This window comes from Astatotilapia calliptera, chromosome 6, assembly GCF_964374335.1.
Source record: "Astatotilapia calliptera chromosome 6, fAstCal68.1, whole genome shotgun sequence".
Lineage (NCBI taxonomy): Eukaryota > Metazoa > Chordata > Actinopteri > Cichliformes > Cichlidae > Astatotilapia > Astatotilapia calliptera.
Window position 1 is genome coordinate 30,375,328 of NC_137427.1, and position 537,173 is coordinate 30,912,500.

At 42.3% G+C, this 537,173-nt stretch overlaps 43 protein-coding genes, 3 long non-coding RNA genes and 3 pseudogenes across 79 annotated transcripts; 31 read left to right on the top strand and 18 right to left on the bottom strand.

The window, feature by feature from the left end:
• Window positions 1–19,110: 19,110 nt before the first annotated feature.
• LOC145429496 (uncharacterized) lies at window positions 19,111–24,810 on the top strand. Its single transcript, XM_080303096.1, has 3 exons — window positions 19,111–19,566; window positions 22,013–22,150; window positions 22,258–24,810. Exon 3 carries the CDS (start codon window positions 22,308–22,310, stop codon window positions 24,807–24,809), a length of 2,502 nt encoding a protein of 833 aa, XP_080159222.1. The 5' UTR covers window positions 19,111–19,566; window positions 22,013–22,150; window positions 22,258–22,307; the 3' UTR covers window position 24,810.
• Window positions 24,811–25,743: 933 nt separating this feature from the next.
• On the top strand, window positions 25,744–76,156 carry myo15ab (myosin XVAb). Its single transcript, XM_080302592.1, has 72 exons — window positions 25,744–28,202; window positions 28,299–28,418; window positions 28,527–28,844; window positions 29,055–29,252; window positions 29,549–29,781; window positions 30,098–30,503; window positions 30,795–30,877; window positions 31,267–31,330; window positions 31,463–31,572; window positions 32,824–32,898; window positions 32,985–33,081; window positions 33,299–33,402; window positions 33,917–33,980; window positions 34,650–34,763; window positions 35,980–36,141; window positions 36,257–36,370; window positions 36,481–36,539; window positions 36,853–36,976; window positions 37,088–37,183; window positions 38,797–38,928; window positions 39,645–39,770; window positions 40,860–40,937; window positions 41,041–41,192; window positions 42,806–42,851; window positions 42,999–43,123; window positions 43,580–43,697; window positions 43,802–43,977; window positions 45,389–45,473; window positions 45,589–45,621; window positions 45,761–45,842; window positions 46,020–46,150; window positions 46,563–46,658; window positions 48,295–48,423; window positions 48,514–48,620; window positions 48,789–48,967; window positions 50,412–50,484; window positions 50,605–50,796; window positions 52,463–52,542; window positions 52,623–52,696; window positions 54,733–54,841; window positions 54,984–55,052; window positions 55,132–55,196; window positions 55,283–55,660; window positions 58,781–58,862; window positions 58,951–59,046; window positions 59,173–59,233; window positions 59,571–59,664; window positions 60,067–60,184; window positions 62,261–62,376; window positions 62,480–62,539; window positions 62,684–62,759; window positions 62,859–62,974; window positions 63,080–63,198; window positions 64,520–64,661; window positions 64,859–64,970; window positions 65,059–65,133; window positions 67,713–67,918; window positions 68,013–68,128; window positions 68,772–68,841; window positions 68,937–69,009; window positions 69,292–69,365; window positions 69,489–69,571; window positions 69,657–69,787; window positions 69,865–69,959; window positions 70,899–70,976; window positions 71,083–71,179; window positions 72,287–72,447; window positions 72,534–72,667; window positions 74,531–74,664; window positions 74,795–74,928; window positions 75,058–75,198; window positions 75,287–76,156. Exons 1-72 carry the CDS (start codon window positions 25,980–25,982, stop codon window positions 75,386–75,388), a joined length of 10,695 nt encoding a protein of 3,564 aa, XP_080158718.1. The 5' UTR covers window positions 25,744–25,979; the 3' UTR covers window positions 75,389–76,156.
• A 218-nt stretch (window positions 76,157–76,374) lies between these two features.
• Window positions 76,375–80,754, top strand: alkbh5 (alkB homolog 5, RNA demethylase). The gene is made up of 4 exons (XM_026171579.2): window positions 76,375–77,739; window positions 77,838–77,918; window positions 78,019–78,141; window positions 79,161–80,754. Exons 1-4 carry the CDS (start codon window positions 77,027–77,029, stop codon window positions 79,315–79,317), a joined length of 1,074 nt encoding a protein of 357 aa, XP_026027364.1. The 5' UTR covers window positions 76,375–77,026; the 3' UTR covers window positions 79,318–80,754.
• A 911-nt stretch (window positions 80,755–81,665) lies between these two features.
• On the top strand, window positions 81,666–88,800 carry mief2 (mitochondrial elongation factor 2). The gene is made up of 8 exons (XM_026171577.2): window positions 81,666–81,831; window positions 84,753–84,912; window positions 85,492–85,657; window positions 85,754–85,845; window positions 86,319–86,495; window positions 86,595–86,758; window positions 86,930–87,082; window positions 87,499–88,800. The coding sequence occupies exons 2-8, from the start codon at window positions 84,775–84,777 to the stop codon at window positions 88,007–88,009; spliced, it is 1,401 nt and encodes a 466-aa protein (XP_026027362.2). The 5' UTR covers window positions 81,666–81,831; window positions 84,753–84,774; the 3' UTR covers window positions 88,010–88,800.
• Window positions 88,801–90,200: 1,400 nt separating this feature from the next.
• smcr8b (Smith-Magenis syndrome chromosome region, candidate 8b) lies at window positions 90,201–100,860 on the top strand. The gene is made up of 6 exons (XM_026171580.2): window positions 90,201–91,008; window positions 93,428–93,840; window positions 94,883–95,616; window positions 96,020–96,481; window positions 96,818–97,319; window positions 98,131–100,860. Exons 1-6 carry the CDS (start codon window positions 90,823–90,825, stop codon window positions 98,567–98,569), a joined length of 2,736 nt encoding a protein of 911 aa, XP_026027365.2. The 5' UTR covers window positions 90,201–90,822; the 3' UTR covers window positions 98,570–100,860.
• Window positions 100,788–110,268, bottom strand: LOC113024465 (uncharacterized). Of its 3 annotated transcripts, XM_026171582.2 has the most exons (19): window positions 110,111–110,268; window positions 109,568–109,697; window positions 109,379–109,487; window positions 109,196–109,289; window positions 108,028–108,178; window positions 107,805–107,922; window positions 106,132–106,257; window positions 105,980–106,042; window positions 105,766–105,888; window positions 105,531–105,686; window positions 105,406–105,459; window positions 104,583–104,812; window positions 103,963–104,042; window positions 103,719–103,808; window positions 103,539–103,616; window positions 103,364–103,468; window positions 102,322–102,395; window positions 101,909–102,012; window positions 100,788–101,069 (listed from the first exon to the last, which is right to left on the bottom strand). In XM_026171582.2, the coding sequence occupies exons 2-18, from the start codon at window positions 109,686–109,688 to the stop codon at window positions 101,952–101,954; spliced, it is 1,833 nt and encodes a 610-aa protein (XP_026027367.1). In that variant the 5' UTR covers window positions 109,689–109,697; window positions 110,111–110,268; the 3' UTR covers window positions 100,788–101,069; window positions 101,909–101,951. The 3 variants fall into 3 exon arrangements, with proteins under 3 accessions (XP_026027367.1, XP_026027368.1, XP_026027369.2); XM_026171583.2 differs by lacking the exon at window positions 102,322–102,395; XM_026171584.2 differs by lacking the exons at window positions 100,788–101,069; window positions 101,909–102,012 and adding an exon at window positions 102,026–102,202.
• Window positions 110,269–112,961: 2,693 nt separating this feature from the next.
• On the bottom strand, window positions 112,962–119,121 carry ptcd1 (pentatricopeptide repeat domain 1). The gene is made up of 8 exons (XM_026171585.2): window positions 118,494–119,121; window positions 118,175–118,315; window positions 116,839–117,057; window positions 116,647–116,748; window positions 115,833–116,480; window positions 114,451–114,567; window positions 114,104–114,286; window positions 112,962–113,415 (listed from the first exon to the last, which is right to left on the bottom strand). Exons 1-8 carry the CDS (start codon window positions 118,956–118,958, stop codon window positions 113,164–113,166), a joined length of 2,127 nt encoding a protein of 708 aa, XP_026027370.2. The 5' UTR covers window positions 118,959–119,121; the 3' UTR covers window positions 112,962–113,163.
• A 3,016-nt stretch (window positions 119,122–122,137) lies between these two features.
• fbxl18 (F-box and leucine-rich repeat protein 18) lies at window positions 122,138–127,504 on the bottom strand. Its single transcript, XM_026171587.2, has 8 exons — window positions 127,415–127,504; window positions 127,095–127,307; window positions 126,194–126,391; window positions 125,711–126,060; window positions 125,172–125,307; window positions 124,012–125,090; window positions 122,810–123,028; window positions 122,138–122,694 (listed from the first exon to the last, which is right to left on the bottom strand). Exons 2-8 carry the CDS (start codon window positions 127,146–127,148, stop codon window positions 122,538–122,540), a joined length of 2,193 nt encoding a protein of 730 aa, XP_026027372.1. The 5' UTR covers window positions 127,149–127,307; window positions 127,415–127,504; the 3' UTR covers window positions 122,138–122,537.
• Window positions 127,505–129,250: 1,746 nt separating this feature from the next.
• Window positions 129,251–132,924, bottom strand: LOC113024469 (actin, cytoplasmic 2). The gene is made up of 7 exons (XM_026171592.2): window positions 132,772–132,924; window positions 131,636–131,761; window positions 131,307–131,546; window positions 130,560–130,806; window positions 130,284–130,475; window positions 130,006–130,187; window positions 129,251–129,918 (listed from the first exon to the last, which is right to left on the bottom strand). The coding sequence occupies exons 2-7, from the start codon at window positions 131,756–131,758 to the stop codon at window positions 129,775–129,777; spliced, it is 1,128 nt and encodes a 375-aa protein (XP_026027377.2). The 5' UTR covers window positions 131,759–131,761; window positions 132,772–132,924; the 3' UTR covers window positions 129,251–129,774.
• A 3,767-nt stretch (window positions 132,925–136,691) lies between these two features.
• On the bottom strand, window positions 136,692–147,397 carry vap (vascular associated protein). Of its 3 annotated transcripts, XM_026171590.2 has the most exons (12): window positions 147,227–147,397; window positions 146,927–147,118; window positions 146,251–146,634; window positions 143,969–145,903; window positions 143,781–143,869; window positions 143,604–143,662; window positions 142,841–143,004; window positions 141,206–141,371; window positions 140,926–141,117; window positions 138,760–138,981; window positions 137,039–137,198; window positions 136,692–136,933 (listed from the first exon to the last, which is right to left on the bottom strand). In XM_026171590.2, exons 2-12 carry the CDS (start codon window positions 146,967–146,969, stop codon window positions 136,859–136,861), a joined length of 3,489 nt encoding a protein of 1,162 aa, XP_026027375.2. In that variant the 5' UTR covers window positions 146,970–147,118; window positions 147,227–147,397; the 3' UTR covers window positions 136,692–136,858. The 3 variants fall into 3 exon arrangements, with proteins under 3 accessions (XP_026027375.2, XP_080159223.1, XP_080159225.1); XM_080303097.1 differs by lacking the exon at window positions 146,251–146,634 and having other exon boundaries at window positions 147,227–147,394; XM_080303099.1 differs by lacking the exons at window positions 146,251–146,634; window positions 147,227–147,397 and having other exon boundaries at window positions 146,927–147,191.
• A 9,952-nt stretch (window positions 147,398–157,349) lies between these two features.
• Window positions 157,350–164,872, bottom strand: LOC113023325 (perforin-1-like). Its single transcript, XM_026169343.2, has 9 exons — window positions 164,603–164,872; window positions 164,434–164,513; window positions 163,313–163,358; window positions 162,695–162,834; window positions 162,452–162,590; window positions 162,290–162,370; window positions 159,117–159,613; window positions 158,902–158,995; window positions 157,350–158,406 (listed from the first exon to the last, which is right to left on the bottom strand). Exons 1-9 carry the CDS (start codon window positions 164,870–164,872, stop codon window positions 158,197–158,199), a joined length of 1,557 nt encoding a protein of 518 aa, XP_026025128.2. The 3' UTR covers window positions 157,350–158,196.
• Window positions 164,873–185,168: 20,296 nt separating this feature from the next.
• On the bottom strand, window positions 185,169–188,877 carry LOC113024470 (actin, cytoplasmic 1-like). Of its 2 annotated transcripts, XM_080303100.1 has the most exons (7): window positions 188,739–188,877; window positions 187,351–187,476; window positions 187,025–187,264; window positions 186,385–186,631; window positions 186,103–186,294; window positions 185,835–186,016; window positions 185,169–185,747 (listed from the first exon to the last, which is right to left on the bottom strand). In XM_080303100.1, exons 2-7 carry the CDS (start codon window positions 187,471–187,473, stop codon window positions 185,604–185,606), a joined length of 1,128 nt encoding a protein of 375 aa, XP_080159226.1. In that variant the 5' UTR covers window positions 187,474–187,476; window positions 188,739–188,877; the 3' UTR covers window positions 185,169–185,603. The 2 variants fall into 2 exon arrangements, with proteins under 2 accessions (XP_080159226.1, XP_026027378.2); XM_026171593.2 differs by lacking the exon at window positions 188,739–188,877 and having other exon boundaries at window positions 187,351–187,507.
• Window positions 188,878–192,942: 4,065 nt separating this feature from the next.
• LOC113023326 (kelch-like protein 10) lies at window positions 192,943–196,924 on the top strand. Its single transcript, XM_080302593.1, has 3 exons — window positions 192,943–193,420; window positions 193,833–194,447; window positions 196,562–196,924. The coding sequence occupies exons 1-3, from the start codon at window positions 193,004–193,006 to the stop codon at window positions 196,922–196,924; spliced, it is 1,395 nt and encodes a 464-aa protein (XP_080158719.1). The 5' UTR covers window positions 192,943–193,003.
• Window positions 196,925–207,760: 10,836 nt separating this feature from the next.
• On the top strand, window positions 207,761–213,831 carry LOC113024473 (leukocyte elastase inhibitor-like). Its single transcript, XM_026171598.2, has 7 exons — window positions 207,761–207,817; window positions 210,267–210,384; window positions 212,278–212,420; window positions 212,801–212,878; window positions 213,024–213,113; window positions 213,185–213,365; window positions 213,493–213,831. Exons 1-7 carry the CDS (start codon window positions 207,776–207,778, stop codon window positions 213,717–213,719), a joined length of 879 nt encoding a protein of 292 aa, XP_026027383.2. The 5' UTR covers window positions 207,761–207,775; the 3' UTR covers window positions 213,720–213,831.
• Window positions 213,832–214,447: 616 nt separating this feature from the next.
• On the bottom strand, window positions 214,448–222,531 carry LOC113024477 (uncharacterized). The gene is made up of 4 exons (XM_080303121.1): window positions 222,393–222,531; window positions 222,146–222,299; window positions 215,180–215,336; window positions 214,448–215,044 (listed from the first exon to the last, which is right to left on the bottom strand). The coding sequence occupies exons 2-4, from the start codon at window positions 222,154–222,156 to the stop codon at window positions 214,514–214,516; spliced, it is 699 nt and encodes a 232-aa protein (XP_080159247.1). The 5' UTR covers window positions 222,157–222,299; window positions 222,393–222,531; the 3' UTR covers window positions 214,448–214,513.
• LOC145429501 (serine/threonine-protein kinase pim-1-like) lies at window positions 216,152–219,742 on the top strand. Its single transcript, XM_080303104.1, has 9 exons — window positions 216,152–216,375; window positions 216,788–217,030; window positions 217,165–217,317; window positions 217,439–217,533; window positions 217,671–217,718; window positions 217,822–218,040; window positions 219,045–219,225; window positions 219,312–219,482; window positions 219,572–219,742. Exons 1-9 carry the CDS (start codon window positions 216,315–216,317, stop codon window positions 219,661–219,663), a joined length of 1,263 nt encoding a protein of 420 aa, XP_080159230.1. The 5' UTR covers window positions 216,152–216,314; the 3' UTR covers window positions 219,664–219,742.
• Window positions 222,532–223,843: 1,312 nt separating the features above from the next.
• Window positions 223,844–227,579, bottom strand: LOC145429512 (kinesin-like protein KIF1B). The gene is made up of 4 exons (XM_080303129.1): window positions 227,220–227,579; window positions 225,623–225,765; window positions 225,263–225,444; window positions 223,844–223,952 (listed from the first exon to the last, which is right to left on the bottom strand). Exons 2-4 carry the CDS (start codon window positions 225,761–225,763, stop codon window positions 223,844–223,846), a joined length of 432 nt encoding a protein of 143 aa, XP_080159255.1. The 5' UTR covers window positions 225,764–225,765; window positions 227,220–227,579.
• Window positions 227,580–227,684: 105 nt separating this feature from the next.
• Window positions 227,685–240,549, top strand: LOC113007462 (leucine-rich repeat-containing protein 31-like). 4 transcript variants are annotated; one of them, XR_013909747.1, is made up of 9 exons: window positions 227,685–227,902; window positions 228,760–228,856; window positions 228,962–229,039; window positions 232,821–232,977; window positions 233,207–233,275; window positions 233,469–233,512; window positions 234,498–234,582; window positions 234,789–234,972; window positions 235,242–236,141. XR_013909747.1 is itself a non-coding variant. In XM_080303108.1 (6 exons), the coding sequence occupies exons 1-5, from the start codon at window positions 234,754–234,756 to the stop codon at window positions 237,884–237,886; spliced, it is 1,101 nt and encodes a 366-aa protein (XP_080159234.1). In that variant the 5' UTR covers window positions 234,671–234,753; the 3' UTR covers window positions 237,887–237,906; window positions 238,045–240,549. The 4 variants fall into 4 exon arrangements, 2 of the variants coding, with proteins under 2 accessions (XP_080159234.1, XP_080159233.1); XM_080303108.1 differs by lacking the exons at window positions 227,685–227,902; window positions 228,760–228,856; window positions 228,962–229,039; ... (3 more) ...; window positions 234,498–234,582; window positions 235,242–236,141 and adding exons at window positions 236,233–236,335; window positions 236,661–236,825; window positions 237,000–237,155; window positions 237,429–237,906; window positions 238,045–240,549 and having other exon boundaries at window positions 234,671–234,972; XR_013909746.1 differs by lacking the exons at window positions 227,685–227,902; window positions 228,760–228,856; window positions 228,962–229,039; ... (3 more) ...; window positions 234,498–234,582; window positions 235,242–236,141 and adding exons at window positions 236,233–236,335; window positions 236,661–236,825; window positions 237,000–237,155; window positions 237,429–238,192; window positions 238,952–240,549 and having other exon boundaries at window positions 234,679–234,972.
• A 2,064-nt stretch (window positions 240,550–242,613) lies between these two features.
• Window positions 242,614–251,904, top strand: LOC145429148 (kinesin-like protein KIF1B; annotated as a pseudogene). The gene is made up of 11 exons (XR_013909366.1): window positions 242,614–244,448; window positions 244,936–245,032; window positions 245,153–245,778; window positions 245,873–246,018; window positions 246,197–246,378; window positions 246,471–246,542; window positions 246,643–246,764; window positions 246,858–247,010; window positions 247,064–247,070; window positions 249,636–249,753; window positions 251,645–251,904. The product of XR_013909366.1 is annotated as a kinesin-like protein KIF1B (transcript).
• On the top strand, window positions 246,867–253,198 carry LOC145429511 (leukocyte elastase inhibitor-like). 2 transcript variants are annotated; one of them, XM_080303127.1, is made up of 7 exons: window positions 246,867–247,010; window positions 249,636–249,753; window positions 251,645–251,787; window positions 252,168–252,245; window positions 252,391–252,480; window positions 252,552–252,732; window positions 252,860–253,198. In XM_080303127.1, the coding sequence occupies exons 4-7, from the start codon at window positions 252,189–252,191 to the stop codon at window positions 253,084–253,086; spliced, it is 555 nt and encodes a 184-aa protein (XP_080159253.1). In that variant the 5' UTR covers window positions 246,867–247,010; window positions 249,636–249,753; window positions 251,645–251,787; window positions 252,168–252,188; the 3' UTR covers window positions 253,087–253,198. The 2 variants fall into 2 exon arrangements, with proteins under 2 accessions (XP_080159253.1, XP_080159254.1); XM_080303128.1 differs by lacking the exon at window positions 246,867–247,010 and having other exon boundaries at window positions 249,378–249,753.
• Window positions 253,199–253,814: 616 nt separating this feature from the next.
• On the bottom strand, window positions 253,815–261,881 carry LOC145429507 (uncharacterized). Its single transcript, XM_080303122.1, has 4 exons — window positions 261,760–261,881; window positions 261,513–261,666; window positions 254,547–254,703; window positions 253,815–254,411 (listed from the first exon to the last, which is right to left on the bottom strand). The coding sequence occupies exons 2-4, from the start codon at window positions 261,521–261,523 to the stop codon at window positions 253,881–253,883; spliced, it is 699 nt and encodes a 232-aa protein (XP_080159248.1). The 5' UTR covers window positions 261,524–261,666; window positions 261,760–261,881; the 3' UTR covers window positions 253,815–253,880.
• LOC145429498 (serine/threonine-protein kinase pim-1-like) lies at window positions 255,517–261,288 on the top strand. The gene is made up of 9 exons (XM_080303101.1): window positions 255,517–255,742; window positions 256,155–256,397; window positions 256,532–256,684; window positions 256,806–256,900; window positions 257,038–257,085; window positions 257,189–257,407; window positions 258,412–258,592; window positions 258,679–258,849; window positions 258,939–261,288. The coding sequence occupies exons 1-9, from the start codon at window positions 255,682–255,684 to the stop codon at window positions 259,028–259,030; spliced, it is 1,263 nt and encodes a 420-aa protein (XP_080159227.1). The 5' UTR covers window positions 255,517–255,681; the 3' UTR covers window positions 259,031–261,288.
• On the bottom strand, window positions 257,142–348,990 carry LOC113024478 (kinesin-like protein KIF1B). Of its 5 annotated transcripts, XM_080303114.1 has the most exons (13): window positions 348,409–348,990; window positions 346,826–346,968; window positions 346,466–346,647; window positions 345,084–345,141; window positions 343,966–344,147; window positions 343,802–343,873; window positions 343,488–343,701; window positions 343,317–343,402; window positions 339,101–340,990; window positions 336,506–336,662; window positions 297,078–297,289; window positions 294,482–294,638; window positions 257,142–257,353 (listed from the first exon to the last, which is right to left on the bottom strand). In XM_080303114.1, exons 2-6 carry the CDS (start codon window positions 346,964–346,966, stop codon window positions 343,858–343,860), a joined length of 579 nt encoding a protein of 192 aa, XP_080159240.1. In that variant the 5' UTR covers window positions 346,967–346,968; window positions 348,409–348,990; the 3' UTR covers window positions 257,142–257,353; window positions 294,482–294,638; window positions 297,078–297,289; window positions 336,506–336,662; window positions 339,101–340,990; window positions 343,317–343,402; window positions 343,488–343,701; window positions 343,802–343,857. The 5 variants fall into 5 exon arrangements, with proteins under 5 accessions (XP_080159240.1, XP_080159239.1, XP_080159241.1 ...); XM_080303113.1 differs by lacking the exons at window positions 336,506–336,662; window positions 339,101–340,990; window positions 343,317–343,402; ... (5 more) ...; window positions 346,826–346,968; window positions 348,409–348,990 and adding exons at window positions 301,472–301,625; window positions 301,719–301,838; window positions 301,939–302,010; ... (3 more) ...; window positions 304,963–305,105; window positions 306,536–306,966; XM_080303115.1 differs by lacking the exons at window positions 336,506–336,662; window positions 339,101–340,990; window positions 343,317–343,402; ... (5 more) ...; window positions 346,826–346,968; window positions 348,409–348,990 and adding exons at window positions 301,472–301,625; window positions 301,719–301,838; window positions 301,939–302,010; ... (3 more) ...; window positions 304,963–305,105; window positions 306,536–306,963.
• On the bottom strand, window positions 262,069–267,173 carry LOC145429509 (kinesin-like protein KIF1B). The gene is made up of 5 exons (XM_080303124.1): window positions 266,583–267,173; window positions 264,990–265,132; window positions 264,630–264,811; window positions 263,262–263,319; window positions 262,069–262,325 (listed from the first exon to the last, which is right to left on the bottom strand). The coding sequence occupies exons 2-5, from the start codon at window positions 265,128–265,130 to the stop codon at window positions 262,140–262,142; spliced, it is 567 nt and encodes a 188-aa protein (XP_080159250.1). The 5' UTR covers window positions 265,131–265,132; window positions 266,583–267,173; the 3' UTR covers window positions 262,069–262,139.
• LOC113010651 (leucine-rich repeat-containing protein 31-like) lies at window positions 267,128–285,359 on the top strand. Of its 4 annotated transcripts, XR_013909745.1 has the most exons (10): window positions 267,128–267,266; window positions 268,124–268,220; window positions 268,326–268,403; window positions 272,173–272,329; window positions 272,559–272,627; window positions 272,821–272,864; window positions 273,850–273,934; window positions 274,141–274,324; window positions 274,594–275,195; window positions 275,585–275,893. XR_013909745.1 is itself a non-coding variant. In XM_080303106.1 (6 exons), exons 1-5 carry the CDS (start codon window positions 274,106–274,108, stop codon window positions 277,236–277,238), a joined length of 1,101 nt encoding a protein of 366 aa, XP_080159232.1. In that variant the 5' UTR covers window positions 274,028–274,105; the 3' UTR covers window positions 277,239–277,258; window positions 277,397–279,901. The 4 variants fall into 4 exon arrangements, 2 of the variants coding, with proteins under 2 accessions (XP_080159232.1, XP_080159231.1); XR_013909744.1 differs by lacking the exons at window positions 267,128–267,266; window positions 268,124–268,220; window positions 268,326–268,403; ... (3 more) ...; window positions 273,850–273,934; window positions 274,594–275,195 and adding exons at window positions 276,013–276,177; window positions 276,352–276,507; window positions 276,781–277,544; window positions 278,304–278,416; window positions 285,225–285,359 and having other exon boundaries at window positions 274,034–274,324; window positions 275,585–275,687; XM_080303106.1 differs by lacking the exons at window positions 267,128–267,266; window positions 268,124–268,220; window positions 268,326–268,403; ... (3 more) ...; window positions 273,850–273,934; window positions 274,594–275,195 and adding exons at window positions 276,013–276,177; window positions 276,352–276,507; window positions 276,781–277,258; window positions 277,397–279,901 and having other exon boundaries at window positions 274,028–274,324; window positions 275,585–275,687.
• Window positions 285,109–292,553, top strand: LOC113036009 (leukocyte elastase inhibitor-like). Its single transcript, XM_080302594.1, has 13 exons — window positions 285,109–285,130; window positions 285,225–285,370; window positions 285,549–285,707; window positions 285,823–285,894; window positions 285,995–286,116; window positions 286,210–286,273; window positions 286,348–286,362; window positions 288,988–289,105; window positions 291,000–291,142; window positions 291,523–291,600; window positions 291,746–291,835; window positions 291,907–292,087; window positions 292,215–292,553. Exons 1-13 carry the CDS (start codon window positions 285,109–285,111, stop codon window positions 292,439–292,441), a joined length of 1,437 nt encoding a protein of 478 aa, XP_080158720.1. The 3' UTR covers window positions 292,442–292,553.
• Window positions 295,453–301,247, top strand: LOC145429499 (serine/threonine-protein kinase pim-1-like). Its single transcript, XM_080303102.1, has 9 exons — window positions 295,453–295,678; window positions 296,091–296,333; window positions 296,468–296,620; window positions 296,742–296,836; window positions 296,974–297,021; window positions 297,125–297,343; window positions 298,371–298,551; window positions 298,638–298,808; window positions 298,898–301,247. Exons 1-9 carry the CDS (start codon window positions 295,618–295,620, stop codon window positions 298,987–298,989), a joined length of 1,263 nt encoding a protein of 420 aa, XP_080159228.1. The 5' UTR covers window positions 295,453–295,617; the 3' UTR covers window positions 298,990–301,247.
• Window positions 307,000–319,315, top strand: LOC145429502 (leucine-rich repeat-containing protein 31-like). Of its 2 annotated transcripts, XR_013909748.1 has the most exons (9): window positions 307,000–307,217; window positions 308,075–308,171; window positions 308,277–308,354; window positions 313,978–314,134; window positions 314,364–314,432; window positions 314,626–314,669; window positions 315,655–315,739; window positions 315,946–316,129; window positions 316,399–317,298. XR_013909748.1 is itself a non-coding variant. In XM_080303109.1 (6 exons), the coding sequence occupies exons 1-5, from the start codon at window positions 315,911–315,913 to the stop codon at window positions 319,017–319,019; spliced, it is 1,101 nt and encodes a 366-aa protein (XP_080159235.1). In that variant the 5' UTR covers window positions 315,896–315,910; the 3' UTR covers window positions 319,020–319,039; window positions 319,178–319,315. The 2 variants fall into 2 exon arrangements, 1 of the variants encoding a protein (XP_080159235.1); XM_080303109.1 differs by lacking the exons at window positions 307,000–307,217; window positions 308,075–308,171; window positions 308,277–308,354; ... (3 more) ...; window positions 315,655–315,739; window positions 316,399–317,298 and adding exons at window positions 317,390–317,492; window positions 317,818–317,982; window positions 318,133–318,288; window positions 318,562–319,039; window positions 319,178–319,315 and having other exon boundaries at window positions 315,896–316,129.
• LOC145429515 (uncharacterized) lies at window positions 314,445–317,861 on the bottom strand. Its single transcript, XR_013909758.1, has 4 exons — window positions 317,657–317,861; window positions 315,896–316,110; window positions 315,464–315,778; window positions 314,445–314,649 (listed from the first exon to the last, which is right to left on the bottom strand). It is a non-coding gene; the product is annotated as an uncharacterized LOC145429515 (long non-coding RNA).
• On the top strand, window positions 320,070–327,604 carry LOC145429505 (kinesin-like protein KIF1B). Of its 3 annotated transcripts, XM_080303119.1 has the most exons (5): window positions 323,475–325,581; window positions 326,069–326,165; window positions 326,286–326,911; window positions 327,006–327,151; window positions 327,330–327,604. In XM_080303119.1, the coding sequence occupies exons 3-5, from the start codon at window positions 326,494–326,496 to the stop codon at window positions 327,513–327,515; spliced, it is 750 nt and encodes a 249-aa protein (XP_080159245.1). In that variant the 5' UTR covers window positions 323,475–325,581; window positions 326,069–326,165; window positions 326,286–326,493; the 3' UTR covers window positions 327,516–327,604. The 3 variants fall into 3 exon arrangements, 2 of the variants coding, with proteins under 2 accessions (XP_080159246.1, XP_080159245.1); XR_013909754.1 differs by lacking the exons at window positions 327,006–327,151; window positions 327,330–327,604 and having other exon boundaries at window positions 323,484–325,581; window positions 326,286–326,517; window positions 326,616–326,751; XM_080303120.1 differs by lacking the exons at window positions 323,475–325,581; window positions 326,069–326,165; window positions 326,286–326,911 and adding an exon at window positions 320,070–320,197 and having other exon boundaries at window positions 327,330–327,588.
• LOC145429510 (leukocyte elastase inhibitor-like) lies at window positions 328,000–335,157 on the top strand. 2 transcript variants are annotated; one of them, XM_080303125.1, is made up of 7 exons: window positions 328,000–328,143; window positions 330,769–330,886; window positions 333,604–333,746; window positions 334,127–334,204; window positions 334,350–334,439; window positions 334,511–334,691; window positions 334,819–335,157. In XM_080303125.1, exons 4-7 carry the CDS (start codon window positions 334,148–334,150, stop codon window positions 335,043–335,045), a joined length of 555 nt encoding a protein of 184 aa, XP_080159251.1. In that variant the 5' UTR covers window positions 328,000–328,143; window positions 330,769–330,886; window positions 333,604–333,746; window positions 334,127–334,147; the 3' UTR covers window positions 335,046–335,157. The 2 variants fall into 2 exon arrangements, with proteins under 2 accessions (XP_080159251.1, XP_080159252.1); XM_080303126.1 differs by lacking the exon at window positions 328,000–328,143 and having other exon boundaries at window positions 330,511–330,886.
• LOC145429500 (serine/threonine-protein kinase pim-1-like) lies at window positions 337,476–343,014 on the top strand. Its single transcript, XM_080303103.1, has 9 exons — window positions 337,476–337,701; window positions 338,114–338,356; window positions 338,491–338,643; window positions 338,765–338,859; window positions 338,997–339,044; window positions 339,148–339,366; window positions 340,370–340,550; window positions 340,637–340,807; window positions 340,897–343,014. The coding sequence occupies exons 1-9, from the start codon at window positions 337,641–337,643 to the stop codon at window positions 340,986–340,988; spliced, it is 1,263 nt and encodes a 420-aa protein (XP_080159229.1). The 5' UTR covers window positions 337,476–337,640; the 3' UTR covers window positions 340,989–343,014.
• Window positions 348,954–366,758, top strand: LOC145429503 (leucine-rich repeat-containing protein 31-like). 5 transcript variants are annotated; one of them, XR_013909752.1, is made up of 9 exons: window positions 348,954–349,092; window positions 349,950–350,046; window positions 350,152–350,229; window positions 355,899–356,055; window positions 356,285–356,353; window positions 356,547–356,590; window positions 357,576–357,660; window positions 357,867–358,050; window positions 358,320–359,287. XR_013909752.1 is itself a non-coding variant. In XM_080303110.1 (6 exons), the coding sequence occupies exons 1-5, from the start codon at window positions 357,832–357,834 to the stop codon at window positions 360,948–360,950; spliced, it is 1,101 nt and encodes a 366-aa protein (XP_080159236.1). In that variant the 5' UTR covers window positions 357,756–357,831; the 3' UTR covers window positions 360,951–360,970; window positions 361,109–363,613. The 5 variants fall into 5 exon arrangements, 1 of the variants encoding a protein (XP_080159236.1); XR_013909751.1 differs by lacking the exons at window positions 348,954–349,092; window positions 349,950–350,046; window positions 350,152–350,229; ... (3 more) ...; window positions 357,576–357,660; window positions 358,320–359,287 and adding exons at window positions 359,311–359,413; window positions 359,739–359,903; window positions 360,064–360,219; ... (1 more) ...; window positions 362,016–362,128; window positions 366,621–366,758 and having other exon boundaries at window positions 357,762–358,050; XM_080303110.1 differs by lacking the exons at window positions 348,954–349,092; window positions 349,950–350,046; window positions 350,152–350,229; ... (3 more) ...; window positions 357,576–357,660; window positions 358,320–359,287 and adding exons at window positions 359,311–359,413; window positions 359,739–359,903; window positions 360,064–360,219; window positions 360,493–360,970; window positions 361,109–363,613 and having other exon boundaries at window positions 357,756–358,050.
• Window positions 366,759–367,372: 614 nt separating this feature from the next.
• Window positions 367,373–369,517, top strand: LOC145429504 (uncharacterized). The gene is made up of 5 exons (XM_080303118.1): window positions 367,373–367,512; window positions 368,000–368,096; window positions 368,217–368,842; window positions 368,937–369,082; window positions 369,261–369,517. The coding sequence occupies exons 3-5, from the start codon at window positions 368,425–368,427 to the stop codon at window positions 369,444–369,446; spliced, it is 750 nt and encodes a 249-aa protein (XP_080159244.1). The 5' UTR covers window positions 367,373–367,512; window positions 368,000–368,096; window positions 368,217–368,424; the 3' UTR covers window positions 369,447–369,517.
• A 542-nt stretch (window positions 369,518–370,059) lies between these two features.
• LOC145429514 (leukocyte elastase inhibitor-like) lies at window positions 370,060–377,071 on the top strand (annotated as a pseudogene). The gene is made up of 7 exons (XR_013909757.1): window positions 370,060–370,074; window positions 372,695–372,812; window positions 375,526–375,668; window positions 376,049–376,126; window positions 376,272–376,353; window positions 376,425–376,605; window positions 376,733–377,071. The product of XR_013909757.1 is annotated as a leukocyte elastase inhibitor-like (transcript).
• Window positions 377,072–379,389: 2,318 nt separating this feature from the next.
• LOC113024471 (serine/threonine-protein kinase pim-1-like) lies at window positions 379,390–385,211 on the top strand. Its single transcript, XM_026171595.2, has 9 exons — window positions 379,390–379,615; window positions 380,028–380,270; window positions 380,405–380,557; window positions 380,679–380,773; window positions 380,911–380,958; window positions 381,062–381,280; window positions 382,284–382,464; window positions 382,551–382,721; window positions 382,811–385,211. Exons 1-9 carry the CDS (start codon window positions 379,555–379,557, stop codon window positions 382,900–382,902), a joined length of 1,263 nt encoding a protein of 420 aa, XP_026027380.1. The 5' UTR covers window positions 379,390–379,554; the 3' UTR covers window positions 382,903–385,211.
• On the bottom strand, window positions 382,689–390,899 carry LOC145429508 (kinesin-like protein KIF1B). Its single transcript, XM_080303123.1, has 9 exons — window positions 390,310–390,899; window positions 388,739–388,881; window positions 388,379–388,560; window positions 386,998–387,055; window positions 385,880–386,079; window positions 385,716–385,787; window positions 385,402–385,615; window positions 385,231–385,316; window positions 382,689–382,904 (listed from the first exon to the last, which is right to left on the bottom strand). Exons 2-6 carry the CDS (start codon window positions 388,877–388,879, stop codon window positions 385,772–385,774), a joined length of 597 nt encoding a protein of 198 aa, XP_080159249.1. The 5' UTR covers window positions 388,880–388,881; window positions 390,310–390,899; the 3' UTR covers window positions 382,689–382,904; window positions 385,231–385,316; window positions 385,402–385,615; window positions 385,716–385,771.
• A 1,811-nt stretch (window positions 390,900–392,710) lies between these two features.
• On the top strand, window positions 392,711–399,738 carry LOC113024474 (leukocyte elastase inhibitor-like; the record flags this gene model as incomplete). Its single annotated transcript, XM_080303134.1, has 7 exons — window positions 392,711–392,725; window positions 395,351–395,468; window positions 398,185–398,327; window positions 398,708–398,785; window positions 398,931–399,020; window positions 399,092–399,272; window positions 399,400–399,738. Coding segments are annotated over 7 exons (852 nt in total), but the record flags the coding sequence as incomplete, so codon positions are not given.
• A 618-nt stretch (window positions 399,739–400,356) lies between these two features.
• On the bottom strand, window positions 400,357–408,756 carry LOC113024475 (uncharacterized). Of its 4 annotated transcripts, none has more exons than XM_080303117.1 (4): window positions 408,635–408,756; window positions 408,388–408,541; window positions 401,089–401,245; window positions 400,357–400,953 (listed from the first exon to the last, which is right to left on the bottom strand). In XM_080303117.1, the coding sequence occupies exons 2-4, from the start codon at window positions 408,396–408,398 to the stop codon at window positions 400,423–400,425; spliced, it is 699 nt and encodes a 232-aa protein (XP_080159243.1). In that variant the 5' UTR covers window positions 408,399–408,541; window positions 408,635–408,756; the 3' UTR covers window positions 400,357–400,422. The 4 variants fall into 4 exon arrangements, 3 of the variants coding, with proteins under 3 accessions (XP_080159243.1, XP_026027387.1, XP_080159242.1); XM_026171602.2 differs by lacking the exons at window positions 408,388–408,541; window positions 408,635–408,756 and adding exons at window positions 401,415–401,511; window positions 404,001–404,140; XR_013909753.1 differs by lacking the exons at window positions 400,357–400,953; window positions 401,089–401,245 and adding exons at window positions 401,415–401,511; window positions 404,001–404,212.
• LOC113024472 (serine/threonine-protein kinase pim-1-like) lies at window positions 402,464–406,350 on the top strand. Its single transcript, XM_026171596.2, has 9 exons — window positions 402,464–402,604; window positions 403,014–403,256; window positions 403,391–403,543; window positions 403,665–403,759; window positions 403,897–403,944; window positions 404,048–404,266; window positions 405,270–405,450; window positions 405,537–405,707; window positions 405,797–406,350. Exons 1-9 carry the CDS (start codon window positions 402,544–402,546, stop codon window positions 405,886–405,888), a joined length of 1,263 nt encoding a protein of 420 aa, XP_026027381.1. The 5' UTR covers window positions 402,464–402,543; the 3' UTR covers window positions 405,889–406,350.
• A 98-nt stretch (window positions 408,757–408,854) lies between the features above and the next one.
• On the bottom strand, window positions 408,855–410,493 carry LOC145429513 (uncharacterized). 4 transcript variants are annotated; one of them, XM_080303133.1, is made up of 4 exons: window positions 410,360–410,493; window positions 410,139–410,196; window positions 409,019–409,200; window positions 408,855–408,926 (listed from the first exon to the last, which is right to left on the bottom strand). In XM_080303133.1, the coding sequence occupies exons 2-4, from the start codon at window positions 410,166–410,168 to the stop codon at window positions 408,911–408,913; spliced, it is 228 nt and encodes a 75-aa protein (XP_080159259.1). In that variant the 5' UTR covers window positions 410,169–410,196; window positions 410,360–410,493; the 3' UTR covers window positions 408,855–408,910. The 4 variants fall into 4 exon arrangements, with proteins under 4 accessions (XP_080159259.1, XP_080159258.1, XP_080159257.1 ...); XM_080303132.1 differs by having other exon boundaries at window positions 409,019–409,218; XM_080303131.1 differs by having other exon boundaries at window positions 410,139–410,251; window positions 410,360–410,472.
• LOC113023438 (somatostatin receptor type 3-like) lies at window positions 410,432–414,143 on the top strand (the record flags this gene model as incomplete). Its single annotated transcript, XM_026169434.2, has 2 exons — window positions 410,432–410,458; window positions 413,394–414,143. Coding segments are annotated over 2 exons (777 nt in total), but the record flags the coding sequence as incomplete, so codon positions are not given.
• A 1,005-nt stretch (window positions 414,144–415,148) lies between these two features.
• Window positions 415,149–417,852, top strand: LOC113023439 (ras-related C3 botulinum toxin substrate 2-like). The gene is made up of 4 exons (XM_080302595.1): window positions 415,149–415,314; window positions 416,782–416,843; window positions 417,242–417,401; window positions 417,708–417,852. Exons 1-4 carry the CDS (start codon window positions 415,149–415,151, stop codon window positions 417,836–417,838), a joined length of 519 nt encoding a protein of 172 aa, XP_080158721.1. The 3' UTR covers window positions 417,839–417,852.
• Window positions 417,853–424,278: 6,426 nt separating this feature from the next.
• Window positions 424,279–427,626, top strand: LOC113024480 (uncharacterized). The gene is made up of 4 exons (XR_013909550.1): window positions 424,279–424,411; window positions 426,690–426,766; window positions 426,862–426,923; window positions 427,201–427,626. It is a non-coding gene; the product is annotated as an uncharacterized LOC113024480 (long non-coding RNA).
• Window positions 427,627–432,805: 5,179 nt separating this feature from the next.
• Window positions 432,806–441,557, bottom strand: LOC113023327 (perforin-1-like). Its single transcript, XM_026169346.2, has 9 exons — window positions 440,228–441,557; window positions 440,062–440,141; window positions 439,679–439,724; window positions 439,200–439,324; window positions 438,098–438,236; window positions 437,920–438,000; window positions 434,325–434,821; window positions 434,133–434,226; window positions 432,806–433,513 (listed from the first exon to the last, which is right to left on the bottom strand). The coding sequence occupies exons 1-9, from the start codon at window positions 440,495–440,497 to the stop codon at window positions 433,301–433,303; spliced, it is 1,545 nt and encodes a 514-aa protein (XP_026025131.2). The 5' UTR covers window positions 440,498–441,557; the 3' UTR covers window positions 432,806–433,300.
• A 35,269-nt stretch (window positions 441,558–476,826) lies between these two features.
• On the top strand, window positions 476,827–504,431 carry LOC113024481 (perforin-1-like). The gene is made up of 10 exons (XM_026171612.2): window positions 476,827–476,894; window positions 478,666–478,940; window positions 479,035–479,114; window positions 479,309–479,354; window positions 484,695–484,831; window positions 484,916–485,054; window positions 488,177–488,257; window positions 488,355–488,851; window positions 503,276–503,369; window positions 503,690–504,431. Exons 2-10 carry the CDS (start codon window positions 478,668–478,670, stop codon window positions 503,903–503,905), a joined length of 1,563 nt encoding a protein of 520 aa, XP_026027397.1. The 5' UTR covers window positions 476,827–476,894; window positions 478,666–478,667; the 3' UTR covers window positions 503,906–504,431.
• On the bottom strand, window positions 489,515–497,644 carry LOC113024482 (histone H1 pseudogene; annotated as a pseudogene). The gene has a single exon (XR_013909759.1). The product of XR_013909759.1 is annotated as a histone H1 pseudogene (transcript).
• A 2,908-nt stretch (window positions 504,432–507,339) lies between the features above and the next one.
• On the top strand, window positions 507,340–509,411 carry LOC145429516 (uncharacterized). The gene is made up of 2 exons (XR_013909760.1): window positions 507,340–508,170; window positions 508,303–509,411. It is a non-coding gene; the product is annotated as an uncharacterized LOC145429516 (long non-coding RNA).
• Window positions 509,412–530,600: 21,189 nt separating this feature from the next.
• On the top strand, window positions 530,601–533,103 carry LOC145429517 (uncharacterized). Its single transcript, XM_080303135.1, has 4 exons — window positions 530,601–530,756; window positions 530,856–531,011; window positions 531,468–531,557; window positions 531,953–533,103. Exons 1-4 carry the CDS (start codon window positions 530,655–530,657, stop codon window positions 532,238–532,240), a joined length of 636 nt encoding a protein of 211 aa, XP_080159261.1. The 5' UTR covers window positions 530,601–530,654; the 3' UTR covers window positions 532,241–533,103.
• Window positions 533,104–537,173: the final 4,070 nt, after the last annotated feature.

Consider the following 537,173-nt stretch of genomic DNA (forward strand, 5'->3'; position numbering starts at 1 on the left):
CTACTAGGACTGGCTGTCATAAGCCTAGTCACCCTTTGAGGCAAGAAGCAGCGCAGCATAAGCAGATCAGAGGGCTTATTATTAAGGAACAGTTCACTACCCTCTTCTTCCTCCTCCACCTCCTCCGCTTATATCCCTAGCAGAACGAAAAAAGGAAAGAAAGGAAGAAAAATCTCCACCTGTTGAGGTCCTCTATCCTCCTCCGTCAGAGCTCGAGCCTCCCAGGCTTGGAATAAAAGAAATACATGATTGCATAACACGGGTATGGGGGGGGAAAGAAGGGAGAAGACCACACAAAAGTAGATAATGGTCTTACTTTTTTCTTTTTCTTTTGAGGAATAATAAATCCCGGTTTCGAATATAATAGGTCTGCTTTCAGACTCTCCTACCCACCACCAGCTCCCACTGCTATTTACCCATTAGAGGCATCCTGGTGGGACAGGCCAGACTCAGACACTGCCTTGGGAGATGTACGTTGTGTGATGCCATTAACAATGACTTTCATTCTTAGTATCTTAAACAAAATAAAAAAGACAAAAAAAATAGCCCCAATGGAGTACGATTGTCTCATTCTATATTTAAACACCAGGCTGTTGCCAAGGAAATAAACTCATGCGTTTGTTATTTTTTCTCTCCTGACCACATAAATAAGCTTTTAAAAGCCGTATTTTCCTTAATCTCATTCAAGGGAATTTATGCCTGAAAGACCTCCCTGTTGTAATTTCGGGGACGCGACCATTCTTCATGCGCACAGGCTTGAGGATGGCTGTGATTTAGACTATGGACTGCACAGTGTCCTGTGTGCAGTCTGGGTATTTAAGCAGCTGATGGGAAACCAATAGAGTTACAACAGCGTGAACACGCACCCCTGCTGATGTAATAGATTTATAACTGCCGGTCTCAGTCATCATGCATCTTTCATTGGCCAGCAGCACGCTAAATAGAAGTTACCCAGGCATGTCGTGCCGCCCAGACAGTGCCGGACACACACACACACACACACACACACACACACACACACACACACACACACACACACACACACACACACACACACACACACACACACACACACACACACACAGCTCAAGTTCAGATCTGGCTCCCAGCATTCAAACAATGAGCCGCCTTTTGCTTCTTCATCTGTGCCCTCTGATTAAATTTCACAGGGGTGTTGCTAATAGCTCATAGCACGAGTGCGATTATAAAATATTTGAAAAACAAGGAAGAACCCATTATCACTGTGCAGTGCGTCAACAGCGTGCTAACTCTTTTGTTATCACTGTGTATAATTATTCAAGACAAAAGCTCATTTCACTAATGTTGTTTGGCTAATAGTCAAAGCCCCGCACTCTAATATTCCTGGAATGAATCAGAGGAAACGGGAAAAGGAGTCCAATTAAAGCAGCTCCAGCTAAGAAACCAGCACGCGGGCACACAAACAAACAAATAAATACATTAAAAAAAAAAAAAAAAAAAAAAAACTAAAATAAAATAAAATAAAATAAATTACAGGGAAAGGAAAGGGATTATACAAGGCCTCTGACAAAAAATGATGTGGGCAATTTTTGTATCCATGGTAACTGACTTTTTCAGTGTCACCACTTTTGCTATGGCAGACACGCCCAACACAGATATATAAAGGTTTGTGCTTTGTCACTACGAAGTCCCCATTCACAAACACCTGTGCCTGGTGCAGGACACCAGGCAGCCGCTCATTCAGACCGACAGACGTCAGCACCACTGATCGCACCTACCCGGCACGCGCAGCCCCTCTGCAGCTGCGCACCGGTGACGCAATATGGAAACTTTTTGAAGCGCGTGCTGCTGATTAGCTGCACAGCTAGCTGGCTGGTCTATTATAACCTGTAACTGACAACTGTAAACTTGAATTTTTTTGTGTGTTTTAAATTTAAAAAAAAACTGCATTGTTTCCATGACAACAAGTAATAATGGCACACTTTGGGTTGTAATTTTTATCTTTTTTTTTTTTTTACTGTTAATGTGTATGTGCTTTCAACAAAAGCATTATGAATTTGCTTTCTTGTCTTCTTTTCTGATTGTCACACATGGTCATCTACCATAGTTCCAGCAGCCACACATGCTTGCCCAGCTTTTTGTAAATTTAATTTAATTTAAATTTACTGGCAACTTCTTCCGAGCACAAACTAGACATTATCTGACACTCATCAACACTTTGATTGTCAGGCAAACAATATAGAAATTCCACAAAAGCATGATTCACGTGTACACTTGAAGACAAATGGATGTAAGCTGGTTGGTAAAGAAAGTAGGTGGGCTGCGTTCAGCTTAATTGGCTGCACGATGAGCTCAAGGGAGAGGCAAGCATACAGGACGAATTTGTCTTTTATACAATGACTGTTCATTTTCTTCTCAGACGAGGCGCTGCCACAGCAAAGACACTTCATTGTAGCTACAGTACATGGCTTTATATAGGCTCAGGAAATGAATCACTCTGTCAATAAATGGCAACAAAATAAACTGAAATGTATTCAAGGCTCTCTATCTGGAACACAGCGATGTGATATCTGGCACTTACTGAGCTATAGATATTCCCTTTCTCTCTGGTCTGCCTTTTTTTTTAACTTTGTCTCCCTCCCTCTCTTGCACTCTCCACCCTCTCTCGCTCTCTCGCCCACAGAGAGTGGGTGACCTGGAATGAGCTCTCCCACAGACGGCTCTGCTTCCAGCCAGAGAGGGGCAGTATGTGGAGCTCGGTTATGCCCGATTCTCAGCATAATCAAGCATTCGGATTTCATAGACACCTTAGAGAACCGCTCATCTCAAAAACTGATGGGTGATTACTCGCTGTCACACTGCTGATGTCAGTGAAAAGTTCATGAGCGCAGCGGCCAAATCAATTAGCCAGGAGTGATGCACTGCTGTGTCTTCTCCACTTGGCTACATCAGCAATTATCCTCAACTTGAAAAGGTCAGTCAATAATTTAACAATTAATTGCAGGTAAGAAATTAGAAAGTGCTGGAGTGCTCCAGCTATACCTGTGTTCATGAAAATAGCCCATCTTCATTTTCGCAACAAAAACTCAACCACTTCAGAAACAGTCGAACCGAATAAGCATTAATCAGGCGAGCAATTTAGACTTTTTAAACTGAAGTAAGTTCAGCCAAAGTAATTGGCACAAGTTAAGCTTGGGGATTTGAATAATTCATATTGTGAATATCATTAGAAAAGAGTAAAATATACTGTAAATGAGAAACATCTGAGCTTCCTTAACAAGAGGTTCAAAATGTATAAATTCCATGCGAAAAATCTCTGCAAGTGAGGGTCTCAGCTTCAATAGTTACTGTAAATAAAAAGGGAAAAAAAATACACTCACAGCGGGAAAATTAAATAATTATTTGATTCACTGCTGAATTTGCAGTTAGCAAGACATGAAAGGTCCATTCAAATGAAACTAATATAAAAATAAGATACTGTTCATTTCTTTGTAAGTGAGCAAACTTACAAATTCAGCAGGGGATCAAGATATGGTCTCCCCTCCCCACTGCTAAAGACACTAGTTTGGGAAATATGCGTATACGTTTTCTTTACTTAGTATCTATACTCGTGAATATGAAGCTACTTACTAAAAGTGCAGTGAAAAATGTGTCGCAGCATGCAGCATTATTATTAAGTCATTTTAAAAAGTTATTTACCTGCATCAACTTAGAAGCACCCTACAGTTTGCATTGAAATAATCCAATAAAAGGGTAATTACTGACCAACATCACTGCTTTAACGTTCCCCATAAATACTGAATTTGCCTGAGTGCTTTTGCCTAAGTTTCCATCAGTGGAGCTTCTGCTGCAATGCTACAATCAGGCAAAGCCATCCGTATACAGAAGGGTGTACACTGACTTAGGGCTTGTCTGTCCAGCCATACCTACACCAGTCAGCCACAATATTAAAACAACCAGCCTAAAAACAGCCTTGAGGTGTGAGGAATAGATTTATTTTAGTTGACAAAGGTCACATTTTCAGTGTGACGTTTGGGTCATAGTTCAAGAATTCACATGCTAATGATCACAGAAGTGAACACAAATTATTAATAAGAAAAAATGACAAAGTGATGACATTTTCCAAAAGGTCAAAGGCCAACATAATATATTAATGTTTTGCAAAAACACTTTTCTTGCCATTACTCAACCCTGTATCTCAGGAACAGAAGGGAATATTGTGATCACTGAACTGGTGAGACTAATCTTTAGTGCTGATCTATTAAATTCCCATGAAGTCTTCACCACATGCAGTACATTATATAAATCTGTTTCCAACATACATGCAACTGAACTGGTTCGCAGTGGTGTAAAAAGTAAAAAAGATATTCTAGTTCCTCAAAAGCCAGGCTAAGTGCTATAGATTTAGTGCTTAGTACCAAAATACCATAGAATGTAAATAAAGGATGGCTGTTAGGCGCATACAGTTTAGTTGCATTGACTTCAGTTGCTAGTTTGCAGTCACAAATACAACATGATGTTCATTTTGTAAATCCTTCTTACACGTCAATGAAAAACATTATCGGATTTCATGTATTTTGACTTCCAACATCTAAAAAAACAGAGTAGCTGGTAAAACGATTGTCATGACAAGAAGATGTATTTTTGCCATGAAGTTAGTCTTTAAATCAAAACACACCTCTTGCTCCCTCACATACTTGCTGTTTAGTTCAGTTCCAGCCAAGATTACTAAAAGAGAGACCTTGTTCAACAGGATCTATACACCCGATTCCAAAAAAGGTCAGTCACTGTGTAAAATGTAAATAGATATAGAATGCAATGATCTCATCAACCTCACAAACCCATATTTTATAACATAGAAAATATATGAAATGTTTAAACTGAGACATGTCACTATTTCATTAAAATATAACTCAGAATTTAATATAAATGTAATGGGTTTTGTCTTGTATTAAACTATGAAGCTGTGGGAGCACTACTGGGAACTTTGCAGAAATTGTGCAGCACATTTAGTTAGCAGCCTTTGGGAATGCTGGTCATTAGGCTGAGAAAACCTTTGGATACAGTATCTGTCTGAAACTATCCCTAAAACTGTTATTTGAATACATAAAGAATAATTTCCAGGTTTCATAAAGCAACCAGCAAGTTGCATCTGACAGTCAGGGGAGTCGTATAGAGGTCACAGCCTTCCTGTTCTGCAGTGTTATGGCACACAAACAGAGGAGCAGGGAATACACCGACTCCTCAACATGGCCCACTCGAGTAACAGCCTTGAACACCTGCAAAAACATGCAGAAATTATGCAATCTAGTATATCTGGGGAAGTACATATTTAGACTGTGCTGGCTAATTTGCACTTAAAGCACCAGGGCACACTCTCTGGTACTCGGTTTGACAGCTTGGAAATCTACAAAGCTACAGGAAATCCCATTTGTATATTGCGTGTGTATCGAGCGTTCAATTCTCCGGGTGCTCGGAGTGTACGTTGGGTACTCAGGGCACTGCAGCCAAGAAGTTGGTGCAATAGAGCATTTCAATGTTGGAGACTGTAGCCAAATCAAACTAATTGGTCCAGTCCACAGAACAATTTAAAATAGCTCATCTTGAGGCTGTAACTTTTTATGACCTTTCTATTATCAGCGTAGCCAGAGGGTGCATTAAATCTCTTACTGGCAATAACAAAAGCCTGACCGTGAGATTGAAGCATTATTAATTTTCAGATTACCACAGATCTCCTGATGAGGACAGACAGTATGTCCTCTAAATACGAGATTTACTAAAATGCTAAAAGGTTTGTCAGAACTTATTAGCTTTTGGGAAAAAATGGAACTGGGCTGTTTTTCACTAAAGTGTTTGAGGGGCTGTTTGTGTTAGCACACGGGACTGCAAAGGACTCAGTGAGACGCTGGATAGAACTGATAATGAACATGTGAACCAGCAAATATTTACAGATGAACTATAGCACTCCAGTGATGTATTTTTAGATCCCCTTTGAACGCTTAAAAGCCACGAGAGTACTTGTTTCGCTTGTTTTCCATTAACTTTGACAAGTAAAAAAGATACATGCGATGATGTCAGTCAGGAGAGCAGCTTATCAGTTTAGTGTTGTTGATTAAGCTTCGACTAGATTGGCATAAGTTTATCTGGGGATAACTCTCCGATTATGGGGATGAATCCAATAACCAGATAATAACATAAAACCCTCAGCCCGGCCATCAGCCAACTGCTGATCCTGAGTTCTTGGTGGTGGTGGGGAATGTTAAGGTTGAATGCCGGCATCAGCAAATCGGGTTAATAGGGAGAAAATGATCGGTTACTGGCTTCTCTAGGGATAAGAAAAGATTGTGGGCTTATTTGTTTGGATGCTGTGAAGAAGAGCGAGTAAAATATTCAATTTTCAAAGTCTTAGAGGGAGCAATTATTGAAATATTAAAAAGGAAAGGATTCCTGAGGCACTGGCAGCGGGATAGACTGAACAATTACCTGAACTGCTGTCAGGAGATTTAACCATTGATCAAGTCACTTTGTGAAAGTTCAGCTTGGGCTGCATTCCCTCGTCGTGGGTTTACTGTTCCAATCGATATTCCTTGATCACAAGTGTGACAAATCACTGAGCAAGTGATTAAGTAATTTTCTGCCATTAATCGCTTGCATTAAATCTTGAACATGATGATTTAAAAGGTTTAAACAACCGAACTAATAAAGGGATACAAAAACGGTTTTATAAAGTTAGTGCTTATAATTTTTTGTTGAATTTTTAAGTTGATCAATCAATCAGTTTGTTCAGACAAGTGCCCACTCAGTGTGCTGGCAAATGACTGTTTTAATCCCCGTTTGTGTCTCAGCTTGGTTATTGTGTAATTTCATGCAGATTGGTTTTTGAGACATTTTTCTCCTGAATGAGAAACTGCGGCTCTGTGAGGATATCGTCCATCTGTTGCATCTCCTGAAGGACCACAGAGGGATTGTGGGGTGGCGACATTATGCAGTCACACTTGCACACACACACTCTTGCACACAGACACCTACCTCTTTGTAAGGTAATGCTGTAGCACTTTCTTGCACATATGGTGTGGTCGATGTGATCAGTGAAGGCCACATTATTATGGCTCCAGTGGGATCATTTGTCCCCCGTCGGTGTCGTCGGTGTTTTCCACCTACTGTGCAATCTTCTACGATGCTTTGTACTTGGGTACCAGATGGCCACTTTTATTTGTGATACCCTGCATCCATGAGAATGTCATAAACATGCTGTTATGGACTGACATACAGTTAGTGTCGCTATTACTTATTAACTGGCTGCTTCATTAACTTAACCTTGCTATTGGCGGGTTGGACCACCTGCCAGAACTGCAATAATTTTTCATGGCATAGATTCAACAAGTTGCTGGAAACACACCTCAGAGATTCATGATCCATGTTGATGACATGGTAGCGTCAAATAGGTGCTGCAGATTTGTCGGTGCCACATCCATGATGTGAAACTCCCGTTCCACCACATCCCAAAGGTCTTCTGCTCAATCGAGATCTCTTGACTGTGGAGACTTTTCACATTAGAGAGCTTTGTGACATGGTGTGGGTGTGTTATCCTGCTGGAAGCAGTCATCAGGCAGGTTGTGGTGTTTAAACAATGCTCAGTTAGTACTAAGAAGAAGAAGAAGAAGAAGAAGAAGGGGCTCAAAGTTAGTAAAGTCTGCACCACCATCCACCGCCACCACTAACTGTTGATGCAAGACCGGATGGAACCATGCTTTCATATCGTTTACACCACCTAACCCTGACGTTGAAATGTCACAGCAGAAATTGAGATTTGTCACAACAGGCAATGTTTTTCCAAGCTTCTGTTGTGCAATTGTTGGGAGTCCATGTGAAATCCTGCTTTTAGGGGACATGAGTAGCATCATGCTGGGGCCAAACCAGAGTTTAGAACTTGGTTAGGTGCAGAGATTTTTCTCTTAATGTACCATATTTTAAGTGCAGCACCTGGGCTCCAACAACCAGTAGAAAAGGATGGCCTACTAAAGACACCAGGTCTTAGAATTGCAAGCAAAAGCAGCAATAGTAAAAACTGTAAAGGAGAAACTGCAGGAGAAACAGTGTGTAAAGAAATATGGAAGAAGAGAGTTATGTGTTTAAAACAATTAAATACAATAACAACAACAAATACATCTTCACATTTAATCAAAAGCACAAGATGAACGGATGCTTACGCTCTGACCATATTGAGATGCTTGTCTGCGTACCTTGACAGCAACAAGTAGTATGTGAGTTACTGTTGGCTTGTTACAAGCTCAAAGCAGTCTGGCGATTCTCTTCTGACCCTTGACCTCAACACTCACTGGATATTTTCTCTCTTTCAGACCATTCTCTGTGAGCTCTGGCAATGGTTGTGTGGAGAAATCTCAGTAGATTATCAGTTACTGGAATACTCAGACCAGCCTGTCTGGCACCTATCAGTAATTCAGGTGTACTTAATGAAATGACAGTAACGTCAGTGTCTGGTCACACCAGCAAATCATTAAATGTAACCGACTCCAGCTTGATGTGCCTTTTGAAATTTCATTGCAGCAGTTCACAGAGCAGTCAGTGGTATAAATCCTTTTTTTTTTTTGTAGAATTACATACTTTTGATTTATTTCCACAAATATTCAATGTCTCATCATATATTTCTTACTAAAAGTGTTAGCAGGTGCCCCTTCCGCACTTTTTAGAAATCCGTCCTCCTCAGAAGTGCCAGGCTTAAAAGCGGGCACTCCCCCAAACTGGAGAAAACTGGGACAGCTGTGATGTTACTCCGAAAAAATGTTTTGTGTGAGAAACCCCAAACTGTATCCATTACAATGAGATTATGTGTATTTTTTTCCCCCACTTTGGCAAGCTGTTTGGATTGTAAGCACATACACTACTGTGTGTAAAAGAAGAATGGATATCATTTGCTAGAATCAGCATCCTGTCAGTGGATTCCTGCTGGTATACTTCCCTGTTAAACATGCAGATATGTACACACAAACACGGCATATGTACCAATTAGGTAATTAGTTTGGTTGGATTCACGTGACACAGCAATGTATGCGGAGACGTCTGCATATGAGTCATAAGTAAACAAGTGAGTATGTCATGCCTTAAATGAGGTGAACTTGCTCCAGCTGTTTCTTGACATTATCGCCGACTTTCTCCAGCTGCTACTGGAGGCTACGCCATGCATTTACTCTTCCCCACAGAGGGGGGTGCGACAGACAGAGACACAGAAAGCGTAAACAGCTTTGGCAAAATCTCGATGCTAATTAGTCACGTGCCAACTTCAGAGGGTTTGTGTGAGTCTATGTGGAATGGAGAATTTGCTCAAGAAATACCTTTGATGGCTCTCCTCTCCCATGCATCCTGATTACAATTGTTGCTGCCTGTGCTTTTTCTGCAACTGGCAAAAACACTGTGGCGTAGGTGGACTGACCATCATGAGTGGCCAACTGGGACCAGCAGCGAGCTGAGAGAGCCCTGTGCCTTCCCCATGCACAGAGAGGGAGGGAGAGAGAGCACAGCGTGGGATGAGGGGGCTGGGGGGTTGTTGAGGGCATCACTTGATCACTTGTCCGTGGCTCTACTTTTAGGCTCTTGTTTAATTTCTGTAAATAGAAAAAGAGCATGCAACTAATGAACATAAAGATCTGGTGAACTATAAACATTTACAGGCATCCTGTAAAAATCAGAGGGGGAAGGGGTCATTTGAAAAGGATGCAATGTAAGGATAACTGCCTGCTAACCAGCCGCTGTTGTTCTACTGGGTGACTGCTTTTTCTAAGGAGTGGGGGTCCCTAAAGGCAATAGCAGGGGTTAATTTACAAATGGTTGGCAGGTGTGTTAACCTGCATATGCTTTTCTTTCATATTATTGGGTTTCAAATGTATCTTAACAAGTCATTTTGCCTTTTCACATTAGGACATGGTTACTAGTAAAATGAACAATGGTTCTCTCAGTGTGAGAAAGCGTGAATGACACCAGGACCCTGAAATCGAGGCAGCCAAACAGAATTCATCCACAAAGTGCAACTCAGCACACAAAAGGTCAGCCTTCTCTTAAATGTTTGACCTTCACTGTACTCCATGCAGGGCTTGACATGGGCTTTTGGGTTGTTTTTTTGTTTTTGCTTTTAGATTTCAACACTTTAAAAGCATTGAAATCCAGCTGACGGGTTACGTCGCCAGTGTTACCCCTCTGCCTCTTAGCAGATGCACTGATGATATAAACTTGAAAATTCTCTGTGATTTTCATAAAAAGTTGACTTTGACCTCGAGTTCAAAGTCACTGAGATTTGAACTTTTGTGAGATTTTTAGTAGCTGCACATATGGTATCAATTTCAAAATCCTGCATCGCCTCATTCTCGAGTTATTGCATTCAAAAACTTGGGTGTCCCACCTGCCCAACGGCGTGATAACAATACCCCATCAGCCTTGTATGCATGATGGGGTAAAAAAAACAAACTATAAAGCTTATTTTTTCAAAGCTTTTTTACCTGTAACCACAATTTGTGAAATTGCAACTAGTTTGGGAGCCAAGCCTGGTCCAAAATAAGCCAAGTGCATTGTGGAAACTTGAAGCTTTTACTAGAGAAACTCTTCAAAATGTGTCTTTCTGTGATGCAGTCAGACACTATGAATCCAGATCCAGTGGTGGAACTTTGGAAATTAAAACTGTCGCTTCCTTAATGTAGTTTCAGTGATCTTTTATTTTATCCTATTAACTTTTTGTATTTATTTCTGCTGCTACTCACCAACCTGCCAGTTTCTCACATAGCCACTGCTTTTTCCAGTTAATGCCAGTGCACACTGCAAGACTTTTGCACTGATTTTCCACTCCTAAGCAAACCTGATTCTACACCTGCACAGCCAAACCTTATTACTCCAGCTGCACGGTATGTGTATATACCAGCCCACTAATATTGCAGATTCAGTCTCATGCTTTCAATATTTACTTACATGTTCCCCCTCTCTCTCTCTGAATTCATCACATCTGCTTACTGAAAGCATTCTCCCCTCTGTTAAATCAATCGGATCTTGCCATGACCTATGAAACTGCTGCCGGGAGCTGTCATTTTAGTGTCAGATCAATCCTCATCCGCCAACATTCAGCTCCAGTTTCAGAACCAGCAGCCAACGCTCGCTGGATTGAGCTCATCAGCAGCCCCGCTCCATATCTTCAGATCATTCTTCACCTCTGCTCCACCACCACGGCCTAGACGCCATTCAAAGTGCAAACAGCTTGTCACAAACTAAGCTTGTATAATAACGACGCTTCTAATCAAATAAATGTAATTCGTTTGGAAGCTTTTCCCTCCCTCGGCTCCATTCTGTTTGTAAAAGCTAGTCACTTCTCTGTTTTCTGCAGAATCCTCCCACTACCGGCTCAGTAGACAGTTTGACTTGTCATGTTGTCTGCACAGGTTCAGTTAATACAATTAAAAATGGCTGCACTGTGCATGCTGGCCTCTTTGGGACACTTGATGGAACCAAACTTAATGAAATTAGTTTCACCTGTGCTTTTTCTCGTTTGCCAAGTTAAAATGTGCAGCGTTGAAAAGGTCTGCTGCAGCCTGCTGTCTTCAGAGACAGAGACCATTACCCCAGCTAGTTTTTCTTTGGACTTTTGCCTGACTGCCTGATCCCTCCTGGCCTTGTTTGCCTCTGATGGCCGGCTACCTGTTACTGACCTAAATGCTGTCTTTTTGACAAGTAAAAGCCTATTTTTGTCCCACTACCTGCTGTGTTTGCTTGCAGGTCTCATTTCAAGTCTGCTATAGATACAACCTAATTTTTGAGGCTCCACATTTAATATGTTTTTATGAGCAGAGCACAGAAACCCTGCTGACATTAGTAGGAGTAGCACAGTTAAGTATATGAATGCACTGTATTGATTTTTAGCCACTGCCTCTTAGGATATTTCCACCTTCACTACTTAACCGAACCTGTCGACAAACCTGGACCTCATTACCCCATTAGACCCACGCTATATGTAGCTTCCTAGTAGTTCAACTTTCTTCTCCAAATTGTCTATTGCAGCCTTTTTCTCTGCATCTACCCACCTGCCAGTGTGCCTGCTTGCATTGGTAACTTTGAACCCAGCTAGTTTTTGGACTTTTGGCTGCCTGCCCGAACGCTTCTGGTCCTGTTTGCCTCTGCTGACTGCCTACCTGTTTCTGACCTACATCTTGCCTTATGCCTAGTAAAGCTTCTTTTCTCATACTTACTCCTACCCGCTGATACTGCCTCTGAGTCTGACACCTGTTACAGTGCTAACCTAAATTTCGAGCATCCTAAATGTAGGGGCAAAGAACACGAAAACCATTCCAACAACGGCAAGAGCAATGGAGCACAGTCATAAAAACCAAACACAGTGAAAGGTTTTGTCTGAAGTATTTGTCCCAGCTAGTGAACCACGAGCTAATGAAGGGCACTGGAGGATGAAACTGTATTCTTCTTTTAATGCTCACCTGAATGTTTGATTTCACATTAAATTTCATTACATGTTATGAGTGTTTAAAATGCCAAGTCCATTTTAAAGGCTCTCTTGAAAAAAATGATTATACTGTCTCTTTGTAGACCATGCAGTACTTTAATGTCTTCTCTGTGGGCTGTGGTGTTATTGCCGATCTGTTGAAGTTAGCCCTTCTGAATATAAATTTATGGAACCTGCCTGGTCCCGAACATCAGTATACAAAGGGGAAGAGAAAAAAATTTGATAAATCACAGCTGCACATCTTCCACATATTAGGCGTAATATGAATAAATGTCTCAGATTGCAGTACAATTAGTCAAAGCAAGCAGCAAGTCTGCCAAGTCTAAGGCCACAGCTGTCCCTTCTGCTAGGTGTCTCTGCTCCATGTCTAAATAAAAAAGAAAATCAACTATGGGTGGACTGCCTACTTTCCTCTACTTAAAAAGATCAGAAATTGTAATTTGGCTTCATATAACAAGCTTACAAGATGCGTCAGCTTTCATATAAATTCCAATTCTGTGCTTCCGAGTGCCAACACAGGTGTTATCTCTGTTCCACAGTACCATCCCAACATGAAAGCCGAATCTCAGAACCGAGTGGCTCCCGATGATCAAATAATCACCTGCTGTGCAGAAAACAACATGATAATTTTATCTCTGTTGCCCCTTTGCTCTCATGTTCTCAATAGTGGAGTAGATCTAAAGCTACACCAAGCGAACTTACAATGTTGTGTTTTCAAAACACCCAGAGGGGAGAGATGCTGAAGCTGAATCATGTTTTAATAGCCCTTTTCAAGAAATACAGCTAAGTGGGTTTGCTGTAATAAATGTTGTGAATGTAGATAAATACCAGAGATTTGTTCTAGTAAATGAAAGCTCATTCCCGGAAGCTGTAGAGGAGACAAATAACGTTACTTTCCATTATCTGTAAGAGATAACCAATCAGTCAGATATCACCCTGTGACGGGAGGTTGCTAGTCATTAAAATCAAAGCCAAGATTTCTCATAATAAAGCCTTAATTCATTAGGTCCACTTTCAGTAAATCCTGCTCTTTCCTCATTTATTACACTAAAACGTTCAAATAAAAACTCTAAAATGTTCAACTGTTTTGTTTTGTTTTCAAAATATTCTGAGCCGCAGAATTTATTTGTAAAATATTAACTTTTGGTGATAACAAACCATACAAAAAACAAAATAATAACAATAATCAGAGTACGACATGCAACAGAGAAAATCCACAGATGATGTGGTTACATGGAATCCGTCATGCACAATCATTTATCATGTCCCCATACAGGTATATTGTCACAAACTGATATTATCTGGGACATGATTGGCTGTTACTTTGAGTTTGTTTTGTTGTACATGTACAAAGACAACAAAGGGCGATAAATATACATATGCTTTAGGGATAATAAATGCATTTCTGAGTTTTCTTGATTGCTACTTGGCGTACATGCTATTCTGTGCTGTATCTATGACCTATTAGTCCATTTATAGTGGACATGCTTTTTACTAAACTAACTGATATATTCCCATGGGTCCACACCAGTCATTTGTTTCTTTTGTGATAATTTCATTCCTTGACTTTCTTTTGTTCATCTTTCACACACATTTGATTTTTTGTAATTTTTGTAAATCTTTCCCCACACACCACAAAACAAAACTACTGCAGTAACTGTGGAGGAATTAAATAGATTTTTATGTTTTCAGAGGCTTCAGACAGACAAGCAGTTTCATGGCCAGGTGAGAGCTGCTCCATTGTTATTTCATGACAAATTAAGTGGATAAAATATCTGGAATTGATTCCAGCTGTTGAAGTTGCATTGGGTAGTTTTTTGTTTGAAGTCTCAATAAATATGAGGTCCAAACAGATGTTGATGACACTAAACTTTGGGAATAGCAACATTTAAAATGTGGTACATTCTTAAAGAAAAAGGAATGCAGTTGCCCACTCACCAACACCAACAAAAAAGATAAATAAAGTGGGTGATCACAGAATTCTTTCCATGGTTAAGAAAAACAACTTCACATCACATTAAGACATTTTTCAGGAAGAAGGTGTTTTCCTGTCGCATCAATCAAGAAACATCCTTGTGGGAGGAAATGTAGGAAGTTTACAGCAAGATGCAAACCGCTGGTTACACTCAAAAACAGGAAAGCCACATAATACTTTACCAGAACACATCTGGTAAAACACCAGAATAATGGCAGGAGTAAAGTATGGATCCAAACCATACCACATCAGTGCTCACTGTATTACTGCCAGTGGAACTGGGTCACTGGTGTTTACTGATGATGAGTAAAAACAGCCAGGAGAGTCAATTCCCACCTTAATTCTTTGCACTATTTTCCCTCTCTCTTTGAGAAACCTAACATTGACCCTGAACACCATGTCTGCTCTGTACAAGTCCAACATGAAGTTTACCACTTTAGCCTGCATCACAGTATACCAACTGCAAACTAATTTCCAACCGAGCATGCTATTATTTTCTTATTATTGAGGAAGTATCTTGATGTTGTCACCAGAGGCAATACCAAGCTGCAGCACACAAAAAGATGAACTCATTCAGCAGCAATATGCAATAACCTGCCAATCAGATTTAATGGCTCATTAATTGAAGGTGCTAGGATGCTGTTCCGGCCTGTTCCAGCCCATTTAAACCCCCCCTGGTGACTGCTGACAGAAGTAGCAGAAAGAATTCTTAAGTGTGCAGGGTTATACTCTGTGCTCAGCCAAACATTGCAAAACTGACTAGAAAGCTCTTCTTTCAACCTAACTCTTCAGTGAGCAAGTCAGCCACCTCATCTCAACCCAATAAAGCATGTCTTTCAATTACTGAAGACAAAAATGAATACAGAGAGACCCACAAACAAGCGACAGCTGAAGGTGGCTGCTGAAGGCTTGGCAGAGCATCTCAAGGAGGAAGCACAGCATTTAGCGATTTCCACTGGGCCTCTAAAAATGTTGATGATATCTTGAATTAAAGCTTCAATCACATCTTGATTGTCTGATTTAAAATGCGCTATATAAAAATGTGCCATTGTTCAAATAGTCATGGACCTAACTATTATAACTTATATATAACTTAATGTCCTTCTTTTTTTAAATTTTGTTTTACAGAAAATCATGTTCTCCCTCATAAAAGATTTTCAAGTTTCTCCACAGCAGGTCTTCTTCATTATGTAAGTCAATAAGTAACTGTCATACGTCCTTTCTTAACCTCTCAGATGTTTTAAGACAATTTGTCATCATTAACTAACCCTCGCGTGCACACACACACACACACACACACACACACACACACACACACACACACACACACACACACACACACACACACAAACTCACACTTCATTGAAGAAGGCGTTTGATTGGATACATTGCCTGCGAGTCTCCAATCTGGCCTGTGGATGCACAAAAACAGCAGTTTTATGTGAGTGGCAGGAACAAATTCACTGCGGTTTGGAGTTCAACAGCAGGAAAGTGCGTCTCTGAACAGGAAGGGATTCAACATGTGACTCAAGGACACTTTAGCAGAAGCAGCAGGGTTTATTTGAAACTGATGGACACACAGCAGGGCCCTCGCTACTCCGACAGCCTCGCTGTCCTCCACGATCCAGCCTATCCAGGTGGAGCCTCTGTTAAGTGGATATGAACGTATGAGCCCTGCTGCTTTCCTCTCTTGCCAGCTCTCTGCTCCTCTCCGTCTCAGTCTATAGATTTGTCTCTCCTGCATGCACACACACACATACACAATCCTTCTGTCCCAGTGGGACTTCTCTACACTCATCCTCTGACCTGCTACAGAGACTGCTTGTCTCAGAACAGCTGTTCCAGCTCGAGACTCTGCCGACTCCTTCAGCAGGAAAACGAATGCTGGCGATCCACTCACTGCTCTTCTGCCTGTCTGCCGTTCACCCAGCAAAGCCTGGTAAGCAAGAATGGTCACGACCACATCCGTTTCAGACTCGAAAGGTAAGTAAGCAAGGGAGGGCTTTTTGTGGGGAGCTTTTGCTTTTCATTAAGAAGCCATGCATTTAGTTTCTTCCTTAAAAAAAAGTTTATCTCTTATATTCTTCTGCACTAATATTTCTCCACTCAAATAACAGTATATCTTTATCTTCTGATACCACTCCTGTAACTTGATGCATGACCTTCGAGTAACTGGGTTTTGCTCTATATGTTGTTCCGGAAAGGCAGCTCCAGCGTGTGGGGTGACACTGTAACTTTCCTTGACTGATTCACTCCGGAGGTGCCCAGGAACATGTCAAGCATGATTGATATTTACTGTTTTCGGGCCCAGAGCAAGCTGTTGTTGGGGAGCAACAATTTCTCGCAGCAACTTCTGGATGTAACAGCTCCAAAACAGCCAAATAATTCAAGCAAAGTTTTAATCCAAAGAGAAAAAAATAGCACAAATGCTCGAAGCTGTTGCCACCCTGTAGCTCTGTAAAAATCACTAAAGAAGCATGCAAAGAGAAAGAGACAGAGAGAGAGAGTCATACCCTCTGCTATCATTTACCAAATACAGTGGTTCCCAGTGTTTTTCTTTTTTCTTTTTTTATTCTAAAATGAGGCAACGTCTGCTTGAAATCAATCCTCACAGGTTACAGATCAAATTAACCTTTTTCAAATTAACCAAAATTTGAAATAGATTCCTTCCCATTTGCTCAAATAATTTTTGGAGTCCTGAAATTATCCACCACTTTAAAAATGCAATTTATTTGAGGAAAGCCTTAAGACATTAAAACTACCCATTTTTCTTTTTCTCCTGGCTGCTCCCTTCAGTGGTCAGCACAGTGGATCATCCGTCTCCATTTCATCCTATCCATTCATTCCCATCACCAGCATCCTCCTCTGTCACATCAACCCTCTGCATGTCCTCCTACATTATATTTATGAATCTTCTCAGTGGTCTTCCTACATGTTCAACATCCTTTGTCCAATATAGCCATTTCCAAGCCCACTCAGCCTGGTATCTCCACTTTTTCTCAGAAACACTCAACTTGGGCTGTCCCTCTGATGTACTCACATTCACCCTTTACACTCACCTCCAAATACTCCACCCTGCCTGCACTCTCCTCTTCACTTCTCTTGTGCACCACCTGTTGCTTTGGATGGTTAACCCCAGGTATTTAAACTACGTTCGCTACCTCTGCTCCTTACGCCTTTCCACACATACTTCTCTGCCACTCCTGACTTCCTTATGCAATACCAAAGTTCCACTTTTGGCACACTATCAAATTGTTCCTCTGAGCAAAACATTTTTCACTCTTTTTATATTTTACTGGTTATTTTACATCCATCATTCAGTTCAGTTCAATTTCATTTACATAGTGCCAAATCAACAAAACGGTTGCTTGAAGCGCCTTTATATTGTAAGGTAAAGACCCTACAAAAATGGAGAGAAAATCGAGAAAACCCAGCAATTACACGACCTGCTATGAGCAAGCGCTTTGGCCACAGTGGGAAGGAAAAACACCCTTTTAACAGGAAGAAAACCAGGCTCAGGGAGAAGCGGGCATCTGCCGTAACAAGTTGGAGGTAATTCAAGACAAAAGACGTGGAAGAGAGCCAGAGATGAATAATAACTAATGATTAAATGCATAGTGAGTGAGAAGGTGAGTGAAGAAGAAACAGGGTGCATCATGGGAGGACCCCAGCAGCCAAGACTTATTTCAGCGCAACTAAGGAAGGGTTCAGGGTCACCTGATTCAGCCCGTCATCTATGTAACACTAAATATGACATACGTCTACGAAGAGTTTAGTGCACATTAGCTGTTCACACTGAGAGCTCTGAATATGGTTTTTAAAAAACGAGCTGAGACAGCCGACTTCGCATTACCTGCGCTACCTGTTGTGTCTGGAAGCAACAACTATGAAAGATATCAACCAAAAACCGAACAAATCCGCTGACTGGCCGAACCCTATAGCATGTAAGTCACTGTTTCCTTAACAGTGCCAAAAATAGCTCCGATGTAGCCAAAGGCTTGTGTGTGTGTGTGTATGTGTGTATTTTTTTTTTCCTTAAACACCAGCGAGGTGTTCTTGCTACGCGTCTCGCCACAGTGGGTTTTATATCAAAGCCAAGACCTGTTTTGATACAGCCGGGCCAGCCGGTCATGTGTGTGTGTGTGGGGGGGGGGGGGGGGGGGAGACGGCAAGGTCGTCTGGGTTATGGAGTGAATCCAGTGGAGATGCAGCAGTTTGTGGCTCTCTGCAGTTTGTTTGTTGTCAGGCGGGTCCATCTGGCGGGCAGCAGAAGGATTGCTCATGTGGAGACGTTAATGGCACATTTTGTGTGTGTGTGTGTGTGTGTGTGTGTGTGTGTGTGTGTGTGTGTGTGTGTGTGTGTGTGTGTGTGTGTGTGTGTGTGTTGTTGTTGTTGTTGTTGTTGTTGTGGTAACTCTCACCTTCATCTGTTATGCTCCATTTCCCCCTTGAGCCATCTCATGACACACTTTCCCACCGTTGCTGAGTCCGGATGAGAGGAAGTGTTTAATGCAACAATAAAAAAAACCCCGCGCACTGTAGCAAAGCTCCGACCAGCAGGCAGGTACACTGCAGAGGAAATGAACTTTTACCCACTTAATGGTGCTCCATCTTTTGAAATAAGCGGGGGAGTTTATTAATTAGGTTCACGTCTTATTCACGTTTTATTAAGAATGAATGTCACGTGCTTTCCTTGTTTATTTTTTACACTGCATACATCAGCGTGCATCGCCGTACATATGACTGCTGTTGCCCATCCGGGGGACCTTATCTCTTCACACCGGAGTGTGTGGAACTCAAGCCCCCGGCCGGCCGCTGAAGAATAGCGGTCGTTAAATATTCATCCTCCGTTCCCGGTGGCACACTTTTCTTCCCTGCAGACCGACCCTTACTGCTTCGAGACCCGCTAGAGCAGCAGCAAAGGCGTAAAGCTGTGTGAGTAATTAAGATTTTTTTTAATTAAAAAGGGGATTGTTTTTATTTTATTTTGATTTTAGTCTTTCGCTCTATTTTGACCCGTAGGAGGATGGTGAAACGTGAATATGGAGCTCCAGTAACGTGAGGATGCCCGTTCCCGAGGTCTGGTGTGTGCCAGGGAAAGGTTGGTTATAGGTGCATAAATCCACACCCATTCCCCCTCCCTCCATGCCTCCCACATACAGTGCACATCTATCTGTTTGCCTGCATGCTTTGGCTTTGGTGGGTCTTATTCTCTCCTGCAGTATAATGTTTTTCCTGGAGCTGGATTGCCCGGTGTTTCTCCCAGCCCGTTATTATAAGACTAAACTAAATCATGTAAGGAAATGCAGAATTGTTAGGTAACTGCTGTGTGTTGTGCAAGCTTTTTGCCACAGGCCTGTAAACTTACCTGATATCCGACCAACTCCTGACTACAAGAAGTGCTGCAGGTGTAATGCTGCTCCACTAGATAGCAGCAGATTACTGTGTGTGTATGTGTGTGTGCATGTGTGCGTGGATGTATGTGTGCAAAGTGACAAAGATGGTCTACAGCTTCCCCTTGGGACCTGAATGCGTTTGATGAGCCTCATCAAGTCCACCTCTGTCATAACTCTGCTTTTTTTGCCCCCTCCCGGGCATTTATCCCAGTTTCTCTATGTTGTCTCTTCTCCGCAAATTCTATCAAAAGATGGAGGACCACCTGCCAGCAGCGATTGCTTTGGGAAAAGGGAGACTGGCTGCAGCTCAGAGCTTTTCACATTTGATAAGGGCTTTTCATTCTCCTTCAAAGGCGGATGTACAGTTTGAAACAAATTGTGGGAAAGCCAGGGGAAGAAAAAAAAACACTCTTTCATCACACTCTCCATCTATTTAATACACACGTGCACCCACTCAAAGGCATCTTTATGAGCAACCCTGTGCACACATGCACTGCTTGTGCCCGTTCCTGGTGTGTAATGATCAGATAGACTTACATCCAGAGACCAAAAGATCAGGATCTGGCAACCCAACACCTATACTCTGTAACAGGACTGATCCAGCAATCCGACCCCTTCCCTCTCGAAGAGGAATAATTTGGTTGATGGCACTAATAATCACAGCCCTGTTACTGATCCTTCACTGGTTCTCTGTGTATGTGTGCGTGTGTGTGTGAGAGTCATTCCTCTGTCATTGATACCTAGAGGGAAGACGTCATATCTCTAGCAAGTGGGTGCTTCTCCTGCCTCTGCTCCTTCTTCTGCTGTTACGTATGTGGAAGTAGGTTGGTGGTGGCTGCGTTGCTCATTTTGAGGCTGTTTAAATATAATATTTATTGAAAAGAAGCCTGTGTGAGCAGGACACACACACACATGCACACAGCTGACAGAGTTCAGGAAACAGAGTTAGAGAATATTTAAGGTTAGAGCATAAATGTGTGTCTGGGTGCTCAGGTCAGGGTTGTTATTACATCTTTGTGGGGATGATGACATTTTACTGCCAATCAGGCTTATCTTATGCATCCCATGTCTGTCTATCTCTCTTTATCCTTCTCTGTCTCTCTCTCTCTCTCTCTCACTATCTCAACCTTTTGTATTATTTATGCCCCGCCCCCTCAGCCGCCCAGAGATCTCAAGTTTCACCTGTAGAGCCAGATGACAAATTAAGACTCCTTCTACGAGCTGCCAAAAGGAACTCTTTAAACCTACACATATACACACATACACGCGCATTGGTTGTCACACACAGGAGGGCTTGGTGAACAGAGTGGCGTGTTGAGTGAGAGAATGTGTTGTAGTGAGCAACAGAGGACAGAGTAGGTCAGAGGAAGAAGCTCGGTGTGACCCAAAGACATTTGCCCAGAGTTTTTTGCTGAAGAAGAAACTTGCAAACAGGACGCGTCAGATTTGAAGACTGCAGACACCAGCCAAGAGCGCAGCACTTCCTCTTTTGTGACGTTATTTTTGTCAGTGAAGTAGAGGTGACTATGACCGGAAAGGTTTGGATGAATGATTGCGGCTTTAACTTCAAGTCTACAGATGAAGCACTGACTGGACCGTAGAGGGAGTAGAGCTGGAGCTGGTGTAACAGCTCCATATGTTGTTTGTGTGTTTTCAGTGCTTGCATTTGCACGAACGCAAACACCGTAGGGATCAAACTGTGTGGAAATGAGTAAAATCAACACAGTAACAATCTCCTTTCAAAGAGTTTGCAGTGAGGTTTACAGTCAACACCTTGCATACTAATGTAGAATTGCAATTTACAGAAGGCTTTTAGAGCTGACCTTAAAGCCTATAGTACAGCTGGACATTGATAGATGATGGCTTTTTTCACTGAGGTTGTGTATCGCTAAGAGATTTCTGTATGGAAACTGGACATTTCTAGATGATGTCTTCATATTGTAATATAGAGATAGGAGCTCTAATCACTTTGTAAAGGATATGATATTACGACAGTATTCGTGCTAAGACAAGAACACTGACTTATCTAACTAAATGCATTTTACTGCTGTTTCTGAATGTGATAGCAATATTAATGTTAGTCTTATTTGTATGTGTGAGATTGCAGACATTCATCTATCTATCTGTCTATCTATCTATCTACCTGCACAGAAGCCTTCATGGGGACCCGATCTGGGCAGTGTCAAACTGCTTTGGCCAGGTGGACCTGTCCTTACACAGATACAGAACCCGCATATAGCTCTGGCACAAAGTCAAACAGGCACATATAAGGCAAGGAGTCTTTTAAAGGTCAGACTTTTTGGAACACAACATGCCTTTTATTGAACTTGAGACATTCTCACAGTGGTGCCTTCCAAACTCTACACATGTCATGTCTTTCTATTTTTCTTTTGAAGGTCAGCTCCATTGCATCTCGTAGAGAGGGCATGGTGTGCCCTTAGCCAAAATGCCTGGCAAGAAAGACCCCAAAAAGGACGCAAAGAAGGGTGGAAAACCTGAACCAGAGAAAAAGAAGGAGGAGGAAAAGAAAGGCAAGGATGACAAAAAGGGAGGGAAGGACGACAAGAAAGCCAGCAAGGATGATAAGAAAGGTGGAAAGGATGATAAAAAGGGTGGTAAGAAGGGAAAAGAGGAACCGCCCAAGGGGAAAGATGATGGAAAGAAAGGAAAAGACAAAGGGAAAGGCAAGAAAGTGGAGTCTGAGGAGGAAGAGGAGGAGCTCCTGAGCGATGAAGAGGATGAAGAGTTCAGTGATGAAGAGGATGAGGAAGACTCAGAGGATGATAGGAGAGGGAAGGGGCGAGGAGGCAGGGGAGCTAAAGGAAAGAAAGTGGGGAAGTCTAGACGGGGTGAAGACTCAGAGGAGGATGATGATGAGGATGAAGATGACGAGGAAGACGAGGATGATGAGGATTATGGGAAATCCAAAAAAAAATCCAAGGACGATCGCCACCATAAAGGAGGGAAATCCGATGCTGACGCAAAGAAGAAAAAGGGCAAAAAGAAAGAGGAAACGCCACAGATTCCAGTGAAAGAAATCCCGAGGAAAGGTCTGAAGAACATGTCCAGGATGTTCATGAAGTTTTCAGGCTTCAAGCGACGCAGGAACAGCAGGAAGAAGCTTAAAAGTACTTCACGTTTATTCCTGGGTTTGGGGAAGAGAAAGACGCGAATTGCTAAGAAGAAACGTCGCAAGTCCATGCTGAAGAACACCTCTCGTTTCATGATGAGATTCAAGGCCAGCAAAAAGAGGAAAAAGGAGAAAGAGGCCAAAGAGAAGGCAAATGGTGGGAAGAAGCCAACCTATATGCTGCTTCGCCTGGGAGGGAACAACTCCAATGAGAAGAAAGGGGGCTTCTTCAAAGGCTTATTTGGGAAAAAGGACGGTGATGGGGCTGTTGACGACTTCAAGAACAGAAGTCTACTGTTGGGGAAGGTTGCAGCGGCAACTAACTGGCTGACGAAACGCTTCCTGTCCACCAAAATGCGGGAAAATTCAGAACAGCATGGCTGGCAAGGGCATAGAGCTCACAGTCGGCAAGCCAGCTCCCGACGTTATCTCCAGGGTTACCAAAACAATGGTTATGAGCATGATGAAGATGTGTACGGATACCAGAAAGTATATGAAGGGTATGATGACGGTTATGGAGATGAGGCAGCATATGGAAATCATGGTCATTATGGTTACTATGACAATGACAATGGGGCAGGGGGAGCAGGATATCAAGACCTTGGTTACTATGAGGATGAAGGATTCAATGATCCAAATGCAGAATATTATCCTGGTGTTCTTTATGATGAGAGCACGGGGGAATATTATAACCCTTATTCCTCTGCTGATTACTATGCTTACGAGCAGCAGCAGGCAATGTATGGTGATGAGGATCTGGACTACTATGCAGTAATGGGTGATGACCATATGTATGGAGGAGAGGTGGATGGGTTCCTTGACCCTCAGACTCAGGGCTATTATGATGAAAATAATCAGGGAGTTTACTATGGTGGCGAACAAGTGGGCTATTATGACATTGGACAGGCAGGTTATTATGAGAACCCTTATGTATCATCTATGGGAATGCAAGGTGGATTTGCGCAGGACTATCAACTTAGCTATACTGATGTTGGCATGCCATACCAAGACTTCAGCTCCCAGCAGGCAATTGGATTCCCTCCAGGAGGCCAACAGGTGTTTGGGTTTGGAGACCAAGTTGTAGGTCAAGGACAGTACCTTTATGGAAACCAGAATGTTGGCCAGATGGATCAGTATGGAGATGATAGCAGTTTAGTTCAAGGGGGGGAGATGACGTTTAGAGTTCCCAGACCTCAAGTGCGCCTTTTTGGGAAAGAACGTCTAGATGTTACCTTGCCTCCTCCACCAACTTTGCCGCCTGATCCAGAATTTGAAGACATGTCAGAAATCCAGTACGAAGACCAGATTCCTCTCGTGCCAGGTCAGCCTGGTGGCATGATGTCATTACAGCAACAGATGGCAATGTCACCACAACAACAAATAATGATGTCTTCGCAGCAAAATCTGTTGCCCCCTCAAGAACCAATAATGATGTCCCCTCAAATGATATCACCTCAGCAGCAAGTCATGTCACCGCAGCAGCAGATGATGTTACAACAAGACCAGAGTATGTCCCCCCAAATGATGTCATCGCCAATTATGTCACCACAGCAACAAATGATGTTAACGCAGCAGCAGCCGATGTTGCCACAACAACAGATGATGTCCCAGCAAATGATGTTGCCACAGCAGCAGACGATGCCCCAGCAAATGATGTTGCCACAGCAGCAGATGTCACAAGAGATGATGTTCCCACAACAGCAAATGATGTCACAGCAAATCATGTCACCACAAGAGCAAATGATGCCACAGCAAATGATGCTGCCACAACAACAGATGATTTCACCACAGGTAATTCAAGCTGTGCAGTGTCATTGAACCTGACAATGTTCTTAAAGCTAGAGAGTCACAGGAGGGTGACTTTGCTGACTTTCAGTGTGATTCATATTGCACTGTAAATATAAAAAAGAAAAAAATAGGAAATTCAAAAGAGTACACATGCACTGCCCTTTCAAGTTACACAGTTCTCTTGTTTTAAATAATCCCACCACACAGAGAAATGTGGCAGTAACATATTCAATAAATAAAGAAAATATTGCTCAACATTGTTCAATTCAGTTTTTCTATATAGTGCCTAATCACGATAACAATTGCCTCAAGGTGGTTTATATTGAAAGGTAAAGATCCTACAATTGTATAGGGAACAATCAGACCACCACGACAGCGGTAAGGAAAAACTCACTTTTAACAGGAAGATACCGACAGAAGCAGGTTCAGGGAGGGACGGCCATTGGTTGGGGGCGAGGGGAGGGAGACAAAATAAAAACACACTGTGCAGAGAGCCAGAGATTAGTAATAACTAAGAGAGTGAATAGCGCTGAGTGAAGAAGAAACATTCATCATCGGAAGCCTCCAGAAGCCTAAGCATTGTACAATTTAACTAAGGGAGGGTTTGGGGTCGTATGATCCAGTCTGATCCAATCTTAAAAGTAGAGCAGGTGTCTGTCTCCCAAGTTCAAACTGGGAGCTGGTTCCATAAAAGAGTGGCTTGAAAGTGTCTGCCTCCCATTCTACTTTTAAATACTCTGGGAGCCACAAGTAAACCAGCAGTATGAGAGAGAAGTTGGGGTAATATGGTAAATTTAATTCTAGATTTAATATGGAGCCAATAAAGTGAAGCCAGTATGGGAAAAATATGCTCTCTACTTTTTGAGATGAGATGGGATGTTTCTATTTTTAGATTCTCAGTACTAAGTACGATTAGTGATAGCAGCATTAATTTCATTTCATTTCATTTGAACTGGAAATAGCGATAGATAATCAATAAGCCAATGTTAGATAGGTGTAGCTGCTTTTTTTTTGCTTATGACCAACAATGTGATAAATAGTTCTTTGAAATAATTAGTGTAACATTTTCTTGATGAAAAATAATATTCCAGGCAAAATCAGCTTGCAAATCTGATAACTGCTTTTCACAGCCTGTAAATTACTGGGCTAAAGTCCATGTTTCCATTTTGAACATAAAGCTTTGTGCTCTTTCAGCAGCAGATGATGACTGACCCAATGATGATGCCACAGCAGCAGGGTTATGGGCCACCATCCATCCCTACTCCAACTGCAATGATCATTAAGCAAGCAAACATGTCCCCTCTTCCGGGACGCCGTATTCAACCCTCTCCGACACCATCCCGCCGTTCTGTCATTATGCCCTCCCCACAAATGCAACGTCATCCTCCTGCTATGGCTTCCCCAGTACCCTCTCCTATGTTTGCACAAAGACGCAGTCCCTCTCCACAGCCATCCATGAGGAGTGGTTTAATTAATGCCCAAAGACCGCCCTCTATTATGTCTAGGCAACTCTCACCTCCTTCCTCGCCTATGGCCTCCCCGCTTGCTCGTCGTAGAATGCAACCTCAGAGATCACCCTCTCCCCTGGCTCGAGGTCCTTCAGCCCCCCACTCTCCCCGTGCCTCAATGATCCGGCATAGTCCCCCACCGTCACCAAGACCATCAATGAGGCGACGATCTCCACCTTCTTCACCTCGTGCTTCCATGAGAAGGCGAAGTCCTCCACCAGCACCCAGTCCTGCCCTCAGCCCATTTGAAGCTAGAAAGATTCATAGGTCACCATCTCCTACCCTCTCTCCTGCTCATGTATCTCCCCCCCTCTCTCCACAGCTCAGCAGAAGACCATCTCCTTCCCCATCTCATCGTAGCTTATCTCCTGCTGGGCCCCGGCCTCACCTATCATCCCCTACTCTTTCTCGCCGCTCAACTCGACTGCTTAGGGATCCAACACCAGTGGCCCGGCCTAGGATGGGTGGAAATGTTCCTTTAGGTACTGTCAGACCCTCCCCTATGGGTCTCCGAGGACGTCCAGTGCCCCCACCAACCCAGAATGTGCGTCCTTTTCGTGCCTCCTCTATAAGAAGCAATAGGTCTTCTGTTCTCACAGTGGACTCCTCGCTTCACTCCTCTCCTTTCCACTCCCCTCACATGGTCCACCGTGCTCCCTTGAGGAGAAGAGAATCTGGAAGATTACCTCCTCGTCCCATTGCTCGAGGACGTCCACTCATGGCCCCGCGGTCAGTAAGAAGTATGCCACCCCCTTCCCCACAGTTGTCCATTAAACACATACCGCACTCCGCGTCCCCGCACCTCTCTCCTCGAGTCTCCCGTCAGCCCTCCCCCCTCCTGCCCCCACGTGCTGTCCACTCGCCTACTTACACACCAGAAATGATGCCCTATGCTGATCCTTACACTCAACAGTCACATCAATTTGTAGCTCCATCTTCTCCCATGCTTTCTGGTGCTTTGCAGAACCAGTCTCTCCGACAAGCCTCCTTCTCATCCCCCCTTGGACCTCAGGTAGCCCAAATGGTAGTGATGGAGGATATGGTTCCTGAAGTAGACCCTTATGTTCCCTTGTCCCCTACTTTGTCTGGTGCAATGCAAAACCAGGCTATTCGTGATGCCTCCTATGTCCCCTCACTCCAGAGACCAGTGTCACCTTATGGTCAGCCTATGGCACCCTCATCTCCTATGCTGTCTGGGGCTCTGCAAAATCAAGCTCTACGAGATGCATCTTATGTTTCCCCTTTACAAAGGCCAGTGTCACCTCTTGAACCTTCTCTGTCCCCTTCTTCTCCATTACTATCTGGAGCTCTGCAAAACCAGGCAGTGAGAGAAGCGTCCTATGTATCTCCTATTTATAGACCTCAATCCCCTTATCCCCCATCTGTACCTCCATCTCCAGTGCTCCCTGAAGCCATGAGACATGGACAGGCACTAAGAGGCGTAGCTTCCTATCAGACACAGTTCAGTTTGCCATATGGACCAACTGTTGTTACACCATATGATTATATCTCTGAGCCTGCCCCTGCACCGCTGCTCCATGATGCACTGCAAAACCGATCTGGTTTGCAGAGTGTCTCAACTATGAGATCCCCTATGATGCAGCGTCGTAACCCTTATGCACCAGCTGGGCCTCAGCTCCACAGTGCTCTTCAGCAGAACCCAAACCTTCGTCAAGCTTCTTATCACACTCCTGTGCAACTCAGACGATCTCCATATGGACCCAAACCACCCTCTTCCCCAGCATTAGGAAGTGCCCTGCAAAACCCACAGTTGATGCAAGCGTCTTACCGTCTGCCAGATGGAACTTTGGTTTCGCCATATGCAGATCCACGTTCCTCCCCATTGCTTGGCCATGCCCTGCAAAATCAGCAAGTTCGTGGAGCTTCGTATGTTTTGCCCGATGGATCGATCAGGGTACGTAAATGGAATATGTCAGTTATGTAGGCTACAACAACAGCTGCCTCATTACATTATACTCTTCTAATTCACACTCTGCCTCTACCCACATAGGACCCTCGTATGCCTCAGAAGCCAATGTCTCCTAACCTCTCGAGAGCTCTTCAGAATCAGAACCTTAAGACTGCTTCATATACTCTTCCGGATGGGACCATTATCGATCCTAGACAGCAAGTAATCCATGTCTTATGTTCCTTTCTTAACTCATTCTTTTCATCATCTGTTTGTTCAAAATAAGGAATCTTTTAATACATTTTTCTCTATTTGTTTTTGCTCATTCAGCAACCCATTTCCCCAAACTTGGCTAAGGCCCTAAGCAACCCAGTTTTGCGTGAGGCCTCCTACTCTCTCCCCGATGGGACCATTGTGATTGACCCCAAGAAACAAAAGTCCCCCAATCTCGCAGCAGCACTTCAGAACCCTTACCTCAAAAGTGCATCCTACACCTTGCCAGATGGCACCATCATCATTGATCCACGCAAACCTGTCTCTCCAAACCTTTCCGGTGCCCTCCAAAACAGCGCCTTGCGGAGTGCCTCATTCAAATTACCAGAAGGGGTTCAAGACCCCAATATACCCATATCACCAAACTTGACCAAGGTTAGTTATTGATATGTTATGTGCTATGAATTTCTCTTTCAACTCACCCTCTCTTCCCCACATAGCAGGACTTGTGTAAAAGTTAACAAGTATAAGTATCATGTCTTCAAAAGTTCTCGTGGCTCCAGTTTGTCTAATAATCACTGTTGACCTGAGGTGCCTCTTTAATTCACTGATGACTAAATCATTTGTCTCTGTTTTAAAACTTAGGCTCTCCAAAACCCAGCTTTGAAAGGAGCTTCATACACGCTCCCAGATGGAACTATTATCGTTGACCCAAGAAAACCAAAGAGCCCCAACCTGGCAGCTGCCTTGCAGAATCCTTATTTAAAGGGTGTGTCCTACACCCTGCCCGATGGAACCATCATCATTGACCCACGGAAGCCAGTTGGCCCTGATCTCTCTAAAGTGCATACCTGTTAAAAATAGTATATCATTTAGCTTTGCTACAGTAATCTATTACTATTTATCACTATTTACTATTACTATTTATACTATTCAATAAAGTATAAAGTAAACATTATTTGTATTGCTTTTATTTATGTTTTTATTGCTGTTTTAGTTGCATTTTTTTTTGCTTCTAAAGTTAAGCATAACATTCTAGCTATTACAGACTATTGAAATGAAGTGTAATATTGGGGACATTTTAGTGACCTAAACTGCACTCTTGAGTAACTTCTCTGCTTTTCCTCTGCCTCCTTCAGGCTCTCACGAATGCAAACCTTCGAAGTGCATCATATCGTCTTCCTGATGGGACCCTGGTAATCCCTGGTCAGCCTCCAAACCTTTCATCTGCTCTGAGGCAAAACCGGGCTCTTCGTTCTACAGGTCTCTATCATCTGTCAGAAAACTCTGTGCTGACAGGCGTGCCCAAACCTACACCTCCCAACCTATACACTGCGCTGCAGAAGGAAGATGTGCGTGGCGCCAGTTACAGGTAGGAAACTATTCTGTTACTGGAAACTATCACAAGTGACCTGATTAGGTTTTTCCAGGTAAATGACCGATTAGGAAATCAATCTGCAAGCTGGGGATTCATTTAAACTAACTAACAGACAAACCCAAATCATCTCCAGTTGACTTTATACAATCTGCATATGTTGATGGTTCTTTCATACTTTGATTCTGACCATTTTGCAGCATTTAGTCTTGTATACTCCACATACTAGAGAGTAAGCCCACTTAATGTTCGTGTTCACATTTTGCCAGTGTTCCACAGTTACATGCTATTCATCAATTTTCTTGTCCATTAGGCTTCCAGATAAATCACTTCTCACACGGCGGTTCCACAATCCAAGCCTGTCTGATGCCATTCAAAACCAGCAGCTTCGTTATGCTTCATACGCGGTGCCAACAGGACTGCAGGGTGAGGACAATCGCTATGCTGTGATTCCTCCGTATGGGCCACGCTCAGGCCACTGGGCCAGAAATGCCCAAGGAGGAGGGGATGGAGGTGAGGACGTTTGGGCAGCTGAGAGGGTTTTACCACATGGCACTGTGCAGAATTTATCTAAGTGGTCGATGTACAAAGAAGATGGGGTGTTAGAAGGATATTCACCCGCACCTCGATTTGTGGATGGAAAGGCTCAGGACCCAGACTGGGCTCCGGAGAGAGAGAGAGCCAGGCCGAAAGTACCAGGTCAAAGCTGGTATGACAAGGTACCTGAATGCAAGATCAACCCATTTTTAGGAGGATTTAAGTTTCTATAATTTTTTACAATTGGTGGAGAATAGATTGGCATAGGAACAAGCGTAATGTACAGATTATTCAAGCAATAACTGAGAAGCTTTAAAGCTAAATGGCCCTAGCAGCATTTCCTCATAGAGTTCACAAACATCTGAATTTCTGCATGTTTTGCATCAGCTATGCATTGAGCCGTGACTGTACACCCCAGGCTTTGTTATTTGTGAGTCCTTGACTAACTATGTACATTTCATGTGTGTGTCCAGATCTATTCTATCCTAAGCATGCCCACAACAAGCCACAGGGTTAAACGCTGGGCGGAGGGAATGGAGGACTTGACACAGCTCCCGTAAGCACAAACCATTATTAGCAGCCTCACTTCTTATTTACTTATATCACACTCTTACAAGCAGTTTATTCCCTGAGCACAGTGTAACACAGTTTATTCTATGGCTTGTTTGTTCCCAGTGTCCCTGTAAGCTCTGAAAAGCTTTGAAACACTATAATTATGTAAATTATATGTTAAGTATGTGAGTGTTATTAAAAACACATCCAGAGCAAAAACCCCACATTAGATATTTGTTTTGTTTTTAACTACAAGTCTTCGGAAATCAGAGAGCTCTTGAGTGTCTTTGAAAACGAATTAATGCTGGATGTCAAAGTGAGAGTGGGAGTGCTGCTTCAGCAGGACAATATGTGCTCAGGACATGAATTTTAATTTTCTGTGTTTAATTTCAGTGAGCTGAATGAGACCACTGTTCTGATGAACCTGAAGAAACGCTACGACCAGGATCTTGTCTATGTATGCTAAATCACTCATTTGCAGATTAAATAACGTAATATCATAAAATGTCACGGACACTGCCAGCTGCCTCAGTTCGTTTACCCTCCCTTTTGTCCTTTTGTCCTTCTGTCATCTCTGTCTTCCACTCAGACCTACATAGGCAGCATCCTTGTGTCTGTGAATCCATACAAGTTGCTCAACATTTACGGGACAGACATGGTGCTCCTTTATGAAGGTCATGGACTGAGTGATAACCCCCCGTAAGATCTGTGTTTGTGTGTGTGTGTGTGTGTGTGTGTGTGTTTGGGCTTTTGCATGTGTTGGACCTGTTAGAGTTTCTGCAAAGAGGTAATGCAAGATAGGCCATTTTTGAGTATTTTACTATTAATAAACTGCACAAGATCGAAATGATTTAATTCTAACTTTGTCTCAGAAGTGTGACAAAGGTCAGGCATTTTCCTATGAATTTAGCAAGAAGTCACCTTTTCTAGACTATTTATTTATTTATTTATTTATTTTTGTAGACTACCCGTTTTTGGATTTATCAGATGTGAAGATGTCTGCCTTGTTTAGAATATAATGAATTAGACGACACTAGCCCTGTAGTTCTAAACTGAAAAAGTCGACAGGAGCTTTTCTTTTTGTTTATAAAGCAAAAAAAGCAGGTAGCTAGCATTATAGTTCAGCTTAAAGGATGCTGTTATTTTTTACATTCGGTCAGGCTGCCACAAGCAAAGTGATACACTGAGCTGACATAGTTCAGAATAAAGAAAATAGTTCCTTCATGAAACTTTTTTGGGGGAATAAACGGGTTGTAATTCATTGCAAGAGACATTGCTAATGACTTTTTCAAATGCAGTTTTTGGCAGTTTAATACACTTTATTCTAGAGAAAGGCAGACGTCTACACAGCTAATTTCTCCTGGTGACCTTAACCCCAAAATCTAGATGCATAAATAAAACTAAAGGCCAGAGAATGGTTCATGGTTCAGAAAAAGTTGGAACCACAATTGTTTGAAAATGGAGTGCTTATTGAAACAATTTTTTGAAAAAACAAAAATATTAATTTGCATCTACATGAGTTTTAAAAAATGTATTGTGTAATTCATTTTGGTTTTTGTGGGTGAAAAAATTCACACTGATGACGCAAAAGTCTCAAAAACTCACAAAACACCACGTATCAAATGTGATACACTAGCCGTTAAAAGGTTAAACCTTTAAGTGAAACCTTTACAGCTGTGTTTGTGTGGGCATACGCTGTCCCACTACATCTGTCTACATGTGTCGTAAGCTGTGCTCTGAGATCCTGTACGGCGGTAAATAAAGGCGTTAAAGGCCAGCACTCTCAGGTGTTAGTAACAGGCTCGCCTTACACTGTTAATGGTCTGTTGCCAAGGGAGAGTTTGGTTATGGATTTCACTGCCACTTCTACACACACCAAGCTGACATGCACACAGCTGGTGTGTGTGTGTGTGATTTTATTCTAATTCGACATCTTTTGTTGTGTTGCAGTCATCTCTTTGCCATTGCTAATCTCTCATATACCACCATGATGGATGCCAAAAAAGATCAGTGTATAGTGATCAGGTATGAACTGCTGATTAAAGTCTGATTAAAGGCATCATAAAACGAGCGCTATAAATCATTCATATTGGTGGTTTTTGTTATTCCAGTGGAGAAAGTGGGTCAGGGAAGACTGAGGCCACTAAATTGATCCTGCGTTACCTGACAGCCATACACCACAAACGCAATGTCACACAGCAGGTATATGTCCAGTGTCCAATTCTTTTGTATGAGTGGACAGACACAGAATGAAGCTCATATTCAGTTTAAACTAACTTTTTTTTCTCCCACATCGTGGTCTTTAAATCTATCTTCTGCCTTCAGATAGAGGTAAAGTATTCTCATCGCTTCCCCCATATTTTGCTCTCTTTACCGTCATACTGAAAGTGCTCATAGTAATTTTCCCTCTGTGCTGACTGGGCAGATCCTTGAGGCCATGCCCCTGTTGGAGTCTTTTGGGAATGCCAAAACAGTGCGCAACGACAACTCTTCACGCTTTGGCAAATACACGCAGATCTACATGAACGAGTGAGTAGTAACAACATTCTTCTTCTTTCAGCTGCTTCCTTTTGGTGTTGGTGTTACGCCAAAAAGGGATTTCCGATGTTTCAGTGTGTTTTTTTATTTGTAATAATTTTGCTTTTATTGTTAGGTAGACTGTAATCTATAGCATTTATGAAGAGGCTATATATAAAATAAAGAAACGGCCTATTTTGTGACTCTACTCTGTGTTATACATTATCTCGCCCGTTTTGGTCACTTGAAATGTCTTTATAGATCTGTAATGTTATCCCTGTATCATAACACACACACAGAAACACACACACATGCACACACACAGAGAATTGGTGACACTGGGTTTACTGGGGAATATGCTAATATGCCCCACTGGCACAGTTAGATAAGGAGTTGATTTTCTGTTAGAACTGTGACAGAGAGCACATTACACATGCATGACTTGTTACTTAACTCAGCCTTACTCTGCGTTTGCATGTGTGTGTGTGTGTGTGTGTGTGTGTACCTGACTGTGTAATTTTACCAGGGGTGTAATCAGCGGTGCCATAACGTCTCAGTACCTGCTGGAGAAGTCACGCATTGTCTTTCAGGTGAAAAACTCTCAAACACACGTATTCACACAACAGCTCAGGTGGAGTCTTTTTACCACTGAGTCATGAGCCCCATTCAGACATGCACTCCTTTCCATTAATCTAATGCCATCTGAACCTAGCGCTACATATCCTAGTAGGCACCCTGTTCACTTTTCCTGTAAAACCTGCAACAGCAACCTTTCTTGGTACTAGGCCACTTACACGTCACCGAACGGCATTTGCGTTGAAGAACAGGCAAGCACAAAGTCGTAGCAGTGTCTTACCTGTGTAATTAAGTTCACTGTTAAGAAAAGTTCAAGTAAAATTTAAACATTGCTCTGTGATGTGCTTTTGCCATCCACAGTCCAGATATACCTCTAAGCCTGGTCTAAGGGAGAATTAAATATTCACATACTGTGGCTCTAATAACAGTGACGTATATCTGAATGGCTTTGAATGACAGACAGCTGTGTCTTACAGACAGATGTAGAGATGTAGCCCGAGACTTTCTTCGTGGTCGCTTTCATCTGGTCACACATCCTTTGAGTATCCCTCAAATATGTGTTTCTCTGTCAACGGCATTATGTGTGTCCGTTTCAGTCATAAGAGATTTAAACTGCTAAGCAGTCCTAGTGTGTGTGCGCATGTGTCAGGGTGACTTTTTTCTGTATGTGTGTCTATTCACAGGCCAAATCAGAGAGGAACTATCACATCTTCTATGAGATGTTGGCAGGCCTTCCTCCTCATGAGAAGCACTCGCTGTACCTGCAGGAAGCTGAGACTTACTACTATCTCAATCAGGTGCTCAGATTCAAACACGCAGACATCCATCAGATATCAAAGAAAATCACAAGGACATTAATCTCCTGTAGAGTTACCATTAGTATAACTGCTACTTCAGTAAGCCTTAAGCCATTAAGTCTTGGGACTAAAATTCAATAAGAACCATACTGCAAAAGCAGCCCAAGAGTTTCTTGAGGCAAAGAAATGGTATAATCTGTAATGACCAAGACAGTCACCCGATCTCAGCCCAATAGAGCATGCTTTTCAGTTACTGAAGCCTAAACTGGATGGAGAGAGACCCACAAACAAACAGCAACTGAAGGCAGCTACAGTAAAGCCCTGGAAGAGCATCTGTGTCACGTTATCTATAATATATATATTTGAATTCCTAAAAAGTTAATGGAATTTTTTTGTGAAACCCATTTAATTAAAGCTGAAAGTCTGCACTTGGATTACATGTTGATTGTTTTATTTAAAATCCACTGTGGTGGCGTGCAGTGTGATCCAAAATCAGCCATTGTTAAACCAGTCCTGAACAATGAAAGAGATCAGACTAATGTCACAGTATTAATACAGCACAGAAATGACCATTTCATTGCTCACAGATTTAAAACCATGAAACCACAGCCTATCCTGGTGAATAGGATTAACATTATACTTGTTGAACGTCCACTTTTCAACATTTATATTGAAACACAGGTGTGCGTAACTGCAGCCTAGCAAAGCTGCAGGCACAGCTGTAGTCTTGTTTCTTCTTTGTCAGCTGTCCTGCCAACACCAGGTTTTTTTTTTCCACACAAAAAGAATTAATTAGGGCCATTTGTTCATAATTATGACATTTTCTGTTTGTTTTTTCACCTCTGGGCTTTATTTCCAAGCTGATTTGCGCTGTTGTATTTCTTTATGAGGTAGTGTTCATCTTGGACTATTTCCCACCCAGTTAGCGGTGTGTTTGTGGTAATTACAACAACATTTTTTGAAGAGTAACTTAGCACCGAGCTGAGAGATAGCGTGTCATTGCTCTCCCTGACTGAAAGTGTGCTGACAAGTGAGCCCTTTTGCACTCGTAACTGCAATCGCCAGTGAGGTCACGGTGCTCTGATACACCCTGAAGTGGATCCTCCCCATCACTGCACCAAGAGACTCAAATCACTGATAAGTTGCTCTTAAATTAGACCTAAAGAGGGTAAAATGTCTTTTTCCTAACGGTGCACGTGTGTGTCCATGCATGCAGGGAGGGAACTGTACCATAGAGGGAAAGGATGACGGGGAGGACTTCAGGCGTTTGCTGAGTGCCATGGACATCCTGTGTTTCACCCCAGAGGAGCAAAATGGCATCTACAGACTTCTTTCCTCTGTCCTTCATCTGGGGAACATCTACTTCCAGCCACACCTGGTCTGTCTTTCAAACACAAACATGTATTTAGTTTCACGACCTAATGGTGAGGATGACGTTGGCAGTAATAATGACAGTGACTCCATATGTATGTGTCTGCGACTGTGTCCCGCAGGCTGAGGGTCAGGAGGTCGCGTCAGTGGTGAGCACGCAGGAGATAAGGGTGGTGGCTGAGCTGCTGCTGGTCTCACCCGAGGGCCTAGAGAAATCTGTCACCTTCAAGCTGACAGTAAGTGGTGCACACTTTTGCAGAAACAGCCCCGTGCACACACCACAGATATGATTATTTCTGTAACAAAATATAGATGTTAGATATCAGAGATGTGTTTGATCCCCCAGGATACGGTGCGGGAGAAGATCTATACTCCGCTGACAGTGGAGAGTGCTGTGGATGCCAGGTGAGTGAGTGACTGAAAGTCTCAATCTGTTAAATTAAACATGATGCACCTTGCTCTGCTTGGGGGAAAAAAACTGAAAATCTTAGGGCTTTTTAATGTCCTCATGTTTTTTTCACCCCCTTCTTTAAAATCATACCAGGAGACTGCTGAGAGGGAGCCAAGAGTCTGTGATATTCTCTTCCAATCTTTGGTAGAGGCATGTGAGGACAAAGGACGTCAGGGCTTGAAGTGGGGGGGGGGTTCAGATGTCCTCTGTTTCCATAGGAACCGGGTTTTCTGTTTCCATAGAAACCTTATTGTGCGTTTTTCATAGAGATGCTGTTGCCAAGATCCTGTATTCGCTGCTGTTTAGTTGGCTGACGGAGCGCATCAACGGACGCGTCTACCCTCGCAACGAAGCCCTCTCCATCTCCGTGCTGGACATTTATGGATTTGAGGTCAAACTGAAGAGCACTCGCAGTAACGTCACATCTGTGTTTGTGTCTGAGCTGACCCGTGTGCTAAGTGACTCACATAAACCCCGGTTGTCTCTTCTGTGTGTCCTCCAGGAGCTACAGGTGAACAGTTTTGAGCAGCTGTGCATCAACTACGCCAATGAAACTTTGCAGTTCTACTTTAACAGGGTCATTTTCCAGGAGGAGCAGGTCAGAGAACCACAAGTTAATGTGTTCATTTCCCATTTAGTTCACATCAGTGACATCACTGACCAGTTTGTTAGGTACACCTGTTCAACTTTTCATTAATGCAAGTATCTAATTGCCCAATCACATGTCAGCAACTCTATGCATTTAGACATGTAGATGTGGTCAAGACCACCTGCTGAAGTTCTAATTGATTTAAGTGATTCTGAACATGGCATAGTTGTTGGTATGAGATGTGTCCAAATGGTTTAGAAACTGCTGATCTGATGGGATTTTCCCAAACAACCATCTCAAGGATTTACAAAGAACAGTCTGAAAAAGAGAAAATATCAAATAACCGGCAGTTTCTCTGTGAAAATGTTGTTTTGATGTCAGAGTTCAGAGCAGAATGGCCAGACTTCTTTAAGCTGATAGGAAAGCAACAACCAATGTATCCAAAAGAATGAATGCACAATGCCTTGAAACCTGAAGCAGATGGGCCACAGCAGCAGAAGTCCACACTGGGTGCTGCTACTGTCAGCTAAACACTGAAACTGAGGCTATAATTGACACGGGCTCACCAAAACTGGACAAAAGATTAGAAAAATGTTGCCTGGTCCACTGAGTTTCAATTTCTGCTGCAACATTCAGATGGTAGAATCCAAATTTGGCATAAACATCATGAAAGAATGGATCCATCCTGCCTTGTATCAATGCTTCAGGGTGCTGTTGGTGTAATGGTGTAATGGTGTGGGGATATTTTCTCGGCACACATTGGGCCTCCTTAGTGCCAAATGAGCATTGTTTAAACACCACAGCCTACCTGAGTATTGCTGCTTACTATGTCCATCCCTTTATGACAACAATGTACCCATCGTCTGATGGTTGCTTCCAGCAGAATAATACACCATGTCACAAAGCTCAAACCCTCCCAGACTGGTTTCTTGAACATAATGGGTTTCACTGTACTGAATGGCTTTCACAGTCACCAGATCTCAATCCAGTACAGCACATTTGGGATGTTGTGGAACAGAAGGTTCACATCATTGATTTGCAGCCAACAAATCTGCAGTATCTGTGTGATGCTATCATGTCACAAAGGACAAAAATCTCTGAAGAATGTTTCTGAGCAGCTTGTTCAATCTATACCATAAAGAATTAAATCAGTTCTGAATGTCAAACATGAGCACAAACTAGCAAGGTGTTCCCAATAAAGTTTTCAGTGACTGTATGTATGCAAGGCTGCCTGCAAACTATCACAATAGTTTACAGGCAGCCACAAAGCAAAAAAAAACCCAACAACAGAAAAAAAACCCGCATAGTTCACCACTGAAGCCAACAAGATAATTTAATGTAGCAACAAAAAAAGTTAAAATGACACCAGAGAAGCTTAAAGAGTTTTGTGTTAATGATACAGAAGCACAACTATGAAACCTATATTCCCGTTTCACAGTTGTAGCCCCATGTCACCCGTCTAAAAAAGGAGGTATTTCCAGAGGCACATTTAAACTCAGGCTATCAAATCTTTCACAAATCATAGCAGAAAGCAAGAAACAATTAGCAGCGAGTTAGTCGAGTTTTACACACACCAGCCTGACGAATCTTGCGCTTGTTTTGTGCTGAATTATGCTGCGTAGGAGGAGTACATGCGGGAGCAGATCAAATGGCAGCAGCAGCCCTTCGGCCACAACGAGGCATGCCTCGACCTTATTGCTGCTAAGCCCCATGGGATACTGCGCATACTGGACGACCAGTGCGGTTTCCCTCAGGTAAGCCCATTCCTGTTAAACTAATAACCGTTTTCTCCAGAGTTATTGGAATTCGCTTAAATTGAATCAAAAACACATACAATATGAAAGTGAATACAATAATGGTAAACACAAGCAGTTTTTAATTAAGACAAAGGTGTTTAATGACTTATAACTCCACGGAGAGAGAAGCCCCAAGTGCGCGAAGAACAAGTGATTGAGACAGACTCAGTATGTGGAAAGCGAGCGCACTTATAATAAGCTTATATTAGATTACAGGAAACTTTGGAAGAGTTGCACTCTTTAAGCGTGCTGTTAAAAAAACACAAGCCAACAACAGCTCTAACTTCATATTTCATATCTCAGTTTTAAAAAAAATTGAGTTAAAAAAGAAAAAAAAAACCTGCACTATTGGATTTCTCATTAACCAGGAGACTGTATTGTAGCCAGCTTCAATCAATACAAAACTATCCCACATGCTCACTTAATTGCCTACCTGCTGCTATCATTATTCCCGGGGCTCCCAGTGTAAGAAGCTGTCTGAGCTCATAGTGAGATAAATGTATTATAAGTCTCTGATGCTCGGAGTGAAATATGAACACGCCGTTACATGAAAAACCCACTGAGGCGATCTGCCAAACACTCACACGCAGACACGCACAGGAAACATGTGTTTGTGCTGTAGAGGTTTAGTTTCCATGGCTCAACAACCATTAACCATCTCCAATCATTGCTAGGCAACAGACCACACCTTCCTTCAGAAGTGCCACTATCACCATGGAAACAATCCGCTCTATGCCAGGCCAAAGATGCCACAGCCAGAGTTTACCCTGAAACACTATGCAGGGAAGGTCACCTACCAGGTACTTCCTGCCTTCCCTGTTTTCTTTCTTTCCTGCTTCTCTGTGTTTTGCTTTTTAACATTTTCAACTTTTCATTTCTCAACATTTCAATCTCTTTTATAGCCTTTTTTTTCCAGTGTTCTTCCTCTGATCATTTCCTTTTTTCCCCTCTTTTTTTGCATTCTCATATAAAGTGCATCTGGAAAGTATTCACAGCTCTTTGCTTGTCCTACATTCTGTCATATTACAGCATTATTTCAAATCACTGATTAAATTCATTTTCCACTTTTTATTCTACAAACAGTACAAAAAAAGTTTGCTTGAAATTCTTGAAAATTTATTAAAATAAAAAGCTAAAATATAACATGCACATAAATAAGAATTCACACCCTTTGCCAGTGATCATCTGTCAGATGTCTGTACAACGTGATTGGAGTCCACATGTGGTAAATTCAGACATACAAGGGCCGCAGGTCGGCCTCAAACTGGGGCTTTTGCATTTCAGCCGTATAGCATATGTGCACCTGCTCAAACACTGAGTTAAACAGGTGCCCATCAGATCCAAAGTCCACATTGTTCTTGGATGTAAGGATTTTAAACAATTTAAAATGAATACACACCAAAATCCACACATCTGACAGACTAAGAGCCACAGGTGCTGTTGAAATGACATTTTTAATTGAAAATTTGAGTGAGTGATTTTTCTTTTAGTTGACTAATTGCTTAACAGCTCTAGAATTGTGTGTCCATCCATCTCTTTTTTTCCATCCATTCTTGTTCAGGTTCACATGGCTTCTATTGTGAATAAATCATTGTGAAGTAGTACACGGGAGTACTGAAAAACTGTGTTATAATATTGAATGAATGTGATATAGTATTGAAGGTTATTAGGTTTTTCATCAAAATGTCTTGCTTTGGACAGTATGATTGTGAAACAGGTAGTCGCTTGCATACTGTGTGGTATGTTTTAAACATATTCTAATGTAATCTGTCAAAACCAGACTCCAGAGATATTTCCGTTCCATAAAAATCTCCCTGTCGTTCATGCATGTGGCTGTAAATTTCTGGTTTGAATCAATTTGCAATAGTTTTGAATGATTTGTGATGCAGGTCTACAAATTCTTGGATAAGAACTTTGATATGGTGCGCCAGGATGTTTTGGACCTCTTCACCCAGAGCAAGAACAGAGTGAGAAGTCGAAATGTTAAAAAAAAAATTGATTCAGATACTAAAGTATGGTGAAGCATGATATTGTAACGTGGATATTATCTGTGTCTTTCTGTGTGTGCAGATGGTTTCGAGCCTCTTCTGGAAGCACTCAGAGTCTTTGTCTCAGCAGCGGTCTAATGTGCGGCGCAGCAGCGCGGCTCGCCGTTATCAGGCCAACACGGTCAGCGCAAAGTTTCAAAGCAGCCTGCAAGAGCTGCTGGAAAAGATGGAAAGGTTTTAGGCTCATTTATCTTTTTAAAACAAGAAGACTGCATCACAGCTTTCTTTGAAATCTCTCCCTCTTTGACACTCACTCGAGTTCCCACAATACACTGAGCCTGTCATCAGTTCAGGTGAACCACAAAGTCAAGCTCAGCTACAACTGCGATGAATCAGCTGAATGTTCAGCTGACAGTCTTCTATGCATCCAGCTGACAAATCGCATAATGGGTGGGCAGTTTAAGTAGCTTTATCCTAAAGTCATACAAGGAAAAACAGTGGACCACAGTGCAGCCGTGTGCAGTAAAATTAAATGCTTGCTTTGAAGATGAGAATCGGGTCAGCTACTGTCTTTAAAGCGGTTTTGGCGGATCAACATGCTGATAAAATAACAATACAACTGAGCCAGTGTGCAGCTGAATAGGGTCAATCTGGCAATTATGTGAAATCTGTTTGTGATAATCTGGTGTTTAACTGTGACTAATTAGATTAAATCACAAATCTGTTGGCATCAAATTCACATTAACGACTTTCATTCAGACTCCAGACACAACCTCTTAGATTTGAAACAAATATTCAGAAATTACTTGCAAACTGACCATATTACCAGCAAACTTGCTTTTATATAGACATGTTACCAGATTACAATCAAACTGAGAGATGAGTCCCCCGTTGCAAAAAGACACCTGCATACCTGTTAACCTTGACTCAGAATATAAATTAAAAAGTTACTTGCCAACTTTTACCAGTCTGTATGTGAGTGGTTGCAGAGAGTCAAGCCAGACTGCAGTTGTTTGGAGACAGGTTGCCAACCACCAGGCAACTGGTGCAGTCACCTTCCAATCAAAAGTGGTCACTCAGAGGTCCGGTTTTTCCTAGTTGCCATGAGGTTGCCATCCTGTTTTTGCTGTAGTGTGACTGAGCCATGACTCTGCTTGCAGTTAAGAATCATCTGCAAGTCCCTTTGTACCAAGCCCCCCCCCATCTCCTCCTTTTATGGTGTGTCTGACTTAATCAGTATCATGTCTGCTGTCAGTTCTGTACAGACAGTCTCGTTGGTCCTCTCCCTGCTGCCTCTAGCTTTGCACGTGTGCACATGGAAGGACAGGGAGGTGAGCAGCGCCACACCACCAAATATGAATCGCAGTCGTGGGAAATATTAATCTCCTTTAGACTAAAGTGGTCCTGACTATCACTGGTGAAAAAAGATAATGATGCTTCATAAATGTATGAAATTGTCTGTGATGAGAGTGTCTGATGTGGGCAATGAGCAAAAGAAGGAGTGGTTTCTTTCACAGCTCTCATCAAACAACGCACACTCTATCATGGCCTTGTTCCTAAAGGCGGATTGAACAATTTGTTTTGCCGTGGTGTACCATTAGACTAAAGTGATTATCTCTGACAGCCTTATTAGCCTCAATCATGTCTCAAATAGATGAAAACTGAGGCCTCAGGAGGTCTGTCAGTCTGAAATTGTTAATAATGTAGCTCCAGCTATAAAAGTACATGCCATGCATTCTCATTTTCAGCTGGAAAGTAGACTTCCCCGCACAGTTTATCAGGTTTCATCAGCTCATGCATTTGTTTATTCACTCATCCATCCATTCATTCTCATCTATCTGTGACAGGTGTAACCCTTATTTTGTGCGATGCATCAAGCCAAACCATCTTAAGGTATATTTGCAAGTTGGATGATGTGTGCAGGCTTGCAGTGCTTTCTTGTTTAGATTTTTATTAATTTCTGTTTTTTTTTAAAAAAAGCATATATATATATATGTGTGTGTGTGTGTGTGTGTGCATGTACATTGTGTACTGTTATAGGAGCCAGGAATGTTTGACATGGAGCTGGTCAAAACTCAGCTGCATTACTCCGGCATCATGGAGACCATCCACATCAGGAAGGAGGGTTATCCAATCAGACTGCACTTTCACAGCTTCCTATCGAGGTTGGCCACCTACTTATCTCCAAGCTGATTGTGTTTGAATCATCATTCTCAGCTTCCTTTCCTCAAATAAATTGTTTCTGCTGCCCTCTCCACTCGCTGCTTTCAGTTTTCAAAAATTGCTCAGATGATTGGTCTTTTTTTTCTGGGTAGAATACGTTTCACACACAGATTTCTTCACGCTGAAGTAGCCATCTGGCTTTTGTCACCTCCTGCAGTAGGAGAGCAGCTGAAATCAATTGATCTCACAGCGCCGTTCACTGCCAAAGTAGTCTGAGAAAAGAAAACAATGTCAGCACAGTCCAGCGTTTACAATAAGATTCACAGATAGAAGTTACCGAAGCTGTGAATGCCCAGATTCCCAATAAGCTCTCAGATTCACCACAAGTAATAAGCAAAGATACACAAGATTTAGGTGTTTTCACAGAATTCAGATTGAACTGTCACATGTCGATGCAGGTATAAAGCCCTGCTCTGCCTGAAGGATACTCCACCTGCAGACGGAGAAAACTGCGTTGCCATGCTCCAAAGACTCGGCCCAGTGAAGACCGACTCGTATCAGCTGGGTGTCAGTAAGGTGAGCGTTCTCAGAAATCTGCACACAAGTACAAATCATGAGGTCAGCTATGTCGTGCTGTAGATTTAAAAACAGATGAGTTTTTATTTGTGTGTGTGTGTTAGATTTTTCTGAAAGAGGAGTTGTATCAGCTGCTGGAGGGCAAGCGTGACCGTGTGCTGAACCTCGCTGCCATGACGCTGCAGAGATACACGCGCACGTGCTTCATCCGAAAGAACTTCATCAAATTCAAGCGCTTTCTGACTGTGTTTGAAGCTCGTAGCAGAGGCTACCTAGCCAGGTAACATGCCCATCGTGTTGCCTTCATCTAATGCTTCAAAGCATCATCACTTCACATTTCAAATGTCCTTATATATATATATATCTATATATATATAGATATATATAGATATAGATATATATTTCCTCCTCAAAAAATACAGAAAACAGAGAAAAACTCCAAATAGTCACAATCTTATTTCTCTATTCTAAAAATCTTAAAGCCGAACACTATCAGTATCATCGGTCTTTTCCTGGAAGTCGACTGAGCCTCGGCTTTCTTCAGCAGCCAACATGTTGCCCTGTTTAGTCTGGAGTTTCAGTCCTGCACTTGGCAATTTAGGCTTTAGGGTTTGGTTTCACAGAGTCAAACAGGTCAAACCTTATCTCAGACAACCTGCTTCTTTGTCCTTGATGTGAGGAGACAAGGCCAGAGGATTCAGGCTGTACTTATCCATCAAAGGTGATAGATGTCTGATTCGCTGCCGGCCCACCAAAGTCCATAGATGTTCCAATTTACATTTTGTTCTACTGTGTAAAAAAATCAATAAAAAAGCACTAAAACTCAAGGTCAGACATTTCAAGACATTAATTATAGTTCAGCAGCGGCCGGTCTCCCTCTGATGAATTTGGGGAAATGATACATTAAATCTTGTTACACTGGTTGCAGCATTAATTCTTGTTAGAGTAAGATGTCAGACTTTTGAACAAAAACATGGCAATTTTATTCATTTCTTTATTTACATACAGTCATGATAAAAAGAAAGGACATAATAAAAATGATATCAACTACTTAGCAGGTTTTAAAATTAGGTAAATGCAACCTGACATCAACAAAAGTGGATTACATATTAAACTTTGTCATTGTTTTCCTTTTTTTTTTTAACAAAAATTAAAGCAAAATGCAGAAGCAGTGTGTGAGAAACTAAGTGCAGCCCATGACTTAATAGTGTCTAAAACCACATTTAGACATTTACATACAGTAATCATTTTCTGTATGACTTTATCAATCTCTCACACCTGAGTGCTCCAGAGCAGAAACGTGCAAAAGCACAACAGATTCGCTGATGATCAATTTGATTAACAGCACCCAGCTGCTACTTACCCTCTCAATTCCTATGGAAGCAGTAAGGGTGATCTTAGTTTTACACACACTGCTGCTGCATTTTGCTTTAGTTTTTGTCAAATAAACACACGACAGTGTAATATGTCACATTTGTTTGCTCATCTGAGATCATATTTTTGTCATTTTAACACCTGCTGATGACGTGATTGTTTTTATAACGTCCTAAAACATAAAACTTCCAAATTTTAAAATCTGATATGTCAGTGATTTTACCATGACTCTATGTACTGAACATTAAATCAGTGTTTTCTCTGCTCTCTGTTTGCTTCTTTTCAAATCCTTCATGGTTAATCCTTTCCCTGAACAGGAAAAACTTTGCTCTGAGGAGGAAGTACCTAATCAGGTTACGCTCCGTCGTGCTGCTCATCGTCAATCGCCAGCGTTACATGAGGGTAGGCGCACACGGTTTGAATAAACTGCTGGACACTTTTACATATTTCTAAAAACAAGCGAACAAATAAAAAATGAACCAGCGTGTCAAGTATGATGCTGTTGTGTTTCTGTCAGACAGTGGTGGAGCCTGCAAGGAAGGCGGAGGAGGTGAGACAGGGAGGACGTAGGGAGAATACGTCAAAGGGAGGAGGGCCGCATTTTGAGTAAAAGAAGAAGATTTCGTGTACGTGTATAAATGTTTGAGTGTGTGTGTGTGTGTGTGTGTGTGTGTTTGCAACGTGTGCAGGATCGCATCAATCGAGAAGTGGTGAATGTGACAACATTGCCCATTCCCGCTGAGCTGGCCGCCCTGCTACAGGCTGCTTCAGGTACACACACACACACACTCATATATAACACTTGCTGATATGAAGACAGTGCTATAAAAAACCTCCATCAGAAGATGTGTTCCATCTTGTTTGCAGGTGGCCTTGAGAATATTTGCTGTCGTATTTCTGTGCTCACACACGGCCTGCTGCTTTTGTTTGTATGCGTGTGTCGTGCAGGTGGTGAGGAGCTGCATTCTGACTGCTTGGCTGTCGTTCAGGCTCCAAAGGTTCAGGTTGACCCCCAGTTGACCCTGCCCCTGGACATCAACAACTACCTCATGACACACTACATCCGGGCTATGTTTAGGGTAATAATGAAGATACACGCACAGTTATGTTCAGATCGTGTTAGAGGACATTACACTGACTTACATTTATCGCATGTAGACTTTCTGTAACCCTAAACATGCTACTGCTGCCACTTGCTGAACCATAAACCTTTTACTGTAACATTAAACCAAGTGGTTGTCATAAAATGTAATTATTTACATCAAGAGGACTTGCTTTTTGTCACCACAGAGGAAGCAGGTCTGCACAACATCACTGTCTAAACAGCTTCATGTCCCTTACAACAGGAAAAGTACAAGCACTCAGGAAATGCATGTAAATTTTTGTGACTGGTTTAAATAAATGGGAAGCGTCACAGGACTCATTTATATGAGGGTTGTAAATGGTAACTGGATATATTATTTCTCAGGCTGAGTGTGTGTGTGTTTATAGGAGCCGTTGTTTGGGATGGTGACTGCCCCGCTGGAGAATTCCCTGATTCGAATGGATGAGGAGCTAAAACACGGAGCCCTCAACGTTTTCCTTCTGGTATAGTTGCATTCAGTTGTTGCTGGGTAACTCTGGTATCTACAGTGTAAATGAAAACCTTGCGGTGCTGAAAGGTCAAATCTAATGTCAGGAAATGAAAAGCAATCAAATGAATGTGTCCTCCAGTTTTTGGCACTTTAAAAATCCCTCAGCTACAGTTAAGTCCACAGGTCTTTGGAAAATGATACTTTTTTTTTTTCTTGTAATGTCGCCTCTGCATGACACTTCGGTGGATTATAAATCAAACATTCAAACAAGCAGGTGACCAGGTGAAGCCGGGTCTCTTGTTATTTCATTAAAGCTTAGGCAGATAAAAGATCTGTGGCTGAAGGTGCATTTGCTGGCTCTTCAGCTCTCAATACGAGGTCCCAAGACATGCAAGGGAAGGGAGCTGTCAGAGAGGTAGCAAAAACTTTAGGAGTGGCCAAATCAACCCGCACCAGAGTGATGGGAAGAGAAAAGTATGGAGAAGGAGAGAGACAGCTCACCATCCAAAGCATATCACATTATCTGTCAAACATGGGGGGACAATGTTACAGCATGGGCATGTATGTATGGCTGCCAGCTGAACTGGGTCACTGGTATTTATTGATGTTGTGACTGCGGATAGAAGCAGCAGGATGAATATTGAAGTGTGCAGGGCTACACTCTCTGCTCAGACTCAGCCAAAAGCTGCAAAACTGATTGGACAGTGCTTCACAGTGAAAAAGGATAGTGACCTAAAGGAACCCAAGAGTTTGTCCAGGCGAAGAAAGTACAAAATATTATTCAGTGACCAAAGTCAGTCACCCGATCTCAACCCAGCTGAGTATGCTTTGCAGTTAGTGAAGGCAAAACTGAATGCAAAGGGACCCACAAACAAGCAAGCATCAAGCAGCTGCTGAAGCTTTCCTTTTTTATGGAGCTTATAGTTGGGGCTGGATCAGGTGACCTTAAATCCGCCCTTAGTTATGCAGCAATAGGTCTAGGCTCCTTCATGGCTTCCCATCAAGTACTGACTGTTTCTTCTTCACTTACCTCTTTTCACTCACAGTGTGTTTTCACACCACTCTGTTATTATTAATTAGTTATTATTAATCTCTAGCTCTCTTCCAAAGTGTCTCTTTTGTCCTGTCTTCCTCCCCTCACCCCAAACCGGTCATGGTATTCTGCTGGAGGTTTCTTTCTGTTAAAAGCGAGTTTTTCCTTCCCGCTGTCACCAAGTGCTTGCTTATAGGGCGTCGTTTGATTGCAGGTGTTTTCTCTCTATTATTGTAGTGTCTTTACCTTACAATGTAAAGCACCTTGAGGTGCTTTACATTCAGTTTTTGGTGTTTTAAAAATAAAACTATATAAATTGAGGGAAATATGCATAAACATAGCTGTAGTTCCTAAATAGTTCATTTAATATTTATATGAAACCACTTAATTAAAGCTCAAAGTCTGCACTTCCATCACATCTTAGTTGCTTGATTTAGTATCTGTCCTGGTCCAAACACTTGTGGTTCTAACTGTATCTGTGTTGATTTAACCATCAGTTTAATTGGACATCAACTGTTCAAAATCAGTAAAACCTTTTTTGACCAAACCTATAAATTTGGGGGCTTGAGTTTTACTTATGCATGTCTTAACTACCAACTACCCGTGCCTTTAATAGATACTTAGGTTCATGGGTGACCCAAACTTGAACGGGGCTCAGGAGAATCTGTTTGGGAACTACATCATCCAAAGAGGACTGGCCAATCCCAGCCTCAGAGATGAGATTCTGGTTCAGGTGGCAAATCAAGTAAGAACCACTTTTTGTGTCTACTAATAAACTATATTACTAATTAAATATTTTCTTAATTTACTTCATTGCTGTCTTTTGTACCACTAGGTGTGGAGGAATCTTAACATCCTAAATTCAGAGCGCGGCTGGCTCCTGCTTTCTTCCTGCCTTTCTGCCTTCCTGCCCTCTCAGAGGCTTGCAAAGTACCTGCTGAAGTAAGACGTGAGCCTGCAACATATAAACCATCCATCACTATTAGCAACAGTTTATTGATCTTTATGCTCTAAATTAATATGTTCTTTTGAAGTATTTTGCTCCTTGGTATATTTTTGCTGTGGTTGTGCTGATACTTGTGTTTGTTCATGCTTGTTGTTGTTTTGCAGGTTTGTGTCTGACTATGGGCCGGAGGGCTATGACTGTGTGTGCCAGCACTGTCTGCTTCAGGCCCTGCAGAGGCTCAGTGTCGGGCCAGAGTATGTCAGGACGTACCCACCCTGCCTACTGGAGTGGACCGCCAATCGCAAGAAAGCTCACACGGTTCTGCACGTGCACTGTTTCGATGGTGAGAAAATGAACAACACACAATGAAAACCTTTATGAAAGAGAATGCAAGCATATATATATATATATATATATATATATATATATATATATATGTGTGTGTATATATATATATATGTATATATGTGTATATATATATATATATATATATATATATATATATATATATATATATATTTTTTTTTTTTTTTTTTTTTTTTTTTTTGCTTTGTTTGTTTATATTTTTAGAGATGTGTCAAAGTGCCCCTGAGCCGGAGCCTGGGTCTACCAGCTATATTTGTAGTCAGCATATTCACTTTCTTTGAATTTAGTTAAGCTCAATCCTATTTTCAAATCATTTGTCGTTTTATAAAACTTGCTAAGAAGCAAAAAGGGAGATGATAAAAAGGATGTTGAAAAAATTGCATTTATAAATTTTTTTAACTACCCTTTGCCTTTTTGACTGAATGCTCTTAATCTGGTGCAGCAACACTGTGCAACATGTACACACATAATAACTATGAGAGCCAATCAAAGGTTACCTTACCTGATATAAAGTTGGAGGATCTCCATTTTCAGGATCACCTCCTTGTGTACCTCTGGTTCACTTTCAGTGAGGATGCTGCTCTTCTATTGCTCTTTGGAAGCGGGTTTGTTTTTTTTACCTATTTGTAAAAGAAGATGGGAAAAGGGCAAAAACCAGGTTAAAATGACTCATGTCTCAGTCTTTACTGAGACTAGATGGTGTCAAGTATCATGTCAGGAGCATGATGTAGGAGAATGGTCCTATTTTTTTCCCACATTCAGCAGGCATTGCACTGTGAATTTATTACCCAGGATCGGTCTGTGAAAACTAAATCTTTCTGTAATGTCCTGAGATGTCCAAGGGAGATTATTCACTGCCATTATTCACACCGACACAATCATCGCTCACCACCCACAGTGTTTGACAAACGATTTTGTCCTTTTCTCCAAAGATAAATTAAAGTTGAAGCCTCGGAGTAATCTAAAATTAGCGGGAGACCATCTAAAATGTGAGATTGGCCACATTTATATCTGTATGGGAGGAGTTGTGGTCTTATTATTGAACCTATTGAACTGGTCATTTGGTACAATTTGACTCCCTGTAGCTCGACTGTCTTTATTTCCCCCTGAGCCCTGTCAATGTGTGCACTCTCCAGCATGACAGCGGTAGCTGTCTCTCTCTCTCTCATTTCCGCCTGTCATTCAGCTAATCTGTCCTCGAGCCTCGTGGCAAGTCCGCTGAGGATTAGACAACACCTGATACTCGCTCTGGTTCACTGGTCTTGTTTGTGCCTGTTTGCTGTACTGGTGTCTGTGGGAATCTTCCCAAACACACCAGTGAGGGCGCTGAGAAGTTTGTTTAAGCAATACAGAAGGGAGAATGAAGACAAACACAGCATGTAGCAGTTCATTTTATTCACTCTGGGACATTTGTTCTTCAGGTGTGTCCTTTCTGTGTCCACTGCACTCATGGACAACAGGAGAAGAGATGGCCAAAGACATCTTACAACACAGGTAGCATCTTTGCACAAAATTCACTGGGTAATGTAGAAATGCTGAAAAGAGAAAAGCTGATGACAAGTGAACAGATTACAGTCTTGTATTGTGTGCCTCTGTGTGTGTATGTGTGTCTAGGGGTGTGGTGGAGGGCCGTCGAGGATGGTCGGTGCTGCTGAAAGAGCCGGCTCAGTGGGTGGAGCTAGAGGGCTCAGACTACGTTCTGGACCTGATGTCAGATCTGGAACTTCCTGCTGACTTCCCCAAACACAGCAGCTACTTCATCATCTCTGCACAGGAACCAGCCAGAGTGCGGGCCAATGCCAGCATGTAAGACACACACACACACACCCACACACACACACACACACACACCCACACACACACACACACACACACACACACACACACACACACACACACCCAGAAATCTCTGAGATTTCATGAACCATTCCAGCCATTATGGGGTTGAGTTTGTCACTGTTTACATTTTAAGATGATGAAGTTAACAAGTGCATTTTCTCTGGTGCTGTACTTACTCATAACCTTGAGATACTTTTGAGATACAACTTCAGGCCTGCTGGAAATATTCAACTTTCCACTGGTAGCACAAATTCCATTTAAAAATGTACCAAGGCTCTTTGGATCCATTGTTGCAGGATTTTAAATAATTTCCCACTGGAATTTTCTTTAAATATTTCACAAAAGGCTAACATTAAGGGACACATCAACAAGGTTAATATAGATTTATTTACTGCAAATTTAGATTTTCTTCATTCTTGCCCTGTTATTGATGTCACAACCCCAGATATTTATCATTTAACAACCACTAAACCCAAATACCTAAGCATACATGATGATTTAAAAACAACTCCACCTTGACCTGATACATCTCTGAAATGTCAGTATGATGAAATAATATACAAAAATTTTCCAGCCTCAGAGGTATTTTAACTTAAGATGCTTAAGGTTAGTATAGTTATAAATTATGCTTTCCTTTGTCTGTACCTGCAAACTGAGTGATTCAGTTAGAAACAACAGTAAATATTGTTTGTAGCTGTTCTCAGCAAAAAAAAAAAAGAAGTAAAAAAACAAACAAACAACAAACTCCTTAAGCTGCAGACTGTATATAAAAGATGGAAGTTGCCAGGATGAGGACATCAGGGATTCATTTGTGAAGCCACGTTTTAAAAGTTAGATTTTAGCATTTTGTCTGTCGCTGTCTTACTTTTATTTAAGCTGGAAGTGGGACACTTGAGTGATTAGAATGCTGCATAATCAGCTAATGTTTGCAAGCTTGGCTAGCAAAGTGCATCTGAAAAACACAGATATTTGCTAATTAATACTGTGTAGCATACAAATAAAATGCTAAATCTCACCCAGACTTCAAAGTGTATTCTTTGTCAGATCGTTGTCAGAGAAGCTTAGCAGGTAGCTATTGGTTATGGCTCTCTGGGTTGGTATCCACCTATCATTAATGCAATTAAATAGATGAATAAGAAGACTGAACATTTGTCACGAACTGAGAAATTTGCTATGGAGACCAGAACAGGTTTTTGTTCCAGGGTGAAACATGTCGATTTCTGCTGTGAATTTGGATATTCTGGCATGTGAGTCTCTGGGGACTGACTTTCACTTTTGAATCCAGCCTCAAACACCAATTCTTTGGCTTCATTTTCCAATCGCAGAGGTTGCCCCCTGCTTAAAAGCAACTGCACACTCCCTGCTCGGCACCAGATAAAAATGCAGTAGCACAAATAGTGACTCATTGGTTAACAAAGCTGAGCTTTTATTAGCTGAAGACAGTTGGTAAAGACCAAAAATGGAGCTTCCCAGAAAAACACAGACATGAAAGTTGCTTGGAACTGTTGGATGTGTACATAACTAATTGTTTGCATGTTAGTAAACCTTTAAACAACTTTAAAGGACATTTTAAAAGTCTGTAAAGGTGTCGCCACCAGTTTTAAACAGCCTTTTCTTTCTTATTGTGCCACAGAAGCCTGTTGGGGGGTGGCTTTAACATGAACGATGATGTCATATCTACAGCCATGTCTAGCTCGGATGCAATCAGCCAAGGTACGTCACTACACCAAACATATGTGTGCACATATTGATTGTGACTGGAGCAGACTTCAAAGTCCTCTCCCCTCTCTCAGACCTGGAGCCTCACAGAGGGATGGATCGTTATCTTGACAGCCTGTTTGACCCTGTGCTGTCTGACGGAGCTGGAGTAAGTTACATAATTCATTCACTCTGAAAAACTTGCGCATGCGAGCAGACTCCTCCATCAACCACTTACTGTCAGTCACTGTAAATCTCTGTAGAGCTCTATTTTTAGAAAGTGGGCATGGAGTGTGCCTTCAAGGAATGAGCTGTATACTGGGTAAAAGTCAGTTAGATGTACAATGCATATAGAGAGCACTTTTGCCACTAGCATACAGACAGTTGTGAATATACCTCTGAGAGCAATTTCCAATAGAAGCACCCAATTTCAGGTCTGTCCTATGGACGTGCAGGTCTGAGATGTTCAGAAAGTCTAGTGTTTGATCCAATAAACCTTTTTGTAATTTTGCAGCCATTTTTTCCACAGTTTTTCCACCAATAATAGTAAAAATATAATACAAAACATAACTGGATGGTGCATAAAATGAGAGTAAGGACAAAAGTCATTAAAGAGAGCAAAGTCTAATTAAAGAAGAACAATAATTGTTTTACATCACCTTCTCAACAGGCGTCATCGAGAGACTGAGAACATTTAAAAGGACACGAGACTCAGTGGGAGTTTGGTAGAGAGTGAATATCATAATGTGAGGCCCTAATAGCAAAAGCCTGAGCGTCTTTGTCACAAACTGTGAGCTCCAAGTTAATTACAGCAAAACTGTGACTGGGAATTAGGGCATGTTTCTAGAAAGGAGGATATTTAGTAAAGTGTGTCTGGTGATTTATGTTTTTTAGCCTGGTTGTGCCAGATAAAAGCTTTTTTCACTTGAAAATTGTTTTCTTACAGCAGTAAAAACACTTATTCTTCATCTAAAATGTGTGATTGCAGAGAATATCTGAAGACTGAGTTAAAGCCTTTTGTCAGGGCAGTGTTGCAGTGAATGCGTGACTTTGTCGGCCGGCCAGTCCTCTGGACGCCGATGTGGTGAATGTTAGTCGTGCTATCGGATGTGGCTGACAGGAATTAGCATGTATCAGATGTGTTCTACAGACCTCTCCCGGCCAGCAACCTATTCCGTTACCCAGTTACCGTAACTGTCACAGCCACCAGATCGCCACGATGATTTCCCACCCAGGGGATCTGCTTACGAGGGACTGACACTCTGGCAAATGAAGGGCTTATTTTTTAATGAGACATGGCCTACAAACGCACACACTCCTGAGGATTTATGGGTCAGTGGCTGATTTCTGATGGAACGGTTGCACACTGAAGAGGGAGATTCCTCTGATCACACAGCAGACAGTCACTCGCTCTAAGATACTGTAAGCACAAATGCTGTTTCAACAAGCAGACACACAGATACATACATATATTGTATATATATTTAAATATATACACACATACAAATATACATAGAGAGTTCTGTGCAAAAGTTTTGAGCTATCCCTCTTTTCTCTACATTTGCTTACAAGCAGCCTGACCTTCTTGTGATTTTTAAAATGGACAGTTCTCCAGGCTTTCTGAAGGCCTTTCAGAGTTTTTCTTTGAAGATTGGCTGCTTTAAAAAAAGAAAAAAAAATCAGTTTCGACCTTGAACCTGACATTTTCAGAGGAATTATTTTTTTGTTAAGCTACTTTTAAATTGTACCTTTAGGCACTTGTTCCATTTTCTTATTTTGTATCTATAAAAAATGACAAATATAAGAGTTTGAATGGGATCAAATGGTATTTGTGCATCAGCTGTTAGCTGAAAATCTTTACCTCAGCACTGTGTGCAGTGTGTCCTTAAAAAATTTGAGGAAGCTGAACTTTGCTGAAACCTCATTAGAAATGGTCTGAGTGGAAGTATGGCTGTGGAAAAAGCCATGGAAGCAGAGAAAATGCCTTTGGTTTGCCAAATTATACAAATTACACAAGAGCTGGACCGAAAATCAGTGACAACAGGTGTGATTGAGCGATTAATCCAAATTCGAAGTATTTCAAGTGTTTCTTAATACATTTAGAGCAAAAATGACTTTGACTCTTTGGTGCTTGACCTCACGGTGATTATATTCATCTTTTATATACAGCCTGTGGTTTTAAAGTCTGCTTGTGTATCCTCACAGGAAGTAGAATCAGCTGGAGGACTATCCAGCCGGATGAAGGGAGCTGGGGGAGTTGGTGGTGGTTGGCATCAACAAGGAGCATCCACGGGCCCACCGCCTCCACCTGGAGGTCAGTCACAGACATGGGCACACATGCTAAATATTTACTCCTTCGCACTCCACAGTCCTGACAGATGATTAGCGTGTGAAATAAAACAAACACACTTAACATCTGACAGAAACTGGATGGCTGTGTGTGTTTGTGTTCACAGCTGTGCGAGTACTTCCTGTGGGAGGTGTGATGTCGCCTCCTGTTGCTGCAGTGGCACCTGTAACACCTGGTTTGTATAACGAATGATGATGATGGGGGGGAATCATCAAACATGATTTTCCATCCTGTTTACTGTGTTTTTCCTCCAGATGCCCAGCAGGCTGTTTTGTCCCAGCAGCAGCAGGCGATTGTGAACCAGCAGGCCGTCATCATGGTGCGCCTCGGTTTTGGATCCGCGTCTGTTTATCTATCCCACTGCTCTCTGCTACCAATGTAATGTGTCATGTTCTTGTTTCTCAGGCCCAACAGATGACTATGCAAGCCATGGCTATGGTCGGCAGCCCGGTGTCGAGTCCGCCCACCTCCCCGATCACGAGCCCTCCCATGAGTCCTCTGTTCCATCACCCTCTGAGCCCTTATGCCCCCACGAGCCCGTATGCTGCCATACCGCCAAGCCCGTATGCAAACATGCCACCGAGCCCCTACGCCAACTTCACCCCAACTCCCTTTGCTGCAGCAGACATCCCGCCTCGCCCCCATCCTCTCTCTGCTCAGGCTCCGTCACAGCCTCAGGCTCGGCCTCCTGCCGGTCCCCAGACTCAGCCTCAGGCCTCCCCTGCCAACCCTAACCCTGAGCCAGCCTCCACAAAAACTGACAAAGCTAACCCAGCAGCACAGGTCAGTAACTCCGAGACATGTGAGGAAACAGTTCGCACTGACACGTTGCGTAATATTCCAGCACTGCGAGTGTATAAAAGAGGCTGCCGTGAACTTAAAGCAACAGGAGACATTATCCAGGAGAAGCAGTTTATTTGAAATACAAAGAAGATATGTGTTGTCAGGATAATAAGCAGCAGCTGGTTCAAAAAAAACAACAAATATAAAAACCAAAACACATAAATGCATCAACCAAAGATCTGCAATAGTAAACGTACTAATTTCTATGCCTAATCAGCCAATCGAAATCAAGCGCATCTGAAAGTGACTCTCAAATGTTCAGACAAATGAGGGTGAAGCAGTTGTGCGACTACAGCTGCTGCGGAGGCGGCTGCAACTTTTCTTTGGTTCTGATATCTTAGTTTTACTCGTGGAGATTACTCTGGGTCTGCAATCCTCCGTAACTCTCAGCTAAAAACTCACTAATTCATTAAAGAGATAAACAGATTCACAAACACAATGCACAGCACCCTGAAAACACAAATCTCTTTATAAGGTGAGAACAATCAGCTGTGACTGAACTTGGATGAGTGACGAAACGTTTCTTCCTTATTCGTTTCTTTATGCACAGACGCAGACGTATTATATGGTATAAAAGACAAAATAAGGTGAAATTCGGTGTCCGCCTTGGTTACTGTTTTGGTTTTGTTTTTTTGGTTGCAAATTACAAATTTAGTTGCCAGTCTCATCTTCCCTTTGATGTGATGCCCAGAATCCCTACCTCCAAACATTTACTCTCACAGTTTGCCCATCTTTATTTCCCTGGCACACGTTGCTGAGTAAAGTGCCGTGTATTAAGTATTCTGAGGAGAAAATTTCAGACAGGTTATGGGCGAAGCAGTTAAATTGGATTGAGGCACATTCCATCAGTGCGAAATTTCAGCTCACTAGTTAAGAGCCATCCATCAGCGGCATTCAAAGACCAAACTGAATAGAATATCTCCCTCTGTCTCCGCTACATTCGCTAAGTTCATGTCAAGTGATGAGATCCTCGGGTCATCCCTTTTTTTTTCCTCCGAGCTCATAAATTTCTGGGATGGCAGCTTTGATTTGTACAGTGAGATATGTAAAGTTGTTTCAGCGTCTATATGACTTTTCCTCTTACATTATTATAAATCCTCATGTTTGTAGTGGTCAAAGGGAAAATAGTTACAGTGGGGCAAAAAAGTATTTAGTCAGCCACCGATTGTGCAAGTTCCCCCACCTAAAATGATGACAGAGGTCAGTAATTTGCACCAGAGGTACACTTCAACTGTGAGAGACAGAATGTGAAAAAAAAATCCATGAATCCACATGGTAGGATTTGTAAAGAATTTATTCGTAAATCAGGGTGGAAAATAAGTATTTGGTCAATAACAAAAATACAACTCAATACTTTGTAACATAACCTTTGTTGGCAATAACAGAGGTCAAACGTTTACTATAGGTCTTCACCAGGTTTGCACACACAGTAGCTGGTATTTTGGCCCATTCCTCCATGCAGATCTTCTCGAGAGCAGTGATGTTTTGGGGCTGTCGCCGAGCAACACGGACTTTCAACTCCCGCCACAGATTTTCTATGGGGTTGAGGTCTGGAGACTGGCTAGGCCACTCCAGGACTTTCAAATGCTTCTTACGGAGCCACTCCTTTGTTGCCCGGGCGGTGTGTTTTGGATCATTGTCATGTTGGAAGACCCAGCCTCGTTTCATCTTCAAAGTTCTCACTGATGGAAGGAGGTTTTGGCTCAAAATCTCACGATACATGGCCCCATTCATTCTGTCCTTAACACGGATCTGTCCCCTTGGCAGAAAAACAGCCCCATAGCATGATGTTTCCACCCCCACAGTAGGTATGGTGTTCTTGGGATGCAACTCAGTATTCTTCTTCCTCCAAACACGACGAGTTGAGTTTATACCAAAAAGTTCTACTTTGGTTTCATCTGACCACATGACATTCTCCCAATCCTCTGCTGTATCATCCATGTGCTCTCTGGCAAACTTCAGACGGGCCTGGACATGCACTGGCTTCAGCAGCGGAACACGTCTGGCACTGCGGGATTTGATTCCCTGCCGTTGTAGTGTGTTACTGATGGTGACCTTTGTTACTTTGGTCCCAGCTCTCTGCAGGTCATTCACCAGGTCCCCCCGTGTGGTTCTGGGATCTTTGCTCACCGTTCTCATGATCATTTTGACCCCACGGGATGAGATCTTGCGTGGAGCCCCAGATCGAGGGAGATTATCAGTGGTCTTGTATGTCTTCCATTTTCTGATGATTGCTCCCACAGTTGATTTTTTCACACCAAGCTGCTTGCCTATTGTAGATTCACTCTTCCCAGTCTGGTGCAGGTCTACAATACTTTTCCTGGTGTCCTTCGAAAGCTCTTTGGTCTTGGCCATGGCGGAGTTTGGAGTCTGACTGTTTGAGGCTGTGGACAGGTGTCTTTTATACAGATGATGAGTTCAAACAGGTGCCATTCATACAGGTAACGAGTGGGGGACAGAAAAGCTTCTTACAGAAGACGTTACAGGTCTGTGAGAGCCAGAGATTTTCCTTGTTTGAGGTGACCAAATACTTATTTTCCACCCTGATTTACCAATAAATTCTTTACAAATCCTACCATGTGGATTCATGGATTTTTTTTTCACATTCTGTCTCTCACAGTTGAAGTGTACCTCTGGTGCAAATTACTGACCTCTGTCATCATTTTAAGTGGGGGAACTTGCACAATCGGTGGCTGACTAAATACTTTTTTGCCCCACTGTATCTGAGAGGGAAAAATGTCACCCTGTGCATTGACTGTATTGTCCTTTGATCCACCAGTTTTATACCTTTCATTTTAGACCTTCCTTCATGTCAGAACTCTGGCATGTCTATCTTTTAATGTTACAAATCAACAACAAAAACGTCCCCCAAAAACATTATGCACAGGTGCAGACTATCCACAGGTTTATCTGCACCAAAAACACTGTCAGCTTCTTTTTTCTTTGCTCCCAAACTGACTTCTCCGGCAAAATTGCAGATGACTACATTGAACATCTGCAGAATCTTGAGTGCAAACTCTCTGTTTTCTCGCTGTGTGTGTGTCTATGTGGCTTTTTCAGGCTCAGTCAGCCAAGGACAGCGTCCCTCTGAGAAAAGCTCCGGGCATCCCCGTGAACAAGGACAAACCAGTCAGGAAATTTGGTAAGAGAGTGAGAGAGAAGTTCGCTTCTCACAGAACTCTCATTTAAGAGAGCAGAGGAAATCTAATCTGTTTTTGCGGATGCCTCAGCCCCGGTTGTGACGTCTCCTCTGCCCCCTGCTGGAGAAGTGGTGAAGTATTCAGCTCAGACTTCAGATCATGTCGTCCCCAGCCATGATATCCAAGGTAACTGCAATTTTTGACAGGTTCACACACACATGTGAATAAGCGAGTCTTTTTCTTGACATTCTTGAAATATTGTATAAAACTTTGAAACCACCCTTTGTTGACATGTTTTATTTCATTAAAAAGAAATCATTAAAAGATACAACTCTCCACCACCACCGACGGACCCACTGCCACCTGGCAAGAGGTGAGGCTACACAAACACGCACGCGCGCAAACACGTGTTCTGTGTTGAGGAATCAGCTCTCAGCTCGGTGATCAGATTTTCCTACAATAAACTTTGCTTGTAAATCCAGCACAGCAGTTGATGCTGTCTGCAGACACAGAAATAACTGCGCACGCTGTAAACAAAGCACCGACAGACACCGGCTCCGATGTTAACGCCTGCATTAAGCACGCAGCACCAGAACGATCGTGTTTACACTCAGTAAACATAAACGCAGATTATACAATTTGATGTATTTGTAGTAGAAAAACCCTGCGCACCGTAATGTGTGATGTTGACACTGTGTGGTTGTACTTAGGAGACCAGAAGGGAAGTTTAAGAAGGCGCAAACACCTCGCGATGAAGCTTTACAGATCCTCAAACCACAGATGGAGAACCCTCCTGCTCCACAGGTGAACACACACACACACACACACACACACGTTAATGCAAGCAGCATATACAGTTGTGGTCAAAAGCTTAAATCCACTCGTCATGGTAATTCAAGGTTTTTAATTTTTTTTAATTTATTTTGTTCTTTTTACAAGGTGGAATGATTGTACAGATGCAGCTTTAATGACTTAAAAAACTACAACTGGTTTAATTTAGTTTGAATTTATTTTTTTATTTTCTATAATCCACACAAGGCAAACCAGTCCCACTGGCAACAAAACTGGTCCAGAGCGTGACGCTTCCACCACCGTACTTAACAGCTTTTGTTCTTAGGTCTGAGCATCACCTGCCCCTGTGTGGATGCAAACTTTTGACCACAGCTGTAAAAGGTCACATAACAAAATGTTTTTGTGTCTCTTCAGCCCAAACGTCCTGCTGCTGCTTCACCCTCTGCGTCTGCAGTGAAAGAGGCAGGGTTTAAACCCACCAAGAGCACAAAGACCAGAGCGCCTGCCCGTCCCCTCCCCATACCTCCTCCAGGTATACACTGATTTGTGTACAGATGAAGCTAAATCACTTTCCCTTGTTAGAAAAATCTCAGCTTTAACCAAACAACAGTAGTCATCTCAGGACCCTATAATCCTCAGGCTCAAAGAGGATCGACCATGACCAACTGGGATGAGAGGAAAGAGGAGAGGGAGCAGTTCTGTTTTGTTTAGATCAAATAGACCTTACAAGAAGAAATTACGTGCTGAAGATATTGTCTGGCTCACAGAAAACCTGCAGAACCTGATTTTAGTTCAAAACTGTGTTTCAAGGCTTATAAATGATGAATAAAAAAGAAAAACCCACATGAGCCCTGTTTTAGCTTCCCTTCACTTGGGAAATTAATTTTAAGATTTTATTATTCACATTTTAAGCGCTTTATTGCTTGGTTATGAGCATTATTACTGCTGCCCAACCAGCCAGATTCTCAGCAAGGACTCGGATGACTAGATCAAGTCTAAAGCTGAGTGTTTTTTATTTTCACCAGGGGACTCTAAGCTGTAAAACTGGTTCAGTCAGTGACAAATTTGCCTTTATAAAGTAACTCATAATGTATTTGGAAAAGTGCTTTATGAATAAAGTGGTTGAAATTCCCAAGCTTTTATTTCTCCTCCAAACCTCTATGCCACGTGTTTAGTTAATGTTTTAAAAAAATAACATATATGCTTATTGTTACATAAAGTTAAGGCCAAGCACCCAGAAAAGAGTCTCTTAACAGTTTTCAGGTACTACTGGGTCATTATGTTGCCTCCTTGCCTCTTTTTATCTACTTCTCTGTCCTGCTGACCTCATCTAGGAAATGCCACTTTAATGGTTTCAGGCTTCTCTGAGAATTTGAAATAGATTTCTAGTAATTTGATATCTGGTTATTATAAAGTTTTGGCCTACTCACTGGATAGTTAATGTCCTTGCATTTGGATTCATTTTGTTCTTTAAGTTGGTTATTTGTGTTCTTAGTTTCCTCAGTGTTTGCCAGTCTGCTCCTCCATCTTTCTTCTTTCTGTCTTAATGCCATGGTTCCACCTGAGTAATTTCTTTTGTTTAATGCAGAGTCTGCATTAATTCTCTTTCCACTTTTACTTAACACTTGGGTTTCTTTCCTGCCCTGCATTAGCGTTTTTCCTGCTTCCTGAATGTTTTCACCTGTGTCTAATTTCCCCTCCTGTTCCTTGTTCTCAGTTAACCCAGTGTGTATAAATAGTCTTGACTCCTCTTAATCCCTCTCAGATCATTGGTCTCCTCCCCCTGTTTTTCTGTGATCTGTATGTTCTTTTAGACTTTTAGTATTCTTCACTTTGCCATTTAACAGCTTGCTTTTGTATCTTGACTGTCAGTTGTAATTTTCCTGACATCCCACACTACCTGCTTGTAAACACTAAGTAATAGCTGAGACAACTGTAATAGCTCTCTAAAGGTCAGGATATTGACAGCTGTGAAATGGGACTGTCACAGCAAGCCAGCAGTGAGACCCCACATGACCCTGACGGCACATAGATTCTGAACTATTAGAAACGTTTGACTTTCTGTTAAAAAAAAAGGTTTACAAAATGTTGGAATGAGTTTTCCTATTTTCTGTAGTGAACTAATAGCAGACATAAAGATTCACTTCAATGCCTTCACATTAGCCTCCCCTATACTGTGGAGTGCTAACTAGCACAGGTTAGGGTGCTAAACAGAAATGGGGAGCATAAACACCCTTGTCTGGTTTCCCCTCCTATTCCTTGTTCCCAGTTAGCCCAATGTGTATAAATAGTCCTGTCAGATCATTTGCTTGCCTCACTCTGTGTTTCTGTGATCCACACATGATCTTTTAGATTTTAAGGTGTCTTAACATTGCAAGCAGTTGTTAAACTGCTTTCTTTTGTGTCATGCTTGCATTTTGTAACGTCAAAATAGATAACTATAATAAATTACTCTGGACGTCAGGGAAAGGAGGGCAGTGAAATGCAAAGTTTCTTTGCGTAGCTTAAAGCACAGGTTTGCCTGAGCACAGTCTCATCTCTATCCTCATGTATAAATAAGAGTGTTGACTGGAGGTAACACAGACATAATCTGACCTGTTTTATGCAGTCTCTCGAGAACTTCCAGTAGAGACACAAACTATCCAGACGCAGCTTCATCAGAGGACCAATGAAGAGCACTACACCTACACCAATGTTCCCTGGAGGCTGTATCTGAGGAAGGAAGTGAGCACATATACAAATATAAATCCTAAAAATTCCACTTATTCTGACCTGTATCTCCTCACTATTAAACCACGTTTCCTACCGCATTTCCTTTCCTTCACAGGTATTTTATCCCAAAGACAGCTTCAACAGTCCCCTGGTGCTGGATCTAATTTTCAAACAGGTAACTTTTCTTTTCTTTTCTTTCTTTTTTAAATTTCCAACCCATTTGAGCTCAATAAGTTTAACTAATAACGCAAAGATCATAGAAAGATTCGTCTTAATAATTTCTAACAATTCCTCTTCTCTGCTCTCCTCTGTCCTCCAGATAGTAAATGACACCTTGTCAGAGGCGTGTGTTCGCGTCACCCGGGATGAAAGGCAGAAAATGAAAGCTCTTTTTGGTAGTCTGTCTGTTCTTCCGGGAGACATTTTTTAAGATCGTATGCTTGAATCTCTTTGACATTCATGAGTTTGTGTGTGTCTTTTTGTGCAAATGGCAGCTAAGCACGGCGTCAGACAGAATATGGATCCAGTGGAGGAGCACGTAAAGAAAACTGTTGTCACAGCAGCCAGGGAAACCTGGGAAATATACTTCTCCCGACTCTTCCCAGCCTCGGTGAGCCTGGCGGTGAATCCTTAGGGCAGTATGATTTCTGAGTCGGTGGGGAATTTTCATTTTTAATAACACTTTTTTATATTTTTTCTGTCTACATTTCTGCAGGGTAGTGTAGGAACGGGGGTGCAGGTATTGTCAGTGTCCCACAGTGGAATCAAACTGCTAAAGACTGTAAAAAGCAGTGCTACAGCTCCAGACTACTTCCGAGTCCTAAGACCGTACACGTATGTGCTTGTTTGTCTCTGTGTAGATTTATGTCACAGACAAATACACCAAACATACACGGAAATACAGCACATAATGCAACAAGCAACATTTGCACAATTCTAACAATCTTGACAGTCAGTATTTGGTGTGAACACCTTTAGTTGTTAACACAGCCTGAACTCTCTTAGGAAACCTTTCTCATCTTGTCTTTAAGAAGTATTCAGGAATAGTTCTCCAGGCTCCTTGAAGGACATTCAGAGCTCTTCTTAGGATGTTGGTTGCCTTCTGTTCTCTGCTGATATGATCCCACACTGCTTAAAAGAGGTCTGTTGAGGTCTGGGCCTTGGGGAAGCCAATCCGTGACTGATAGTTTTTCACTTTTCTGTCCAGTTATGCCTTTACTTTACAGATGGCTATAGGCACTCACTGTTGTACCTCTCATTTGATCTCCTCTATACATACTGATGACCAAAAACTTTCAAATTTGGTGCTAACCCATCTCAAACGAATTAGCACTGTTGCCTCACAGCAAGAGGGCTCTTTGTGGAGTTTGCATGTTCCCTCTGTGTTTGTGTGGGTTCTCCCAGAGTCCCGGTACTCTTGCTTCCTCCTGCAGTCCAAAGATATGCAGTTACTGGGGTTAGGTTAATTAGTAACTCTAAACTGCATAGTTGTGAATGTGAGTGTGAATGGTTGTCTGTCTCTGTGTGTTAGCACTGCGACAGACTGGTGACCTGTCCAGGGTGTATCCTGCCTCTTGCCCTAAGTTAGCTGGGATAGGCTCCAGCAGCCCTGCAACCCTAACAAGGGTAAGCGGAAGAGAATGGATGGACTCCATTAGACCTGTTGCTGCTGCTGCTGCTGATTTTCAGTCCATGCCTCAGCCTTTTCTCCCTGTTTTCCTTCATGGCTTCTTCTTTCCACTGTCACCATTTCCATTGTCAGTGAATAGTTTTTCCTATTTATTAGGACATGACTTTCTGCTATCGATAGTTTCTTACCTGACACTTCTTTTATTCTTTGGCTTCTTTTTTTGTATATGAAACTGAAGAAATCAATTATGTCTTTATATATCAGGCCGCAAAAAAACATTCCTCTGAAAAGGACTGAAAATGAGGGGAAAAACCAGCCAATGTTCAAAGGAAAACTTTGAATGGTCTTCAGAAAGCCTGGAGAACCAGACCACCTAAAAAAATTGAGAAGAAATGACGGTTGCCTCGAGACTTTTAGACAGTCCTGTATCTCCAAGCTCTCACCAATCTGTTGTCTGATAGTGTGTTTTATTTTGTTTTGTTTTTGTTGTTTGTTGTTAAAATATTTACTCCGCTTTTTTTCCAGCTATGCCGACATCCTGTTTGTGACCATCCCATCTGAGAACATGCTGGAGTTCAATCTGACCAATGAGAAGCTCATACTGTTCTCAACCAAGGCACCACAAGTCAAACACCTCATAGACATGTTCATCAATGAGATCAAAAAGGTACAAAGCACACACACACACACACAATTCACCTGAAACATTCAGCTTAAGTAGGTTATACCAACGTCCAGATACACAAAGATAAACAACAATTACACATATAAAACATACGCAGGTATTTGAGCTGTTTAAAAAAAAAGAAAGAAAAACCAAAAATAAGCTCTTTTTTCTGTGTTTTTCCCCTTTTCCCCCTCAAGGACTCAGACTACGTGATTGCAGAGCGTAACTTTGTTACAGATGAACGCTCGATGCTCAGTTTCCATAAAGGTGACATCATCAGGCTCCAGGTTATGGATGGGCTGGAGAAAGGTGAGGCACTGGTGTGGAAGTCACGCTGTATTCTGTGTGAATCTGCGGCAGACTCATGAGCTCATATTTGCCTTTGTTCATTCTCCAGGGTACAGCTATGGCTGCGTGGTGAGGAAGAAGGTTGTGTTTTTGGAGGAGCTCAAAAGAGACACTCAGGACTTTGGTATTTATGAAATCCTGTTATTTTAATAACAAAAAACAATCAGTTTTGCACAGAGTTCCCAGATGTTGGACGAGGCCCAAATATAAACAAAGCGACAATTCAAAATGACGGTTTTAAAGGATTTACTAAGCTATGCTGCGCTGTGTACCCTGGGGATGTGAGGGTATTTTTAAAGCCAGGGAAGAATAGCTGCAGTCGTGTTGACGGCGCCTGCGGCACTCTTTAAATACAATATTGTATCAGAAAATTATTTTCCAGATGGATGACTGCAATGCAGTTCCAAAACTATTGATTTATGTGTTTTCTTGAGGACATAAAAGATGAAATGGGATCACAAATGTCACGTCAAGCAGTCAGTGGATAAGACAAACTACAGCAGAAGTTTGCGCACATATTTCTAATTTAATCTGACGTATTGGTTTTGTTTTTCGGGGTCTTAAATTCAGAACTTATAAATTGCTCATATAGCACTCCATGCTCATGTTTTATTCATGTGAATTCTGCCTGCGCCATTGAGACCGCTCTCATTCAACCACAGTCTTTAAATGGTAGCATAAAAAGCTATATTTTTACATAAATTAACCTTTAATGTTAAGTTGATTTATGGGCTGCATAAAACATTTTTCATCAACTACATGCCTGAAATGTGCGTTTGTTTTTTCTTTTTTAAGATTCATTGCGTGTGTTCTTATGAAACACAAAAAGGGACTTACTGCTGACCTTGTGGCAAAGTGCTGGTCCCTATAAGCCGACGTTTCTTTTACTTCTGCCTGAAACAAGATGATCTCCAAAGTTGAGACACAACGGTTTTCTTATCCAGTTACTTCTGTCACTTCTCTTTGAGTTGGTCCCCGGCCCTGTTTACTGCTTGAGGATGTTAAACTTGACCTTATAGCCACATGAAAAGCTAAAACAGTTTTATTTATTTTTAGAAAGGAAAGCAACATTGTTTTTGAGCACTATATCAAAATTGGAAGATTAACAATTCAGGTTTTTTTCAGTCATATTGCCACAGGAGTATAAAATCATGCACCTAGCTATGCAGTCTGGCCATACAAAAATATGTGAAAGAATGGGTCAGTCTACAGAAGGGATATCCAACTCATTTTATGTAATAGGCCACATACTGCTTACTTTCATCTAAGAGTAAACCTCCCTTTTTGTCACTGTAAAGAAGTTTAACTGCACATTAAATCTGTCAAATATCGTAATATAAGCAAAAAAAGAAGGAAAGTTCAACAGTTCAACTCATTTCTTTCCTGCATGATAAAGAAATTAAGTAAATAAAAGACATCTGTCAGCACGATAATCCCCAGACTGACCTGTAATTACAAAAATTTTTTCATTAATTCACAGGAAATTCTGTTTCTTTTTATCTTACTGTTGGTCTATTGCAAAAATCAGACTGATATTTCTATTGTAGATAGTGGAAAAAATGGGTTTTCTCTCATTTTTTTGTTTATCTTTTACATAATTACTTTGGTGTAGTAAGAATGGCCACAGGGAGGTCTTTATCAGTGGAATGCTGTATTTTAAAGTACACAATTTAAACCCTCCTTCACATTTCCAAAGCCATCAGGTGGGCGAGATTGGAGTCCTTGTTGATTTCTTCCTCCGGGTCTTAAGTTTGACACTCCTGTTCTAAAGGGTTTCCTAAATTTGGGTGTGGAGCTGTCATAGGATGGTAGCTTTGCTACAAGTCAGTTGGTGACATTTCTTCACTCATAGATATTTCCCAATCAACTGCAACATGTACTGTTGCAAAGTGGAAGCATTTAGGAACCACAGAAACTTGGTGTAAACTTACAGAGCAGGTTGATGGGTTGAGCTCCAAACCTCCTCTGGCATTATCATAAATACGAAATCTGTATTTATGGAGCCATGGAAACTGTGGCATAGGTTTCCATGGCTGTCCAGCTGCATGCAAGCTTTACATCACTGAGCAAAATGCCAGCTGTCAGATGAAGTGTCTCAGGACTCTAGAGCAGTCAAAACATATTCTGTGGATTGATTAATTTTATTTCTCTATCTGGTAGTCTGATGGATGAATCTTGGTTTGACAAATGACAACTGCATGCTTCTAACTTTGCTTCTTCTCCTCAGAAAACTGAACCAGTTTTCACATAAGTCTGAAAAAGAAAAAAACAAACGGCGTCTCTGGAAACTATGAGCCAGCTGACAGGTTAAACTATTGAATATTGCAGCATTAATTTCATCACTCGCTTAGCTTCGAGGATTGCTGCAGCACCATGTCATGTTTGGGATCAGGGTTGGAGGTTGCCCCATATCAGATAAGTTAGCCTTATGTCTCTACAATTATAGAGGAGACTGCCTTTTGTGCCAGGTTATCAGTGTGGCAGCAGAGAGGTGGGAGGGGGATCACATCTTGTAAATGAATGCAAAGCCTGCAGATAAAGATCCGACCACTTTAATTGAAAAGCTGACCTGCTGGTAGAGGAAAGGCCGATAGCGATCAGGATTTGCAGTAAAGCAAAAGCTTGTTTAGGCACAGTGAACAATCAGCTGTTTGCCCTGCATCACCTGCACCTTGTTACCCCTCTGCTCTGTCTGCGCATCAGGCTGGAAGTTTGGCGCCGTGTTCGGCCGCTCCGGCGCATTCCCCGCCGAGTGCGTCCATCCCGTCGCTCCTCCTGACTTCCTGTCACTTCCACTGGACCGAAAGTCGGAGCCTCGAGGTGGAGCAGGACAGTTCGCTGTGTCATCAGCTGTCGCTGTCGCCGTAGCATCCACCATGGCCGCGCATGAGATAGATCAAACAATTGAGGTTCACAGACACTCACACACGCATACAGATTGCTTGTTTTTCTGTCAAACTGAATTCAGGTTGTTTTTCACTGTCACTCTTTGCCTTTCAGAAGGTCTCTGTTGATGGCTTTGCTGATGGAGATCTGGATGAAAGCGCCCTGCAGGACACGAAATATGACATGCTGGAGTTTGCCAAGAAGTACTTCAGACAGGCGCCCAGTGGGAAAGGGTGAGGGAAAACACAGAATGAGTTTACCGTGCTCTAACAGCAGAACAGGAAAAAGATGTGTTAGTTATCTTTTGTTCTTAGTAATCAGCAGGGAATAGACAAAGCCACCAGACTTCCTAACAATAACACTGTATTTTCATGTAAAATTATCACTGAGTGAGAACATTAGAAGCAACAGAATGTCTCCTTAATTTTAGTGCACAGTCTTCAAGTGGATGCAGCTGCTGAGCAGCAGGAACAGCGAACCTGTTGCTGTTAGAAATTTCACTAGGCAAAGATAAAAGAGTGAAATGAGGAGGTACGGCCCGAGAAGGAGCATCAGAAAGGGGCATCGAAAGTAATCAAAAATACTTGAGTTACTTTGAAAATCATTTAGGAGCTAGGCGCTCCTGTGTTCACAAGTTCTGCATTGAAATACAATTTACGATGCTAAGTCCTGCTCCAATGATAGAATATTAAAATGATGTAACACTGAGAGGTACTAATCTGCATCATAGGTACACTGAAATCAGTTGTGTCGAAAGTGCTTGCGTACTCTTGTTTAGATACATATTTGAAGGTTGCTAATTTTCAGGCAATTCAAATAAATGCTGTTTTATTGGAACTAAAAGGCAACATGAGGCATGACTGACTGTGTTCACAGAGATTCCCTGAAGAGCAAAAGCAAGAACAGAGACTCCCGGGAGCCCATTGAAATGATCAAGTTTTCCAAGGTGCCTTCTTCTTTGCTCTCAGTTTTGCTGTCGTAACACTACGGCCGCACCGCGTCGTTCGCGTAACTTTTCTTGTACTGTGTTCACCTTTGCAGACGCCTCTGACTGAATCTCTGATAGAGTTCACAGACCCGGCCATGAACAGAGTGGCAGCCGATCTCTTCCTGTGTAAGTTCTCACCTTCTGTCGTCTTCAGTTACATTAATAATTTTCTGATTTTTTTTACAACCCGGGCTTCAAGTGATCTTCTGTTCAGAGGAGATGTTCTCATATCCTGTGCCATCTACTGCATATCTGTTCATCTCGGCAAAGCAAGAGCTGAGGTTCCTGCTTTTTCCCCGTAAAAAGGATTTGAGGGGAATTTTTCATTATGTGATTTGACCATCTGAAGTTCAGGTTTAAATGTTGGTGTGCGTGTGTGTGTGTGTCCTGGTTATGTATTTTATGTAGCCATGATGCGTTTCATGGGCGACTCTCCATTAAGGGGGCTAACAGAACAGGAAGTGGTCAGCACTTTCCTCAAGGTAAACATACAGATCATTTTTCGCCTTGTCTACTCTGCTGTTTTCTCTTTGACAGCTGGCTAATCTTTTTATGCTGTTCTATGTATTTTTGTGTGTATGTGTGTGCGTCCATCCACCGCTCAGCTCATAAGAGAGTTCTCCTTGATGAGGGATGAGGCTTACTGCCAGCTCCTCAAACAGCTTACCACTAACACCAGCTCCAAACCGTAAGTCCGCACACCGACACACACGGTACAAGCCTCTTTCATCACTGAGCCTGTGATTCCGAGCGTGCACTCCTGTGCTCCACAGCGACAGTTGCCAGCGAGGCTGGCGGCTGCTGTACATCCTGACTGCTTTCCACTGCTGCTCTGAAGTCCTCAAGCCCTTCCTCCTCAAATACCTGCAGCAGGCCTCTCGCAGCGCAGGAGTGCAGTATCAGGGTAACGAGCGCGCACAAACACACAGCTTTTACTGTCCCGTGAGTGTAAATGTGTAACGTTGCCTATAAAATTGGCAGGCATAGCTAAAGCGTGCGAGCAGAATCTGAAGAAGACGTTCCAGTTTGGCGGCCGCATTGTTCCACCCAACAGCATGGAGCTGAAGGCTATGATGGTCAGTGTCTCTCTTTAATTTATGTCCCGAAGTTTCCACTCACAGTTTATCACGTTTGCTGATTTGTGCATAAAATGAATAAAAAGCAAAACTATTTGCTGTAAATTGTACTAAAATAATGGTGTCAGGTTTAGGGAGCATTCAAAGCTGAAGCTACCCCAGCGCTTCAGTAGTGCTGTGCTCCTGTCTGCATTGTTTCGTTGCACCTCTGTGGGTGTGTACACTCTTTGTTCACTATATTTTTTTTGTTACAAACTGAATAAGGACAGACACAATTTCCAAACCCAGTCTGCCTTGAATTAGAATGAAGTTTACTCCTATTATGTTATGTTACAGTACTGTTATTGATGTAAGCAGTAAGTTAATGAGGTAGCTGGCTGAACTGAATTGGCTTTTGAAAGATGAAAAGTTATATTCTATTTTATTGTAATAGGCAACAAATTGAATGAAAGATCAAACCAAGCAATGGTCGGATCCCACCAGCAGGCATTGTCTGAATAATCAAAGCTTTTTTTCTCCCCTCCCTCTTTGCCAGGGAACTCAATTGTTGTCCAAAATCTATTACACATCAGAAAGCCACAGTGTTGCAGTGGCTGACACGCTTCTGGGGATTCTAGTGTGAGACTAATTCCCAACAAATGCACAATTTTCTCCTGTTTCAGCAATACTTGGCAAAAAGTGCAGCGTCCAGCTTTTTTAGCAAATAACTAAAGGATGCAACTTGGAAGCCACTTTAAAAGATTTATTGAGGAACCAGCAGGCTTGGGGGGCTGAATGCTACAAACAGGAGAGCCTAATGAGAGAAAAACATGCTGTTAATTTAAAAAAAAAAACAGGTTTCATTGGGTGTAGGATCTTGTGAAGTAGCCCCACTTATACAGTGTGTGTAGTTTAATCTCTAGCAGTGTATTACATGTGTATGTGTTCGTGCCTCCTCAGGCGGGACGGAGTTCAAAACGTCAGCTGTTCCTCTTCCCCGGGGGTATCGAACGTCATGTGAAAATCAAAACTTGCTCTGTAAGTGCTCAGCTGCCACTTTCACCATCACTGGTGTGCATCATGAGAGCGAGTGCATCCATGTGTCTGCACTGACACTGTTGTGTTTGGGTTTTGGTTTTTTTAGGTTGCCCTGGAGGTGATCGAGGAGCTGTGTTATGAGATGGGTCTGCACAAGCTGGAGGCTATGGAAGAATATGCCATATTTTTAGTGACCAATAGAGGTATGCTCATGGGCAGCTTGTCTCAAACACATACAAACACATACATATTAAACTTTGTATTTATGCTCTTTGAGAATCTCTGTTAGTTGCTCTCTGAGGTTTAGCTGTAAGAGAAAGTCAGGGAATGGTAAAACTCATCATCTAATCCTTTGCAGGTCTTAAAATGAGGTAAATACAGCCCGCAGTGAACATAACACACGACGTATTGCATTTTTAATTTACCCAAAATTACACTAAAATGCAGAAGCAGTGTGCGGAAAAATTAATTACAACTGTCATGGTTTCTATCTGACTTAACGGGGTAAGAAGCAGCCAGCTGCTGCTAATCAGATCCACTCGATTAAAGCAGAAGTTTCGGCAGGTTGCTCATCTGCAGCATTTTGGTGTGAGTTAACTCTGGAAGGGCTTAAATTTCCAAACTATTTGACATCCACCATTCAACAGTGAGAAAGATTATTCACAAGTGGAAAACATTCAACGCAGTGCCATAGCCAATCAAGGAAACTCAGTTTCCTGGACTCAAACACAACCTGAAGACCGACAGCTTTGCAATTTCAAAAGGTTTATTAACGAGTATGCTCAGGATTTTAACTCAGGAAGACTGGTCTGCCAGAGAAGGCAGGTAAATTAGCCAAAGTGTAATAGGTTATATTTTTTATTTTTATGTCGTGATCTGTAAAACCTTATCATTTGAGGAAGGGGCACCTTCTTTCACATGACTGTACCTCTAAAAGTAAACATTTTTTTGTGTGTATTTAAAAACACAAGTGATGAAGAACGGCCCTATGGCTCGTTTCCTTCTGCTTTATCAATAATTTAATGTTTAAGCCCCTTGAAATGCTCTCACAGTACATATACTTTATACACAAACACCATTGTTGTCTTTTTTCTTCCCTGAGCATTAAATATCTCCACATGATAACAGCTGGCAGCTGCTCTGACTCCTGCGCTTTTCCGAAGCACAGCAGGTCACGCAGCATGGGGCTGCACAGCACATTTCAGAACACGAGTATCAATAGTTTTAACTCCTTTTTGGGGGCTGAGCAGTGGCCAGTGTGAAAATATGCACGTCCACTGTGTAAAAACTTTGCATATTTGCATGTTCAGGTCAGAATGTGCGTCCTTTGAACAAGCATGAGTACATCCTGGATGTGGCGACAGAGGCCGAGTTAGTCGACACCGGCTACAGCTTCTGGTTCAGGCGAGTCGTCTGGACTCAGCCGCTCAAGTTTGACAATGAGCTCTGTGTGGCCACGCACTATAACCAGGTACAACATTTGCTGCACATACTCGGTAGCTGCTGTTTACCTGTGTGTATGCATGTGTGCATAACCCTGTTTTTGTGATTATTTAGATCCTTCCAGACTACTGTAAGGGTCTGCTGAATGTTCTTCCACATGGAAAAGTGAGCGATCAACAGTTTCACCAGATCTCCAAACTGGCAGCTTTGCAGCACCGAGCCAAAGACAACATCTTCATTCCCAGCATGTGAGGAAACAGCAGCACTGAGAAAGTGGTTATAGTTTAATTCTAATGAGCCCCAAAGAGGACTTTAAATTTAACCTGGAGTTCAATTTTACTTAATTTTACATACTTACTTTGTTCTGAACAATTTACTTTAGTGATAATCATTGTCCTGAAAACACAAACTTATTGTACTTTAACAATCCTGATGTCAAACAAATCCCAATTAAAAGAAAATATTAGCAACTAGCAATTAGCTCCAACTCTGTGCATTTAGGCAGATAAACATGGTTGAAGAAAGTTAATTTAAATGACTGAATGTGGCATGGTTGTTCATGCCCGATGAGCTAAACTGAGTATTTCAGAAACTGCTAATCTGCTGATCTCTAGCGTTTTCAGAGAATGGTCTACAGAAGAGAAAATATTCTGCGAGCAACAGTTCTGGTTCAGATTGGCCAGATTGTTCTGTTCTGAGAAGAGCATCTCTGAATGCATAGCACACTGAACCTTGAAACAGAGAAGCTCCAGGCAGCAGATGACAACACTGGGTGGCACTCTTGTTAGCTAAGAACAGGAAACTACATTTTTTTTGCACAATTTGCCCATTATCGGCAAAATCTGGTCTGGTAAAACCTGATTTCTGTTATAACATTCAGAATTTGGCATACACTTTGTACAAGTATGGATCCATCCTGTCAACAATTTATCCTGCAGGTGTAATGGCTTATTTTCTTCAAGCATCCCAGCCCACCTGAATGTTATTCCTGATCGCGTCTATCCCTTTATGGCCACAGTGTACCCATCTTCTGATGGCTGCTTCCAGCAGGATAACGCACCATGCCTAAAAGCTCAGAACATCGTAAACTGGTTTCATGAACATGACAATGAGTTCACTGTACACCTTTGGGATGTGGTAGATTGAGAAATTCTCATATTGTATTTGCAGCTGACAAATGTGCAGCACCTCTTTGATACTGTCATGTTAATATGAACCAAAATCTTTGTGGAATGGTTCCAGCAGCTTGTTGGATCTTTGCCACAAACAATGAAGGCAGTCCTGAAGGCAAAAGAGATCCAGCCTGGTATTAATAAGATGTACCTAATAAAGTGTTCAGTGACTGTAGATGGAAGTCATTCATGATGTAAAAACAGTGTCAGCATGTTTCTATACATTCTTTATGTTTGTCTAACTTCGGTTTTGTTTTTGCCTTTAAATATTATAACTTGTTAACTAAGTTATTCTTGATATTTGAACGTTGAATGAACACTTTCCCCAGGATTTCTGGATGGGTTAGACTTTAAAATGAAATAATTCTGTTCCCATCAAAAACTTTGGTAATACACCCTACAATGACCAAATTTGTTGTGGTCTTTTATATCTATAATGTAGTATTAATGCTCATTTTAGTGGTGAGAAATTACAGCAATTAAAGTGTGAAATAAAGGAACGAGAATTTAGTGTCAAGCTGAAAAATTAAGAGTAAAGACCTCATAAAATGGCCTGCATAAAAGAAAACAGAGTAAAATCTTGTATAATGTTAATGTTTAAGTGGAGGATTCTGACTCGACTTGCAGCAGTTTAGTAAATGCAGGCACAGACTGTGGTGCAGTCACCAGTTATTGTGTTTAAAAGGCATGACTGCTTTTCTACTTTCTCAACTGTAAAAACTCTTATATGACTTCTTGCTCTAACCGCTGTTATCCTCGATCCTTCCTCCCCCATACACAGACACACACACAGACACACACAGACACACACACACAGCCTAAAGCGGAGAAGAGCAGCTCACTGAGTTGTAAAACTCTTCTGGAGAAATGTGGGAAATCACAGAGTGAAACAGACTGCTGTTTATCTGATACTCTGTTTCTGTTCTCCCTCTCCTGCAGACACGAATTATCGGAGTACATCGCCACACCTCTCTTCAAAAAGCAGCCACCCCAGCAGTGGGTTACCATGGCGACACAGCATATGCAGCAAGTACAGGCACTGAACCCGCACCAGGCCCGAGCACAGTTTCTGGGTAAGATTGCTGTGGACATTAACAAGCGCTGCAGGAACACCTGGTGGTCTACAGTAATGTGTTAAACTAAAACTCAACTGCTTCACCCCAAGATTGAAAATTTACTCAAATTTTTCTTGTGCGCTTTCAGGCCTGGTCAGTGCATTCCCCATGTTCGGCTCTTCGTTCTTCTACATCCACAGCAGCAGCTCCACCACCTTTTACGCTCCCAGTATCGTTGCTGTCAATCAACACGGTCTCCACTTCCTCCACAAAAATACCCATGTAAGGAGCGCGCACACACACACACCTTTGGTCGGCTTATGACTCAGCGCATCGTGACGAGAAGATGAACTCATATGCAGAGCTGTAATTTCAGCAGACAGCTGTAAAAGTTTAGTCTCTGTCATGCAGGAGATGATGGCACTGGTCCCCCTGGCGGATATACAGTCCACCCGCACCCAGAGACCCACTGCTGGGACCAGTTACCCTTATGTAGACCTCACCTTAGGGGATATGAATGCACAACGTGTCATTCAGCTACAGCTGGAGCAGGTATTATGCAAACCACACATCTAAAGAATCTTGATCATCTTTAGCCAGTCAGCTTTCGGGCTCTGATCCACTCTTTCTTCATCCTCAGGGCCTGGAACTGTGTCGAGTCGTCGCCATGCAGGTGGAAAACATGATGTCAGTGCGGGAGAAGAGGCTCACTCTGCCACCCAGCGAAATCACCATGCTGTAACGCACAAACTTTCACGAGTGCACATGCTCTCGCTAATGTACATGAGACCTTCATAAATAGCCTACCTCTTCTCAGCTTAAGGTGTTTGCTATATGTATCTCGCACACACAAATGTGAGGTCACTTTCTATGAGTGCAGAACAAGAATGGATCTCAATACTGGACGAATTTCCTGTTTTTCTATCTGTGTGACTCATTAATAATTGCACTTAACTGTTTTATGTGTACAGAAGCTGTAAATGAAATGTGGGGAGGCTTTGCAGGGCCGGTGTCGTGTCTTCACAAAGTTTTATAACTGATAGGCTACATGTTTTATATTTTTTTATAAGTACAGTTGACTGTACTCTTTATTGTTATATTCAGCCCTTGATAATGCCCATTTTGTTAAAAAAAATCAAAACAAGAAACATTATATATAAATCACAATAAATCAGGGTTTTTAAAAACAATTGTGAACTTCTTCAGTGATTATTATATTACGTGCATAACTATACACTGCTGGGGAAAAAGTGAAATATTTAATCAGCAACCTTTCTCCTAATCAGGTATTTACTGACTTCATTGTTTACACACATAATATTAAAAATATACATTGTTTCAGTGTGCGAGAGTTAAGCCGAATACTGCTTGCTTCCAAACTCTATAGCGGCCGGTAAGTAGTTATTTTTACTGTATAACAACACTTTTTTTTATTCCACTATATTCACTCTTTTATTCTTCTTCGTGATATGTAATGAAATAAAAAGTTTGCATAAAACTTTAAAAACTATTTTTTTAGTCGCACAGTTTTCTTTCTTTGTATATCTGCTATATAAACTGAGAACCAGCGGAATTAATAAAAAAAAAAAAACAGCTATCTGGATGTAAAGTGTGGACTCAGTGGAGGTAAATAAGAGGTAAGTGGGACAGAATTAGCAGCAGAGGACTAAAATGTGTCCTCGGGGTTCCCAAAATGGATTTAGCCCCGCCCCACACTGTCAAATCGTCACCGAGCATGCGCAGACTTCTGGCAGGTTACACGAGTTTATTTTCAGCCTTTTTCTTGGAGACGGTTTGTGCTGGTGTAAACTAAGAGGAGGTCAAGATTCGTGCGCATATAGCAATGCGTTTCCCAGGCTATTGGAGTTAAAACCTGACTCGTCTGCGGAGCTCTGAGGTCTGGAGTTTAACGGCGACATGTGAAATGTTGCTGCGTGGTTTGTCTGTTTTTCCAGGCGGCGACGGACAGACCCAGCCAGGCTAGTGGAGCTAACTAACTTACTAGCTTGCTCGCTAGCTGGTAGCCAGGCCGCTCAGATATTTTTTCGCGTTTCTGCTGGCCGAGCGTGCTGCATTTGCCACGGCTCTGTTTTCCTGAGAGAGTCCGGTAAGGTAATCTCCAGACTGTCAACTGCCACACCACATCGTTACTTCAATGCAGACGCGGAGTGGCCCACCAGCTTAGCTAATGTTAGCTACTTTATGCGCTGCGAGAAAGTAACTGGACCCTTTAAAGCAAGTGATATTCATCTGTTATACGTCTAGTCCGCTCACGCTAACAAGACCCCGAGTAATTGTTGCTGAAATGCAGCGCTGATGCGTGCTATCTGTTAGCTAGCAACCCTCGTCGCAGCACGCCGGTCATCTTGTTTTGGCTGATATGGCAGCCAGTGGATACTCCGACCTGAGGGAGAAGCTCAAATCCATGACTCCGCACAGAGACGACTACGAAAACAAGTGCGTGGACGAAACGAGCAACGGGAAACACCGAAAACGCAAGCACCGGGAATCCGATGACGACGAGTACGAGCACAGCGATGACAGCACGGACCTCCGGGAGCAGGAGGCCCGCCGGGTGAGGAGCAGCATCCAGCAGAAGACCATCTTCACGCCGGAGGAGTGCGCCCTCATCGAGAAGAAGATCGACGAGGTGGTTGCACAGGCAGAGGCCGGACATTACCGCGAGCACACCGTGGATAGAGCGCCCCTTCGGAATAAGTACTTCTTCGGGGAGGGCTACACGTATGGAGCCCAGCTGGAGAAGCGTGGTCCGGGTCAGGAGCGGCTGTACCGCAAAGGAGAAGTGGACGAGATCCCGAGTTGGGTGCACGAGCTGGTGATCAATCGGCTGGTGACAAACGGAGTCGTCCCAGAGGGGTTTGTTAACAGTGCAGTCATCAATGACTATCAGCCAGGTGGCTGCATCGTGTCACACGTGGATCCTTTGCACATCTTTGACCGGCCCATCGTGTCCGTGTCCTTCTTCAGTGACAGCGCTCTCTGCTTCGGCTGCCGCTTCCAGTTCAAACCGATTCGGGTGTCTGAGCCCGTGTTTGTCTTGCCTGTGAGAAGAGGAAGTGTCACCGTGCTTAGGTGAGTATAGCTGTGTTTGCTGTCATGTTTTGTGTTTTTGTGTAGTTCCCACGGGCTGCAGAGAGCAGTCACTAAAAGCCTCTTTTCCCCTCTCTCAGTGGCTATGCAGCAGATGACATTACCCACTGCATCCGACCACAGGACATAAAAGAAAGGCGTGCAGTAATCATCCTCAGAAAGTGAGTCAACACACTGTGATTTTGAAAAATTGACAATCCTAATTTAAACCTCTCTCTCAACTCCAGTCTTTCTTATTCTGCTTCTTCTTCTTTTTGGCAGGACTAGACCTGACGCTCCTCGACTGGGCTCTGACAGCTCGTTAAGAGCTTCTTTGGCACAGAAACCAGGTCGCCTGAAAGCCAAACGTTCTCATCGCAAAGCAGACCCTGATGCTGCTCACAGGTATCCACCCGCACGTGCTAACACACCAGAGGTCTTCATGGTACAAACTAAACTGAGAAAAGTCAGACAGCGCACGAGTATTTCATCTGATGAGAAACTGGTCAAAATGTAATTGGAAAACATAGAGGCTGCAATCAGTGAGTGCTAGGAAGGGGTACCAGAGTTTGGCATTAAATTCATACTGATTCCAGTCTCCTCTAAACTGAAACATTGATAAGTGTCTGGACAAGTGGTGCCACTCTCAGTATTTATGTAACGTTAATTCATTCTAACAAAGCCGGTGTTTAGAAATTCACAGCTGCCCCCTGAAAATGAGGCTGCTAGTCTCAAGCAGATTGTCTGCCCCTCAAGTCACAGTAACTAGGGCTATTAATGAGTCTTTTATGAAATGCACAGTTGGCATCGGTGTGAGTACTTCTTTAAGTGGCTCTAATTAATTCTCAGGCAAACAGCACAACAAACACTTTCTCAATCAATAAATGAGGCAGAAAGCCTTGGCCAAAGATATTGTAAGGCTAAGTTTGTTGACATGACAGTACAAGCAATGCTTGTTTTTGCCAGCATAATTAGATGTGTGGAAAGTGTGATGTGTACAAACAAAAACATTTACCTATTTCTGCCAAAGAGAAAAAAAGATTCCTGTCAGGATGACAGGCTGCAGAGCGGAGTAGGTGATCCCATGTTGGGTCAAGATGATGTGTGTAAACACCAGTGAGTGGTATTCATCAAACAGTCTGTTCAAGTTTAAACATGTAGAAAAGATATAGAGGGTGTCATATCTTGGTTTTTAAGTTGCTGTGACAGAAAAGCGTCTTCCACTGAGGTCAGGGACGATACTAGCCTCTGGTCTCGCTACTCACGTGGAAAACTGGGCAGCACTTAAGCAGAGCTCTAAGCTGTAATATTTTGTCATGGCTCAGAGGTGGTGAATCTGCAAGAATAAACGTGAGGTGTGTTAGTAAGATAACTCTGTGCGATGAAAGGGTTTGTGATGAATGACCCAAATGTGACTCCACCAGGCCGAGGGTTCTGGAGATGGATAAAGAGGAGAACAGACGTCCTTCACTGTCCCGTCATCGTCACAGCATCACCTCAGAGAACTACAGGAGACGCGGCCAAGACTACGACAAAGAGCAGGAGAGTTCAGGGCGCAAAGTCAAAATGAGGCGCCACTGAGGACTCCTTTCACATGTGAATATCTGGTTGTTGTTGTTTTTTTTTAATGTAAGCCCATCAGCCACAACATGAAAACTACTGACAGGTGAACAGGATGATCTCATTACAGAACAGCGTCGTTTGAATCCTCGGGGCCCTGGCGTTCATGTCAAAGTTACTCTGGCCAGCTAAACACTGGAGCACAGCAGGACAAACAGCAATGAGGAAAACATCTTAGCAGGACACACAGGCAGCCAAAGAATCTGCTGCTAGCATCACAGCGCCATCAGAGACACCCCTACCCCTATGGCATGATAGGTCAAATCTGTTTTGGCAACACTGAGTGCGGCCTGCACCGTTTTGAGCAGGTGGTTTTAATGTTATGGCTGATTATTATATTTCAGTATTATATTATTTGTTCATTCAAACTTGCTCCTTTTGTTTCAGTTTGGCACAGGGAGGGCAGTTATCATACTGTTGCTTTTTGATTTGAGTGGATTAGTTTTTGGCAGACAAAGCTTACATCTCTGCTACTTATTACAGCACTTGGAGTTATTCACTACAGTTAGGCTCTGTTGATAAACTGTTCAGTTAAATGAAACTTTTTGTTTGTATGTTCATAGATACCTAAAACTGGCATGTTTTGTTTTTGTTTTTTTTTGTAACCAAGATGTACAGACCTTGAGAGCTGAAAGGAGTATGGACTTGTAAAAAGGAAACCCTGGGCTGTAATCTAACTTGTTATAATGTACAATATGTTTATATAGTGTTTGATTGGAGGACTTTTATGGAGCGTTTGAGTTTTAGCACCTACGTTTCTGACCTGTAACTTCACTCAGTTCACTTTAGCCTCCATTTTGCAGTTTTAAGTTGCAGCAGACGTGAAACCTGGATTTCTGTTTTACGATTCAACTCGGCCGCATGGCTTCTGTTGCTGGTCTGTCAGCTGGAGTGATGCACCATTTCAGGAGCAATGGAAAAACTCAGGTCTTGTTTTACACTCCTGTTTCATTCTGACATTGTTGCTGTCCTGTGCTAGATCTAAAAAATTTTTCTTTTAAATAAGGTGAAATTGGGGTCAGTCAGAACTTTAATTTGAGCAGAATGACCTCCATTAAGTCCTGTTTAGTTTGGGTCTGAGCAGAAACAATTTCCTTGCGGTTTGCTGTGTAAACATAAATTTGTTGCTTGCTTCCAGTCAACCATGTTTGGCAGAGGTACTCATTAGATGACTGCTTAGTATGGAGTTACATATGAGCAAAAATAACCTTGGTTCAGAGGAGAAATTGCTTTCTAAAAACAGGATGTGGGGTGTTCATGGCTCTGTGTAGCTCGGCTAAAGTTGAAATGATTGTGTGGACAGTGAAGGAGCATAAAATGGTTTCATGGGTTTTTAGTTGTCATTTGTTTTGACTGACAAAGGTCCTCGCTAAATGAAATAAAGCTGAATTTGCCTCTCCCGAGTCTATTTATTCTGCCTGCCATACTGACAAATATGTATTTGTTACATTTTTAAGTGCAGAATTTGAGATTAAATGATCTATTGAGAAATCTTATTTTATATCTAATATCAGTAAGAATAGAATAGAATTCAACTTTATTGTCATTGCACAGGTACAGGGCAACGAAATGCAGTTTGCATCCATCCAGAAGTGCTTTAGCCATGATCGAGAAGCTGAAACATATAGCACTACAATTTACTGCAAACTTTCCAGCCACTGCAAACTGCTAAACAAATGCAGTTATGAACTTTTTTTTTAATGGTCTGATTCTGTGGTATCAGAAATACAATTTCTTCTGGAAACTTCAATCTAGAGTACTCCCATTTTATCATTTCAAAGCAGAAAGCTGACGTAAGCAGTTTCCTCACAAGCCTCCACCTCATGAACTAAGTCAGGGTATTCATCTAAAGTTTCCTCTACAAACTGCTGCTGAATTTAACATCTGATCCAAATGAGCTGTTTATGTTTTTACACTATGTTGAACTGATGAAATTTAACTTCAGTGAAGGCTTGCTGAAAAGCCTAAAAACCTTCTTTCTTGTCAGCCACTTTGAGTAGGAGAGAACTTTCATCTTCACTGAAATCTCATCTTATAGCTTTGGAATAGTTAATTATTAAGTGATGATTTAACTTAAAGGGAGAACCACAAAAAGGAAAAAAGCTGCCCACATATATATATATGTATGTGTGTATATATGTATTTGTTACATTATTTTTGGAAATTCAGATAAATGTATAGAAATAACCCGATTAGTTAGAACAACTGTACAGAAGAGAGCCGGACAGTTATTGAAGGTCTGTTGTGCCAGAGCGTCACCAGGGGGCGCTAATGCACCTTTAACGATGATTATCATCCGAAATTTAAAAAAAAGACGAAGAAGCCACCAGCTGTTAGCTACTGTTTATGGCATACTTATGGCAGCAAACGACAGTCGACAGGCTTTTTTTATTTGCCAAAAAAGCATCAAAAGACGTGTTCTGTCAAACTCCAATGGTTCTGAACCTGAATATCACATTTTCTTCGCACTGAGTGGTAAGCATATTTATCAGGAGGGTGGAGAGATAACTTATATAATGGACTGCTAACAAGGCTAACCAGCTGGCTAGCTGCTAACAATGAGAAACGCTTTGTTTTTGTCTGCGTTGTTATTCGGACAGCTGTGTAACTTTACTGTCTGTCAGTATGTTACTCGTTTCCGTCGACGTATTTTTCGACTGTTTTTGTAAGGCTAGAGATGAGAGGGGAGGTCGGCGCTAAAATACTGTCACAACTCGTTAGTAGTGAGACCTTCAAAAGTTTGAGTGATTCCAGATGTTTCACAGAAACACTTAATTGAAGTCTCCTCTCTTAAATTTCCAAGTCTCCCTTTGGAAAAATGCCTCAGCAATGTATTTGGAGGCTGTTAAAGGACCAGTTATGCAAGCAATTAGTTCGTTTGGATATAACCCAGAGCATGACTAAAGCAGTAACCGCAATAATATAATATTATTTGGAGGTAAAAACAGAAACAAGATAACAAAACAGATAAAACTAGGTGAGTGATTAGCAGACTCTAAAAGTTGTTTCTGAAGAGGAGAGTTAAAGAGGAGTAAGAAAAGTTGAAACAACACCATATGCTTCTGTCATGACCTGCTTTCCACACTCTTTCTCAAAAGCACCAAGAGACAGATAAAAGAAACGGACTAAACAGGGGGTTAATCAAACCTTAAGCATGGTTAAGGTTCCTCAAAGTCTGGAGCCACATTCTGCAAACTTGACTAATTTGGTCCAAACACATTGTCAGTGAAATGCTGAGAACGCATTGCACTGTTCTGCATCGTGATATCACATGAAAACAGGCAAAGAACTCTCTTTAGCAAGCAGCAGAATCAGAGCATCTTGGATTCATGTAAAGACAGTTGACTCTGAGAGAAATTAAACATTCAGAAGAATTCTCCAAAATGCCAAATATCTTGAAGGCTTGTTTTAAGGGCAAAAGATCAGCACACCAAGATTTTTTCTTTTCAGTTTACTACTCTTATTATGAAGTCAATTAACATTAGAAACTTTTCCACAGTACTCTTACGGTGAACATACTGGCAGTCCAGTCAGCAGGATAAACTGCAAATCCTTTAATCCTGTGGGAGAAGTCTAACTTTGCCCTTTCTACATTTGCCATGTGATATGTTTAGTATTTGGTCAGTAATCTATCACACAGATGGAAAAGAAGAAAATTGCATTTTATTTGTATAATGTCTTTGTTAGTGTCATATATAATGGCAATGGCAGGTTTATATATATTAAGATAAAAACCTAAGAATCTGTGCAGGTTTGCAGTGCTTTAAAGTGAAAATGGCAAAAATAAAACTTTACAACCTCCCATTCACACACACTCACAGCTATTAAATGTAGAGTTTGTTTTTGTTTTTGAATGTCGGCAAAGACGGAGCGCTGCCTGTCCTCTGTCAGTTGAAGTCTAGTAGGATATCCTGCTGCTGCTGATGGTGGTGCTAATGTGTCTGTAACATATATATATATATATATATATATATATATATATATATATGTATATATGTATAATTAAGCACTATTGTGACAGCAATCAGGATATTGATGTAAGTATTGACCTGATGGTAACAGAACAGTGACCTCTGTTCTGATAGTCAAAGTGACACCTCCATGCTGTATGTGCTGTAACTAGATGACTCAGGGATGCACCGGGTCTATAAATAGAGCGCTCCTTTGGTTTTGGGACCCTGTGCCTCTTGCAGGGAGCGAGGACACAGAGTTGTTTGAAATGGTTTTGAGTAATATCTTATAGCTATTTGTGGATATCAGGCATCTGGAGCTAAACGCGATAAGCTCAACAAACTTTCGGCTTTGTACAAACTAAAAATACATTTCTATCACTGTCATGTTCAGTTATAGAAGCTTACAATCAGCTTAAACAAGCTCCTTAACTGAAGTTTTGCAGTGCACTGGATCATAGACCTCATAGTGGGAGGGATGTTTTACCAACAGACTGATGTGTCACAACAGGAAAATCCCAGGTGTCATCAGTAAGGGCTGGTGTACTGTAATGAGCTTAGGAGCGCAATTAATGGGATTGATTACACCTGTGGAAAAAGACCATGACACAAAAGTCTGCTTTAAATTAGCTTGCCTTTCTAAAACACCTAGCTATGAAAGAAAAAAGAAAGGAATATCGTTGTATCAAGCCCAGTTAGGCGAATGCATGTCAGACATTGATCCTTACTTTTTTTTTAAACAGAACCTTTATTGTGGCTGTTTCAGGTCTAAATATGACCTTAGTTGCACCATATTCAAGGCAACCGTTGCAGACATATTTAGTTCCTGATACTAAAGCAGTGAGCAGAGCCCTGAATGGTGTAGTCAGCTACACCAGTCTGTGAAGCTCTCTTCATGTAACTACATCACTATTAACTCAGTGACAATTCTGAAGCATGTCAAAACTGAGCTGTCAGGATTCCCGCTAACAATAATAGCCATGTTTGTTTATGTAACACTGTTTCTGCCAGCACTTTCTGACATGTTTAGTTATTCTTTAACTGGGAAGGGATGCTGCTTTAAGAAAGATGAGAGCAGGTTTTGTCATTCTAAGAAATACTCTGTGGCTCGTAGAAGTATTGACATAAAGAGTGCTGAAAGATTAAGAACCAAGCCCTTCATTCAAGGTATAAAAGCTTCAGTTTATTTCTTTAATGTGTCCACACATCTTTGAAGAATACTCTGCTCGATGTGTGTGAAGTTATTCATCATATTAAATAGAAATGTTGCTGTGCACACTATTCCACTTTCATGAATTATTCAGACTTCAACACTTTAGAGTGCTGTTGCATACAATTATTTCTAAACGAAGAGAAACCCCCAAAATGTTGTTTTCCATCTGACAGTCAGTCATATCTTGTGTTGCCTTCTGCTCTTCCAAATGCATGCCGTCTCCTTTTCCAAAGGCTGACCACGAAAAAGGAGAAGATGAACTTCCAGAACAGTCGGAGGCGAGGAGAGGAAGGCATCGCTGTAGTGATTGACTTTCTGCTGTCTAATGCCCGGCTGGTTCTGGGAGTTGGAGGTGCGGCTCTGCTGGGGATCGCTACACTGGCAGTGAAACGGGTGAGTGCTTTTTGAGTTTGTTAGTACCACATCACAACATCTTTCCCAAGCCCAGTGAGTATGGAAATATTGTGTATCTAAAGGGATGAATGACAGATTCCTCATCATTTGTTCATCATTTTTGCCTTTTCTCGCCTTTATACATCACTCTTGTAGCTGCCAGTAACAATAATTTTAAATTCTGATCTAATAATATAATATAATGTATGTGATTCTGAAAAAGATCATTATGCACAATGAGTACTTTTACTTAATGTACTTTAACTGTGTTGCAAAAGGGATGAAACAAGTAAAAGTAATAGTGCAAAATCTGAATTTTGCACTATTACACATGGATCTAAAAATCATGCCTTATGGCATCTCTCCCCATTTTCTTTGCTGTTTTTACGTCAGTGTTAAATATTATAATCTCTTATGATTCTTTCACCCTCATCTTACATGCACTTTGGACTGCACAGGTCCTGAGGATGGTTCTGTCTATCAACGTTTATTTGCCTGTGGGTTGTGATGGTGTATGTAATTGTATTTGTGGAGTGTACTCATGGCTGCACGTCTGTGACAATGAGTGTTTTCATTCAGCTGATAGAGCGCGCAGGCCGCGCAGCAGATGACGAAAAGGTGGAGCAGAAGATGGCTGAGAGCTGGGAGGAGTTGAGTTTGGTCTCTGCTTCCCCAACACTCATCAGGAAGGGCATAGAGGGTGTGGTGATGAAGCATGTCACCAAGGCAACCAAACAGCAGAAAGGTATTTGAGCGACTGAAAGTGGGCACACAAATACACAGAACGTATCCTGCGTGACACCTTCTGTTATTATATCATAGCTGTTCTCTTTTCACTCAGCTGATCTCTGCCAGCAGCCTCAGATGCTGGACGTGCAGACTAAACCGGAGTCAAAGTCCAAGAGGCTCCAGCTGTGCGCCCTGACTTTGCAGGTACACTCTGACACTTCACCTCTGAGCCCTTGAAGAGAGAGAATATGAAGTCTCAGCAACTGCTCTGTAGTTCCTCTGCTGCTGTTGGCTCATTTATGTATGCGCGTCCAGCATGTTTTGTTAAGTGCAGTGCTTAGGGGATACATATTTATTATGCACTATTAGGCTGACAGAGCCCCAAGAGCCCTGCCAATTCAAAAAACAGTGTGTGCTGGGCAAGCAGAAGATACAGAAGAAGTCAGATAAGCATGACATTGCTCTGAGGTATTGTGCATAACATCCACATAAGCAGAGAAATTAGTATAAGATAATAATTTCTTCAGTAAATGTTAGCAGTGCTTTTAAATGGTCAAATCAAGAGTTGCAGTATGAACTTTGGGAGTTTCCTTGCATGATGACTATAAATAGCAATAGATGTGTTAGAACAAAGTAGGGAGTATTAAAACTGATTTTAAATTATGTGAACTGTTCAGGAGCGTCTGCAGCAGTACTACCACACAAGGGCGGCGCTCTCTCCCCAGGAGGTGCAGAGGGCTCAGTCTGTGGCTCTGGACATCTGCACTGAGATCCAAGGTTTTCTGCACAGCCGTCACCCAGACATGCCTCTGGGTGATATGACACTCGGCGGTTCTCTGCTGGATGATTTGCAGGTATACACAACAGAAATATATTTCCCGCTGATGGGGAAACGAGCCTCTGATTTTGTCTAGCAACATCTTGGAATTGTTTTGTTATGTGCTGGTCTTTAGGTGGTCAGTGCAGACCATGCGTGCCTGCTGGTGCCTCTACAGCTGGAGTCTTCTCTGTGGCGTCTCATCCCAGGAGAGGAAACGTTGCTCACACATCCTCTGCACTGGATGGTCCGACGGATCAATCTAGAATATTTTCCCAAAGGACGCAGCTACTGGGACAGGTGATCACCACACATTTTTTTTATGTTTGTATTAAATCAAACACATGTGTAGCATATTAATATAGTGTATTGGCCTCCACTTTCCATTTTAGAAGCAAAATTAATAGAATTTGGGGGTTTTTGAGACGCTGTTAAATGGATGAAACAAGGGTCTCTACTTGTGTCTTGCAGGTATTTGGTGGGCGGCTATCTGTCTGCAGAAGCTGTTGTGAACATGTTCAGTAAGGCTGTCATGGAAACTGTGAACTGGCCGTCAATCAGCAGCACTTTGGACTGTGTCGTCAGACCTGTACTAGGAGGACCTGACCTGAGATTGGAGATCCGGTGTGTGCCCATGCTTAACTGCTGATTTGTTGAAAATTGTGTTGTTGTTTTTTAAATAGTAACATGTTGTATTTAATAGTTCACTGCTGACATTACTTAATTAATACAGTTTGATATTGTATGACGAAGCGCACACACCATTCTTGAAATGAGTCTCTGGATCTAGAAAGATGTATTAGTCCAGATTAGTTTGTGATATACGCTCAAAAGGTATAAATATTTATAAATATTTATATTTGATGCAAGATAGACCTAGCTTCACCCTCAGTATAATTTTCATTCAAACCTGAGTTTATGAGTAATCTAACCAACAAACATACTAACAAACTGAGTGATGGGTATAACTAAGAAAATAATAAACTCTACAGAAATGTCTGTTTGCATTGAACTGACACTCCTCTGTTGTCATGCTGCAGGCCTGGAAATGCAGTCGAAGGAGCAGAGAGCGACTATCAGCCCTTGTTTGTCTCTATGTTGCCTCTGTTGAGCGAGGGCGATGTGGTTTTGACCGCCCAGCCAGAGTTTACATCTCCTTGGGTGAACGCCTGGCATCTCTCTCTCTACCCGTGGGAAACTCAACGTCTGGCTCAGCTTGATGCAGCCGACAACGGCTACCGCAAACACACCCTTAAAATACTCAAAGCGGTGTGCAGACAGAACCCTGCCCTGCGACCGCTCAAAGCCACCCCGCTGGCCAATCTCATCCTGCACCTTAGCGACTCCGAGAGCGACTGGTCCGAGACCAGCTTGGATGTAAGATTCCAACAATGTATCACAGAGCTAATTGGCTACCTCGAGCAAGGGGCGCTGCACAGTTACTTTAAACCAGCCGTCAATCTGCTGAGCGGCTTGTCAGAGGACCAGGTGGACCAGATGGGCTTCATGTTCTACTGTGCTGTGTCAGAGCCGGAAATACTGCTTATTTAACGCTGCACACCCACAGCATGTCAGTTCTCTCAAGCTCTGACATGCAGAGATCAAAGGAATAATCTTATCTGTGATGTCTGGTTCAAGGCTCCTTGTCTAGCGCCTCCATATTTGACACAAATGAAAAGGGCACAGTTGCTGTGGCATAATGGCAGGCACCATGGTTTGATGTCTACGCTGGTGGAGGAGACGTTACAAGGAGGCTGCAGATTTGCCAATCAGGCTAAACAAGGCACTCTGAGGAAAAGAGACAGGCAAAGAGTTGAAAAAATATTTGTCAGAATGTCTGAAATGGTGTGTCAGACCTTTAGATTTGTGTGGTATCTTTCCCAATTACACAGCTCAATATATCAACAGCAGAAGAGGAGAATGGCTTGTTCCTTTATCCTCTGATTAACGGTGTGTGCCCCGAATCATCTTCTTAGATCACTGAAATGTTCTCTATGCAGATCAATAATAACATGATGAAAACCACCAGCTGTTGCTGCACTATCCAGTGTATCTGAGTTGGGCTTATTTAACTCATTGTGAACATTTAAATATAATGATGGTTTGAAGTGCTGAGCATTTTTCTTTGTCTTGTTTAGTCATCTGTCTGTTGTGAGTCGTTTCTGGGTATAATAACCCTTTAAATTGTGCTTTGAACCTTCCTAATGATTTTATGCAGTTTTTTTTTTAAATACAGAGTGAATGTGGTGGGAATATTTTAATTGTGTGCTTTGATGGTCGTAAGAGAAATAGTTTTTCTGTGAGTGAACAGCAAAACTGCAAATAAAAATGAAAAGCTTTTATTTAGATTCCTGTAACTTTGTTACATTAAAAAGTGTTTTACGTTTATGAACCTATAAGGTGGCATGTATTGTGAATTTCAAATGAGTCATGGGGGTACCTCAAACCATTGCTTGTTAGGCCTCTTACAATATATTCATTCAGCGAGCTGTGAGCACTGAAGCCCACTCACTTGTGGTTCAAACCCTATGTTTGTGAGGAGCAGCCTCAGAAGAAAGTTGGTTTAAGAGAAAGGTGGATTTAAAGGATAAGGGACTAAAGAGGGATGAACTTGGAGGCGGCACCAGTGCCCAGAAAAAATTAAATAAAGATAATTTTGACCTGTGTGTTATGCAAAGCTGCTCCAGTAAAACAATAAAAATATGGAGCTGGAAATAAACATAACAGGTGTCCTTTGAAATAATTTGACATGCTCTTATGTATTAACCTGTCTTTTATTTCATTCGTTTCTTTGTTAAATCCAGAAACGAATTGAACATCCTTTTCCACATATAAAATAATCAGGTCCCATCATGCCTTAAAGACCTCATAGTACCATATCACCCCAACACAGCACTTTGCTTTCAAACTACAGACTTATTTCAGGTTCATATGGTCTTTTTGATAAAATTGAGAAACAACTCTCCATTAGTTATGCAGCATAAAGCTATGCTGTGTTTTTAACCAACTTCCTTTTAAAAGGCAGGTTTTCTTTTCCACTGTTGCCAAGTACTTGTTCATAAGGGGTCATCTGATTGTTAGGGTTTTCCTGTGGTAGGAACTGTTTCTAAGATTTGGTGCCAAAAGAACCTGAACTTAATAGGATTAAAAAACAAATATATTCTAACAGGGTTTCTGTAGGCTGAACTACTTCAGTCAAATTAAGTGTCGATCCTCTGTTTTTAAGGTAGTATTTCTAATATGAGCAAGCTGACTTCTATTTTAATTTCTACGTATACTTTTCTAAACCTAATGCAATGTCTTAGTTTTATTGTTCAGATTCAGCCGTGTTTTGTGTTGGGTGTAGTGTGATGCAATTAACTAGAGTAATAATAGTGATAAACATTATTTATGTAAGACCTTTAAGTCCTTTGACAAATACACAAAATTAGAAAACAAAATTTGGCTAAAACCAGCCAAATATCAAAGACACACAAAAAACGCAGTAGACAGTACAACAAAAGACACTGCATTATTGTGTAGACATGTTAAGTAAAAAAAGTGTGCTTCCATTCAAATAAACTCAACAGATAAATAAAATGACTGGTTAGTATAATATAATTCAGGCTTTAAAACAATCAGAGCGTTAAATCAACACTGTACCACACACCGATAATGACAAGCTTCATGAACACGTGAGTTTATTTTGCAGCTTGTATTTGTCTGTAAGTGCCCTCTTGAGTTGAAACCAGTGACCGGAAGTGTTCATTATCGAGTCTTGCTGCAGTGCGGACCTCCCGCGGGGCTTCACATTAAAAGCACCCACTTTGACGTCTCAAGGAACAGGAGCGTCTCGGCGTCTCTCCCTGCGGCTGCCCGTCACAAGGTTAAATATTTGCAAAGAGGCACAGGTCAGATATGTGACAGCGAGGCACATGTTTTAGACTCAAAGTTAGCTTGCTAATTGCGAGAAAAAGAGGAACACGTATCCCGGGAGAAGGTCAGCAAACCGTGTGACTTGAGCCCGCAGGGAACTTTCGCTTCTCCGTCGACTTTTCTGTGCTGCGTGTTTGTGGAAACGCCGCTTGTTTGCGCTGAAACGCAGTGGTTAGGAGGACCCACATTGAAGTTTCAATCTGGTTAACTTTCAATAACATTATAGTTTTGTTGCAACAAAAAATTGCGCAACTGTTTTTATTTATTTTTTGCCTCCTTGGTAGCGGTTGTTGTTGGGTCCCGTGTGAACAGCTGACTCACGGACTGTAGGCTGGGCGGCACCGCGACATGGCGGTGTTTGAGCCCGTAGCCTACTCTTCCTCCCCTGCGGAGTAGATCAAAGGTACTCGCTGATACCCTCCTGGGGGCTGACCCTTCACCGAGTCAAGATGATCGGGTCACCGGACCTGCTGGCCTTCACCAGCACGGAAGGCTTTGGGGGAGAGGAAGACGAGCAGGAGGCTCAGGGTCTACCTGAAGAGCTCTCTGTCCCTCGCTTCCCCTCTTCTCATCCCTGGAGCACAGCAGCACAGTTTCACAGAGACTTCATATTGGTGGCTGAGTTCTCAGAGCAGGTGTGTTTGCTTCATTCAAACAAAAACTGCTGGTTTCTTACTGTGATCGCACTTGTTTTAAACGGGATCCCATGTTTTTGGGGGGTTATTTTCTGTCTATATAGTTTTAACAGGGTGGATTCTCATAAACACAAAAAAAGCTTCGAATAATGGGGTCAGTACACCTGCAGGTAATCCCCGTGTGCTTGATATAAAGGTGTATGAGGCATTGGAGAAGGGGTAGCTTTAATATGGTCATCTTATGCACAATCAGTCAATCATGGTATGAGCTGAGGGACTACATCAAGTGTAGGATAATGAAAGATTATTTTGAACTGTTATGTGAAGCTATTTTACAGTTAAATAATACAAATATGGAGCTTGTAAAGTGTCAAATGGGATACGCCAAAGTTGGACCCCCATATTTACTGATTCTCCTTCAGAAACAATAGGTGTTGAAGTATTGCAAACCCATCTGCTAAAGATTATTTTGTAAAAAAAAAAAAAAAGTTTAAGTACATTTATAAATTCCCAGAAGAAAGCTAAAGACAATCCAGGCCTAGGTTTATAACCCTGCTTTATCTGCATTAAGGTGCATAGGTATTATAATAGCACGGAATCACTTGTTACACACATATAATCAGGCTGCATTCTCTACAGTGCAACCATGTTTACTCCAATACAAACAATATATTTCCTGCTGTTTTCTAGATACTTATGCATCACTGTGTTGCAGCAGATAGTGAGTTGACGTTTATTCATTCAGGAAGTCTCTTTAAGATTAAGATCTTTTTGTCAAGACAGAACTACTGAATGATTAACAGGAAATACTCTCCAAGTCAATCACACAAACGAGCCACCTCTCACATAGAGGGACGCCGAATCAAAAAGTTACAAATAATAAATTAGCAAGTGCAACTTCCCACATTGTTGCGTATCTGTAACCGGAAGGTCGCTGGTTCGATCCCCGGGCTCTCTGTCCTGGTCGTTGTGTCCTTGGGCAAGACACTTTACCCTACCGCCTACTGGTGTTGGCCAGAGGTTCTGTCAGTCTGCCCCAGGGCAGCTGTGGCTACAACCATAGCTTACCTCCACCAGTGTGTGAATGCACGAATGGATGAATAGTGGCATTGTAAAGCGCTTTGGGTGCCTTGAAAAGCGCTATATAAATCCAATCCATTATTATTGCTGGGGTTCAGTGATGAAGGATGAATAAAACACATGGCATGACATGAATACACAAAGGCAAGTAAAGACATAATATTAAAACAAAAACAACAAATGAGAAACCAGGTTTAAGCATTTATGGTAATATTAGTCTTAATTTTGTCATCATTCTTTATTTCTGAAAAAGCATAAAAATCATCTGAAAACAGCTTTCTTCTGTTTATAAGGACGCCCCTTGTAAACAAGTACATTTTAGGATGTCTGCTCCCAGCGGTATCATACAGATACACGTTCGGCAGTTTGCACCTCAGGCATGTTAAAAGTTCACGACAGTAAAATTAGAAAAAGACTCAACAAGTATTGCTTGTTTGGAAGCTTTGCCAGGAGAAAGGCTATTCTCTCTAAAGAGAACATGGCAGCAGAGCTTGTTAAGTTTGTTAGCGTTAATCTGAACAAAACGCAAGACTTCTGGGACATTTGAACAGATGAGATCAGGATGGTGATGTTTGACCATAATGCACAGCGCCATCTTTGGAGAAAACCAAACACAGGGCACCTCATACTAACTGTTAAGCACGGTGGTAGAGGGGTGGTGATTTAGGTTTGTTTCACAGCCACAGGACCTGGACTCCTTACAGTCATTGAGATGCCCATGAACTCTTCTGTATATCAAGGAATTCTAGAGTCAAATGTGAGGCTGTGTGTCTAAAAGCTAAAGCTTTGTGCAAACTGGATCGTGCAACAGGCCGATAATCCCAAGCACAGCTGCAAATCTACAACAGAACGAATAAAAAACAGAAAAAAATCAAGCTGTTTCAATGGCTCAGTCAAAGTGTGCACATCAATCGAAATCTGTGATGGGACCTTACCATAGCTATGCAGAAACAAATGCCTGAAATTCTCAATGAACTGAAGTAATGCTGCTAAGAGTGGAACAAAATTCCTGCATAATGGTGTGAGGGACTGATAAAGTCATAGAGGAAATAATTACTTCATGTTATTGCTGCTAAAGACGGTTCTACAAGCTATTAAGTCATGGGGTGTGTTGAGTTTTTCTCATGACTGTGAATGGCTTTTCTGTAGACATTTTCTTCATCTTATTTAAGGCTCTAAGAACAGAGGGTGTGGTATGCTCCATATGTGGTAAAAAGCCCCTGAATCAAGTTTGTGATTTTTGGACTACCTAAATAAATCCACAAATCTAAAATTAAAGCCAGATGATTAGTGACTGATTTGATTACATCTCTACAAACCCCCTGCTCTGTGTCTCCAGGTGGGTCCATCTCCTGTGCTGACAATACCGGAGGACTCCAGAGTCCTCGGGTCATTTGACCTCAACCACTTCTCTGTTCGCATCATGTCTGTGGATTACCAAGCGTCTGGCCCCGGCCACACCCCTCCATCCTCTCCCGGCCCCCGACTCAACTTCAGCGAGGACTCCAAAGTAATCCTGGGAGATTCAGCAGAGAATGCGTTTGCATATGTTCATCACCTGACGCTGTACGACTTGGAGGCTCGGGGGATGGTGCGCCCTTTCTGCATGGCCTACGTGTGCTCGGACCAGGTGAAGCTGATGGACAACTTTTCTGAGCTATCGACACGCTTCGCTGAGGCAGCTGAAAGCCTCAAGACGGGAAACAGACAAGCATTTTCTATTGAGCTGCAGAGAAAACTACAGGAGCTCGAGTAAGAGCAGCACTTTTTACTTTGATTAAATTGGACGGTTCTGTGCAAAACTGTTTGTACTAAAATATCCAAGCCACTTACTTCTAAATATCTTTAATTTGAGCAGATTAAGAGCGTAAATTGGAAGGAATAATGAAGACGGCCTGAAGAGAGTGAAAATGCTTCAATTTCTATCTCAGTGGTGAAAAGGGGAAGCTGTTAAAGAGGAAGCAGTCACAAGCTCAAGCATCACTTCATTTATCAAAAAGGATGCTTCTTATTTTTCAGATCCTCCTGTGTGGCCTCTTGTTTATTTGGCACAGCTGCATTTAGTGATAATTTCACTGTAACTTTGAATTTCTAGCCTCAAGCCTAAGCCTAACCTGAAAGAGGAAGGAGCTGGATACCACCTTCCACTAGTAATGACTTGTAATGTGCAGGGTTGGTTAGCAGGTCTAACATTAGGCCCCGCCTTCCCTGATAACCTTTTGCTAACTTTAACCTTCTTTTTGTTAAAAGAACTGCATCCCCCAGCTAAAAATCAAATGGATTTTTAATGTAGGATCTTTTACTTTTACACAAATCCACTCACTTGCTTATAACACAGCTCTTCAGTCATCAAATCTCAGGGATGCTTTTATGTTTTAAAAAACATGTATAAACCCACATAAGTGTGTATTCAGAAATGTAGACTCAGAAGTATCTTGGGCATGGTTGTCATGGTAATTTTGAACTTTTAATGGTTTCTTTGAACTGTTCTTTTTTTCAGGGTGGACGATTGTACAGCAAAAATATCTAATGACTTTAAAAAACAAAATTCAGCTGCGCAAACTTGAATTTATTTTGGACTTTTGATAATCTCTGATACAAACAGATTCAAGCACCCCACTTGAAAGCCAGTGGGGTGCTTGAAACAGAAGATTATTTTGGCTAAGATTGTGGCTCGTCTTCTCAAGAAATTTAGCTTTTCCCAGAAGTTTGTAGTTCATGGCAGCCTTGAAACTGTGACACCACTGTTAGTTAATTAAGGGCTGCTCACCACATGTTACTGCCTGTGTTTCAGGTACAGACGGCTGACCCTTCGTAAGGACGCAGAACGTCAGACAACGGTAAATGTGTTGACAGAATCTGAAGGAGAAAGTGAAGAGCTCGAAGCTGTGGAGCGTTCAGTCTTAAATCACAGAGAGCTCCTTCGTCAGGTCGCATCTTACCCAAACAGGAAGCTCAAACAGCCCGACTTCTTGCCCTATGACCCAGCCACCTCTCTCACGGATCCATTGCTGTTGCCACCTTTTGAGCCATGCTTCTCGTTCTCCACCCCCTCCTGCAAGTCAGAGCACCACCTGAAGCCACTGGAGGAGCTTTGCAACGAATACTACCTGTCTCTTACGAAGGACCGGCTCAAAGACACAGAGCGACGTCTCCGTGGTGACAGAAGTGTCCTGCGAACTACTTATGCCACACAATCATTGTCCAGGAGACTAACACTCACCAACTTCCTGTTTGAGCTATGGAGCCCGGACGATGCTGATGAAGAGGGCACTGAGGTGGAGCTGCCAAAGGACATGGGGAGTAAGAGGACTGGCGGGGCGTTTCAGCCAGAACCACCAAGCATGGAGTCGTTCTTCTCCTGTGTGGAGGAGATCCCAATCAAACTGGAGGCAGCAGAAGCACATACACTGACCCCTGGTCCTGGTCCTGGCACAGAGATGACGGGGAGTGTAAGCAGCAGTGACAGCATCGAAGTGCTCGGAACTGAGAAGTCGTACATGACGCAGCATGTCGCCGACAGCAGAGGTACGGCAGTGCGGAAACATTTCTCAAATAAATGTTTGGCGGATTGGGTATTTTTGTTAGTCAATTCATATAAGAACAAAAATAACAAATAGTGTCTGGTTGTTGATCAAGAGTGCCAAATATATCAGAACCGGCCCACCCAAAGGTCTAATCGGGTCCACTGGGTGGCTTTCAATAAACTCTGACATGTTTGATTTTGTCTTATATTAATTAAATACCACAGGGACTCAGTTTGAACATTTGATCCTCTGCTCCTGTGTGGATGTCTGGGATTTAAGCAACAAATGATGGTTTAAAGAAATATCAATGAAAAAAAGTCTTTCAGCTTTTCATTACATATCTAGTGAGATTAAATGCTTATTTTAAAATAAAAAAATGAAACAAAAATCTTTCTCTTCCACAGACACACCAGTCGGAATGACAGAGAGTTGCAGCAGGCGTGCAGCAGTAGACACTGGCATCAGACACCCGCGAGCTTATGCAAAGCGTGCCAACAGCGAGGACAGCATTGAAGTGCTCAGCACCACAGAATCCATCCTTACCGAAGACCTCACCGCCATCACAGAGGAGGAAGCAGAGCTGCAGCCTCTTAGCAACGGCTTTGAGAATGAAGAAGAACTACAGATGGTGGATAAGTCTTACAAAGTCCTCCAAGAGGAAGAGACACTGAATACACCTGCTGCAGTAGGCGAGGATGAAAATGATGGGCCTGATGAGGAAGATCAGTGTTGCGTTGAAAGTGAAGAGCCTTTGGAGCAAACAATGGTTACTGATGACATCATGATCAAAGAGCAGCTAGGCGCCATAAAGATGAATCAGTTTCGCAAAGACAACAGTGAAGAGAAGACCTCCAAACTACTGCAAGGTAACACGTTGTGCAACTATTCATTTCTCAAGCTCTCGTTATTACATCCATGCTATAAAACTATGAAAAACATATATTCACTTTGTCGGTATGGTTTTTATCCGTTTTAAATAAAATCTGCAGCAACACAGAAATTAATGAGAAGCTATTTTAAAAATGTGGAAAATATGCATTTGTAATCGTGGCTTAGTGCAAATTTAGTTGGGTTTTTTTTTTCTTCTGACATAATTTAAAATTATAACAGCTGATCATTTAATAAAGCGCTTAACTGCTAGGGAAAGTAGCTGATTACTGTAGTTTTTTTAAAACATATAAAATATTGTTATTACTCCACAGCTGACGAAGCGATGAAGCCCTCACCTGAGGTTCACCAGAAGGTGCGGCTGATGCCCCAGGACAATGCGAACTTTGCACCTGGTTCCTACATGGCCGAGGTGGATCGTTGGTCTTCCCCCCGCCCTCCCCTGAGGCTGCTGAGTGTTGATGAGGAGTCAACACTCAGCAGCATCAGTTTCACTGAATCTTCAGAGCCCCCATCCCCCATTCAAAATATCCACAGCAACATCTGCTGGGATAAGAGGAGGAGGAGAAAGGCTGGACTCAGAGCCCTCAGGTTTATCAAGCACAACTCGTTCTCCCAGCATGCAGTGTTCTGTCTCCTGAGTGGCCGGCCACTGGTTGTCATCGGAGGAGATGAGAACCTAGTCAGGAAGACGGTGGATGCTCTGACCCTCTTCCTGCCTGCTCCTGGTCCTCATAGAAGTGCTGTGAAGATGTGTTTGACCACGCCCCTTCAGCTGACTGACCTGCTCACCTGGAGACTGATGGGAGTGTACAGGTGAGGGCTATCTGCCATCCTGCTGTTTTGTTTGTTTATTTTTATGCATTTATTTTTGAGTTGGCAGTAAATATTTCGGTAACAGGGTGGCTAGTGGCTAATGCTAGGTTACTGGTCAGCACTAACCAGATACCTGCTAACGTATAAATAAAATAATATTTCACTCGCCAAAACCAGAGTACAGACTTGTTAAAATACATTACAAGTCCTGCTTTTTTTGTTTCGTAACTTCATTAAGGTAATTAAAAGTCAGCAACCTCATACCGATGAGATGTCCAGTTCATTGAGCTAAGGTTAGAGCTAGCAGGCAGCTATGGCTTATATCCACTAGCCCTCAAATTGGCCAAACCATTAATAATGCATGACTTTAAACCAAATACAGTTTAACTGGAGATCTTATAGAGAAATTTAAAAAGTATGACCCTCCCTACAGTTGTAATGAGCGAGGAGGGGACATTAGCCAAAAAGTTTTTGTCCCAGACTGTAAACATGTTTGTCTGCTGTCAAGTTGGGTGCTTTAACTGTATATAAACGCTTTTAATCAGGTGGCCATTTAAGGCGAATGACTGCAGTTATTGGTCAGACCTGGAAACATTAAGTTCTGTCACCACCTTTACAAACTGAGCAGCTGAGGTTTATGCTTTTCATTGTTTACTTGCTAAGTTTATGGGTCTAGGTAGCTTCAAGTTGATCCGAAATGACAGTAAACTGACATGTGTAGAAGGCTACAGCTTATTTCTTTTTTTCTTCAGCTTCAGGTCATAAATGAAATTTATTAATGTCACATCCATGTCATGGTTTCTTGCACCAGATCATCCTCAGCTTCTTTTTCCACCATCCTTCCTTCTCTGAGTCGCTACAGTCGTTATGTGGCTCTGCTGGACCTCGACCAGAGGACGCTGCGGTGCCCGTCTTACTCTGGTTCTCTTCTCAGCAGACTGGCCAATCCTCACACTGGTATCACCCGGGGCATCACCTACCTGCAGCATCTGGAGAGCTGCCTTGCTGCGCTGGTCAATCACGTACTGGTGCACACTTTTATACCTCTTTTTAAAAATCTATGCGTTTCTAAAGAGAAGGGTAACACAGAAGAGGATTCCTGGTGTGAACGAGGTGTGAGCGAATGTGATTTGAGAGTGATGAGCTATCTGTCTCATCTCATTAAACAGCGGTATGCGGGACGTGGACCTCCAGTGTTAAGATTTGCTTACAGCTCAGTGCAAATGCACAGAAACACAATGACATCATAGGCGTCCAGACGGAGAAAAAGAAACCCTGAATGTTTAGATGTTTCTCTAATTTTTAGGTTTGATCAACTGCTGCTGTGAACATTTCGGTACAAAAAAAATGTTTTTATGTGCAGTGTTAAATATAGATTTAGGTCACATCGTTGCACTAGTGCCTCACTTGGCACCAAAACCCTTCCACATGCTGGCAGCCTTATCACTTAATGACACATGAACTTGTAATTTAAGAAAACTGAGCCTTATCTGAACACTGTGCAATGTAAGCAAGCCTGTAACCTCTATAGAGTACTGTTTACTATAGAGTACAGCAGGACGTCCACATGACATGTAGGTCCATTACATCATTACTTTGTAAAAACCTGTCACCCTGCCTTTAGCATGTCTGATAGTCACAAATAACTGGCAGCCTATAATTATTCTACGACTATTAATGACAATGCGGCCCATGCAGTAAACCTGCAGGTCTGTTGGATGTCAATGGGTTCTTGCTAAAGGTTAAACAGAAAGATCAGTACCATTTTGTTTGAACAGACAGGTAGTGCATTACATTGAATCACCCATCACCAAAATCTCAAGTGAAGCATTGGTGGAGAAGTGTGCACTGTTTTGTAAAAGCTGTGTGTGGTGTAAAGGTATGTGTACTTTTAAAGCACTTTACAACTGAGTACTCGGGTGCTTTTTACTGCAAGCCTCATTCAAACAAGCGCATTTTTCTATACTGGAGCCTTGTCACACAATTGCACAAACACTGAGGGATGCAGCAGGGGCAAATGTTTAGTATCTTGCCCAAGGATATTTGATGTGCAGGCTGGAGAAGCCAGGGAGTGAACTGATCACTAATGTTTCTTGGCTGAATTGATAATGGATTTATAGTGTTGGCATTATTATGCCAAAATGGTTAGCTTGCATGAACACCAGATAATTACGTTTTTATCCCTCGATTATGAATTTGTAGGATTTTTTTTTTTCCTTTTTCAAATTAAGCAGAAACAGTCCATAGCACTTACAAATTTGTTTTGTTTTTTTTGTTTGTTTTTTTTAAATTGATATGGTTCAGGTACCTCTTTTCCACTGTGGGCGCAGATTCAATTCTGCACCAGGAACCACGGATTTCCTTAGAATTAAAAAAAAAAAAAAAACGTTTTTGTAAAAAAATCCTTACTTTTGTCTATAAAAGTACACATTACACCATCAGTTACTGTGGTAACTAGAACTCCATAAAAGCCCGTTAATCCAACCGGGATTTTTTTTTTTTTTTTTTGTATACAGCACACGATTTGAAACAATAAAGTGCCTTTATAAAATGACAGAGCAACAACATCCTTCTCTCTGACACTTGTACTGTTGTTTATCTTGCTGTGGAGACAAAATCATTTTGTATTCAAGCAGCGATTCAGCAATCTAATGCATAAAACTGTCTTTTTATTTATAACTGTAACATTAACATTTTACGAACATTAAAAAGGTGAATCAATATCAAGTCTCTTGTCATCAGATGGTGAGTAGTAGGGTTGATCTGATATCCTCGTGTTGGTGTTGTTCCCAGACCATCATGAAAATGTTGTTCCAGGATCAACATTGCAAGTGACCAATCAGAATGTTGTGACGTCATACTTTTGCGACTTCGGGAAAAAACAGCGTAAAACAAAAAACTGTACTTAAGCTGCGAGAAACCGCCTCTGTCCGCCGATCAACGGACCCTGACCGTAACCCTTTAATAAACAGTAAGCAGAATTGATATTGTCCTTGCAACATTGGAATTTCATAAATGCACGAATGGCTTGGCGCGCAAAAGAATAACGTCACAACAATGTGATTGGTCACTTGCAATGTTGAACCTGGAACAACATTTTCATGATGGTCTGGGAACAACACCAACACGAGGATATCAGATCATCCGAGTAGTAGTGCCAGTGTGGGCGCAGCTGCACCAGGAACCACGGATTTCCTTAGAATTAAAAAATTATAACGTTTTTGTAAAAAAATCCTTACTTTTGTCTATAAAAGTACACATTACACCATCAGTTACTGTGGTAACTAGAACTCCATAAAAGCCCGTTAATCCAACAGTTTGTTTTTTGTATACAGCACACGATTTGAAACAAAGTGCCGTTATAAAATGACAGAGCAACAACATCCTTCTCTCTGACACTTGTACTGTTGTTTATCTTGCTGTGGAGACAATAAAATCATTTTATATTCAAGCAGCGATTCAGCAATCTAATGCATAAAACTGTCTTTTTATTTATAACTGTAACATTAACATTTATGAACATTAAAAAGGTGAATCAATATCAAGTCTCTTGTCATCAGATGGTGAATAACAGAAGTATGTGCATTGTACCAACATGAGCTGGTGTGAGGACGCAGGTACAGTCGGGCATCTGTAAGACGCTGGCGACTCTCCGCAGTATTTAAACCTTTGTGGAAGGCAACAGTGCTGTAAACAGTGTTTAAGACTTCTGTAGCTCTGCAGGGGGTAAGTATGTGCAATCAGGATGCACTGGAACAAGAAGAAAAGTAATGACAATGAGATTCAGTCAGACACACGTGCAGTGCTGAAATTATCACATGGCTGTTAGAATAAAAAAAAAAAAAAAAAATCCTTTATCAGACAATATTTCATAGTTAAAAAGTCCTTGCTTGTCCCACTTGTGCTGAGGTAATGTATGAGTCGGCATAAATATGTAGCTCTAACGCTTTTAGAGCCTCTCTTCCCTCCGTCGCAGACACTTAACGCACCTGCTGCATCCACAAAGCAACTTGCATTGTGGAGGAACCGCACACACACTCTTCACCCTGCTGCCTTCTGGCAAGAGGTACTGGAGTATTCAGGCCCTCACTGCCAGACTGTGAGACAGTTTCTTCCCAAGCTGTTAGACTCCTGAACACTCAGTAACTGGACTGACACACATGCATACCTTCATACACGTCAATACCAAGCACTTATCTGCAGAATCACACACATTCATACACCAAGTTACTTTTTGCACATTTCTATTGCACTGTTGTGTCTGTATCGTTCTGTCTCTTGTTGCACTGTCTTTGTTTTTGCACACTGCACTTTATGTAGTCCTGTGTTGATTATCTGTTCTATGTCATATGTAGCACCACGGTCTTGGAGGAACGTTGTCTCATCTCATTGAGTACTGCACATGGTTGGAATGACAATAAAGCCACTTGACATCACACTCCATTTTTATATTTACATTTAACGCACACAAACTTTTTTGGGGAACTGGGATTGTATTAAATCAAAGCTTTTCTGTTTCTGGAAGTTAATTTGATTAGCTAAAGGATGCTGAGATTTGTAGTGGTTTATCACAAGACTTGTTCACATACCTGCTGTTTTCCCTCTCCTGTGCAATCGCCTGAAAGAATCTTTTCAGATGTTCTTCACTGGAGGAAAAACTTTCACAAAGCCACCTAAAGGCCCATGAATTCTCCTGCAACACAAGAAAGCTGATTAAACAACAAACAACAGCACAGCCCCCGAGAATTCAAAGTGTGAAATTATAGAATCTTTTCAGTCAATAGTGACCCCAAACAAACAGACAAAGCATACAATTTTAAAGTTGTGGTGTCATATGTTTAACTGCGAGTAACACTCTCACCTAAGAGAAAGCATCCAGCATCCTAAGTGTGAAAATGTCAGAAGAAAGACTTCTGTGAACAGCTGGAAACTACACACTAAACTCCAGCTGCTTTTATTAATTTGGAGAGTTATTTATCCATTACTGGTGTGTTAATCTGACCTGTCACAGGTGGTTTCCATCACAGATGAGACTTGAGTGAAGAGCTGGATCTTAAACATTTCTTTAGAGAGCAGCTACAAAATTGTAGATCAAAGTAAGAGTACTGACAGGGACTAGAAAGAGAGAGCATATTTCTCCTGTTTTGGCTTCCCTTCATTGGCTTCCTGTTAAATCCAGAATTGAATTCAAAATCCTGCTCCTCACATACAAGGTCTTAAATAATCAGGCCCCATCTTAACTTAATGACCTTGTAGTACCATATCACCCTATTAGAGCACTTCACTCTCGCTCTGCAGGCCTACTTGTTGTTCCTAGAGTATTTAAAAGTAGAATGGGAGGGAGAGCCTTCAGTTTTCAGGCCCCTCTTCTGTGGAACCAGCTTCCAGTTTGGATTCGGGAGACAGAATTAACTGAGGGAAAACAGTGTGTGGTTCCAATAGCCGAAGACATGTGGATTTTATGACTCTTCCACAGTGTGTCTTTTGTTTTGTCCCCCCCCCCCCCAAGTCTTAAAAGGTAGGTTTTCCTCCCCACTGTTACCAGTTGGTTGGGTCATCTGTATTACCTTCCAATAAATCATAGCAGGAGGTGACTATTCCTGTGATTTGGTGCTATATAAATAAAAAATGACCTGTAATCAATTTGAGAAGAGTGAGGCTGAGAGTGATTCTCTAAAACAAGCTTTTCCATGTTTCTTTATACTGTACTTGTCTTATTTGTTATGCACGTCTGTTGTTTTGTAATTTGAGGGGGGGGGGGGGGGGGAAGGAAAAAAAGGAAGGCCATCCAGTGCCAAATGAAAAGATGCAGATCCATCCGCTGTGGCGACGCCTTGGGAAATAAGGGAGCCGCGAAAAGTACCTTTAATTATTTCTTTAGCGAGACAAAGATGCAAGAGACACTCAAACTGTCATAGTTACACAAAATTATAGCACCGTTATTGTTGCGTGTGCCAATAGAGCCCTTTACATGATATAGCTTAAGTATGTGAAAGCACAAACAGTGGCGTGGCGTCTATGGAAGGAAAGCAAGAGTTGGCTACCTGAAAGGTGTTGAGCACAGGTAGGATCGGATACAAAACGGAATCGAGGATTCTTTGGCTCAAAGCTTCCGTCACCAACAGGAGCAAGGCCTGATCTGGATACACCTGCGAACACATTGGACTGTTTAGTTCTCGCAAATTCTAAACACTGAAGTGTAAGTGTTAATGCACTGACCTCATGCAAGGATCGTGGGATCTGCATATTGGAGCCCTTCTGATCAAGCAATATCCCTTTCACAACATCCCGCGCTTCCTTCATCATTCAGACATCGAGGAGACAAAATACAGAATGAAACAAAGCAGAGAAACATGGAGAAAGCTGCAAGTCTAACTCTAACAATCAAGAAGTACACACCTGCAGAAACTGCATACTGGGCATGGGTAAAGCAGTGAGTGAACCGCAAGGCTTGTTGACAATCGAGAGCAAACTGGTCCAACACCGAGACTGGATCAGAGGAGTATTAGACATGCAGTCAGACATGGGACATACTAGTCAAGGTTTTAACAAGTATAAAATGTACCTAAACCAAGAAATAAAGATGGCAGATATCTAGAGACAAAAACATTTTTCAGACTTGAATGAGGAGCTTTTAACTTACATCAGCATATACAGCACTGCAGCATCCCTGAGCCCTGAGAGCAAACCTCACCAGCTCATGACGTTTCAGCGGCACAGCATCTACACACAGAGGAATCAGATTTATTATCAATCCTTGTTTTATACTAAATCTTATCCTGAAGCTACGTTTACACTGCAAACCTCATTGCTTCATTTGGATATTTTGCGTTGATTTTTTTTGTTGAACTGTTCATATTAATGATGCAATTGTGTGGCCAAAATCAGATTCCCATGTGACCTGATTCATATGCTCTTGTTACTGTTCTTACAGCAACAAAGACTTCTCACACAGGAGGCGGTCATACAGAAGCAAGCACAGAGGTCACAGTTAGTATAACTTTAAAGGGCTGTAGCTGCAATCACATGACATTATTGTGCATGTGACATCTCTATTGAGGTGTATGTGGATGCACAGTTGAAGCGGGAATGTGGTGGAGTGATGACATGAATGGCTTCAGTAATGCACTTTCAACTGAAAATATCGTGATAATTACAGTAACACTAAGAAAAATCAGACACAAGCACAAACTGACTTGGGTCACTTCTGAACTTGGTACAAACCCCCCCCCCCAAAAAAAAAAAAAAACATCTCTGCTGGACCTTCAATAGACTCCCACGCTGCACCAGCACAGCAGAGCTCTCCCGGTTTACTGACTGGTGTCAGCTTTGGTGCAGTCGCTGTTTCAAAGACTTTGAGATAAAAGAGGAAGAGGTCCGGAGTAAAGTGGGAAGCGGGAGCATTCACCGAGGGGAACAAACTTGTGAGAGCTGATGAAAAGTCTCCAGCCATGCACATGAAGTAGGGGATGAGGTCTTGTATCTGCTGAAACCTGACAGAGAAACAAATCCAATGCAGCAAGTCAGCAACATGTCACTGCTGGTGTCTAAATATTTAAACGTTTGATTTGAGATTTTAGTTTCTCTATAGATGGTAACTGCAGATTGACAGTCATTTCTGAACCTATATTTAACGAATTAATGAACTCCAGATGGGGTTTTAAACTATGAAATATGGAAGAGCTACAGTTTTCCCCTTTTTCAATTAAAAATGTATTATCCATCCTAGACTGGAAGAAGAAGATTGAAAATGTGAAGCAAGTGCAGAAGCGCCTCAAACCTCCCCTCTTCCTAATGGCCGTGGCGTGGGGGTGATCGGCTTATAGTTTTTACTTTGTAAATGTAGAACAAAACACGTTACACCTACGACACTGATATCCTGATCCAGGAAACTGTCTCACTCTCGCCTGCACCTGGATCAAGGATTTTCTTACAAAGTGCCGACAAATAGTCAAGCCTGGTCCTCACCTCACCCCCAAAACACCACTCAGTGCTGGTTATGTTTTTAAATCATGTACTGACATGACAATAACACAAAATGCACTTTGCTGGAAAGAAAAACAGAGGAACCTGTGCATGTACTCACTGTGCAGTGTTGTCTGTCTGGACGACTCGTAGATATCGACACAGCTCTCTGTACCTGCAGACAGAAACAACACAGTTAGACAGCTGTCTACACACAGCAAAGTGAATGAGTTCACGTATACAAACCTGCGCTGATGCTGCAGTAGCTCCGTCCTCAGCAGAATCACAGAAATCTGTTCAGTCAGGACGTCTTTCTTGCCTTTGTCCTTACGCACGCCTGACACGTTCTGTCCCTTCATCACAGACACGAGCAGGACGTCGTTCCAGGGGCGAACACACAGGCTGGAGCACACAAACATCAAGTTATAGCAACAACATATACATGTAACAGGTAACCCTGGAGGTTAAAGGGCGAGCATACCTGTTTCTCATGTTCCTCAGCTCAGCTGGGAAATGCAGTTTCTTGCAAAACTCCTGTAGTTTGTTAATGAAGTCTGGAGTAAAATTAGCCATCACCATCTGTCTCTGTACTAATGCTATTACCCTGGTAAGCACACACAAACACAAGTAGAAGATGAATATCCAGGTGAATGAGCTACAGGTATAACACAAGAAGTCAACGTGCATGCATTTACCTCTGCAGTAACATCGTTTTAGCTGTATCAACATTAGCCATTGGAGAAGCAAAGATGAAACCCCTGTAAATGGAATAAAAAAATATTGAAAAACATTTGAAAATTAAGAAAAAAAGGAATGTGTGTAGAAGCGGAAATGCTGCAGTGAGTACCCTGAGAAATGGAAATGTCTAATAAAGTCCTCAGCAGCCCCCAGACTCATGATGACTGCCGCTCTGCTGTCCTGTTGATCTGCCTGGTTCAGGAACGAGGACACAAACTCAAACACCGGTGAGTAACTGGAACAAACACAACAAAAAACAAAGGAAAGTTAAAGAGACGTCTTAATATACAAGTGTGTGGACTCGTTCCAGCACTGCACTCCTAAAATTAACAGCTGACCTCACTGAAACGTTACGTCAGACTTTTTCAACTCGGTTTTCCTGGGTCTTTTCACGTGTGTTATGAATAAATCTTCTTTTTTACAGTACCGGTACTAGTTTTATTTTGTTGCATTTATCCGCGACACCTTAAAGGCCGGTCCGTGAAAATATTGTTGGGCATGAACCGGTCCGTGGCGGAAAAAAGGTTGGGGACTGCTGGTTTAGAGGAGAAGTCAGTAATGCATCAACAGAACAAGCAATAAATAAAGAAATACTTTTAAAACAAATAATTAAATCAAAAATATAAAATCGCAGATTTACAACCAGGCAGTCCTATGAAAAAAAACTGAAGCTTTTATAACACTATCTCCAAATACGTCACTAAAAGCAAAGAAAAGTGTGCACCCTTTCTCCAAGAATGGCTGATGTTAAGGCATCAGCTGTGTTAAACAATATTGGTCACCAGGACTCAGGGAACCAAAATGACCTCAGATGGTCTAAAGGGACATGTTTTTGAGGTGAGCCTTGGTGATCTGTAGGATGAATAGCTGGTCTTTCCACAGGTTTAAGCTCATTACTGGGAATGTTCAAGGCAAAAATTGTCACAGCAACTTCCATGGACCTGATCCGTAACAAGATATGGCAGACTTGCCCCCCCCCAGACTTGCCCCCTTCCTGAGCTCTGTTTTGCTGCAGGTTTCTCCTGCAGTGTGAGTTTTTCCCTTCACACTGTCACCAAGTACTTGGCTCGAGAGGGGTCGGCTAACTGTAGGATCTTCACCTTACAATCCAAATCACTGTGAGGCACTTGTTGATGTAATTTGACACTATATAACTAAAGTTTATTGAATTGACCACAATTCAAGCCCAAGTGAATATAAAGACCACTGATGGCTACTTTCTTCTTCTTTTTTGTGTGGGTTTCACAAAAAACTGTACCAACCAGATTAGAAAGACCTCCTACACCTGATGGAGCTCATGACATGTGATGCTCTGACCAATGACCAGAAGGAAGTGCTGAACAAGGTTATCCACGACAGTGGTTCACACTTCAATGTTGGCCTTCTGTCAAATGTCTAAATAATTATACAAAGTTATTGTGAACTGGACTGTACATCAAAGCAGAGCATTAAGTGATTTACGAGCCAGCTGCTTGATGTATACCTGCAAGCTCAAGAAGCTTAAAAAGCCTTAAAAAGTCTGACTTGGGGAAAGTGATGAAGTTCCATGTTGAAGGTGGTGGCGGCAGTGCAGCAAAGGCAGAGGGTAGAGACAGCGGACAGCTATGACCGTGCCCATCCCGTAGACAGTGTAAAAACACTGACCTGAATAATCAATGTAAATGCTCCACATATTTATAGACATATTGGGAATCTCTTACAGCTATGGATTTATAATTGGTCCAGATGTGGCTCCTAATCATTGCAATATAGAAATCAAAATCTGAGTGTTATGAAACATACTTGTAGATGAAGCCTTGTTGGTTCTCTTGGCTCAGACCATAGTCCTTTAGTGCCTCGCCTTTCATGTAGGACGAGTAGAGCGCAGAGAGCTCTTGTCTGAACTGCTGCAGCAACGTCGCTGGACATGAAGTGAAAATAAATAAATACATTAGTAAGATATATTTAAAGTACAGTACAAGAGGTTCATCTCGGGTGTCTCCTCGCATGAATTTGTTGTTTGCACCTGCTTGTCGGAGGTGCGAGTCCATTTCTGACAGGGTGAGGTTGAAAGCAGTCAGTCCTCCCAGCAGCTTATGGTTTCTGAGGTTGCTCCAGAAGGCGCTCCTCTTGTGGCTGTTGCAGTGACAAATGCCGCTCACGCACCACATTTCACACTGAAAAACCAGCGAGAAAAGCACATCAATCACTATTTTGTAAGAGACCTCCCCATGACTTCAAGGACCTGCTGGGGACATAGGGATGTAAAACTTCACTGACATAAGCTGGTGCTTGTTCATGAAGAGCTCTAAAAATCAAAACCTGAATTTTTTTAATCGACTCTGAATTTAATCTGGAGTCAGTGCAGCTGGGTCAGCAACAGCGTGCCATGAGAGCTCTTGGAAGACTTAGCACTCTGACCAACCTTCAGACATTCCAGGAAGTTGTGTTTACTTAGACAACAATGAATTACAGCAATCCAGGGGTAAAGAAATAAATGCATAAATAACAATCTCCAGGTCAGAGTGCGACACAATGGGACTTGACAATATGTCTTTAGTGATAAAAACAAGTGTGAACCACAGATCAGACATGAACACTCAAAGTGATGTTCATGTCAAATCCTGATAGAAATTTAGCAAACAAGGCAAGGCGACCAAGAGCTTCTATTTCCTTAGGCAAAAATAAGTCAGGGGCATAAACAAGGACTTCCTCATTAAATTGGAGAAAGCTGTTTGCCATCCAACTCTTCATAGACCTATTCAGGATCTGTAGCTTAAAAAGAGAGATGTACAACTGAAGGTCATCAGCATAGCAGATAGCAGCGATGACAGTCATGTTGTTAAAGGTCCCCAAAATGTGCTGAAGAGGGAGCAGATACAATGGAAACAATAAGAGCCCAGTACAGAACCTTATGGCACACCACAAGTAAGAGAAGTGGAAGAGGACCTGTATTCAAAATTAGCTTAAAATGAGCTGATAACACTACAAAAAAATCTTTAATTCTTTATTTCCCCCCATACTGTTTCTTGATACAGTGTTATTAAAAAACAAAACAAAAAACAAAGTATGCATTTATTTAATTTTTGAGTAGGCAAGAGCAAAAACAAGCAAAAAAAACAGATGAATACAGTTTAGTGAACCCTCCAAACTGCTGGTCAGAAACATTTTGTCCTGTTAACATTAACACCTACCAATGATGCCAGCTTATCGCAGATGTAGCAGAAGCACTGATCACAAATGAGCTGGTTACTGTCTACTGGCATGTTAGTCTCCAACTCTGTAGGCCTGAGCGTGCCAAAGAAAAGCAGTGTGAGCACCTGACACAGTAAGACGGGGGTAAAGAGCACTGATGGTCATTTCAAAGTGTATCTCACGTAAAAGGGTGTATGGGACAGTCGTAGCGAGCATGAGGTAGCACATCAGCGTGGCGGGAGAAGGTCACGACCAGGTCTTCCTCCAGAGTGCTGGGAGAGGACACGCAGTCTGGAACACAGAGGCTGTTAGTGATTAGTCATAAGATCATCCACAAACACATGGAGCAAACAAAATAAAACCGCTGTCACCTTTTTCCTTCACATCCACCACCTCCACGATGAGGCAGGACATGTCTCTGTCATCCTTATGATCATCGTCATCATCACTACTCAGGATGATTATATCTCCACTGTCTGCTGGCGTGCACATCAGAAATGCCTGGTTAAAAAAAGAAGAAGAAAGAAACAGAAAAAGGAAAACCAACCATCAGTTAGTTCACAGATGCAGACCTGCAGTATGAAATGCGTGCATGAATGTAGACTTAACCCTGCAGTCATGCACCAAGGCTGCTAGCCCACAGGCTCAGCTGTGTGCTTTGTTGTGAATTTCTAAACTTTAGAGGTCATACTTTCTCAACAACACTGTGTTATTCTGCAGCATGAACTGTTCCAGCCAGGCCTAACAAAGGGACAGTACGGTTTTCTTACTTTTAAGAGGACAGTTATTTATTTTTACAACTTTAGAAACGCGTAGAAAAAAAAGTCGACCTCGCGCTTTATTAGCTGCAGGCGAACGTGTAACGTAAACCACATAAATGACCGCGTCGGTACCGTAAACCATAGTTTTCTTACCTTGTTCTGTTTTACTGTTTGTGTCTAAACCGAAGTACGCTTTCCTTCGCGCCTGGCGACTGAAATTTCTGCGTCACCGGATGTGATGGCGTCGCTTCCTCTGCTGCTGTTTCTTTCTTCTGTTTTTTGCGGCTGTGTAACAGCTTCGAGTTGCATTACCGCCGCCTCCCGCATAGAAGAGAGAAAACAGTCTAATTAAGGTGAAAATCATCATCTTGTTAATACATTGCTCCTAAAAATGAAGGGAACACTCGGTCACTCTTCAACTTTGTCAGTTAGGAAGTAGAAAGCATGTAAGCCACTTCTTCAGGTTAACATCAGTGTTAAGCCTGGGTTTGAGGTATGAGCTCACCACCTTCTGACCAATCAAATGTTCGTCTTCCCTCCTGTCCGACCTCCATGCTCGGACGGGACCATGTTTAGATCCAGTTTTTCTATGTATTCTTTACTTCCTCTCTGACAGTCAAACATCACTGAAGATAACATGTATTAAATTAAATACTCAATAATAATCTGTCAGATTTTTACCAGAATTGTGATATTGGTAAATCTGTTTACTAACACTTTCCTTCCTGGGATCAAATAGACCTTAATGATATATTCAAAACACATTCATTAAACACTTTTAATACACAGCTACTGCACTCTGTCCTCTCATGGCAGGTTACTTTCAGTATGCATAAATTATGTGATTTATCAGATGCTGCCAGCATCAATACAGGGAGTGCAGAATTATTAGGCAAGTTGTATTTTTGAGGAATAATTTTATTATTGAACAACAACCATGTTCTCAATGAACCCAAAAAACTCATTAATATCAAAGCTGAATGTTTTTGGAAGTAGTTTTTAGTTTGTTTTTACTTTTAGCTATTTTAGGGGGATATCTGTGTGTGCAGGTGACTATTACTGTGCATAATTATTAGGCAACTTAACAAAAAACAAATATATACCCATTTCAATTATTTATTTTTACCAGTGAAACCAATATAACATCTCCACATTCACAAATATACATTTCTGACATTCAAAAACAAAACAAAAACCAATCAGCGACCAATATAGCCACCTTTCTTTGCAAGGACACTCAAAAGCCTGCCATCCATGGATTCTGTCAGTGTTTTGATCTGTTCACCATCAACATTGCGTGCAGCAGCAACCACAGCCTCCCACACACTGTTCAGAGAGGTGTACTGTTTTCCCTCCTTGTAAATCTCACATTTGATGATGGACCACAGGTTCTCAATGGGGTTCAGATCAGGTGAACAAGGTGGCCATGTCATTAGTTTTTCTTCTTTTATACCCTTTCTTGCCAGCCACGCTGTGGAGTACTTGGACGCGTGTGATGGAGCATTGTCCTGCATGAAAATCATGTTTTTCTTGAAGGATGCAGACTTCTTCCTGTACCACTGCTTGAAGAAGGTGTCTTCCAGAAACTGGCAGTAGGACTGGGAGTTGAGCTTGACTCCATCCTCAACCCGAAAAGGCCCCACAAGCTCATCTTTGATGATACCAGCCCAAACCAGTACTCCACCTCCACCTTGCTGGCGTCTGAGTCGGACTGGAGCTCTCTGCCCTTTACCAATCCAGCCACGGGCCCATCCATCTGGCCCATCAAGACTCACTCTCATTTCATCAGTCCATAAAACCTTAGAAAAACCAGTCTTGAGATATTTCTTGGCCCAGTCTTGACGTTTCAGCGTGTGTGTCTTGTTCAGTGGTGGTCGTCTTTCAGCCTTTCTTACCTTGGCCATGTCTCTGAGTATTGCACACCTTGTGCTTTTGGGCACTCCAGTGATGTTGCAGCTCTGAAATATGGCCAAACTGGTGGCAAGTGGCATCTTGGCAGCTGCACGCTTGACTTTTCTCAGTTCATGGGCAGTTATTTCGTGCCTTGGTTTTTCCACACGCTTCTTGCGACCCTGTTGACTATTTTGAATGAAACGCTTGATTGTTCGATGATCACGCTTCAGAAGCTTTGCAATTTTGAGACTGCTGCATCCCTCTGCAAGATATCTCACTATTTTTGACTTTTATGAGCCTGTCAAGTCCTTCTTTTGACCCATTTTGCCAAAGGAAAGGACGTTGCCTAATAATTATGCACACCTGATATAGGGTGTTGATGTCATTAGACCACACCCCTTCTCATTACAGAGATGCACATCACCTAATATGCTTAATTGGTAGTAGGCTTTCGAGCCTATACAGCTTGGAGTAAGACAACATGCATGAAGAGGATGATGTGGACAAAATACTCATTTGCCTAATAATTCTGCACTCCCCGTATACAGCCCACACACTGAGCCAGACACCTCTCCTCTCCTCCTCTGTGCTTCGGTCTCGTCCAGCAGTCAGCACGGGAGGAAGGTTGAAACTGAACGGAAATATAAGCCATTTCTGCAGAATCAGTCTCAAGCAAATCCACAGGAGATCAAACTGAATCCATTAAAACACAAAGTAGTACAGTCCTGTACTGATTAAAGGTTTGAGTGGGCTGAAGCAGCGAGTCTGGGAACAGCTGCTTTAGAAATCAGAAATGCGTTTGCCTCTTATTGCAAGATGATTTATCTTCAGCTCTGGGTCATCAGGTTCACGCTTACTGTTCGTTTGGATAAAAGTTGACTTTGAAAATGAACTGAGCAAACCTGACATTTAACAAAGGCCCTCAACTTGCTTACAAATGCAGGTAATCCTCACACCAAACAACGTTATGAAACTGCTGTTTGTTTATTGAAACGCTGATCAATATTAATACTCAGTTAACCCGAAATCCACAAATTTTATGACCAGTGTGGGTCACTGAAAGCCAATGGGTTGGTTGGGTACCTTTAAAATGACAGTATAACTGAAAAGATGGAGATGAAGAAGTTTTATTTTTCAATAAACAAGCCCAAAAACTTGAAACTGGAACATAAATTACAATGACATCACTGTTTTTCAAGAATAACGCAACCACATGAGCCACTATTTTGATCCAAGTCCATCCAGGGTTATAAAGTTTATTACAGAACAAGCAGCAGGTAAAAGAGTGGTCGTGATGATCTCCTGGAGTTCAGTCATACAGTGGACGTGCTGCTGCTCTTCCTGTCCCTGTTGCGAGTATGACACCTCCTGGCTGCTGCTCTGTGGTTCCTCTGGGCCTCCGTCAGCCCATCTGCAGCCTCTGTTCTCAGCTCTGCAGCATCTGTCTGGGACTGCAGCGCTCCCTGCTCCTCCTCAGCGCTCTGAGCAGGCATGTGCTTGAGCCACTGCTGGTAGTAACCACGGAAACCGTCAATTTGGACCAGATAGTTGTTTCTGGATTTGTACTGGGATAGAGAGAGGGGAGAGGGTGCCAAAAAGTGAGGGGACCAGAGTGAAAGGAGAAATGTGAGTCATACAGTCACCTTCCAAGTTGGATCTTTGTTGTGCCACGAAATGAGAAGAAGTTGTCTGTTTACAGACTGCACTGAAGTCAGTAAACAGAGAGGCATTAAGATTGACAGCATACACACTTCAATTAGAGCAAAATAGTTTACAGTGTTTTTTATTCCCGTGTTTCCAATTTAGATTTTACTTGACTGGTCTGCCTGTGTATTTTAACATTGGCTGGACTTGCAACTTGCCTGCTTTGGACTGCAGCCAGTAATAATTGTTCTGCTCTGCAGCCTCAGTGAGCTTGGCACCAGCTGAAGTCTGTGATAAGAGACTCACTGGAGAGGCAGCTAATTATATCAAATCAAATCAAATCAAATCAAATCACTTTTATTGTCACATCACATGTGCAGGTACATTGGTACAGCACATGTGAGTGAAATTCTTGTGTGCGAGCTTCACAAGCAACAGAGTTGTGCACTCTGTGTTATATGGCACTTATTTGTGAATTAGAAAAAAAAAACTTATAAAGGAATATCCTAGCAATTATTTGAAAAGAGCATATGCCTTCTCTAAATATGTGGGAAACACTCATGTACCAATCATTACAGATGTGCTCAGTATAGATGGGTGCATGCTGACCTGGTTATAGTTGGGAGGATATTGTGCAGCAAACTCCAGCTGTCTGATGATGACCTCATTAGGCCAGACTTTCATGTCACTCATGGTTTTAAGGATTGTTCTTAGGTAGACGTAATCCAGTTTGCGACTCGCTCGGCCAATCAGAGCAGAGAACACGTGGACGTTAGGCCTCAGTCCTGCTTCCTGAGAAAAAACGCATAGAGCAAAGTTAACTAAGATGCACAAGCACCTAAACCCTGCATTCCTTCTACCGACCAGCAGGGGGCGAGTTCTGCACTAACAATGCCAGAGACAGAATTCAGGTCAATAAACAGCCAAATTTAGTGTAATAACATATGCTTTGTCACCTCTATGCCTTTCAGCAACTGAAGGCCGTCTTTCTGCTGGTCACAGGCTAATGCAAGGCACCCAAATGTCTGCAGATCCACATTTACATTGCGCTGTCTCATTACACTCAGCACAGCCTGAAAAGTGAAAGAAGTGTGTGAAAAACAGCACGCACAGTTTAAACATTTCTAACTCCAATTTTGTTAACGTTTACCCAAGTTTAAAATTTGTGTTCCTTCCTCCTCCAGATTTACAGATACCAGATAGACAACAGTTTTTCTGAGGACTATTTCTCCTAAGAAGTTGCTCCAGGATGGGCGTCACAAACAAAAACAACAGACACTTCATACATGGAAACTAGGGCTGCCACGATTTGTCGACTAGTCACGATTACGTCGACTATCAAAATCGTCGACGACTGATTTAATAGTCGACGCGTCGTTTGAAGCTTTGTAAGATCCCAAAAGACGCAGGAATAAGTAGCAGGATTTAAGAGTGTAATAACGGACTGAAACAGAAGATGGCAGCACTGCATGTACAAGGATGCCAGCTGCCGTTAAACCCCGAAGAAGAAGAAGAAGAAGCAGCTGTGTCCCAGAATTCATAGCGCGGCCCAGCTCAGTTTCCAACAATGGCGGCAGCTAGTTAGTTTTAATATTACTCTTATTATTCTTTCTGGGTCACAAAATAAACGTTTAACATATTTTCAGCCGAGAATGTAGCTGTGTAAACCTCAAATATCGGCTCAGTTTATCAGGACACCACATATTTTCAAAAGCGCTCCGACGTTTTCGGAGACGTCTGTTACCCACTAGCTCGATAGCTAGCCGGGGGCTAGGTCACTAGCGCGGTGAGAACACCGGACTCCCGGCAAATTGTTTTCAAACCCACCGCCGTCTTTCGCTACTCAGGTTAAATATATATATGAGTCACTTAGATAAATTAAAAATGTTGTTGTTTGGCTTTTTTTTTTAGTATTTTATTTGTTCCTGAGTAAATCGGTTTGTCTGAGATTAAAGTTATAGTTTTTACACAGCTGAATAAACGTCAAGCAGACAGCTGATTATCAGAAGTGTGAGATGCTGGAGAATATACTCCGTTGTCCTGTTATATTTTAGATAGCAAGGAGTTTATTAAACTTTACCGAAACAATCTGCAAATTTCATTAAAATTGAATAAACTATCATCTTGTCTTTATTTTTAGTTAGCACCTTAAAAGCTTAAAGCTGTAAGCTAATGATAGTTATATAAGAGCAGATGCTGCTGGTGCAATAAGCTGTAGTTTTACGTCCAGTGGATGATGATCTGATTAGTCGACTAATCGCATAAATAATCGGTGACTAGTCGACTATCAAAATAATCGTTTGTGGCAGCCCTAATGGCAACACACACACACACACACCTTTGCCTCGTCCAAGTCCCCGGCTCGCGCTGATCTGTGAATCACAGAGTTGAAGAACGCGACATCAAGCTTCACTTGATGCCGTTTGGCGACCTTCAACAACACCTGCAGAGACTGGTAGCCTGGCTCCATCGTGTCGGCCAGTAGGGTCAGAGTCCTGAGGTTTGGACTGAGTCCGTTAGCTTCCATCCTCTCTAGAAAACCTTTAGCTCCACCGATGAGGGCGAGCCTGTCTGACATTTTATCTACAGTGCCAAGGGAGACCACAGCACCTCTTTTACCCTCAAAAAGTTCTAGTAGGTTAGGAGCAGAGGAGTTGGCGACTAACTCTCCGGGTAATTGGGCATTTACTGTTTGCCTGACCGGTATCAGATGGGCCGAGTCATGTCTGAGTCGCGTCTCACTGCTGTCTTCCTTCTGCTCAGGCTGGATAAATAACCGTCTCTCAAGTAGGTCGATGTCTATCACAGCCTTGCACCTGGACTCCGACACATCCTTGCTCCCTTTCTGACCCTCACAGTCAGTCCCCAGCAGAAGAGCAGTGGCCAAGGCAGGATCGCCAAGTCCACAATCTCTGGCAGTTCTCAGGAGCAGGGTATAGTTGTGCGAGTCAGGACGAATCCCTGACTGCAGCATCTGGCGCCACACCTGAAATGAACATTACGAAGGAGCTCATTTGTGTATCAAGTATCAATATTGTTTAATGACCACCTGATGTATCATTATCAGATTTTTAAGATCAACGAGAGCTGGCATTGGTTGGGCTATTTTAAAGTTTACTCCTAAAAACATCCCACACTTAAGTATTACGTACCTGTAACGCCAGCCTGAATCCTGCCTCTTTGTCCTTCAAGCAGCCCATCAGCAGGTAGTGAAATGTCTCCTGAGTTACAGCATGACCATTCTCCAGCATCTCCTACAAAATGCACACAAACCCAGAATAAGACACAATTTGGTGACAATGGATGAGCTTTCTCCCTTATAAACATGCAGCTGTGTGTCCTACCCTGAGCGTATAAATGCAGGCCTGAAGGTGGTTGGTGACGGCATGCGCCTTCAGAAGAGCGTGGTACGTGATTGTGCTGAGAGGGTAGTTTTTGCGACGGAGCCCTTGCTCTAGCTTCAGCGCTTGCTGCAGGCCAGCTTGTTTTGAAGGCGACTCGGCGCAGGCGTTGAAGAGCGCCGTGTAGGTTGCATCGTTAGCAGTGAGACCACGCTTCTTCATCTAGGAGAGAAAATAAATAAATAAACAAATAATTACAGAGAGGGTTTCTGACTGTGTATAACGATCTGTCAGAATAAAGGACAAGAATGAATAACACACTTAAATATTTAAAAAAAAAAACATCTACAATGAAACTAAACTGATTGTGAAAGCTGGCTCTTCTATGGCATTAGTGGACTAAAGCAGTCCCCAAGCTTTTAACCCCTCTGAATTTGAAATAAGACATATTTATTTTAACACACAAACACATAGGAGTCTCGCATCAGTGTCTGAAGCTTTAAAAATACTAGAATCTGTTCTTTGATTATAGCCAATCTCCACAGTTTTCCTGACACAAATCTGGAGGATGGAGGGATTGGCAGCCTGCAGCATTTAAAGTAATGTTTCTCATTAAATCTTGACTGCCATACAAATAAATTTATAGTAACTTTGATGGCTGTAGTAGCTGGTATGTGGGGCAGTTCAATTGTACAAATCATTTGTATTAATCTTAGTCTCTTCTTGTGGATATTAAAAGCGAGGTCCATATTCATGCATCTTCTCTGTGGTCTTCCTTGTTTCCCGCTGGCAGCTCCATCTTCAACATCCTTTGTTCACTACATCCACCATCTCTCCTCTGCACATGTCCAAACCATTTCAGCCTTGCCTCTCTAACTTTGTCTCCAAATTCCTTCACCTGAGCAGCTGTCCCTGTGATAAACTACATTTAGAATTTTGTCCATCCTGGTCACTACTGATGAAAATCAGAGCATCTTCAACTCTGCCACCTTGAACTACTCCTATCTTTAGTCAGAGCCACCGTCTCCCAACCATACACCATCGAAGCTCTTCTAGATCTTCCCTTTAAATCTTTCACCCTGCCTGTTGCTTCGGATTGTTGACCCCAGGCATTCACCTTCTCTACTCCTTGCACATCTCCCGTCTTGCTTCCACCTGCTCCTTAGCCTCACTACATATCACAATGTCATCTGCAAACATCACAATTCAGCAACTGGAAACTGCAGCACCTGAATCAACACCACTCTAAAACTGTCAAACATGAATATTTTAACTTAGAGTTAGAGTGTACCTTGCACACTGACATCTCATTTCAATTGGTCAAATTAAATATGCTTACATCATTGTAGAGTTTGAAGGCTTTTTTCAGTTGTCCAGCTCGTCCACAGCCTCCTATCAGGACCGTGTAGTTGTACTCCTCCGGCTGCAGCCTCTCTCCCTGCAGCATGTCCCTGCTGAACACATCCAGAGCCTCCTGTAGCTGTGAGAGCACAGAGGAGGGTTATAAACACATCAGCAGGGAAGAGAAAGAACAGAATGCTCCTTTACGTTGGTTGCCAAGTTAAACACAAAGAAGAAGAAGAAGAAGAAGAAGAAGAAGAAGAAGAAGAAGAAGAAAAAGAACAGCAGTTAACATAAAACTGCTCAGCCACACTAACCTTGTTCTCTTTGATGAGCTTTTTGCATTGTAAGAAGTACCAGTACGGTGTATTTCTCCTCACGGGCCTCCTCTGAGGTTTACCGGCGTCTTCTCGCTCTTCTTCGTTCCCGGTTCCGTCTTCCCGGTACTGCAGGTCCCGGAGGCCTGGGCTGCTTTTCCTGAACGTCCTCCTGGAGGCCATGTCGGTAGACAGAGAGCCGAAGTTTTCCCAGTCAAGTGGTTCAGAGGGGGAGTCCAGTGGGTCCGCGTCTCCTCGGGAGAGGGCTGACAGACACACGGGCCTAGGATGCCAGGGAGTGTGTGTGAGAAGCCTGGATAAAGGGTGCTGTGACACATCCCGTCTGCCTGTTAGAGTTAGCGGTTCTGGTGACTTCCTAAAGGTTGAAAATGTGCACAGCCTGGCAGCAGGAAGCGATATTTTCCTCCCGTTTCGCGCACACGAACGGACAACGGACGTCAGCATGTTTGTTAGTGTTAGCGAGCTGGTTAAAAGCTAACGGATCATGTCGGGTTTCTTCCTTTTGTCAGAAAACTACAAAATGTGTTACACTTACAAGGCTAGCTAAAGGTGCACTAACTAGCTGCTGACAAGCTGAGTACAACCACGATGTTTCAATGACACAAACTTGCCCAGACCTTAATAGTAGATATACAAATATAATTATGAGCGTCTTTTTGGGGGATTATTTTTTAGATCGTTGGAGTAAATTAACAAATTTAATTTAATTTAATTAAAAGTATATTTCTATTAACGGTTTACATAAATTGTTGAAAAATACCAGTCTAGTTAATTAAGGATGGCGTACTTCGATCGACTACATCGACAATATGTTAGTACGCCTGTGTGGTGTTTAGGCTTCACATAATCTTTAGATAGATTGATATCGCCCCCTGCTGGCTATGAAAGTACATTTTCCGTCTTTTGAATGGGGTGAAATGAGGTGAAGGCTAAAGCCACATCTTTCTATTTACTAAACATCCAGGAAAATGTTCTAGTTAATATCTAAGTGGCGGGTCAGGTGGGGTCAAGCAAGGCTTAAATGAAACAGGTAATAAACCCTCAAGTGAATAGGCAGGATAGTTTAGTCAGCATTATTACCCTTGCAAGGAAAGCTACAGCAGCATGTCACACTATGGTATTATTTCAGCAGAGGGCTCCAAGTTCAGTTCAATAGGCTAAAGCTTGTTAACGCATATACTTAACCAGCCAATCACATGACAGGAACTCAGTGCATTTAGGGATGTAGACGTGGTCAAGATGACCAGCTGATGGTCAAACCGAGCATTACATGACTTCCAGTGTGGCAGGTGGGATAGTTTGAGTGTTTCAGAAACTGTTGATTAACTTGGCTTTTCCCACACGATCATCTCTTTTTATTACACTGAATGGTCTGAAAAAGAGAAAATATTCTGTGAGCGGCAGAGGAGAATGAAGCTGATACAAAGGCAACAGTGATTCAAATAACCAGTCGTTACAACCAAGGTATGCAGAATCACACCAGGTGCTACTTCTGTGCGCTAAGAACAGGAAACCGAGGCTACAGTTCGCACAGGCTCACCAACACTGCACGAGAGAAGATTACAAAAACATTTTCCGAGCGGAGGAGTCTTGATTTCTGCTGTGACATTCAGATTGTAGGTTCACAATTTGGCATAAACAGATATGTTTAGTTATAACAGTTCGGACTGGTAGTGATGGTGTAAAAGTGTGGGTGAGTATTTTTTGGCAAACTTAGGGCCCCTTAGCATCAACTGAGCATCACTTTAACACAGCCTATCTGAGTATTGTGGCTGACATTGTTTTTCCCTTTGGGACTAGGCTTTACCCATCTTTTTATGGCTGCTTCCAGTAGGATAACACACCATGTAACAAAGCTCAGGTCATGAAAGTGATTTCTTGAAGATTTAGAGTTAAGTTAAAGGTGAGTTGGACTTAAAATGAGTCCACAGTCACCAGATAGCAATCAAGTACAGCACCTTTAGCATGGTGGTAAAACGGGAGAGTCACATCATGGATGTGCAGCTGAATAATCTGCAGCAACTGTATGATGCTGTCATGTCCACATGGACCAAAATCTCTGAGGAATGTTTCCATCACTGTGAACTCTTTATTGTCATTGCACAGTCATAGTTAGTACAATAGCACAACAAAGTTTGAAAAGTGTCCCACGTCGACACTAAGCACAGTAAACTTTAAAGTGGATAAAAAGTGCAAAAAATGTATGAATAATCAATGCTAGCTTTTATTTGAAATTAAGGAACTAAGTATTTTGGGGGTTTTTCTAAGTTCTGCATTTTGCTGTTATTTTGAGACAAAGCACTGAATTGTGATGTGGAAAGAAGTGCACCTGTTTCCTGTTACAATCCCTGTAGATACATATATTTGGATCTTAATTTTTAATCATGCAAATTACCCAAAACCAACAAAAGTCAAGTACTCTTGGTGAAAATAATCTGCCTTTATGGCACCCTGAAGCTGCCTTTGAAGAAAATAAAAATTCTCTCTCTTCTTCAAGTCTTTATCATTAAAAGGCCAGCATGGCACTCGCTGCTGTGGCTGATCAGAAAAATCAGAAATCTACAACCCCAGTGTACGAGAGACAGCTTCGGCAGTGTTCGGAGTGTTTTTGAGACTCTGACTGAAATCACAGACAGCAAGAAGTTTGGAAAGATTTTGCAGCTGCTGGAGTTTACAGATATGCGAATGTGGACAGATCTTCATTTTTTCAATTGAATTCAGTTTTATTTCTATTTTTCCAAATTAGAACAACAGTCCCCTAAAGGTGCTGTATATCATGGTCCCATGGACCCTACAATAATACAGAGAAAACCCCAACAATCATACAACCCTCCATGAGCAAGCATTTTTCAACAGTGAAAAGGAAAAACTCCCTTTTAACAGGAAGAAACCTGAAAATGTAACCGAGGAGAGGTGGCAACCGGTCTTTTTCTTCTCATCTAGCCTACCTACAGTACATTTTAGTGTGTCATAGTTCCTGACCAAGTCACACAGACTGATGGGTATCCATGGCTACTCACTCACTTTCTGTGTGCTTTGTTTGAGTCAGACTGACGGTGAAGGACATGATTCATATTCATGCAGCTCAAACAGCTTGTCAGGGTGATGACATTATGTTCTCTGAGGTCATCACTGCTGTAGGCGAGCCCAATATCACACAGGAAGCTCCATCTTTAAGTGGCTTTAATAAAGGTCTGAGTAGAGCTCCTGCTGATGGCTCTGTAGGTCAAAGACTACAGGCAGTAATTAACTGTAAATGGGGTTCCATGAACATTAAATGATTCATTTTGACTTTCTGCTTCTTTCCAATTCATTTTGAACTTTGTACATGGTGTTAAAAAGTCTGGATCCCAAATATACTTTATAAAAAGGTAATTGAGTATGAATATGATAACTTATCAAATAAATCAAATCTCCACCCAATTTTATGTTCTCAGAGAATATTGAAATGAAAGAGATGTCAATATATTATTTTGTCTCAAACTGAGTACACTGAAACACACACACACAAAAAAAAAAAAAGTTACCTCCAGTGCTATTCCACTATAGTTACTTCAAAAAATAAATAAATAAATAAAAATAACAGCCTGCCATGAATGGAAGAGCAGCACACAAGGGAAGGATTAAAAATTATTTACACAGACTTTATTATGATATTTGGTACAAAGTTTAAAATACAAATGCATCCTAAAATCCATTTTGGCACTTCATTTTAAAGGAACTGTAATGATTTGTGATAGAGAAGCCACAACCGTCACAGAGCCGCAGTACATCTGAAACATCCTGGAACGAACCGTGAGCCTGAGTGAGTCTATTTCCCTTGGAAAGATGATCACCGGTGTAAATGTAAACAATCGTGGAGCACACAAACAGAAATGATGGTGCTGATGACATTCAGTCTCAGCATCATTTGTGGATTTTATTTCGTGCAAGAGGAGGGGAGAAAAAAAAAAAAAAAAAAAAAAAAAAATGATGAGCACCTCAACTGCTGAGCACCAATCACACTAAAGCATCCTGATGAGGTCACAATGGTGATAAATGTGGTGGTTGAGCCACGTGGCTCTGAAACAAAGTGATCCGGTCCAGCAGTGTTAATGGGATATCTCTGATGACTGAGGGTAGGTCTTCGTGTTGTAACGGATAGATGACCACACTGAGTGCCGGGCGCTCTGCTGAGAACCTTAAGAAGGAAAAAAAAAGCCAGAAAATACACAAAACGAGTGAAAAGACCCCACAGGTAAAACTTTCGACAGAATATGCCCCCTAGCTTTAAATACATGAACACAGTCACCAACCTGTCCAGCAGAGCTTTCTGCAGCGTGCGACACATCACTAAGGTGCCACCCATGAACATGTGGCACATGACGACATGGCAGCACCGCTCCATGAAAGTTTCTGTGGCTGATGGGTCAAAAGTGCCACAGCGTGAAATAAGGCAGACGCGCTGCAGTCGGGAGCAGCAGGACAAAGCCTCGAAGAACGACGCATTCGCATTCAGGTAGGGCTGCTCCAACCTAAGAAACAGATGCACGTGGTTAGTTATGCATCCATCCATCTTCATCCGCTTTATCCGGGGCCGGGTCGCAGGGGAAGCAGCCTAAGCAGAGAAGCCCAGACCTCCCTCTCGCGAGCCACCTCCTCTAGCTTATCCGGGGGAACACCAAGGTGTTCCCAGGCCAGCCGAGAAATAATCTCTCCAGCGTGTCCTGGGTCTGCCCCGGGGCCTCCTCCTTGTGGGACATGCCCGGAACACCTCACCCAGGAGGCGCCCAGGAAACAGTCTGAGATTTGTCCCAGTTCAGAGTAAAATAAAGAGCAGGAGTGGGGAACTCCAGGCCTTGAGGGCCGGTGTCCTGCAGATTTTAGATCTCACCCTGGGTCAACACACCTGAATCAAATGATTAGTTCATTACCAGACCTCTGGAGAAATTCAACACATGTTAAGGAGGCAAGTTAGCCATTTGAATCAGCTGTTTTGGATCAAGGACACATCTAAAACCTGCAGGACGCTGGCCCTTGAGGCCTGGAGTTGCCCACCCCTGATATAGACCAATTGGACAACTGGAAAGTGAAAATCCTATTTGTTTAAAAGCCTCTCAAAACCAAAACATAATTCACAAATTACACTTTACAGGTAATTAACATTAAATGCTTTGATTGAAGAGAGTCAAGGGCAGGTCAATTTGGTCAACTTTAAAATGTTGGGCAAATTTTATTTCCTTAATGTTTTTTTTCTCCAAATTAACAGAAAAAACTGAGCCAACTGTCTGCTGGACAGTCATACAGGTTAGTGCTTCTTAGATGAGATCCTCTCATTTGCATATATGAACCTAACAGTCTATAGGGGGCAAAAAAGATAAATACGAATAATATTTAAGTGATGTTAATGTTCTTGCTTCAGGTGTATGAAATCAGACAGTTTTAAAGCACATTTTCATACTATGAGCATACTTCATACTATTATATAAACAAAGCGAACACAAAGTCATCTTCTTACCTGAGCTCCTGTAGCTGCGTGCACTGTTTAAGTGTGTCCAGCAAGGCAGCGGTGTAGTTCATGGTTTTCAGCGAACCCAGATTGGCGAGGGATAATACTCGCAGGTCTCTGCACTGCTTTGCCAGCTGTACCAGTCCCGTTCCCCTAAGAACTCCAGGAAGACCAGCCAGAGTCAGGCGACGCAATTGAGGCAAAGCCTCAAGCACCGCCAAATGTGCGTCTCCAATTCCTCGTGCCCAAGCGCACATGCCACGAGGCTCCACGCTTGCACGAGTGCACGGCTCAAGCCGAGGCAGTGTGGAAGCAAAGCCTGGACCGATAAGCTCAAAGGTCTCTAAAAAAAGGCAGCCAGCTAACAGCAAAGCGAGCCCCGATGTGCTGTCCCCTGACACAGAGGACTCTGAGGCAGGCTTGTAATTCTGGAGGCCCACACGAGGAACCTTCTTCAATCCCTGGAAAAGCGGAGAGAGATGAGTGTTCTGCATTTGCGTGTGATTTGTATTTAAACCGTCTGACAGGGCGCAGGCAGGGAGAGTGAGAGACAGCAGGTGTCTGAATTTGGCCAAGCTGGCACACAGGTGGGTTTCCCCTTCCAGCCCAGGTGAGTTTTCATGATGATAATGTGTGTGCATCAAGTTTAGGTATTTAATGTTGGAACAGCTGTCTGCCAGCTGGCTCATTGTCCCAGCAGCCAGCTGATCTTCCACAATCCTGCACTCCGAGTAAGGAACGTGGTTGATCCCGCTCAGATTCAGACTAACCAGCTGCGTGGCGTCTCTTACACCACTGTTCAACAGCGACTGGAACACCTGTGGCCACAATGCCGGGCATCGGCTGAAGCTAAGGTGTTTGGGGCTGTTTCCTTCCAGAGCTTGCTTGAGCGATGCAGAGTCCAGCCATGACCGAGGGAGCTGCAGGGCAACCAGGTCGCCCCGCTCACCCAAGCTCTGAGCCACTGAGGGAGCAGCAGGCCAGGGAGCCGGGTTTGGGCCGGGGATGGACACAAGGAAAACTCTGAGATGCTTCGGAACGTTAACGCTGAACACTGCCAGGTATAGGAGGAGCAGGGTCTGGTTTACCTAAGAACATGACAACACAAGCGCGTTAATTAAAGCCCATATAGGAACAGGTTTCATGGACATAAGCCCCAACACACTCACCTCTCCTGGAGCCAGCCTGGCAGTGAACTCCTCAAGCTGTTTGTAATGTGGCACGCTGCTCTGACCGACCATTAACTGACAGCAAACGCCGACACCCTCTTTGGTCACATCTGGGATGTCAAACTGCAACATCAGCCTACGGTGCAACGACAAGCAAATGCACACAACACTGTATCATTTAAATATCATACATTTTTGTTTTTTAAGCCAAAGACACAGCTGTCACATAATTTACAAATGACAGCCATTTTATAGGCTATTTATAGATTTTTTAATTAGACATGTTCCCTCGTTATGTCATGAAAATTAAGCAGATCAAAGAAAAATCAAAGTAAACCTATCAGAGAGTGGCTGGATTAAAGGACTGGCAGAAAACCTCAAGGAAACGCAGTATGGTGGTCCAGAGAGCCAAAACCTATAAAAACTGACATTGTCCAAATATTTCTAGACTTTGAAGAGGGCCGCTCCTAAGCATTTGAAAGGGGTTTAGGGAGGGAAGGGATCAAAAAACACAGTTGGGTCAGGGCCAACATCCTTACTTGCGGAGTTGGGCACAGCATGGCACTACACCGTAGCTTGGTGTCAACAGCATCTGCCTAAGCTCTGACAGGCGGCTCAGTGCATCCACTGCCTCTGAGCTGAGCTGAGCAGAGTTGAAACCTGGTGCCACGTCAAAAGCGAGGGATTTGAGGAAAGCGAGGGAGGAGAGGAGACGGGACAGGCGAAGTGAAGTGATGCGACAACCGGTGACATCTAGGTGCGTCACTCCTCTGCAGCGTGCGATGTGCTCCATGGTGGAGCCAGATAGCCAGTAGCAGCCATTCAGGCTCAGAGACTGCACATGATTGGCCAGCTGCTTTAGTATGCGTCGAACCAATGCGTCATCAGCCTGGAGAGAAATAAAGAACAGAGTCTATTTAATGTTTCATTAGAATACAACTTGCTGTTACAGAGGCATTTTCTTTTTTTAAATACATGGAAAGTTGTACACATACATGAACTTGAATTTTGCAGTAAGTTACCCAATAATCCTCAGACAGGCTGACATGTGTGAGCAGGGTCTTGTCATGGCACAGCGTGTTAAGCTTCTGGCAGACATTTGCCACATTCAGCAGCAGGTCACACACTGGAATATGGCGCAGGATGCATAGCAGGATTTCATCAGACAAATCTGACATCCCCACGGACGAAGAAGACAAGGTATCCTCATCGCACACAGCCTGAACCAGACAGCACACAGTGTCAGTGACAGGCGCTTTTAGGCCATTTGGAGAATATTAGAAAATTAGTCAATTAAATTCCTTCTAGAGGAATTTAATTGACAATATAATTTATACCATGACAGTATTATTTTATGTAGCTGTTGTACAGCTCTCCTTTTAATGTGTCCTGTTTTATTGTCATTTTTGTACGTTTTTGTTTTTTTAAACATTAATATCAGGTATGTGTTAAGTATTCAATTTACTCGATCAGAAACAATCATTTCTCCATGGTTTATCTTTATTCATGAAGTATGACCCCCACTATAGCTGAAGCATTATTTAGCAGAAACAAAATAAAAATGAAACATTTTTAATAGAAAATGGCAATAGTGGTCCCTGTGCTCCAGGTTATTTTTTTATTTGATAATACCACTTCGGGACAATACAACCTTTTAATGGTTTTAGTACCAGGGCGTTTGAGCTTAGCAGGTTTTCTCGATAAAACAAAACAAACAAACCCACACGCGCACACACCAAAACGCACTTATTTCCAGCACACTGCCGACGCCGGTAAACCAAACTCGGGATTAAAAAAATAATTGTGTAAAGTGTTTGGAGCATAACCTTACCTGACCGGCGTTAACATTTTGTCGCTAACGTTACTTTGAGCTGACCTGCTCAGCAGCACCGCTAACTAACTGTGAACGCCGTCTTCACCAACCTGTAAAATCTGGTAATCCATGCCGTCTGAAACTCCGCACACATCCCCACTCATGTTTTTAAAAAAGGCTCATCCACCCAGCTGGAGCTTCATGTTCCGTGAATCTGCTGCGTGAAACCACAGGCGGCTGAACGTTTGTGTTACCGTTAGCTGCACGGACGATATATGCTGTCGCACGTGTCGGACATCTTTTTGCGACGGACACACTTCCTGCTGGTTCAATTTACACAATAAAATACAAATTATTTTGTAAAAGTTATTAAATAAAGTTTTGTATTTTTTTTATAGATGCTATTAGATAGATATAAAAAAAAATATACAGGGCGATAACAGAGCTGTCTTCTTTTGCTGGCTGCTCCCTTTAGGGGTCACTACAGTGAATCAGGGCCAGTGTCCTTCAGGTTTTAGATTTGTCCTTGATCCAACACAGCTGATTTAAATGGCTAAATGACCTCCTCAACATGTCATGAAGTTCTCCAGAGGCCTGGTAATGAACTAATCATTTGATTCAGGTGTGTTGACCCAGGGTGAGATCTAAAACCTGCAGGACACCGGCCCTCAAGGCCTGGAGTTGCCCACCACTGCCCTAGAGGTAACATATACCAGACGAGACAGCAGGATCTTGCTGTCCACAGTATCAAAGGCAGCAAACAGGTTTAGAAGAACTAAAATGGCAGGGCTGCCAGAGTCAGCAGTTAAAAGCAGATCATTAAGAACTCTCAAAAAAGCCATCTCTGTAATGTGACCTGACACTGACTGAAACTTTTCCCACATACTCTGTTTGCTTAAAAACATTTTTTTCCAAGGACCTTAGACAGAAATGGTAATTTAGAAATAGGTCTGTAGTTAGAAAAAACAGCAGGGTCCAGGTTCTTCTTTTTAATAAGAGGCTGCACAACAGCATGTTTAAAGGCAGCTGGAATACAACCAGATGTAAGGGAACTGTTTATGAGAGGAATAGCTGGTTCCACTGAATCAAAAGCCTCTCGAGAAGACAGTCTGAGGGAGAATTCAAAAGTCTCATATGCTAAACCAGTCACAAATCACAAGTCACCAGTCCTGTTTTCATACATGCCCCACCCTCACATATTACTTCTCCTGCACTCCTGACTTTGGCATGCAGACTGATAAGAGAGTTATGCAGGATTTATTGAATATTCACAAATCTAAAGTATTGGTAAGACAAATGTATGCCAGCTTTAGTGTTAAACAGAAAGATAGTAAAGTTTCAGTGCAGCAGTCTTTATATTTCCTAATGTATAGAACTATATAACATCTTATATATTTTCTAAAGTCATTAATGTAAAAAAAGCTGATTATTGTTTCCCATAATCAGTTATTCACATGATGGCACTATAAAGAAAATTTTTGTAGTAAAGTTATACTCCTCAAAATCCATCTTCAGTATTTAGCCTGCCATGAAGGCTGATGACTGTAAAATTTGCTGTTTAACTCTTGACAGCAGTCAGACTGAAATGTGTGTTAAATTCTTTTTTTTTTTAAACTGATTAAAGAAAAATCTTGAGAAAAGAATCTACAGAATTCACATAATACAGTGTTTGGATGGAGGCTTTGATGCATCAGTGTTTGTTGCATGTGCAGCACCTTATACTGACATGCAAACAGTAGCCAAATGGGCTCCAGCCATCAATGCCATTCACGCCAAATGCTTATCCCATTTCTTAATTTAGACATCCTTGATTCCTTTCCTCACATGACCCCCCAAGTCCTTCCTACGAGCTGCAAGCTGAAGTGTTAAGACAAAAGCAGGCTTTGGTTCTTGGATTTGTCATTTAAGACACTATTGTTTCAGTCATATTTTTGCCAAGATTAACATGAGACAGGTGTAGCTTATTGTTACAGCACACAACTACATTTATGACACTGAAGTCACAAGTGTTGCCCCTGAAATTAAGGGTGCAGAGTTCATCTTTTATTAAATTTTAATGTGCAAACTGAACCTACTATCCACTATGGTTTAACTTCCAGGTGTCACACTTCTTGACTTTTGCCATTTATACCAGCAAAGCCTCTGTCTCTTCCAGATGCATTTTACTAAGTCTTACATAAGCTGAAACAACTTTCCCAGAGTGCAGTTTGAGGCCAAATGATGAATAGGTTACTTTGATGCATTCAACATAAAGACAAAATCAGACTTGAGTCAGACATGTGCGCTTTATTGGGTTGTTGTGTACACCAGAGGCTTAAAGCCCTATGCACAAACCTTCATACACCTCAATACAAGGTACAAGCCTTGTCTTTTGCATGATGACAAAAACAAACTGGACCAAGTATCATTTAAGGCTGAAAGTACAAAAACAAAACAAGTTTCAGATTACATAATTTACATATTAAGCAATACTACAGTTCTGATGGGCAGCGAGCCCACCAGAGAATAAACCTTCATAGAGGCAAATAAGGTGGTGAACAAAGACAACTGGAATGACCTACACAAACACGACAATGGATATCATGTTTCTCACACATTCACACCGCCTGGGATGCTCCGTACTTCCTGCAGAGTTTCTCCCCATCAGGGGGCATGGTGCCATAGCCAGAGTGATGAGGGAAAATGGAAGAGGTGTAGGCTCAGCATACACCAGTGTGGTGGTGTAGGCATGTATGCTGAGCTAGTTTGGGTTTGTAGCAGTGTGTTTTGGTGGGGGTGGGGACAGTCTGTTTAGAAGCACTTTCTGTGGACGATGCTGGGGCCGGACTCATCGTACTCCTGCTTGCTGATCCACATCTGCTGGAAGGTGGACAGAGAAGCCAGGATGGAGCCTCCAATCCATACAGAGTACTTCCTCTCTGGGGGAGCAATAATCTGCAAGGGCAGAAGTAGAGTTGTCAGCAATGAATACAGTCCATTTATTATAAACTTATAATAAAACAGACAGAACAAGAATTTTACCTTGATCTTCATGGTGGTGGGTGCCAGTGAAGTGATCTCCTTCTGCATGCGGTCAGCAATGCCAGGGTACATGGTGGTACCTCCAGACAGCACAGTGTTGGCGTACAGGTCCTTACGGATGTCAACGTCACACTTCATGATGCTGTTAAAGGTAGTTTCATGGATACCACAAGACTCCATACCTGTGGAGAGTTGGAAAGTTTGGGGTTAAGGTTAGCCTTGCAAAGGACTACTTTTTACAAATCACAGAAGTCTGTCTTAAAGCTGATGCTGCTTACCAAGGAATGAGGGCTGGAAGAGAGCCTCTGGGCAACGGAACCTCTCATTCCCAATAGTGATGACCTGTCCATCAGGCAGCTCATAGCTCTTCTCCAGGGATGAAGAGGAGGCAGCAGTTCCCATCTCCTGCTCAAAGTCCAGGGCAACATAGCACAGCTTCTCCTTGATGTCACGCACAATCTCACGCTCAGCTGTGAGACAAGAAAACATTACAGTTAAGATAAGAAAACCCTGAAAGCCTCACATCATGTCTCAAAAACCATCCTCATGCTCACCTGTGGTAGTGAAGCTGTAGCCCCTCTCAGTCAGGATTTTCATGAGGTAGTCTGTGAGGTCCCTGCCAGCCAGGTCCAACCTGAGGATGGCATGGGGCAGAGCGTAGCCTTCATAGATGGGCACAGTGTGGGTCACACCATCACCTGAGTCCATGACAATACCAGTGGTACGACCAGAGGCGTACAGGGACAGCACTGCCTGGATGGCCACATACATGGCAGGAGTGTTGAAGGTCTCAAACATGATCTGCAAGGAGAGCAGGAGAAAAGAGATGATCAGTGAAACTAAAAGCCAAAGTACTCTGAAATAAGTTTCTGTGTTAGTTCAATTGTACAGAAAGAACAGCACACTGGGTTGAGTATTATGCCAACTACAATAGAAAACTGCTTTGTTACACTGACTCTAAAAGTTAAAGTGCAGCAAACTGCTCTATTATCATCCATTGCTTCATGCAGACACCCGTGTAGTTAAACACAAGTCTCAGTCTAATTTATAAACAGCAGTGCCCATGCTGCAGCTCATTCCTGATGCATCACAGTGCAGAGATAGAAACCTGAAGCATCTGCAGAGCTGAAAAGATCAGTCGAGGGCAGAGGAAACCTGGAGGGTTGAAGGAGGATGAGGAAAGACAGATTGAGCAGGGGAAGAAACACCCGAGTGGCAACATAGTTTCCTGTTGTTGGGCACTGCAGCTCAACAGTTTCCTGACTTAGGGGGAAGTTCGTCAAGGTGTCAGCTCTTGTTACCTGCGTCATCTTTTCCCTGTTGGCCTTGGGGTTCAGGGGGGCCTCTGTGAGCAAGACTGGATGCTCCTCAGGGGCAACTCTCAGCTCATTGTAGAAGGTGTGATGCCAGATCTTCTCCATGTCATCCCAGTTGGTGACAATTCCGTGCTCAATGGGGTACTTGAGGGTCAGGATTCCTCTTTTGCTCTGTGCCTCGTCACCAACATAGCTGTCTTTCTGGCCCATACCAACCATTACACCCTAGGAATGCAAAGAGCAGTGCGATTATGAAAAGGTCAGCAGTTATGAAAAGGTTACAAGGCATGTGAGGTTTATTAAGGAATATGTACCTGATGCCTGGGGCGTCCAACAATGGAGGGGAACACAGCACGTGGAGCATCATCTCCTGCAAAGCCAGCTTTGCACATTCCAGATCCGTTGTCAACAACGAGGGCGGCAATTTCGTCTTCCATTTTCTGTATGAAGTAGTAACAGGAGGAAAGGATTTTTAATCCTAATGTTCAGCAGCAGTGTGCGATACATCTGGCAGACAGCCTGGATGAAGTCTTGCAGTTATTGAGAACGGACGCTGGATGTCGCAGTGGCGCAAGGTTGAGTCCTAATCCAGAGCTGAGAAACAAAGGCAGTTTCTCACTCGGGCTGGCCATGGCCATATAAGGCAAAAGTGAATGCAGCTTAGAGACTGCTGTAGACCGGCCCGGAAGCCGCCCCGCGTGTCGCTAAACCTCAAATGACACCGACAGGCGACCACTCCCTTCACCGAGCTCACCACAACCGTTAACCACACAGAAAACCCTTTAGCAGCTGAACGAACTTCTACAAATCACAGTTAAATCTGATATATCTGAACGTCGTGACTGACGCATTTGCAAGGTTACACGAACAAAAAGCCAACTTCGCACATTTATTTGAAGCAGACGCACCAGGATTTGCACATTAACTGATAGCTGCAGTGACACAGCAAAAACCTTTAATTTCAGAAGCTCTACTTACAAAATTAGTAAAGTCTCTATAAGCCTAATCCATCCAATCTGCATTTGCCTGGTCTGGTGTTTGAATGTTTGAAACCGGAGACACCAGAGCTGCAGACCTGCCACAGTGGATGCTTACATGTAAGCGAGAAGGTCAAGCTTTTTTCCTTTAACACGTAGTCTTGATTTGTCGGACTACAAAGTGATGACAGCATCGAGTGGCAAGGTTATTTCACACCCACTTAAACATAAGCGGCAACATGTCACCACATTTCTAAACCGAACCGTTACATGGTTAAAACTGTGGCGGTCAAAATAATAGGAACACTGTAAAGCCTAGCAAGTGGCTTCAGCTTGAAATGAGAAAACGACTTGGTTCGTAAGCTAAGGAGTGATATATATATAAAAAAGAAAACACTCGCTGTTCAAAATGTTACATTAAAGCGTTAAAATGTGAGGAAGAAACTTCCACCGACATTCCGCAGTTGTCTTACCTGTGTGAGGGAGGGTTTTCGGTGTATGAGAACTGTGACTGAGCGCTACACTCCGGTAGGATGTAGTGTCTGAACTTGACTGCAATGAAGGCCAATAAAGTGGAGGATTTTTATGAGGGCTCGTGCTGCAGCCCCTCTCCATAAAAGGAGAACTTTCCGCACGGCGCCCGCTGATTGGTTCGGCTCCATCCACTGGGTGTGGCGCATGCAGATCATGGTTTGTGCGCTCTGACATAGCAGTGGGGGGACAAGTCCCACTAAACGAACCCATATACCTCCCTAAAAGTTATCAATCCGGGGTCGTTCAGTGTTCAGTAAACCTGCTGATTTTTTAAAACTGTCTGCCATAATGTGATAATAATACATAAGTGGGATACAGACTAGTGGATGACAAATCCCACAACCCCTGCTGCAAAGCACTGAATGGTCCCTGAGCATGTATTAGTTATTACTTTAATAGACTGAATTAATCCAGCCTATAGTTACGTCGTTTTTACATCCTCTACATTGTGACGGTGCCAGGATCATCCTGATTATAGCCTCAGTGATATAATATACCCATGAATGAGTGCTCTTAATTTTATTCACGGGGTCAGGGAATGCTTCAGAAGAGGATTTCACCATTCCATTTCCCATTTGTTTGCAGGATGCTTGTTTGTGGTGACAGGACTGGGGATGGTGTTTAATCTCAGGGTCACTGACAGCACGGTTAACCCTCTACCTGGCTCTTCTGCCCCGGCACACCAGCGTCACACAAACACAAACGCACACAGTGCAGACTGACAGTAATGCATGTATCCAGGCTGAATTGCGGTAATGTTTAGGGCATGACTGTAACGAGACTATATATATATATATATATATATATATATATATATATATATATATATATATATATATATATATATATATATATATATATATATATATATATATAGTCTGTTAACTGTTAAATCTTTTTTCTTTTACTATATTTTATTAATATTTTGCTCTTTACTATTTTTTACTGTACCAGTCTGCTGAGTGACTGTCTTCTGCTCGTCAAATACATTTCATTGCAATGTTGACCCTGTGCTAACTTGCATATGACAAATAAAACTGAAAACTGAGACTGTAAATGTCTTACCTTTTCATCACCTCGCAGGAATTGTGCAATTGAGTTTACGGGGCTAATCTTGTGAATGACGTGTGATAAACAGGCGTGTTATTTTCAGAACATACTTATATTAGGTGTCAAAATAAAAACAATTAGGCCTGGATTGATTACTCAGGAACATGATTCACTTCTGGTATGCATACAGCCTACACACAGGCAGGTATTTCACACACCATTGTTTGCCTCTGGCCTGAAACTATTTCAATTCTTTGTTGATTTTTTTTTTTAAATTTTTATAATGAAAATCCTCCTCCAAGGCTCATTTTATAAGTTGACCAGAGATTAGGTGGCTGGATGGGCTTTAACTCAATAAGGGCACCGGACAAAGCCTCATAAACTTACACTCGGAATTCTCACAGGCCCTGTGTGTTCCTAATAAGGATATATGGGAGCTGGATCACCAAAAGGCACAGGAAGCAAGCTTTTAAAGTGCCTCACTTCTACAGATGGAGGAAGTGACCACACACACACACACACACACACACACACACACACACACACACACACACACACACACAGCTAGGTGTAGGTAGGCAATCAGGTGATCAGAGAACTGGCTTTTCCGCTCAGCATTATCCTGCTTTGAATTGACGCTAAACACACACACACACACACACACACACACACACACACACACACACACACACACACACACACACACACGCACACACACCAAGTATAGACCCAGGGCACCACCATCCCTTTAAGAGTTCCTTTGGATGACGTCCATATAAGGAGATATTGGAGAGAGTCACATGGGGGGAAGAATGCGCTGCTCCGGTCATGTGACCACTCTGAGGAAATGAATGAATCTCCCTTTTTAAGGCCATGTTTGTCTGTTACCGCTCACATTTTCTTCTGTATTCTTTATCCGATTTATGTTTCAATCACAGTTTTAAATGATTAAATGTATCTTACAAAATAATCTTTTAAACTTTGTTCTCTATCCAGACAGTAGTTTCTCAATCTCACGCCTTTGCTTGAGCAATTTCAAAACTAGGCAGCTGCATGACTCATGCACGCATTACAACACACAAATGTAGGCACTCCCTCCCTGCATTGCTCACTCACACAGTCAGAGAAACTCACAGTCCTGGGTAAGGCCAGCTCTGACTAAGACCGTATATGGAAGAAGCTGGCAGGTAGCTTCTGTCCACTTCTCACTCATCCCCTTCTCTCCCCACCCTCTTCCTTTAAACTCCCATTAAGTCTCCAATTCAGCCACTCTCTTTTTCTGTATGTGAGCACCATGTGTGCTCAGTATGCATACTATACCTGTTTCAATCTTCACCATGTTTCCAGTCGTTTAATGGTCACATTTCAGCAGAGTTTCATACACAGCATTGAGGGGGCGGGGCTCGTGTATGTGTGGTATGAGAGAAACCGCATTTAGTAAATAATAGCACATTTATTACTGTGAAATAACAATGCATCTCATGTGTATAATGTAAGGCATTAGCACGAAGTCTTCGGTCAACCTTTAAGCTTACTGAATTTTTAATTCTAAAATATTATGTTCTATCTTAGAGTCACAGGGACACACAACCTTTCTTTTAGGCCCCTAACAGATGAGATACAGGGCTACAAGATTAGGAACAATAATGATATGCAGTATTATGCTTGCGTCACCTCATTTCTTTATATTTTGTTTAGGCAAAAACAGAGTTTGTACAATTCTAAGGAACTCGAAAGTCAATACTTTGTATGACAATCCTTACTCTCCAACATAGTCTGAACTCTTAGGCAAGCTTTCTCATACTTTAAGTAGTCTTCAGGAATAGTTCTGGAGGCTTTCTAAAGGACATTCAAAGCTTTCTTGTTTCTCTGTTATACTGCTTTTTGTTCTGTTCTCTGTAAAGATGATCCCACACTGCTTCAGTAATGTTGAGGTCCAGCCTCTGGGGAGGCCGATTCATAATCTTTCATTGTGTGTTTTTCTACCCAGGTATGCATTTACTGTATTAGGTGTGTTTGGATCACTGTCATGCTGAAAAATAAACTTGTTGCCAATTAGATGCTTTCCAGATGGTATTGCATGGTGGATCTAAATTTGACAGCACTTCTTCTGTGTTCATAATTCCATCAATTCTGACAAGATCTCCAACACCACTGGCTGACAGAGCCTCCAATGTGTTTTACAGATTAATGTAGACACTCACTGTGGTAGCGCTCTCCCTACCTCCTTCATAAAAAGACAATGATGTGAACCAAAAAAAATACATAAATTCCAGTTTGGATTTACCCCTTCATCAGACCTTCTGCCACTGATTTTCAGTACACTTCTTATGAAATTAGGCACACGTCACCCTTTTCTCCCAGTTTCCTTTCCTTAACTATGACTTCTTGACCTTTCCACTGATGGATCAACTGGATCAGGTGAAGATCCTGATGCATCTCTCCTGTCAGGAAGCAGCCAGTGTCCAAATAGGAACTTTGAAGAAAGCCTGGAGAACTATTGTTCAGGACCACTTGGAAAAATTACAAAAAAGTCCTGCTCCTTGGAAGCAGGGGTGGTAACTAAACATATTTCAGCTAGTACTTAAATCAATTAGCCTGTACTAAAATGTGAGAACATCTTTGTGTTTTTATCTTATTATTGTATTCGTAAGTGTAAAGTCTTCAGTTGTTATTGAAAGTAAGTAGAGTATAAATATCCTTTGATGGCTTTAATTCCAAAAGTAAATACAATATATTGATGCCCTGAGTAACAGTAGAACATTTTCCAAGACCTTGTACCACACATGACAGACATGCAGTTAACATCTCAGCATCAGAAACAGATTTAATCTTTCAAAGAAAGGTGTACACATTTATACATTTACTGCCTTACTTTTTTATTATTATTAACAAAACACAAATATTTTAACTTTACAATGCATTAATAAACTGTAAAAACCAGTGTCAGAACAGATTGAATCCTCCATATGCAAGTCAAGCAGTCCAGCTCTTCCCCATGTCTACAAGCTCCATGCCTTCACAGTAGGACCGTGGTCGTGACACCCTGACCTGGTTTCATAGAGAAACATCGCATCATTCAAACTGTGAAACCACGCAGACATTTGTATCTTACCGAAACTCTCATGGAAACCACATGTACAGTCACACACTCACTGTGGGTGTCCTGTGAGAAGCCAGTTGCTGCAGAAGTGGAAATGGAGTCCAGTGAATGGGTTCCACTGGCCAGCTACACACTGAAAGGTCACTGGCCTTACCCGAGTCCAGCACACCATCCCCCATGCTCATCTCACTCCCCCTCCATCCATACTGGGAACTACAGGATGCAAAAGGATTATTTACATTATTTAATCACTTCAAGCTCAAATTAGTAGCTATTTTAAGCAACAGTTAGGGAAGTGAGTAGTGAAATCTTTGAATGAGTGGGTTTTTAGAGAGATTACTTATTAATATTTAAACTAGACTCAAGTGTATTTTGCATTTATGTACAAATTATTATGTTGTGTTAAGTCCTGCAGTTAATTATGGATAGTTCATTTCATTTCCTATCCAGTTCAACTTATTCCAAACTATATGAAGTGAGTTTAGTTTGGATTATTTTGGAGGCCCAGTCCACTGATGCCCTAACATCCTACTTCTTGGAGAAACCTCTGCTGCACATGATACATTCATTAGCGTTAGCTGCTGTGGGCACTGGCAATTAAAAGCACCTCACACACATTTAGAGCTCACGCTAATGCCTCAGAGTTTAATTAGAAACTCCATTTCAACATTAACTCTCCAGGAACTGACTAGAAATTTGGACTCTGTGCTTATGAATCAAAATCTGACATTTTATTGAAACTACCATGTATTAGTGAGACGCAGAGGTGGCGAACAGAAGGTATTTGCGACTTCTGCTGAAGTGCCAAATACTGCATGCTCTCTAATGGCAACTTGAGGCTGGCTCCAAAAGCGAGTCAATGTCCACAGATTCCCATCCATGTTAAAATGGCCAGCTTTACAGCCTTAAAAAACAACAACATGTCCACTACAAAAATAGATTGTCCCCTCTCCAAAACATCTATACGGTGGGTGATTTATTAGTTTCAATTTCTTCTTCTTATTTTAATAATTGATTTATCGGGCTACTAGAGTCTGATATTCCCCACCTGACCTGGATATATGCTGTTGATGCCATTCTGGAGCATTTGGAGAGTGACTGGGACATGAATAACTTGAGCCGATTATATAATATTTTATTACAGTGTATTTCTTACTAGGCAGCTCATTCTCTTGACAACGATTTCTTTAAAGCTATAACACATTTTGGGGTAAGACTGAAAGAAAGGCAGATTTGAAATGTAAAAGGGAAGTCAGAGGTCAAATGTTACATGATATTTGGATGCAAGCTATGATGTGAGATTTACAATCCCCATGTACCAGGACCATTTCCTAAATGCTGCCAATGCAAACACCGGCAGAAGAATTTTAAGCAGTTTTAAGATAAAATACATTTTATGAAAGTTTGACCTTAGGGTCCAAAGTAACATGGGATTTAGAATCCGAATATAGAATTCCTTATATTCCATATGCTGTCAATACAAAAAAAAAAAAAAAAAAAAAAAATGTCAGTAAGAAACAGTTTTAGCTTTACTGGCTTTAAAACATGTAAATATTCCAAGGTGACCACAGTGACCATCACTGATAACTGTGAACCAAGCTTGTTTTTAAGCTTCAAGAGTGGCATTGGTGAGAACAGAGAAGCTTTTCACTGAAAACTCTCCCACATTTTGGAACACACAACTCACTGTCAGACAATGAACACTGTGTGTGTGTGTGTGTGTGTGTGTGTGTGTGTGTGTGTGTGTGTGTGTGTGTGTGTGTGTTGTATATACCTGTGGGGGTAAATTGTGTTGATTCGTGTTCCGTGGCTGGGGCAGGTGGAAGCCAGTGACAGCGTGTCGTCGTGGTAACAGCAGGGGCGGTCAAGCGCTCGCAGATGCAGCAACTCATCGGAGCGTGTGAAGGCAGGATTGTCCAATGAGTCTGCTGATCCCGCCCACGAGCGCAACCAGAAGCGACCTGACAGCTCATCAAAGTGGTTGAATCTGCGATAGCTGCGCAAACAAAATCGTGAGAGGTCACAGGGTACAATGCTTGTTGTTGTTGCTTCTCTTTGCAATCTGGGTTTTCCTCTTTTTTTTTTTTTTTTTAAACAATTGTGTGCCAGCTTTAAACGTTTCACATGAACAAAATTTCAAGAAGGAAAAAAAAAAAAAAAAAAAAAAAAAAATCAACCTAGTCGATGGGAGACAGCCCTTTTACAATGTGGGGTCATAACTTGAACCTTATCTCTGTGGCATTGATAGAAGCTCTTATTTTACCCCTAAAAAGAGTTTCTTCTTAAAAGCTCTTCACAAAGCTGCTCAGTTTCACCAAGGAACAAAGAACTCCTATGACAGCAGAAAGGTCGGAGATGACCCCGCTCATACAGATGATGTTATGTTTCATGAATGAACTGATGTGTCACAGTGACACATGACTGCTCCTTGCCAGTGAATAACTTTCCATTTACCAGAAATAGATCAACAGGTAAGAAGAAACATTAACAGATTTGTTTAAAACATTGCAGATCAAGAACAATATAAAACTATACCGCTTAATCCCCATTTAATGGGCACAGGTGATTTTTCCAAGTTATTTTAATAGCATAAGTTCCACTTATAAACACCTTTAAAACCCAGCCATTGCCCTGAAACCAGTAGTTGTCAGCAGTTTTGTAATGAACTCTAGTTTACAACCAGGGTTTGTGTATACTGGCAGGAGATTACTGCTCTAAGATGTATAAAGTTATAAAAGGTAAATCCTCCCCATTATTTGTATAAAAATCCTCTGGAATAACTTATTTTAGGCTAATTTTAAAATATTTTCCTGTGCTAAATTATATGCTTTGCAAAGTTTCTCTAAACTCGGGCAATCATCAGCTACTTGGGATGTTTAAAAAGATGACTCCAAAGAGGCCCCAATTTCCTGGAAAACACACATTTCCTACTCTAGACATACTGGACTTAAGGCTTAGCTTCAGACTTATTACTTCCTGTCTGATCTTTGTCTTTGTACATGCTCAATATTCAGTCAAACAAACAGTATCTTGATTAAGATCAATATGCTTTTGCCTCTTGCAGTCTCAGTTTGTTATTAAGGTTCAAATGAAAAGTGCTTCGACACAAGAATCCTTGTAGGTAGACTTTCATGAAGCTGAATCCAAGTCTCTGCACGCCATCATATTAGAACCATCCAAAACCACAAGGTCATTTTTTCCAGACTACACTTGGAGGAACACCCGAGGTTTAAAAACAAACATTAATATGAAAAGAAAGTACACAGAATTGAGATTGCATTTATGCTGGATTTACTAATATTACCATGCATACACCTCTAATATTAGTTGTGTAGGAGGCATTTCCATTCAGGAACAACTAATAGGTTTCCTCATCTCCTGGCCCAGCACCCTAATGAAACATGTCACAGTATCAATGACTGTGTCTGTGTGCTCAGCTGTCAGCATATGTGGAGGTTAGACATTCAGATTGAGCCAGCAATCCAGTTCCACCTTCATCCTTAGTATGTGCGTTGTCAGCTAGACTGTGCCACCTAGTGGCAATGAGTGTTTACAGTTACTGAAGAGCATGTGCGTTTATGTCAGTCTCTGGTTTTTCTCTCATGGATCACAACAGAATACTTTCACCTATTGTGACTACTGCGATTTACTGTACGTCACAAATATGCACATTTTTACTATAAATTTTAAGGTTTATGGAAGTACTTATCGTCCAAAAAAAAATGTAACCTTTGCAGTAAAAACCACAATGGATCTAAAAGCAAACAAGATGTGACTGAAGAGCAATCTTTCAGTTTTTATTAATATATAATATATAAATATAATAATAAAAAAAATCCACTGTGGTGGTGCAGAAAGGCAAAATTAGAAAAATTGTATAATTAACAAAATATGCATACGCCTGAACTGTAGGTGCGTCTTAATAAAAGCCTTTTCCTACCTGCTGCGAGTCTGGTCTACTTTGGCCTGAATCAGAATTGCTCGATAGCGTCGCACTGCCACAAACGCCAAAATGATGATCACTGTCACTATGATGAGTAAGATGGCAAGGCACGCACCAATGAGACGTGCGCGGGTCATCCTGACATCGCACCTCTCACCCATGAACCAGAAATCGTCACCTGCAAGGCAGCTAATGCCCAAATACAAGTCATTTACACATGCAAACAAAATATGCCTGGGTGAACAAAAAGATTTGCTTTTCCTTTTAACGTTCTTACCGGCAAACTGGAAGCTGGTGTGGATGGTGTGTGCAGATGCCGTGATGGTGGCAGTAGTCAAAGTGGCAGACTGAGGAACAGCTGTAGTTGGCAGTGCCAGGCTGGGAAACACACTTATATCCTGCAGAGCACTGCAGCAACCAGTCACAGATGTCGCCCTGCAGACCTGAGGGGAAGGCATGTTTAAAAAGAATTAAAGAAAATAATAAAGGTGGTGCCATTTTTTTTAAATTTTCTTATCATAAAGTGATCTCATTGTAATGATATATGCATCCAAAAATCAGACAGGCACTGAAGTTTTTAGTAGTCACGTGAATATCATGCAATTACACATTAAGCTAATGTGTCACAAGGCTGAATTTTCAGTTGTACTTGAGATACTTGAGACTTAACTTAACAATTGTTGATTAGGTTCTCCATTAACCAGCTGATAATGTTTCTTATTTGGTCTAAACAGTAATCCGTATTTCAAAAATTGTTACAAGTATGTGCACTGTATGGACAAAAGGTTACATCGCTTGATCTTTGAGCTCAGGTGTTTTCAGTCCTGTGACCACAGGTGTGGCCCTGGACTGAGTTGTGAAAAAAAATGTGTCTTTCTAAAGAGTTAACTGAATTCAAGTGTTGGACTGTTATTGCAAGGATGGTTTCATTGCAATAATTCAATTTGTCAAATCTCTTCCTTCCAAGATTTCCACCATTTAAAAGGGATCTCCACACCAGGTAGTTGTAACAGTCACCAAAGTAACCGATCACATAAAGTCACAAAGTGGTGAGGTACATAGTGTGTAAAAGTCACCAACACTCCGACTCCAAACTTCCTCTGGCATTAACATCAGCACAAGAAATGCGCATCAAGTGCTTCATGACATGAGTTTCGATGGCTGAGCATCCCCTGAAAATGGAAATGAACCGGCCACATTTTCAGTATCTTAAAGGTTTTACTTTATCACCTGGAGAAATATAAAAAATTTATTAGAAAGTTTCCCCACTTTTAGAATAATTCTCATCTTAAAGCTACATGACATCACTCTTGCTTTTCTGGTGAAGATGTCTGTAGCATGTGCTCTCCTCACATGTTATGCCTCTAACAAGCTTGCAGTACAAAAATGAATCACTGAACCTACTGCGTTTTTTACCAAATGACTATTTAAACTACACTGCAGCACTTCTGCATTTTAGATTTTTTCTGATGCCAAACATTAAAATGGAAACAAATAAAATGACTCCACGCTATAGTAAAGAAGAAAAAGTTTGTTAGACCAAGCCAGGTAGAATAATTAGATTTTTCATAATTAGATTTTGAGCTTAACTGAGTCAGGCTAACTGAGTTACGATGTTTACATCAGTTTTCCTGTATCTGGGTTAATTGAATTAAGACGTTAAAAAAAAAAAAAAAAAAAAAAAAAAGGAACTTTCTCTCAGGTTAATGAAGAAACTCAGGACATCTTGGTGTCAATTTTTGACATTGATGACAAACACAAACACCCAGTCTTCTGCAGAAAGATGACAGGAAATGAACGGAAAGATATTAAGAACAATGTGCATGAAAAGGCAACCAGACTCCTCCCAAACTGCTCAGCCACCAGGGCTTCAGTCAGCTGCCTGCAGACCGGCACCTGAACACGGGCTTACCTCCGACTGTGATGTTGGTGACCCTGGAAGTCCTGAATGTCCTCTTGTTGCGAACAGCCTGGGCTAGTCCAGTACGCTCCAGCAGTGATGTGGGTTCTGTTATGCTGAGCCACTCCAGAGCTCTGCTGGTTTTGAACTCCAGCAGGCTCTGCACTGCACGGCCACTGGAACAAAAACAGAACTGGAGATTTACCTCCTTTTACGCAACTTTCTGTGACCGATCCCAAAGCATAACCCAATTACAATTTCCACTGTGCTTTAGTTAGATCAAAACATTCCAGTTGGGAAATTATCTGAGCCCTGTTGACAAACTGAGGGATGGCTAATAAAATTAATGTCGGGAAAGCAACATAGAGGTTAGAGACCATTACATAATTTAATGGACACTGACTTTAGTTTCCAAAGTCCCATTAGCTGCATGGGTAAAAAAAAAAAAAAAAAAAAAAAGGTTAATACTTAAGAAAGGGGAGAAAAATGCAGAAGGATGATGAAAAATTTATTATGTTTTTTTCACATTTTTTCCCCTAATGATGTTTAACTCTGGTGGATTTTTGTGGTGTTTTAATTGTGTTTACTTATGTCTGAGAGTTTATATCTTCCCCTAGCAGAAATGATGTATTTAACGTCCCATAACCTGGGATAGGAAACACACACACACAACTGAGAAATGGACAGTGCATATTGAGAGACAAGGTGGAGCTAATTGAAATCTAGAAAGAGCCTGGAGGTGCCTTTCATTTTCAGCTTGTCTGCACCACCTCACCTGCTCCAGACTCCCAGCAGCCGGCTGAACCCCGGGGCTTTCTGTAGGTATGGCTTCATCTGAAAGAAACCTTAATTGAGAACTCTGTAAAAACTACTCAGCTGAAGTCAAAAATACTTAATTATTTGATTATTTCTGCTTTTTTGTGCCAGTGTGTGTTACTGTACAATCCCTCACCCAGGTAGTAGTGTCGTTCTCCAAATTGACATTTGAAGCCAACATGGGCTCTTCTACAACTATCTGCAGCAGCAGCTCAACTGACTCCACTGGACAGAACAAGTAAATAAACTAATTTCAGGACTTCTGGATATATAATCAGGATATTTACCTAAACGTAAAACACTTCAGTGGTGTTTGGGAAGTACCTCTGATGGCAGCAGGCTGATCTGGCACGATGTAGAACTTGGGACTGTTTGTGGAGCTTCGAGCAGGTGTGGAGGTTAAAGCAGAAGAGGGCTCCTGGCTGGGATGCATGGTTGTCTGCTGTGGAGGTTGCTGTGGTAGTCCAGATGTGGGAGTGCGTGTGGTCGTGCTGCTGGAAGACCACTGCCAGAACTTATACTTTTCTACTTGTTCTTCTCCAGCTCCATGTCCATAATCTAATGTTACAGTAGAAAGGAGAGGAGTATGTGCAGTAGTAGTAATAATTAGGGGTTGGGATTGGTTACGTGTTGGTGACATATTAGTAGAAGTCTGAGGAGGCGGGTGATTGTGTGTAGGAGGTGACATTTGTGGAGGTGAAGGCGTGGCTTTGCTGACTGTGTGGTCCGTGGTCTGAGACACAGACGAGGTTAAAGCAGGGTGTGAACTATCAGGAAATGTACTGTGTGTGTGGAGTGTGTACAAAGCTGTAGAGGACTCTGTGGATGTGGTGGAAGATGAAACAGCAACAGCAGTAGAATCTGTGGGCGAGTCATCACGTAGGAGTGTGTGAGCAGGATGCAGAGTGTATGTCACTCCAGTGGTTCCTGTGATGGCTGAGTTTTGGGTTACACCTCCCACGGTCAGCGCTGCCCCGGGTGTAGAAGAAGAATCGGTGAACCCTGAAGTCCAACTGTAAGCCTTGGTAATACCAGGTGGGGAAGGGATAGTGTTTCTAGTCGGGTGCGCATCAATGATATTTCCGCGTGCACTTTCTACTGCCGTTTGTGTCTCTTTGTCTGTCTGTGTAAATAAAGATGACGTGTAAGCAGAATGTGTGGGGCTCTCTGTGCTTTGAGGAGAGTCTGTTAGACTCCTTGAGGAAAATGGGAGCGTCATCTCAGTTTGTTCAAACTTATCAGGCAACTCAGATGTAACAGTCTGAGCAGCAGCAACAGATACAAATGAGTTAATTTGACTTATGTTTGGATGAACTGGATCAGCCTCCACAGTGCTAACAACGTTGTTGAGCTCTGTGAAGTGGGTGTTGAATGAATGAGTGCCGCTGTAAACTTCTGAAGATGATGATGATGCAGTGGGTTCAGTGTGGGTTTGTGCACTGAAGTCATCCTGCAGTGTTTTGATGGAGGATTTTAAAGGGTCAGAAGTGACAGCAAAGGTCAGGTCAGAATTATGTCTGTCTGTGCTTCTCTGGCTCCTCCAGGAATGAGGCTGTTCATCTCCAGATGTCCCACTAACACCCACACCATGTGCGGTTATGCCTGTATGACCTGTCCTGGAGGAAGATAGCTCAGCTGGAGCAGAAGTACGGAGAGGAACGCTGGCGCTGGACACTCTTTGATCCATTTGTGTGGCAACATCTTTGCCTGTGTTTTTAGATGTCTGAACGGATGTATCTTGTATAGCTTTGTCAAGCATGAGAGCTGAACTACTGGCTGTTTCCTCTGTCAATGCCATCAGAGTTTGAAGGCTTTTTTCAGTCGGGTTTGAGGGTGTGCTTGTATTGGGGCCTGCACTGAGTCCATGCTGAAAATATGGGTGTGTTGTATTTCTGGCAGCCATGGGCCCATCGGTGAGGTGAGCAGCTCCAGATGTTTCCGCTCCATTGTTTGGTTTTTCCTCAGGAAGAGGGAGAGTTTCCCTATCACTTCTCCCAGCGACAGGGAGTCCCTGCTGGGGTGAGGTGGGGTTCAGCAGTCCTTGATCCAGAGAGGAGGCACTAGACACAGACAGAGGTGCAAAACTCCTCTCCAGACCATCGTAGGTGTGATCTCTGCCCTCCTTCATGCCTCTCGTCACTTCTTGATCAACAGGAGGACTATTTGTAAAGCTGGTTCCTGTTGGAAACCATTGAGTGGGGTCTAGGTCTGGATGTTGGGTTGAGTGGTCCTCCGAGGAATTCCTCTCATCTTCCTGGACTGGAAAACCAGGAACAAACACAATAACAGAGAGAGAGAGACAGGGTGAGAAGAGACAGAGTGGAAATCACAACAACATAACATTGCTCTGTGTAACACCACAGAGGGAGATAAGATCTTTCCGACAGATTCCCAGCTCACGGCACAGTTGGAACAACACATTTTCACAGCATGTTAAGTTATATACTGCTCAACCTGACTCCTACTGTAAATCATGAATATATTTCATGTATTCACTGAGAACATCAGGAGGCAGAAACAGCTCTAAAAATACCAGAAATAAATGTCATTATGATTCTCGTGATAGGACTAAGCAGTGGCTGGTTATTGTAGGAATGTTTTCTCACCATAATAAGCCAGCTGAACTGCATTTAAAGAACGTCCTGCTCCTGTCCAAGTGAGGGCGGCTTTGTTCTTGTCACAACCAGACAGCAGAGCCTCGCCCCCGCTGACCAAGGCTCGATCTTCTTCCTTCCAGACACAGCGCACCGATATACTTGAACCATTTTCCAACCATACTAACTTCAAGAGTACCTGCCTTCCCAAAGGGATATCTATCACCCAAGTGCAAACTGAAACCTGTGAGGTTTTGTTAGACTGCAGAATCATGAGGTCGAGACTGCTGCTGTTAGTAAACAGTCCAGCCAAAGTGAGATTGATGTGACCAGAAGACTTTTGGTCCAAGCTGACATTTCCACCACAGTGATGATATGAAGAGGCCAGCGCTTTATCTGAGAAGAGAAAGAGAAAAACCTTGTTAGACTTTTACAGCTCAAACTGCATTTGTGGGAATAAGCTGAGGGAAGTACAACCAAAAGGATAATTTAAACAGAGAATTTCAGAGCTTACAGAACATCTTATTTCCATTGACTAACCCCAATAATATTGAGGTTGATCCGAGAACAAAACGCTATTCCATACCGACAGTGTGCATATCACTTTGATTTAGCCTAATTTAAAGACAAAAGAATAGCAAATAGCACAATAACATCTAACATGTCAGCGGCGGGCGGGCGTTCTTACCTGTTGTGACGATAAAAAGCAACAGACAGGCGTGGAGCTGCATTTCCAATGGTGAGACATTTCAGTGTAGGACACCCTTTTAATCCAAAACACATGCAGTTTTTTTTACACTGACAACATGTACATGTTGCGAGGAGAACGAGCAAACTGCGCAAATGATTAATGAGCTCCAGTCTTTCCTGTGGACTGTCCCTGAGAGAGAGAGAGAGAGAGCAGAGAGGCGTCAGAAACTTTCCTCCTCCATCATTTCCTTGTAACGGAAACCGCTGCGCTGTCAGGGGCACAGCGCCGTACACTCACCTAAATTAAACACACGTGTGTGTGAGAGGCAGCCTGTCCTGTACTGCAGAATGGACAGAGGCTTGCGGATGGGAAGGTTTTACGCCGCCTCCAGGCTGTTCCACACGACATTTCAGAGATGAGAGGAAGGAATCCAGTGCGTAAAGTCTACACAGGAAAATTACCGCAGGCGGCATGGAGGCATGAGAGGGAGCAGTTCATTAGAGCTTTTATACTTACGCCCCACTAGGAGTGCTCGAAAGACTAAAAATGAATGCTACGAACACGTAAACAGGTTTTAAGTCTATAGGTTCAAAAAAAGTTTAGGAAATGCAGAACAAATGAAAATATACCGGGAAAGCGGATGACATCATTTCTCAAACATGTGGGAGAAAATGAACTTTGGAGGTGTCTTTGTAATCAGAACGTGTAAGATCTGTAAACACATTAGCTTCCTCCCCTATTTTATAACACCATGACACCCCCATGGACTGACTTGTGAAGAAACGGTTGCTTTCTACAAGATGGTGACCCGAAAATCAGAACCACATTGTACAGGAGAAATTTCCACACATTTAAAAACAAACAATCAAAAACAATAACAATCACACAGGACACAGTTTTGTTTTATTCATATAATGCCAACAACAATAACCACGTCAAAGCACTTTAAAGTGTAAGGTAAAGAAATACAGTTTCATAGAGAGAATCCCAGTAAGCACGTGATGTCACTGGAGAGAAATAATAAAAAACAAACAAAAAAGAGAAACATCTCGTTTAAATCAGTCAGACCATCTGAATGAAAGTCTGCAAGGCTGTGATTGCTGCCAATAAAGGATTGTTTGATGAAGCAAATTTCAAATTAATATGAAAATACATTTTCAATCTTGGTACTATCATTATCCTTCTTTCATATTCACACATTTTATAAATGACAGTATATGTTTTCCAGGGAGACCTTAAACAAGCAAATATATATATCCTGGGAGCTTGAGGGTCCTGCGCAGTATCTTTGCTGTTCCTAGGACTGCATTCTTCTGGACAGAGAACTCGGATGTTGTTCCTGGGATCTGCTGGAGCCACTCGCCTAGCTTGGGAGTCACTGCAGCTAGTGTTCCGATTACCACGGGGACCACCGTCACCTTCACCCTGCACATCTTCTCAAGCTTCTTCTCTGAGCCCTTGGTACTTCTCTAACTTCTTGTGTTCCTTATTCCTGATATTACTTTCATTCGGTATCGCTACATCTATCACTACGGCCGTCTTCTTCTGTTTGTCTACCACTATGTCTGGTTAGTTAGCCACCACTATTTTGTCTGTATCTGGAAATCCCAGAGGATCTTAGCTCGGCCATTCTTAACCACCCTAGGAGGAGTCTCCTATTTTGACCTTGGGACTTCAGGTCCATACTCGGCACAGATGTTTGTGTATACTATGCCAGCTACTTAGTTGTTGCGTTCCATGTATGCATGCGTGATAGACCCCAGCCTCGATTAATCTTGTGCTCAGAGCTTGTTCCTGTGCTGCCATGATTAGTGCCTCTGTGCTGTCTTTCAGTCCAGCTTTGTCCAGCCACTGGTAGGACTTCTGGATGTCAGACACTTCCTCTATCTGCCGGTGGTACCATGCCTGTCCTTCCATGATGGTTCCTCCTCTTCCTCCTCTTTCTTGGGTTTCTGCCGGCTGAGGTAATCACTGAGCACGCGGTCGGTTGGGGCCATCTTCCTGATGTATTCGTGGATTTTCGTTGTCTCACCCTGGACTGTGGTACTGAGACTCACCAGTCCCCGGCCTCCCTCCTTCTGCTTAGCATACAGCCTCAGGTTGCCCGACTTGGGGGGAAACCCTCTATGCGTGGTAAGGAACTTCCTTGGCTTAAGTGGCTTCTATCTGCTCCTTTGACCAGCTTATTATCCCAGCACGGTACCTGATCACAGGCAGGGTGTAGATATTCATAGCCTGGATCTTGTTCTTACCGTTCAACTGACTCCTCAGGACTTGCCTAATCCTCTGCAGGTACTTGGTGGTTGCAGCCTTTCTAGCGGCCTCTTCATGGTTCCCATTTGCCTGTGGGATCCCCAGGTACTTGTAACTGTGCTCTATGTCTGAAATGTTGCCTTCTGGTAATTATATCCCCTCAGTTCTGACTACCTTCCTTCACTTGGTTACCCGACTACACTTCTCCAGTCCGAACGACATTCCAGTGTCATTGCTGTATATCCTGGTGGTGTGGATCAGTGAATCGATGTCTCGTTCACTCTTGGCATACAGCTTGATGTCATCCATGTACAGGAGGTGGCTATGGACCGCTCATGTTTCCCACTTTGAGAGCAAAGGAGGCATCTTCAAAAGCCTTCTGCATCTGAGTTAAAGCAGAAACATACTCTAAGCCATTATCCAAATAAAACTCATACATCATCAGCACATGTGACATGCATCTACAGAAAGTGAAATCAAAAATATTTAATTAATTCCATTTTTTAGAAAGCTTGTTAGTGCTTAGTTATAGCTTGGCTGTATGTGCATATTTTCTGCTGCAGATTTAAACACACCAGTTTAGGGAGACATGGGTGCATAGAATCGGGTCGGGTGCACAGGAGAGGTGAAGAGGAGAGTGTCAGGGGAGATGTGCAACAGAACGAGAGAAAACATTTTTATAAGATGGTAAATTGGGACACTGGAAAGTTAATTACAATGACCATTGTGGCCTCTGGCAGCGGACTCTGTGCTTGTGCTGCTAGACCTCAGTGCAGCAGTCGATGCTGTTGACCATAATATTTTATTACAGTTATTAATATTTATTAAATGGAGAGTTATCTTTACACACTGAGTTTAATTATGGAGTTCCACAGGGTTCTGTGCTAGGACCAGTTCTATTTACCTCATACATGCTTCCTTTATCATTAGAAAGGATAGAAAATATGGACCAAATATGGTTGTTTCATGGGTACCAGGGGCCCGTTCTTCGTACCTCGCTAAGTAGGTTAGCCGGATTAGATTGTTGACGATTTCGCGTGATCCTGGATCAGTCGGTTCCCCGAAGCTCATCCGGGACTTGCTGTCATAGCAACAGAGCCGTAAGCGTAAACCTGCTCGGGAGCAGGTTTACTTTATGTAAACAGGATTAGATCGCGGCCACGCAGGTATGTCCGCTTCATTTATACGAAAGCAACAGCGATATTTTTCCACTGTTTCACCATAAATAAATATTATCAATGTAACTAAAGATAATGCAGCACTTGATCCTTTTATTGATGTCACACAGATACATACAGGTCATTTCCTAAAAAAGGGAAATGAACTATTAACATTCTATTACATGTATGTGATTATTACAGATGTAATTCATATTTCAGAGTAGTAATTGTAAATTACTTCGTGTAATCAAGATGAGAGACCACGGCTATAAAAGCGAAGGTGGATTTGGGAAGCCTGTCGCAGCCATGTCCTGTCCGTATACGCGACCAACCCATTGCGGAAGGTGCAAGATTGATAAGGAGAGTTTTCAGAATTCAGCGTATATTGCGGGATAGACAGGATCCTTTAGCTCAGCGCGACAGTGTGCTCATAGAGAGATATCGATATTCCCGTGAGGGTATTATTTACTTAACCAACTTGTTGACGAGGGGGTGCAGGACCACCACCTGTCTTTTGTTCCTCTGCCCTTTTCTTGGTTGCTGTTATGAACAAACTAACAGAGTAATAGAGTATTACAGGCCAGTATTACCTTGCCAAGAGACGCAAAGCAATCTAAGAGATAAATATTACCATTCTGTAGAATACTCCTGTATTCCACTTTTACTTGTTCCCATGTTCTTGTGGGTCCTGTTGTGGCTCTAATGTGAAAGGGGATATAATATAACATATTATAATATAATATAATGCCATATGATATTGGACAATATAGTGTCATATGATAGATCTACCCTACCGCCTACTGGTGTTGGCCAGAGGGGCCGATGGCGCGATATGGCAGCCTGGCTACAACCGTAGCTGCCTCCACCAGTGTGTGAATGTGGGAGTGAATGAATAGTGGTATCGTAAAGCGCTTTGGGTGCCTTGGAAAGCGCTATATAAATCCAATCCATTATTATTATTATTATTATTAAATTACCTACGAGTTTGATTTGTCAGCAACTTTCTGCCAGCCCTCTCTCCTTGCTTTTGCAGCCTTTGCAGTGTTCTCTTGCGTTTTAATTAAACTCTGAAACTCCTGAAATCCCTCACTCATGAGTTCTTGCTCTGCTGCCGGAAAATACCGAGCACGCCCCTTCGACATTTTCGCCGACCAATCAGCGGGTTGCCGATCAATGTTTCTACTATCGATGCGTAGCCCCTTTTACGACACCCAGTGATGTCACATTCCTGCGTCCAGCTGTAGTAATCGTCAACAGCAGGTGTGTTCGGGGAACCGGATTAGCGAGCTCACGGTTAGCGCGATGATTTGATCTTGGATGTGTCATTTGATCTTGGATGTAGTAAGCGACGTACGAAGAACGGGCCCCTGCTCTATCATGCTGTGTTTTTTGAACACTGTGACACAAATGCGAGATCAAATTTTTTTTATGTGAGTACACAATCCCATTGCATAACATCAGCATTTTTTATATACACTATCAGTTAAATGTTTGAACATACCTTCTCATTTAATAGTTTCTTTTTTTCATGACTATTTACATTGTAGATTCTCACCAAAGCTTCAGAACTATGAATGAACACATTGGAATTGAATGTAGTAAACAAAAAAAATATATTTTAGAATCTACAGAATACACACTGTCAGGGCTCTGTGTGCAGGCAGGTGGAGAGGAGGATCCAAGCGCAGGACTCAGACACTGAACTGTAACTCAAACCTCAGCTTTATTGCTGGCATAAAACAAAACATAAACTGAGCAATGGCAATGACCGTGAACCACTGCCACAAAAAACACACAGGTATAATCTGAGGGTACAACGCAACACCAAGCACGGGAAAACACAGGGCTTATATACACAGGGTAGTAACGAGGGAATCGGCAACAGGAGGGCGACACAGCTGGGAGAGATCAGGGCTAATGAGACAGGGGGAACAAAGCTGCACACACTAACATAAGACAAAGACTTTCACAATAAAACAGGAAACATGAATCACAACTCAGAGACACGGACTCAACACAGAGAGACAGACAGAAAATGACACATGGAACTGAACTGTAAGTGAAACCACAATTCCTAAAACATGGATAACAGAAACATGAAACTCTAATAATCATCATCATCATCATCATCATAACAAGAGAATGAGAAAACAATCCAAAACACCAAGATAACTGAAACACAAAGTACCAGAGAAACATAAAGAATAATCCATGATGCAAAATTAAACCAAAACATAATAAACTCAAAATACTGGGTCCAATGGACCCAGAACCGTGACACACACACTTTGCTTTGATCACTGCTTTGGACACTGTTGACATTCTCTTTTTTGGAGAGAGGTAGTCAGTCTGTAGATGAGGTAGGCACCAGAAATGGTTTTCCAACAAGTTCCCACTCCATCAGTCCTTCTTGGTCAAACAGCCCTTACACAGTCTGGAGGTGTATTTGGGTGTTGAAAAATAAATGATGGTTCAACTAAACGTAAACCGAATGGGATGGTATGTCACTGCAGGATGCTGTGGTACCCATGCTGGTTCAGTGTGCTACTGTTCAACTCCCCAACAGTGTCACCAGGAAAGCACACAAAGACAAGGGGTGGAACCAAAGATCTCAGATTTGGACTCAGAAGAACAAAGCACAGTTTTCCAGTGGTTTTAATGTCCATTCCTTGTATTTCTTGGCCCAAACAAATCTCTTCTACTTGTTGCTTTTCCTTAGTAGTAGTTTCTTAGCAACTATTTGACCATAACACCTGATTCGTGCAGTCTCCTCTGAACAGTTGATGTAGAGATGTGTCTGTTACTGGAACCCTGTGTGGCATTTATCTGGGCCCTAATCTGAGGTGTTACTAACTACAATCTCTGAGACTCACATGAATTTATCCTGTGCAGCAGAGGTGACTCTTGGTCATCCTTTCCTTGGGTGGTACTTATGTGACCCAGTTTTGTCATAGCACTTGATGGGTTTTGCGACTGCACTTGGGGACACACTGAAAATTTTACCAATTCTCCAGATTGACTGACCTTTAGTTCTTCAAGAAATGATGGACTGTCACTTTTATTCACTTAGCTGATTGGTTCTTGCCATAATATTAAGTCTAACACTTTTCATAGGGCTGTCAGCTGTATACTGCCAGGCACACCTGTGAAAGTGAAAACCAGTTCAGGTGGCTACATCATAATGCTCATTGACAAAAGACCAAGGGTTTGCAGCGCTGTCAACAAAGCAAAGTGTGGCTACTTTGAGGAATCTAAAATATAAGACATATTTAGAGTTATTTATCTTTTTTCTCTTTGCTACATAATTCCTCATATCTTGCTTAACATATTTGATGTTTTTAGTATAATGTAGAAAGCAGTTAAAAAAAAGAAAAATAATTCAATTCGAGTCTAAAAAGAAAAATGTTTTTACTTACCTGAGAGAGCAGAGTCAGGTGGAAAGCTAAGGAGTCTCGAAAACACTGGTGCCAAACTGAAATCCTTGTGTGCTTTGAATAAAGCACTCAAAAAATAAAATTGGGTGGTTGTTACATTTATAACTTGTAATTTAAACAAAACAACTGTTTATATGGTGAACATCATTATATTGTGTAGGATCTGCATGAAATTCAGCCACTTTAATATGAGATGATATAATCTAGAAAGAGTGGTTAGTAGCCTGGACTTGCAAAATTCACGAGATCACACAAGATTTCAAACCACGGGAAATCACTCGTGTTATAAGAGGCAGAAAAAGAAAAAAAGTATTGCTATTTATATTAGTTTAACATGTCAAGGACAAAAATATAAATAAAAATCTGTATCAAGCCTTGTAATCAGTTATTATGTTAACCAGACTAGACTTTGTTTACTGACTCCAAAAAATATCATTTTAAACTTATTTTAAAAAAATCACGGAAAGGATTTCCATGTTAATAAATGCCTTTCTAGGATTAAATATTTTTGTTGGACTAAAATAATTTGAATGGGTTGGATCAACTCAATTAAATACAGTTGGACTTAACTGCAAAAAATTGGGTTATTCATCATTAAATAATTAACTTGGTGCATAATGCTAAAACAAAGCAATGTAATCATGCTGGAATTCTATAAACTCTACAAAAGAAACCAAATTCCAAGAAATCCAAACACAGAAATGTTTGCACAAATATGTGATTATGCAAAGAGGTCCCTACCAACCAACCTCAGATCTCCACGCATGCAAACATGAATACACATGACTTTGCACACAACCAGAAATGAACTCCACCAAAGGAACCAAAATTACGAAATCCAAACACAAAAATGTTTGCACACACATGTGATTATGCACAGAGGTCCACTCTACTGACCAACCTCAGATCTCCACACATGCACACATGAACGAAAATACATTTGAACACAAACAGAGACAAAACTCAACCAAAGGAACCAAATTCCAAGAAATCGAAACAGACAAATGTTTGCACAAATATGTGATTATGCACAGAGGTCCAACCCGACCAACCAACGTCAGATCTCCACGCATGCAGACGTGAATGTTCTAACATTTCCACACAACCAGAAATGAAGTCCACCAAAGGAACCAAATCCTAAGAAATCCAAACACAGAAATGTTTGCACACACATGCGATTATGTGCAGAGGTCCACCCTACCAACCAACCTCAGATCTCCACGCATGCACACATAAATGAAAATACATTTGCACACAACCAGAAATGAACTCCACTAAAAAAACAAATTCGAAGAAATCCAAAGCCCCAAATCTGTTTCAAGATGTCGCCACGGGAGAGGCTGCCAGTTACAGGAGCTCTGACCAACTTCCATTCTTTTAAATTATTTAATAATAAAAAGTAGACAACAACATACAGAGCAAGAAAAGAGCATATGGAAAAGGATGTAACTATTGCAGTGTTTACATTGTATTAGATGGAGGAGTTGTACAGGGAGATGGCCACAGGCAGGAATGATTTCCTGTGTCGTTCAGTGGTGCTTTTTGGTAATCTCAGTCTCTCACTGAACGTGTTCCTGTGACTGACCAGCATGTCATGGAGTGGGTGGAAGGTATTGTCCAACATTGTCTTTATCTTGGACAGCATTCGCCTCTCCGGCACCACCTTGAGAGAGTCCAGCTCCATACTCACAACACTACTGGCCTTGCGGATCAGTTTATTGAGTCTGTTGGCATCAGCAACCCTCAACCTGCTGCCCCAGCATGCAACAGCATAGAGGATAGCACTGACCACAACAGACTCACAGAAAATCCTGAGCATTGTCTGACAGATGTTGAAGGACCTCAGCCGCCTCAGAAAATACAGATGACTCTGGCCCTTCCTGTAAAGTGCAGTAGTGTTTTTTAACCAGTTCAGTTTATTGTCTATGTATACTCCAAGGTATTTATAGTCCTCCACAAAGTCCACGTTGACCCCGTGGATTGAAACAGGGGTCAAGGGTTTCCTGGGTCCTAAACTCCACAATCAATTCCTTGGTCTTTGCCACGTTGAGCTGTGGATGATTGTGCTCGCACCATGTGACAAAGGAGTCGACCACAGCCCAGTACTCTGACTCGTCACCCCTGCTGATGCATCCAACCACCACAGAGTCATCAGAAAACTTCTAAAGACGGCAGGTCTCTGTGCAGTGGCTAAAGTCTGTGGCGTAGAGGGTGAAGGGCTACATATCTCAGACCATGAAGATTTATACCAGGGTGACATGAGCTACCTATGTGAACTATGCGGGGAAACATCAACTGGAACTAGGTGGAAAAACTCAGGGAGAGGGTCATGACTCAGCAGGGAAGATCAGTGGTACTGGAATACAGAGAGAAGAGTGTCAGTCATGGCGGCGGTTGGTCTGGTAAGAGGAGTAATTAAACTGAGAGTGTCTTGCAGGTTTTGCAGGTGGAGGCTGGCGTGAGGGAAAGGCAGTCAAAGTGGTCTGGGTGAGTGTACAGAAGTCTAATTTAACAAATTTGCACTCAGCTTTGCAGAAAAATGCCCAAAAGATTTATTTTCCCAAATGCCCAAATGGATCATTACATCTTTGCCATACTGGTCCACTTGATTGATCTTTATAATGTGTGTGTGTGTGTGTGTGTGCGCTCTATGTGTGTGTGTGTGTGTGTGTGTGTGTGTGTATTTATGTATGTATTTATTTATAACTTTTAAGTTATTACAATCAGACATGACCGGGGATAGGAACGGGAAAGACATAGACAAGAGAAGTTCAAGAAAAGGAGAGGGAAAGAAAAACAGGGGGAGAGGGACAGTGAGAAAAGACACAAAAAATCTGCTACATCACTTGCCATGCAACACTCTGCAGCATGGCGCTGCAGCAACATGCCAGCTACGCCAGAGTGGACCGCCCCTGGGCCCAGAGCCCCGAGGTCCTAAGCTGGGTGCTTCTGCCGGCTGCTTGGTAGGGCCTGGCGCCCGTGGCTCTGTCAGGCCCTGCCACGCAGCCTCAGGGAGTCAGCCAGTACACATCCGAGCACCCAGCCTCAGACACTGAGTGGAAGATCTACTTGATTTTTTACTGTGAGCCGAATGGTGAATTTTACTGTTAGAAGCAGCTTTGATGGATTTGTGTTTAACTTGGTAAATAAAACAAACAAAAAACATGGAAACCCCGGGGCCCGCTGGGGAACTGGGAGAGTACTATTGCCATTAGCACCAATGTACATCTACCTCTGCATGTCATGACTACTCTATTACTTTGCAAGCTTCTATCGATAGTGTCAGCTTTGACTGGAGGCTTTAGCTGAACTAAAAGCTACTTTGCTGCTATTTTGAATGATACTTCCTTCTCATCAATGTGCCTCACCAGCAGTGTTGTAGAGCTACATATGCTTCTTCAAATTGTAACTTGGAGACAATTATTGTCAGTCACTATAATATATATATATTTTTATAGTAAAAAAATAATGCAGCTGGGATGCAGATACACACACATACACTCACACAACATGGATTCCCTTATAATTAGGTTTATCTGAAAATTAGTTACAGTAAAACAGCAACAGTACACGTATCTTTTATTTATTTATTTTTAGTTTGTGGCAATGATTTTTTTAAACATTTTAAGAGTAATAAAAATCAAAAACATTATCAAATCCTTTTCTTGATTTGCAAATGAATTAAGCTATTTTAAGCTGTATAAAAAAGGTAGTGGGTTCATAGTGTAATATTTTACAGTTTGAGAATGGGAGGAGACACAAATTCCTCAGGGGTGCATCAGCTCTTTGTGAGTAAGGGAGCAGCCACAAGAAGCTACTAGGTGTAAAAACGTATTCTGAGTACTTCTTGTAAGAAATTACCATCAAAACCTGTCGTTACTCACCACGTTATAATTTTGAGGGTATATAACTTCATTCATACACATTTTAAAATCACCAGATGCTGAATTTAAAAATAATTTCCCCAGAAATTCCTACTTTTTAAAATCTGTATATCCAGACAAATGCACTTGTGTTTGACCTGCCCACACTGTGACATGAAGTATAATAGTCTTTTGTTTAACAAATATTATGTGATATTTTCTTGTTGTGTTATCACGTTTCTTTCTTTCTTTTTTTAATTTAACATTACCGTGCTTTTTTCATTTGTTTGAGAAGGTAAAAAAAAGGGTTACATGTATTTGACAAACTGAAATCAAGTATAATCTGAAAAAAATGAAACTACATATGTATATAAAATATAAAAAATAACTGAATGACAAATGAAAAGAAGATCAAATTTAAAAAAATGGATATGTACGATATATATACGAGGAAAATGAAAGAAAAAACCCATCAGTCATGTGACTCTTATGTGATCAACAGATTTATCACAATTGATTATAGGAGAAAGACATGCAGCCCCAAAATGCATTTCTCATTATGGAGATGGTGTATATTGGTGACACCAGGCTCCTGTGAGATGTGAGTCGCAGGTCAGAGTGGTCTTGAACTCATAGCTGCCACTGTCAGCTGAACAGGAAAATATACGTGTCCCCTGAGTTGGACGCCGGGAACATGATCCCAGAAGATCATCATAGAACAGATCCTCATCCCATAATTCAACATACACATCACTGTGTGTGTCCACCTTCATGAGAAAAAAAGCATTAAAAATAGGATTTAATATACTGTTGTCCTACAAATAATATGCTTGAGATTTTGTACCATATACAATAGTGACAATGGTAATTCACATCTAATTCATAGAATGTAAATTCTGGTAGCACTGTTGTGTTTTTGATATATATGTCATATTGTTACATATTTTAAATAAGGAGGAAAATGTGCAGTAGCAAGATTTGCATTCAGTACTTTATGACACATGGTTGACATTGTTAAAGCGTTCATATTAACCGAAATCATTACCTTAAATTGTTTAAATATACCTGATGAAAGAATTAGTTCTGCTTAAACTTAACCAAATGGAAATAAATAACCTCAGTTAAAGAACAGCTAAAGTTAACTGTATATAAAAGATGTAAGTAGCCCAAGTTCTAAAAATTGAAATCAGTACATCAAACCTGCAGTATTAAAATTCCTTTAATATGATCCTTGATCTTATATGTAGTCAGGGTTCACTGACCTGTCCAAGATCAAAATAAGCATTCCATCGGGGATAACTTGATTCGATCATGCGAGTCTGATGATTGATGGAACCAAACCTCAGTTTAACATAGCTGTGAGTAGGAGAAAGACACAAAGATGAATAATATTGCAGATTTCTAAATCTCTAAATCCTAGAGATTCGGAAATCTTTAGAAAACTCTAAATCCTAATCCCTAACCATGCTGGTTTCACCTGTCAGTTGGGCCAAGATGATCTCCTTTCAGATTCCAGGCCTGGATGATTTCCACAGTTAGCTTCCCCCTCCAGGCTTGTCGAGGACAACAGTTGAAATCTAGGTTAGAATTGCCCCGCCAGCAATTTCGTTGGCTGTGTGATTGACTCACATCATTGTCTGTTATGTACTGCTCTATGGCAGCCTTCATCCCTGACTTCTTTGTGCCTTTCGGTATCAGCTGATACATTGGGCGAATGAAGTAGGAAGCAACATCTGCATGATCCTTCAGACTGTTCAGCCAGTTTTTAAAACCCAGGGAGTCATCATAGGCAAGTGAAAACTCTCCCAACCACCCATCACCTCCCACCACATCCGTATAGTGTTGGTGGAGACCAGAGCTATACCTAGTGGCAACATCCCGGTTTTCCAGGAGGTTTTTGCAAGAACCTTGGACAGCAGATGGATTCAGCTTTCCCAAGCCAATGGAGACACCCATCGACAGGCAGGAGTGTAACTAGAAGGCAGGAGAAGACATAAGATGCAGGACTTCCATTAAATAGGAACACATGCCAAAGAGAAGCGCTTGTGATGTTAGGCCTACATGTCATGGAACTTGTGAACTAAGTGTGTCACTCAAGGGTTATTGAAAATGTCCTAAAAATATCCTGGTGTAGAGCCAATTTAAAATGTAATAAGAAAGCTTTGTTTAAACAAAGAAAGGTATTCATGTCTCATTGTTCTGGTTCTCTCTGTATTATTGAAGGTTCTTTACCTTACAATAAACACAGTTCCTTGAGACAACTTTTGCTGTGCTATATAAATCAAACTGAACTGAGCTTCTGTCACTGGACCTTTGTGCAGTATTGGCCAGTTGTGGCTTTCCTCCCAGAGGGTACACAGTGTGGTCAATTTCCCTGTGCCTGGTATGGTAACTTATTTTTCTTTGTCTTTGTCTTTGTCTTTTTGTATTTTCTGTTTGTTAATGCACTTTATTGATATTTGTTAAAATGCAGATGTTACAAATTACTTATACATGCATTCAGTGTTGAAAATTTTGGCAATGCTAACCATCACATGATTTCTTGTAAATTATGTGTACAGATCCAGATCCATACTGTTCATATTATTCCTAAAAAAGTAAAGTGGAAACAATTTGTAGTTGATCGTTAATTCGTTAAGTCTTTAAAATGTCCGCAGGTGTTTCTCTCTCTCTCTCTCTTTTTACCAAGTCCTGATGCCTGTTTCGGCTAGGAGGAGGCAAGAGTGAAATCACCATTCACCTGATTTACGCTATTCATGCCCACTGGCAGTTGAGAAATTTGAAAAACAGATAAAGAAAAATGGAGAAAAGGAGAGATAACAATGAAGAAAATGTCAAATATAAGTAAGTAAGTAAATGTAAGTAATCAGCAATTTTCAAACAGCAGTCGGTTGGATGTGTCTTTGTCACAGGTGGAACTAGTCAGGCAAGTTCTTGTCACAGACAGTGGGGAGCTGACGGTGTGTAGAGAGAACACTGGATCCAAATGCAGACTAAAACGGAGCGTGAAACGTGACTTGGACAAAAAGTGAGCCGTTTCTTGTGGCTGATAAGAACAGTACACAAACAAAACAAAGGCGAGTGGGGCGAAAACTAAACTAGAACCTAAACTGGAGAAATTAAACTTTGATTACTATGACAAAAACATGAATCAGAACAGGTGCATGTAGGAAAATATGAATATAAACATGAATCATGAACTACCTGAAACTTGACATGACATGAAAGAAAGAACACAGAACAACAGGACAAAGACTGAAGGAAACACACAGACTAAATACACACAGGAGGTGATCAGGGGAAGTGGAAACACATGGGGAAACAGCTGACACAAATGAACATAACAACGTCACAGGGGAAGAGTAAAACTAAGCACATTGAACAAAGAAACACGAAACTTTCAAAATAAAACAGGAAACATAGCGAGACGTAGACATGACAACCCAGAGTTTACAATATGAAACACGTGGACAAGAAATACAAAACAACTAGCACAGAAGGCCTGGGTAAAACAGACTAAACTAAAATTCACAGCCAATTAATAATAATCCCAACCTCCACATTATCTTCAAAATATAACAAAAGAGATGAAAACCAACTGAAACTGCTGGGTCACAGAACCAGCTGCTGACAGTTCTCATACAGAAGTGGCTAAAATACACTACATTTCCAAAAGTATTCACTAATCCATCCAAATCATTGAATTCAGGTGTTCCAATAACTTCCGTGATCACAGGTGTATAAAATCAAGCACCTAGGCATGCTACAAACATTTGTGAAATACATGAAAGTTTGGTGGAGGGAGGATTGTGGTGTGGGGTTGTTTTTCAGGAGTTGGGCTCGGCCCCTTAGTCCCAGTGAAAGGAACGCTTGATGCTTCAATACACTAAGGTATTTTGGACATGCTCCCAACTTTGTGGGAACAGTTTGGGAATGACCCCTTCCTGTTTCAACATAACTGAGTACCAGTGCAGACAGCAAGATCCATAAAGAAATGGATGAGTGAGTTTGGTGTGGAGGAACTTGACAGGCTCACACAGAGTCCTGACCTCAACCTGACAGAACCTTTGCAATGAATTAAAGCAGAGTTCTCATCTAATACCAGTGTCTGACCTCACAAATGTGCTTCTTGAAGAATGATCAAAAATTCCCATGAACACACTCCTAAAACTTATGGAAAGCCTTAGCTGGAGAGTTCAAGCTATTATAGCTGATGTCATAATGAACCCTATGGATTAAGTATGGGGTGTTACTCGGGTTGATATGCATGTAAAGGCAGACAAGCAAACACTTTTGGCAAAATAAGTGTTAAAAGGTGCCGTGTTTATGGTTGTTGTTGATGTTGAAAATGGCAGCGACAGAAGCTAGAGGTTTTTCAGCACAGCAGAGAGAGCTCCTGATGGACTGTGAGACAGATAAGGTACAATGGTTTCTTTCACTTTGGTCAGTAGAACAACTGAGAGAATATCTTTTGGAAGGGAATAAGCTCCTTGCATTCATATACAAATGCAATAAGAATGATGTCACTATTCAGTTGTTGCCAAAAAACCAAACAAAAACACAACTATTTAGCATCCCTTATGTTCTTATTCATATGGAGTAGAAATATGCAGTCTGGTGACTGTGTGCAGGCAAATGTTTTTCATGTACCTCATTTGAGGAGAATCCGTTTAGTCTGGACAAACAGGTTCGTACAGCTGTGACTCGTCTAAGACGGCCACCAAGACGAACCTGTAATGTAGCACAAAGTTTTAATAAAAAAGTGTTTTTACTCCTGAAATAATCTAATTAACAGTGTTTCTGTGTTTTAACCTTGCGAATGTAATGTGTGCCGTAGGTATCTATGACCTCGTTGTACTGATCTCTGGTGGAGGAGTTATAGCGACTTGGCAAACTGGCCACATCCCTGCTGAACTCAGAGCTAAGAGTCGGTCTGCTTGATACCCGGTAACTAGATAGAATGAAACTGATTAGTAAATGATTAAAAACTGAAATTATATATTGTTAATCTAAACTTGTGGTATATGTGGTAATGCCAGGATTTTCACAGCTAACCGATAGTGAGTACAGGTGACCGTGTGTGTGCTCAAGGAGTAGTGGTCCTCTTTGGTCTTTTTTGTAGCAAATGCATATGCCATGGAGTGTGTTCCTCCAATCCCCACGCTGGTAGATATGGGATTTATATTTAGTCCAGCCTGATAAATAGAAATGTAATTTCATTACCATTTTTGTTTTTAATAATAGTCAATGTAATGTAAAAGTAATAAAAGTATTAGATATAATAAATACTGTCTTATTATTCATTCACTCAATTACTTTGAATATAATACTTTTTTTCTGGGGATCAAAAATATTAAATTGGAAATATTAAATGAAATAATGAGACAAGGAATTCATATTTGTATCACATTTACACAGCTCAGTGAGCCAAAATTTAATCAAATCAGCCCTTTTGATGAGAACTTGCACACTAAGGTTTTTATGTTATTACAGTCTGTTTGATTCAGTGCACATTTCACTTGTAAAAGAAAAAAAAAGAAACGAATCAGCATGCAATGTTGCTTACAAATTTTGCATTTCTATTAGTTTTAATAACAAGTAATTACAGTAACAGTATTTTGTAGTTTCAAACAGTAATTTTGAAACAAACAGTAAGTGCAAGATGCTTCCTACCTTCCAGTCGTGGATGTCCTGATCAGTGTTAGAGGTAAGTAGTGAACTGTGAACACAATTTGAAGGAGAAGAATTACTTTTTATTTACTTGTTTCATTTCTTTAAATTTTTTTTACAGTCAAGCATGGAGGGGAACCATTATGTTTTGGTGATGTTTTGTTGCTAAATGCTGACTTCACCAAATTTAGGGGCCAATGGATTTTATTTACCATAAAATCTCGGTCGAGAACCCTTTTCTGTCAGCCACAACACTTAAGGCTCGTCATGGATGGGTCTTCCAACATGCAAAAGAAGCATTAAGGTGATGGCCAAGCCAATCTCCAGACCTCAGTCCTATAGAAAATGTGGAGGGAGCTGAATCTTGGAGTTGCCAAATGACGGCCAAGAAATCTAAAGGATTTAGAGAATTTCTGTAGTGTGCCCCAGCAAATAAATATAAATTCAGTGTATGTAGTGAGATGCTGTTTCTATTCTATCAGACTGTTGTTGCCAGTATCCCCTATTTTACTGCCCTCAGCTTTTTACACTGTGATGGGAATGCAGTATGGTGAGTAAGAATAGTATGTGGCTGCACATATTACTGAAGAAGGCTGGCTTATTAATGGGCAGGACTGTGGATTCACTGGGAATTATTGTGGAAAGGTGTATGGAGAAAAAATACTAGTCACCCTCTCCATAATATTTTGAAGGGTCAGAGATGTAAACAGCAGGCTTCTTCTCCTAAGCAGTGTAGGACAGAACACATTAGAAGTTCTTTTGTTCCTACTGCTATGAGATTTCAAAATGCTGATAATCAACACAAGAAATTTGTGACCTGGTCATCACTTTACCTTCCAGTATTGTAACAATTCACCCATCTTTGTTGTTTTATTCTACAGTTGAGGAAATATCATTTGATCCTTTTTTGAATATTAAAGTTTACTCACAAAGAAGTTAATAGTCGTTCATTTTGTTGGTGTTTCCTTTTAATGGAGAGAGACAAAGTGCCAACCAGACATCTAAGAAAAATATGTGTCTGTCATGGCTAACTGGTATTGTGACAGACTAGGTGAAGTAATGAGATGACAATGATCTCTGGGATGAAGTCCTTTCAGCAACAAATATACTACACTATACTGTACCTAACAGTGGTGTGTGCACTGCTGGAGATATCGGTTTTGCATTGGCTGATTGCACGCCAGTCGACAACAGAGGCCGGCAGCTGAAGATAAAAAAACAGAACACCATGATTAAGATGTGCACATAACCTATCTACTATAGTTTGCTGGTAATCACAGTTTATCCATTTACTTTTTGTAGAGTTTTGTTTTGATTGCGGTTGGTGCAGAGAGTACAGGTGCCATCTGGTTTGCGGTAAGTAGCTATATCAATCAGGTAGGCTCCTTTTCGGTGCAGGGTGATGACATCAAATCCCTCCCCAATCAGGTTGTGGCCTGGTACAAATGGAGCAGACTCACACTTGCTGTTGTTCACTGTCATACAGGAAAGAACCGGGGAGTTCCATGACAGAAAGATAAGGAGGCTCAGGTAAAGAGGAGGTGGGGTTGGACTGGAGCGCATGGCTGAAGTCAAAGACAAAACAGACAAAATGACAAAAGTTTTGCAAACAGGTTTTGTCTGGGTATCACAACAGGGGTTATCAATTCTCTTTATTTTAACTGTCACTGTTCTGACTGAGGTATGCAAGACTCAGTCTCAAAAGGAACAAAATGAAGCCATGAAAAATCCATTAAAAATTATTGGTAGCACTTTCTGTTACAGCTTGGAAATAATGTGGTATTGGTGAGGTCCTTCGTCAGTGACCAAGCACTCTGTGCATACTGTGCTAGACCTCAGTCCAGTGTTGAACACTGTTGAGCTTAATATTTTATTACAGAGACTGAACACTTAATTACAAAAAATATTCAATAATATCAAAGTAGTTCTTGTACATCAACAGAGGTTATAGCTAATAGCTAAGAAATATTACACGGAACTTTATGTAGCTGACCAGAAACTGGTGTTACGACCCGTCTAGGGCCAGGCCATAACATGAGCGAGGCACTCGCTTCCCCCCCAAGACCCAAGCAGTCACACGAAACCAATCCGTTAGATATGAGGTGATTTATTTACAATGTGAATAAAGAGAACCAAAACGGGAGTGTCAACACTTCAGGGTGAGCCAAGGCCAAAACAATAAACAAAACAAACCTACACAAATCCCGCACCCCTGACCTTACCAAAACAAAGTCAAAAATAAAGACAGAGTCTGACCTCCTTAACTAACTCAAAACAGGAGAAAACGGGTGATCAAAAGAAATGGCAGCTCACCCCTACCCACTCCACTTCCACAACTTTCAAGCGTATACTGCAGCCAGCGGCTACCACAGGACTACTGCTGGGTGATGAGGAGAAACGCGAGGGCCTCTCCCGCTGTAGCGCTCCAGCCTCCTTTTAATGGGCGGGTCCTCCAGCTGGATCCAATCACGCCGGGGCAGTATATCCACGCACCAATCGGAACAGGGCCCTGGCACAGCTAAATTAACATAGAAAAAACACAACACCTGCACAAACAAACACATGGACATACAAGTTCGTAACACTGGAGACAATAATGTGGAAACAAAATCTTGCCTATGAGGCAAAACCCATTACTAATAGTTTAGCAATATATAGGCAACAATATGACAACCAGATTTTACCAAAATGGTCAAATCTGTGCATTAGAACTTTTGTATAATGACTTATGGTAGTAGCCCACAATAATAAGGCAATATTGGTTTATACTTACATTAGGATACTATTAACATATTATTAACATATTATAATGCCGGCCGGCATTCTTTTTTGTTTGAAGCTAGCAATGTAAATATTATGTTTAATGTTGTGGCTAATTGTCTAAATATGTGTGTGTGGTTATTCTGTGCAATAACCAGCAAACAGGGCTAAAAATTGCACAAACCTTTATTTGTGTAATGAAACAAAAATGATATATTGCAGTATCATAGGTTTTGGCTCTGGGACATCACATGTGACTAATTTTCAATATTATATCTGTCTCCATTCATTTTAATGAATAAAATTTAAACTTTTTATCCTCAAATTTGATAAATGCTCATTGTTGTTCATTTCTTACTGGGGTAAATTGACATGGTAAATTACGCTATGAACCTAACCTGATCTGGAGCAGGTTAGGCTCCAGGTTAAAGACAGTAGGTCATACCTACTGACCACTCAATTCTTCAGAAATAAACATTCTTAAAGATCTACTGAACCACTGCATGGAGAGTAGGAGTAGGACAAAAAAAGATAATCACAACCAAACCATTTTTTTCCAATGGTATGTATGGTATTATATATTTCAATGGTATACTTATAATGGTAAGTTCCACTCACTTAAATTCAACAACTCACAGACACCTAAGTCAGCAGCCTCATACACAAAGAAGCCATCACACATGCAACGAAGTCTGTTTTGCAGACAGTGCAGCAGTCTCACGCTCTTACAAGTAACTCATAGATCAGTTCTTGAAACAAATACCTTTTGACGGTCTGGAGGGCAGAGCCCAAAAGAAGAGGCCTGGTCTGTTTCACAGTAGTGATGGACATGTTCAGTTTTCTGTGTTAAACTGAGTTTAACATATGAATTGCTTCTTTGTGTGAGTGGCTGCTGCTGTGTTCCTCAATAAATCAGAAGTCAGAATTTCTAGAATACCCTCTCAACTCATATTTCCCTCACTGAAAGTCAGAGCAGCACCAGCATTACTAAAATTGTTAACTTTTAATCTGTACTGCCACTGTTGTGCATTTTTGACTCACTAAATAAGACATATGCAGAGGACCATATCCATGAATGCACTTTTAAAGTGCAAAAAAAAAAAGATACCTGAATGGTTCTGCCAAGAATCAAAACAAATGTTGTTTTTCTACAGTTCTACGTCCACAGGTTGTTGATTTTGCAAAACTGAAATTGTTCTGTTCAGTAGGGGTGGGTGGATCAACCCAAATATCGATAGTATCGACTTAATGCTGGTACTGACATTGAATTGTTACTATTGTGATCAGCTCAATGCGTTAGTTTTTTTCTCTTATGTAAGTTCAGTATGTTGCTACTGATCATCAAAAAGGAGACATGTCTGTGCAAACTGCTTCCCTCTCATGCAAGCACACTCTTGTCCGCTCCCTCCTCCCTGCTCAGTTGTGTTTAGTTGTCCTACATATGACTCAGATGCACTAAGCAAAACCATGCAAGCTGCAGTAAGTGAGAAATTGGAACAATATATAGAGCTACTTTACAGCTGTAAATCGAAACACTGCAAACAACGATGCCTGCTAGAAGGATGTTTTCTACTTTGGCAATCCTATGAACTTATATAAAGATATGAAAGACTATGAACAGCACAACTTTGTCTTAGAAAAGCAGCAAAAGAAATGAAGAGAGGATGAAGGAAATCGTTCAGACAGACCCAGATCCCTCGCACAGAGACAGAGCCCACTGTCACAGAGGGAAATTATAACCAGGTAGTTCATATATTGGCAGTGGCAGTGGGGGGTACAGTTGGTTAAGGGGCAGTGCTGGGGGGAGGCTGGTTAACGCAGCTGTGGTTATTTGGCTAATCTTACTTGCCTCCCCTGTCATTTAAAACATTAGAATGTCAGGACCAAGATGATGTGTGTGTGTGTGTGTGTGTGTGTGTGTGTGTGTGTGTGTGTGTGTGTGTGTGTGTGTGTGTGTGTGTGTGTGTGTGGAGAGTGAAGTGAAGTGATGGCTGAAATTTGAAGGAATATTAAAATGGATTTGCTACAAACTGAACACCTCTGTGCTGTGTTGGGTGAACCAGCAACATAAAGCCTGCTACAGTAATGTTTCAGCCATGACTGATGCTGGATCTACAGTAAAAAGGATTAAATTGTTATTCGTTATCATAGCTGTTACTTTAGCAGGCCAATGCCTGCTAAAGTAATATGATTACTTATAGACTATATTCAGATAATATATTCAGCCCAACATTATTTTATTGGAAATGAAATAATATACCTTTAACATGAACTATGAAAAATGTTAATGCGAATATACTCACCTTTTTGTGTTGACTGTCAGGTTATTTTATCATGGAACACATTTGTGTTCCAAACAACATAAACTGACCCAAAGTGCTTTAAAGCCAGACACATTTGTCTTCCAGGTCTCCAATAAAACCCAAGAACAACAAAGTGTTTCAAAATACATGAAAAAGCTGAAAGGTGTGTCTTGTTGTGTTCACGGATTATTGCGGAAAGTAAAAATCACAGATTCAGTGTTCATTAAAATTTGTTCAGAATTTAGCAAATTGATGAACTCTCTCTACACTCTGCCTTTATAAGTTAAACGTATCGGTAGTACTGGCAATACTTGTATTTACTTGGTATTGGATAGATTGTAGTATCGCAGAACAATACGAGAGTTTCGCTTTTAAATCGGTTGGAAGAGCCACGTTTTCCCTGAGTCTTCACTTCGTGCGGCACTCTGCAAGGAGAATGTGTTGTGCAGCTTGTTAAGCCGTACCATACTCAAACCACCAAATGAGGCGCAAACTGCGTGTCGAATTATCACGGGAATGTGCATGTATTCATTTGGTGATTAAGAAAATACATAAAATGCGGATATACTTGATTATAATCTGCTGTTTTTCTTTCTTTCTTTCTTTTATTCTACTGGGATTGCTCAACAGCACTAAGAACACCTGACCAATCAATAAAATATATTTCCATTTGGTCTGCGACAAATTAAAGCGTTTTGCGTTATTAGACTTTGGCGCAGTCCATTTAAACATTTAAGTAGAGTAGGCTTAAATGTTTAAATGCCAGTTTAAAGTTTCAGAGCTCTAATGTGCAGACATCGCCTTAGGGGAAAAAGCAGCACTGAGCACGCACTCAGTGACAACAATAAGAATTAACTGCATTAAAATGTTTATTTTTGTGCCCTAAATCACCAGATTAACAGTTTGACCCAGAATTCATCTTTTGTCCTTTTTACAGCGTGATATTTTACTAAACATTTATTATTTATTTATTATTTTCTTAAATTTTAATCACCATTTAATTGTTGGTGGCACTCACAGAAATTGTTTACTGTGGGCGAAAAATACATATGATCTGTGAAACAGCCATTTTAGATTAGTCAGATACTGCCAACAGCACCATTTCATGTGAACGCGCAGGAGACACTCTGGGTTAATTTGGCGAACTGATAACCAGCTTCGTGTAACTGCTCATCCCAATTTCCAATGTCAGGGAAAGTCAATCCAGGTAATGGAAAACTATCCTGTATGTTGAACTGGCATTATAGTATCGGGTTCAGTGAAACCTTAGAGCATGAAACAAAATTATGTACCGTCTCTGCTCCAGGGACAAAAGAGATTTCAAACAGCTGCAACAAACTACCACAACTACACAGCCCGTCTTTAGATCTGTGCGCAGGTGTGCAGAGATATACGCTGAGAGCATGCACAAGAACCTTGCAAGTCTATTGTGTTGTGGAAGAACGTGGCCCCAAAACAGACTAAAAAAAAACCCCAGTAAAATAGTGAAACAGAGTAAAATAAGCAAAAAACGAACCTTTATTTAGGAGAGCAGATAATCCAAAGAACAGCCGGTAACAAAAGTCTGTCTAAACCGCAAAAAACAAACAAACAAAAAATTCACAAGGTACAACAAGTGCGGACAAACGCCGCAGAGAACTGAGCAGAGACAGAGGCTACAGCCAAAATACACACATGGCAATCAGGAAAAGACCAGGCAACGCCAGGGGACACAGATGAAACCAATAAGGTAAGACAAGACAGTGGAAGGAAAACGAAATATAGCGCACATGAGACAAGATGCTGTCAAAATAAAACGGGGAGTTACAAAACGTAGACTTCACGACACAGAACAGCAGGCCCTATTCCAGCATGCATACATTTGCACCTAAGAGAGTCAGATGAGCTGTTCAGCTTGAGTTAAGCACGTTCGTTATCAAACGACCTCCAGCACCAACATCGCAAAGGAAAATAAAGAACATAGATTTAATTTTAATGCAGCAGATCAGGAACTAGGAACAGCTGTCAGTGCTGACCATGATATTTAACTAAAAAAACAGGAGGGGAGAAATGACTCATTTTAATCTGCTTGGTCCACTGGAAACTGGAATTTTATTTTTGTATTTGGCTTTTAAATGTAATTATTCAGCTTTAACACACACACACACACACACACACACACACACACACACACACACACACACACACACACACACACACACACACACACACACTGTATCATCTATTTTGAATCCGGTGTCTTATTTTGAACACGATCTGTATTCTGTATTTATAAAACGAAACATACTTACAAAATACTAATGAACTACCTAAACACTTCTATTCGTTCTGTCACCGTGACAGAGTAACCCATGTGACTAATTTCTTCCTTCTTAAAAATGCTTTCTTTCTTTCTTTCTTTCTTTCTTTCTTTCTTTCTTTCTTTCTTTCTTTCTTTCTTTCTTTCTTTCTTTCTTTCTTTCTTTCTTTCTTTCTTTCTTTCTTTCTTTCTTTCTACATAAACAGCACGATCAGTGACATATGTGAGACGTGTTCATATTTCTCGGTCCACGTGGTTAAAATGCAGGCTCTGCTCTGTAATGAAAAAAATCTGGCAAACTGAAATGCCAGTGGAATGCTCCACAGTTTAATGTTTTGTCTCCATATAACCTTTTAATATAAAATCTCAGCTGTATAAGTTATCTTTTGCAGGAAATGTTCTGACTGTATTCTGTAAATATAGCTGCACAGGTGTGGCTCTGTTAGGTGTAGTTCTAATAGGTATTAGGCCAAAGCAGTACCTCTGACAATAATTGTATCCCAGTCCCCTAAAGCGCGCTCACGAGGAACCGCAACTTTGTTGTGTTCTGCAAAGGACCGCGCGACTCCAAAGCAGATAGTTTCTTTTCATTCGTCGGTGTGCTGCTCATTACTGATCTATGTTCGTGGCATAAACCTAGAATGTTGGAAAACCCCGCTATTGTATCGTTTTGAAAGTAAAGTGAATACATTTTAATATCAATTTCAAGCAAAATCAGTAAAATATCTTTTATTTATGTAGTTCAAGTTACTAATGCAAATGATTGTCTGCTAGATAAATAATTCCGATCTTCCTTTAATAAAATGGAAATTGGTAAACAAAATTATAACACTATAGAGAAAAATACGTTTTAGTTATATAACTGTAACTGTTTTGCTCACCTTCGTTATCTTCTGGAGGTTTGTGGTTGGACCTATAGTGTACCAAAATCCATCTCCTCTTTGTAACCACTCTCTGTCTTACTTCAGTGTTACACATTTTATCAGGCTGTGACAGCCAAAAAATATGTCCCCCTCTTCTATGATCCTCAGTCCTTCTATAGCCAAGTGTTTTATTTTGCAAAGATTTCAAGGGACTTCTTGGTAACTTTATAAGCTTTAACAACACCATATGTTTAACTGATTGAGCTGAAGTCTTTAACATGCTCTTCTAGTAAAAAGTGACAACAAGTGAGGTTTATCAGAGCATCTGTTTAAAAGAGAAAAACCACACACACATACAGTACACTGCCTACTGCACTTGTTACATCACTCAGACAACTGCATAGTTCATTTCAACAATAATTATAAGGGTAACATTTCTGTTGTTAAAACATCAAATAGTGGCAAATGAGTTACCTGTCTCCATGATCCAAACAAAGACTTCAATCTGGCCCAAACGGCTTCCTTCAAATTCCCATAGTGGCCACCTGAGGGCAGACAATCCCCACAGACAAACAGGTGAAACTGTCCAACTCAACAGTATTTTAAAGCATATTTATATGCTTTCACATACATTTACATGGCACAAAAAAGTTTTTGGCCTGTATGGATAGTTTCTGCCTTTAAAACATCTATACCATGGCTTATTTATCTTTTCTTCTTTACAACTAATCTATCTGAAGACTGGAGACTGTCTGACACAAGAAGCTTGAGCCAATTAGAGCATGCCACGTCTAATTTCTGCTAATAATCCCAATGCTGACGATGCCTTTTGGAACATTTGATACAAACAAAAAACATTACCTGAAAAAAAACAACCCGGTGTGAGGCTGGGACGTGGCCCCAGAGTAGACCCGGGACTGGAGAGGTTACAGATCTGCTTGGGAATGTCTCAGTGATCAGCAGGAGGAGGTGGCTGAGAGGTAGGAGGCATGAATATCTCTTCTTAGGCTGCTGAAGCCCAGCTCCAGATGAGCAGTATAAAAAGAATAGATAAATGGTGTATCTGTATTCTGCATAGCTTAATTAGTATAAATGCTTAAGGGAGACATTAAATTTTTTTAAAGACAGATATAGAATCACCAATCTTCTGGTTAGTAGGTGACCTGCTCTACCACCTGAGCTACAGCCACTCAAAATAGCAATTATACATTTATCTGTAGTGTCACGGCGGGGTGCTCCGATTGTGTTGATTTCACAACTCAGATGCAGATGCGGAGAGTAGAGTTGTGTTTGAACGAAAAGCGAGCTTTATTTAGCTGGTCACCTATATTTCTACATGCTGAGCACCTCTGATGCTTGCACTTGATTACCAAAATGGCAATCGTGAATATTTTGTCCAACACTGAGCTCACGATTATTTACCACAGTTATTCACTGATTTTATTGACAAAGATGTTTTTATTACAGAAATGTAAACAGACACCGAAAAAAGACAAAATGATCGTCATTTACAAATATTTGCATTAATTATTTGCATTAAAATAAAAGAAACCCTCATTAATCACCTAAATACAGTGCATCTCTAAGAAAAAGAAAAGTCTGCTGATAAAAAAAATACTAATACAGAAAACAAAATTGTCATTAGAGCACGGCTTTTACCTTAACATTGTGCTATTAATTCATCTTTATAAATCAATATTTGCAGAAAAATAAGATAAAGTCTTTCCCTCCATTCATTGTAGCAGATGGCTATGAATAAAACTAGCAAAGTACTCAGAGGAAATGCCTCTCTACTTTCAATCAGTGTTCAGTGTTGTGTTTTACACCCCAAAATTTGTCAAATACATCTTCACGAAGCTTAACCCAATCTCTGCATTTCACTATATTATAAAATTGCTCAATCTGTAAGATGTAGATTTTCCAGATTTCACTGGGAAGAACACTTATAGTTAATAAGAGCATTAGTGTGAAAGCATATGTGTAATAATAAAGTAATAGTGAAGCAAAAAACAGAAGTTGTGCAAATTAGGCAGAACAAAAAAGTAATAGAATTTTGCTTGATTTATGAATTTATTAATGTACTGAGTGTTATCATACAAACTTTTCCAATATCAATGGGCTTAATTTTGGAAATAAATTCAGGCGGAAGAATTTCTCCCCATCAGGGTGCATGGTACCATACCCAGAGTGATGAATTAAAAATGGAAGAGGTGTAGGCTCGGCATACATCATTCTGGTGATGTAGACATGCATGCAGAGCCAGTCACTATGGGGTTTGTAGCAGTGTGTGCTTTGGTAGGTTGAGGGCAGTCTATCTAGAAGCACTTTCTGTGGACGATGCTGGCGCCAGACTCATCGTACTCCTGCTTGCTGATCCACATGTCCTGGAAGGTGGACAGAGAAGCCAGGATGGAGCCTCCAATCCATACAGAGTACTTCCTCTCTGGGGGAGCAATAATCTGCAAGGGCATATATATATATATAAAAAACACCCAGCACGCCCCTGCGGGCGGTTTATCCTTCAAGCTCGGGTCCTCTACCAGAGGCCTGGGAGCTTGAGGGTCCTGCGCAGTATCTTAGCTGTTCCCAGGACTGCGCTCTTCTGGACAGAGATCTCCGATGTTATTCCCGGGATCTGCTGGAGCCACTCGCCTAGCTTGGGAGTCACCGCACCTAGTGCTCCGATTACCACGGGGACCACCGTTACCTTCACCCTCCACATCCTCTCGAGCTCTTCTCTGAGCCCTTGGTATTTCTCCAGCTTCTCGTGTTCCTTCTTCCTGATATTGCTGTCATTCGGAACCGCTACATCGATCACTACGGCCGTCTTCTTCTGTTTGTCTACCACCACTATGTCCGGTTGGTTAGCCACCACCATGCAGCACTACGGGCAATACCTACAACCACAATTACTGATATATATATATATATATATATATATATATATATATATATATATATATATATATATATATATATATATATATATATATATATATATTTTTTTTTTTTTTTTTTTTTTCTTATATTTCGGGTCGATGACTTGTATAGACTAAGAGGCATCCTAACCAAAATGACTACCACAGCATTCTGTAGCACTATGCAATACCTTCTGCTATGCACCTAGTTGGTCATGGGTTCATCCTACAGTAAGCATAAGTAAGCTACAGTAAGCTTAAGTCCAAGCTATGCCAGAACTCCCTCAGGAAAAAAGAACAAGATGCTGAGCTTGAAAACATGGTCTCCAGCACAGTCTCCAGACTTAAACCCTCTTGAGCTGGTTTGAGATAAACTGGACCGAAGAGTGAAAGCAAAGCCACCTACAAGTGCCACACATTTATCGGTACTTTTGCAAAAGATATGGGAAGAACTTTCTGAACAGTATTTGATTTCTGTTTCGAAAGAATGCCACATGTTCAGCTGCTATATCTGCTAAAGGTGGCTACTTTGATAAGTCAAAAGTTAAGAATACATTTTGGTCTATATATTGATTCCATGATTTATTTTTTAACTGCAATTGCTTATTTGTAGCTGTCATTTCAGAGTGCAATGAGACATTAAACTACATAATTTTCAATAAAAAACTGGAAAAATTGGCGCGTTCTTTTGACGGGTAGTGCAACTTGAAAAGTAGTTGATATATGAAGATAAATTTTCACAACAATCATATAAATAAATCTAATTTTTGAACCATAAAATCTAAAATCATAAAATTCATCATAGGAGATGGTTGAATAGAAAATGTGGTCTGAGATGAAATGTACCATATGTGTTTAGTCATACAGAAACAACAGCATGAATACTGTAATAAAATGACTCTTTTGCTATACTGACTGTATAAGTCTGAGTGCAGTAATTTGCACTGCTATTAACAGTTACTTCACGCAGACACCAGTGTAGTTCAACATTTGTTTTCTACTTCAGCTTAAGTCTGATGAGTCTAATTTATAAACAGCAGCGCCCATGCTGCAGCTCATCATTTCTGATGCATCACAGTGCAAAGATAGAAACCCAAAGCATCTGCAAAGGCAAAAAAAAAAAAAAAAGTTTAAGGTAGGTTGAAGGAGTAGGAGGAAACTGGTGTCAGCCCTCATTACCTGTGCCATCCTTTCCCTGTTTATCTTGGGGTTCAGGGGGGCCTCTGTGAGGAGGACTGGGTGGTCCTCAGGGGAAACTCTCAGCTCATTGTAAAACATGTGATGCCAGAACATCTCCATGTCATCCCAGTTGGTAACAATACCGTGCTCAATGGGGTACTTGAGAGTCAGGATTCTTCTTTTGTTCTGTGCCTCGTCACCCACAAAGCTGTCTTTGTGGCTCATACCAATCATTACACCCTGGGCAACAAAGAAAAAAACAATTGTTACAAAATTTACAGGGTATTTGAGGTTTATAAAGTACTCTTGAGGAATATGTAATGGAATACCTGATGTCTGGGGCGTCCAGCAATGGAGGGGAACACAGCATGTGGAGCATTATTTCCTGCAAAGCCAACTTTGCACATACCGGACCCATTATCTATGACAACGGCAACAATTTCGTCTTCCATTTTCTGAACGAAAAAAAAAGGTAATAGAGGTTTTTTAGACTTGATGTTAAGCAGTAATCTGGGTTAAATCTAGCAGATAGCCTGGATAAAAAGTCTTGTTGTTAAAGAGAACGAATGCTGGATGTCGCAGTGGCGCAGTGTTCAGTGTTAAGTGACCTTAAATGACAATTTTCTTCATAGGTCCAACGACAGCAAAAATGTTAATTTTACTTGTTCCTTCTACAAAATTAGTTGGACCTGCAGTCATCAGCCAGCACTGCAGGCCTTGCCAAAGCAGATGCTAACTGTAAGGAGTTAGCATCTGCTTTGTAGTCTAACAAATACTGATTTGTTAAACTACAAAACTGAAAACATCGATGACCATAGTTATTACATACCATCAAAAATCCACTCATCAGCTACTTTGTTAGGTATAAGTGTTTAAGTGCTTGTTAACACTAGAACCCCTCGCACAAAGGTAACATGATCCTCTGATTAACAGAGGCCATACCAGATAGGCTTGAACAGAATTTGGATTGAAGGTGATAATTTAAGTAAAAATTAAAAAACTCTAAAGATTTTACTTTCCAGAAATTGTCCTGATCTCCACCAAAATTTGGCAGGTCTACCAAATATGAATGACCTAAACCTTGGTTCAAGATAAGTTACATTTTCAGTTCTACAGTATGTTGTGTTAAAATTATTGTATAGTTTCTTGTCAAAATCTGGAAATACTGATACGACTCATCTGATTTTAATTTATACTATAATCAAAGTTATTTACAGTTAAAGTTACCTATAACTGTAAGTGTAATAGAGGGTAGGGGAGAATAGGTGCTGAGTGTATATATATATATATATATATATATATATATATATATATATATATATATATATATATATATATATATATATATATATATATATATATATACACAGGGTGGGCCATTTATATGGATACACCATAAAAAAATGGGAATAGTTGGCGATATTAAAGTCCTGTTTGTGGCACATTAGTATATGTGAGGGGGCAAAACCCTCAAGATGGGTGGTGACCATGGTGGCCATTTAGAAGACCACCCATCTCCCATGCTACAGTTAGCAAACTGCTTGCTAAGTTTCGTGAAACTGGTTCAGTGTTGGATTTGCCAAAATGTGGATGCAAGAAAACTGTCACTAATGAAGAAACATCAGCTTCATTCAGCAAGAGCCCACAGCGTAGCACTCGCCTCATGTCACTGGAGAGTGGCATTAGTCGAACATCCCTTCGGCAGATATTAGCTACTCACAAATGGCACCCTTACAAACTCCAGCTACTGCAGCATCTCAACGAGGATGACCCAGATCAGCGCACAGAATTTGCAGAATGGGCAAAACAAAAATTGGAACAGGACCCTCAGTTCACGCAGAAGATTTTGTTCAGTGATGAGGCAAACTTTTATGTGAATGGTGAAGTTAACAAACAAAACCACCGCTATTGGTCTGACACTAACCCACATTGGATGGATCCCTCCAAGACTGTTGGAACAACAAAAGTGATGGTTTGGTGTGGTATATGGGGTACAACGATAGTGGGTCCATTCTTCATCAATGGAAACCTCAAGGCCACTGGATATTTGAAATTGCTACATGATGATGTGTTTCCCTCTTTATGCACTGAAGCTGGCACGTTCCCTGAGTTTTTCCAGCAAGATGGTGCACCACCACATTATGGGTGCCAGGTCCGAGCATTCCTAGATGAAGAGTTTCCTGGAAAGTGGATTGGTCGTCGTGGGCCAGTTGAATGGCCCCCTTAAACTTTTATCTTTGGGGTCACCTGAAGGCAATTGTCTATGGTGTGAAGATACGAGATGTGCAGCACCTGAAAACTACGGATACTGGATGCCTGTGCTGGCATTTCTCCTGCGGTGTTGCTATCAGTGTGTGAAGAGTGGGAGAAGAGGATTGCATTGACAATCCAACACAATGGGCAGCACATTGAACACATTTTATAAGTGGTCAGAAACTTGTAAATAACTCATGAAAGAATAAAGTTACATTGAAACCAAGCACACCATTGTTTTTCTTGTGACATTACCAATAAGTTTGATGTGTCACATGGCCCTCTTCCTATTGAAAAAACAAAAGTTGTTTCCAAGATGGCCGACTTCTAAATGGCCACCATGGTCACCACCCATCTTGAGGAGTTTCCCCCGTCACATATAATAATGGATTGCATTTCTATAGCGTTCAAAGCACTTTACACTATTCATTCACTCTCACATTCATACACTGGTGGAGGCAAGCTACAGTTGTAGCCACAGCTGCCCTGAGGCAGACTGACAGAGGCGAGGCTGCCATATTGCGCCATCGGCCCCTCTGGCCAACACCAGTAGGGGGTAGGTGTCTTGCCCAAGACACAACGACCGAGACTGTCCGAGCCGGGGCTCGAACCGGCAACCTTCCGATTACAAGGCGAGCACCCAACTCTTGAGCCACGATCACATATACTAATGTGCCACAAACAGGACTTTAATATCACCAACCATTCCCATTTTATTACGGTGTATCCATATAAATGGCCCACCCTGTATACAATATACTCAAATTTTCAATTGAATCTGCAACTGAAGCAGTTGGTTAGTATGATTTTGACTTTTTGAATTCCAGATGTTCGACTCTTGTCTAATTTAAAATAATGACAAAAGTAAGGAATAAATATTGAGTTTGGCTCAATGACTCCACTGTGCTTGTTCCTTAGTTATGTTATGTCTATATGATGGAAAGCTTTAAGTATCCGTTACTGAATATTTTTTAATTTAACTTTTAAACATGTTAGTTTTATTGTTGTTAAAATGTACAAGTACATAAATGTCATTAACTTAAAAAAAATAAAAATAAATTTGCCTTAATTTTTGTTCTGCTGACATCCTTGGGTTTACAGTGTGTGTATGGAGGTGTTTTCATTATATTCTTTTGCTTCTTTTTCTAAAAGATAAAATATTTCATCACTTGTCTTTGTCAGCTATTAGAAAATCGTTTTTGGTAATCTAGTAGATATTTATTTAACTATTAAAACAATATTTTTTTTACAATTCTTAAGTCAAAGTCATGTCTATTCAGAGTTCAGACAGGCATTACAAATGGTATGATTTAATGGGATTTATTTGCTTAGTCAAAAGTTTCTGTTTTTGTCTTTCTAAAAAAGTCATCACATACCAATGTGTTGATGTCAAAGGAGAATAGCTGGACTGCTTTGATGTGACAGCAAGGCAACATTAACTAAAATAATCACTTTTTAGAACCAAAGAATGCAGAAGAGCATTTCTGAACATGCAAGACTTTGAAGCAGGTGGGCTAGAGCAGCAGAAGAACATGCCAGGTGCCACGCCTATCAGCTAAGAACAAAAAAAGTCTCCAAAACTGCAAAATAAAATTGGAAAAAGATTGTCTCATTGTCTCATCTGATGAGTCTCAATTTCTGGTGTGACATTTCACTGGTAGTGGTGTGTTTGCATGAAAGTACAGATGCAACCTTTCTTGTTTCAGTGGTTCAGGCTGGTAGTGGTGTAATGGTCCTGGGGATATTTTCTTGGTACACTGGGTATCAGCCGAGCATCATCTAAACACCAAAGTCTGCTTGAGAGTTTTTGTTAAACCGTGTCCCTTTATAGCCACTGTATACTCATCTTCTTATGGCTGCTTCCAGCAGGATCCCTCACCATGTCACGAAGCTCAAAACATCTCAAACTGTTACTGGTACTCAAATGACCTTCACAGTTCCAGATCTGAATCCAAGACTGCACCTTTGAGATGTTTTGGAATAGGAGACTTGCATCATGATGACCTGTTGCTTCACAGTAAGAAGGTCCTGGGCCTTTCTTTGTGGAGACTGAAAGTTCTCCTTGTGCAATCGTGGGTTCTCTGCGGGTACTCTGGCCTCCTCCCACAGTCCAATAACAGATGAGGCTTCATCATTAGGTTATTCTTAATTGGCTGTAGATGTGAATGTGATGTGGATGTCTGTCTGTCTCTCTTTGCCAACCCTGTGAGAGACAGCTGACCTCTCTAGGGTGTATCCTGCCTCCGGTAAAGTCTGGAGCTTGAATCATGTAGGAAGAATTAAGGCAGTTCCGAAGGCAAGAGGTGGTCTACGCATAGCTACCAACACATTTCTACGAAAGCTGTCAATGTATAACAAGTATAATTTAAGTGGTTATTTCAACTAAAATGAGGACTTATAGAAAACCTGATCTTTTAACTTAAATGGTGAAAAAAACCCACTTCCTGGTGTTTAAAATACAAAGCTTAAAATGTCAAATGAAAACATTTTATACATGAGAAAAACTTCCATTGGCATTTAGCACTTGTCTTACTTGTGTGAGGGAGCGTATTCAGTGTAGGAGGACTGGCAGTAAGCACTATACACTCCAGTGGGATTTAGTATCTGAATTTGACTGCAAATGAAGGCCAATAAATTGGAGGATTTTATCAGAGGACGTGCTGCAGCCCCTCTCCATAAGAGCAGAACTTTTCACATGAGTTACTCTGATTGGCTCAGACACATCCACTGGGTATGGCATATACAGTCACTGGTTCTGCACTTTGGCAACACGGGGGGAGAAGTTCCAGTAAACTAACCTATGTACTGTCAGTGTTAACTATCTGGGGTCGGGCAGTGTTCAATAAATCCTATTTTTATCATCTGTCCAAATTATCGCAGTGTGCACAACTTTGATAGGCATTATAAGTATTGTGAATGGGGCCAATAAATCCTGATTATGTCCATTATTCATATAACGTACTCATATAACATACCCTTCCATATTTGTGCACTGGAAACCTAACAGAATAATTAATTTATATAATTTAATTAATGGGATAAATGTGATTTCACCAGAGCATTTACGTGTTTGCTCATTTGCAGATACCAGGACACTGGGTCTTGAGGCCACATGCACTGGAGGCACAGACCACATGGCACTCTGTGCCAGAGATGCATGTGGTCCGACTTAGGGGGGCTAATGTTTACAGCATGATTGTGATGAGACTATAAATTTCTTATCTCCCATCACCTCTCTTCACCTAACCTATGGTGCATGTGATTTTCAAGGACTCATTAATCTTGTAGGCCTGAATGAGATATGATTAACAGTTGTGGAATTTCCCATACATACCTATGTTTGGTATCAAAATAAAGCTATTACCCCTGTTATCAATTTATTACACATGAACACATGAACATTGTAGTGGAAAACTTGTATTTCAACACACTTAACCTTTTGTATACTAATGGTATATGATTGTAGCCTTCTTGTAACCTGACTGTGTGTACAGTGACAAACAAATTACTGTAAGCTGCAAGGTCATGAGACGTTTTATGTCTTTGTTATCAAGCAGGTGCCTATAAGACCGTGATAATAAAGTTCCCTAGAGCTGATGAGACAAAGTTTATATGCACACAATAAGTATAAAAAAGCAGTTTTCTTTCTGTATTAATACTGGTGTTACGACTGTCCGTGCTATATTGGTACATTTATAAAAGAAAGTAGGGACATGCAGCGCCAAAAGATTGTTACTAATCAAGTGTCTCAGTGTTTAAGTGTCAAAAGCAAGATAGAAACCAGATTAACCTCCTGTCACAGCAGTCACTGCACAGCAGCTTACAACATCTCAGACTGCAGGATGGATAGATGCCCCTTAAATCAAAAACTGGTTAGTTCTGCAAGATCACTTTATGAAAATACTAAGATGTCATGGTCTTGGGTCTGTGACACAGTTTTTATGTGTTTGGACTTTTGATTCTGTTTATTTAATATTGTGAAGTTAAGATTCTGTTCCAAGTTCTGGTTATTATGATTGAGATCCCTCTGTTTAATATTTGTTTTCTCAGGTCTTCTTAGTTTTGTTATCTAGTCTTTAGGTTTTGTTATCAAGCCTCTATGCCCCATACTCTTGTCTCTGCAGTCTCAGTGTCAAGCTTGAATGTCTTTTTCTGAGTTTCTGAGGCAGAGAACATAGAGGGAGAAATAATGAAAGGTGTTTTCAGTGTGGAGCCACAGTACATTGGTTTAATGATTGATCTGAAAAGGCAGGAACTGAAACTGTTTGACTCGGGTCGGAGGGTGAGAAGGGGAAGGTGTCATAGCCCAAAGTATTTCCATATTAACCATTCACCCAGACAGTAGATGAAAAGAGGGGGGGGGGTTACATGACATCCGTTTTGTCCCTGGAGGATGGGAAATGACCACGTCCAGTGGCATATATCTCTGTCTAACTGAACTCAGAGGCTGGAGGCCTTAGTTTGTTTGTGTGCAGTAGGTCTAGCGAAAAGAACAGTTCTAACTTTGTCTGACTTTGTAGGCTACTCGGATTTAATCCTTTTGCTCCATGTTCCTGCCACAATGGCTTCTCCAACACACATACATAGTCACCAGATGCTGGAAATTATCAAGTAAACATACTTTTTAACTTTACTGGAAAAAATATTTATTTCATTTAATAATTTAAGGCACTACACTAAGGCACTAAAATGGCCCCTAACAATCGGGAATAGCGTTTTGTTCAAAAGCTGTGTTCCCAGTACTTTAGCATCAAGGTAGGGACTGGTGCACAGTGGCTCTGTAACTGGTCACAGTTAGGTTACATCAAGTGCAGAGCAGCAGAGATTAATTGTTAATTTAAACTGATGAGACACTTAGATTCATTCACTAAATTGAACATTTATACTATAATAATATGAAGACCTTTTGGCTCTCGGAGGAGGCGGACGCACTTTTTCTCCTCTCCTCTCCCTTATCTTCCCTGGTTAGTTCTTATGTCCTTGTCTAGTCTTGTGTTTTTTTTGTATTACTTTCCCTGGAACACTCTCTCACAGTCTGTTTCTAAAACCTAAAGAGAATTATGGATTTGATCAACTGGTCTCTGAATGCTATTGACACCCTTTTCTCAACGAGAAGTCTGGGCTAGGGAGAGCCCGAGTGCCCTGGAGGGACTTTCCCTGCCGGATACACGATGGATGGGTGGCAGACATGGAGGATCGTGTGCCTGGCGGGAATGTCAATCGAGGACGCTGAAGATATCTACCTATTCGGAACCATGATAACAGGGTTCTTGCTGATCGGAGCTGGCTTGGCCCAGGCTTAACGGAGAATTAAAAAAAGCGGAACCAGCTGTTCAAACCCCCCCAAGGCTGCCCACTGGGATTGAAACGATTGGACGAGGCGCGACTTCTCAGAACGGGCTCATTGAAAGCAGCATGGTTAAGACCTTGGAGACGCTTACAGCTGCCGTGAATACTCAGAATAACACCTCTGAGCATATATTGGGTTACATCAAGGAGAGGCCTGCTCAAAATAACACCTTTGAGCGAAAGTTGGATTACATCGTGGAACAGCTCACTGCAGTCGTGAGGTCTCAGAATCGGCTCTCTGAGCAAAAGAATGACAAGACCACGGAGCGCAAGTTTGATACCATCATCGGGAAGCTCGCGGTTCTCCAACGAGAGATTGAGAGACCAGTGTTGGAGTGTTAAAGAACAGCTTTGAAATTCTCATGAGTTGTTGCAAAAGAAAAATTACCATCATAATCCGGCTACCCCTTCGGCGCCAGCTGTGGGCTCAAGGCTGGAGCCGAACAAAAACTCCCTGATAACGACTGTGTTGAGTCTGTTCCTTCCCATTCCCTACAAGGCCACCTGGGTTGGCTGGTAGACTGTTTACTTAGCCTGGCGGGGCGAAGGACACTGTCTCAGCTGAACTATGGACACGCACACACATACATATACTGATACTGATAAGCACTCACTGACGCATCACCCTCCCTACCCCGGATCCAACGCCACCTCCAACGCTTACCTCCCCTCTGATGTGGACATCGGGTCAGCTGGAGGCGCAGTCGACGATTGCAGCGGTCCCAGATCAGATGTACACACTGGAACACTTTCCCATGTTGCTTGTCTGTGTTTATTGTGCTATGGTGTGTTGATATCTGTGCATTCCTGTATTATCCTTTTGTGTTACACATTTCGATGTTTTTCCCTCGCTACCTAGCCTGACCTGTCTCCCCAATGTGATGTTTGTGTATTGTTTGTACGGTCGGCAAGGTCTGTCATCTCGGTTGTGGGCAAAAGACCTGCAACGGACAAATAAAGGCTATCTCATCTCATCATAAGCAGTATACTGTCAGTGTAGGGAACGAAAATCAGGGAAAACATTTTGTGAAATATTGTGTTGCATCTCATTGAATTCAGTTGTGTAAATCCATAAAGAGCAGTAAACCTATTCGCAGCAGCAGCTGATCACAGCTCGAACACTAAGGAAATCTGCTGGAGCCCTCAGTGTAAAGTATTGTGAGTTGTGATTCTTTTCCCCACAATGAGCCAATAAAACCGATTTTAGGGTTCCCACTTAAACCCTAAAATCGGTTTTAGGGTTTAAATTGAATACCCCTTTAACCCCGGACTCATCCGATTTTTCTGTTTAGCTGTGGAGGCAAAGTAAAAGGAAAATTTTCATTCCCATGTACTAATATTATTGGTATTTTTATATTAATAGCTATACTAAAGGCTATCTCTTCACCAAAAGAGCTTCTTCTAACAGCTGCTTTTTACTTTCTTATTCTGAGTTCATTTTAGAGCCTGGACTTTATCACTTTTACTTGAGTAAAGAAGTACAAGAAGTTCGTTAGCTATTAGTAGCTTCAGTATTTTTTTTTTTCATCTAGCAGCTATATATAGCTATATATATATATATATATATATATATATATATATATATATATTAAGCTGCCTGTACTTTTGCCTCCCTTGACAGTTGGACACATTTCTCTTGTTTTGCTTCCTTTCTTTATTTCTCTGTTTCAGTTAGAGTTGACTGTGCATTCATCTTTTCGGACAAATGCTCAGTCAACTCAGTTCATCAAGTGCTGCAGCCTCCCTGGCTACCAGTCCAAGTATACCACCGACGGTCGTGCTGTGAGAAAACAGTGCAGTTGGCAATGACCAAGAAGTAAAATATCTGTAGATATAAAAATAAATAATAAACACATTCAATAAGTAAAGCAAGTGAGACCAAAAACAAAAAAAGCTAACAAAAAACTAAAGAAAAATATCACAAAACTGATAATCTTTTCTGTCAATTTTGCTAAACCATTTTAATACAAAAATCTTGGCAGATACATCTTCATGAAGCTGAAATTGCTGCATTTCAATGTTTTAGAAGAAGAAGAAGCCATAATATTTCATGTTGGATTAATTTACTGATATTTATCAACACATTTCCAGTATTTTTTGGAAACATTTCTTATTTTTGAAATACATTCAAGTGAAAAAGAGTTTGTTACAGAAAAACTAAGTACAAATTCACACTGAATGGGATGCTCTATGCTTCCTGCAGAGTTTCTCCCCATGAGAAAGCATGGTGCCATAGCCAAAGTGATGGAAAAATGGAAAAGGTGTCGGCTAGGCATGCACCAGTTTGGTGCTATAGGCATGTATGCAGAGCCAGTCATTTCTTTTTCTTGCAGTGTGTGTTTTGGTGGTGGTGGGGTGGGGGCAGTCTGTCTAGAAGCACTTTCTGTGGACGATGCTGGGGCCGGACTCATCGTACTCCTGCTTGCTGATCCACATCTGCTGGAAGGTGGACAGAGAAGCCAGGATGGAGCCTCCAATCCATACAGAGTACTTCCTCTCTGGGGGAGCAATAATCTGCAATGGCAGAAGTAGAGTTGTCAGCAATGAAAACACGCCACATTTAAACATCACAGACTGAGGATTGAGCAACAAGAATTTTACCTTGATCTTCATGGTGCTGGGTGCCAGTGAAGTGATCTCCTTCTGCATGCGGTCAGCAATGCCAGGATACATGGTGGTACCTCCAGACAGCACAGTGTTGGCGTACAGGTCCTTACGGATGTCCACATCGCACTTCATGATGCTGTTATAGGTAGTTTCATGGATACCACAGGCCTCCATACCTGTGGAGAGTTGGAACGTTAGTGATCACTCAGCTACAACTGCTTAACAATTCACAGAAATCTATCTTAAAGCTGACGCTGCTTACCAAGGAATGTGGGCTGGAAGAGAGCCTCTGGGCAACGGAACCTCTCATTCCCAATAGTGATGACCTGTCCATCAGGCAGCTCATAGCTCTTCTCCAGGGATGAAGAAGAGGCAGCAGTTCCCATCTCCTGCTCAAAGTCCAGGGCAACATAGCACAGCTTCTCCTTGATGTCACGCACAATCTCACGCTCAGCTGTGAGACAAGAAAACGCATTACATTTAGGCTTTTCTGGGGGTTTTCCTGGTGTAAACCATCTTTCCTTGACTGTGTCCATTTTCTCACCTGTGGTGGTAAAGCTGTGGCCTCTCTCAGTCAGGATTTTCATGAGGTAGTCTGTGAGGTCCCTGCCAGCCAGGTCCAACCTGACAATGGCATGGGGCAGAGCGTAGCCTTCATAGATGGGCACAGTGTGGGAGACACCATCACCGGAGTCCATGACAATACCAGTGGTACGACCAGAGGCATACAGGGACAACACTGCCTGGATGGCCACATACATGGCAGGAGTGTTGAAGGTCTCAAACATGATCTGCAAGGAGAGCAGGAGAAAAGAGATGATCAGTGAAACTAAAAGCCAAAGTACTCTGAAATAAGTTTCTATGTGTTAGTTCAATTGTACGGAAAGAACAGCACACTGGGTTGAATTTTAATAGTAAAACTACTTTATAGAAAAGCAATTTATTACAAAACTCCTTTGTTACACTGACTCTACAACTTAAAGTGCCGCAACCTGCTCCATTCTTCTTTTTTTTACATGCAGACACCTGGAGAAAAAACCTGGAGGGTTGAAGGAGGATGAGGAAAGACAGATTGAGCAGGGGAAGAACACCCGAGTGGCAACATAGTTTCCTGTTGTTGGGCACTGCAGCTCAACAGTTTCCTGACTTAGGGGGAAGTTCGTCAAGGTGTCAGCTCTTGTTACCTGAGTCATCTTTTCCCTGTTTGACTTGGGGTTCAGGGGGGCCTCTGTGAGCAAGACTGGATGCTCCTCAGGTGCAACTCTCAGCTCATTGTAGAAGGTGTGATGCCAGATCTTCTCCATGTCATCCCAGTTGTTGACAATTCCGTGCTCAATGGGGTACTTGAGGGTCAGGATTCCTCTTTTGCTTTGTGCCTCGTCACCAACATAGCTGTCTTTCTGGCCCATACCAACCATTACACCCTAGGAATGCAAAGAGCAGTGTGATTATGAAAAGGTCAGCAGTTATAAGGTTACAAGGTATGTGAGGTTTATTAAGGAATATGTACCTGATGCCTGGGGCGTCCAACAATGGAGGGGAACACAGCACGTGGAGCATCATCTCCTGCAAAGCCAGCTTTGCACATTCCAGATCCGTTGTCAACAACGAGGGCGGCAATTTCGTCTTCCATTTTCTGTATGAAGGGAATAAAAAGGGAGGAAAGGATTTTTAGATCAGCTGTTAAGCTGTAGTGTTTTCCATGTGGTATGTTTTATCATCTGACATCGCTGGCACAGGGTTCAGTCGAAACCCAGTGCTCAGTCTGCCCATTGCTATAGAAGGCTGTTAAGAATACTTTTCACACAATCATCTCTAGGATTTACAGTAAGTGATCTGAAAAAGAGAAAATATAATGTGAGCTGCAGTTCTTTGGGTGAAAATGCCTTGTTGATGCCTAATGTTTGAGGCACATAGTCAAAATCCTTCAAGTTGATATGATGGCTACAAAGACAACGACCACACTAGCTGCAACTCCTATTAGTTGGACAATAGAAGATCGGAAAGCCAGTGGCCGCTGTGATGAGTCTCAATTTTGTGCTGTGGCATTTAATGTAGCATAAACAACACAAAGCACTGGCATTTCACAGTGAAGATCTTTCTTCCAAACCAGCCTTTCCGTGGGGACTTTACATATTCTTCCTGTGCCTGTGTGGCTTCCCTTCAAGTTCTTCTTTGGCTTCCTCCAATCCAAAGACAGATGTGGACATGTTCAGTGTTTTTTTCCAAGATATTTTAAATAGGGTCTAGGTGTGAACTGTATAATCCTGTTAAGTCAGTATCCCCCAGAATCTCTCTGAAGAGTACGTTGTTGAATCTATTTCACAAAAAAAAAAAAAAAAAAAAAAAAACTAAGGCAATTCTTAGTGGAAAAGTTGGACTGGCAAGGGGATAGGTAAGTTTTAGAACCGAAGAAGCCTCTTGGATCAAAGGTAGAATGTCTTCTAGAAACTTGAAGAAGTCTGGACGCTTTCTTTCCAACTCCTTAGTCAATACATTTCTACAAACTACAGATGGCATCCTCTTGGAATGACTGAAACCAGCCCATTGAAGTCATTATGCAAATGTACTGTTTATAAGATTGGGGAAACCTGCAGTCAGCTGAGACTGAAGAAATCACTTGGATGAGTGACGAAACGTTTCTCCCACAAAACGCTACGTCCAGATGAACAGAATCAACTTTTGGAGATTTACTTACCTGGATGATTGAGCACACATCAAGACGCCATAACAAGAACATTATACATAACAAGTGGTTTCTAATGATCGGTTCAACTTAAGTAAGAAATTTAAGTAATGGGATTAAAAGATACCACTTGTTTGAAATGTGAAGTTTACAATTTGAGAGTATTTAAAATATAAGTAAAAGACATTCAGTGGGATCTGCTGTTGTCTTACCTGTGTGAGGAAAGGTTTTCAGTGTAGGAGAACTCTGACTCAGGGCTGCACTCCCATAGGATTTAGTACCTGAACTTGACTGCAATAAAGGGCAGTAAATTGCAGGATTTTATCAGGGTCCGTTCTGCAGTCTCTCTCCATAAAAGGAGAACTTTGTGCACAGCTCCCGCTGATTGGTTCAGTTTCATCCACTGGGTGTGGTCCATGCAGAAAATTGTTCTGGGCTCTGACATAACGGGGTGGACAAGTTCCACTAAACTAACCTATGCACAGTCAGTGTTATCAAACTGAGGATAGTTCAATGTTCAATAAGCCTTTTACTTTATCTGTCAGAATTATTGCAATAGTGCTGATACACAAGGCCAGTATGAGTATGAAACCAGCTGAAATATTTCCTTTTATGTATTTGTTATTCGTCCACTAGGAAGCACATTTAATAAATCCATTCAGTCTACAGTAGAATTGCTTTGCCATGAGGTTTCCTGAGAATTGGTCCATGTATCCCAATCACAACATGTGTAAAATACCCATGTATGTTTGTACACTGGAAAATTAACAAAATAATTAATTGAGCTAATTTATTTCATGACACACAGGAATATTGTAGAAGTGGATTTCACTATTGCATTTTACCAGTTATTTGCACATATTTGGTAGTGATTTCAGTATATAGGGTTGGGCATTTACAAGGGATTGGGAGATTATAATCTTAGGGTCATTGACAGCACAGTTAACACCCTATCTGACTCATTTGCTCAGGCATACCAATGTCCCTCACACATCACCAATGTTCCCTCTAATTTTTCACGTGTCTGAGCAAACTCCCTGAGCGGTCCCTTGGACTACTGTGAGCGACATCAGACGTGTGCACTGTGGTCATGCCAGCATCGAATCCATCCAAGTTACATGGTTTATTCAAATAATCAAATTACAGCATCTATGTTAGACTACTTTTAATTAACTGCTTTAGCCCACTTACAATGAAAATGTAAAAAAAATCTAGCCATTGACCTGTGTAGTATGTTAACACTATTGGAAGTAAAAAAAAAAAACTTGAACTCCAATTTTGAAAACACAACTTTCTTTCATCCCCCCCCCCCCCCCCTTTTTTTATTTTTTTTTTATAAAGCTCTGACTTGTATTATGAGTCTGTGGTCTGGGAGAGAGTCCTGTAACTCTCTGTCTGCAAAATATAGTATATAATGACCAATGCTGGGCAATTAATTATATAGTTACTTCTTTAAAAAAGTAACTCAGTTTGGCAAACAGATTTTTTGCCAAACTGAGTGGAGATCACAAGTTTTTTTGCAGCTATTTTTTTTAAATACAGCCAAGGCATTTTTAAATAAACATTTCAAACTATTTACAGAACAATCAGCTGATCTGCATCAAATTTGATGCCACACAAATTATTTGTGCCACTCCAAAAAATACTTTCTGTCCACTATGAGATAAAGGAGAACAACAGCCTGATACCTGCAGGCCTGACAGCAGGAGATGTATCACTCCTGTAACACCTGTAACATTCAGCAGTCGCCTCATTGTTCTGACACACACAACAAAACTATTGACTACACGACACACTAACTACACAAGATTTGCGCTAAACGTCTCAAATCTCTCACATCTCAAAGCACCGCCGTCACTCCTAAAACTTCCCCCCGTTTTTTAACAACTAGATGCCTCGTTGCCATATCATTTTTTGATTGGTCGACATGGTAGTTTTTTGGACGAATAGGAAAGGGAGAGGGGGTGGAGTTTGTTTTTGCTCACAGGTGAGCGCTTTCGAGCCTTTTTTCTTATAAAACGCCGTTTTTACCGTTTATTCCCGCAGTAAATATAAACAACGACAGTATTCAGGAAGAAAACCAAACATTGCATTTTTTTTTATCATAACTCTGGTTTTACGTGGCCTATCAACACAATTTAAAAACTGGTATAAAGTCCACACTTTTTCCGTTAATTGTTCCGTCTGCTCACATCTCCAATGGTTTTACACATTGTCATCAACGTGGCTTCACTCCACATCGGCCACGCCGCTTTGCTAGCTAAAACACCGGTGTCGGCACATAAGGACGCTGTCAAAGCCTGTCGACGACGGTGATTAGCTGCGTATATACGAATGAATCGCATCATTGGCTGGACTATGGGATAAGGTGGCATCGTGACTAACACTGCAAAACAGAATTGTTAAAGTATTAATTTTAATTTCAATTCAGGTTAGGTTTTTTTGTGCGCAACACAGATTTTCTGTGCGCAGAGACCGTGCCAGCAGTGCGCAATTGCGCACGTTCGCAGCTTAGAGGGAACATTGCACATCACACGTGCATAAATAGAGTGACAGCGTGACAGTGATAGATTTGGTCTGGCGGAGATGGGTTAATGTTTACAGTATAACTCAGGAGACTGTAAATTTCTAATCTTCCCTCACTTCATCTCTCCGAACCTATGGTGCATGAGACTTTCAAGGATTAACCTTTTACACCTGAAGAGATACGATAAGCACTTGCGCAGTTTTCAGAACTTACCTATACATGGTTAGGTCACAAATATTTGGACAGAGACAACTTTTTTCTAATTTTGGTTCTGTATATTAGCACAATGAATTTTAAATGAAAAAACTCAGATCCAGTTTAAGTACAGAGCTTTAATTTCATATATGGAACAAAGAGACTGCATAAAAATGTGAGGAACTGAAGCCTTTTTTAGCGCAATCTCTTCATTTCAGGGGCTCAGAAGTAATTGGACAAATTAAATAACTGAAAATAAAATCTTCATTTCTAATACTTGGTTGAAAACCCTTTGCTGGCAATGACAACCTGAAGTCTTGAACTCACGGACATCACCAGATGCTGGGTTTCCTGTTTTTTAATGCTCTGCAAGGCCTTTACTGTAGCGGCTTTCAGTTGTCATTTGTTTGTCGGCTTTTCTGTCTGAAATTTAGTCTTCAACAAGTGAAATGCATGCTCAATTGGATTAAAACAGTGGTTCCCAAAGTAGGGGGCGTGCCCCTTGGTGCAGAGCCTAGCATAACGGACATAATGGACAGGTTTGGACAGAAAATTTTCTTGTAAAACAAAGGGGGCCTAGCAAAAAAAGTTTGGGAACCACTGAATTAAGATCAGTTGACTGACTTGGCAATTCAAAAATATTGCACTTCTTGGCTTTAATAAACTCCTAGGTAGTTTTGGCTGTATGTTTTGGGTCATTAGCCATCTGTAGTATGAAATGCATTTACAAAATCAATTTGACTCTAGGCGGGCAGTATGTCTTGAAACACCTCAGAATACATTTAGCTGCTTCTGTCCCGTGTAACATCATCAATAAACACTAGTGTCCCAGTGCCAGTGGCAGCTTTGCACGTCCAAGGCATCACACTGCCTCTGCCTTTTTTTTACCGATGATATGGAGTGCTTTGGATCATGAGCTGTTCCACGTCTTCTCCATACTTTTTTCTTGCCATCATTCTGGTGAAGGTTGATCTTGGTATCATTTGTCCAAACAATGTTTTTCCAGAAGTGTGCTGACTTTTTTTACATTTTTTTTTTTTTTTAGCAAAGTCCAATCTAGCCTTTATATTTGTAGCATTTCATGTTCCTTTTAAGCCTTAAGAGTATAAAGGAAATGTACACCATTAAGTCCTGCTCTCAAAATCTGATATAGATGTAACACTGTCTGTGAAACTGGATTTAAGTGCTTAAAATTAAAATTTAAAAACATATTTAGCACCATCTTTTGTCAGTACGGAACTGGACGTTATCTGGTTGGTTGGCTGGTTGGTTGTGGCAAATAGACTTACATTAATTTTAGCTAACTAGTGACAGAATCAATAACTCAGAGGAAAGTGCAGTGCAATTTGCTGAGATGTCCAATGAAAATTACATAGTTTGTCTTCAGATAAAAAAAATAACATCTAATCTTTACGTAGATGCCAGTTGTCATCGTGAGACACTAAGTGATCTCCAAGATGTTCTCTGAGACCTTACAAAAACCCTTGGATGCTATAACTTTTTCAATAGTTATAATATCATATAGTGGTATATCTCACAGAGGTCTGGGCACTGCTGTAAATATAAGTCTTGCATCGGCTGAATCCACGCCAGTCCACTAGAGACACAGGCAGCTAAAAATGAAGTTCACATAAAGTATGTGCTACAGTTTAAGTTGCTGCTAACTAACTCTCCATCTCTACCCTCAGGGCTCTTTTCACCCACTGCAGCGACCCAGACAAACAGGTCTTCAACATACCTGGCTTGACTTCTGAGATGATGGCACTCATCATTAACTTTGCTTACACCGGCTCAGTTTCCATAGCAGGGGAAAATGTAGTGGAACTTCTCATGGCAGCTGATCAATTCAAAGCAATGGACATTGTGAAACTCTGCTCTGACTTCCTCGGGGAGCAACTGTGCCCAGAGAACTGCGTTGGCATTTGGCAGTTCACAAAAGTATGCTTATCACCCGAACTACGCGCCAAGGCCTACCACTACATCATCAGTAACTTTGAGCAGGTTGTTCTTGAGGAGGAGTTCCTGCAGCTAACTGTGGAGGAACTTGCTGACATCCTTGATAGAGAGGACCTCAATGTGCAGTTGGAGACCACTGTGTATGAAGCGCTTACAAAGTGGATTAGCCATGTACCTGTACAACGGAAACAACACCTCACCGCTCTGTTGTCCAAGGTCTATAAACTTTCATTACTACATTTAGTTTGGACTTAAATCTTCAGTATTTAAGTCATAGATTGAGTCGATCCATCTGGGTATAAGGATGCTTTAATATCTTGAGATGTTGCTCTTTTCAGGTGTAGCCAAACCACATTTAAGAAATTCTCTTCAAGAGCATTAAAACCGTATCAGATCTCTACATACATACTATAGAATAAATTATATTTATTAAGTATAGTTGCTAGGGCTATGACTAAAAACTGTCCCTGTTGACGAAAAGGCTAATGGTGTCTGACTTTGGTCTCTCTCTTGCTAGCAATAAGAAAATTAAACAACATTAGGAGCATTATCCTAAAGAAGCTTGAGTTTACTAAAACTGATGTAGTTGAAATTCATAGTCACATTCTCTTCTGTCATCTCTCTATAGGTCCGACTGGGATTGATGACGTCAGACTACCTGAAGGACCATGTGCTGTCTAGTGAGCTGGTGGAGGCCAATTCTGAGTGCCTGTCCATGATAAGTAATGCCATCTTAGACATACATGATCTAGGAAGCAGACCCTTCATATCTGCCTTGTATCACCCTCTTGCTCGTCCGCGCCTGCCTCATTCCATCCTGCTGGCCATTGGGGGGTGGAGTGGTGGTGAGCCAACTAACGACATCGAAGCCTACGATTGCCGGGCTAACCGCTGGGTCAATGTAACGAACAACCTCGAGTGTCCTCGTGCTTATTATGGAGCCGCATTCCTCAACGGGTACGTCTACTCCGTTGGTGGCTTCGACGGGGTGGAGCATTTCAACAGCGTCCGTAGGTTTGACCTGACCACTCGCGCCTGGAATGAGGTGGCGCCCATGCACTCCCGCCGCAGCTATGTGAGCGTGACTGTGTTGAACGGGTTCATCTATGCCCTGGGAGGCTACGACGGGCATGTACGACTCAGCAGTGCAGAGCGCTATCAACCTGAAATCAACCTGTGGAGTCTTATTGCACCGATGCACGAACAGAGGAGCGACGCCAGCTGCACAACACTTAACAACCGGGTGGGTGAAGTAAAAGAGTAGCAGAGAAATAGAGTAGGGTCTCAGGCACACAGGCCTAGAGACCTGTCAGCAACCTTTGGTAACAACCAGTTGCTAGGGAAAAATGTGTACTCCTCAGCTGGTTAGGCAGTGATTGTATGAAAGACTACAGATTTCTACAGCAAATAGTTTGAGTATTTGCAGACAAGTCAGAATACTCCATGCAAACCTCAACAGTCTGCTTACGACCAAAGGAAACACAAGGAGGCTTGTGGTGCAACACCTTCCTGGTTACAATTTCACAGTAGTGACAGCCATCAACCTCCAGCAACCACTTGCCAACCAGTCAGGGAATACACATTTTTACAGTGAAGCGAGGTGCAAGATAGGTCACAAACTGGTTTCTATGTTCATGTTTTCAAATTTAAAAGTATAGTTTAAAGTTGAAAAATATACTAATATATATCTATTTTGTTTCTAACTGATCACAAGTGCATCTTTGCATTTATGTACAGTACTTTACTTGAGTTGACTTGTCAACTAAAATATAACAGATATTACAAAAAATTGTAAAACACATCATTCTTTTATTATATTAAGATCCCATATTACAGTTATTTATCTGCATTCCTGAACAGAAAAATTAGCCTTATTGATTGCATGTTATGTTTGATTCATTTCTGGCTTTCTGACTCAAAGAAGTCCCACATACTCAGGTAAAATTTGGTGTCATTGCATATGCGGATCATGTCTTTGCAGTAAGACCACAAAGTAGTGCTGACACTCACGTAACATACAAATCAAATCTGTAATGTGCTTTGATCAGTAAGGTTTAACACAGATTTGGCTGACACAGAATTTGGCTAACTTTGTTTTGTATTTATCAATGATCAGATTCCTATCCTGACCACAGGTTCAGAGAAGGCATTCTTACTCATTCTATGTATTAATTTAACTGATTAGTGATGTTTCTGCTTCTCTCTTTTTTTTTTCATGTGCCTCATTCCCAAAATGTTGTGTCTTTGATGATTTCACATTTCACTCAGTACAACAGAAATACTTATTCAAAACCAACATTGTCATCCTCATCGTTCCATAAAGGACATATGTTAGAGACAATTTCAAACTTATCCTGCAATACCTTTAGAAAAATGAGGGAATAAGCCAAGTGATTAGAACTCATCCTCTGGGGACGGTAGCCATTTTAGCTGTAAATTTATCTTGCTATTTGCCTTAAAACCACTTATTTAGTTGTTTTGCAGCTGCACCCTTTGGTAAAAAGCAAAGATTTTAGTCTCACCTTCTGAGACACACTTCTTTATTTAGCTAGCTACCGTTTAGTATTTATTTTAGTCTCTATTCAAAAAAAGGAAAAGTTATCATCAGCAGAATGCAGTGACCTTACCCTGGTGCTGACCTCAGGGTCTTTGATCAGGCTTTTAGGCCCCAAGGCCTATCAGGGCTACTTTAATCTGTTATAGGAAGAAAGGACTGGAACTCAATGTTCCTTTTTGGACTAAAGGCAAAAGAGCTTTGAAGACATTTATACGGAAAACACAAATACTTTGTCGAGGGCTATTCATCTTTGTTGATAATAGCGTGGTGTAATAGACAACAGTGCTTTAATAGCTGTAGTTGAGGCTTGAGTGAAAAAAGGTCTCATACAGACTTCCACAACAGCTGGCTTCTACTTTATTTTACTTTTTCCTTTTAATTCAGAAGTCATTTTCACACACCACTGCACCCTGATCTTTTCTAGACATTCCCAACAAATGTGGGCCTGTGAGAATGCAAATACTGGGACGTTAATGAGCCTTTTTTAAACAACTTTTATGTGTAAACTCCATATAACAGCATGAGAATATGTCAGGTAGGTGTTCGCTTTATCCAGGTAAAACCCTAAACCAATCAGAGTATTTCCAGTAGTCAGATCACACCTAAGGTAAACAATCTCCTTGTATCTGCTACATATTAAGGGCAACTTGGGACAATATTGCAACTTAATTCTTCTGTCACTTTCTGGAGTATCTGTGCAAAAGCAGCTAAAGACATATAGCAGGTGCATTTTCTTACAGGGGTACGGTGAAGCTGGTTACACTTACATTCAATCATTTGAGCCACGTATTTACTTTTAGGTTGGTGGCTTCGATGGAAACAACCGTCTGCGCACCGCTGAGGCTTACAACCCGCATACCAACACGTGGAACCTCGTGTTCTCTATGCTGACCCCGCGCAGCAACTTTGGCATTGAGGTAATTGATGATCGCCTCTTTGTCGTCGGGGGTTTCAACGGCTTCACCACCACTTCGGACGTCGAGTACTACACCGCTTTAACCAATGAGTGGTATGAGGCGTGCGGCATGGATATTTTCCGCACAGCCTTGAGCTGCTGTGTGGTGTCCGGACTTTCCAACCTGACTGAGTACACCTTTCCTCGTGACTTCCTGCCACTTGAAAATGTTCTAGAATTAGCAATGGAGTCAGCAGAGTCCACGTAACATCTTTAAAGTGCAGTACTGCCATGTGTCAACATCTGAGTCTCCAACATGAAGGACTGAAATAAATCTTTAGAGCATTAAACTGCTGGTGAACTGGACATTTTTTGTATGTATCTCAAAAACTTTCAGTAGGAGAGCCTGCACTGTAGATACTGGGTTTTATTAAGAGAATGCAATTGCAACAATAACAAATTGAAAAGATTTTTTCATTCCCTGTAATGTATGGCTGCTGAGTAGCCATACCAGACATGCACACAGGGTGACCAGATCACAATAAGCCGCATGTCGGACTTATCAACTCTTGCTAGGTAAACACCATAAGAATAAAGGGAAGTTTTCACTCTCCCTTGTTATTTCAGCTGCGGTTCTGTCTGGTAACAGTCTATAGGTTTGAGTAAGGATGTATCCAATATTTTACAGTTGTACTAGCCAATACCCAATAAAGCAATTCTTACTTTTATACCAAACTAGTCAGTCTCAGCTTAGTCAATTTACTCTTTCACAGTAGAGCCTATTTTCTGAATAGTCTTCTGTCTAAACTCAACATATAAAAAAAAGAAAAATCTTAAAATTAACTAAAAGCGAGGCTGTCTCTGCACTGCACAGACCAAACACAAAATGTCGGCATGTTAGCCAATATTATCGTGCACCCTTAATTATAACACTGGGCTAACCTGGCCAAATTACAAACAAAAATCAATCACAACCAACATGGACTGTAGTAGCCGTGGAAGGAGAGAGGAAGTGCTTTCCTATAGTCCATCTGACCATATTGGCTTTACTGGCCAATAAAAGCAGTCCACTCAGCCATGCCAGAGGGGCCGATGGCGCGATATGGCCACCTCGCTTCTGTCAGTCTGCCCCAGGGCAGCTGTGGCTACAACCGTAGCTTGCCTCCACCAGTGTGTGAATGCGAGAGTGAATGAATAGTGGAATTGTAATTAAGCAAACTTCCTGTCACCCACACCATTTCCTGTCACACACACAGCACGCAGCTTCTCAGAGCAGCTCAAGCTGCTTTTCTGTTTCTGCAGGCTAATCAAACTTATTTTGTATTTACAATCTACAAACCCTCTGTAATTCTACTAACTTTTGATCCAAAATGTAGCATCATTCACACAATGATTTCATAATCCTCTCACACCTTTATTTATCATTCAAAACCTTCTACTCACCACATTCACACACTTAAACTGTGACCAGAGTTGAGGAATATAACTCAAAACAAGCTTTCCTAAAAGTATTTTAGACATGCTTGTCATAATCAGAAAGAGCAAGTCAACAAAAACAAAGAAAAAAACGATTGAAACCTCTATTAATTCTCACAGCACACACAAGAAATTGAAAAAATAAAACACACCAGCAACTATTGCTGGAGAGAAGTTGCTACTGAAAGTAATATGTTAATCTTAAGTATATACAATGCACTCACTATATTTATATATCTACATCCAAACTCAGTCAATTACTATACATCCACTACAGCAACTCAAAACTTTATTTATAGCCCTCTAATGAACATAAATGGTGTCTTAAACACACATTCAACAATGTTTGCAGCAGTATTTGTAAAACCAGCTGTGGCTTAAACAGTTCACTGCTTACTAATTTGCATTTTCATACTCACACACACACAGTCTAAAAATAGCTCCAGCATTGCCTCAGACTCCTTTCACACAGAGATCTCTTATTTTATATTACAAAGACGTCTTATATTTACAACCACTGTCAGATCTGTCAGCTTCAGCGCCTAAACAATTTTGACAAATTTAAGTTAACGGTCCAACCGGTAAAGTCCAACTTTTTTGTGATCAATTAACCAGTATCAGACTAACTGTTTCTGGCCTCATCTCTAAAATCCCTAAGTTAATTTAAAAGCGTCAACCAACCCAAACTTTGCCTGAAGCTCTATTTTTTGGCGTTTCACAGCCAAGGCTTACCCAGAAGTTTTAAGTTAAAGTTACACGCCCGAAGTCCAACTTCTGCTGGCCAAAAAAGCGCAGACTACCGTTCCAAACGGTAAGGAGACTAACTCCTAGTTTAATTCCAGGATGCCCTGTACCCCACAGTCAAGCCAAACTGAACTAACCCTGTTCGCCGACAGGTCAATGTCGCGCGTCCACGACAAGGAGGGAGCGTAACCTCCGGGCTCTGCGCTTCCTAGCAGACTCTAACTGCCGTCCTATAAAAATTTATAACACTTTAAAACAACAATCAACACCCAAAACAAGTGTATGACTGAGGCAGATCTACCCTGATGGACAATGGGGACTCCAACCCACAAAATGACCAACAAAGGTCTGACCTAATGACCAACCAGGACTTTAACCCACAAAATGACCAAATTCCCTAAATCCTACGTGAGCCTCGAACTCACTTTCACTGTTTTCTTTTTCCTTGGGACTCCAACCCAATTTCTTAGCAGACTCTAACTGCTTTAACTTCTTCGTAGCAGACTCTAACTGCTTCAACTCATGAGATTTTTCATCAAAATCAAAACAGACATCTACCAGTAATTTCAGTGAGTAGACTTAAATTTTATCATGTCCAATTTGGCACACTTTGGAAATAATTCAACAGGTAGTGTCTTACCTTTGGATAAGCCGGCTTATGCCCACTCACTTCGACCACTGGCACTCATGTCTGCCCGTCCGACCACCTCAGACCACCGAATTTCTCCGTCTACACCTCCAATTCTCTCCCTCCTCAACCACCGGACGAAGCCCCCAAATCTTAAGGTTCACATAATTGAGGAAGGAGCGTACAAACAACCATTGGTCAAACAATTGATTTTAATGAATACACGCGTGGGAAGACCACTCTGTACGCAGACAGGGATTGATCTTCGACTTAATCAAAGCATACACAGATTTTTATAGCATCAGGGTTTGAATTAAAGACGCCCCTTCATACGTCACAGACAGAATATATATACCGGTATACGTCAAATCAAAACCACAATGACTTTTAACACGGTTTAAAAGAACATTGTCTTCTATCTCGTCTGAAACACGAGCCCCACATCCTGCCAGACGCTGTTCCTCTTTCCAGAGACAAACATGACCAACTTCTCACCTATACATGAGTCTCTCTGAGTGTGTGTGTGTGTGTCTATGTCGTCCTCAAATGCTCTCTCAATTCACCCGTTGCACTTCTGACCTTTTACCAGACCAGAGGCTCATCCTTATGTGTAATAACCTAACTGAAACTACATGTACTATGTTGAATAAATGTTTTAATCAAGAACCTCTACTAAGAGCTTAATAAAAGAATATAAAAGTATAACAGACAATTTGAATAACCTAGTAATTCAAATAGCCTCGTCTAGCCTGCTCCTCAGAATAACTTAGACTCTGCTTTCACTTCTGCAAACTCTCTGCAACTTCCTGTCAACTCCTGCAACTTAGTCTTTCTGAAAGACACACACACTGTTTAAACCTCTGAATACAATATCAATGCTGCAGATTATATTATTAATGCAATGGTAATGATGATGATTATTTAACAATAGCAGTAAAATAATTTCCCTGCTCCACAGCGCTTTGGGTGCCTTGAAAAGCGCTATATAAATCCAATCCATTATTATTATCATTATGCTCTTCTTGTAAGATGATGTGAGATCTTTCTCATGGATTTTGTCCAAGAGAACCTCCGTCTGTATGACGGAAAGCAGAGTGGCTACACATTTTGGGTATGTAAGGTGAAGGGTGTAATAGTAGGCCATAAGGTATAAAGCACCCTCGGTAACCAAGTCTTTTGGAAACGTGGTTATTGGCACATCTCCTACCGCTAGGATGCAGTTGGATGGACTCACAATCAGGACTGGGCATGAGAGAGGACGTTTCATCAGATAGGTATTAGGGTCTTCTTGGTCCTTTAACAGATAACACAGACATACTTTTGTAAGGATGATGCACTTTTGTTTCAAACACATAACTAAAGCTAAATTACAACAAAAGTTGAGGTTCTGAGAAAACACATCTGAAATTGCTACTTTTAATTATTCTCGATGGAATTACTGTTCACATCTGTCTAGCCTTCCTGAAAAACAGAAAACCAAGGCTACATTTAGTTAGGTATCATTGAGGTGATAAAAATGTGCTACCACGTAATGCATCCATGTTTGTATTTACTGGTCACAGAGATCTAACATGTGAGAACCCTCATTCCAAAAATGTGTTTTAGGTGCCTTTTGAAGGCTTAGAACATATAATATGTGAATATAAAATACTTTGGCACTCATCAGAAGCATTTTTTTAATACTGTTGTCCCAAAAAGAACAAAAACAAAAAACAACTACTACATTTTACACAACTCACCTCAAGGACATGCACCAGAGCCTCACTCGCATCCCGTGCCCTCTTTGGAGGAGCAGAGGTGGATGGGAACAGTGATGGCAGCACATGTAGCATCTCAAGAGCCTGTTCAGCTATACAGAAAAAAGAATCATCATCTCATTACCAAACTTAAACAAAATCCTCAAGATCAAAAAAAACAAACAACAACAAATATTTGGCCAGTGACAACCATCGTGGATTGAAAAGGTGAACAACAAGACACTAGCACATGAAAGTTAAAGCTGTAATCCATAGTTTAAGCTTGTCACAGTAACCTAAAAAAATGCTAAATGGTGTAGATAATTGTAGTATACTGTGTTTACAGTAGGCTAATATGACTTATGCTTAAATGCTAACTACACCTACATTGGCCTACATTGCATTAATGTCAGTCTGTAAAACTTAATGCTCAAGAGGGGAGGGAGGGGGAACAAAAAGGGATTTATCTTACATTGTATGTTGTGTAGTGAGCCTACACAACAACCTTTTCCTAAACTGGCCTGTTGGTTTGTATTTTTAGCCTTTTGTAGTGTTGAGTCTGTTTTCCCTGCGCGTAACTAGCATCCAGAAATGCATATACTATTATATATTGTACATATATTTATTAGTTTCAGATGTAGCCATTCTTGTATTTTGCTTGTTTACATTATTGTATTTTGCACAACTCTGTTGCTTGTGAAGCTCGCACACAAGAATTTCACTCACATGTGCTGTACCAATGTACCTGCACATGTGATGTGACAATAAAAGTGATTTGATTTGATTTGATTTGATAAAGGTGCGGCTTTCAGCTCCTTCAAGAAGGAGAGGGGGAGTGGGGGATTAGGCCTTTAAAATTTCAAATTCTCCTCCTCCTGTCCTCAGTGACATTACTTTACGGACTACTGCTTTAACATGCTTAAAGATCCAAACTATACTCTGATGACCAATAACACCAAAACATCATTGCTTACCTTTATCCATTCCCATTGGGGGCTTCAGCGTCTTTTTCCATACACCAAAAAACTGCACCTTCTAGTCAAAAAAAAAAGAAAGCTTGCCATCTTCCCTTCAGTTCATTGATGAAGTTGGCATTTTCTTTATCCAAAATGTGATGAAGCTCCTCCATCACCTATAAAATATTCAGCATACCAATACAAACATGTCAATGCATCACTGAGGAGCAAGAAGTCGGTATGATAAACATTGTTTGGCTTGAATCACGTGGATTCAACAATGACTTACATGTCCAATGTCCTTGAAGCAAGGATATGCTTCTAGAAGCTTTTTGTGTCTGTCCTCCTCGCGAATAGTATTTGAATCAATGAATGCTCTTCTGGCTGAGAGACATCCTGGTGGTTTGTGTTTTTTCTTTTAAACAAAGTTTGTAGGGTCTTGTAGTGTTTGGCCAATGTTGCTGGACAGTGGGTGTCTGGACTGTTGATATCTGCAGGCTTGTTTGCTGCAAGACACAAAATTATAATGTCTCTCACTTTAAAAAAAAATCTCATGTCATTAAAATGACAAGTGTCAGAAATCTGCCATAAAAAAATATAGACTATACTTTAATGGAGTTAAATCTTAAAACCCCCCAAAAAACTACAGCTCTGAACTTAACTATTAAATACTTATTCATTTTTCAAAATATTTACCATGTAAATGCCAATTTACATATGGTCATGCAATCATATACAATTATATGTAGGCACACAAGTGCACCACTATAAAGATGTGCCCACACACACACACAGCCATGAGGCAGTTGGATGGACTCACTATTAGGACTTGGCAGGGTAGAGGGTTCTTCTTCAAGTAGGTTTTGTGCTTTCCTTTTTCCTTAAAGACATAGCAAAGAGATATTTTGTGTCAGGGTAATACATTTTAAAAAATTAGTTTGGAACCTAAATTAAAAAAACAGTTAAAAAGAGAAAAAAAAGCCTCTAGTGAGGCACATTGTTTTTAAAAACATTACTTTACATGATATACTGAGTGGTTATAGACAGTGATGTTGCACAGACTTATACTATAAACACACCACAGTACCCAGCTCTTTAAATTTATAATATACTGGCTTTTATTAATACCAATACTTTATTAACATTCATTTCCACAGAAATGTTAACAAACTGATGATAAAACAGGAAAAATGTGATGTAGTTATCATTTTCTGATGCCCATTTTAAAGCCTTTTACTTCTGTCATGTCAGGACTGCCATCTTGACTCAACATGCAGGTATATTTGTTTTATTTTTTTATGATGACCACACAGTGACCGGTTTGTAAATGTAAAGTTGAAACTCACCTTCTAACTCACTTGTTTTACTGGCCGACTCTGGGCTGCTCCTCCCTTCTGTGGACAGATCCAGAATGATTGTTGAGTCACTTGAATCCATTTCTTCTACGTCACTTGGCTGATCAAGACGTCGCCTCTTGGCAGAGCTGCAAAGATTAGTCAGTTAATCAATTAGTTATCAACTATAAACTCAATCAATTCATATCTTTATTGTATAGCCATTTTCATATATACAAAGTGCTTCTTCCTTTCATGCTAAAACAGGTGAGGAAACTAAAGGCAGGTCACCAAATACTTGATTGATCATTTTGGATCACTTCTTTCTTTCCTTAATAAAATGCCCAAACATGATTTTAGCTTTTTTGTTTGTCCTCTATCGTGGAAATTAAAATTGTCAGGTTGTGGACAAAAGAAGACTTTTGGGGAAAAACTTTCACAACTTTCAGACATCGTACTGACTAAACATCTTATCAATTAATGAGGAAAATGAATAACAGAATTATCATTGCTAAAATTAAAATTAATTAGTTGCAGCCTTACCTCTTTGAATGTCTCCCATCTGGAGTGGCTTTTTGGGGGGATCTCACATTTTGCAGTCTTTTGTTTAGCTGTGTGTACACAGTAACCTGTATAGGACATTTAATACATTTTTCAAACCACTACTAAAATGTCCAACATGAAACACTTTGGTATTGAAGTGGATGCATTTCACTTACCCATGTATTCTTGATGCCTTGGTCCTGTAGCATAGGGTAGTACTGCACTATTCTCTTTGCCATTGCTGTAATTTCTGGTTTTGACGGGTATCTATCAATCAATCAAAATCAATCAAAATTTATTTATATAGCACATTTTTAAAGACCGAAGTACACCAAAGTGTTTTCCAGTAAAATCATGATACAGATAAAAATCACAATATAAAATATAAATTACAGATATAAATAAAATATAAAATAATTACATAATCCAAATGCAAAGCCAGATGTAAATTACCCTAAATCGCCTTGAATGCCAGGTTAAACAAATACGTTTTTAAACGTGATTTAAAAGACTGAATGGAATCTGATGCGCGAATATGAAGAGGAAGAGTATTCCATAACCTGGGTGCAGCAACGGCAAAGGCACGGTCTCCTCTGGTCTTCAGCCGAGACCTAGGTTGCACTAAGAGCAGTTGGCCCGATGATCTTAGTGCTCTCTGAGGGCTATACAGACAGAGGAGATCAGCTAGGTAGTCAGGTGCCATATTGTTTAGAATTTTACAAGTAAACAATAAGATTTTAAAATCAATTCGGTATTTAATAGGAAGCCAGTGTAAATTTTCCAGAACAGGGGTGATAGAATCGTACTTTCTAGTGCCGGTCAAGAGACGTGCTGCGGCATTTTGGACCAGCTGCAAACGCTGAAGAAGAGAAGATTGTAGGCCCAAGTAGAGAGAATTACAATAATCCAGTCTTGAAGTGATGAAAGCATGAATGAGTTTCTCCAGATCTTTGTGTGGTATGTAAGGTTTAGCCTTAGAAATTAGGCGTAGTTGGTGAAAGCTGGTTTTTACCACAGTAGAGACCTGTTTATCTAGTTTGAAGGAACTATCCATGAAAACTCCAAGATTCCTAGCAGCATCAGTAAGGTGGTTAGCAACAGGCCCGAATGTGCCAGTCAGTTGTCCCAGAGGCATATTTCTATCAAAAACAATAATTTCTGTCTTCTTTTCATTTAAAGTAAGAAAGTTACGTCATAACCAGTTTTTGACATCGCTCAGACAATCAAACAGAGGATGTAGTGAAGATGAAACATCCCCAGTCTATGGAAGAAATATAGTATCATCAGAATTCAAGTATTTTTAGACATTGAATTTATGACACTGAATTTTTATCCTCCAAATTTCCCTGCAAAAATATTCACCTGCAAAAATTCACCTGCAAAAAATTCACCTGCAAAAATTCACCTGAAAAAAATTCACCTGCAAAAATTCACCTGAAGAAAATTCACCTGCAAAAGTGATGAACTTTAATGACCCAAGCCAGAGCAATCAGCACCAGATCGAGTCGAGTGGCTCTCAGCCAATTAAATTACGCTGTTTGATCACATGACACCGTTAGCCAGCAGTGTGTCTCCTAAAAGAGAGCTGTTTAAAGGTGAGTGATTAAGTTTTTCTCCTAAATAGAGATCATTACAGAACGCCTAGTCCTACTTAAAATCCCATTTATTATTACCGGTATTATTTTTTTTTTATCATCTACTCGAACTAAGGAAAACGTTTGACTAACTCAAAGACAATTTCCACGCCTCCCCTGCCTGACTGCAGAGGCAGTTTTGAATTTAGGAGCGCCAAGATGGCAGCGGCAAACCCTGGCGGCTCTCCGGTGAGTATATATATATTTTTTTATCTTCAAGTTTGTCTTTTGAAACCTTAATTTTATTTAAATCCGTTGCTCACGTATAAAGTACACAGACGGGGTCTTTGCTCAACTCGTCTGAGGCGTGTCTCACTAAGCGCTACATGCTAGCATCCTGCTAACCGAGCTACCCTTTACATGCTGTGCTTTAGAAAATGGGATACTCGTTAAAAAAAATACTCCGCAGATATTGATAGATAGACGAACACTGCAAATATAATGTTGGAAACGAGAACGGCCTTTGGTGAAGGGGTAAAATACACCATGAATAGAGCCATAGAGTGAATGGCTGCCATGGTTGCAGAACAGCCTGATTTAATGACAAGAATGGGGAAGAGTGAGGTGAAGTGAACCAAAGCCACAAAACACGGTCAGACAAGGCGGCAAAAGGGCAGTGATCTGTCCGTCAGTATGAAGTTGGTGTGTGCTTTGGTGAACAAAAACTCCAGACTGGTAGCAGGAAGATGGGAGACTCGTGTTTCACTGGAATAGTGGTGAATTAAAACATCCTTTGTTGGGGACATTTCGGTGTAAATGCATCCATACAGGCAAGACAGAGGCAGACTAGACAGTGAAGAAAACAAGGCAAACATTAGAAATATAAAAACGGAAATATAGGATGAGTCGGGGATGAGTTCCTGCCCCAAGTGGAGGAGTTCAAGTATCTCGGGGTCTTGTTCGCGAGTGATGGGAGAAGGGAGCCGGAGATCGACAGACGGATTGGGGCTGCAGCTGCAGTAATGCGGACGCTGCACCGGTCCGTCGTGGTGAAGAGGGAGCTGAGTGTAAAAGCGAAGCTCTCAATTTACCGGTCGATCTACGTCCCTACCCTCACCTATGGCCTTTACATGACTAATGTCCCCTCTTCTCCCTACCTCACATTAGCCCCCATCTTTCTTCCAGGTGGAAAAGACCCGTCACCTTCTGGGAGAGGCGGCTCCCGTGGGAACAGCTCCCACCACCAAGTCCCTGAGCGAGTCTCTGTCCCCCAGCGTGAGCTCCAGCACTCTGTCCACGTCCACCTCCGCCTCCTCGCAGATCTCCAGCACCACCTTTGAAAGCGTGAGAAGGAGCTGGCCACCAAGGTGAGAAAAACGTGGGCTTAGTGGGCGTTCTTGTTGCTGCCTTCTTCCTTCTCTGCTCGGAGCTGATCGGTCTTGTTCCTGTTGTGTTGTAGTGCCTGCGCCTTCTGACACACACCTTCAATACTGAATACAAGCAGCTGGTGAACAGCATCAGTGACTGCAAGGTGAGAAATAATACAAAGAAATTAAAAAATAGCCTTTCTGTGTCACATCAGGGAGTTCCTATATTGACGTCTACCTCATCCTGCTGTTGTTTCACTTCAGCTTTCTCTCATCTCACCGATCGGACGTGATCCATCCGTGACGAGCTTCAGCAGTGCCACCCTCACCCCTTCCTCTACCTGCCCCTCTCTGTCGGACTCGCGCTGTGGCTCCATGGGCCAGAAGTAAACATATTTTTAGGAACATTGACCTCGATCTGCAAACGGTTATTGACAGGTTATCTATTTGATTCTGACTTGGTGTGATTTGTGTTAAAGGACCCCTGAGAACAGCTCACGTGCCTCCAGTCCCTCCTGCTCAGACTGTGAAAACTTCCCGATGGTTCCCACTCTGGAGACCTCCTACCTTGCGCGGGCTGCAAAGAACGAGTTCCTGAACTTGGTGCCTGATATTGAAGAAATGCGACCAGGGTGAGTAATGCCATATTAACCCAAATACTGTCACTATGACATGTGTCTCACAGACCAAATGTAAGTCGACACTCATGTTCTCTAGTTCAAGCAGAAATGATGTGGATCGATTCAAATTCCTGAGCCTGGATGATTTCAGCTGGAAACAAACCAACTCTGCTTCTTCCTCAGGTAATTCAATTCAATTTTATTTATATAGTGCCAAATCACAACAAAAGTCGCCTCAAGGCGCTTCATAGATAATAATAATGGATTGGATTTATATAGCGCTTTTCAAGGCACCCAAAGCACTTTACATTTACAAGCCATTATTCATTCACTCTCACATTCACACACACTGGTGGAGGCAAGCTACGGTTGTAGCCACAGCTGCCCTGGGGCAGACTGACAGAAGCGAGGCTGGCATATCGCGCCATCGGCCCCTCTGGCTAACACCAGTAGGCCGTAGGGTAAAGTGTCTTGCCCAAGGACACAACGACCAGGACAGAGAGCCCGGGGATCGAACCGGCGACCTTCCGGTTACAGATACAGAGAAAAACCCAACAATCATATGACCCCCTATGAGCAAGCACTTGGGCGACAGTGGGAAGTAAAAACTCCCCTTTAACAGGAAGAAACCTCCAGCAGAACCAGGCTCAGGGAGGGGCGGGACCATCTGCTGCGACCAGTTGGGGTGAGAGAAGGAAAACAGGATAAAGACATGCTGTGGAAGAGAGACAGAGGTTAATAACAGATATGATTCAATGCAGAGAGGTCTATTAATGCATAGTGAGTGAGAAAGGTGACTGGAAAGGAAAAACTCAATGCATCATGGGAATCCCCGGCAACTATGCAAGTTGTAAACAGTTGTAGGATTAAAGATTATTGAATGTACAGAATGATTATTTACACAGAGCTATACAGTAGTGCAGTTAAGATAAGTGAGGGTGTAGATAGTTTCTACAGAGGCTATATAAAGTGCTAGTGGTTGTGAGTGGTGGTTCACTCCATGTTATTATTGTGTGTTTGAGGGTACAGTTGTCCATTGTGGGTGTGTGTATGTTCAGTCCATGAGTTTAACGTGGGTCAGATGTCAGGAGGCAGAGTTCAGGAGTCTGACAGCTGTGGGGAAGAAGCTGTTCCGGTACCTGGTGGTCTTAGTCCGGAGGCTCCTGTGGCGCCTCCCAGAGGGCAGGAGGGTGAAGAGTCCATGTGATGGGTGACTGGGGTCTTTGATGATTTTCCCAGCCCTTTTCAGACACCGCTTCCTGTAGATGTCCTTTATGGCAGGAAGTGGTGCTCCGGCGATGCGCTGGGCAGTTTTCACGACCCTCTGCAACGCCTTCCGGTCCGAGGCAGAGCAGTTCCCGTACCAGACTGTTATACAGTTGGTCAGGATGCTCTCGATGGTGCAGCGATAGAAGTTCACCAGGATGTCTGAGGACAGGTGGTTCTTCCTCAGAGTCCTCAAGAAGAAGAGGCGCTGGTGAGCCTTCTTGACCAGCTTGGAGCAGTTGGTCGTCCAGGTGAGATCCTCGGAGATGTGGACTCCCAGGAACTTGAAGCTGCTCACACGCTCCACAGCCGTCCCCTTAATGTGGATGGGTGGATGTGGGTCAGCATTCCTCCTGTAGTCCACGATGAGCTCCTTGGTCTTCTCGGTGTTAAGCAGCAGGTTGTTTGTGTCGCACCACTCAGCCAGACGATCCACCTCCTCCCTGTAGGCGGCCTCATCGTTGTCACTGATGAGGCCAATCACCGTGGTGTCATCTGCAAACTTAATGATGGTGTTGGAACCATCAGCAGGTCTGCAGTCGTGGGTGAAGAGGGAGTAGAGGAAAGGGCTCATCACACAGCCTTGTGGTACACCGGTGTTCATTGTGATGGTAGATGAGCAGTGGTTATCCAGCCGGACATGTTGGGGGCGGTTGGTCAGGAAGTCCAGTAACCATTTGCAGATGAGGGAACTGATGCCCAGGTCTGTCAGTTTCCTGATGAGTTGTGAGGGGTGGATTGTATTGAATGCTGAACTGAAGTCTATAAACAGCATTCTGGCGTAGGTGTTGTTGTTGTCCAGGTGTGAGAGGACAGAGTGCAGTGCGATGGAGACTGCATCCTCTGTGCTCCTGTTCTGGCGGTATGCAAATTGGTGGGGGTCCAGGGTGGGGGGGAGACAGGATTTGAAGTGTGCTAGGACCAGCTGCTCTAAGCACTTAGCTATTTACAGTTCATAACAAGAGACAAGGCACCATTTCTCTCCTTTGTGTTCCAGTCATCACAGCAGATTAAACTTTTAAAATATTTGCAAATAGTATAAAGAAATATATAAAGAAGTAAAACAGTAATTTATTAATACTTAGAAATACTAAAACTTACATTTGTCAGCAAAAACTGCTGCCATCTGAACCGAAACGTTACAAACCAGCTTACCCACAATCTGTGTATTTTTCTATGCTGGCTACTTAAATTGGCATCCAACAAGCTATTTGCTTTAATCTTTTATTAGACAAAGGCTGACTGGTTAGTTCAAGCTTCAACTGCATCCAAAGGACTGAAAATGTTTTAACACAGTGACTGAACTTGATTGAAGTCTCCGTAGTTTGTTGAATCTGTTTCGAGTGACTTATTTTCACAATTCCAGGAATTTTTAAAAGGCACCAAAAAGCATTACAACGCTGAGCTCGAGTCTGTGGACTTCAAAGGAAATGCAGAGGAGGCCAGGGTCCACATCAACAGCTGGGTGGAGAAGCAGACACAAGGTAAGCATAATGTAACTTTAAATGATCTCCACTGTAAATCCTTGGGGATCAGTTGTGTTGTGTTCAGTTGAGACATTATTACCGGATTGTCCACCGTCCACATTATTTTCTGTTTCCAGTTCTTCCAGTCTAATTTCTATTCAGTATTAAGCAGCACTATCTCTGGGTTTTACTGTTTGGTTTCATGCTATTAATAAAACCATCACAGCAGTATGTTGCTGTAAATAGCAGGCCAATTCTTCTATTCTTATTATATTATGTGATGGGTACTTCTACTTTGATCACTTGTGTCTTTAACATATTTTTATTTTTCAGGCCCATTTAGGATTGGCTGCTATTGATTCTATATCTTTATATTATCTTAAGTGCAGCAGGAAATTCATTCATTGTTTTTATAAAAGCGCGATACAAATACAGGCCATTTATAAATCTACCATCTATAATAATAGGATACAAGGACTTTCCATGAGGGTTATAGGACTGTGGTGCCACCTGCTGGAAATGAGACAATCTTAATCCCATTATTTTTGTAGGAGCCATTTTTGGGTTGATACCTCATGTTGCCGCTAGAGGTAACCTTTTTAAGTTTCTTTTTCTTTCTTTTTTTTTTTTTTTACTTTATTTAACAAACAATGAGTATACAACATACGAACAGATGAAGTATACAAAACAACAGAACATGAACACAAAAAGCCAAGGGTAAAAGAAAAGGGTAACAATTATAAGAATACACATACATGTATTGTTTTGAGAGCCTTTGTGTTGGTGGAGTCTGATATTGATTGTATGTACATTTCCACATCCTTAAAATAATGACAGAAATATGGTGTTTTGTTAGTAAACTTACATTTATGGATAAAAAATGTAGCTAAAAGTATGAACAAATTCATCATAAAAAACATTTATCATACTTCTTGGGGAACTTAAACAAACAGAATAAAACATTTTCCCATCGTAAAGAAAACTCCCTTAAAATATGGACAATAACAAACCTGCTAAATTCCTTCCAGAATCTCTGTGTAAAAGAACAGTACCAAAAAAGATGCGTCACAGTTTCTGGATGATCCCCACAGAAAGTACAATTAGTATTTATGTCCCTTTTAAATTTTACCATGTAGTGACTGGCTGGATAACATTTATGTAGAATTTTAAATGAGACTTCTTTCACCTTATTTACAATCAAATATTTATGGGGGACCATCCAGACTGTCTTCCACTTGATATCTGGAACATATCGGTTCCAATAAGATGTTATATATGGGAGAGAGACGATATCTTCTTGGAATAAACTACGTATTCTCTTATTGCTGTTACCAAGTTCCTGTGAAAAGCAGATTTTTCCTATTGGTGACTCAGCTGGATCAGGGAGAGTGACTGAGGCAGATATTGAGCTGTCAGTGTTTTTATATAACATTAAAGTCCCTGAGGGTGTGGCACCAAGCACCACTGAGGATTCCACCTTTTTAAGTTCCTGTATGGTAGGTTTATGTAAGGTATTTAAGGTGGACGCACGTAATCAGCGTCAGGTGTGTTGTTAATCATAAGAAGGCAAAACGTTTGTGACCGCTGCGCTTTTATCTTAAAATGTTTGGAACAAAGACCAAAAAGGACAAGATAAGTACTGCTGGAGTTATTGGACTGTTTAATTAATTCATGCATACCAGAAGCATCGCGTCACCCCCGCTAACAACCACCTCAGTGGCTTCAAGCCTACGCTTGAATTTTTGTTTTTTGTTCCCTGTTATACTGATCATAAAGCTTTTTCCCCCTTTTTTTTAAAATAAAAACCATCTTGCTGTTGCCCTGTTTTCTGATTTTATAGCTGAAGATGTTGTACAGTAACTAGTGCATCTTTGGTAATAGTTAATAGTTTTCATAAATTCTTTTTACCAGATAAAATCAAGGACTTGCTAAGCCAGGATGCAGTGGGTAGCCTGACGAAGCTGGTTCTCGTGAATGCCATTTACTTCAAGGGCAGCTGGAACACGCAGTTTAAGGAGGAGAAGACTGCTGATGTGCAGTTTCGACTGAACAAGGTAACAGTGCAGAAAGGCAGCATAGGATGGTGCAGTTATACTTTGATCTGTCATACTACAAACGAGCTGTGGATTTTGCTGAATGAGAACATAAAGCCTGGAGCTCTGAGGGGATAAAATCGTGCTTTTAGGACGATCACTTTCCAACTTTATGCAGTTATGCAATGCAGTTTATTATTCATGTAATATCCAGTAAGTTCTCAAATAAATCTCAAACAACAGCACATCACAAACTTCGGCTAACAAGAACAAATTGTGTTGTGACGTGTGCTCTACATCCAAATCCACTCAATGGCTGGAATAAAACCATGACAGAACTTTTTGAGATCATTTTGAGACTAAACACAAAAAACATTTCTCTTGTCTCCCCTATTTTTCAGAACGACACTAAGCCGGTGAAGATGATGCAGCAGAAAAGTAAATTTCCTTTTGCGACCATTCCTGAGGCCAACTGCAAGGTAACATCCATCACTTTCAGCTTATTACAGGATTTCACCAGCATGATCTAAAACTTGTCTTTTACAAATATCAGCCTAAATTTCTAGATTAGGAAGTCAGATCATCTTTGATGGAGTAATAAATAAAAACAATGTTTCTGGACAGATTCTTGAGATGCCGTATAAAGGAAATGACCTCAGCATGCTCATATTCCTGCCTAATGACATAGAAGATGATACCACAGGCTTGGAAAAGGTAAGATGCACTTACCAGTACTTTAATGTCCAGTTTCAATCAGACAAGCTAGTGACACTGTATCCACACAGCTGGAGAAGGAGCTGACCTATCAGAACTTTGTGGACTGGACTCGCCCAGACATGATGAGCCCCAACGAGGTTGATGTCAAGCTCCCTCGATTTAAGATGGAGGAGAAGTATGACTTGGAGAAAATCCTGACCAACATGGGAATGGAGAACGCTTTTGACATCTACAAGAGAGACTTCTCTGGTGAGAAATATTGCACCAATGAGACACACTGAATCAATTATACAGTTATATTGAGAGCACAAAAACTGCAAAACATCATCTGGTAAAGAAAAAAACACAACTGATTTCTGGGCTCTTCATCTACTAGGAATGTCTCCAGCAAATGACCTGATAGTGTCCAAAGTTGTCCACAAGGCTTTGGTGGATGTAAATGAAGAAGGAGCTGAGGCTGCTGCTGCCACTGGGGTTGACATGGAAGTCCGCTCTATAACGATTCCCGCTGAGTTTGTTGCCGACCATCCCTTCATCTTCTTCATCCGACATAAACCCACCAAGAGCATTCTCTTTGTGGGCCGGTACTGCTCACCCGAGTAAACACGAGCTGACATTGACATGAATTAAACATAAAACATTATATACAGTATAAGATTTTGTAAGGTAAACCTAGTTCATACAAATGAAGTAAAGAAAAGTTATTAAAACAAAACGTGCCTTGCTGTTTATTCTTTCAGTGTCCCACAGTAGCACATTTCCTGCTAGGAAAATGTCAGAAGTCACATCATTTCTGTAAATTGGGAAGTAACTGTAATACATCAAGTCACCTCTGTCTCTTGTTACCAGGACTTTTTAAAATGAATGGTGCAACATGGAAACATGGCCCTACACAAGAGTTTAGCTTTGAGCTCAATATGCGATGATCCTTTCAGCCATGACATCTCTGACATGGGAAACCAGGGAATTTGATTAGAAAATGGTGAAGGATTTTCTTTTCAGTTAGAAACTGGATTTGTGTAACATGTTGGTGAAAAGCCCCCAAAGAAAGCAGCATATGATCAGTCGCTATATTGCATTTAATACAAACGTCCTTCGTGTATCCTTTGAATACAGAACAGATCATTTCTGATATCTATGAGTAAACCCAACCAGCACGTGTCCCAAAAGACCCCACAGTGTTTTTATCTGGCTTTTCCCTGACAGTTAGTGGACACTGACAGATGTGTGCTGAATATGAAAGGACACAAAAGAACTAAAGGTTTGCAGGGTTAAAAACAAGAACTACATGAAGGTTGTTTCATCCTGCTGTAACTTATGACAGAAGCATCTTTTGTTTATTTTTTTATTTATTTACACAAAGACAGATGTTGAAATAACAGGAGTAACAGTTTAATTCAATTGAAATCAGTCCAATCGTCTATAATGAAATTATTGTTTTTCATTAGTTGGCAAAAGATGGGGGTTGTTGACGGCAATTCAGTGAATGCAACAGGGGAGGACGCCAGTTTGGATGGAGGGGAATCAGCAGGACAGATGAGATTTTGTTTAGGAGTCGAGTAGTTGTGTGAATGAGGAGAGGAGAGCACATTAGACTGCTGAGAGACGGGGAGGTAGTCAAGCACTGACCACATGTCTTCTTGGATTTCAGCAAAACAGATGGGCTCATCTCGGTCTTGAAATAATTCAACTCGGGGTTGAACTGATGCAGTTTGAGAGGCATCTACAGGAGAGGCAGGGGTGGGTGAGGGCTGCTGAGACTGCGCAGTGATGGGGAGGGGGTCGAGCTCTTCCAGCACTGACAGCAGTTCTTCCTCACTGTCTGCGACAAAGGCTTCCTCTGTCTGGAACTGAAGGGCTGCAACAGGGGAGTCCAATGAGTCCTGCTTGAAATATCTGGCTTTCTGGTCGTTTGAAAGCGACTTCCACTGTGGACAGAAGATCATAAGAACACACTGTGAGCACTGCTACTACACATAACTACAGGACAGCTGGGACACATGCAAAAACATGAGCAGACAACATTAACAGATGCATAAATGTATGCAGAGTTACACACTTACTCTCTGTCCCACCACTGCATTTACGGCTGCACTTCCAGGGATGTTGAGTTCAGCAATGACCTTTGGCCTCTGCTCTTTGAGATAGAGCATGAAGGCATTTGGCGGCTTCTTGACGTATGGCCCATCTTCATCCTGCTGGGCTGGGCACTTTCTTTTTCTTCAGGAATAAAACACAGAGTAAGAGCACATGTTAGCACTGTGTACAACTGTGAGGGAAGCAGTTCAAAAACAAAAGCACACAAAACACACAACAGGTGATGAGACAAGCTGCAATACGATCATCTATCCACTAGGTGGAAGAATTGATCAGTAGAAAGAGGAGATGTGCTCAAAACGACATTCATACATAGATTTATTCTTCTTAGTTAGTCTTAAGAATTAGGATTCACTGACAGTGAAGAAGTTTCAGACGTGCACTCGCGTTTCCCCTTTTGCCTTTTCCTGCTCCAGCCAAGTCCTCCGCCTGCTCGACATCTCTCCTATTACCTTTTATTACGCTTGCACTCATGCCTTTGCCTTTCACCACTTCAAAACTGCGCCTTCTTCAATATTACCTTCATATGCTCTCTTTGCTTTTCGCCTTCCTCACTACACTAAGTACCATTTTTTAACGCTGTGTACTCACTCTTGCTAAGTACATGTGAACAGATCTTGAAGAAAAAAAACAAAACAAAACATACTTTTCTTTTCTCTTCTGATACTATTGAATGATCCTAACAGAAAAAAACAGAGTTAACACTGACTTAATAAAAAAGTGTTATATTTTATCTCAGATAAACTAGTCAGTGTTTATTAGTGTTTGCTCAACTAGAAGTCTTCATAGTAGCATCCACACATCAAGTCTTTAAACAAATAATGAAAGGATAATGAAAGAAAGTTTAATGTGAAATTACTGAATTATATGAAATGCCAGAGTGTTTTTCTTTAAACTACTTGGGACACTGCCTTTTAGTGATGTCACTAAAAGGCAAGGTTCTAATGTTGTGTTGCCATAGACTCCGGAGTTTACTTTTAAAGCTCACTTACAGAACTGACTTATACAGCTTAGTTAGAAAAGTCAAGCATCCAGACATTTGAAGGACTATTCACTCATTAAGGTGACATTTTCTATTTTAAAAGTTCTCAAAAAATTAAGATGAAAAAGGAAACAAGAAAAGTTACGACTGAGGCAGATAAGAAAGATCCAGGAGATCAAAGTAAGTAAAAAAAAAAAAATCCCCCAAATAACAGAATGTACATTTCTAACAATGTTGAGGCTCTGTGTATAAAATGATTCATTTTTAGAGGATTTAAATCCTGGTTTTGATTGAAACTAACCTGAGTGCAACATGTCTAATCAAAGAAAGGTTACTGGGGCACTTTGTCTTTTGGTAAAATAATGTGACAAGTTTATTCTTGGACTGAGCAGTGAAAACAGAGCAACAAGTGTCATCAGTATCTAGACTTAGTAGACCTAATATGGACTCGTGTTGGTGTGTTTTTTTTATCAAAAGGATAAACTTGTTATTATATTGTAAGCAATACTAATTTAAAATTCAATGACATCAAAATCCTTCTAGTCCTGATGTCGAGCGCTCTTTTTCACTAATGTGTTGTTGTTGTTTATAGATTGTAAGAGCAGGATGGCTAAAAGAAAGCCCAGTCCTGAAAAAACGACCCCCATAAAAAGAAGGAGGGTCACTGAGCAGGCTGGTCCTTCCACCAGCTCAGATGCTCATGTGGTCGGGGGAGTTAAGCGAAAGGTCCAACAAGATGAAGCGGGGACAACCAATACAGCAAAGAAGCGTAAACTTCTTGAGCATGTGAGCGGTGACAAGGGGCAGGCATCTTCCTGGTTGGACACTGGTAAAGGTAGGCTAATTAGTTGAGTGAGGGGTAGATTAAGTGTACATCTGGTTGCTAGTTTGAAGATATTAGTGTTTGGGAGATATTTGTGTCTATTATCTAATAAGCTGACGTGCTTTTGGTGTTTTCCACATCTGCAGACTGCAGCATAGAGATTTCAGAGAGCTGCAGTAAAAACAAAAAGGCTGGCAAAAGGAAAGCTGCGGGAGACACCAGGGACCCACCTAAGAAAAAGAACGTGGACCAGGACAAAACCAAAACCGTTGCCAAAAAGTCAGTGGCTGAACAGAAACGTAAGTAGCAAGCAGCTTAGCTTTTATATTCAGGTGAAGAGCAAAATGAACATTTAGGGTACAGCAGAGAGTAATTTGTGTGACAGCTGTAGTAAAACCCAATTTGTGTTTGTCTGTTTAGGTGACTTCCAAGCGAGATACGTGGAGGAGCACCGGCTTGGAGAAGGAGGATGTGGAGCAGTGTTTTCTGGCTACCGCATAAAGGATCATTTACCAGTAAGTGTTCAGATGGTGGTAGTAAGACAGGCAGTAATGCAGATAAGGGATAATATCGTAAGCTGAGATGTATGCTGTTTTACACCTTTAATGATGTCATACTGAGGAAATGCTCATCAATGCCCTGTGTCTTTTAGGTGGCCATCAAACACATCCCAAAGGGGAAAGTGTACTGCAAAGTGAAGGTAAATGTGCAAGACTTGAATTGTTTTTACATTAGTGGATTGCATGCAGCGTTCACCTGTGGAACGTCTGTGCCTCATCATCCACTTTGTTGAAATATTTCAGGATGATAACGGGAAGAATGTGTCAGTGGAAGTTGCCATCATGCTGAAGCTTGCAGCTGAAGCAGATGGATCAGTGGAAACATCAGCCCCAGTGTCTCTGTTGGAGTGGTTTGACTTTGGCAGAGAGCTGATCCTGGTGATGGAGAGACCTGTCCCCGCTGTGGACCTGGATAAATACATAGAAGAAAATGGAGGATTTTTGCCAGAGGACAAGGCCAAGGCAAGTTGACTTGCCTTAGAAGAGTCTTAGACTGTACATCATTCAATCAAAGCACAGAGTATTAGAGAAACATTAACCCATTGATTGATTATTGTCTTTTTCATCGTTTCCAGGTAGGGCTGGGCTATATCATACCATTCACGGTAATACCGGTGTAATTTTGGGCAACGATAGGAAAATGAAATATCGCGCTAGAATAGGTAAAACGCGCATGCGCAGTGCCTATGTTTACATACGCAGATGGCGGTGACGCAGAAAGAGAAGAGCAAAAGTGGATCGTTGAATGAAACGGATGAACCAGAACTGGTTTGTAAAAATGCTGCAACTTTAGTGGTGTGGAACTGGTTTAGCTTTCGTCCGTCAGATACACAACAAAGCACGATTTTTGGTAGCGCATGCTAGCGGGCCGCCGTTATTACCGTGTTGTTTGGAAAATACGGCACACTTAAAATCAATCCTTTGATTTTTCTGAAACTCGACAGTGCCCCTTATAATCCCGTGTGCCTTATGTATGAATTCTGGTTGTGTTTACTGACCTCAAAACGATTTTATGTACACGGCGACTTTGCTAAGCTACAAAGCCGCACCGCTCGATGGATTGTCGGAGCATTACGGCTATCGTAGGCAGGCGCCTCGCGGAGTGATACGTACTGCACCTCAACGTGATATTACCGTATTGTGTGTGAATAACCTCTTTTTAAGCTTTGTGGATATTTTACATGGTTATGCTGAGGATATGTCGGCCAATTTCCACTGGAAATGCCTTTTGGTTAAACTGTCAGCAAGGAATTTGCATTTGCACTGTTACATTTTTATATAACTTTAATGCACATAAAAAAAACAGCTGCTTGTTTAAGTGAAAATACATTTATGGGGTTTTTTGCACTAATAAAGTTGTGGAGTTGTAAAGTATTTTGTCTAGTGTCAGTTATATCGTTATCGCAACTTTTCAAATGTATATCGTGATAAATATTTTTGGTCATATCGCCCTGCTCTATTTCCAGGTCATTCTGAAGCAGCTGGTTGATGCTGCGAAGCACCTGGAGGATAAACACATCTTTCACCGGGACATCAAGAGTGAGAACATTCTAATTGAGACCGGCTCAGATGTACCGCGTGTTCGTATCATCGACTTTGGACTGAGCTGCTTTGTTAAGGAGCAGTCGCAGTACCGCGTCTTCTATGGTAACATATTCTGCTCTTGCTCTTCACAGATGTCACAATTTTCGCCTTTTGTTTTAGAAGAAATTGCAATTGTGTCTGTTTATTAGGTACAGAAATTTACTCCCCTCCCGAGTGGTACGGGCGCAGTTGCTACAGGTGTGGACCCACCACGGTATGGCAAATGGGAGTGGTTCTGTACGAAGCGCTTCATGCCGGGGACTTTAACACCACGAGCTTCCTCAAAAAGCGCCTGAAATTCAAAAGACATCTGTCCAAAAGTAAGAAAACGTCACACTTCAAGACTGACTGATGGCTTGGACCACTGGAACTATCATCTTCATGTTTTTTCTCTTTCCTTTCTTTCCAGACTGCCGGGATTTCTTGGACGCCTGTTTAACCAAAGTCCCGGAGACGCGGCCGACGCTGGAGGAGCTACAGCATCACACTTGGCTGAGATAAGCCTATCACACACACACACACAAACACACACAATTCAGACGTTATCATTTATGTGTGATGTATGAATTACCTTTCTTTTTTTCAGGAAATAATTTTTTTTAATTGGCCCACTTTAAATTTCAGTGTTTTGGAATTCCTGTAACCCCCCCCAGCCATCCCAGGAAAGGGGATCTCTCTTTGAATGGGCTTTCCCGAGGTTTCTTCCCGTCAGTCTGGCCCCCCCAGGGGAGTTTTTCCTCGTCTTCATAGAGAGCTTGGGCTGGCTCAGGAGCTCCATCAAAACTGTCTTTATTTAATTACTCTAATGTAATCATATACTTTAAAGTAATCAAATAAAAGACAGTAAAAATCTGAAGACTTGAAGTAAACTTCCATTAAAATAAAACTTGTTTAATTCATCTTTGCTGAGGATACTGTGTTATTACTATTTCAAGGATTATGTCAGAACACCGGATACTGGTACCCATCCCTACCCATCACTAGGGAACAGAACAAACCAGACATCAATTACAACAAAAATGACACTGACCCAGCCAGCATGACTTGTCTGCCTTAAGAAATGTTTAGCAATATTACAAATTGGGTGATATGCCTTAAAGTAGCTTCTCATGTGTTCAGCATTGTCAAAGGCTACATTTTAATTAAAACCACAATCTAGTAATGTTCTGTCTTTAACCTTCCTAATTTGTTTTTTGTCCTAACCTAACACTAAATTGCCAGTGAAAACAAAAGTTACATAAATAAAGAAGAGTAAAGAAAATTACGGTCTTTTTTATTGTAACAGTTTACCAGTGTACAGTTTGGTTTGTGACATATCTATCTAATAGACTCCAATTTGTGCATGTAAATGGAGAGTCCTCTTCACACACTGAGGTTAATTATGGAGTTCCACAGGGTTCAGTGCTAGGACCAATTCTGTTTACATTATACATGTTTCCCCTAGGCAGCATCATTAGAAGACATAGCATAAATTTTCACTGCTATGCAGATGACACCCAGCTCTATCTGTCCATGAAGCCAGATAACACACACCAATGAGTTACACTGCAGGAATGTCTTAAAGACTTAAAGACCTGGATGGCCGCTAACTTTCTGCTTCTTAATTCAGATCAAACTGAGGTTATTGTACTCGGCCCTGAAAAGTTTAGAAATATGGTATCTAACCAGATTCTTACTCTGGATGGCATTACCTTGGCCTCCAGTAACGCTGTGAGGAACCTTGGAGTCATTTTTGACCAGGACATGTCCTTCAACGCACATATTAAACAAATATGTAAGACTGCGTTCTTCCATTTGCGCAACATCTCTAAAATTAGAAATATCCTGTCTCAGAGTTCATGCATTTATTGTGTGAATGTGTGTGTGAATGGGTGGATGACTGGATATGTAAAGCGCTTTGGGGTCCTTAGGGACTAGTAAAGCGCTATATAAATACAGGGCATTTACCATTTATTACTTCCAGGCTGGACGACTGTAATTCATTATTATCAGGATGTCCAAAAAACTCACTGAAAAGCCTTCAGCTAATCCAAAATGCTGCAGCAAGAGTCCTGACAGGGACTAGAAAGAGAGAGCAGATTTCTCCTGTTAAATCCAGAATTGAATTCAAAATCCTGCTCCTCACATACAAGGTCTTAAATAATCAGGCCCCATCTTATCTTAATGACCTTGTAGTACCATATCACCCTATTAGAGCACTTCGCTCTCGCTCTGCAGGCCTACTTGTTGTTCCTAGAGTATTTAAAAGTAGAATGGGAGGGAGAGCCTTCAGTTTTCAGGCCCCTCTTCTGTGGAACCAGCTTCCAGTTTGGATTCAGGAGACAGACACTATCTCTACTTTTAAGATTAGGCTTAAAACTTTCCTTTTTGCTAAAGCATATAGTTAGGGCTGGACCAGGTGACCCTGAATCCTCCCTTAGTTATGCTGCAATAGACGTAGGCTGCCGGGGATTCCCATGATGCATTGAGTTTTTCCTTTCCAGTCTCCTTTCTCACTCAGTATGAGTTAATAGACCTCTCTGCATTGAATCATATCTGTTATTAACCTCTGTCTCTCTTCCACAGCATGTCTTTTATCCTGTCTTCATTCTCTCACCCCAACTGGTCGCAGAAGATGGCCCCGCCCCTCCCTGAGCCTGGTTCTGCTGGAGGTTTCTTCCTGTTAAAAGGGAGTTTTTCCTTCCCACTGTCGCCAAAGTGCTTGCTCATAGGGGGTCATATGATTGTTGGGTTTTTCTCTGTATCTATGAAGCGCCTTGAGGCGACTTTTGTTGTGATTTGGCGCTATATAAATAACATTGAATTGAATTACCTGAGGAAGAAGCAGAGTTGGTTTGTTTCCAGCTGAAATCATCCAGACTCAGGAATTTGAATCGATCCACATCATTTCTGCTTGAACTAGAGAACATGAGTGTCGACTTACATTTGGTCTGTGAGACACATGTCATAGTGACAGTATTTGGGTTAATATGGCATTACTCACCCTGGTCGCATTTCTTCAATATCAGGCACCAAGTTCAGGAACTCGTTCTTTTGCAGCCCGCGCAAGGTAGGAGGTCTCCAGAGTGGGAACCATCGGGAAGTTTTCACAGTCTGAGCAGGAGGGACTGGAGGCACGTGAGCTGTTCTCAGGGGTCCTTTAACACAAATCACACCAAGTTAGAATCAAATGGATAACCTGTCAATAACCGTTTGCAGATCGAGGTCAATGTTCCTAAAAATATGTTTACTTCTGGCCCATGGAGCCACAGCGGGAGTCCGAGAGAGGGGCAGGTAGAGGAAGGGGTGAGGGTGGCACTGCTGAAGCTCGTCACGGATGGATCACGTCCGATCGGTGAGATGAGAGAAAGCTGAAGTGAAACAACAGCAGGATGAGGTAGACGTCAATATAGGAACTCCCTGATGTGACACAGAAAGGCTATTTTTTAATTTCTTTGTATTATTTCTCACCTTGCAGTCACTGATGCTGTTCACCAGCTGGTTGTATTCAGTATTGAAGGTGTGTGTCAGAAGGCGCAGGCACTACAACACAACAGGAACAAGACCGATCAGCTCCGAGCAGAGAAGGAAGAAGGCAGCAACAAGAACGCCCACTAAGCCCACGTTTTTCTCACCTTGGTGGCCAGCTCCTTCTCACGCTTTCAAAGGTGGTGCTGGAGATCTGCGAGGAGGCGGAGGTGGACGTGGACAGAGTGCTGGAGCTCACGCTGGGGGACAGAGACTCACTCAGGGACTTGGTGGTGGGAGCTGTTCCCACGGGAGCCGCCTCTCCCAGAAGGTGACGGGTCTTTTCCACCTGGAAGAAAGATGGGGGCTAATGTGAGGTAGGGAGAAGAGGGGACGTTAGTCATGTAAAGGCCATAGGTGAGGGTAGGGACGTAGATCGACCGGTAAATTGAGGGCTTCGCTTTTACACTCAGCTCCCTCTTCACCACGACGGACCGGTGCAGCGTCCGCATTACTGCAGCTGCAGCCCCAATCCGTCTGTCGATCTCCAGCTCCCTTCTCCCATCACTCGCGAACAAGACCCCGAGATACTTGAACTCCTCCACTTGGGGCAGGAACTCATCCCCGACTCATCCTATATTTCCGTTTTTATATTTCTAATGTTTGCCTTGTTTTCTTCACTGTCTAGTCTGCCTCTGTCTTGCCTGTATGGATGCATTTACACCGAAATGTCCCCAACAAAGGATGTTTTAATTCACCACTATTCCAGTGAAACACGAGTCTCCCATCTTCCTGCTACCAGTCTGGAGTTTTTGTTCACCAAAGCACACACCAACTTCATACTGACGGACAGATCACTGCCCTTTTGCCGCCTTGTCTGACCGTGTTTTGTGGCTGTGGTTCACTTCACCTCACTCTTCCCCATTCTTGTCATTAAATCAGGCTGTTCTGCAACCATGGCAGCCATTCACTCTATGGCTCTATTCATGGTGTATTTTACCCCTTCACCAAAGGCCGTTCTCGTTTCCAACATTATATTTGCAGTGTTCGTCTATCTATCAATATCTGCGGAGTATTTTTTTTAACGAGTATCCTATTTTCTAAAGCACAGCATGTAAAGGGTAGCTCGGTTAGCAGGATGCTAGCATGTAGCGCTTAGTGAGACACGCCTCAGACGAGTTGAGCAAAGACCCCGTCTGTGTACTTTATACGTGAGCAACGGATTTAAATAAAATTAAGGTTTCAAAAGACAAACTTGAAGATAAAAAAATATATATATACTCACCGGAGAGCCGCCAGGGTTTGCCGCTGCCATCTTGGCGCTCCTAAATTCAAAACTGCCTCTGCAGTCAGGCAGGGGAGGCGTGGAAATTGTCTTTGAGTTAGTCAAACGTTTTCCTTAGTTCGAGTAGATGATAAAAAAAAAAATAATAATAATAAATGGGATTTTAAGTAGGACTAGGCGTTCTGTAATGATCTCTATTTAGGAGAAAAACTTAATCACTCACCTTTAAACAGCTCTCTTTTAGGAGACACACACTCATGTGATCAAACAGCGTAATTTAATTGGCTGAGAGCCACTCGACTCGATCTGGTGCTGATTGCTCTGGCTTGGGTCATTAAAGTTCATCACTTTTGCAGGTGAATTTTTGCAGGTGAATTTTTTTCAGGTGAATTTTTGCAGGTGAATTTTTTGCAGGTGAATTTTTTGCAGGTGAATTTTTGCAGGTGAATTTTTGCAGGTGAATATTTTTGCAGGGAAATTTGGAGGATAAAAATTCAGTGTCATAAATTCAATGTCTAAAAATACTTGAATTCTGATGATACTATATTTCTTCCATAGCAGAGCGCCCAGAGTCGGCGATTAGAAGAAGGTCATTGAAGACTCTTAGTAGGGCAGTTTCGGTGCTGTGACGCGGTCTAAATCCAGACTGGAATTTATCACTTATACCGTTTCTCTCTAAGTGGGTCTGTAGTTGCTGAAGCACTATTTTCTCTAAAACTTTTGACATGAAGGGGAGTTTAGAAATCGGCCTGTAATTTGCTAGAGTGTTACGATCAAGGCTACTTTTCTTGATAACAGGTTGCACGACTGCATGTTTAAAGACAGTCGGAACATAGCCAGATGACAGTGATGAGTTCATTAAAAATAAGATACAGGACCCGATTGTATTCAATGCATTCTTAATGATACGAGAAGGAATAATGTCATGCAGAGAATTTGAGCTTCTCAGGTTATTAATTATTTCCTTTAAAGTCGAGAATGACACAGGTTCAAACTGTTGAAAAACCGTTGAACATTCAGAAACTGGGGCTTGATTTACTACTGGAGAATGTGGGGCCCTTAACACCGAGATTTTATCTATAAAATAATTTAGAAATTTTTCGCAGAGGGCCGGGGAGGCACCCATCGAAACGTCAGAGCAGGGATTAACCACTGAGTTAAAGATTTTGAACAGAACTCGAGGATTGTGACTATTAGTCGCAATAATGTTTGACAAAAAAGAAGTTTTTGCCATTTTGGCAGCCTTCTGAAAGGTGTGTGTCAGAAGGCGCAGGCACTACAACACAACAGGAACAAGACCGATCAGCTCCGAGCAGAGAAGGAAGAAGGCAGCAACAAGAACGCCCACTAAGCCCACGTTTTTCTCACCTTGGTGGCCAGCTCCTTCTCACGCTTTCAAAGGTGGTGCTGGAGATCTGCGAGGAGACGGAGGTGGACGTGGACAGAGTGCCGGAGCTCACGCTGGGGGACAGAGACTCACTCAGGGACTTGGTGGTGGGAGCTGTTCCCACGGGAGCCGCCTCTCCCAGAAGGTGACGGGTCTTTTCCACCTGGACGAAAGATGGGGGCGAATGTGAGGTGGGGAGAAGAGGGGAGGTTAGTCATGTAAAGTCTGTACTCTAAGAAAAAACTTTTTAGAATAGCACTTTGTTCTTTGAGTTGAAAAGTCATTTTTCCCTCTACGATATTAAACAGATTTATTTCTTTATGAATCTTTTAACGCCCCACCTCCTGCAGCTGCTCCATCTTCTCCAGCTCCCACTGGTGCTCTAGGATGAGGCTATCTCCTCTGGGCCTCCAGCCGGCCAGGTTCTCCTCTCCACGCACATAAGCCACTGATGTGTCCAGGACCTTCCTCCTCCTCCGCATCCCTGCTCAGGACATGAGCCCTCATTAGGATGAAGCTCTCCACAGAATCTCCGGTCAAACCTCACAAAATTTCAAGAACCACCAAACAGCTAAAACAGTAAATGAGAGAAGGAACACGGATTCTGCACAAAGACGTAAACACAAAGACCCGCGAATCAGAATCGGTGAGACGTCGCCTTTCTCACCCGACGGCACGACACTCGGGGCTGAAAGCAGACAGCTCGCTGATTCTGATGTTTCGGCGGCTCCGCGCTTTGTGTTTACGCCCTTTTTGTGCTGATTCTAAAGCTGTTAGTTTGATGTCTCTCCAAAACAATATTGACTGAACCAGCAGCAAAAGAAGATCCAAACTACGCTTCACAAAAACATCATCATGAATTCACTCTGACTTTTGCTGTTTTGCTTCCACCACACTTCATGCACAGCTCTCTCTCTCTCTCTCTCTCACACACACACACACACACACACACACACACACACACACACACACACACACACACACACACACACACAAGCTCAACGTTAACAAGTGGGAATTTTTCTGGATTTAAGAGAAGATGAATAAAAGTGAGCAGTATTTACTACATGCTTTGGGTGACTAAATGGAGGATGGATAGGTGACATGAAAACACTACTGACCCTTTATACTGAGCCAATAGCTCACACACTTCTACTAAATCTGTCTAAAGAGCCAGTAATCACAGAGGATAGATACTGGAAGCAAACTGAAATGTTAGGAGGAACTAAATCACACATTACAACACCAGTGGCAGCACCCTGCTGTCTCACACATCGGGATCACGGTCCTGTTGAAACGGGCTAATCGCTAAAGCCCACAGTTGCATTCCTCTATACTCAATATGATGGAAAAAACTATTTTAACAAACAATTAAAAAATGAACAAGTAAAAGATCTACTATAGCCAAAAGAAGACCATTTACAGACTATAGCCCTGTGAACAAGTATTTGCCGCCTTTCTCATTTCCTATCTTATTCCATATTTGTCACACTTACACCTTTCACATCAATACATTTATAACATTAGACAACAATGTCTAATATTCAACGGCAGTTTTCAAGGGCAAAACGCTATCCAAACATACTTGGTCCTATATGAAAAAGTAATCACACAGAAAACCTGATACCTTGTGTGTCACCTCTGACACCAACAACTGCAGCAAGCGTTTGGTGCTAGAGGTCACATTTGGACTCTGGACCTCTGTGGAGTGTGCACATGATCTCATTACTGTCTAAAAATCCAAGGAGTGCTGAATCATTGAAAAATACACAGTAACAGGTGTGTAGCATCGCTAACTAGGTAGCAACAAGCCTCTAACACAGTGTATGTATGCTAGCGGCTAATCTAGCAAACAAATGAACAGAGTGCTTTTAGCTGTTGCACAAGGATAAAATGATAAACTGTGTGTCTTTTTTATAATGACCTGCTTCAATTTACCTTAATCCAAGGAGTGCTCAGTGTGGGTAAATCTGCCATGAGCAGATAAAGTGGATGAGTGGGACTAGGTAGGTGTGCCGAAAACAGGCAACAAAGCTGACGCTGAAGAGTGTGCTGAGAACATAGTGGCGCCGCCAGCAGGTTTCCGGCTAGCAGGAAGACTTTGGCGCAGTAACACCTCCAACATTGGCAGTCCCATTTTGTGAAAGCCAGTAAAAAAAATAGCTAGGTTTCCATGTGTCATTTGTGTGGAACAATACTGCACAACAAGCTAAATAGATTTTAAAAAACGAAAAAAAAATTGTTGAACAACAGAAGATAAATGTCCTTTTTTTCTATTTTCAACTGGCCGGCTGTGTGGTGCGCAGCGTTAAGAGGCCAGCATTCAGACCCCAGAGTTTAACGGCCAAGTTCGAGTCTCTGACGGTCTGTCTGCTATAGCGGGGTAGGCCGAGCGAAAGACGAAGCTCCGGGCTCCTCCTTTTTCCAGCTTTTTTTTTTTCATTCACATTTATTTAGATATCAAGCTGCAAGTAAAAGCTCAGGGAAACACTTTTAAGGCGCCCTTTAAGGTACCCTATATATGTCCTTTCACATCTTATCACTTCATACAGTGCTATGGGCCAGTCTACACCTGCTACTTTCTGCACAAGCTTTTATCACACAAGACCTGCTGTTTACAGGTAAGAAACACAGTGTCAGTAATGTTAAAGTGGCTGTGTGGAGTAGCACAACCACTGCTAATATAACACTTTTCACATGCATTTCTACATATTACAGTGTCTTTTACCGTCTTTATGGTGCTAGCTTAAAGTCATGCTGTAAATGTTAGCTTGTAGTCAAACATATTCAGACCATGTTAGGACAGAAATATTGGCTTCTATCATGACTAGTTAACAGAGATGTTAACTGCCCACGCGTTACTGTAATCCGATTACTTTTTTCAAGTAACGTTACACACTGTTTACAGCAACACTGTTTACAGCGACAATACTGCACAACAAGCTAAATAGATTTAAAAAAACGAAAAAAATTTTTTGATTTAATGATTGTGTTTAGGATTATTGTGTGAATGTGAGAGTGAATGAATAGTGGCATTGTAAAGCACTTTGGGTGCCTTGAAAAGCGCTATATAAATCCAAACCATTATTATTATTATTTCAGAAACATGTTTAGAGGATCTTTGTAAGCCTGTATTTACTTTAAAAGAAGGGAAGCACTTCTTCATCCTACAGAAAAGGTGACACATTACAGATGAGTTCATAAAAAGTGTCTCTGTCACTCTTTCAAGGCTCTGTCACTTTTTCTTTTTTTACTGGAATAGCATGGTAAAGTAGGCCTAGGCTGCCATCTTGTGGCAGTGTGTTGTTACTACAACATATGACATTGTGTTTCTATTGGAAATATAATTCAGCACCACTGAGCCGCTCTCTGTTACAAACTGAACCTGTTTTTTTAGACGTATAAATCACTAAGTACAGTGAAGCTTTTGGTTTTGTAAAAGTGTTTCTTATTCTAAATGCATGTTGATTTTTATCAGGGTGAAGAGCAGTTAGCAGTGCATTCATGGACATCTTTAAACTATTAATTGAAGAATCTTTGGTGATGATGGCATGAACTAGAAACGTGAGCTCCAGGTGAGACTGCACAGAACAACAAGTGTCCTTAAACTGCATCAACTGATGACTTCTCACAATTTTATTCTACTGTGTGTTTTTATCATTGAACGTTTCTGTCTTCAGGTTTCTCTCAGACCAAGATTGAATGTGATGACAAGGGTGATGGATGGTGTGACATGTGCTGCTGGCCCACAGAACCAGGTGAGTATGCTGTCCATGTGCTCTGCAACAATGAGGACATCCAACACTCTCAGTTAAGATTAGTTTTCGTGATTGTTGCCTCAAGGCCTGAGATCATGGTGGTGGGCTTGTGATGGACACACATGGCTGAAACCTCTCCTGTAGAGGCTAAGCCCAGGCTTGAAGCCACTGGGCTGTTCGTTGGCGGGGGTGACGCGATGTCACTGGTATGCATGAAGTTATTAAACTTGATACAGTCCAATAACTCCAGCCTTACTCATCTTGTCCTTCAGATTCTTTATTTTCAGGATTTAACAGCAGCGCAGCGGTCACAAACTGTTTGCTTCCTCCCGATCAACAACACAGCTGCCGCTAATTACGTGTGTCTACCTTAAATATCTTCACAAACTCAAAATGTGACCTCTAGCACCAAACGCTTGCTGCAGTTGTTGGTGTCAGAGGTGACACACAAGGTATCAGGTTTTCGGTGCGATTACATTTTAATATGATATGAATGATAATGATAATGATAGAAATATTACTAACATGAGAGATGTGGTTAATGAGTTTAATAAATTCTTTGTAAGTGTTGGGCCAGACTTGGCTGAAACAATTCCTGATATAACAGATTCTGCAGAGAAAGAAACGAAACTCATTGACTGCAATCCTCATTCAATGTTTTTAACGGTGGTAGAAGAAAAGGAAATCATTGATATTGTTGGGAAATCACAAACAAAAAATTCTACAGACTCTGATGACATTGATATGGAAATCGTTAAGAAAGTGATAGATGGCATCTCCAAACCCTTAACACACATTTGCAATTTGTCTCTACAAACTGGTGCATTCCCAACACAAATGAAAACAGCTAAAGTAATACCACTGTTTAAAAATGGAGATAGACACCAATTTACAAATTATAGTGTTACGTTTCGGTGTTGTCAGTGTGTTGTTTTTGGCGTGACTGTTATGTGTTTCCTGTTTTACTTTGAAAGTCTGTGTTATCTTAGTCTTTTCAGTTTACGTTTCCCTGTCTCGTCAGTTCTGAGTTGCCCCAGCTGTGTTTCCCTCTTGTTGTCCATTTTCCTGATTGCTCCCTCTAGGTATTTAAACCCTGTGTTTCAGTGTGTCATGGTCGCGATCTCCCCCGTGTTGTAAATAGTTTGTTGTAAATAGATTTGTCGATACTTTCGTTTCGGGATTTTGGTGGTGAGCTTTAGTGGGGGGTTTTTGTGTGTGTGTGTGTGTGTGTGTGTGTGTGTGTGTGTGTGTGTGTGTGTGTGTGTGTGTGTTTTTTTTTTCCTTTATTTTTACTTTTTTCGTGTTGCACTCCGGTTGCCTAGGCCGGGGTGTAACAATAGGCCTGTTTCTCTACTTTCACAATTTTCAAAAATACTGGAAAAAGTTTTCATTAATAGACTTGACAAATTTATAGATAAACACAAAATAATAATGGACAGTCAGTATGGTTTCAGACCAAATAGATCAACATCTATGGCATTAATGGAACTAATTGAAAATATCACCAACAATATAGATCAAAGACTTTTGACACAATTAATCATGAAATATTACTTGATAAACTGGAGTACTATGGCATTAGAGGAGTGGTGCTAGAGTGGGTCAGGAGTTATTTGAGAGACAGGCAACAATTTGTGAAGATTGGTGAATATCAGAGTGCCTGGACATTGTTTGCGGAGTTCCACAGGGGTCAGTATTGGGACCAAAGCTGTTTATCCTCTACATCAATGATATATGTAAAACATCTGATATATTACAGTTTATTTTATTTGCAGATGATACAAATATTTTTTGTGCTGGAGAGAATTCACAGCAGCTTTTGGAAATTGTCACACAAGAAATGATTAAACTGAAAACATGGTTTGACAGAAACAAGTTATCACTAAATTTGAAAAAAACTACATTTATGTTATTTGGAAATTGTAAAAAAGAAGCCGGAGCAAAATTGTTAATAAACAATGTTGAAATAGAGCAAGTTTCTGATACAAAATTTCTGGGTGTGATAATAGATAAGAAAATCTGCTGGAAACCTCACATAAAGCATATACAAGCTAAACTGTCAAGAAGCATCTCTGTACTGAGTAAAGTTAAACATTTTTTGCCTTCCAAATCACTCCGGGTACTTTATTGTTCACTTATATTGCCATATTTGGAATACTGTGTGGAAATCTGGGGAAATACATACAAAGCTTCACTTCAACCACTATGTAAAATTCAGAAAAAAGCAATCAGGATGATTACTAAAGCAGGATTTAGAGACCAACAAACATCATGTGCTTGAAATTAAAAATTCTGAAGTTTATGGATCTTATAAAATATAAAACTGCAAAAATTATGTACAAAGCCAGATACAATGTGTTACCAGGAAATGTACAGAGGATGTTTTTTGACAGAGAAGGGGACTATGAATTGAGGGGGAAATTAAATCTGAAGACTCTTAAAGCACAGACAAAGGTTAAAACCTTTTGTGTTACTATTTATGGGGTAAAACTGTGGAATAGTTTTACTGTGGACCTACAGCAATGCTCAAGAATTAGTCAGTTCATAAAGATGTTTCGAAAACTGCTTTTGGAAGAATATGAAACTGATAAAGTTGATCACCCATTGTATGTATAAATATACTAAATTCTATCTAAATTCTATCTATCACTGTAGCTATGTTTATACATGTTCTCCTTGTTTATTGTGTGGGGTAAGTGATGATGGGAATTAGGTGAATTATGTGGGATTCAACAAAATGTTGAGCAGGGGGTAGGGATTAATAAGTATGTTATACTTCTTCCTACTCCATTTCAGACCAAATAATTGTCATTTCATGTCATTTAGACTTTGTTTTATTTTATTTTATTTTTTTGTTTTATCTGAGCACATACGTGTGTGTGTGTATTTACATATATATTCGTATTTGTAAATGAAAGTATGTGTAGTTGTGTATATATTGTTTTTTTTTTCTCTATATGTCTGAAATAAAGAAAGATACAATACAATACAATATAGGACCAAGTATGTTTGGATAGCGTTTTGCCCTTGCAAACTGCCGTTGAATATTAGACATTGTTGTCTAATGTTATAAATGTATTGATGTGAAAGGTGTAAGTGTGACAAATATGGAATAAGATACGAAATCAGAAAGGAGGCAAATACTTGTTCACAGTTTCAACAGGACCGTGATCCCGATGTGTGAGACAGCAGGGTGCTGCCACTGGTGTTGTAATGTGTGATTTAGTTCCTCCTAACATTTCAGTTTGCTTCCAGTATCTATCCTCTGTGATTACTGGCTCTTTAGACAGATTTAAATGAACACATTCAGTAGCTGTTGTGAGATGAACTGGCATTTATAGTACATCTGTTCCAACACAGTGAAGTCACATGCAATTTAGATAGTCATCATGAGACGTTTTACCAAAAGCTTTTGTAATTCTTTTCAGTCTGTCAGTGTGGCATCTGTGTCTACACTTGGATTTGAAGTTTATAGAGGTTAAAGAGCACATTGTACACGGGCCTTGAAGAAAAGGTATGTAGTCTTAAGCCCGATGTTTTGGTGGAGTCAGGGGTCTGTAGCATTTTGCACTTCCAGCAGACTGACGTTTGGTCACCATCATCATCATCATCATCATCACTGAATCACAACATCTTCTCCTTCACCCTCACACTCTAACTCCACTCTGTTCCCTTTCATACATCATATATACTTAGTCTGCTACAAACCAGAAGGCGTAAAGCAGGATAAAGTTAAAAGTTTGACCCATTGTGTAAACTAACTTGAATGATCAACAACCAGGAGGAGGCAACGATTATGGAGGGACGGGAGGTGAGGACCACGCAGGTGGAGGAAGTGAGGAATGTGATGGAGAAGATTGAGCTCAACAAGGGACAGGATGACCCACTGAGCACTTCAGAGGGGCAAGTGGAGCACGCAGGCAACAAGACCAGCAAAGGTGATTTGTATGTTTGTATGTATTGTATGCTTTATATTTGGAGTCCAGGCTGAATTTTAGAGGAGTACCCGATGGCTGAAACGACAGTAATTTATGTTCCCTGACCAAGGATCAAGGAACATGTATTTTACACCAGCTGATACATGTACAGTCAAATCTATTGAATGTTGATATTATTACATTTAATGTAACCATTTAAAATGATTTTGTTTTTGTTTTTCTCCCAAAGTCACGTACGTCAACACAGGATCCACCAGGGGGAGAGTTTTTGGTGAAAGCCACAAAAAGACAAAGATGGGTATGTCATTGTTTGTGGAAGTATTTAGAATAGTCTGATACACTGTAGTAGAGTGTGTATGGAAGATTTGATTCAAGGAACATTATCATATGAAGATGAAAACCAAAGTTGTGCGATCTCTGAAAGTGTTTTGTTTATTTGCTTTTTGTTTGTTTGTTGTTTATGAAACTGGTGACTTGGCTGTGATCTTCAGTCCCAGAGGCATCAAGATCCAGACCTAAGAAGAAAAGACCACTAGTAAGTATGCTTTTGCTAATGCTTTTAATCACCACAGCTCATTCCATTCAGTACAAATACCTGTAGATATGTGATGATTCCAAGTTTACATTACACTAATGGCAGGAAACTGCATACATGTGTCACCTTATACACATACCACATACTATAGAATTCAGTCCCCTTTGCTTTTTGCAGTCTTATTGCAATATATAAGTACTTTTAACAGATGATGCAAGTACAGTTAAATGCATTCACTCCAGTAAAAATGCTTCTAACACAATGCTGTTGCAAGCAGCAGGTTTTCTTTTTCTGTTGTCGATGTAGATTAGATAGAACTTTATTAATCCCTCGGGTGGTTCCTCTGGGAAATTCAGTTTCCAGTATCAGGACACTGACAGAAGTTGCATATTACAGAGTTAGAATATCAGGACGGGACCAGGTTGGTGGGGGTCAAACAGCAGATCCAGTCGTGCAGTGATAATTCATATTTAATGCAGCAGATTTTGTTAGAAATGTGTAAACGATTGTATTCTAATCACATTGGCTAATTTTATATGCATATATAGAAAAAAGGTATTTTTATTATGTCAACAGTCCTCCAACAGCATCCAGGAAGTACTATCCTATTCCCATGCCTCTGTCCAAACCAGGCGAGTGTTTCCATGTCACTTCAATGTGTTCTTTGCCATCAATAATTTTATGTTGATTTTTTTTTACATAAGCTGCCTCGTGTGACCTTCCACTTTTTTCCCCTTGTCATTTCTCACCTCCTTTGGATATGTATGTATCTCTTATTTATATAATCCTCTTACCCAACTCTGTCCTCCTTCCTCTTCTTTTCTCCTTCAATCGCTCTCACCGTTCATCAATATCGCACATCCAGACTATACCCGTAAGATGGAGTTGATCCGCTAGCTTGTGAGCGGCTATATCTTTTTTTAAAGCGTAATGTTGCTCTAGCTGTGCTCACTGTGATCCTGAGCTCCTGTTATGTTTGCTGCAGGGGATCCAGCGGAGGATCACAGTGACCCTCATCCACGAGAAGGGCAGCGAGCTCCATTGGAAAGATGTTTATGAGCTGGTTGTAGGTGAGCAGCCTGCCTTTAGGGTCTAGTCGTGCTATACCTCTGTGTAGAAAAGAAAAACCCCAAAGCACAGAAACAATGTTTTATAGTGTTTGTGTGACAGGTCAAAATAAGTAAGCATATAAAACATGAAGTGTTTGTGAGGTTCATCTGCAGCACCTTTGTCTTTGTGAAATGTTTGCTGATTCAAAATTTTCCCTCCTAAACAGGAAGGAGTTTGTGGAGGCCTATGTGAATCATGCCTTCAACACATCAGTGGAGAGTCTGTTCCAGGAGTTCAAGCGAGGCTTCTTCCTGGTGTGTGAGCAGGATTTGGTGAGGCTGTTTCGACCAGAGGAGCTGCAGGGAGTGCTGGTCGGCCAGGACGTGCATGACTGGGAAAAGTTCAAACAGGTACAGTCAGCCAAACAGACACAGGCTGTAGTTTCACAGCTGTCCTGTAGCACAATAACTGTGTACTGCATACTGTCAAAAGCATTCAGTCGGCTGCTTTAACACAAATATGAACTTGAGTCACATCTCAGTCTTAATCCAGACTTTTGTATGATAGTATAATATAATAGTCAGCCCACCGTTCGCAGCTATAACTGCTTCCACTCTTCTGGAAAAGCTTTCCACAAGGTTTAGGTGTGTTTATGGGAATTTTTTGACTATTCTTCCAGAGGTGCATTTATGGTGTCAGACACTGATGTTGGAGGAGAAGGCCTGGCTCACAGTTGCTGCTCTAATTCATCCCAAAGATGTTCTATCAGGTTGAGGTCAGGACTCTGTGCAGGCTAGTCCAGTTCTTCTACACCAAACTCACTCATCCATGTCTTTATGGGCCTTGTATTGTGCACTGGTGCCCAGCCATGTTGGAACAGAAAGTGGCCATCCCCAAACTGGAAGCATGAAATTGTCTTGATATGCTGAAGCATTAAGAGTTCCTTTCATCTGCACTAAGGGGGCGACCCAACTCCCGATAAACAGCCCCACACCATAACCGCCCCTCCACCACACTTTACACTTGGCACAGTGCAGTCAGACAAGTACTTCTGGCAACCACCAAACCCTGACACATCCATCGGATTGCCAGTCAGAGAAGTGTGATTCGTCACTCCAGTAAACACATCTCCACTGCTTTAGAGTCCAGTGTTGAGATGCTTAAATCACTCCATCTGACGCTTTGCATTGTGTTTGTCAGTGTAAGGCTGGGATGCAGCTGCTCAGCCATGGAAACCAATGAAGTTTGGACATCTGTAACAACAGCAGACTGCAGATATTGGTGACTTAAGTGCACTATGAGCCTTAGCATCAGCTGACTCGCTGTCATTTCCAATTACTTCCACTTTGTTATAATATCACTAACAGCTGACTATGGAATATTTAATAGCGAGGAAATTTCATGACTGGACTTGTTGCACTGGTGCATCCTATCACATTACCATGCTGGAATTCATTCAGTTCCTGAGAGCGACTCGTCCTTTCACACATGTTTGTAGAAGTAGTCTGCATGCCTAGGTGCTTGATCTAATACACCTGTGTCCATGGAAGTGATTGGAACACATTAATTGAATGATTTGGATGTGTTAGGGAATACTTTTGGCAACATAGTGTATATGTGCCTGACCTTACAAACTCTATGATTATAACAGTCATTTTCACTGTTTTCAGAACACAAGTTATGGTTGGAGATATCATGACCGCCACCCCACCATACAGATGTTTTGGGAGGTATTTGATGAACTAACTGAAGAGCAGAGGAAAGATGTCCTTCGTAAGTACTTGCTGAAGCCTCCATTATGATATGTTACTGAAATCACACTGTATCATATAAAACATTAGATTTTTCTGCGCTTTACCAAGATACATTAGAGAGCAGCATTGTTCTGATTAATATACTGTAAAGCTGCTTCTAGCTGGTGGACTGAGCCGCCTCACCTTTCACCTGGCTCACGTCACACACCTGGAGAGACTCGACCTCCACCTGTGTTGCCTCACGCGAGATGATCTAGAGGCTCTGAGTCAGTTGCTACCAATCTCACACGCCGGACACTAATCGCATGCTCGCTGCAGCAGTCATGTGACTCGTTGTTTTTCAGTCCAGGTGCTGCCCTCTCTCACTGCACTGACCGAGCTTGATGTGTCATCCAATAAGGAAGTGGGAGGTGTGGTCCACCTGCTGGTCTCCGCCCTCCCTGCGACACAAATGAGGCGGCTGCCATTCAACAGCTGCTACATGAGCAACGAGTCCTTCACTGCTCTGGGTAACACACACACACACACACACACACACACACACACACACACACACACACACACACACACACACACACACACACACTTGTTTATTTATAGAAGTTTTCCTTCAAGTCATTCTCCCCGAATACCTCTTCCACCCTCTAGCCTGAAATGGTGAAAACTTTGTGTTTATGCATCAGCCCTGGCGGTGTCCTATCTGCGCACGGTGGATATTTCCTGGTGTAAAGTGGTTGGCGGTCACTTGGCGCTCCTGCTGGATGCTCTGCAGCCATCAGTCGTCAGCGAGCTCCGTCTTTGCAGCTGCGAGCTCACCACTGATGACATGCTACATCTGGGTAACTAACACACAATGACATTATACTTTTTCTTTTTTGGTCTGTAGTGGATCATTAGGCTGCATAAATGTATATTAAGACAAGTAAAGCCTGAAGGAAATTGATATTTCTTTCATTTATTTCATGCTGCCAGCATCTGTAGCTGTCGTATAAAACAAAACAATGAAACTATTCGGTGTTATTTTTGTCTCCATCAGAAACATTGTGAACAAAACAGTAAAGTGAACAGGCATAAAGTGATCAGTTATCAATGGGTCCTCTTCCTCTGTGCAGCTGCCGTGTGCAGACGGGGCTGTCTCTCCTCACTCCGTGCACTGGATCTGTCCTACAACAGCTTGGTGGGAGACAACGGTTGGTGCAGTCTGTTTGCAGCAGGAGGTCTGGGCTCTCTGGAAGACGTAGATGTCAGTTTGCGACCTTCAACCTCTGCTCCGTGCTCAGCCTGGCTGCCCGCTCTGCTCCGAGCTCTGCCTCAAATGCCGGCGCTGGCTCGACTGGCCATGCAGAGGTGGACAGCTGACTGTCAGGAGAGAGAGCAGCTGAGGTACTGTCTGAAAAAGAGGAGCGTCCTGCTGGAAAGGGATCCAGATTTACAAGACACATTATCAACATGTAAAGGGAACAGTCAGGAGAGCCTAGAAGAGAGTCAGCCTGAGGAGATTGGAGCGGACCGCACTGGAATTTACTGTCAAAGAGCGACCCACTTTGTTGCTTTATTATTATTTTTTTAAGTCTCTGTTACCACAAGAAGGTCAGTGTTGACGTCAGCTGCATCACGTCTGATGTAAACTGTGTCACACGTGATGGTTTCAGGGAATACTGGGAACTTACAGAGTTAAGCACAGCTGGTGTGGGTTATCATATTTGTCGTCTCTCACCTTGGCTGCAGGGTCTGGGTCTTTCCAATGCAGCAGTCCTAACACTTGAGACACACATGCCGAGAAGTGGGGATACCTGGAAATGGACAAAGGCTTTCAGCAGAGTTTTAAAGCAGCTATTCAGGAAAAGAGCTGTGAATTATCTGCATACCTTGTTAGGTAATCAGCTATTTTGGGGTTCTTTAACAAATCAACCAAAAGGTCGACTGAGTATTTTCTCGTCAGAGTACCATCACCGTTCACGATGATGTTGAGCACAAGCTGGAGCGTTTGATGGATGTTCTTTGCATCAAAGAGCTACGAGGAAATCCCAGAGAGTAGAGACAGGATATTATGTGAATCAGCATGAATGTTGTTTGTTGTTCAACAGATAAAAACGAGAAGAGAAAATAGAAACAAAGTAAAAAAGGAACAATTGTTTCTGCCGTTAAGAAAAAAAAATTGAGTCATGGCAGAGACCTGCAGAAGTCTTGAGTCTCATTTGATGACATTTTGTCAGATTGCCTTGTAATAAAAAAAAAACAAAACTGTTTTTTGAGCAAAAGTTCTCCAGGTTTTTTTGGAGTTCTTTCAAAGTTTTCTTATTTTTGGACGTTAGCTGCTTTTTCACTCTTTTTCAGTCCAGTCTGTGCATCTGAACATTTACAGAAAGATTTCTTTGTTTCGTCTTTAGACACTTTGTTAAACGCAGATCCCAGCAGAGTTCGCCTACCTTCTCTCCAACCTTCTCAGGTTTTGTGGATATTATACATGGTTATGCTGAGGATATGTCGGCTACTTTCCACTGGAAATGCCTTTTGGTTAAACTGTCAGCGAGGAATTTGCACTGTTACATTTTTATATAACTTTAATGCAAAAAAAACAGCTGCTTGTTTAAGTGAAAATACACTGATGGGGTTTTTTTCTATTCATGAACAGGAGTGTGATCAGTTTAATAAAAGAAAAAATAACCATAACCAAGATATGAGGGGAAATCTTGGACAAATACAAGCAGACTGGAGCAGCCAGCGTTCAAAACACCGACGTTCAAGGTAACAGAAGGTTCCCGAGCCACATCCACCCAGCTGGTTTCTGTGTTTCTTGTGTATTTGTGTACACTGTGACTTCATGGCTGTCTTGGGCTCCAGCTCTTGTTTTGGTGTCTCATTAATTTGATTTAATGTCCTGCTTAGTGATAACATCACTCTTGGCCTCCCTGCACTGGCTTCCAATTGAATTTAGGATTCATTTTCAAGTTCTTTTATTGGTTTTTAAATCTTTAAATGGTCTGGCACCTGCTGAAGCCCTATGTCCCCACTTGTTCGCTCCGGTCAGCTGAGCAGCTGTTGCTCTCAGTCCCCAAATCACGGCTGAAACTGAGAGGAGACTGAGCGTTCTCTATCGTGGCTCCTAAGCTTTGGAATAATCTTCCTCTTCACATTAGGCAATCGACATCAGTGCTGGTTTTTAAATCCAGATTGAAAAAGCATTTTTATTCACTGGCTTTTGACTCAGTGGTTGACTGACTTGTATTTACTTGTATTTTATTGTTTTTCGCTATGTTTATTATTTTATCGTATTTATTATTCTTATGGTATCTATTATGTTTCTATTGTTCAGCAGTTTGGTCAGCCTTGTGTGTTTTTAAAGTGCTATATAAATAAACAATGATGATGATGATGAACATAGTAACGTGTGTTGGGTTGCTCTGTCTTCAGACTCACTGTCAGACTGATTAGACAGTGAGTCTGAAGGTGAGAGTCCTCACTGCCCACGCCTGTCTTTGGGTCTGACCAACACCGTTTCCTGTGTGTCATTCCCCCCTCGCCTTCCCCCCATCCGTCCTGTCTGCACTGACCTCTCCAATAAAGACAAAAGGCCTCATTTTCTGAAACTCTTCCTATCCCATCACCTTGCGAAGAATCACTTCACCATGTTGATTAATAAGGACGGTGGGAATGGTTTGAAGTCTCGTCACAGAAAATGTGCCAAAGGCAAAGAATCTGAGCTTGAAATAAAATGAAATGAAAGATCAGCCCCACACAGGGGTTAAATTCAGATGGAAACTCTTATCACACAAAGAGAACAAGCGAATAAATATATCTGAGTGTGGCCCCTCGACTGTCACAGTGTAGCTGACATTTGATCTTATCATGTGTTAAAGCTATTTTAATTACTGAAGAGAACCAGTGTCAAACTCAGCCCAAGTATGGTTGTACGTTAATCCTTAAAGCAACAACGTTTTTAAAGTTGCAGCGTCATTTTTACACCACACCTAAAATCCCACTAATCGTCCGGGCTCTTCACCCTATGACCACACGCTGGGGTATCTAACACCACATGACCCAAATGGAAACTATGTCAGCTGAAAGAAACCCATCGAAATGTGCAACACTTAAAACTTTGCCTGATTGGAGCATGGCTTCAAATACAGCCCTGAAAACAGACAGGCGGTCGTTGGCATTTCGCCCTCGTTCCTGAGAGACTACATCGATGTATCAGTCAACAAATGAACTACTGTGGCGTCACAGCTGGGGCCTTCTCTGTGTCGTTTATAACACAGAGAAGGACCCAGCTGTGACGCTGAAGTGGTATCTTTAAATTAGCTGTAGGTGTGAATGCTTGTCTGTCTCTCTGTTAGCTTTGCAACAGACTGGTGATATTCAGAGTGCACCATATGTCTGGTATTATTTCCCTTCCAAATTAGTGCTTCCTCTTAGTTGCTGGTCTAAATTTGTTTCCTTTCATGTTCAGGCCGTGTTAGTGTTGTCTCTGTGTGTAGCAGGTTTTGTCTCCATGTTTGTTTCACTGTCTGCCTGTCTGTCTCTGTATTCTGTACTTCTGATAGACGTCTAATTTTGCCAGTCCCTCTTTTTGTGCGCCTTGTACCTTGTCACTCTCTGTGACCGCGTCTCACTTTGCCAGTTCCCATGTATTTAGTCAGTTAATGGTGGTCTGAGTAACCCTCACCACTTTGTTCTCCAGTGTCTTTGTTCCTGTTCATCCTACATATTTTCCCCCATTTGTTATTTATTTCTGCTGTTTGCTATTTATATTTTATTCCTGCACAGTTTGCTTGAAGCACTCATATTTTGTCTATTCTATTCATGTGGATCTTATCTTTCTATTTCCTTGCTTCCTTTTCTGTTTACTTTGCTTCTTGCCCGTGTTTCGTCCTTTTGCGGTGTCTGTGTTTTTTTAATCCTATGGTCTCTTTTAAGTTTGTTTGTCTCTTTACTTCTTCAAACTGAATTCAAAGTGGAGCAAATGCTATATAACATTCTCATAGTCTCATTCACACTAACGTTGGTTCTGTATCTTGTAACCAAAGGAAGCTTCAGCATGCAGACTGGAGCCAGCGATCAAAACACGTGCTTCCTATTTTATTTTGTTGGTTATGTTGAGTTTTGCTGTAACTGTCTCGTTACTCCTGATTTGTCCCTGCCGTCTCCTCTTCCCTAATAACCGTCCTGTGTGTTTATTGTTTAATCTTCTCCTTTCGTCACCCAGCTTCACTGGTCATGTTTCCTAGTGTTATCCCCCAGTATAGGTTTCTGAGTTTCTCAGTTCCCTGTCAGATATTTCATATCATTCTCTCCGTCCAAAATAAACAGGCTGCCTTTAGTTTATCCTTGCCAGCCTGTGAGTCTGCATTTGGGTCTTCTTTTTTCATAACAAATGATCATACTCCCCGCAGATTGTGATAGTGACACCTCCAGGCCATGCTGCAACTCTCTGGAGCTTTCCGCTCTTCAGGAACTCTCTCTGCAGGAGGGGGAGATACAGGAGAGGTGGAGGAAGATCTCAGCCTGGGCGTCTATTGTCTTATGTAGTCTGGAAGATGAGTGGATGGTGGGGTGGGTGCAGTTTTCTCTGTGGTGGGGTTGGGTGGACTGTCCCGGGCTCTGTGGGGCCGGGAGGCGCTGCTGCACTGGGCCCCGGTCTGGATGGGCCTGGGCCCCCTTTCCCTGGCGGGGCGCGGAGTATGGGGGTGTCACCAGGGTGCAGAGGAGGCTACCCCCCCTCTGTCCCCTTCTGGCTGCCTCTGCCTCAATTTTATCCCACAACTTAGACATTCACATTACTCACACTCTCATTACACATACATATAGGATCTTGGGGGTGGGCACAATACATGGATACATGGATACACGATACATGTACACCCCACCCCTGGTGTCGTTGCCCACCTCTCAATTTTAAATACACGTAGACATTGAGGGCTATCAGGAGGGACTATGCGCTTACCTGCTGCTCTCTGGCAGGTAGCTCCATACCCTCCTGGGTTTTAAATGCACCTTAGAACACACATGCATCAACACTACAATGAGCGGGTGGAGGGAGGTTTGGAGTCTTCTCTCACCCCCATTCTCTGCGGCCTGCTGGAGCAGGGGGGCTAGGAGGAGGAGTTGGCCGTCCGACTGCGGTCTGGAGTGTGGGGCCTCCCTGCTGCTGCGGAGTTGGGGTGGTCTGCCTCTCCCCACCGCAGGGAAAAGGGTAACACTACCTGGGTCTGGGTGCAGTTCCCCCCTCCAGGGGCAACGGTACCTAGACCCAGTTCGTAGAGTACGCTTGGGGAGTGTGATCGTGTGTACAGCGTCTCTTTATGTCTGTCTCCACGTTGGTTGAGTGTGGAGTAAGTGCATATGAGAGCATGAGGGTGGGAATGGATGTTTGTATCTGTGTGTGCCTGTATGTCTGTGTCTATATGTCAGGTTGGGTATCAGACGCCACCTCTCTGGGGACATCTCAGGCCCTCCAAGGTTTGGAGGCCTATCTCCCCCTACCACCACTTCCCCTGCCAGTGGCGGACTCCCTCAGGTGTCGGTGCGTTGGTGGTTCTTTGTGTCCGGGGATGGGCGTCCAGGTACACACCGGCTCACTCCTTGGCGGCCGCTTATCGGGGCCTGGAGCCTGGGGCTCGCTCGGGCCACTTCGGAGGTGGGGGTGCCCCCGGCCTCTCGGCCTGGGGCTCGGTCACTCAGGCACGGCTGGCTGCCGGCGGAGCTCACGGGCGCGTCACTGCAACTCCCCCTGGCTTCTGCTCCGCGGCTGCTGAGTGAGCCCTCATCTGGGACTCTCCTCAGCTCTTTCTGGGACAGTGGCGCGGCTGCCCCTCTGTTGGTCTTCCTTGGTCTCTTGTGTTCTGGGGGCCTCTGGATGTCTGGAGTTTTGATCTCCTCCATACCTGCTTCATGCCCTGGAGGATGGGGCTGTGGCCCCCCCACACCCTCTAGCAGATCATTACATGAAGGAACCTTTTTAAAAAACAAGCGCGTCCATGCTCACAGGTGCTCACACACACAAACTACACCCTTTTTGGCTCCTACCTCAAAGCACACTGTGTTCTGTTGATCTTATGTGCTGCACAATAATGTTTAATATTTAGTATTTACTGTCATATTCCCATATATCATTGTGATGTTGTTTATTCTATTACTCTTGTTCTCTTCTGCTTGTTTTCTTTTTTCTTTCTCAACAGGTGATCCAGGTGATTAATAGATGCATTTTTTTTCTTTTTTTTTTCTATGGCTTTGTGTCCAGATATCAGCGCTCACCTGGCTGGTACCAAGAAGGTTCAGCAAGTGCTCCCCAGACCTGGAGTCCTGGACAGATTCTTCCCAGACCAGCCTCAAGCTGTGCAGCAGATCCGAGCGACATTGGCTGACCTCTACACTCTAGACATGGTGAGAAAAAGGGCACGGTTTTTTCATTGTTTGGAAAATTTGGCATTAGATAATCCTCACCTGGGTGTTGCTGTTCAGTGTAAGCAATATCATTTGCATTTTATTCCTCTGATTTATTTCTCTGTGGCGTTTATGAACTCGTATTTCTTAGGCTGGCTTTTAAGGAAGGAGAAAAGGTATGTATCAGTTGGCTGGGAAGAAAGATGGAGGTGGAAAGGATGTGCAAGCTATGGGACAAAGTTGCCGAGACTAGGTTAAAAAGAGGTGAGGATCAGTGAGCAGGAGTGTGGCTTTGTGCTGAAAAGAGCACAACAGATTGTCTGGAGAGAAGGTGAAGGAAAGTCAGCTGAAGCAAGACAGTTTGTGGAGTTTGTGTTGGACTGTATGTTATGCTGGGAGCCTGGGGATTAGTGCACTTTGATTCCAAGTTAATACTAGCTAGTGTTTCTCACTGGTTTTTGGGCGGTGGAGTAAAAGGGATTGGTTGGTGGCTGTTTCTAATGTTAGCCTTTTCTTTGATTTCTTACAGGCAGGGTAAAGACATGGTGATGAATGAGTGTGTGGGCCGTCTGCTGAGGACCAGGAGCTCAGGACAGTCAGACGGGGGCGTCGCAGCAGGAGTCACCGTGCTCGACAATCCTCTGCTGTTCTGAGATGTCACACTCCTGCCTGCACATACAAACCACACTGAAGTCAGAGTTCCACCTGCACCTCCACCTGTTCTTGCAACAGCATGAAAACTGACAGAGGTGAGACAGCAGAAAAGTTCTTGTCTATTTTTTTTTTTTTTTACTAAGTTAAGGAATTAAGTTAAGAAGAGTGATTAAATAAATAGTTTCTTGCATTTTTGATTTAGTGATTGTGTTTAGGATTATTTCAGAAACATGTTTAGAGGATCTTTGTAAGCCTGTATTTACTTTAAAAGAAGGGAAGCACTTCTTCATCCTACAGAAAAGGTGACACATTACAGATGAGTTCATAAAAAGTGTCTCTGTCACTCTTTAAAGGCATGGAACAGCATGGTAAAGTAGGCCTAGGTTGCCATCTTGTGGCAGTGTGTTGTTACTACAACATATGAAATTGTGTTTCTATTGGAAATATAATTCAGCACCACTGAGCCGCTCTCTCAGTTACAAACTGAACCTGTTTTTTTAGACATATAAATCACTAAGTACAGTGAAGCTTTTGGTTTTGTAAAAGTGTTTCTTATTCTAAATGCATGTTGATTTTTATCAGGGTGAAGAGCAGTTAGCAGTGCATTCATGGACATCTCTAAACTATTATTTGAAGAATCTTTGGTGATGATGGCATGAACTAGAAGCGTGAGCTCCAGGTGAGACTGCACAGAAGAGCAAGTGTCCTTAAACTGCATCAACTGATGACTTCTCACAATTTTATTCCACTGTGTGTTTTTATCATTGAATGTTTCTGTCTTTGTGTACATGTAATGAAGACACTAAAGCTGAGCCAGAACTTCATGCTGAAGAGAAGGATTCTTTTAAAATGCATGGGGGAGCAAGCGAGTCAGATACCAAGGGCACGAAGATGAAGCAGGTCTGATCGGAAACCGTTTATTTCCAGGCCAGGGAGCACAAATAAAAACACCCTTAAAAGGTTCCCTCCTGCTCAACCGCGTCACTCCCTACGGAGAGAAGATCTACATGACCTTATCTGCGTATCTGGAGGTCAGCCGCTGCTCCGCCGTGTTGTACCTGTTTGTACGTGTTTTTAAGTCTCTTGATGTCATCGTGTCTAACACACACCCTTTATCTCCTCTCTGCAGCTGGACCATTGCATCCAGCCTGCCATTATCACCAAAGACATCTGCACGGTCTTTTACTCCCGAGACGCCAAGATTTCCCCACCCCGTTCTCTCAAGAACCTCTTTGGGACTGGATACTCCAAAACTGCTGACTGGTAAATCTGGGCTGCTGCACTGTGGCCATCTCTGTTTCACAATCAAAGATATCTGCCCTGTTACAAAGTTTCCTTGTTCAAAACTTCTGCTTCATTATAACAACCGAGTGACTGGGATCTACGAGCTGAGCTTGTGTAAGATGTCTGACACTGGAAGCCCAGGTGAGCGGCCATGAAACATGTTTAAAGAACGGCAGCTGTTTTATCATAATTCTGTGGAGAGCTTCATCCTAATGAGGGCTCATGTCCTGAGCAGGGATGCAGAGGAGGAGGAGGAAGGTCCTGGACACATCAGTGGCTTATGTGCGTGGAGAGGAGAACCTGGCCGGCTGGAGGCCCAGAGGAGATAGCCTCATCCTAGAGCACCAGTGGGAGCTGGAGAAGATGGAGCAGCTGCAGGAGGTGGGGCGTTAAAAGATTCATAAAGAAATAAATCTGTTTAATATCGTAGAGGGAAAAATGACTTTTCAACTCAAAGAACAAAGTGCTATTCTAAAAAGTTTTTTCTTAGAGTACAGACGTTACATGACTAACCTCCCCTCTTCTCCCCACCTCACATTCGCCCCCATCTTTCGTCCAGGTGGAAAAGACCCGTCACCTTCTGGGAGAGGCGGCTCCCGTGGGAACAGCTCCCACCACCAAGTCCCTGAGTGAGTCTCTGTCCCCCAGCGTGAGCTCCAGCACTCTGTCCACATCCACCTCCGTCTCCTCGCAGATCTCCAGCACCACCTTTGAAAGCGTGAGAAGGAGCTGGCCACCAAGGTGAGAAAAACGTGGGCTTAGTGGGCGTTCTTGTTGCTGCCTTCTTCCTTCTCTGCTCGGAGCTGATCGGTCTTGTTCCTGTTGTGTTGTAGTGCCTGCGCCTTCTGACACACACCTTCAATACTGAATACAAGCAGCTGGTGAACAGCATCAGTGACTGCAAGGTGAGAAATAATACAAAGAAATTAAAAAATAGCCTTTCTGTGTCACATCAGGGAGTTCCTATATTGACGTCTACCTCATCCTGCTGTTGTTTCACTTCAGCTTTCTCTCATCTCACCGATCGGACGTGATCCATCCGTGACGAGCTTCAGCAGTGCCACCCTCACCCCTTCCTCTACCTGCCCCTCTCTGTCGGACTCGCGCTGTGGCTCCATGGGCCAGAAGTAAACATATTTTTAGGAACATTGACCTCGATCTGCAAACGGTTATTGACAGGTTATCTATTTGATTCTGACTTGGTGTGATTTGTGTTAAAGGACCCCTGAGAACAGCTCACGTGCCTCCAGTCCCTCCTGCTCAGACTGTGAAAACTTCCCGATGGTTCCCACTCTGGAGACCTCCTACCTTGCGCGGGCTGCAAAGAACGAGTTCCTGAACTTGGTGCCTGATATTGAAGAAATGCGACCAGGGTGAGTAATGCCATATTAACCCAAATACTGTCACTATGACATGTGTCTCACAGACCAAATGTAAGTCGACACTCATGTTCTCTAGTTCAAGCAGAAATGATGTGGATCGATTCAAATTCCTGAGCCTGGATGATTTCAGCTGGAAACAAACCAACTCTGCTTCTTCCTCAGATAATTCAATTCAATTCAATTTTATTTATATAGCGCCAAATCACAACAAAAGTCGCCTCAAGGCGCTTCATAGATAATAATAATGGATTGGATTTATATAGCGCTTTTCAAGGCACCCAAAGCACTTTACATTTACAAGCCATTATTCATTCACTCTCACATTCACACACACTGGTGGAGGCAAGCTACGGTTGTAGCCACAGCTGCCCTGGGGCAGACTGACAGAAGCGAGGCTGGCATATCGCGCCATCGGCCCCTCTGGCTAACACCAGTAGGCCGTAGGGTAAAGTGTCTTGCCCAAGGACACAACGACCAGGACAGAGAGCCCGGGGATCGAACCGGCGACCTTCCGGTTACAGATACAGAGAAAAACCCAACAATCATATGACCCCCTATGAGCAAGCACTTGGGCGACAGTGGGAAGTAAAAACTCCCCTTTAACAGGAAGAAACCTCCAGCAGAACCAGGCTCAGGGAGGGGCAGGACCATCTGCTGCGACCAGTTGGGGTGAGAGAAGGAAAACAGGATAAAGACATGCTGTGGAAGAGAGACAGAGGTTAATAACAGATATGATTCAATGCAGAGAGGTCTATTAATGCATAGTGAGTGAGAAAGGTGACTGGAAAGGAAAAACTCAATGCATCATGGGAATCCCCGGCAACTATGCAAGTTGTAAACAGTTGTAGGATTAAAGATTATTGAATGTACAGAATGATTATTTACACAGAGCTATACAGTAGTGCAGTTAAGATAAGTGAGGGTGTAGATAGTTTCTACAGAGGCTATATAAAGTGCTAGTGGTTGTGAGTGGTGGTTCACTCCATGTTATTATTGTGTGTTTGAGGGTACAGTTGTCCATTGTGGGTGTGTGTATGTTCAGTGCATGAGTTTAACGTGGGTCAGATGTCAGGAGGCAGAGTTCAGGAGTCTGACAGCTGTGGGGAAGTAGCTGTTCCGGTACCTGGTGGTCTTAGTCCGGAGGCTCCTGTAGCACCTCCCAGAGGGCAGGAGGGTGAAGAGTCCATGTGATGGGTGACTGGGGTCTTTGATGATTTTCCCAGCCCTTTTCAGACACCGCTTCCTGTAGATGTCCTTTATGGCAGGAAGTGGTGCTCCGGCGATGCGCTGGGCAGTTTTCACGACCCTCTGCAACGCCTTCCGGTCCGAGGCAGAGCAGTTCCCGTACCAGACTGTTATACAGTTGGTCAGGATGCTCTCGATGGTGCAGCGATAGAAGTTCACCAGGATGTCTGAGGACAGGTGGTTCTTCCTCAGAGTCCTCAAGAAGAAGAGGCGCTGGTGAGCCTTCTTGACCAGCTTGGAGCAGTTGGTCGTCCAGGTGAGATCCTCGGAGATGTGGACTCCCAGGAACTTGAAGCTGCTCACACGCTCCACAGCCGTCCCCTTAATGTGGATGGGTGGATGTGGGTCAGCATTCCTCCTGTAGTCCACGATGAGCTCCTTGGTCTTCTCGGTGTTAAGCAGCAGGTTGTTTGTGTCGCACCACTCAGCCAGACGATCCACCTCCTCCCTGTAGGCGGCCTCATCGTTGTCACTGATGAGGCCAATCACCGTGGTGTCATCTGCAAACTTAATGATGGTGTTGGAACCATCAGCAGGTCTGCAGTCGTGGGTGAAGAGGGAGTAGAGGAAAGGGCTCATCACACAGCCTTGTGGTACACCGGTGTTCATTGTGATGGTAGATGAGCAGTGGTTATCCAGCCGGACATGTTGGGGGCGGTTGGTCAGGAAGTCCAGTAACCATTTGCAGATGAGGGAACTGATGCCCAGGTCTGTCAGTTTCCTGATGAGTTGTGAGGGGTGGATTGTATTGAATGCTGAACTGAAGTCTATAAACAGCATTCTGGCGTAGGTGTTGTTGTTGTCCAGGTGTGAGAGGACAGAGTGCAGTGCGATGGAGACTGCATCCTCTGTGCTCCTCTTCTGGCGGTATGCAAATTGGTGGGGGTCCAGGGTGGGGGGGAGACAGGATTTGAAGTGTGCTAGGACCAGCTGCTCTAAGCACTTAGCTATTTACAGTTCATAACAAGAGACAAGGCACCATTTCTCTCCTTTGTGTTCCAGTCATCACAGCAGATTAAACTTTTAAAATATTTGCAAATAGTATAAAGAAATATATAAAGAAGTAAAACAGTAATTTATTAATACTTAGAAATACTAAAACTTACATTTGTCAGCAAAAACTGCTGCCATCTGAACCGAAACGTTACAAACCAGCTTACCCACAATCTGTGTATTTTTCTATGCTGGCTACTTAAATTGGCATCCAACAAGCTATTTGCTTTAATCTTTTATTAGACAAAGGCTGACTGGTTAGTTCAAGCTTCAACTGCATCCAAAGGACTGAAAATGTTTTAACACAGTGACTGAACTTGATTGAAGTCTCCGTAGTTTGTTGAATCTGTTTCGAGTGACTTATTTTCACAATTCCAGGAATTTTTAAAAGGCACCAAAAAGCATTACAACGCTGAGCTCGAGTCTGTGGACTTCAAAGGAAATGCAGAGGAGGCCAGGGTCCACATCAACAGCTGGGTGGAGAAGCAGACACAAGGTAAGCATAATGTAACTTTAAATGATCTCCACTGTAAATCCTTGGGGATCAGTTGTGTTGTGTTCAGTTGAGACATTATTACCGGATTGTCCACCGTCCACATTATTTTCTGTTTCCAGTTCTTCCAGTCTAATTTCTATTCAGTATTAAGCAGCACTATCTCTGGGTTTTACTGTTTGGTTTCATGCTATTAATAAAACCATCACAGCAGTATGTTGCTGTAAATAGCAGGCCAATTCTTCTATTCTTATTATATTATGTGATGGGTACTTCTACTTTGATCACTTGTGTCTTTAACATATTTTTATTTTTCAGGCCCATTTAGGATTGGCTGCTATTGATTCTATATCTTTATATTATCTTAAGTGCAGCAGGAAATTCATTCATTGTTTTTATAAAAGCGCGATACAAATACAGGCCATTTATAAATCTACCATCTATAATAATAGGATACAAGGACTTTCCATGAGGGTTATAGGACTGTGGTGCCACCTGCTGGAAATGAGACAATCTTAATCCCATTATTTTTGTAGGAGCCATTTTTGGGTTGATACCTCATGTTGCCGCTAGAGGTAACCTTTTTAAGTTTCTTTTTCTTTCTTTTTTTTTTTTTACTTTATTTAACAAACAATGAGTATACAACATACGAACAGATGAAGTATACAAAACAACAGAACATGAACACAAAAAGCCAAGGGTAAAAGAAAAGGGTAACAATTATAAGAATACACATACATGTATTGTTTTGAGAGCCTTTGTGTTGGTGGAGTCTGATATTGATTGTATGTACATTTCCACATCCTTAAAATAATGACAGAAATATGGTGTTTTGTTAGTAAACTTACATTTATGGATAAAAAATGTAGCTAAAAGTATGAACAAATTCATCATAAAAAACATTTATCATACTTCTTGGGGAACTTAAACAAACAGAATAAAACATTTTCCCATCGTAAAGAAAACTCCCTTAAAATATGGACAATAACAAACCTGCTAAATTCCTTCCAGAATCTCTGTGTAAAAGAACAGTACCAAAAAAGATGCGTCACAGTTTCTGGATGATCCCCACAGAAAGTACAATTAGTATTTATGTCCCTTTTAAATTTTACCATGTAGTGACTGGCTGGATAACATTTATGTAGAATTTTAAATGAGACTTCTTTCACCTTATTTACAATCAAATATTTATGGGGGACCATCCAGACTGTCTTCCACTTGATATCTGGAACATATCGGTTCCAATAAGATGTTATATATGGGAGAGAGACGATATCTTCTTGGAATAAACTACGTATTCTCTTATTGCTGTTACCAAGTTCCTGTGAAAAGCAGATTTTTCCTATTGGTGACTCAGCTGGATCAGGGAGAGTGACTGAGGCAGATATTGAGCTGTCAGTGTTTTTATATAACATTAAAGTCCCTGAGGGTGTGGCACCAAGCACCACTGAGGATTCCACCTTTTTAAGTTCCTGTATGGTAGGTTTATGTAAGGTATTTAAGGTGGACGCACGTAATCAGCGTCAGGTGTGTTGTTAATCATAAGAAGGCAAAACGTTTGTGACCGCTGCGCTTTTATCTTAAAATGTTTGGAACAAAGACCAAAAAGGACAAGATAAGTACTGCTGGAGTTATTGGACTGTTTAATTAATTCATGCATACCAGAAGCATCGCGTCACCCCCGCTAACAACCACCTCAGTGGCTTCAAGCCTACGCTTGAATTTTTGTTTTTTGTTCCCTGTTATACTGATCATAAAGCTTTTTCCCCCTTTTTTTTAAAATAAAAACCATCTTGCTGTTGCCCTGTTTTCTGATTTTATAGCTGAAGATGTTGTACAGTAACTAGTGCATCTTTGGTAATAGTTAATAGTTTTCATAAATTCTTTTTACCAGATAAAATCAAGGACTTGCTAAGCCAGGATGCAGTGGGTAGCCTGACGAAGCTGGTTCTCGTGAATGCCATTTACTTCAAGGGCAGCTGGAACACGCAGTTTAAGGAGGAGAAGACTGCTGATGCGCAGTTTCGACTGAACAAGGTAACAGTGCAGAAAGGCAGCATAGGATGGTGCAGTTATACTTTGATCTGTCATACTACAAACGAGCTGTGGATTTTGCTGAATGAGAACATAAAGCCTGGAGCTCTGAGGGGATAAAATCGTGCTTTTAGGACGATCACTTTCCAACTTTATGCAGTTATGCAATGCAGTTTATTATTCATGTAATATCCAGTAAGTTCTCAAATAAATCTCAAACAACAGCACATCACAAACTTCGGCTAACAAGAACAAATTGTGTTGTGACGTGTGCTCTACATCCAAATCCACTCAATGGCTGGAATAAAACCATGACAGAACTTTTTGAGATCATTTTGAGACTAAACACAAAAAACATTTCTCTTGTCTCCCCTATTTTTCAGAACGACACTAAGCCGGTGAAGATGATGCAGCAGAAAAGTAAATTTCCTTTTGCGACCATTCCTGAGGCCAACTGCAAGGTAACATCCATCACTTTCAGCTTATTACAGGATTTCACCAGCATGATCTAAAACTTGTCTTTTACAAATATCAGCCTAAATTTCTAGATTAGGAAGTCAGATCATCTTTGATGGAGTAATAAATAAAAACAATGTTTCTGGACAGATTCTTGAGATGCCGTATAAAGGAAATGACCTCAGCATGCTCATATTCCTGCCTAATGACATAGAAGATGATACCACAGGCTTGGAAAAGGTAAGATGCACTTACCAGTACTTTAATGTCCAGTTTCAATCAGACAAGCTAGTGACACTGTATCCACACAGCTGGAGAAGGAGCTGACCTATCAGAACTTTGTGGACTGGACTCGCCCAGACATGATGAGCCCCAACGAGGTTGATGTCAAGCTCCCTCGATTTAAGATGGAGGAGAAGTATGACTTGGAGAAAATCCTGACCAACATGGGAATGGAGAACGCTTTTGACATCTACAAGAGAGACTTCTCTGGTGAGAAATATTGCACCAATGAGACACACTGAATCAATTATACAGTTATATTGAGAGCACAAAAACTGCAAAACATCATCTGGTAAAGAAAAAAACACAACTGATTTCTGGGCTCTTCATCTACTAGGAATGTCTCCAGCAAATGACCTGATAGTGTCCAAAGTTGTCCACAAGGCTTTGGTGGATGTAAATGAAGAAGGAGCTGAGGCTGCTGCTGCCACTGGGGTTGACATGGAAGTCCGCTCTATAACGATTCCCGCTGAGTTTGTTGCCGACCATCCCTTCATCTTCTTCATCCGACATAAACCCACCAAGAGCATTCTCTTTGTGGGCCGGTACTGCTCACCCGAGTAAACACGAGCTGACATTGACATGAATTAAACATAAAACATTATATACAGTATAAGATTTTGTAAGGTAAACCTAGTTCATACAAATGAAGTAAAGAAAAGTTATTAAAACAAAACGTGCCTTGCTGTTTATTCTTTCAGTGTCCCACAGTAGCACATTTCCTGCTAGGAAAATGTCAGAAGTCACATCATTTCTGTAAATTGGGAAGTAACTGTAATACATCAAGTCACCTCTGTCTCTTGTTACCAGGACTTTTTAAAATGAATGGTGCAACATGGAAACATGGCCCTACACAAGAGTTTAGCTTTGAGCTCAATATGCGATGATCCTTTCAGCCATGACATCTCTGACATGGGAAACCAGGGAATTTGATTAGAAAATGGTGAAGGATTTTCTTTTCAGTTAGAAACTGGATTTGTGTAACATGTTGGTGAAAAGCCCCCAAAGAAAGCAGCATATGATCAGTCGCTATATTGCATTTAATACAAACGTCCTTCGTGTATCCTTTGAATACAGAACAGATCATTTCTGATATCTATGAGTAAACCCAACCAGCACGTGTCCCAAAAGACCCCACAGTGTTTTTATCTGGCTTTTCCCTGACAGTTAGTGGACACTGACAGATGTGTGCTGAATATGAAAGGACACAAAAGAACTAAAGGTTTGCAGGGTTAAAAACAAGAACTACATGAAGGTTGTTTCATCCTGCTGTAACTTATGACAGAAGCATCTTTTGTTTATTTTTTTATTTATTTACACAAAGACAGATGTTGAAATAACAGGAGTAACAGTTTAATTCAATTGAAATCAGTCCAATCGTCTATAATGAAATTATTGTTTTTCATTAGTTGGCAAAAGATGGGGGTTGTTGACGGCAATTCAGTGAATGCAACAGGGGAGGACGCCAGTTTGGATGGAGGGGAATCAGCAGGACAGATGAGATTTTGTTTAGGAGTCGAGTAGTTGTGTGAATGAGGAGAGGAGAGCACATTAGACTGCTGAGAGACGGGGAGGTAGTCAAGCACTGACCACATGTCTTCTTGGATTTCAGCAAAACAGATGGGCTCATCTCGGTCTTGAAATAATTCAACTCGGGGTTGAACTGATGCAGTTTGAGAGGCATCTACAGGAGAGGCAGGGGTGGGTGAGGGCTGCTGAGACTGCGCAGTGATGGGGAGGGGGTCGAGCTCTTCCAGCACTGACAGCAGTTCTTCCTCACTGTCTGCGACAAAGGCTTCCTCTGTCTGGAACTGAAGGGCTGCAACAGGGGAGTCCAATGAGTCCTGCTTGAAATATCTGGCTTTCTGGTCGTTTGAAAGCGACTTCCACTGTGGACAGAAGATCATAAGAACACACTGTGAGCACTGCTACTACACATAACTACAGGACAGCTGGGACACATGCAAAAACATGAGCAGACAACATTAACAGATGCATAAATGTATGCAGAGTTACACACTTACTCTCTGTCCCACCACTGCATTTACGGCTGCACTTCCAGGGATGTTGAGTTCAGCAATGACCTTTGGCCTCTGCTCTTTGAGATAGAGCATGAAGGCATTTGGCGGCTTCTTGACGTATGGCCCATCTTCATCCTGCTGGGCTGGGCACTTTCTTTTTCTTCAGGAATAAAACACAGAGTAAGAGCACATGTTAGCACTGTGTACAACTGTGAGGGAAGCAGTTCAAAAACAAAAGCACACAAAACACACAACAGGTGATGAGACAAGCTGCAATACGATCATCTATCCACTAGGTGGAAGAATTGATCAGTAGAAAGAGGAGATGTGCTCAAAACGACATTCATACATAGATTTATTCTTCTTAGTTAGTCTTAAGAATTAGGATTCACTGACAGTGAAGAAGTTTCAGACGTGCACTCGCGTTTCCCCTTTTGCCTTTTCCTGCTCCAGCCAAGTCCTCCGCCTGCTCGACATCTCTCCTATTACCTTTTATTACGCTTGCACTCATGCCTTTGCCTTTCACCACTTCAAAACTGCGCCTTCTTCAATATTACCTTCATATGCTCTCTTTGCTTTTCGCCTTCCTCACTACACTAAGTACCATTTTTTAACGCTGTGTACTCACTCTTGCTAAGTACATGTGAACAGATCTTGAAGAAAAAAAACAAAACAAAACATACTTTTCTTTTCTCTTCTGATACTATTGAATGATCCTAACAGAAAAAAACAGAGTTAACACTGACTTAATAAAAAAGTGTTATATTTTATCTCAGATAAACTAGTCAGTGTTTATTAGTGTTTGCTCAACTAGAAGTCTTCATAGTAGCATCCACACATCAAGTCTTTAAACAAATAATGAAAGGATAATGAAAGAAAGTTTAATGTGAAATTACTGAATTATATGAAATGCCAGAGTGTTTTTCTTTAAACTACTTGGGACACTGCCTTTTAGTGATGTCACTAAAAGGCAAGGTTCTAATGTTGTGTTGCCATAGACTCCGGAGTTTACTTTTAAAGCTCACTTACAGAACTGACTTATACAGCTTAGTTAGAAAAGTCAAGCATCCAGACATTTGAAGGACTATTCACTCATTAAGGTGACATTTTCTATTTTAAAAGTTCTCAAAAAATTAAGATGAAAAAGGAAACAAGAAAAGTTACGACTGAGGCAGATAAGAAAGATCCAGGAGATCAAAGTAAGTAAAAAAAAAAAAATCCCCCAAATAACAGAATGTACATTTCTAACAATGTTGAGGCTCTGTGTATAAAATGATTCATTTTTAGAGGATTTAAATCCTGGTTTTGATTGAAACTAACCTGAGTGCAACATGTCTAATCAAAGAAAGGTTACTGGGGCACTTTGTCTTTTGGTAAAATAATGTGACAAGTTTATTCTTGGACTGAGCAGTGAAAACAGAGCAACAAGTGTCATCAGTATCTAGACTTAGTAGACCTAATATGGACTCGTGTTGGTGTGTTTTTTTTATCAAAAGGATAAACTTGTTATTATATTGTAAGCAATACTAATTTAAAATTCAATGACATCAAAATCCTTCTAGTCCTGATGTCGAGCGCTCTTTTTCACTAATGTGTTGTTGTTGTTTATAGATTGTAAGAGCAGGATGGCTAAAAGAAAGGCCAGTCCTGAAAAAACGACCCCCATAAAAAGAAGGAGGGTCACTGAGCAGGCTGGTCCTTCCACCAGCTCAGATGCTCATGTGGTCGGGGGAGTTAAGCGAAAGGTCCAACAAGATGAAGCGGGGACAACCAATACAGCAAAGAAGCGTAAACTTCTTGAGCATGTGAGCGGTGACAAGGGGCAGGCATCTTCCTGGTTGGACACTGGTAAAGGTAGGCTAATTAGTTGAGTGAGGGGTAGATTAAGTGTACATCTGGTTGCTAGTTTGAAGATATTAGTGTTTGGGAGATATTTGTGTCTATTATCTAATAAGCTGACGTGCTTTTGGTGTTTTCCACATCTGCAGACTGCAGCATAGAGATTTCAGAGAGCTGCAGTAAAAACAAAAAGGCTGGCAAAAGGAAAGCTGCGGGAGACACCAGGGACCCACCTAAGAAAAAGAACGTGGACCAGGACAAAACCAAAACCGTTGCCAAAAAGTCAGTGGCTGAACAGAAACGTAAGTAGCAAGCAGCTTAGCTTTTATATTCAGGTGAAGAGCAAAATGAACATTTAGGGTACAGCAGAGAGTAATTTGTGTGACAGCTGTAGTAAAACCCAATTTGTGTTTGTCTGTTTAGGTGACTTCCAAGCGAGATACGTGGAGGAGCACCGGCTTGGAGAAGGAGGATGTGGAGCAGTGTTTTCTGGCTACCGCATAAAGGATCATTTACCAGTAAGTGTTCAGATGGTGGTAGTAAGACAGGCAGTAATGCAGATAAGGGATAATATCGTAAGCTGAGATGTATGCTGTTTTACACCTTTAATGATGTCATACTGAGGAAATGCTCATCAATGCCCTGTGTCTTTTAGGTGGCCATCAAACACATCCCAAAGGGGAAAGTGTACTGCAAAGTGAAGGTAAATGTGCAAGACTTGAATTGTTTTTACATTAGTGGATTGCATGCAGCGTTCACCTGTGGAACGTCTGTGCCTCATCATCCACTTTGTTGAAATATTTCAGGATGATAACGGGAAGAATGTGTCAGTGGAAGTTGCCATCATGCTGAAGCTTGCAGCTGAAGCAGATGGATCAGTGGAAACATCAGCCCCAGTGTCTCTGTTGGAGTGGTTTGACTTTGGCAGAGAGCTGATCCTGGTGATGGAGAGACCTGTCCCCGCTGTGGACCTGGATAAATACATAGAAGAAAATGGAGGATTTTTGCCAGAGGACAAGGCCAAGGCAAGTTGACTTGCCTTAGAAGAGTCTTAGACTGTACATCATTCAATCAAAGCACAGAGTATTAGAGAAACATTAACCCATTGATTGATTATTGTCTTTTTCATCGTTTCCAGGTAGGGCTGGGCTATATCATACCATTCACGGTAATACCGGTGTAATTTTGGGCAACGATAGGAAAATGAAATATCGCGCTAGAATAGGTAAAACGCGCATGCGCAGTGCCTATGTTTACATACGCAGATGGCGGTGACGCAGAAAGAGAAGAGCAAAAGTGGATCGTTGAATGAAACGGATGAACCAGAACTGGTTTGTAAAAATGCTGCAACTTTAGTGGTGTGGAACTGGTTTAGCTTTCGTCCGTCAGATACACAACAAAGCACGATTTTTGGTAGCGCATGCTAGCGGGCCGCCGTTATTACCGTGTTGTTTGGAAAATACGGCACACTTAAAATCAATCCTTTGATTTTTCTGAAACTCGACAGTGCCCCTTATAATCCCGTGTGCCTTATGTATGAATTCTGGTTGTGTTTACTGACCTCAAAACGATTTTATGTACACGGCGACTTTGCTAAGCTACAAAGCCGCACCGCTCGATGGATTGTCGGAGCATTACGGCTATCGTAGGCAGGCGCCTCGCGGAGTGATACGTACTGCACCTCAACGTGATATTACCGTATTGTGTGTGAATAACCTCTTTTTAAGCTTTGTGGATATTTTACATGGTTATGCTGAGGATATGTCGGCCAATTTCCACTGGAAATGCCTTTTGGTTAAACTGTCAGCAAGGAATTTGCATTTGCACTGTTACATTTTTATATAACTTTAATGCACATAAAAAAAACAGCTGCTTGTTTAAGTGAAAATACATTTATGGGGTTTTTTGCACTAATAAAGTTGTGGAGTTGTAAAGTATTTTGTCTAGTGTCAGTTATATCGTTATCGCAACTTTTCAAATGTATATCGTGATAAATATTTTTGGTCATATCGCCCTGCTCTATTTCCAGGTCATTCTGAAGCAGCTGGTTGATGCTGCGAAGCACCTGGAGGATAAACACATCTTTCACCGGGACATCAAGAGTGAGAACATTCTAATTGAGACCGGCTCAGATGTACCGCGTGTTCGTATCATCGACTTTGGACTGAGCTGCTTTGTTAAGGAGCAGTCGCAGTACCGCGTCTTCTATGGTAACATATTCTGCTCTTGCTCTTCACAGATGTCACAATTTTCGCCTTTTGTTTTAGAAGAAATTGCAATTGTGTCTGTTTATTAGGTACAGAAATTTACTCCCCTCCCGAGTGGTACGGGCGCAGTTGCTACAGGTGTGGACCCACCACGGTATGGCAAATGGGAGTGGTTCTGTACGAAGCGCTTCATGCCGGGGACTTTAACACCACGAGCTTCCTCAAAAAGCGCCTGAAATTCAAAAGACATCTGTCCAAAAGTAAGAAAACGTCACACTTCAAGACTGACTGATGGCTTGGACCACTGGAACTATCATCTTCATGTTTTTTCTCTTTCCTTTCTTTCCAGACTGCCGGGATTTCTTGGACGCCTGTTTAACCAAAGTCCCGGAGACGCGGCCGACGCTGGAGGAGCTACAGCATCACACTTGGCTGAGATAAGCCTATCACACACACACACACAAACACACACAATTCAGACGTTATCATTTATGTGTGATGTATGAATTACCTTTCTTTTTTTCAGGAAATAATTTTTTTTAATTGGCCCACTTTAAATTTCAGTGTTTTGGAATTCCTGTAACCCCCCCCAGCCATCCCAGGAAAGGGGATCTCTCTTTGAATGGGCTTTCCCGAGGTTTCTTCCCGTCAGTCTGGCCCCCCCAGGGGAGTTTTTCCTCGTCTTCATAGAGAGCTTGGGCTGGCTCAGGAGCTCCATCAAAACTGTCTTTATTTAATTACTCTAATGTAATCATATACTTTAAAGTAATCAAATAAAAGACAGTAAAAATCTGAAGACTTGAAGTAAACTTCCATTAAAATAAAACTTGTTTAATTCATCTTTGCTGAGGATACTGTGTTATTACTATTTCAAGGATTATGTCAGAACACCGGATACTGGTACCCATCCCTACCCATCACTAGGGAACAGAACAAACCAGACATCAATTACAACAAAAATGACACTGACCCAGCCAGCATGACTTGTCTGCCTTAAGAAATGTTTAGCAATATTACAAATTGGGTGATATGCCTTAAAGTAGCTTCTCATGTGTTCAGCATTGTCAAAGGCTACATTTTAATTAAAACCACAATCTAGTAATGTTCTGTCTTTAACCTTCCTAATTTGTTTTTTGTCCTAACCTAACACTAAATTGCCAGTGAAAACAAAAGTTACATAAATAAAGAAGAGTAAAGAAAATTACGGTCTTTTTTATTGTAACAGTTTACCAGTGTACAGTTTGGTTTGTGACATATCTATCTAATAGACTCCAATTTGTGCATGTAAATGGAGAGTCCTCTTCACACACTGAGGTTAATTATGGAGTTCCACAGGGTTCAGTGCTAGGACCAATTCTGTTTACATTATACATGTTTCCCCTAGGCAGCATCATTAGAAGACATAGCATAAATTTTCACTGCTATGCAGATGACACCCAGCTCTATCTGTCCATGAAGCCAGATAACACACACCAATGAGTTACACTGCAGGAATGTCTTAAAGACTTAAAGACCTGGATGGCCGCTAACTTTCTGCTTCTTAATTCAGATCAAACTGAGGTTATTGTACTCGGCCCTGAAAAGTTTAGAAATATGGTATCTAACCAGATTCTTACTCTGGATGGCATTACCTTGGCCTCCAGTAACGCTGTGAGGAACCTTGGAGTCATTTTTGACCAGGACATGTCCTTCAACGCACATATTAAACAAATATGTAAGACTGCGTTCTTCCATTTGCGCAACATCTCTAAAATTAGAAATATCCTGTCTCAGAGTTCATGCATTTATTGTGTGAATGTGTGTGTGAATGGGTGGATGACTGGATATGTAAAGCGCTTTGGGGTCCTTAGGGACTAGTAAAGCGCTATATAAATACAGGGCATTTACCATTTATTACTTCCAGGCTGGACGACTGTAATTCATTATTATCAGGATGTCCAAAAAACTCACTGAAAAGCCTTCAGCTAATCCAAAATGCTGCAGCAAGAGTCCTGACAGGGACTAGAAAGAGAGAGCAGATTTCTCCTGTTAAATCCAGAATTGAATTCAAAATCCTGCTCCTCACATACAAGGTCTTAAATAATCAGGCCCCATCTTATCTTAATGACCTTGTAGTACCATATCACCCTATTAGAGCACTTCGCTCTCGCTCTGCAGGCCTACTTGTTGTTCCTAGAGTATTTAAAAGTAGAATGGGAGGGAGAGCCTTCAGTTTTCAGGCCCCTCTTCTGTGGAACCAGCTTCCAGTTTGGATTCAGGAGACAGACACTATCTCTACTTTTAAGATTAGGCTTAAAACTTTCCTTTTTGCTAAAGCATATAGTTAGGGCTGGACCAGGTGACCCTGAATCCTCCCTTAGTTATGCTGCAATAGACGTAGGCTGCCGGGGATTCCCATGATGCATTGAGTTTTTCCTTTCCAGTCTCCTTTCTCACTCAGTATGAGTTAATAGACCTCTCTGCATTGAATCATATCTGTTATTAACCTCTGTCTCTCTTCCACAGCATGTCTTTTATCCTGTCTTCATTCTCTCACCCCAACTGGTCGCAGAAGATGGCCCCGCCCCTCCCTGAGCCTGGTTCTGCTGGAGGTTTCTTCCTGTTAAAAGGGAGTTTTTCCTTCCCACTGTCGCCAAAGTGCTTGCTCATAGGGGGTCATATGATTGTTGGGTTTTTCTCTGTATCTATGAAGCGCCTTGAGGCGACTTTTGTTGTGATTTGGCGCTATATAAATAACATTGAATTGAATTACCTGAGGAAGAAGCAGAGTTGGTTTGTTTCCAGCTGAAATCATCCAGACTCAGGAATTTGAATCGATCCACATCATTTCTGCTTGAACTAGAGAACATGAGTGTCGACTTACATTTGGTCTGTGAGACACATGTCATAGTGACAGTATTTGGGTTAATATGGCATTACTCACCCTGGTCGCATTTCTTCAATATCAGGCACCAAGTTCAGGAACTCGTTCTTTTGCAGCCCGCGCAAGGTAGGAGGTCTCCAGAGTGGGAACCATCGGGAAGTTTTCACAGTCTGAGCAGGAGGGACTGGAGGCACGTGAGCTGTTCTCAGGGGTCCTTTAACACAAATCACACCAAGTTAGAATCAAATGGATAACCTGTCAATAACCGTTTGCAGATCGAGGTCAATGTTCCTAAAAATATGTTTACTTCTGGCCCATGGAGCCACAGCGGGAGTCCGAGAGAGGGGCAGGTAGAGGAAGGGGTGAGGGTGGCACTGCTGAAGCTCGTCACGGATGGATCACGTCCGATCGGTGAGATGAGAGAAAGCTGAAGTGAAACAACAGCAGGATGAGGTAGACGTCAATATAGGAACTCCCTGATGTGACACAGAAAGGCTATTTTTTAATTTCTTTGTATTATTTCTCACCTTGCAGTCACTGATGCTGTTCACCAGCTGCTTGTATTCAGTATTGAAGGTGTGTGTCAGAAGGCGCAGGCACTACAACACAACAGGAACAAGACCGATCAGCTCCGAGCAGAGAAGGAAGAAGGCAGCAACAAGAACGCCCACTAAGCCCACGTTTTTCTCACCTTGGTGGCCAGCTCCTTCTCACGCTTTCAAAGGTGGTGCTGGAGATCTGCGAGGAGACGGAGGTGGACGTGGACAGAGTGCTGGAGCTCACGCTGGGGGACAGAGACTCACTCAGGGACTTGGTGGTGGGAGCTGTTCCCACGGGAGCCGCCTCTCCCAGAAGGTGACGGGTCTTTTCCACCTGGAAGAAAGATGGGGGCTAATGTGAGGTAGGGAGAAGAGGGGACGTTAGTCATGTAAAGGCCATAGGTGAGGGTAGGGACGTAGATCGACCGGTAAATTGAGGGCTTCGCTTTTACACTCAGCTCCCTCTTCACCACGACGGACCGGTGCAGCGTCCGCATTACTGCAGCTGCAGCCCCAATCCGTCTGTCAATCTCCGGCTCCCTTCTCCCATCACTCGCGAACAAGACCCCGAGATACTTGAACTCCTCCACTTGGGGCAGGAACTCATCCCCGACTCATCCTATATTTCCGTTTTTATATTTCTAATGTTTGCCTTGTTTTCTTCACTGTCTAGTCTGCCTCTGTCTTGCCTGTATGGATGCATTTACACCGAAATGTCCCCAACAAAGGATGTTTTAATTCACCACTATTCCAGTGAAACACGAGTCTCCCATCTTCCTGCTACCAGTCTGGAGTTTTTGTTCACCAAAGCACACACCAACTTCATACTGACGGACAGATCACTGCCCTTTTGCCGCCTTGTCTGACCGTGTTTTGTGGCTGTGGTTCACTTCACCTCACTCTTCCCCATTCTTGTCATTAAATCAGGCTGTTCTGCAACCATGGCAGCCATTCACTCTATGGCTCTATTCATGGTGTATTTTACCCCTTCACCAAAGGCCGTTCTCGTTTCCAACATTATATTTGCAGTGTTCGTCTATCTATCAATATCTGCGGAGTATTTTTTTTAACGAGTATCCTATTTTCTAAAGCACAGCATGTAAAGGGTAGCTCGGTTAGCAGGATGCTAGCATGTAGCGCTTAGTGAGACACGCCTCAGACGAGTTGAGCAAAGACCCCGTCTGTGTACTTTATACGTGAGCAACGGATTTAAATAAAATTAAGGTTTCAAAAGACAAACTTGAAGATAAAAAAATATATATATACTCACCGGAGAGCCGCCAGGGTTTGCCGCTGCCATCTTGGCGCTCCTAAATTCAAAACTGCCTCTGCAGTCAGGCAGGGGAGGCGTGGAAATTGTCTTTGAGTTAGTCAAACGTTTTCCTTAGTTCGAGTAGATGATAAAAAAAAAAATAATAATAATAAATGGGATTTTAAGTAGGACTAGGCGTTCTGTAATGATCTCTATTTAGGAGAAAAACTTAATCACTCACCTTTAAACAGCTCTCTTTTAGGAGACACACACTCATGTGATCAAACAGCGTAATTTAATTGGCTGAGAGCCACTCGACTCGATCTGGTGCTGATTGCTCTGGCTTGGGTCATTAAAGTTCATCACTTTTGCAGGTGAATTTTTGCAGGTGAATTTTTTTCAGGTGAATTTTTGCAGGTGAATTTTTTGCAGGTGAATTTTTTGCAGGTGAATTTTTGCAGGTGAATTTTTGCAGGTGAATATTTTTGCAGGGAAATTTGGAGGATAAAAATTCAGTGTCATAAATTCAATGTCTAAAAATACTTGAATTCTGATGATACTATATTTCTTCCATAGCAGAGCGCCCAGAGTCGGCGATTAGAAGAAGGTCATTGAAGACTCTTAGTAGGGCAGTTTCGGTGCTGTGACGCGGTCTAAATCCAGACTGGAATTTATCACTTATACCGTTTCTCTCTAAGTGGGTCTGTAGTTGCTGAAGCACTATTTTCTCTAAAACTTTTGACATGAAGGGGAGTTTAGAAATCGGCCTGTAATTTGCTAGAGTGTTACGATCAAGGCTACTTTTCTTGATAACAGGTTGCACGACTGCATGTTTAAAGACAGTCGGAACATAGCCAGATGACAGTGATGAGTTCATTAAAAATAAGATACAGGACCCGATTGTATTCAATGCATTCTTAATGATACGAGAAGGAATAATGTCATGCAGAGAATTTGAGCTTCTCAGGTTATTAATTATTTCCTTTAAAGTCGAGAATGACACAGGTTCAAACTGTTGAAAAACCGTTGAACATTCAGAAACTGGGGCTTGATTTACTACTGGAGAATGTGGGGCCCTTAACACCGAGATTTTATCTATAAAATAATTTAGAAATTTTTCGCAGAGGGCCGGGGAGGCACCCATCGAAACGTCAGAGCAGGGATTAACCACTGAGTTAAAGATTTTGAACAGAACTCGAGGATTGTGACTATTAGTCGCAATAATGTTTGACAAAAAAGAAGTTTTTGCCATTTTGGCAGCCTTCTGAAAGGTGTGTGTCAGAAGGCGCAGGCACTACAACACAACAGGAACAAGACCGATCAGCTCCGAGCAGAGAAGGAAGAAGGCAGCAACAAGAACGCCCACTAAGCCCACGTTTTTCTCACCTTGGTGGCCAGCTCCTTCTCACGCTTTCAAAGGTGGTGCTGGAGATCTGCGAGGAGACGGAGGTGGACGTGGACAGAGTGCCGGAGCTCACGCTGGGGGACAGAGACTCACTCAGGGACTTGGTGGTGGGAGCTGTTCCCACGGGAGCCGCCTCTCCCAGAAGGTGACGGGTCTTTTCCACCTGGACGAAAGATGGGGGCGAATGTGAGGTGGGGAGAAGAGGGGAGGTTAGTCATGTAAAGTCTGTACTCTAAGAAAAAACTTTTTAGAATAGCACTTTGTTCTTTGAGTTGAAAAGTCATTTTTCCCTCTACGATATTAAACAGATTTATTTCTTTATGAATCTTTTAACGCCCCACCTCCTGCAGCTGCTCCATCTTCTCCAGCTCCCACTGGTGCTCTAGGATGAGGCTATCTCCTCTGGGCCTCCAGCCGGCCAGGTTCTCCTCTCCACGCACATAAGCCACTGATGTGTCCAGGACCTTCCTCCTCCTCCGCATCCCTGCTCAGGACATGAGCCCTCATTAGGATGAAGCTCTCCACAGAATCTCCGGTCAAACCTCACAAAATTTCAAGAACCACCAAACAGCTAAAACAGTAAATGAGAGAAGGAACACGGATTCTGCACAAAGACGTAAACACAAAGACCCGCGAATCAGAATCGGTGAGACGTCGCCTTTCTCACCCGACGGCACGACACTCGGGGCTGAAAGCAGACAGCTCGCTGATTCTGATGTTTCGGCGGCTCCGCGCTTTGTGTTTACGCCCTTTTTGTGCTGATTCTAAAGCTGTTAGTTTGATGTCTCTCCAAAACAATATTGACTGAACCAGCAGCAAAAGAAGATCCAAACTACGCTTCACAAAAACATCATCATGAATTCACTCTGACTTTTGCTGTTTTGCTTCCACCACACTTCATGCACAGCTCTCTCTCTCTCTCTCTCTCACACACACACACACACACACACACACACACACACACACACACACACACACACACACACACACAAGCTCAACGTTAACAAGTGGGAATTTTTCTGGATTTAAGAGAAGATGAATAAAAGTGAGCAGTATTTACTACATGCTTTGGGTGACTAAATGGAGGATGGATAGGTGACATGAAAACACTACTGACCCTTTATACTGAGCCAATAGCTCACACACTTCTACTAAATCTGTCTAAAGAGCCAGTAATCACAGAGGATAGATACTGGAAGCAAACTGAAATGTTAGGAGGAACTAAATCACACATTACAACACCAGTGGCAGCACCCTGCTGTCTCACACATCGGGATCACGGTCCTGTTGAAACGGGCTAATCGCTAAAGCCCACAGTTGCATTCCTCTATACTCAATATGATGGAAAAAACTATTTTAACAAACAATTAAAAAATGAACAAGTAAAAGATCTACTATAGCCAAAAGAAGACCATTTACAGACTATAGCCCTGTGAACAAGTATTTGCCGCCTTTCTCATTTCCTATCTTATTCCATATTTGTCACACTTACACCTTTCACATCAATACATTTATAACATTAGACAACAATGTCTAATATTCAACGGCAGTTTTCAAGGGCAAAACGCTATCCAAACATACTTGGTCCTATATGAAAAAGTAATCACACAGAAAACCTGATACCTTGTGTGTCACCTCTGACACCAACAACTGCAGCAAGCGTTTGGTGCTAGAGGTCACATTTGGACTCTGGACCTCTGTGGAGTGTGCACATGATCTCATTACTGTCTAAAAATCCAAGGAGTGCTGAATCATTGAAAAATACACAGTAACAGGTGTGTAGCATCGCTAACTAGGTAGCAACAAGCCTCTAACACAGTGTATGTATGCTAGCGGCTAATCTAGCAAACAAATGAACAGAGTGCTTTTAGCTGTTGCACAAGGATAAAATGATAAACTGTGTGTCTTTTTTATAATGACCTGCTTCAATTTACCTTAATCCAAGGAGTGCTCAGTGTGGGTAAATCTGCCATGAGCAGATAAAGTGGATGAGTGGGACTAGGTAGGTGTGCCGAAAACAGGCAACAAAGCTGACGCTGAAGAGTGTGCTGAGAACATAGTGGCGCCGCCAGCAGGTTTCCGGCTAGCAGGAAGACTTTGGCGCAGTAACACCTCCAACATTGGCAGTCCCATTTTGTGAAAGCCAGTAAAAAAAATAGCTAGGTTTCCATGTGTCATTTGTGTGGAACAATACTGCACAACAAGCTAAATAGATTTTAAAAAACGAAAAAAAAATTGTTGAACAACAGAAGATAAATGTCCTTTTTTTCTATTTTCAACTGGCCGGCTGTGTGGTGCGCAGCGTTAAGAGGCCAGCATTCAGACCCCAGAGTTTAACGGCCAAGTTCGAGTCTCTGACGGTCTGTCTGCTATAGCGGGGTAGGCCGAGCGAAAGACGAAGCTCCGGGCTCCTCCTTTTTCCAGCTTTTTTTTTTTTCATTCACATTTATTTAGATATCAAGCTGCAAGTAAAAGCTCAGGGAAACACTTTTAAGGCGCCCTTTAAGGTACCCTATATATGTCCTTTCACATCTTATCACTTCATACAGTGCTATGGGCCAGTCTACACCTGCTACTTTCTGCACAAGCTTTTATCACACAAGACCTGCTGTTTACAGGTAAGAAACACAGTGTCAGTAATGTTAAAGTGGCTGTGTGGAGTAGCACAACCACTGCTAATATAACACTTTTCACATGCATTTCTACATATTACAGTGTCTTTTACCGTCTTTATGGTGCTAGCTTAAAGTCATGCTGTAAATGTTAGCTTGTAGTCAAACATATTCAGACCATGTTAGGACAGAAATATTGGCTTCTATCATGACTAGTTAACAGAGATGTTAACTGCCCACGCGTTACTGTAATCCGATTACTTTTTTCAAGTAACGTTACACACTGTTTACAGCAACACTGTTTACAGCGACAATACTGCACAACAAGCTAAATAGATTTAAAAAAACGAAAAAAATTTTTTGATTTAATGATTGTGTTTAGGATTATTGTGTGAATGTGAGAGTGAATGAATAGTGGCATTGTAAAGCACTTTGGGTGCCTTGAAAAGCGCTATATAAATCCAAACCATTATTATTATTATTTCAGAAACATGTTTAGAGGATCTTTGTAAGCCTGTATTTACTTTAAAAGAAGGGAAGCACTTCTTCATCCTACAGAAAAGGTGACACATTACAGATGAGTTCATAAAAAGTGTCTCTGTCACTCTTTCAAGGCTCTGTCACTTTTTCTTTTTTTACTGGAATAGCATGGTAAAGTAGGCCTAGGCTGCCATCTTGTGGCAGTGTGTTGTTACTACAACATATGACATTGTGTTTCTATTAGAAATATAATTCAGCACCACTGAGCCGCTCTCTGTTACAAACTGAACCTGTTTTTTTAGACGTATAAATCACTAAGTACAGTGAAGCTTTTGGTTTTGTAAAAGTGTTTCTTATTCTAAATGCATGTTGATTTTTATCAGGGTGAAGAGCAGTTAGCAGTGCATTCATGGACATCTTTAAACTATTAATTGAAGAATCTTTGGTGATGATGGCATGAACTAGAAACGTGAGCTCCAGGTGAGACTGCACAGAACAACAAGTGTCCTTAAACTGCATCAACTGATGACTTCTCACAATTTTATTCTACTGTGTGTTTTTATCATTGAACGTTTCTGTCTTCAGGTTTCTCTCAGACCAAGATTGAATGTGATGACAAGGGTGATGGATGGTGTGACATGTGCTGCTGGCCCACAGAACCAGGTGAGTATGCTGTCCATGTGCTCTGCAACAATGAGGACATCCAACACTCTCAGTTAAGATTAGTTTTCGTGATTGTTGCCTCAAGGCCTGAGATCATGGTGGTGGGCTTGTGATGGACACACATGGCTGAAACCTCTCCTGTAGAGGCTAAGCCCAGGCTTGAAGCCACTGGGCTGTTCGTTGGCGGGGGTGACGCGATGTCACTGGTATGCATGAAGTTATTAAACTTGATACAGTCCAATAACTCCAGCCTTACTCATCTTGTCCTTCAGATTCTTTATTTTCAGGATTTAACAGCAGCGCAGCGGTCACAAACTGTTTGCTTCCTCCCGATCAACAACACAGCTGCCGCTAATTACGTGTGTCTACCTTAAATATCTTCACAAACTCAAAATGTGACCTCTAGCACCAAACGCTTGCTGCAGTTGTTGGTGTCAGAGGTGACACACAAGGTATCAGGTTTTCGGTGCGATTACATTTTAATATGATATGAATGATAATGATAATGATAGAAATATTACTAACATGAGAGATGTGGTTAATGAGTTTAATAAATTCTTTGTAAGTGTTGGGCCAGACTTGGCTGAAACAATTCCTGATATAACAGATTCTGCAGAGAAAGAAACGAAACTCATTGACTGCAATCCTCATTCAATGTTTTTAACGGTGGTAGAAGAAAAGGAAATCATTGATATTGTTGGGAAATCACAAACAAAAAATTCTACAGACTCTGATGACATTGATATGGAAATCGTTAAGAAAGTGATAGATGGCATCTCCAAACCCTTAACACACATTTGCAATTTGTCTCTACAAACTGGTGCATTCCCAACACAAATGAAAACAGCTAAAGTAATACCACTGTTTAAAAATGGAGATAGACACCAATTTACAAATTATAGTGTTACGTTTCGGTGTTGTCAGTGTGTTGTTTTTGGCGTGACTGTTATGTGTTTCCTGTTTTACTTTGAAAGTCTGTGTTATCTTAGTCTTTTCAGTTTACGTTTCCCTGTCTCGTCAGTTCTGAGTTGCCCCAGCTGTGTTTCCCTCTTGTTGTCCATTTTCCTGATTGCTCCCTCTAGGTATTTAAACCCTGTGTTTCAGTGTGTCATGGTCGCGATCTCCCCCGTGTTGTAAATAGTTTGTTGTAAATAGATTTGTCGATACTTTCGTTTCGGGATTTTGGTGGTGAGCTTTAGTGGGGGGTTTTTGTGTGTGTGTGTGTGTGTGTGTGTGTGTGTGTGTGTGTGTGTGTGTGTTTTTTTTTTCCTTTATTTTTACTTTTTTCGTGTTGCACTCCGGTTGCCTAGGCCGGGGTGTAACAATAGGCCTGTTTCTCTACTTTCACAATTTTCAAAAATACTGGAAAAAGTTTTCATTAATAGACTTGACAAATTTATAGATAAACACAAAATAATAATGGACAGTCAGTATGGTTTCAGACCAAATAGATCAACATCTATGGCATTAATGGAACTAATTGAAAATATCACCAACAATATAGATCAAAGACTTTTGACACAATTAATCATGAAATATTACTTGATAAACTGGAGTACTATGGCATTAGAGGAGTGGTGCTAGAGTGGGTCAGGAGTTATTTGAGAGACAGGCAACAATTTGTGAAGATTGGTGAATATCAGAGTGCCTGGACATTGTTTGCGGAGTTCCACAGGGGTCAGTATTGGGACCAAAGCTGTTTATCCTCTACATCAATGATATATGTAAAACATCTGATATATTACAGTTTATTTTATTTGCAGATGATACAAATATTTTTTGTGCTGGAGAGAATTCACAGCAGCTTTTGGAAATTGTCACACAAGAAATGATTAAACTGAAAACATGGTTTGACAGAAACAAGTTATCACTAAATTTGAAAAAAACTACATTTATGTTATTTGGAAATTGTAAAAAAGAAGCCGGAGCAAAATTGTTAATAAACAATGTTGAAATAGAGCAAGTTTCTGATACAAAATTTCTGGGTGTGATAATAGATAAGAAAATCTGCTGGAAACCTCACATAAAGCATATACAAGCTAAACTGTCAAGAAGCATCTCTGTACTGAGTAAAGTTAAACATTTTTTGCCTTCCAAATCACTCCGGGTACTTTATTGTTCACTTATATTGCCATATTTGGAATACTGTGTGGAAATCTGGGGAAATACATACAAAGCTTCACTTCAACCACTATGTAAAATTCAGAAAAAAGCAATCAGGATGATTACTAAAGCAGGATTTAGAGACCAACAAACATCATGTGCTTGAAATTAAAAATTCTGAAGTTTATGGATCTTATAAAATATAAAACTGCAAAAATTATGTACAAAGCCAGATACAATGTGTTACCAGGAAATGTACAGAGGATGTTTTTTGACAGAGAAGGGGACTATGAATTGAGGGGGAAATTAAATCTGAAGACTCTTAAAGCACAGACAAAGGTTAAAACCTTTTGTGTTACTATTTATGGGGTAAAACTGTGGAATAGTTTTACTGTGGACCTACAGCAATGCTCAAGAATTAGTCAGTTCATAAAGATGTTTCGAAAACTGCTTTTGGAAGAATATGAAACTGATAAAGTTGATCACCCATTGTATGTATAAATATACTAAATTCTATCTAAATTCTATCTATCACTGTAGCTATGTTTATACATGTTCTCCTTGTTTATTGTGTGGGGTAAGTGATGATGGGAATTAGGTGAATTATGTGGGATTCAACAAAATGTTGAGCAGGGGGTAGGGATTAATAAGTATGTTATACTTCTTCCTACTCCATTTCAGACCAAATAATTGTCATTTCATGTCATTTAGACTTTGTTTTATTTTATTTTATTTTTTTGTTTTATCTGAGCACATACGTGTGTGTGTGTATTTACATATATATTCGTATTTGTAAATGAAAGTATGTGTAGTTGTGTATATATTGTTTTTTTTTTCTCTATATGTCTGAAATAAAGAAAGATACAATACAATACAATATAGGACCAAGTATGTTTGGATAGCGTTTTGCCCTTGCAAACTGCCGTTGAATATTAGACATTGTTGTCTAATGTTATAAATGTATTGATGTGAAAGGTGTAAGTGTGACAAATATGGAATAAGATACGAAATCAGAAAGGAGGCAAATACTTGTTCACAGTTTCAACAGGACCGTGATCCCGATGTGTGAGACAGCAGGGTGCTGCCACTGGTGTTGTAATGTGTGATTTAGTTCCTCCTAACATTTCAGTTTGCTTCCAGTATCTATCCTCTGTGATTACTGGCTCTTTAGACAGATTTAAATGAACACATTCAGTAGCTGTTGTGAGATGAACTGGCATTTATAGTACATCTGTTCCAACACAGTGAAGTCACATGCAATTTAGATAGTCATCATGAGACGTTTTACCAAAAGCTTTTGTAATTCTTTTCAGTCTGTCAGTGTGGCATCTGTGTCTACACTTGGATTTGAAGTTTATAGAGGTTAAAGAGCACATTGTACACGGGCCTTGAAGAAAAGGTATGTAGTCTTAAGCCCGATGTTTTGGTGGAGTCAGGGGTCTGTAGCATTTTGCACTTCCAGCAGACTGACGTTTGGTCACCATCATCATCATCATCATCATCACTGAATCACAACATCTTCTCCTTCACCCTCACACTCTAACTCCACTCTGTTCCCTTTCATACATCATATATACTTAGTCTGCTACAAACCAGAAGGCGTAAAGCAGGATAAAGTTAAAAGTTTGACCCATTGTGTAAACTAACTTGAATGATCAACAACCAGGAGGAGGCAACGATTATGGAGGGACGGGAGGTGAGGACCACGCAGGTGGAGGAAGTGAGGAATGTGATGGAGAAGATTGAGCTCAACAAGGGACAGGATGACCCACTGAGCACTTCAGAGGGGCAAGTGGAGCACGCAGGCAACAAGACCAGCAAAGGTGATTTGTATGTTTGTATGTATTGTATGCTTTATATTTGGAGTCCAGGCTGAATTTTAGAGGAGTACCCGATGGCTGAAACGACAGTAATTTATGTTCCCTGACCAAGGATCAAGGAACATGTATTTTACACCAGCTGATACATGTACAGTCAAATCTATTGAATGTTGATATTATTACATTTAATGTAACCATTTAAAATGATTTTGTTTTTGTTTTTCTCCCAAAGTCACGTACGTCAACACAGGATCCACCAGGGGGAGAGTTTTTGGTGAAAGCCACAAAAAGACAAAGATGGGTATGTCATTGTTTGTGGAAGTATTTAGAATAGTCTGATACACTGTAGTAGAGTGTGTATGGAAGATTTGATTCAAGGAACATTATCATATGAAGATGAAAACCAAAGTTGTGCGATCTCTGAAAGTGTTTTGTTTATTTGCTTTTTGTTTGTTTGTTGTTTATGAAACTGGTGACTTGGCTGTGATCTTCAGTCCCAGAGGCATCAAGATCCAGACCTAAGAAGAAAAGACCACTAGTAAGTATGCTTTTGCTAATGCTTTTAATCACCACAGCTCATTCCATTCAGTACAAATACCTGTAGATATGTGATGATTCCAAGTTTACATTACACTAATGGCAGGAAACTGCATACATGTGTCACCTTATACACATACCACATACTATAGAATTCAGTCCCCTTTGCTTTTTGCAGTCTTATTGCAATATATAAGTACTTTTAACAGATGATGCAAGTACAGTTAAATGCATTCACTCCAGTAAAAATGCTTCTAACACAATGCTGTTGCAAGCAGCAGGTTTTCTTTTTCTGTTGTCGATGTAGATTAGATAGAACTTTATTAATCCCTCGGGTGGTTCCTCTGGGAAATTCAGTTTCCAGTATCAGGACACTGACAGAAGTTGCATATTACAGAGTTAGAATATCAGGACGGGACCAGGTTGGTGGGGGTCAAACAGCAGATCCAGTCGTGCAGTGATAATTCATATTTAATGCAGCAGATTTTGTTAGAAATGTGTAAACGATTGTATTCTAATCACATTGGCTAATTTTATATGCATATATAGAAAAAAGGTATTTTTATTATGTCAACAGTCCTCCAACAGCATCCAGGAAGTACTATCCTATTCCCATGCCTCTGTCCAAACCAGGCGAGTGTTTCCATGTCACTTCAATGTGTTCTTTGCCATCAATAATTTTATGTTGATTTTTTTTTACATAAGCTGCCTCGTGTGACCTTCCACTTTTTTCCCCTTGTCATTTCTCACCTCCTTTGGATATGTATGTATCTCTTATTTATATAATCCTCTTACCCAACTCTGTCCTCCTTCCTCTTCTTTTCTCCTTCAATCGCTCTCACCGTTCATCAATATCGCACATCCAGACTATACCCGTAAGATGGAGTTGATCCGCTAGCTTGTGAGCGGCTATATCTTTTTTTAAAGCGTAATGTTGCTCTAGCTGTGCTCACTGTGATCCTGAGCTCCTGTTATGTTTGCTGCAGGGGATCCAGCGGAGGATCACAGTGACCCTCATCCACGAGAAGGGCAGCGAGCTCCATTGGAAAGATGTTTATGAGCTGGTTGTAGGTGAGCAGCCTGCCTTTAGGGTCTAGTCGTGCTATACCTCTGTGTAGAAAAGAAAAACCCCAAAGCACAGAAACAATGTTTTATAGTGTTTGTGTGACAGGTCAAAATAAGTAAGCATATAAAACATGAAGTGTTTGTGAGGTTCATCTGCAGCACCTTTGTCTTTGTGAAATGTTTGCTGATTCAAAATTTTCCCTCCTAAACAGGAAGGAGTTTGTGGAGGCCTATGTGAATCATGCCTTCAACACATCAGTGGAGAGTCTGTTCCAGGAGTTCAAGCGAGGCTTCTTCCTGGTGTGTGAGCAGGATTTGGTGAGGCTGTTTCGACCAGAGGAGCTGCAGGGAGTGCTGGTCGGCCAGGACGTGCATGACTGGGAAAAGTTCAAACAGGTACAGTCAGCCAAACAGACACAGGCTGTAGTTTCACAGCTGTCCTGTAGCACAATAACTGTGTACTGCATACTGTCAAAAGCATTCAGTCGGCTGCTTTAACACAAATATGAACTTGAGTCACATCTCAGTCTTAATCCAGACTTTTGTATGATAGTATAATATAATAGTCAGCCCACCGTTCGCAGCTATAACTGCTTCCACTCTTCTGGAAAAGCTTTCCACAAGGTTTAGGTGTGTTTATGGGAATTTTTTGACTATTCTTCCAGAGGTGCATTTATGGTGTCAGACACTGATGTTGGAGGAGAAGGCCTGGCTCACAGTTGCTGCTCTAATTCATCCCAAAGATGTTCTATCAGGTTGAGGTCAGGACTCTGTGCAGGCTAGTCCAGTTCTTCTACACCAAACTCACTCATCCATGTCTTTATGGGCCTTGTATTGTGCACTGGTGCCCAGCCATGTTGGAACAGAAAGTGGCCATCCCCAAACTGGAAGCATGAAATTGTCTTGATATGCTGAAGCATTAAGAGTTCCTTTCATCTGCACTAAGGGGGCGACCCAACTCCCGATAAACAGCCCCACACCATAACCGCCCCTCCACCACACTTTACACTTGGCACAGTGCAGTCAGACAAGTACTTCTGGCAACCACCAAACCCTGACACATCCATCGGATTGCCAGTCAGAGAAGTGTGATTCGTCACTCCAGTAAACACATCTCCACTGCTTTAGAGTCCAGTGTTGAGATGCTTAAATCACTCCATCTGACGCTTTGCATTGTGTTTGTCAGTGTAAGGCTGGGATGCAGCTGCTCAGCCATGGAAACCAATGAAGTTTGGACATCTGTAACAACAGCAGACTGCAGATATTGGTGACTTAAGTGCACTATGAGCCTTAGCATCAGCTGACTCGCTGTCATTTCCAATTACTTCCACTTTGTTATAATATCACTAACAGCTGACTATGGAATATTTAATAGCGAGGAAATTTCATGACTGGACTTGTTGCACTGGTGCATCCTATCACATTACCATGCTGGAATTCATTCAGTTCCTGAGAGCGACTCGTCCTTTCACACATGTTTGTAGAAGTAGTCTGCATGCCTAGGTGCTTGATCTAATACACCTGTGTCCATGGAAGTGATTGGAACACATTAATTGAATGATTTGGATGTGTTAGGGAATACTTTTGGCAACATAGTGTATATGTGCCTGACCTTACAAACTCTATGATTATAACAGTCATTTTCACTGTTTTCAGAACACAAGTTATGGTTGGAGATATCATGACCGCCACCCCACCATACAGATGTTTTGGGAGGTATTTGATGAACTAACTGAAGAGCAGAGGAAAGATTTCCTTCGTAAGTACTTGCTGAAGCCTCCATTATGATATGTTACTGAAATCACACTGTATCATATAAAACATTAGATTTTTCTGCGCTTTACCAAGATACATTAGAGAGCAGCATTGTTCTGATTAATATACTGTAAAGCTGCTTCTAGCTGGTGGACTGAGCCGCCTCACCTTTCACCTGGCTCACGTCACACACCTGGAGAGACTCGACCTCCACCTGTGTTGCCTCACGCGAGATGATCTAGAGGCTCTGAGTCAGTTGCTACCAATCTCACACGCCGGACACTAATCGCATGCTCGCTGCAGCAGTCATGTGACTCGTTGTTTTTCAGTCCAGGTGCTGCCCTCTCTCACTGCACTGACCGAGCTTGATGTGTCATCCAATAAGGAAGTGGGAGGTGTGGTCCACCTGCTGGTCTCCGCCCTCCCTGCGACACAAATGAGGCGGCTGCCATTCAACAGCTGCTACATGAGCAACGAGTCCTTCACTGCTCTGGGTAACACACACACACACACACACACACACACACACACACACACACACACACACACACACACACACACACACACACACTTGTTTATTTATAGAAGTTTTCCTTCAAGTCATTCTCCCCGAATACCTCTTCCACCCTCTAGCCTGAAATGGTGAAAACTTTGTGTTTATGCATCAGCCCTGGCGGTGTCCTATCTGCGCACGGTGGATATTTCCTGGTGTAAAGTGGTTGGCGGTCACTTGGCGCTCCTGCTGGATGCTCTGCAGCCATCAGTCGTCAGCGAGCTCCGTCTTTGCAGCTGCGAGCTCACCACTGATGACATGCTACATCTGGGTAACTAACACACAATGACATTATACTTTTTCTTTTTTGGTCTGTAGTGGATCATTAGGCTGCATAAATGTATATTAAGACAAGTAAAGCCTGAAGGAAATTGATATTTCTTTCATTTATTTCATGCTGCCAGCATCTGTAGCTGTCGTATAAAACAAAACAATGAAACTATTCGGTGTTATTTTTGTCTCCATCAGAAACATTGTGAACAAAACAGTAAAGTGAACAGGCATAAAGTGATCAGTTATCAATGGGTCCTCTTCCTCTGTGCAGCTGCCGTGTGCAGACGGGGCTGTCTCTCCTCACTCCGTGCACTGGATCTGTCCTACAACAGCTTGGTGGGAGACAACGGTTGGTGCAGTCTGTTTGCAGCAGGAGGTCTGGGCTCTCTGGAAGACGTAGATGTCAGTTTGCGACCTTCAACCTCTGCTCCGTGCTCAGCCTGGCTGCCCGCTCTGCTCCGAGCTCTGCCTCAAATGCCGGCGCTGGCTCGACTGGCCATGCAGAGGTGGACAGCTGACTGTCAGGAGAGAGAGCAGCTGAGGTACTGTCTGAAAAAGAGGAGCGTCCTGCTGGAAAGGGATCCAGATTTACAAGACACATTATCAACATGTAAAGGGAACAGTCAGGAGAGCCTAGAAGAGAGTCAGCCTGAGGAGATTGGAGCGGACCGCACTGGAATTTACTGTCAAAGAGCGACCCACTTTGTTGCTTTATTATTATTTTTTTAAGTCTCTGTTACCACAAGAAGGTCAGTGTTGACGTCAGCTGCATCACGTCTGATGTAAACTGTGTCACACGTGATGGTTTCAGGGAATACTGGGAACTTACAGAGTTAAGCACAGCTGGTGTGGGTTATCATATTTGTCGTCTCTCACCTTGGCTGCAGGGTCTGGGTCTTTCCAATGCAGCAGTCCTAACACTTGAGACACACATGCCGAGAAGTGGGGATACCTGGAAATGGACAAAGGCTTTCAGCAGAGTTTTAAAGCAGCTATTCAGGAAAAGAGCTGTGAATTATCTGCATACCTTGTTAGGTAATCAGCTATTTTGGGGTTCTTTAACAAATCAACCAAAAGGTCGACTGAGTATTTTCTCGTCAGAGTACCATCACCGTTCACGATGATGTTGAGCACAAGCTGGAGCGTTTGATGGATGTTCTTTGCATCAAAGAGCTACGAGGAAATCCCAGAGAGTAGAGACAGGATATTATGTGAATCAGCATGAATGTTGTTTGTTGTTCAACAGATAAAAACGAGAAGAGAAAATAGAAACAAAGTAAAAAAGGAACAATTGTTTCTGCCGTTAAGAAAAAAAAATTGAGTCATGGCAGAGACCTGCAGAAGTCTTGAGTCTCATTTGATGACATTTTGTCAGATTGCCTTGTAATAAAAAAAAAACAAAACTGTTTTTTGAGCAAAAGTTCTCCAGGTTTTTTTGGAGTTCTTTCAAAGTTTTCTTATTTTTGGACGTTAGCTGCTTTTTCACTCTTTTTCAGTCCAGTCTGTGCATCTGAACATTTACAGAAAGATTTCTTTGTTTCGTCTTTAGACACTTTGTTAAACGCAGATCCCAGCAGAGTTCGCCTACCTTCTCTCCAACCTTCTCAGGTTTTGTGGATATTATACATGGTTATGCTGAGGATATGTCGGCTACTTTCCACTGGAAATGCCTTTTGGTTAAACTGTCAGCGAGGAATTTGCACTGTTACATTTTTATATAACTTTAATGCAAAAAAAACAGCTGCTTGTTTAAGTGAAAATACACTGATGGGGTTTTTTTCTATTCATGAACAGGAGTGTGATCAGTTTAATAAAAGAAAAAATAACCATAACCAAGATATGAGGGGAAATCTTGGACAAATACAAGCAGACTGGAGCAGCCAGCGTTCAAAACACCGACGTTCAAGGTAACAGAAGGTTCCCGAGCCACATCCACCCAGCTGGTTTCTGTGTTTCTTGTGTATTTGTGTACACTGTGACTTCATGGCTGTCTTGGGCTCCAGCTCTTGTTTTGGTGTCTCATTAATTTGATTTAATGTCCTGCTTAGTGATAACATCACTCTTGGCCTCCCTGCACTGGCTTCCAATTGAATTTAGGATTCATTTTCAAGTTCTTTTATTGGTTTTTAAATCTTTAAATGGTCTGGCACCTGCTGAAGCCCTATGTCCCCACTTGTTCGCTCCGGTCAGCTGAGCAGCTGTTGCTCTCAGTCCCCAAATCACGGCTGAAACTGAGAGGAGACTGAGCGTTCTCTATCGTGGCTCCTAAGCTTTGGAATAATCTTCCTCTTCACATTAGGCAATCGACATCAGTGCTGGTTTTTAAATCCAGATTGAAAAAGCATTTTTATTCACTGGCTTTTGACTCAGTGGTTGACTGACTTGTATTTACTTGTATTTTATTGTTTTTCGCTATGTTTATTATTTTATCGTATTTATTATTCTTATGGTATCTATTATGTTTCTATTGTTCAGCAGTTTGGTCAGCCTTGTGTGTTTTTAAAGTGCTATATAAATAAACAATGATGATGATGATGAACATAGTAACGTGTGTTGGGTTGCTCTGTCTTCAGACTCACTGTCAGACTGATTAGACAGTGAGTCTGAAGGTGAGAGTCCTCACTGCCCACGCCTGTCTTTGGGTCTGACCAACACCGTTTCCTGTGTGTCATTCCCCCCTCGCCTTCCCCCCATCCGTCCTGTCTGCACTGACCTCTCCAATAAAGACAAAAGGCCTCATTTTCTGAAACTCTTCCTATCCCATCACCTTGCGAAGAATCACTTCACCATGTTGATTAATAAGGACGGTGGGAATGGTTTGAAGTCTCGTCACAGAAAATGTGCCAAAGGCAAAGAATCTGAGCTTGAAATAAAATGAAATGAAAGATCAGCCCCACACAGGGGTTAAATTCAGATGGAAACTCTTATCACACAAAGAGAACAAGCGAATAAATATATCTGAGTGTGGCCCCTCGACTGTCACAGTGTAGCTGACATTTGATCTTATCATGTGTTAAAGCTATTTTAATTACTGAAGAGAACCAGTGTCAAACTCAGCCCAAGTATGGTTGTACGTTAATCCTTAAAGCAACAACGTTTTTAAAGTTGCAGCGTCATTTTTACACCACACCTAAAATCCCACTAATCGTCCGGGCTCTTCACCCTATGACCACACGCTGGGGTATCTAACACCACATGACCCAAATGGAAACTATGTCAGCTGAAAGAAACCCATCGAAATGTGCAACACTTAAAACTTTGCCTGATTGGAGCATGGCTTCAAATACAGCCCTGAAAACAGACAGGCGGTCGTTGGCATTTCGCCCTCGTTCCTGAGAGACTACATCGATGTATCAGTCAACAAATGAACTACTGTGGCGTCACAGCTGGGGCCTTCTCTGTGTCGTTTATAACACAGAGAAGGACCCAGCTGTGACGCTGAAGTGGTATCTTTAAATTAGCTGTAGGTGTGAATGCTTGTCTGTCTCTCTGTTAGCTTTGCAACAGACTGGTGATATTCAGAGTGCACCATATGTCTGGTATTATTTCCCTTCCAAATTAGTGCTTCCTCTTAGTTGCTGGTCTAAATTTGTTTCCTTTCATGTTCAGGCCGTGTTAGTGTTGTCTCTGTGTGTAGCAGGTTTTGTCTCCATGTTTGTTTCACTGTCTGCCTGTCTGTCTCTGTATTCTGTACTTCTGATAGACGTCTAATTTTGCCAGTCCCTCTTTTTGTGCGCCTTGTACCTTGTCACTCTCTGTGACCGCGTCTCACTTTGCCAGTTCCCATGTATTTAGTCAGTTAATGGTGGTCTGAGTAACCCTCACCACTTTGTTCTCCAGTGTCTTTGTTCCTGTTCATCCTACATATTTTCCCCCATTTGTTATTTATTTCTGCTGTTTGCTATTTATATTTTATTCCTGCACAGTTTGCTTGAAGCACTCATATTTTGTCTATTCTATTCATGTGGATCTTATCTTTCTATTTCCTTGCTTCCTTTTCTGTTTACTTTGCTTCTTGCCCGTGTTTCGTCCTTTTGCGGTGTCTGTGTTTTTTTAATCCTATGGTCTCTTTTAAGTTTGTTTGTCTCTTTACTTCTTCAAACTGAATTCAAAGTGGAGCAAATGCTATATAACATTCTCATAGTCTCATTCACACTAACGTTGGTTCTGTATCTTGTAACCAAAGGAAGCTTCAGCATGCAGACTGGAGCCAGCGATCAAAACACGTGCTTCCTATTTTATTTTGTTGGTTATGTTGAGTTTTGCTGTAACTGTCTCGTTACTCCTGATTTGTCCCTGCCGTCTCCTCTTCCCTAATAACCGTCCTGTGTGTTTATTGTTTAATCTTCTCCTTTCGTCACCCAGCTTCACTGGTCATGTTTCCTAGTGTTATCCCCCAGTATAGGTTTCTGAGTTTCTCAGTTCCCTGTCAGATATTTCATATCATTCTCTCCGTCCAAAATAAACAGGCTGCCTTTAGTTTATCCTTGCCAGCCTGTGAGTCTGCATTTGGGTCTTCTTTTTTCATAACAAATGATCATACTCCCCGCAGATTGTGATAGTGACACCTCCAGGCCATGCTGCAACTCTCTGGAGCTTTCCGCTCTTCAGGAACTCTCTCTGCAGGAGGGGGAGATACAGGAGAGGTGGAGGAAGATCTCAGCCTGGGCGTCTATTGTCTTATGTAGTCTGGAAGATGAGTGGATGGTGGGGTGGGTGCAGTTTTCTCTGTGGTGGGGTTGGGTGGACTGTCCCGGGCTCTGTGGGGCCGGGAGGCGCTGCTGCACTGGGCCCCGGTCTGGATGGGCCTGGGCCCCCTTTCCCTGGCGGGGCGCGGAGTATGGGGGTGTCACCAGGGTGCAGAGGAGGCTACCCCCCCTCTGTCCCCTTCTGGCTGCCTCTGCCTCAATTTTATCCCACAACTTAGACATTCACATTACTCACACTCTCATTACACATACATATAGGATCTTGGGGGTGGGCACAATACATGGATACATGGATACACGATACATGTACACCCCACCCCTGGTGTCGTTGCCCACCTCTCAATTTTAAATACACGTAGACATTGAGGGCTATCAGGAGGGACTATGCGCTTACCTGCTGCTCTCTGGCAGGTAGCTCCATACCCTCCTGGGTTTTAAATGCACCTTAGAACACACATGCATCAACACTACAATGAGCGGGTGGAGGGAGGTTTGGAGTCTTCTCTCACCCCCATTCTCTGCGGCCTGCTGGAGCAGGGGGGCTAGGAGGAGGAGTTGGCCGTCCGACTGCGGTCTGGAGTGTGGGGCCTCCCTGCTGCTGCGGAGTTGGGGTGGTCTGCCTCTCCCCACCGCAGGGAAAAGGGTAACACTACCTGGGTCTGGGTGCAGTTCCCCCCTCCAGGGGCAACGGTACCTAGACCCAGTTCGTAGAGTACGCTTGGGGAGTGTGATCGTGTGTACAGCGTCTCTTTATGTCTGTCTCCACGTTGGTTGAGTGTGGAGTAAGTGCATATGAGAGCATGAGGGTGGGAATGGATGTTTGTATCTGTGTGTGCCTGTATGTCTGTGTCTATATGTCAGGTTGGGTATCAGACGCCACCTCTCTGGGGACATCTCAGGCCCTCCAAGGTTTGGAGGCCTATCTCCCCCTACCACCACTTCCCCTGCCAGTGGCGGACTCCCTCAGGTGTCGGTGCGTTGGTGGTTCTTTGTGTCCGGGGATGGGCGTCCAGGTACACACCGGCTCACTCCTTGGCGGCCGCTTATCGGGGCCTGGAGCCTGGGGCTCGCTCGGGCCACTTCGGAGGTGGGGGTGCCCCCGGCCTCTCGGCCTGGGGCTCGGTCACTCAGGCACGGCTGGCTGCCGGCGGAGCTCACGGGCGCGTCACTGCAACTCCCCCTGGCTTCTGCTCCGCGGCTGCTGAGTGAGCCCTCATCTGGGACTCTCCTCAGCTCTTTCTGGGACAGTGGCGCGGCTGCCCCTCTGTTGGTCTTCCTTGGTCTCTTGTGTTCTGGGGGCCTCTGGATGTCTGGAGTTTTGATCTCCTCCATACCTGCTTCATGCCCTGGAGGATGGGGCTGTGGCCCCCCCACACCCTCTAGCAGATCATTACATGAAGGAACCTTTTTAAAAAACAAGCGCGTCCATGCTCACAGGTGCTCACACACACAAACTACACCCTTTTTGGCTCCTACCTCAAAGCACACTGTGTTCTGTTGATCTTATGTGCTGCACAATAATGTTTAATATTTAGTATTTACTGTCATATTCCCATATATCATTGTGATGTTGTTTATTCTATTACTCTTGTTCTCTTCTGCTTGTTTTCTTTTTTCTTTCTCAACAGGTGATCCAGGTGATTAATAGATGCATTTTTTTTCTTTTTTTTTTCTATGGCTTTGTGTCCAGATATCAGCGCTCACCTGGCTGGTACCAAGAAGGTTCAGCAAGTGCTCCCCAGACCTGGAGTCCTGGACAGATTCTTCCCAGACCAGCCTCAAGCTGTGCAGCAGATCCGAGCGACATTGGCTGACCTCTACACTCTAGACATGGTGAGAAAAAGGGCACGGTTTTTTCATTGTTTGGAAAATTTGGCATTAGATAATCCTCACCTGGGTGTTGCTGTTCAGTGTAAGCAATATCATTTGCATTTTATTCCTCTGATTTATTTCTCTGTGGCGTTTATGAACTCGTATTTCTTAGGCTGGCTTTTAAGGAAGGAGAAAAGGTATGTATCAGTTGGCTGGGAAGAAAGATGGAGGTGGAAAGGATGTGCAAGCTATGGGACAAAGTTGCCGAGACTAGGTTAAAAAGAGGTGAGGATCAGTGAGCAGGAGTGTGGCTTTGTGCTGAAAAGAGCACAACAGATTGTCTGGAGAGAAGGTGAAGGAAAGTCAGCTGAAGCAAGACAGTTTGTGGAGTTTGTGTTGGACTGTATGTTATGCTGGGAGCCTGGGGATTAGTGCACTTTGATTCCAAGTTAATACTAGCTAGTGTTTCTCACTGGTTTTTGGGCGGTGGAGTAAAAGGGATTGGTTGGTGGCTGTTTCTAATGTTAGCCTTTTCTTTGATTTCTTACAGGCAGGGTAAAGACATGGTGATGAATGAGTGTGTGGGCCGTCTGCTGAGGACCAGGAGCTCAGGACAGTCAGACGGGGGCGTCGCAGCAGGAGTCACCGTGCTCGACAATCCTCTGCTGTTCTGAGATGTCACACTCCTGCCTGCACATACAAACCACACTGAAGTCAGAGTTCCACCTGCACCTCCACCTGTTCTTGCAACAGCATGAAAACTGACAGAGGTGAGACAGCAGAAAAGTTCTTGTCTATTTTTTTTTTTTTTTACTAAGTTAAGGAATTAAGTTAAGAAGAGTGATTAAATAAATAGTTTCTTGCATTTTTGATTTAGTGATTGTGTTTAGGATTATTTCAGAAACATGTTTAGAGGATCTTTGTAAGCCTGTATTTACTTTAAAAGAAGGGAAGCACTTCTTCATCCTACAGAAAAGGTGACACATTACAGATGAGTTCATAAAAAGTGTCTCTGTCACTCTTTAAAGGCATGGAACAGCATGGTAAAGTAGGCCTAGGTTGCCATCTTGTGGCAGTGTGTTGTTACTACAACATATGAAATTGTGTTTCTATTGGAAATATAATTCAGCACCACTGAGCCGCTCTCTCAGTTACAAACTGAACCTGTTTTTTTAGACATATAAATCACTAAGTACAGTGAAGCTTTTGGTTTTGTAAAAGTGTTTCTTATTCTAAATGCATGTTGATTTTTATCAGGGTGAAGAGCAGTTAGCAGTGCATTCATGGACATCTCTAAACTATTATTTGAAGAATCTTTGGTGATGATGGCATGAACTAGAAGCGTGAGCTCCAGGTGAGACTGCACAGAAGAGCAAGTGTCCTTAAACTGCATCAACTGATGACTTCTCACAATTTTATTCCACTGTGTGTTTTTATCATTGAATGTTTCTGTCTTTGTGTACATGTAATGAAGACACTAAAGCTGAGCCAGAACTTCATGCTGAAGAGAAGGATTCTTTTAAAATGCATGGGGGAGCAAGCGAGTCAGATACCAAGGGCACGAAGATGAAGCAGGTCTGATCGGAAACCGTTTATTTCCAGGCCAGGGAGCACAAATAAAAACACCCTTAAAAGGTTCCCTCCTGCTCAACCGCGTCACTCCCTACGGAGAGAAGATCTACATGACCTTATCTGCGTATCTGGAGGTCAGCCGCTGCTCCGCCGTGTTGTACCTGTTTGTACGTGTTTTTAAGTCTCTTGATGTCATCGTGTCTAACACACACCCTTTATCTCCTCTCTGCAGCTGGACCATTGCATCCAGCCTGCCATTATCACCAAAGACATCTGCACGGTCTTTTACTCCCGAGACGCCAAGATTTCCCCACCCCGTTCTCTCAAGAACCTCTTTGGGACTGGATACTCCAAAACTGCTGACTGGTAAATCTGGGCTGCTGCACTGTGGCCATCTCTGTTTCACAATCAAAGATATCTGCCCTGTTACAAAGTTTCCTTGTTCAAAACTTCTGCTTCATTATAACAACCGAGTGACTGGGATCTACGAGCTGAGCTTGTGTAAGATGTCTGACACTGGAAGCCCAGGTGAGCGGCCATGAAACATGTTTAAAGAACGGCAGCTGTTTTATCATAATTCTGTGGAGAGCTTCATCCTAATGAGGGCTCATGTCCTGAGCAGGGATGCAGAGGAGGAGGAGGAAGGTCCTGGACACATCAGTGGCTTATGTGCGTGGAGAGGAGAACCTGGCCGGCTGGAGGCCCAGAGGAGATAGCCTCATCCTAGAGCACCAGTGGGAGCTGGAGAAGATGGAGCAGCTGCAGGAGGTGGGGCGTTAAAAGATTCATAAAGAAATAAATCTGTTTAATATCGTAGAGGGAAAAATGACTTTTCAACTCAAAGAACAAAGTGCTATTCTAAAAAGTTTTTTCTTAGAGTACAGACGTTACATGACTAACCTCCCCTCTTCTCCCCACCTCACATTCGCCCCCATCTTTCGTCCAGGTGGAAAAGACCCGTCACCTTCTGGGAGAGGCGGCTCCCGTGGGAACAGCTCCCACCACCAAGTCCCTGAGTGAGTCTCTGTCCCCCAGCGTGAGCTCCAGCACTCTGTCCACGTCCACCTCCGTCTCCTCGCAGATCTCCAGCACCACCTTTGAAAGCGTGAGAAGGAGCTGGCCACCAAGGTGAGAAAAACGTGGGCTTAGTGGGCGTTCTTGTTGCTGCCTTCTTCCTTCTCTGCTCGGAGCTGATCGGTCTTGTTCCTGTTGTGTTGTAGTGCCTGCGCCTTCTGACACACACCTTCAATACTGAATACAAGCAGCTGGTGAACAGCATCAGTGACTGCAAGGTGAGAAATAATACAAAGAAATTAAAAAATAGCCTTTCTGTGTCACATCAGGGAGTTCCTATATTGACGTCTACCTCATCCTGCTGTTGTTTCACTTCAGCTTTCTCTCATCTCACCGATCGGACGTGATCCATCCGTGACGAGCTTCAGCAGTGCCACCCTCACCCCTTCCTCTACCTGCCCCTCTCTGTCGGACTCGCGCTGTGGCTCCATGGGCCAGAAGTAAACATATTTTTAGGAACATTGACCTCGATCTGCAAACGGTTATTGACAGGTTATCTATTTGATTCTGACTTGGTGTGATTTGTGTTAAAGGACCCCTGAGAACAGCTCACGTGCCTCCAGTCCCTCCTGCTCAGACTGTGAAAACTTCCCGATGGTTCCCACTCTGGAGACCTCCTACCTTGCGCGGGCTGCAAAGAACGAGTTCCTGAACTTGGTGCCTGATATTGAAGAAATGCGACCAGGGTGAGTAATGCCATATTAACCCAAATACTGTCACTATGACATGTGTCTCACAGACCAAATGTAAGTCGACACTCATGTTCTCTAGTTCAAGCAGAAATGATGTGGATCGATTCAAATTCCTGAGCCTGGATGATTTCAGCTGGAAACAAACCAACTCTGCTTCTTCCTCAGATAATTCAATTCAATTCAATTTTATTTATATAGCGCCAAATCACAACAAAAGTCGCCTCAAGGCGCTTCATAGATAATAATAATGGATTGGATTTATATAGCGCTTTTCAAGGCACCCAAAGCACTTTACATTTACAAGCCATTATTCATTCACTCTCACATTCACACACACTGGTGGAGGCAAGCTACGGTTGTAGCCACAGCTGCCCTGGGGCAGACTGACAGAAGCGAGGCTGGCATATCGCGCCATCGGCCCCTCTGGCTAACACCAGTAGGCCGTAGGGTAAAGTGTCTTGCCCAAGGACACAACGACCAGGACAGAGAGCCCGGGGATCGAACCGGCGACCTTCCGGTTACAGATACAGAGAAAAACCCAACAATCATATGACCCCCTATGAGCAAGCACTTGGGCGACAGTGGGAAGTAAAAACTCCCCTTTAACAGGAAGAAACCTCCAGCAGAACCAGGCTCAGGGAGGGGCAGGACCATCTGCTGCGACCAGTTGGGGTGAGAGAAGGAAAACAGGATAAAGACATGCTGTGGAAGAGAGACAGAGGTTAATAACAGATATGATTCAATGCAGAGAGGTCTATTAATGCATAGTGAGTGAGAAAGGTGACTGGAAAGGAAAAACTCAATGCATCATGGGAATCCCCGGCAACTATGCAAGTTGTAAACAGTTGTAGGATTAAAGATTATTGAATGTACAGAATGATTATTTACACAGAGCTATACAGTAGTGCAGTTAAGATAAGTGAGGGTGTAGATAGTTTCTACAGAGGCTATATAAAGTGCTAGTGGTTGTGAGTGGTGGTTCACTCCATGTTATTATTGTGTGTTTGAGGGTACAGTTGTCCATTGTGGGTGTGTGTATGTTCAGTGCATGAGTTTAACGTGGGTCAGATGTCAGGAGGCAGAGTTCAGGAGTCTGACAGCTGTGGGGAAGTAGCTGTTCCGGTACCTGGTGGTCTTAGTCCGGAGGCTCCTGTAGCACCTCCCAGAGGGCAGGAGGGTGAAGAGTCCATGTGATGGGTGACTGGGGTCTTTGATGATTTTCCCAGCCCTTTTCAGACACCGCTTCCTGTAGATGTCCTTTATGGCAGGAAGTGGTGCTCCGGCGATGCGCTGGGCAGTTTTCACGACCCTCTGCAACGCCTTCCGGTCCGAGGCAGAGCAGTTCCCGTACCAGACTGTTATACAGTTGGTCAGGATGCTCTCGATGGTGCAGCGATAGAAGTTCACCAGGATGTCTGAGGACAGGTGGTTCTTCCTCAGAGTCCTCAAGAAGAAGAGGCGCTGGTGAGCCTTCTTGACCAGCTTGGAGCAGTTGGTCGTCCAGGTGAGATCCTCGGAGATGTGGACTCCCAGGAACTTGAAGCTGCTCACACGCTCCACAGCCGTCCCCTTAATGTGGATGGGTGGATGTGGGTCAGCATTCCTCCTGTAGTCCACGATGAGCTCCTTGGTCTTCTCGGTGTTAAGCAGCAGGTTGTTTGTGTCGCACCACTCAGCCAGACGATCCACCTCCTCCCTGTAGGCGGCCTCATCGTTGTCACTGATGAGGCCAATCACCGTGGTGTCATCTGCAAACTTAATGATGGTGTTGGAACCATCAGCAGGTCTGCAGTCGTGGGTGAAGAGGGAGTAGAGGAAAGGGCTCATCACACAGCCTTGTGGTACACCGGTGTTCATTGTGATGGTAGATGAGCAGTGGTTATCCAGCCGGACATGTTGGGGGCGGTTGGTCAGGAAGTCCAGTAACCATTTGCAGATGAGGGAACTGATGCCCAGGTCTGTCAGTTTCCTGATGAGTTGTGAGGGGTGGATTGTATTGAATGCTGAACTGAAGTCTATAAACAGCATTCTGGCGTAGGTGTTGTTGTTGTCCAGGTGTGAGAGGACAGAGTGCAGTGCGATGGAGACTGCATCCTCTGTGCTCCTCTTCTGGCGGTATGCAAATTGGTGGGGGTCCAGGGTGGGGGGGAGACAGGATTTGAAGTGTGCTAGGACCAGCTGCTCTAAGCACTTAGCTATTTACAGTTCATAACAAGAGACAAGGCACCATTTCTCTCCTTTGTGTTCCAGTCATCACAGCAGATTAAACTTTTAAAATATTTGCAAATAGTATAAAGAAATATATAAAGAAGTAAAACAGTAATTTATTAATACTTAGAAATACTAAAACTTACATTTGTCAGCAAAAACTGCTGCCATCTGAACCGAAACGTTACAAACCAGCTTACCCACAATCTGTGTATTTTTCTATGCTGGCTACTTAAATTGGCATCCAACAAGCTATTTGCTTTAATCTTTTATTAGACAAAGGCTGACTGGTTAGTTCAAGCTTCAACTGCATCCAAAGGACTGAAAATGTTTTAACACAGTGACTGAACTTGATTGAAGTCTCCGTAGTTTGTTGAATCTGTTTCGAGTGACTTATTTTCACAATTCCAGGAATTTTTAAAAGGCACCAAAAAGCATTACAACGCTGAGCTCGAGTCTGTGGACTTCAAAGGAAATGCAGAGGAGGCCAGGGTCCACATCAACAGCTGGGTGGAGAAGCAGACACAAGGTAAGCATAATGTAACTTTAAATGATCTCCACTGTAAATCCTTGGGGATCAGTTGTGTTGTGTTCAGTTGAGACATTATTACCGGATTGTCCACCGTCCACATTATTTTCTGTTTCCAGTTCTTCCAGTCTAATTTCTATTCAGTATTAAGCAGCACTATCTCTGGGTTTTACTGTTTGGTTTCATGCTATTAATAAAACCATCACAGCAGTATGTTGCTGTAAATAGCAGGCCAATTCTTCTATTCTTATTATATTATGTGATGGGTACTTCTACTTTGATCACTTGTGTCTTTAACATATTTTTATTTTTCAGGCCCATTTAGGATTGGCTGCTATTGATTCTATATCTTTATATTATCTTAAGTGCAGCAGGAAATTCATTCATTGTTTTTATAAAAGCGCGATACAAATACAGGCCATTTATAAATCTACCATCTATAATAATAGGATACAAGGACTTTCCATGAGGGTTATAGGACTGTGGTGCCACCTGCTGGAAATGAGACAATCTTAATCCCATTATTTTTGTAGGAGCCATTTTTGGGTTGATACCTCATGTTGCCGCTAGAGGTAACCTTTTTAAGTTTCTTTTTCTTTCTTTTTTTTTTTTTACTTTATTTAACAAACAATGAGTATACAACATACGAACAGATGAAGTATACAAAACAACAGAACATGAACACAAAAAGCCAAGGGTAAAAGAAAAGGGTAACAATTATAAGAATACACATACATGTATTGTTTTGAGAGCCTTTGTGTTGGTGGAGTCTGATATTGATTGTATGTACATTTCCACATCCTTAAAATAATGACAGAAATATGGTGTTTTGTTAGTAAACTTACATTTATGGATAAAAAATGTAGCTAAAAGTATGAACAAATTCATCATAAAAAACATTTATCATACTTCTTGGGGAACTTAAACAAACAGAATAAAACATTTTCCCATCGTAAAGAAAACTCCCTTAAAATATGGACAATAACAAACCTGCTAAATTCCTTCCAGAATCTCTGTGTAAAAGAACAGTACCAAAAAAGATGCGTCACAGTTTCTGGATGATCCCCACAGAAAGTACAATTAGTATTTATGTCCCTTTTAAATTTTACCATGTAGTGACTGGCTGGATAACATTTATGTAGAATTTTAAATGAGACTTCTTTCACCTTATTTACAATCAAATATTTATGGGGGACCATCCAGACTGTCTTCCACTTGATATCTGGAACATATCGGTTCCAATAAGATGTTATATATGGGAGAGAGACGATATCTTCTTGGAATAAACTACGTATTCTCTTATTGCTGTTACCAAGTTCCTGTGAAAAGCAGATTTTTCCTATTGGTGACTCAGCTGGATCAGGGAGAGTGACTGAGGCAGATATTGAGCTGTCAGTGTTTTTATATAACATTAAAGTCCCTGAGGGTGTGGCACCAAGCACCACTGAGGATTCCACCTTTTTAAGTTCCTGTATGGTAGGTTTATGTAAGGTATTTAAGGTGGACGCACGTAATCAGCGTCAGGTGTGTTGTTAATCATAAGAAGGCAAAACGTTTGTGACCGCTGCGCTTTTATCTTAAAATGTTTGGAACAAAGACCAAAAAGGACAAGATAAGTACTGCTGGAGTTATTGGACTGTTTAATTAATTCATGCATACCAGAAGCATCGCGTCACCCCCGCTAACAACCACCTCAGTGGCTTCAAGCCTACGCTTGAATTTTTGTTTTTTGTTCCCTGTTATACTGATCATAAAGCTTTTTCCCCCTTTTTTTTTTTAAAATAAAAACCATCTTGCTGTTGCCCTGTTTTCTGATTTTATAGCTGAAGATGTTGTACAGTAACTAGTGCATCTTTGGTAATAGTTAATAGTTTTCATAAATTCTTTTTACCAGATAAAATCAAGGACTTGCTAAGCCAGGATGCAGTGGGTAGCCTGACGAAGCTGGTTCTCGTGAATGCCATTTACTTCAAGGGCAGCTGGAACACGCAGTTTAAGGAGGAGAAGACTGCTGATGCGCAGTTTCGACTGAACAAGGTAACAGTGCAGAAAGGCAGCATAGGATGGTGCAGTTATACTTTGATCTGTCATACTACAAACGAGCTGTGGATTTTGCTGAATGAGAACATAAAGCCTGGAGCTCTGAGGGGATAAAATCGTGCTTTTAGGACGATCACTTTCCAACTTTATGCAGTTATGCAATGCAGTTTATTATTCATGTAATATCCAGTAAGTTCTCAAATAAATCTCAAACAACAGCACATCACAAACTTCGGCTAACAAGAACAAATTGTGTTGTGACGTGTGCTCTACATCCAAATCCACTCAATGGCTGGAATAAAACCATGACAGAACTTTTTGAGATCATTTTGAGACTAAACACAAAAAACATTTCTCTTGTCTCCCCTATTTTTCAGAACGACACTAAGCCGGTGAAGATGATGCAGCAGAAAAGTAAATTTCCTTTTGCGACCATTCCTGAGGCCAACTGCAAGGTAACATCCATCACTTTCAGCTTATTACAGGATTTCACCAGCATGATCTAAAACTTGTCTTTTACAAATATCAGCCTAAATTTCTAGATTAGGAAGTCAGATCATCTTTGATGGAGTAATAAATAAAAACAATGTTTCTGGACAGATTCTTGAGATGCCGTATAAAGGAAATGACCTCAGCATGCTCATATTCCTGCCTAATGACATAGAAGATGATACCACAGGCATGGAAAAGGTAAGATGCACTTACCAGTACTTTAATGTCCAGTTTCAATCAGACAAGCTAGTGACACTGTATCCACACAGCTGGAGAAGGAGCTGACCTATCAGAACTTTGTGGACTGGACTCGCCCAGACATGATGAGCCCCAACGAGGTTGATGTCAAGCTCCCTCGATTTAAGATGGAGGAGAAGTATGACTTGGAGAAAATCCTGACCAACATGGGAATGGAGAACGCTTTTGACATCTACAAGAGAGACTTCTCTGGTGAGAAATATTGCACCAATGAGACACACTGAATCAATTATACAGTTATATTGAGAGCACAAAAACTGCAAAACATCATCTGGTAAAGAAAAAAACACAACTGATTTCTGGGCTCTTCATCTACTAGGAATGTCTCCAGCAAATGACCTGATAGTGTCCAAAGTTGTCCACAAGGCTTTGGTGGATGTAAATGAAGAAGGAGCTGAGGCTGCTGCTGCCACTGGGGTTGACATGGAAGTCCGCTCTATAACGATTCCCGCTGAGTTTGTTGCCGACCATCCCTTCATCTTCTTCATCCGACATAAACCCACCAAGAGCATTCTCTTTGTGGGCCGGTACTGCTCACCCGAGTAAACACGAGCTGACATTGACATGAATTAAACATAAAACATTATATACAGTATAAGATTTTGTAAGGTAAACCTAGTTCATACAAATGAAGTAAAGAAAAGTTATTAAAACAAAACGTGCCTTGCTGTTTATTCTTTCAGTGTCCCACAGTAGCACATTTCCTGCTAGGAAAATGTCAGAAGTCACATCATTTCTGTAAATTGGGAAGTAACTGTAATACATCAAGTCACCTCTGTCTCTTGTTACCAGGACTTTTTAAAATGAATGGTGCAACATGGAAACATGGCCCTACACAAGAGTTTAGCTTTGAGCTCAATATGCGATGATCCTTTCAGCCATGACATCTCTGACATGGGAAACCAGGGAATTTGATTAGAAAATGGTGAAGGATTTTCTTTTCAGTTAGAAACTGGATTTGTGTAACATGGTGGTGAAAAGCCCCCAAAGAAACCAGCATATGATCAGTCGCTATATTGCATTTAATACAAACGTCCTTCGTGTATCCTTTGAATACAGAACAGATCATTTCTGATATCTATGAGTAAACCCAACCAGCACGTGTCCCAAAAGACCCCACAGTGTTTTTATCTGGCTTTTCCCTGACAGTTAGTGGACACTGACAGATGTGTGCTGAATATGAAAGGACACAAAAGAACTAAAGGTTTGCAGGGTTAAAAACAAGAACTACATGAAGGTTGTTTCATCCTGCTGTAACTTATGACAGAAGCATCTTTTGTTTATTTTTTTATTTATTTACACAAAGACAGATGTTGAAATAACAGGAGTAACAGTTTAATTCAATTGAAATCAGTCCAATCGTCTATAATGAAATTATTGTTTTTCATTAGTTGGCAAAAGATGGGGGTTGTTGACGGCAATTCAGTGAATGCAACAGGGGAGGACGCCAGTTTGGATGGAGGGGAATCAGCAGGACAGATGAGATTTTGTTTAGGAGTCGAGTAGTTGTGTGAATGAGGAGAGGAGAGCACATTAGACTGCTGAGAGACGGGGAGGTAGTCAAGCACTGACCACATGTCTTCTTGGATTTCAGCAAAACAGATGGGCTCATCTCGGTCTTGAAATAATTCAACTCGGGGTTGAACTGATGCAGTTTGAGAGGCATCTACAGGAGAGGCAGGGGTGGGTGAGGGCTGCTGAGACTGCGCAGTGATGGGGAGGGGGTCGAGCTCTTCCAGCACTGACAGCAGTTCTTCCTCACTGTCTGCGACAAAGGCTTCCTCTGTCTGGAACTGAAGGGCTGCAACAGGGGAGTCCAATGAGGTGTCCTCAGGGAAATTCATGTGAGAGGCAGGGGAGACCTGATTTTCTTGACAGAGAGGTGTGTAGGGTGATGCCTGTGTGTTTGGTAGTTGCAAACACACTGGCTGCTGGCGAGGCACGCTGCTGTCATCTGGCTTTGTCTGTGGCTGCTCATGTGGCTCTGTCAGAAATGAATGAGAAGAAGAAGATGGCTGTGACTCAGCTGGCCTCATACGCAAGTTGTTGGCTTGTTGAACAACTTCTTCATGTACAGATGCAGATTCTGCAACGCAAACAAAAATACATTAAGTCTTCTTTTTTTCAACACATTTTTGTTTCGTTTTCATCACATTTCTTATGTAAGATGCTGTGATACCAAGAAATCTTCTTTCACCTTTTCTAAGTCTGATTCTCTTCCTCTTCTTGCCCTGAAAACAAACACAGAGTTTTCATTAGCTGAAACTCTGTGCAGTGACTGTTTCATCATTCAGTGCAGTGATGCACACATGTGTGAACTGCATGTTGGCACTTTGGACATACATCGTTTTCTTTGGTCGACCAGGCTGGATGCTCTTTGGCATGATTCTGTCTTTCTGTTTCAGCCTGCTTGAAATATCTGGCTTTCTGGTCGTTTGAAAGCGACTTCCACTGTGGACAGAAGATCATAAGAACACACTGTGAGCACTGCTACTACACATAACTACAGGACAGCTGGGACACATGCAAAAACATGAGCAGACAACATTAACAGATGCATAAATGTATGCAGAGTTACACACTTACTCTCTGTCCCACCACTGCATTTACGGCTGCACTTCCAGGGATGTTGAGTTCAGCAATGACCTTTGGCCTCTGCTCTTTGAGATAGAGCATGAAGGCATTTGGCGGCTTCTTGACGTATGGCCCATCTTCATCCTGCTGGGCTGGGCACTTTCTTTTTCTTCAGGAATAAAACACAGAGTAAGAGCACATGTTAGCACTGTGTACAACTGTGAGGGAAGCAGTTCAAAAACAAAAGCACACAAAACACACAACAGGTGATGAGACAAGCTGCAATACGATCATCTATCCACTAGGTGGAAGAATTGATCAGTAGAAAGAGGAGATGTGCTCAAAACGACATTCATACATAGATTTATTCTTCTTAGTTAGTCTTAAGAATTAGGATTCACTGACAGTGAAGAAGTTTCAGACGTGCACTCGCGTTTCCCCTTTTGCCTTTTCCTGCTCCAGCCAAGTCCTCCGCCTGCTCTACATCTCTCCTATTACCTTTTATTACGCTTGCACTCATGCCTTTGCCTTTCACCACTTCAAAACTGCGCCTTCTTCAATATTACCTTCATATGCTCTCTTTGCTTTTCGCCTTCCTCACTACACTAAGTACCATTTTTTAACGCTGTGTACTCACTCTTGCTAAGTACATGTGAACAGATCTTGAAGAAAAAAAACAAAACAAAACATACTTTTCTTTTCTCTTCTGATACTATTGAATGATCCTAACAGAAAAAAACAGAGTTAACACTGACTTAATAAAAAAAGTGTTATATTTTATCTCAGATAAACTAGTCAGTGTTTATTAGTGTTTGCTCAACTAGAAGTCTTCATAGTAGCATCCACACATCAAGTCTTTAAACAAATAATGAAAGGATAATGAAAGAAAGTTTAATGTGAAATTACTGAATTATATGAAATGCCAGAGTGTTTTTCTTTAAACTACTTGGGACACTGCCTTTTAGTGATGTCACTAAAAGGCAAGGTTCTAATGTTGTGTTGCCATAGACTCCGGAGTTTACTTTTAAAGCTCACTTACAGAACTGACTTATACAGCTTAGTTAGAAAAGTCAAGCATCCAGACATTTGAAGGACTATTCACTCATTAAGGTGACATTTTCTATTTTAAAAGTTCTCAAAAAATTAAGATGAAAAAGGAAACAAGAAAAGTTACGACTGAGGCAGATAAGAAAGATCCAGGAGATCAAAGTAAGTAAAAAAAAAAAAATCCCCCAAATAACAGAATGTACATTTCTAACAATGTTGAGGCTCTGTGTATAAAATGATTCATTTTTAGAGGATTTAAATCCTGGTTTTGATTGAAACTAACCTGAGTGCAACATGTCTAATCAAAGAAAGGTTACTGGGGCACTTTGTCTTTTGGTAAAATAATGTGACAAGTTTATTCTTGGACTGAGCAGTGAAAACAGAGCAACAAGTGTCATCAGTATCTAGACTTAGTAGACCTAATATGGACTCGTGTTGGTGTGTTTTTTTTATCAAAAGGATAAACTTGTTGTTATATTGTAAGCAATACTAATTTAAAATTCAATGACATCAAAATCCTTCTAGTCCTGATGTCGAGCGCTCTTTTTCACTAATGTGTTGTTGTTGTTTATAGATTGTAAGAGCAGGATGGCTAAAAGAAAGGCCAGTCCTGAAAAAACGACCCCCATAAAAAGAAGGAGGGTCACTGAGCAGGCTGGTCCTTCCACCAGCTCAGATGCTCATGTGGTCGGGGGAGTTAAGCGAAAGGTCCAACAAGATGAAGCGGGGACAACCAATACAGCAAAGAAGCGTAAACTTCTTGAGCATGTGAGCGGTGACAAGGGGCAGGCATCTTCCTGGTTGGACACTGGTAAAGGTAGGCTAATTAGTTGAGTGAGGGGTAGATTAAGTGTACATCTGGTTGCTAGTTTGAAGATATTAGTGTTTGGGAGATATTTGTGTCTATTATCTAATAAGCTGACGTGCTTTTGGTGTTTTCCACATCTGCAGACTGCAGCATAGAGATTTCAGAGAGCTGCAGTAAAAACAAAAAGGCTGGCAAAAGGAAAGCTGCGGGAGACACCAGGGACCCACCTAAGAAAAAGAACGTGGACCAGGACAAAACCAAAACCGTTGCCAAAAAGTCAGTGGCTGAACAGAAACGTAAGTAGCAAGCAGCTTAGCTTTTATATTCAGGTGAAGAGCAAAATGAACATTTAGGGTACAGCAGAGAGTAATTTGTGTGACAGCTGTAGTAAAACCCAATTTGTGTTTGTCTGTTTAGGTGACTTCCAAGCGAGATACGTGGAGGAGCACCGGCTTGGAGAAGGAGGATGTGGAGCAGTGTTTTCTGGCTACCGCATAAAGGATCATTTACCAGTAAGTGTTCAGATGGTGGTAGTAAGACAGGCAGTAATGCAGATAAGGGATAATATCGTAAGCTGAGATGTATGCTGTTTTACACCTTTAATGATGTCATACTGAGGAAATGCTCATCAATGCCCTGTGTCTTTTAGGTGGCCATCAAACACATCCCAAAGGGGAAAGTGTACTGCAAAGTGAAGGTAAATGTGCAAGACTTGAATTGTTTTTACATTAGTGGATTGCATGCAGCGTTCACCTGTGGAACGTCTGTGCCTCATCATCCACTTTGTTGAAATATTTCAGGATGATAACGGGAAGAATGTGTCAGTGGAAGTTGCCATCATGCTGAAGCTTGCAGCTGAAGCAGATGGATCAGTGGAAACATCAGCCCCAGTGTCTCTGTTGGAGTGGTTTGACTTTGGCAGAGAGCTGATCCTGGTGATGGAGAGACCTGTCCCCGCTGTGGACCTGGATAAATACATAGAAGAAAATGGAGGATTTTTGCCAGAGGACAAGGCCAAGGCAAGTTGACTTGCCTTAGAAGAGTCTTAGACTGTACATCATTCAATCAAAGCACAGAGTATTAGAGAAACATTAACCCATTGATTGATTATTGTCTTTTTCATCGTTTCCAGGTAGGGCTGGGCTATATCATACCATTCACGGTAATACCGGTGTAATTTTGGGCAACGATAGGAAAATGAAATATCGCGCTAGAATAGGTAAAACGCGCATGCGCAGTGCCTATGTTTACATACGCAGATGGCGGTGACGCAGAAAGAGAAGAGCAAAAGTGGATCGTTGAATGAAACGGATGAACCAGAACTGGTTTGTAAAAATGCTGCAACTTTAGTGGTGTGGAACTGGTTTAGCTTTCGTCCGTCAGATACACAACAAAGCACGATTTTTGGTAGCGCATGCTAGCGGGCCGCCGTTATTACCGTGTTGTTTGGAAAATACGGCACACTTAAAATCAATCCTTTGATTTTTCTGAAACTCGACAGTGCCCCTTATAATCCCGTGTGCCTTATGTATGAATTCTGGTTGTGTTTACTGACCTCAAAACGATTTTATGTACACGGCGACTTTGCTAAGCTACAAAGCCGCACCGCTCGATGGATTGTCGGAGCATTACGGCTATCGTAGGCAGGCGCCTCGCGGAGTGATACGTACTGCACCTCAACGTGATATTACCGTATTGTGTGTGAATAACCTCTTTTTAAGCTTTGTGGATATTTTACATGGTTATGCTGAGGATATGTCGGCCAATTTCCACTGGAAATGCCTTTTGGTTAAACTGTCAGCAAGGAATTTGCATTTGCACTGTTACATTTTTATATAACTTTAATGCACATAAAAAAACAGCTGCTTGTTTAAGTGAAAATACATTTATGGGGTTTTTTGCACTAATAAAGTTGTGGAGTTGTAAAGTATTTTGTCTAGTGTCAGTTATATCGTCAGTTATATCGTCAGTTATATCGTTATCGCAACTTTTCAAATGTATATCGTGATAAATATTTTTGGTCATATCGCCCTGCTCTATTTCCAGGTCATTCTGAAGCAGCTGGTTGATGCTGCGAAGCACCTGGAGGATAAACACATCTTTCACCGGGACATCAAGAGTGAGAACATTCTAATTGAGACCGGCTCAGATGTACCGCGTGTTCGTATCATCGACTTTGGACTGAGCTGCTTTGTTAAGGAGCAGTCGCAGTACCGCGTCTTCTATGGTAACATATTCTGCTCTTGCTCTTCACAGATGTCACAATTTTCGCCTTTTGTTTTAGAAGAAATTGCAATTGTGTCTGTTTATTAGGTACAGAAATTTACTCCCCTCCCGAGTGGTACGGGCGCAGTTGCTACAGGTGTGGACCCACCACGGTATGGCAAATGGGAGTGGTTCTGTACGAAGCGCTTCATGCCGGGGACTTTAACACCACGAGCTTCCTCAAAAAGCGCCTGAAATTCAAAAGACATCTGTCCAAAAGTAAGAAAACGTCACACTTCAAGACTGACTGATGGCTTGGACCACTGGAACTATCATCTTCATGTTTTTTCTCTTTCCTTTCTTTCCAGACTGCCGGGATTTCTTGGACGCCTGTTTAACCAAAGTCCCGGAGACGCGGCCGACGCTGGAGGAGCTACAGCATCACACTTGGCTGAGATAAGCCTATCACACACACACACACAAACACACACAATTCAGACGTTATCATTTATGTGTGATGTATGAATTACCTTTCTTTTTTTCAGGAAATAATTTTTTTTAATTGGCCCACTTTAAATTTCAGTGTTTTGGAATTCCTGTAACCCCCCCCAGCCATCCCAGGAAAGGGGATCTCTCTTTGAATGGGCTTTCCCGAGGTTTCTTCCCGTCAGTCTGGCCCCCCCAGGGGAGTTTTTCCTCGTCTTCATAGAGAGCTTGGGCTGGCTCAGGAGCTCCATCAAAACTGTCTTTATTTAATTACTCTAATGTAATCATATACTTTAAAGTAATCAAATAAAAGACAGTAAAAATCTGAAGACTTGAAGTAAACTTCCATTAAAATAAAACTTGTTTAATTCATCTTTGCTGAGGATACTGTGTTATTACTATTTCAAGGATTATGTCAGAACACCGGATACTGGTACCCATCCCTACCCATCACTAGGGAACAGAACAAACCAGACATCAATTACAACAAAAATGACACTGACCCAGCCAGCATAACTTGTCTGCCTTAAGAAATGTTTAGCAATATTACAAATTGGGTGATATGCCTTAAAGTAGCTTCTCATGTGTTCAGCATTGTCAAAGGCTACATTTTAATTAAAACCACAATCTAGTAATGTTCTGTCTTTAACCTTCCTAATTTGTTTTTTGTCCTAACCTAACACTAAATTGCCAGTGAAAACAAAAGTTACATAAATAAAGAAGAGTAAAGAAAATTACGGTCTTTTTTATTGTAACAGTTTACCAGTGTACAGTTGGGTTTGTGACATATCTATCTAATAGACTCCAATTTGTGCATGTAAATGGAGAGTCCTCTTCACACACTGAGGTTAATTATGGAGTTCCACAGGGTTCAGTGCTAGGACCAATTCTGTTTACATTATACATGTTTCCCCTAGGCAGCATCATTAGAAGACATAGCATAAATTTTCACTGCTATGCAGATGACACCCAGCTCTATCTGTCCATGAAGCCAGATAACACACACCAATGAGTTACACTGCAGGAATGTCTTAAAGACTTAAAGACCTGGATGGCCGCTAACTTTCTGCTTCTTAATTCAGATCAAACTGAGGTTATTGTACTCGGCCCTGAAAAGTTTAGAAATATGGTATCTAACCAGATTCTTACTCTGGATGGCATTACCTTGGCCTCCAGTAACGCTGTGAGGAACCTTGGAGTCATTTTTGACCAGGACATGTCCTTCAACGCACATATTAAACAAATATGTAAGACTGCGTTCTTCCATTTGCGCAACATCTCTAAAATTAGAAATATCCTGTCTCAGAGTTCATGCATTTATTGTGTGAATGTGTGTGTGAATGGGTGGATGACTGGATATGTAAAGCGCTTTGGGGTCCTTAGGGACTAGTAAAGCGCTATATAAATACAGGGCATTTACCATTTATTACTTCCAGGCTGGACGACTGTAATTCATTATTATCAGGATGTCCAAAAAACTCACTGAAAAGCCTTCAGCTAATCCAAAATGCTGCAGCAAGAGTCCTGACAGGGACTAGAAAGAGAGAGCAGATTTCTCCTGTTAAATCCAGAATTGAATTCAAAATCCTGCTCCTCACATACAAGGTCTTAAATAATCAGGCCCCATCTTATCTTAATGACCTTGTAGTACCATATCACCCTATTAGAGCACTTCGCTCTCGCTCTGCAGGCCTACTTGTTGTTCCTAGAGTATTTAAAAGTAGAATGGGAGGGAGAGCCTTCAGTTTTCAGGCCCCTCTTCTGTGGAACCAGCTTCCAGTTTGGATTCAGGAGACAGACACTATCTCTACTTTTAAGATTAGGCTTAAAACTTTCCTTTTTGCTAAAGCATATAGTTAGGGCTGGACCAGGTGACCCTGAATCCTCCCTTAGTTATGCTGCAATAGACGTAGGCTGCCGGGGATTCCCATGATGCATTGAGTTTTTCCTTTCCAGTCTCCTTTCTCACTCAGTATGAGTTAATAGACCTCTCTGCATTGAATCATATCTGTTATTAACCTCTGTCTCTCTTCCACAGCATGTCTTTTATCCTGTCTTCATTCTCTCACCCCAACTGGTCGCAGAAGATGGCCCCGCCCCTCCCTGAGCCTGGTTCTGCTGGAGGTTTCTTCCTGTTAAAAGGGAGTTTTTCCTTCCCACTGTCGCCAAAGTGCTTGCTCATAGGGGGTCATATGATTGTTGGGTTTTTCTCTGTATCTATGAAGCGCCTTGAGGCGACTTTTGTTGTGATTTGGCGCTATATAAATAACATTGAATTGAATTACCTGAGGAAGAAGCAGAGTTGGTTTGTTTCCAGCTGAAATCATCCAGACTCAGGAATTTGAATCGATCCACATCATTTCTGCTTGAACTAGAGAACATGAGTGTCGACTTACATTTGGTCTGTGAGACACATGTCATAGTGACAGTATTTGGGTTAATATGGCATTACTCACCCTGGTCGCATTTCTTCAATATCAGGCACCAAGTTCAGGAACTCGTTCTTTTGCAGCCCGCGCAAGGTAGGAGGTCTCCAGAGTGGGAACCATCGGGAAGTTTTCACAGTCTGAGCAGGAGGGACTGGAGGCACGTGAGCTGTTCTCAGGGGTCCTTTAACACAAATCACACCAAGTTAGAATCAAATGGATAACCTGTCAATAACCGTTTGCAGATCGAGGTCAATGTTCCTAAAAATATGTTTACTTCTGGCCCATGGAGCCACAGCGGGAGTCCGAGAGAGGGGCAGGTAGAGGAAGGGGTGAGGGTGGCACTGCTGAAGCTCGTCACGGATGGATCACGTCCGATCGGTGAGATGAGAGAAAGCTGAAGTGAAACAACAGCAGGATGAGGTAGACGTCAATATAGGAACTCCCTGATGTGACACAGAAAGGCTATTTTTTAATTTCTTTGTATTATTTCTCACCTTGCAGTCACTGATGCTGTTCACCAGCTGGTTGTATTCAGTATTGAAGGTGTGTGTCAGAAGGCGCAGGCACTACAACACAACAGGAACAAGACCGATCAGCTCCGAGCAGAGAAGGAAGAAGGCAGCAACAAGAACGCCCACTAAGCCCACGTTTTTCTCACCTTGGTGGCCAGCTCCTTCTCACGCTTTCAAAGGTGGTGCTGGAGATCTGCGAGGAGGCGGAGGTGGACGTGGACAGAGTGCTGGAGCTCACGCTGGGGGACAGAGACTCACTCAGGGACTTGGTGGTGGGAGCTGTTCCCACGGGAGCCGCCTCTCCCAGAAGGTGACGGGTCTTTTCCACCTGGAAGAAAGATGGGGGCTAATGTGAGGTAGGGAGAAGAGGGGACGTTAGTCATGTAAAGGCCATAGGTGAGGGTAGGGACGTAGATCGACCGGTAAATTGAGGGCTTCGCTTTTACACTCAGCTCCCTCTTCACCACGACGGACCGGTGCAGCGTCCGCATTACTGCAGCTGCAGCCCCAATCCGTCTGTCGATCTCCAGCTCCCTTCTCCCATCACTCGCGAACAAGACCCCGAGATACTTGAACTCCTCCACTTGGGGCAGGAACTCATCCCCGACTCATCCTATATTTCCGTTTTTATATTTCTAATGTTTGCCTTGTTTTCTTCACTGTCTAGTCTGCCTCTGTCTTGCCTGTATGGATGCATTTACACCGAAATGTCCCCAACAAAGGATGTTTTAATTCACCACTATTCCAGTGAAACACGAGTCTCCCATCTTCCTGCTACCAGTCTGGAGTTTTTGTTCACCAAAGCACACACCAACTTCATACTGACGGACAGATCACTGCCCTTTTGCCGCCTTGTCTGACCGTGTTTTGTGGCTGTGGTTCACTTCACCTCACTCTTCCCCATTCTTGTCATTAAATCAGGCTGTTCTGCAACCATGGCAGCCATTCACTCTATGGCTCTATTCATGGTGTATTTTACCCCTTCACCAAAGGCCGTTCTCGTTTCCAACATTATATTTGCAGTGTTCGTCTATCTATCAATATCTGCGGAGTATTTTTTTTAACGAGTATCCTATTTTCTAAAGCACAGCATGTAAAGGGTAGCTCGGTTAGCAGGATGCTAGCATGTAGCGCTTAGTGAGACACGCCTCAGACGAGTTGAGCAAAGACCCCGTCTGTGTACTTTATACGTGAGCAACGGATTTAAATAAAATTAAGGTTTCAAAAGACAAACTTGAAGATAAAAAAATAAATATATACTCACCGGAGAGCCGCCAGGGTTTGCCGCTGCCATCTTGGCGCTCCTAAATTCAAAACTGCCTCTGCAGTCAGGCAGGGGAGGCGTGGAAATTGTCTTTGAGTTAGTCAAACGTTTTCCTTAGTTCGAGTAGATGATAAAAAAAATAATAATAATAATAAATGGGATTTTAAGTAGGACTAGGCGTTCTGTAATGATCTCTATTTAGGAGAAAAACTTAATCACTCACCTTTAAACAGCTCTCTTTTAGGAGACACACACTCATGTGATCAAACAGCGTAATTTAATTGGCTGAGAGCCACTCGACTCGATCTGGTGCTGATTGCTCTGGCTTGGGTCATTAAAGTTCATCACTTTTGCAGTTGAATTTTTGCAGGTGAATTTTTGCAGGTGAATTTTTTTCAGGTGAATTTTTGCAGGTGAATTTTTTGCAGGTGAATTTTTTGCAGGTGAATTTTTGCAGGTGAATTTTTGCAGGTGAATATTTTTGCAGGGAAATTTGGAGGATAAAAATTCAGTGTCATAAATTCAATGTCTAAAAATACTTGAATTCTGATGATACTATATTTCTTCCATAGCAGAGCGCCCAGAGTCGGCGATTAGAAGAAGGTCATTGAAGACTCTTAGTAGGGCAGTTTCGGTGCTGTGACGCGGTCTAAATCCAGACTGGAATTTATCACTTATACCGTTTCTCTCTAAGTGGGTCTGTAGTTGCTGAAGCACTATTTTCTCTAAAACTTTTGACATGAAGGGGAGTTTAGAAATCGGCCTGTAATTTGCTAGAGTGTTACGATCAAGGCTACTTTTCTTGATAACAGGTTGCACGACTGCATGTTTAAAGACAGTCGGAACATAGCCAGATGACAGTGATGAGTTCATTAAAAATAAGATACAGGACCCGATTGTATTCAATGCATTCTTAATGATACGAGAAGGAATAATGTCATGCAGAGAATTTGAGCTTCTCAGGTTATTAATTATTTCCTTTAAAGTCGAGAATGACACAGGTTCAAACTGTTGAAAAACCGTTGAACATTCAGAAACTGGGGCTTGATTTACTACTGGAGAATGTGGGGCCCTTAACACCGAGATTTTATCTATAAAATAATTTAGAAATTTTTCGCAGAGGGCCGGGGAGGCACCCATCGAAACGTCAGAGCAGGGATTAACCACTGAGTTAAAGATTTTGAACAGAACTCGAGGATTGTGACTATTAGTCGCAATAATGTTTGACAAAAAAGAAGTTTTTGCCATTTTGGCAGCCTTCTGAAAGGTGTGTGTCAGAAGGCGCAGGCACTACAACACAACAGGAACAAGACCGATCAGCTCCGAGCAGAGAAGGAAGAAGGCAGCAACAAGAACGCCCACTAAGCCCACGTTTTTCTCACCTTGGTGGCCAGCTCCTTCTCACGCTTTCAAAGGTGGTGCTGGAGATCTGCGAGGAGACGGAGGTGGACGTGGACAGAGTGCCGGAGCTCACGCTGGGGGACAGAGACTCACTCAGGGACTTGGTGGTGGGAGCTGTTCCCACGGGAGCCGCCTCTCCCAGAAGGTGACGGGTCTTTTCCACCTGGACGAAAGATGGGGGCGAATGTGAGGTGGGGAGAAGAGGGGAGGTTAGTCATGTAAAGTCTGTACTCTAAGAAAAAACTTTTTAGAATAGCACTTTGTTCTTTGAGTTGAAAAGTCATTTTTCCCTCTACGATATTAAACAGATTTATTTCTTTATGAATCTTTTAAGGCCCCACCTCCTGCAGCTGCTCCATCTTCTCCAGCTCCCACTGGTGCTCTAGGATGAGGCTATCTCCTCTGGGCCTCCAGCCGGCCAGGTTCTCCTCTCCACGCACATAAGCCACTGATGTGTCCAGGACCTTCCTCCTCCTCCGCATCCCTGCTCAGGACATGAGCCCTCATTAGGATGAAGCTCTCCACAGAATCTCCGGTCAAACCTCACAAAATTTCAAGAACCACCAAACAGCTAAAACAGTAAATGAGAGAAGGAACACGGATTCTGCACAAAGACGTAAACACAAAGACCCGCGAATCAGAATCGGTGAGACGTCGCCTTTCTCACCCGACGGCACGACACTCGGGGCTGAAAGCAGACAGCTCGCTGATTCTGATGTTTCGGCGGCTCCGCGCTTTGTGTTTACGCCCTTTTTGCGCTGATTCTAAAGCTGTTAGTTTGATGTCTCTCCAAAACAATATTGACTGAACCAGCAGCAAAAGAAGATCCAAACTACGCTTCACAAAAACATCATCATGAATTCACTCTGACTTTTGCTGTTTTGCTTCCACCACACTTCATGCACAGCTCTCTCTCTCTCTCTCTCTCACACACACACACACACACACACACACACACACACACACACACAAGCTCAACGTTAACAAGTGGGAATTTTTCTGGATTTAAGAGAAGATGAATAAAAGTGAGCAGTATTTACTACATGCTTTGGGTGACTAAATGGAGGATGGATAGGTGACATGAAAACACTACTGACCCTTTATACTGAGCCAATAGCTCACACACTTCTACTAAATCTGTCTAAAGAGCCAGTAATCACAGAGGATAGATACTGGAAGCAAACTGAAATGTTAGGAGGAACTAAATCACACATTACAACACCAGTGGCAGCACCCTGCTGTCTCACACATCGGGATCACGGTCCTGTTGAAACGGGCTAATCGCTAAAGCCCACAGTTGCATTCCTCTATACTCAATATGATGGAAAAAACTATTTTAACAAACAATTAAAAAATGAACAAGTAAAAGATCTACTATAGCCAAAAGAAGACCATTTACAGACTATAGCCCTGTGAACAAGTATTTGCCGCCTTTCTCATTTCCTATCTTATTCCATATTTGTCACACTTACACCTTTCACATCAATACATTTATAACATTAGACAACAATGTCTAATATTCAACGGCAGTTTTCAAGGGCAAAACGCTATCCAAACATACTTGGTCCTATATGAAAAAGTAATCACACAGAAAACCTGATACCTTGTGTGTCACCTCTGACACCAACAACTGCAGCAAGCGTTTGGTGCTAGAGGTCACATTTGGACTCTGGACCTCTGTGGAGTGTGCACATGATCTCATTACTGTCTAAAAATCCAAGGAGTGCTGAATCATTGAAAAATACACAGTAACAGGTGTGTAGCATCGCTAACTAGGTAGCAACAAGCCTCTAACACAGTGTATGTATGCTAGCGGCTAATCTAGCAAACAAATGAACAGAGTGCTTTTAGCTGTTGCACAAGGATAAGATGATAAACTGTGTGTCTTTTTTATAATGACCTGCTTCAATTTACCTTAATCCAAGGAGTGCTCAGTGTGGGTAAATCTGCCATGAGCAGATAAAGTGGATGAGTGGGACTAGGTAGGTGTGCCGAAAACAGGCAACAAAGCTGACGCTGAAGAGTGTGCTGAGAACATAGTGGCGCCGCCAGCAGGTTTCCGGCTAGCAGGAAGACTTTGGCGCAGTAACACCTCCAACATTGGCAGTCCCATTTTGTGAAAGCCAGTAAAAAAAAATAGCTAGGTTTCCATGTGTCATTTGTGTGGAACAATACTGCACAACAAGCTAAATAGATTTTAAAAAACGAAAAAAATTGTTGAACAACAGAAGATAAATGTCCTTTTTTTCTATTTTCAACTGGCCGGCTGTGTGGTGCGCAGCGTTAAGAGGCCAGCATTCAGACCCCAGAGTTTAACGGCCAAGTTCGAGTCTCTGACGGTCTGTCTGCTATAGCGGGGTAGGCCGAGCGAAAGACGAAGCTCCGGGCTCCTCCTTTTTCCAGCTTTTTTTTTTTCATTCACATTTATTTAGATATCAAGCTGCAAGTAAAAGCTCAGGGAAACACTTTTAAGGCGCCCTTTAAGGTACCCTATATATGTCCTTTCACATCTTATCACTTCATACAGTGCTATGGGCCAGTCTACACCTGCTACTTTCTGCACAAGCTTTTATCACACAAGACCTGCTGTTTACAGGTAAGAAACACAGTGTCAGTAATGTTAAAGTGGCTGTGTGGAGTAGCACAACCACTGCTAATATAACACTTTTCACATGCATTTCTACATATTACAGTGTCTTTTACCGTCTTTATGGTGCTAGCTTAAAGTCATGCTGTAAATGTTAGCTTGTAGTCAAACATATTCAGACCATGTTAGGACAGAAATATTGGCTTCTATCATGACTAGTTAACAGAGATGTTAACTGCCCACGCGTTACTGTAATCCGATTACTTTTTTCAAGTAACGTTACACACTGTTTACAGCAACACTGTTTACAGCGACAATACTGCACAACAAGCTAAATAGATTTAAAAAAACGAAAAAATTTTTTTGATTTAATGATTGTGTTTAGGATTATTGTGTGAATGTGAGAGTGAATGAATAGTGGCATTGTAAAGCACTTTGGGTGCCTTGAAAAGCGCTATATAAATCCAAACCATTATTATTATTATTTCAGAAACATGTTTAGAGGATCTTTGTAAGCCTGTATTTACTTTAAAAGAAGGGAAGCACTTCTTCATCCTACAGAAAAGGTGACACATTACAGATGAGTTCATAAAAAGTGTCTCTGTCACTCTTTCAAGGCTCTGTCACTTTTTCTTTTTTTACTGGAATAGCATGGTAAAGTAGGCCTAGGCTGCCATCTTGTGGCAGTGTGTTGTTACTACAACATATGACATTGTGTTTCTATTGGAAATATAATTCAGCACCACTGAGCCGCTCTCTGTTACAAACTGAACCTGTTTTTTTAGACGTATAAATCACTAAGTACAGTGAAGCTTTTGGTTTTGTAAAAGTGTTTCTTATTCTAAATGCATGTTGATTTTTATCAGGGTGAAGAGCAGTTAGCAGTGCATTCATGGACATCTTTAAACTATTAATTGAAGAATCTTTGGTGATGATGGCATGAACTAGAAACGTGAGCTCCAGGTGAGACTGCACAGAACAACAAGTGTCCTTAAACTGCATCAACTGATGACTTCTCACAATTTTATTCTACTGTGTGTTTTTATCATTGAACGTTTCTGTCTTCAGGTTTCTCTCAGACCAAGATTGAATGTGATGACAAGGGTGATGGATGGTGTGACATGTGCTGCTGGCCCACAGAACCAGGTGAGTATGCTGTCCATGTGCTCTGCAACAATGAGGACATCCAACACTCTCAGTTAAGATTAGTTTTCGTGATTGTTGCCTCAAGGCCTGAGATCATGGTGGTGGGCTTGTGATGGACACACATGGCTGAAACCTCTCCTGTAGAGGCTAAGCCCAGGCTTGAAGCCACTGGGCTGTTCGTTGGCGGGGGTGACGCGATGTCACTGGTATGCATGAAGTTATTAAACTTGATACAGTCCAATAACTCCAGCCTTACTCATCTTGTCCTTCAGATTCTTTATTTTCAGGATTTAACAGCAGCGCAGCGGTCACAAACTGTTTGCTTCCTCCCGTTCAACAACACAGCTGCCGCTAATTACGTGTGTCTACCTTAAATATCTTCACAAACTCAAAATGTGACCTCTAGCACCAAACGCTTGCTGCAGTTGTTGGTGTCAGAGGTGACACACAAGGTATCAGGTTTTCGGTGCGATTACATTTTAATATGATATGAATGATAATGATAATGATAGAAATATTACTAACATGAGAGATGTGGTTAATGAGTTTAATAAATTCTTTGTAAGTGTTGGGCCAGACTTGGCTGAAACAATTCCTGATATAACAGATTCTGCAGAGAAAGAAACGAAACTCATTGACTGCAATCCTCATTCAATGTTTTTAACGGTGGTAGAAGAAAAGGAAATCATTGATATTGTTGGGAAATCACAAACAAAAAATTCTACAGACTCTGATGACATTGATATGGAAATCGTTAAGAAAGTGATAGATGGCATCTCCAAACCCTTAACACACATTTGCAATTTGTCTCTACAAACTGGTGCATTCCCAACACAAATGAAAACAGCTAAAGTAATACCACTGTTTAAAAATGGAGATAGACACCAATTTACAAATTATAGTGTTACGTTTCGGTGTTGTCAGTGTGTTGTTTTTGGCGTGACTGTTATGTGTTTCCTGTTTTACTTTGAAAGTCTGTGTTATCTTAGTCTTTTCAGTTTACGTTTCCCTGTCTCGTCAGTTCTGAGTTGCCCCAGCTGTGTTTCCCTCTTGTTGTCCATTTTCCTGATTGCTCCCTCTAGGTATTTAAACCCTGTGTTTCAGTGTGTCATGGTCGCGATCTCCCCCGTGTTGTAAATAGTTTGTCGTAAATAGATTTGTCGATACTTTCGTTTCGGGATTTTGGTGGTGAGCTTTAGTGGGGGGTTTTTGTGTGTGTGTGTGTTTTTTTTTTTTCCTTTATTTTTACTTTTTTCGTGTTGCACTCCGGTTGCCTAGGCCGGGGTGTAACATATGGGGGCTCGTCCGGGATTGCCTTCGCTGGGGGGTCCGGGGACCGCCCCAGCCTTTGTCGTCGCTGGAGGGTCCGTGGGACCGCTCCAGCCTTCATCCGCCTTCGCTGGAGGGTCCGAGGGACCGCTCCAGCCTTCGTCGTCTGTTGGAGGGTCCGAGGGACCGCTCCAGCCTTCATCCGCCTTCGCTGGAGGGTCCGAGGGACCGCTCCAGCCTTCGTCGTCTGCTGGAGGGTCAGTGGGACCGCTCCAGCCTTCATCAGCTTCGTCTGCCTTCGCTGAGGGGAGGGTCCGTGGGACCGCCCCAGCCTTTGTCGTCGCTGGAGGGTCCGTGGGACCGCTCCAGCCTTCATCCGCCTTCACTGGAGGGTCCGTGGGACCGCTCCAGCCTTCGTCGTCTGCTGGAGGGTCAGTGGGACCGCTCCAGCCTTCATCGGCTTCGTCTGTCTGGATCAAACTTTTCACTTGGTGTTAAATGTTTGATTTTTGGGTGGGGGGAACTGTTACGTTTCGGTGTTGTCAGTGTGTTCTTTTTGGCGTGACTGTTATGTGTTTCCTGTTTTACTTTGAAAGTCTGTGTTATCTTAGTCTTTTCAGTTTACGTTTCCCTGTCTCGTCAGTTCTGAGTTGCCCCAGCTGTGTTTCCCTCTTGTTGTCCATTTTCCTGATTGCTCCCTCTAGGTATTTAAACCCTGTGTTTCAGTGTGTCATGGTCGCGATCTCCCCCGTGTTGTAAATAGTTTGTTGTAAATAGATTTGTCGATACTTTCGTTTCGGGATTTTGGTGGTGAGCTTTAGTGGGGGGTTTTTGTGTGTGTGTGTGTGTGTTTTTTTTTTTTCCTTTATTTTTACTTTTTTCGTGTTGCACTCCGGTTGCCTAGGCCGGGGTGTAACATATGGGGGCTCGTCCGGGATTGCCTTCGCTGGGGGGTCCGGGGACCGCCCCAGCCTTTGTCGTCGCTGGAGGGTCCGTGGGACCGCTCCAGCCTTCATCCGCCTTCGCTGGAGGGTCCGTGGGACTGCTCCAGCCTTCATCCGCCTTCGCTGGAGGGTCCGAGGGACCGCTCCAGCCTTCGTCGTCTGTTGGAGGGTCCGAGGGACCGCTCCAGCCTTCATCCGCCTTCGCTGGAGGGTCCGAGGGACCGCTCCAGCCTTCGTCGTCTGCTGGAGGGTCAGTGGGACCGCTCCAGCCTTCATCAGCTTCGTCTGCCTTCGCTGAGGGGAGGGTCCGTGGGACCGCCCCAGCCTTTGTCGTCGCTGGAGGGTCCGTGGGACCGCTCCAGCCTTCATCCGCCTTCACTGGAGGGTCCGTGGGACCGCTCCAGCCTTCGTCGTCTGCTGGAGGGTCAGTGGGACCGCTCCAGCCTTCATCGGCTTCGTCTGTCTGGATCAAACTTTTCACTTGGTGTTAAATGTTTGATTTTTGGGTGGGGGGAACTATTACGTTTCGGTGTTGTCAGTGTGTTCTTTTTGGCGTGACTGTTATGTGTTTCCTGTTTTACTTTGAAAGTCTGTGTTATCTTAGTCTTTTCAGTTTACGTTTCCCTGTCTCGTCAGTTCTGAGTTGCCCCAGCTGTGTTTCCCTCTTGTGGTCCATTTTCCTGATTGCTCCCTCTAGGTATTTAAACCCTGTGTTTCAGTGTGTCATGGTCGCGATCTCCCCCGTGTTGTAAATAGTTTGGTGTTTTGTTATAAATAAATAGTTTGTTGAAAATAGATTTGTCGATACTTTCGTTTCGGGATTTTGGTGGTGAGCTTTAGTGGGGGTTTTTTGTGTGTGGTGTGTGGGTGTTGTTTTTTTTTTTTTTTTTTCTTTTTTTTTTTTTTTCTTTATTTTTACTTTTTTCGTGTTGCACTCCGGTTGCCTAGGCCGGGGTGTAACAATAGGCCTGTTTCTCTACTTTCACAATTTTCAAAAATACTGGAAAAAGTTTTCATTTTTAATAGACTTGACAAATTTATAGATAAACACAAAATAATAATGGACAGTCAGTATGGTTTCAGACCAAATAGATCAACATCTATGGCATTAATGGAACTAATTGAAAATATCACCAACAATATAGATCAAAGACTTTTGACACAATTAATCATGAAATATTACTTGATAAACTGGAGTACTATGGCATTAGAGGAGTGGTGCTAGAGTGGGTCAGGAGTTATTTGAGAGACAGGCAACAATTTGTGAAGATTGGTGAATATCAGAGTGCCTGGACATTGTTTGCGGAGTTCCACAGGGGTCAGTATTGGGACCAAAGCTGTTTATCCTCTACATCAATGATATATGTAAAACATCTGATATATTACAGTTTATTTTATTTGCAGATGATACAAATATTTTTTGTGCTGGAGAGAATTCACAGCAGCTTTTGGAAATTGTCACACAAGAAATGATTAAACTGAAAACATGGTTTGACAGAAACAAGTTATCACTAAATTTGAAAAAAACTACATTTATGTTATTTGGAAATTGTAAAAAAGATGCCGGAGCAAAATTGTTAATAAACAATGTTGAAATAGAGCAAGTTTCTGATACAAAATTTCTGGGTGTGATAATAGATAAGAAAATCTGCTGGAAACCTCACATAAAGCATATACAAGCTAAACTGTCAAGAAGCATCTCTGTACTGAGTAAAGTTAAACATTTTTTGCCTTCCAAATCACTCCGGGTACTTTATTGTTCACTTATATTGCCATATTTGGAATACTGTGTGGAAATCTGGGGAAATACATACAAAGCTTCACTTCAACCACTATGTAAAATTCAGAAAAAAGCAATCAGGATGATTACTAAAGCAGGATTTAGAGACCAACAAACATCATGTGCTTGAAATTAAAAATTCTGAAGTTTATGGATCTTATAAAATATAAAACTGCAAAAATTATGTACAAAGCCAGATACAATGTGTTACCAGGAAATGTACAGAGGATGTTTTTTGACAGAGAAGGGGACTATGAATTGAGGGGGAAATTAAATCTGAAGACTCTTAAAGCACAGACAAAGGTTAAAACCTTTTGTGTTACTATTTATGGGGTAAAACTGTGGAATAGTTTTACTGTGGACCTACAGCAATGCTCAAGAATTAGTCAGTTCATAAAGATGTTTCGAAAACTGCTTTTGGAAGAATATGAAACTGATAAAGTTGATCACCCATTGTATGTATAAATATACTAAATTCTATCTAAATTCTATCTATCACTGTAGCTATGTTTATACATGTTCTCCTTGTTTATTGTGTGGGGTAAGTGATGATGGGAATTAGGTGAATTATGTGGGATTCAACAAAATGTTGAGCAGGGGGTAGGGATTAATAAGTATGTTATACTTCTTCCTACTCCATTTCAGACCAAATAATTGTCATTTCATGTCATTTAGACTTTGTTTTATTTTATTTTATTTTTTTGTTTTATCTGAGCACATACGTGTGTGTGTGTATTTACATATATATTCGTATTTGTAAATGAAAGTATGTGTAGTTGTGTATATATTGTTTTTTTTTTCTCTATATGTCTGAAATAAAGAAAGATACAATACAATACAATATAGGACCAAGTATGTTTGGATAGCGTTTTGCCCTTGCAAACTGCCGTTGAATATTAGACATTGTTGTCTAATGTTATAAATGTATTGATGTGAAAGGTGTAAGTGTGACAAATATGGAATAAGATACGAAATCAGAAAGGAGGCAAATACTTGTTCACAGTTTCAACAGGACCGTGATCCCGATGTGTGAGACAGCAGGGTGCTGCCACTGGTGTTGTAATGTGTGATTTAGTTCCTCCTAACATTTCAGTTTGCTTCCAGTATCTATCCTCTGTGATTACTGGCTCTTTAGACAGATTTAAATGAACACATTCAGTAGCTGTTGTGAGATGAACTGGCATTTATAGTACATCTGTTCCAACACAGTGAAGTCACATGCAATTTAGATAGTCATCATGAGACGTTTTACCAAAAGCTTTTGTAATTCTTTTCAGTCTGTCAGTGTGGCATCTGTGTCTACACTTGGATTTGAAGTTTATAGAGGTTAAAGAGCACATTGTACACGGGCCTTGAAGAAAAGGTATGTAGTCTTAAGCCCGATGTTTTGGTGGAGTCAGGGGTCTGTAGCATTTTGCACTTCCAGCAGACTGACGTTTGGTCACCATCATCATCATCATCATCATCACTGAATCACAACATCTTCTCCTTCACCCTCACACTCTAACTCCACTCTGTTCCCTTTCATACATCATATATACTTAGTCTGCTACAAACCAGAAGGCGTAAAGCAGGATAAAGTTAAAAGTTTGACCCATTGTGTAAACTAACTTGAATGATCAACAACCAGGAGGAGGCAACGATTATGGAGGGACGGGAGGTGAGGACCACGCAGGTGGAGGAAGTGAGGAATGTGATGGAGAAGATTGAGCTCAACAAGGGACAGGATGACCCACTGAGCACTTCAGAGGGGCAAGTGGAGCACGCAGGCAACAAGACCAGCAAAGGTGATTTGTATGTTTGTATGTATTGTATGCTTTATATTTGGAGTCCAGGCTGAATTTTAGAGGAGTACCCGATGGCTGAAACGACAGTAATTTATGTTCCCTGACCAAGGATCAAGGAACATGTATTTTACACCAGCTGATACATGTACAGTCAAATCTATTGAATGTTGATATTATTACATTTAATGTAACCATTTAAAATGATTTTGTTTTTGTTTTTCTCCCAAAGTCACGTACGTCAACACAGGATCCACCAGGGGGAGAGTTTTTGGTGAAAGCCACAAAAAGACAAAGATGGGTATGTCATTGTTTGTGGAAGTATTTAGAATAGTCTGATACACTGTAGTAGAGTGTGTATGGAAGATTTGATTCAAGGAACATTATCATATGAAGATGAAAACCAAAGTTGTGCGATCTCTGAAAGTGTTTTGTTTATTTGCTTTTTGTTTGTTTGTTGTTTATGAAACTGGTGACTTGGCTGTGATCTTCAGTCCCAGAGGCATCAAGATCCAGACCTAAGAAGAAAAGACCACTAGTAAGTATGCTTTTGCTAATGCTTTTAATCACCACAGCTCATTCCATTCAGTACAAATACCTGTAGATATGTGATGATTCCAAGTTTACATTACACTAATGGCAGGAAACTGCATACATGTGTCACCTTATACACATACCACATACTATAGAATTCAGTCCCCTTTGCTTTTTGCAGTCTTATTGCAATATATAAGTACTTTTAACAGATGATGCAAGTACAGTTAAATGCATTCACTCCAGTAAAAATGCTTCTAACACAATGCTGTTGCAAGCAGCAGGTTTTCTTTTTCTGTTGTCGATGTAGATTAGATAGAACTTTATTAATCCCTCGGGTGGTTCCTCTGGGAAATTCAGTTTCCAGTATCAGGACACTGACAGAAGTTGCATATTACAGAGTTAGAATATCAGGACGGGACCAGGTTGGTGGGGGTCAAACAGCAGATCCAGTCGTGCAGTGATAATTCATATTTAATGCAGCAGATTTTGTTAGAAATGTGTAAACGATTGTATTCTAATCACATTGGCTAATTTTATAGGCATATATAGAAAAAAGGTATTTTTATTATGTCAACAGTCCTCCAACAGCATCCAGGAAGTACTATCCTATTCCCATGCCTCTGTCCAAACCAGGCGAGTGTTTCCATGTCACTTCAATGTGTTCTTTGCCATCAATAATTTTATGTTGATTTTTTTTTACATAAGCTGCCTCGTGTGACCTTCCACTTTTTTCCCCTTGTCATTTCTCACCTCCTTTGGATATGTATGTATCTCTTATTTATATAATCCTCTTACCCAACTCTGTCCTCCTTCCTCTTCTTTTCTCCTTCAATCTCTCTCACCGTTCATCAATATCGCACATCCAGACTATACCCGTAAGATGGAGTTGATCCGCTAGCTTGTGAGCGGCTATATCTTTTTTTAAAGCGTAATGTTGCTCTAGCTGTGCTCACTGTGATCCTGAGCTCCTGTTATGTTTGCTGCAGGGGATCCAGCGGAGGATCACAGTGACCCTCATCCACGAGAAGGGCAGCGAGCTCCATTGGAAAGATGTTTATGAGCTGGTTGTAGGTGAGCAGCCTGCCTTTAGGGTCTAGTCGTGCTATACCTCTGTGTAGAAAAGAAAAACCCCAAAGCACAGAAACAATGTTTTATAGTGTTTGTGTGACAGGTCAAAATAAGTAAGCATATAAAACATGAAGTGTTTGTGAGGTTCATCTGCAGCACCTTTGTCTTTGTGAAATGTTTGCTGATTCAAAATTTTCCCTCCTAAACAGGAAGGAGTTTGTGGAGGCCTATGTGAATCATGCCTTCAACACATCAGTGGAGAGTCTGTTCCAGGAGTTCAAGCGAGGCTTCTTCCTGGTGTGTGAGCAGGATTTGGTGAGGCTGTTTCGACCAGAGGAGCTGCAGGGAGTGCTGGTCGGCCAGGACGTGCATGACTGGGAAAAGTTCAAACAGGTACAGTCAGCCAAACAGACACAGGCTGTAGTTTCACAGCTGTCCTGTAGCACAATAACTGTGTACTGCATACTGTCAAAAGCATTCAGTCGGCTGCTTTAACACAAATATGAACTTGAGTCACATCTCAGTCTTAATCCAGACTTTTGTATGATAGTATAATATAATAGTCAGCCCACCGTTCGCAGCTATAACTGCTTCCACTCTTCTGGAAAAGCTTTCCACAAGGTTTAGGTGTGTTTATGGGAATTTTTTGACTATTCTTCCAGAGGTGCATTTATGGTGTCAGACACTGATGTTGGAGGAGAAGGCCTGGCTCACAGTTGCTGCTCTAATTCATCCCAAAGATGTTCTATCAGGTTGAGGTCAGGACTCTGTGCAGGCTAGTCCAGTTCTTCTACACCAAACTCACTCATCCATGTCTTTATGGGCCTTGTATTGTGCACTGGTGCCCAGCCATGTTGGAACAGAAAGTGGCCATCCCCAAACTGGAAGCATGAAATTGTCTTGATATGCTGAAGCATTAAGAGTTCCTTTCATCTGCACTAAGGGGGCGACCCAACTCCCGATAAACAGCCCCACACCATAACCGCCCCTCCACCACACTTTACACTTGGCACAGTGCAGTCAGACAAGTACTTCTGGCAACCACCAAACCCTGACACATCCATCGGATTGCCAGTCAGAGAAGTGTGATTCGTCACTCCAGTAAACACATCTCCACTGCTTTAGAGTCCAGTGTTGAGATGCTTAAATCACTCCATCTGACGCTTTGCATTGTGTTTGTCAGTGTAAGGCTGGGATGCAGCTGCTCAGCCATGGAAACCAATGAAGTTTGGACATCTGTAACAACAGCAGACTGCAGATATTGGTGACTTAAGTGCACTATGAGCCTTAGCATCAGCTGACTCGCTGTCATTTCCAATTACTTCCACTTTGTTATAATATCACTAACAGCTGACTATGGAATATTTAATAGCGAGGAAATTTCATGACTGGACTTGTTGCACTGGTGCATCCTATCACATTACCATGCTGGAATTCATTCAGTTCCTGAGAGCGACTCGTCCTTTCACACATGTTTGTAGAAGTAGTCTGCATGCCTAGGTGCTTGATCTAATACACCTGTGTCCATGGAAGTGATTGGAACACATTAATTGAATGATTTGGATGTGTTAGGGAATACTTTTGGCAACATAGTGTATATGTGCCTGACCTTACAAACTCTATGATTATAACAGTCATTTTCACTGTTTTCAGAACACAAGTTATGGTTGGAGATATCATGACCGCCACCCCACCATACAGATGTTTTGGGAGGTATTTGATGAACTAACTGAAGAGCAGAGGAAAGATGTCCTTCGTAAGTACTTGCTGAAGCCTCCATTATGATATGTTACTGAAATCACACTGTATCATATAAAACATTAGATTTTTCTGCGCTTTACCAAGATACATTAGAGAGCAGCATTGTTCTGATTAATATACTGTAAAGCTGCTTCTAGCTGGTGGACTGAGCCGCCTCACCTTTCACCTGGCTCACGTCACACACCTGGAGAGACTCGACCTCCACCTGTGTTGCCTCACGCGAGATGATCTAGAGGCTCTGAGTCAGTTGCTACCAATCTCACACGCCGGACACTAATCGCATGCTCGCTGCAGCAGTCATGTGACTCGTTGTTTTTCAGTCCAGGTGCTGCCCTCTCTCACTGCACTGACCGAGCTTGATGTGTCATCCAATAAGGAAGTGGGAGGTGTGGTCCACCTGCTGGTCTCCGCCCTCCCTGCGACACAAATGAGGCGGCTGCCATTCAACAGCTGCTACATGAGCAACGAGTCCTTCACTGCTCTGGGTAACACACACACACACACACACACACACACACACACACACACACACACACACTTGTTTATTTATAGAAGTTTTCCTTCAAGTCATTCTCCCCGAATACCTCTTCCACCCTCTAGCCTGAAATGGTGAAAACTTTGTGTTTATGCATCAGCCCTGGCGGTGTCCTATCTGCGCACGGTGGATATTTCCTGGTGTAAAGTGGTTGGCGGTCACTTGGCGCTCCTGCTGGATGCTCTGCAGCCATCAGTCGTCAGCGAGCTCCGTCTTTGCAGCTGCGAGCTCACCACTGATGACATGCTACATCTGGGTAACTAACACACAATGACATTATACTTTTTCTTTTTTGGTCTGTAGTGGATCATTAGGCTGCATAAATGTATATTAAGACAAGTAAAGCCTGAAGGAAATTGATATTTCTTTCATTTATTTCATGCTGCCAGCATCTGTAGCTGTCGTATAAAACAAAACAATGAAACTATTCGGTGTTATTTTTGTCTCCATCAGAAACATTGTGAACAAAACAGTAAAGTGAACAGGCATAAAGTGATCAGTTATCAATGGGTCCTCTTCCTCTGTGCAGCTGCCGTGTGCAGACGGGGCTGTCTCTCCTCACTCCGTGCACTGGATCTGTCCTACAACAGCTTGGTGGGAGACAACGGTTGGTGCAGTCTGTTTGCAGCAGGAGGTCTGGGCTCTCTGGAAGACGTAGATGTCAGTTTGCGACCTTCAACCTCTGCTCCGTGCTCAGCCTGGCTGCCCGCTCTGCTCCGAGCTCTGCCTCAAATGCCGGCGCTGGCTCGACTGGCCATGCAGAGGTGGACAGCTGGCTGTCAGGAGAGAGAGCAGCTGAGGTACTGTCTGAAAAAGAGGAGCGTCCTGCTGGAAAGGGATCCAGATTTACAAGACACATTATCAACATGTAAAGGGAACAGTCAGGAGAGCCTAGAAGAGAGTCAGCCTGAGGAGATTGGAGCGGACCGCACTGGAATTTACTGTCAAAGAGCGACCCACTTTGTTGCTTTATTATTATTTTTTTAAGTCTCTGTTACCACAAGAAGGTCAGTGTTGACGTCAGCTGCATCACGTCTGATGTAAACTGTGTCACACGTGATGGTTTCAGGGAATACTGGGAACTTACAGAGTTAAGCACAGCTGGTGTGGGTTATCATATTTGTCGTCTCTCACCTTGGCTGCAGGGTCTGGGTCTTTCCAATGCAGCAGTCCTAACACTTGAGACACACATGCCGAGAAGTGGGGATACCTGGAAATGGACAAAGGCTTTCAGCAGAGTTTTAAAGCAGCTATTCAGGAAAAGAGCTGTGAATTATCTGCATACCTTGTTAGGTAATCAGCTATTTTGGGGTTCTTTAACAAATCAACCAAAAGGTCGACTGAGTATTTTCTCGTCAGAGTACCATCACCGTTCACGATGATGTTGAGCACAAGCTGGAGCGTTTGATGGATGTTCTTTGCATCAAAGAGCTACGAGGAAATCCCAGAGAGTAGAGACAGGATATTATGTGAATCAGCATGAATGTTGTTTGTTGTTCAACAGATAAAAACGAGAAGAGAAAATAGAAACAAAGTAAAAAAGGAACAATTGTTTCTGCCGTTAAGAAAAAAAAATTGAGTCATGGCAGAGACCTGCAGAAGTCTTGAGTCTCATTTGATGACATTTTGTCAGATTGCCTTGTAATAAAAAAAAAACAAAACTGTTTTTTGAGCAAAAGTTCTCCAGGTTTTTTTGGAGTTCTTTCAAAGTTTTCTTATTTTTGGACGTTAGCTGCTTTTTCACTCTTTTTCAGTCCAGTCTGTGCATCTGAACATTTACAGAAAGATTTCTTTGTTTCGTCTTTAGACACTTTGTTAAACGCAGATCCCAGCAGAGTTCGCCTACCTTCTCTCCAACCTTCTCAGGTTTTGTGGATATTATACATGGTTATGCTGAGGATATGTCGGCTACTTTCCACTGGAAATGCCTTTTGGTTAAACTGTCAGCGAGGAATTTGCACTGTTACATTTTTATATAACTTTAATGCAAAAAAAACAGCTGCTTGTTTAAGTGAAAATACACTGATGGGGTTTTTTTCTATTCATGAACAGGAGTGTGATCAGTTTAATAAAAGAAAAAATAACCATAACCAAGATATGAGGGGAAATCTTGGACAAATACAAGCAGACTGGAGCAGCCAGCGTTCAAAACACCGACGTTCAAGGTAACAGAAGGTTCCCGAGCCACATCCACCCAGCTGGTTTCTGTGTTTCTTGTGTATTTGTGTACACTGTGACTTCATGGCTGTCTTGGGCTCCAGCTCTTGTTTTGGTGTCTCATTAATTTGATTTAATGTCCTGCTTAGTGATAACATCACTCTTGGCCTCCCTGCACTGGCTTCCAATTGAATTTAGGATTCATTTTCAAGTTCTTTTATTGGTTTTTAAATCTTTAAATGGTCTGGCACCTGCTGAAGCCCTATGTCCCCACTCGTTCGCTCCGGTCAGCTGAGCAGCTGTTGCTCTCAGTCCCCAAATCACGGCTGAAACTGAGAGGAGACCGAGCGATCTCTATCGTGGCTCCTAAGCTTTGGAATAATCTTCCTCTTCACATTAGGCAATCGACATCAGTGCTGGTTTTTAAATCCAGATTGAAAATGCATTTTTATTCACTGGCTTTTGACTCAGTGGTTGACTGACTTGTATTTACTTGTATTTTATTGTTTTTCGCTATGTTTATTATTTTATCGTATTTATTATTCTTATGGTATCTATTATGTTTCTATTGTTCAGCAGTTTGGTCAGCCTTGTGTGTTTTTAAAGTGCTATATAAATAAACAATGATGATGATGATGAACATAGTAACGTGTGTTGGGTTGCTCTGTCTTCAGACTCACTGTCAGACTGATTAGACAGTGAGTCTGAAGGTGAGAGTCCTCACTGCCCACGCCTGTCTTTGGGTCTGACCAACACCGTTTCCTGTGTGTCATTCCCCCCTCGCCTTCCCCCCATCCGTCCTGTCTGCACTGACCTCTCCAATAAAGACAAAAGGCCTCATTTTCTGAAACTCTTCCTATCCCATCACCTTGCGAAGAATCACTTCACCATGTTGATTAATAAGGACGGTGGGAATGGTTTGAAGTCTCGTCACAGAAAATGTGCCAAAGGCAAAGAATCTGAGCTTGAAATAAAATGAAATGAAAGATCAGCCCCACACAGGGGTTAAATTCAGATGGAAACTCTTATCACACAAAGAGAACAAGCGAATAAATATATCTGAGTGTGGCCCCTCGACTGTCACAGTGTAGCTGACATTTGATCTTATCATGTGTTAAAGCTATTTTAATTACTGAAGAGAACCAGTGTCAAACTCAGCCCAAGTATGGTTGTACGTTAATCCTTAAAGCAACAACGTTTTTAAAGTTGCAGCGTCATTTTTACACCACACCTAAAATCCCACTAATCGTCCGGGCTCTTCACCCTATGACCACACGCTGGGGTATCTAACACCACATGACCCAAATGGAAACTATGTCAGCTGAAAGAAACCCATCGAAATGTGCAACACTTAAAACTTTGCCTGATTGGAGCATGGCTTCAAATACAGCCCTGAAAACAGACAGGCGGTCGTTGGCATTTCGCCCTCGTTCCTGAGAGACTACATCGATGTATCAGTCAACAAATGAACTACTGTGGCGTCACAGCTGGGGCCTTCTCTGTGTCGTTTATAACACAGAGAAGGACCCAGCTGTGACGCTGAAGTGGTATCTTTAAATTAGCTGTAGGTGTGAATGCTTGTCTGTCTCTCTGTTAGCTTTGCAACAGACTGGTGATATTCAGAGTGCACCATATGTCTGGTATTATTTCCCTTCCAAATTAGTGCTTCCTCTTAGTTGCTGGTCTAAATTTGTTTCCTTTCATGTTCAGGCCGTGTTAGTGTTGTCTCTGTGTGTAGCAGGTTTTGTCTCCATGTTTGTTTCACTGTCTGCCTGTCTGTCTCTGTATTCTGTACTTCTGATAGACGTCTAATTTTGCCAGTCCCTCTTTTTGTGCGCCTTGTACCTTGTCACTCTCTGTGACCGCGTCTCACTTTGCCAGTTCCCATGTATTTAGTCAGTTAATGGTGGTCTGAGTAACCCTCACCACTTTGTTCTCCAGTGTCTTTGTTCCTGTTCATCCTACATATTTTCCCCCATTTGTTATTTATTTCTGCTGTTTGCTATTTATATTTTATTCCTGCACAGTTTGCTTGAAGCACTCATATTTTGTCTATTCTATTCATGTGGATCTTATCTTTCTATTTCCTTGCTTCCTTTTCTGTTTACTTTGCTTCTTGCCCGTGTTTCGTCCTTTTGCGGTGTCTGTGTTTTTTTAATCCTATGGTCTCTTTTAAGTTTGTTTGTCTCTTTACTTCTTCAAACTGAATTCAAAGTGGAGCAAATGCTATATAACATTCTCATAGTCTCATTCACACTAACGTTGGTTCTGTATCTTGTAACCAAAGGAAGCTTCAGCATGCAGACTGGAGCCAGCGATCAAAACACGTGCTTCCTATTTTATTTTGTTGGTTATGTTGAGTTTTGCTGTAACTGTCTCGTTACTCCTGATTTGTCCCTGCCGTCTCCTCTTCCCTAATAACCGTCCTGTGTGTTTATTGTTTAATCTTCTCCTTTCGTCACCCAGCTTCACTGGTCATGTTTCCTAGTGTTATCCCCCAGTATAGGTTTCTGAGTTTCTCAGTTCCCTGTCAGATATTTCATATCATTCTCTCCGTCCAAAATAAACAGGCTGCCTTTAGTTTATCCTTGCCAGCCTGTGAGTCTGCATTTGGGTCTTCTTTTTTCATAACAAATGATCATACTCCCCGCAGATTGTGATAGTGACACCTCCAGGCCATGCTGCAACTCTCTGGAGCTTTCCGCTCTTCAGGAACTCTCTCTGCAGGAGGGGGAGATACAGGAGAGGTGGAGGAAGATCTCAGCCTGGGCGTCTATTGTCTTATGTAGTCTGGAAGATGAGTGGATGGTGGGGTGGGTGCAGTTTTCTCTGTGGTGGGGTTGGGTGGACTGTCCCGGGCTCTGTGGGGCCGGGAGGCGCTGCTGCACTGGGCCCCGGTCTGGATGGGCCTGGGCCCCCTTTCCCTGGCGGGGCGCGGAGTATGGGGGTGTCACCAGGGTGCAGAGGAGGCTACCCCCCCTCTGTCCCCTTCTGGCTGCCTCTGCCTCAATTTTATCCCACAACTTAGACATTCACATTACTCACACTCTCATTACACATACATATAGGATCTTGGGGGTGGGCACAATACATGGATACATGGATACACGATACATGTACACCCCACCCCTGGTGTCGTTGCCCACCTCTCAATTTTAAATACACGTAGACATTGAGGGCTATCAGGAGGGACTATGCGCTTACCTGCTGCTCTCTGGCAGGTAGCTCCATACCCTCCTGGGTTTTAAATGCACCTTAGAACACACATGCATCAACACTACAATGAGCGGGTGGAGGGAGGTTTGGAGTCTTCTCTCACCCCCATTCTCTGCGGCCTGCTGGAGCAGGGGGGCTAGGAGGAGGAGTTGGCCGTCCGACTGCGGTCTGGAGTGTGGGGCCTCCCTGCTGCTGCGGAGTTGGGGTGGTCTGCCTCTCCCCACCGCAGGGAAAAGGGTAACACTACCTGGGTCTGGGTGCAGTTCCCCCCTCCAGGGGCAACGGTACCTAGACCCAGTTCGTAGAGTACGCTTGGGGAGTGTGATCGTGTGTACAGCGTCTCTTTATGTCTGTCTCCACGTTGGTTGAGTGTGGAGTAAGTACATATGAGAGCATGAGGGTGGGAATGGATGTTTGTATCTGTGTGTGCCTGTATGTCTGTGTCTATATGTCAGGTTGGGTATCAGACGCCACCTCTCTGGGGACATCTCAGGCCCTCCAAGGTTTGGAGGCCTATCTCCCCCTACCACCACTTCCCCTGCCAGTGGCGGACTCCCTCAGACGTCGGTGCGTTGGTGGTTCTTTGTGTCCGGGGATGGGCGTCCAGGTACACACCGGCTCACTCCTTGGCGGCCGCTTATCGGGGCCTGGAGCCTGGGGCTCGCTCGGGCCACTTCGGAGGTGGGGGTGCCCCCGGCCTCTCGGCCTGGGGCTCGGTCACTCAGGCACGGCTGGCTGCCGGCGGAGCTCACGGGCGCGTCACTGCAACTCCCCCTGGCTTCTGCTCCGCGGCTGCTGAGTGAGCCCTCATCTGGGACTCTCCTCAGCTCTTTCTGGGACAGTGGCGCGGCTGCCCCTCTGTTGGTCTTCCTTGGTCTCTTGTGTTCTGGGGGCCTCTGGATGTCTGGAGTTTTGATCTCCTCCATACCTGCTTCATGCCCTGGAGGATGGGGCTGTGGCCCCCCCACACCCTCTAGCAGATCATTACATGAAGGAACCTTTTTAAAAAACAAGCGCGTCCATGCTCACAGGTGCTCACACACACAAACTACACCCTTTTTGGCTCCTACCTCAAAGCACACTGTGTTCTGTTGATCTTATGTGCTGCACAATAATGTTTAATATTTAGTATTTACTGTCATATTCCCATATATCATTGTGATGTTGTTTATTCTATTACTCTTGTTCTCTTCTGCTTGTTTTCTTTTTTCTTTCTCAACAGGTGATCCAGGTGATTAATAGATGCATTTTTTTTCTTTTTTTTTTCTATGGCTTTGTGTCCAGATATCAGCGCTCACCTGGCTGGTACCAAGAAGGTTCAGCAAGTGCTCCCCAGACCTGGAGTCCTGGACAGATTCTTCCCAGACCAGCCTCAAGCTGTGCAGCAGATCCGAGCGACATTGGCTGACCTCTACACTCTAGACATGGTGAGAAAAAGGGCACGGTTTTTTCATTGTTTGGAAAATTTGGCATTAGATAATCCTCACCTGGGTGTTGCTGTTCAGTGTAAGCAATATCATTTGCATTTTATTCCTCTGATTTATTTCTCTGTGGCGTTTATGAACTCGTATTTCTTAGGCTGGCTTTTAAGGAAGGAGAAAAGGTATGTATCAGTTGGCTGGGAAGAAAGATGGAGGTGGAAAGGATGTGCAAGCTATGGGACAAAGTTGCCGAGACTAGGTTAAAAAGAGGTGAGGATCAGTGAGCAGGAGTGTGGCTTTGTGCTGAAAAGAGCACAACAGATTGTCTGGAGAGAAGGTGAAGGAAAGTCAGCTGAAGCAAGACAGTTTGTGGAGTTTGTGTTGGACTGTATGTTATGCTGGGAGCCTGGGGATTAGTGCACTTTGATTCCAAGTTAATACTAGCTAGTGTTTCTCACTGGTTTTTGGGCGGTGGAGTAAAAGGGATTGGTTGGTGGCTGTTTCTAATGTTAGCCTTTTCTTTGATTTCTTACAGGCAGGGTAAAGACATGGTGATGAATGAGTGTGTGGGCCGTCTGCTGAGGACCAGGAGCTCAGGACAGTCAGACGGGGGCGTCGCAGCAGGAGTCACCGTGCTCGACAATCCTCTGCTGTTCTGAGATGTCACACTCCTGCCTGCACATACAAACCACACTGAAGTCAGAGTTCCACCTGCACCTCCACCTGTTCTTGCAACAGCATGAAAACTGACAGAGGTGAGACAGCAGAAAAGTTCTTGTCTATTTTTTTTTTTTTTTACTAAGTTAAGGAATTAAGTTAAGAAGAGTGATTAAATAAATAGTTTCTTGCATTTTTGATTTAGTGATTGTGTTTAGGATTATTTCAGAAACATGTTTAGAGGATCTTTGTAAGCCTGTATTTACTTTAAAAGAAGGGAAGCACTTCTTCATCCTACAGAAAAGGTGACACATTACAGATGAGTTCATAAAAAGTGTCTCTGTCACTCTTTAAAGGCATGGAACAGCATGGTAAAGTAGGCCTAGGTTGCCATCTTGTGGCAGTGTGTTGTTACTACAACATATGAAATTGTGTTTCTATTGGAAATATAATTCAGCACCACTGAGCCGCTCTCTCAGTTACAAACTGAACCTGTTTTTTTAGACATATAAATCACTAAGTACAGTGAAGCTTTTGGTTTTGTAAAAGTGTTTCTTATTCTAAATGCATGTTGATTTTTATCAGGGTGAAGAGCAGTTAGCAGTGCATTCATGGACATCTCTAAACTATTATTTGAAGAATCTTTGGTGATGATGGCATGAACTAGAAGCGTGAGCTCCAGGTGAGACTGCACAGAAGAGCAAGTGTCCTTAAACTGCATCAACTGATGACTTCTCACAATTTTATTCCACTGTGTGTTTTTATCATTGAATGTTTCTGTCTTTGTGTACATGTAATGAAGACACTAAAGCTGAGCCAGAACTTCATGCTGAAGAGAAGGATTCTTTTAAAATGCATGGGGGAGCAAGCGAGTCAGATACCAAGGGCACGAAGATGAAGCAGGTCTGATCGGAAACCGTTTATTTCCAGGCCAGGGAGCACAAATAAAAACACCCTTAAAAGGTTCCCTCCTGCTCAACCGCGTCACTCCCTACGGAGAGAAGATCTACATGACCTTATCTGCGTATCTGGAGGTCAGCCGCTGCTCCGCCGTGTTGTACCTGTTTGTACGTGTTTTTAAGTCTCTTGATGTCATCGTGTCTAACACACACCCTTTATCTCCTCTCTGCAGCTGGACCATTGCATCCAGCCTGCCATTATCACCAAAGACATCTGCACGGTCTTTTACTCCCGAGACGCCAAGATTTCCCCACCCCGTTCTCTCAAGAACCTCTTTGGGACTGGATACTCCAAAACTGCTGACTGGTAAATCTGGGCTGCTGCACTGTGGCCATCTCTGTTTCACAATCAAAGATATCTGCCCTGTTACAAAGTTTCCTTGTTCAAAACTTCTGCTTCATTATAACAACCGAGTGACTGGGATCTACGAGCTGAGCTTGTGTAAGATGTCTGACACTGGAAGCCCAGGTGAGCGGCCATGAAACATGTTTAAAGAACGGCAGCTGTTTTATCATAATTCTGTGGAGAGCTTCATCCTAATGAGGGCTCATGTCCTGAGCAGGGATGCAGAGGAGGAGGAGGAAGGTCCTGGACACATCAGTGGCTTATGTGCGTGGAGAGGAGAACCTGGCCGGCTGGAGGCCCAGAGGAGATAGCCTCATCCTAGAGCACCAGTGGGAGCTGGAGAAGATGGAGCAGCTGCAGGAGGTGGGGCGTTAAAAGATTCATAAAGAAATAAATCTGTTTAATATCGTAGAGGGAAAAATGACTTTTCAACTCAAAGAACAAAGTGCTATTCTAAAAAGTTTTTTCTTAGAGTACAGACGTTACATGACTAACCTCCCCTCTTCTCCCTACCTCACATTAGCCCCCATCTTTCGTCCAGGTGGAAAAGACCCGTCACCTTCTGGGAGAGGCGGCTCCCGTGGGAACAGCTCCCACCACCAAGTCCCTGAGTGAGTCTCTGTCCCCCAGCGTGAGCTCCAGCACTCTGTCCACATCCACCTCCGTCTCCTCGCAGATCTCCAGCACCACCTTTGAAAGCGTGAGAAGGAGCTGGCCACCAAGGTGAGAAAAACGTGGGCTTAGTGGGCGTTCTTGTTGCTGCCTTCTTCCTTCTCTGCTCGGAGCTGATCGGTCTTGTTCCTGTTGTGTTGTAGTGCCTGCGCCTTCTGACACACACCTTCAATACTGAATACAAGCAGCTGGTGAACAGCATCAGTGACTGCAAGGTGAGAAATAATACAAAGAAATTAAAAAATAGCCTTTCTGTGTCACATCAGGGAGTTCCTATATTGACGTCTACCTCATCCTGCTGTTGTTTCACTTCAGCTTTCTCTCATCTCACCGATCGGACGTGATCCATCCGTGACGAGCTTCAGCAGTGCCACCCTCACCCCTTCCTCTACCTGCCCCTCTCTGTCGGACTCGCGCTGTGGCTCCATGGGCCAGAAGTAAACATATTTTTAGGAACATTGACCTCGATCTGCAAACGGTTATTGACAGGTTATCTATTTGATTCTGACTTGGTGTGATTTGTGTTAAAGGACCCCTGAGAACAGCTCACGTGCCTCCAGTCCCTCCTGCTCAGACTGTGAAAACTTCCCGATGGTTCCCACTCTGGAGACCTCCTACCTTGCGCGGGCTGCAAAGAACGAGTTCCTGAACTTGGTGCCTGATATTGAAGAAATGCGACCAGGGTGAGTAATGCCATATTAACCCAAATACTGTCACTATGACATGTGTCTCACAGACCAAATGTAAGTCGACACTCATGTTCTCTAGTTCAAGCAGAAATGATGTGGATCGATTCAAATTCCTGAGCCTGGATGATTTCAGCTGGAAACAAACCAACTCTGCTTCTTCCTCAGATAATTCAATTCAATTCAATTTTATTTATATAGCGCCAAATCACAACAAAAGTCGCCTCAAGGCGCTTCATAGATAATAATAATGGATTGGATTTATATAGCGCTTTTCAAGGCACCCAAAGCACTTTACATTTACAAGCCATTATTCATTCACTCTCACATTCACACACACTGGTGGAGGCAAGCTACGGTTGTAGCCACAGCTGCCCTGGGGCAGACTGACAGAAGCGAGGCTGGCATATCGCGCCATCGGCCCCTCTGGCTAACACCAGTAGGCCGTAGGGTAAAGTGTCTTGCCCAAGGACACAACGACCAGGACAGAGAGCCCGGGGATCGAACCGGCGACCTTCCGGTTACAGATACAGAGAAAAACCCAACAATCATATGACCCCCTATGAGCAAGCACTTGGGCGACAGTGGGAAGTAAAAACTCCCCTTTAACAGGAAGAAACCTCCAGCAGAACCAGGCTCAGGGAGGGGCAGGACCATCTTCTGCGACCGGTTGGGGTGAGAGAAGGAAAACAGGATAAAGACATGCTGTGGAAGAGAGACAGAGGTTAATAACAGATATGATTCAATGCAGAGAGGTCTATTAATGCATAGTGAGTGAGAAAGGTGACTGGAAAGGAAAAACTCAATGCATCATGGGAATCCCCGGCAACTATGCAAGTTGTAAACAGTTGTAGGATTAAAGATTATTGAATGTACAGAATGATTATTTACACAGAGCTATACAGTAGTGCAGTTAAGATAAGTGAGGGTGTAGATAGTTTCTACAGAGGCTATATAAAGTGCTGGTGGTTGTGAGTGGTGGTTCACTCCATGTTATTATTGTGTGTTTGAGGGTACAGTTGTCCATTGTGGGTGTGTGTATGTTCAGTGCATGAGTTTAACGTGGGTCAGATGTCAGGAGGCAGAGTTCAGGAGTCTGACAGCTGTGGGGAAGTAGCTGTTCCGGTACCTGGTGGTCTTAGTCCGGAGGCTCCTGTAGCACCTCCCAGAGGGCAGGAGGGTGAAGAGTCCATGTGATGGGTGACTGGGGTCTTTGATGATTTTCCCAGCCCTTTTCAGACACCGCTTCCTGTAGATGTCCTTTATGGCAGGAAGTGGTGCTCCGGCGATGCGCTGGGCAGTTTTCACGACCCTCTGCAACGCCTTCCGGTCCGAGGCAGAGCAGTTCCCGTACCAGACTGTTATACAGTTGGTCAGGATGCTCTCGATGGTGCAGCGATAGAAGTTCACCAGGATGTCTGAGGACAGGTGGTTCTTCCTCAGAGTCCTCAAGAAGAAGAGGCGCTGGTGAGCCTTCTTGACCAGCTTGGAGCAGTTGGTCGTCCAGGTGAGATCCTCGGAGATGTGGACTCCCAGGAACTTGAAGCTGCTCACACGCTCCACAGCCGTCCCCTTAATGTGGATGGGTGGATGTGGGTCAGCATTCCTCCTGTAGTCCACGATGAGCTCCTTGGTCTTCTCGGTGTTAAGCAGCAGGTTGTTTGTGTCGCACCACTCAGCCAGACGATCCACCTCCTCCCTGTAGGCGGCCTCATCGTTGTCACTGATGAGGCCAATCACCGTGGTGTCATCTGCAAACTTAATGATGGTGTTGGAACCATCAGCAGGTCTGCAGTCGTGGGTGAAGAGGGAGTAGAGGAAAGGGCTCATCACACAGCCTTGTGGTACACCGGTGTTCATTGTGATGGTAGATGAGCAGTGGTTATCCAGCCGGACATGTTGGGGGCGGTTGGTCAGGAAGTCCAGTAACCATTTGCAGATGAGGGAACTGATGCCCAGGTCTGTCAGTTTCCTGATGAGTTGTGAGGGGTGGATTGTATTGAATGCTGAACTGAAGTCTATAAACAGCATTCTGGCGTAGGTGTTGTTGTTGTCCAGGTGTGAGAGGACAGAGTGCAGTGCGATGGAGACTGCATCCTCTGTGCTCCTCTTCTGGCGGTATGCAAATTGGTGGGGGTCCAGGGTGGGGGGGAGACAGGATTTGAAGTGTGCTAGGACCAGCTGCTCTAAGCACTTAGCTATTTACAGTTCATAACAAGAGACAAGGCACCATTTCTCTCCTTTGTGTTCCAGTCATCACAGCAGATTAAACTTTTAAAATATTTGCAAATAGTATAAAGAAATATATAAAGAAGTAAAACAGTAATTTATTAATACTTAGAAATACTAAAACTTACATTTGTCAGCAAAAACTGCTGCCATCTGAACCGAAACGTTACAAACCAGCTTACCCACAATCTGTGTATTTTTCTATGCTGGCTACTTAAATTGGCATCCAACAAGCTATTTGCTTTAATCTTTTATTAGACAAAGGCTGACTGGTTAGTTCAAGCTTCAACTGCATCCAAAGGACTGAAAATGTTTTAACACAGTGACTGAACTTGATTGAAGTCTCCGTAGTTTGTTGAATCTGTTTCGAGTGACTTATTTTCACAATTCCAGGAATTTTTAAAAGGCACCAAAAAGCATTACAACGCTGAGCTCGAGTCTGTGGACTTCAAAGGAAATGCAGAGGAGGCCAGGGTCCACATCAACAGCTGGGTGGAGAAGCAGACACAAGGTAAGCATAATGTAACTTTAAATGATCTCCACTGTAAATCCTTGGGGATCAGTTGTGTTGTGTTCAGTTGAGACATTATTACCGGATTGTCCACCGTCCACATTATTTTCTGTTTCCAGTTCTTCCAGTCTAATTTCTATTCAGTATTAAGCAGCACTATCTCTGGGTTTTACTGTTTGGTTTCATGCTATTAATAAAACCATCACAGCAGTATGTTGCTGTAAATAGCAGGCCAATTCTTCTATTCTTATTATATTATGTGATGGGTACTTCTACTTTGATCACTTGTGTCTTTAACATATTTTTATTTTTCAGGCCCATTTAGGATTGGCTGCTATTGATTCTATATCTTTATATTATCTTAAGTGCAGCAGGAAATTCATTCATTGTTTTTATAAAAGCGCGATACAAATACAGGCCATTTATAAATCTACCATCTATAATAATAGGATACAAGGACTTTCCATGAGGGTTATAGGACTGTGGTGCCACCTGCTGGAAATGAGACAATCTTAATCCCATTATTTTTGTAGGAGCCATTTTTGGGTTGATACCTCATGTTGCCGCTAGAGGTAACCTTTTTAAGTTTCTTTTTCTTTCTTTTTTTTTTTTTTACTTTATTTAACAAACAATGAGTATACAACATACGAACAGATGAAGTATACAAAACAACAGAACATGAACACAAAAAGCCAAGAGTAAAAGAAAAGGGTAACAATTATAAGAATACACATACATGTATTGTTTTGAGAGCCTTTGTGTTGGTGGAGTCTGATATTGATTGTATGTACATTTCCACATCCTTAAAATAATGACAGAAATATGGTGTTTTGTTAGTAAACTTACATTTATGGATAAAAAATGTAGCTAAAAGTATGAACAAATTCATCATAAAAAACATTTATCATACTTCTTGGGGAACTTAAACAAACAGAATAAAACATTTTCCCATCGTAAAGAAAACTCCCTTAAAATATGGACAATAACAAACCTGCTAAATTCCTTCCAGAATCTCTGTGTAAAAGAACAGTACCAAAAAAGATGCGTCACAGTTTCTGGATGATCCCCACAGAAAGTACAATTAGTATTTATGTCCCTTTTAAATTTTACCATGTAGTGACTGGCTGGATAACATTTATGTAGAATTTTAAATGAGACTTCTTTCACCTTATTTACAATCAAATATTTATGGGGGACCATCCAGACTGTCTTCCACTTGATATCTGGAACATATCGGTTCCAATAAGATGTTATATATGGGAGAGAGACGATATCTTCTTGGAATAAACTACGTATTCTCTTATTGCTGTTACCAAGTTCCTGTGAAAAGCAGATTTTTCCTATTGGTGACTCAGCTGGATCAGGGAGAGTGACTGAGGTAGATATTGAGCTGTCAGTGTTTTTATATAACATTAAAGTCCCTGAGGGTGTGGCACCAAGCACCACTGAGGATTCCACCTTTTTAAGTTCCTGTATGGTAGGTTTATGTAAGGTATTTAAGGTGGACGCACGTAATCAGCGTCAGGTGTGTTGTTAATCATAAGAAGGCAAAACGTTTGTGACCGCTGCGCTTTTATCTTAAAATGTTTGGAACAAAGACCAAAAAGGACAAGATAAGTACTGCTGGAGTTATTGGACTGTTTAATTAATTCATGCATACCAGAAGCATCGCGTCACCCCCGCTAACAACCTCCTGAGTGGCTTCTTTCTTCTTTTTTTTTTGCCTGTCCCATTTGGTTCTTTAGCCGTCAGAATATTTGTCTGAAGACCAACAAGGATACCCAATGGATTTATTTTGCCAAATGGATCATCGCGGCATTGCCGTATTGGTCCATTTGATCGACCTTTGTTTTTATTATTTATTTTATTTTATTTTCAGTTGTTACAGACGGGACAGACATGAGTGAGGGACAGGAAAGGGAGAAAGAAAGAGGAAGGGGGAAAATAAATAAATAAATAAAATCTCCTGGATCACCTGTTGAGAGAGAAAGAATAGAAAACAAGCAAAAAAAACCAAAGCAACTTTCTAAACACAACACCATCGCATTAATCTAGCTAAGTGTAAACAGCAGTAAATACTAAATATTCAATGTTGTTGTGCAGCACGCAGGACAGACAGCACACAATGTGCTTTGAAGTAGCAGCCAAGAAAGGTGTAATTTAAGTCTACGAGCAGTGAACACCCGTGTGCACACCTGTGTGGATCAGCGCGCTTGTATTCAAATGGTTTCCACATGTAATGGTCTGCAAGAGGATGTAGCGAGCCATAGCCCCGTCCCCCAGGCCATGAAGCAGGCATGGAGGAGATCCAGGCCCCAGACATCCAGAGGCCCCAGAGTGTGAGAGCCCAAGGAGGACCACCGGAGGGGCATCCGTGCCACCCTCATGGGAAGGGCTGAGGATCCCCAGACGAGGCGTCACCCAGTAGCCACCGAGCAGAAGCTAGAGGGAGCTGCACCGGCGTGCCCGCCGGCTCTGCCGGCAGCCAGCTGTGCCTCAGTGGCTTCAAGCGTAGGCTTGAATTTTGTTCAAGCCTACACTTGAATTTTTGTTTTTTGTTCCCTGTTATACTGATCATAAAGCTTTTTCCCCCTTTTTTTTAAAATAAAAACCATCTTGCTGTTGCCCTGTTTTCTGATTTTATAGCTGAAGATGTTGTACAGTAACTAGTGCATCTTTGGTAATAGTTAATAGTTTTCATAAATCCTTTTTACCAGATAAAATCAAGGACTTGCTAAGCCAGGATGCAGTGGGTAGCCTGACGAAGCTGGTTCTCGTGAATGCCATTTACTTCAAGGGCAGCTGGAACACGCAGTTTAAGGAGGAGAAGACTGCTGATGCGCAGTTTCGACTGAACAAGGTAACAGTGCAGAAAGGCAGCATAGGATGGTGCAGTTATACTTTGATCTGTCATACTACAAACGAGCTGTGGATTTTGCTGAATGAGAACATGAAGCCTGGAGCTCTGAGGGGATAAAATCGTGCTTTTAGGACGATCACTTTCCAACTTTATGCAGTTATGCAATGCAGTTTATTATTCATGTAATATCCAATAAGTTCTCAAATAAATCTCAAACAACAGCACATCACAAACTTCGACTAACAAGAACAAGTTGTGTTGTGGCGTGTGCTCTACATCCAAATCCACTCAATGGCTGGAATAAAACCATGACAGAACTTTTTGAGATCATTTTGAGACTAAACACAAAAAACATTTCTCTTGTCTCCCCTATTTTTCAGAACGACACTAAGCCGGTGAAGATGATGCAGCAGAAAAGTAAATTTCCTTTTGCGACCATTCCTGAGGCCAACTGCAAGGTAACATCCATCACTTTCAGCTTATTACAGGATTTCACCAGCATGATCTAAAACTTGTCTTTTACAAATATCAGCCTAAATTTCTAGATTAGGAAGTCAGATCATCTTTGATGGAGTAATAAATAAAAACAATGTTTCTGGACAGATTCTTGAGATGCCGTATAAAGGAAATGACCTCAGCATGCTCATATTCCTGCCTAATGACATAGAAGATGATACCACAGGCTTGGAAAAGGTAAGATGCACTTACCAGTACTTTAATGTCCAGTTTCAATCAGACAAGCTAGTGACACTGTATCCACACAGCTGGAGAAGGAGCTGACCTATCAGAACTTTGTGGACTGGACTCGCCCAGACATGATGAGCCCCAACGAGGTTGATGTCAAGCTCCCTCGATTTAAGATGGAGGAGAAGTATGACTTGGAGAAAATCCTGACCAACATGGGAATGGAGAACGCTTTTGACATCTACAAGAGAGACTTCTCTGGTGAGAAATATTGCACCAATGAGACACACTGAATCAATTATACAGTTATATTGAGAGCACAAAAACTGCAAAACATCATCTGGTAAAGAAAAAAACACAACTGATTTCTGGGCTCTTCATCTACTAGGAATGTCTCCAGCAAATGACCTGATAGTGTCCAAAGTTGTCCACAAGGCTTTGGTGGATGTAAATGAAGAAGGAGCTGAGGCTGCTGCTGCCACTGGGGTTGACATGGAAGTCCGCTCTATAACGATTCCCGCTGAGTTTGTTGCCGACCATCCCTTCATCTTCTTCATCCGACATAAACCCACCAAGAGCATTCTCTTTGTGGGCCGGTACTGCTCACCCGAGTAAACACGAGCTGACATTGACATGAATTAAACATAAAACATTATATACAGTATAAGATTTTGTAAGGTAAACCTAGTTCATACAAATGAAGTAAAGAAAAGTTATTAAAACAAAACGTGCCTTGCTGTTTATTCTTTCAGTGTCCCACAGTAGCACATTTCCTGCTAGGAAAATGTCAGAAGTCACATCATTTCTGTAAATTGGGAAGTAACTGTAATACATCAAGTCACCTCTGTCTCTTGTTACCAGGACTTTTTAAAATGAATGGTGCAACATGGAAACATGGCCCTACACAAGAGTTTAGCTTTGAGCTCAATATGCGATGATCCTTTCAGCCATGACATCTCTGACATGGGAAACCAGGGAATTTGATTAGAAAATGGTGAAGGATTTTCTTTTCAGTTAGAAACTGGATTTGTGTAACATGGTGGTGAAAAGCCCCCAAAGAAACCAGCATATGATCAGTCGCTATATTGCATTTAATACAAACGTCCTTCGTGTATCCTTTGAATACAGAACAGATCATTTCTGATATCTATGAGTAAACCCAACCAGCACGTGTCCCAAAAGACCCCACAGTGTTTTTATCTGGCTTTTCCCTGACAGTTAGTGGACACTGACAGATGTGTGCTGAATATGAAAGGACACAAAAGAACTAAAGGTTTGCAGGGTTAAAAACAAGAACTACATGAAGGTTGTTTCATCCTGCTGTAACTTATGACAGAAGCATCTTTTGTTTATTTTTTTATTTATTTACACAAAGACAGATGTTGAAATAACAGGAGTAACAGTTTAATTCAATTGAAATCAGTCCAATCGTCTATAATGAAATTATTGTTTTTCATTAGTTGGCAAAAGATGGGGGTTGTTGACGGCAATTCAGTGAATGCAACAGGGGAGGACGCCAGTTTGGATGGAGGGGAATCAGCAGGACAGATGAGATTTTGTTTAGGAGTCGAGTAGTTGTGTGAATGAGGAGAGGAGAGCACATTAGACTGCTGAGAGACGGGGAGGTAGTCAAGCACTGACCACATGTCTTCTTGGATTTCAGCAAAACAGATGGGCTCATCTCGGTCTTGAAATAATTCAACTCGGGGTTGAACTGATGCAGTTTGAGAGGCATCTACAGGAGAGGCAGGGGTGGGTGAGGGCTGCTGAGACTGCGCAGTGATGGGGAGGGGGTCGAGCTCTTCCAGCACTGACAGCAGTTCTTCCTCACTGTCTGCGACAAAGGCTTCCTCTGTCTGGAACTGAAGGGCTGCAACAGGGGAGTCCAATGAGTCCTGCTTGAAATATCTGGCTTTCTGGTCGTTTGAAAGCGACTTCCACTGTGGACAGAAGATCATAAGAACACACTGTGAGCACTGCTACTACACATAACTACAGGACAGCTGGGACACATGCAAAAACATGAGCAGACAACATTAACAGATGCATAAATGTATGCAGAGTTACACACTTACTCTCTGTCCCACCACTGCATTTACGGCTGCACTTCCAGGGATGTTGAGTTCAGCAATGACCTTTGGCCTCTGCTCTTTGAGATAGAGCATGAAGGCATTTGGCGGCTTCTTGACGTATGGCCCATCTTCATCCTGCTGGGCTGGGCACTTTCTTTTTCTTCAGGAATAAAACACAGAGTAAGAGCACATGTTAGCACTGTGTACAACTGTGAGGGAAGCAGTTCAAAAACAAAAGCACACAAAACACACAACAGGTGATGAGACAAGCTGCAATACGATCATCTATCCACTAGGTGGAAGAATTGATCAGTAGAAAGAGGAGATGTGCTCAAAACGACATTCATACATAGATTTATTCTTCTTAGTTAGTCTTAAGAATTAGGATTCACTGACAGTGAAGAAGTTTCAGACGTGCACTCGCGTTTCCCCTTTTGCCTTTTCCTGCTCCAGCCAAGTCCTCCGCCTGCTCGACATCTCTCCTATTACCTTTTATTACGCTTGCACTCATGCCTTTGCCTTTCACCACTTCAAAACTGCGCCTTCTTCAATATTACCTTCATATGCTCTCTTTGCTTTTCGCCTTCCTCACTACACTAAGTACCATTTTTTAACGCTGTGTACTCACTCTTGCTAAGTACATGTGAACAGATCTTGAAGAAAAAAAACAAAACAAAACATACTTTTCTTTTCTCTTCTGATACTATTGAATGATCCTAACAGAAAAAAACAGAGTTAACACTGACTTAATAAAAAAGTGTTATATTTTATCTCAGATAAACTAGTCAGTGTTTATTAGTGTTTGCTCAACTAGAAGTCTTCATAGTAGCATCCACACATCAAGTCTTTAAACAAATAATGAAAGGATAATGAAAGAAAGTTTAATGTGAAATTACTGAATTATATGAAATGCCAGAGTGTTTTTCTTTAAACTACTTGGGACACTGCCTTTTAGTGATGTCACTAAAAGGCAAGGTTCTAATGTTGTGTTGCCATAGACTCCGGAGTTTACTTTTAAAGCTCACTTACAGAACTGACTTATACAGCTTAGTTAGAAAAGTCAAGCATCCAGACATTTGAAGGACTATTCACTCATTAAGGTGACATTTTCTATTTTAAAAGTTCTCAAAAAATTAAGATGAAAAAGGAAACAAGAAAAGTTACGACTGAGGCAGATAAGAAAGATCCAGGAGATCAAAGTAAGTAAAAAAAAAAAAATCCCCCAAATAACAGAATGTACATTTCTAACAATGTTGAGGCTCTGTGTATAAAATGATTCATTTTTAGAGGATTTAAATCCTGGTTTTGATTGAAACTAACCTGAGTGCAACATGTCTAATCAAAGAAAGGTTACTGGGGCACTTTGTCTTTTGGTAAAATAATGTGACAAGTTTATTCTTGGACTGAGCAGTGAAAACAGAGCAACAAGTGTCATCAGTATCTAGACTTAGTAGACCTAATATGGACTCGTGTTGGTGTGTTTTTTTTATCAAAAGGATAAACTTGTTGTTATATTGTAAGCAATACTAATTTAAAATTCAATGACATCAAAATCCTTCTAGTCCTGATGTCGAGCGCTCTTTTTCACTAATGTGTTGTTGTTGTTTATAGATTGTAAGAGCAGGATGGCTAAAAGAAAGGCCAGTCCTGAAAAAACGACCCCCATAAAAAGAAGGAGGGTCACTGAGCAGGCTGGTCCTTCCACCAGCTCAGATGCTCATGTGGTCGGGGGAGTTAAGCGAAAGGTCCAACAAGATGAAGCGGGGACAACCAATACAGCAAAGAAGCGTAAACTTCTTGAGCATGTGAGCGGTGACAAGGGGCAGGCATCTTCCTGGTTGGACACTGGTAAAGGTAGGCTAATTAGTTGAGTGAGGGGTAGATTAAGTGTACATCTGGTTGCTAGTTTGAAGATATTAGTGTTTGGGAGATATTTGTGTCTATTATCTAATAAGCTGACGTGCTTTTGGTGTTTTCCACATCTGCAGACTGCAGCATAGAGATTTCAGAGAGCTGCAGTAAAAACAAAAAGGCTGGCAAAAGGAAAGCTGCGGGAGACACCAGGGACCCACCTAAGAAAAAGAACGTGGACCAGGACAAAACCAAAACCGTTGCCAAAAAGTCAGTGGCTGAACAGAAACGTAAGTAGCAAGCAGCTTAGCTTTTATATTCAGGTGAAGAGCAAAATGAACATTTAGGGTACAGCAGAGAGTAATTTGTGTGACAGCTGTAGTAAAACCCAATTTGTGTTTGTCTGTTTAGGTGACTTCCAAGCGAGATACGTGGAGGAGCACCGGCTTGGAGAAGGAGGATGTGGAGCAGTGTTTTCTGGCTACCGCATAAAGGATCATTTACCAGTAAGTGTTCAGATGGTGGTAGTAAGACAGGCAGTAATGCAGATAAGGGATAATATCGTAAGCTGAGATGTATGCTGTTTTACACCTTTAATGATGTCATACTGAGGAAATGCTCATCAATGCCCTGTGTCTTTTAGGTGGCCATCAAACACATCCCAAAGGGGAAAGTGTACTGCAAAGTGAAGGTAAATGTGCAAGACTTGAATTGTTTTTACATTAGTGGATTGCATGCAGCGTTCACCTGTGGAACGTCTGTGCCTCATCATCCACTTTGTTGAAATATTTCAGGATGATAACGGGAAGAATGTGTCAGTGGAAGTTGCCATCATGCTGAAGCTTGCAGCTGAAGCAGATGGATCAGTGGAAACATCAGCCCCAGTGTCTCTGTTGGAGTGGTTTGACTTTGGCAGAGAGCTGATCCTGGTGATGGAGAGACCTGTCCCCGCTGTGGACCTGGATAAATACATAGAAGAAAATGGAGGATTTTTGCCAGAGGACAAGGCCAAGGCAAGTTGACTTGCCTTAGAAGAGTCTTAGACTGTACATCATTCAATCAAAGCACAGAGTATTAGAGAAACATTAACCCATTGATTGATTATTGTCTTTTTCATCGTTTCCAGGTAGGGCTGGGCTATATCATACCATTCACGGTAATACCGGTGTAATTTTGGGCAACGATAGGAAAATGAAATATCGCGCTAGAATAGGTAAAACGCGCATGCGCAGTGCCTATGTTTACATACGCAGATGGCGGTGACGCAGAAAGAGAAGAGCAAAAGTGGATCGTTGAATGAAACGGATGAACCAGAACTGGTTTGTAAAAATGCTGCAACTTTAGTGGTGTGGAACTGGTTTAGCTTTCGTCCGTCAGATACACAACAAAGCACGATTTTTGGTAGCGCATGCTAGCGGGCCGCCGTTATTACCGTGTTGTTTGGAAAATACGGCACACTTAAAATCAATCCTTTGATTTTTCTGAAACTCGACAGTGCCCCTTATAATCCCGTGTGCCTTATGTATGAATTCTGGTTGTGTTTACTGACCTCAAAACGATTTTATGTACACGGCGACTTTGCTAAGCTACAAAGCCGCACCGCTCGATGGATTGTCGGAGCATTACGGCTATCGTAGGCAGGCGCCTCGCGGAGTGATACGTACTGCACCTCAACGTGATATTACCGTATTGTGTGTGAATAACCTCTTTTTAAGCTTTGTGGATATTTTACATGGTTATGCTGAGGATATGTCGGCCAATTTCCACTGGAAATGCCTTTTGGTTAAACTGTCAGCAAGGAATTTGCATTTGCACTGTTACATTTTTATATAACTTTAATGCACATAAAAAAACAGCTGCTTGTTTAAGTGAAAATACATTTATGGGGTTTTTTGCACTAATAAAGTTGTGGAGTTGTAAAGTATTTTGTCTAGTGTCAGTTATATCGTTATCGCAACTTTTCAAATGTATATCGTGATAAATATTTTTGGTCATATCGCCCTGCTCTGATTCCAGGTCATTCTGAAGCAGCTGGTTGATGCTGCGAAGCACCTGGAGGATAAACACATCTTTCACCGGGACATCAAGAGTGAGAACATTCTAATTGAGACCGGCTCAGATGTACCGCGTGTTCGTATCATCGACTTTGGACTGAGCTGCTTTGTTAAGGAGCAGTCGCAGTACCGCGTCTTCTATGGTAACATATTCTGCTCTTGCTCTTCACAGATGTCACAATTTTCGCCTTTTGTTTTAGAAGAAATTGCAATTGTGTCTGTTTATTAGGTACAGAAATTTACTCCCCTCCCGAGTGGTACGGGCGCAGTTGCTACAGGTGTGGACCCACCACGGTATGGCAAATGGGAGTGGTTCTGTACGAAGCGCTTCATGCCGGGGACTTTAACACCACGAGCTTCCTCAAAAAGCGCCTGAAATTCAAAAGACATCTGTCCAAAAGTAAGAAAACGTCACACTTCAAGACTGACTGATGGCTTGGACCACTGGAACTATCATCTTCATGTTTTTTCTCTTTCCTTTCTTTCCAGACTGCCGGGATTTCTTGGACGCCTGTTTAACCAAAGTCCCGGAGACGCGGCCGACGCTGGAGGAGCTACAGCATCACACTTGGCTGAGATAAGCCTATCACACACACACACACAAACACACACAATTCAGACGTTATCATTTATGTGTGATGTATGAATTACCTTTCTTTTTTTCAGGAAATAATTTTTTTTAATTGGCCCACTTTAAATTTCAGTGTTTTGGAATTCCTGTAACCCCCCCCAGCCATCCCAGGAAAGGGGATCTCTCTTTGAATGGGCTTTCCCGAGGTTTCTTCCCGTCAGTCTGGCCCCCCCAGGGGAGTTTTTCCTCGTCTTCATAGAGAGCTTGGGCTGGCTCAGGAGCTCCATCAAAACTGTCTTTATTTAATTACTCTAATGTAATCATATACTTTAAAGTAATCAAATAAAAGACAGTAAAAATCTGAAGACTTGAAGTAAACTTCCATTAAAATAAAACTTGTTTAATTCATCTTTGCTGAGGATACTGTGTTATTACTATTTCAAGGATTATGTCAGAACACCGGATACTGGTACCCATCCCTACCCATCACTAGGGAACAGAACAAACCAGACATCAATTACAACAAAAATGACACTGACCCAGCCAGCATAACTTGTCTGCCTTAAGAAATGTTTAGCAATATTACAAATTGGGTGATATGCCTTAAAGTAGCTTCTCATGTGTTCAGCATTGTCAAAGGCTACATTTTAATTAAAACCACAATCTAGTAATGTTCTGTCTTTAACCTTCCTAATTTGTTTTTTGTCCTAACCTAACACTAAATTGCCAGTGAAAACAAAAGTTACATAAATAAAGAAGAGTAAAGAAAATTACGGTCTTTTTTATTGTAACAGTTTACCAGTGTACAGTTGGGTTTGTGACATATCTATCTAATAGACTCCAATTTGTGCATGTAAATGGAGAGTCCTCTTCACACACTGAGGTTAATTATGGAGTTCCACAGGGTTCAGTGCTAGGACCAATTCTGTTTACATTATACATGTTTCCCCTAGGCAGCATCATTAGAAGACATAGCATAAATTTTCACTGCTATGCAGATGACACCCAGCTCTATCTGTCCATGAAGCCAGATAACACACACCAATGAGTTACACTGCAGGAATGTCTTAAAGACTTAAAGACCTGGATGGCCGCTAACTTTCTGCTTCTTAATTCAGATCAAACTGAGGTTATTGTACTCGGCCCTGAAAAGTTTAGAAATATGGTATCTAACCAGATTCTTACTCTGGATGGCATTACCTTGGCCTCCAGTAACGCTGTGAGGAACCTTGGAGTCATTTTTGACCAGGACATGTCCTTCAACGCACATATTAAACAAATATGTAAGACTGCGTTCTTCCATTTGCGCAACATCTCTAAAATTAGAAATATCCTGTCTCAGAGTGACGCTGAAAAACTAGTTCATGCATTTATTGTGTGAATGTGTGTGTGAATGGGTGGATGACTGGATATGTAAAGCGCTTTGGGGTCCTTAGGGACTAGTAAAGCGCTATATAAATACAGGGCATTTACCATTTATTACTTCCAGGCTGGACGACTGTAATTCATTATTATCAGGATGTCCAAAAAACTCACTGAAAAGCCTTCAGCTAATCCAAAATGCTGCAGCAAGAGTCCTGACAGGGACTAGAAAGAGAGAGCAGATTTCTCCTGTTAAATCCAGAATTGAATTCAAAATCCTGCTCCTCACATACAAGGTCTTAAATAATCAGGCCCCATCTTATCTTAATGACCTTGTAGTACCATATCACCCTATTAGAGCACTTCGCTCTCGCTCTGCAGGCCTACTTGTTGTTCCTAGAGTATTTAAAAGTAGAATGGGAGGGAGAGCCTTCAGTTTTCAGGCCCCTCTTCTGTGGAACCAGCTTCCAGTTTGGATTCAGGAGACAGACACTATCTCTACTTTTAAGATTAGGCTTAAAACTTTCCTTTTTGCTAAAGCATATAGTTAGGGCTGGACCAGGTGACCCTGAATCCTCCCTTAGTTATGCTGCAATAGACGTAGGCTGCCGGGGATTCCCATGATGCATTGAGTTTTTCCTTTCCAGTCTCCTTTCTCACTCAGTATGAGTTAATAGACCTCTCTGCATTAAATCATATCTGTTATTAACCTCTGTCTCTCTTCCACAGCATGTCTTTTATCCTGTCTTCATTCTCTCACCCCAACCGGTCGCAGAAGATGGCCCCGCCCCTCCCTGAGCCTGGTTCTGCTGGAGGTTTCTTCCTGTTAAAAGGGAGTTTTTCCTTCCCACTGTCGCCAAAGTGCTTGCTCATAGGGGGTCATATGATTGTTGGGTTTTTCTCTGTATCTATGAAGCGCCTTGAGGCGACTTTTGTTGTGATTTGGCGCTATATAAATAACATTGAATTGAATTACCTGAGGAAGAAGCAGAGTTGGTTTGTTTCCAGCTGAAATCATCCAGGCTCAGGAATTTGAATCGATCCACATCATTTCTGCTTGAACTAGAGAACATGAGTGTCGACTTACATTTGGTCTGTGAGACACATGTCATAGTGACAGTATTTGGGTTAATATGGCATTACTCACCCTGGTCGCATTTCTTCAATATCAGGCACCAAGTTCAGGAACTCGTTCTTTTGCAGCCCGCGCAAGGTAGGAGGTCTCCTAAAAATATGTTTACTTCTGGCCCATGGAGCCACAGCGGGAGTCCGAGAGAGGGGCAGGTAGAGGAAGGGGTGAGGGTGGCACTGCTGAAGCTCGTCACGGATGGATCACGTCCGATCGGTGAGATGAGAGAAAGCTGAAGTGAAACAACAGCAGGATGAGGTAGACGTCAATATAGGAACTCCCTGATGTGACACAGAAAGGCTATTTTTTAATTTCTTTGTATTATTTCTCACCTTGCAGTCACTGATGCTGTTCACCAGCTGCTTGTATTCAGTATTGAAGGTGTGTGTCAGAAGGCGCAGGCACTACAACACAACAGGAACAAGACCGATCAGCTCCGAGCAGAGAAGGAAGAAGGCAGCAACAAGAACGCCCACTAAGCCCACGTTTTTCTCACCTTGGTGGCCAGCTCCTTCTCACGCTTTCAAAGGTGGTGCTGGAGATCTGCGAGGAGGCGGAGGTGGACGTGGACAGAGTGCTGGAGCTCACGCTGGGGGACAGAGACTCACTCAGGGACTTGGTGGTGGGAGCTGTTCCCACGGGAGCCGCCTCTCCCAGAAGGTGACGGGTCTTTTCCACCTGGAAGAAAGATGGGGGCTAATGTGAGGTAGGGAGAAGAGGGGACGTTAGTCATGTAAAGGCCATAGGTGAGGGTAGGGACGTAGATCGACCGGTAAATTGAGGGCTTCGCTTTTACACTCAGCTCCCTCTTCACCACGACGGACCGGTGCAGCGTCCGCATTACTGCAGCTGCAGCCCCAATCCGTCTGTCGATCTCCGGCTCCCTTCTCCCATCACTCGCGAACAAGACCCCGAGATACTTGAACTCCTCCACTTGGGGCAGGAACTCATCCCCGACTCATCCTATATTTCCGTTTTTATATTTCTAATGTTTGCCTTGTTTTCTTCACTGTCTAGTCTGCCTCTGTCTTGCCTGTATGGATGCATTTACACCGAAATGTCCCCAACAAAGGATGTTTTAATTCACCACTATTCCAGTGAAACACGAGTCTCCCATCTTCCTGCTACCAGTCTGGAGTTTTTGTTCACCAAAGCACACACCAACTTCATACTGACGGACAGATCACTGCCCTTTTGCCGCCTTGTCTGACCGTGTTTTGTGGCTGTGGTTCACTTCACCTCACTCTTCCCCATTCTTGTCATTAAATCAGGCTGTTCTGCAACCATGGCAGCCATTCACTCTATGGCTCTATTCATGGTGTATTTTACCCCTTCACCAAAGGCCGTTCTCGTTTCCAACATTATATTTGCAGTGTTCGTCTATCTATCAATATCTGCGGAGTATTTTTTTTAACGAGTATCCTATTTTCTAAAGCACAGCATGTAAAGGGTAGCTCGGTTAGCAGGATGCTAGCATGTAGCGCTTAGTGAGACACGCCTCAGACGAGTTGAGCAAAGACCCCGTCTGTGTACTTTATACGTGAGCAACGGATTTAAATAAAATTAAGGTTTCAAAAGACAAACTTGAAGATAAAAAAATATATATATACTCACCGGAGAGCCGCCAGGGTTTGCCGCTGCCATCTTGGCGCTCCTAAATTCAAAACTGCCTCTGCAGTCAGGCAGGGGAGGCGTGGAAATTGTCTTTGAGTTAGTCAAACGTTTTCCTTAGTTCGAGTAGATGATAAAAAAAAAAATAATAATAATAAATGGGATTTTAAGTAGGACTAGGCGTTCTGTAATGATCTCTATTTAGGAGAAAAACTTAATCACTCACCTTTAAACAGCTCTCTTTTAGGAGACACACACTCATGTGATCAAACAGCGTAATTTAATTGGCTGAGAGCCACTCGACTCGATCTGGTGCTGATTGCTCTGGCTTGGGTCATTAAAGTTCATCACTTTTGCAGTTGAATTTTTGCAGGTGAATTTTTGCAGGTGAATTTTTTTCAGGTGAATTTTTGCAGGTGAATTTTTTGCAGGTGAATTTTTTGCAGGTGAATTTTTGCAGGTGAATTTTTGCAGGTGAATATTTTTGCAGGGAAATTTGGAGGATAAAAATTCAGTGTCATAAATTCAATGTCTAAAAATACTTGAATTCTGATGATACTATATTTCTTCCATAGCAGAGCGCCCAGAGTCGGCGATTAGAAGAAGGTCATTGAAGACTCTTAGTAGGGCAGTTTCGGTGCTGTGACGCGGTCTAAATCCAGACTGGAATTTATCACTTATACCGTTTCTCTCTAAGTGGGTCTGTAGTTGCTGAAGCACTATTTTCTCTAAAACTTTTGACATGAAGGGGAGTTTAGAAATCGGCCTGTAATTTGCTAGAGTGTTACGATCAAGGCTACTTTTCTTGATAACAGGTTGCACGACTGCATGTTTAAAGACAGTCGGAACATAGCCAGATGACAGTGATGAGTTCATTAAAAATAAGATACAGGACCCGATTGTATTCAATGCATTCTTAATGATACGAGAAGGAATAATGTCATGCAGAGAATTTGAGCTTCTCAGGTTATTAATTATTTCCTTTAAAGTCGAGAATGACACAGGTTCAAACTGTTGAAAAACCGTTGAACATTCAGAAACTGGGGCTTGATTTACTACTGGAGAATGTGGGGCCCTTAACACCGAGATTTTATCTATAAAATAATTTAGAAATTTTTCGCAGAGGGCCGGGGAGGCACCCATCGAAACGTCAGAGCAGGGATTAACCACTGAGTTAAAGATTTTGAACAGAACTCGAGGATTGTGACTATTAGTCGCAATAATGTTTGACAAAAAAGAAGTTTTTGCCATTTTGGCAGCCTTCTGAAAGGTGTGTGTCAGAAGGCGCAGGCACTACAACACAACAGGAACAAGACCGATCAGCTCCGAGCAGAGAAGGAAGAAGGCAGCAACAAGAACGCCCACTAAGCCCACGTTTTTCTCACCTTGGTGGCCAGCTCCTTCTCACGCTTTCAAAGGTGGTGCTGGAGATCTGCGAGGAGACGGAGGTGGACGTGGACAGAGTGCCGGAGCTCACGCTGGGGGACAGAGACTCACTCAGGGACTTGGTGGTGGGAGCTGTTCCCACGGGAGCCGCCTCTCCCAGAAGGTGACGGGTCTTTTCCACCTGGACGAAAGATGGGGGCGAATGTGAGGTGGGGAGAAGAGGGGAGGTTAGTCATGTAAAGTCTGTACTCTAAGAAAAAACTTTTTAGAATAGCACTTTGTTCTTTGAGTTGAAAAGTCATTTTTCCCTCTACGATATTAAACAGATTTATTTCTTTATGAATCTTTTAAGGCCCCACCTCCTGCAGCTGCTCCATCTTCTCCAGCTCCCACTGGTGCTCTAGGATGAGGCTATCTCCTCTGGGCCTCCAGCCGGCCAGGTTCTCCTCTCCACGCACATAAGCCACTGATGTGTCCAGGACCTTCCTCCTCCTCCGCATCCCTGCTCAGGACATGAGCCCTCATTAGGATGAAGCTCTCCACAGAATCTCCGGTCAAACCTCACAAAATTTCAAGAACCACCAAACAGCTAAAACAGTAAATGAGAGAAGGAACACGGATTCTGCACAAAGACGTAAACACAAAGACCCGCGAATCAGAATCGGTGAGACGTCGCCTTTCTCACCCGACGGCACGACACTCGGGGCTGAAAGCAGACAGCTCGCTGATTCTGATGTTTCGGCGGCTCCGCGCTTTGTGTTTACGCCCTTTTTGCGCTGATTCTAAAGCTGTTAGTTTGATGTCTCTCCAAAACAATATTGACTGAACCAGCAGCAAAAGAAGATCCAAACTACGCTTCACAAAAACATCATCATGAATTCACTCTGACTTTTGCTGTTTTGCTTCCACCACACTTCATGCACAGCTCTCTCTCTCTCTCTCTCTCACACACACACACACACACACACACACACACACACACACACACACACACACACAAGCTCAACGTTAACAAGTGGGAATTTTTCTGGATTTAAGAGAAGATGAATAAAAGTGAGCAGTATTTACTACATGCTTTGGGTGACTAAATGGAGGATGGATAGGTGACATGAAAACACTACTGACCCTTTATACTGAGCCAATAGCTCACACACTTCTACTAAATCTGTCTAAAGAGCCAGTAATCACAGAGGATAGATACTGGAAGCAAACTGAAATGTTAGGAGGAACTAAATCACACATTACAACACCAGTGGCAGCACCCTGCTGTCTCACACATCGGGATCACGGTCCTGTTGAAACGGGCTAATCGCTAAAGCCCACAGTTGCATTCCTCTATACTCAATATGATGGAAAAAACTATTTTAACAAACAATTAAAAAATGAACAAGTAAAAGATCTACTATAGCCAAAAGAAGACCATTTACAGACTATAGCCCTGTGAACAAGTATTTGCCGCCTTTCTCATTTCCTATCTTATTCCATATTTGTCACACTTACACCTTTCACATCAATACATTTATAACATTAGACAACAATGTCTAATATTCAACGGCAGTTTTCAAGGGCAAAACGCTATCCAAACATACTTGGTCCTATATGAAAAAGTAATCACACAGAAAACCTGATACCTTGTGTGTCACCTCTGACACCAACAACTGCAGCAAGCGTTTGGTGCTAGAGGTCACATTTGGACTCTGGACCTCTGTGGAGTGTGCACATGATCTCATTACTGTCTAAAAATCCAAGGAGTGCTGAATCATTGAAAAATACACAGTAACAGGTGTGTAGCATCGCTAACTAGGTAGCAACAAGCCTCTAACACAGTGTATGTATGCTAGCGGCTAATCTAGCAAACAAATGAACAGAGTGCTTTTAGCTGTTGCACAAGGATAAGATGATAAACTGTGTGTCTTTTTTATAATGACCTGCTTCAATTTACCTTAATCCAAGGAGTGCTCAGTGTGGGTAAATCTGCCATGAGCAGATAAAGTGGATGAGTGGGACTAGGTAGGTGTGCCGAAAACAGGCAACAAAGCTGACGCTGAAGAGTGTGCTGAGAACATAGTGGCGCCGCCAGCAGGTTTCCGGCTAGCAGGAAGACTTTGGCGCAGTAACACCTCCAACATTGGCAGTCCCATTTTGTGAAAGCCAGTAAAAAAAAAATAGCTAGGTTTCCATGTGTCATTTGTGTGGAACAATACTGCACAACAAGCTAAATAGATTTTAAAAAACGAAAAAAATTGTTGAACAACAGAAGATAAATGTCCTTTTTTTCTATTTTCAACTGGCCGGCTGTGTGGTGCGCAGCGTTAAGAGGCCAGCATTCAGACCCCAGAGTTTAACGGCCAAGTTCGAGTCTCTGACGGTCTGTCTGCTATAGCGGGGTAGGCCGAGCGAAAGACGAAGCTCCGGGCTCCTCCTTTTTCCAGCTTTTTTTTTTTTCATTCACATTTATTTAGATATCAAGCTGCAAGTAAAAGCTCAGGGAAACACTTTTAAGGCGCCCTTTAAGGTACCCTATATATGTCCTTTCACATCTTATCACTTCATACAGTGCTATGGGCCAGTCTACACCTGCTACTTTCTGCACAAGCTTTTATCACACAAGACCTGCTGTTTACAGGTAAGAAACACAGTGTCAGTAATGTTAAAGTGGCTGTGTGGAGTAGCACAACCACTGCTAATATAACACTTTTCACATGCATTTCTACATATTACAGTGTCTTTTACCGTCTTTATGGTGCTAGCTTAAAGTCATGCTGTAAATGTTAGCTTGTAGTCAAACATATTCAGACCATGTTAGGACAGAAATATTGGCTTCTATCATGACTAGTTAACAGAGATGTTAACTGCCCACGCGTTACTGTAATCCGATTACTTTTTTCAAGTAACGTTACACACTGTTTACAGCAACACTGTTTACAGCGACAATACTGCACAACAAGCTAAATAGATTTAAAAAAACGAAAAAAATTTTTTGATTTAATGATTGTGTTTAGGATTATTGTGTGAATGTGAGAGTGAATGAATAGTGGCATTGTAAAGCACTTTGGGTGCCTTGAAAAGCGCTATATAAATCCAAACCATTATTATTATTATTTCAGAAACATGTTTAGAGGATCTTTGTAAGCCTGTATTTACTTTAAAAGAAGGGAAGCACTTCTTCATCCTACAGAAAAGGTGACACATTACAGATGAGTTCATAAAAAGTGTCTCTGTCACTCTTTCAAGGCTCTGTCACTTTTTCTTTTTTTACTGGAATAGCATGGTAAAGTAGGCCTAGGCTGCCATCTTGTGGCAGTGTGTTGTTACTACAACATATGACATTGTGTTTCTATTGGAAATATAATTCAGCACCACTGAGCCGCTCTCTGTTACAAACTGAACCTGTTTTTTTAGACGTATAAATCACTAAGTACAGTGAAGCTTTTGGTTTTGTAAAAGTGTTTCTTATTCTAAATGCATGTTGATTTTTATCAGGGTGAAGAGCAGTTAGCAGTGCATTCATGGACATCTTTAAACTATTAATTGAAGAATCTTTGGTGATGATGGCATGAACTAGAAACGTGAGCTCCAGGTGAGACTGCACAGAACAACAAGTGTCCTTAAACTGCATCAACTGATGACTTCTCACAATTTTATTCTACTGTGTGTTTTTATCATTGAACGTTTCTGTCTTCAGGTTTCTCTCAGACCAAGATTGAATGTGATGACAAGGGTGATGGATGGTGTGACATGTGCTGCTGGCCCACAGAACCAGGTGAGTATGCTGTCCATGTGCTCTGCAACAATGAGGACATCCAACACTCTCAGTTAAGATTAGTTTTCGTGATTGTTGCCTCAAGGCCTGAGATCATGGTGGTGGGCTTGTGATGGACACACATGGCTGAAACCTCTCCTGTAGAGGCTAAGCCCAGGCTTGAAGCCACTGGGCTGTTCGTTGGCGGGGGTGACGCGATGTCACTGGTATGCATGAAGTTATTAAACTTGATACAGTCCAATAACTCCAGCCTTACTCATCTTGTCCTTCAGATTCTTTATTTTCAGGATTTAACAGCAGCGCAGCGGTCACAAACTGTTTGCTTCCTCCCGATCAACAACACAGCTGCCGCTAATTACGTGTGTCTACCTTAAATATCTTCACAAACTCAAAATGTGACCTCTAGCACCAAACGCTTGCTGCAGTTGTTGGTGTCAGAGGTGACACACAAGGTATCAGGTTTTCGGTGCGATTACATTTTAATATGATATGAATGATAATGATAATGATAGAAATATTACTAACATGAGAGATGTGGTTAATGAGTTTAATAAATTCTTTGTAAGTGTTGGGCCAGACTTGGCTGAAACAATTCCTGATATAACAGATTCTGCAGAGAAAGAAACGAAACTCATTGACTGCAATCCTCATTCAATGTTTTTAACGGTGGTAGAAGAAAAGGAAATCATTGATATTGTTGGGAAATCACAAACAAAAAATTCTACAGACTCTGATGACATTGATATGGAAATCGTTAAGAAAGTGATAGATGGCATCTCCAAACCCTTAACACACATTTGCAATTTGTCTCTACAAACTGGTGCATTCCCAACACAAATGAAAACAGCTAAAGTAATACCACTGTTTAAAAATGGAGATAGACACCAATTTACAAATTATAGTGTTACGTTTCGGTGTTGTCAGTGTGTTGTTTTTGGCGTGACTGTTATGTGTTTCCTGTTTTACTTTGAAAGTCTGTGTTATCTTAGTCTTTTCAGTTTACGTTTCCCTGTCTCGTCAGTTCTGAGTTGCCCCAGCTGTGTTTCCCTCTTGTTGTCCATTTTCCTGATTGCTCCCTCTAGGTATTTAAACCCTGTGTTTCAGTGTGTCATGGTCGCGATCTCCCCCGTGTTGTAAATAGTTTGTTGTAAATAGATTTGTCGATACTTTCGTTTCGGGATTTTGGTGGTGAGCTTTAGTGGGGGGTTTTTGTGTGTGTGTGTGTTTTTTTTTTTTCCTTTATTTTTACTTTTTTCGTGTTGCACTCCGGTTGCCTAGGCCGGGGTGTAACATATGGGGGCTCGTCCGGGATTGCCTTCGCTGGGGGGTCCGGGGACCGCCCCAGCCTTTGTCGTCGCTGGAGGGTCCGTGGGACCGCTCCAGCCTTCATCCGCCTTCGCTGGAGGGTCCGTGGGACTGCTCCAGCCTTCATCCGCCTTCGCTGGAGGGTCCGAGGGACCGCTCCAGCCTTCGTCGTCTGTTGGAGGGTCCGAGGGACCGCTCCAGCCTTCATCCGCCTTCGCTGGAGGGTCCGAGGGACCGCTCCAGCCTTCGTCGTCTGCTGGAGGGTCAGTGGGACCGCTCCAGCCTTCATCAGCTTCGTCTGCCTTCGCTGAGGGGAGGGTCCGTGGGACCGCCCCAGCCTTTGTCGTCGCTGGAGGGTCCGTGGGACCGCTCCAGCCTTCATCCGCCTTCACTGGAGGGTCCGTGGGACCGCTCCAGCCTTCGTCGTCTGCTGGAGGGTCAGTGGGACCGCTCCAGCCTTCATCGGCTTCGTCTGTCTGGATCAAACTTTTCACTTGGTGTTAAATGTTTGATTTTTCGGTGGGGGGAACTGTTACGTTTCGGTGTTGTCAGTGTGTTCTTTTTGGCGTGACTGTTATGTGTTTCCTGTTTTACTTTGAAAGTCTGTGTTATCTTAGTCTTTTCAGTTTACGTTTCCCTGTCTCGTCAGTTCTGAGTTGCCCCAGCTGTGTTTCCCTCTTGTTGTCCATTTTCCTGATTGCTCCCTCTAGGTATTTAAACCCTGTGTTTCAGTGTGTCATGGTCGCGATCTCCCCCGTGTTGTAAATAGTTTGTTGTAAATAGATTTGTCGATACTTTCGTTTCGGGATTTTGGTGGTGAGCTTTAGTGGGGGGTTTTTGTGTGTGTGTGTGTGTTTTTTTTTTTTTCCTTTATTTTTACTTTTTTCGTGTTGCACTCCGGTTGCCTAGGCCGGGGTGTAACATATGGGGGCTCGTCCGGGATTGCCTTCGCTGGGGGGTCCGGGGACCGCCCCAGCCTTTGTCGTCGCTGGAGGGTCCGTGGGACCGCTCCAGCCTTCATCCGCCTTCGCTGGAGGGTCCGTGGGACTGCTCCAGCCTTCATCCGCCTTCGCTGGAGGGTCCGAGGGACCGCTCCAGCCTTCGTCGTCTGTTGGAGGGTCCGAGGGACCGCTCCAGCCTTCATCCGCCTTCGCTGGAGGGTCCGAGGGACCGCTCCAGCCTTCGTCGTCTGCTGGAGGGTCAGTGGGACCGCTCCAGCCTTCATCAGCTTCGTCTGCCTTCGCTGAGGGGAGGGTCCGTGGGACCGCCCCAGCCTTTGTCGTCGCTGGAGGGTCCGTGGGACCGCTCCAGCCTTCATCCGCCTTCACTGGAGGGTCCGTGGGACCGCTCCAGCCTTCGTCGTCTGCTGGAGGGTCAGTGGGACCGCTCCAGCCTTCATCGGCTTCGTCTGTCTGGATCAAACTTTTCACTTGGTGTTAAATGTTTGATTTTTGGGTGGGGGGAACTATTACGTTTCGGTGTTGTCAGTGTGTTCTTTTTGGCGTGACTGTTATGTGTTTCCTGTTTTACTTTGAAAGTCTGTGTTATCTTAGTCTTTTCAGTTTACGTTTCCCTGTCTCGTCAGTTCTGAGTTGCCCCAGCTGTGTTTCCCTCTTGTGGTCCATTTTCCTGATTGCTCCCTCTAGGTATTTAAACCCTGTGTTTCAGTGTGTCATGGTCGCGATCTCCCCCGTGTTGTAAATAGTTTGGTGTTTTGTTATAAATAAATAGTTTGTTGAAAATAGATTTGTCGATACTTTCGTTTCGGGATTTTGGTGGTGAGCTTTAGTGGGGGTTTTTTGTGTGTGGTGTGTGGGTTTTTTTTTTTTTTTTTTGTTTGTGTTTTTTTTTTTTTTTTTTTTTTCTTTATTTTTACTTTTTTCGTGTTGCACTCCGGTTGCCTAGGCCGGGGTGTAACAATAGGCCTGTTTCTCTACTTTCACAATTTTCAAAAATACTGGAAAAAGTTTTCATTAATAGACTTGACAAATTTATAGATAAACACAAAATAATAATGGACAGTCAGTATGGTTTCAGACCAAATAGATCAACATCTATGGCATTAATGGAACTAATTGAAAATATCACCAACAATATAGATCAAAGACTTTTGACACAATTAATCATGAAATATTACTTGATAAACTGGAGTACTATGGCATTAGAGGAGTGGTGCTAGAGTGGGTCAGGAGTTATTTGAGAGACAGGCAACAATTTGTGAAGATTGGTGAATATCAGAGTGCCTGGACATTGTTTGCGGAGTTCCACAGGGGTCAGTATTGGGACCAAAGCTGTTTATCCTCTACATCAATGATATATGTAAAACATCTGATATATTACAGTTTATTTTATTTGCAGATGATACAAATATTTTTTGTGCTGGAGAGAATTCACAGCAGCTTTTGGAAATTGTCACACAAGAAATGATTAAACTGAAAACATGGTTTGACAGAAACAAGTTATCACTAAATTTGAAAAAAACTACATTTATGTTATTTGGAAATTGTAAAAAAGATGCCGGAGCAAAATTGTTAATAAACAATGTTGAAATAGAGCAAGTTTCTGATACAAAATTTCTGGGTGTGATAATAGATAAGAAAATCTGCTGGAAACCTCACATAAAGCATATACAAGCTAAACTGTCAAGAAGCATCTCTGTACTGAGTAAAGTTAAACATTTTTTGCCTTCCAAATCACTCCGGGTACTTTATTGTTCACTTATATTGCCATATTTGGAATACTGTGTGGAAATCTGGGGAAATACATACAAAGCTTCACTTGAACCACTATGTAAAATTCAGAAAAAAGCAATCAGGATGATTACTAAAGCAGGATTTAGAGACCAACAAACATCATGTGCTTGAAATTAAAAATTCTGAAGTTTATGGATCTTATAAAATATAAAACTGCAAAAATTATGTACAAAGCCAGATACAATGTGTTACCAGGAAATGTACAGAGGATGTTTTTTGACAGAGAAGGGGACTATGAATTGAGGGGGAAATTAAATCTGAAGACTCTTAAAGCACAGACAAAGGTTAAAACCTTTTGTGTTACTATTTATGGGGTAAAACTGTGGAATAGTTTTACTGTGGACCTACAGCAATGCTCAAGAATTAGTCAGTTCATAAAGATGTTTCGAAAACTGCTTTTGGAAGAATATGAAACTGATAAAGTTGATCACCCATTGTATGTATAAATATACTAAATTCTATCTAAATTCTATCTATCACTGTAGCTATGTTTATACATGTTCTCCTTGTTTATTGTGTGGGGTAAGTGATGATGGGAATTAGGTGAATTATGTGGGATTCAACAAAATGTTGAGCAGGGGGTAGGGATTAATAAGTATGTTATACTTCTTCCTACTCCATTTCAGACCAAATAATTGTCATTTCATGTCATTTAGACTTTGTTTTATTTTATTTTATTTTTTTGTTTTATCTGAGCACATACGTGTGTGTGTGTATTTACATATATATTCGTATTTGTAAATGAAAGTATGTGTAGTTGTGTATATATTGTTTTTTTTTTCTCTATATGTCTGAAATAAAGAAAGATACAATACAATACAATATAGGACCAAGTATGTTTGGATAGCGTTTTGCCCTTGCAAACTGCCGTTGAATATTAGACATTGTTGTCTAATGTTATAAATGTATTGATGTGAAAGGTGTAAGTGTGACAAATATGGAATAAGATACGAAATCAGAAAGGAGGCAAATACTTGTTCACAGTTTCAACAGGACCGTGATCCCGATGTGTGAGACAGCAGGGTGCTGCCACTGGTGTTGTAATGTGTGATTTAGTTCCTCCTAACATTTCAGTTTGCTTCCAGTATCTATCCTCTGTGATTACTGGCTCTTTAGACAGATTTAAATGAACACATTCAGTAGCTGTTGTGAGATGAACTGGCATTTATAGTACATCTGTTCCAACACAGTGAAGTCACATGCAATTTAGATAGTCATCATGAGACGTTTTACCAAAAGCTTTTGTAATTCTTTTCAGTCTGTCAGTGTGGCATCTGTGTCTACACTTGGATTTGAAGTTTATAGAGGTTAAAGAGCACATTGTACACGGGCCTTGAAGAAAAGGTATGTAGTCTTAAGCCCGATGTTTTGGTGGAGTCAGGGGTCTGTAGCATTTTGCACTTCCAGCAGACTGACGTTTGGTCACCATCATCATCATCATCATCATCACTGAATCACAACATCTTCTCCTTCACCCTCACACTCTAACTCCACTCTGTTCCCTTTCATACATCATATATACTTAGTCTGCTACAAACCAGAAGGCGTAAAGCAGGATAAAGTTAAAAGTTTGACCCATTGTGTAAACTAACTTGAATGATCAACAACCAGGAGGAGGCAACGATTATGGAGGGACGGGAGGTGAGGACCACGCAGGTGGAGGAAGTGAGGAATGTGATGGAGAAGATTGAGCTCAACAAGGGACAGGATGACCCACTGAGCACTTCAGAGGGGCAAGTGGAGCACGCAGGCAACAAGACCAGCAAAGGTGATTTGTATGTTTGTATGTATTGTATGCTTTATATTTGGAGTCCAGGCTGAATTTTAGAGGAGTACCCGATGGCTGAAACGACAGTAATTTATGTTCCCTGACCAAGGATCAAGGAACATGTATTTTATACCAGCTGATACATGTACAGTCAAATCTATTGAATGTTGATATTATTACATTTAATGTAACCATTTAAAATGATTTTGTTTTTGTTTTTCTCCCAAAGTCACGTACGTCAACACAGGATCCACCAGGGGGAGAGTTTTTGGTGAAAGCCACAAAAAGACAAAGATGGGTATGTCATTGTTTGTGGAAGTATTTAGAATAGTCTGATACACTGTAGTAGAGTGTGTATGGAAGATTTGATTCAAGGAACATTATCATATGAAGATGAAAACCAAAGTTGTGCGATCTCTGAAAGTGTTTTGTTTATTTGCTTTTTGTTTGTTTGTTGTTTATGAAACTGGTGACTTGGCTGTGATCTTCAGTCCCAGAGGCATCAAGATCCAGACCTAAGAAGAAAAGACCACTAGTAAGTATGCTTTTGCTAATGCTTTTAATCACCACAGCTCATTCCATTCAGTACAAATACCTGTAGATATGTGATGATTCCAAGTTTACATTACACTAATGGCAGGAAACTGCATACATGTGTCACCTTATACACATACCACATACTATAGAATTCAGTCCCCTTTGCTTTTTGCAGTCTTATTGCAATATATAAGTACTTTTAACAGATGATGCAAGTACAGTTAAATGCATTCACTCCAGTAAAAATGCTTCTAACACAATGCTGTTGCAAGCAGCAGGTTTTCTTTTTCTGTTGTCGATGTAGATTAGATAGAACTTTATTAATCCCTCGGGTGGTTCCTCTGGGAAATTCAGTTTCCAGTATCAGGACACTGACAGAAGTTGCATATTACAGAGTTAGAATATCAGGACGGGACCAGGTTGGTGGGGGTCAAACAGCAGATCCAGTCGTGCAGTGATAATTCATATTTAATGCAGCAGATTTTGTTAGAAATGTGTAAACGATTGTATTCTAATCACATTGGCTAATTTTATAGGCATATATAGAAAAAAGGTATTTTTATTATGTCAACAGTCCTCCAACAGCATCCAGGAAGTACTATCCTATTCCCATGCCTCTGTCCAAACCAGGCGAGTGTTTCCATGTCACTTCAATGTGTTCTTTGCCATCAATAATTTTATGTTGATTTTTTTTTACATAAGCTGCCTCGTGTGACCTTCCACTTTTTTCCCCTTGTCATTTCTCACCTCCTTTGGATATGTATGTATCTCTTATTTATATAATCCTCTTACCCAACTCTGTCCTCCTTCCTCTTCTTTTCTCCTTCAATCTCTCTCACCGTTCATCAATATCGCACATCCAGACTATACCCGTAAGATGGAGTTGATCCGCTAGCTTGTGAGCGGCTATATCTTTTTTTAAAGCGTAATGTTGCTCTAGCTGTGCTCACTGTGATCCTGAGCTCCTGTTATGTTTGCTGCAGGGGATCCAGCGGAGGATCACAGTGACCCTCATCCACGAGAAGGGCAGCGAGCTCCATTGGAAAGATGTTTATGAGCTGGTTGTAGGTGAGCAGCCTGCCTTTAGGGTCTAGTCGTGCTATACCTCTGTGTAGAAAAGAAAAACCCCAAAGCACAGAAACAATGTTTTATAGTGTTTGTGTGACAGGTCAAAATAAGTAAGCATATAAAACATGAAGTGTTTGTGAGGTTCATCTGCAGCACCTTTGTCTTTGTGAAATGTTTGCTGATTCAAAATTTTCCCTCCTAAACAGGAAGGAGTTTGTGGAGGCCTATGTGAATCATGCCTTCAACACATCAGTGGAGAGTCTGTTCCAGGAGTTCAAGCGAGGCTTCTTCCTGGTGTGTGAGCAGGATTTGGTGAGGCTGTTTCGACCAGAGGAGCTGCAGGGAGTGCTGGTCGGCCAGGACGTGCATGACTGGGAAAAGTTCAAACAGGTACAGTCAGCCAAACAGACACAGGCTGTAGTTTCACAGCTGTCCTGTAGCACAATAACTGTGTACTGCATACTGTCAAAAGCATTCAGTCGGCTGCTTTAACACAAATATGAACTTGAGTCACATCTCAGTCTTAATCCAGACTTTTGTATGATAGTATAATATAATAGTCAGCCCACCGTTCGCAGCTATAACTGCTTCCACTCTTCTGGAAAAGCTTTCCACAAGGTTTAGGTGTGTTTATGGGAATTTTTTGACTATTCTTCCAGAGGTGCATTTATGGTGTCAGACACTGATGTTGGAGGAGAAGGCCTGGCTCACAGTTGCTGCTCTAATTCATCCCAAAGATGTTCTATCAGGTTGAGGTCAGGACTCTGTGCAGGCTAGTCCAGTTCTTCTACACCAAACTCACTCATCCATGTCTTTATGGGCCTTGTATTGTGCACTGGTGCCCAGCCATGTTGGAACAGAAAGTGGCCATCCCCAAACTGGAAGCATGAAATTGTCTTGATATGCTGAAGCATTAAGAGTTCCTTTCATCTGCACTAAGGGGGCGACCCAACTCCCGATAAACAGCCCCACACCATAACCGCCCCTCCACCACACTTTACACTTGGCACAGTGCAGTCAGACAAGTACTTCTGGCAACCACCAAACCCTGACACATCCATCGGATTGCCAGTCAGAGAAGTGTGATTCGTCACTCCAGTAAACACATCTCCACTGCTTTAGAGTCCAGTGTTGAGATGCTTAAATCACTCCATCTGACGCTTTGCATTGTGTTTGTCAGTGTAAGGCTGGGATGCAGCTGCTCAGCCATGGAAACCAATGAAGTTTGGACATCTGTAACAACAGCAGACTGCAGATATTGGTGACTTAAGTGCACTATGAGCCTTAGCATCAGCTGACTCGCTGTCATTTCCAATTACTTCCACTTTGTTATAATATCACTAACAGCTGACTATGGAATATTTAATAGCGAGGAAATTTCATGACTGGACTTGTTGCACTGGTGCATCCTATCACATTACCATGCTGGAATTCATTCAGTTCCTGAGAGCGACTCGTCCTTTCACACATGTTTGTAGAAGTAGTCTGCATGCCTAGGTGCTTGATCTAATACACCTGTGTCCATGGAAGTGATTGGAACACATTAATTGAATGATTTGGATGTGTTAGGGAATACTTTTGGCAACATAGTGTATATGTGCCTGACCTTACAAACTCTATGATTATAACAGTCATTTTCACTGTTTTCAGAACACAAGTTATGGTTGGAGATATCATGACCGCCACCCCACCATACAGATGTTTTGGGAGGTATTTGATGAACTAACTGAAGAGCAGAGGAAAGATGTCCTTCGTAAGTACTTGCTGAAGCCTCCATTATGATATGTTACTGAAATCACACTGTATCATATAAAACATTAGATTTTTCTGCGCTTTACCAAGATACATTAGAGAGCAGCATTGTTCTGATTAATATACTGTAAAGCTGCTTCTAGCTGGTGGACTGAGCCGCCTCACCTTTCACCTGGCTCACGTCACACACCTGGAGAGACTCGACCTCCACCTGTGTTGCCTCACGCGAGATGATCTAGAGGCTCTGAGTCAGTTGCTACCAATCTCACACGCCGGACACTAATCGCATGCTCGCTGCAGCAGTCATGTGACTCGTTGTTTTTCAGTCCAGGTGCTGCCCTCTCTCACTGCACTGACCGAGCTTGATGTGTCATCCAATAAGGAAGTGGGAGGTGTGGTCCACCTGCTGGTCTCCGCCCTCCCTGCGACACAAATGAGGCGGCTGCCATTCAACAGCTGCTACATGAGCAACGAGTCCTTCACTGCTCTGGGTAACACACACACACACACACACACACACACACACACACACACACACACACACACACACACACTTGTTTATTTATAGAAGTTTTCCTTCAAGTCATTCTCCCCGAATACCTCTTCCACCCTCTAGCCTGAAATGGTGAAAACTTTGTGTTTATGCATCAGCCCTGGCGGTGTCCTATCTGCGCACGGTGGATATTTCCTGGTGTAAAGTGGTTGGCGGTCACTTGGCGCTCCTGCTGGATGCTCTGCAGCCATCAGTCGTCAGCGAGCTCCGTCTTTGCAGCTGCGAGCTCACCACTGATGACATGCTACATCTGGGTAACTAACACACAATGACATTATACTTTTTCTTTTTTGGTCTGTAGTGGATCATTAGGCTGCATAAATGTATATTAAGACAAGTAAAGCCTGAAGGAAATTGATATTTCTTTCATTTATTTCATGCTGCCAGCATCTGTAGCTGTCGTATAAAACAAAACAATGAAACTATTCGGTGTTATTTTTGTCTCCATCAGAAACATTGTGAACAAAACAGTAAAGTGAACAGGCATAAAGTGATCAGTTATCAATGGGTCCTCTTCCTCTGTGCAGCTGCCGTGTGCAGACGGGGCTGTCTCTCCTCACTCCGTGCACTGGATCTGTCCTACAACAGCTTGGTGGGAGACAACGGTTGGTGCAGTCTGTTTGCAGCAGGAGGTCTGGGCTCTCTGGAAGACGTAGATGTCAGTTTGCGACCTTCAACCTCTGCTCCGTGCTCAGCCTGGCTGCCCGCTCTGCTCCGAGCTCTGCCTCAAATGCCGGCGCTGGCTCGACTGGCCATGCAGAGGTGGACAGCTGGCTGTCAGGAGAGAGAGCAGCTGAGGTACTGTCTGAAAAAGAGGAGCGTCCTGCTGGAAAGGGATCCAGATTTACAAGACACATTATCAACATGTAAAGGGAACAGTCAGGAGAGCCTAGAAGAGAGTCAGCCTGAGGAGATTGGAGCGGACCGCACTGGAATTTACTGTCAAAGAGCGACCCACTTTGTTGCTTTATTATTATTTTTTTAAGTCTCTGTTACCACAAGAAGGTCAGTGTTGACGTCAGCTGCATCACGTCTGATGTAAACTGTGTCACACGTGATGGTTTCAGGGAATACTGGGAACTTACAGAGTTAAGCACAGCTGGTGTGGGTTATCATATTTGTCGTCTCTCACCTTGGCTGCAGGGTCTGGGTCTTTCCAATGCAGCAGTCCTAACACTTGAGACACACATGCCGAGAAGTGGGGATACCTGGAAATGGACAAAGGCTTTCAGCAGAGTTTTAAAGCAGCTATTCAGGAAAAGAGCTGTGAATTATCTGCATACCTTGTTAGGTAATCAGCTATTTTGGGGTTCTTTAACAAATCAACCAAAAGGTCGACTGAGTATTTTCTCGTCAGAGTACCATCACCGTTCACGATGATGTTGAGCACAAGCTGGAGCGTTTGATGGATGTTCTTTGCATCAAAGAGCTACGAGGAAATCCCAGAGAGTAGAGACAGGATATTATGTGAATCAGCATGAATGTTGTTTGTTGTTCAACAGATAAAAACGAGAAGAGAAAATAGAAACAAAGTAAAAAAGGAACAATTGTTTCTGCCGTTAAGAAAAAAAAATTGAGTCATGGCAGAGACCTGCAGAAGTCTTGAGTCTCATTTGATGACATTTTGTCAGATTGCCTTGTAATAAAAAAAAAACAAAACTGTTTTTTGAGCAAAAGTTCTCCAGGTTTTTTTGGAGTTCTTTCAAAGTTTTCTTATTTTTGGACGTTAGCTGCTTTTTCACTCTTTTTCAGTCCAGTCTGTGCATCTGAACATTTACAGAAAGATTTCTTTGTTTCGTCTTTAGACACTTTGTTAGACGCAGATCCCAGCAGAGTTCGCCTACCTTCTCTCCAACCTTCTCAGGTTTTGTGGATATTATACATGGTTATGCTGAGGATATGTCGGCTACTTTCCACTGGAAATGCCTTTTGGTTAAACTGTCAGCGAGGAATTTGCACTGTTACATTTTTATATAACTTTAATGCAAAAAAAACAGCTGCTTGTTTAAGTGAAAATACACTGATGGGGTTTTTTTCTATTCATGAACAGGAGTGTGATCAGTTTAATAAAAGAAAAAATAACCATAACCAAGATATGAGGGGAAATCTTGGACAAATACAAGCAGACTGGAGCAGCCAGCGTTCAAAACACCGACGTTCAAGGTAACAGAAGGTTCCCGAGCCACATCCACCCAGCTGGTTTCTGTGTTTCTTGTGTATTTGTGTACACTGTGACTTCATGGCTGTCTTGGGCTCCAGCTCTTGTTTTGGTGTCTCATTAATTTGATTTAATGTCCTGCTTAGTGATAACATCACTCTTGGCCTCCCTGCACTGGCTTCCAATTGAATTTAGGATTCATTTTCAAGTTCTTTTATTGGTTTTTAAATCTTTAAATGGTCTGGCACCTGCTGAAGCCCTATGTCCCCACTCGTTCGCTCCGGTCAGCTGAGCAGCTGTTGCTCTCAGTCCCCAAATCACGGCTGAAACTGAGAGGAGACCGAGCGATCTCTATCGTGGCTCCTAAGCTTTGGAATAATCTTCCTCTTCACATTAGGCAATCGACATCAGTGCTGGTTTTTAAATCCAGATTGAAAATGCATTTTTATTCACTGGCTTTTGACTCAGTGGTTGACTGACTTGTATTTACTTGTATTTTATTGTTTTTCGCTATGTTTATTATTTTATCGTATTTATTATTCTTATGGTATCTATTATGTTTCTATTGTTCAGCAGTTTGGTCAGCCTTGTGTGTTTTTAAAGTGCTATATAAATAAACAATGATGATGATGATGAACATAGTAACGTGTGTTGGGTTGCTCTGTCTTCAGACTCACTGTCAGACTGATTAGACAGTGAGTCTGAAGGTGAGAGTCCTCACTGCCCACGCCTGTCTTTGGGTCTGACCAACACCGTTTCCTGTGTGTCATTCCCCCCTCGCCTTCCCCCCATCCGTCCTGTCTGCACTGACCTCTCCAATAAAGACAAAAGGCCTCATTTTCTGAAACTCTTCCTATCCCATCACCTTGCGAAGAATCACTTCACCATGTTGATTAATAAGGACGGTGGGAATGGTTTGAAGTCTCGTCACAGAAAATGTGCCAAAGGCAAAGAATCTGAGCTTGAAATAAAATGAAATGAAAGATCAGCCCCACACAGGGGTTAAATTCAGATGGAAACTCTTATCACACAAAGAGAACAAGCGAATAAATATATCTGAGTGTGGCCCCTCGACTGTCACAGTGTAGCTGACATTTGATCTTATCATGTGTTAAAGCTATTTTAATTACTGAAGAGAACCAGTGTCAAACTCAGCCCAAGTATGGTTGTACGTTAATCCTTAAAGCAACAACGTTTTTAAAGTTGCAGCGTCATTTTTACACCACACCTAAAATCCCACTAATCGTCCGGGCTCTTCACCCTATGACCACACGCTGGGGTATCTAACACCACATGACCCAAATGGAAACTATGTCAGCTGAAAGAAACCCATCGAAATGTGCAACACTTAAAACTTTGCCTGATTGGAGCATGGCTTCAAATACAGCCCTGAAAACAGACAGGCGGTCGTTGGCATTTCGCCCTCGTTCCTGAGAGACTACATCGATGTATCAGTCAACAAATGAACTACTGTGGCGTCACAGCTGGGGCCTTCTCTGTGTCGTTTATAACACAGAGAAGGACCCAGCTGTGACGCTGAAGTGGTATCTTTAAATTAGCTGTAGGTGTGAATGCTTGTCTGTCTCTCTGTTAGCTTTGCAACAGACTGGTGATATTCAGAGTGCACCATATGTCTGGTATTATTTCCCTTCCAAATTAGTGCTTCCTCTTAGTTGCTGGTCTAAATTTGTTTCCTTTCATGTTCAGGCCGTGTTAGTGTTGTCTCTGTGTGTAGCAGGTTTTGTCTCCATGTTTGTTTCACTGTCTGCCTGTCTGTCTCTGTATTCTGTACTTCTGATAGACGTCTAATTTTGCCAGTCCCTCTTTTTGTGCGCCTTGTACCTTGTCACTCTCTGTGACCGCGTCTCACTTTGCCAGTTCCCATGTATTTAGTCAGTTAATGGTGGTCTGAGTAACCCTCACCACTTTGTTCTCCAGTGTCTTTGTTCCTGTTCATCCTACATATTTTCCCCCATTTGTTATTTATTTCTGCTGTTTGCTATTTATATTTTATTCCTGCACAGTTTGCTTGAAGCACTCATATTTTGTCTATTCTATTCATGTGGATCTTATCTTTCTATTTCCTTGCTTCCTTTTCTGTTTACTTTGCTTCTTGCCCGTGTTTCGTCCTTTTGCGGTGTCTGTGTTTTTTTAATCCTATGGTCTCTTTTAAGTTTGTTTGTCTCTTTACTTCTTCAAACTGAATTCAAAGTGGAGCAAATGCTATATAACATTCTCATAGTCTCATTCACACTAACGTTGGTTCTGTATCTTGTAACCAAAGGAAGCTTCAGCATGCAGACTGGAGCCAGCGATCAAAACACGTGCTTCCTATTTTATTTTGTTGGTTATGTTGAGTTTTGCTGTAACTGTCTCGTTACTCCTGATTTGTCCCTGCCGTCTCCTCTTCCCTAATAACCGTCCTGTGTGTTTATTGTTTAATCTTCTCCTTTCGTCACCCAGCTTCACTGGTCATGTTTCCTAGTGTTATCCCCCAGTATAGGTTTCTGAGTTTCTCAGTTCCCTGTCAGATATTTCATATCATTCTCTCCGTCCAAAATAAACAGGCTGCCTTTAGTTTATCCTTGCCAGCCTGTGAGTCTGCATTTGGGTCTTCTTTTTTCATAACAAATGATCATACTCCCCGCAGATTGTGATAGTGACACCTCCAGGCCATGCTGCAACTCTCTGGAGCTTTCCGCTCTTCAGGAACTCTCTCTGCAGGAGGGGGAGATACAGGAGAGGTGGAGGAAGATCTCAGCCTGGGCGTCTATTGTCTTATGTAGTCTGGAAGATGAGTGGATGGTGGGGTGGGTGCAGTTTTCTCTGTGGTGGGGTTGGGTGGACTGTCCCGGGCTCTGTGGGGCCGGGAGGCGCTGCTGCACTGGGCCCCGGTCTGGATGGGCCTGGGCCCCCTTTCCCTGGCGGGGCGCGGAGTATGGGGGTGTCACCAGGGTGCAGAGGAGGCTACCCCCCCTCTGTCCCCTTCTGGCTGCCTCTGCCTCAATTTTATCCCACAACTTAGACATTCACATTACTCACACTCTCATTACACATACATATAGGATCTTGGGGGTGGGCACAATACATGGATACATGGATACACGATACATGTACACCCCACCCCTGGTGTCGTTGCCCACCTCTCAATTTTAAATACACGTAGACATTGAGGGCTATCAGGAGGGACTATGCGCTTACCTGCTGCTCTCTGGCAGGTAGCTCCATACCCTCCTGGGTTTTAAATGCACCTTAGAACACACATGCATCAACACTACAATGAGCGGGTGGAGGGAGGTTTGGAGTCTTCTCTCACCCCCATTCTCTGCGGCCTGCTGGAGCAGGGGGGCTAGGAGGAGGAGTTGGCCGTCCGACTGCGGTCTGGAGTGTGGGGCCTCCCTGCTGCTGCGGAGTTGGGGTGGTCTGCCTCTCCCCACCGCAGGGAAAAGGGTAACACTACCTGGGTCTGGGTGCAGTTCCCCCCTCCAGGGGCAACGGTACCTAGACCCAGTTCGTAGAGTACGCTTGGGGAGTGTGATCGTGTGTACAGCGTCTCTTTATGTCTGTCTCCACGTTGGTTGAGTGTGGAGTAAGTACATATGAGAGCATGAGGGTGGGAATGGATGTTTGTATCTGTGTGTGCCTGTATGTCTGTGTCTATATGTCAGGTTGGGTATCAGACGCCACCTCTCTGGGGACATCTCAGGCCCTCCAAGGTTTGGAGGCCTATCTCCCCCTACCACCACTTCCCCTGCCAGTGGCGGACTCCCTCAGACGTCGGTGCGTTGGTGGTTCTTTGTGTCCGGGGATGGGCGTCCAGGTACACACCGGCTCACTCCTTGGCGGCCGCTTATCGGGGCCTGGAGCCTGGGGCTCGCTCGGGCCACTTCGGAGGTGGGGGTGCCCCCGGCCTCTCGGCCTGGGGCTCGGTCACTCAGGCACGGCTGGCTGCCGGCGGAGCTCACGGGCGCGTCACTGCAACTCCCCCTGGCTTCTGCTCCGCGGCTGCTGAGTGAGCCCTCATCTGGGACTCTCCTCAGCTCTTTCTGGGACAGTGGCGCGGCTGCCCCTCTGTTGGTCTTCCTTGGTCTCTTGTGTTCTGGGGGCCTCTGGATGTCTGGAGTTTTGATCTCCTCCATACCTGCTTCATGCCCTGGAGGACGGGGCTGTGGCCCCCCCACACCCTCTAGCAGATCATTACATGAAGGAACCTTTTTAAAAAACAAGCGCGTCCATGCTCACAGGTGCTCACACACACAAACTACACCCTTTTTGGCTCCTACCTCAAAGCACACTGTGTTCTGTTGATCTTATGTGCTGCACAATAATGTTTAATATTTAGTATTTACTGTCATATTCCCATATATCATTGTGATGTTGTTTATTCTATTACTCTTGTTCTCTTCTGCTTGTTTTCTTTTTTCTTTTTCAACAGGTGATCCAGGTGATTAATAGATGCATTTTTTTTCTTTTTTTTTTCTATGGCTTTGTGTCCAGATATCAGCGCTCACCTGGCTGGTACCAAGAAGGTTCAGCAAGTGCTCCCCAGACCTGGAGTCCTGGACAGATTCTTCCCAGACCAGCCTCAAGCTGTGCAGCAGATCCGAGCGACATTGGCTGACCTCTACACTCTAGACATGGTGAGAAAAAGGGCACGGTTTTTTCATTGTTTGGAAAATTTGGCATTAGATAATCCTCACCTGGGTGTTGCTGTTCAGTGTAAGCAATATCATTTGCATTTTATTCCTCTGATTTATTTCTCTGTGGCGTTTATGAACTCGTATTTCTTAGGCTGGCTTTTAAGGAAGGAGAAAAGGTATGTATCAGTTGGCTGGGAAGAAAGATGGAGGTGGAAAGGATGTGCAAGCTATGGGACAAAGTTGCCGAGACTAGGTTAAAAAGAGGTGAGGATCAGTGAGCAGGAGTGTGGCTTTGTGCTGAAAAGAGCACAACAGATTGTCTGGAGAGAAGGTGAAGGAAAGTCAGCTGAAGCAAGACAGTTTGTGGAGTTTGTGTTGGACTGTATGTTATGCTGGGAGCCTGGGGATTAGTGCACTTTGATTCCAAGTTAATACTAGCTAGTGTTTCTCACTGGTTTTTGGGCGGTGGAGTAAAAGGGATTGGTTGGTGGCTGTTTCTAATGTTAGCCTTTTCTTTGCTTTCTTACAGGCAGGGTAAAGACATGGTGATGAATGAGTGTGTGGGCCGTCTGCTGAGGACCAGGAGCTCAGGACAGTCAGACGGGGGCGTCGCAGCAGGAGTCACCGTGCTCGACAATCCTCTGCTGTTCTGAGATGTCACACTCCTGCCTGCACATACAAACCACACTGAAGTCAGAGTTCCACCTGCACCTCCACCTGTTCTTGCAACAGCATGAAAACTGACAGAGGTGAGACAGCAGAAAAGTTCTTGTCTATTTTTTTTTTTTTTTACTAAGTTAAGGAATTAAGTTAAGAAGAGTGATTAAATAAATAGTTTCTTGCATTTTTGATTTAGTGATTGTGTTTAGGATTATTTCAGAAACATGTTTAGAGGATCTTTGTAAGCCTGTATTTACTTTAAAAGAAGGGAAGCACTTCTTCATCCTACAGAAAAGGTGACACATTACAGATGAGTTCATAAAAAGTGTCTCTGTCACTCTTTAAAGGCATGGAACAGCATGGTAAAGTAGGCCTAGGTTGCCATCTTGTGGCAGTGTGTTGTTACTACAACATATGAAATTGTGTTTCTATTGGAAATATAATTCAGCACCACTGAGCCGCTCTCTCAGTTACAAACTGAACCTGTTTTTTTAGACATATAAATCACTAAGTACAGTGAAGCTTTTGGTTTTGTAAAAGTGTTTCTTATTCTAAATGCATGTTGATTTTTATCAGGGTGAAGAGCAGTTAGCAGTGCATTCATGGACATCTCTAAACTATTATTTGAAGAATCTTTGGTGATGATGGCATGAACTAGAAGCGTGAGCTCCAGGTGAGACTGCACAGAAGAGCAAGTGTCCTTAAACTGCATCAACTGATGACTTCTCACAATTTTATTCCACTGTGTGTTTTTATCATTGAATGTTTCTGTCTTTGTGTACATGTAATGAAGACACTAAAGCTGAGCCAGAACTTCATGCTGAAGAGAAGGATTCTTTTAAAATGCATGGGGGAGCAAGCGAGTCAGATACCAAGGGCACGAAGATGAAGCAGGTCTGATCGGAAACCGTTTATTTCCAGGCCAGGGAGCACAAATAAAAACACCCTTAAAAGGTTCCCTCCTGCTCAACCGCGTCACTCCCTACGGAGAGAAGATCTACATGACCTTATCTGCGTATCTGGAGGTCAGCCGCTGCTCCGCCGTGTTGTACCTGTTTGTACGTGTTTTTAAGTCTCTTGATGTCATCGTGTCTAACACACACCCTTTATCTCCTCTCTGCAGCTGGACCATTGCATCCAGCCTGCCATTATCACCAAAGACATCTGCACGGTCTTTTACTCCCGAGACGCCAAGATTTCCCCACCCCGTTCTCTCAAGAACCTCTTTGGGACTGGATACTCCAAAACTGCTGACTGGTAAATCTGGGCTGCTGCACTGTGGCCATCTCTGTTTCACAATCAAAGATATCTGCCCTGTTACAAAGTTTCCTTGTTCAAAACTTCTGCTTCATTATAACAACCGAGTGACTGGGATCTACGAGCTGAGCTTGTGTAAGATGTCTGACACTGGAAGCCCAGGTGAGCGGCCATGAAACATGTTTAAAGAACGGCAGCTGTTTTATCATAATTCTGTGGAGAGCTTCATCCTAATGAGGGCTCATGTCCTGAGCAGGGATGCAGAGGAGGAGGAGGAAGGTCCTGGACACATCAGTGGCTTATGTGCGTGGAGAGGAGAACCTGGCCGGCTGGAGGCCCAGAGGAGATAGCCTCATCCTAGAGCACCAGTGGGAGCTGGAGAAGATGGAGCAGCTGCAGGAGGTGGGGCGTTAAAAGATTCATAAAGAAATAAATCTGTTTAATATCGTAGAGGGAAAAATGACTTTTCAACTCAAAGAACAAAGTGCTATTCTAAAAAGTTTTTTCTTAGAGTACAGACGTTACATGACTAACCTCCCCTCTTCTCCCCACCTCACATTCGCCCCCATCTTTCGTCCAGGTGGAAAAGACCCGTCACCTTCTGGGAGAGGCGGCTCCCGTGGGAACAGCTCCCACCACCAAGTCCCTGAGTGAGTCTCTGTCCCCCAGCGTGAGCTCCAGCACTCTGTCCACGTCCACCTCCGTCTCCTCGCAGATCTCCAGCACCACCTTTGAAAGCGTGAGAAGGAGCTGGCCACCAAGGTGAGAAAAACGTGGGCTTAGTGGGCGTTCTTGTTGCTGCCTTCTTCCTTCTCTGCTCGGAGCTGATCGGTCTTGTTCCTGTTGTGTTGTAGTGCCTGCGCCTTCTGACACACATCTTCAATACTGAATACAAGCAGCTGGTGAACAGCATCAGTGACTGCAAGGTGAGAAATAATACAAAGAAATTAAAAAATAGCCTTTCTGTGTCACATCAGGGAGTTCCTATATTGACGTCTACCTCATCCTGCTGTTGTTTCACTTCAGCTTTCTCTCATCTCACCGATCGGACGTGATCCATCCGTGACGAGCTTCAGCAGTGCCACCCTCACCCCTTCCTCTACCTGCCCCTCTCTGTCGGACTCGCGCTGTGGCTCCATGGGCCAGAAGTAAACATATTTTTAGGAACATTGACCTCGATCTGCAAACGGTTATTGACAGGTTATCTATTTGATTCTGACTTGGTGTGATTTGTGTTAAAGGACCCCTGAGAACAGCTCACGTGCCTCCAGTCCCTCCTGCTCAGACTGTGAAAACTTCCCGATGGTTCCCACTCTGGAGACCTCCTACCTTGCGCGGGCTGCAAAGAACGAGTTCCTGAACTTGGTGCCTGATATTGAAGAAATGCGACCAGGGTGAGTAATGCCATATTAACCCAAATACTGTCACTATGACATGTGTCTCACAGACCAAATGTAAGTCGACACTCATGTTCTCTAGTTCAAGCAGAAATGATGTGGATCGATTCAAATTCCTGAGCCTGGATGATTTCAGCTGGAAACAAACCAACTCTGCTTCTTCCTCAGATAATTCAATTCAATTCAATTTTATTTATATAGCGCCAAATCACAACAAAAGTCGCCTCAAGGCGCTTCATAGATAATAATAATGGATTGGATTTATATAGCGCTTTTCAAGGCACCCAAAGCACTTTACATTTACAAGCCATTATTCATTCACTCTCACATTCACACACACTGGTGGAGGCAAGCTACGGTTGTAGCCACAGCTGCCCTGGGGCAGACTGACAGAAGCGAGGCTGGCATATCGCGCCATCGGCCCCTCTGGCTAACACCAGTAGGCCGTAGGGTAAAGTGTCTTGCCCAAGGACACAACGACCAGGACAGAGAGCCCGGGGATCGAACCGGCGACCTTCCGGTTACAGATACAGAGAAAAACCCAACAATCATATGACCCCCTATGAGCAAGCACTTGGGCGACAGTGGGAAGTAAAAACTCCCCTTTAACAGGAAGAAACCTCCAGCAGAACCAGGCTCAGGGAGGGGCAGGACCATCTGCTGCGACCAGTTGGGGTGAGAGAAGGAAAACAGGATAAAGACATGCTGTGGAAGAGAGACAGAGGTTAATAACAGATATGATTCAATGCAGAGAGGTCTATTAATGCATAGTGAGTGAGAAAGGTGACTGGAAAGGAAAAACTCAATGCATCATGGGAATCCCCGGCAACTATGCAAGTTGTAAACAGTTGTAGGATTAAAGATTATTGAATGTACAGAATGATTATTTACACAGAGCTATACAGTAGTGCAGTTAAGATAAGTGAGATATAATTCCTACAGAGGCTATATAAAGTGCTAGTGGTTGTGAGTGGTGGTTCACTCCATGTTATTATTGTGTGTTTGAGGGTACAGTTGTCCATTGTGGGTGTGTGTATGTTCAGTCCATGAGTTTAACGTGGGTCAGATGTCAGGAGGCAGAGTTCAGGAGTCTGACAGCTGTGGGGAAGTAGCTGTTCCGGTACCTGGTGGTCTTAGTCCGGAGGCTCCTGTGGCGCCTCCCAGAGGGCAGGAGGGTGAAGAGTCCATGTGATGGGTGACTGGGGTCTTTGATGATTTTCCCAGCCCTTTTCAGACACCGCTTCCTGTAGATGTCCTTTATGGCAGGAAGTGGTGCTCCGGCGATGCGCTGGGCAGTTTTCACGACCCTCTGCAACGCCTTCCGGTCCGAGGCAGAGCAGTTCCCGTACCAGACTGTTATACAGTTGGTCAGGATGCTCTCGATGGTGCAGCGATAGAAGTTCACCAGGATGTCTGAGGACAGGTGGTTCTTCCTCAGAGTCCTCAAGAAGAAGAGGCGCTGGTGAGCCTTCTTGACCAGCTTGGAGCAGTTGGTCGTCCAGGTGAGATCCTCGGAGATGTGGACTCCCAGGAACTTGAAGCTGCTCACACGCTCCACAGCCGTCCCCTTAATGTGGATGGGTGGATGTGGGTCAGCATTCCTCCTGTAGTCCACGATGAGCTCCTTGGTCTTCTCGGTGTTAAGCAGCAGGTTGTTTGTGTCGCACCACTCAGCCAGACGATCCACCTCCTCCCTGTAGGCGGCCTCATCGTTGTCACTGATGAGGCCAATCACCGTGGTGTCATCTGCAAACTTAATGATGGTGTTGGAACCATCAGCAGGTCTGCAGTCGTGGGTGAAGAGGGAGTAGAGGAAAGGGCTCATCACACAGCCTTGTGGTACACCGGTGTTCATTGTGATGGTAGATGAGCAGTGGTTATCCAGCCGGACATGTTGGGGGCGGTTGGTCAGGAAGTCCAGTAACCATTTGCAGATGAGGGAACTGATGCCCAGGTCTGTCAGTTTCCTGATGAGTTGTGAGGGGTGGATTGTATTGAATGCTGAACTGAAGTCTATAAACAGCATTCTGGCGTAGGTGTTGTTGTTGTCCAGGTGTGAGAGGACAGAGTGCAGTGCGATGGAGACTGCATCCTCTGTGCTCCTGTTCTGGCGGTATGCAAATTGGTGGGGGTCCAGGGTGGGGGGGAGACAGGATTTGAAGTGTGCTAGGACCAGCTGCTCTAAGCACTTAGCTATTTACAGTTCATAACAAGAGACAAGGCACCATTTCTCTCCTTTGTGTTCCAGTCATCACAGCAGATTAAACTTTTAAAATATTTGCAAATAGTATAAAGAAATATATAAAGAAGTAAAACAGTAATTTATTAATACTTAGAAATACTAAAACTTACATTTGTCAGCAAAAACTGCTGCCATCTGAACCGAAACGTTACAAACCAGCTTACCCACAATCTGTGTATTTTTCTATGCTGGCTACTTAAATTGGCATCCAACAAGCTATTTGCTTTAATCTTTTATTAGACAAAGGCTGACTGGTTAGTTCAAGCTTCAACTGCATCCAAAGGACTGAAAATGTTTTAACACAGTGACTGAACTTGATTGAAGTCTCCGTAGTTTGTTGAATCTGTTTCGAGTGACTTATTTTCACAATTCCAGGAATTTTTAAAAGGCACCAAAAAGCATTACAACGCTGAGCTCGAGTCTGTGGACTTCAAAGGAAATGCAGAGGAGGCCAGGGTCCACATCAACAGCTGGGTGGAGAAGCAGACACAAGGTAAGCATAATGTAACTTTAAATGATCTCCACTGTAAATCCTTGGGGATCAGTTGTGTTGTGTTCAGTTGAGACATTATTACCGGATTGTCCACCGTCCACATTATTTTCTGTTTCCAGTTCTTCCAGTCTAATTTCTATTCAGTATTAAGCAGCACTATCTCTGGGTTTTACTGTTTGGTTTCATGCTATTAATAAAACCATCACAGCAGTATGTTGCTGTAAATAGCAGGCCAATTCTTCTATTCTTATTATATTATGTGATGGGTACTTCTACTTTGATCACTTGTGTCTTTAACATATTTTTATTTTTCAGGCCCATTTAGGATTGGCTGCTATTGATTCTATATCTTTATATTATCTTAAGTGCAGCAGGAAATTCATTCATTGTTTTTATAAAAGCGCGATACAAATACAGGCCATTTATAAATCTACCATCTATAATAATAGGATACAAGGACTTTCCATGAGGGTTATAGGACTGTGGTGCCACCTGCTGGAAATGAGACAATCTTAATCCCATTATTTTTGTAGGAGCCATTTTTGGGTTGATACCTCATGTTGCCGCTAGAGGTAACCTTTTTAAGTTTCTTTTTCTTTCTTTTTTTTTTTTTTACTTTATTTAACAAACAATGAGTATACAACATACGAACAGATGAAGTATACAAAACAACAGAACATGAACACAAAAAGCCAAGGGTAAAAGAAAAGGGTAACAATTATAAGAATACACATACATGTATTGTTTTGAGAGCCTTTGTGTTGGTGGAGTCTGATATTGATTGTATGTACATTTCCACATCCTTAAAATAATGACAGAAATATGGTGTTTTGTTAGTAAACATTTATGGATAAAAAATGTAGCTAAAAGTATGAACAAATTCATCATAAAAAACATTTATCATACTTCTTGGGGAACTTAAACAAACAGAATAAAACATTTTCCCATCGTAAAGAAAACTCCCTTAAAATATGGACAATAACAAACCTGCTAAATTCCTTCCAGAATCTCTGTGTAAAAGAACAGTACCAAAAAAGATGCGTCACAGTTTCTGGATGATCCCCACAGAAAGTACAATTAGTATTTATGTCCCTTTTAAATTTTACCATGTAGTGACTGGCTGGATAACATTTATGTAGAATTTTAAATGAGACTTCTTTCACCTTATTTACAATCAAATATTTATGGGGGACCATCCAGACTGTCTTCCACTTGATATCTGGAACATATCGGTTCCAATAAGATGTTATATATGGGAGAGAGACGATATCTTCTTGGAATAAACTACGTATTCTCTTATTGCTGTTACCAAGTTCCTGTGAAAAGCAGATTTTTCCTATTGGTGACTCAGCTGGATCAGGGAGAGTGACTGAGGTAGATATTGAGCTGTCAGTGTTTTTATATAACATTAAAGTCCCTGAGGGTGTGGCACCAAGCACCACTGAGGATTCCACCTTTTTAAGTTCCTGTATGGTAGGTTTATGTAAGGTATTTAAGGTGGACGCACGTAATCAGCGTCAGGTGTGTTGTTAATCATAAGAAGGCAAAACGTTTGTGACCGCTGCGCTTTTATCTTAAAATGTTTGGAACAAAGACCAAAAAGGACAAGATAAGTACTGCTGGAGTTATTGGACTGTTTAATTAATTCATGCATACCAGAAGCATCGCGTCACCCCCGCTAACAACCTCCTGAGTGGCTTCTTTCTTCTTTTTTTTTTGCCTGTCCCATTTGGTTCTTTAGCCGTCAGAATATTTGTCTGAAGACCAACAAGGATACCCAATGGATTTATTTTGCCAAATGGATCATCGCGGCATTGCCGTATTGGTCCATTTGATCGACCTTTGTTTTTATTATTTATTTTATTTTATTTTCAGTTGTTACAGACGGGACAGACATGAGTGAGGGACAGGAAAGGGAGAAAGAAAGAGGAAGGGGGAAAATAAATAAATAAATAAAATCTCCTGGATCACCTGTTGAGAGAGAAAGAATAGAAAACAAGCAAAAAAAACCAAAGCAACTTTCTAAACACAACACCATCGCATTAATCTAGCTAAGTGTAAACAGCAGTAAATACTAAATATTCAATGTTGTTGTGCAGCACGCAGGACAGACAGCACACAATGTGCTTTGAAGTAGCAGCCAAGAAAGGTGTAATTTAAGTCTACGAGCAGTGAACACCCGTGTGCACACCTGTGTGGATCAGCGCGCTTGTATTCAAATGGTTTCCACATGTAATGGTCTGCAAGAGGATGTAGCGAGCCATAGCCCCGTCCCCCAGGCCATGAAGCAGGCATGGAGGAGATCCAGGCCCCAGACATCCAGAGGCCCCAGAGTGTGAGAGCCCAAGGAGGACCACCGGAGGGGCATCCGTGCCACCCTCATGGGAAGGGCTGAGGATCCCCAGACGAGGCGTCACCCAGTAGCCACCGAGCAGAAGCTAGAGGGAGCTGCACCGGCGTGCCCGCCGGCTCTGCCGGCAGCCAGCTGTGCCTCAGTGGCTTCAAGCGTAGGCTTGAATTTTGTTCAAGCCTACACTTGAATTTTTGTTTTTTGTTCCCTGTTATACTGATCATAAAGCTTTTTCCCCCTTTTTTTTAAAATAAAAACCATCTTGCTGTTGCCCTGTTTTCTGATTTTATAGCTGAAGATGTTGTACAGTAACTAGTGCATCTTTGGTAATAGTTAATAGTTTTCATAAATCCTTTTTACCAGATAAAATCAAGGACTTGCTAAGCCAGGATGCAGTGGGTAGCCTGACGAAGCTGGTTCTCGTGAATGCCATTTACTTCAAGGGCAGCTGGAACACGCAGTTTAAGGAGGAGAAGACTGCTGATGCGCAGTTTCGACTGAACAAGGTAACAGTGCAGAAAGGCAGCATAGGATGGTGCAGTTATACTTTGATCTGTCATACTACAAACGAGCTGTGGATTTTGCTGAATGAGAACATGAAGCCTGGAGCTCTGAGGGGATAAAATCGTGCTTTTAGGACGATCACTTTCCAACTTTATGCAGTTATGCAATGCAGTTTATTATTCATGTAATATCCAATAAGTTCTCAAATAAATCTCAAACAACAGCACATCACAAACTTCGACTAACAAGAACAAGTTGTGTTGTGGCGTGTGCTCTACATCCAAATCCACTCAATGGCTGGAATAAAACCATGACAGAACTTTTTGAGATCATTTTGAGACTAAACACAAAAAACATTTCTCTTGTCTCCCCTATTTTTCAGAACGACACTAAGCCGGTGAAGATGATGCAGCAGAAAAGTAAATTTCCTTTTGCGACCATTCCTGAGGCCAACTGCAAGGTAACATCCATCACTTTCAGCTTATTACAGGATTTCACCAGCATGATCTAAAACTTGTCTTTTACAAATATCAGCCTAAATTTCTAGATTAGGAAGTCAGATCATCTTTGATGGAGTAATAAATAAAAACAATGTTTCTGGACAGATTCTTGAGATGCCGTATAAAGGAAATGACCTCAGCATGCTCATATTCCTGCATAGAAGATGATACCACAGGCTTGGAAAAGGTAAGATGCACTTACCAGTACTTTAATGTCCAGTTTCAATCAGACAAGCTAGTGACACTGTATCCACACAGCTGGAGAAGGAGCTGACCTATCAGAACTTTGTGGACTGGACTCGCCCAGACATGATGAGCCCCAACGAGGTTGATGTCAAGCTCCCTCGATTTAAGATGGAGGAGAAGTATGACTTGGAGAAAATCCTGACCAACATGGGAATGGAGAACGCTTTTGACATCTACAAGAGAGACTTCTCTGGTGAGAAATATTGCACCAATGAGACACACTGAATCAATTATACAGTTATATTGAGAGCACAAAAACTGCAAAACATCATCTGGTAAAGAAAAAAACACAACTGATTTCTGGGCTCTTCATCTACTAGGAATGTCTCCAGCAAATGACCTGATAGTGTCCAAAGTTGTCCACAAGGCTTTGGTGGATGTAAATGAAGAAGGAGCTGAGGCTGCTGCTGCCACTGGGGTTGACATGGAAGTCCGCTCTATAACGATTCCCGCTGAGTTTGTTGCCGACCATCCCTTCATCTTCTTCATCCGACATAAACCCACCAAGAGCATTCTCTTTGTGGGCCGGTACTGCTCACCGGAGTAAACACGAGCTGACATTGACATGAATTAAACATAAAACATTATATACAGTATAAGATTTTGTAAGGTAAACCTAGTTCATACAAATGAAGTAAAGAAAAGTTATTAAAACAAAACGTGCCTTGCTGTTTATTCTTTCAGTGTCCCACAGTAGCACATTTCCTGCTAGGAAAATGTCAGAAGTCACATCATTTCTGTAAATTGGGAAGTAACTGTAATACATCAAGTCACCTGTCTCTTGTTACCAGGACTTTTTAAAATGAATGGTGCAACATGGAAAGAGGCCCTACACAAGAGTTTAGCTTTGAGCTCAATATGCGATGATCCTTTCAGCCATGACATCTCTGACATGGGAAACCAGGGAATTTGATTAGAAAATGGTGAAGGATTTTCTTTTCAGTTAGAAACTGGATTTGTGTAACATGGTGGTGAAAAGCCCCCAAAGAAAGCAGCATATGATCAGTCGCTATATTGCATTTAATACAAACGTCCTTCGTGTATCCTTTGAATACAGAACAGATCATTTCTGATATCTATGAGTAAACCCAACCAGCACGTGTCCCAAAAGACCCCACAGTGTTTTTATCTGGCTTTTCCCTGACAGTTAGTGGACACTGACAGATGTGTGCTGAATATGAAAGGACACAAAAGAACTAAAGAAGGTTTGCAGGGTTAAAAACAAGAACTACATGAAGGTTGTTTCATCCTGCTGTAACTTATGACAGAAGCATCTTTTGTTTATTTTTTTATTTATTTACACAAAGACAGATGTTGAAATAACAGGAGTAACAGTTTAATTCAATTGAAATCAGTCCAATCGTCTATAATGAAATTATTGTTTTTCATTAGTTGGCAAAAGATGGGGGTTGTTGACGGCAATTCAGTGAATGCAACAGGGGAGGACGCCAGTTTGGATGGAGGGGAATCAGCAGGACAGATGAGATTTTGTTTAGGAGTCGAGTAGTTGTGTGAATGAGGAGAGGAGAGCACATTAGACTGCTGAGAGACGGGGAGGTAGTCAAGCACTGACCACATGTCTTCTTGGATTTCAGCAAAACAGATGGGCTCATCTCGGTCTTGAAATAATTCAACTCGGGGTTGAACTGATGCAGTTTGAGAGGCATCTACAGGAGAGGCAGGGGTGGGTGAGGGCTGCTGAGACTGCGCAGTGATGGGGAGGGGGTCGAGCTCTTCCAGCACTGACAGCAGTTCTTCCTCACTGTCTGCGACAAAGGCTTCCTCTGTCTGGAACTGAAGGGCTGCAACAGGGGAGTCCAATGAGTCCTGCTTGAAATATCTGGCTTTCTGGTCGTTTGAAAGCGACTTCCACTGTGGACAGAAGATCATAAGAACACACTGTGAGCACTGCTACTACACATAACTACAGGACAGCTGGGACACATGCAAAAACATGAGCAGACAACATTAACAGATGCATAAATGTATGCAGAGTTACACACTTACTCTCTGTCCCACCACTGCATTTACGGCTGCACTTCCAGGGATGTTGAGTTCAGCAATGACCTTTGGCCTCTGCTCTTTGAGATAGAGCATGAAGGCATTTGGCGGCTTCTTGACGTATGGCCCATCTTCATCCTGCTGGGCTGGGCACTTTCTTTTTCTTCAGGAATAAAACACAGAGTAAGAGCACATGTTAGCACTGTGTACAACTGTGAGGGAAGCAGTTCAAAAACAAAAGCACACAAAACACACAACAGGTGATGAGACAAGCTGCAATACGATCATCTATCCACTAGGTGGAAGAATTGATCAGTAGAAAGAGGAGATGTGCTCAAAACGACATTCATACATAGATTTATTCTTCTTAGTTAGTCTTAAGAATTAGGATTCACTGACAGTGAAGAAGTTTCAGACGTGCACTCGCGTTTCCCCTTTTGCCTTTTCCTGCTCCAGCCAAGTCCTCCGCCTGCTCGACATCTCTCCTATTACCTTTTATTACGCTTGCACTCATGCCTTTGCCTTTCACCACTTCAAAACTGCGCCTTCTTCAATATTACCTTCATATGCTCTCTTTGCTTTTCGCCTTCCTCACTACACTAAGTACCATTTTTTAACGCTGTGTACTCACTCTTGCTAAGTACATGTGAACAGATCTTGAAGAAAAAAAACAAAACAAAACATACTTTTCTTTTCTCTTCTGATACTATTGAATGATCCTAACAGAAAAAAACAGAGTTAACACTGACTTAATAAAAAAGTGTTATATTTTATCTCAGATAAACTAGTCAGTGTTTATTAGTGTTTGCTCAACTAGAAGTCTTCATAGTAGCATCCACACATCAAGTCTTTAAACAAATAATGAAAGGATAATGAAAGAAAGTTTAATGTGAAATTACTGAATTATATGAAATGCCAGAGTGTTTTTCTTTAAACTACTTGGGACACTGCCTTTTAGTGATGTCACTAAAAGGCAAGGTTCTAATGTTGTGTTGCCATAGACTCCGGAGTTTACTTTTAAAGCTCACTTACAGAACTGACTTATACAGCTTAGTTAGAAAAGTCAAGCATCCAGACATTTGAAGGACTATTCACTCATTAAGGTGACATTTTCTATTTTAAAAGTTCTCAAAAAATTAAGATGAAAAAGGAAACAAGAAAAGTTACGACTGAGGCAGATAAGAAAGATCCAGGAGATCAAAGTAAGTAAAAAAAAAAAAATCCCCCAAATAACAGAATGTACATTTCTAACAATGTTGAGGCTCTGTGTATAAAATGATTCATTTTTAGAGGATTTAAATCCTGGTTTTGATTGAAACTAACCTGAGTGCAACATGTCTAATCAAAGAAAGGTTACTGGGGCACTTTGTCTTTTGGTAAAATAATGTGACAAGTTTATTCTTGGACTGAGCAGTGAAAACAGAGCAACAAGTGTCATCAGTATCTAGACTTAGTAGACCTAATATGGACTCGTGTTGGTGTGTTTTTTTTATCAAAAGGATAAACTTGTTATTATATTGTAAGCAATACTAATTTAAAATTCAATGACATCAAAATCCTTCTAGTCCTGATGTCGAGCGCTCTTTTTCACTAATGTGTTGTTGTTGTTTATAGATTGTAAGAGCAGGATGGCTAAAAGAAAGGCCAGTCCTGAAAAAACGACCCCCATAAAAAGAAGGAGGGTCACTGAGCAGGCTGGTCCTTCCACCAGCTCAGATGCTCATGTGGTCGGGGGAGTTAAGCGAAAGGTCCAACAAGATGAAGCGGGGACAACCAATACAGCAAAGAAGCGTAAACTTCTTGAGCATGTGAGCGGTGACAAGGGGCAGGCATCTTCCTGGTTGGACACTGGTAAAGGTAGGCTAATTAGTTGAGTGAGGGGTAGATTAAGTGTACATCTGGTTGCTAGTTTGAAGATATTAGTGTTTGGGAGATATTTGTGTCTATTATCTAATAAGCTGACGTGCTTTTGGTGTTTTCCACATCTGCAGACTGCAGCATAGAGATTTCAGAGAGCTGCAGTAAAAACAAAAAGGCTGGCAAAAGGAAAGCTGCGGGAGACACCAGGGACCCACCTAAGAAAAAGAACGTGGACCAGGACAAAACCAAAACCGTTGCCAAAAAGTCAGTGGCTGAACAGAAACGTAAGTAGCAAGCAGCTTAGCTTTTATATTCAGGTGAAGAGCAAAATGAACATTTAGGGTACAGCAGAGAGTAATTTGTGTGACAGCTGTAGTAAAACCCAATTTGTGTTTGTCTGTTTAGGTGACTTCCAAGCGAGATACGTGGAGGAGCACCGGCTTGGAGAAGGAGGATGTGGAGCAGTGTTTTCTGGCTACCGCATAAAGGATCATTTACCAGTAAGTGTTCAGATGGTGGTAGTAAGACAGGCAGTAATGCAGATAAGGGATAATATCGTAAGCTGAGATGTATGCTGTTTTACACCTTTAATGATGTCATACTGAGGAAATGCTCATCAATGCCCTGTGTCTTTTAGGTGGCCATCAAACACATCCCAAAGGGGAAAGTGTACTGCAAAGTGAAGGTAAATGTGCAAGACTTGAATTGTTTTTACATTAGTGGATTGCATGCAGCGTTCACCTGTGGAACGTCTGTGCCTCATCATCCACTTTGTTGAAATATTTCAGGATGATAACGGGAAGAATGTGTCAGTGGAAGTTGCCATCATGCTGAAGCTTGCAGCTGAAGCAGATGGATCAGTGGAAACATCAGCCCCAGTGTCTCTGTTGGAGTGGTTTGACTTTGGCAGAGAGCTGATCCTGGTGATGGAGAGACCTGTCCCCGCTGTGGACCTGGATAAATACATAGAAGAAAATGGAGGATTTTTGCCAGAGGACAAGGCCAAGGCAAGTTGACTTGCCTTAGAAGAGTCTTAGACTGTACATCATTCAATCAAAGCACAGAGTATTAGAGAAACATTAACCCATTGATTGATTATTGTCTTTTTCATCGTTTCCAGGTAGGGCTGGGCTATATCATACCATTCACGGTAATACCGGTGTAATTTTGGGCAACGATAGGAAAATGAAATATCGCGCTAGAATAGGTAAAACGCGCATGCGCAGTGCCTATGTTTACATACGCAGATGGCGGTGACGCAGAAAGAGAAGAGCAAAAGTGGATCGTTGAATGAAACGGATGAACCAGAACTGGTTTGTAAAAATGCTGCAACTTTAGTGGTGTGGAACTGGTTTAGCTTTCGTCCGTCAGATACACAACAAAGCACGATTTTTGGTAGCGCATGCTAGCGGGCCGCCGTTATTACCGTGTTGTTTGGAAAATACGGCACACTTAAAATCAATCCTTTGATTTTTCTGAAACTCGACAGTGCCCCTTATAATCCCGTGTGCCTTATGTATGAATTCTGGTTGTGTTTACTGACCTCAAAACGATTTTATGTACACGGCGACTTTGCTAAGCTACAAAGCCGCACCGCTCGATGGATTGTCGGAGCATTACGGCTATCGTAGGCAGGCGCCTCGCGGAGTGATACGTACTGCACCTCAACGTGATATTACCGTATTGTGTGTGAATAACCTCTTTTTAAGCTTTGTGGATATTTTACATGGTTATGCTGAGGATATGTCGGCCAATTTCCACTGGAAATGCCTTTTGGTTAAACTGTCAGCAAGGAATTTGCATTTGCACTGTTACATTTTTATATAACTTTAATGCACATAAAAAAACAGCTGCTTGTTTAAGTGAAAATACATTTATGGGGTTTTTTGCACTAATAAAGTTGTGGAGTTGTAAAGTATTTTGTCTAGTGTCAGTTATATCGTTATCGCAACTTTTCAAATGTATATCGTGATAAATATTTTTGGTCATATCGCCCTGCTCTATTTCCAGGTCATTCTGAAGCAGCTGGTTGATGCTGCGAAGCACCTGGAGGATAAACACATCTTTCACCGGGACATCAAGAGTGAGAACATTCTAATTGAGACCGGCTCAGATGTACCGCGTGTTCGTATCATCGACTTTGGACTGAGCTGCTTTGTTAAGGAGCAGTCGCAGTACCGCGTCTTCTATGGTAACATATTCTGCTCTTGCTCTTCACAGATGTCACAATTTTCGCCTTTTGTTTTAGAAGAAATTGCAATTGTGTCTGTTTATTAGGTACAGAAATTTACTCCCCTCCCGAGTGGTACGGGCGCAGTTGCTACAGGTGTGGACCCACCACGGTATGGCAAATGGGAGTGGTTCTGTACGAAGCGCTTCATGCCGGGGACTTTAACACCACGAGCTTCCTCAAAAAGCGCCTGAAATTCAAAAGACATCTGTCCAAAAGTAAGAAAACGTCACACTTCAAGACTGACTGATGGCTTGGACCACTGGAACTATCATCTTCATGTTTTTTCTCTTTCCTTTCTTTCCAGACTGCCGGGATTTCTTGGACGCCTGTTTAACCAAAGTCCCGGAGACGCGGCCGACGCTGGAGGAGCTACAGCATCACACTTGGCTGAGATAAGCCTATCTCACACACACACACAAACACACACAATTCAGACGTTATCATTTATGTGTGATGTATGAATTACCTTTCTTTTTTTCAGGAAATAATTTTTTTTAATTGGCCCACTTTAAATTTCAGTGTTTTGGAATTCCTGTAACCCCCCCCAGCCATCCCAGGAAAGGGGATCTCTCTTTGAATGGGCTTTCCCGAGGTTTCTTCCCGTCAGTCTGGCCCCCCCAGGGGAGTTTTTCCTCGTCTTCATAGAGAGCTTGGGCTGGCTCAGGAGCTCCATCAAAACTGTCTTTATTTAATTACTCTAATGTAATCATATACTTTAAAGTAATCAAATAAAAGACAGTAAAAATCTGAAGACTTGAAGTAAACTTCCATTAAAATAAAACTTGTTTAATTCATCTTTGCTGAGGATACTGTGTTATTACTATTTCAAGGATTATGTCAGAACACCGGATACTGGTACCCATCCCTACCCATCACTAGGGAACAGAACAAACCAGACATCAATTACAACAAAAATGACACTGACCCAGCCAGCATAACTTGTCTGCCTTAAGAAATGTTTAGCAATATTACAAATTGGGTGATATGCCTTAAAGTAGCTTCTCATGTGTTCAGCATTGTCAAAGGCTACATTTTAATTAAAACCACAATCTAGTAATGTTCTGTCTTTAACCTTCCTAATTTGTTTTTTGTCCTAACCTAACACTAAATTGCCAGTGAAAACAAAAGTTACATAAATAAAGAAGAGTAAAGAAAATTACGGTCTTTTTTATTGTAACAGTTTACCAGTGTACAGTTGGGTTTGTGACATATCTATCTAATAGACTCCAATTTGTGCATGTAAATGGAGAGTCCTCTTCACACACTGAGGTTAATTATGGAGTTCCACAGGGTTCAGTGCTAGGACCAATTCTGTTTACATTATACATGTTTCCCCTAGGCAGCATCATTAGAAGACATAGCATAAATTTTCACTGCTATGCAGATGACACCCAGCTCTATCTGTCCATGAAGCCAGATAACACACACCAATGAGTTACACTGCAGGAATGTCTTAAAGACTTAAAGACCTGGATGGCCGCTAACTTTCTGCTTCTTAATTCAGATAAAACTGAGGTTATTGTACTCGGCCCTGAAAAGTTTAGAAATATGGTATCTAACCAGATTCTTACTCTGGATGGCATTACCTTGGCCTCCAGTAACGCTGTGAGGAACCTTGGAGTCATTTTTGACCAGGACATGTCCTTCAACGCACATATTAAACAAATATGTAAGACTGCGTTCTTCCATTTGCGCAACATCTCTAAAATTAGAAATATCCTGTCTCAGAGTGACGCTGAAAAACTAGTTCATGCATTTATTGTGTGAATGTGTGTGTGAATGGGTGGATGACTGGATATGTAAAGCGCTTTGGGGTCCTTAGGGACTAGTAAAGCGCTATATAAATACAGGGCATTTACCATTTATTACTTCCAGGCTGGACGACTGTAATTCATTATTATCAGGATGTCCAAAAAACTCACTGAAAAGCCTTCAGCTAATCCAAAATGCTGCAGCAAGAGTCCTGACAGGGACTAGAAAGAGAGAGCAGATTTCTCCTGTTAAATCCAGAATTGAATTCAAAATCCTGCTCCTCACATACAAGGTCTTAAATAATCAGGCCCCATCTTATCTTAATGACCTTGTAGTACCATATCACCCTATTAGAGCACTTCGCTCTCGCTCTGCAGGCCTACTTGTTGTTCCTAGAGTATTTAAAAGTAGAATGGGAGGGAGAGCCTTCAGTTTTCAGGCCCCTCTTCTGTGGAACCAGCTTCCAGTTTGGATTCAGGAGACAGACACTATCTCTACTTTTAAGATTAGGCTTAAAACTTTCCTTTTTGCTAAAGCATATAGTTAGGGCTGGACCAGGTGACCCTGAATCCTCCCTTAGTTATGCTGCAATAGACGTAGGCTGCCGGGGATTCCCATGATGCATTGAGTTTTTCCTTTCCAGTCTCCTTTCTCACTCAGTATGAGTTAATAGACCTCTCTGCATTGAATCATATCTGTTATTAACCTCTGTCTCTCTTCCACAGCATGTCTTTTATCCTGTCTTCATTCTCTCACCCCAACCGGTCGCAGAAGATGGCCCCGCCCCTCCCTGAGCCTGGTTCTGCTGGAGGTTTCTTCCTGTTAAAAGGGAGTTTTTCCTTCCCACTGTCGCCAAAGTGCTTGCTCATAGGGGGTCATATGATTGTTGGGTTTTTCTCTGTATCTATGAAGCGCCTTGAGGCGACTTTTGTTGTGATTTGGCGCTATATAAATAACATTGAATTGAATTACCTGAGGAAGAAGCAGAGTTGGTTTGTTTCCAGCTGAAATCATCCAGGCTCAGGAATTTGAATCGATCCACATCATTTCTGCTTGAACTAGAGAACATGAGTGTCGACTTACATTTGGTCTGTGAGACACATGTCATAGTGACAGTATTTGGGTTAATATGGCATTACTCACCCTGGTCGCATTTCTTCAATATCAGGCACCAAGTTCAGGAACTCGTTCTTTTGCAGCCCGCGCAAGGTAGGAGGTCTCCTAAAAATATGTTTACTTCTGGCCCATGGAGCCACAGCGGGAGTCCGAGAGAGGGGCAGGTAGAGGAAGGGGTGAGGGTGGCACTGCTGAAGCTCGTCACGGATGGATCACGTCCGATCGGTGAGATGAGAGAAAGCTGAAGTGAAACAACAGCAGGATGAGGTAGACGTCAATATAGGAACTCCCTGATGTGACACAGAAAGGCTATTTTTTAATTTCTTTGTATTATTTCTCACCTTGCAGTCACTGATGCTGTTCACCAGCTGGTTGTATTCAGTATTGAAGGTGTGTGTCAGAAGGCGCAGGCACTACAACACAACAGGAACAAGACCGATCAGCTCCGAGCAGAGAAGGAAGAAGGCAGCAACAAGAACGCCCACTAAGCCCACGTTTTTCTCACCTTGGTGGCCAGCTCCTTCTCACGCTTTCAAAGGTGGTGCTGGAGATCTGCGAGGAGGCGGAGGTGGACGTGGACAGAGTGCTGGAGCTCACGCTGGGGGACAGAGACTCACTCAGGGACTTGGTGGTGGGAGCTGTTCCCACGGGAGCCGCCTCTCCCAGAAGGTGACGGGTCTTTTCCACCTGGAAGAAAGATGGGGGCTAATGTGAGGTAGGGAGAAGAGGGGACGTTAGTCATGTAAAGGCCATAGGTGAGGGTAGGGACGTAGATCGACCGGTAAATTGAGGGCTTCGCTTTTACACTCAGCTCCCTCTTCACCACGACGGACCGGTGCAGCGTCCGCATTACTGCAGCTGCAGCCCCAATCCGTCTGTCGATCTCCGGCTCCCTTCTCCCATCACTCGCGAACAAGACCCCGAGATACTTGAACTCCTCCACTTGGGGCAGGAACTCATCCCCGACTCATCCTATATTTCCGTTTTTATATTTCTAATGTTTGCCTTGTTTTCTTCACTGTCTAGTCTGCCTCTGTCTTGCCTGTATGGATGCATTTACACCGAAATGTCCCCAACAAAGGATGTTTTAATTCACCACTATTCCAGTGAAACACGAGTCTCCCATCTTCCTGCTACCAGTCTGGAGTTTTTGTTCACCAAAGCACACACCAACTTCATACTGACGGACAGATCACTGCCCTTTTGCCGCCTTGTCTGACCGTGTTTTGTGGCTGTGGTTCACTTCACCTCACTCTTCCCCATTCTTGTCATTAAATCAGGCTGTTCTGCAACCATGGCAGCCATTCACTCTATGGCTCTATTCATGGTGTATTTTACCCCTTCACCAAAGGCCGTTCTCGTTTCCAACATTATATTTGCAGTGTTCGTCTATCTATCAATATCTGCGGAGTATTTTTTTTAACGAGTATCCTATTTTCTAAAGCACAGCATGTAAAGGGTAGCTCGGTTAGCAGGATGCTAGCATGTAGCGCTTAGTGAGACACGCCTCAGACGAGTTGAGCAAAGACCCCGTCTGTGTACTTTATACGTGAGCAACGGATTTAAATAAAATTAAGGTTTCAAAAGACAAACTTGAAGATAAAAAAATATATATATACTCACCGGAGAGCCGCCAGGGTTTGCCGCTGCCATCTTGGCGCTCCTAAATTCAAAACTGCCTCTGCAGTCAGGCAGGGGAGGCGTGGAAATTGTCTTTGAGTTAGTCAAACGTTTTCCTTAGTTCGAGTAGATGATAAAAAAAAAAAAATAATAATAAATGGGATTTTAAGTAGGACTAGGCGTTCTGTAATGATCTCTATTTAGGAGAAAAACTTAATCACTCACCTTTAAACAGCTCTCTTTTAGGAGACACACACTCATGTGATCAAACAGCGTAATTTAATTGGCTGAGAGCCACTCGACTCGATCTGGTGCTGATTGCTCTGGCTTGGGTCATTAAAGTTCATCACTTTTGCAGTTGAATTTTTGCAGGTGAATTTTTGCAGGTGAATTTTTTTCAGGTGAATTTTTGCAGGTGAATTTTTTGCAGGTGAATTTTTTGCAGGTGAATTTTTGCAGGTGAATTTTTGCAGGTGAATATTTTTGCAGGGAAATTTGGAGGATAAAAATTCAGTGTCATAAATTCAATGTCTAAAAATACTTGAATTCTGATGATACTATATTTCTTCCATAGCAGAGCGCCCAGAGTCGGCGATTAGAAGAAGGTCATTGAAGACTCTTAGTAGGGCAGTTTCGGTGCTGTGACGCGGTCTAAATCCAGACTGGAATTTATCACTTATACCGTTTCTCTCTAAGTGGGTCTGTAGTTGCTGAAGCACTATTTTCTCTAAAACTTTTGACATGAAGGGGAGTTTAGAAATCGGCCTGTAATTTGCTAGAGTGTTACGATCAAGGCTACTTTTCTTGATAACAGGTTGCACGACTGCATGTTTAAAGACAGTCGGAACATAGCCAGATGACAGTGATGAGTTCATTAAAAATAAGATACAGGACCCGATTGTATTCAATGCATTCTTAATGATACGAGAAGGAATAATGTCATGCAGAGAATTTGAGCTTCTCAGGTTATTAATTATTTCCTTTAAAGTCGAGAATGACACAGGTTCAAACTGTTGAAAAACCGTTGAACATTCAGAAACTGGGGCTTGATTTACTACTGGAGAATGTGGGGCCCTTAACACCGAGATTTTATCTATAAAATAATTTAGAAATTTTTCGCAGAGGGCCGGGGAGGCACCCATCGAAACGTCAGAGCAGGGATTAACCACTGAGTTAAAGATTTTGAACAGAACTCGAGGATTGTGACTATTAGTCGCAATAATGTTTGACAAAAAAGAAGTTTTTGCCATTTTGGCAGCCTTCTGAAAGGTGTGTGTCAGAAGGCGCAGGCACTACAACACAACAGGAACAAGACCGATCAGCTCCGAGCAGAGAAGGAAGAAGGCAGCAACAAGAACGCCCACTAAGCCCACGTTTTTCTCACCTTGGTGGCCAGCTCCTTCTCACGCTTTCAAAGGTGGTGCTGGAGATCTGCGAGGAGACGGAGGTGGACGTGGACAGAGTGCCGGAGCTCACGCTGGGGGACAGAGACTCACTCAGGGACTTGGTGGTGGGAGCTGTTCCCACGGGAGCCGCCTCTCCCAGAAGGTGACGGGTCTTTTCCACCTGGACGAAAGATGGGGGCGAATGTGAGGTGGGGAGAAGAGGGGAGGTTAGTCATGTAAAGTCTGTACTCTAAGAAAAAACTTTTTAGAATAGCACTTTGTTCTTTGAGTTGAAAAGTCATTTTTCCCTCTACGATATTAAACAGATTTATTTCTTTATGAATCTTTTAACGCCCCACCTCCTGCAGCTGCTCCATCTTCTCCAGCTCCCACTGGTGCTCTAGGATGAGGCTATCTCCTCTGGGCCTCCAGCCGGCCAGGTTCTCCTCTCCACGCACATAAGCCACTGATGTGTCCAGGACCTTCCTCCTCCTCCGCATCCCTGCTCAGGACATGAGCCCTCATTAGGATGAAGCTCTCCACAGAATCTCCGGTCAAACCTCACAAAATTTCAAGAACCACCAAACAGCTAAAACAGTAAATGAGAGAAGGAACACGGATTCTGCACAAAGACGTAAACACAAAGACCCGCGAATCAGAATCGGTGAGACGTCGCCTTTCTCACCCGACGGCACGACACTCGGGGCTGAAAGCAGACAGCTCGCTGATTCTGATGTTTCGGCGGCTCCGCGCTTTGTGTTTACGCCCTTTTTGCGCTGATTCTAAAGCTGTTAGTTTGATGTCTCTCCAAAACAATATTGACTGAACCAGCAGCAAAAGAAGATCCAAACTACGCTTCACAAAAACATCATCATGAATTCACTCTGACTTTTGCTGTTTTGCTTCCACCACACTTCATGCACAGCTCTCTCTCTCTCTCTCTCTCACACACACACACACACACACACACACACACACACACACACAAGCTCAACGTTAACAAGTGGGAATTTTTCTGGATTTAAGAGAAGATGAATAAAAGTGAGCAGTATTTACTACATGCTTTGGGTGACTAAATGGAGGATGGATAGGTGACATGAAAACACTACTGACCCTTTATACTGAGCCAATAGCTCACACACTTCTACTAAATCTGTCTAAAGAGCCAGTAATCACAGAGGATAGATACTGGAAGCAAACTGAAATGTTAGGAGGAACTAAATCACACATTACAACACCAGTGGCAGCACCCTGCTGTCTCACACATCGGGATCACGGTCCTGTTGAAACGGGCTAATCGCTAAAGCCCACAGTTGCATTCCTCTATACTCAATATGATGGAAAAAACTATTTTAACAAACAATTAAAAAATGAACAAGTAAAAGATCTACTATAGCCAAAAGAAGACCATTTACAGACTATAGCCCTGTGAACAAGTATTTGCCGCCTTTCTCATTTCCTATCTTATTCCATATTTGTCACACTTACACCTTTCACATCAATACATTTATAACATTAGACAACAATGTCTAATATTCAACGGCAGTTTTCAAGGGCAAAACGCTATCCAAACATACTTGGTCCTATATGAAAAAGTAATCACACAGAAAACCTGATACCTTGTGTGTCACCTCTGACACCAACAACTGCAGCAAGCGTTTGGTGCTAGAGGTCACATTTGGACTCTGGACCTCTGTGGAGTGTGCACATGATCTCATTACTGTCTAAAAATCCAAGGAGTGCTGAATCATTGAAAAATACACAGTAACAGGTGTGTAGCATCGCTAACTAGGTAGCAACAAGCCTCTAACACAGTGTATGTATGCTAGCGGCTAATCTAGCAAACAAATGAACAGAGTGCTTTTAGCTGTTGCACAAGGATAAGATGATAAACTGTGTGTCTTTTTTATAATGACCTGCTTCAATTTACCTTAATCCAAGGAGTGCTCAGTGTGGGTAAATCTGCCATGAGCAGATAAAGTGGATGAGTGGGACTAGGTAGGTGTGCCGAAAACAGGCAACAAAGCTGACGCTGAAGAGTGTGCTGAGAACATAGTGGCGCCGCCAGCAGGTTTCCGGCTAGCAGGAAGACTTTGGCGCAGTAACACCTCCAACATTGGCAGTCCCATTTTGTGAAAGCCAGTAAAAAAAAATAGCTAGGTTTCCATGTGTCATTTGTGTGGAACAATACTGCACAACAAGCTAAATAGATTTTAAAAAACGAAAAAAATTGTTGAACAACAGAAGATAAATGTCCTTTTTTTCTATTTTCAACTGGCCGGCTGTGTGGTGCGCAGCGTTAAGAGGCCAGCATTCAGACCCCAGAGTTTAACGGCCAAGTTCGAGTCTCTGACGGTCTGTCTGCTATAGCGGGGTAGGCCGAGCGAAAGACGAAGCTCCGGGCTCCTCCTTTTTCCAGCTTTTTTTTTTTTCATTCACATTTATTTAGATATCAAGCTGCAAGTAAAAGCTCAGGGAAACACTTTTAAGGCGCCCTTTAAGGTACCCTATATATGTCCTTTCACATCTTATCACTTCATACAGTGCTATGGGCCAGTCTACACCTGCTACTTTCTGCACAAGCTTTTATCACACAAGACCTGCTGTTTACAGGTAAGAAACACAGTGTCAGTAATGTTAAAGTGGCTGTGTGGAGTAGCACAACCACTGCTAATATAACACTTTTCACATGCATTTCTACATATTACAGTGTCTTTTACCGTCTTTATGGTGCTAGCTTAAAGTCATGCTGTAAATGTTAGCTTGTAGTCAAACATATTCAGACCATGTTAGGACAGAAATATTGGCTTCTATCATGACTAGTTAACAGAGATGTTAACTGCCCACGCGTTACTGTAATCCGATTACTTTTTTCAAGTAACGTTACACACTGTTTACAGCAACACTGTTTACAGCGACAATACTGCACAACAAGCTAAATAGATTTAAAAAAACGAAAAAATTTTTTTGATTTAATGATTGTGTTTAGGATTATTGTGTGAATGTGAGAGTGAATGAATAGTGGCATTGTAAAGCACTTTGGGTGCCTTGAAAAGCGCTATATAAATCCAAACCATTATTATTATTATTTCAGAAACATGTTTAGAGGATCTTTGTAAGCCTGTATTTACTTTAAAAGAAGGGAAGCACTTCTTCATCCTACAGAAAAGGTGACACATTACAGATGAGTTCATAAAAAGTGTCTCTGTCACTCTTTCAAGGCTCTGTCCCTTTTTCTTTTTTTACTGGAATAGCATGGTAAAGTAGGCCTAGGCTGCCATCTTGTGGCAGTGTGTTGTTACTACAACATATGACATTGTGTTTCTATTGGAAATATAATTCAGCACCACTGAGCCGCTCTCTGTTACAAACTGAACCTGTTTTTTTAGACGTATAAATCACTAAGTACAGTGAAGCTTTTGGTTTTGTAAAAGTGTTTCTTATTCTAAATGCATGTTGATTTTTATCAGGGTGAAGAGCAGTTAGCAGTGCATTCATGGACATCTTTAAACTATTAATTGAAGAATCTTTGGTGATGATGGCATGAACTAGAAACGTGAGCTCCAGGTGAGACTGCACAGAACAACAAGTGTCCTTAAACTGCATCAACTGATGACTTCTCACAATTTTATTCTACTGTGTGTTTTTATCATTGAACGTTTCTGTCTTCAGGTTTCTCTCAGACCAAGATTGAATGTGATGACAAGGGTGATGGATGGTGTGACATGTGCTGCTGGCCCACAGAACCAGGTGAGTATGCTGTCCATGTGCTCTGCAACAATGAGGACATCCAACACTCTCAGTTAAGATTAGTTTTCGTGATTGTTGCCTCAAGGCCTGAGATCATGGTGGTGGGCTTGTGATGGACACACATGGCTGAAACCTCTCCTGTAGAGGCTAAGCCCAGGCTTGAAGCCACTGGGCTGTTCGTTGGCGGGGGTGACGCGATGTCACTGGTATGCATGAAGTTATTAAACTTGATACAGTCCAATAACTCCAGCCTTACTCATCTTGTCCTTCAGATTCTTTATTTTCAGGATTTAACAGCAGCGCAGCGGTCACAAACTGTTTGCTTCCTCCCGATCAACAACACAGCTGCCGCTAATTACGTGTGTCTACCATTGACCTCGATCTGCAAACGGTTATTGACAGGTTATCTATTTGATTCTGACTTGGTGTGATTTGTGTTAAAGGACCCCTGAGAACAGCTCACGTGCCTCCAGTCCCTCCTGCTCAGACTGTGAAAACTTCCCGATGGTTCCCACTCTGGAGACCTCCTACCTTGCGCGGGCTGCAAAGAACGAGTTCCTGAACTTGGTGCCTGATATTGAAGAAATGCGACCAGGGTGAGTAATGCCATATTAACCCAAATACTGTCACTATGACATGTGTCTCACAGACCAAATGTAAGTCGACACTCATGTTCTCTAGTTCAAGCAGAAATGATGTGGATCGATTCAAATTCCTGAGCCTGGATGATTTCAGCTGGAAACAAACCAACTCTGCTTCTTCCTCAGATAATTCAATTCAATTCAATTTTATTTATATAGCGCCAAATCACAACAAAAGTCGCCTCAAGGCGCTTCATAGATAATAATAATGGATTGGATTTATATAGCGCTTTTCAAGGCACCCAAAGCACTTTACATTTACAAGCCATTATTCATTCACTCTCACATTCACACACACTGGTGGAGGCAAGCTACGGTTGTAGCCACAGCTGCCCTGGGGCAGACTGACAGAAGCGAGGCTGGCATATCGCGCCATCGGCCCCTCTGGCTAACACCAGTAGGCCGTAGGGTAAAGTGTCTTGCCCAAGGACACAACGACCAGGACAGAGAGCCCGGGGATCGAACCGGCGACCTTCCGTTTACAGATACAGAGAAAAACCCAACAATCATATGACCCCCTATGAGCAAGCACTTGGGCGACAGTGGGAAGTAAAAACTCCCCTTTAACAGGAAGAAACCTCCAGCAGAACCAGGCTCAGGGAGGGGCGGGACCATCTGCTGCGACCAGTTGGGGTGAGAGAAGGAAAACAGGATAAAGACATGCTGTGGAAGAGAGACAGAGGTTAATAACAGATATGATTCAATGCAGAGAGGTCTATTAATGCATAGTGAGTGAGAAAGGTGACTGGAAAGGAAAAACTCAATGCATCATGGGAATCCCCGGCAACTATGCAAGTTGTAAACAGTTGTAGGATTAAAGATTATTGAATGTACAGAATGATTATTTACACAGAGCTATACAGTAGTGCAGTTAAGATAAGTGAGGGTGTAGATAGTTTCTACAGAGGCTATATAAAGTGCTAGTGGTTGTGAGTGGTGGTTCACTCCATGTTATTATTGTGTGTTTGAGGGTACAGTTGTCCATTGTGGGTGTGTGTATGTTCAGTGCATGAGTTTAACGTGGGTCAGATGTCAGGAGGCAGAGTTCAGGAGTCTGACAGCTGTGGGGAAGTAGCTGTTCCGGTACCTGGTGGTCTTAGTCTGGAGGCTCCTGTGGCGCCTCCCAGAGGGCAGGAGGGTGAAGAGTCCATGTGATGGGTGACTGGGGTCTTTGATGATTTTCCCAGCCCTTTTCAGACACCGCTTCCTGTAGATGTCCTTTATGGCAGGAAGTGGTGCTCCGGCGATGCGCTGGGCAGTTTTCACGACCCTCTGCAACGCCTTCCGGTCCGAGGCAGAGCAGTTCCCGTACCAGACTGTTATACAGTTGGTCAGGATGCTCTCAATGGTGCAGCGATAGAAGTTCACCAGGATGTCTGAGGACAGGTGGTTCTTCCTCAGAGTCCTCAAGAAGAAGAGGCGCTGGTGAGCCTTCTTGACCAGCTTGGAGCAGTTGGTCGTCCAGGTGAGATCCTCGGAGATGTGGACTCCCAGGAACTTGAAGCTGCTCACACGCTCCACAGCCGTCCCCTTAATGTGGATGGGTGGATGTGGGTCAGCATTCCTCCTGTAGTCCACGATGAGCTCCTTGGTCTTCTCGGTGTTAAGCAGCAGGTTGTTTGTGTCGCACCACTCAGCCAGACGATCCACCTCCTCCCTGTAGGCGGCCTCATCGTTGTCACTGATGAGGCCAATCACCGTGGTGTCATCTGCAAACTTAATGATGGTGTTGGAACCATCAGCAGGTCTGCAGTCGTGGGTGAAGAGGGAGTAGAGGAAAGGGCTCATCACACAGCCTTGTGGTACACCGGTGTTCATTGTGATGGTAGATGAGCAGTGGTTATCCAGCCGGACATGTTGGGGGCGGTTGGTCAGGAAGTCCAGTAACCATTTGCAGATGAGGGAACTGATGCCCAGGTCTGTCAGTTTCCTGATGAGTTGTGAGGGGTGGATTGTATTGAATGCTGAACTGAAGTCTATAAACAGCATTCTGGCGTAGGTGTTGTTGTTGTCCAGGTGTGAGAGGACAGAGTGCAGTGCGATGGAGACTGCATCCTCTGTGCTCCTGTTCTGGCGGTATGCAAATTGGTGGGGGTCCAGGGTGGGGGGGAGACAGGATTTGAAGTGTGCTAGGACCAGCTGCTCTAAGCACTTAGCTATTTACAGTTCATAACAAGAGACAAGGCACCATTTCTCTCCTTTGTGTTCCAGTCATCACAGCAGATTAAACTTTTAAAATATTTGCAAATAGTATAAAGAAATATATAAAGAAGTAAAACAGTAATTTATTAATACTTAGAAATACTAAAACTTACATTTGTCAGCAAAAACTGCTGCCATCTGAACCGAAACGTTACAAACCAGCTTACCCACAATCTGTGTATTTTTCTATGCTGGCTACTTAAATTGGCATCCAACAAGCTATTTGCTTTAATCTTTTATTAGACAAAGGCTGACTGGTTAGTTCAAGCTTCAACTGCATCCAAAGGACTGAAAATGTTTTAACACAGTGACTGAACTTGATTGAAGTCTCCGTAGTTTGTTGAATCTGTTTCGAGTGACTTATTTTCACAATTCCAGGAATTTTTAAAAGGCACCAAAAAGCATTACAACGCTGAGCTCGAGTCTGTGGACTTCAAAGGAAATGCAGAGGAGGCCAGGGTCCACATCAACAGCTGGGTGGAGAAGCAGACACAAGGTAAGCATAATGTAACTTTAAATGATCTCCACTGTAAATCCTTGGGGATCAGTTGTGTTGTGTTCAGTTGAGACATTATTACCGGATTGTCCACCGTCCACATTATTTTCTGTTTCCAGTTCTTCCAGTCTAATTTCTATTCAGTATTAAGCAGCACTATCTCTGGGTTTTACTGTTTGGTTTCATGCTATTAATAAAACCATCACAGCAGTATGTTGCTGTAAATAGCAGGCCAATTCTTCTATTCTTATTATATTATGTGATGGGTACTTCTACTTTGATCACTTGTGTCTTTAACATATTGTTATTTTTCAGGCCCATTTAGGATTGGCTGCTATTGATTCTATATCTTTATATTATCTTAAGTGCAGCAGGAAATTCATTCATTGTTTTTATAAAAGCGCGATACAAATACAGGCCATTTATAAATCTACCATCTATAATAATAGGATACAAGGACTTTCCATGAGGGTTATAGGACTGTGGTGCCACCTGCTGGAAATGAGACAATCTTAATCCCATTATTTTTGTAGGAGCCATTTTTGGGTTGATACCTCATGTTGCCGCTAGAGGTAACCTTTTTAAGTTTCTTTTTCTTTCTTTTTTTTTTTTTTACTTTATTTAACAAACAATGAGTATACAACATACGAACAGATGAAGTATACAAAACAACAGAACATGAACACAAAAAGCCAAGAGTAAAAGAAAAGGGTAACAATTATAAGAATACACATACATGTATTGTTTTGAGAGCCTTTGTGTTGGTGGAGTCTGATATTGATTGTATGTACATTTCCACATCCTTAAAATAATGACAGAAATATGGTGTTTTGTTAGTAAACTTACATTTATGGATAAAAAATGTAGCTAAAAGTATGAACAAATTCATCATAAAAAACATTTATCATACTTCTTGGGGAACTTAAACAAACAGAATAAAACATTTTCCCATCGTAAAGAAAACTCCCTTAAAATATGGACAATAACAAACCTGCTAAATTCCTTCCAGAATCTCTGTGTAAAAGAACAGTACCAAAAAAGATGCGTCACAGTTTCTGGATGATCCCCACAGAAAGTACAATTAGTATTTATGTCCCTTTTAAATTTTACCATGTAGTGACTGGCTGGATAACATTTATGTAGAATTTTAAATGAGACTTCTTTCACCTTATTTACAATCAAATATTTATGGGGGACCATCCAGACTGTCTTCCACTTGATATCTGGAACATATCGGTTCCAATAAGATGTTATATATGGGAGAGAGACGATATCTTCTTGGAATAAACTACGTATTCTCTTATTGCTGTTACCAAGTTCCTGTGAAAAGCAGATTTTTCCTATTGGTGACTCAGCTGGATCAGGGAGAGTGACTGAGGTAGATATTGAGCTGTCAGTGTTTTTATATAACATTAAAGTCCCTGAGGGTGTGGCACCAAGCACCACTGAGGATTCCACCTTTTTAAGTTCCTGTATGGTAGGTTTATGTAAGGTATTTAAGGTGGACGCACGTAATCAGCGTCAGGTGTGTTGTTAATCATAAGAAGGCAAAACGTTTGTGACCGCTGCGCTTTTATCTTAAAATGTTTGGAACAAAGACCAAAAAGGACAAGATAAGTACTGCTGGAGTTATTGGACTGTTTAATTAATTCATGCATACCAGAAGCATCGCGTCACCCCCGCTAACAACCTCCTGAGTGGCTTCTTTCTTCTTTTTTTTTTGCCTGTCCCATTTGGTTCTTTAGCCGTCAGAATATTTGTCTGAAGACCAACAAGGATACCCAATGGATTTATTTTGCCAAATGGATCATCGCGGCATTGCCGTATTGGTCCATTTGATCGACCTTTGTTTTTATTATTTATTTTATTTTATTTTCAGTTGTTACAGACGGGACAGACATGAGTGAGGGACAGGAAAGGGAGAAAGAAAGAGGAAGGGGGAAAATAAATAAATAAATAAAATCTCCTGGATCACCTGTTGAGAGAGAAAGAATAGAAAACAAGCAAAAAAAACCAAAGCAACTTTCTAAACACAACACCATCGCATTAATCTAGCTAAGTGTAAACAGCAGTAAATACTAAATATTCAATGTTGTTGTGCAGCACGCAGGACAGACAGCACACAATGTGCTTTGAAGTAGCAGCCAAGAAAGGTGTAATTTAAGTCTACGAGCAGTGAACACCCGTGTGCACACCTGTGTGGATCAGCGCGCTTGTATTCAAATGGTTTCCACATGTAATGGTCTGCAAGAGGATGTAGCGAGCCATAGCCCCGTCCCCCAGGCCATGAAGCAGGCATGGAGGAGATCCAGGCCCCAGACATCCAGAGGCCCCAGAGTGTGAGAGCCCAAGGAGGACCACCGGAGGGGCATCCGTGCCACCCTCATGGGAAGGGCTGAGGATCCCCAGACGAGGCGTCACCCAGTAGCCACCGAGCAGAAGCTAGAGGGAGCTGCACCGGCGTGCCCGCCGGCTCTGCCGGCAGCCAGCTGTGCCTCAGTGGCTTCAAGCGTAGGCTTGAATTTTGTTCAAGCCTACACTTGAATTTTTGTTTTTTGTTCCCTGTTATACTGATCATAAAGCTTTTTCCCCCTTTTTTTAAAATAAAAACCATCTTGCTGTTGCCCTGTTTTCTGATTTTATAGCTGAAGATGTTGTACAGTAACTAGTGCATCTTTGGTAATAGTTAATAGTTTTCATAAATCCTTTTTACCAGATAAAATCAAGGACTTGCTAAGCCAGGATGCAGTGGGTAGCCTGACGAAGCTGGTTCTCGTGAATGCCATTTACTTCAAGGGCAGCTGGAACACGCAGTTTAAGGAGGAGAAGACTGCTGATGCGCAGTTTCGACTGAACAAGGTAACAGTGCAGAAAGGCAGCATAGGATGGTGCAGTTATACTTTGATCTGTCATACTACAAACGAGCTGTGGATTTTGCTGAATGAGAACATGAAGCCTGGAGCTCTGAGGGGATAAAATCGTGCTTTTAGGACGATCACTTTCCAACTTTATGCAGTTATGCAATGCAGTTTATTATTCATGTAATATCCAATAAGTTCTCAAATAAATCTCAAACAACAGCACATCACAAACTTCGACTAACAAGAACAAGTTGTGTTGTGGCGTGTGCTCTACATCCAAATCCACTCAATGGCTGGAATAAAACCATGACAGAACTTTTTGAGATCATTTTGAGACTAAACACAAAAAACATTTCTCTTGTCTCCCCTATTTTTCAGAACGACACTAAGCCGGTGAAGATGATGCAGCAGAAAAGTAAATTTCCTTTTGCGACCATTCCTGAGGCCAACTGCAAGGTAACATCCATCACTTTCAGCTTATTACAGGATTTCACCAGCATGATCTAAAACTTGTCTTTTACAAATATCAGCCTAAATTTCTAGATTAGGAAGTCAGATCATCTTTGATGGAGTAATAAATAAAAACAATGTTTCTGGACAGATTCTTGAGATGCCGTATAAAGGAAATGACCTCAGCATGCTCATATTCCTGCCTAATGACATAGAAGATGATACCACAGGCTTGGAAAAGGTAAGATGCACTTACCAGTACTTTAATGTCCAGTTTCAATCAGACAAGCTAGTGACACTGTATCCACACAGCTGGAGAAGGAGCTGACCTATCAGAACTTTGTGGACTGGACTCGCCCAGACATGATGAGCCCCAACGAGGTTGATGTCAAGCTCCCTCGATTTAAGATGGAGGAGAAGTATGACTTGGAGAAAATCCTGACCAACATGGGAATGGAGAACGCTTTTGACATCTACAAGAGAGACTTCTCTGGTGAGAAATATTGCACCAATGAGACACACTGAATCAATTATACAGTTATATTGAGAGCACAAAAACTGCAAAACATCATCTGGTAAAGAAAAAAACACAACTGATTTCTGGGCTCTTCATCTACTAGGAATGTCTCCAGCAAATGACCTGATAGTGTCCAAAGTTGTCCACAAGGCTTTGGTGGATGTAAATGAAGAAGGAGCTGAGGCTGCTGCTGCCACTGGGGTTGACATGGAAGTCCGCTCTATAACGATTCCCGCTGAGTTTGTTGCCGACCATCACTTCATCTTCTTCATCCGACATAAACCCACCAAGAGCATTCTCTTTGTGGGCCGGTACTGCTCACCCGAGTAAACACGAGCTGACATTGACATGAATTAAACATAAAACATTATATACAGTATAAGATTTTGTAAGGTAAACCTAGTTCATACAAATGAAGTAAAGAAAAGTTATTAAAACAAAACGTGCCTTGCTGTTTATTCTTTCAGTGTCCCACAGTAGCACATTTCCTGCTAGGAAAATGTCAGAAGTCACATCATTTCTGTAAATTGGGAAGTAACTGTAATACATCAAGTCACCTCTGTCTCTTGTTACCAGGACTTTTTAAAATGAATGGTGCAACATGGAAAGAGGCCCTACACAAGAGTTTAGCTTTGAGCTCAATATGCGATGATCCTTTCAGCCATGACATCTCTGACATGGGAAACCAGGGAATTTGATTAGAAAATGGTGAAGGATTTTCTTTTCAGTTAGAAACTGGATTTGTGTAACATGGTGGTGAAAAGCCCCCAAAGAAAGCAGCATATGATCAGTCGCTATATTGCATTTAATACAAACGTCCTTCGTGTATCCTTTGAATACAGAACAGATCATTTCTGATATCTATGAGTAAACCCAACCAGCACGTGTCCCAAAAGACCCCACAGTGTTTTTATCTGGCTTTTCCCTGACAGTTAGTGGACACTGACAGATGTGTGCTGAATATGAAAGGACACAAAAGAACTAAAGAAGGTTTGCAGGGTTAAAAACAAGAACTACATGAAGGTTGTTTCATCCTGCTGTAACTTATGACAGAAGCATCTTTTGTTTATTTTTTTATTTATTTACACAAAGACAGATGTTGAAATAACAGGAGTAACAGTTTAATTCAATTGAAATCAGTCCAATCGTCTATAATGAAATTATTGTTTTTCATTAGTTGGCAAAAGATGGGGGTTGTTGACGGCAATTCAGTGAATGCAACAGGGGAGGACGCCAGTTTGGATGGAGGGGAATCAGCAGGACAGATGAGATTTTGTTTAGGAGTCGAGTAGTTGTGTGAATGAGGAGAGGAGAGCACATTAGACTGCTGAGAGACGGGGAGGTAGTCAAGCACTGACCACATGTCTTCTTGGATTTCAGCAAAACAGATGGGCTCATCTCGGTCTTGAAATAATTCAACTCGGGGTTGAACTGATGCAGTTTGAGAGGCATCTACAGGAGAGGCAGGGGTGGGTGAGGGCTGCTGAGACTGCGCAGTGATGGGGAGGGGGTCGAGCTCTTCCAGCACTGACAGCAGTTCTTCCTCACTGTCTGCGACAAAGGCTTCCTCTGTCTGGAACTGAAGGGCTGCAACAGGGGAGTCCAATGAGTCCTGCTTGAAATATCTGGCTTTCTGGTCGTTTGAAAGCGACTTCCACTGTGGACAGAAGATCATAAGAACACACTGTGAGCACTGCTACTACACATAACTACAGGACAGCTGGGACACATGCAAAAACATGAGCAGACAACATTAACAGATGCATAAATGTATGCAGAGTTACACACTTACTCTCTGTCCCACCACTGCATTTACGGCTGCACTTCCAGGGATGTTGAGTTCAGCAATGACCTTTGGCCTCTGCTCTTTGAGATAGAGCATGAAGGCATTTGGCGGCTTCTTGACGTATGGCCCATCTTCATCCTGCTGGGCTGGGCACTTTCTTTTTCTTCAGGAATAAAACACAGAGTAAGAGCACATGTTAGCACTGTGTACAACTGTGAGGGAAGCAGTTCAAAAACACGAGACAAGCTGTAAAACTGAATGAAATCAGGCACCATTAATGGATCATTACAATAATTCCTGCAGACATCTGCAAACAAATGACAGATACTTGCAGATCAGTGAACCAAAGCAGCAGAGCAAACTTAGTTTGGAGTGGAGGTGTTAGGTGGAGGAGCAGGAGTGACATAATCATACATCTGTACACCGTTCCTACACAGATGAAGGGAGACAGATATGAGATAACAGGAAGAAGTTATGAATATAGAGATGTTCAGCAGCTGTGTTCACTCCAGTGTTTGTGTGTTTTACGTACAGTACTCCAACAGGACGCAGGTTCTGGAGCACACAAAACACACAACAGGTGATGAGACAAGCTGCAATACTATCATCTATCCACTAGGTGGAAGAATTGATCAGTAGAAAGAGGAGATGTGCTCAAAACGACATTCATACATAGATTTATTCTTCTTAGTTAGTCTTAAGAATTAGGATTCACTGACAGTGAAGAAGTTTCAGACGTGCACTCGCGTTTCCCCTTTTGCCTTTTCCTGCTCCAGCCAAGTCCTCCGCCTGCTCTACATCTCTCCTATTACCTTTTATTACGCTTGCACTCATGCCTTTGCCTTTCACCACTTCAAAACTGCGCCTTCTTCAATATTACCTTCATATGCTCTCTTTGCTTTTCGCCTTCCTCACTACACTAAGTACCATTTTTTAACGCTGTGTACTCACTCTTGCTAAGTACATGTGAACAGATCTTGAAGAAAAAAAACAAAACAAAACATACTTTTCTTTTCTCTTCTGATACTATTGAATGATCCTAACAGAAAAAAACAGAGTTAACACTGACTTAATAAAAAAGTGTTATATTTTATCTCAGATAAACTAGTCAGTGTTTATTAGTGTTTGCTCAACTAGAAGTCTTCATAGTAGCATCCACACATCAAGTCTTTAAACAAATAATGAAAGGATAATGAAAGAAAGTTTAATGTGAAATTACTGAATTATATGAAATGCCAGAGTGTTTTTCTTTAAACTACTTGGGACACTGCCTTTTAGTGATGTCACTAAAAGGCAAGGTTCTAATGTTGTGTTGCCATAGACTCCGGAGTTTACTTTTAAAGCTCACTTACAGAACTGACTTATACAGCTTAGTTAGAAAAGTCAAGCATCCAGACATTTGAAGGACTATTCACTCATTAAGGTGACATTTTCTATTTTAAAAGTTCTCAAAAAATTAAGATGAAAAAGGAAACAAGAAAAGTTACGACTGAGGCAGATAAGAAAGATCCAGGAGATCAAAGTAAGTAAAAAAAAAAAAATCCCCCAAATAACAGAATGTACATTTCTAACAATGTTGAGGCTCTGTGTATAAAATGATTCATTTTTAGAGGATTTAAATCCTGGTTTTGATTGAAACTAACCTGAGTGCAACATGTCTAATCAAAGAAAGGTTACTGGGGCACTTTGTCTTTTGGTAAAATAATGTGACAAGTTTATTCTTGGACTGAGCAGTGAAAACAGAGCAACAAGTGTCATCAGTATCTAGACTTAGTAGACCTAATATGGACTCGTGTTGGTGTGTTTTTTTTATCAAAAGGATAAACTTGTTATATTGTAAGCAATACTAATTTAAAATTCAATGACATCAAAATCCTTCTAGTCCTGATGTCGAGCGCTCTTTTTCACTAATGTGTTGTTGTTGTTTATAGATTGTAAGAGCAGGATGGCTAAAAGAAAGGCCAGTCCTGAAAAAACGACCCCCATAAAAAGAAGGAGGGTCACTGAGCAGGCTGGTCCTTCCACCAGCTCAGATGCTCATGTGGTCGGGGGAGTTAAGCGAAAGGTCCAACAAGATGAAGCGGGGACAACCAATACAGCAAAGAAGCGTAAACTTCTTGAGCATGTGAGCGGTGACAAGGGGCAGGCATCTTCCTGGTTGGACACTGGTAAAGGTAGGCTAATTAGTTGAGTGAGGGGTAGATTAAGTGTACATCTGGTTGCTAGTTTGAAGATATTAGTGTTTGGGAGATATTTGTGTCTATTATCTAATAAGCTGACGTGCTTTTGGTGTTTTCCACATCTGCAGACTGCAGCATAGAGATTTCAGAGAGCTGCAGTAAAAACAAAAAGGCTGGCAAAAGGAAAGCTGCGGGAGACACCAGGGACCCACCTAAGAAAAAGAACGTGGACCAGGACAAAACCAAAACCGTTGCCAAAAAGTCAGTGGCTGAACAGAAACGTAAGTAGCAAGCAGCTTAGCTTTTATATTCAGGTGAAGAGCAAAATGAACATTTAGGGTACAGCAGAGAGTAATTTGTGTGACAGCTGTAGTAAAACCCAATTTGTGTTTGTCTGTTTAGGTGACTTCCAAGCGAGATACGTGGAGGAGCACCGGCTTGGAGAAGGAGGCTGTGGAGCAGTGTTTGCTGGCTACCGCATAAAGGATCATTTACCAGTAAGTGTTCAGATGGTGGTAGTAAGACAGGCAGTAATGCAGATAAGGGATAATATCGTAAGCTGAGATGTATGCTGTTTTACACCTTTAATGATGTCATACTGAGGAAATGCTCATCAATGCCCTGTGTCTTTTAGGTGGCCATCAAACACATCCCAAAGGGGAAAGTGTACTGCAAAGTGAAGGTAAATGTGCAAGACTTGAATTGTTTTTACATTAGTGGATTGCATGCAGCGTTCACCTGTGGAACGTCTGTGCCTCATCATCCACTTTGTTGAAATATTTCAGGATGATAACGGGAAGAATGTGTCAGTGGAAGTTGCCATCATGCTGAAGCTTGCAGCTGAAGCAGATGGATCAGTGGAAACATCAGCCCCAGTGTCTCTGTTGGAGTGGTTTGACTTTGGCAGAGAGCTGATCCTGGTGATGGAGAGACCTGTCCCCGCTGTGGACCTGGATAAATACATAGAAGAAAATGGAGGATTTTTGCCAGAGGACAAGGCCAAGGCAAGTTGACTTGCCTTAGAAGAGTCTTAGACTGTACATCATTCAATCAAAGCACAGAGTATTAGAGAAACATTAACCCATTGATTGATTATTGTCTTTTTCATCGTTTCCAGGTAGGGCTGGGCTATATCATACCATTCACGGTAATACCGGTGTAATTTTGGGCAACGATAGGAAAATGAAATATCGCGCTAGAATAGGTAAAACGCGCATGCGCAGTGCCTATGTTTACATACGCAGATGGCGGTGACGCAGAAAGAGAAGAGCAAAAGTGGATCGTTGAATGAAACGGATGAACCAGAACTGGTTTGTAAAAATGCTGCAACTTTAGTGGTGTGGAACTGGTTTAGCTTTCGTCCGTCAGATACACAACAAAGCACGATTTTTGGTAGCGCATGCTAGCGGGCCGCCGTTATTACCGTGTTGTTTGGAAAATACGGCACACTTAAAATCAATCCTTTGATTTTTCTGAAACTCGACAGTGCCCCTTATAATCCCGTGTGCCTTATGTATGAATTCTGGTTGTGTTTACTGACCTCAAAACGATTTTATGTACACGGCGACTTTGCTAAGCTACAAAGCCGCACCGCTCGATGGATTGTCGGAGCATTACGGCTATCGTAGGCAGGCGCCTCGCGGAGTGATACGTACTGCACCTCAACGTGATATTACCGTATTGTGTGTGAATAACCTCTTTTTAAGCTTTGTGGATATTTTACATGGTTATGCTGAGGATATGTCGGCCAATTTCCACTGGAAATGCCTTTTGGTTAAACTGTCAGCAAGGAATTTGCATTTGCACTGTTACATTTTTATATAACTTTAATGCACATAAAAAAACAGCTGCTTGTTTAAGTGAAAATACATTTATGGGGTTTTTTGCACTAATAAAGTTGTGGAGTTGTAAAGTATTTTGTCTAGTGTCAGTTATATCGTTATCGCAACTTTTCAAATGTATATCGTGATAAATATTTTTGGTCATATCGCCCTGCTCTATTTCCAGGTCATTCTGAAGCAGCTGGTTGATGCTGCGAAGCACCTGGAGGATAAACACATCTTTCACCGGGACATCAAGAGTGAGAACATTCTAATTGAGACCGGCTCAGATGTACCGCGTGTTCGTATCATCGACTTTGGACTGAGCTGCTTTGTTAAGGAGCAGTCGCAGTACCGCGTCTTCTATGGTAACATATTCTGCTCTTGCTCTTCACAGATGTCACAATTTTCGCCTTTTGTTTTAGAAGAAATTGCAATTGTGTCTGTTTATTAGGTACAGAAATTTACTCCCCTCCTGAGTGGTACGGGCGCAGTTGCTACAGATGTGGACCCACCACGGTATGGCAAATGGGAGTGGTTCTGTACGAAGCGCTTCATGCCGGGGACTTTAACACCACGAGCTTCCTCAAAAAGCGCCTGAAATTCAAAAGACATCTGTCCAAAAGTAAGAAAACGTCACACTTCAAGACTGACTGATGGCTTGGACCACTGGAACTATCATCTTCATGTTTTTTCTCTTTCCTTTCTTTCCAGACTGCCGGGATTTCTTGGACGCCTGTTTAACCAAAGTCCCGGAGACGCGGCCGACGCTGGAGGAGCTACAGCATCACACTTGGCTGAGATAAGCCTATCACACACACACACACAAACACACACAATTCAGACGTTATCATTTATGTGTGATGTATGAATTACCTTTCTTTTTTTCAGGAAATAATTTTTTTTAATTGGCCCACTTTAAATTTCAGTGTTTTGGAATTCCTGTAACCCCCCCCAGCCATCCCAGGAAAGGGGATCTCTCTTTGAATGGGCTTTCCCGAGGTTTCTTCCCGTCAGTCTGGCCCCCCCAGGGGAGTTTTTCCTCGTCTTCATAGAGAGCTTGGGCTGGCTCAGGAGCTCCATCAAAACTGTCTTTATTTAATTACTCTAATGTAATCATATACTTTAAAGTAATCAAATAAAAGACAGTAAAAATCTGAAGACTTGAAGTAAACTTCCATTAAAATAAAACTTGTTTAATTCATCTTTGCTGAGGATACTGTGTTATTACTATTTCAAGGATTATGTCAGAACACCGGATACTGGTACCCATCCCTACCCATCACTAGGGAACAGAACAAACCAGACATCAATTACAACAAAAATGACACTGACCCAGCCAGCATGACTTGTCTGCCTTAAGAAATGTTTAGCAATATTACAAATTGGGTGATATGCCTTAAAGTAGCTTCTCATGTGTTCAGCATTGTCAAAGGCTACATTTTAATTAAAACCACAATCTAGTAATGTTCTGTCTTTAACCTTCCTAATTTGTTTTTTGTCCTAACCTAACACTAAATTGCCAGTGAAAACAAAAGTTACATAAATAAAGAAGAGTAAAGAAAATTACGGTCTTTTTTATTGTAACAGTTTACCAGTGTACAGTTGGGTTTGTGACATATCTATCTAATAGACTCCAATTTGTGCATGTAAATGGAGAGTCCTCTTCACACACTGAGGTTAATTATGGAGTTCCACAGGGTTCAGTGCTAGGACCAATTCTGTTTACATTATACATGTTTCCCCTAGGCAGCATCATTAGAAGACATAGCATAAATTTTCACTGCTATGCAGATGACACCCAGCTCTATCTGTCCATGAAGCCAGATAACACACACCAATGAGTTACACTGCAGGAATGTCTTAAAGACTTAAAGACCTGGATGGCCGCTAACTTTCTGCTTCTTAATTCAGATAAAACTGAGGTTATTGTACTCGGCCCTGAAAAGTTTAGAAATATGGTATCTAACCAGATTCTTACTCTGGATGGCATTACCTTGGCCTCCAGTAACGCTGTGAGGAACCTTGGAGTCATTTTTGACCAGGACATGTCCTTCAACGCACATATTAAACAAATATGTAAGACTGCGTTCTTCCATTTGCGCAACATCTCTAAAATTAGAAATATCCTGTCTCAGAGTGACGCTGAAAAACTAGTTCATGCATTTATTGTGTGAATGTGTGTGTGAATGGGTGGATGACTGGATATGTAAAGCGCTTTGGGGTCCTTAGGGACTAGTAAAGCGCTATATAAATACAGGGCATTTACCATTTATTACTTCCAGGCTGGACGACTGTAATTCATTATTATCAGGATGTCCAAAAAACTCACTGAAAAGCCTTCAGCTAATCCAAAATGCTGCAGCAAGAGTCCTGACAGGGACTAGAAAGAGAGAGCAGATTTCTCCTGTTAAATCCAGAATTGAATTCAAAATCCTGCTCCTCACATACAAGGTCTTAAATAATCAGGCCCCATCTTATCTTAATGACCTTGTAGTACCATATCACCCTATTAGAGCACTTCGCTCTCGCTCTGCAGGCCTACTTGTTGTTCCTAGAGTATTTAAAAGTAGAATGGGAGGGAGAGCCTTCAGTTTTCAGGCCCCTCTTCTGTGGAACCAGCTTCCAGTTTGGATTCAGGAGACAGACACTATCTCTACTTTTAAGATTAGGCTTAAAACTTTCCTTTTTGCTAAAGCATATAGTTAGGGCTGGACCAGGTGACCCTGAATCCTCCCTTAGTTATGCTGCAATAGACGTAGGCTGCCGGGGATTCCCATGATGCATTGAGTTTTTCCTTTCCAGTCTCCTTTCTCACTCAGTATGAGTTAATAGACCTCTCTGCATTGAATCATATCTGTTATTAACCTCTGTCTCTCTTCCACAGCATGTCTTTTATCCTGTCTTCATTCTCTCACCCCAACCGGTCGCAGAAGATGGCCCCGCCCCTCCCTGAGCCTGGTTCTGCTGGAGGTTTCTTCCTGTTAAAAGGGAGTTTTTCCTTCCCACTGTCGCCAAAGTGCTTGCTCATAGGGGGTCATATGATTGTTGGGTTTTTCTCTGTATCTATGAAGCGCCTTGAGGCGACTTTTGTTGTGATTTGGCGCTATATAAATAACATTGAATTGAATTACCTGAGGAAGAAGCAGAGTTGGTTTGTTTCCAGCTGAAATCATCCAGGCTCAGGAATTTGAATCGATCCACATCATTTCTGCTTGAACTAGAGAACATGAGTGTCGACTTACATTTGGTCTGTGAGACACATGTCATAGTGACAGTATTTGGGTTAATATGGCATTACTCACCCTGGTCGCATTTCTTCAATATCAGGCACCAAGTTCAGGAACTCGTTCTTTTGCAGCCCGCGCAAGGTAGGAGGTCTCCAGAGTGGGAACCATCGGGAAGTTTTCACAGTCTGAGCAGGAGGGACTGGAGGCACGTGAGCTGTTCTCAGGGGTCCTTTAACACAAATCACACCAAGTTAGAATCAAATGGATAACCTGTCAATAACCGTTTGCAGATCGAGGTCAATGTTCCTAAAAATATGTTTACTTCTGGCCCATGGAGCCACAGCGGGAGTCCGAGAGAGGGGCAGGTAGAGGAAGGGGTGAGGGTGGCACTGCTGAAGCTCGTCACGGATGGATCACGTCCGATCGGTGAGATGAGAGAAAGCTGAAGTGAAACAACAGCAGGATGAGGTAGACGTCAATATAGGAACTCCCTGATGTGACACAGAAAGGCTATTTTTTAATTTCTTTGTATTATTTCTCACCTTGCAGTCACTGATGCTGTTCACCAGCTGCTTGTATTCAGTATTGAAGGTGTGTGTCAGAAGGCGCAGGCACTACAACACAACAGGAACAAGACCGATCAGCTCCGAGCAGAGAAGGAAGAAGGCAGCAACAAGAACGCCCACTAAGCCCACGTTTTTCTCACCTTGGTGGCCAGCTCCTTCTCACGCTTTCAAAGGTGGTGCTGGAGATCTGCGAGGAGGCGGAGGTGGACGTGGACAGAGTGCTGGAGCTCACGCTGGGGGACAGAGACTCACTCAGGGACTTGGTGGTGGGAGCTGTTCCCACGGGAGCCGCCTCTCCCAGAAGGTGACGGGTCTTTTCCACCTGGAAGAAAGATGGGGGCTAATGTGAGGTAGGGAGAAGAGGGGACGTTAGTCATGTAAAGGCCATAGGTGAGGGTAGGGACGTAGATCGACCGGTAAATTGAGAGCTTCGCTTTTACACTCAGCTCCCTCTCCACCACGACGGACCGGTGCAGCGTCCGCATTACTGCAGCTGCAGCCCCAATCCGTCTGTCGATCTCCGGCTCCCTTCTCCCATCACTCGCGAACAAGACCCCGAGATACTTGAACTCCTCCACTTGGGGCAGGAACTCATCCCCGACTCATCCTATATTTCCGTTTTTATATTTCTAATGTTTGCCTTGTTTTCTTCACTGTCTAGTCTGCCTCTGTCTTGCCTGTATGGATGCATTTACACCGAAATGTCCCCAACAAAGGATGTTTTAATTCACCACTATTCCAGTGAAACACGAGTCTCCCATCTTCCTGCTACCAGTCTGGAGTTTTTGTTCACCAAAGCACACACCAACTTCATACTGACGGACAGATCACTGCCCTTTTGCCGCCTTGTCTGACCGTGTTTTGTGGCTGTGGTTCACTTCACCTCACTCTTCCCCATTCTTGTCATTAAATCAGGCTGTTCTGCAACCATGGCAGCCATTCACTCTATGGCTTTATTCATGGTGTATTTTACCCCTTCACCAAAGGCCGTTCTCGTTTCCAACATTATATTTGCAGTGTTCGTCTATCTATCAATATCTGCGGAGTATTTTTTTTAACGAGTATCCTATTTTCTAAAGCACAGCATGTAAAGGGTAGCTCGGTTAGCAGGATGCTAGCATGTAGCGCTTAGTGAGACACGCCTCAGACGAGTTGAGCAAAGACCCCGTCTGTGTACTTTATACGTGAGCAACGGATTTAAATAAAATTAAGGTTTCAAAAGACAAACTTGAAGATAAAAAAAAATATATATATACTCACCGGAGAGCCGCCAGGGTTTGCCGCTGCCATCTTGGCGCTCCTAAATTCAAAACTGCCTCTGCAGTCAGGCAGGGGAGGCGTGGAAATTGTCTTTGAGTTAGTCAAACGTTTTCCTTAGTTCGAGTAGATGATAAAAAAAAATAATAATAATAAATGGGATTTTAAGTAGGACTAGGCGTTCTGTAATGATCTCTATTTAGGAGAAAAACTTAATCACTCACCTTTAAACAGCTCTCTTTTAGGAGACACACTGCTGGCTAACGGTGTCATGTGATCAAACAGCGTAATTTAATTGGCTGAGAGCCACTCGACTCGATCTGGTGCTGATTGCTCTGGCTTGGGTCATTAAAGTTCATCACTTTTGCGGTTGAATTTTTGCAGGTGAATTTTTTTCAGGTGAATTTTTGCAGGTGAATTTTTTGCAGGTGAATTTTTGCAGGTGAATATTTTTGCAGGGAAATTTGGAGGATAAAAATTCAGTGTCATAAATTCAATGTCTAAAAATACTTGAATTCTGATGATATTATATTTCTTCCATAGCAGAGCGCCCAGAGTCGGCGATTAGAAGAAGGTCATTGAAGACTCTTAGTAGGGCAGTTTCGGTGCTGTGACGCGGTCTAAATCCAGACTGGAATTTATCACTTATACCGTTTCTCTCTAAGTGGGTCTGTAGTTGCTGAAGCACTATTTTCTCTAAAACTTTTGACATGAAGGGGAGTTTAGAAATCGGCCTGTAATTTGCTAGAGTGTTACGATCAAGGCTACTTTTCTTGATAACAGGTTGCACGACTGCATGTTTAAAGACAGTCGGAACATAGCCAGATGACAGTGATGAGTTCATTAAAAATAAGATACAGGACCCGATTGTATTCAATGCATTCTTAATGATACGAGAAGGAATAATGTCATGCAGAGAATTTGAGCTTCTCAGGTTATTAATTATTTCCTTTAAAGTCGAGAATGACACAGGTTCAAACTGTTGAAAAACCGTTGAACATTCAGAAACTGGGGCTTGATTTACTACTGGAGAATGTGGGGCCCTTAACACCGAGATTTTATCTATAAAATAATTTAGAAATTTTTCGCAGAGGGCCGGGGAGGCACCCATCGAAACGTCAGAGCAGGGATTAACCACTGAGTTAAAGATTTTGAACAGAACTCGAGGATTGTGACTATTAGTCGCAATAATGTTTGACAAAAAAGAAGTTTTTGCCATTTTGGCAGCCTTCTGAAATTTAGACCGGCTCATATGCAGGATGTCAAGGGACACCTGAAGTTGATCTTTTTTCCATCTCCTCTCAGCTCGACGACATTCACGTCTAAGAGCGAGGGTGGATTCATTTAGCCAAAGTTGGCGAGAGGTTTTACGGCGTTTGGTCTTTACTGGAGCCACAGTGTCCAAAATAGAAGAACATGTAGAAATAAAAGAGTTGACTACGCCATCAACCGAGAGAGGTGCATTACTGATGTCATCATAACAGAAAGAGTTAGCAAAGGCCGCAGAGAAAAGGGCAACAGCCTCAGAATTAATCAGACGCGATAGGCTCAGTGGACCCTCAGAGTTCAGTTCCATATTGCATAACTGAACAATATGAATACAAGCATGCTGATCCACACAGGTATGCACACAGGTGTACACACGGGTATTCACAGACGCGGACTACAGCTTTCTTGGCTGCTGCCTCAAAGCACATTGTGCGCTGTCTATCTTGCGTGCTGCACAATATCGTTTATTATTTAGTATCTACTGATATCTACTGCTAGCTAGTTTATTGTGATGGTGCTGTTTTTTTTTATTATGTTGCTCTTTGTTGTTTGCTTTCTCTTGTGTTTTTTTTCTCCATACAGGTGACCCAGGTGTTTTTTTTTTGTTGTTTTTTTTCTTTCTCCCCCCCCTTCTCACCGTCTCTTCTCCCCTTTGGTTTTCTTTCTCTCCCTCTCTTTCTTTCATTCTTTCTCCCTGTCCTATCCCCCAGTCATGTCTGTCCCGTTTGTAGCAACTGAAAATAAAATAAATTCATAATTATAATAAAGGTCAATCAAATGGACCAATATGGCAAGGCCATGATGATCCACTTGGTAAAATAAATCCGCTTGGCATTTATTTAATTTATATAGTATTGTTGTCTAGATGTCTAGATGCAAAAAAATGTCACTTGTGAGTTTTACAGAGAACACATAAACACTAAACATGCAGCAAAAGTCTCCTGCCCACTTGAAACCAAGAACAATACAGCACTTGAGTGCCGGCTGTCTCCAGGCAACCTCAAGGTAACAAGACTTCCCAAGTTGCTGTCTATCCAATAATAATTTAAAGTCCATACTAGCAAAGAACAATCTAAGACGTGATGGGAAATCTGTTACCTTTACACAGTCAGCCTAGATGTTTCCTCTAAAACTCTAAAACACAATTATAATGCAGTTTAGTTGGAGTTTCATGGACCTGGATTAACGTTACATTAATGATAATCCAGGTGCTAATCTAAGCTAAATAACACCTAGCACCTTTCTTACTCCTAAGGGTTTTACATAAATTCTATACTTTGACAAAAACTATTATTATGTACTATATTTATATTTTAAAGTTAAGCAACAAGTTTGCTGCAGTGTGTATAATTGCATGCAAACTGTGTGCTGTGTGTATTCCACCATGTAAAGCGGGGTTCCCCAATCCCAGTCCACGGGGGCCAGTGTCCCTGCAGGTTTTAGATCTCACCCTGGGTCAACACACCTGAATCACATGATTAGTTGATTACCAGGCCTCTGGAGAACTTTAAGACATGTTAAGAAGGTAATTTATTCATTTAAATCAGCTGTGATGGATCAAGGACACATCTAAAACCTGCAGGGACACCGGCCCTCGTGGACTGGGATTGGGGACCCCTGATGTAAAGGATGCTACAAAGGATGAAGCATTTTCTCCAACAACAGATCTGCTCAAACAGAAACTGAAAACAGAACTCAGGAAAGGTCCCAGAACAAACTTTATAGCTTTACAGACACATTTCAGTGGACAAACAACCAACACGGCTGATTTGTTGGAAGAGTTGGTTAACTGGACATCTCCAAAATGTTAGAATACACCTTTAATGCATTAATTGCTTTATATTTCATGTCCACATGAAGTGTGCTAAATTAATTAACTTTGCTTTCTGTAGGGCTGCTGATCTTCTACTGATGTGAGCTTACCAACAACTGTTGCCTGATAGTCGTTAACGCCTCAATGGAGCTCATCCAGTTTGTTTGCTGCCTCAGGAAGTCCCTACAGCTACCTGGAGCAACACCTCTGCCCCCTCCTACTCTCATTTCCTGCTCCTTTCTGCTCCCTCCAAACCGCTTCACAGCTTCAACCAAGATGACACTTCGTTTCTCCTTAACAGCTCCTGTCAAAATTGCACCAAAAGTAAACCAGGATCCCTCCCTGGCTTGGCTGGAATCTTCATCCCACTCATTTATTGCATCGTTTGTGTCATTGGCTTGGTGGGAAACACTCTGGTCATCCATGTTGTTGTCAACTACACAAAACACGAGTCAGTCACAAACATCTACATCCCCAATCTAGCCATTGCAGATGAGTTTTTCATGCTGGGCCTACCCTTCTTGGCGGTACAGAACACTTTGCTCTCGTGGCCTTTCGGCTCTCTGATGTGCCGAGTGGTTATGACAGTGGATGCCATCAACCAGTTTACCAGCATCTTTTGTCTAACTGTGATGTCAGTGGACCGATACCTGGCTGTGGTGAATCCCATCCGCTCTTCTTGGTGGCGGCGCCCCCACGTGGCTAAGGCTATCAGTGGCACCGTTTGGGCGGGGTCCTTTGTGGTGGTGCTGCCGGTAGTGGTGTTTGCGGATGTGCTGAAGGATGATGGGAACTGCAGCATCGTATGGCCTGAACCAACAGAAGTGTGGAAGACATCGTTTATTGTCTACACGTGCACTGTTGGATTCTTCTGCCCCCTGCTGGTCATCTGCTTGTGCTACCTGCTGATCGTCATCAAGGTATGACTTTTAGAGTAACACTGAAATAATTTGAGCTTTTAAGATAAAGGAGGAAGTTGGAGACATTTTTGAGAAAGTGTAGTCTATTCAATGCTCTTTTCTAAAAATATTACATAGTCTAACTCAGATGGGCAATAGTGAAGTAGGAGCCTTTTATTGTTGATTAAAACACCGCAGCATTAGTGTCATGGCCAACTTAAATCAAACTAGAATCCACAAGTAAACCAATTTCAGCTGCAAACTGTTTTAAGAGTATTGTGGCTTCAGTCAACTAATGTTGATCTACTTGATTGACATTTTATGATTGAGATTTAACTGTTCATCCACTGTCTAAAAAAAGCCATTTCCTTTAAGGCCACTCTTACACCCTCAGGAAAGGGCTAGGGGATGAGGGGATTAACAATGATAAGCTCAGGGGAGAGATAACGAGTCAACTATACTGTTATATCACTCCAACAAAGGATGTCAACAGACTAGAATCTGCTGAAAAGACAAGAAATGGTTAATCAAAGAAAAACTTCACTCTCACATAGGGCACTGGCTGCTCACTACTAGCTCAAACACAGCGCTAAACTCATCGTCAATACGTCAAAGCACATCACTACACAAGCCTCTGCAGGCTGGGAAACAAACACCTAAGGTCACCACAGTACTGACACTGGCGTACACCGAGAAGCTCTCCACAAGCTTGTATCCAGCTATACACTGGCTCCTCAGGAGAAATGGGCGGCAGCTGAACCTGTGGGAGCCTGCTAGGGTTATAACAGCCATCCTCACTTTAAGCCAGCTTTCTTCTGTTCATTATAAACAGGTTGAAAAGCAGTGGTGAACCAGCAACAGGGTCATGTGCAGTGCATGAGGCTGCATAGCTGCAGACCAGTCAGGGTGCCCATGCTGACCTCTGTACATTCATGAAAGCACCAAAAATGGGCACATGAGCATCAGAACTGAACCACGGAGCAACAGAAATACATGGCCTCTATAGCTGTGCCCTCTTTCAGCAACGCAAACATGTTTCAGGACTGGTTTAAAGAGTACAACAACATGTTTAAGGTTGAGAAGCTCCGAGGCCCCACCTCGCAACTTCCAGAACTTAAAGGATCTGTTGCTAGAATCTTGTTGCAGATACAGCATACCTTCAGGGCTCCAGTGGAGTCCATGCTTCAGGGCTGTTTTGGTATCAAAAGGGGGACCTGTGGCCTGTGGTCATAATGGTATCCCTGATCGGTATCTGCATCAGTGTGTGTATACACTGTTACTGTAACTTGTTTTTATGTAAACAAGGTTATAACTTTTCATCTTCCACTTTCACAGTTGCTAATCTTTTTGCAGTCATGATTAACATTTCTCATGTTGACTCATTGTGAATCATGTTGCTGCATCTGTGGTAAACATAATTGAACTTTGGGAACATAATGGCTCCTTCCACACTAAAACTCTGTCTCGGTTATTTTTGTTTAAAAAAAAAAAGAACCTCACTCCTCTCCACAGTGACGTCCTCCTAAACTTACATTACTCAGAAAATCTGCCAACATATGCATAGATGTAAATGGACTACACTCTGTTAATATCACTAATGGCACAGGAGGATGAGTGTATTTAAGTAGTATTTGCACAGACCTAATGGAAAAGCAGAGTGTGCCATGGTTAGCAGGTGTTTCTACATTTTGGGAGAAAAACAGCAATCAGACTGCGTGAATGTTGTTCTTCCAGCAATCTGAACTCTTAACTCTATAAATATGTTTAAACAACAAACAGAATCACGTATATCCTCCCTAACCACCAGCAGGATCTCAGATAGTGTTGACTGTTTGTCATAGTTGTTCTATGTTTGACAGTTTACGTTATTTCAGTGACTTTTCTATTTCAGGAAATCCATCCATCTTTTTAACTACTGGGTCGTTAAGTAGGCTGAAGCCCATCCCAGCTGTCATTAGGCAAAGGGCGGGGTAGACCTCGGACAGGCCATAAAACAGGATTAATCTGGTACACTAGTCTCTTTTTTTCTTTAAAAAAAAAACATCTGTGTCTGCAAACATTTGTGTTATCAGTTTCATTTGAGCCTGAATACATTTTGGAGAAAATTTTTCAAGTTTTTAAAATTGAGAAATTAAACTGTTATTCTACTATGAGACCACACGGGGGCAGCCCTGCCTTATTATGTATTATTCTCTCTTACTAGACATGGTTAGGATGGCTTTTGTGTCAAACTAACCAAAGTAATGTTGTTGGTTAATGTTTTTGTGAACAGTGGTATTTCAAGTATGGTCCTGTTTTTTTCTCCATTACAGGAGTTTCACTGGTTAAACAATCAGTGAATTGAAAGATTGTTGAATGAATGAATAACCAATGAAATGAAAGGTTGCCTATGACTTGTTGGCTGATCGCTGACCTTCTCTACTCTCTCCACAGATTCGACAAATATTCAGCTAATGTGATGGTGGACAGCAAGCCGGTCAACCTGGGCCTCTGGGATACAGCTGGACAGGAAGATTATGACAGGCTCCGCTCCGTACAGACTCACACATGCACACACAATAACTAATGGACATAAAGTTACACAGACAGAACTTATATAACATGTCAGCTAATTAAAACTGCAGCAGCTATTCTAATTCTTTGTCTCCTTGTCTCTCCATCCAAGATGTTTTCCTAATCTGCTTCTCCCTGGTTAGCCCGGCATCCTATGAGAACGTCAGAGCTAAGGTGAGTTTTGGCTGTTTTTTATGAGGCCTGTCTCTCAGCTGCCAAGGAACAAAATGTAAAAAAGAACAAACGGAACAAAAGCAGTAATTTATTATAGAGAAAAAAAATAGGTACTTGGATTACAAAATGGAGAAAAAGCCTAAACAGGTCTAATAATTGATGTGAATGAATGATTGATGCTGTGGGTGAAAGTTGGATGATGTATTTCTCTCATCTTTAATAGCTACAGCATATCATTTGTTTTTCATGCCTTCATCCACCTTTCTGTAACACCTAGCATCAGAGCTTCATCTCCCTCCACCTTTGATTCTGTTTTTTGCCTCTAACACGTTCCTTGATTTTGCGTGTTCCCCTTTCTTGCCTCTTATTTAGTTTTCCTTTACTCTGTATTCTGCCAGTGGTACCCTGAGGTCCGTCACCACTGCCCCGCCACGCCCATCATCCTGGTTGGCACTAAGCTGGATCTGAGGGATGAAAAGGATACCATTGAGAAACTGAAGGACAAGAAGCTGGCGCCTATCACCTATCCACAGGGCCTAGCTCTGGCTAAGGAGATAGGTCAGTCACTCTTACTTTATTTGCTTGAAAAGCACTTTAAGATTTGAAGCTCTCCTCACCAGTGAAGATATGAAACTAGCAGATGAAGATGCTAGAGAACTTTGTAGCCTGACTGCCTCTGCAAATTTTTGTTATTCCCCTCATTTCCTGGCATCACAGTAAAAGTATAGTACCTGTAGTTGACTATAGTGTTCTTTGAAAGTTGAACTTATTCTTCTCCACTACCAGCAAACCTTTCTTCTCTTACTTTGTCTTTGTAGTTCTTTCTCTTCTTTTATTAACGTATATGTGTCTTCGCATGTATAGATGCAGTCAAATACCTGGAGTGCTCAGCCTTGACCCAGCGTGGTCTGAAGACTGTGTTTGATGAGGCCATTCGTGCCGTCCTCTGCCCTCAGCCCGCCAAGGTCAAGAAGAAGCCCTGCTCGCTGCTGTAAACGGTACGACTGAATAAAACATAGAGGAAGAGGAGGAAGAGAGATTCGACGTTTGAGAGAAGAGAGAAACAAAGTGAACTCGCTCATTAAATGAACACATAAAGTAGAGTAGAGGTTTGAGGGCTTATTTTCTTTTCTTTGAACATAAGTCTGAAGCTATTCAATCAAGCCTTTTATTTGTCACATGCAATGTTTACATCTGCAGTGAAATTGGACACCCCCCCCCCCCCCCCAAACATACATACGTATCAGCTCCAGTCTTGAGACCACAGCTGACACCGATATGGTAGCTGCATGAAATGATGGTGGTTTTCCTTTAGTGCGAACAACTGCATGTCAATTTCACAGTTGGTCTAACAGTCCGTCACTGGTCTCTCGATCTCCCGTTGGAGAGCTTCTCTGAGATGTTATCAATCTTGTACTCAGAGAGCAGAGACTGCCGTGAGCTTCTCCAAGATCCTATCCGTGCTGCGTTCAATGAGCCCATTTTGAGAAGTCACGACCCGTCCCATCATTTCCATCATAGCGGGCAGCCTTGTGGGGTTTTGAAAAGTCGATTCCGCTTTCCTTGGTAAGCCAGGGCCAAGCCAACTCCGAACAGCAAGAACCCTGTTATCATGGTTCCGAAAAGGTAGACGTCTACAGGGAGTGCAGAATTATTAGGCAAGTTGTATTTTTGAGGAATAATTTTATTATTGAACAACAACCATGTTCTCAATGAACCCAAAAAACTCATTAATATCAAAGCTGAATGTTTTTGGAAGTAGTTTTTAGTTTGTTTTTAGTTTTAGCTATTTTAGGGGGATATCTGTGTGTGCAGGTGACTATTACTGTGCATAATTATTAGGCAACTTAACAAAAAACAAATATATACCCATTTCAATTATTTATTTTTACCAGTGAAACCAATATAACATCTCCACATTCACAAATATACATTTCTGACATTCAAAAACAAAGCAAAAACAAATCAGTGACCAATATAGCCACCTTTCTTTGCAAGGACACTCAAAAGCCTGCCATCCATGGATTCTGTCAGTGTTTTGATCTGTTCACCATCAACATTGCGTGCAGCAGCAACCACAGCCTCCCACACACTGTTCAGAGAGGTGTACTGTTTTCCCTCCTTGTAAATCTCACATTTGATGATGGACCACAGGTTCTCAATGGGGTTCAGGTGAACAAGGTGGCCATGTCATTAGTTTTTCTTCTTTTATACCCTTTCTTGCCAGCCACGCTGTGGAGTACTTGGACGCGTGTGATGGAGCATTGTCCTGCATGAAAATCATGTTTTTCTTGAAGGATGCAGACTTCTTCCTGTACCACTGCTTGAAGAAGGTGTCTTCCAGAAACTGGCAGTAGGACTGGGAGTTGAGCTTGACTCCATCCTCAACCCGAAAAGGCCCCACAAGCTCATCTTCGATGATACCAGCCCAAACCAGTACTCCACCTCCACCTTGCTGGCGTCTGAGTTGGACTGGAGCTCTCTGCCCTTTACCAATCCAGCCACGGGCCCATCCATCTGGCCCATCAAGACTCACTCTCATTTCATCAGTCCATAAAACCTTAGAAAAACCAGTCTTGAGATATTTCTTGGCCCAGTCTTGACGTTTCAGCTTGTGTGTCTTGTTCAGTGGTGGTCGTCTTTCAGCCTTTCTTACCTTGGCCATGTCTCTGAGTATTGCACACCTTGTGCTTTTGGGCACTCCAGTGATGTTGCAGCTCTGAAATATGGCCAAACTGGTGGCAAGTGGCATCTTGGCAGCTGCACGCTTGACTTTTCTCAGTTCATGGACAGTTATTTTGCGCCTCGGTTTTTCCACACGCTTCTTGCGACCCTGTTGACTATTTTGAATGAAACGCTTGATTGTTCAATGATCACGCTTCAGAAGCTTTGCAATTTTGAGACTGCTGCATCCCTCTGCAAGATATCTCACTATTTTTGACTTTTCTGAGCCTGTCAAGTCCTTCTTTTGACCCATTTTGCCAAAGGAAAGGACGTTGCCTAATAATTATGCACACCTGATATAGGGTGTTGATGTCATTAGACCACACCCCTTCTCATTACAGAGATGCACATCACCTAATATGCTTAATTGGTAGTAGGCTTTCGAGCCTATACAGCTTGGAGTAAGACAACATGCATGAAGAGGATGAAGTGGACAAAATACTCATTTGCCTAATAATTCTGCACTCCCTGTACTTTTGATTGTCAGAGTGTTATTTGGGCAGCTGCCTGCCTAATATAACATAACATCACCACAATATTTTACATTAAATGAGGAAATGTATCTTTGTTTCCTCAGCTAAGACTGCTTGGCTGCTGTAGCTTGTGTTTATGTTGAGAGTGACATCTGATTTAAAAGCAAGAAGCAAAAGCCACTGAGCACCATCAGTCAGCACAGAGGCAATGCTACAAATTTAAGGAACGAAGGTCAATTCTTTGTGTGTGTACATGCACAGAGCACATGTGCACACGGTTGTGCAGATTAACTCACAGATGTATATGACAACTCACGTTTGTGGCATTGACATTGTTTTCCAATCTTAACCCTTGTGTGCCCTGGACCAAAAAAAAGCGCGGACCCAGGTCTTGTCACGAAACAGGGCACCGGTTCGTGGTGGGGGCAGATGGGGGTCAGGCGGACCCCCGGCTATAGCGGGTCTCGTCACAGCGTCGGACAAAGGCACCTAATTGGTTGTAACCCTCCATCGATCGCGTAAGTTACGATGGCAAACCTTGGGGTCTGGAGGGACCCCAAAGCGCCACGGCAACAACTCTCAACTTCACATCATCATCATCAATTTCTCCTTCTCGAGAGTTTTCGCGTACACCGGCCTCAGTGAGGACCTCGGACTCTCCGTTCCTCCTCGATCTCCTTCCTCCTTCTCCCCCGTTCTCCTGCTCCCCGCAGGCAAGCGCTTAGCCGGATGGGCCCCGGGTTACGCGTAAACCGGCCCAAGTGGGGACCGCGGGCGCTCCATGCTCCGTGGGTACTCTGTGACCCCTTAGTGATCATGATGGGGTATTTCGCCACCCCGAACCACATTCGTAAGTTACGATGGCAAATACTGGGGTCTCAAGAGCCCTGAACCACCGGAGCAAACATCTCTCAACTTCACATCATCATCATCATCATCATCGTCTCCTTCCTCCTTCTCTTTGGTCCTTCTATCCTGCGCTTGCAAACGCTCAGCTTTACAGAGGGTAGTCTTCACGTAAACCGGCCTTCTCCTCAGTTCTCCTGGGCCTCGCTGTTGGACGCTTGGCTTTACAGAGGGCAGAGTTCGCGTAAACCGCCCTCCTTGAGGGCCTCAGACTCTCCCTGCCGCCTACCTACCTCCTTCTGCTCCATTCTCCTGCTCGGGTGGGCCCCGAGTTACGCGTAAACCGGCCTAAGTGAGGACCGGGGGTGCTCTCTACTCCGTGGGTACACTGTGACTCCTTAGTAATGGCGATGGGGTAATTCGCAACACCAATGCTCATTCGTAAGTTACGATGGCAAACGCTGGGGTCTGGAGGGACCCCGAACCGCCGGAGCAAACAACTCTCAACTTCACATCATTATCATCATCATCATCATCAATTTCTCCTTCTCGGCAGTGTTCGCGTAAACCGGCCTAAGTGAGGACTTCGGACACTTCCTGCTTCCCCGTCCTGCGACCTCCTTCTGCTCCGTTCTCCTGCTCCTCGCAGGGGAGGGCTTAGCCAGATGGGCCCCGGGTTACGCGTAAACCGGCCTAAGTGAGGACCTCGGACTCTCACAGCCTCCTAGTTCAAAGAACAGTAGTTCAAAGCAGTTACTATTTAAATGGTGTCTAGACAGAAATATTAACTCCTGTTATGACTAAGTTGCTAAGTTACTAGTTAATGAAGTTACCAGTAACATGGTTAATCGCATCCACAGATTCACAGTAAAGATCCCGATTAGCTTCAATGGATCTATAATAAATTTCTGCTAGTTCTAGCGCTTCATTTAAACCGTATGATACTCATACTTACCCAGAGTCAGTGTAAAATAAAATTCTACCTGTGTGAACAAAGTCTGGCTCCTTTAATCCTGCATGACAAACTTCAGGATGCAGGTTTATTGACCCTCTTTCCTGCTGGCACACCTGTGACACCTGAGAGTCAGCTAGAAACTTACAGGAATGTTTACATCATGCAAAGACTGATAGACTCTGTAATACTGTAAATGATCAGTAACTTAGGTTAATACTAAACATTTGTGCCTCTCTGTCTGTGCTGAACCATTTAGAATCAGGTTTTGAGTCAGGCTGCATTGAGTGTGGGACTTAAAAGCATTAGGCTTGAAGATGGTATGAAAATCTCTACTTACCTTCTACGCTATATTTTTGTTACTGATTTATTAATACATTTTACATTGTTTCTTTTGTTTATCAGTAGAGAGAACACAGATTTCAGAGGCGCAAAGAGAAGCACTGTTGCTTCATACTTAATACTTTAAAGCTGCATTAGGGGAAGACAAGAAGCAGAAGTACTTCCAGGCACAGCCGCAGTGAGGGAGCAGACACCTTACACTGAGTTCAGAGAAGTCAGAATTTCAAGAAGCGTCTGAAACAGCTCAGGTTTGGAAAGAAGCCTTTTATGTTGGGTGTTATAAAAAATATACACATATTTATAAATACATTTTATAATAACAACTATAATATTATTATAAATAGTAGTTATTCTCTTATTATTATAAATAAATATCAAACATTTCAGTTGATTTTCTATCACATATATTGTGTTAGCCCTGTGATAAACTGGCAGCCTGTCCTGCTTTTGCCCTGTGGCAGCTGGGATAGGCTTCAACCTCCCACTGTCACGATCCTGGGTCTTTTGACCCAGCGTTTTAAGTTTTAGTTTATTTTTGATATTTGTGGTTTATTTTTAAGTTCATTAGGTTATCTAAGCTCATTTGTTTATTTAGATTCCCCTTGTGTCTTCTACCCCTGTGTTTTAGTCTCCCTTTGCCCTTTATGTGTTTCATGCTGCGTGTCTTATGTTATCAAGTTTATATTGTCTTGTCTGCGTCTCATGTTTCCTGTTTTATTTTGAAGGTCTGTGTCCTATGTCAGTGTAGTCAGCTTTGCTTCCTTTGTCTCGTTATGTCAGAGTAGTGTCAGCTGTTTCCCCATGTGTTTCCACTTCCCCCTAATCACCCTTGTGTGTATTTATTCTGTGTGTTCATTCTTTGTCAGGTTGTCTGTTGTTCCATGTCTCCAGGAGTTTCCATGTTTATGTTTTTTGCAACGTTCAAGGTTTTGTTCTTTGCCTTTTGTGTTTAGCATTCAGTTTTCGCAGTTTAGTTCTAGTTAGGTTCTTTCTTGTGTGCATCTGCCTTTTGTTTTTGTACTCTTTTATCAGCCACACTAAACGGCTCGCTTTTAACCTGACCATGTTTTACCCAGCAGACATTTATTTCAGTGACTCTTTGGAATGTAACGGACTTTGGATTATTTCCTGTGCAGGAGGAGGAGAAGGAGGCTATTCAGATGACCCGGATAGCCACGGCTAACCCAAGGTTTCTGGATTTTTTTGCCTGATGATTTAAAGAACTTTGTTACTGCCTCAACCTCAGTAGTAATATAAAGGCACTTTTTTAACTAGTTTAGGAGCATTTCACTTTTCTTTTGTGCTCTGAAAGACACAGAGGCTAGTAGTTTTTAAAACAGAGTACCACAAACAACATGTATCCCTTTAGAAATAAACTTTTCTTGTGATACTTCTAAAAACCACATATTCTTAACTAGCCACAATAGCACTGTATCGACCCCCCAATGTTCCTTTAATGCAACCTATAATTGTCTAGTAGCCACACAAACGCACTGCAACAGTAAGACTTGATGAGACAGAGGGGGTTACAGGTAGGGCCCCAACAGTCAGCAAAACAAGTCATAAAACAATAAAAGCTGCATACTTATCAAGAGCATCCCAGCACACACATCCCAACTGTAGTTCCATAGTTTTTCACCTTTTTTCTTTACAAACTGCTCTTTTCATCTCTCCATGTCAGAGGTCAACTGAAACCAAGTCCACCTATATAAAAACACCCCATCAGACACACAGTATTTTCCTCAGCACTTCACAACTTTCGCAAGGTATATCGTTTTAATTTTTTTTTTTCCGGACCCCGGACACAGCGCTGTGAGGTAGTTAGCACACAATTTGGCCATGTAGAAAGCATCGTTTGTTTGGAACGCGTCATCACTGTTCATAAGAGTTTAATTTAATCAAACCTCATTTTAGGATCTACGTGGCTCCTCATCACTCGCCGATTCATCATTTTATTTAAATATCTGAATGTTCGGAATGGTGATCCAAGCGGGACACAGGCTGCTAGTTTTAACGCACCAGAATGCCGCAAATATAAATAAAAGCCTGACTGTCCCGAGAGCCTAGCCGCAGCGACACCTTTCTTTCAAATGGATACCTGCAGGTGCGTTGGAGCCGACTTTGCTACCCGCACAGAGCGTTTCTGACAGTCGGGCGCTGCTTATGCAATAAAGAAAAACAACAATACAGCATGTTTCTCTGCTCCAAGACATCCGCGGTCCTTTCACATGGTAAGCATGTCTGTTATACCCAGCGCATAAATGCCTGTATGTCAGCGCTGATTATTCAAACCCTGTTTAAAATGTGACATGTTTGTTGTCCAAAAACATTTCCTCTAAATTTGCAAAGTTACTGATTTAAAATCTGCTCTAAGAAATATTTCCTGTGATCTAAAATTTGGCACATTTATATTTGTGTCTGGTAACAACAGCAGCAAATGTGCTGTACAGCTGATTCTTTTGAGGGTGTAGCGCCTTCAAAGGTTGACGTAGGCACCATGTAGAGTTATAAAACGGGGTTTATTCTGGTCTCGATGACCCGGGAGAACTGCTCAAAGAAGAAAACGATTTTTTTAAAAACATCACATCAAAATGGATTCTTCTACTTTGTGTAAATCAATCACAACGTAATCAATCACAGAAAATAAAACATTTAAAGAACACAAACAAAGTAAGCTGACCTCCAGGAGGGGCTAAATAGTCCTTTGTGGCCTTATTATCTTTTTCTATCACCCTCCTGGGTGATAAGTTAGCAGCGATGCAGGTGGATGCTTCTCTGGTGTCCTGGATTGTTGATTACCTGACAGGAAGACCACAATATGTACGTCTCCCACAGTGTGTGTCTGACAAGGTGATCAGCAACACAGGGGCACCACAGGGGACTGTCCTCTCCCCCTTCCTCTTCACCCTCTACACCACAGACTTCAGCCACTGCACAGAGACCTGCCATCTTCAGAAGTTTTCTGATGACTCTGCGGTGGTTGGATGCATCAGCAGGGATGATGAGACAGAGTACCGGGCTGTGGTCGACTCCTTTGTCACGTGGTGTGAGCAGAATCATCTGCAGCTCAACGTGGCAAAGACCAAGGAACTGATCGTGGACTTCAGGAAGACCAGGAAACACTTGACCCCTGTTTCAATCCAGGGGGTCAGTGTTGACATTGTGGAGGACTATAAATACCTTGGAGTACACATTGACAATAAACTGGACTGGGCTAAAAACACCACAGCACTTTACAGGAAGGGCCAGAGTCGTCTCTATTTTTTGAGGCGACTGAGGTCCTTCAACATATGCCGGAAAATGCTGAGGATTTTCTATGAGTCTGTTGTGGCCAGTGCGATCCTCTATGCTGTTGCATGCTGGGGGAGCAGGCTGAGGGTCGCAGGTGCCAACAGACTTAATAAACTGATCCGTAAGGCCAGCAATGTTGTGGGGATGGAGCTGGACTCCCTCAAGGTGGTGTCGGAAAGGCGGATGCTGTCCAAGATAAAGACAATGTTGGATAACACCTCCCACCCACTCCATGACATGCTGGTCAGTCACAGGAGCTCGTTCAGTGAGAGACTGAGATTACCGAAAAGCACCACTGAACGACACAGGAAATCTTTCCTGCCTGTGGCCATCTCCCTGTACAACGCATCCACTTAACACACTGTTTGCTGCTACAACTACACATGTTTTTTTTTCAGCTATTTATTTATGAGTGACTTATGTATGTATGTATGTATATATATGTATATATTGTACTATTCTTAGTTAGTGTATTGTCTGTCTTGTCTTAATGTTGGTTTATAATGGAGCACTGTAACAAAAAATAATTTCCCCCAGGGATCAATAAAGTATTCTGATTCTGATTCTGATTTCTTGCACTTATTTAATTTTGAACATTACTTTTTCCATGTGTGGAGCTAACGATGTGTGCTAGCAAAAAAGGGGTTGGGTGGAGACCCAAAAATGCAACCAACTCTACATTCCACTGTTCATCACCAGATGGTGCAAAAGCGCAAGATCCAGACATAAAGCATCAAATCCAAAAGTCCTTTACAGAGGGTTTTTATCATTATTATTATTTATTATTTAACTAACTTTTTAAATGTTTCACACATTAAACATTAATGCATGAATGGATGTGTATTTTAAAATGAAATACTTACAGAAGACATTGTTAATTATTAACAGCTTAATTATTGTGCTTTGTATATGCTACATGTATATATAGTACATGCAGTATGACAGGAACACAGAGGTTTAGTGCCAGACTTCACATAAAAAGTATCAACTATGTTAGGATCCATGATTATCATGTGTGGTGTTAGTTTACATTAGTGGCTCCTCTCATGAAGGTGTGTGGATCTCTCACCTCTCTCCAAATTGTGGTTGTGTGTTTGATGCTGAAACAGATGAAGACTGCTGATTGGCTGAAGTAGGGTACAATATATATTTTTGGTTTTTGGTTTGGGCAGTGCTCACCGCTACATTAAATAAACTGCTGCTCGTGTGTGTTTGTAGGTTCTCAGTCATCCAGCTCATGGTTGTCTAAGGAGCCTGGAAACACTTCAGCCACCTGGAAATACCCAGCCTGCAGAGTACATCATATGATTTATTGATTTATTTTGTGTTCATGTCACATGGATGGATGTGAAATTAATTTATGATTGTTTTGTTTTTTGTCTGTTTCTAGAGGAGACGTCGTTCAGGTTGCAGGACTTGGTGGTTATAGAGTAAATGCCACCGGCCACACACGTAAGACCATATTTTGTTTGATTATTTCACAGTTAATGCTAGAATCTGATTTCGGTTTCTGTGACTGTTTTATACTTACATTTATGTTTTTGTTTAATACTGAATGAAGAACAAGTTTTTTTTTTCTTTTTGTAAATTTTGGAGTAGATATACTGTGCGCCAAGTTCCTTGTTTAAAAATCATTTGGAAACATAAAAAAAGACGAAACATCATTCTACTCAAAATTTTAGCTTTTGAAAGATTATGAATAACTTTTGTTCTTTTCCTTTTTCTCTAGTCCCTGATGAACCACCTAATCTTCAGTGTGCAGACGTGTGTTGCTGACTGTGAGCCTACCAGATACTCTCAGTGTACTGCATATGTGCCATATAACAACAGGCTGTGTCTGGAAGAACATCAAGTAGATGCACGTGGGGTTGGTTGACTGCTAATATTACTGTATATCATCTGTGTTTGTTTTAGATATTTTGGGGAGCACAAACTACATTTCTCTTCTCTCAGGGTGATTCTGGTGGTGGAGTGATTTACAACAACATGATTTATGGTGTAATCAGTTCTGGTTTTGAACGTGTCTGTACTGGACCAGCTGTTACTGTGAATGTTTGTTCTAACATGAACTGGATAAATCAGAAAATTGCTCAAAATAATGGAAAATAACTGAATGAAAATAACATCCAGAATAAACAATCATCTCTACATGAAACTTGTGTGCTGTGTGTTGTTTCTACTCTAGAATATCTTCATGTTAACTGCAAATTGTGAACCTTTTTCTTTGGTCTAAAATATTGTGTCAGATTTGCAGCTTGTGTGTGTTTGAATGTGGTGTCAGGTGTGTAGCAGCTCATCCTGTTGTTCAGAAACTCTCAGACTCACACTGTGAAGATGCAGAAAGGCTTTCTGATCAGACATGCCACCAATCAGCTGCAGGGCCTGAACATGATAGACTTCATAAATCTGAGTTGATTGTTGGGGGTGGAAATGTTTACGTGGAGGCTGTTGGCTCATTGGTGTCAGATCAAATTTTTTTCAATCACTGCACTGAGGGCATTAAAATAAATACAGTAACCATCAAAATAAGTTTTGTTGATAAAATACATTTCTTGAAACCGTCCATTGTTTTGTCCGAACTCTAAACACTGAATTCAATGCAGTGCTTTCAAATTACTTTTGAAGTAGTACAGAGAAATTACTCTTCTCCTCGTCTTTTAAATTGCATCAATATTTTCCAACTGAGCAGTAAAAGGACACGGAACTCAAACATGAAGCATCAACGTGATGTTTAGATGTCGATTAATATTACAATAAGAGACTAAAGTAACTCGCTTTGAACACTTCAGTTTTCTCTCTTGATGCTTCTGTTTGTTTCCTCCTCCACTTGTATTTTTCTGCACTTCAGTGAATGTGCATAGCGCCCTCTGTTGTATGTTTGGGAGAACTGCACTGCATTGTCATCAAATGAAACTGTGCAGAGGTGGAAAATGAGCAAAGGAAGCACATCAACTGAAGAAGCTTCTTGGATCAGAAGTTAAACATCATCCAGAACCTTAAAGAAGTAAAGTCGCTTTCTTTCCAGGCTCCTTAGACAACCATGACCTGGATGACTGAGAACCTACAAACACACGAGCAGCAGTTTATTTAATGTGGACCTGAGCAGTGCCCAAACCAACAACCAAACAATTTTTATTGAACCCTACTTCAGCCAATCAGCAGTCTTTATCTGTTTCAGCATCAAACACAAACCACACCTTGAAGAGAGGTGACAAATCCACAAACACCTTCAAATGTAAACACACATCACACATGATGAACATGGATCCTAACATAGTTGATACTTTTTTTTGTAAAGCCTGATACTAAATGTATGCAGGCCACCTGAACTGCTTTGTCTCGAGTGCCGCCCACTGGGTTGGTCACTAGAACTGTGTGTTGCCATCACTGGAGCTGGTCTTTTAGATTATTTAGACTGGGACTGTTTTTTGTTGATTAGGCGGCAGGGTGTCCTGACGGCTGCCTCTGTTGTTTTTTTTCCCAGGAGGAGGAGAGTGGAGCACAGGTGGACAGCAGCCATGGGAGCAGAGAGCACAGAGTTTTGGGTGAAGACATGACACAGGAGTCGAGGGAGCTCAAGGGATTATTGTGTTGTCTTATTTACTCCACTGTAAATAAAGAACACTGTTCATCGCACGAGTCCTGCATTTGGGTCCTCCTTCCCCACTTCACAAACACTGAAACTAATTATACAGGTAATAATAAAGGAACCAAAAGTTCACATCTATAGCTTTAAATTTGGATAAATCTGTCAACACAACCATCAATAATAGAATAAAATACAAACAAACACTGAAACTAATGAAAAATTACACATGATATATGAACTGTGGAAACTAACTGAACAATAAAACTCAGAATAAACAAATTCAAACATTAAATGAAAGGTATAAACTGATTTGCATCTTACTGATTTGCAGGCTCACTTTGCTCCAGGACTTGACGACTGGCCCAACCGTACAGTCTTTGGCTCTTAATACTGAATGTTGAAAACTGATACTCATGGACACCTTATTTCAGCCTCTTTACTTTGGATAAGAGACCCAAAGCATTACATCAACATGATGTTGTCTAGTGGACCAGCACGTCCATTACATGTTTTGCCGTTATTGCTGTTTGTTACGAGTTCAAATATTGAGGGTGAGCACAAAACAATAATGGTCCAGAAGAGCTTCGGTCAGACAATGATTTTAATGAACACGCGCGTGGAGAGATGAACACTGCCCACAGACAGCATCGATCTCCGCCCAATGATACACAAGCAGTTGTTTTATACCATCAGGGTTTACGTTTATGACGCCCCCTCATGCGTCAAGCAGATACAACACATGCATAAGTTTCAAAACCACAAATGTTCTGTTGACGACTTTGGACACATTTAAAAGGACATCTTCTCCATCTCGAGGCCAGGTGCTTCCTATTAATCTTCTAACTCTCGCTTATCTCCTGGAACAAACTGTCCCTTAGGCAGACACAATTTTGCAGTCACAAGCTTTTGCAAACTATTATTTGAACTCTTACCTAAATATGAGTCTAACTACTGTTTGTGTGTGTGTGTGTCTCGACCTCCAACGCACTCAGCCTCACCCCGCCCGTTGATGCTTCTAACCTTTTACCAGACTGAAGCTCTCTGTGATAGGTGTAATAATCTTAACTAAGAACATGTGTAATCTATTGAATAAATGCTTTGATGAAATGATAATTAATGTAATGGTAATGATGATGGTTATGAATAGTAGCAGTAAAATATTTCCCTGATCTCCACACTGAGTTATTCATCTTAGAGCAGTTTGTGTGTGTTTAACAACTCCACAACATTAATAGATGATTCCTTTGCTCTAAACTGAAGATTAGTTTATTTTGGGTTTTGCACATTTTGTTTCTGAATAATTGTTTGATTTGTAAATTCATATTTCTGTGTTATGTAGAGAAATGACACTATACATATTTGAAATCACAGACTTTGACCATCTGCATCCACTGAGGAAACACAGCACTACAAACACAAAAGTAGATTTGGTGGAAATTTCAAACAGGACTGCCTCATAGTGTGTATGGTTGCCGCCCGGCACACAATGCACCTGACCCCTATGGCGCCTCCTGTGGGTGGTGAGCCTGCGGGAGGATGGGCCCATGTCTCCTATTCGGGCTGTCCCCGGCCGGGCCCCATGGACTAAGGCCCGGCCACCACCTTTGTTTCCTGATTATTTTTATAGCCTCTACAGAGACACATTTCTCACAATCTTCTGTTCCTGTGTATTACAGTGCATGGTGTGTGCATGTTATTGCAGGTGATTGTTTCTTATTTTGAATTGTGTATTAAAGCAAGCATGGGGTTGATCTTCCTCAATAAAGTTGAGGGTGAAAACATGTATGTATGATGTTTGTAGGGCTCTACTGTAGTTGCCTGGTAATTTCGCTTCTTTTTGTTCTTTTAAATATTGTCCTTACAATGTTCAGTCATGGGATACTCTTTTAAACATGGAGCTAGAAATGGTTACAGGACTACATCAACAGTTTGCAGTGATAATAATATGATTTGCATGTTTCACTCAACATGTTTCCTACCTTCCAGTCGATGCTGTTCTGGTTGGTGTATGCTTCAACCAGTGAGCTGTAGAGAAATTATTTTGTTTAATTCCCCAAAATATTCCAATAGGAATTAAATGCATTTTCAATTTCTTGATGCATGCTCAATCATCCAGGTAAGTAAATCCCCAAAGTTCGATTCTGTTCATCTGGGCCTAGCGTTGTCAGAGGGAGAAACGTTTCGTCACTCATCCAACTTCTTCAGTCTCAGCTGACTGCAGGTTTCCCCAATTTTATAAACAGTACATTTGTATAATGACTGAAACTAGCACCACTAAAGGAACAATTGGCTGGGAGGTCAGTTCCTTGAATATGCAAATTTTCATGACCATTGATCAATGACCACTGATCAAAACTCATTGTACCGTAAACCTACACATATGGATGAGTATTTAAGGTTTGACTCTCATCATCCACTGGAGCATAAACTGGGTGTCATCAGGACGCTACAACAGAGAGCGAACGCCATTCCCACAGACACAGTGGCCAGGGAAGCAGAAGAATATCACATCAAGAAGGCCCGGAGTAAATGTGGTTATCCCAGCTGGACATTTGTCAAAGCTGGGAAGGCGCCTATAGAAAGCTCCAGCCGTTCCAGGAGAGAAGGACAACCATGGATTGTTGATCAACCACTGACAATTTGCATATTAATGATCAAGGAACTCCCCTATTTTTCAGACCATAATGTGCATCGGATTATAAGGCGCATTAAGTGAGTGAAACAAAAGAGTCAGATAAGTCAAAGTTTACTCAACTCATTCTTCCTGCTTCCTCCACTTCCGTACCGTTGATTCATTACTGTTGAATTGTCTGGCAGCTGCTCTATTCCCATGTTTTTGCAGTATATTAATGACTAACCTCGTATTGTGGATGGATTGTCTCAGTTGTTCTTCTGACGGAAGTTTGGTGCGTTTACAGCATCCTGCCATGCGATTGCATTTGTCTCTAACCATTGGGAACCCTGGCGTTAACTTTTATAAAGTGGAAATAAGTTAGCGTTCATGCTCCAGCTTATGTTATGCTAACATAGCTGTGTCACTAGTGATCACGTAGCACATCATTATATACCAGCTCGTCCAACTTCAGTAGCCCTACAAAAGTCACTGCTGTTTCGTTTTCTGTCTTCGTTTATGTTGGAAGTGATAGCAGAGCTGTACGTTTTAATTTTTTCAGAAATCTCTCAGTCAGAACATGGCATATCATGTGTAGGTGGAAACTAGCGAGCTAACTTCCTGTTAACTTCTAACTCCGTTAAATTTAATAAATTCTGTTTTCATGGATGCCTGGATGTTAAACTTAATAGTTACACCTGGTAAAGCAGCAACGCTGATCATTTTATTAAAGATGAAAGAATTTGGACAGTTTTTAACTCTCAGTGATGTAGCAGTGTTTGTTTGACTTTGGGACCTGAAGCTGATGGACTTTGACCCTGATTACTCCGCAAGGCTACTGACTATATTAGCCGTAATGCTTCGACAATCCATCGAACGGTGCCGCTTCGAAGCTTACCAAAGTTATTCTAAAACTTTTTTTGACAGATTTTTGAGAGCCGTGTAACACATAAAATTGGTAAGCACAACCACAATTCATATGTAAGGCACACCGGATGTAAGGAACAAGGAACAAGGAAAATTAAAGAATTTTACGTGTGCATTATAGTGCGGTAAATACTGTCTGTAAGTCATAAATAGTTACAATTGTTGACTTTCTGGCCCTGTCACATCCCAGTAAGACATGATGATCTGAAAAAATGAATTGCATTATTTATTTTGTATTTTTATTACATTTATTGCATATAATACACACAGTTAAACATTTGAACACACTAATCCATTTAATTAATGAATTAATTAGAGGTCTTATGTGAATTACAGTCCTTTAGAGGTTTCACATACATTTTTACATTACTGAAACTAGACTCACAAATTAGTAGGAATACAAACCAGCTGATGTAATGGGTTTGGATTTATAAGTCTATATTTATCATTTTAATCTGTTGAAACCAAAAGAAAAAAGATTTTTTAATTTTTTTAAATTAAGCAATATTAGGATATAGTAAACCAAATTCATATGAATAAAAAAAGGGTGACTAAACTCTAACAAATATAAAAGAACAAGTGGAATATTGTTATGTCTTAGTAGTAGAAAAATAAATGCATAAACTGACAAGTATCACATTAATCTTTACAGTTCATTAGAGCAACAGAACTATTATGAAGATAACATACAAAATATATTTCTTATTTTGCAGATGGTTTGTAACGATTACACCGATCTCCAGCCAGATGAGGGTCACATGCCAGAGTGTACCGGACCTCAAAACCACCTCTTTTAGCTGGACAGGTAAATGTGTGTGTCCCCTGCTGAAGATACTTGAAACATGATCCCAGACGGTCATCATGCCATACATCCTTGTCCCAAACTTCAACCTTCAAACCCAAGTGTGTGTCCACCTTCATGAGAAAATTAATCAAGCAAGATTTAATATAGTTTTATCCTACCAATGTTAATTTTAGCACTAGTGAAAAATAAACACAAACGAGAACAATAAAATAGGACAAATCCATAAACCATTTGTACATGCTTAATAAGAGCAGCATTTAAAACTGGGCCATAGGAGTCATTAACTGTGTGAAAGACACAGCGGTGGATTCGAGGGAGATTGATTATTGGAATCAATTTAAAGAATGGCTCTTTGAATATGAATATGCATATATGTTTATGTATATGTTTGCTAAACCACTACCTAGCTAACATTACTTCTTCCAAGTCAACTAACATACATGGTATTTGTCATTACAACGGTTCTAAAGCTCAACTTAAAAACAGAAGTTTAGCAGTTTAGTACTAGAGTCTGATTATTTGGATTTATGATGAGGTAATGCTTTTGCATTTTTTTTAGGTATTAGCTAAACTATGGCTTTGTGTGATATATTGTGTCAAAAAAACAAACAAGAACAAGAAAAAACCCCGTAGTAAACTGTTGATAGGCTTCAGGTTTGAAAAGTAAATCAACTCTGCTGACTGTGGGGCCAAACGATTTATCATGATCTATAATGAGGGTTTACTGACCTTGCCTAAATCATAATTCGCGTTCCACCAGGGATTGTTTGACCGAATCCAACGAGTCTTCCGATAGAAGGAACCAAACCACATTTTAGCATAGCTGTGATCAGAAGAAAAGAAAGAAGAGCAGCAGAAGAATTATTAAGTCTGCTTGATATACCACACCAGCCAGATCTTAATAGACAAGAGTCTATTCACCCCTCAGTTTTTCCAACTGGATCTCCTTTCAAATTCCAGGCTCGCACAATGGTAACCCTTAGCGTCCCCCTCCAGGCTTGCAGAGGACAGCAGTTGGAAGCCAGATTAGGAATGTGCCACCCACAGTTTGGCTCATTGGGTGACTTTCTCACAGCGTTATCTTCCAAGTACTCCTCTATGGCAGCTTTCATCCCTGCCTTTTGTGTGCCATTTGTCATCAGGCTATAGATTGGCCGAAGGGAGTAGGAAACAACATCTGGGTGATCTTTCAGGGTGCTCAGCCAAGTTAGAAAGCCGAGGGAGTCATTCTGGGTGAGTGCAAACTCTCCCAACCAACCATTGCCTCCTACCACCTCTGTGTAGTGTTGGTGGAGTCCAGTGCTGTACATAAACGAGAGACCCTGGTTTTGTAGGACCTTGTTGCAAGACTGTCTGTTACTGGATAATTTCAATTTTCCCAAGCCGACAGAGAAACCCAGTGATAAACAGGAGTGGACCTGCAGGACAGGAAGGGAAACAAAATGTCAGTGTCTATCAAGGGCATTTTCTCTGCATTTCTAGCTGTACTATAAATATATACAGTGGTGTGAAAAATTGTTTGTCCCTTCCTGATTTCCTTTTTTTTGTTTTTTGCATGTTTGTCACACTTAAATATTTCAGATCATGACAGAAATTTAAATATTAGATAGAGATAACAAAATAAACACAAAATACACTTTCTAAATGAAGGTTTTTATTATTAAGGGGAAAGAACTTGCATGAACCTGTATGAGAAAGTGATTTTCCCCTAAACCTAATGACTGGTTGGGCCATCCCTAGCAGCAAAAACTGCAATCAAGGGTTTGCGATAACTGCCAATGATTCTTTTACAGCGCTGTGGATTAATTTTGGCCCACTCAGAATTGTTGTATTTCAGCCACAAACTCAGCCATTCAGGGTTTTTGAAATTTTTTTAAATTCATCCCACATCATTTCAATCAGATTCAGGTCAGGACTTTGACTGGGCCACTCCAGTCTTCAGTTTGTTTTTGTTTTAAGCCATTCAGAGGTGGACTTGCTGGAGTATTTTGGATCATTGTCCTGCTGCAGAAGTCCGCTTCAGATTGAAGTCACAAACAGATGACCGGACTGTCTCCTTCAGCATGTTTTGGTAGACGGCAGAATTCATGGTTCCAAATACCACAGCAAGTCTTCCAGGGCCTAAGGCAGCAACATAGTCCCATACTATCACAAAACCACCACAATGTTTTACTGCTGGTGTGATGTTCTTTTCATGAAATGCTGTGTTAGTTTTATATCAGATGTAACAGGACTCAAGCCTTCCAAAAAGTTCAGCTTTTGCCTCATTAGTCACAGAGTATTGGGGATCATGAAGATGTTTTTTGGCAAATGTGAGACGAGCTTTTATGTTCTGTTTGTTCAGATGTGGTTTTCTCCTTGAACTTTCCCATGGATGCCATTTTTGCCCAGTCTCTTTCTTATTGTTGAATCATGAACACTGACCTTAACTGAGACATACGAAGCCTACAGTTAATGTTGTTCTGGGGTCTTTTGTGACCTCCTGGATGAATTGTCAATGTGGTCTTGGAGTATTTTTGGTCGGCCGGTCACTCCTGGGAAGCCTCACCACTGTTCCAGGTTTTCAGTTGATGTATGATTGCGCTTATTGTGGTTCACTGAAGTCCCAAAGCCTTAGAAATAGCTTTGTAACTCTTTCTTGACTGATAGATGGCAGTGACTTTTGTGTTTCTCAAGTACTTATTTAGATTGTGGCATGATGTCTGGCTTGTTGAGATGCTTTTTACCTTGCTTCACTTTGTCAGACAGGTTCTATTTACGTGATTTCTTGATTCAACAGGTCTGCCAGTAATCATGCCTGAGTGTGTTTAGTTAACCTGAACTCAGCTTTTCAAATAGTGTGGTTTATCACAGTAACGCATGATTTAACAAGAGGAGACAATCACAATTTTCACACAGGACTAGATAGGTTTGGATAACTTTGCTCCCTTAATCAATAAGATCATCATTTAAAAACTGCATTTTGTATTTACACACACACACACACACACACACACACACACACACACACACACACACACACACACACACACACACACACAAAAACACAAACACAGTTTGTGAAGATTTTGCGGGGCTGTCTGATCACGTCAGTTTCATAAACATGTCAAAGCTGTTGTATTAAAACCAACTTAAATCATGCATATGCTCTTCTCTTAACAAAGCACACAAGCAGTCTTGTGGAGAGAGAAGATGATGACATTATAAATGAAGATGATAGAGTGTATGAAGGACTGTCAAACCAATTTTGAAAGATGAGAGAAAATAGGTGTTTACATCCAGACTCAGATTTAAAAAAAAATCCAGTTCATCAAGATGTGTGCCACATGTATGTCAATTTTAACTCTAAAGACTGTTCTACTTACTTCTCTGTTTTCTATTGTCTTGTGTAAAGTCAACCATTTGAGCATTAATCTAAATTTTGGCAGCATTATGTAATGTTATGTCTCAAAAATTGGGTTAATTAGCCCTGCGTTAGGCTGACAACCTATGACCCTATGATAGCTGTGACTCTTATAAGGATAAGTGGAAGAGAACGGAAGGATGGATGGACAGAAAATTATGGTGACGAAATATGTAGGCTACAAATTATGTCACTAAGATATTAATCATAGCTTTATTGATCGAATACTTAATTACAGGATCAGTAAGAGTCTGGACTAAAGAAAAACTGAAGTTTCTAATAACTAAGATAATATTGGACTATAGAAGTTTATGTAAAACAAAGCAAAAACAACAACAAAAAATCATTGGCATTATTGTTCAGTATGGCACAACTTTAACAGGGTTAACTTTGGCCTTTCATGACAGAGGTACTGCCCTGTATGTATAGAAATATGTAGTCTGGTAACTGCAGGCACATGAGCCAACATACTATACAGAGCACGTGTCTCGCTATGCAAAACCCACACACACGGTTTTAGATGCAAAATTCAACTTTAAGTCTAATTTACTAAGCCCAAAATTAACCCAGGCAGTCTAGAGGCACTACAGCGGGCCAACGAACTCAGCTCGGAGTCTAACCGGCGAAAGAACTTAGCCCCACTGTCAGGCAGACTGTCAACTGTAACAGTTGACAATCTCAGCTCAGAATCGAGCCAGCAAAAGAACTTGGGCCCACTCCCATACAGGCTGTCACCTGTGGTGAATTTAACTACTCAATTTCAATCGAGATGCAACCTCTCGCACTTTCACATACACACGCACAGCCTAGAGGCGCTGCCCCCTTCGCACAGAATCTAGCCGGCGGAGAAAATTGGGCGGCCCCCTTTCATGTAAGCCTTTCAACTGTGGCAGGGATCCCACACCCTGTCTGGTTCTTTAGGATGTCCTCAGTTCCCAGGTTACCACCCCAGTCCTCCCTTCCCATGGGTCTCGCCCTCGCATCCGCGAGCGAGTGGGGCAGCCAAGCCCAGAACAATTAGTCTTACTCTTACATTTTCAGTCGCTATTTTTGAGATAAAATTATTTGAAGTGCCTCAGTAATGCTATGCTTTTAATAAGTGTTATAAAGTACCTCATTTGAGGACAGTCCATTCAGTGAGGACAGACAGGTTCGTGCAGCTGTGACTCGCCTCATTCGACCACCAAGGTGAATCTGCAATGTGGTGCAAAGTCGGTGTTATAAATCATTTTTTTGAAGAAATATAATAATAATAAGGAATAATAAGAAAATTCACAGCATGTGCTTTAACCTGGCGGATGTAGTGTGTGCCGTAGGTGTGTATAAGCTCACTGTACTGAGCTCTGGTGGAGCTGTTGTAGAAATGTGGTAGCTTGGTTAAATCCTTACTGAACTCAGAGCTGAGAGACGGACTGTTTGATACTCGGTAACTGGACACAAAGAGACAGATTAGTAAATGATCTCAACAGAAGCTTTTCAAACAAAGATTGATTGATTGATTGATTGAATCTTTATTTTGAACATGTTGAAAAAGTATAAAAAAATAGAATTAAAAGAGACAAATGAACAAAGCAAACAAAAGGAAAACGAGCAACCACAACTCCAAATAACGTCCATGTTCAAAAAGGAGCAGGAAGAAGCATAAGCTTATTTAATCCCACCCCTTTTCCACTATCTAGTATCAATAGACTACAGAAATACCTCCTTGCAATTACATTATATGTTATGTGTAATTTTTTTTTTTTAAATATATACACATATATGTTTCTATCTATCCATACATACGTATATACACACATACACACATATACACATTTTCAATAACCCCATTAACACCTCAAGGATACACAGCCTACAATTATATATATATATATATATATATATATATATATATATATATATATATATTTATATATATTTATATACATACCCATACCAACAAACCCGTGCATGCGCACACACATGAAAATATTCGACAAGAACACCCTATCAAATCTCTACCTTTTCCCTGTACCCTGTAAAAACCATATCCTTAAACCGCTTTTTAAACTGCGCCATGCTTGGACATTGCTTCATATCTTTACTTAGTCTGTTCCACAGCTTCACTCCACACACAGAGATGCAAAAACTTTTTAATGTTGTACGGATACGAGGATGTTTTAAATTTAATTCCCCCCTCAAATTGTATCCCCGTTCCCTTTTAGAAAACATTTTTAGAATATTGTCAGGAAGCAGGTTATTTATTGCTTTATATATAATTTGTGCTGTGAGAAAATGAACCAGATCTGTGAATTTTAGAATTTTTGATTTTAAGAATAGTGGATTTGTATGATCTCTGTAACCAGCAACATAACCCAAATTTATATGACTATTCTGAGTTGTTCACAGCCTACCTGTAATGGTTGCAGGTGACCCTGTGTGTGCTGAAGATGTGGCGGTCCTCTGCGGCCCTTTTTGATGCAAAGTTATACACAGCAGATTGCTTTCCTCCCACAAATATCCCTAAATCTAGGCCAGTCTGTTATGAAAGATAAGAAAAAGAATAAATAAATTAGTGTGTTCAACTGATTGATTTTTTTTTTTGCCAGCCAATAATGAGACATTATTTGATCTATCTGTCCCAAATTACAGATCTCGATTTATGTTCAAACATGGCCTCAGTTTCAAAGTGCAAAACACATGTTGGTGGTGGGACCATTTTTCAAAAATCTGAAAAAGTATTTAAAATATGAGGTTAAAACTTCCTAATAAGACTTAAGACCATATACTTTAAAAAAAAAAAATCTATCTATATTGACATGTTTATCATTATATTTGATAATACCAAAATATGTTAATTTTATGTAAATAACTGTTGTGAAATGTGCCCTACCTTCCAGTCAGCACTGTCCTGGGAGGTGTAGGTGTCAACCAGAGAGCTGTGAATACAATTCACAGTAAAGAATCACAGATAAATTTCAGTTTGATTTCAAAAATGATTTCCATTATTTTAAACAGTTAGTATTTACAGATGAGGACCTGTTTTTGTAATTAGATTAGCTCTGAATAATATGATGAAGAGAATAAAGATAATTTATACATCAGAAAAGGTGTCTAGCAGTAAAAATCCTTGAATTTCATCACTGCCAGAGACTGAACTAATCAGATATAGATTTTTAGATAGCGACTCAACTGTCACACAACATTTAACCTTCTCTCAGTAAGACACTAACTGTGAAGCAATCATAATAATATAACATAATAATAAGGCTATACCTAACAGAGGTGTGGATGCTGCTGTAAATATCGGCACTGCATCGGCTGAATGCACGCCAGTCCACTGCAGAGACTGGCAGCTGAAAATGAAGACAGATCATGAACATGTACACATAAAGTGTGTGCTACTGTTCAAATGGCTCTTTGTTGTTGCATCTTTATTTACTTTCTGCAGCATGTTGCCTTGAAGCGGGTTGGAGCAGAGAGTACATGTTTCACTTGGTGTGAGGTAGGTATTCACATCAATCACGTAGGCTCCCTTTCGTCGCAGAGTGACCACATCAAATCCCTCCCCCACCAGGTTGTGACCTGGTATAAAAGGAGCAGCCTTACACTGGCTGTAGTTTCCAGTCTGACAGGAAAGAACAGCGGAGTTGCAGGACAGAAAGAGAAGGAGGCTCAGGTAGAGAGGAGGTGGGGTTAAATAAGACAGCATAGCTGCAGTGAAAAAGACTGATATTTTGGAGAGAGAGAGAGAGAGAGAGAGAGAGAGAGCGAGAGAGAGCGAGAGAGAGAGAGAGAGAGAGAGAGAGAGAGAGAGAGAGAGAGAGAGAGATAAGTGATCGTCATTAAAGTTCTCAGTAAAGTAAAGAACACCAAATTTTTGCAAACATGCAGCCTCACCTGACTGCAGGGTTCCCCAACCTTATAAACAGTACAGGACACAACAGTGTGCGTATTAGTGATTTGCATAATATTATAAGCTTGAGTAAACCTGCAGTCAGCTGAGGCTCGATGGGTGAGGAAATGTTTTTCCCACTTAAAATTCTGTGACTGGATGAACAGAACCAACTCTCTGTGATTCCTTACCTGTATTTAAAAACATTCATTAAGATAGTGTGCTTTAAAAAAAAAAAAAAATCTGGATACCTCTTTCGCAGTTTTTCCATGGCAGAGATTTCTGAAATTTGTTTTAATCATCACTGATCAAAAATGTAATTTTCCTTTTTATTAAAATGCTGTGCTTGTAATATGGTTTCAATATCATATACTGTAGTATCTTGTGTGAGAAGCTGTAATCAATAAAGTATTGTTAGTTGACTCAAGTCAACATTTTTCATATTGACTTGACTCACATGTAAAATGATCTTGACTTAAAAGAAGATAAGAAAAAAAATCACTAAATTGAAATGCAAGCACACATACATAAACAAATAAAAGGAGAGGCTTTCTTTAAACACTGTATCTCTGTCTGTCTTATTAAAATAAAGTTAACAATAACTTTGTGTACCATTAAAAAATGTTTCTACCTTTTCCAAATACTGTTGAAGTTGCTGTTCCTCTGTCAGTGATGCAATTCAGACAAAAGCAGGACAATGAGCCAACAAGACTTGTTCAAAAACAGACAGAGAAGCACAGCTTTTAAAGAATAAGATGGGTACACGTGCTACAAATCAACAAAGATAAGGATCGTTAAACAAACCAACAATGGCTTTTTGGACCCTGGATTAAGGAAGTGTCCTTGGAATAACTTCCTTGTCAATGCTGAGAAGCTGTTTGAGATTATGTGCCCTCTTAACAATAGATGTAACTGTATATGTGTAAGAGAAAGCGGGCTGTCAGCCCCCAAACCACAAAATTCCAACAACAGAGATGCCACACATGCACATTTGGTTCAAATATCAAAAATGATTTGGACCATGTATATTTTTATCTTCATTGCCAAATCTATTTATTAAAATGTTTTTTTAAATAACTAACACAATTAACAATATAATTAAATAATAAACAGACTGGCGACCTGTGCCCCAACTGTACCCATATGGCACCTTGGATACGCTCCATCCCTCAGCCCTGCGACCGTGATAAAGATAAGCAGAAGAGAATGGATGAATGGATGCCAAATTTAATAATAAATGTTTAGGTAACAGAGGCGTTATCAGTGTTGTACTGCTGGCTCTGTAGTCACTAGATATAAAGTCTGTCTTCATTCTGGGTAAATGTGTCACGTTTGTTATCGCTGCTCTGATTGTTTTCCCTGTTTCACTCCTTTCTTCAGTTGTTTTTCTTACACCCACAGGTGCCCTTGGACTTTAATTGCTCCTAGTGTCACTCACGTGTTTGGCATTACCTGAAGCAGCTTTGTGTGTAAACATACCTGAAATCTTTTACTAGTTGTTTTCAGCAGTGAAATGAATACATTACCTATAAATCAACTTCCTTTTGCACATTTGTATTTTTCATTTGTAAACTTGTTATGTTATTCACTATAAAACATGTTCCATCACTACCTAGGCTTACAATTTCAATTAATATCCAGACCTTTAAGTAGTCGGGCTATTCATTTTCAAACTGTAAAAACATTGCACACAGACAAAGTCTCACAAAGAGACTCTCAAAAGAGACTTAGTGTTGTGTTTGAAGTAGTATACCTTGCCTGTAGAGGTAAACACAAAGATCATTAAGCATGCATGTTATTAAAGTATCTTCCCCCCTTTCAGCTGCTCAATGGATTCATACCATGGATAATCCTCTATTTTAAGGTACAGTATGGCCAAGATTTTTTTTAACAGTTTTTACAGAATTAAATTTCATCTCTGTAATATTCTGAATATTTATAATTGAGCTATTTGTATATAGTAGAGCTATTTCCCAATTTTGTGAACTTTGTAATATATTGTATTATTTAATTTAATTCAGTCTGTTACTGTTCTTATTGTCTTGGAGCAACTGTAACCACATAATTTCCTCAGAGTTTAATAAAGCATTCTGAATCTGCTGAATCTGCTGATGAGACAGCTTTGAGCTGATAGGAAGGTGACAATAACTCGCATAACCACTCATTAAAACCAGGATGCTGTCAGGGTTCCTGGGCCGTTGACCCGGTATTTTCAGTTTGTGTTCATTGTTCATTCTCTGCATGTTCTACTTCCTGTTTTATTGTGTTAGCCTTACTCTGTGCATTATGTTCTAGTTCTCTTCCCATTTATCATTAGTTCATTATGTTCAGCTGTTCACTCACCTGTCTCTAATCACTCATCATTCCGCCCGTGTATTTATGTTCCCCAGTTCCACCAGTCCAGTGCCGTGTCATTGATGTTGATGTTGCCATTATTGTCGTTCCCGTCTGTATTCAGTTATTCAGCCAGCCAGCCATTCAGTCAGTCAGTTAGTCTTGCCGTTCCTGCTTTGTTCATTCACCCGCTCCAATAAATCCTCGTCATTCTGCACCGTGAGTCCAGCGTTTGGGTCATCTCTTCCTCGCCTCCACACACCACAACCCCTGACAGGTACACAGAAGAGCATCTCTGAGCAAACAACATGCTGAACTTGCGGATGAGCACACCAGTCATGCACTACTGCAAGCTAACCCGCTATGCCAAATGAGTACTACTGAATACCTGAGTATCGTTGCCGCCCATGTCTATCTGTTTTTGATCCCAGTGTACCCATCTTATGAAGGCTGCCTCCACAATAATGTGTTGTCTCACAAAATTCAATTCATCTCAAGCTGGTTTCTTGCACATGATAATGATTTAGCTTTACTCAAATGGTCTCCACAGTCACCAGATCTCAATCCACTAGAGCCTGATGGGATGTGGTGGAACAGGAGATTCACATCATTGATGTGCTGCAACTTTGTGATGCTGTCATGTCAGTATGAACCAAAAACCTCTGAGGAACATTTCCAGCACCCTGTTTAACCAATAAGAGCCAAGACCCATTTTTACTGTCAGGAAAACTGGGAGAGTCAATTTTGAAACTTCAACAGAACCTTTCCTCAATGTGTACAGGGGCATGGGTTCTTATGGGCAAATCTATGCCATGAATGATTAAGGTAGTTCTGGGATCCAGGCTATTATTAGCAAAGTGTACCTAATAAAGTGAGTATAAACAATGGAAATGAGTGTCTTCGTTAAATCCAATCCAGCTGTGTGTGCTAAAAGTACATTTTAGCATGATAATCTAATCTGATACCTGCTAAATATTAACTTATTACTAATGCCTTTACTATGCTAACTCACTTTACCTTTCTTTACTTTGCATGATTTATTCCAGACATGTCTCACAAATCTATTCTGGGCTTCAGACCAGATTTTATAACAATATCACCACTAATTGGTTGGGTTATTGGAGCAGCTCATGGTCTCCTTTTCTTCATTTTGGATTAATTTAGACTTGTTATGTTTTTACTTGAACTGTGATTGTCAGTAAGTGACTTTAATTGAGAGCTGCTACAAAGCTTGCTACCATAGAGAGTATAAAAGCTTGACTATTGTGATGTCACATCCACAAATGTGCCTTTGTGACATTAATTAGTGCCCTCACTGACACACAAATCAAAACGACTACACAACAGAACAACTACACAAGACAACACAACACACTAAGTATACACTCCACACTAAACGTCACAAATCTCCCACATCTAAAAACTCTCTCTCTCTCTCTCTCACTCGCTTGCTCTGTCTGTCTGCCATTACCGTCACTCCCAAAACTTTTCCCTCTTCCTAAACAATCAAATCCCACGTGTTGACTTTTTTTAAAAAATTGGTCGACATGGTACATTTTCCACCAACAGGAAAGCGGTGGCTTTTTCCCTTTCTTTACTGTTTTCACGCTGTCCTTAGAAAATGCTTAAAACACACACACACAAAAACGTGACGACAGTGTTTAGAAAGAAGTATGACTTATATCTATTATCATAACTCTGGATTTACTGGCCTGTAATTAAAATTTAAAAACATTGAAGTCTGAACTTTCAATGTGGGCTGAAATAGAGACTCAGTGTGGTTGCAGCTTGTTGCTATGTCAGCTTACATCAGTCATGTGATTTGGAGGTGGAGCGTGTCCGTGGACCACGGAGGGTTAACATCCAACCACCTGTGTAAAATCCGAAATTCCCATGGTGTTGTTCAAAATGTGCTTTGGCACAATCATAAGCATCGCTTGTTACTGAAAACAAGAAAAAAGCCGGTCCTGCTATGGGCTGAACCATTTGTTACTGGTGCAGGGGGGAACACTATGCAATATATTCAGTTTTAGCATTTATATTCACTGTTGACTGTAACTACGCTCAAACTGTTAATGCTACCTTATTTTAATAAACAACACTGTCATATGCAAAACTGGGGTGGCACTTGGGGTGGCAAGGGAGCATTTTAGGGTGGCACTTGCCACCCCATGCCACCCTTCTAGATCCGCCCCTGGATCTAAGGGGAAAGGAGTCCAGGTCGGCATCAGCTTTCAAGCTCTGCAAAGCAGCCTGTACAGGAGCACAAGGGGATGCACAAACTGTGCGTGAACAGGGAAATGATTTGTTCTCCGTGTTATACGGAAGAGGCGCTGAGGTGGACACCGCGTCAGCCTCCCTTCCTTTCTCTCTTTCATTAACATGCACTTCTCTAGGCAATTCTTTCAAAGCTGCTTTCGTTTCCCTCCTTTCTGCTTCTATCATCCACATTTTCAAACATTCTTTCTCCTTGCTTACCCTACACAAATCTACCGTCTTAACTTTCCCTTTCTTTAACAGCTTTTCTTCCTCTTCCCGCAACTGTTCCTCTACTTTCTTTAACTGGTTAAAACTCAGCGTGTCACGGTTCTGGGTCCGTTGGACCCAGTATTTTGAGTTCATTATGTTTTGGTACTTTTGCATCATGGATTTTCCTTTATGTTTCTCTGGTACTTGGTGTTTCAGTTATCTTGGTGTTTTTCTATATTATGATTTATGATCTGATACTGTTGTGATTATGATTATCATTTAGTAGCCTTTGGTCAGTGTCAAGTCTGTCTCTGTCTAGTCTGTGTCTTAGTAAAGTGTGTTTTGTTTCCTGTTTTACTTTGAGGGTTCTTGTTCCTGTCTGATGTTAGTGTGTGCAGCTTTGTTCCCCCTGTCTCGTTAGCCCTGATCTCTCCCAGCTGTGTCTCCCTCCTGTTGCCGATTCCCCCGTTACTACCCTGTGTATATAAGCCCTGTGTTTTCCCATGCTCGGTGTCGCGTCGTACCATCAGATTATGCCTGTGTGTCCTTGGTCTCAGTGTTCCATCATCACTTCATGTTTGTTTTCCTGCCAGCAATAAAGCTGAGGTTTTTGAGTTTCAATTCTGTGTTCGAGTCCTGCATTTGGATCCTCATCTCTGCCTGCCCGCACACAGAGCCCTGACACAGCGATTCTTTTTCAGGAAACCCGTTTTCTTTTTGCCACAACATATTTCATACACCCAAACCCACATTTCTAAACCATGCTGTCAAGTATTAAGTTTTGTCCCTGGCCGCCCGGTGGAATGTCTGCCGCCTTACTGGATCTAGATCCCATATTTACATTCAGAGCGTCCCCTCCAATGGGCTTCTTCCCTTCCCAGCAGAAAAGTAATAAAAAACCATCACTTCACGCACTGTGGTATGCAGAAATAATTATCAACAGTGGACTCAAACCACTGTCCCCTGTGATGGACCAGAACCAAACACAGGCCTGGGGACTTGAACCCCAGGATTTTCCCTTCGGAGACTCGAACTCTGGAGTCAGCAGCTGCTTCCCCCTCGGCCAGGCACAAAACTCTCGTGACTTGTATATAGGGTAGATACAGCTCACTGTTCTGCAGGAGTTTCCCCTCGATTTGTCAAGATGATCTTGGTGGTCTCTGAAACACGGCCCTGCAACTCCGCCTTTTTCTTTGCTTTAACCAGCCGGCAGGACCGAAGCGTTTAGCTATCTCGGGGTGATCAGCCGTCCCAGAGCCGTCCTTCAGTGAGAACACTGGACCATCCTGTTCGTGATGTCACTGAACTGTTGTGGAAGTTCACTAACAAAGCCTCCAGACACGATGAGCCATTAAAAAAAACAACACCTTTATTTCCCATGCATGAGGAGAGACTTCAGTCAGGGGGCACTGAGAGTCGTCTCAGTCAATGAACAGTTCAAGTACTCTTTTAAAACCGTTGCAGTACAAAAGCTTTCACAGTTCTCTTTCACACCTTGAGTCTAACATTTATTTTGTTTCTCACAATAAATCAGTTTATAAAGTAAAACATACAGAGAAAAGAATGCAGTGTTTACTGTAATAACCACACGGGTTAATAGCTTTTTGGGGGGCACAGTCTGATTTGTTTTTTGCTTACAGCCCTGACACTTTGTGTGTGTTTGGTTGACTTTTAAGATTTCTGGCAGTTTTTGTCAGGAGGTTTGTTCCACACACTATCTAGCAAAGTTAGAAACTATAACAGTTCATTTCATCTTTGAATCATCCTCTGCTGAGCAGCCTCTGAACCATGAAAAAACTTTCCCTGAACTTTATCTTGTAGCACTGAAATTTTGTTTTACTCTGACTGTACAGATTGGTGTTTGTCAATTCAATGCTGGGCTGTGCTAAAATAGTTATCCTCGGTCAGAAGGAGAGGCTGACATCCAGGGAGAAGATTGTAAGAGGTGTGGTTTATTTACATTCAGATTGATGGTACAAGGAGGTATGGCATAGTGTAGAAGGATGTGATGGGGTGGTGTGGTTTCTGTGATCAAGAACAGGAAACACTTAGATCGTGAATAAAGATTTAAGGCTATATCGCTAGCATGGAATTCCTTCACTACAAACCTGCTAAGGAATTGCATCAATCTACAGTTTTTCTGAATTGATAAAACACTAAATCCCATTGTAAAAACTAAACTGTAAACTACCAAAACTCGTTCATCAAATCAATCCCACAGTTGTTAAAATTTTAAACACTATTCATCTGGTTAGGACACAAAACTCTAAACACATTCTCAAACACAAAACACATTTAGCAGTGTGGTGCACTTGTACCCAGAATGGTGCACACAGGCTACAGAAGTTTAACACAACTAACACACTGTTTTCATCATTTACACACTACCACTCAAAATTGAAAACACGTGTCCAATCAGTGAACTCAATTAGTAAACAGTATATAAGCCTGGTAAAATGCAAATTCAACTGTCATAGATCATGTTCTGGTGCATGGTATGACTATAAGGGAGGCAGGGCAACGTATGCAACCAAACCTAAGCAGGTTCTCCGTGGCTACTATAATCTGGACCTTCAGAGAAGAAAACAGGTAAAAAGTATACTTGTCTCAGTAAGGGGACAATGAAAAATAATTTCTCCATGGTACTGCTTGAAAACATTTACTGAAAACATAGGTGTGTGTGTGTGTACTTATAACTAAATAATGCAATTCGACTGCGTGAATTTCAAGCTTAACCGGCCTCTGTGCTGCTGTAGCTAAAAGAGCAACCAGCCATATGATGTTGATTAACCTTCTGTCCACAAGGTGTCACTGTTAGGCTTCCCAACATGGATGGTAATGGACAGATTCAAGGTTTTCGATGGTTACAGCCTCGTGCAATAAGAAGGATGCTCTGGATTGAATATGAATTCTGACTGTATGGAAATTTATCAGAAAATGACCACTTGAAATAGTGACAACAGTAAGTAAGGAAACTTACTGTTGTTGATGTGTTTATGGTCTCAAATACTAGTTTCAAGTGTCCATCAGTAGAATATAATGCTTTTTTTTTAATGTTGTCTCTAATGTTAGGTGTCATAGTATTTTCTACTCAAACTATGTGTGTGTGTGTGTGTGTGTGTGTGTGTGTGTGTGTGTGTGTGTGTGTGTGTGTGTGTGTGTGTGTGTGTGTGTGTGTGTGCGTGTGTGTTTTATGTACATGTACTGATGGTTCTGCAGTAAATATTGAATATAAATTCAAATTAAACAGGCTTGACCTCTTTCACAAGCTGTTTTCTCCCTTGAAAATAACAAATTATAACTGTTCCCTTTACATATTTAAGCATGCATTACAACATGTAATCTTCTTTACTACTTTTAACTAGCATAGGCCTAAAATTTAAAATGAGGTCCAAAGATAGTATTTTTTTCTAACTGATCAGGCCATTGAAAACCATTACATACAGAGGCTTAGAGGCTGAAATGGTTTGTTGTATCAGACTGTATATAAAAGATATAAAAGATAGAATTAAAGCACACATTTCAGATCTGAAACACGAAACCACTGAAAGTGTCTTAAATCTGCATTTTGCTTCCTACAAGGGCGTCCTCTGGATGTAGGTGGAGGATTTACATTATTCCTACACATTTCCTTGCGGTTAGAACTCAGCAGCCCCAAGCACAAAGAAGCTATCGCATGCATTGCTGCTGTTTCATGTTCTCACAGGTAGCTCTCTGCACTCGGAGAGAAATCCTGCTTGCAGAATCAACTCACTTTTGACTGTCTGGAGCAGTCATTGGTCTGGAGGCAGAGCCCAATAAAGGACGGAGTCCTAATGTGATTGGTCAGTTTGATGGCAACTTCAGGTTAATGCGTACTGAGAGTTACACTGTGGCAGTGACAGCTGCTTTAAACCATATTTGTTCACAATTTGAAAAATAAAGTTTGTCGAATTAATTATAAACAGTTATTGTTTGCTGTACAGCAATGGAAGTACTAACAGTTTAGGTTGCTGCTATCATGCAGTGTAAATCTAAAAGAGTCTTATAACTATATTGCCCACCATGCTTGTAGCTGCAGTGTGCTGAGTGTGCTAAGTTTTTATGCTTTGTGGTTCCTCTGTGCAGCTAACTAGTGGATTAACTTTTGTTATGTCTGTTGTTGATCCATCACTCAGCTCTCCAGCCCCGAACCTGCAGACCACAGGGAAAAAACACACATCTACAGTGGGGCAAAAAAGTATTTAGTCAGCCACCGATTGTGCAAGTTCCCCCACCTAAAATGATGACAGAGGTCAGTAATTTGCACCAGAGGTACACTTCAACTGTGAGAGACAGAATGTGAAAAAAAAATCCATGAATTCACATGGTAAGATTTGTAAAGAATTTATTCGTAAATTAGGGTGGAAAATAAGTATTTGGTCACCTCAAACAAGGAAAATCTCTGGCTCTCACAGACCTGTAACGTCTTCTGTAAGAAGCTTTTCTGTCCCCCACTCGTTACCTGTATGAATGGCACCTGTTTGAACTCATCATCTGTATAAAAGACACCTGTCCACAGCCTCAAACAGTCAGACTCCAAACTCTGCCATGGCCAAGACCAAAGAGCTTTCGAAGGACACCAGGAAAAGTATTGTAGACCTGCACCAGACTGGGAAGAGTGAATCTACAATAGGCAAGCAGCTTGGTGTGAAAAAATCAACTGTGGGAGCAATCATCAGAAAATGGAAGACATACAAGACCACTGATAATCTCCCTCGATCTGGGGCTCCACGCAAGATCTCATCCCGTGGGGTCAAAATGATCATGAGAACGGTGAGCAAAGATCCCAGAACCACACGGGGGGACCTGGTGAATGACCTGCAGAGAGCTGGGACCAAAGTAACAAAGGTCACCATCAGTAACACACTACAACGGCAGGGAATCAAATCCCGCAGTGCCAGACGTGTTCCGCTGCTGAAGCCAGTGCATGTCCAGGCCCGTCTGAAGTTTGCCAGAGAGCACATGGATGATACAGCAGAGGATTGGGAGAATGTCATGTGGTCAGATGAAACCAAAGTAGAACTTTTTGGTATAAACTCAACTCGTCGTGTTTGGAGGAAGAAGAATACTGAGTTGCATCCCAAGAACACCATACCTACTGTGAAGCATGGGGGTGGAAACATCATGCTATGGGGCTGTTTTTCTGCCAAGGGGACAGGACGACTGATCCGTGTTAAGGACAGAATGAATGGGCCATGTATGGTGAGATTTTGAGCCAAAACCTCCTTCCATCAGTGAGAACTTTGAAGATGAAACGAGGCTGGGTCTTCCAACATGACAATGATCCAAAACACACCGCCCGGGCAACAAAGGAGTGGCTCCGTAAGAAGCATTTGAAAGTCCTGGAGTGGCCTAGCCAGTCTCCAGACCTCAACCCTATAGAAAATCTGTGGCGGGAGTTGAAAGTCCGTGTTGCTCGGCGACAGCCCCAAAACATCACTGCTCTCGAGAAGATCTGCATGGAGGAATGGGCCAAAATACCAGCTACTGTGTGTGCAAACCTGGTAAAGACCTATAGTAGACGTTTGACCTCTGTTATTGCCAACAAAGGTTATGTTACAAAGTACTGAGTTGTATTTTTGTTATTGACCAAATACTTATTTTCCACCCTGATTTACAAATAAATTCTTTACAAATCCTACCATGTGGATTCATGGATTATTTTTTCACATTCTGTCTCTCACAGTTGAAGTGTACCTCTTGGTGCAAATTACTGACCTCTGTCATCATTTTAGGTGGGGGAACTTGCACAATTGGTGGCTGACTAAATACTTTTTTGCCCCACTGTATCTGCTGTCTGTTGTCAATGTTTTCTTGAAATTTTTTTACTTTTTTGTTTGATAAGTTTATTATTCATTTATTTACAAATCTTAATAGTGCTCATAAAGTAGGGTGACCATATTTTGATTTCCAAAAAAGAGGACACTTGGTCCAGTCATGAAGAACTTTAATAATACTGTTTACTTAAAGAAAACTTTACCATATTTAAACAATGCCTTCTCTGTGCGCTTCATGAATTCATTCATTCATTCATGAATGGTGAAATAAAAAATGTCATATAGACTTTTACAAGTCAACAAGTGCAAAAAAAGAGGACGGTTGGTCACCCTATCATAAACAGACTAGTTGATTTATATTGTATATTAATCTACAGAGGATTAGAGTTCATAATAAAATGTTTTCATTTGGAAATAATGAAATATTTCCATTTGTATAGTTATTTTTTATGAAGAAATTTTAAAAAGTCAGTATGAAAGAGTTGATCTATGCTACACATCAATCTTGAGGATGTGTTGACTTTTTGAAAATGCAGTTTACCAGTTTACCTACAGCTTTTATTTCTTCTCTGCACTGGTGGGTGTGCTGATTTATGACTGGCTTGACTTTAAATTAAAATAACTACAGAGCATTTTCAGTTGACCATTTCAAACTCAAAAACTTTTAGAACAGAAATTGTAAAATTTTTTACACAATTACAACAACTGCAAAACTCCATAAGCGGTGAATTGGAGGCCTAAATACAGGTTCAAAGCTGGAAACAAAACATAGTGGTGTCAATAGGTGTATTGACCACCCTAAAAAAATTCTGTTTAAAATAGTGCATAAAAATGGCTGTAATTCATCAACACTTATTAAAATATACAGCCTGTCAAATTACAGCTGCACCTCAGCTACTCTACGAGCTAAAATTATGAAAACTGAGTCATTGTCCAAACTTTTCTCAGCTGTATGAGTAGTAAAGTAGTAGTAACATACCCTGCACAGTATGTACCACCGGCAGATAGAGGAAGTGGCTGACATCCAGAAATCCTACCAGTGGCTGGACAAAGCTGGACTGAAAGACAGCACAGACGCACTAATCATGGCAGCACAGGAACAAGCTCTGAGCACAAGATCACATTCATAACCTCGCACCTCCTTACCTTTCTGACCTGTTAAGCACTACCTTTTCTGCCCACCCACTTTGATCTTCTTCTTCTATCCAGCTTTCTGGGAATTTATTATTATCATTATTATTATTATCCATAGAAGCTGGGGTCCTTCCCACTAGGCAAGACCCGAGGTGCAGGCTGTGTAAAGATGCCCCTGAGACAATCTAGCTCATAACAGTCGGGTGCAAGATGCTAGCAGGCAGGGCATACATGGAACGCTATAACCAAGTGGCCGACATAGTATTCAGAAACATCTGTGCCGAGTATGGCCTGGAAGTCCCGAGGTACAAACAGGAGACACCCCCAAGGGTTGTCGAGAATGACCGAGCTAAGATCCTGTGCGACTTCCAGATACAGATGGACAAAATGGTGGTGGCTAACCAACCGGACATAGCAGTGGTAGACAAGAAGAGGACGATAACCGTAGTGATAGACGTAGCGATGCCGAATGACAGCAACATCAGGAAGAAGGAACACAAGAAGCTGGAGAAGTACCAAAGGCTCAGAGAAGATCCTGAGAAGATGTGGAGGGTGAAGGTAACAGTGGTCCCAGTGGTAATGCGAGCACTCGGTGCAGTGACTCCCAAGATAGCCAAGTGGCTCCAGCAGATCCCAGGAACAATATCCGAGATTTCTGTCCAGAAGAGCAAGACCGCACTCCTAGGAACAGCTAAGATACTGCGCAGGACCCTCAAGCGCCCAGGCCTCTGCTGGAGGACCCAAGCTTGAAGGATAGACCGCCTGCAGTTCCTGGTCAAAATTGACCGGTCTGTTTTAATAGCTCTTAAATTAGCATAACAAACATTTTTCACAACCAAATTCAGTTCAGTGGGTCGTTCAGTGGTCTTTCAGTGGGCCATTCAGTGTGTCGTTCAGTAGGTGGTAAAGTGGGTCTTTCATTTGGTCATTCAAATTACCAAATAAAAGATGTCATTTTGGCGACATTTGGGCAATCATGGCTCAAGAGTTGGGTGCTCGTCTTGTAATCGGAAGGTTGCCGGTTCGAGCCTCGGCTCGGACAGTCTCAGTTGTTGTGTCCTTGGGCAAGACACTTCACCTACCGCCTACTGATGTTGGCCAGAGGGGCCGATGGCGCGATATGGCAGCCTCGCCTCTGTCAGTCTGCCCCAGGGCAGCTGTGGCTACAACTGTAGCTGCCTCCACCAGTGTATGAATGTGAGAGTGAATGAATAGTGGTATTGTAAAGTGCTTTGAGGGGTCCCGAAAAGCGCTATATAAATGCAATCCATTATTATTATTATTATTATTATTCAGGGGGTCAGAGGCCAAAGGGTGGTATGGGGGGGTGGATTCCCATTCATTTCCTATGGTGGTCACTTTTGACCGAGAACACCACAGGGTACACACAACACAAGGTTGACTAAAACACTCAAAATTGAATGAAAACAAGTGCTCATCACTTTTGTATGTTCAAGTGCATAGTGTGGAGGATGTCCTAAGGCCTTGGGGCAATCGGATGTAAAACACAATATTTATGAGTGTTTTAAGTTGTAAATCGGACAGATTTGCCCTGGGCAGGGATCACACCAGCAACCCTCAGATTAGTAGATTACCTGTTCTACCTCCTGAACTACAGCCATCCCATCTGCAATTGTCTTGTACAAATGCAATAACTTCTGGAAGGAATAACTCAGTGCATTATTAATCTGAAAATTCAGGGATTCAAACAAGAACTTGTTATGTATGTATGTAGTGTACTGTAAACTGTACTGTGCGTAAAACATTTTCACTTTCTTTTTTTCATGCAGACACACCTGTCTCAATGGTTAGATAAGGTTTAACTTGCCAGTCAAGAATCTTAGTAACTCCTTTGTTATTTAATTCAAAAGAGAATTAACAATAGAATACAAGGGCGTAGATTTGGTTTTGACATTGGTGGGGACGGATGATTCAACCAACGAACCCTGCCCTGCTTCTTATTTTTTTTTTTCCCTTTTGTCTTTGCTGCTTGATTAAAAAAAGGAGAAATATACTTGCCTACATATGCTATTAAATTACTATTAAACAAATGACTGACTAAGTATTTTAGACCAGCGGTCCCCAACCCCCGGGCCTCGGACCAGTACCGGTCCCTGAGTTGTTTGATACCGGGCTGCGAGACTTGAGGCTCAGGTGTGTTATGAATAAATCTTCTTTTTTTCGGTACCGGTACTAGTTTTATTTTGTTGTATTTATCCGCGACACATTAAAGGCCCGTCTGTGAAAATATTGTCGGGCATAAACCGGTCCGTGGCGCAAAAAAGGTTGGAGACCGCTGTTTTAGACTTTAGTTTACTTCAGCCATATTCCATATAAAAAGTGAGACATGTCAATTCAGATTCTTTGTCAAATTACATCAGAAGCCCAACAGTTGTCATGATAATAAATACTAGTTAATCAATAGTACCAAATCATGAGTCAGTCACCTGTGACCTTGCCTCTTCACCTCTGTCCGAGCTACAACATGGCAGAGCTTACTTGGCTTTAAGTGACTTGCAGGTTTCTTTGAAAAATACTTTCTTATATCCCGGTTCTTCCTTTGTGCTGCCATCCTCCAGCGCAGGCTTGCCGCTGCTAAAACTAAACAGAACTCCCTGAAAGGCTCAGCCAATCACATTGGCCATATTTGTCACATGAGGTAGGACTCCAGTAGAGAACTTATTTATCTCTTTCTGCACCGCTGGGTGAATGAGACGTTGAAAGATAGTTTTTTTTTTCTCTCTATCGGGTTTGTTTTTCTTTACTCGAAGAGACCAAATTATTGGTGGGGACAATTCAATAATCGCTGGATATTGGTGGGGACATGTCCCTTCTGTCCATGCTAAATCTACGCCTTTGATAGAATACATAGAAATCATTTCTTTAACCAGGCTACTACAACCCTAAAACTAATTTAGCTTTGCTAAAGTAACATTAAGACAACTAATGTCTGTAAGCATGGAACAGAAGCTCATTAACCACAGGTCCTAACAGACTGACTGGATGGGTCACTTTATAACAGGTACATTCATTTGTAGAATTCCTCATTCAACAGTCATTTTGAGGAGACCAGCTCCTACAAATATTACACACATTATAACAACATGAGTGTGCTCAGTCATACGTTACATCTTTGCTTAAATGGGACCTAGGCTCTTTTCACTGTTAACCTGACAATCCGTTAAATTCTGTTAATTCTATGTACTGTCTTACTCAACTCGTAAACACAACTTTTTGTCAAAGGAGGCTTGCAGCCTGCAGTGCACATATAGGATATTCCTCTTAGCCTACAGTAATATCACCAACCTGAGATAAACACTCTAACGCAAAAGTTAGCACAGGCTTTTACAGTGTTTCTCTAAAAAATATGATTGGAACAGCAAAATATTTGCCATTCTTGCAATGGACAACATTTCACGCATCATATACAAAAACTAAGAGCACACTGAAGAAGTATTTGTCAAATAGATATAGTTGATTTTGAAATGTCATGTAAACAAAAAACAATTCTATTTTTTCACTGAAAGTATCACAGGGCGGTCATCATGTGAGCCCTTTTCATGGAATGACATTTATGTCATAACAAACATCCTCTGTGATACAAATGTACCCTAGGATTCCACAGCTTTTAAGATGGTTTTCAGTATCTCCATTTTGGATTTTCACAGGATGTCAAAGCATTTTAGTTGCCAGCCACTGAGCAGTCCCACATTATATTTATTATATATTTCTGAAAAGTGAAAGTCATGAGGCCACCCAAACTAGCTGAAAGCTAATAAATGTCAAACAAAGATCTAACTAAGATTTTATATTATATAAAAGGTTTCAAAAAATGGCTATAGATACATGTGTGTTTATGTTTTAGGTCAGATGTAGAAGCCTTTTGAAGACGCCCTTCTTTGCTCTCAAAGTGGGAGAGATGAGTGGTCCTGTCTTTACTGACTCTGGAGTCCACATCATCTTGACAGGAAGACTTCACATGTTGTAATTTTCTATTTCATCATCAAGCGCACACAAAGAAAGTCCTTTATTCCATTTACATTATTGGTGTCCACCACCCTAATAAACAAAGCTTCAAGCCTGCATTGCATTATTATTTTATAAATTGACACTTAAATTGAAAAAGTATTCCATATTATTCTTTAAGACCATAAGCTCTTATTAACCGTTGAAGCAATCGTGCCAATGAAACAGTTTCATATGACTGAGGTTTAATTTAAAAAAAAAAATCTTGTTGGTATGTGCATCTCTTCAAAAGGACTACTATCTTTAAGTTTTCCTATAAGATTTTCTGTTTATATTATTTGTGTGCCAAAGCATAATGTTATTGTATTGGAGAACAGATTAAATGATTCTTCTTAAGATAGCAGCTGTCAAGGGTAGTGTCGTGGATGAGAGGAGGAGGACCCAAACGCTGGACTCACAGGCAGGTAGGTGAAGGTGGATGTTTATTGCCGAAGGAGTGAGCAAACAGTACAGAAGGAGGAAATGGCTGGCTGACTGAATGAATGAATGAACTAAGGACTGACTGACTGACTGGACATACAGACGACATCAGACATACATCATTAACATCAATGACACGACAGAGAACTGGTGAAACCGAGGAACTTAAATACACAGGTGGATGATGACAATGATTGGAAACAGGTGAGTACAGGGCTGAACATAATCTGACTAATGACACGGGAGACAAGCTGACACGGGAAAAAACAGGAAGTGAGAACATTAATGTGGTGAACCAAACTGAACATGAACAAACTGAAATCACTGGGTCAACGACCCAGGAACCCTGACAGTACCCCCCCCTCCAAAGGCCGGCACCCGACGGCCAAAAGAGAAAGAAAAAAAAACCAGAACAGGGCGGGCGGAGGGGGCCCAGGACGGAGGGACGGAGTCCACACCAAGACAGTTCAGGTGGGCGCCCCCGTGGCCGAGACGAGACAGTTCAGGTGGGCGTCCACGCGGCCCGTGGCCGAGACGAGACAGTTCAGGGGGCCGACCGTGCGGAAGGCGACGGCGGCGACGTGGACATAGTTCGGGGGGCCGGCCGCGCGGAAGGCGACGGCGGCCACTCAGGCGAAGGCGGTCCGGGGGCCGGCCGCGCGGAAGGCGACGGCGGCCACTCAGGCGAAGAGGGTCCGGGGGCCGCCCACGACGGCGATGGCGCCCGGCCAGTGGCTCAGCCAGCGGTCTAGAAAACGGCCGTTTAGCTGCTGGACCAGGCGAGGCTGAAGGCTCTGAGGCTGAAGGCTCTGAGGCTGAAGGCTCTGAGGCTGCAGCAGACGAAGGCTCTGAGGCTGCAGCAGACGAAGGCTCTGAGGCTGCAGCAGACGAAGGCTCTGAGGCTGCAGCAGACGAAGGCTCTGAGGCTGCAGCAGACGAAGGCTCTGAGGCTGCAGCAGACGAAGGCTCTGAGGCTGCAGCAGACGAAGGCTCTGAGGCTGCAGCAGACGAAGGCTCTGAGGCGGCAGCAGACGAAGGCTCTGAGGCGGCAGCAGACGAAGGCTCTGAGGCGGCCGCAGACGAAGGCTCTGAGGCGGCCGCAGACGAAGGCTCTGAGGCGGCCGCAGACGAAGGCTCTGAGGCTGCCGCAGACGAAGGCTCTGAGGCGGCCGCAGACGAAGGCTCTGAGGCGGCCGCAGACGAAGGCTCTGAGGCTGCCGCAGACGAAGGCTCTGAGGCTGCCGCAGACGAAGGCTCTGAGGCTGAGGCCGGGCCGGGCGTGGGTGCAGCTGAGGCCGGGCCGGGCGTGGGTGCAGCTGAGGCCGGGCCGGGCGTGGGTGCAGCTGAGGCCGGGCCGGGCGTGGGTGCAGCTGAGGCAGAGGCCGGGCCGGGCGATGCAGGCGCGGAGGCCCCTGGCCGGAGACAGGCAGGGCCAGTAGGCGCGGAGGCCCCTGGCTGAGGAGCGGCCGGGCCAGTGGGTGCGGAAACCCCTGGCTGAGGAGCGGCCGGGCCAGCGGGTGTGGAAACCCCTGGCTGAGGAGCAGGAAGGCTCACAGCTGGCTCTGGGTGCTGTGGCTGCAGGTCCGGGAACTGGACGGGATGGTGGACAGGTGACTGGGAAACAGGAGGCGACTGGACTACAGGGCACTGGGCGGCAGACTGGACTACAGAAGAGTGGAGGACAGGTGGAGACTGGACTACAGGTGACTGGAGGACAGGTGGAGACTGGACTACAGGTGACTGGAGGACAGGTGGAGACTGAGCTACAGGTGACTGGAGGACAGGTGGAGACTGAGCTACAGGTGACTGGAGGACAGGTGGAGACTGAGCTACAGGTGACTGGAGGACAGGTGGAGACTGAGCTACGGGTGACTGGAGGACAGGTGGAGACTGAGCTACAGGTGACTGGAGGACAGGTGGAGACTGAGCTACAGGTGGCTGGACTGACTGGAGGGCAGCAGGAGACTGGACAGCAGGTGAGGGAACCGATTGGACTAAGGAGACTGACGGATAAACAGAGGCCGGTGAGGCTAATGGCTGAGCTAAAGAGTGAGCTAGTGACGGAGATAACATTACGGCTTGGGCTCGTAAGGCTGGTGCCTGGGCAGGGGACAGTTCAGCTAGTCTAACCAGTGATACTGCGAGGGCGTGAAAAGCTGGATCAGGAGGTGGATGAAAGGGTGAAGTAGTAGGTGGACCAGTTAGCTCTTCCAAGCCTCCAGGGAGGTCAAGCTGGGTTCTGGCTGCCCTCAGCTTGGGCGCTGGGACAGGCACAGAAGGTGGCTGGACACCAGTCACCCCCACCCGAGAAACAGGAGCGGGTGTGGAGGTAGACTGGGTCGCAGCTGCCCTCCTCCTGGGAGCTGGCACTGGAGTGGGTGTAGGCTGACTGATAGGAGTGGAAATAACGACTGGGTGAGCGACACTGACAGGTCTATCGGGTTGTATTCTGGTCCTTCTGCCACCACTATTTACAGTTTTTGACTGAACAGTCTTTGGGGAGCCAGAGCAGAAAAAATCTTCCCAGTCCACATCATCCTCAAGGAGGGAAACTCCCCATGAATCAGAAAAGAGTCTGTTGTGTGTTTTAAGTGGATAATCAGATGAGGGGTGTGGAAAACAGTCACTGGAACTCACCACCGGGAGTTGCTGAACAGAGTCCGTTTTATGGCGGCGTGTGCGCCGCTTTCCCCGGGAAGAGGAAGCGGGCCGGGTAAACGGCTGAGCCTCTGGCGCGGTAGCCTCCGCTGAGCAGAGATGGGAGGTGTAGCCGCCGTGCCGTGGCGAGGTGGAAAGGCTGGAGAGTGAAAAGGCTGGCGGGCGAGCGAGGAGCGAAGCGGCGGGAGAGCGAGCGGCCGAAGCTTGGGCTGTGACGCCCACTCTCCGCGGCGAATGCTCCGATGCAGCTGAGGCAGCAGGTGGGGGAATGTGGCGTCTCCGAGGCCCGCCCAGAGCCAGGCGAGTCCCCTCGAAGACGTGCTCTCCCTCCGCGAAGAGCCGCTGTTTTCCCCGAAGCCCCTCCGTCCAGCGAAGGAGCGCTGCCTCCTGCCGCTCGAAAAGTTCAGGGTCCGCTGGGTCCACAATGCGGGGTCGTGTCATTCTGTCAAGGGTAGTGTCGTGGATGAGAGGAGGAGGACCCAAACGCTGGACTCACAGGCAGGTAGGTGAAGGTGGATGTTTATTGCCGAAGGAGTGAGCAAACAGTACAGAAGGAGGAAATGGCTGGCTGACTGAATGAATGAATGAACTAAGGACTGACTGACTGACTGACTGGACATACAGACGACATCAGACATACATCATTAACATCAATGACACGACAGAGAACTGGTGAAACCGAGGAACTTAAATACACAGGTGGATGATGACAATGATTGGAAACAGGTGAGTACAGGGCTGAACATAATCTGACTAATGACACGGGAGACAAGCTGACACGGGAAAAAACAGGAAGTGAGAACATTAATGTGGTGAACCAAACTGAACATGAACAAACTGAAATCACTGGGTCAACGACCCAGGAACCCTGACAGCAGCGCTCAACAGATAGAGAAAGCTCAGTGGTGCCAAATTTTTTAAAACATGTTTTATTTCATAATTGTAACAACTTAATTGTTTTTTTTCCATAATTTAGTAAGTTTTAAAAGATGAGTCAGAGTTATCACACCTTCACAGTCTTACAGCTTGAAGGTTAATCATTAGAAGCTCTTAAGCAATTACAAGCAGTAACTGTCTTATCTATTTAAACCCCTGACTTCTGCAATCACTTCTATGGTTAAAAACATAGCTTCACAAATTAAGTCAAGAACCCTGTCAAGGAAATGGGACTATCATTGTTAAGGTCTACAATCAAAATAATTATTCATAAATTTGACTGGAAAGTGCAAACCACTGGTTCCACTGAAGAACAAGAAGGCCAAATTAGAATTTGCCAGAAACATCTGAAAGAGTCTGCGCTGTTCTGGAAATCTTTTTTGGACAGATTAAACTAAAATTAGAATGATGGGAAGAGGCAATTATGGAAAAAGTGACAAACAGCTCATGATCTGAAGCATACCACATCAACTGTTAGATGTGGTGGAGGCAATGATATAGCATGAGCATGTATGGCTGCCAGTAAACCTGTGTCTGGTTGCTTGTTGATGGTGTGGCGGCAGGGTGTACAGGGCTATACTCTCTGCTCAGATTCAGCCAAATGCTGCAAAACTGATTGGACTGGGCTTCACAGTGCAAATGGATAATGCCATAAAGCAAACTGCAAAAGCAACCCAAGAGTATCTCAAGGGAAAGATGTGGCCAACAGAAGAGAGGAGCGTCATAACAGTTAAACAAACCTGAAGAATATATCATAGCTAGCATGAAGATTACAAACAGAATACTGAACTGTACAACTGCAAGCCCACGGTGTAGTGACTTGTTGAACAGGTTAAAGATTTAATGACATTCTAATTGACCTGCAGGCTTATGCACAAAAGAGAGAAAAAGAAAGTTAAACTGTGTGACTCAATTTGTCTTATATAATTACTCTTTGAGACAAAACAATGTACGCTTTGTCAGGATGACAGTTTCCAGTGTATCTTTTTAGTTTTAGCAGGAACAGTTTTGTTAGTTGAACAGTTTCAATTGGGAAGAAGACTAATCTAGGTGTGCTGGATAACCTCACTTCTCACACTGTGTTAAAACTCACCCTGCAGTGTGCTTAATTTAACTATCACTGCTTTACTAATTTTAATCATAGTAGCTGATGTGTCATCTACTGCCCCTTTTAAGCTGGAACAAAGCTTTCATCCAAGTAAAATTACCTGCAAATATCCACTTCTTGCTTTTTCAACTACAGTTTAAACACATATCCAAGCAATATATTTGGTGGTATTACTGTTGTTAATAGCTACAATGTCAAATAAAGATCTGCACACCAAGCTTTATGCTTTTAATTCTTTTGCCAATAAATTGTGAAAGTCGGATGTGAGACATTTACAAAATGAAAGAAATATATATATTACTGTGAAAAACTCACATTTGGGACCATTGCTGTTTTGACATATGTCAGGTTTAAGTGTTTTAGCATAATTGTCAATGCATTTAAAATAAATTTAAACTTTAATAAGTCAGACATGCTGACAAGCACTGCCTGATTTGTGCAAAAATAAAACCACACTGTCATAGTCCCAGATTTGTTGTGATTATTTTGAGTTTTGATTGTTTTTTCTTGTCTTCCCTGTGTCTCCCTGCCGTTGCCTTTCTTTGTCATCAGTGTGTTTGTTGAGTCCTCTTCCTGGTTTTTATTTGTAGTTGCTTTCCCTGGCCATTTCTGCCTGTTTCTCAACTTCTCATTTTATTTTCCCTACTTTGTTATCGCCTTTGTGCCACTGTCACTTGTATGTGTGTCAGTTATTGTCAATTTAACAAATCCAATAATAATAATAAACTGACATAACATTGGCATGTATGGCTACCAGTGAACCTGGGACAGGTGGAATTTCAAAAGCAACCCAAAAGTTTCTCAAGGGAAAGTCGTGGCCAACAGAGCAGCATCATAACAGTTAAACAAACATGAAGAAAATATCATAGCCAGCATGAAGATTACTAACAGAATACTCAACAGTGCAACTGCAAGCCCACAGTGTATTAACCTGTATATTGAGTGGGACAGTTTCACTGATTCTACAACAACGTGAAGCATCTTGTTGGACAGGTTGAAGATTTAATGAGTTGAACAGACCTACAGGCACACAAGAGTGAAAAAGAAAGTGAAACTGTGTGACCCAAATTCCTTATATAATTACTCTGTGTGACAAAACAGCTTACACCTTTTCAGCATGACAGTTTCAGTGTATCTTCATAGAAGCAGTTTTAGTAGGAACATTTTTGTTAGTTCAGTTTTATTAGTTCAATAATAAAAAATAAAAACAAAATTAGGGGAAAAATACATTCAATAGAAATTTAACAAAGTTTCAGGTACCTACTTACATTAGCGTTCTTATAAAGTTCTTTTGAAGTGATACAGGTCACATCTGCATGTAAAGGATAAAGGTCTCTCTTTCGAGGATGCCAATGTTCACATTTTGGACAGAGAAGACATATGTTTTGAAAGAGGAGTGAAAGAAGCCATTTATGTCCACACTGAACAACCATCCTTGAAATGAGGGGGTAGCGTACGACACCAACTGTCCACCACCTAGGATCCAGTTTTGAGATCCCTTCCCAGATGCCTCAACGCCCACTCAGACCATGTGTCAGCTCATCTCAATAAGTCACATGACAGAGTGAGGCAAGGTCTTGTAGGCTTCAGCTGAAGCTGTTGCGGTACTGGGTCTGTGACCCAGTGTTTTGCTTGTTGATTAATTTATATTCTTTGATTTAATGTTATTCATGGTTTTGGCTCTCCTTATTGTTATCCATGTGTTATATTCTTAGTGCCTAGTCTTTAGGTTTCTGTTACTATGTTTAGTCACGCTTGTCTCCATATTCCCTCTTTCTCTTGGTCTCTTGGTTCCTGTTTTACTTTGAAAGTCTCGTGTCCCATGCACAGTGTTTTCAGTTTTGCTTCCTCCCTGTGTCGTTTTGTCTTATTAGTCCCAGCTGTGGTTCCCTCCTTTTTCCCCATCCCCTCGTTGCTCCCTTTTGTATTTAAGCCCTGTGTTTTCCTCTGTCCGTTGTCGCTTTGTATTATCCCATGTTGCTGTGTGTTCAGGTGTTAGTGTTACTGTTATCAAATCAAATCAAATCAAATCACTTTTATTGTCACATCACATGTGCAGGTACATTGGTACAGCACATGTGAGTGAAATTCTTGTGTGCGAGCTTCACAAGCAACAGAGTTGTGCAAAATACAATAATGTAAACAAGCAAAATACAAGAATATATGTACAATATATAATAGTATATGCATTTCTGGATGTGTATACTAAATATTTTTCTACGTGTGTGTGTGTGTGTGTGTGTGTGTGTGTGTGTGTGTGTGTGTGTGTGTGTGTGTGTGTGTGTGTGTGTGTGTACACATATTTTACAAATTAAATAGAGTAAACAATAAGTAGAATATTTAAAATAAATAAAATAAAATATACAGAGTGAGACATGTGCAAAACAGTGGCATTACTGTACAGTATGGAGTGCATAATGTTGAAGTTCCAGTAGTGAAGCTGAGGTGTCTATGAAGTGTTCAGCAGTCTGATGGCCTGGTGGAAGAAGCTGTCTCTCAGTCTGCTGGTACGGGACCGGATGCTGCAGAACCTCCTTCCTGATGGAAGTAGTCTGAACAGTTTATGGCTGGGGTGACTGGAGTCCTTGATGATCCTCCCCGCTTTCCTCAGGCACCGCTTCCTGTAGATGTCTTGGAGGGAGGGAAGCTCACCTCCAATTATCCGTTCAGAGCACCGCACTACTCGCTGGAGAGCTTTGCAGTTGTAGGCGGTGCTGTTGCCATACCAGGTGGTGATGCATCCAGTGAGGATGCTCTCAATGGCACAGTGATAGAAGGTCCTGAGGATGCGGGGGCTCATGCCGAATCTTTTCAGTCTCCTGAGAAAGAAGAGGCGCTGCTGCGCCTTCTTCACTGTTTTGTTTGTGTGTACTGACCACGTAAGATCCTCAGCCAGATGTACTCCAAGGAACCGGAAGCTGCTCACTCTCTCCACAGCAGCGCCGTTGATGGTGATGGGGGTGTGTACTTCTCTGCACCTCCGGAAGTCCACTATCAACTCCTTTGTCTTTGCGACGTTGAGGGTGAGATGGTTGTCTTGACACCAGTGGGTCAGGGCGCTGACCTCCTCCCTGTAAGCTGTCTCATCACCATTGGTGATAAGACCCACCACTGTAGTGTCGTCCGCAAACTTCACAATGATGTTGGAGTTGTTAGTGGCTGTGCAGTCGTAGGTGTAGAGTGAGTATAGGAGAGGGCTCAGTACACACCCCTGTGGAGCACCAGTGTTCAGTGTGATGGGGGATGAGGTGATGCTGCCCAGTCTGACCACCTGGCGTCTGTCAGACAGGAAGCTAAGGATCCAGCTGCAGCGGGAGTTGCTCAGTCCTAGATCCTGCAGTTTCCTATCCAGCTTCGAGGGAACGATGGTATTGAATGCTGAGCTGTAATCTACAAACAGCATTCTCACATACGTGTCTCTCTTCTCCAGGTGTGACAGGGCAGTATGTAGTGTCAGGGCTATGGCATCATCAGTGGACCTGTTGTGGCGGTATGCGAACTGTAGAGGGTCCAGTCCTGACCAGCTTCTCGAAGCATTTGCTTACGATGGGGGTCAGGGCTACAGGTCGCCAGTCGTTCAATGAGGAGATGGTGGAGGATTTGGGTACAGGGACGATGGTGGCCATTTTGAAGCAGGCTGGGACTACAGACAGAGAGAGGGAAAGGTTGAAGATGTGCGTGAACACTCCAGCCAGCTGAGCCGCGCATGACTTGAGGACGCGGCCGGGAATCCCGTCCGGACCAGTAGCTTTGCGTGCGTTCACCTTCCTGAAGCACCTCCGCACTAGGGCTGGGTATCGTCACTGATTTCTAGAATCGATTCAATTCCGATTCACAAGGTCCCGATTCGATTTAATTCGATTTAATTTGATTTAATTCGATTCGATTCGATTTAAATCTGGGAAATTTTGACAGTCAGAAATATTATAATTCAGATCAGTACATTTACATATTTTTGTATCAATAAAAAGGAAGCTGACACTCGCAAGACTTTATCAAAGGTGTGAGCGTCACAGCAGATGCTTTTGTGTCAAAGTAGCTGAAGATAAAACACAGAAAAACATGAAGGTGATTTTCCTGGCCTGGGATTTTATAAAAATATTCTGCAGTACATCAAAAACGAAAGAAAACCATTAATCAACATATGAACATTACCTCTGAAGTTACAGCGGTTTTATTAGAGACACGGTTAAGCGTTTTGCATTTTGAATAATTTTAAAAAGTTTAAATTTATTCAGTATTGAACGGCAGAAATGAGGTTTTCTTTTCGGAAGAATGTAAAAGGGAAAAAAACAGCGGCTGACAGCGCTGTAAACAACAGTAGACTTGTGTAACAAGCAAGCGAATAATGAAGAAAGGGAAACTGTTCTTGAAGTACAGAGAGAGAGAGAGAGAGAGAGAGAGAGAGGGAGAGAGAGAGAGCTGTGCATCGTGGTGGAAGCAAAACAGTAAAAGTCTGAGTGAATTCATGACGATGTTTATGTGAAGCGTTTGGATCTTCTTCTGCTGCTGGTTCGGTCAATATTGTTTGGAGAGAGATCAAACTAACAGCTTTAGAATCGGCTCATAAAGGGCGTGAACACAAAGCGCGGACCCGCCGAAACATCAGAATCAGCGAGCTGTCGGCTTTCAGCCCCTACCGTGAGAAAGGCGACATCTCACTGATTCTGATCCGCGGGTCGCGCTGTGTGTTTAAGTCTATGTGCAGAATCCGTGTACCTGCTCTCATTTACTGTCTTAACTGTTTGGTGGTTCTTGAAATTTTGTGAGATGTCACCAGAGATTCTGGCATTTCGGGCAAAATAAATTTATATTAAAAAAATCGATTCAGGATTTTAATGAATCGATTTTACGTTATCCAAGCCAGAATCGATTTTAATCGATGAATCGATTATAAAAACCCACCCCTACTCCGCACATCCTCCTCAGACACAGTGTGCGCACTGACGTCATCCGCGGTGCGCACACTGTCCGGTCTCATGGTGTTCGCTGTGTCGAATCTAGTGTAGAATACGTTTAGATCCTCACACAGAGAGGCCGTGGTCTGCGGTGTGCTGGTTTTCCCTCTAAAGTCTGTGATCGTGTTTAGTCCCTGCCACATACTCCGAGGGTTGTCAAACTGTTGTTCCACCCTGTCCCTGTACTCACGTTTGGCTGCTTTGATCGTCTTCTGGAGTTGGTAATGTGCGTGTTTGTAGTCCGATGTGTTCGCGGAGGCAAAGGCGGTGCTCCGTGCCGCCAGTGCCGCGCGAACATCTCCGTTAATCCAGGGTTTTTGATTTGGGAAGGATTTAACTGTTCTGGATGGGACGACATCTTCCACGCATTTCCTGATAAATCCGCAGACTGAGTCTGTGTATTCATCAATGTCCCTAGCAGCCACGTGAAACATTTCCCAGTCCGCGTGATCAAAACAGTCCCGCAGCGCAGACTCCGATTGGTCCGTCCAACAGTGCACCGCCCTCCGGGTTGGAGCTTCCTGTTTCAGCTTCTGCCTGTAGGCGGGCAGGAGCAGGATGGAGCGGTGATCTGATTGGCCGAATGGGGCGCGGGGGAGGGCTTTGTACGCATCCCGGAAAGAGGTGTAGCAGTGGTCGAGTAGCCGATCTCCACGAGTGTTAAAGTGGATGTGTTGGTGGAGTTTGGGTGAGACTTTCTTCAGGTTTCCCTTATTAAAGTCTATGATAAACGCCGCCTCTGGGTGTGCGGTTTCCTCGCTGCTGATCGCGCTGTACAGTTCCCTGAGTGCTCGGTCAGTGTCGGCTTGTGGGGGAATGTAAACAGCCGTAATAATCACTGCTGTAAATTCCCTCAGTAGCCAGAATGGCCAGCACTTAATCATCAGGTACTCCAGGTCTGGTGAGCAGAAGGATTTGACCGGGTGCACGTTCGCATAATCACACCAGCTGTTGTTGAGCATGAAACACACACCACCGCCTCTGCTTTTCCCAGTAAGATCCTGTGACCTGTCCGCGCGATGCACGGAGAACCCCAGTAGTTGTATTGCGGAGTCCGGTACCTTGTCCGATAGCCAGGTTTCTGTGAGGCAGATCACGCAGCAGTCCCGCATCTCTCGCTGGAATGAGATCCGTGCCCAAAGCTCGCACAGCTTGTTCTCCAGAGACTGCACATTAGCCAGTAATAAACTGGGTAACGGTGGTCTGTTAGTGCGCCGTCTCAGTCGAACCAGAACGCCAGATCTTCTCCCTCTGCGTCTGCGTCGGCGTTTGCGGCCTCCAGGGCCAGAGAACAAAGGCGTCTCAGGTGAGATGAATGGGGGGTCTGCAAACGGAGCGTCCGTGTTGCAAAACTTGAACTCCGGAAAGTTATAAGAAAGACCGTCTTTTATGTCCAGTAAGGTTTGTCGGTCGTACACAAGGAGACATGTGCTACTCGCAAAAAAATGAAGGAAAAGTAAAATTAAACACAGAAAAAAGCTGTTGCTTGGGGGAGCTCGCGACAAGGCTGCCATACTCGGCGCCATCTTGAATCTCTGAGCTATCTCTGAGCTTCTCGTTTCCCTCTCACTATTCCTACCTCCTAGTGTCTTGTTTTGGTCCCAGTCTCTAGTTTTCAGTATGTAGTGTTTAGTGGTTGGTTCTTGCATGTACAGCAATAAAGCTGCCTCCTTGAGTTTACTTTTCCATTTACGAGTCATGCAATTTAGGTCCTTCATTCTGCCTGCTGTATCACTGACCTTGACAGAAACCTCTGCTGATAATAACCCACACCCATTTTCACACCTTGGCTCGTGTGATTAGGCACCCAATCAACAGTGGGTCAACGACCCTCTTAAGGGACCGCTCCCAATAGGGCTTAAAATCTGTGACTCTTCTCCCACTTGGTCATAAGATACAAAAAGTTTCTCGGATGCACTGCAAAAAAAAAAAGGATTTTCAAGAAAAAAAAACAACAACAACAAAACAAAACAACCACACACAAACAAACAAAACCCTTGTTTCTTGTCTGAAAAGAAAACACAGGCAGAGGCATGGCAAATCAATTTCATAAAAAAAAGTTTATTAAAATAACTACAAATAATATAGAGCTGAAGAAAAGAAAATTAGGGGGCAGGACTTGCAGTACATAACCTTTAATTAAAACACTTTAGTAACAAACATTGCTTAAAAGAATGAGATTCACTGCCACTATGTTGCTCTAGTTAAAAAGAAAAAAGGGAAAAAAAGCACTTCAATAAAATAGTTAAGCAATATGGCTACGGAAGGAATGAGTGCCAAATGCCAGGAGTCACTGAGTAGGCCACAGCTGCTCCTTAGAACCAGCTTCTGATTAGACAGCTAAGAGAAGAGTAAATGTTCATGCTGCGTTCACAGACACCATGCATGAACAGAACATCTCCTACAAAATCTAATCCACTATACAAGTTGTGACATCATGACCAGAGCCTGAAACGATGCAGGGGCATTAGTGAGTCCAAATGGCATGACCAGGTACTCAAAATATCTGAGGTGAGTGTTAAAGTCCATTTTCCATTCCCCTTCCTTATCCTGACTAGATGTTATGAGTTCTGTAAATCAAGTTTGAGTTACTACAAGGACCCACGGTGTTCACCAAAGGCTGAAGACAACAGCAGCAGGGGCTACTTGTTTTTAACAGTGATCTTGTTTAGCCCTTGAAAGTCAATACAGAGATTGAGAGGCTTGTCTTTCTTCTCTATATGGAAGCCAACACTGAGTGGGAAGTGGACGGACAAATTATCCCAGCAGCCAGGGAGTCTGTAATGCAACATTTCATAATCTCCCTCTCTGGCTCTTTTTCATCTGCTGGCTCGCTTCCTCCTGGACTCCGTTCCCTTGAAGTGGCTCAAACGCTCGATGAGAATCCCCCACTAGGCTGCTGTTAGCCGTAGTTTGGTTTGCCATATTCATGCATGTGGTCATCCATTCTAATGCACATGGACATTAGAGAACTAGGTAAATTCTTGACAGTTAACTCACGACTTAAGACGTGAGTTAGGCTATGAAGTAAAAGCCCCCCAAAGGGCTTTCTCCTCCTTCCCTGTCTCCCAATCGAATCCAAAAACCAATGGAGAAGTCAGATATGCGCCTCTTACCTTGCTTGAGAGTAAACATCTTGTGTGCTGCTGCGTCGGGTTACAAGCTTTATCAAGAACAGTGGAATTTTGTTAGAAAATCATCATTTGACTAGTCAGGGTGAGCTTTTAATACCGCTTGTGCTCATTTTATTGGCATCCAGTCAGTAGCTCCACCATGAAGGAAATCTTTTCACTGTTGGATGAATAGTGCTTGCTGTGCTGGTGAAAAACAAGTGGAAATTGGGTAAGAAATCCTCCACTCGTATCTAACTCAGCGGTCCCCAACCTTTTTTGCGCCACGGACCGGTTTATGCCCGACATTATTTTTACGGTGTCGCGGATAAATACAACAAAATAAAACTAGTACCGGTACCAAAAAAAAAGAAGATTTATTCACGTGAAAAGACCCAGGAAAACCGAGTTAACAATAAAAACGATAACAAAATAACGCCGAAAACCGATAAAAACCCTGAAAACCATACATTTCACACCTGAGCCTCAACTCTTGCGGCCCGGTACCAAATGACTCACGGACCGGTACCAGTCCGAGGCCCGGGGGTTGGGGACCGCTGATCTAACTCACCTGCAAACTTCTCTGGGGTAGGTGGCAATGGAGGAAGACGGCTGGCAGCAACGACGGCACTAAGAGACGGAGGAGCTGGATAGTGTAGTGGTAAGACTATACACCTTTGGAACCGGATTCGCAAGTTTGATTCCCACTCGGTGTCCAGTAAGGGTCCTGCCCATATAGAAAAGAAATAGTAAAAACTTATATGTGATTACTCATGAAAGTGGCCACTTTCATGAGTAAATCATATAAGGCTTATATGATTTACTCATGAAAGTGGCCACTTTCTCATTACTTTCATACATTCTTTTAGTAAGTATCCAAAACATACAAGTTTCATCATATAATTTTTCAAGGGATCTTATATCTGTTTTCACTCTTATATGCTTTTCATACAAGTTTCACACAAGACAGATACAAACTTTATAAGATTGATAATTATCTTTTCCATATGGGTGGCTAGATGCTAAAAAAAACAAAAAACAACAACACAACAAGCCCAATGCGGTTACATCTACTGCCTGTCCGCAGCTCAGACACAGGCACTCACACTTTCACCACATGTTGTACTCTGTGTATGTGACAAATAAAGGTTGTTGTTGTTAAGGGTGTGCAGGCCTGTAACATACCTTTCATTTCCATGAAGCAGCAAGCTCTGTTCCTTGGAAATGTGCTGGAGCATTCCTTTGTGGCGCTCTAGTTGGTCCCCCTGCAGCGACAGAAGGCACTGAACAGGGCTAGGGCTGGGTCTGTATCTGGCTGGATTGTTTGGTCAGGTTTACAGGAAAACAGGACCTGAACACAGGACGTCCTGAGGTCCAAAGAGGTTTCTTCTGTGGCGATTTCCCAACTTGTGTAAACTGTTGTGTGTGTTGTAACTGTGTTTTCAATAAAAGGCAACGAGCGGAGGCCTAAGTCGGGGTCATTTTGTGATAGGATTCGAAGTGGGGCCTCCCTTGTGCAAGTACAAACAATCGATCACTGATTGTCTTGCTTTCTTCATGAGGAATAAGTTTCTAAACTAGCAGGGCCTGTGGAAGCGCAGACCCAACACTTGGTAAGCTGCTAGCATATGAGTTCAGTCATGTGGCCTCATCCAAAAGCACACAATGTTCTGGTTATCTGCATTATTTTGTTCATTGTCTTGTAATTCAAACAATAAAGGGATAACTAGACAACTAGAAAGATTCTTGACTGACATGTAAACTCGTTTTCTTTCTGAATGGTCTAGTAGCAGTACAGTGCGTATTGTTGTGTAAGGATGTCATTCATCACCTTTTACAGTAACTTCCTGTTTTCTTCAAACTCCCAACATCTTGAATGCCTGAGATTTCAGATAAATGAAGCACTGTTCTTGCCTGTCCAGATTCCATTTGCATTTATCATGTGACTTTCAGTCCTAATGATACTGTTTTGGTATATTCAGAGAGAGGGTTTTAACCACAGCACAAAGTTTATTAATTTAAGAGGATTGCTTCGTAGCTATCTGTTCTCTGGAGTTATTATCAGTTTTCTACAGAACTTATGTTGTGATTTGCATAAATATATAGTTGCATTGTAGCTTTCAACAAAAAGTAATGGATTAATGTATACTTTATTGATCCCCGTGGGGGAATTTCCCCTCTCCATTCACTCAGTGAAGCAGTGGGCAGCCGATTGAGATACTATAAATTCTTTTTCCACTCTCAGTTTCCCAAAGAACAAATGTTGAGCCCCTAGCTAGTGTATTGAAGGCTAAAGCTTAATCTAATCTAGATCTAAAGCATAGTAAGTTCAAAGGCTTGCCTCTCTATCACTGCTTATGACAAAATCTTAGTATAAACTTTGCCATTGCTTTATTTTATCATAATTTTCAGAGGGCAATGTATTTGGACTCCACACCAAAAAATGTATTTTGTAATTGTCTTTTCATGCCTTCATCTACAGTTAGGGTCATAATTTGTTGGACAAAAAAACAGTTTCTCTTGTTTTGCCTGCAGTGCAGACTTTCAGCTTTAATTCAAAGGATTTTTAAAAAAGTATTACATTAAAAGTTCAGTAATTACGGCCATTTGTATACGTACTCCTCAATTTTCAGACTCAACATTATGTGGATAAGTGGACAGTAAAACAGGTTCATGGACAGGTGGGGCTTGTTCCCTTGTTACTCAATGATAAATGACAGTTTTATACCTTTTTACTGTAATTTTAAATATGAGGCCCAAAGAGACATCAGTGTGTGACCATGTTTGACATTGGCTCTACCATGGACATATATGGCTGCCAGTGTAATGAGATTTTACTGCTGATATAAGTACCAGGATGGCTCTGAAGCATGCAGAGCCATACTGTCAGCTGAGATTCAGCCAAATACAGCAAAACTGAAGCAAGGTTCATCTTTAAGGCTAAACTTCCAGTGGTTCATCAGACAACCAATAATATGCCTGACAATAAGATGACTGTAAAATGGCAGAAAAGATTGACAACTTCTCTTCTGTCACACATCACTGTGAACCTGCTCTTGATGATGGACACCTTGAAATGTAAATAATAGGTTGATGTGCGCTCGAGAAAAAAATGCGTCAATGCAAGTTTGTTCCCTGCCTAAAACAACTTTCGTTTTCTGTTTTGCTGTTGGTTTCTGCTTTTGAATGTATTGTAAATCTTTTCATGCTAAATAAGAAGAAAACATGGAGTATACACCTGCCCACACACACATACTGTTTTTATTATTATTCAGCAGATGCATTTATTAAAACAAAGAGACTGATATATATTCAGTATTACATTATTCTTATTATTATTTGTGTATGTATTATTTTAATGGTTTAAGCTGAAATAATTTAAAGTATTAAAGTAGTATTTAGGCTAAAGTTGATCATCCATCCATCCATTTTCTTCTGCTTATCTGGAGCAGGGACAGCAGCCTAAGCAGAGAAGCCCAGACCTCTCAGTCCCTGGTCACCTCCTCCAGCTTGTCCAGGGGAACACCCAGGCATTCCGAGACCAACCGAGAGATATGATCTCTCCAGTCCTGGGTCTTCCCCGGGGCCTCCTCCCGGTGGGACATGCCCAGAAGACCTCACCCAGGAGGCGCCCAGGAGGCATCTTTGTCAGATGCCCGAACCACCTCAACTGGCTTCTTTAGATGTGGAGGAGCAGCGGCTCTACTCTGAGCCCGTCCTGGATGGCCAAACTCCTCACCCTATCTCTAAGGGAAAGTCAATCTCCCACTCACCTCACTCATGAGCAAGACCCTGAGATACCAAGGTATCTGAGGTTTGACTAACAGACAGACTCTCCTTTCCAGCATGCTGGCATAGACTTTCCCGGGGAGGCTGAAGAGTGTAATTCCCCCATAGTTATAACATCCCCCTCCTCAAATATGGGAACCATCACCCTGGTCTGCCAATCCAAAGGTACCGTTTCTGATCTCCTCACAACATTGCAGAGGCGTGTCAACCAATACAGCATTACAACATCCAGAGCACTCAGTCTTCCCAAAAGAATGTAACTCCCCTGGCAGTTCAGAGTTTTATATGAGAATGTGCAATATCTAACCGATTAAAACTGGTGGGGAGAAGCTGCTTGTTTTGTAGGCACTGAGCTAAGAGGTGGCTGTGACTGACATCAGGTGCAAGTTTTCGTGTCTACAGCTGCCCATGCACATTTCTTTATACTGGTATAGCTGCAGGTTTCTAAGTAATTATTCAATCAGTAAGAAACTAAAGTTTCTATTAATTCCAAATTAAAATCAAACCCAACACTCTCCAAACTCCGACCATATCAGAGTTTTTGCTTTAGCCTTTGCCCAAGCTGCGTTCCACTTGACCTGTTGGTAATTATTGGCTGCCTCCGAAGTCCCACAGGCTAACCAAGCCCGATAGGACTCTTTCTTCAGCTTGAAGGTTCCCTTAAAATCTGGTGTCCAACATCTGGTTCGGGTATTACCACCATGGCAGGCACCAACCACCTTGCAGCCACAGCTCAATCCAGCAGCTTTAGCAATGGAGGTGCTGAACATGGTCTATTCAGACTTAATATCCCCCAGTCTCCCTTGGAATGCTGCCAAAGCTTTACCGGAGGTGGGAGTATGCTGCAATAGGCATAGGCTACTGGGGGACTCCCATGATGCATTGAGTTTTTCCTTTCCAGTCACCTATCTCACTCACTATGTGCTAATACACCTCTCTGCATTGAATCGTACCTGATATTAATCTCTGTCTCTCTTCCACAGCATGTCTTTATCCTGTTTTCCTTCTCTCACCCTAACCAGTCGCCACCTCTCCTTGAGCCTGGTTCTGCCGGAGGTCTCTTCCCGTTAAAGGCGAGTTTTTCCTTCCCACTGTCGCCACGATCTTGATCGTGGCTCAAGAGTTGGCAGTTCGTCTTGCAATTGGAAGGTTGCTGGTTCAAGCCCCGGCTCCAACAGTCGTTGTGTCCTTGGGCAAGACACTTCACCCGTTGCCTACTGGTCGCGCCAGTGTCCGGCAGCCTCGTCTCTGTCAGTGCGCTCCAGGGCAGCTGTGGCTACAATGTAGCTTGCCATCACCAGTGTGTGGATGACTGAATGTAGTGTAAAGTGCTTTGGGGTCCTTAGGGACTAAGTAAAGCGCTATACAAATACAGGCCATTTACCATTTACCATGCCAAAGTGCTTGCTCATAGGGGGTCATATGATTGTTGGGTTTTTCCTCTGTATCTATTATTGTAGGATCTACTGTACAATATAAAGCACCTTGAGGCGACTATTGTTGTGATTTGGTGCTATATAAATAAAATTGAATTGAATTGAATTGAATTAGAGATCTAGCCCATACCTCTCAACCTCACACACCAAGTCAGGCTCCTTCCCCACCAGATAGGTGACATTCCAATTCGCTAGTCTTGGTAGCCGGGGATTGGTATGCCAGGGTCTCCACCCCTGGCCACCGCCCAAAACACATTGCACCCGGCCCCTACAGTTTCCCCTGTGTATGGTGGGCCTAGAGGAGTATGGGCCCATGCCCCCTTTTCAGGCTGTGCCCGGCCAGACCCAATGGACTAAGGCCTGGCCACCAGATGCTTGCCCTCAGGCACCCTTTGTGGGCTCCAGGGTGGGGCCCCAGTAACCCTGGATTACCCTGGCAGGGGTAGCTGTTCCCTAGTTCTTGCACACACAGGGGTTTTTGAATCTCTCTGTCTGGTCCTACATCCAGGGCCAATTTACCATGGGAGACCATATTAGGGGATAAAAAGCCCCAAAATACATAGCCCCTGGGATCCCTGGGACACTCAAACCCCTTCACCATGATAAGGTGAATGCAATAAAATTAATTACCTCTCAATTTTGTAGCTATGATAATGTGGAAAAAAAAGAGAGAGCGAGAGAGATGCCAGAAGGTCAACAAGCGTAATGGTGGTCTAAGGAGCTTGGAAAGAAAAGCGTCTATACTTCTTTAAGTTGCTTGAAGACGTTTCACCTCTCATCCAAGAAGTTTCTTCAGTTCTAGGGTCAAATGGAGGAGAGTCCCAGATTTAAGCCCTGTGGGAGTATTCCCCCAACGAGGGACAATGGACCCCCTAATGATCCTCTACCTAATCACATGTTAACTTTGACAACACTAACATCTAATTTAAAAACAGTAACAAAGTATTTGTATGTCTACTTCAGGTTTAGTGAAATTCCGGTCTGAAAAGTTCTTCACCCATTTTTCCTGTCTGTCCTCAGGTGTGTGTTCTTCTCTGAGGAGTGAATGTTTTTGATAGCAAAGTGGCTGTGCCATGGGCTCCCCGGTGTCACCTATTGTAGCCAACCTTTACATGGAGGAAGTGGAAAGAAAGGCTCTTGGCTCTTTTAAAGGGAAAGTACCTAACGACTGGTACAGATATGTAGACAACGCCTGGGTCAAAATCAAAACAGAAGAAGTCAAATCCTTCACTGCTCATATTAACACTGTGGATAAAAACATCAAGTTCACCAGGGAAGACACAAAGGACAACTGGTTGCCTTTCCTGGACTGTTTTGTGGGGACACTCACACAGGGCTTAAATCTGGGACCATTTGACCCTAGAACGGAAGAAGCTTCTCAGATGAGAGGTGAAACATATTCAAGAAACTTAAAGAAGTCCAGACACTTTTCTTTCCAAGCTCCTTAGACTACGATGACCTGGATGACTGAGAACCTTCACAGACAAGAGTAATAGTGTTTAACCTGTTTGATTGTTTCATTTCCTGTAAGTCATTTGAATGCCAAGAATTTAGCTGATGTATTGCCTCGGGTGAATGTGAAATGTCATTTTCTTTTTCTTATATGAGAGAGTCTTTCCAGCTCCGTGACAATACAGTTCTTTCTTTTTTACTGTCACCATGTCTTGTGCACCTTCTGATTTTCACATAAAGATCACAAAAATATTTTTTAACAAAAATATAGTATTGGGAATCAAAACTCATATCATGTTATCATGTATTTATAATGTGTGATCAAAATGCTAATTTTTTTGTTTTTAAGTAATAAAGCATTATTTTTCAGAGCTCCAAAATCACAAATATGTTTGTGTTCATAGCATGCTGTTTCTCAGCATCCATGCTTTATGTGTTAAAAAACAAAACAAAAACTGTCGCGTGTAGGTCACATGACCTGGGACAAAGAATAAAAGTGCTGTTGCCTGAACAGTCACAGGACATCCTCAGATGATACCCTCACCATCTCCATCTCTTGACACATTCACTGCTGAGGTTTAAACAGGTAATCTGATGTTTTTTATTTAAAAAATATTTAACACATATTTTAAATCAAATCAAAGAATGAATCTTATATTATTTACAGTAAACTTATGAATGATCCTGCTGATTTTTTGCCACCTCAGGCTGAACAAATTAATTTAATAAATTTATCTAAATTACTGATTGTGTGTGAAGTAACATAACTAGCAGAAACACATTAAATGTTGGTACTACGCAACCAATGCCAAACATCATTTTGATTTGTTAGCACAGGTAAATAAATATAAATATAAATATAAATAAATATCACAAATGTAGCTTTTTGAGCTGTTGATCTAATGAAACAAGCCTTTCAATGGAATGATGGACCCTTTCAACATGGAATGCAGTATTCTGAGTATATATAAGATAAGATAAGATAAGATAAGATAAAACTTTATTAATCCCTCGGGTGGGTTCCTCTGGGAAATTCGGTTTCCAATTGCACAGCACCGACAGAAGTTACAGAACGTAAGCAGAATATTATATACATACACATATATCAATACAGAGACATATATAAATAAAATATATAAAAGGGATAAATAGAATAAATAGAAATAAGAATACAAGGGAATTGCACATTTCAAGTATTGAAGTCTATTGCACCGTTGACTATTAACAAAACGTATTGCACAGTGAAGTGAAGAGGCACTTGTTCCCCCCTCCTTTGTCCTCCTGTTTCCCCTCCCTCTCCCCTCCAGAGAGGAGTTAAACAGTCTGATGGCGTGTGGGACAAAGGAGTTTTTAAGTCTGTTGGTTCTTGTCTTTGGGAAAAGCAACCTGTCACTGAACAGACTCCTCTGGTTGTTTATGGCCGTGTGCAGAGGATGCCCAGCATTGTTCATAATGTCCAGCAGTTTTTTTAGTGTCCTTTTCTCTGCCACTGTCACCAGAGTGTTCAGCTTCATGCCGACCACAGAGCTAGCCTTCCTGATCAGTTTCTCCAGCCTGGATGAGTCCTTCTTTGCTGTGCTGCTCCCCCAGCACACCACAGCATAGAAAAGTACTCCAGCAACCACTGACTGGTAAAACATCCTCAGGAGCTTCCTGCAGATGTTAAAAGACCTCAGCCTCCTGAGGAAGTACAGTCAGCTTTGGGCTTTTTTATACAGGTGCTCTGTGTTGCATGACCAGTGCAGTTTGTTGTCCACCCACAGCCCGAGGTACTTGTACTTGTTGACCACCTCCACCTCCTCCCCCTCTATCTGAACCGGCAGTGGACCTTCTCTGGACCTCCCGAAGTCCACAACCAGTTCCTTAGTCTTTGAGGTGTTGAGTTGCAGGTGGTTTGTGTGACTCCATGTGACGAAGTTCCTCACCAGACTTCTGTACTCCTCTTCCTGATTATCCCAGATACACCCTATGATGGCTGTGTCGTCTGCAAACTTCTGAATATGGCATAATTCAGAGATGTAGCAGAAGTCAGAGGTGTACAGGGTGAAGAGAAGAGGGGACAGCACAGTTCCCGGTGGTGCTCCTGTGCTGCTGACCACAGTGTCAGACATGATGTCCTTCAGCCTGACGTACTGTGGTCTGTCAGTTGTTAGTGATTGTTAAAAAACAAACAAACAAAAAACCAGCGGCATATTAATAAAGTTCTATCTTATCTTATCTTAGCCGGGTCATATCTACTTAAGAGAGATGAATGATTAAAAAAAACCCAAATAAAACAAAAATAGTATTTCTTGCATTTTCTTTTTGATACATTACATTACAGCTTAAAATAAAGCAACTGTTCTCCCTTCTCCCAGCCATGCTCTCCTTTTCAACTCCCACCACTCTCTACCTGAGCCTCCTCCTCCTCTTTCTGTTGTGCCTCTCCCCTGCTCTTTCTTGTCAGACTGGGACTCAGAGCCAGTGTATGTCTGCTCCCTTTGTGCCTGGTTATGACCTGGCAGGGGAGGGCTTTGATGTTGTTACACTTAAGCGAAAAGGAGCTTATGTGATTGATGTGAAGACCTACCTCACTCCAAGCAAAACCTGTACACTCTGCACCAACCCTCATAAAGGCGGCCAACTGCAGAAAGTAACTAAATATTATAGTAATTAATAAAAAACATGTCAAAAATTACTTTGGCATACCATTAACATGCTAAACCTGTTATTAATTATATTTCCAGCTACCAGTCTCTACTTTGGACTGGCGTACATTCAACCGCTGCAGTTTTCGTCTCGAGGACAGTGAACACACCTCCATCAGGTATTCTAGGACTTAGAAACATAATCACTCATTGTGCCCTGACAGGTTTCATACATTACTTTACATATTCATAGATGTCATCCCACCCACATGGCATACATTAATTAATTTTATCAAACAATCATTTAATAATTGCAAATCATTTTTTCCTACTGGAATATTTTGGGGAATTAAGCAAAATAATTTCTCTACAGTTCACTGGTCAGCACATACACCGACCAGAGCAGCATCGACTGGAAGGTAGGAAACATTCATGTTGAGTGAAACATGGATATAATGTTACTATTACTGCAAACTGTTGATCTAGTCCTGTAATCATTCCTAGCTCCATGTTTTAAAAAGTCCTATGACTGAGCATTGTAAGGACATTATTTAAAGAAAAAAAGAGAAGAGAAATACAGTAACAAGGCATATAAACATCATACAGTGTGGAACCCCTCTGTTTATTGAGGAAAATCATCCCACTTTTGCTTTAATATGTAGCTCTAGGTAAGAAAGAATTGCCTGCAATAACATACACACACACCACGCACAGTAATACACAGTAACAGAAGGTTGTGAGAACAGTGTCTATGTATAACCTATAAAAGTAACGAGAAGGTGTTCTAACTTGTAGAAGGATCTTAAAAAAGAAACATTTCGTTCTCCCAAAAATCCCGTTTCCTTGTGAGGTGTTTCTCAAGAGTCCTTAGAGTGAGACTAGTACTTCTCCTAGTTTTTTTTTTTATTATAACAATCAATAATTTAAATGCTATGACTATAATTCCCTCGAAGCAAGGCAGACGCAAGTGGTTTTCCGTCACTGGTTTATTTGAAGACTTCTCTCCAAAGTCACCGTGAAAACTACACACCATTAACAAAATAAAAACTCAATGTAAGACACAGCACCTAAAATAACACTGTACAACAAAACGAGATATATCAATAAATACCTCGTTGGCTGCATGCTGCAAAAAGGGAATTAGTCACCATTCTTCTGAAGTTTCCTTATAAGTGTGTATTTAAAGCCCATTCCACTTAGTGTGACTTTCACTAAAGAACGGCCTCATTCTTGCTCCGCGCTTACAGGTGGTTTTCTCCTTTTTTCTCCCAAAAAGGAAACAGCGCGACTTGTAAGCAAGCTTGACTTTCAAAATAAAAGCACAATAAGTTTAACTACATAAAATAGCATAGCATAAATAATGTAAAGCTTAAACAATTTACAACGATGACATGGACCTTGAGAAGATAAAGAAATAATTCAAATGATATAAACAATGTCATCATGCCAACAACAACATGACCATGCATTGTTTGGACATGGACAATAAGCTGGTCTAAGCTGGCACTACTTCCAAGAACTTTGCAACTTGTTCTCCAATGTGAGCCTTTCTCTTCTTATTGTAAATATTCCTCTTGACTGTATATATTTCTCTTGTTTGTTATTTATTCCTGCTGTCTTATTACAGTGTTTCTCAAATGCTAAAACACATGTCACACAGCAAATTCAAAAGTGTTAAATGTGTTGGTGTTAATAGTCTTCTTGCAAAAGTAGAGTTAATTTTACTCTAAGCAGAGTCACATTCTTTTAATGTAACTCTGAGGTGTAAAATGATAGTAGTTAAAATCGAGTGTTAAAAATGAGTGTTTCTCTGTCAAATCTGGAGGTGTTACAATGGAAACATTAACTCTTGACCTCTTAACTCTGAACTCCTAGAGGGGCTATGACACCAATAGAGTAAATTCACAGACTCCGCCCCCAGCACGGCTCCAATCGAAGCTGAAGTGAAGCCGTTTCAGAACATTTTGCACTACATATTTGAGTTGTTTGCCATGCTTGGTAAGTCATTCTTTCAAAGATTGTTTCAATTATTATTATGAGCTTTTACTTCTGTGGCTCTTTGGAGTTGAGACAAAGCTGTGTGAAAGGCATTAGCCATGTTGCTCGCTGATAGCATAATATTCTGTTTTAGCTAGCTGAAAGGTATTGTTTGCAGGCAAATACCACAGCCTTGAAAAAAAGCTTGCATGTGAATTTTCAGTCAAACTTTTGGTCAAATACACCTAAAACAATGTGTAGAATGTGAAATGTTGGTATAATGGTGCTACTTGAAGCCTGAAAACGATCGCCCATAAAAAACAAAAAAACAAAAAAAACCCCAAACACGAGCAAACAGCAGTAGCAGGCGTCCTGACTGGGTTCTACGTTAGCATAGATCCCTCCAGAGTTTTGTGCACACAGTTTAAGTAATAATTAAAAAGGTTGAGGTTTTACATTTAGTTCAGTATTACCTGTTGCCTGCGTCCTTGTCTTTTGGGAAAATACTTTACACAAGTAATGGCTCAAAAAGGATTCCTTTTCTTTTTTTCTACTGTGCTGCAATTGTTTACTGGATTATTTGTGCCATTAATTAGTGTCAACTAATTTTTATTCAATCTCCGCACAGGATATGCTTGTGAAGATGGAATATGGGGGAGAGCAGAAGTGCGTTGAAGTTCCACAAAGGGATGAATGAAGGACATACATATTGTATTGAAGAAATAAATGATGAGAATGCTGTTATTTGCATTTACCATGTCAGACCTTTTGATAAACAAAATTCTAATGAAAGTGAGAACATGTATACTGTTACATCTTTCAGAAAATGTTTTGAAATTGTGGTGCACAATTCAGAATAAATGTTTTTCAAAAACCATTGCATCTTTTTAGTAAATGTTTATTTCCAAAAGAAATTTCTAGAAGTTCAGAACAGTAAAATTCCCGCTTTTTAGAATGAATTAGAAGATAACTCTTACGTAGTTAAACTAAAATACTCTTTGAGAGTTAATATATAAACTCTTAACACCAAGTGTTAAATTATCAACTCGCAAATCGGGAAAAACGCCCTGGAATGGCGAATCCATCCCTGGAAGGCCTCCACTGGGATGTCAGCACAGGCCAGCTCCATTGCCCGTACGAGGTTCTCTCTTGTGTATGGCTGTCTGTCATACACCTTCCATCTCCATGATGAGAAGAACTCCTCTATAGGGTTCAGGAAAGGGGAGTAGGGTGGCAGACAGACGTTTAAAAAGTGGTCACTGTTGGTGGTGAACCACTCTCTGATTTGGTGTGTTTTGTGGAAGCGGACGTTGTCCCAAATGATCACATACATGTGATGTGCTAGCCTAGGATGGTGTTGTTGACGGTCCAGGAGGATGTCTTTTAGCTCATCTAGGAAGGTGAGGAGACGTTGTTTGTTGTAAGACCAAAGGACAGCATGCCAGTGGACAAGCCCCTCCGTACCCATAGCTGCACAAAGAGTAATATTACCCCCCCCCCCCGTTGGCCAGGAACCTCAATGATGGCTCTTTGGCCAATGTTACGGCCTCTTCGCCTTCGTTTCTGGAGGTTGAAGCCAGCCTCATCCAGGAAGAGGTACTCATGGGGTCTGGCCATTTTGTGAACATGGAAAAGCATACAGGTGTTTAGAACGGTCAATCAGGTAGCACAGTATTGTCCAGAAGTAATGTAGGCCACTAAGCAACACAGTATGTCCACTAACTGTACTGTGGACATGGATGTATACGTACTTGCACATACTCGTAACGTTGTTCTATGTGTCGCGCAGAGTTGCGCTCAAAGGGAACCCTGTAGACCTGTTTCATCCTCATCTGTTGGCGCCGGAGAACTCGGTCTATTGTGGACAGCATCAATGTTCTCAAAGTTTACATTATCTGCAATGACTTTGTCTCTGATCTCTCGGAGTCTAATGCAGTTGTTCTCACGGACCATATCTGCAATGAGGGTTTCTTGTGCCGCTGTGAATATGGCAACCCTCCCACCTCTATGTGGCATTCTTTCAGCTCTAAAGAAAGAAACATGTGTTGTCAATTGACTGATTTATATGTAAAACTACTGTACATGTAAAGTAACAGACCACTTTCACAGGCCTGTAAAACTGTAGTGTGACAAAGAAAGCAATAGCGTACTATACCTGTTGTGTTGTCTAAATGCCTTGATAATGGTGGCCACAGTGAACCTACTCAGGTTTGGATGTACTCTTCGTCCCGCTTCAGCCATTGTCATGCCATGGACAATGACATGATCAATTACTGTTGCTCGCATATCATCTGTTATGATGGTGCGAGGTTGTCTTCTTCTCCCACCTGGACCTTCTCCTCTCTCTTGTTGGCCTCCTTCTCTTCCTCCTCTACTCCGAACTCCTCTTCTTCTTAGGCCTTCACCTCTTCCTCCTCTGATCTCAACCCCTCTTCCTCTTTGGCCTGCAGCTCTTCTCCTTCCGCACGCTCGAATGCCTTCATCCATTGTGATTGTTCGGCATCTTCACCAAACTATGCTTTTATAGGTGGGGTGACATCATTAGCAACAGGTGTCTTCAATTTTGAGTCGTTGTGTGTAGTGACTGACGCCAGGTGTGTTCCCTGTGTTCAAAGATTGGTGACTGTGGCAAGCATTTTGCATCACATGGGCTTTCATTTGTGAATATGAGCAGAGTTGTTTTGCAACATGTGTTTTAGCAAGGACAAATGTGTTTAGATTTATGAGTACAGAGGGTTGTGTTTTGTGAATTGTGTCTTCATGTGACATGTGTTTATGGTACTGGAATATGGTGGCTACATTTAGTAAATGTGTTTAGACTACTGGTCATTTGGGTTACAGGATTGGCTTTTGTGTTTTAACATTTGAGAAAAACTGTATTTATATTTTATTTGTGCACAGTTGGTGTGGAGCACACACAATTTCATTGTACATTCTACAATGACAATAAAGGACTACACACCCATTGCTCAACAACTTGTTAATTACAAGTCAGTCACTGAGTGTCTGGTTTACAATCAGCACACTTCAAAATGAGACTTCATAAACCAACATATGACATCACAATAGCTACATGCATCTTTTATACTCTCTATGGTAACAAGCTTTTTAGCTGCTTTCAATTAAAGGTACTTTTAAGGCCTATTGCAAATAAAAGTTGAACAACAGGTGAGTTGTCATCTTAATTCAATGTGGTCCTATAATTCACTCACTAACAATCACACTTCAATCAAAATATAAATACGGAATTATTTCTGACATGTCTCACAAATCACATAATATTAGCTGCGCCAAATGACTGTTCTGGGGTTCAGACCATATTTTATAACAATATATCCAAAAACTGTCAAGATATTTCAGTCCTCAATAAATCTACTCACAGCAAAGTCTGTGGGTAATTTTCACACAAACTAGTGAGTTTTAAAAAATTAAATGCGGTTGATCGTTATTGTATATCAGTGAAATATTGAATTAATGATATCACCATTAATATGTTGGGGGGTTAGGGTTAGGGTTAGTTAATATTGCAAATTAGAAAAAGTATAGTATAGTATGCTAGTTCCAATTAAAAACAGTTGTTTACAAAGGCAACAGAAATCAGTTAATATTTAGCAAGTATAATATATTTACCATGACCACACCTTACATTATCATGCTAAAATGTGCTTTAGCATTCAATATAAAAGTACAGCTGACAGCCATTTTAATGTTTTGGCTGCTAGTTTCAAGGAAATATCTATTATGCTGGGAAATCACGTAGCTCATGCCTTCATTTCTCTTAGGTTGGACTGGATATTGAGAAGCTTGGCAACCTGGAGTTTGGAGGAACAAGATCTACAGCATACAACTTTGCTGTAACCAAGAAGAGAGAGGACCGCTACACCTTCAGCACACATATAATCACCTGTAAACATTATAGGTAGAGTTTAAAGACTACTACAACATCTAATTTTTTAAATTTAAGTTTGATGTCTATTAATCTGTATTTTTTGTGTGTGTTTAGTTACCGTGTGTCCAACAGCCCTCCTCTCAGTGCTGAGTTCAGTAAAGATGTGGCCAGACTCCCAGCTACCTACAGCAATGCAACCAAAGCCCAGTACAGACACTTCATAGACACATACGGCACACATTATATTCGCCAGGTGATAAAATTAATATACACATCCCTTTAATTTTTTTTATACCATTCAGAAGTCATTAAACCCATCCATCCATCCATCCATCCATCCATCCATCCATCCATCTTCATCCGCTTTATCCGGGGCAGCAGCCTAAGCAAAGAGGCCCAGACCTCCCTCTCCCCAGCCACCTCCTCCAGCTTATCCGGGGGAATACCAAGGCGTTCCCAGGCCAGCCGAGAGATATAATCTCTCCAGCGTATCCTGGGTCTGCCCCGGGGCCTCCTCCCGGTGGGACATGCCTGGAACACCTCACCCAGGAGGCGCCCAGGGGGCATCCTTGTCAGATGCCCGAACCACCTCAGCTGGCTCCTTTCGATGTGGAGCAGCAGCTGCTCTACTCTGAGCCCCTCCCGGATGGCCGAACTTCTCACCCTATCTCTAAGGGAGAGGCCAGCCACCCTTCGGAGGAAGCTCATTTCTGCCGCTTGTATCCGCGATCTCGTTCTTTCGGTCACTACCCACAGCTCGTGGCCATAGGTGAGGGTAGGGACGTAGATCGACCGGTAAATTGAGAGCTTCGCTTTTACACTCAGCTCCCTCTTCACCACGATGGACCGGTGCAGCGTCTGCATTACTGCAGCTGCAGCCCCAATCCGTCTGTTGATCTCCGGCTCCCTTCTCCCATCACTCGCGAACAAGACCCCGAGATACTTGAACTCCTCCACTTGGGGCAGGAACTCATCCCCGACCCGGAGTGGGCACTCCACCCTTTTCCGGCTGAGAACCATGGCCTCAGATTTGGAGGTGCTGATCCTCATTCTCGCTGCTTCACACTCGGCTGCGAACCGTTACAGTGCGAGCTGGAGGCCCTCAACCGATGAAGCCAACAGAACCACATCATCTGCAAAAATCAGAGATGAGATTCTGAGGCCACCAAAGCGAAAGCCCTCCGCCACTTGGCTGCGCCTAGAAATCCTGTCCATAAAAATTATGAACAGAACCGGAGACAAAGGGCAGCCCTGGCGGAGCCCATCACCCACCGGGAACGAGTCCGACTTATTGCCGGCAATGCGAACCAAGCTCTTGCAACGGTTGTATAGGGATCGAATGGCCCGTAGCAATGGGCCAGACACCCCATACTCCCGCAACACCTCCCACAGGACACCCCGAGGGACACGGTCGAATGCCTTCTCCAAGTCCACAAAACACATGTAGACTGGTTGGGCAAATTCCCATGCACCCTCAAGTATCCTCGAGAGGATAAAGAGCTGGTCCAGGACGAAAACCGCATTGTTCCTCCTGTATCCGAGGTTCGACTAGCGGACGTGATCCCCCTGTAGTTGGAACACACCCTCCGGTCCCCTTTCTTAAAGATGGGGATCACCACCCCGGTCTGCCAGTCCACAGGTACTGCCCCTGATCTCCACGCAACATTGCAGAGCCGTGTCAACCAGGACAGCCCTACAACGTCCAGAGCCTTCAGGAACTCGGGGCGGACCTCATCAACACCAGGGGCTCTGCCACCAAGGAGTTGTTTAACTGCCTCAGTGACCTCGCCCCCGGAAATTGGCGGGTCATTCCCCTCATCCCCAGACTCTGCTTCCTCCTCGGAAGACGTGTCAGTGGGATTAAGGAGGTCCTCGAAGTATCCCTTCCACCGCCTGACAATCTTCTCAGTCAACGTCAGCAGCGCTCCGCCAGCACTATACACAGTGCAGGTAGAGCACCGCTTTCCCCTCCTGAGATGCCTGACGGTTTGCCAGAATCTCTTCGAGGCAGTCCGAAAGTCTTTTTCCATGGCCTCTCTGAACTCCTCCCACACCCGAGTTTTTGCTTCAGCCACTGCCCGAGCCGCATTCCGCTTGGCCTGTCGATACCTGTCGGCTGCCTCGGGAGTCCCACAGGCTAACCAAGCCCGATAGGACTCCTTCTTCAGCCTGGTGGCTCCCTTCACCTCTGGTGTCCACCATTTGGTTCGGGGATTACCACCACGGCAGGCACCAACCACCTTGTGGCCGCAGCTCAATGCAGCAGCTTCGGCAATGGAGACGCTGAACATGGTCCATTCGGACTCAATGTCCCCAGTCTCCCTCGGAATGCTGTTGAAGCTCTGCGGGAGGTGTGCGTTGAAGATCTCGCGGACTGGGTCCTCTGCTAGACGTTCCCAGCACACCCTCACTACGCGTTTCGGTGCACCAGGTCTGTCCAGCGTCCTCCTGCGCCACCTGATCCAACTCACCACCAGGTGGTGATCAGTTGACAGCTCAGCCCCTCTCTTTACCCGAGTGTCCAGAACATATGGTCGCAGGTCTGCTGATACGATTACAAAATCGATCATCGACCTACGGCCTAGAGCGTCCTGGTGCCACGTGCACTTATGGACAGTCTTATGTTCGAACAGGGTGTTCGTTATGGCCAAACTGTGATTAGCACAGAAGTCCAATAACAAAGCACCGCTCGGGTTCAGATCAGGGAGGCCGTTCCTCCCCGTTCGAGGTCTCGCTGTCGTTACCCGCGTGAGCATTGAAGTCTCCCAGCAGGATAACAGAGTCTCCAGGCGGAGCACCCTCCAGCACCCCCCCAGGGACTCTAAGAAGGCTGGGTACTCTGAACTGCCACTCGGTGCATAAGCGCATATGACAGTCAGGACCCATTCCCCGACCCTAAGGCGCAGGGAACAAACCCTCTCGTCCACCGGGAAAAACCCCAACGTACCGGCAGCAAGCCGAGGGGATATTAGAATACCCACCCCAGCCCGCCGCCTCTCACCAGGGGCAACTCCAGACTGAGACAGAGTCCAGCCCCTCTCCAGGAGACCGGTTCCAGAGCCCAAGCCATGTGTAGAGGTGAGCCCGACTATATCTAGCCGGTACCTCTCAACCTCACGCACTAACTCAGGCTCCTTCCCCACCAGAGAGGTGACATTCCATGTCCCTATTGCCAGTCTTGGCAGCCGGGGGTCAGTCCGCCAGGGCCTCCGCTCCTGGCCGCCACCCGGCACACAATGCACCCGACCCCTATGGCGCCTCCTGCGGGTGGTGGGCCTGCGGGAGGATGGGCCCATGTCTCCTCTTCGGGCTGTGCCCGGCCGGGCCCCATGGACTAAACCCTTTTTTAAAAATGTTTAATAAATGTTTTTTCAGGTTGATCTTGGAGGGCAGTTCAGGCGAGTCACGTCTACACGTACCTGCTTGTCCAGTCTGAATCATCTTACTTCATCCCAGGTATGTGTAGCACATATATCTGGTTAAAGCAGTGAACATATGTACATACACTTTGTACCAACAAAAGCAATATCCAGTGTTACCTCCTTTCACACAGGTACACGACTGCTTGTCATTGGGTGTCAAGGTAGGCCTGGGGAATGTTAATCTGGGTCCTTCTTTTAACTTATGCGCCTCAGTCCTAAACAACCAAGGTGTCTCTGTTATGTACGCCTCTGGTCTTCACGGTCATTATTCAGAAGTGGTAGGAGGCAGAGGCTGGACTGGGGAGTTTTCACTCACCAGAAATGACTCACTGGGCTACCAGAATTGGCTAAAAACCCTCATAGATCAACCTGATGTGGTTTGCTACTCTCTAAGACCACTGTATGAACTGGTGCAAACGTCAGCACGGAATAAAGGACTAAAGGCTGCAATAGAGCAGTACTTAAAAGACAACAGCATCAGTCGATCAAACACACAGTCGTACTGTAGCAGCAGTGGTCCCAACCTGGATTCCAACTGTTGTCCTAAAGAGATTCAGAAAGGAACACTAAGGATAACAATGATCCAAGCCTCTGGTCTGAAAGGAGATTTTTGGGACAAGACTGACGGGTGAGTAGTGAACAAGATAAGCTTCAAAGGAAAGCCACTGTAAACATAACAGATGAATCATAGACATTAACACAAGGAGGGATATTATACCCCTTATGTCAAACAGAGTGATTTGTGGCCCCAATAAATGATTTGTGACCCTAGGAAGTAATAAAGGAAGTAATAAAACATATGGTACCCATAAAATTATTATATTCATGAAAATTATGATATTCATAAATTTGTGATATTCATCAAAATATGCTAGTTCATAGCTCATTAATTTTTCCCCAAAAATAAATGATTTGATTATTAAAAAAAAGTTTTTTATATCAAATAGCATCCTTTATTTTTAAGCATAAAAAGTTTTTACTTTTTATGCTCTTTGAGCGAGGGTTTATGTGGGTTAAAACGGCATGTAAAACCTTATTCACACTTGCCACCTGCTCCCCCTCCTCGCTTTCTTCCTGCTGGTAGTCGCGCTCATCATGTGATCTCTCACTCTGTCCCTCTTCACGCACAGCGAGGAGCCTTAGTGTTATTTGCTTGCTTTCATCTACTTTTTGTCTCTCTAGTATGAGATACTTTTGTAAAAGCATGTGATAGGTTTGTAGCTTGAACCCATCCGCTGGAACGTTGAAGACAATATAATTACACTGCTAAGCAAGACACAAGTAGGCAAACTTCTTCATGGTACTCGTGCACGGGAGAGAACCGGACAGGCACCGTTCCTTCGCTTGACCCCAGTAGCTCTCGTCCGTTCTCCCATACACTGTCCTTTTATTGAGGTTACATGAATATGCATAGGTTCATTAACATACGACGTCTACATACAAACAAAGAGTACCATGCCTGTGTGTGTGTGTGTGTGTGTGTGTGTGTGTGTGTGTGTGTGTGTGTGTGTGTGTGTGTGTGGACTGCTGATCAAAGGGTCAAACATCCTTGGTCAGGAAGAGGGTAGACTAGACCCCCCCCCGGTGAGGAAGTCCAGCAGTTCATCTAAACAGAAAAGCACTTAGACTAGAACAGACGTAGCTACGTTAATCCTACCATAAAACAATTAAGACAAGATGCGACCTCTTCCCGTGCTCCCAGGATGTAGGTGTGCATTCTAGTGTGGAATGCACACCAAGCCTCTGTAGCCTGTTAAAGATCACACAACTTATCACTACACAATTGATTATACACCTCTAAGCATCTATGGTTAAATATTTCTAAGCATAAATGACAATCAACAATACAAACTCTAACATTCCCCCGTTTTTGACCTTTATGCTAGAAAGTTCCCAGTTATGAATACCTCATGTCTGACAGTTTCAATGCAAACATTTTTTTACTCAGCATATGTCAAATCACCCTAAATTACTGTAAAAGTACACAGTGTAACAAATGTATTAGCAGTTATCCCATTCCTCATTGATCTCATCTCATGGCAAACTGCATCCTATGAGCAAACAAAGAAATTGTTAATTTAATAGTGAAAATAAGAAGATAACATTTTCAAAAACATCTCAACTTGGTGATGCTTCCTCCGGGTGTGCAAATCACATGTCTCTCTGCAGAGTGGTTTGAGTTTTGCAGGGCGTCATGAATGTCTCTTCTAGTTGTTTCCATCACTGTCCATAGGACCAGAGTCCAAATGTATGTAGAATAGACATTCAAACATACCAGTTGGTTTTGTTGTTCGTCAACATGGGTCTCAGCTATTTCCAAGCTGCAGACTTCTCAGCACTCTAGTTTTATGGCCTCTTACCAGCCCCCATCACCTGACTTCAGACCTTCGTCTTGTGAGGGGGATATTTATGACTCCTTAATTGTCCACGCTCTGCAGAAAAAGCTCTCTGTGGAAAGGGTGCTGGGTTCCGTCATCTTACTGCTGTTATGATCCCAGCAGCCTTCAGAGTGTCATCGTATGCACAGTACAGTGGCACAGCGTTAGGTGATGTTCATAGGAAACTGCTGTTATCACCACCATAGCTTCTGGTTCCTGTGCTTTCACAGAATCATGATGTCATCCTCGAACTCCTTCTGCGCTGTCGATGGAGCTTGGCACGCTCCCCATCCCCTGAGTGTTTATGTTCCAACGCTGCTGAAGGTTTAAGGCAGAGCACGTCGTACACCTTAGTCGTCTTCCTCAGCGTCAATATTGAATCTTTCATTGTATTTAAAATCTTGCTGTGGGAAGTCTCCTCTTGATTTCCTGGAAGCTTAGTAGCACAGCTCTCTGTGTGATGTCTGCTGTGCTGAAGATGATCTCTGATCCTCCTGAAGCCTCTCTCCCATCTTGTGGACGATCCTCTCCTCTATTTTGCAGGCAGTTTCATGGTCCTTGCTGTGGCTCCAAGGTCTGATTTCATGATGGGCCCCAACCAGCTTGATCTTTGACCTCAACCACTGCCTGGTCCTGTCAGCTATGCGCTTCTCACTGGGCCTCTGAAGATTTCTCAGGAGATTACTGCTGCACCTGTATTTCCTTGCTAGGAAGACAAACTATTTGGAGAGTATGTCAACAATCATCAAACCACATTCTTTAGTTCAGTGAACTTCACTTATAGGCCATCAAAGCCTCATCTGAACATGGGTGCACCACTTGCATAGGTTTAATATTTGTAAATAAAACGGCTAATCACACAAATCACTGCAACAATAATAAAAAACATTGTTTAATGTTAATCCTTGGACCCCTCCTCTTGACGCATGGACACACCCATGCGTCAACTCACCAAACCTGGATTCCAGTCTTAAAGAAAAAGATTAGCTAGATGATATCCCAGGCAACATCAGGGCATCTCCTCCCCTGGAGCAGCACCACCCTGGACCCATAATCCTGCAATGAAAATGTTAGTGTGCTTTGCATATTAAGTTTGCTTAACACCTGGCTCTCCCAGGAGCCTGCATACACACCATCATGGCCTGGAAAACAAAATCTGGAAGTAAAATCAAACTTCATACCTGTAAACAATTGTATCATAAGGACAAGAAGCATTCAACATCAGCAAGACAAGTGTCATGTGCAGGTTTTCTCAAATCAGTAAACTACAATTATTTTCATAAGTCGCCTCAGACATGGATCATCCCATGTACTCAGGCAACATTAATGTAATCGGTGACTGCTCTTAAGCAAAGTCACTCCACTTATATATTACTATGGGCTCAAAAGTGGCCAGCTAATGAGCCCATATCAAACTATCCCAGAAACACTGTATCTCTTATTTGTTTTACTCATGTCACTTGTCCGTTTCAGCTGAATCTTCCACAGCATTCTCAAAGAAACTAACATTAGCAATACACATTGACCATCCTGGTGGGCAGGCGTCGGCCATCCACATTCCAGAGGTGCCATAAAACACCATAAAGTTAGCCATCCCTAGCTGTGGAAAGAAGTAACACCAGTTCTCAACACAGGAAATTTCACACATGTTATTCACATTATCAAAGTAACCTTCACATTTTCCCATCAACACAATGCAACAGCATCACCACTCATAACCTGTAGTAGGAAAAAACATCAACCAGTTGTCCTGGTATAAATCGCATCATCAATTCACATGAAGAACTGGCATGCTGTAAGAAAAGAAAATGCAAATATTAGCGCTTGCACAGGCGTATGCATACTTTGTCACAGTTATCTCTGTGAGCAACTCAAGCTAGTGAATGACACACACATAGTAAATTCACAGACACAGAAAATGGCATTTAAAATGTTAAATCATCATGCAACCTCGAGTGTTGCTGTCATCTTTCTGCTCCTGTAGAAGGAAACACATGGGTTCATCTGCACCTTTGTCAGGTGGGGGTTAGCTTCACACAATCATGTTCAGTCAGTCAGTCAGTTATTTTAAAATTCTTACTCATTCACTCAGTGGTTCCTTCTTTTGCTAATTGTGGAAATTATCATCGCATTCGTTTCCACGCTCAGCAAAACGACGATATTTCAAAAAGAAAAATAATTTAGACTGGATTTCCTCGTTGAATCCTTTTTGGGGGGGACTCTCATTTCCTAATTGTCCCAAATAAGTGGCTTTCTCCTGAACCCATTTTAAATGTGGAGAAACTCACTTGCAACAATTTTCTTGACGACGTGTAACGCTTTTAATTCCTGACGTGCAGATCTGTTTAAAGACAAGAAATAGACAAACAAAATCAGTGCCTGTTCAAAAGATAAAAAATGAAAAATAACAGAGATTATCAAACCAAACTCTCAGTGCACTGTGAAAGTATCAAAATAAAAAGGCCTTGTTAAGTCATGACACAAACTCCTCATCTCAGGAGGGTAAATCATACCATTAGCATGGTTCATCATACCATCATACTAATCGGCAGGCTCAACTTCACAACAAAAGAAAAATCATCAGCTAGATTCACTCCAAACCAACCATCAGCTGCACAACACACAACATAACCCTAATGTCTTATTAGCTATGAGTTTAATCACCCGGTCTGTGCTCTTCACTCATTTAAGCCACAGATCTATTTTATTCAATTTTCATTTTCCATTCATCATAAAACATGTGACATGCTGACATGCACTTCACAAAAGAAGTTTGTTCTGACGTATTCAGAGTTGTGTATCTAAATACAGGATTCACTCGCACATCAAAGCAGGAAACTCAGTGTTTTAGAGTCTCCACTCAACACACAACAACTCCAACACATCTCATTCACTCGTGCTAGAATTCAGTCACCTTTCATTAATCTAAAACCGATCAACTAATTTGCATATCAGCTATTAACCCACTAAGTTGACAGGACGACAGAAAAGCATGTTCAAAATAGTATCACAAAAGACAATTTCCCTCATACAGTAAATTACATGTGCTGCCTCAATCAAGCAGGAAGCTTCTCCCAATTTACCATTTTAACAACTAAATTTATTGTCTGATCACTGGTTGGTCAAACCAGGATCTTTTTTCCCACAAAAGTTAAACTGTTGTCCTGCAACCTGGAGAGTCAATTTTTTGCATTGGATACATTCAGTATTTAATAACAAGTGTCTGCTAAATTGACACTAATTTAACACTGATGAAAGATAACAAGCTAATTTTCATTGCATGTGTGTTTGTGTTATTAGGCAGGTTTAATGCAGGTCTGTGGAGCTGCATCTCCAGCAGAGCATGTTCTCTGCCTTTCCTACACACTTCTCTGCTATTTGATCATTTCTTAACTAATGTGCTATGAGTCTTCATGAGTCATTTTGTGTTTGGAATTGTTAGTAGGGTTAATGCATGTTCTGCTTGTGTGTGTGTGATTTTGTATATGTTTCTATTTTCGCAATGTTTCAGACTCCGTCTCAATTTTCCAACTTAAGCAGTCAGTTTTCTTTTCCCCAGGTTTGCTAACCCAAATTTTGATTTCCCACATTAAATAATTCCTATGTGTTCTCACCTAGTCTTCTCACTCTGTTATCCTCTCACTCTTTTGTCCTCTCCCACTTCAACAGTCCCGGCAGTTCTCCTTCAGCTTTGTCCTGTCTAGTAGCTGAAGTGCTGCTGCTGCCTTCTTGGGCGACTTCTTAGCAGCTGCTGCCGGTTTCTTGGCTTTGGCTGCGGCGGGCTTCTTGGCTTTGCTCTCAGTAGCCTTGTTCATCTTGAAGGATCTGGAGGCCCCGGTGCCCTTGGTCTGCACCAGAGTGCCCTTCGCCACCAGACTCTTGATGGCGGTCTTGACACGGGCCTTGTTCTTGTCCACATCGTAGCCTCCGGCAGCCAGAGCCTTCTTGAGAGCGGCCACAGACAGGCCGTTGCGCTCCTTGGAAGCGGCCACGGCTTTCACAATCAGCTCGCCCACGCTGAAGCCGACCTTCTTGGGCTTGGAAGTCATCGTCTTCTTCTTCTTGGCCTGAACCTCGGCGCAGGGCGCAGGGCGTGTTTATGATGGAGCCTTTCCCACCACAGCGCTGGCACGTTGAACGCATCATGAAGGGTCCATTTCTTTCATGTCGCTAGCCGCATGTGGCTTGCCCGAGTCACTCAGTCCTTTTTGAGCATTTCAACATGCTGCCGCCGCAGACCCTGGCCTCAGATCCAGCAAGTTTAGCGCGCTGATCTCCAAAAAAGTCCCGAAGGCCAGAAAGACGTCAAATAAGTGTCTCGTGCTGAGAACTCAAACAAAAACTCCTCTTCACGCTGCCATCTTGCTCGCCCCTCCGTGAAATTCAACCAATCAGACAGGAAGATGGGTTTGCTTTCTTCTTCTGCTGCTGTTTATCCACATTGCTGCTGCTTGTTGGGACTTTTTTGCTCAGGACTTGATGCTGTCTCTTTATCATGTTATTGCTTTGGAGCTGCATTCCTTGTCTTCAGGGAGGGGTGAGAGCTTGCTTGCTTGTGAGGTTGAGAGACACATACACATTGCGCTTTAAATAAGTCAGCCAGAAACTTGGCCTGCATGTTTCCAATGATGTTAAACTATAACTTTCTTCCGACTGCTGCATGTGGAAAATTGATTCAGGTCTGCTTTTCACCTGAAAGTGACAAACTAAAACATGTTCATTATCATCATCACTGTTTAATCAACACACATCTCTCTCTCTCTCTCTGTCTGTGTTTGTGTGAACAATCCTTTCTTAAAAGCAGAAAATGACATTGTAGTTGTTTTTCGGCTGATCAACACAAAACCTTTTTCCTATGATTATTTCTCTTCGTCTACAATGTAATTTGTCTCTTTTTCACTCTTTTTTTTTTCTTCACAATAGCTGGTGGTCTGCAAAATCACTGCTCTCACTCACAATCAGAGGCAATTACTTTTGCACAGTGCACAAAAACACTGTGATGTCAGACACATTCACACTCACTTTTTCATCTGCATAAATAAATCATATGGCTGGAGATAAGTGCCATGGTGATCCATAGGCATGATCACCAGTTTATTTAATTATTTTTAATCCAACAAAACAAATAAACAAAAACATGATGCTGATGCTACACACACACGAGTCAAGGTGCAGAAAAACTGCTCATGGAAACGCTGCACACTCTCTGTTTCCCTCTCTTTGAGTAGTTCTCAGACAGCTCTTGATCTGATAATGTGTAGCTTGCTCATCAGCTCAAAAAACAAAAACAAAACTGCAACGCGACATCACACAGTAGTTGCATGCTCTGCCCACAGTGGCAAAGTCTTACACTTACATATTCAACACAGCTTCTCCATCATGTATTTTTAGATGTTTCATACAGGGTTGAGCATATTAGTTGTTTTCACAGATGTGCTCTATATCTCAACAATGGCTCATAATAAGACGACAGTCTTTCACACAGGTCAAGTGCCTCTATGCACTTCATTAGTTTAAATATTTACCTATATCACTTCACCTCACATGTCATTGTACTGAATTTAAGCAACCACAAGCTTAATGTAGATTACTTTTAACAACTATCCACCTCAATTACGTCTATGGTCTGGCACACAGGCTGTTGTCGATCAGGGCAAGCTAAAGAATAAACATTTTGTGTCAGCTGCCAGGAGCAAAGTCCAGCACAAACGTCTGTCTCCCTCCAACTCACTCTTGGTTGCTTAGAAACCCATGATAACAACAACAGTCGGTGTCACAGACCACATGTTCTGCTCCGCACACACAACAACAACAACAACAACGACGACAATGACAACAACACAAAATAGGCCTACTGTCCAGCACAATCTGGACCCCGCGGAACTTCTCAACACCCCACTGAGCGGTGGAGAACTCACTACAGTACCCCACACAGCGGTCTGTATTTCGCCCCACTAAGACGGCGAACCAAAAAAAGTTCGAACTGCGCAACTCTGCGACTTAATACTTCTGTACAAAAAACCCCACTGAGCGGCCTTGTACATCGCCCCACTTAGACGGCGAATTTTAGCCCCACTGAGCGGCCACGGACAACGCCCCACTGAGCGGCGAAGACGTAATTTTAGCCCCACTAAGCGGCCACGGACAACGCCCCACTGAGCGGCGAAGACGTACAGTTATAGAGTTGGACTCTAAACTTACTCGGTGTTGCTTAGCGTGTAATATCAGCCTCGAATCCCGCCAATCGCCATTCATCGAGGAGAAAAGACATACAGCGAATCCACAGGAACTTCCTGGCTGACGTCAGTCTTTCAGTGTGCCTCTCCTCCCCTCGGTGAATGCGATTCCAGGGCTCCGGCATCGAAGGACCAATTAATGATAGGTTTGTAGCTTGAACCCATCCGCTGGAACGTTGAAGACAATATAATTACACTGCTAAGCAAGACACAAGTAGGCAAACTTCTTCATGGTACTCGTGCACGGGAGAGAACCGGACAGGCACGTTCCTTCGCTTGACCCCAGTAGCTCTCGTCCGTTCTCCCATACACTGTCCTTTTATTGAGGTTACATGAATATGCATAGGTTCATTAACATACGACGTCTACATACAAACAAAGAGTACCATGCCTGTGTGTGTGTGTGTGTGTGTGTGTGTGTGTGTGTGTGTGTGTGTGTGTGTGTGGACTGCTGATCAAAGGGTCAAACATCCTTGGTCAGGAAGAGGGTAGACTAGACCCCCCCCCCCCGGTGAGGAAGTCCAGCAGTTCATCTAAACAGAAAAGCACTTAGACTAGAACAGACGTAGCTACGTTAATCCTACCATAAAACAATTAAGACAAGATGCGACCTCTTCCCGTGCTCCCAGGATGTAGGTGTGCATTCTAGTGTGGAATGCACACCAAGCCTCTGTAGCCTGTTAAAGATCACACAACTTATCACTACACAATTGATTATACACCTCTAAGCATCTATGGTTAAATATTTCTAAGCATAAATGACAATCAACAATACAAACTCTAACAGCATGTTATACTTTTTTTATTTTCTCATCGGGGTTTAGACCCTGAGTCTCCAATACACGTCTCATTTGACTGTCCAGTTCATCCTCGGCTTTGTATCTGATGCTTGGTCGAGAAGCATTTGCATGCGTTTCATGTAAGCATTTGATCTGCTCAGGCGAGATCAGATACATTTTCTGCATTTTTATTTGCGAATGGCGCCTATAGCTAAATCAGCTACGATGGGTAAGACTGTTGTGAGTAGTGGTAAGAGGAAGCCGCCTTTTTGAGTCATTACCTTCTTTTTCTTCCTGACACGTCACGTCTGTTGGCCATTTGTCTGATTTTCTCTTATGTCATTTCAACTTCTTATGTTGGCATTGTGTGATTGGAATATTTCCACACAGCTGTTCTGATGGTAGTATCCCGGATCTCAGTCTGAGTTGCTCTGGAGAGGTGGGGGTTAAACCTATCAATAAATATCCGTGTGGTTCTCTCGTGGCTTCTTCAAAACTCTCCAAGATGAAATGCAGACGTCCTGGACATATTTGTCTAGCTAGTGTATTAACTTGTAATTTATCGTGAGGTTTTTAAATAACACTGTTCAGACTGATCGTCCTGCTGTGTTTACCTTGTAGAAACACATTTTGGCTCAACATCATCACACTCATATTTTTATGGTGTCTGTACTGTGTGAAAATCCGGACCACTTTTGGATGATTTGCTGCTTGAAAAATAACATCATCCAGTACAATGAGATGACTCTGGTGTGAGGGAAACAAGCTCTCATCGTCAAAAGAATCAGGGAGACCTTCAATGAATTTAATGCTTTTATTTTTCTCTTGAAGCTCAGAATACAGAGGCTGAAAGGATGTATAAACCCACACAACATTGTCAACAAACTTGTTCGAAACGTACACAATTTTCCAATACAGATTTCACGAAAAAGGTCTTTCCCCTCTTGGTTGTTCATTTCAGCACAAGTGCGACAGAGAAGCTTGCCTGACTTTGTTTTATAGGGTAAAACGGGAAAATAGAGTCCTCTGGGTGGGTATACAACCGCTTTGATAAACCCAAAGTAGTTTTTAGGGTGCTGAAAATTTCGAAAAATTACTTGAGGATGGCCTAAGGGGTAACGACAGGTGCTATTTACAAACGGATACAACGAGGTGACATCCACATAACTAATTTTCTCACCAGGCGCTACACTGCAACGCAACTGTGCTGGGCTTGTACGGCCTCCGAAGAGGGCATGGCGAGGATTCAAAGGCTCTGGTGGATCATAACGTCTGAGGAAGTTGATTACACTCTCATCAGTACGTTTTAACTTGGTCCACTCATGCTGCCAGATTATAACAGGACACACATTATGTTCAGCTCTCAATCTAGCGAGCCTGTCTTGAGCGGCAAGGTTACTGTCTGAAAAAGAGGCCCCTAACAGAGGGTTAACATCGGCCTGATTTGAAAAACACGTAACACACCCATGGAAGTAGCAACCCAAAAATTCCCACAGGTATGTTTTACCGTTAATCTGACCATACCCATCCACATAATAACTAGTGAGCTGTTTTTCCCCTTGATTGAGTGCATGTCTGATAAAAACACCTTGTGTGTAAGAGAGATATTCGAGCCATTGAATTGAGGATGAGGAAAATGATTTGACCTGATTATGGTAATATAGAGGGCACGGTATTGCTAAAGAATTCATTGGCATGAAGTCTGTTAAATAGGTTTTAGGCACGCGCTAGCAAGGGTGTTGCGGCTGAAAGGATCTACTCCTGTCTCTTCAATAAATCCGTTTCTGAACAATGTGCAACCCCGAGCTAGAATTTCAACATCGTTTTCACAGTATAAAAGGGCCTCTTTCATGAAATTGAAGGTGCCGGAGCTGACTGAATCATACCATTTGTAAAATTCTTTCCTGCCCTGTGTTGTCATACGCTCGAGACTATAGGCGGAGGGGGAGGATAAGTGATGTTTGTTTCGAACTGAAACAATGGGGGGAAAGCCTTTAATGCTGTCTGAAAACCCCATTCCTTTTGGGATACCTGACAACGGCATCGGAAGGAAACAGCACGAGTCCATATAGCGCTGGTTTAAGTCTGTGTCTGTAAAGCTGATCAATTTCGAGCCTTGACTGATTAACTTTGGTTTTAAGCTTTGCTTAACCATAGCCCTGAGAATAATGTAAGCATCAAAACTCTTGGCATTATGAGCGATAAAGATAGATAGATAAAGATTTCTGCCAAGGCTGCTAAAGCCTGATTAAGCGCTATAAACGGATCGGATGAGGAAATGTTTTGTGTCAGACTCAGTTGAGAATGAGCCACGTCTGACTCTGTTTGGATCTCACCATGCTCAACACTCAAACATTGAGAGCTATTTTGCGAGACACTTTCACTAGGCGCTAATCGGGCTAGAGCTAAATTAAGCATTTCTAAAGGGTCATTATTATTATTATTGATCACATCAGGTTGCTCACCGCTTTGTGGAGGTGTATTCTGTGAATGAACAGTATTTTGATTTAACCTAGCTAACGCTAGAAGCAAGAAATGGGTCTGTAATATCATGTTCCTGGTTATCCATTTTTATTGAGTGACAAGAATATCTAAAAGCACAGTTGTTGAAAAAGTAAAGAAAAAAAACAGCTTTTTATATGATGAGCGAATTAATTCAGCAATGAGACATACTGCTCGAAGAGCGATAGAAGAGCTGGTGTCGTCTGCGCTTTGTCCTTGTGCTCCTTATCCTTCTGGTCCTGCTGCTTGTTCTGTTGCTCCTGAGATGTTTAAGTAGACCTAACAATTTGAGGATAACCCCCCCCCCAAAAAAAAACAAACAAACAAACAGTGAGTTATGTTAAATACAAAAGGATAGTTTTTATAAAATTAGAAAAAAAGTGAGAACATAGAGAGACTGACCGTGTTTAGCTCGCAAAAGCAGGCGCCGTGAATTTCGTCTGCCTGATGGGGGAGAAGAAGCGTTGGTGGGGATGGTGCTCCGGGAGCCAGGAGCATGAGGACCGACCGCGGAGAGCAAATCTTGGTGGACAGACGAATATTTTTCCAGGAGTTTTTCAGGAGTTTTTACCCTGTTATCGAATATAAGTTTTGGGAATAGAGGGTTCCCCCTAACAAGTTATTCTAGGGGGGGTTTTTTGCGCGTGTTTTGGATAAAAATACGGAGGGTTTTTTCTGGAGGTTTCCTGCTTGTTTGCCTAAGGGTTGGGTGGGAGCCGCGGTGAGCTTATGCTTGGGGGGGATAGCGAGAGTTTTATCGAGTTATTCTAGGGGGGGGGGGGGGTTTGCTGTTGTTGTGCGTTTTTGGAGAAAGACGGAGGGTTTTTCAGGAGGTTTTTGCTGGGAGCCGCGGTGCGCTTATGCTTGGGGTGGTTTTTTGGGGGGATCTCCAGCATTTGTGAATCAGACTTGGATTCTCATTTTCCTTGTTCGGATTAAACAAATGCAAATAAATTGAAATAAAGTTTTCCAACGAGGGATGCAGCGGGTCCAGATGGCATCAGCTCGAGGGTCGTCAGGTCCTGCGCGGACCAACTGTGTGGGGTGATGGAGCACCTCTTCAACCTGAGCCTGAGGTTGGGAAGAGTCCCACAGCTCTGGAAAACCTCCTGTGTTGTACCAGTGCCAATGACTTCACGCCCCAAGGACCTCAATAGCTACAGGCCGGTGGCTCTGACATCCCACCTGATGAAGACCCTGGAGCGGTTGGTCCTGGCTCAGCTTCGGCGCCTAACAAGCTCATCACTGGACCCACTTCAGTTTGCCTACCAGCCTGGCATTGGAGCGGATGATGCCGTCATTCACCTCCTACATCGTTCCCTCGCTCACCTGGAGACCGCTGGAAGCACTGTGAGAATCATGTTCTTTGATTTCTCCAGTGCCTTCAACACTATTCTTCCCTCGGTTCTGAAGGACAAGCTGGAGAACTCTGGAGTGGACCATCACCTCACTACCTGGATTTTGGACTACCTCACCGACCGACCACAGTATGTGAGGACTCAGGGCTGTGTGTCGGACAGGGTCGTCTGCAGTACGGGGGCCCCACAAGGAACGGTTCTGGCTCCGTTCCTCTTCACCATCTACACTGCAGACTTCTCCCACAATTCCACCCAGTGCTTCCTGCAGAAGTTCTCTGATGACTCTGCAATAGTCGGCCTCATCACTGATGGGGACGACAAGGAGTACAGAGGACTGACTCAAGACTTTGTGGACTGGTGCCAGCTGAACTACCTCCAGATCAACGCCAGTAAAACCAAGGAGCTGGTGGTAGACTTCCGCAGGCACAAGCATTCTCCACTGCAACCACTGAACATCCAGGGTATGGACATTGAGGCTGTGGACAGCTACAGGTACCTTGGTGTTCATCTGAACTACAGACTGGACTGGACTCATAACTCAGACACCCTCTACAGGAAAGGGCAGAGCAGGTTGTACCTGCTGCGGAGACTCAGGTCGTTTGGGGTGGAGGGCCCACTCCTGAAGACCTTCTATGACTCTGTGGTGGCTTCTGCTATCTTTTATGGTGTGGTCTGCTGGGGCGGCAGCATCTCTGCTGGGGACAGGAAGAGACTGAACAGGGTGATCCGAAGGGCCAGCTCTGTTCTAGGATGCCCTCTGGACCCAGTGGAGGTGGTGAGTGACAGGAGAATGGCGGCTAAGCTGTCATCCCTGTTGGACAACGTCTCCCACCCCATGCAGCAGACTGTGACAGCACTGAGCAGCTCCTTCAGTGGGAGACAGCGGCACCCACGGTGTGGGACGGAGAGATTTCGCAGGTCTTTCCTCCCCACTGCTGTCAGACTCCACAACAAAGACTTTAACTGAACAAACACACACATCCACACATGTGCAATAACACTAAGTGCAATAATCTTTTCTGGCATCGTTGTATTTTTACTCAGTTGTATATAGCATTCGTATTCTATTTTTATCTTATTGTATATTTTTATTCTATTTTATTCTACTGTATATAGTACATTATTTTATTCTATTCTGTACAGCTGTGTACTGTATTTATTCTTATTGTATTCTAATTTTTGCGTCATAACTTTTGCACTGTCCACTTCCTGCTGTGACAAAACAAATTTCCCACGTGTGGGACTAATAAAGGTTATCTTATCTTATCTTATCTTATGCAGCCTGTATCTCCCGCCATACTGAACGTTACAAAAGCACAAGTGTAACTAAGCACTTTTACTCTGGTTTAACACACACACACAGACGAGCACGGGCCCAGACACAGGCACGCGCACAAGCGCGCACAGACACACACGCACGGGGGGCGCGCGCGTGCGCACACACGCACTGACCCACCACCAGATGGCAGTTTTTAAGCATAAAGAGTAAAAAAAAAAATTTAATGGCTTAAAAATGAAGAATGCTATTTGATATTAAAAAAAAATCAAATCATTTATTTTTGGGGAAAAATTAATGAGCTATGAACTAGCATATTTTGATGAATATCACAAATTTATGAATATCATAAATTTTATGAATATAATAATTTTATGGCTACCATATGTTTTATTACTTCCTTTATTACTTCCTAGGGTCACAAATCATTTATTGGGGCCACAAATCACTCTGTTTGACATAAGGGGTATAATATCCCTCCTAACACAGTAATGTTCTTTTTCCACATTTTGCCATTTCACAGATATGTTAAGATCCAGTTTCAATCGCAAAAATTCCAGACCAGTGTGATCGAATCTAACTCCCCCTCCTGGACCACCAATTACATTCTGGAAAATGTCAGTACAAAGCACTTCTATCTCACTTTTATCCACTACAACAAGTAAAACCAAGGACAGCTCTTTTTTTTCAAGATTTTGCATAATTATCTTCTCAGATAAAGAAAAGAATCACACTGTTATATCTTTATATTAAAGACTTGATTTTAATAACATGACAAATAATAATGAAGCACTGGTGAAATGCTATTTTTCCCTTCTGGAGTTTTTTTTTCTTTTAAATTATTATTGTAATAAAATGAAACATTACTTTAAATGGGCACAACATACATAATTTTATTTCACTTTGGTTTAACTTTGTCTGACTTTTTTTAAAAAAGGTGGCAACAAGCTCGCCTCTGATGATTGAAGTCTGGGACGAGGATGTGTTCTTTGATGACCAACTGGGATCGTGTGTGAAGTACCTGACTCAAGGTACAAACACAATCAGATGCTCACTTCAAAAAGGCGGCACTGTTGAGGTCCAGTATACTCTGACATGTGACAGACACCTGACTGGATCCACCTGTAACCAATACCAACCATCTTCACAATGAAAACGCATTCTGGCTGGCACACACTATGGAAATGCTGGTAGCTTATCTTTAATCAAGTATCATGTCAGGTTGGGTGATAACATTCTTTATGTGCAATATATAAAGAATAATAATTGGGCACAAAATTAACACATACCATGCACTTAGAGTTACAGCTAATTTGATGTGTCATATAGTCTGAGGCAGACAGTCATCTTGTTTAATCCTCATTTGATTTTGGTGGTGGGTCCACATTCATATCACTTTGTGTATTCATTAAAGACACTTGTGATTATTTTCTGAATTATGTGTAAAAATGGTCAGGCCTCTTCATAAGTATGATTACAAATGCATTCTTGTGTGTCATTCTTGCAAAAGCCTTCATAACATGCAAATATTTTATGTATATTTTTCAGTTCTTTGATTTGTAACAAGTATATAAAACATTAAGTTTAGCAATGCTTGCATGGGTCATATTTAGGGACTTAATGTATCATTTATAATAATGCTGATTATAAAGAAATAAATGTGAGTTCTGATTAATTGATATTTGGCTCATTAAACCTTTGGTGGTGTTTGAATGGCCATAAATAACTTTTTTCTTTCTTTTTTTTGTAGACACCAAGACTAGAATAAATAAAAAGGCACCCCCAGGTGCCTTTGGCGGTGCAAAACGTTTCGTCGACATTGTGTTTGTTACAAACATACAGTACAGCACTTCAGAGTCATACTGCTAGCGATCAAAGATTTATGTAAATTTGACAAGCTGGAAGCATTTTGTACTGTACAGGAGACACGGCACGAGATTGATTGACATTGGTCTACAGCCAATCAGGACGCAGTGCACTGTGTCCTGAAATAAAATCCACAAAACAGCGAGGCCGCGAAAGGTGAACCGCGTTATAGCAAGGGACAACTGTAGTTTCAAATCGTATAAATAGCCAAAGCTCTGTTGAAAAGGGTTACTTTTTAGGGTTTAAACCATGATTGTAAAAATGAATATGCTGTACTGAAAAACACTGAATCTGGGAAGTGAGAGAAAAAAACTTATCCAAAAGGTTTACTGAGGTCATCAAGTGAGCAGAAGAATCCCTTTCTCACTGACTTTACAGTTTTTCTGAATTGCTAAAACACTAAATCCCATTGTGAAAACTAAACTGTCAACTATGAAAACTCATTCATCAAATCAATCTCACAGTTGCCAAAATCTTAAACATTATTCATCTGGTTAGGACACCATTTGTAACTCTGAATCTCCCATTTACCAAAACTCTAAACACATTCTCAGACACAAAACACATTTAGCAGTGTGGTGCACTTGTACCCAGAACGGTGCACACAGGCTACAGAAGTTAAACACAACTAACACACTGTTTTCATCATTTACACACTACCACTCAAAATTGAAAACCCATGTTGCAACCTCTCCTTCTGCTATTTGCTAGATTGAATACAGCTTCATCCACGAAGCTGTATTCATGAGGCCTAACCATTGAATCAAGCTCAAAGATTCTCTTTATACAACAAACTAATTTTAGTTCTGTAAATGAAATAGTATGATGTATTATGTGCTATCTATACAAGTATACTTACAGTTTTTTCTGAATGCTTAAACCCTAACTGTGATTCCTGTAGCACAATCTCTAAAACTATTCAGACTTATAGCAAAACCACTCACTGAGTTTGCAAAACTAAAAGCACAAAAACTGCTTTGCACTCAGTTTGCAATTTTGTAACACACACTTTGCAAAACTGTAGGCACAATCCACTGCACAACACTCAATTACCAAATTTCCAACACACTCCTAGCAAAAGTATACACATGTATGGCTATCATTAACACTAATTTGCCAACTGTCTGGCACACTTTCACATGTGAAAACTTTTTTAGATAATTAGTTCACTTTGCAATCAGCCTAAGCACTATAATACAGGTAAGCTGTGTGTGCGGAGTACAATGGAGGGAGCAGAAAGAGTGAGAGGTAGAGGAGGCCGAGGAAGAGGACGTGGAGGTGAAGAAGTAGGATGAAGAGGACGACAAGGACAAGGAGGAGCAAGAGGAAGACAAGGAGGGGGGAGAGGAAGATGAGGAGGGGGGAGAGGAAGGGTAGGAAGAGTAAGAAATAGAATTGCTGATGACATCAGAGCTACAATAGTGGACCATGTAATCAACCGTGGAATGACCCTGAGGGTAGCTGGCCAACGGGTCCAGCCTAACTCGAGCCGCTACACTGTAGCAAGCAGAGGTGTGGACTCGAGTCACATGACTTGGACTCGAGTCAGACTCGAGTCATTAATTTTATGACTTTAGACTTGACTTGAAAAAATGTTGTAAGACTTGTGACTTGACTTGGACTTTTACACCAATGACTTGGGACTTGAATTGGACTTGAACCGGTTTACTTGAAAAGACTTGATATTTTACCCCAAATATAAAATTTAACATGCATATTATATAGAGATTGAAAATGTGACGTCATTCACGGGTAGAACCGCAAAGGATTCTGGGAACTCGTGGCAAGCGGTACTAGCGCACGCAGGCTTTCAATTAAAATCAGTCACACAGTGATAAAAAGAAACACAAAAATGTCAAGAAGCTGTTGTATTATTAACTGCAATAGCCGGTCGCATGACAGCCACGGGAAGCCGACGGGTAAAGAGATCGGTTGTTATCGGATTACGTCGTTGAAGAGAAATTGTTCTAGCCATGTTTCCGAAGTGACAAAGACGCGACGGGTGGCCTGGATTGCAGCCATTCAAAGATCAAATATAACGTCCCAGAACACTCCAGCTCACAGGTTAGTCTGCTCCAAGCATTTACACAAAGGTCAGTCTGCTGTTGTAGTTAACATAATTGGTGATATAGGTTACAAGCAAGTCTGGCGCTGAACAGAAATTGTCGCGCTATGCTCCTTTGTTTATTGTGCATAAATAGTGAATTGTCCTGACACAATATTGCGTTTCGCTTCTGTTATTATGGTACATTGACAAAAACATATACTTTTATTCACAGGATAAAACAGTTTTTTTGTATCACTAATTGTCCAGTACGATTACAGCATACAGTATTATTGTCACTGCTACATTTCTGTGATGCTACCAGAAATTATTTCCACTACTAATTACAGTTTTTTACAGTCGCTAACAAGCGTTTGTCCAAACAGTTGTCACATTTGCAAAACTCTAAACACAATTAGCACAGGATCGGTCTGTTGTGGCCATACCATTCACACATTTCATGTCGTGTTCACCCAATATGCAGTCAGTGAACACATTTCCACAATGCTTACATTTTCTTAACAGACAAGTTATACCTCCCAACAAAACTATGGACTGTTCTTGTAGTATCTACGAATGTTAACACACAACATCCCACAATAGCAAAAACAATATTCCAAACCGTAGATACAGTGTAAAAACCTCTGCCCCTGCAATGATATCAGTACAAAAACAATATCAATATCAAAAATATATCTCAGCTGTAAACAAACAAACAATTGAATAATTGACACACAGCTGATTTATGTTGGGTAAATTGGGCCAACCACACCTTCTTCCATTCTGGCTTAGACTCAGTGGGGTTCATAAGGCAAGACCTTGAGGAGTGATGTTTTTGGAAACAAAAAAAAGACAAACACTGTAATGTCTGGTCGAGGAGGAGTAAGAGCAAGGGGCCCAGAGAGAAGAGCAGGCCCAAGGAGAGGGCAAGGTATAGGTGTAAGAATGCGTGGTGGTGGCATTCCAAGGGCTGCAAGAACAGTAGTCAGTGATGAAATTCGTGCCACTATCATTGACCATGTAATCAACCATGGTCTTTCACTAAGAGAGGCTGGTGAAAGAGTGCAGCCCAATTTGAGGCGGTCAACGGTTGCCTCCATTATACGCACCTTTCAACAAACCAACAGGTAAGTATTGCATTTTACATGGATTGTTCCTATTCTCACTTGACATGTCAATATGGTCATACAGTAATGCATATGTTGAATTGTCTGTCTTTCTAAAGAATGCAACGTCTTCCACCCTCTGGGGGAAGAGGAAAGCTCCTCAGTAATGATCAGGAGCTTGCCATTGTGGAAATGGTTACTGCAAATAATGCAATAAAACTGCGTGAAATACAAACCAGAATTGTGGCGGACCATGAGATATTCGACAATATCGATAGAATCAGCCTCACAACCATTTCGCGGACATTGTCCAAACATAGAGTGCGGATGAAGTAGCTCTACACTGTTCCCTTTGAGAGGAACAGTGAGAGGGTCAAGGAGCTACGACGACAATATGTCCAGGTACAGTGTATATTCAATCCAATGTCCAGTTCTATAAGCTTTGCACTTTGCAAGTAGGTAACCTACACAATACTAGGTTACAGTACAGTATGGTATACAGTACTAACATGACTTACATAAACTTTGTTTCAGAGAGTTATGGAATTGGAGGCCAACCAGGCCCCTCATGAATTCATATACATCGATGAGGCAGGATTCAATCTGGCCAAAAGGCGTCGACGTGGACGAAATGTAATTGGAAAAAGGGCCACAGTTGATGTGCCAGGACAGAGAGGGGCAAACATTACCATGTGTGCAGCAATTGCAAATGCAGGATTACTCCTTCACAAATGTCAGGTTGGACCCTATAATACAGAGCGCTTGCTTGCCTTTCTCAATGATCTCCACCAGCGCCTGGTTCCAGAGCAGGGTCAGGAGGGTGAAAACATGAGGACCTTTGTAATTACCTGGGACAATGTGGCTTTCCATCACTCGCAAGCAATAACAACATGGTTTGAAGTCCACCCAAGACTGGTGAGTCTCTTCCTTCCACCCTATTCACCTTTCCTCAACCCCATAGAGGAGTTCTTTTCTGCATGGCGGTGGAAGGTTTATGACCATCAGCCACATGACCAGATGTCCCTCCTTGAAGCCATGGATGCTGGCTCCAGGGACATCACAGTTGACAATTGCCAAGGGTGGATCCGACATACCAGGCGGTTTTATCCCAGGTGCATCGACTTGGCTGACATCAGATGTGATGTTGATGAAAACATGTGGCCTAACCCTGAAGATCGCAGAGATTAGATGCAACTTTTTTGCCTTTTTTTTAGCCCCCCTCCCCCCCTTTTTATCTTGGCTTTTTGCTGTTGTTTTTTTGTTCAGAATGCTCTTGTGTGTTTCATGGATATTTTGTTCACTGTAAGCAATACTGTAAAACTTTCTCTGTCCTATCATACCGTTTTTCTACTGTACCTCCTGTGGTAAACAGTAAAGAAACAAAAACTTGTTTGCTTTTTACTGGAATGCTTTTGAATGTGAACATTACTGTACATGTGGACATACAGTTACCAACCAAGACATTTCTGGTGTCAATATGGTGGATTGCATGTTTCGCATGCAAATACCTGTGAAACTGAAACATAAAAGTCTATGCAGTTTTTGTAATGTCAATAATAGCCAGTATTTTGAAACCTGGTGTACTTTGATTGACTGCATGTACCTTGTGAAGTGAAAACAAGTGTTATTCTTTGACAGACTAATTTCATTTTGAGTCAGATTTATAGTGTTTTTGTACAGTTAGTGTGTGCAGAGAAAGATGTGTTCTAATTTTGAAATGAGGAGTTAGTATATATTTAACAAAGTGTATTTTTGGGAAGGATATTATCCATTTGGCCAATTGTGTTTTGTAGGTGTGGGTCTGTGTTAAGAGTTTAGAAAAAGTATCTGAAGTATGGGTAGGCGCTTGTTAGCGACTGTAAAAAACTGTAATTACCGTTGAGCTCAAAGGTCCTATTAATAAACGGTTAAGGAATGTGTATTTATGACAACAATTTGTGAGACTGGTAAACTTATGATACGTACGATGGTCTTTCGTTCTACACGGTGCATTTCAAGGTCCTGCACCCATCCGTCGGTAAACTGTACCTGGGCTTGTTGCAGTGACCTGAAGTTACTAAACTTCATGAGTGTATGCACTCACTCCAAGAACCGTATGATTATAAATATGCATATAAATATGCTACGATGAGATAGCTGACTTTATCTAACTAGCAAATGTTTTCAAGGCTACGTTGGTGATGCAGTTTTTTTTAAATGATATTTAAAAAAAATATATCATTTATTTATGTATGATATTTTTGTCATGCGATTTCAAAGCCGGTCCTACAACCGCATCCAAGAATAACATGCAGCTTATCTCAGAACTGTCGGTGAAAATTATTCTTGGAGCTAGGTTTAATTGAGCTGCATTTTAAAGAGGTGCAATTTCACAATTTGTGTATATTTTCTAAGTTCACTATTTTGTCATGTGTTGAGAAAAACACAGATTAAAAAATTACATGGTCTAATATTTACATTTAGCATAACTGCAACATGCTTTTTTTCGTTTTTTTTTAAAGACTCGAAAGGACTTGAAATTCAAAGTTTCAGACTTGTGACTTGACTCGGACTTTTACACCAGTGACTTGAGACTCGACTCTGACTTGCCTGACATTACTTGAGACTTGACTTGAGACTTGAGGATAAAGACTTGAGACTTACTTGAGACTTGCAAAACAATGACTTGGTCCCACCTCTGGTAGCAAGTACCATAAGGACATTTTGAAATGAGAGTCGGTTAGTACAGTCACTTCGCACTAAGATTTGTAGCACTGCCATATGCCAATGAGAAACACACCAATACCATTGATGTAAAAATACTGAAATTGTTACTTTACAGAATTGCTAGATGACCAGATGCTGGGGGCAGAGGAAGCATGTTCACTGCAGACCAAGTAACCCATATAGTCATTATGGCGATTGCAAATAATCCTATACTTGGAAATAAACACTTGTGTTTGTTTTGATGTGTTTGAATAAACACCAGTACTTGAAGTTTGGATCCCTCTATGCTTATGGATCTATGACAGAAGTATGAGCTCAAACTGACATAGCCTACCTTGTGCACAGAGAAAGCAAAAGCCAGATGTGTTTTGTATTCATACCATCAGTGTGCAGTTGGTGCATTGTGTGCTTAGTAGATGATGGCTTGTGTGTACTGTTTGATACGGAAACACCATTTTTACGAAGGTGTGAAGAGTTAATCTAGCTGTGTTTGCTTTTGCAAGAGAACTACAATGTTTTGATTATTGGGTGACAGGTTTTCTTATTTGTGTGAAGAGTTTTGCAAAATTAGCCAATAGTTACAAAAAATGTGCTTAAGCAATCAGAAAAAACTGTAAGTCCTCTGTCTCCCTTTGTTCATTGTCAAGTCATTTCCCATCTCACTGTGTCTCAAAGGTTAGTGTTATCAGGATTTTGGGTTTCATGTTATATTTTCTTCCAGTCTAGGTTTTGTTAGTTCTCGTTCTGTTTTTGTTGTTGTTTATTTTCATGTGTATTGTTGGCCAAAATGAAGACTTGCCTTGTGTTAGATTCAATTCTGCCTCCAGTGCATCTGCTTTTGGGTCCACGCCACAACTCATCGGCTACCCAGCCGTAACATTCCCTTTACATATTTAAGTATGCATGATGAATGAAGCATATGAATGTATGCATGAAGTGAGGTCCAAATTATTTTTTCTAACTAATCAGGCCATTGAAAACCATTACACAGAGACCCTCCAAAAAGGTCTGTTTTTAGAGGGTGAATTGGTCTGTTTGCATAGATTTCAGGTCTGAAACATTAGTCTACTTAAAATGTCTTAAATCTGCATTTTTTTCTTATGACGGTGGCCTCTGGATGTAGGTGGAGGGTTTAGTTCCTACACATTTCCTGTAGCTTTTCTCTCACAAGCAGAAGATGAATTGTGTTAAATACACTTAAGAAATCAAAGAGGGCGATCCTCAGTGTGTAGGCATTGCATTGTTCTTACACTGAAAAAGTCACGACCATCTCAGTTCAGCAGCTATCTACTGTTACATCACATGTGATGATAGCTGAGAGATTTCCAGTTACTTTTTTATTCATATCACTGAAATATAAACTTAGTACTTTCAGATAGGATAGAAAGAGTTTGACAAGTGACTGATTATCAGCTGATCACACAATGGTTCACGCATGACAATAAGTTGGTACAATACAGTATTCCCTAAATGGAAATGTTAAAACCCAACTTATTAAAGTTTTGTATTTACTAATTAGATTTTTTATTTATTTCATTCTGACTTTCTGCTTTTAATTCGGTTTAGTTTCAGGTAGTTTCCAAGGTGGATTTTCTTGTTTCAGTTTAGTTTTTTTTGTTTGATATATGTTTTATTATTGGATGACCTGGAAGAGTTTGTGTGACAGGTAAGATTTTGAAAAATCAGTACAGACATTACATCTTGAAAGCAGTTGACTTGCAGTCTTGTATCCAAAGTCTCAATGAACGGATTTATGACAGCCTCATTAGGCAAGTTGTGATAAAATCTTTATCAAACTAACATATACTAAAACTAAGAATATTTCCTGCGTTTATTTTATTTTTTTCAGCTTTCTGAGTTCACAAAATTGTTTCAGTTTGTTACGGCCGAGAGGGCCCGGCTGTGGGTGTGGACTCAAATGAAGACACAGAGGGAGGCAAACGGGCGTGAACACAGTGCTTTATTTACAAGTGTCTAGTGAAATTACACAACAGGAGACTATGAATGCTATGAATTATGAAATGCTATGAACTGTGAACTGTGAGGCCAAACTGTGAACATGAAACTGAGTGCTATGGCTAGGTGCTGGATTTCACGGATGGAAAAAAGGGGCAGCGGCTTGGATGGAGGTACGCAGTCACTATAATGAGAAGAGACAAGTAGTCAGTGGCAGTCCAGTGAATCACAGCTGCAGGATTAGGCTATGGAGGTTAGGGCTTACGCGTTGCAGGTTTAAAGTGTCATGCGAGGAAGGGGTGTCCAGGGGGTTCCGGGTGAGGAGTGTCCAGAGAGGATCCAGAATATGCGTGGAGTGAGGGACTTGGCAGGGAGGCAGGCAGGTGTAGTCCGATGGTGGAGAGGAAGAAACCAGATGACAGAACCAGCGTCCAGGCGGAGATGAGAGTAGTTCGGGAAACGTGACTGCCAGGTGGGTCATGGGTTAGCAGAAGATCTGGCAGAGGTCTGTTGTGAATGCTGGTCTTATATGCAGGTGACTTGATTGGAACCAGGTGTGGAAGCTGATTGGAGTCTCTGCCTGAAGGTAGAACCCAGCGGAGTGGAAAAACCCCGTGCTCACCCGGACCATGACAGTACCCCCACCTCAACGATCGCCCCCCGGCGACCGAGCAGACCCGGACACGCGAAGAGACCTGAAAAAATCAGAAACAAGCGCCGGGTCCAAGATCAGAGACCGAGACACCCACGAACGCTCCTCAGGCCCGTACCCCACCCAGTCCTCCAGAAACTGCCGGCCCCTGCCCCACCGACGCACGTCCAGGATACGCCGCACCGAGAAGGCAGGATGACCATCGACGAGCCGGGCGGGAGGAGGGGGGTCGGAAGGAGGGCACAGAGGACTAGACAACACTGGCTTGACCTGCGAAACATGGAACACCGGATGGATCCGCAACGATGCAGGCAATGTGAGCCGGACTGCCGCAGGGCCAATCAGCTTGTCAATCACGAAAGGCCCAATATAGCGCGGAGACAGCTTGCGGGAGGTTCCCTGGAGTGGGATATCCTTAGCCGCCAGCCACACTTTTTGCCCCGGAGAGTAAGTAGGAGCCGCCGTGCGCCGCTGGTTGGCGTAGTGGCATTGGCGAGACAGAGCGCGCAACAGCGCCTCACGAGTCCGCGTCCAGGCCCGGCGGCAATGCTGCAGATGATGCTGGACAGAAGGCACCGCAAGCTCAGCTTCTTGCTCGGGGAACAGAGGTGGCTGGTAACCTAAGGACGCCTCAAAAGGTGAAAGACCTGTGGCCGAGGCGGTGAGTGTGTTATGCGCATATTCAACCCACGGCAAGAATGTGGACCAAGAGGCTGGATTATGGGCAGTGACGCAGCGAAGAGTGGTCTCGAGTTCTTGGTTCAGGCGCTCAGTTTGGCCATTGGTCTGTGGATGGTAGCCTGAGCTCAAACAGGGCTTGGCCCCCAGGGCCGTACAAAAGGCTCCCCAGGCCTGAGAAGCAAACTGGGGACCCCTGTCAGACACTATTTCCATAGGGATCCCATGGAGTCTGAAAACATGTTCAACCAACAGTTTAGCTGTTTCTGAAGCAGTGGGCAATTTATCTAGAGCTATGAAATGTGCTGCCTTGGAAAATCTGTCAACTATGGTAAGTATGGTAGTCTTTCCTGCAGAGTTTGGAAGCCCTGTTACAAAATCCAACGCAATATGTGACCATGGCCGGTGTGGGGTGGTTAGTGGGTGAAGCAGTCCGTAAGGACGGTGATTCCTGGACTTATTACGAGCACAAACCGTGCAAGCAGCTACGTATTCACTTACATCCCTATCCAACGTCTCCCACCAAAAGTGTCTCTTCAGTAGCATAGCTGTCCTACCTCGGCCCGGGTGACCTGCGAACTTGGCCGTGTGAACCCATTCCAAAACCTTGGTGCGGGCTGCTGTGGGTACATAGCGCTTGTTAGCTGGACCGGTGCCCGGATCAGGTTCTGCTTGCAGAGCCCGCTGAATGACAGAGTCTACTTCCCATGTGACAGCCCCTACACGACAGCTGGCAGGGAGTATGGAGGGCACCCCTGACCGCTCTGAGGCAGCTTCGAACTGGCGGGAGAGAGCATCTGGCTTAACATTCCGGGTACCTGGGCGATATGAGATAGAAAAGTTGAAACGGGCAAAAAACAGTGACCAACGGGCTTGGCGTGTATTTAGTCTCTTTGCATTCCGTAGGTATGTTAAATTTTTATGGTCTGTCCAGACTATGAATGGGTGCTCAGCCCCCTCCAGCAGGTGCCGCCACTCCTCCAATGCTAGTTTCACAGCAAGCAGCTCACGGTCCCCAATATCGTAGTTTCTCTCTGCTGGAGACAAGCGACGCGAGAAGAAAGAGCAGGGTTGTAACTTTGCTGATGGACCAGTATGTTGAGACAACACTGCCCCCACTCCAACATCTGATGCGTCCACCTCAACGATGAAGGGCTTGCTGGTGTCGGGCTGAATTAGCACGGGAGCTGTTGTAAACAGTTGTTTCAGCTTGTTGAAAGCTCTGTCGGCTTCGGTAGGCCACGTGAATGGGTGCTTTGTAGACGTGAGGCGTGTTAGAGGTGCAACTACCTGACTGTAGTTCCTGACGAATCGCCTGTAGAAGTTGGCAAAGCCCAGGAATCTCTGGAGAAGCTTACGGGATGTGGGCACCGGCCACTCTGTGACTGCCTTGACCTTTGCTGGATCAGTCTTCAGTTGCCCCCCTGCCAGGATATAACCAAGAAAAGAGACTGACGATGCATGAAACTCACACTTTTCTGCCTTTATGTACAGTTTGTTCTCCAATAAGCGCTGGATGACAGCACGGACATGAGCGTGATGTTCCTGGAGCGATCTGGAAAATACGAGTATGTCATCCAGATATACAAACACAAATCTGTTCAGAAAGTCCCTGAGAACATCATTCACCAAAGCTTGAAATACGGCTGGGGCGTTCGTTAGTCCAAAGGGCATGACCAGGTACTCAAAGTGGCCCAGTGGCGTGTTAAAGGCCGTCTTCCACTCATCTCCCTGCCTAATGCGAACCAAATGATAAGCATTACGAAGATCCAGCTTAGTGAAGATAGTGGCGCCTTGCAGGGACTCTGACACAGAACTGATGAGTGGCAATGGGTATTTATTCTTTATAGTTATGTCGTTGAGACCACGGAAATCAATACATGGTCGTAGCGACCCGTCCTTCTTACCCACAAAGAAGAATCCGGCAGCAACAGGTGAAGACGACGGTCGAATTATTCCAGCAGCAAGTGACTCTCTGATGTACTCCTCCATAGCAACACGTTCTGGTTTAGATATGTTGTATAATCGACTGGAGGGCAAAGGAGCACCGGGGAGAAGGTCTATGGCACAGTCATATTGTCTGTGAGGCGGCAAAGCTTGCGCCCTACTCTTACTAAAAATCTCTTTGAAATCGTGATATTCCATGGGCACACCAGTGAGATCGGGGGTTGTTTCTTCCAACGCATAGGGCTCCTCGGGGCCCGGGGGACACGCCGACCTCAAACAATTAGCATGGCAGAATACACTCCAGCTTACTATCTTCCGTCCAGACCAATCCAAGTGTGGATTGTGTAGCTTTAACCAAGGGTAGCCGAATGTGAGGGGAGTGTCAGGCGATGAGAGGGCGAAGAAAGTGAGCTCCTCCCTATGATTTCCTGAAGTGATTACAGTCACTGGCTCAGTGTGGTGAGTTATTTGTGCAAAGACCTGGTTATTAAGTGCTTTCGCAGAAATGGGCGGATCTAAAGGCACAAGGTGCAATCCCAACCGTGTGGCGTGGTCAAAACTGATTAGGTTTTGCTCTGAACCGGAGTCGACCAGGGCCTGAAAGGTGTGCGTGGCACGGTTGATAACTAAACTGACTGTGAGAAGCAAACGGGGTTTATCATCACTATGAGAACCGCCCACCCGTATCCCCGAATCTACTGGCGGGCTGGCCCTTTTCCCCTCTTGGGACATGCTGCGATTAAATGTTCTGTCGACCCGCAATAAAAACACGCGCGTGCACGAAAGCGACGCTCTCTCTCCTCCGGCGGCAGCTGAGCGCGGCCGATCTGCATCGGTTCCGGCGCCGCGTCCACGACGGAGGGAGAGGCGGCCGACACAGGCGACTGCATTATGGGTGGGGCCGGCGTAAACGAACACGGAAGAGGGCGGAGGAGGGGACGTTGGGGTTTGTAGTTCCTTTCATTCTCCCTCTCTCTCAGCCTGATGTCAATACGGAGAGAAAGGGAGACTAACTCCTCAAACGTAGCGGGCTCATCCCGTGAAGCAAGCTGATCTTTCATGTTATCATTCAGGGACTGTAGAAAGATTCCCTGCAACGCGTGATCTGGCCACCCCGTCTCCGCGGCGGCCGTTCGAAAATCTATGAGGTAATCAGCAACACTACGGCGACCCTGGCGCAGCTTTAACAACTTACGGGCCGAACTGCCCTCAGAGACAGGATGAGTGAATGTCTTTTTAAACTCACCCAGGAAGTCATCATAAGAGCAAGTTCGCAGGGGATGGCTTGACAGGTATGCTTCTGCCCATTTCAGAGCACGGTCCCGTAATTTCCCTATGAAATAGGAAATCCGAGCGGCGTTGTCAATGAAGGTGCGCGGTGAGCGGCCAAATACCAGATCGCACTGAAGTAGGAACCCCGTGCAGCTCCCCGGATCCCCAGAAAAAGGTTCGGGCTCCGGGGATGATGCGTCGCGAAAAATCGGCCCACTTTGGAGCGCGTAAGCCGAGGCAGGGGACGAAGTGGATGGCTGTGTGTCTTGTGCGGGGGGCGAGGGTTCGGGGGCAGGACGCGGCACGGAAGCGAGGTTAGCTTGTAGAGTCTCTAGGGCAGCAAAGATCTTAGCCTGTCCCTCACCAAGGTCTTTCTGTGAAGCCAGGAGATATTGAATGGATTGCTCGTGGTGACCTAGGATTGCACCTTGTTTCTGAATGGCTGTCCGCTCTGCGTCTGCTGAGTCCATATTGTGGCCAGATCTTACTGTTACGGCCGAGAGGGCCCGGCTGTGGGTGTGGACTCAAATGCAGACACAGAGGGAGGCAAACGGGCGTGAACACAGTGCTTTATTTACAAGTGTCTAGTGAAATTACACAACAGGAGACTATGAATGCTATGAATTATGAAATGCTATGAACTGTGAACTGTGAGGCCAAACTGTGAACATGAAACTGAGTGCTATGGCTAGGTGCTGGATTTCACGGATGGAAAAAAGGGGCAGCGGCTTGGATGGAGGTACGCAGTCACTATAATGAGAAGAGACAAGTAGTCAGTGGCAGTCCAGTGAATCACAGCTGCAGGATTAGGCTATGGAGGTTAGGGCTTACGCGTTGCAGGTTTAAAGTGTCATGTGAGGAAGGGGTGTCCAGGGGATTCCGGGTGAGGAGTGTCCAGAGAGGATCCAGAATATGCGTGGAGTGAGGGACTTGGCAGGGAGGCAGGCAGGTGTAGTCCGATGGTGGAGAGGAAGAAACCAGATGACAGAACCAGCGTCCAGGCGGAGATGAGAGTAGTTCGGGAAATGTGACTGCCAGGTGGGTCATGGGTTAGCAGAAGATCTGGCAGAGGTCTGTTGTGAATGCTGGTCTTATATGCAGGTGACTTGATTGGAACCAGGTGTGGAAGCTGATTGGAGTCTCTGCCTGAAGGTAGAACCCAGCGGAGTGGAAAAACCCCGTGCTCACCTGGACCATGACACAGTTAGTTACATTTTTCAAAAGTCTAGTTCTTATTTTAGTTCATTAATATGTTTTTTTTTCCACATTTCAAGTTTATTTCTTATTATTTTTATTATAATCATTATTATAATAAATGGTGGCGATTTTGAAAAGACAAAATCATGACGATCGTTTTCGTCAGATCATGTGTCCTATTCTTAAATGAAAGACCAATTAACAAGTGCAAATGAAAGAGCAAGTGTGGCACAGACACATACACAGTTTTTTTTTTAAACAAGATGTTCAGTGTTCATCGGCCTGTTATTAAATTTTTTTAAACATTTTAATATCTAAGAAGAAATAAGAGCAACTTTGAGACAGCAAAAATTATTACAAAATTTAAAATAAAATTCAATGAATGTGGATATCCTGAGTGATGTGTAACCAACTTTAAGGTATAAGGGTAAATTACAGCACAATAATTACTTGGGCTCGTAATAAGACCCTGGCCAGAATCAGAAGACACCAAATTCATATGGAGCCAAAGTATTGAGCAGCAATAATGACCTGGACACAATGTTAACTTTTGAGTAGCCACTCTTGTATTGTTACGAGGTATAACAGATATTTGTCCAATTTGTACAGATAAAGTATAAAATAAAATAAATAGTGTGCACACTCAAACAAAATAAAAGTACTCGTTGAGGCCCTTTAAGAATTTAGAGTTAAGCTGGCGATAGCCAACTTCAAAGGTCCTTGTGAGTGTAACTGGAATGTATGAGTGTGTGGGTGTGTATCTTCTTTGGGGTAGATCGTCCTCAAAGTGGTTGGCTCACCATCTATCACAATCGGAATATCGTCCTGGTCCTTGGACTTTTCTGTCCTCTCCAAAAAAACCTGACCTATAATCCAGGTCATAAAATGTACATTCTAATCAGCCTGTTTCAGATGCACTGTTTAAGGTTAAAATGTAATATCAAAATATTGCATCAACCTCATATTCATTGCATCAACATCTTAAATCTTATCAAATCTCACAGTTCTCTTGTACAACATTCAATTTTCAAGTATATCAAATATGAGAACTAAACATCTAAGTTGCTCAAATATTTCTCTATTCATGTAAACATCAATTAAACAGTACTTATGGTAAGTAACCATTGACATTCAAAATACAATACACCATAACAATTTCAGAACTATGTGCAAATAAGCAACAAAATATACATGTGAGTTCAGTTCAGAGGCATTAAAGCAGTGGGCTTAATTTCTCCACACTATAGGCCTATTCGTCAGAGAGAAATGCACTAAAAATTACCCTCTAGGTTACTTTAAACTCACAGTGAACTGACAAAAATTAGCTTTAGAGCGGCTGAGAAACATGTTGCTCACCGTTGCTCTGTTTCACAAAAGCCCAACACACACTGGTGTCGGAATTGCAGCAGCTCTCCGGATGAAAGGTGAGTGGTTAGCCTGTGAGACACCGAGCTAGCATTAGCGTGATCACAACAGTAAGTCTCTACAAGTTTTTTTCCTTTGGAATGACACTTGTCTTACCGACGTTGCTTCTCTCCTTCATCCACAGTGTTGGGTGTAACACATTACTAAGTAACTAAGGCTTTTTAGCCTCGGCAATCTTGTGCTTACACCCAGAAGGAACAGACTGTTAAGTGAACGCTTTGAGAGACTTACATTAATGAGATACAACAACTTTTTCAAAAACAACACAGCTAAGTAGTACAAAAAATGTTTTGGAAAACATGAGTGCATGCAGGAAATATGGTGCTCATTGGTTTGAGGAAGTTTCAGAGGAATTCTATTTGTTAACCAAAGTTCAGAGTTAACTTCACTTTGTTGAATCACATGACATGATTACATACATTATGTATGAATATGTTACTCATTGCTTTGAAAATGTAAAAATTTTAATGTTTACTGTGTGAAATATGTCATGTATAACATTTCTTAAGTTAAGCTTTTTTGTTATTCAGATATGTTGCAGAAAAATATATTTGTTATTCTGGAATTGTGTTTCTTAGCTAAAGAAAGTTACATTCCTTACTAAAAAATTTAATTATTAAAGAATGTTTTTTATAGAATGTAATAAAGATGATTCAGGAAGCAAAAAGGCTAAACTATTTCATGTTGACTCGTATTTTTTTTTTTAATTATTTATTATTTAAAGAGTTTAATTTCTATTGTTTGTCCACTCAAGGTTTATGGGGATTTTAATAAGTATTTAGTTAAATTACTTATTGAGTAATTGAGTTACTTTTCAGACACAGTAATTAGATAAGTATTTTAAATACAATATTGATTAAGTAATTAGTAATAGTAATTAATTACTTTTTTAAAGTAACTTACCCAACACTGTTCATCCAGCCACTCGACTCCAGACTTCCAGCAGGTAAGTATGCTGGCTTCCCTTCCTCTCAATTCTGGGTTTTTCCTCTCTTTTGTCCGGGTTTGAGTAGCAGATGCCTCCACTCCTCTTGCTGAGATGAGAAAAAACCCGGGAGCTCCATGCACCTCACCTCACTTCCTGGCTGACAGGGTCAATGCGGCCTGGGTAGGCTCTGATTGGTTGCTGAGCTAGGTGCCCTCACGTGGGGTGAACTGAGAGGTGCATTCAATGGTCATAGGAAATATGATGCTTTGTTGATGTGGACAGTTAAAATAAAGAGAATAAATACACTCTCTTCTCTATCATTGGTGTAAATATGATTTTTTTCATCTGGACTACAGATGCAAGAGTTAATTCGAAGGCAGCTGGTGGACTTTAACACCTGTGACAGACTTTAAATTTTGTCGCTGCTGCAGTTCACAAACAGAATTTCACTTTGCATTTGGATGCATTTTTTATAACGGCTTGCCAGTTCATGAGAATGTAAGTACTAATTATATTTATAAGTTATTTATTTATTAGCACACATAATCTCATTCTGAGTGGTTCTGGGGCAAGTGGAAGGATATTAACAAAATAAAGGTATTTTGCCTTCCAGTAGAACTGCTAACGAGTTGAACCTGGAATTTGAGTGCGTTTCAGGTTTGTTGGTGGGTTGTTGGACTCAAAGCACCAGTGGATCACACCACGGGCAAATCCTTCGCTCCACACTCAGCCGAGTCTTCTACATTTGATCTGTCGGCCAGCACTGCAAACTTACCTCTCAGCCAATCATATGCCAACTTGGCCTGACCTGGCTCCATGTCTTTGGGCCAAGTGTTTTTGTTCTGGCACGCAATGTTAGGCTCACAACAGATAAAATTTTGTTATCTGTAGCTTTAGCTGAGAACAGTCTGAACTGATTACAACAGCATGACTCTTAGTGAAAGACTCAGGGTTTCAAATGGACCTGCCAGGAGTCCAGACTTATCACCCAAAGCAATGCAAAAAATGACTGAGGAGATGCCAAACTATCTGGCAGCAGAAACCCTTTCAGAAAATATGACAAAACCAACTAAACAAACAAAAAAATTTTGAATTTCAAAACCAAAAACAAAGAGTGTTATTGAAAGATGAGGTGATGCAACACAGTGGTGAATGTGCTGCTGTCCCTCCACTTCTCTAGAGTTCAGTAGTGGTGTGCTTTACACCACAGCTTCTGAGGCTTTGCATAGTGCTTGGTGATGTAAGACTTAGATGCAGTTGCTCAGCCATAGAAACCCATTCCATAAAGCTCTCTATGCACTGTTCTTGAGGTTATTTGAAGGCTACATGAAGTTTGGAGATCTGTAGACTCTGCAGAAAGTCAGCGACCTCTGTGCACTATAGGGAGTGCAGAATTATTAGGCAAGTTGTATTTTTGAGGAATAATTTTATTATTGAACAACAACCATGTTCTCAATGAACCCAAAAAACTCATTAATATCAAAGCTGAATGTTTTTGGAAGTAGTTTTTAGTTTGTTTTTAGTTTTAGCTATTTTAGGGGGATATCTGTGTGTGCAGGTGACTATTACTGTGCATAATTATTAGGCAACTTAACAAAAAACAAATATATACCCATTTCAATTATTTATTTTTACCAGTGAAACCAATATAACATCTCCACATTCACAAATATACATTTCTGACATTCAAAAACAAAACAAAAACAAATCAGCGACCAATATAGCCACCTTTCTTTGCAAGGACACTCAAAAGCCTGCCATCCATGGATTCTGTCAGTGTTTTGATCTGTTCACCATCAACATTGCGTGCAGCAGCAACCACAGCCTCCCAGACACTGTTCAGAGAGGTGTACTGTTTTCCCTCCTTGTAAATCTCACATTTGATGATGGACCACAGGTTCTCAATGGGGTTCAGATCAGGTGAACAAGGTGGCCATGTCATTAGTTTTTCTTCTTTTATACCCTTTCTTGCCAGCCACGCTGTGGAGTACTTGGACGCGTGTGATGGAGCATTGTCCTGCATGAAAATCATGTTTTTCTTGAAGGATGCAGACTTCTTCCTGTACCACTGCTTGAAGAAGGTGTCTTCCAGAAACTGGCAGTAGGACTGGGAGTTGAGCTTGACTCCATCCTCAACCCGAAAAGGCCCCACAAGCTCATCTTTGATGATACCAGCCCAAACCAGTACTCCACCTCCACCTTGCTGGCGTCTGAGTCGGACTGGAGCTCTCTGGCCTTTACCAATCCAGCCACGGGCCCATCCATCTGGCCCATCAAGACTCACTCTCATTTCATCAGTCCATAAAACCTTAGAAAAACCAGTCTTGAGATATTTCTTGGCCCAGTCTTGACGTTTCAGCTTGTGTGTCTTGTTCAGTGGTGGTCGTCTTTCAGCCTTTCTTACCTTGGCCATGTCTCTGAGTATTGCACACCTTGTGCTTTTGGGCACTCCAGTGATGTTGCAGCTCTGAAATATGGCCAAACTGGTGGCAAGTGGCATCTTGGCAGCTGCACGCTTGACTTTTCTCAGTTCATGGGCAGTTATTTTGCGCCTTGGTTTTTCCACACGCTTCTTGCGACCCTGTTGACTATTTTGAATGAAACGCTTGATTGTTCGATGATCACGCTTCAGAAGCTTTGCAATTTTGAGACTGCTGCATCCCTCTGCAAGATATCTCACTATTTTTGACTTTTCTGAGCCTGTCAAGTCCTTCTTTTGACCCATTTTGCCAAAGGAAAGGACGTTGCCTAATAATTATGCACACCTGATATAGGGTGTTGATGTCATTAGACCACACCCCTTCTCATTACAGAGATGCACATCACCTAATATGCTTAATTGGTAGTAGGCTTTCGAGCCTATACAGCTTGGAGTAAGACAACATGCATGAAGAGGATGATGTGGACAAAATACTCATTTGCCTAATAATTCTGCACTCCCTGTATGTGTTTCAACATCCACTGACCCTGCTCTTTGATGTCATGCTGTTCTACTCCTACCACTTAGTGGCTGAGTTGCTGTCGTCCACCACAATCGATACCACTTTGTTACACTACTACTAACAGTTGGCTTTGGAATATTTAGTAGTGAGGAAATTTCCTGACTGGACTTGCACAGGTGGCATCCTATTATGGTACCACAATGGAATTCACTGAGCTCCTGAGAGAAAACCATTCTTTCACAAATGTTTGTACAAGCAGCATCCCTAGGTGCTTGATTTTATACACCTGTGGCCATAAAAGTTATTAGAACACCTGAATTCAGTGATTTGGATGACTGAATGACTTTTGGCAATATAGTTAGTTTCTGTTAAAATAATTGTCTAATTAGTCTCTTTGTGTCTAGTTTGCGTTTAGCAAACAGACCACTTCTTAGCCCGGAGTTCAAGAGGGATGTGGACAATCTGCCAAGTCACTACAATTCCTCCACCAGCTATCAGTATGATAAACTGATACATACCTATGGCACGCACTACATCCACAAGGTTAAAACACACAAACACACACATACACACGCACGCGCACACACACACACACACACACACACACACACACACACACACACACACACACACACACACACACACACACACACACACACACACATTTTTAAAATAACAATATTGTGTTAATTGCAGGTTTTCCTTGGGGGCCGACTAAGGAGAATCGCAGCCACACTAACCTGTTTGTCCACACTGAACAGGCTCAACTCAGATGAGGTACTGTATATTGTTTTCAGTGCACACTAAAAACAATACAAGTGTAATAATAATATATTTTAGTTCTACATATAAATGTTATTTGTCTTCAGTAACCTTATTTAAAAAAATTCTTAGTCTAAATAAAGTATAAGTAGATCAATTAGACTTGCAGTTAGATCATCTTTCAAAACAAAATATACTGCATTCTGTCATATAACATGCTGAGTATGATGAAGGAAAAAACATCTTCTTGCACTATTTAACAAGACAAACTGGATCAGATCAAAACATCGATGTCTTCAGCTTTCTGACTGAAGAATTGTAAAAGGAATGTGTCTGTAGTTAAATATCTACTATATTACCAAAAATCTTCTACTAGCAGTAAATGGTGTAGCTCCACATGGAAACAAGGTGATGGTGGACTTTTTCAAACCATTATTTTAGAAAAAGAAGCAATAAAACACTATTAAAACACCAAACTGCACTCTAAAAAACGATTCATGGGGTTAGTAAGTAAAGCTTAAAATCAATAGCTTTTTCTGCATAAAAAATTAAGTTTGTTGCATGTACACATTGTAATCAGTTGATAACTTAATTTAATGAGTTGGTCGAAATGAAAATAAAGAAAACAGTCTTAGCTCAGTAATATATCGATTTTGAACAGACATTTCTGTGTTAACTTAACATGAAAGTGTATTCAGTTAATACAACTTAAAAATCTCGTAAGCGTCCTTTAAAAGCTGAGTACAAGGCTGACTTGCCCGGACATGCTGCTCTCAGACCACTGATCGAGAGAAACGGAGGCAAAGAGAGAAAGCGTAGAAGCGCCATTTTGTACGGAACGTTATCAAACGTTAAAGCTTTGTGGTGAGTACAATTTTTTGCCTTGTTTTATTCACAGCAGCTAATAACTCTAACTTTAACTCTATCAACACGCACTGCAAGAAATCCTTTTTACACAACACTAAACTCTTCCTCGGCGAGTGGTGGTGATAAGCTAGTAACGTTACACTTCTGGCTAACTTGTGAAGTAATTCGACCGTAACATTAGTCTTTGTTAAGTTTTGTTTTACGGTGGCAGCCAAATGGTGTTAATTGACACTGAGCTTCTGTAGCAGTAGTTTTAACTCTGCAAAGACAGGGTAATACACGTTTTTCTTCTTTCTACTTTGAAATCGTTGCAGCGTTGATGAAGGTTTGACCAGCAAAAGGCTGGACCGTTTTACATTCATGACTAAACAAATGTAGGTTACTGAGTATACATTCGGTTTAACATCGATGCATTTTGATGTTTAAGTCCTAGAGTTATTTTTATGTGAGATTGAAGTTTGTTAATTGAGCCCTAGCTGAAGAACAGCCTGTGTCAAAGTTCAGTCAAAAAACGCGGGCGAGGAAGCGAACGCCATGTTGTAGAAACGCCACAGGAAAGATCTTAAGTAACATTCATAAACTAGTTGTTTTAATGACATTACATTGAGTGTGCATTAGCACATAAAATATAATTTTGCTCTTTTGGGTGCTAACTGCAGATACATAAGCGCAGTTGTATCACTTAAGAAAAAATATCTTTGATTTGGAAACATAAAGCAACTTTTAGGAGAAACTCAACACTAAAAATAATATACATAGTTTTAACTTTTAATGTCATAAGGATTTCCTGTGAGATAATGATTAGACTAAAGACTATAGTTAAAAAAGCGTGAATATTGATTGCGTGTAGTTCGCCAATTTCTTTGCAGTAGTTTACAAGCATTTTTCTTGTTTTTCATCTTGAATATTCAAAAACAATGAATTAAAATTTACTGTAATGCTGATGTAGCACAAGTTGTTTGTACTACAGCCTTCTGAATCACCCAAGTTAAAGTAATTTAAACTGTTTGTTTTTAAAATGAAGTGGATCTGTAAAATTTGCAAATTTGAAACACCAAGAAAGACAGATCTCTTAAAGCATTATAGATTAAGACATGGTCATGGTGGAGAATTTCACCCTTGTCTTTATTGGGAGTGTTATTGCTCATTTAAAACATGGGGCAGCCTGCGAACCCATCTGTCAAGAACTCACTCGACCCGTGAGTCAGTGACACTGTCCACTGTACTGTCATTTAAATGTCCATGTTGTTCTTTAAACACTATCTCCACAGAAAGAGAATACTTTGAGCATATTGGTCGTCATTTAAAGAAACAGGAAACTGTGTCTTGTGTTTTTGAAAATTGTCCTTTCAAAACAAACATTCATGGAACATTTGCCTCTCATAGGAGCCGGAAACACACTCCTCATACACTTGATGACTTCAAGCCTGAGCTTTTGCAGAGGTGTGTCAATCCTCTAAATGCAGGGGATGATCCTGTGGATGAAGACGATACTGAAGGTGCAGTGAGTGAAGACCCTGAAGGTAATGAAATAAGAGAATTGCCGAATTTAATAGAAAAACATGTAGCCCACGTGCTGCTTAAGTTGGAAAGCATATTCAATGTACCACAACGGTGTATTGATGAGTTAGTTGAAGAGCTACACTTTATCTCCTCATCAGCTTCAGGTCCTATTTTAAAAGAGATTTTACAGTCATGCTTAAAAAAGCATAATTGTGAAGTTGATGATTTGATCATCTCTGAGATGGTAACAGACCTATGTGAGTGCAACCCAATTACATTAGCCCTAGGGCATAATGGTCCTCTTTCCACCTCCTACAAAAGAAGAGAATATTTCAAGGAGCATTTTTCCGTGGTGGAACCCATAGAATATATGCTCAGTGCCAGGGAGAAGAGAAGTTTTCAATATGTGCCTATTTTGAAGTCTTTGCATGAGGTTTTGAAGAAAAAAGAGATCCAGGATTTGCTCACATCTAGTAATGAAGCAGACAGCAGTTCCGAAAGTCAATACAAATCATTTCAGGATGGCACACATTTTAAAAACAATACATTGCTGTCAGAAAACAATCCAGCTATTTCTCTTATTCTGTATGTGGATGATTTTGAAGTGTGTAATCCACTTGGCACTTCAAGAAAAAAGCACAAAATTACTGCTGTGTATTGGGTTTTAGCAAATGTGCCACCATTGCTCAGATCATCACTAACATCGATATACCTTGCCATTCTCTGCAAGGCTGATGATATCAAAAAGTTTGGCTATAGTGCTGTGTTTGAGCCAATGCTAAAAGATCTTGCCAGCCTTGAAGAAGAAGGACTTTACATTCCTTCATTAGACATTCGAGTCAAAGGTACTGTGTATTGTGTTGTTGCAGATAACCTTGGCGCCCACTCTATCGGAGGATTTGTGGAGAGCTTCTCAAGTACACACGTCTGCAGGTTCTGTCTTGGAGAAAGATCCCAATTCCAAGTAAGTGAAGTTAGAACTGGAGCATTTAAGCCTAGGACAATACAAGAGCACAAGGCTCATGTTCAGACAGCACAGGGACATAATCATTGTTATGGAGTAAAGAGACAGTGCCCACTGACTGAAAGACTAAAACATTTTGATGTTTTATCTGGCTACCCACCTGATTTGCTCCACGACCTCTTTGAAGGTATTGTACCTTTCGAGTTAGCACTGTGCTTAAATGCCTTAATCAAAAAAAAATATTTCGCACTTGATGAACTAAATAAATTGATCAAAGAGTTCCCATACAGATGGGCAGATAAATCTGATTCACCACAAGCAGTTCCACTGGCTTTTGCTACAAGAAAGACTGTCGCTGGAAATGCCCATGAGAATTGGGCTTTGCTTCGCCTCCTTCCCCTGATAGTTGGAGAAAGAATACCAGAGAGTGAACCAACGTGGCTGGTCATCCTGAACCTGAAGGACATAGTTGAACTTGTCCTTTCTCCTGTGCATACAGACCTAACTATTTGTTTCCTTGAAAGCAAGATTTCTGAGCATCGACACAGATTCCTGGAGACTTTCCCTCAGGAAAGACTTATTCCAAAGCATCATTTTCTAGAGCACTACCCACAGCTAATAAAGGCTTTTGGTCCCCTTGTATCTCTTTGGACTATGCGCTTTGAAGCTAAACACAGCTTTTTCAAGCGTGTGGTCAGGCATACCCACAGCTTCCGAAACATTCTGTTGTCTCTTGCAGTGAAGCATCAGTTCATGGTTGCACACCATCTACATGGTGGTGCAGTTGTTCCACCATCTCTGCAGGCAACAAAACTGTCAATAGTGGATTTGACTGTGCTGAGGGAAGACATAAAAAAAGCACTGCAAGTAAAATTCCCCAGCGAGTCGTTTGTCCAGATGGCAACTACAGTGTGTTGCAGTGGCACCAGTTACTCCACTGGAATGATCTTGGCACATGGCTCAACAGGTTGCCTTCCAGATTTTGTGGAGTTGATTCAGATAGCTGTTGTCAACGGAAAGGTTTGCTTTATTGTGAAATGTTTAAATGCATGGTATATTGAACATCTTAGAAGCTATGAACTCGAAAACACAAGAAGTGTTAAGGTGATTGAGCTGAGTGAGTTGTCTGACATCTTCCCAATGGCAGCATACACTGTTGCAGGGAAGCGTATTGTTACCCAGAAGCGTTACATTTCTGTCCATGTGTAGTGGTCATTAACAGTTTCTCATTTGTTTGACTTTACACACCAGGCAGTTCTGGGATAAAATGCATAACCAAAAATACTCTTTATAGGTGAGGTCATGATTTCATGAAGAAAACAAAAAGGCTGTTTACATTAACGTATGTATCTCAAACTTAAGTTAATCATTTTCACCTGGCCTTGCACCATCTGATGTGTGAAAGATTTGATTTGCTGGCTAATATGTTTACCTTGTATAAGTGTTTTGTTTTTTACAGTTCAAGTGAGAATGTTATATCTACCATCAGACATTGGACAATAATAATAATAATAATAATAAAAAAGCCTGGAACGCCTTTTAATCTCAGATCATGCCATTTCTTAGAGCAAAAAGAGATGAATCTCTTGACTCCCACTAGTATGCAGAAACAAAAAAGTAAATCTGAGTAGTAGTTGTAAATATGACTGGCATATAACTGAAAATGTTATGGTTGTAGCTTTTATGTGACATGTGACATTACTTTCAGCTACTGTAATTTTGTGATCTTTGTAGTTTTGCATTTATTACATTATGCTTCAATGGAAAAATGGAAAATATTAAGAAGATGAAAAAAGACTCCTGTTATTTTCCATAGAAATAAATGTTTCAAACATTTAGTCAAACTAAAAGCAGGTATATAAATGGGCACTCAGTTTCGCAGTAGTCAATTTTGACAAAAAGCATATATAAAATGTCACAGTGTAATGTGAAAGCTAATGATTAGAGACGTAATCACTACCTTAGTTCCTTTCTGCATGCAAGCTAATATCTCAAAGGTGATGAAAAGTCCTTAGCTTATCAAAGGTAATATTTACCTCTGATACTTAATGTCTTAAGGTTGACACTGGATGTATTCTATAAATCAAACTGAAGCGTGTGGTTTCTCTTACAGACGCTCCAATGTCTCATCAAACCAAACTTAGGATCGTTCTTCAGGACCATGACATTCGCAAACTTGACTTACCTCATGGCCTCCCTGGGACTGTGGGTGAACTTGAGTCCATTGTAAGAGAGACATTTGGGCTTCAAGGGAATTTTACTTTGCATTACAAGGATGCTGATTTTGGAGAGGAATATTTCAGTCTTACCTCAACAAGTGACATCAAGGACAAGGACACAATAAAAGTGGTTAACATTGTTGAACCTCCCACATTTACTCTGAACTTAACTGAAGTGAACACTTCCTTTGAAAGTGAATCAGAAACCTCCATCTATAGCTCAGCAACCTCAGTCAGTACTTCAGTGACCGCCGTCGGTCCTCCCCAAAGCAGTTGCTCATCCGGATCCCAGGATACACTGATTCTATCATCACCTGAACATGGGATTCAGCGATCACAGCGGTGGCCGGCTGAATTTCCTGTACCTCGCTTTGCCTATGACACAGAGCTTTTGCTTGCCTCAGGAAATGAAGCTTTCAAGAAGGATGGAATTCCACTCAACTTTACCTCAATCCTTCCAGACATCCTTGAGAGACTGGCTGAAAGCGTCTTTCAGTATGTTGCCTACCCAACAAGCGCACAGTTTGTGGATGTTGCTGAGGCGCTGATTCAGAAGCATCCTTGCCTTAAAGAACCAGGGTCATATAATGGATGCTATGGATGGCAACAGAGACTAAAATATAAAATGGGCAACTATAGAACCAAGTTGAGAGGGCTCGGATGCCCTGAACTTGATGTGAACTCTCTCAGAAAGAAGCGACTACATGAGAAAGCACCTGCAAAGAATGTCAAAAAGCCAAAAAAGTCAGAAGTGAACTATTTACCTCCTCACCCACAAGGAGAAACGGAAGAAAGTTTGGAATATGGAAGAGTGGAGCTCCTCAGTGAAGTGAGGAAGAGGGACAACTGTCAGATCATCAGTGACAAAATGGCGAAGACATTCTCCATTCGCAGGCAGGAAGTTGTCAATCAAGCACCAAAAATCAATGACCTGAAAGAAAGATGGCCTGCTCTTTTTGATGCAGTTCAGGTAAATATTTTTCCATAAGATAATTTGCAGTATGTATTCTTTTAAAGTAAATTGTATACATTAACATGTTGTGCCTATTTGTGCCTTTTTTTTATACAGATAAACCAAGAATTCAGAAGGATCACCACTGTTAACCTGGAGACAACATTCATGGCAAAGCTGGACCAGTACTCTCAGAAAATAATGTCCTTGCTGTCCTCAAGAGGAGGGGCTGCAAAAATGCGCATTCGGCGCATCCAGAACATGCTGCTAGAGGTATGAATGAATGAAATGTAGTTTATTTCAAATAGGATAATCCACTTTTTTTTTCCAATAGGTGATATTGAGTCTTAAAAGGTAGCTGTTTACAACTCAACTATGTCAAATTATTGTTTAGAGCTTGAGGCACAAATATCAATTAAAACTATAAATACTTAATAATAAAACAAATTATAGGTGATGTGGATCATGATTGGCAGAGTAATTTGCAAGATTTTCCAGTTTTTCTATTTGTTACCTGGATTTTTCAAGTTCATGAATTGATCATTTCAGAGAAATGGCTCTTTGAAATGATCAATTCATTACTTTGATTATCACTGGAAATCTATAATTGGTACAGTTCAGGCCATATAAAGTCAATCCTTTTTTTTTTTTTTTTTTTTTTTTTGGATGTAATTATCAAAAACCCATCCTCCTCGAAGAGCAGTTCGACATTCTTTTTCTTATTCACAGGACGATTCTGTGGAGAGAAGGCGAGAGGTCGCTATCCGTGGCTTAGTGGTGTATCTCAGGGAAAAGGAGGAGGATCTCTTCAAAGAGCAGGTAAATCAGACATGACTATACTTTGTATTAGAGATACGATCTAATCTATTATTAATTGATTTCTAAATTAATCGGCAACTATTTTGATAATTGATTGATCGGTTTGAGTAATTATTTTAGAAAAAGAAGTCCAAATTCTCTGGTTTCAGCTTCATAAATGTGAATGGTTTGGGGTTTCTTTACTCCTCTATGACAGCAAACTGAATATGTTTGACATTTGAGGTCATCATATTGGGCTCTGAGAAACATTGACATTTTTCACCATTTTCTGACATTTTCTGGACCAAACAACTAATCAGATAATCGAGAAAATTGTTAGTTGCAGCCCTATTTTGTGTTACTCTCATGTATAAGTATGATTACTTAAAACATTTATATTGATTCTGACCTACCAGGATGGTGGCGGGGATATTACCAATGAAGTGATGAAGATTGTAACCAGAGGTGCCACAACGTCTGATCCAGCCAGCGCACGGATCATACTTGAAGGAACAGAAGTCCTAGCAGACCTGGATGTACCCAGAGCCTGTGCCTTGCTAATGGGGCTGATATATGCACTCAACCTCAGCTACCCAAAAGAACTGAAAAACACTTTTGAAGTGTTTCAAAAGATATTCCTCGAGCTGGATGATCTGAAAGCCAGTCCTAAGGTAATGTCACTAAAAAGTAAACTGTTGTACTAAAAAATGTGAAGAGTGAGGCTATCCTCAAATTAAACGGGAAATGTTCCACTGTTGTTTGCAATGTGTTGTGTTACATACTGTACAGTAGGCAGTAGGTGTAAAGTTGAGCGTTGAGCATTAAGTACACCTAGTTCAAAATAATGCACATTAAAAGGATAGCTCGGGTCTTTTGAAGTGAGGCTGTATGAGGTACATATGTATAGTGAGTGTATTACACACAGTAGATGGCAGTCAGTAAGCTCCACCTACGGAGAAGCAGACGGGACCACCGGCACGCAAGATGAGCCTCCATCCTAATAAAACTGATGTCAGTTTTAAATGTACATTATATCAAGAATATGTTTACTGCTTTATTTTGCTATCAGACAGCCTTTTCTGTGGGGAAAGAGAAGTTCTACTGCTTGTTGTTTCAATCGCTCTGGCCCACCAGCGTCCATGGACAAAAACAGCAATTTTACCTGACAGCACACAGGAGTTGCTGGTCTCCTGCTGCTTTGATCAGTAAGTGTAATTGTGTTATTTGGTGACTTTGGTGTTAGTTCGGGTTAGTTCAGATTTACCAAAGTCACACAAACAAACTGAGCCTATCGTGCGTGTCGGTGGCAGGAATGTGCTGACTGCTGTCTACTGTGTGTAATATACTCACAATGTACTTCATACTTAAAAAAAACCTAAACTATCACTTTAACACAAACAAACTTGAATCAGAGCATGACTGTCAAAATGTTCAGTCTTTTTGAGACAGATTTACAGGGGTGTTTTATGTCATTTATTTTATGGAGGCAACAATTTTGTCTGCTATTGAAATGTCAATGAGTCTGGAATGGTGGACTGGTGTTCTAATAAACAGTTTGATCATAAAACTGGAATTTCAATGTGTAATTTATTGTATAATTGTAAGTTATAAGTTATTGTAAGTTATTAGTACTCAAAAAAATTAAGGTAACAATTTGCATGGATATTTCTGAGTAGAATAAAAGTAAAAAAATAAGTTTTAATAACTAAATGGAGTAATTTTTAAACAATTAAAATTAAGTTGGTTCAACTTAATTAAGCTTGTAGAGGACAAAGCAAATCATGTTGTTTGTACGTAAGGAACAGAGTTTGCCTAACTAGAGAACTCTTGTGGCATTTACGCTATAGTGGCTAAGCTGAAGTAACTTAAAAAGATCCATGCAAATTGTTACCTTAATTTTTTTAAGTTAAGCCAGCAGATCTTTTTTTAGAGTGTGCCATTTAGTGTGTAGCTATTGAATATACACTGTTTCCCCTTTCTCTCTTCCAGGTTCACTCCTGTATATCACATGGATTTTCTCTCAGCTTGGGGAAGGAGATATCATCCAGTCTCCGACAATCTTGCATGAAGGTCCTACAAAACCAGGATTCCACCACTATGTACCGCGCTGGTCTCCATCAACACCACACTGAAGTGATAGGAGGCAATGATTGGTCAGGGGATTTTGCCCTCAATGTTGATGACTCTGTGGGCTTCAGAAATTGGCTGAACAGCTTGAAGGATTTCCCAGATACAGTTTCGTACTCCCTTCTGGCACTGTATGAGCTGATGCCAACTGAGGCAAAAAAGGAGGGGGTAAAGACAGCCATAGAGAAGTACTGATCTGATAACATCATAGGTTCCTCATACAAAGAGAAATTTTGTCAGCACCCCGATAACCTGGCTTCCAACTGCTGTCCTATACAAGCCAGGAGGGGGCTACTGAATGTGACCAAAATTCAAGCCTGGGATCTGTCAGGAGATACTTGGGGTCCGTCTGACAGGTGAGTAAGCTGAGGTCAGGACCTGCAAGTTGACAGTATGTTTTTAAATTCTCAGAATACCAGGACATCTTGAGTTGTTTCCTGAGTCCAAAAGTGATATAAGTCTTTTTTTTTTTTTTTTTTTTTTAAATGACATCAGAAACAGCAGTATGCGACATTACGTGATGGCAGAGCTTCAGTTCATCCTTTGTCATTTTTTTTTTTTTTTTTTTTCTTTAATAAATAGGACAGGGGGAATGAATGAGAGAGAGAGGGGGAGAGAAAGAAAGAAAACCAAAGGGGAGAAGAGACGGTGAGAAGGGGGGGGAAGAGAGACAAAAAAAAAAAAAAAAAACTCCTGGGTCACCTGTATGGAGAAAAACAAACAAACAAACAAACAAACAAACAAAAACAAACAGAGGAGACAGCAAACAACAAAGAGCAACATAATAATAGAGAAAACAAAGCACCATCACAATAAACTAGCTAGTCATAGATATCAGTATTTACTAAGTAATAAACGATATTGTGCAGCACGCAAGATAGACAGCGCACAGTGTGCTTTGAGGCAGCAGCCAAGAAAGCTTTAGTCCGCGTCTGTGAATACCCATGTGTGCATACCTGTGTGGATCAGCATGCTTGCATTCCAAAGGTTTCTCCATGTAATGATCTGCTAGGGAGTGTGGGGGGGCCACAGCCCCGTCCTCCAGGGTGTGAAGCGGGTATGGAGGAGATCAAAACTCCAGACATCCAGAGGCCCCCAGAACACAAGAGACCATGGAAGACCAACAGAGGGGCAGCCGCGCCACTGTCCCAGTAAGAGCTGAGGAGAGTCCCAGATGAGGGCTCGCCCAGCAGCCGCGGAGCAGAAGTCAGGGGGAGTTGCAGTGACGCGCCCGTGAGCTCCGCCGGCCCCCAGCTGCGCCTGAGTGACCGAGCCCTAGGCCGAGAGGCCGGGGGCACCCCACCTCCAAAGGGGCCCGAGCGAGCCCCAGGCCCCAGGCCCCGACAAGCGGCCGCCAAGGAGTGAGCCGGTGTGTACCCGGACGCCCACCCCCAGACACAAAGAACCACCAACACACCGACACCTGAGGGAGTCCGCCACCGGCAGGGGAAGTGGTGGTGGGTGGAGATAGGCCTCCAAACCTTGGAGGGCCTGAGGTGTCCCCAGAGAGGTGGCGTCTGATACCCAACCTGACATATAGACACAGACATACAGGCACACACAGACACAAACATCCATTCCCACCCTCATGCTCTCATATGCACTCACTCCACACTCAACCAACGTAGAGACAGACATAAAGAGACGCTGTACACACAATCACACTCCCCAAGCGTACTCTACAAACCGGGTCTAGGTACCCTTGCCCCTGGAGGGGGGAATTGCACCCAGACCCAGGTGGTGTTACCCTTTTCCCTGCGGTGGGGAGAGGCAGACCACCCCGACTCCGCAGCAGCAGGGAGGCCCCACACCCCAGACCGCAGTCGGACGGCCAACTCCTCCTACTAGCCCTCCCGCTCCAGCAGGCCGCAGAGAATGGGGGTGGGAGAAGACTCCAAACCTCCCTCCACCCGCTCATTGTAGTGTTGATGCATATGTGTTCTAAGGTGCAATTAAAACCCAGGAGGGCATGGAGCTACCTGCCAAGGAGCAGCAGGTAAGCGCATAGTCCCTCCTGCTAACCCTCAATGACTAAGTGTATTTAAAATTGAGAGGTGGGCAACGACGTCAGGGGTGAGGTATACACCCTGATGGTGATTTGGACTCCGTGTATCGTGCCCACCCCCAAGATCCTATATGTATGTGTAATGAGAGTGTGAGTAATGTGAATGTCTAAGTTGTGGGATAAAATTGAGGCAGAGGCAGCCAGAAGGGGACAGGGGGGGGGGGGGGGGGTAGCCTCCTCTGCACCCTGGTGACATACCCCCACTCCAAGGCCCTGCATGTGTGGGTGGTTGTGGAGGAGCGGGAAGAGGGAGGCAGCTGGAGATGGGGAGGGAAGGAAGGGAGGGGCAGGTAACCCCTCCCTGGGGCCAGCTCCCCCGCTGACCCCAGTAGGCACTCCCACCCTCCGCGACCCGCCAGGGAAGGGGGGCCCAGGCCCATCAGACCGGGGCCCAGTGCAGTAGCGCCCCCCGGCTCCACAGAGCCCTGGACAGTCCACCCAACCCCACCACAGAGAAAACTGCACCCACCCCACCAACCACACATCTTCCAGACTACATAAGACGGTAAACGCCCAGGCTGAGATCTTCCTCCACCTCTCCTGTATCTCCCCCTCCTGCAGAGAGTTCCTGAGAGAAGAAAGCTCCTGCAAGATGTGACCATCCCCCCCACCAGTTGAAGAGCCCCCCAGGCGGCTCAATGCACCGGCGGCACCCTGCTCCAGGGCCGGGCCCCCATGCACCCACCCGCCCACAACCCCGGCAACACACCAACCAGGACCCGAGCCCCCGAGGCCCGGCCCGGGCCCCAGCCCAGAGACGGAGCCCCCCAGAACCTCACGCCCATCCCGGACCCACCCAGGGGCAGCCAGGTTGCCAGGTCAGTAACCCGCGTCCGTCAGCACAGACCCTCCCCTAGCCCCGCTGCACGCAGCCAGTGATATAAGTCTTAAATCAATTGACACCAAAATGCAGATAGTTTGGTGAGAGTTAATCGAGCCCCAGCTTGTTTCGATGTGGTTCTACAACATGTACAGATCACAGCCTCATTGAAACCAGGTTAATCAATTTCACTGTTTTTTTCCCCTCATATTTTTAAATCAGATATTATGTCTGTACATGTGACATTATGTTTTTTAATATTTGGAAACCTGCTGCAAAACAAACTGAGGTAGACTAACTGTGTTATTCACAGACTGCATGGAAACATTCTGCAGATTTATCCAGGATAAACAGGTTAGTTTGCTGTAGTGTGATGGAATTAAGGTAAAGAACGGTGTGACTGCTGCACATTGGCTGGTCAGAGTTAAATTACATAAATTATATCATAAATGAATTTGAACTTAAGCTGATGATACTACGTTTCATTCACTGAGTTACAACTTTAGAGTGTCTAATATAAAGACAGTATAAAAAGTCTACTGTTAGTGCAGAGGATGGAAATCAGCCCGGACAAATCCTGAAACATATGCTGACATCTGGTTGAATTCAGTTGTGTAGATCCACA

Excerpts from the sequence above, each read along its gene's own strand:
- LOC145429496 (XM_080303096.1), top strand. The coding sequence starts at position 22,308 with ATGCCTGGCAAGAAAGACCCCAAAAAGGACGCAAAGAAGGGTGGAAAA.
- myo15ab (XM_080302592.1), top strand. The coding sequence starts at position 25,980 with ATGATGACTGACCCAATGATGATGCCACAGCAGCAGGGTTATGGGCCA. Across the intron at positions 45,843-46,019 it reads CCTGCTACAGGCTGCTTCAG|GTGGTGAGGAGCTGCATTCT; the intron begins GTACACACACAC and ends TGTGTCGTGCAG. Across the intron at positions 46,151-46,562 it reads ACATCCGGGCTATGTTTAGG|GAGCCGTTGTTTGGGATGGT; the intron begins GTAATAATGAAG and ends GTGTGTTTATAG.
- alkbh5 (XM_026171579.2), top strand. The coding sequence starts at position 77,027 with ATGGCAGCCAGTGGATACTCCGACCTGAGGGAGAAGCTCAAATCCATG. Across the intron at positions 77,919-78,018 it reads GCAGTAATCATCCTCAGAAA|GACTAGACCTGACGCTCCTC; the intron begins GTGAGTCAACAC and ends TCTTTTTGGCAG. Across the intron at positions 78,142-79,160 it reads GACCCTGATGCTGCTCACAG|GCCGAGGGTTCTGGAGATGG; the intron begins GTATCCACCCGC and ends TGACTCCACCAG.
- mief2 (XM_026171577.2), top strand. The coding sequence starts at position 84,775 with ATGAACTTCCAGAACAGTCGGAGGCGAGGAGAGGAAGGCATCGCTGTA. Across the intron at positions 85,658-85,753 it reads GGCAACCAAACAGCAGAAAG|CTGATCTCTGCCAGCAGCCT; the intron begins GTATTTGAGCGA and ends CTTTTCACTCAG. Across the intron at positions 87,083-87,498 it reads GACCTGAGATTGGAGATCCG|GCCTGGAAATGCAGTCGAAG; the intron begins GTGTGTGCCCAT and ends GTCATGCTGCAG.
- smcr8b (XM_026171580.2), top strand. The coding sequence starts at position 90,823 with ATGATCGGGTCACCGGACCTGCTGGCCTTCACCAGCACGGAAGGCTTT. Across the intron at positions 93,841-94,882 it reads AGAAAACTACAGGAGCTCGA|GTACAGACGGCTGACCCTTC; the intron begins GTAAGAGCAGCA and ends CCTGTGTTTCAG. Across the intron at positions 96,482-96,817 it reads GACCTCCAAACTACTGCAAG|CTGACGAAGCGATGAAGCCC; the intron begins GTAACACGTTGT and ends ATTACTCCACAG.
- LOC113024465 (XM_026171582.2), bottom strand. The coding sequence starts at position 109,688 with ATGTGCACGCCAGCAGACAGTGGAGATATAATCATCCTGAGTAGTGAT. Across the intron at positions 106,043-106,131 it reads AGACATTTCCATTTCTCAGG|GGGTTTCATCTTTGCTTCTC; the intron begins GTACTCACTGCA and ends TTCCATTTACAG. Across the intron at positions 102,396-103,363 it reads CTGTGCTCAACACCTTTCAG|CTGCTCTCTAAAGAAATGTT; the intron begins GTAGCCAACTCT and ends ACAATTTTGTAG.
- ptcd1 (XM_026171585.2), bottom strand. The coding sequence starts at position 118,958 with ATGCTGACGTCCGTTGTCCGTTCGTGTGCGCGAAACGGGAGGAAAATA. Across the intron at positions 116,481-116,646 it reads GATTCAGGCTGGCGTTACAG|GTGTGGCGCCAGATGCTGCA; the intron begins GTACGTAATACT and ends TGTTCATTTCAG. Across the intron at positions 114,568-115,832 it reads GGGACTTGGACGAGGCAAAG|GCTGTGCTGAGTGTAATGAG; the intron begins GTGTGTGTGTGT and ends TTCACTTTTCAG.
- fbxl18 (XM_026171587.2), bottom strand. The coding sequence starts at position 127,148 with ATGAGTGGGGATGTGTGCGGAGTTTCAGACGGCATGGATTACCAGATT. Across the intron at positions 123,029-124,011 it reads ACGCAGCTACAGGAGCTCAG|GTTGGAGCAGCCCTACCTGA; the intron begins GTAAGAAGATGA and ends TCTGTTTCTTAG. Across the intron at positions 122,695-122,809 it reads CAGAAAGCTCTGCTGGACAG|GTTCTCAGCAGAGCGCCCGG; the intron begins GTTGGTGACTGT and ends TTCCTTCTTAAG.
- LOC113024469 (XM_026171592.2), bottom strand. The coding sequence starts at position 131,758 with ATGGAAGACGAAATTGCCGCCCTCGTTGTTGACAACGGATCTGGAATG. Across the intron at positions 131,547-131,635 it reads TTGGACGCCCCAGGCATCAG|GGTGTAATGGTTGGTATGGG; the intron begins GTACATATTCCT and ends TTGCATTCCTAG. Across the intron at positions 130,807-131,306 it reads ACAGGGAAAAGATGACGCAG|ATCATGTTTGAGACCTTCAA; the intron begins GTAACAAGAGCT and ends CTCTCCTTGCAG.
- vap (XM_026171590.2), bottom strand. The coding sequence starts at position 146,969 with ATGCAGCTCCACGCCTGTCTGTTGCTTTTTATCGTCACAACAG. Across the intron at positions 143,870-143,968 it reads TCAGCCTGCTGCCATCAGAG|TGGAGTCAGTTGAGCTGCTG; the intron begins GTACTTCCCAAA and ends TGTTCTGTCCAG. Across the intron at positions 141,372-142,840 it reads CACCAACATCACAGTCGGAG|GTCTGCAGGGCGACATCTGT; the intron begins GTAAGCCCGTGT and ends CCTTCCCCTCAG.
- LOC113023325 (XM_026169343.2), bottom strand. The coding sequence starts at position 164,872 with ATGCGCTCCAGTCCAACCCCACCTCCTCTTTACCTGAGCCTCCTTATC. Across the intron at positions 163,359-164,433 it reads AGTGCACACACCACTGTTAG|TTCACTACTTACCTCTAACA; the intron begins GTACAGTATAGT and ends TTGTGTTCACAG. Across the intron at positions 158,407-158,901 it reads CTTATTTTGATCTTGGACAG|GTGGACACACACAGTGATGT; the intron begins GTCAGTGAACCC and ends TTTCTCATGAAG.
- LOC113024470 (XM_080303100.1), bottom strand. The coding sequence starts at position 187,473 with ATGGAAGACGAAATTGCCGCCCTCGTTGTTGACAACGGATCTGGAATG. Across the intron at positions 186,295-186,384 it reads CCACAGCTTTACCACCACAG|CTGAGCGTGAGATTGTGCGT; the intron begins GTGAGAAAATGG and ends CTTGTCTCACAG. Across the intron at positions 185,748-185,834 it reads CCAGCACCATGAAGATCAAG|ATTATTGCTCCCCCAGAGAG; the intron begins GTAAAATTCTTG and ends CTGCCATTGCAG.
- LOC113023326 (XM_080302593.1), top strand. The coding sequence starts at position 193,004 with ATGATGGCACTCATCATTAACTTTGCTTACACCGGCTCAGTTTCCATA. Across the intron at positions 193,421-193,832 it reads TCACCGCTCTGTTGTCCAAG|GTCCGACTGGGATTGATGAC; the intron begins GTCTATAAACTT and ends ATCTCTCTATAG. Across the intron at positions 194,448-196,561 it reads GCACAACACTTAACAACCGG|GTTGGTGGCTTCGATGGAAA; the intron begins GTGGGTGAAGTA and ends ATTTACTTTTAG.
- LOC113024473 (XM_026171598.2), top strand. The coding sequence starts at position 207,776 with ATGATTTCAGCTGGAAACAAACCAACTCTGCTTCTTCCTCAG. Across the intron at positions 213,114-213,184 it reads ATACCACAGGCTTGGAAAAG|CTGGAGAAGGAGCTGACCTA; the intron begins GTAAGATGCACT and ends GTATCCACACAG. Across the intron at positions 213,366-213,492 it reads CTACAAGAGAGACTTCTCTG|GAATGTCTCCAGCAAATGAC; the intron begins GTGAGAAATATT and ends TTCATCTACTAG.
- LOC145429501 (XM_080303104.1), top strand. The coding sequence starts at position 216,315 with ATGAAAAAGGAAACAAGAAAAGTTACGACTGAGGCAGATAAGAAAGAT. Across the intron at positions 217,318-217,438 it reads GTCAGTGGCTGAACAGAAAC|GTGACTTCCAAGCGAGATAC; the intron begins GTAAGTAGCAAG and ends TTGTCTGTTTAG. Across the intron at positions 218,041-219,044 it reads TGCCAGAGGACAAGGCCAAG|GTCATTCTGAAGCAGCTGGT; the intron begins GCAAGTTGACTT and ends CTCTATTTCCAG.
- LOC113024477 (XM_080303121.1), bottom strand. Across the intron at positions 215,045-215,179 it reads ATGCAGTGGTGGGACAGAGA|TGGAAGTCGCTTTCAAACGA; the intron begins GTAAGTGTGTAA and ends TTCTGTCCACAG.
- LOC145429512 (XM_080303129.1), bottom strand. The coding sequence starts at position 225,763 with ATGCGGAGGAGGAGGAAGGTCCTGGACACATCAGTGGCTTATGTGCGT. Across the intron at positions 225,445-225,622 it reads AGATGGAGCAGCTGCAGGAG|GTGGAAAAGACCCGTCACCT; the intron begins GTGGGGCGTTAA and ends TCTTTCGTCCAG. Across the intron at positions 223,953-225,262 it reads AGAAGGAGCTGGCCACCAAG|AGGCAGTTTTGAATTTAGGA; the intron begins GTGAGAAAAACG and ends GCCTGACTGCAG.
- LOC113007462 (XM_080303108.1), top strand. The coding sequence starts at position 234,754 with ATGTTTGCTGATTCAAAATTTTCCCTCCTAAACAGGAAGGAGTTTGTG. Across the intron at positions 236,336-236,660 it reads GCAGAGGAAAGATGTCCTTC|TCCAGGTGCTGCCCTCTCTC; the intron begins GTAAGTACTTGC and ends GTTGTTTTTCAG. Across the intron at positions 237,156-237,428 it reads TGATGACATGCTACATCTGG|CTGCCGTGTGCAGACGGGGC; the intron begins GTAACTAACACA and ends TCCTCTGTGCAG.
- LOC145429511 (XM_080303127.1), top strand. The coding sequence starts at position 252,189 with ATGATGCAGCAGAAAAGTAAATTTCCTTTTGCGACCATTCCTGAGGCC. Across the intron at positions 252,481-252,551 it reads ATACCACAGGCTTGGAAAAG|CTGGAGAAGGAGCTGACCTA; the intron begins GTAAGATGCACT and ends GTATCCACACAG. Across the intron at positions 252,733-252,859 it reads CTACAAGAGAGACTTCTCTG|GAATGTCTCCAGCAAATGAC; the intron begins GTGAGAAATATT and ends TTCATCTACTAG.
- LOC145429498 (XM_080303101.1), top strand. The coding sequence starts at position 255,682 with ATGAAAAAGGAAACAAGAAAAGTTACGACTGAGGCAGATAAGAAAGAT. Across the intron at positions 256,398-256,531 it reads CTGGTTGGACACTGGTAAAG|ACTGCAGCATAGAGATTTCA; the intron begins GTAGGCTAATTA and ends CCACATCTGCAG. Across the intron at positions 257,086-257,188 it reads AAGTGTACTGCAAAGTGAAG|GATGATAACGGGAAGAATGT; the intron begins GTAAATGTGCAA and ends GAAATATTTCAG.
- LOC145429507 (XM_080303122.1), bottom strand. Across the intron at positions 254,412-254,546 it reads ATGCAGTGGTGGGACAGAGA|TGGAAGTCGCTTTCAAACGA; the intron begins GTAAGTGTGTAA and ends TTCTGTCCACAG.
- LOC145429509 (XM_080303124.1), bottom strand. The coding sequence starts at position 265,130 with ATGCGGAGGAGGAGGAAGGTCCTGGACACATCAGTGGCTTATGTGCGT. Across the intron at positions 264,812-264,989 it reads AGATGGAGCAGCTGCAGGAG|GTGGAAAAGACCCGTCACCT; the intron begins GTGGGGCGTTAA and ends TCTTTCGTCCAG. Across the intron at positions 263,320-264,629 it reads AGAAGGAGCTGGCCACCAAG|AGGCAGTTTTGAATTTAGGA; the intron begins GTGAGAAAAACG and ends GCCTGACTGCAG.
- LOC113010651 (XM_080303106.1), top strand. The coding sequence starts at position 274,106 with ATGTTTGCTGATTCAAAATTTTCCCTCCTAAACAGGAAGGAGTTTGTG. Across the intron at positions 275,688-276,012 it reads GCAGAGGAAAGATTTCCTTC|TCCAGGTGCTGCCCTCTCTC; the intron begins GTAAGTACTTGC and ends GTTGTTTTTCAG. Across the intron at positions 276,508-276,780 it reads TGATGACATGCTACATCTGG|CTGCCGTGTGCAGACGGGGC; the intron begins GTAACTAACACA and ends TCCTCTGTGCAG.
- LOC113036009 (XM_080302594.1), top strand. The coding sequence starts at position 285,109 with ATGTCTGACACTGGAAGCCCAG. Across the intron at positions 285,371-285,548 it reads AGATGGAGCAGCTGCAGGAG|GTGGAAAAGACCCGTCACCT; the intron begins GTGGGGCGTTAA and ends TCTTTCGTCCAG. Across the intron at positions 285,895-285,994 it reads ACAGCATCAGTGACTGCAAG|CTTTCTCTCATCTCACCGAT; the intron begins GTGAGAAATAAT and ends GTTTCACTTCAG.
- LOC145429499 (XM_080303102.1), top strand. The coding sequence starts at position 295,618 with ATGAAAAAGGAAACAAGAAAAGTTACGACTGAGGCAGATAAGAAAGAT. Across the intron at positions 297,022-297,124 it reads AAGTGTACTGCAAAGTGAAG|GATGATAACGGGAAGAATGT; the intron begins GTAAATGTGCAA and ends GAAATATTTCAG. Across the intron at positions 298,552-298,637 it reads GCAGTACCGCGTCTTCTATG|GTACAGAAATTTACTCCCCT; the intron begins GTAACATATTCT and ends TCTGTTTATTAG.
- LOC113024478 (XM_080303111.1), bottom strand. Across the intron at positions 294,347-294,481 it reads ATGCAGTGGTGGGACAGAGA|TGGAAGTCGCTTTCAAACGA; the intron begins GTAAGTGTGTAA and ends TTCTGTCCACAG. Across the intron at positions 294,127-294,238 it reads GGTCGACCAAAGAAAACGAT|GGCAAGAAGAGGAAGAGAAT; the intron begins GTATGTCCAAAG and ends GTTTGTTTTCAG.
- LOC145429502 (XM_080303109.1), top strand. The coding sequence starts at position 315,911 with ATGTTTGCTGATTCAAAATTTTCCCTCCTAAACAGGAAGGAGTTTGTG. Across the intron at positions 317,493-317,817 it reads GCAGAGGAAAGATGTCCTTC|TCCAGGTGCTGCCCTCTCTC; the intron begins GTAAGTACTTGC and ends GTTGTTTTTCAG. Across the intron at positions 318,289-318,561 it reads TGATGACATGCTACATCTGG|CTGCCGTGTGCAGACGGGGC; the intron begins GTAACTAACACA and ends TCCTCTGTGCAG.
- LOC145429505 (XM_080303119.1), top strand. The coding sequence starts at position 326,494 with ATGACCTTATCTGCGTATCTGGAGGTCAGCCGCTGCTCCGCCGTGTTG. Across the intron at positions 326,912-327,005 it reads GTCTGACACTGGAAGCCCAG|GGATGCAGAGGAGGAGGAGG; the intron begins GTGAGCGGCCAT and ends TGTCCTGAGCAG. Across the intron at positions 327,152-327,329 it reads AGATGGAGCAGCTGCAGGAG|GTGGAAAAGACCCGTCACCT; the intron begins GTGGGGCGTTAA and ends TCTTTCGTCCAG.
- LOC145429510 (XM_080303125.1), top strand. The coding sequence starts at position 334,148 with ATGATGCAGCAGAAAAGTAAATTTCCTTTTGCGACCATTCCTGAGGCC. Across the intron at positions 334,440-334,510 it reads ATACCACAGGCTTGGAAAAG|CTGGAGAAGGAGCTGACCTA; the intron begins GTAAGATGCACT and ends GTATCCACACAG. Across the intron at positions 334,692-334,818 it reads CTACAAGAGAGACTTCTCTG|GAATGTCTCCAGCAAATGAC; the intron begins GTGAGAAATATT and ends TTCATCTACTAG.
- LOC145429500 (XM_080303103.1), top strand. The coding sequence starts at position 337,641 with ATGAAAAAGGAAACAAGAAAAGTTACGACTGAGGCAGATAAGAAAGAT. Across the intron at positions 338,860-338,996 it reads GCATAAAGGATCATTTACCA|GTGGCCATCAAACACATCCC; the intron begins GTAAGTGTTCAG and ends TGTGTCTTTTAG. Across the intron at positions 339,367-340,369 it reads TGCCAGAGGACAAGGCCAAG|GTCATTCTGAAGCAGCTGGT; the intron begins GCAAGTTGACTT and ends CTCTGATTCCAG.
- LOC145429503 (XM_080303110.1), top strand. The coding sequence starts at position 357,832 with ATGTTTGCTGATTCAAAATTTTCCCTCCTAAACAGGAAGGAGTTTGTG. Across the intron at positions 358,051-359,310 it reads ACTGGGAAAAGTTCAAACAG|AACACAAGTTATGGTTGGAG; the intron begins GTACAGTCAGCC and ends CACTGTTTTCAG. Across the intron at positions 359,904-360,063 it reads CGAGTCCTTCACTGCTCTGG|CCCTGGCGGTGTCCTATCTG; the intron begins GTAACACACACA and ends TTTATGCATCAG.
- LOC145429504 (XM_080303118.1), top strand. The coding sequence starts at position 368,425 with ATGACCTTATCTGCGTATCTGGAGGTCAGCCGCTGCTCCGCCGTGTTG. Across the intron at positions 368,843-368,936 it reads GTCTGACACTGGAAGCCCAG|GGATGCAGAGGAGGAGGAGG; the intron begins GTGAGCGGCCAT and ends TGTCCTGAGCAG. Across the intron at positions 369,083-369,260 it reads AGATGGAGCAGCTGCAGGAG|GTGGAAAAGACCCGTCACCT; the intron begins GTGGGGCGTTAA and ends TCTTTCGTCCAG.
- LOC113024471 (XM_026171595.2), top strand. The coding sequence starts at position 379,555 with ATGAAAAAGGAAACAAGAAAAGTTACGACTGAGGCAGATAAGAAAGAT. Across the intron at positions 380,558-380,678 it reads GTCAGTGGCTGAACAGAAAC|GTGACTTCCAAGCGAGATAC; the intron begins GTAAGTAGCAAG and ends TTGTCTGTTTAG. Across the intron at positions 382,722-382,810 it reads CAAAAGACATCTGTCCAAAA|ACTGCCGGGATTTCTTGGAC; the intron begins GTAAGAAAACGT and ends CTTTCTTTCCAG.
- LOC145429508 (XM_080303123.1), bottom strand. The coding sequence starts at position 388,879 with ATGCGGAGGAGGAGGAAGGTCCTGGACACATCAGTGGCTTATGTGCGT. Across the intron at positions 388,561-388,738 it reads AGATGGAGCAGCTGCAGGAG|GTGGAAAAGACCCGTCACCT; the intron begins GTGGGGCGTTAA and ends TCTTTCGTCCAG. Across the intron at positions 387,056-388,378 it reads AGAAGGAGCTGGCCACCAAG|AGGCAGTTTTGAATTTAGGA; the intron begins GTGAGAAAAACG and ends GCCTGACTGCAG.
- LOC113024472 (XM_026171596.2), top strand. The coding sequence starts at position 402,544 with ATGAAAAAGGAAACAAGAAAAGTTACGACTGAGGCAGATAAGAAAGAT. Across the intron at positions 403,257-403,390 it reads CTGGTTGGACACTGGTAAAG|ACTGCAGCATAGAGATTTCA; the intron begins GTAGGCTAATTA and ends CCACATCTGCAG. Across the intron at positions 405,708-405,796 it reads CAAAAGACATCTGTCCAAAA|ACTGCCGGGATTTCTTGGAC; the intron begins GTAAGAAAACGT and ends CTTTCTTTCCAG.
- LOC113024475 (XM_026171602.2), bottom strand. The coding sequence starts at position 404,025 with ATGATGAGGCACAGACGTTCCACAG. Across the intron at positions 401,512-404,000 it reads GAGGCACAGACGTTCCACAG|GAACGGTGTACAGATGTATG; the intron begins GTGAACGCTGCA and ends TCATCTGTGTAG. Across the intron at positions 400,954-401,088 it reads ATGCAGTGGTGGGACAGAGA|TGGAAGTCGCTTTCAAACGA; the intron begins GTAAGTGTGTAA and ends TTCTGTCCACAG.
- LOC145429513 (XM_080303130.1), bottom strand. The coding sequence starts at position 410,408 with ATGACACCGTTAGCCAGCAGTGTGTCTCCTAAAAGAGAGCTGTTTAAA. Across the intron at positions 410,252-410,359 it reads TAAAAGAGAGCTGTTTAAAG|GAAAACGTTTGACTAACTCA; the intron begins GTGAGTGATTAA and ends ACTCGAACTAAG. Across the intron at positions 409,219-410,138 it reads CAAACCCTGGCGGCTCTCCG|CCCCCATCTTTCTTCCAGGT; the intron begins GTGAGTATATAT and ends ACCTCACATTAG.
- LOC113023439 (XM_080302595.1), top strand. The coding sequence starts at position 415,149 with ATGTTTCAGGACTGGTTTAAAGAGTACAACAACATGTTTAAGGTTGAG. Across the intron at positions 415,315-416,781 it reads CATGCTTCAGGGCTGTTTTG|ATGTTTTCCTAATCTGCTTC; the intron begins GTATCAAAAGGG and ends TCTCCATCCAAG. Across the intron at positions 416,844-417,241 it reads ATGAGAACGTCAGAGCTAAG|TGGTACCCTGAGGTCCGTCA; the intron begins GTGAGTTTTGGC and ends GTATTCTGCCAG.
- LOC113023327 (XM_026169346.2), bottom strand. The coding sequence starts at position 440,497 with ATGCTGTCTTATTTAACCCCACCTCCTCTCTACCTGAGCCTCCTTCTC. Across the intron at positions 439,725-440,061 it reads AGCATCCACACCTCTGTTAG|CTCTCTGGTTGACACCTACA; the intron begins GTATAGCCTTAT and ends TTGTATTCACAG. Across the intron at positions 438,001-438,097 it reads GCACACACTACATCCGCCAG|ATTCACCTTGGTGGTCGAAT; the intron begins GTTAAAGCACAT and ends ACCACATTGCAG.
- LOC113024481 (XM_026171612.2), top strand. The coding sequence starts at position 478,668 with ATGCTCTCCTTTTCAACTCCCACCACTCTCTACCTGAGCCTCCTCCTC. Across the intron at positions 485,055-488,176 it reads GCACACATTATATTCGCCAG|GTTGATCTTGGAGGGCAGTT; the intron begins GTGATAAAATTA and ends ATGTTTTTTCAG. Across the intron at positions 488,852-503,275 it reads TTTTGGGACAAGACTGACGG|ATATGTTAAGATCCAGTTTC; the intron begins GTGAGTAGTGAA and ends GCCATTTCACAG.
- LOC145429517 (XM_080303135.1), top strand. The coding sequence starts at position 530,655 with ATGGCGAAGACATTCTCCATTCGCAGGCAGGAAGTTGTCAATCAAGCA. Across the intron at positions 531,012-531,467 it reads TCCAGAACATGCTGCTAGAG|GACGATTCTGTGGAGAGAAG; the intron begins GTATGAATGAAT and ends TCTTATTCACAG. Across the intron at positions 531,558-531,952 it reads AGGATCTCTTCAAAGAGCAG|GATGGTGGCGGGGATATTAC; the intron begins GTAAATCAGACA and ends CTGACCTACCAG.